The 576716-nt window shown below is 40.6% G+C and overlaps 6 protein-coding genes across 14 annotated transcripts; 2 read left to right on the forward strand and 4 right to left on the reverse strand.

Moving 5' to 3' along the window:
- Positions 1–24061: 24061 nt before the first annotated feature.
- On the forward strand, positions 24062–26496 carry GPR6 (G protein-coupled receptor 6). Of its 2 annotated transcripts, XM_003255560.2 has the most exons (3): positions 24062–24273; positions 24470–24578; positions 24871–26496. In XM_003255560.2, the coding sequence occupies exon 3, from the start codon at positions 24889–24891 to the stop codon at positions 25975–25977; it is 1089 nt and encodes a 362-aa protein (XP_003255608.1). In that variant the 5' UTR covers positions 24062–24273; positions 24470–24578; positions 24871–24888; the 3' UTR covers positions 25978–26496. The 2 variants fall into 2 exon arrangements, with proteins under 2 accessions (XP_003255608.1, XP_003255606.1); XM_003255558.2 differs by lacking the exon at positions 24470–24578 and having other exon boundaries at positions 24123–24273.
- A 117860-nt stretch (positions 26497–144356) lies between these two features.
- WASF1 (WASP family member 1) lies at positions 144357–223718 on the reverse strand. Of its 3 annotated transcripts, XM_012506052.2 has the most exons (10): positions 223145–223718; positions 222314–222458; positions 172208–172368; positions 158170–158304; positions 153407–153560; positions 151957–152074; positions 150281–150453; positions 147905–148084; positions 146126–146754; positions 144357–145217 (listed from the first exon to the last, which is right to left on the reverse strand). In XM_012506052.2, the coding sequence occupies exons 3-10, from the start codon at positions 172338–172340 to the stop codon at positions 145060–145062; spliced, it is 1680 nt and encodes a 559-aa protein (XP_012361506.2). In that variant the 5' UTR covers positions 172341–172368; positions 222314–222458; positions 223145–223718; the 3' UTR covers positions 144357–145059. The 3 variants fall into 3 exon arrangements, with proteins under 3 accessions (XP_012361506.2, XP_030665416.1, XP_004087674.3); XM_030809556.1 differs by lacking the exon at positions 222314–222458 and having other exon boundaries at positions 150281–150450; XM_004087626.3 differs by lacking the exon at positions 222314–222458.
- A 362-nt stretch (positions 223719–224080) lies between these two features.
- CDC40 (cell division cycle 40) lies at positions 224081–278016 on the forward strand. The gene is made up of 15 exons (XM_003255561.3): positions 224081–224336; positions 236572–236658; positions 244936–245065; positions 250838–250921; positions 252378–252517; positions 253996–254092; positions 255417–255556; positions 256398–256472; positions 258605–258650; positions 261018–261119; positions 265986–266101; positions 266358–266491; positions 271879–271955; positions 274633–274777; positions 275759–278016. The coding sequence occupies exons 1-15, from the start codon at positions 224148–224150 to the stop codon at positions 275934–275936; spliced, it is 1740 nt and encodes a 579-aa protein (XP_003255609.2). The 5' UTR covers positions 224081–224147; the 3' UTR covers positions 275937–278016.
- Positions 278017–291017: 13001 nt separating this feature from the next.
- METTL24 (methyltransferase like 24) lies at positions 291018–402661 on the reverse strand. 2 transcript variants are annotated; one of them, XM_003255563.4, is made up of 5 exons: positions 402336–402661; positions 365826–365924; positions 358406–358545; positions 343657–343885; positions 291018–292237 (listed from the first exon to the last, which is right to left on the reverse strand). In XM_003255563.4, the coding sequence occupies exons 1-5, from the start codon at positions 402651–402653 to the stop codon at positions 291923–291925; spliced, it is 1101 nt and encodes a 366-aa protein (XP_003255611.2). In that variant the 5' UTR covers positions 402654–402661; the 3' UTR covers positions 291018–291922. The 2 variants fall into 2 exon arrangements, with proteins under 2 accessions (XP_003255611.2, XP_030665417.1); XM_030809557.1 differs by lacking the exons at positions 358406–358545; positions 402336–402661 and having other exon boundaries at positions 365826–365905.
- Positions 402662–432404: 29743 nt separating this feature from the next.
- Positions 432405–460104, reverse strand: DDO (D-aspartate oxidase). 4 transcript variants are annotated; one of them, XM_030803160.1, is made up of 6 exons: positions 460002–460104; positions 457785–457960; positions 452722–452830; positions 449145–449321; positions 437290–437425; positions 432405–432911 (listed from the first exon to the last, which is right to left on the reverse strand). In XM_030803160.1, the coding sequence occupies exons 2-6, from the start codon at positions 457954–457956 to the stop codon at positions 432873–432875; spliced, it is 633 nt and encodes a 210-aa protein (XP_030659020.1). In that variant the 5' UTR covers positions 457957–457960; positions 460002–460104; the 3' UTR covers positions 432405–432872. The 4 variants fall into 4 exon arrangements, with proteins under 4 accessions (XP_030659020.1, XP_030659030.1, XP_003255610.2 ...); XM_030803170.1 differs by lacking the exon at positions 449145–449321; XM_003255562.4 differs by lacking the exon at positions 432405–432911 and having other exon boundaries at positions 435884–437425.
- Positions 460105–468135: 8031 nt separating this feature from the next.
- Positions 468136–519766, reverse strand: SLC22A16 (solute carrier family 22 member 16). 2 transcript variants are annotated; one of them, XM_012505967.2, is made up of 10 exons: positions 519083–519345; positions 518070–518135; positions 499883–500000; positions 499521–499786; positions 490325–490442; positions 485630–486161; positions 482118–482245; positions 479261–479370; positions 474579–474678; positions 468178–468512 (listed from the first exon to the last, which is right to left on the reverse strand). In XM_012505967.2, the coding sequence occupies exons 2-10, from the start codon at positions 518114–518116 to the stop codon at positions 468300–468302; spliced, it is 1632 nt and encodes a 543-aa protein (XP_012361421.1). In that variant the 5' UTR covers positions 518117–518135; positions 519083–519345; the 3' UTR covers positions 468178–468299. The 2 variants fall into 2 exon arrangements, with proteins under 2 accessions (XP_003255612.1, XP_012361421.1); XM_003255564.3 differs by lacking the exons at positions 518070–518135; positions 519083–519345 and adding an exon at positions 519653–519766 and having other exon boundaries at positions 468136–468512; positions 499521–500000.
- Between the last annotated feature and the right edge of the window lie 56950 nt (positions 519767–576716).

Genomic DNA, 576716 nt, shown 5'->3' on the forward strand with positions numbered 1-576716 from the left:
AAGAAAATTTATGAATAATCTTGTGCCCCTAAACTTGAAAACTTCAGTTAAATGGACAAATACCTTGTATAAGATAATTTTCCAAAACTGACAAAAAATTTAGAAAATCTGAATATCTCCTATATTAAAGAAATTAAACATGCAATTACAAACGTTTTCAAAAAGAAAATTCCAGGCTCAGATTATTTCTATGATGACATCTATAAATATTGCCAACATTACACAAAATCCATCATAAAAGAGAGAGAAGGAAGATAAGGACATTACAACAAAAAGAGGAGGCCATTGTTCTAAGCAAATTAATGCAGGAACAGAAAACCAAATACCACATGGTGTCACTTATGAGAGAGGGCTAAGCACTGTGTACACACGGACATAAAGATGGGAATAACAGACACTGAAGACTACCAGAAGGAGAGGGGAGAGAAAGGGGCATGAGCTAAAAAGCTACCTGTTGGGGACTGTGCTTACTGCCTGGGTGATGGTGTCATCCACACCTCAAACCTTAGCATCACACAATTCACCCATGTAACAAACTTGCACATGTACCCCCTGAATCTAAACTAAAAGTTGAAATTATTTTTAAAAAAGAGGCGAATAGACACACAAATTATAATACATCTATTCAGTTACTCAGCAATAAAAGGAACAAATGATGGAACCATATGACACGACGCTGAGTGAAAGAAGCCAGACAGAACAAAGCATGCACTGTCTGATTCTATTTAATATGAAGCTTATGAAGAGGCAAAAGTAATCTATGTTGGTAGAAATCAGGAAGTGGTTGTATTTGAGGGCAGGGATTGACTATAAAGGGGCACTTTCTTGGGAGTCATGGGAATCTTCAATGTCTTGATTGGAATATTGATTACATGGATATATTAATTTGCCAAAAGTCACTGAATCATATATTTAATATTTGTGCTGTATTAGTCTGTTTTCACACTGCTGATTAAGACATATCCAAGACTGGGCAATTTACAAATAAAAAGAGGTTTAATGGACTCACAGTTTCATGTGGCTGGGGAGGGCTCACAATCATGGTGGAAGGTGAAAGGCACGTCTTACATGGCAGCGGACAAAAGAGAATGAGAGCCAAGTAAAAGGGGTTTCCCCTTAAAAACCATCGGATCTCGTGAGACTTATTCACTACCACGAGAACAATATGGGGGAAACTGCCCCCATGATTTGATTATCTCCCACAAGGTCCCTCCCACAACACGTGGGAATGACGGGAGCTACAATTCAAGATGAAATTTGGTTGGGGACACAGCCTAACCATATCATGTGCATTTGTCTCTATGCAAATTTAACCTTAGTTTTTAAAAGAGTAAGAAAAATAAATTGCGAAAAATACCCCAAACCCAAAACAAAACAGAAAGCAACTCTCTTCCGCTTAAAAACGAGAACACTTTCTAAAACACCACATCAGTAGGTTTGATGTAGCAACTTAAAAAAAAATAGAAGAAATATCAAGAAGGTACAGCACAGTAATGTAAAAAACATAGACTCAGTTTTCTGTCTGCAGCATCAGATGCAGATGATATTCTAATGAGAAAGACAGCGCCAACCCTGACCTTAAGGAGCGAACAGTTTAGTGGAGAAAGAGAAAAATTAATCTGGCAAATAATGATGGGAAAAAAGTACTATAAAGGAAAAGTTCAGGACTTAGGAGTGGAGCACCTAACCTAGTTTGAGGACCAAGGAAGGATGCGCTGAGGAAGTGACACTTAAGCTGAGACCTAACAGATGTGTAGGTACTGGCAAGGTGAAGAAGCTAGAGAAGAAGCCTTCAGCCAGAGTGGAGTGCACATTAGCAGACCTGGGTGAGAAGGGATGTGGCCAGTGTGCCCTAAGCACAGGCAATGGAGAAGACAGTGACCCAAGGAAAGGCTGGACACACAGAACCCTGTTTTCACAGAGCTTTGTGTTCAAGATGAGGTGATTTATCTTAAAAGCAGTAGGAAGCATGACACAGTCATTTTGTCCTTTTAAAATATCACTTTGGGTGCAGGGTCATACATGGTCTGTCCTAGCACTATCCAATAGAAATATAACACAAGCCACAAATGCAAGTCAAGGATGTAATTTCAAATTTTCTAGGAGCCACATTAAAAACTGTAAAAAGAAAAAAGCTCATGTGTGAGTAATCTTAAAAATATATTTTACTTAGCTCTCGTTTCCCACTGTTTTCAACATAAATTAATAAAAAATATTGTTCATAAGACACGTCTACTTTTTAATTTTTTGTCTTTTCATGCTAAGTTTTCATAATCCAGTGTGTACTTACAGCACATCTTAATTCAGACTGGCCACATTTTCAGTTGCTCAACACCCGTGTGTGACCAGCAGCTCCTGTAATGAAAAGCACAGGTCTAGACTGAGGGCACCACTAGAAGTAGAACTAGTTAAGAGCTGCAGCAATTGCAGGGAAAGAAAAGACAGTGGCTTGAAACAAGGTGGTGAGCAGCATGGCTTGACTTGAAAAATAATGTGGAGAAAGAATCTACAGCATTCAGTGACTCAAATGAACTGTTTTCTTCTGAAGATCAATTCTCGGTCCTTGCATTACTTGACCCGTCATCAGCATTTGATACCATTGATTATTTTCCCCTGAAAATATTTCCCTTACTTGAATCCAAGCACATCATACTCTCCTGGTTTTCTTCCCACCTCACTGGCTCTTTCTTCTCAGTCTCCCTTGCTGTTTCTTCCTCATCCTTCTGTTCTTTAACACAGAAAGGCTCAGAGCACAGGAGCTGCACCCCTACTCTTCTCTGTCTCTATCTCTCACTGCCCCAGTAATTACATGTAGTCCTGTGGTCTTAAATATCACCTGTAAGCTGGTGGCTCCAGCTCAGATCTCTTCCCTGAAGTCCAGCCTGGTAAATCCAACTCCTTCTCAGCAACGCCACTTGGGTGTGTCCAATAGGCATGTGAAACTTACCATGTCCAACACTGAACTCATTTTCCCCTGCAAACCAGTTCCTCCCAGAGTCTTCTCCATCTCAGTTAGTGCAACTAAATCCTTCTAGTTGCTTTGGAGTCATCCTTACCCCAATCCAGTTCTGTTAGCACTTCCTTCAAAATATACATGTAAATATGAAAAAATGCTCAACATCACTAAGGATCAGAGAAATGCAAGTCAAAGCCACAATGAGATACCATCTCACACCAGTAAGAATGGCTATTACTAAAAAGTCAAAGAAACACGGATGCTGGTAAGGCTGTGGGGAATAGGGAATGCTTATACACTGTTGGTGGGAATGTAAATTAGTTCAGCCACTGTGGAAAGCTGTTGGAGATTTCTCAAAGAACTTAAAACAGAACCACCATTACTGGGTATATACCCAAAAGAAAACAAATTGTTCTACTAAAAAGACACATGCACTTGTATGTTCAGCATTATTCACAATAGCAAAGACATGGAATCATCCTAGGTGTCCATCAGTGGTGGATTGGATAAAGAAAATGTAGCACATACACACCATGGAGTACTATGCAGACATAAAAAAGAACAAAATCAGCCTGGCACAGTGGCTCACGCTTGTAATCCCAGCACTTTGGGAGGCCGAGGCAGGTGGATCACGAGGTCAGGAGATCGAGACCACGGTGAAACCCCGTCTCTACTAAAAATACAAAAAAATTAGCCAGGTGTGGTGGCGGGCGCCTGTAGTCCCAGCTACTAGGAGAGGCTGAGGCAGGAGAATGGCATGAACCCGGGAGGCGGAGCTTGCAGTGAGCCGAGATTGCGCCACTGCACTCCAGCCTGGGCGACAGAGCAAGACTCCGTCTCAAAAAAAAAAAAAAAAAAGAACAAAATCATGTCCTTTGCAGCAACATGAATGCAACTGAAGGCCATTATCCTAAGCAAATCAATGCAGAAACAGAAAACCAAATACCAAATGTTCTCATAAGTGAGAACTAAACATCAGGTACTCATGGACATAAAGATGGCAAAAATCAAAACTGAGAACTACTAAAACAGGGAGGCAGGAATGGGGGAAAGTTTGGAAAACTAACTATTAGGTACTATGCTCAGTACCTGGGTGACAGGCTCATTCACACCCCAAATCCAGCATCATGAAATGTACCCAAATAACACATCTGCTCATGTACCCCGAATCTAACATAAAAGTTGAAAAAGAAATGTTTGTTATATCCTAAAAAATTTACAAATAATAAGACCTTAGTGTGAAAAGTGTTACTAAAATGAAATTTAAAATTCAGAACATTAAAAATATATATATATATGTAGAGTCCCCACCTTAACTGCTATCAGCTTAGTCTAAGCCCTTGAGGCCTCATCTTTTTCCTAGATTATTGTAACAGTCTGCTAACTTGTCTTTCTTCCTCAATACAGAAGCCAGAGTGATCTTGTTAAAATATAAGTCCATCCTTTCTCTTTCAAAACTTTCTGAAGGCCCACTACCTCACCAACAGTGAAAGTCAATGTTCCCATCAAAGGAGGGATTTTTGCTATTTTTAGATATATCTGCAGCATTAGAGTAGTACCTGGCACACAGGAGGCACCCAACATTTGATGAATGAGTGAATGAGATGGGAAGAGACAAGATAAGAAAAATGGGATGAGACAAGAAGGCAGAGTCAAGGTTAACTCTCAGTTTTTTAGCCTCCCACACATGGCACAACTTCTGCAGCTTGAGAATGCCTTCAACTCTACCTTGGAGAGTCATACGGGGGTGGTAAGATGCTGCCACCTACAATAGCCACACTCATGTGAATTCCTCTGCTCACTTCCCACAGTTCAGAAAAGCTTTGGCCATCAAGTGCTTTCAGGCAGTGTGTCATTCTGGGTAGCTGAGTTTCTCGGTAGCTTCCATATTTGATGGAAAGTTTGAAAACACATGACACCCTTCCCAGCTTCCTGATAAATGACCAAATTCACCTTTTCCTGATGAGCTGGGGCCATGATTGTAAGCGAGAGTGACTGTACTGTGCTGAGGACAGGAAACCCTCCTGGTATCCTGGGAAGTAGAGGGATGTTTGTGCCTACTCCAAAGTCCCGGCCTAGGCTACTCTTGGAGCTTGTGTTCTGGTTATGAAAGTTGAATCATCCTTGCCATTAGGCTCCCAGCTGTCCTTCTGAGCATGGCCACAGTCCCTCTCCTTGCTTTCTAAAATGTTGCTTCAAAATAAGACCTCGGCTTGCCCTAGTTGTGATGAAATTGAAAGTGCATCCTAGTGAGGGGTTGTCCTATAGTTAAAGGGGCAAGAAATGTGCATAGAATGCAGGCATCAGTTGTCCGGTTTCCGATGGATGAGTTTCCTAGAGAGCTGGTGTGTTACTGTACAACTCACAACTGAAACTGCCTTTTGAGAAAGTCAGTGCCTTCTTCAGAAATGAAAGGTGGAAAAAGTTCTCCTCAGAATTCTAGTAGGTTTATTTGTCTAAAGTTCCAAGAGGAGAGGAATGGGGCTTCCAGGACTCCTCCCGGAACTTTCCATTTCCCAGTAGATTCCGCTCTTCCCTGAGAGCCCCCCTCAATCTCCATTAATGCCTTGCCCTGTCTCCCACTTCCATCCAGGGATGGTCATCCATCCCGCACTTCTTTCTTGCCTCTTCTGCATCCACCATCCTGCACTCCTTTATCCAGCATCTGCTCTGACCCAAAGTAGCAAATAAAATATTTTATATTTCTGTGCCATTTAGGCACCTGAAGGGTAAATTCTCTTCTTCAGTCCTTGTACAATTTTTCTCAGACCTAGCTCAGAAGGAAGCCACTAAAAATTGCTCACCTTCCCAGTCAACTCTCATCAGCCTCCCTTCCCCCATGTCTTTTCACCCCAGCAGTGGACAAAAGGGGGCAGAATTTGCTTCTTCCCCATCTAGACTTGCCTTTACCAGGTGGTGCACCTGCAAGACACTGATTCCAGATAACAAGTCCTGGAGCTGACTGGACCCCATGCCTCAGACCCCTTTGCTGTTCCTGATTCATATAGAACCCTCCCTGGCTACTCAGGCTTGGCTGGAGCCTCTCACCTCTACATTTAAGGAAGGCCCTTCACAGGCTAGGCATGGTGGCTCACACCTGTAATCCCGGCACTTTGGGAGGCCAAGGTGGGTGGATCACTTGAGGTCACGAGTTCGAGACCAGCCTGGCCAACATGGTGAAACCCTGTCTCTACTAAAAATACAAAAATAAGCCAGGCATGGCAGCACACACCTGTAATCCCAGCTACTCAGGGCTGAGGCAGGAGAATCATTTGAACCCAGGAGGCAGAGGCTGCAAGTGAGCCGAAATCACACCACTACACTCCAGCCTGGGTGACACAGCAAGACTCCAGCTCAAGAAAAAAAAAAAAAAGGAAGTCCCTTCCTGAACTCTAGCAACAGTAAAGAAAGAACAGAGGTAACATTGCCCTTAGTAGAAGATCCTCAAGGTGTCAGAATAGGAGGACAAAATCATTTAATGACATCTTTTAAAAACCTATCAAAGAGTAACAAAAACAGCTAGCATGTGTTCCAGTATTTGGAGATAATGAGAGTTCAAACTGGGGTGGATGGTCTTCCATACACACAGAGATGATTTTATGACCAAAAGACAATTTTCTCTTGATGGTTGTGATAGGCAGAATAATGGACCCCAAAGAGACCCCTGTCCCAGTCCCTGCAACTTGTAAATATGTTACCTTACATAGCAAAAGGGATGTTGAGGATATGATTAAATTCCCTGAGATAGGGAGAGCATCCTAGATTGTCCGGGGTGGGGTGGGGGGCATCTAATTACCCAGCTCCTTGAAAGCAGAGAACCTTTCCTGGCTGTCATCAGTGGGAGATGTGACCACAGAAGAATGGTTGGAAGGATGAGAAATTCCTGGTCTTGAAGATGGAGAGAGGGCCCAGGAGGCAAGAAATGCAGGCGGACTCGAGAAGCTGAAAAAGGCAAGGAAATCAATTCTCCACTAGAGCCTCTGAAAGGAATGCCGCCCTGCCCATACCTTGACCTTAGCCCAGTGAGACCCATGTGGGACTTTGGTGGAAGAGCTGCAAGATAACAAATTTGTGTTATTTTAAGCCAAACAAACAAACACACCCCTATCAACTGGAAATATTGTGGAAATGGATCTCTTGGCTACTCCTGCAACCTCAGAGCTGGGCCTGAGCCCGTGCATGCGGCAGACAGGAGAGAGAAGAGGTCAAGTTGGATGGACTGCCTAGCCATTTGGTCTGATACCTAGAGATGGTCTGGAGGGAGGGGTATATTAAAGTGGTAAAATCTATGGCTGCTAAAGAAATTGGCTCACTTTCCCTTCAGTCTCTGAGGCTGTTAGAAGGCCCCTGAACCAGAGAGCAATCTGCCCAAGGCTTCCTTTGAGCTCTGACAGAGGCGATATTCAGCAGTCCTGCTTTCTGGCTGTAGGCTGGTGTCTCCCTCCACAGACTGGCAGGTTTACATCAGTACGTTCCAGCTAAGTCACTTCGTAGATAGCACTTGATGTCTGAGCCCAAGCCTTGCCCCAAAGGCAGGAGGCAGAAACGGAGCTGCTACGGAAAAACAGGAAGCAAAGCTCATGGCAGTGGCCAGGATTCCCTCCTTTTATAGATAGGTAGATAATGGTAAGCACGACTGACCTTTACAGACACTTCAAGTGTGCCAAGCACCATGCTAAACACTTGACGTATATTCCCTCCTCTAAGGCAGTCTGCATGAGTAAGTCAAAATGGCATTTGCCAACAATTTCCTGTTCTTAGTACATTTATTTCAAAAAATGTCCAGATGCAGTGTGAGACCACAATAAAGCCACTCACTTTTGCACAGATGCAGCAATGGTTCATCCAAACCAGCAGAGCACACAGGGCTTCCCCTTGGAGCCCAGGAAGCTTTGTGGGCCCTTCCCTCCACCAGCCCTGGACCATAGCTCATTGGGACCTTGACAGGCTTCCTGAAATCTCCCCAGAGCCCCAAACCCACAGATGAGCAGGTTTGCAGGCTGCAGGGACTCTCCTCATTGACTCAGAAAATATTTTCTGGGCACATGACATGTGTCAGGCCGTGTTCTAGGCAGTTGGGATACATCAGTAAACAATACAGTGAACACTGCCCTCAAAGAGCTTAGGTTCTAGTGTTTGTGAGAGAGACACTGAACAAGAAACATAATAAATCACTAACATATAGCATGTTAAATCTGATAAGGAGCATGGGGAAGAGGCAGAGTGGGGAAGACGACTGCAGAGAGCCATGGGGCAGGGTGAGTTGCAATTGTCAATAGAGTGGTCACAGAGGGCCTCGTCAAGAAGGTGGCTTTGGGCAAAGACTCTGAGGAAGTGAGGGATTTCATTGTGATGTCTACCAGAACAGCATTCCAGGCTGAGGGAGTGGCCAGTTCAAAGGCCCCATGCTGTGTGTGCACATCTGCGTTGGAGGAAGAACAAGGAGACCCGTGTGCCAGGAGTGGAGGGAGAGAAAGGAAAGTGGCAGCTATGTTTGGAGAGGAGAGAGGGAGGCCAGACCATGGCGAGCCTGCCCGGCCACTGCAGGGCCTGGCGGGATGCGAGCCTAGAGGTCTTTGCAAGAGGAGGAACAGAATTGACTCCCACCTCAGCAATGCTCTGTCTGTATGCAGCATTGAGAATGGAAGGAAGGTGGGCAAGGGCTAGCCGTGGAGGAGGTGACAAGTGGCCAGTTTCTGGTTGATTTTTTGAAAGTGGAGCCCACAGGACATCCTGATGGATTCTGTCATTACCTGGGAGATCTGAGAGAAACCCCACATAGAGGGCCATGTTTCTCCCTTTCTACACCACCAGTCAACATTTGAAACACTTTTTAGAAAGAGAATTTTCTTCACCTTGCAAGATTACTCCTAATAAAAATAGCAATATTGCTCCAAGAGGCCGGGCTGTTGGCCTCACTTGCTCATGAGCTAAGCCTTTCAGAACAGGCATCAAGTCTTGGGTCAATAGAACCCCATCTCCACCTGGCTCCTGTGTGGTCCATGTTGCAAGTTTTCAGGAAGGAGCAGGAGTTAAGGGTAAAGTTCCAAAACCAAATTACCTGGGTTCAAATCCCAACACGGACCTTTACTACTTGTGTAAGCTTGGACAAGGGACTTTAAACCTCAGTTTAAAATATGGGTACAAAATTATAGCTAAATGGGAGGAATAAGCTCTAGTGTTCTATACCACTGTGGGATAACTATAGATAGCAATAATATGTTATATAGTTTCAAATTACTAGAAGGAGGATATTGAGTGTTCCTAACACAAATAAATGATAAATGTTTGAGATGATGGATATGCTAATTACCCTGACCTGATCATCATACATTATAAGTACAGAAACATCACTATGTACACCATAAATATGTATCATTGTTATGTGTCAAAAATAAAATAAAGTATTAAAATAAATAAGATATTGGCAATAATCTATTCATCATTGGACTATGTGCATAATAACCATGCTAATGATGCCATATTTACATTCTGGGCACATTCTCAGATGTAGCCAGAACCAGCCAGGCAGGACAGCAGGCTCTAGAAACTCTCCCAAGGCCTGCCTGAGGTAGGAGACCCACAGGACTGATTTTCCAGTCTCAGGCTGGTGAAGTGATGAAACTGGGAGCAACCAGCAGATGGTGCTTAAAGCAACCTCTAGTTGCCCTCATTCCTCATTGGCATGAGACACTCCCAGCAGTGCCATGACAATTTACAGCCTCTTTCCATAACAATAACCCAAAAGTTACCGCCCCTTTTCTAGAGAGTTCTGCATAACCTGCCTCTTATTTTGCATGTAATTAAAAGTGGGTATAAGTACACAAGTGCAGAGTCTGGGCACACTGCCTGTGAGTTAGCTCTACTCTGCAAAGAGCAGTGCTGGTTCTAACAAAGATTGCTGTCTAACACCACCAGCTCCTTTCCTGGTGAAGTCAAGAACCCTCCCAGGCTAGGCTCCAATTTGGGGCTCACCTGCCCACCTACATCATGCCCAGGCCCACTTCTCAAAGTGGCAAGCACACCCCCAAGTGAATGCTCACCAGCATCACCTGGAAGCTGCCTGGCCTTCTGCCACAGCATAAAAATAGGCATTCCCTCCACAGGAACCTCCAAGGCCATGACACCTTCATGTTCTGTGCTGGGGAGGCTTCAGGAGGGCAGTGCAGTCCTGAGGAGTCAGAAATCTCTATGTGCCTAGAGATGGAATCTGTAAATATTCTCATGGAAGTGGGGTTCCCCTCCTTTTAGATGGTTCTTGTTAACCTAGACCTGCTCAGGAGCAACAGTCAGTGTAATGAGTGAGTCAACAAGCAAAAGATGCTGGATTCCTTGTGGGGATATACTATGGACGCCTGGGGTTCTGAACAATATTTTTCATACCAAATGTGAGAATAGCTAAAATATCAACACTACGCTTCATTGACATTTGTTTTCTTTATCTGCTACCTCTGTATTATTTTATTAAGTATTCCTTATGTTTCAGGATAATTTTCCCTTCAAACTATAAGCAAATTCTTGGAAATAATTCATTAAAAAAATAAAGCTGGGTGCAGTGGCACACCCACGTAATCTCAGTGCTTTGGGAGGCTGAGGCAGGAGGATTGCTTGAGGCTAGGAGTTTAATACCGGCCTGGGCAACATAACAAGATCCCATCTCTACAAAAAAATTAACTGGGCATGGTGGCACACACCTATAGTCCTAGCTACTCAGGAGGCTGAGACAGGAGGATCACTTGAGCCCAAAAGTTCAAGCTGCTGTGAACCATGATCATGCCATTGCACTCCAGCCTGGGCAACTAGAGTGAGACCCTGTCTCAAAAAAAAAAAAACATAAAATAAAATTTAAAATGCTAAAAAAAATTAAATGACTTCTAATCATTTGAAACAGCAAAAGTACCAGCTGAATTGAAGCCAACTTAAAATTAAATTGCAGATAGTCTCCTACAGTCTAGATAACCAAGTGTAATGTAAACATTGTATTATTATTAGGAATGAATGGAGATGCCTGAGATTTAGAAACGTATGAGGAGGTGTGGAAGAGGTGGGGGTTTCCCTATATGACTAATTCTGGCATGGCTTCTAAATCAACTGCAACCTTCGTTAGGACTCATTACCACAGGTATCTCCTGTCACTATCGTATAACACGTCAGTGTCACATAACACACCTGCATGTGCGAGCATGCACTCACACACATACAGACACTGCAAACACTTACCTACATAATATGCATTCACACACCCACATATCTATGTGACACAATGCACAATACACATTTCCACATACACCCCTACCTAGCACACAGGTTTGGCAAACATACGCCCCCAAAACATATGAACACCCACACCTCAAGAATATATGTGTATTCCTCAAACAGCAATACCACAGAGCACATGAGCATAACACACCCACACAAATAATGTATAACACACAGCTGCACCACACACACACCTACTCTGGCTGCCCTCTTGACCCTCACAGGCTGTAGTCTCAATATGTTGATAGAAGCAGCTCATCTGGGCAGCAGAAGTGCTGCCTTGGCCATCGCGACTTTGGTTTTGCTTCAGCTTACAGCAGGGGTCCCCAACCCCTGGGCTGGTACTGATCCATGGCCTGTTAGGGACCAGGCCACACAGCAGGAGGTGAGTGGCAGGTCAGATCAGCAGCAGCAATAGATTCTCATAGGAGCGAACCCTATTGTGAACTGTGTATGTGAGGGATCTAGGTTGTGCACTCCTTGTAAGAATCTAATGCCTGATAATCTGAGGTGGAACAGTTTCATCCCGAGACTATCCTCCTGTCTCTGGTCTGTGGAAAAATTGTCTTCCACGACACTGGTCCCTTGTGCCAAAAAGTTTGGGGCCTGCTGACCTACAGTGTCTCCAGTAATCTAGAAGCCTAACACAAAGCCCCCAAAATCATCACAGTGGAGCCACAATCAATATCTTATTCCCAGGAAAGTTGTGAAGCCCTTTGAATTAAAATCAAGATAGTCCATGAACCAGAGATGGGACAATAAGTTCTTTCTGTAAAAAACTGAACATGGTGTTCACTGCTGATTTGATGCAATTCAAGGGCAGAGATGAGTGAAACTTGGGACAAGTGGTTTCAATGAAAATTGCTGTAACCAGAAAAATCATTCCATGTACACGACTTGGTCTTGAATTCTCAATATATCCCTCTGCATTTTGTGGCTTTTAAATATATAAAAGTGTATTACCTAGGATTTGGTGCAGCTGTCAAGTGGCGGGAAACTCAAAATAGTAGTGACTTAAATAAGAAAGAAGAGGGAAAGTAATTCTCTCTCACGAATATACAGAATGTCCAGGGCTGGCATGGTTGTTGCATCGTCACTGGGGACACAAGCTTCTTCTCTCTTGTTTCTCCAACACCTTCAGCATATGGCTTCCACTTCAGGGCCTAAGATGGCTGTTCCAGTTCCAGCCATCATGCTGACATTCCAGCCAGCAAGAAACAGGAAGGGGAAGGGCATGCCCCTTTCTTTCAAGAGCACTTTCTGGAAGGTGACATGCCACACGTGCATGTACATCTTACTGATCAGAACTTAGTTATGTGAGCACACCTAGCTGCAAGAGAGGTGTAGACATATGGTATTTATTCTAAGCAACCATGTGCCAGTTAAAATTTGGGTTCTATTACTATAGGATAAAGAGAGTGGATATAAGAAGATAGCTATTAGTTTTTACAACACATTTTTTAAAGGATTAAAAATAGCCTTGGGAGCCTGGGCAGCATGGTGAAACCCCATCTCTACAAAAACTACAAAAATTAGCTGGCCGTTGTGGCATGAACCTGTTGTCCCAGCTACTCAGGAGGATGAAGCAGGAGGATCACTGGAGCCTGGGAGGTTAAGGCTGCAGTGAGCTGTGATTGTGCCACTGCACTCCAGCCTGGGTAACAGTGAGAACCCCCTCTCAAAAAAAAAAAAAAAAAAAAGCTTCCACCCAGAGGTAATCACTGAATCACTGTTAACATTGTAATATGTAGCATGTGTGTGTGTGTGTACATGTAATTTCTTTTACAAAACTGAGTCAATAACATATGAACTTTTTTGTTTGCATTTTGCAAATGTCTTTTTATGACTATGTATAAATATCTATCCTTTTTTAAAAAGCTCAAAAGAAAAATCTATGATTCGACTTAATAAAATAAGCATGTTATCCAAGACACTTACTAATACTTGCTTGATGCATCATTCAGTTCAGGGGTCCAAGGAGACCATTTCATACCATGCAAAAAGCTGGGAGGAATTGAGAACCTATGAGAGGGCAGGGTCCTTGGCCCAAGGAACACATGAGGGAGTGGTGAAACCCCTGAGAATGCAGGTGAAAAGGGTAGACTCCTGGTGGGACTCACCTCTCTGTCGCTGGGAAGGAAAAGTGGAGGGGGAAAGAGAGTACAAATGAATGCTGTTATCCTCCCTTTCTCCAGCCAGACCTTCAAGTGCTGCTAGTGTTGGCTGGAGAATTGAGCTCATGATATTTTGGGAAAATTATTTTATGAATTCTGCTGTTTATGATACTTAGGGCTTTATTCCCTTAGCAACTTCTCCTAGGACTTAAAATCCTTCTCAAAAGCTCAGAGGATTACATTTCAGATAAGCACGCAGAGTGGTGACTTATCTTAGCAGCAACTAAGAAATCTCAGTTCCTGTGTGCTCTCATTTAGTAGGTCTGTTTTATTGACTTGGTCCCCACAAATGTGTCACAGGAAAACGTCTTTCTTTCTGCTTACAACTCCCTCGCTGTCTTCCTAAAGCATCAATTCAAATCAACTCAGCTGAGAATTCTCCTGTGGGTCCCTGCTTCCTCTTGCACCAAACCTTACCTTCTCTACCGAACTTGCAGCCCCCTCTGCGATCAGCTTACTGCTCCCCACTGCGGGCTCTTTCCCAGCTCCTGCATTGCACTGAAGCCAGCGACACCGTGGGTTCCCTTTCCAGAGCTGAGACCTTTTTTTCTCAAGGAAGTGCGAATTTGAGAACCAAATGGACTCTATCTCTAATGAACTGTGTAATATGAATGTTATTTAACCCCTTTGAGCCTCTGTTTTCTTGTGTGATCAGTAATACATAGGAGAGAATAACAAAAACGGAATAATAAATATGGTCCCATAGGGGCGTGGCTGGGTCAAACCATGCACACAGAGTGCCCTGCATTGTGCCTGGCCCTTGACAAGGGATTAAGTCACTGTGACATTCCTCTTCCCACGCTTTTCCTTTTCCCGTGTAGCCATTTTTCTGTTTAGGGCCTTTTCTCTGCTCAGTTTGCAGCAGATTGTACCCTGCCTGGATGCCACTTGTTCTGGGTTGGTCTTCTTCCCCTTGCTCCTGCTGGGCTGGGCTGTCCAGCTGTGCAGAGCGTGTTGGCTTTTCTTGCAGCTGAGGTTCTAGCCTCTGATCTTCCTGGGGAACTCTGTGCCAGAACTTGGGGGCTATGGTCTCCCAGCTGCCCAAAGGCTCCACTGTCCTGATGTGCTGACACCCTTCTTGGATAAATTGTACAGGCCTTGGCCGCAGAGTCAGCCTCTGGGCAGTCAGGTGGAGACTGCAGCCTGCCTCTGGACCTGCCCCCTTCCAGAACCTTTTATCTCCCCAGAAGTTCTTGGTCCTCTGTCTTCTCTAATAAATGACAGAAAAGCTCCACTGTAAAGTCATGGATGTGTCTTTCTGAGGCTAGAAGCCTCAGTGGACATTATCTTTTGAAACCACCTTTATAAAAATGCAATCTCCAGGACAATCAAAACTAAAGTTAGAAAAGGAAAAATGAAACAAAAAATCCCTCAAATGGGAAGTACAAAGCATTACTATCTACAGTGGACTTCATCAGCTCTGCAAGTACAGCATTAGGTCCTAACAGATGGGGTAAAGAATAGATCATTCAAATAAGAGGAAATTGAAATTGTCTTACAAAAAAGACAAATATTTAATGTTATTGGTAGTCAAATAAATGTAATTTAAGTTTTTAATGAGGTACCACTTTGCCCATTAGATTGAAAGATTATTTTAAAATAATAAAACCCAGTGCTGGAAAAGCTGCAGAGAAGCTGTTATGTTCAGAGTGCTATTGTCATTGTAAATTATTAGAATCATTTTGAAAAGCAATTTGGCAGTGCATTTTAAGAGCCATGAAAATGTTTCTGCTCTTTGGCTGACAATTTTCATGTCAATAATCATGCAACATAAAAATAATTATGTGCATGAAAGTAATCTTTGTAGGGTTATCTACAACAGCAAAAATACAAGCAATCTAAATGTCGAACAGTAGGGGAATGGTGAATTAAACATTGCCCCATGTCCTCAATGTAATATTGTGCAGCCATCAAAATAATCCTTCCATTTACCATCTCATATTTATCTGATATCTTCATCCCCACATTGCGCAATGAATTAGGAGGCAATCCCTTGGTTTTCTGGCCTCCTAATTATCAATCATTTGTGGCCCCATCTGTGCTTGTCATCCTTCTGCCCCTGCCCACTTTCTCAGGTTAATCTCTCCACCTGTCTTGCAAACATTCCCTATCTTTGTTCCCCACCATCTCACTCCCTCAACTCCCTCCTCTCCCAGAAATCAACCTCAGCCTCTTGGCTGTCTGTTTTCCCTTCTTGTCACTTTCACTTTCAAGGAAAATCTTTCCCTTGTACCTACATCTCTGTCTAGCTACTGCCCTATTGCTCCCTCCCACTTTAAGCCCACCTTCTTGTTAGAAGCATCTGCACTGACCTTTCTCACCCCTCACTGACACCCATTCACTTCAGCCTGGCTGCCCTGCGCTTTCAGCAAGGCCACCAACATCCTGGTTGCTGTGTTCAGTGAATAGCTTTTCCTTCTTGACCTTAGCTCATTTAGCCTCCCAGGGTGTACTTTGACTCTCCTTCTCCTGAAACTGCTCTTCCTTTGATTCCCGTAGCCCACTCTCTTGTCTCCCACAGTCTCATCTCCCTCACCGAGGCCGGGATTCCATCATATGTCCTGCCTTTCTCACTGCTCTTCTCAACATCCTTTGTGGTTACCTCTTCCTCTACCCATCCTGTAAAAACAGTATTCCAGAAGGGACTGTCACTGGTCCTCTTCACTTAGGTTCATCAACTCTCTTCAACTGGAATCAGACATGTGGGATTCAAATTCTGACTTTCTCACTTTCCGAACATGTGGCAAAGTTATTCTACCTCTTAAGCATCAGTTTTCTTTCCTGTAAAATGGAGATAATAGTAGAACCCACCCCACAGCATACCTAGTAAATGGTACACATTCAATGTGTGCTAGCTATTCTTCTTCTTCTTATTATTATTATTATATGATACCCTACTCTATTTTTTTCAGTCTAGACTCTGCTGAGCTGCAGAGCAACTCTTGTATTCAATGGCCTACTGGAGGCATTTGCCTGGCTGTCCTTCCTCAAACTCCATATGTCCACAATTGCATGAACCATTTAGCTCCTCCCCAACCCCATTCCTGACCATATCTGAAAACTGGGAGACATCCTTAATACCTTTTCTCCCTTTATCTGTATTTTTCTCCCCAGGCATGTCCCATAAAATACTCCAAGTGGATTTCCCCAAGCTCATGCCCCAATCACCAGAATGGTAAAATGCTAACATTGTAAATGCAGAAAACTCCAAGATCATAGAGGAGCCCAGGGCTGTAAGATAAAAGGAGCTGGGGCCCGGGACTGACCATGTGAAAGGCAGAAAGACCTGCTTTGAATTTCATGTAAGAAACAATCCCCTAGTACTTTATGCCACCAAGATTTTTGAAACTATCTTTCACAGGAACTAGGCATGCTTTAACTAATAGAAGTCCAAAATATCTGAAGGATTCATTAACTACTCCAATCCCCTCTGTTACAACCCTCCGTTAAGCTTTCATAATTCTTTTTTTAGTAGATCATTGTAACAGCCTCCTAACAGGTTTGCCTGACTTCACTCCTACCTTTCTCTAATCCATTCTCCATACAGTTGTTGGGGGAGCCTTCATAAATTGTGAGAGGGTCCCAAGTTTGATTTTATCAACAATTCCTGCTTAAGGAGATCTGGCACTGATTCCCCATTACCTTCAAGATAAAATCCAACTCACGCTATGCCATAAGAGGCCTTTCATGAATTGTCCCCATCTGCCTGGTGTATCTCTGCTCCTATCCTTTTGTCTTCCTGGCCAGCCAGAATTAACTACCCACAGTCTCAGTTCCCTGTGCCAGGCTTCCTTGACTGCAAGCCTTTGGGTACGCAGCTCCCTCGGCCTGGAACACTTCCGTGTCTTCCTAACCTAGGTAACAGTTAGTCATCTTTTAAGATTCAGCTCAGGTGTCACCTCCCCTGAGAGGCCTTCTCTGACTCCTCCAGACTGGGTGAAAGTCTCCTGAGTGTCCTTATTACCCTTATATTCACATCTTTTATAACATGCCTTACACTGTCCTCATAAAATCTGTTTACTTGTCTCTGAATACAGACAATATTTTGGTGTCATTTTCTAGCACAATGTATAGCATATAGTTAGCATTCAATGAATGCTTATTGAATGAATGACTAGGCAAAGTATAAAAACATAATTGCAATGCGACACAGAAAAGATTGGCAATAAAGAGCTGGTTGTGGTGGGGCATGCTTGTAATCCCAGCTACTCAGGAGGCTGAGGCAGGAAGAACACTTGAGCCAGGAGTTTGAGTGCAGCCTGGGCAATATATCGAGACCCTGTCTTTATAAAAAAGAAAAGAAAAGAAAGAAAAATATTAACAACGCGCCTTTTATTACTAAGTGAACATTTGAATTGTAAACTGTATGTATAGTACACTGAACACTATGCAATAAACCTACATGAAATATATGTGCATGTGGATAAATTTTGGAAAGAAACATTCAAGAGACATTTATTTAGCACCTACTCTGTGCCAGATAATACTAATGGAAAGATTAATTAGAATTGATCCATCCTCTCAAGAAGTTTACAGTCTTGGAGTGGTGGAGGGCGAAGCAATCTTGTTTAGCTGATGGGAATATTGGGAAATTATTTTCCTTCAAAATTCTCTTTAATTGTTCAAAGCAATACATTTGAAAAACAGCTTGCAAAACAGAAAACAGTCTATCAAATGCTGTTCATAGTAATACTGAAGTTATAAAATTCAACCTCCATTATCTTGGATCCATCTATCCGCAGTAAATCCTCCTTGAGTTTTTGAGTCTGCCTACATACTGTTGCACACTTTGATCTATGTTTGTTTTTGCTTCCCCACAAGATTGTCAGTCTCTTGTATACAATAGATTTGTCTGATTAAACAGGTGCTGAGCAGCCCTTGACTGGCTTAATTTTGCTATCTAGTATAAGGGTGGCCTTTCTTTTCATACAAAGCAGAAACACTGGGGTAATGTGGGGTAGGGAAAAGTCTACGCTAGAAATGGAGAGGAATCTTTTTTGAATTACTCAACCCCAAGCCCCTGCCCACCTGCCCTTCAGGGAAACTGAGGGGAGCTGAGAACTGTGGGAAGGGGAGGCACCTGTCCCACCACATGGGGAAACCCTTGACCACGTGCCCAGTGTCCTGGAGGCCAGAGTTGATGATAGTGCTGCTCCCTTTTGCATGGTTCATCAGGCCTCACTTGCCCTCTTGGCCAAGACAGGGACAGAAAGAGAGGCAAACCTGCTACTTGGGGCCTGATGGCCATGCCAGGGAAGGGTGAGGGAGAGGACCATCCTGTTCTTTCCATCAACAGCTCCAGGACCTGTCATGGTCCCTGGCAAACAGCAGCCCTTAGTAAGTACGATGCTGGTGAAATGAACCCGATCAAGGCTCAAGTCTCCTGCTAGTGCCCTGTGTACCTGTGGACAACTTCATCTCTCTGAACCTCAGTTATCCCACCTGCAAAGATCATAACCTCAAACTCCATGTAATTGTCTCAAAGAATAAAATGAAATAGTACGGAATGAGCTTCAAAGCACTTTGAACATGTAGGGTCTATTTGAGGATGCAGGGTGGGAGGAAGGAGAGGAGCAGAAAAGACGACTATTGAGTACTGGGCTTAACACCAGAGTGATAAAATAATTTGTACAACAAACCCCTGTGATAGGAGTTTACACATGTCACAAACCTTTGCATATACCCCCGAACCTTTCTTTTTTTGAAAAGAGAGAGAGAGAGAGAGAGAGAAAGACTCCAGCCTAGGTGACACAGTAAGACTGTCTCTCTTTCTCAAAAAAAAAAAAAAAAAGAAAAAAGCGGGGGGAGCCAGAGACCTTAACAGACACCTCACCAAAGAGATATCCTCATGGTACATATGCATCTGAAAAGATGCTCCACATTACATGTTATCAGGGAAATACAGATTAAAACACAAAAAGACAGAGAGAGAGAAAAGAAAATGGAGGGCATGGCAGGTTGGAAGATTGCCTCTGTGTTCATTTTTGAATACACTAATTACACTAATAGAAACAACTTTCTCATTAACATTCTCATAATCAGTAAAGTTGGTGCCCTGAGTTGTAATAGTATACATTCCTTCATAAACTCAATAAAGTTGTTTTCACTCTTTATGAAAAAAACACATATGCCTTTAAATGTCATGATTTATTTCTCATGCAAAATAATGTTCATTAAGTGAATTAAACCCCAAATCTCAACTTTCCTGCAGTGTTCTGCATCCTGTGGACATGCGATGATAATAATGGTGCTTTGCTCCTTATCTAAATTTGGTGGGAACATCAGTTGATGCTGACCTCCTAGGATAGAAGCCCTTTGGAGTGGGGACTACACACCTGGCATGAGGTAGGAACATCCCCGATGTGTCTGGACATGCTGAAGAAGTAGGTACCATAGATCACTGATGCCTGAGGATGAGGGGCACCCCTGGGGACAAGCAGAAACAGAAAGAAAGGAGATACTTTTAACACTTTTAACACTTCCTCGGCATGTGTCCCCAAAAGATTACACTCCATCCAACACCATGGATCTGGACAAACAATGTAGTTATTCAGTGGCCCTTTGTGATTTCCGTCTCTTGTAGCAACAATCTTTCTTAATAAACAGCTTCATAAATCTCACCAAGCACTTGCTGTCTTCCTGAGATGTCAGCACAAGCACCTGGGTACCACCAGATAGACTTACACTTCCCAGTTGAACACTGTACTGCTTATCCCCAAGAATCAAGAACAGGGAGCGTGGGTGTGTGTGTGTGTGTGTGTGTGTGTGTGTGTGTGTATGCGCACGCAGATGCCCAGAGAGAGAGAAAGAGAGACAGAGAGACCAGAATTTCTTGCCAGTGTGGGTCTTTCCAACATAATTTTATAAGGTTCTGGACAGCTTGGCTGGCTGCAGTCCTGATATTGTAAAACAGAATTGATTTGCAAGGACTTGAGCCAGGAGAGGGCACACTGGGAGGCAGCTGTGAGATCAGCACAGAACAAGGGTGCAAATGCCAAGGTATCTTGAAACCTATAGCAGAATAAAGGGTTCGGGGCAACCTGAACCAGGGCCAGAGTTTAGTGCTCCCTAATGGGGCTATTGAATTCATCAGGGCCGAGAGAGAACCATGTGCCAGGCTTTATCTTGAGAGAGGAAGGAGGTTCTGTGTGTATATGGAAAATTAAAGGTCTGCAGAAGAGATGTAGTGAATATGTTAAACCTGAAATTACACTGAATGATTTAGAGCTGGATTCTCACTGAAATTTTTTATTGCAACTATCCCAAAAAGATATCCACTATTTCAGGAGTTTCACTACACACTAAAGTGACAAAGGGATTGTTTAGATGAGTGTTCTCAACCCTGAGTTTTCTTTCGGGTCTTTAGAAAATATCCACTCCAGACAAAATGAGTCAGAATTTCTGGGTGAGGGATCCAAAGACGGATAGTTTTAAAAACCTTTCTATGTAATTCTAATATGCAGCCAGGATTGAGTACTGCTGGCTTAGGCTGAGATGGGAATGAGATACCAAAGGAAGCTGGAGAAAGAAAGATTGTGGTTGAAAGGCTATGATTCCTGGGCTTAGCCTCAGACAAGAAAAGTTTCCTCATATTTGTGCTTAAATAGTGCTAGAACAGAAAGAAGCAAGGCACCTCAGCCTGTGATGAGTTGGTCAAAGGGTTGGCAATAATGAATTTAATCTGTGACTACCAATCAGAAACCAAACTCTGAAGACCCCAAAACATAAACAAAGCCAGACAAGCTGGTGGATGAATAATACATTTGGTTGTATGTTTCAGTCAATTTTCAAGGATTCACAGAATAGAAACCATTCAAGGTAGCGCAAGATTAGGAAGGTTTGTGGTAGAGACCCAAAAGGTAATTTCAAGGCATCAGGGGATTTGGGCTCCCAGAGCCAGGAACCAGACACTCAGGGACTGAGGTCACTCCTTTCACCTCTTGGTCATTTGATCTTCTTCATCTCAGTTCCTCTTCACACATCTGCTTCATTCTTCCAGTGCGGTTGGCTTTCTCTGATTAAACACTTCACAAAAGGTCCAACACACAAGTGGTTCAGCTCTAATTTATCACTAATTTATCACTATCTTTCATGTTTAGAGCCCAACACTGACTCACCATTGTTAACGTGTTTCTTAGTTCAAATTTTCAACAGAAAAGGATCTGGTCACTAGCCCAGCAAAGGATGGCTGATCATATCTAGCTTCAGGGGAGGTGTCAATCTCCTCCCATATATCAGGGTATGTGTGGAAAATTTCATGTGATTTACAGGCTGAACACTTTAGGAGACCATTGGAAGGGCAAGTGCTTATATAGTAGCTATAGGCAAGGCAAGTAAAGAAGTCCATCTAATTTCCATCCACAACTGACGAAACAGACACGTTTTGCTTTCCCATCTTCTACTTTCCAAAATATGGGTGGATATGGGGGAGATAAGGAGGAGTTTGAAAGAAAATGCTCTGTCTGTACAGGACCTAGTCTAGCATCCAAGAGAGGTACCCACAGATTGGCATCACTCAAAGTCAGTCTACAAATCCTCAACCGGCATTTATGTACACGATTCTACATGTGTTGTCTTCCTCTGGAAATCACTGAGAAATCCATTCTTGGTAATGTTGGAGCCGAAGGATATTCAGAGATCCTGTGGTAGGTTCAATTTTAACCTCATACTTTCTGCTACATTGTGGCATGTGAAAATGGAACATACTTAGACATGCAGGAGGATTCTCCTCCCCTTGGGCTTTTATCTGATCATTTGGAAAATCCTCAGTTAACGTGCTATTACAGTGGTTTGACGGTTCACTTGACAGCTCTGAAATAACATTCTTGACTCTTAGATGACAATCTTGTACTGAAACACAAAATGGCTCTTTTCAGAAATTTAGAACTTCAGCCAAGTTTTGGGTTCAAGAAAATAGTGGTGTGTGGATTTTTTTAAGCTCCCCAAATGGATAAATTGTGTGTAAACTCACTTTATGTCCAACATCAGCTATTGCACCAAAGAAATAAACTGTCATATGTCTTTTGTTCTTGTAATTAAGTTGGCTGCATTGAGGCAGGAATAGTCTGGACTTGGGGGTCATGTTTAAAGGCAGCAACCTAGGGTAAACTTATCCTCCAACCCATGGACAGTCTGAGTATCTTTTTTCGCCTCTTTGGAGCTAGAGGCAAAGTGAAGGGAGGAAAGGGTCCACAGGGAGAAGTAGGGGGAGCACTAGCAACAAATGTTGCCAATTTTCACTTTTCCCAGACCGTGTGGTCCCTGAAAATTATGGCTGTGGCCTCTGTGCAATGCCATCATGCCAATGTGCAATCATCTATTTTAGAACCTCAGATGGCATCAACTATTTTAGCTCTTGCCCAAGTACAGCTATTGCACATTCTGGAAGAAGAAAGAGAATAAGAAGACTAATACTCGTATCTTACTGACAAAACAAAACACCTTTAAAACAAAAGGATGATTTATCTGGGCTGAAAATAAAACTCCTGTCTACTGAAGTCTGGTGCAGCTGAGTTATCACTATTTTTGTCCTGTAATTTGTTTTATAGGGTACCAATTAACAGGGCAAAGTCTGAAGCCAAGAAAGTAAATCACATTTTGCTGTTTTCCTTTTCTCTGGCAAGATGCAGACCTGGTCTTTAATTAAAGTGCAAGTTCCAAGGGCACTATCAGCTACCGAAATTGGGAAACATGGGCCAAAAAGATCACAGTGAAACCTGCTGTGTAGAGCTCAAAAAAGATAATGGGAAAGAGAGGAATTGCACAGGCAACCTCCAAAAGAAGAGATTGTTTTCCTCAGATGTCCCCATCTTATCCATCTTTTATCTGCTCCCCATAACTCAGAATTTCTTCCCTGACTCTACTCAACTGAGCATGTACCACAAACATCCTTTTTAAAAATTGGATTTCAGGCCTGGTGAGGTGGCTCACACCTGTAATAACAGCACTTTGGGAGGCCGAGGCGGGTGGATCACACGAGGTCAGGAGTTCGAGACCAGCCTGACCAACATGGCGAACCCCATCTCTACAAAAATTAGCTGGGTGTGATGGCGCACATCTGTAATTCCAGCTACTCGGGAGGCTGAGGCAGGAGAATCGCTAGAACCCAGGAGGCAGAGGTTGCAGTGGGCCGAGATTGGGCCACTACACTCCAGCCTGGGCGACAGAGTGAGACTCTGTCTCAATAAATACATAAATAAAATTTTTAAAAAAGTGAATTTCTTTTCCCAGATAATTCCTGTTTCGGGAGCAGCATTTTTTTTTTTTTTTTTTTAAAGGTAGCTACTTTCCTATCAAACACTCCTGTCCCAACCTCCCCCTTTTCCGGGGCTTCTTTTTTGACCTGATCCCTCAGTGATCTTTGACGCTGGGCTTTGCTGCCCGGCAGGTGCCACTCATCCTTCACCCCTCCCCTCCCAGCTCACCCACTTCGCCGCCTGGTCTCAGGGTCTTCTTCACTCCTTTCTCCCTCTCCTTGTCTCTCTCCCATCCCATTCCTGGAAGTTCTGGACTGGAGGTTGCTGCTCTGGCTTCTCCTCCCTCCTAGGACCCTCAGATAGTGTTGGGGGCAGGGGGAGTGCGGCGGGGAGGGCACAGGATGGGCTGGCGAGGAGAGTGAGTGCTGGGCTCGCACCGGGAGCCGGGAGCCTGACGTCACCACGCCCTGCCTGTCAATCTCCAGCGCGCGCCGCTCGCAGCCGCCTTTTCTGCCACCAACTGTGTCTCTCACTCGCGGCGCCGGCACAGCGACAGGCGCCCCGCGCTTGCCTCCTCCCCGGCCCGGCCGCCTCCTGCAGGCAGCTGCTCTGTCCGCGCGGGGAGCTCAGCCCGGCGCTCCGCCTCGGCGCCCATGACCAGCGACTTCCAGAAGTCCTGACGCCCCAGGTGAGTGGCCGAGTTCCCCAGGGAAGTTTGAGGATGTGGGGAGAGGAGGGGAGAAAGATAGCCAGGGGACAGGTCTTTCCAGAAGAGGAGAAATGGAGCCAACCTTGACTCCGACCGTCCGCTGCCCCCATACACACAGGGGTCTCTGGGCTCCAGGGCGCTCCAGGCTTCGCAATGGCAGAAACTTCGCTTTCAGCACCGCGGACAGCGTCTCTGCTGCCCAGCTCCATGGGGATGTTCTGGTCGCGTCGCCACAACCCGGGCGGGACTCTCCCAGGCTGACACTCCTAGCTTGGTGCACTCGGGTGCGTGTGCAAATACAGGCACCCTTGGAGAATTGATCCTTGTGCATGTGAGTGCATGTTGTCCTGGTGTATATCTGCAAAAACTCAGAAGTCCGCGTGGGCATTTCACTCACTCACTCAACAGGTGTTTATTTTGGGTTCGCACTTAACTCATGATTCCCCGATTTGCTCTGGGGTCCCAGGGTGGGGTGGGCAACTCAAGTGGGGCAATGCGAGAGGAGGCTCTTCGCGTGGGGAGGTTTCCCCGCAGCCTGAAGTGTACACCTGACGCCTGCACTCCCTCCCTATGCAGGGTGCAAATCCGGCCGCGATGAACGCGAGCGCCGCCTCGCTCAATGACTCCCAGGTGGTGGTAGTGGCGGCCGAAGGAGCGGCGGCGGCGGCCACAGCAGCAGGGGGGCCGGACACTGGCGAATGGGGACCCCCTGCTGCAGCGGCTCTGGGAGCCGGCGGCGGAGCTAATGGGTCTCTGGAGCTGTCCTCGCAGCTTTCGGCTGGGCCACCGGGACTCCTGCTGCCAGCGGTGAATCCGTGGGACGTGCTCCTGTGCGTGTCGGGGACAGTGATCGCTGGAGAAAATGCGCTGGTGGTGGCGCTCATCGCGTCCACCCCGGCGCTGCGCACGCCCATGTTCGTGCTGGTGGGCAGCCTGGCCACCGCCGACCTGTTGGCGGGCTGTGGCCTCATCTTGCACTTTGTGTTCCAGTACGTGGTGCCCTCGGAGACTGTGAGTCTGCTCACGGTGGGCTTCCTCGTGGCCTCCTTCGCCGCCTCTGTCAGCAGCCTGCTGGCCATTACGGTGGATCGCTACCTGTCCCTATATAACGCGCTCACCTATTACTCGCGCCGGACCCTGTTGGGCGTGCACCTCCTGCTTGCCGCCACCTGGACCGTGTCCCTAGGCCTGGGGCTGCTGCCCGTGCTGGGCTGGAACTGCCTGGCAGAGCGCGCCGCCTGCAGCGTGGTGCGCCCGCTGGCGCGCAGCCACGTGGCGCTACTCTCCGCCGCCTTCTTCATGGTCTTCGGCATCATGCTGCACCTGTACGTGCGCATCTGCCAGGTGGTCTGGCGCCACGCGCACCAGATCGCGCTGCAGCAGCACTGCCTGGCGCCACCCCACCTCGCCGCCACCAGAAAGGGTGTGGGTACACTGGCTGTGGTGCTGGGCACTTTCGGCGCCAGCTGGCTGCCCTTCGCCATCTATTGCGTGGTGGGCAGCCATGAGGACCCGGCGGTCTACACTTACGCCACCCTGCTGCCCGCCACCTACAACTCCATGATCAATCCCATCATCTATGCCTTCCGCAACCAGGAGATCCAGCGCGCCCTGTGGCTCCTGCTCTGTGGCTGTTTCCAGTCCAAAGTGCCCTTCCGTTCCAGGTCCCCCAGCGAGGTCTGAAGGGCTCGCTCCGTGTCCTCTCACCAACACCACACCCCAACAAGCCAGCCTTTGGTAAGCTCGGTGCCTGCTGACGAACTCTGAGATCCCAATGGTGTGAGTCTGACTTTGGAAAGAAAAAGGGACTAAAGAGAAATGCAACAAACTTACAAGGACAAAGAGGCTTGTTGGCACTTTATATATACAGTGTATACATGTGTACATATATATACAAATATTTGTATCTTCTGGAGGTGTTCAGGATGTGGAGCTTCCTATTCTGTGAAAAACCAAGAAAAAGATATGGTTGTATACTCAAATTGTACATCACATTTGTCAAACGAAGACATTCCAATACTGCTTAGTTATAGCACTTTATTTTTAGCTGCTGAACTGCCAAAACAGTGTTGCCATTTTCAAGGGCAGGGAAAAGGGAGTAAAAGGTGTATTTTTGTTGTATGTGATAGAATATTTTGCTGCACATGCATCAACAAATTACAACATATTTTGTACACGAATAAACCCATTACAAGAATGTAATTTGGGGTATGTGGCTGACTATAGAATTACCATTAGAGAGCTGAATTATAAGTGTATGAGTGTCTTTCTTTCCTTTCTTTCTTCCTTTCTTTTTTCTTGCTTGCTTGCTTTCTCTTGCTTTCTTTCTTTCTCTTTCGTTTGTTCGAGTTAGAGTCTCATTCTGTCGCCCAGGCCTGAATGCAGTGGCACAATCATAGCTCAGTGCAGCCTTGAACTCCTGGGCCCAAGAAATCCTGCTTTAGCATCCCTAGTAGCTGGGACTACAGGCATGCCACAGCACGCAGCTTACTTTATTTTTTTTTTAAGTTTTAAAAATTTCTATAGTTTTGAGGGTACAGGTGCCTTTTTTGGTTACATAGATGAGTTATTTAGTAGTGAATTCTGAGATTTTAGTGCACCTGTCACCTGAGCAGTGTACACTGTATCTCATATGTAATATTTTATCCCTCACCTCCCTCCAAACCTCTCCCCACTGCAAGTCCCCACAGTCCATTATATCACTCTGTATGGTTTTCTGTCCTCATAGCTTAGCTCCCACTTATAAGGGAGATCATATGGTATTTGATTTTTCATTCTTGAGCTACTTCACTTAGAATAATGGCCTCCAGCTTCATCCAGGTTGCTGCAAAAGACATTATTTCACTCCTTTTTATGGCTGAGTAGTATTCCATAGTGTATCTCTATCTATATATATCTATATAGATATATAGATATATATAATCTTCTCTTTATCCAATCTTTGGTTGAAGGGCATGTAGGTTGGTTCCGTATCCTTGCAATTACAAGTTTATTATGTAGCATCATTCTCCTGAGAAAACCTTAATGTAAAAAAATCATATGCATTTGCACATTGTTCATAAACTTTCACTGAAATACCAAATTTATATCATTGTGGTTGGGGAGGGAGGGTGCAGGAAGGGAGCAATATATTCATGTGGCAGTATTCACAGGACAACAAAAGGTTACTGGTGTTATCTGTGCAATTTAGTCTACTCCCTTGGTTACTGGGTTAGGAAAACAAGTATCCGAGGATATCCGAAAACATATCTTCCTCTCATTCCCTGTGCACTTGTGAATCCTGAGACCACAACTTTCAGTTGTAATTTTTCCAGTATGGCAAGAATTCTAAATGTTTAAAATTCATGTTGACTTAATACATTGTTGCTGGCCAGATCTTGTAGTAAAATGCACAGGCTTGTAAAATGAATAAATTCTTCCAAGACAGAATTCCAAGGTATATACCTCCAACCTCATGAGGTACACAAAAGTATATCCAGTATCCTCTCTTGAGGTACTCTCATCTTCAAAAGAGGGCACTAAAATCCTTAAGCACTATACATTCCCATTCCACTCATAGGTGTGAGTCATGATGATTCCCATCCTTCCCTTCTTACAGGATGATGTGAGGATAAATCGGAGAACACATGAGGGCATGCTCTGAACCCTCTGTGAATTAATATGCACACCAGCACAAGTCATTACTAGTCTTATGCCTTAGGAAAATACACACAAGCAAATTTATTGAGTTCCTACTATCCTACTACAATTGAGTTCCTAGACACAATTCCACGGATTGGAATATGGAAGTGAAAAAAAAAAAAAACAGGCAAGAAGTCTCGAACTCCGTAGTGCTACCTTCTAGTGGGGAAGATGGCCTACAAGCAAACAAACAAATATATAATATCTTGTTAGGATAAATGCTAACAAAGAAAATAAAGGAGGATGAGGAATGCAGTGCTCCAGTTAGGGCGGCCAGAGAAGATCTCTCTGAGGAGATAACAACTGAGCTCAGTGAAGGGAGAATGAGACACATGAGCATGCAAGGGAAGAGCTTTCCAGACAGAGGAAGCAGCAAGTGTGAAGGCTTCCAGGTGGGGGCATGGCCTTCAAGCTCAAGGAACAGCAAGGAGATCAACATGGCTAGACAGGCTGAACAAGGAGAAGAGAGGCATGCAGTTAACTTGGAGGACCTGGGATGTGATCATCTCAAACCTCACAGGCCACTATATGGATCTGGGCTTTGACCCTGAGTGATATGAAAGTGACATGATATGATTTATATTTTTTTAAAAAATCACTCTAGCTATCCTGTTGAAAATAGTCTCTAGGAGGGTCAGAGTGAGAGCAGGAGATAGGGGTCTATAAACATAATCCCGATAAGAAACGACAGTGGCTTGGAGCACAATGGCAGTGGTGGAGATGGTGAGAAGTAGTAGGTTCTAGAAATGTGTTGAAGGATAGATGGGAGGTGGGGCATGAAAGGAAAAAGTTCAGAATTCATCAAATGAGTGAATGCAGGGGTCTTTGGTGAGCAAAAACTGAGGGTTCGGGGGGGTGTACATTGGGAAGTGTGATGATTAATTTTATGTGTCAACTTGGCCAGACAATAGGGAGCCCAGATATTTGGCCAAACACATTTTGATCATTTGAAGGCCTGAATAGAACAAAAATATCGGCCTCCCCCAAGCAAGAAAGAAGTCTTCAGTGGGGGTTTCCCCTGGACTCCACTTGGAACATTGGCTCTTCCTGCTTCTATGGAAGATGGTCTTGAGATGGGAACTACAGCATCAACTTCCCTGGGTTGTCAGCCTCCTGGCCCACCTTGCAGATTTTGGACCTGCCAGCCTCCATAATCATTGAACAATTCCTTAGAATAAATGTCTTCATGTGCACATATGTGCACACACACACACACAGAGACACATCCGATGGGTAGGATGTATCTATGTACGTATTGGTCCTGTTTCTCTGAAGAATGCTGACTAATACAGGAAGGGTGGCAAATTAAAAAAGTTAGTTTTAAATACCCAGAGAGTGCACGTGTGAGTTTATTCATTTATTTATTTCACAAACACTCCTATAGCACCTACTATATGCCAGACACTGCTCTAAACCCTTTACAAATATTAGCTTATTTAATCACCACCTTTATTTAATTCCAAACTGGTTAGGTCTCAGCAGGAGACAAATGGCACACTCAAACCAGGTGACTGAGGAGAGTTTAATGAGGAGACTATTTATAAAAGTGTGAGCATAGTTAAGGGAAATCAACAAGGAATGGTGAAACACCCCCAGAGCTGGCACCAGCAGGGCTGTGAGAAGGGGGAAGAAGAGAGAGCAATTACTGGAACCAGGAGAGAGGGCTTTAGGTCTTGGCTGTCCAGCAGGAGCTATGGCCTTCAACAGTGGAAGGCAGCAACTGCCAACCTATGGCTTGACAGGGAGAGATCTGGGAGAATAAATTACTCTCTTCCCTCCGTCCCACCTCTTGGTGGAGGCTTCCATTAACTAAACTCAGTCAGAAGCCAGACAGCAAGACAACTCTTTGGAGCAGGCCACACAGATCAGCTTCCTGGGGCACTGAGCAGATAGAGAAGGCTGAGAAGTGGACCTGCAGGTGCAAAGAGAGAATATCCAGCACAAACGCTGTGAGCTCAGTACTTTGTTGCTCCACTTTTTAGCTAAGGAAATGGAGGCACAGAGAGGTTAGCTATGCATATCTGGAATTCAGGACCAAGGTCTAAGCAGGACAAATGAATTCAGGACTTGTCAACATATAGGTAGTATGTAAAGCCATGGGTCTAGAAGGGGTCACCTCATGAGTACTCATAGACAGAAAAGAGAAGAGGGCCAAGGACTGAGCCCCAGGAAATGGCAGCATTTAGAAATCAAGAAGAAATAGGGGATCAAGCAAAGGAGAAAGAAAAGTGTTCAGTGAGGTAGGAGGAAACCAAGAGCACAGTGACCCAAAAAATTAAGAAGAAAAAAGTGTGTGGGGAAAAAGTAGTCAACTGGCTCAAATGCAGCTGACAGAAGTAAAATGAGAACTTTAAAAAATGGCTAAAGATGATGTCATGTGAATGTCATTGGTGAACTTGACAAGGAGAGAGAGAGAGAAAAAAAAAAAAGCCTGACTGTAGAAGGTACAAGAGAAAATGTATGAGCAATCTAGTCTCCCACAACTCACAACAGAACTGTGACCTTTCCAACACTATAAAACACACTACGTTTTATAGATGTAGAGTTTTACACTGTCTATAAATTCAAATCAGGGAAGATCAGCATTATTGCTCACTCGTCCAATTAAAATTTTCTAAAGTATTAACCATCATGGACTCTTCAGCATCACCAGACACTGGTTCAGGTCCTATTATCATCTGGAATGCATTCAAGTGAACTAAAATGTAAAAGCTTGTGCTGTCAACTTTCTCATGTGTGATGGGGAAAAGAGTATAATTTCAGAAGCAGAACAAAGAAGTCAATATTATTTTATCTTTTATACTCACAGAGAAAAAATTTCTTGCAATCATCACATTAAGAAAGTTCAACACTAGAATAATAAGACACAAACCATGGATCTGTCTTCAATGCACTTATTAATATTCAATATCAGCACTTGTCCTAATAAAAATGTTTGGGAGAGCCAAGTTTAAGAAGATACTAAACAATCAAGTTGTTGCTAATGCTGACTTACACAGTTGGCCAAGCTGTGTAATGTCAGCAGGCTTAATATTAACCAACCTGGGAATATGAAAATATAAAACCGTGGAAAGATCTTGAAACATTTCCACAGAAGAAAGTCACATATTCATTTGACCTATCAAATATTAATTAAGAATTACCTACTGCAAGATCCTATGCTAGTTGCTAGAAACATAGTCTTTTAAAAAATTATTTAAATTTTTTTATTTTTAATTTTTTGTGGGTACACAGTAAGTATATATATTAAAACATGCAGTCTTGGAGAAAGGCAAGACTCACCAAAACAGCTAACTGCCTACCCACTTTGTTGTCTAATGGGCATCCTAAATTTAACACATTTAAAATTGGACCACTGATCTTCACCCTTGAACCTGATCTTTATCCCTTATGTATAAGTTAACAATGTCATCTTTCTAGGTGTTCAGGCCAGAAACCTTAGACTCACTTGCCCTTCTATTTCTCTCATAGCTCACAATCGATGTGTCAGCAAAGCCTGTTGTCTTTACCTTCAAAGTATACCCAGAATCCAGCCACTTCTCACCATCCACACCACTCTCATCGTCTCTTGCCTGAATCACTATAGCAGCCTCCTGTCTTGTCTCCCACTTTCAGTTATTGTGCCTATCCGCCCACTGTCTACACAGTGGCTCACCCACATAAACAGTTGCTCCTTGACTACTCTTCAGATCTAGGCACAAACCCACCAGGAGTTCTTTATTTTATTTTATTTTAATTAATTTTTTTTTAGACAGAGACACACTCTGTCGCCCAGCCTGGAGTGAAATGCCATGTAAGGCAATAGATACAGCTCTGAGAACAGTACTAATGAAAAGTATGACAACAAAAGTGTGCACAGAATAGAAAAGGATCCAACAGGAACATCAGGAAAATGTTGTGCAGGTCTCCACTCAGGAGGCAACACCAAGCTGAGTCTAGAAGAACAAAAGAAATTTTGAAGGCATTGTAAGGGGTGGGGTGTGTTCTAGGCCAAGAGGGCAGCATGAAGCACAAAAGCATAGGCCACTCAGAGAAATGCAGGCCATTCAGCACGGCTGGCGTGAATAAGATGTAGAGACCAGAGAGGAGGTGGCAGGAGATGAGTCTGGAGAGATAGAAGGAGCCAGAGCACAAACAGCTGCATTGGCAATGAATGTAGATGGAAAAGACTGGAACCCAAAGACCATTTGGGAGGCTGGTTGCAGCAATGCAAGTGAGAGGTGATAACAGCGTGAGCTAAGCAGGGCAGAGGGCTGGGGAGGAGATGAACTCAAGAGATCTCAAAGAAGTAGAGTGTCTCAGACTCAGTGAGTGATTGAAGGGGCTGAATAACAGTTTAGAAGTCAAGAGTGTTAAACTGGGTGAATTCACTGAAATGGAAACATAGAGGAAGAGGAAGATTTGAGTAAGAGAATAATGAGTCAAGCTTTCTCTGTATTGAATTTCAGGATCTGTGAGATATCAAGTGGCCCTGTGGCTTTGGAGCTCAATATTATTTTATCTTTTATACTTTGAAGCTCACAAGGATGCTTGGAATGGAGACATAATTTCTGTAGTCATTGACCTTACAGTGGAAGTGAAGCTATGGGAGGAAATGGGAAGAGGACAAGGTCACAGTCCAGGACCAGTAACATGTGGAAGTAGAATGAAGAAAAGAAAAAGGGAAAAGGAGACCTAGGAGTGGCATCCAGGGAGAGCTTGAGAAGCCGAGAGTATGTGATTAAGTGTGTAAAGGCTGACAAGACATCAAGTAAGACAGGGATTGGCAAGTGTTCAATTTAGGAACGTGGTGGTCATCGATGGCTTCAGTGAGAGCAGCTTCCATGGAGAGTAGGATGAAAACTAGATTGAGTGGATTGAGGAGAAAATGTGAATTTTCATGTTTTTCAATAAATCTAGCTTTAAATGGAAGGAGAGAGATAGCTAGTATCTAGATGGAAATACAAAGTCACAAGATAATCTTTCTCACTTTTAGACTGAGGAGAAATCACCACATAACTGGAAACACTGAAAATAGGAGAGGGGAAAGAAGGCTGACAGAGTCAGGCTTGACAGGGGGAGGATGGGGTCCAGGACACAGTGTCGGAGGAAAGAGAAGTATAGACAGGAGGAGGTGAGGACACAGTTCCCCTGCTCTGACAGGAGGCAAGGTGGGAATAATTGGTACTGATAGATCTAAGTTTATGGGAGGTGGGAGGAAGTTCACGGAGTTCCTACCTGACAACCTAGATTCATCTGAAGGAGGAGTGCCAGTTAAGAGACTGTTACAAGAAGTATCGAGAACCTGAGTTGATGACATTGGGAACAAAGCTGCACACTTGAGACACGGTAATCATTTAACAAAAGGTAAAGTTCAGACCATACAAGCACTGCAAGGATGTAGAGCAATTAGAATTCTCATAGACTGATGGTGGAAAAGTAAAATGGTACAAACACTTTGGAAAAGCTTTAGGTGGTTTCTCAAAAAGTTAAACAAAGTCATAACATGTGACTCAGCCACTCCACTAGTAAGTATTTACCCAAGAGAAACGAAAGAATATGTCTACATAAAGGCTTGCACATGAATGTTTATAGCAGCTTTATTTTTAATAGCCAAAAACTAGAAACAATTCAAATATCCATCAACAGTGAATGAGTATACAAATGGTGGTACATCCATATGATAGAATGCTACCCTGAAATTAAAAGCAATGAACTATTGGTACATGCAGCACCATGGGTATGTCTCCAAATAATTATGCTGAGTGAAAGAAGCCAAACCAAAAAAAAAAAAAAAAAAAAAAAAAAAAAAAAAAAAAAAAAAAAAGAGCAAATAGAGCAGTATTCCGTTTATACAAAATCCTTTAAAATGTATAGTGACAGAGAAGATCAACGGTTGGGATTGGGGGTATAGGAATGAGAGAGAGGAAGGGATTGAAAAGGAAGACAATGAAAGTTTTGGAGTGATATGTTCCATCAATACCTAGTTTATTGAGAGTTTTTAACATGAAGAGATGTTGAATTTTACCAAAGGCCTTTTCTGCATCTATTGAGATAATCATGTGGCTTTTGTCTTTGGTTCCGTTTGTGTGATGGATTATGTTTATTGATTTGTGTATGTTGAACCAGCCTTGCTCCCAAGGATGAAGCCAACTTGATCATGGTGGATAAGTTTTTTGATGTGCTGCTGAATTTGGTTTGCCAGTATTTTACTGAGGATTTTCGCATCCGTGTTCATCAGGGATATTGGCCTGAAGTTTTCTTTTTGTTGTTGTTGTGTCTCTTCTAGGCTTGGGTATCAGGATGATACTGGCTTCATAAAATGAGTTAGGGAGGAGTCCCTCCTTTTCACTTGTTTGGAATAGTTTCAGAAGGAATAATACCAGCTCCTCTTTGTTTTTCTAGTAGAATTCAGCTGTGAATTCATCTGGTCCTGGGCTTTTTTTGGTTGGTAGGCTATTAATTAATGCCTCAATTTCAGAGCTTGTTATTGGTCTATTCAGGGATTCCTCTTCTTCCTGGTTTAGTCTTGGTATGTTTTATGCATCCAGGAATTTATCCACTTCTTCTAGATTTTTTAGTTTATGTGCACAGCTATTTATTACAAACCGACAGCTAATATCATATTTAATGGGCAAAAGCTGGAAGCATTCCCTTTGAAAACCTGTACAAGACAAGGATGCCCTGTCTCACCACTCCTATTCAACATAGTATTGGAAGTTCTGGCCAGGGTAATCAGGCAAGAGAAAGAAATAAAGGATATTCAAATAGGAAGGGAGAAAGTCAGATTGTCTCTGTTTGCAGATGACATGATTTTATATTTAGAAAACCCCATCATCTCAGCCCCTAAACTTCTGCAACTGATAAGCAACTTCAGCAAAGTCTCATGATACAAAATCAATGTGCAAAAATCACAAGCATTCCTTTACACCAATAATAGGCAAGCAGAGAGCCAAATCATTAGTGAACTCCCATTTACAATCTCTACAAAGAGAATAAAATACCTAGGAATACAGCCAACAAGGGACATGAAAGGCCTCTTTAAGGAGAACTACAAACCACTGCTGAAGGAAATAAGAGAGAGGACACAAACAAGTGGAAAAATATTCCATTCTCAAGGATAGGAAGAATCAATATCATGAAAATAACCATACTGCCCAAAGTAATTTACAGATTCAGTACTATTCCCATCAAACTACCATTGACATTCTTCACAGAATTAGAAAAAACTATTTAAAATATCATATGGAATCAAAGAAGACTGTGAATAGCCAAGACAATCCTAAGCGAGAAGAACAAAGCTGGAGGCATCACGCTACCTGACTTCAAACTATACTACAAGGCTACAGTAAACAAAACAGCATGGTACTGGTACCAAAACTGACATATAGACCAATGGAGCAGAACAGAGACCTCAGAAATAACACCACACATCTACAACCATCTGATCTTCGACAAACCTGACAAAAACAAGCAATGAGGAAATGATCACCTATTCAGTAAATGGTGCTGGAAAAACTGGCTGGCCATATGGAGAAAACTGAAGCTGGACCCCTTCCTTACACCTTACACAAAAATTAACTCAAGATAGATTAAACACTTAAATGTAAAACCCAAAACCATAAAAACTCTAGAGGAAAACCTAGGCAATACCATTCAGGACATAGGCATGGGCAAAGACTTCATGACTAAAATGCCAAAAGCAATTACGACAAAAGCCAAAATTGACAAATGGGATCTAACTAAACTAAAGAGCTTCTGCACAGCAAAAGAAACTATTATCACAGTGAACAGGCAACCTACAGAATGGGAGAAAATTTTTGCAATCTACCCATCTGACAAAGGTCTAACTTCCAGAATTTACAAGGAACTTAAATATATGTACAAGAAAAAAACAAACAACCCCATCAAAATGTAGGCAAAGGATATGAACAGATACTTCTCAAAAGAAGACACTTACACAGCCAACAAACATATGAAATAAAACTCAACATCACTGATCATCAGAGAAATGCAAATCAAAACCACAATGAGATACTATCTCATGCCAGTCAGAATGGTGATTACCAAAAAGTCAAGAAACAATAGACGCTGGTGAGGATGTGGAGAAATACGAATGCTTTTACACTGTTGGTAGGAATGTAAATTAGTTCAACCATTGTGGAAGACAGTATGGCAATTCCTCAAGGATCTAGAACCAGAAATACCATTTGGCCCAGGAATCCCATTACTGGGTATATACCCAAAGGAATATAAATCAATCTACTAAAAAGATACACACACATGTATGTTTATTACAGCACTATTTACAATAGCAAAGACTTGGAAGCAACCCAAATGCCCATCAATGATAGGCTGGATAAAGAAAATGTGGCACATATACACCATAGAATACTATGCATCCATAAAAATGAATGAGATCATGTCCTTTGCAGGGACATGGATGAAGCTGGAAGCCATCATCCTTAGCAAACTAACACAGGAACAGAAAACCAAACACCGCGTGTTCTCACTTATAAATGGGAGTTGAACATTGAGAACACATGGACACAGAAAGGAGAACAGAAAACACCAAGGCCTGTTGGGGGTTGAGAGGAGGAAACTTAGAGGATGGGTCAATAGGTGCAGCAAACCACCATGGCACAAGTATACTCATGTAACAAACCTGCATGTTCTACACATGTATCCCATTTTATTTTAGAAGAAATAAAGAAAGAAAAAGGAACATTTGGGGTGATGAATATGCTTCTTATCTTAACTGTGATGATGGTTTCACCAGCACATAGATATGTCAAAAGTCATCAAATTACACACTTTAAAGATGTACTGTTCATTGTATCAATTATACCTCAATAAGCTTGTAATAAATAAAGGTCAGAAAAAGAGCTATAGTACAATAGCAGATAACTTAAAATAATGCCACATGAAAATAAAATGCCAAGTCCCAATATAGTGTGATTTATTAGTCAGAATAGGCTAAGTTGTGCGCTGCAGTAACAAATAACCCCCAAGGCACAGTGGCTTGATACAACAAAGATTTCTCATCTGTGCAATGTTACCTGCAGTGTCTGGGAGACTTCACAATGTAATGCTTCTCTATGCAGCAGTATAGCCATTCATCTTCTGGCTCTATCCCCTCAACTCGAGGCCTTCTCTGTAATTACTGGGTCAGGGAAGAGAGCACTGGAAGATCTCATGCAAGCAATTAAATGTTTTAGCCCATGAGCGACAGTTCCATTTACAGTTCATAAGTGACTCTTCCACTCTCAGACCTAGTCATATGACCTCACCTAACTACAAGGGTAATATTCCTGAGTGCTCAGAAAGAAAGGGGAATCAGAAATGAATGCATTTGAGAAGATTTTACCATTCATGGCTTCAAGAACAAATACATCATCTTTGCCATCCCAAAATGAACATCAGGTTTCAGAGAGAGAAGAGATTTGCAAGATTCAAACCCAAGTTTTCAAATATTATTTAAGACTAGACAGAAGTTTATGGTTCGTTAATAAAACTTATGTAATAAGGATGTTGGGTTAACTTAGCTGAATACAGTATAAATAAGGAAAAACTTGAGGTAAACATAAAGAAAAGGCTGTTCCAGAGATGAGTCTGATTTTCTAGCCTCAGCCAGACTTTGCCCCGGTCTCACAGGAAGGGAGAATTGTGAAGGTTTAGCATAAACCCTTCTTCACTGTGACAGTAAGCTGTGGCTTTGGCACATAACCCAAATACAGAGCATTCTTGGAAGCTGGGCTAGGCCATATAAACTGTCCTTTTCTCTTAACCCAAGAAGGGCTAATGAACCTCAGTCCAAAGCATGACTTGCTTTGCCCAGTTTAAGCCCTCAGTACTCAAACTCAGGTCTCAGATCTTGCCATTAATCATTACAAAACAAACCAAAGCAAACTTAAACCTCCATACCTGGGGAGGGGAGAGAGAGAGACAGAGAGAGAGAGAGACACACACACACAGAGAGACAGAGAGACAGAGAGACCCAGGCTAGTTAGACTGGACCTAGCCAACTCAGAGGAGGATAGCCAGGGGAACTAGCTAGGCTCCAGACAAGAAGCAGTGCTTGTCCCTTCCACTCCAGCCAGGAAGAAGGGAGTAAGCAGTTAGCCACTTGCCAGATAGACAAACTGGATTAGTACTCTTGTCATTTAGGGGTACAGAGAACAGGAAGATGGGGAGAGAGAAAGAACAGCAACTTACAGCATACCAGGGTTGTTGTAAGGTTTAAATGAGTTAATAAATTAAGTTAGAATTGTACCTGGTACAGGTGCCTTAGCTACTATCATTATTACTCTTGTTTTTATTACTATTAAGCAGACTTTATGAATGCTGAATTTCATAGTCTAGATTTTATAGCCTTAAGTGCGTTTTGCTTTTCAAGTCTCCCTCTATTGCACTCATAAAATATTTCTCATATGTTACCTGTTTTCAGTAACCTTCAAATCTTGAAAATTGCCATTTTGATATCTTTAGCTGCTGCTTTGAAAATAACTATTACTGACACGTAGTTAAGATTTATCTCCAAAACAGCAATTCAAATTAATATTATGCCCATTTTTTCCAATAGACTAAGATGGAGATCTATGTGTTTGTTATAAAATATTGGTCTTCAATTTTCTAATAGAATGTTGATATTCAAGAATACCTGAGCAGAATAACATTAACACTGATTACATCATCTTGGCTTCCCCCAAACCATTTTCTTTGTACAGAAAAACTAAATAAAAAAGAAAATCAACCAGCAAATACACACATTCTCTCTGTCTCTGTCTGTCTCTTTCTCTCCCTCTAACTCACACAGACACAGGCAGACTCACATGCACACACACACACAGAAACACACACACATTATTATGTACCTGGGAGTCCCTGTGACCTACCAGGTCTCACTCACTGGGAGGATATAATACACACCCAGTAGTAGTTTGCATTTAAGAATGGTCTGCAAAACTGAATTATTCCCTAAAAAAAGTGTAAGAAAGGAATTTGTTAGGATAAACTCCAGAGGTATTGTCTTAGTCTGTTTTGTGTTGCTGTAACAAAATACCTGAGACTGGGTAATTTATAAAGGAAAGAGATTTATTTAGCTAACAGTTCTTCAGACTGGGAAGTTCAAGTTTGAGCGGCTACATCTGGTAGCCTCTGGTGAGGGCCCTGTGCTATGTTGAAACATGGTGGAGAAATGGAAGGACAAAACATGAAAGGCAACCTCACTTTATAAGAACCTGCTCTCTCAGAAACTAATCCATTCCCACAAAAACTAATCCAGTCCTGGGAGAAAGACATTAATCCATATTAATGACCTAATCACCTTTTAAAGGCACCACCTCCCAACGCTAGCACACTGGGGACCAAGATTCAACACGAGTTTTGGTGGAGATTAACCAAATTCAAACCATAGCACATATTCATAAACTACAAGACCAACATTTCCAGCCAGAGTAGTGGCTGGATGAACATATTTGAACACAGACATGAATACAACAGAAAGAAGGGCCTACAGTCACTAAGAGAATTCTGAGTACAGTCACTTATCAGGCGCTGCACATTGGGTGGGAGGAAAAGGCTCTATGTATTACAGGCTGTCTGAATATGCAGGAGAGAACTGTGTGCCACAGACCTCCTTTTGTCTCAGCTTAAATTTTCGCGTAACCAAACACAACAACGATTACAGTACCTTGCAGTAGGGTGTTACTGTACTATTGAAATAAGCTTCGTATCGAAAGAATTGCCCCTAGATTTTAAAAATTACTATTATTAGGGAAAACACACAGTAAATGAGCATGAGACAGCACTGTTACTTTTACTAGAAGGGTGTTAAATTTGTGTTTTTCAAATATTATAAACAGGTTAAATATGAAAACTATGGCAGAAGGTAAAGACAGTTAAATAATAATTTGAGAACATTTTGATAAATCATATTTCCACTATTGTGGATGACGATCCACTTTATTACTGAAATGTCTGACAGCTGATAACATCAATTTTTGTTGCCGAGGCATTTAATTACTATGTGACAGGTGTCACTGAATGGGTTGGTACTAAACCAGCAGAACTTTCCATGCCATGCAAAGTGCTTATGAAATCCAGTCTGCCTGGGGCTTGCAGACTGCACTTAACCCCAGGATCCTGTGACTATTTGTGACCTTCTTCCTCCCGCCATAGGGCCACCTTCTCTATCCAGGGAGCCAACTGTGTTTGCTGGGGGTTTTGGTTGTAGCATCAGAGGGAATCAGGCTGGCAGGGACCTTAGAAGCCATCTTTTACAACTCCGTTGGGTTTCCATGATATCAGGTCTCAGAGAAAGAGGGACACTTATTCGAGATTGCACAGCTAGTAAATAGGGAAGACAGATTTGGAACTCAGTTTACCAGGGCTTCTTACCACATAAGGTGTTCAGCATTCTGTCAGCTACACAGGCCCAGGTGTGTTCTTGGCTGTCTTTATAGCCCCTCTCTGCCCCTTCCTCTGCTCTCAGACATGTCCCTTCCTTACGTCCTAGGAACACAGCTGAGCCAGCACTCCATCACCAACCCTGGTGCCCAGGCTGAGCTCCGAGCATTATTAGGGGTGGTGACACAAGCCTGACCTTTGGCAAACAGGGTGCTGATGGAGCTGTTTTCAGAGCCTGACACTCTCTTCTGGACACAGGCTCAGAGGGGATAGTCCCACAGCTCCGGATTTCTTGCCCTTTGATGTGATGAGGGGAAGGGAGTGTGAACCCCATGGTCTGCTTATCATTCTCTCAAGGCTCAAAGTGTGGCTGCCTTTCCTCTTTCTTTCAGAGCTTCACAAGTCAAAATGATACTACCAAGGAGGCAGAGTCTGGTGGCAGCTTCCAGGTCTATTGTAGACAACTCTGTTTGGCTAAGCATTCAGGGAGTTGCTAGACAAGTTGAGCCATCATCCCTAACACCAGAGCCAAACTCTCCTGGCTCTGTAATTTAGTCCAGGACGTCTTTCATGTCTTGTTCAGTGCATTCAGCATCATCTTCAACAACAAAATCATGCTGTTGGCCATCCTAAGGTCTTTAGGTAAAGATTTCAGTCCAGTGAGTCAAAAGAGTTTTCTACCTCCTCCATTTACATTTAATATACATTAATGAGTTAAAAGTTTTAAAATTATTTTATTAAAAAATTAGAAGAAAATACAAGTGAGTATCTACCTCTTAAATCTCTGGGGTAAAGAAGACTTTCTAAAAGCAAAGGACAAAATTACGAAGGTACATAAGAAATTAAAGCATGTGTGCCAAAACAAGCCCTGCCAGAAACAAAACTAAAAGACAAAGAACATAGCAGAGAAAATATTTAAAATACATACGATGTACCACTCAGCTGTAAAAAGGAATGAATTAATGGCATTCGTAGCAACCTGGATGGGATTGGAGACTATTATTCTAAGCGAAGTAACTCAGGAATGGGAAACCAAACATCATATGTTCTCACTCGTAAGTGGGAGCTAAACAATGAGGATGCAAAGGCATAAGAAAGACACTTTGGGGACACAGGGGGAAAGGGTGGGAAGGGGGTGAGGGATATAAGACCACAAATAGGGTTCAGTATATACTGCTCTGGAGATAGGTGCACCAAAATCTCATGAATCACCACTAAAGAACTTACTCATGTAACCAAACAGCACCTGTTCCCCAAAATCCTATGGAAATAAAAGGTTAAAAAAAATTAAAATAGGCAGGGTGCAGTGGTTCACACCTGTATCCCAGCACTTTGGGAGGCCAAGGTGGGTGGATCTCCTGAGGTCAGGAGTTCAAGACTGGCCTGGCCAACACGGCAAAACCCTGTCTTTACTAAAAATACAAAAATTAGCCGGGCATGGTGGTGTGCACCTGTAATCCCAGCTACTCAGGAGGCTGAGGCAGGGAGAATCACTTGAACCCAGGAGGCAGAGGTTGCAGTGAGCTGAGATCCTGCCATTGCACTCCAGCCTGGGCTGACAAAGCAAGACTCCATCTAAAAAAATTAAAATAAATATATAAATTAAATATGTATAACAAAGGGTTTACTCTCTTACATATGAAGAATGTTTACAAATCAAGAAAATGTTAATGAACTCAACAGGAAAATTGACAAAAATATAAAAAGTATTTCCTGAAGGAAAATGAATGACTCCTGGATTGTATTGCCAAAGAAATGTGACTTAAAATGGGATGCCATTTCTTATCTAGCAAGTCAGGTAATTTTTAAAATGCAAGTATAAAATATTGAAAAGCAATAATCATAAAGTCTGTTGAGTTTTAAATATATGTAGAACTAAAATAAAACAATAGTATTTTGTTGTCTAAGAGTAGAAATGTGTGAATCAGGAAAAACTGTATAGTGGAAAAGTTAACAAAGCCTTTGCAGTGTCTGGGAAATCGTGACAGTACTGTATTAGTTTCCTAGGGTTGCATCACAAATTACCAAAAACTGCGTGGCTTAAAACAACAGAAACTGATTCTCTCACAGTCCAGGAGGACAGCAATCTGAAAACAAGTTTTCAGTAGGGCTGTGATCTCTCTGAAGGCTCTATGGCTGAATTCGTCCTTTCCCCTTCTAGCTTTGGGTGGCTCCAGACATTCCTTGGCCCATGGCTTCATAACTCCAATCCCTGTTTCCTTCTTTACATGGCCTTCTCTCTGTCTTCTCTTCTGTTTCTTATAAGGATTTCTATCATTAGATTTAGGGCCCACCAAGATAATCCAGGATGATCTTGTCTCAAGATTCTTAATTACATATCCAAAGAGCCTTTTCCTAAATAAGATCACATTCACACATATGTTTTATTCAGTTTTTGTTGTTGTTCTGTGTGGGAGAACTGGTTTATTACAGGCCAGCCCATCATAGTCAGAAATCCCTAATATGTTTTTAATGGGTATCATTCTATTTGAATGTGTTTCTGCAGAATGTATGTTTTCTATGCATATATTTTATATTTACATTAATGGCTGTGTGCTGTGTGAGATCACATTGAATTCCTTACCTTTTTCTCTCAGCACCCTGCCTTTAAGCTATGTTTGTAGCAACGTGAGTATCTAAATTTTGCTCCTCACTGTTGAATCTAACCGTGTGCTTTTACCACATTCTGGTCTCCCGGTAAAGAAGCCAGATGGCTTTCAACTTCCTAACACCACAAACAATATCAGAATGAACATTCCCAGGTATTTTTGAACTATATATACCTAGGAGCAGAATTACTAGGTCATTTGACCCAGAACTTCTCAGTCAAAGAATGATGACATTTGCCTAAGTAGTATTAAATAGCTTTCCCAAATGGCTTTATCTCTACCTCAATTTTCCAGTATTGTGGAAGAGTATTTGGAATTTTCTGTACAGCAGAATAGATACAGTAGTGATGCTAATCATTGTGGTCTCATCCCCCACACCTGCTTCCTGCTCTGGAATCCTTAGTTTTACCACATTAACTGGTCCCCACAAGCCATGGCTGATTGACAAATCCAGGCTCTAGGTCATGCTGAGCCGCTTAGATTTTTCTACCAAGAATTTGGGATAAGAACACTAAAAAGCCCAGTTAGAAAATAGTGGACACAAGGGGGCATCAGTCAAGAGAGAGAAAATTTGGGGAATGGAGGCTGGCACATACACATGGCTTCATTAGAGATGGAGGAAGCAGTTTATCTCTGTAATTCTGTGGACCTGGTCATCATGGATGTGGCTGAATTTTGGTTTCCATTTTGGATGTCTACCAGGATAATTGTTTGTTGAATCCTTAAAAAAAAAAAATCTTGACTTCACCTATACTAGCTCAAATGGGCTAAGTTTCTAGCAACCAAATAGCTCCTAAGAAAATATGTAAAGTTGGGCTCAGTGGCATGTGCCTCTAGTCCCAGTTACTCAGGAGGCTGAGGCAGGAGAATCACATGAACCCAGGAGTCTGGAAATGCAGTGCACTGTGATTGTGCCTGTGAGTAGCCACTGCACTCCAGCCTAGGCAACACTGTGGGACTCCATCTCAGAGGGAGAGAGGGAGGGAAAGAGAGAGGGAAGGAGAGAGGGAGAAAGGGAGGGAGGGAAGGAGGAAGGAAGGAAGGAAGGAAGGAAGGAAGGAAGGAAGGAAGATGCATAACATTTTCCTGCCTTAGTAGACAGAGCACATTGTTTTTGTAAATAAAGTTTTATTGGTACACAGCCAGCTTATTCATTTATACATTTCCTATGGTGCTTTCAAGCTCCCCCAGACAGCTGGAATGCTCTAGCAACTGGTTTTATCTCTTCCCTCCTTATGGTCGCCCACTCTTTGTTGTTCCTTTTCTGCCCTTTGGTAGGGTTGCAGCACCATGGTCAGTTCCTCCTGTATCTGGCACCTCTTCTGCTGTCCCCTGGGCCCTCTCCCTTGCTGTGGCTTTCTTCCCTCTTTTCCCTGCAGCTTCTTACTTTGCGCTTTTGCCTTGGAACATTGGACTTTTAGGGCCAGCATCAGTCATCCTATGCTTTGCTGGGGAGCTGTCCAGACACTCTGCATCTGTGTCAGTCGTCTCATTTGACATTCTCATTGATTATTTTCATCATAAATTAGTTTTCTCTTCAGATCCTCTACATCGTGGAAAGTTCTGGGAACCAAGCAGTGGAAAAATACAGAGGATTTCAACAGTTCTCCAGGATACATGAGATACCAGGCACTGGAACGGGGGAACCCCTGAATCTTCACTCAGACTCTGCTCAGGCACCTCCCCAAGCCTCTTCCTGTACTGCCCCAACTCCACCCAAGGAAGGGACAGGCCAGGGTCCAGATAGGCAAGCTGCAGATTGTCTTGGCACACAGAGACCTCACCCTCAAGTACATCCTGCCACTTAGAATTATCAGTCTAGCCATCTTTGGGGTAAGAGATATGAGACAAGGAAGAGGCCCTGGATATCCAGGTCCATCTAAAGTCTTCCAAGACATAGGTTTATACAAAACAGCCCTAGGCAGATCATGAAGGATGTGATTTCTGCTAATTGGTGGCTGGTGTCCTGGGAGTTGGACTGGGGCCTCAGCCCTAGCTCTTCTCCTGAATGGCCATGTGACCTCAGATAAGGTCTTTTACCTCTCTGGCCCTCAGCTTGTTCATCAGCAATGAGGGGTTTTTGACTGAGATGAGTTCTGACCCTGCCACTCTGTTCAGAGCAGTTGACTAGCCAAGATCCTATCTGTGAGGGAGCATAAAGAGATGCTATGTTGGCTGGGAACTAGCCCATTCCTCAGGATCTCAGGGAGGTCCCTTGCTTAAATATCTTGGGAGGGGGTTTATTATATCCAAAGCCTGCTCTGTGCTTTCTAGCTTTGACTGCAGCAGAAATGCTTTGAAACTTGATGGGATTTCATATTCTAGCAGTTCCTTCCCCCAAAAGGTTCCAATTTCATTGGAGAAAGGTCTATGAACAGCAGAGAAGTGTTCTTTTCACATCAGTTATTCTGCTTAAATCCCCAGTAGCTCCCCATTGTCACTAAAATAAAGTCAAATTCATTAACATGACTAATAAGGGTTTATGAAGAAAAACCATTAATAATGTGATCCCTGCCGACTTCTTCCCACTGATCTCTCCCTGGATATGCTTAATGTCTTTCAGTTTTTAAATATGCTGGCTTCTATCTATCTCCAAGGTTTTGTGTGTACCATTACCTCTTGCCTGAACTATTTTCATCTCGTTGCTCCCACGTCTTCCCAACTGGTGACTCATACTCAGGTCTTAGCTTCCATGTTCCTCCATCTTACTCAGATCTTAGAGTTCATGTTCCTCCATCTTACTCAGATCTTAGAGTTCATGTTCCTCCATCTTACTCAGATCTTAGAGTTCATGTTCCTCCTTCATACTCAGATCTTAGAGTTCATGTTCCTCCTTCATACTCAGATCTTAGAGTTCATGTTCCTCCTTCATACTCAGATCTTAGAGTTCATGTTCCTCCTTCTACTCAGATCTTAGAGTTCATGTTCCTCCTTCATACTCAGATCTTAGAGTTCATGTTCCTCCTTCATACTCAGATCTTAGAGTTCATGTTCCTCCTTCATACTCAGATCTTAGAGTTCATGTTCCTCCTTCGTACTCAGATCTTAGAGTTCATGTTCCTCCTTCATACTCAGATCTTAGAGTTCATGTTCCTCCTTCATACTCAGATCTTAGAGTTCATGTTCCTCCTTCATACTCAGATCTTAGAGTTCATGTTCCTCCTTCGTACTCAGATCTTAGAGTTCATGTTCCTCCATTCTTACTCAGATCTTAGTGTTCATGTTCCTCCTTCATACTCAGATCTTAGAGTTCATGTTCCTCCTTCGTACTCAGATCTTAGTGTTCATGTTCCTCCTTCATACTCAGATCTTAGTGTTCATGTTCCTCCTTCGTACTCAGATCTTAGAGTTCATGTTCCTCCTTCGTACTCAGATCTTAGTGTTCATGTTCCTCCTTCGTACTCAGATCTTAGTGTTCATGTTCCTCCTTCGTACTCAGATCTTAGAGTTCATGTTCCTCCTTCATACTCAGATCTTAGAGTTCATGTTCCTCCTTCATACTCAGATCTTAGAGTTCATGTTCCTCCTTCGTACTCAGATCTTAGAGTTCATGTTCCTCCTTCATACTCAGTTCTTAGAGTTCATGTTCCTCCTTCGTACTCAGGTCTTAGCTTGTATATTCCTCCAGCTTAGATCAGATTAGGTCTCTGTGAGGGGTTCCCCAAGTGCCCTGAACTCCATCACCCCACCTGGTATTCTTCCCCTTTCATGATAATTATTTGTTAAATTGTCTGTCTCATTTCCAGACTGTTAGCTGCAAGAAACCTTGCCCTTTATCACCACTGTGTCCTAAGACTTTTGACAAACCTGGTCTATAGAAGGTACTAAAAAATGTACATGTTAAATGAGGGCTATAGGAGGAATTTTTTCCTCTTCATGAGAGAGATACCTTCGTTTTTTGGCACTTCCATGGCAACTGGTCCAAGAGCCTCAAAGATGTTCTAATTAAGTGACTTAATTAGCTAAAATGCTGAATGGTGGAGAGATGTCTACTGGGGTTGGAAGGACTCCAACTGGGATTCCAGACAATTCCAATGGCTGGGAATGATGGGGCTATTAGATGTTGTCAGCACATCACAGCTCTGGGAGGCAGCTCAGCTGATCAATTAACTAGTTAAAAAGCAAAAAGTGAAGAGAGTCTTTCAACTTTTAAACAAAGAGGGCATTAAATCCTTCCCACTTTGATCTCTTGACTCATTAGCTAATTTCCAACAGCCTAATGCCCCAGGATAGCAGGATACTCCTTTCCCCCAACATCTTACAGTGCCCTTAGGCATCTGGAAGCCACCCAGCATGGCTAAACCACACATCCCTGGGAAAACTCTGGAGTCCCAGAGCCAAGGAACATCCAAAAAGCCAGCTGGGAAGTCTGAGTAATCTACTTGTTACTGCAGGGTCTACTAATTCAAGCAGATATGCACCAGAGAAAGCATGGTTGCAGCATGTCTTATATGTAAATGGTGTTTAATGAGCAAATAGTGTTTAATGAGCAAAATGCTTATTAAGAACTACTTACATATAAGACACACTGCAACCATGCTTCTTATATTTTCAGAGGCAGCTACTGCAGCTGAAGAAAAAACGTATTTTTTCTGTCACATTGGTTAGAAGGCTTCATATTTATAAAAAATTAGATAGACATATAATGTGGGGCTCAGTCTGCTTTTGCTAAAACAAAATAAGGCAAAATACTTCGTTTAGGTTTATCAAAATAGTTATTTAAAATGTTCCTTTGACTGAAGAGCAGTCCTCCCTCCCTGGGAAGGTCATCCTATTCCAACCAGCCTCTGAGATCAATTGAGCTGACTTTGGTAAACAGTGGCTGTTATGGGTTCCTCCTGGCCATCCTGTGACCTGGTCATTTTTTGTGCAGCCACCTAGCTTCCATTCCCTCTTCTCATGGCCCTTTTACTTGCACAGTGTCCTGCCCTACCTTGCCAGAAATTGGGCAGAGAACCCAAGCTAGGTCAACAAAACTCTTTCCTGCAAGATCTGATTCTTGACTGCAGTGCCTTAAGGACAGAAAGGACTGCATCCATTCTAAGGACAGTGGCCAGGAAAAAAGGCTGGATGCTTTCTGCTGTCTCACTGCCCAGAGCTGCCCTGGTTCCTGTTCTTGTCCCTTTCCTGGTTCTCCATCCTTCTGTCTATTATATGAGCTTCTCAATACCTCTTCAATACATTACCTTTGTGCTTAAGGTGACCAAACTTAGTTTCTGTTGTTTACAACTAAAGAATCATGATATAAACTCAGATCCTTAAGTGAAGATATTTTAAAGTTCAGAGTTACCATTATTTTAGGTTTATGACACAGCGTTCGGTTTAAAAAGAAAGACGCAAAACCATAGGTACATTGACAGCTATTTGAATTAAAACAAAACAATTGTGTTAACAGAGAGTAAAAGAGCGCAAGAAAATATACTAATGCTGAGAGTGGTTATGTTAAGAAAGGGGCATGGATCATTTCTCTTATTTTTCCTGCATTCTAAATTATTTGTGATATGGCACATTAATCGTGGAAATATTAATTTATAATAAAGAAAATATAAAATGAGAATATGTTGTCTAGTATTAGAGACAACATAGTATTGTGACCTTCTTAAAACATTGCAAATGTATTTCTTGGCCTCTTGTTCCAAATTTCTAGTTCAATTTCCTGACAGGATTCTCAACACACAGTAGCAGAGTCAACTCTTAATCAACTCTTAATCATCTAGGGAAGAGCTGGGATGGCGTGGGCTCACAGCAATCGTCTCTCAGTAAGAACAACCACCCTGCAACACATTTTAGAACTAAGGATGAGTCACTCAAAAGTACGCTTGCTGGTAGGGTTTTACAAAAAGTCTTTCTTACCAGTAAATAGTGGAAGCCATGATACATGGGAGCCCACCAAAGTGAAAAGCCAGCTTTAATCCACAGAGAGTTTAAAGGGCTTAGGAAGAACATTTCCTTCTTTTAGGTTAATTAATTCTAAATTAAGAATTTATTTAAAAATTGAAAAAGACAAGAAAGCTCATGCTTACTGTTCTGTTGAAGAATAAGCAGGAGAAGGAAGGTAAAATCTGAGTTGACTACATGATTTCCGTGTTTGTTAATGTCTGCTTATATTTAAGCACGAGATCTTATTTCCCATGTATTACTTTACAATGGCGGCTGTAACAAATCACCAAGAACTTCGTGGTTTAAAACAACACAAATTTATTGTCTTTGCTGTGCTTCATCCACTCCAAACCTGATGTTGAAATATGATCCCCAATGTTGGAGGTAGAGCCTAATGGGAGGTACTGGGGTCATGAGGGCAGATCCCTCACAAATAGATTAATGCCCTCCCTCACGGGTGAGTGAGTTCTCACACTAGTAGTTCCCATGAGAGCTGGTTGCTAAGAAGAGCCTGGGGCCGGGCACGGTGGCTCATGCCTGTAATCCTAGCACTTTGGGACACCGAGGGGGGTGGATCACGAGGTCAGGAGATCGAGACCATCATGCCCAACATGGTGAAACCCCGTCTCTATTAAAAATACAAAAATTAGCTGGGGGTGATGGTGCACGCCTCTATTCCCAGCTACTCGGGAGGCTGAGGCAGGAGAATCGCTTGAATCTGGGAGGTGGAGGTTGCAGTGAGCTGAGATCATGCTACTACACTTTTAAGACAGAGTGAGACTCCGTCTTAAAAAAAAAAAAAAAAAAAGAGCCTGGAAGCACCTTCCCCACTCTCTTGCCTCCTTTCTCACCAGGTAATCTCTGCACACATGGGTTCTCCTTCACTTTCTGCCATGAGCAGCTTGAGGCCCTCACCTGATGCAGATGCCCAATCTTGAAACTTTCAGCTGAGAATCAAGAGCCAAATAAACCCTTTCCCTTTATAAATTACACAGCCTCAGGTATTCCTTTAGAGCAACACAAAACAGACTAAGACACTTAAGGTTCTGGAGGACAGAAATCCACAACCAATCTCACAGTGCTAAAGTTGCAAGGCTGGTTTCTTCTGGAGGCTCTAGAAGAAAATCTACCCACTGTGGTTTGAATATCCCCTTCAAAACTCACGTTGAAATTTATTTGCTATTGTGACAATATTAAGAGGTAGGACTTTTAAGAGGTGATTAGATCATGAATTAGATCTGCCCTCATGAGTGGATTAATGATGTTATCTCAAGAGTGGGCTACTGATAAAAGGAGAAGTTGGTCTCCTTTCTCTCTCTACCTTGTTTGCTCTTCTGCCATGGGAGGATACAACAACAAGGCTCTCACCAGATGTGGCCCTTTGATTTTGGACTTCCTAGCCTTGCAAACTGTAATCTGAATAAACACTTATTACTTACAAATTACCCAGACTATGGTATTCTGTTGTAGCAGCAGAAAACAAGTTAAGACACCATCCCTGGCTTTTTCCATCTTCCAAAGGCTGTCCTCATTCCATGGCTCCAGGACTCCACATCGTGTCACCCTTTCTCCTCCTGCTTCCATCGTTACATGGCCTTTTCTTGTCTGACTGTAACCTTCTTGCCTCTTACAAATATCTTATAAGGATCCTTGTGATTACACTGAGCCCATGCAGACAATCCAGGATAATCTCCCTATGTCAAGATCTGTAACTTAATCACATCACAAAGTCCCTTTTGCAATGTAAGGTAACATTCACAGTTCCTAGGGATTAGGACATGGACTTTAGGGGAAGCGTAGCCATTATTCAACCCACCACACTATTGTATAGCAAAAATACTCTATTTGATTAAAATCAACAAATACTTCTGAAAATATAGAGAACAAATATTTTTTAATTAGTAAAAATATGTTAATATCTGTCATGTGTGATAATTATACTGTAATGTGGCCAAAAAAAGTGCCCAAATTAAAGGTGGCTCATCTTTTAATAGCTTCATCCATTTTTCTGGAAGAGATGAATATTTAAGATAAAACCAGTTTTTGTCTCATAGATATGCGGCCAGTAATTTTTTAATGATACAAATATATGTTTTAAAATTAACATATTGCTTGAGTCTTCTTGGCTTGATTAGTAATGAATCTATTTTATTGTAGGGATTCAGAATTTCTAATTGTTACTTCTATTCTACATGCATGTCCTCTAACTTGTGTGATAAATGACAGATTCTAATCAGCATCCTTTCTACGAGTCTGAAGAGGAACTACAAGGTGTTAAATACAAGAATGTCACTCCAGCTTGCAGCACTGGTGCCTCAGCCCTTGTCAACCTGGGACTCAGTTAAGAACTAGAAAGTGAGCAGGAACAACATCTGAGCCTCCAGAGCAAGAGGTGCTGATGCTCCCCACCCTAGCAGCCTGCATTCCATTTCCGGGAGCCCAGTGGGCTTCACACAGAGCCATATGTCTTTGACTTTAGGCAGCATTCTAATAAACATGATTATCTGATTCCCAAAGAGACAGAAGTTCATGGAGGTATCAAGTTGGAGGTTGGGTCTTGTTGAGTGGAGTACTTTACTATAGGTGGACACAATGACCACAGCAACAGTGAGGTGATTAGGAAATACGTAGGAACATAAATGTGCACACACACACACACACAGACACACTTTCTGAGACTTGATTTCAGTAGATAAAAAAAAAACCAACTCATGCCTCTGAACAAGTAAAGTAATTGTTGTTCAAAAACTTACTTTTCATTTCCTAAAATGACTGGCTTTTTGGTTAATTTTCCTTAAGAAAACAGGGAAGTGTTTAGGTTATTTAAAAAAGAGTTTCATAAAAATTAAGATTTTTTTCCCCTAATTTACTTAAAAGGATAAAGTCTCAACCATCCAGAAAACTTGGCTTTTCTAAATGATTTACTTTCTGGTATCCAAGCGGGTATAATTTTTTTTTTTTGAGATGGGGTATTGCTCTGTCATCCAGGCAGTGATACAATCATAGTTCACTGCAGCCTTGAACTCCTGGCACAAGAGATCCTTCTGCCTCAGCCTCCCGAGTTGCTGTGATTACAGGCACACGCCACCATGCCAAGCTAATTTTGTAAATTTCTGTAGGACAAGGTCTCACTATATTTCCCAGTTTGGTCTCAAACTCCTGGCATCAAGCAATCCTCCTGCCTTGGCCTCCCAAAGTGCTGGAATTACAGGGGTAAGCCACCATGCCCAGCCTGATCTTTTTGCAAATTAAATTTTCATTAATTTGAATCCTATTCATTCAGAATTTTTGATAATTCTATCTCAGCTGGAATAGCTAAATTTTGCCTTTGAATAATCCACAAAGAAAGAGTTTGCCTAGCAAACTAATAACACAAATAAGACTTCGGAAAGATATATGTGGTCTGCTTATCTAAAAAACGTAAATAAAATCCTTTGAAATGTTTTTATGCAAACAAGCTTTTCAGATATGTATTTTATGTTCATTACTCTTAATATGGAAACATCTCAATACAAGTTTCAGCGTATGTCAATTTTTTTAAGTATTTAAAAAATATATTTAATATTTAGACTGACCACGTCAGTTTGTCCAAATTAGTGACTGTCTCCCTGTGCATTATACTTTACTTAAATCAGTGGTGACTAATTTAACAAATAGTTGGAAAACTAAGCAAAGTGAAATGATTTTCTAAAGGCATAATAACCATTAATGACCACAGTTCAAGATACAAATTATACCTAAAAGGCTTCCTTTGTTAAGTTAAAAACATCAAACACCATTTTAATTGAGAAATTAAGTCTAATGTATTTAACACTCAGCAAAACTTACAAAAGCTTTATAAACATTTTCCAGTTATCCCAATTTTTCTTTCATAGACTTACCTAAAAACAATGGGATAACAATTTTCACATCTGTAAATCACAAACATCATAAGCAACAAATCAAAAACTGAACTTGCAGGCATAGGAGAGTTTGAATGCAGTCTTGTGAGGTAACCAAAGACCTATGGTCACACATAGATGCAGATAGAAACACATCTCTTAGGAGATGAACCCAGAAGGTTAAGGCCAGTATTTAACATTTTTGAATTTAAAGCTAGCTTAGCATCTTGCTACTTTATGTTCAGAAGAGTTTATAAACAGTGATTGTATCTGATTACATAAACTATGTAATTTAGCCTAACAATTATTTTGCTTCCTCTAGCAACTGAATTTGGTCAATCCAACTGTATATGACTAGATAGAAATTGGTTAATACCTTTAATTTCTGAACAATTGGTTATTTCAACTTTGGTTTAAAAGACAAAAAGCTTTGACAAAATAATATTCTATCTTGGATTTGCATGGAATTTATCCAGGAGTGGAGATGGATTATTATGGATGAAACCAGATGGGCCATGAGCTGATAACTGCTGAAGCTGTGTGATGCATACACAGAGATTCCTTACAGCCTTCTCTCTACTTTTGGTATTTTGATATTTTCTGGCATAAAAAGGAAAAAACTATTTGTATTGAAGACAGTTGAAAGAAAACAAGACAATACTAGTTTAGCTAGCTGGGCAAAGTCAGCCCACTTGCTGTTTTGATATGATTAGGTCCAAAGAATTCCTGGGTCAACAACCGTGAGATTTCTTTTTCTTTCTTTCTCTCTTTCTTTCTCTTTCTTTCTTTCTTTCTTTCTTCTTTCTTTCTTTTCTTTCTCTCTCTCTCTCTCTCTTCCTTCCTTCCTTCCTTTCTTTCTTTTTCTTTCTTTCTTTTTTTTTTGAGACATGCTCTCATTCTATCACCCTGGCTGGAGTGCGGTGGTGCGATTATAGCTTACTGTAGCCTGAACCTCCCAGGCTCAAGTGATCCTCCCACCTCAGCCTCCTGAGTAACTGGAAAAATAGCCATGCACCACCATGTCTGGATAATTTTTAAATTTTTTGTAGAGATAGGGTTTCAGCATGTTGCCCAGGCTGGTCTCAAATTCATGGGCTTCAGCAATTCTTCCACCTTGGCCTCCCAAAGTGCTGGGATTACAGGTGTGAGCCACCATGCCAGGCCTGGGATTTCCATATAATAATAATTCTGGGATTTTTCAAGCCATCCTCATCCTCCTTGGATGGGAATTGACCATGATTCAGTATCTGATTTCCAGTGAAAATGGGCACATATGAACAAGTACACCTACACCTGTACATTTAAAAACGTGTAATTATACCCCTACGTTGTTCTCAGAAGGATTTAAGATATTTGTGCACATGAGAAATAAAACTTAAATTAGTTTTGCCATTTAGAATTTCTCTCCCTAAAATAAAGTTCATGAATATGTATTTTATATTTGCATAAAAAAGGCAAACACCTTGTCATGAGACCCTTTTGTTCAGTTGGCTCCCATCACTCAAGCTCACGATGAGAGACTTTCCTATTTACACACAGAATGTTCAACTGCTTTTGATTGAAATGTGATTAAGATCACAAAAGTTGCCCCAGTAGGAATTTTACTTTTCTTCAGTGACATCCACTTGAAATTCTCATACCATGACTCCTCAGATTGTTTTTGGTCATGGAAGTGGGGACCCACACCTTGTGCCTATATGCATTTGAGTGCAGGTGTTGTAACCTCTCTGATAGGAAGGTATTTTCTGCTAGGGACTTGTCTGCATTCTCCTTTGTCATCTCATCACTTATCACCAATAAAAGTCTTGGAATCAAAAAGTAGAAAGAAATTTCCTGGCTGGGCACGGTGCTCATGCCTGTAATCCCAGCACTTTGGGAGGCCGAGGTGGGTGGATCACTTGAGGTCAGTAGTTTGAGACCAGCCTGACCAACATGGTGAAACCCACGTCTCTACTAAAAATACAAAATGTAGCCCGGTGTGATGGCAGGTAACTGTAATTCCAGCTACTCAGGAGGCTGAAGCAGGAGAATCGCTTGAACCTGGGAGGCGGAAATTGCAGTGAGTGGAAATCGCGCCATTGCACTCCAGCCTAGGTGACAAGAGTGAAACTCCATCTCAAAAAAAAAAAAAAAAAAAAAAAAAGAAAAAGAAAAAAGAAATTTCCTGGCTAAACTAGAGCAAAAGGAGCCAAATCACCAAAGATGACTTTGACAATTCAAAGGCTAAAAAGTTGGAGGAAAAAATGTTCTGTTCAAGCAACACAAGCAGGGATATTATCCCATTCCACCCACTTAGAATCAATCTGCGGACTGAATACCACTTGGCCGAAATTCTCCTGTTTGTCTGCAGGCAATTGGAGCTTGAATGCCTGGGTGACACAGCGGGGCAGGGAACACTTCAGGAATGAACACTCCAGCCTGAGACTCAGGGACTAGAGGAACAGCGGGAATTCATTTCAAACCAAGGTCGCCTGGAATAAGGAGTTACAATCACATTTTTTTTTATTCAACATGATTAGACAGCTTTCAGTGCTAAGCAGGTTGAGAATTTAAGGATACCTAAACCCTGGTGTGCATCTTCACTGTGCCTTTGAGAGCCATAACGTGTCCTATCACTAAGGTCAATTCTTATTACATATGCTTGGGAACATTTAATAGATCAGTCAATGGGAGCAATGAAAAGTTTGCAAATGTGATGAACAGTTTCCCCAAGAGCCATTTGGAACATTCTAGGAAATTAGTTTTAAGCATGCAGATTAGAGATAATTCTCCAAATTACTTGTGACATGTTAACGTCAGTCCTGTCCCCAAACTCTCCCCATTGGCTTTCTTGATTGTCTACCCCACTAATAGGTCAGGCACCAGGCAGGTGCTTTAGATCCCTGCTTGGCCCCCAGCCTTCCTCTGTATGTTTAGATCAGCCACCAGGCAGGTGCTTTAGCCTCCCTAGGCTGCATTTAATAACCACCTAGACACTGCTTAAAGCTCTCGATGCTCAGGTGGAACCCCGGGTTAATTAAATTTACCTAGGGGTAGAACCCAGGCATCAGTAGTTTTTTAAACTCCCCAGATGATTCCAATAGACATCCAAGTTTAAAAGCCAATACTTCAGATATATAATCTCATTTAATCTTTAAAACAACCCTGTGAGGTGAATATTTTTCCATCTCTCTTTTATACAAGAAGAAATAGGCTCAGAGAGGTTTTGAATTTTATAGGTAGTATCTAACCTATATTAGTTATTAAAATGCTGATACTGATGTATCAAAACTCAATGACACAGCAAGAGAAGCAAAAAGCAGGAGCTCTGTTAATAAAACCCAGGAAACAACTTTTCAAAAGGGGAGGAGGTTGAGATGTTCTGGACATTGGGTTATGATGACACTATGATGCCTTACTCCCATGCCTTGAAGCCTGTCTCTTGGCTGAATGTCAGATTGATGGCATTGGACCAAAATGATTATTATCTGGTTAGGACTTGAAGGATGGAAGCTATTTGTCTTGAAGAGGAAGAAATTGTCCTTATTAACAAACAGCATGTCAGTGGGAAAAGAAACTTTTTTAAATCTCAATTTGGGAGTTTTGGGAGTCCAAAGTTCTTTAAGGATGGTCTGGGTGTAAACTGGCACATGCCTCAGTGAGGCAGGCTGGGGGCCAAGCAGTGAGGCACTTTGTAAATCCAGCTATGTAGCCTAATCCTTGGGGAGAGGTTTTAAAATATTTCAGTTTCCAGGCCTCACTCCAGTTCTACAAACCATTTTCAAAGAGTGGAATAGAAATATGTCTTTTTATAAAGCTCTCCTACAAGAAAATCACTCAGCTAGGGGACCAGAGGCTGAAGATGAACGAGCTGTGTTTTATGAGGCTAAATAACAATAGTGTCCTCTCTGTGTTTAGTTCCCTTTTGTCCCTTAGCCCACAGCACAGCCTTGCTTAGACATTCAGCCTGGTCTAGTGTGTCCTATTAGCTGCATGTCCATTCACATGTGAGAATATGAAAAGTGGCCGAAGTGGTATCTGTGAGGCTTCCCTTCAGAAATTAAGTCAAAGAAAAACCTGGTTCTGATCCTGGCAGTTACTATGGGCTTAGACAACAATCTCCATCCCTCAGAGCACTGGCTTCCTGATCAGTTAAATAATAAGTGAATAAAGAATGCATGTAATACATTTAAGACAATGCTTACTGGTGCCTAATACACAATATTTTTTAAAAATCTAGCTAACTTACCTATGTGGTGAGAAGTAAAGATTCTCTCTTCACTGCCAGCTTTTTGCTATGAAATGCAGCAATTTCCTCCCATCCCTGGCCAAGGCGAGCCAGGCTCAGGTGGAGGATATTAACAATAATTGGGCCATGTGGGCGGCCCAAGGGAACTAGGCCCAGGCCATGCATTAGACATTTATAAAAACACAAACTTGCATTTGAATGATGGAGGATTTATTTTTCATATTTCATAATAGGTCTATGTTGTAGAAAATTATTCAAAGTTGGATTTCTTCAATCAGCCCCTCTACTGTAGGATAAAACTTGTCTACATAAAGCTTTCTCCGGAAATCATCTCCAGAATTAGAGAAGACCCAGCATTTACCTTTATGAAAGATATTTCCAAATATAAAACCAAGTGCAAAGATGAATTGTATGCTGGGAACTCTACCAGCTCTCATTTTCCAGGTCTTCTCACTAATTTGCCCTTTAATGTACACCCAAACCACCAGAGGTTATCATATTCAGCAACTCTTTATTGTATCTGCTATATGGCATTGGGATAGATGATGGGGCTGGTTTTGAGGTGTGATATGGTTTGGCTCTGTGTCCCCACCCAAATCTCACTTTCAATTGTAATAATCCCCATGTGTTGTGGGAGGCACTTGATGGGAGGTAATTGAATCACGGGGGCAGGTCTTTGCCATGCCATTCTCATGATAGTGAATAAGTCTCACAAGATCTGATGGTTTTAAAAAGGGGAGTTCCTCTACACATGCCCTCTTGCCTGCCACCATGTAAGATGTGCCTTTGCTTTTCTCCTTTGCCTTCTGCCATGATTGTGAGGCCTCCCCAGCCATGTGGAACTGTGAGTCCATTAAACCTCTTTCCTTTGTAGATTTACCCAGTCTTGGGTATGTCTTTATTAGCAGCGACGTGAGAACAGACTAATACGGGTGAGAGTGGAAAAATCAGGATACATGAAGAGAAATACAGCACTCTCCCTGCCAGAAGAGCCAACCAGTCTAGTTACAATAAGCCTATCTCCCTTCCATGGCTCCGAGGCCCCACACCATCTTCCCTGCTCTCACTGGCCTCACCTCCTACCATTCTCCCCTTGCTCCCTCTCTCCCACCTCACTGGCCCCTTGGCTCTTCCTTGGTCCCAGCTTGTTCCTGCTTCAAGACCTTTGCCGCGTGGCCCACTCTGCCTAGATGCCCCCCCACCGTGCCCACTGTGCACAGACACTACTTCTTGGATTGGTCTGAGCACTAATGTCACCTCTTCTGGAAGGCCCTTTCCTGACCATTCGGTTCAAATGGGCATCCCCTTTCCTCTTCTCTCAGTCCCTTGTTGAATTCCTTCATGGTGTAAAACTTCTTACCATTTATTATTGTTTTATTTATTTGTCTGTTAGCTGAGATTTTATTTATCTCCCTCACAAGAATGCAAAGCCCATTGCAATATTCTAAGTGTTTGTAATGTGTGGTTGGTGCCCAACAAAGACTTTTACATAAACGAACGGGTAGCAAGTTACATAGCAAAGGAAGAAGAAAGATTCAAAATTAAAGAAATTAGAGATTAGAGTTCAGAGGTGGAAGAGACAGCCCCCCTGGTGCTGAGATAAGATGGCTGGGTTACCTTTTCTAAATGGCAAAAGGCTAACACTTTCCCTAGACTTGTAGGAATGGGTGTTGGCCATATCCCTCGTGGTCATATCCCTAGTGGTCTCTTGGCAGAAAGCCACAGGGATAATCATCTAAGAAGCCACTTGATGTTTGGGGGTATCTCAATAAGATTCCAGAAAACAGTGTAGTGTTTTCAGGTCCCTTGAGTCCCACTTTATCAACATGAAGTTGCCTCTGAGGAGTCCAGCATGAGGGGCCCTGAGAGGCCATCCCTTAGGGCCTACAGTATCTTTGCTCCCACATAAACAATAACAGCTCGCATTTATTGAGCACCTATTTATGTGCTAGGCGTTAGTATTATCAGTTAATGCCCACAGCAACCCTTACTCAGGAAACTGAGTCAGTTAAGTGACTTCCTAAGGTCACCTGAGCTAGGAATTGATAACACTGGGTTCAATTCAGGCATCCAACTGCAGAGCCTGTTCTCCGAGACCCTGAAAGATGCTGCCTCCCAAAGCTGTTCATACACACCGCCGGATGGTTTTACTCCCAACCACTCTAGCCCAAATGGAGTTTGCTAAATATTTAAAAGCCATTCTTTAGTTTGACAACTATTTTGGGAAACTCTATTAACCTTTTCTTTTGAGAAAGTGGGAGTGCAGTTAATTTATCTATGACAGTGGTGTGGTCTTCACACACACTATGATGTTTTTAACAATCTGATTGTTCAACACTTTTCCCAGGACAGGATCTTACCCAGCTTTGGCGGCCACATGGTCAATCTGCTGATTTGCTGAAAGTCTTCAGAGATGTCCTTCCACCACCTGACAAATCCTCCTCCTCCTCCTCCTCCTCTTTCTCAACACGCTGCCTTTGGATTTCTTCCCCACCTTGGCTAGTGTACAATCTCAAATTAAAATGCCAGCTGGAAGACTGGCACACACAGTCACACGCCAAAAGCTCACGTGGAAGTGGCAAGTGCTGCTATTACTGAGAGATTGCTGGTAGCATGCAAGGGTGGCAAGGCACAAATCTTCAGTCTTTCTCTTCCTAAGTGATGCAGAGGCACAAAAGCACAACTTGACTGAAAACTCAGAAGTGGTGTTGTGGCTCTTGTTTGATGTTGACATCCAGTTGTTGGGACTGTCCATACAGTGTGTGGGTGAGCGTGTGTCTAGGGAGGGGATAGATCCTTTTGGCTAACTGTACAGAACATGGCAATATCAACATCTGGGTCTGTTAGGAAAGAGTTTGGAGAGATAAGAGCCCCCTGTTGTTTCTTCTCCACATGGGTGACAGCTCCCACAGGAACCAGGTATGCCCAGAGCTGCTTTTCATCTCAAAAGTCTTTGTTCTGATAAAATCTACATAAAAGTTTTAAACGATCCCAGTGTGGTATTCCACACAGTGTTACAGAATACTATATTTCCCCTCAAAATGTGTGCTTCCTTAGGTCTGCTGCAATTCAAAACCAGAGTGTTTTTCCTTCATCAGCCAACAGAAAAATATAAAATCATTGATGGCCAATTTCTAGAAAACCACTAAAAGATATTTTTAATTTTAGGTGAAGTATCAAATAGTACCCTTTTTGCCTCCTGTTTGCTTTTTGTGACAAAGTCATTCCAACAAGTTATTTTGAAGACATTTCTAAAAGCCTGTGACCAGAAACAGGCAGAGCTGAATCTTCTTACTGAACAAGAACGTTCATATGCACCTTGAGGTATGTTATCAGGGGTCCCCTTGAGGTGGAAATCAGATGCTGGCATGACCAGTAATAAAAGATGTCAGATCACGAATACAGTTACTTCATTGGGTGATTGTTACATTTTCTTTGGAAAACAGTTTTGCATAATCTACGAACTTTGGACATACCCATGTCTATGCCTCAACCATTTTCATTCCCATGGAATTAGAATTTCCCAAGGTACATTCTAGGCATTATAGTTCTATCAAATGCTTCAGATATGTAGACAGGTGCAAAAATGTTCACAGCAGCACTATTTGTAATGGTGAAAACATAGAAACTGCCATCATGTCTCTCAACAGTAGAATAAATTGAGATCCAGTCACACAATATAATTCTACACAGCAACGACAGTGAAAAACTACTGCTACACACCCCATCGTGGATGAATGTCACACACACAGTGTTGAAGAAGGAAGCCATACACAAAGGCATACGTATTGTTTGGGTCCCTTTATATAACAAAGGTCAAAGTCATGACCAGTGACAGATACACTAGTGTTCACTTTGCCATCAATAATTGGGCTATATATTTGTGTTTGGCCTATTTTTTCACATGTAAGTTATACTTCACAATAAAAAACGACTTTTTAAAGAGAAAATGAATAGGGAGGAACTAAAGTCCATGCATATGTCCATATTCTCAATTTGGGAAAAAATGTGGCTTTGTCTTCATCCTCTTTTCCTGAGTCTATAAGGCCAGAAGCCAAAGGCGAGAGCAGGACATTCCAGGAGCCTTTATGATTGCTCTAAATCACATCTGCTCTTGAGCTCCCATTCCACTGTGAAAAATACCTAGTCTTGAACTTTGGAGTTCCAAATTCCACATGATCGACTTCCTCAAGGCTTTTCACTTGACGAACAAATTGCATGCCAAGAAAGCGTCAAAATTCTATCAAGCTAAATTATGCAATTTCTGTCTATAAATGACATACCTCCCGTACCCTATGACACCCACCTATGCACTAATAGGATGTGACAGCTGCATCGCCAACAAAGCCTCCCCCGCCTGCCATTCTCTTCGGAGGTGAGCACCTCCTGCTTGGGAGGAACTCAGAGCCCCTTTCAGAAATGTGAAGGCAGTGAAGTCCCAAACCAGAAACAGTGTGACCACCCAGGCTCACCCAAGGACCGTCCTGTGCTTCTGGGCAACCAATGGATGTAGGGGGTTAGGAGGCAGTGGGGATTCGTCACATTTTCACCTTTCACACCAAAACGCATTCCTGTTGTAAGTTGTAGCATTCTTTCCATGAAGTCATGTGTCCTTTTTTTTTTTTTTTTTTTTTTTCAGACAGAGTTTCACTCTTGTTGCCCAGGCTAGAGTCCAGTGGCGCAGTCTCAGCTCACTGCAGCCTCTGCCTTCCGGGTTTAAGAGATTCTCCTGCCCCAGCCTCCTGAGTAGCTGGGATTACAGGCATGTGCCACCACACCGTGCTAATTTTGTATTTTTAGTAGAGATGGGGTTTCTCTATGTTGATCAGACTGGTCTTGAACTCCCGACCTCAGGTGATCCACCTGCCTTGGCCTCCCAAAGTGGTCTTTATCAATAAGGTGAAAAAAAAATTTTTTGCCAAGGTCATGTGCCATGCATTTCTATCCACTGGCCAGGAAATCAAAAGGCACTCCCTCCATGACCTTCCTGCAATGAGGACTCATGTGTAACCTCATAATGTTACCACCTCTAAGGCAAAGGGGAAAATGTCTGTTGTGCAGGTTCTCCTTGTCTTTTAACCCTCTTTGAATCAGTAAACAAACAATTGAAAGCTAAGTTTCTGAATCTTAACAGAAATAAAAGTTCTTCCAATACTGGCTATAAACACGTTCTTTTCCAATATATTGGGGCTGGTGAAAGAAAATACCCAGTGGACTAGAAATAAAAAAAAAATCCCCTTCCCAACTCCCCTGAACCACACACCCGATCCCTTGCTCCCCTCTCACCTGCTTTGAGCTCAGAGGGAAGATGCCAGGAAAAAGGAACTTAGAGATTAACCAGCATATGCAGCCTCAGATAAAGTAATAGGACTGGGATGTTTTTTATTTATTTTTTATTACTATTATCCAAACTCTTCTGTATACAAAGGTACAAATTCTAGTAAAGGCTGCAACATTATTCCATTGGTGCTGATTCTACTAACAGCACTTGGATGATAGTTATTCTGGCATTATTTTTGCATGCAACAAGGCAATGCAATTGAATATAAGTATCGGGGGAAGTGTTTGCAGATGATTTTCTAGAGCTGGTTCAAAGGAAGGGGTGTGTTATTTGTTTTCCCTAATATATTGTTAATGAGAAAGAAAAGGGAACGTGTTAGCAATAAAGGGAAATTCAAAGGCTGAAAATTTATCTAAACCAGTGGCTGCCAAAGGGTGGCTCTTGATTGGTATCCTTAGCATCACTTGGGACCTTACAGAAATGCAAATTCTCCACCCCACTCCAGACCTCAGAATTTCTAAATGTTCCCAGGGCTTGGACTAATGTCCAATTCCATTTTCACTTTCTTTTACTCATGTAAAAATAGCTACTAGCACCTTTGGATTTTTTTTTGTAGTCATCATTTTGGGGTACTTGTGTGAATGGGTCTTGTCCTCTTCATTCTAAATTATACGGTTTCACATTAATACAAAATCACCCAGTCCTGCCTTAGGCTGCTCAGTGTGAACTAGGTCAGTTCAGCAACTTGCTGATCTGGTTTTCCCATAGCTGGTAGGAGAAAAAGGAAAATTACTAATGCAATTTCCCCTCAAGAAGCAGCTTGTTTCTCATCTTTAATTAATAGTTCCTTTCTTCCAGAAACTCTATTATGAGTTAAACCGTGAGTCCCTGAGCCTCTGTGAGACAAAGAAGCTATTTTTTCTGTCCCTGGACTTCTGTGATCTCCTGGGGGAAGGAGAGGGTAGGTTTGGCGGAGGGAAGTATGAGAGGGGCTGGGTAGACAAGAGGATGGTGGGTAGCAGTGAAGTCCAGAGCAGATCGGGGGAGGGTGACCATGGGGATCAGCCTTGGGGGAAACAGAGCTGGGTGCCCCGGTAAGAGGAGGCCTGTCTGACTCTATTGAAGACATATTTTGTCATCATGAAATCATTTTGGGCAGAAACCAATGAAGAGAAACATGCAAGTGACGTCACCAAGGACAGAAATCTCCCTGAGCTTTACCAGAGCCATAGTCACCCACACAGGGGCCTCTGGTGACTGTTATGAGGGGACCCCAAGGGACAGCCAGGGTCTCGTCAGAACACGCTGTACCTCAGCAGCTCCCCCAACCCCATCTACCCTCCACATATTTCCCAAGGGATCATGACTCCCTAAGCGTCCCTGACCGTTAAATGGTGCTTTTCCATTTACAAAGTCCTCTCACGATGTCCTTGCTTCATTTATGGCACATAACAAACTTGTTGTAAGGTGGGTGTGATGGGGGAAATGTTTGCCCCCCTCCTGAGAGAAGAGAATGGAGGCTCAGAGAAACTTAAAAGTCTCAGTCAAGATCACCTGGCTGGGAGAGTGGGGTGTTGTACCAAACCCCTATTGACATTAGTAGGATGGCACCAGATTCAAGAGGCTGAAGAGACCCAGAGCCAGCAGAAGAGACATAGGGTTTTATTAGTGAAAACTTACACACAGGGCGGTCCCGGGGCTGCAGGCTAGATAGGAGGACTGCCACTGCTTGTGAAAAGCATGCAGTTTGTATAGCATTTTCACTTAGCACCCTCCCTAACAACCCCCACCTGGCAACCTTCATTTAACTCAAAACAAAAGGCCTCCATCCTCTGTATGGCCTGAGTTCCACAGGATAGGTAGGGGCTCAGATGTCCCTCACAGATAAAAATAAAATAAACACATGGGCCACGCCCAGATTCCTTAGCTCAGAACTGGGAACACACGGTCAGGTGCTTTTGCCATGCAGGGTCATTCTCAGGGTGTGCTTAAGTGAATTTACTGGTGTCAGGTGCATCTGCCATGGACACGTGGCAGGGGGAGAGGGGTGTCCCAGGACCATGCCCCAGTCTCCTCTCTTAGGTGAGAGTGCTCTTCTGTGCACCGCCTGCCTCCCTGGGAAGCAGCACTTAAAAGGACCCAGAGTGACTCAGAGACTGCAGAGGCTTAATGCCTGCAAAACAGGAGCAGGTCTGCTAGATTTCTTCACTCTTTCTGAGGTACCCTCGACCCCTTCCAGCATCTATTAACACCATGGGCTACAAGGTACCCACGCTTGCCAGCCACCCTGGCTGGGTGCATGTGGCTATGTGTGTGTGCATGAGCCAGGAGCGCCACCATGCACACACCCTTATTTCTGGCCTGCTGGCCTCAGGAAAATCCTTTCTCCCAGCCTTGGGTTATGTTGACCAGCCTGCATGGCGACTTCATCTTCTTTACCTTCCCAGGCTGTCCACAGTTCTGGATTCTGGTAAACACTCACCAGTTATTTGGTAATCTCAGAGGTATGTGGTGTTTCACTCAGTAACTAGTTATTGGAGAAACTGTTTCACACGATTCTAGCATTCCACAATTCCACAGCCTCTTTATATGCAGAGAGACAGAGATTGTCATATGACTTAGGTACCTGTGGAAAATTCTGTGTACTGTTCCCCCTTCGCAAAGAACGTTAGCTTGTTAAAGGCTCTGAGAATTCCTACAGTCAAAAAACCTATTGAACTTTATTTGCCCAGCTTCCCCCAAATGCATTTGATTACAAACTACTTTTAATGGGAGACCTATATACTCACAGGACATTTTGGGGATGGGATCCTACATCCTGCCCTTCTCTCCCTCTGTTGAGTTTGAAGCATGTTCACATCTGCAGCCTTCAGAGGACTGCTGCTCTGATTCTTGGTTCTCCCTGGCCCAGCATCAGGTGTAGGAGCCACCCTGTCCCTGAAGCCTGGTTACTTCTCATGAGTTCCTCTCAATTGCAAAAAAAAGTACAGCATAGCTCCCACTTTCTGTTCTGAAGCCCAAAGCCCACTCAGACTGCCCACCAGGCCCCCACTTTCCTGTCTGATGGGTGGTTTTGTTTTCTTAATTATAGGACAGAGAAGACTGTGGTGTTCTGCACTTGGGGAATGGTAGTGGGGCGGGACTTCAGCCCCACCTGTTACCCCCGGCTTCCCCGGTGAAGGACAAGTCAGGCTTCCCCTGCAAGTAGTTGCCCACTTGTTAGACGTTCACAATAACAGAAACCCAGCCAGGTTCCAGGGACATTAACGTGGAGACTTATAGGAAATGACTGAAATGCAGACCTGGGCTTGGGAGGGAAGTCAGGGTCAGAGCTGGAGAGCTGAGCTAAGGAGGGAGGATGGGAGGGAAGGCAGAGTTTCTTGAAGGTTGAAGGGAGAAGTAGAACATGAGAGCCTTGAATTATGAGGACCAAACTCTGAAGAGAATCTGAGAGTTCATTTGGCATCCTCCACCTGAAAAAAAACCCTCATGCTATTCTCATTAGACTTATTAAATTGAGTACAAATTGGAAAGAGCTGGCATGGGCACTACAAATACCGAGAGATTTCACAGGAAAAAAAAAACAAGGAGGCAAATACCAAAGTTACCATTTTTAAATTTTATAAAAGGTGCAAAGAAAAAAATGAATGAAACAGATGAAACTCCTCAAAGAGTAACATTTTATACAATGTGTTTCTGTATAATACCTTTGGGAAGCAGAGAAAAGGAGAACAGATGTGAGATCACTTCTATACAATAAGTGCAATAAAAAATTTGGATATCTTTTATAAATGACAACTCATCATTAAGCTGAGGATGACTTTCAGTTCACCATCCACAGCTACCACCTAAAGTCTGCAAACTATCTCCAACCACACAATACTCACTTCCAAGCACTGTGGGTTTTGGAGCTCTCCATCTCCAAGGAAATAATTCTGATTCCACTAGAGATGTCCTATAGGAGAAGGCCAAGCATATGAGAGAGAGCAAATGCAATTAGTTATCAAAAATAATTAGACTATAGCAAGAAAGCTAGAGATCAAAACCATTTTCACTATCAGGTCAAAATGTTTTGAAAGATGGAGCAGAGGAAATGAGAGGAGAAATCACAATCTTAGTGATGTTAAACAATGATCTGTGTAAAAAAGATGTTCTTTCTCTGCACTGAACAAGCTGCCCCTAAACTCTCCCTTTGAGGCTTGACAAAAGATGATTTGTGAGGCAGTAGCACCAAGCCTAATGTGCTCATTGTCACGAAAGCCTGAGATTGCATTCTATTTCTCCTAAATTAGTCACCTCATGAGATTGGTTCCAGGTAAAAATCAAGTGTCCTCTTGCTATCTTTGGCTCTTGTTATGGAGAGTCTGTCTCCAGCAGTTTCTAAAATTTAGCACTTGCATTGTAACATCAACAAAGATAACAGAAGGTCAGGCTGGGTATGTGCGCAGTATGCCCCACTGGGAGCCGGCATGTGTGTCTGTGGCTCACAGAGATAATCGCTCCTGGAGCCAGGCCTTAGTCTGATGGTCTTTCTTGGTGAGGTTTTCTCTTATCCATAGGACATGTGAAGACAAAAATCCAAACAAAGTGTTAGCAATGAAAGGCTCAGCACCTTCCCTGTTTTTCTGTGGGCATCTTGTTTTAAAATGTACCCAGGATTTGTTTAAATCAGATGTGGTAAAACACAGAGACATGGAAATGACTGTTATGGAGGCAGAAGTTTCTACTCACAGAGCCCTAGAAACAGGAGGCCTGTCCACCATGCAGAGAGCCACACAGGAAAGCAGCAGCATTGGGCAGGAAGCAGAAGCAGCAAGAGGAAAGCTCAGGCAAAAGGCTCTATTGTGGCTATCTCAAGAGGTAATGAGGCAAGGTAAGTATCCCGTGAGTGGCTAGTGTGAATAATTTCAGCAGGCTCCAAGCAGTGCTGTCCGCTCATCTCACCTGTGCAGGAAGCCTTCCCGCAGCACCACCTTATCACATTGCTTAAGCACCATGGTTAGGAACCGGAGTTAAAAAGACACCTGCATGTCAGAATCACCCCGGCTTACCCATTAAAAATATAGTTCCTTGGTTTCATCCAGACCCACAGAATCAGGATTTTCCAAGGTGGAGCTGAGACCTTATGTGACGGTTAATTTTGTGTGTCCACTGGGCCACAAGGTGCCCAGATATTTGGTTAAACGTGATTCTGGGTGTGTCTGTGAGGGTGTTTCTGGATGCAATTAACACTGGAATTGGTAAACTGGGTAAAGCAGATTGACCTCCCCATTGTGGGTGGGCCTCATCCAATCTGTCAATACACTCTGTAATCTTATCAAGTGCTTGGAATCTGCAGACGTAAATCCAGGTGTGCATTCTCCATTTCTCTGTCCGTTCCCACCCATGAAGACTTCTCTGCTTCAGCCCACACATAGTTTTCTCTTAAATGCTTGGTGTACTAGTGATCAGAACTACACATTTTGCAATCTCCTGATCACTACAGCTTTATATGAAGTCATAAAATCAGGTATTGTAAATCCTATGACTGTGTTATTTTTAATCAAAATTTTAATCAAAATTGTTCTGGGTATTCTGGGTACAGATCTATTCTAGATGCCTTGCATTTCCCTACAAATTTTAGAATTAGCTTGTCAATTTCTGCAGAACTCCCTCAGGGATTTTGATTGGAAATGTATTGAGTGTATAGATCAATTTGTGGAGAAGTGGCATTGTGATAACATTGAGTCTTTCCATCTCTAAGCATAGTATAGGTCTCTATTTAGGTCTTCATTAATCTCTGTAAGCTATGTTTTACATTTTTTCATTGTGCAAGTCTTGCACATATTTTGCTAAATTTACCCCTAGGTATTTAATATTTTCATGACATTTTAAATGATATTGTTAAATTTCTAATTATTCATTGATTGTAAAGAAAAATGACGATTTTTGTATGCTGGCCTTATACCCTTATACCCTTATATCCTTGCCAAACTCATGTATTAGCTCTAATAGTTTTTCGTAAATTTCTTAGGATTTCTTTAGACAACCATGTCATCCACAAATAAACAGTTTTATTTCTTCCTTTCTGATCTGTATGTCTTTTGTATCTTTTCTAATCTTATTAGATTGGCTAGGAATGGTAGTATAATATTAAATAGAAATGGTGAGAGTAGACATCCTTACTTTGTTCCTAATCTTGAGGGCATTACGGTCAGCCTTTCCCCATTTAGTTTAGTGTTAACTATAGGTATCTTTGTCAGTGTCCTTTACCTAGGTGAGAATATTTCTTTCTATTCCTTGTTTTTTGTTTGGTTTTTATGAATCAGTGTTGAATATTATCTAATGCTTTTTATGCATCTGTTGAGATGATTATAGTTTTTTTATTGTTAGTCTGTTTAATGTGATGGCTTACACTGACTGATTTTTGTATGTTATACAAATCTTGCATTTCTGGGATAAACCCCACTGGGTCATTGTGGTCCATTTTGTACATTGCTGGATTCAATTTGGTAATATTTTTAAAGGATTTTTGCATCTTTTTTCAAAATATTGTTCTTGAATACTTATCTAATATTTGCATTATCATATTTTGATTCTCACAAAAATCTTTTGAAGATAATATGTCAGTGCATCCTAGGCCTCTGATATCAGTGTCAGTCAGGCACTTATGCTGACTGACTGACTTATTTATTTTTGGCTATTACTTGTTTTGTTGATTGATTGAGACTGAGTCTTGCTCTGTCGCCCAACCTGGAGTGCAGTGTTGTGATCTTAGTTCACTGCAATCTCCACCTCCTGGGTTCAGGCAATTCTCATGCCTCAGCCTCCCAAGTAGCTGGAACTAGAGATGGGCACCACCATGCCCAGCAACTTTTTGTATTTTTAGTAGAGACGGTTTTACCAGGTTGGCCAGGCTGGTCTCGAACTCCGAGCTCAAGTGATCCACCTACCTTGGCCTTCCAAAGTGCTGGGATTACAGGTGTGAGCCGCCGTGAATGGCCACTTGTTGTCTTAATAAATCTCTTACCACTTTGGAGCTGAAGAAATGAACTCTCACCCAAATTAAGCAACTTGCCCACAGTTTCAGCCTCAGTTAATGATAGAGCTCAGAGTCTCACAGTCCCTACACTGCCAGTGGTGAAGGTTGCCAAGAGGCATGGCAAAGGCATGACAGGCTCTTCTGCAGTGGTGAGGGTGGGCTGCAAGTGGTGTGGTCCTGGCCAAGGTGAAATGTGTGCTATTAACGTCCTGCCCATCCTCTGCTCCCTATTGCTTTCTGATAGATGATGATAGAAGGATTTCTGCTGTAAAAGATACTCATAATTTTACCTTGAATAGTCTTCCTGGGAAGTGTTCAAAGAGCTGTTGATGCTTCAAGACTCGTTCTCTCCCTAGAAAGAGAAAACAAAGAGGCCCAATACCTCCTGTTCTTTTAGGGGAGAAGTAGTACTTTCATTTACCTTGTGGCCCCAAGAGATACCAAAATGGGTGCTCAATAAATGTTGCTGACCAAATGACTTTTTCCAGAAAAATATAAGTGCTTGTACCCAGAATGCAAGATTAGCTGCTTTCAAGAAATGAGCCTGGTAACTACAAAATGAAGTGTGCTTGTTGTGGGTTCTGAATTTACTGTAATGTGCCTTTCCTCTTCATCCCCTCTGCTTCCTACCCTTTCTGTCTTCACACTGGCCTGGAAACCTGCTCTTCCCATAAAATGAGATAGTGGGGAAGGAACATATTTTGTGTTAATATCCGTGCCAGCATGAAAGGAAAGGGTGTCCTGGTTGAGTGAGGCCTGAGTCACGCAGGGTGGGCTCTGTCCCCGCCGTGGGCCTGCAAGTGTGGAAGTTAAAGATGTTACCATGTTAGGGTGCCATTTCTAAAGGAACCCGGTGATGTAGCGTCAGCAGGAATGGCTCCACTCATGATGGCAACAAAACACAGAACATACTTAGCAATAAGCCTCATGTTACATGCATGAGATCTTAAATCTAAAAAACATTAGCAAGAGACATAAATGAAGAAGGGCACTATATAAGACTGAGAGAACTGTTGATAAAATGCCAATTGTTCTTCTCATTACTTTATAGATTGGGAACAATCCCATTCAAAGTAGAGAAGGACTTGGCATCTGCCAAAAATCTTATTTTTGACTCCCTACAAAAATAGACTGATCAGGCTTTGGCTTCAGCTGTCTGACCCTTAACAAATTACTTGACCTCTCTAAGCATCACTTCTTCATCTGTACAGTGAGGACAGCAATAATCCCTACCTTATAGAATAGTGGCAGAGATTAAATGGCAGAGTGCAAATGAAGAGCCTGGCACGGTGCCTAACACAAGGTCAGCACTCATTACCTGTTAGCTGTTATGATTATTAACTAATTTTAAACAAAAAATATTCCTTTAAAGAACATCAGAGAAAACTAGTTCTACCAGATATTTAAGTATGATTTAAAACAATGAGTAAAAGCAACAGGCTACTGACAAAAGAAAATGGACATGTGAATAAATAAAGAGAACAGAAAGTATAGGAGACTTACTCTTATTGTGAAAACTTAATTATGTGATAAAGGAACCATCACAAAATAGTGAGGAAAAGAAGGATTATTTAAATGTTGTCAGGAATAATTAGGCTATTTTGAAAGAAATAATCTAACCCTTCATATCATACACTGAAAATAAATTTCATATGTGTATTAAAGAGTTAAACATATTTTATAAAACAGAAAAATCAGCAGAAAACAAAACTAAGTTATTATCAAATCTCTGGTGGGTTAACTTAAAGCTACTAAGTGATCAAAGAAAGTACAAAAGTAAAGATCAACAGAACCAACTACATAAAAGTGTAATAGTTTGACAGGATAACTAAGAAAATAGAAAAAATATTTTTATTAAAAATGTAATGAATATTTATATAATATGAAGAAATTATGATTTATGAAGAAAATATTGAGATTCTTACTTACAAATGAGAAATGATACAATCCCCACAGAAAAGATATTGTAGCAGGACGAGCCACAGACAAAACTCCTCAGACACCAAATTAAAGAAGGAAGGGGTTTATTCAGCTGGGAGCTCAAGAGCCGAGCTCCCCAAGTGAGCAATTCTTGTCCCTTTTAAGGGCTCACAACTCTAAGGGGGTCCATGTGAGAGGTCGTGATCAATTGAGCAAGCAGAGGGTATGTGACTGGACTGCATGCACCGGTAATCAGAACCAAACAGAACAAGACAGGGATTTTTATGATGCTTTTCCATACAATGTCTGGAATCTATAGATAACATAACCAGTTAGGTCAGGGGTCGATTTTTAACTACCAGGCCCAGGGCACGGTGCGGGGCTGTCTGCCTGTGGATTTCATTTCTGCCTTTTAGTTTTTACTTCTTCTTTCTTTGGAGGCAGAAATTGTGCATAAGACAATATGAGGGGTGGTCTCCTCCCTTAACATAATTAGCAAAATACATATGAAAAAATGTTCTGCATCCCCCTCCACACAATTAAAAATTCATACAAGAGGGAGGAACCAAATTGTATGTATTACCATGAGCTATTACACAGCCATAAAAAGAACAAAATAATGTCCTTTGCAACACCATGGTTGCAGCTGGAGGCCATTATCCTAAGTGAACTAATGCAGAAACAGAAAACCAAATACCGCATGTTCTCACTTATAAGTGGGAGGTAAACATGGGGTACTCGTGGACATAAAGATGGCAACAATAAACACTGGCGACTATTAGAGGGGGCAGGGGGAAGGGGCAAGGTTTGAAAAACTAACTATTGGGTACTATGCTTAGTACCTGGGTGATGGGATCATTCATATCCCAAACCTCAGCATCATACAATATACCCAAATAACAAACCTTCACATATATCCCCTGAATCTAAAATAAAAGTTGCAAGAAAAATAAAAATAAAAGGAAGAAAGGTTAAAAAGAAAACCCAGATGCATTATGTTAAAAAATTAAATAATAGATTAGCCAAATGTAGAAAATCTTTTGAAACCCAATGTTGATGAGACTGGTAAAACTTGTGTATTCATATACTGCTAGGTGTTATTGCAATTTGATGAAGAATTTTGACAATTTGTCAATACACATTAAAAGCCATTAAAATCTTCAAGCCTTTCAACTCTGAAATGCCATCTGAGTAATATATTCCAAAAGAAATGAATGCTTTACCAAAGCATGATCTATACTTGTGAAGCAACTGGATAAATGTAAGTGTACAAGGAAATAATTAACTAACTTATATATGTAATTAATATTGTCATTTACAAAGACAATTATGAATATGCTTGCATAACATTAAATTTTTGTGTGATATATCATTTGGTACAAAAGCAGAATTACAAAATAAGAATGATATATTGTATGGGAATAATTGTGGGTAAATTTTTTTCTATTTTATATTATGGCTATTAATGTTATCTTGCCAAAACAGTTGAAAAATTAAAAGTTTCATAGCTAATAAATGTATCTTTTAACATTAGGCATTATAGGTATCTCAAAAATATGAAAATATCAGTGCTCATTTATTTTTTATCTTTGAGTTAAATTACAAAGTGGAAGAGATTTCCCCCTAGAATTAATATCTATTTTACCATGATTTTAAAATAGTAAATCTTGTCAAGAATGAAGACTGAAGTGAATGCCAGTTTTCCCTTCAGGCCAGCTGGAATACCCCCTCTTCCTCAGATCTGGGGAAGCTTTACTCAAATGAGTACTGACCTTTTCACTTCCCCGAGATATCTATGATGCCTAATGCCAGAAGAGCCTTGTATTTAGTAGCTATAAAACTTGTAATTTTTCCTTTGTATGGACAAGATAACATTATTATTCTGGCCCTTAATGCCCTGGAAGAATCCACTGTTCAGCTCTGGGTTCCCACAATCCTTGCAACATCCCAGAGGTTGTCTCTGATCAGTTACATTGGAGCCAGAGAAGTCCGTTCCTCTCTGGAATCCACTTCAACAAAGGGATATTCCTGAGGCTCAAGAATATTGAGAATGTGGACTGGATTCAAAATCTACTGGCAAGTTTGTGGTTTTCAACTTGGTCAGGAGCTGAAACAACCAATGTTCAGAAGTCATGATATTTCTAATTTATGCATGAGCAAGGACAGAATTTTTGCAAAGTCAAAAACAATAATGGTAGTAAGAAGCATTCAGATTTCCTGACAAATCTCATGTAAGTCCATATCAACAAGTCTTCTTTCTGACCAACAAATCTTCTCAGAAAAATGATGTGCTAAATATACCATGTGTAGCAACAGGCTTGTTTTTATCTATGGCCGCTGTGATTGAACTGTGATTATGTTTCCTTTTTTGCTTCAGTTGCTAGGAGGCTCAGTCAATTTTGCAGCCCACTTCTACTCTTGTATAGGATTTAATGTTAGGTAGCTCTCAGTCTCATTTTGTGATGCTATAACAGAATACCACAGACTGGGTAATTTATAAATAACAGAAATGTATTTCTCACAGTTATGAAGGCTGGGGAGTCCAAGATCAAGGTGTTGGCATCTGGTATGGGCCTTCTTGCTGCATCCTTACATGGCAGAAGGGCAAGAAAGGAATGAACATTGTATCCCCACAGAGGAACAGAAGAGAAAGAACCCATTCCCACAAGCCATTTTTATAACAGCATTAATCCATACATGAAGGCAGAGCTCTCATGACCACCCACCTTCCAAAAGGCCCCACCTCCAACACTGCTGTGCTGGAAGTCAAGTTGCCAACACACAAATTTTGGGGGACACATTCAGACCATAGCAGTAGCTATCTTAGTGTTTTTGCCTCACTCCTCGCTTTGTCTCTTTTCATTATTTTCCCTTTGTTTCCATTTCCTCAACTGTTTACCTTCTATCCTCTTACAGATAATTTTATAAGCTGATTCCAACCCATTTTTGAAAGAAAGCACACAGATTAATCAGATGTTGGATTATGCTTGTTGCCAGAGTGCCTCTGATTCCATTTCTTTTGACATTAGACAACCCAAAGAGGTGCACCTGGAGACAGGTGCCTGGGCCACTCTGGCTGTGTTTGGCATGCTCCCTGATATGCCCTGCTCTAAGAAACCTAACTGTGGGATCAAAGCCATCGCTGATTTGAGCCCTAATAATTTCACCCCCACAAAATTAATTAATTTGATCTCTTTAAAAAAGTAGGATATTGGCCGGGCATGGTGGCTCAGGCCTGTAATCCCAGCACTTTGAGAGGCCAAGGTGGGTGGATCACAAGGTCAGGAGATCGAGACCATCCTGGCTAACACAGTGAAACCCCATCTCTACTAAAAATACAAAAAATTAGCCAGGTATGGTGGTGGGCACCTGTAGTCCCAGCTATTCGAGAGGCTGAGGCAGGAGAATGGCGTGAACCCGGGAGGCAGAGGTTGCAGCGAGCCAAGATTGCACCATTGCACTCAAGCCTGGGTGACAAACAAATAATTTCAGCTATTCAAAAAAAAAAAGTAGGATATTAACATTTTTTAAATGCCAACTTTATGCACTGGTTTTGGATTTAGACCTATAAGTTTTAACAAATGTATACACCTGTGGATCAATCACCCCCATTTAGGATATAGCAATTTTCAGCATCACTTCAAAAGTTCGCCTAAGTTCTTTTCCAGTCAATCCTTTGCCCCCATACCTTATGCCGTCACCACTTATCTGATCTCTGTCACCATAAATTAGCTTTGTAGAGTTTCATACAAATAAAAGCATATGCATTGTCTACATTAGAAGTTGGATTATTGGTACTGTTGAGTAGTAGTCCACTGTATGGATGCTCTACATTTTGTTTAAATATTCATCTGTTGATGGACATTTGTGCTGTTTCCAATCTGGGGCATGTATGAATAAAGCTACTATAAACATTTGCATGAAAATCTTTCTTGCAGGCCTATATTTTCATTTCTTTTGGCCAAATATACAGTACTGAAATTGCTGGGTCATATGGTAAGTGTATGTTTAATTTCATTAAGAAACTGCCAGACTTTTCCATAATGATAATACCATTTTACACACCCTTCAGCAATGTGAGTTCCAGTAATTTCAAATCCTTGCTAATGCTTTATATTGTCAGCTTATTTTTCAATGTTAGCTATTTTAGAGAGAGTGTCATAGTATTTCATTGTGTATTTAATTTGTATTTCCCTGATGACTAATAACTTTGAGCATCTTTTCATGTGCTTACTGGCCTTTTGTATATCTTCCTTTGTGAAATGCTTGTTCAAAGCTTTGCCCATTTTTTCAGTGGGTTTTTCATCATCTTGAATCTTCTGAATATAAGCCTTTTATTATTTTAGATACATTTAGATTCACAAAATATTCACAAATATATTTGATAAATACATATATTTAAATATCTGTGAATGCAAATAATTTTATTTGTATAATATGAAATATAAATGTATAAATGTATTTAATATTTATACATTTATATTTATAAATATATATTTTATATATAATATGTAAAATATATTTATATGTTTATAATTTTATATTAATATGTAAAATAAATATACATTTATATATAATTTATATTATAAATAAAGAATATTTTCTCCCAGTTTGTGGCTTGCCTTTTCATTTTTTAAAATAATTTATTTTGAAGAGTAGAGGCCTTTAGTTTTGAATAAGCCCAATACTTCAATTTTTTGTTAATGGTGCGTGCTTTTTGTGATCTAAGAATTCTTCGTCTACCCCAAGGTCACAAATATTTTCTTCTTCTGTGTTTTCCTCAGAAGTTTCACACTGTTAGTTTTTATGTTTAGGTCTGTGATCCATTTTGAATTTTTGCATATGGTACGACATAAGATTCTAGGTTCATTTCTTTCCAAATGGATATCAACATCATCTGCTGAAAAGACTGTCCTTTCCCCATCTAATTAGTTTTTATTGAAAATCAAATGAATGCACATGTGTGGATCTATTTCTGGCTATTTATTCTGTTTTCCTGATGGTTATGGCTATCATTATGCCAATACTAACCTGTCTTGATTAATGTCTTGTTAGGCAGGTAGTATAAAATCTCCCAATTTGTTCTTTTTCAAAATAATTTCAGCTATTCAAGGTAATTTTGCATTTTCATATGAATTTTAGAATCAACTTGTGAATTTCTATTTTTTTAAATACCTGTTAGAATTTTGATTTGAATTGTATTGACTCTGCTGTTCAGTTTTGAGAGAACTGATGTTTTAACAATACTGATATTTCTAATCCATTTGTGTAAATGTCCTTTAATTTCTCTCAACATCATTTTGTTCTTTTCTATATAGAAGGTTTATAGGCTTTGTTAAATGTATACCTAATTATTTCATGTCTTTGGAATACTGTTATAAATAAATGGTGTTATTTTAAAAATGTCATACTACTGGTTGGTGCAAAAGTTATTGTGGTTTTTTGCCATTGCTTTTGCACCAGCCTAATTGTTTGCTGCTGCTAGAATATAAAAATACACTTAATTTTTGCATATTGACCCTGTATTGAGCAACCCTGCTAAACTCAATTTTTATTTCTAGTAGCTTTTTTTGTAGATTCTTTAGGATATCCTACATACACAATCATGACATCTACAAATAAGGACAGTTTTACTTCCCTTATCTTCAATTTGTATGGCTTTTTTACCTTATTGCACCAGGTAGAATCCAGTATAATTTTGCACTAGAGTTGTGAGTTGCCTTTTTCTTGACATTAGATTAAAGTGTTATCTTTCACCACTAAATATGTAGTGAGATTGTTATCTTTCACCACTAAATATGTAGGATTTTTGTAGATGTTCTTTGTGTAAGTTTAACTTGACTTATATGTAGCTCTGTGCTTATTTCTGAAGACATATGGAGCCATGAAACTGACCCTTGGCCACAATAGGAATGAGATATTTTGGCTGGTGATTTATAATGTGCTATTTAAAGTTCAAAACTCCCCTAGAAACACCCTCCATCAGCTTGTCTGCATTTTTATTGAAAATGTATAGCCTGATGGCTGGAACCTAGTTTACTGAGTACACAATCTGGTTTGGCTATATGACCGTAGAAAAATGAGACTGGCTTGGGATTTTTATGGTAGGGATGGGGTGGGTCAGGGTGAGGGTTCCTGTGCAAGGTGGGGAAAGGGTCTTGCATGGTTTGAACCTTCCGCCAATGACAAAGGAAATAGCACTTGGGCTATCAACTTGTCCAGATGTGGGGCACAAAAGGAAGAGCAAGGGTTGAGGCCTAAAAGCTTTCAGCAGTCAAACATCTAAAAATGGTGCCAGACTTTTTATAATGAGGGGTGGTCATATTTTCTAAATTGTCAAACTTAGTGACATAAAAGTATTCATAATATCCCTTTATTGTCCTTTTGATGTCTGTGGAATGTTTGTGATGTTTCCTCTTTCATTCCTCATGTTGTCAATTTGTGTTTTAATTTTTGCTTGATTTGCTGAGCTACAGGTTTATCTGTTTTATTGAGCCTTTCAAAGAACTAGGCTTTGGTTTTATTAATTTTATCTATTGCTATCCATTTTATATTTCATCAGTTTTCACTCTTTGTCTCTCCCATTCTTCACTTTTCCTTATATTTATTTGTATGTTTTGCTTCTTAAGGAGGATGTACAGATCGTTCACTTTAGACCTTTCTTCTTTCTGAATGTAGGCATTTAAAGCTAACACTTTCCCCCTAAAGCATTGCTTTAGCTGCACCCCACAAATTTTGTTATGTTGTATTTTCATTATAATTCACTGGAAAATATTTTCTAATTTCTCTTATGACTTGTTTGACCCATGGCTTGTTTAGGAAAGTATTATTTAATTCCCAAATCTTGGAGATTTCCCAGATTTTTCTTGGTTAATGATTTTTAATTTTGTTGCGGTCAAAGAATATACTCTGCATAATTTCAATCCTTTTAACTTATTGAGACATGATTTATGACCAGCATATGGCCTACCATAGTGAATGATCCATTCACATTTGAAAAAAATGAGTATCCCGCTGTAGCTGGGTGGAGGGCTCTATAATTGGGGGCAGCTTTAGATGGGGTGGTCAGGAAGGGCTTTTCTGGGAAAATGACAGTCAAAATTTATCAGTGGCAAAAAGAAGCCAACCTGGCAGAGATTGTGGAAGGAGCAGGCTGGACAAAGGGAACGGCTCGGGCAGAGACTCTGAGATAGGGGAGGGGGTGGCTGGGTGAGAAACTTCCAGCAGGCCCTGTAATTGCTGTCATTAGAGGACAATAACCTCCTCACAATTTAGGCTTAGGTTTTAGGAGCTGCTGTTCTACCTGGCCTAATTCCTCATATCTACAATCCTCCTTTCTCCCCAGCCCTACCAGAGGCAGGGGAGACTGAAGGACTGGGCGACCGCTCACCCAGGTGGTGGGCCTGGCTCTGGTCTTTGCCCCAGTTATGATTTCCAGGAAGCTGCCTTATTCCCAAGACCCACCAGAATAAATAATATTTCTAAAACAATAATAGCAGTTGTCATCAGTCATAGAGTGCCAAACACACACATAGCACATTTCATTTCATCCTTGTAACTAACTACCTTGTGGATAAGTATCATTATCCTTTTCGCCTGTGAGGAAAGTGAGGCTAGGGGAGGCTAGGAAATTCACACAAGTTCACACAGCTTTGAAGTGGCCAAGTGGGGGGTTTAAACCCAGATTTTTCTCACACTGAAGCCTATGCTCATAACCATTAGGCAACAGTGCCTCGACGATACCAGCATTGATCCCTGAATTGCCATCTTAGTTCCCATCTCGATGCTGCCAAGTTTCTCAGCGTATTGAACACTGGGACCTGCCTTGCTCCTGCCAACTCTCCTGCCTCAGGCACCACCCCATGGCCAGAACCCTGCTCTATGCTGACACCCTAAACCCCACTGGCCACCTGTGTGAGCCTGGCCTGTGCCAGGATACCCTATGGTCACACCAGGGGCTGCGTCCGCCTTGCTGTACGGGGGCGATTCCAGTTTCTGCCTGCTGGCCTCGGCGTCCCCGCAGGCCTCCCTGACCAGGGAGTGGGTCCAGTTCCAGGTCTCAGCCTCTCATTGGCAGCTTCACTCCTCTGTGATTCAATAGACCAGCCCCAGGATCTGGCAGAATTTATGCTGCCCACCAGCTTCCACATTCTTCTGGTGTTTCGTGTAGTTTTCACTCCTGAGGTTTACGGTGACTCCCCCTGCCCTTCGCACCCTGAACAACATCTCCAGCCATAGGCACCAAAGGCCTTTTATCAGAAACCCCATCACTGAAACATTTTTACACCATTACATCCAATATATGTATGTTTAGTTATACACCAATCACAGACATGCACTGCTATACCAGTATAGTAGATACACGATAAAGCACAGCATTACACAGCGAGATAAATGCAACTCTCTAATGCGTACAGACATATTTGTGTGTGTATAGAATATACACAAAGCAATATTTTTTTACAGGAATTTGCATGTGGTGCAGATGAGAGGTACATCCCTCCTCTACAGACCCCTTAACCACAGGATCCAGACAAGCCCCTCAGGGCAGCTCCCTGGCTGTCCATCCTGGACCCCCTCTCTCCTAAAGCCGAGCCTCCTTCTCCACCCCAGCCCAGGTCTCTCCCTCTTCCAGGCAGCTCAGCCTCCACTCCCCTCCATCCCAACACAGGTTGGGGAGTCGGAACAGCCTGGGATTAACTTTGGACAGCTGCCTCCCAGCTGTGTGACTATGAACAGTGTATGGAGCCTCTCCAGGCTTCAGTTCTCTTCTGTAATTGGGGATCTTAGCACCAACTTTTCAGGTTGGTTGTGCGGACAGAAAGAGGAAACACCTAGAAGGGAGCCTGGCCCGAAAAGGGTGGTCAACGAATGGTGGCCATCACTGTTATCTTGCCAGATGAGTTCAGTTCTGCCTCCAGCCCTGCTGCATACTGATCCCTCCTTCCCTGCCGCGGGCCCCTTACCTTTCGTCCCCACCATTCCCAATCCTCCAGGCTGGTGCTTCAGGACCCGGTTAAAGTGCTAACTTTTCTAACCACTCCAGCCCACCGAACTACTCCCCAGATTCTCCCTCTGCCGGGACCCCCTCACCGGCTGCCCTTAGGCCCAGGAAGCCACAGATTGCTGATTAACCCTTTCTGTCTACTGTCACTGCCCCAACTGCTTATAGGCTCCTAAAGGGCAGAGGCCACAGAGCTCCAGTGTCTTTGGTACCCACCACAGACAGTGCTCAGGCAAAGCTGTTGAAGTGGATCAGTGCCATCAATCATAGGGATCTGAGGTCTTCCAAAACCCTCCACCCCGTTGCATTTTACCACCCCTTGTCCATTTGCTGAAATCACAAGGCTGGGTCTGTGGGCCTGTGAAATCCCTCAGGCCCCTGTAGAAGAGGCCACTCCAACCAGACACTCCAGCAGGTTCTGCTGAGCACAGATCAGCATCTAATCACGTTTCCATCACAACACGGTGAGAAACGTGTGACTGGCCCTTAGCAACGGTCTCTCAAGAAAGCTACCCCTATAGAGAGCTCATTAAGTTCGCTGCACACACGTGAGGCAAAATCTAAAAACAGACCTGTGCTGTCTGAAGCCTCCTGCAGCACGTGGCAGAAGCTGGAAAGGGCAAGGACAGAGCTTTGCTCTAAATAAGGGCAGGGAAAGAGAAAGTCAGCCCCTGAGCGGGTCCAGATCCTAGAGAAAGATGGCACTGGACTCCCCCACTGGGGTGAGCATCTGCAGAGTGGAGAGCCCTAAGGTGAGGCCAGGTCGGCCACCCCCACCCCTCACCCCTGCCCCATCCCACCCCACACAGGCCACAAGCTGCTCCCAGACCCAGGAAGCTCTCCAGTAAGCCCCTTGTCATTTGGAACCCAGGAAGGAGCATCACCTGGAATTGGCCGTGATGGGAGTTTGAAATAGTAAGATAAGAACTTAACATTTAAAACTTAAAATTCATTTCAATCCAGCAAACCTCAGGCACCTACCATGTTGCAAACCACTTTCCTGGGTGACGCAGTCCTCACTGTTAAGAGGTTTACAAGAACATGTAAGACTGACAACTCATACCAACAACTCAGGATGACACACAGTGAATGCCGTAATGGAGAAGCAGGCAATGCATTCTGGAGGCAGAGAGAAAGGAAAACCACCACCAAACAGGGAATCAGGGAAGGCTGCATGGAAGAAACGGTGCCTGCCTGGGGCCTTGGCTCCTAACTCCTGGCACCTGAAAGTTGTCTTCCTCAGTGTTCAATTGCATGCGGCTAGTGCTGGTTAAGTAGTTAAATAAGAAGGTGTCTTGAGAACTTGGTTACTGCCTGTTCCCTGGTTTGCTGAGGGAAAGTTGCAGCTTCTGCTAAGTTTTAAACATAGCGGAAACCACTTACAAATTAATGGTGGAATTAGGCTGGGGTGCAGGCTCACACCTGTTATTCCAACACTTCCGGAGGTCGAGGTGGAAGGATCACTTGAGCCTAGAAGTTGGAGGCCAGCTTGGGCAACACAGCAAGACCCTGTGTCTAAAAAAGAAAAAAAAATAGCCAGGTGTGGTGGAGGCTGAGGCATGAGGTCCATGTGAGCTCAGGAGTTCAAGGTTACAATGATTGCACCACTGCACTCCAGCCTGGGGAACAGAGTGAGGCCCTGTCTCAAAAAAATAAAATAAAAATTAACCATTAATGGTGGAATTACAGTAGAATGTATTGGTTCTCAAAATATGGTCCCCAAACCTGTAGCATCAGTATCACCTGAGAATGCTGTAGAAATGCACATTCTTAGGCCTTACACCAGACTTACTGAATCAGAAACTCGGGGAGTGGAGCTCAGCAATCTCAGTTTTATCAAGCCCTCTAGTGATTCTGATGCATGCTCAAGTTTGAACAGCTCTCGTGTAATTACTTGAAGTTAAGATGAGAAAGGATTGATTTCTGTGCCAAAAAAAACTTGTAGAAACTGCCCAGCTTGACTGCCTCCCTCAAAAGACTATTTGTTGGCTGGGCACAGTGGCCCACACCTATAATCCCAGCACTTTGGGAGGCCGAGGTGGGTGGATTGCTTGAGCCCAGGAGTTTGAGACCAGCCTGGGCAACATGGTGACACACTGTCTTTGGGGAGCCAACAGGAAGGTGGCTAGAGGGACTGGGAGCGCAGACACCAAGGACCCTGCAGCCTTACGCCCTGCGCTGGTCTTCTCCCTTCCTTATGGAGACCATGGCGGTACCATGGGCTCTCCTTGGCTCACTGTGGTGGAAAAGTAGGAAAGCCAACTGGGTCAGCACAGGCTGCGGAGTTAGCTTCTGCTTTTAAAATGGTTTTGAAATGCAAGGCAGTCGCAGCCACCTTCACTGAATTATATCCTTGATGCAAAATCAGCACAAGGGGTAAACACTGATCCTTTTCTGTGGAGTACACACACAAAAGACAGTCTTTCTGCAATAAAGGGGTAGCAAACCTGGAAGGTGAAGCAAAAGGGATGTGCATTCCACCCTGATTTGTGTTTGAAAAGAACGAAGGAGAGCGGCGAGGGAGTCAGCATCTTCGCCTAAAGGTCTTGGCAGGCCACTGGACAACAGTAAATGAGTCTGAAAAATAACATCACACACAGCTGGAGAGGGAATGTCCAGGAGTGCCCAGAGATTGAAATACAGGCCATCAGACGTGCAGGAACTGGAGCATGGGTCAGAAGTTTCTGGGTCCACACAGGCTGCAGCTGGCAAAGGGGTGGCATGAAGAGGGGGAGCCTCTGTGTGGTATTAGCTGGAAGAGTACTGCACCATCCTCAGAGTCGCCAGGAGGCTCCATCCCTAGGAGGCAGACACTGAAATGTCTTTCTCTTAGCAGGGAGGCAGCTGTCACACCTGCTTCTGAGAGAGCCACACTCAAAGCTGGAACACTATGGACTGCGCTTCTCTTTCAGACTCATGGGTCCAGTAAAAGTTGGCAACAAAGGAGTTGGTGAGACCTCAATATGGGGATGATGAAAACATGCTTTATGAACTGCAATGCACTATACAAATGTTAGGGGTTTTTTAAAGGAAATGAGCACCAACATGAACTACAGTGTGAGCAGGCATCTATGGTTCCCAGGCTCTTAGTAGCTGGAACTGGTTGCCTTACTCTCACTCTCCTCACTGAAAATTAACTAGTTCATTCATTTCTTCCTTTACTCGGTGCATTGGAGTCACACTTACTGAGCACCTACTGTGTGAAGAAATGGATGATACCCTCAAGAAATTCACAGCTTGGTAAAAATGTTCCAAAGGTACCTGTCATGCCAAATGCATGGAAAAGGGTCTGAAAGGAAACAAACCAGAAGTGGCTTTCTCTGGGGAGGAGGAAAGAAGAGGGTAATATTGAATTCTTTACCAATAAAAGACAACTGTAGCACCCGTGTGTACCCCTGGGTTCTAATAGATGACTCCGATATGAGTGGGCATTTTACATGCAACCAAATGAAAATGGCTTTGATTTTTGATTTTGGAATAAACTGCTTTTTCGATTAGTCAGAAGTTCTATGAAATGTTCCCAGCTGGCTCCTGGGTAAATGTCCCAACCCTGCAGACTACATGAGTCCCAGACAACATTTAATTATTTCCTATTTCACAATGCCCATGCAGAGGCTGAATTTTGCTTCACGTGCCCGGAGCTACTCAGGCTCATTTTCCTGCTGTTTTCAACTTCCCATTGACCCAAATCCCTCTCTGGCCCTAGGGATTGAGACTTTGTGTTCCAGTTACATAAATTCTAGGCCGCAGAATAGCCACGCATGCTGGCAGCTCTTTACCCTGTCGCCTGGGCCCTCACATCCTTCTGTGGTATCCTTTCAGATGACCACAGCTCTCTTCTGCCCTCCTGGGTGGGCAGGGCCAGAAGGGCCAGGAAATAGCCCCAAATGGGAGGACCAAACCCCCTAGCCGAGCACCCTGACCACAGTGCCCACTCCTCATTAGAGGACATAGGGGAAGAAGGCTTCCTAAGTGTTCCCCAAGAAGTTTTAAACATAGCAAAAACCAATTACAAATTAATGGTGGAATTAGGCTGGGGTGCAGGCTCACACCTGTTATTCCAACACTTCAGGAGGTCGAGGTGGAAGGATCACTTGAGCCTAGAAGTTGGAGGTCAGCTTGGGCAATACAGCAAGACCCTGTGTGGAAAAAAGAAAAAAAATTAGCCAGGTCTAGTGGTGGCCTGGGTCTACAGTCCCAGCTACTCAGGAGGCTGAGGCATGAGGTCCGTTTGAGCCCAGGAGTTCAAGGTTACAATGGTTGCACCACTGCACTCCAGCCTGGGGAACAGAGTGAGGCCCTGTTTCAAAAAAATAAAATAAAAAATAATCATTAATGGTGGATTTAAAATAGAATATATTGGTTCTCAAAATATGGTCCCCAAACCTGCAGCATCAGTATCACCTGAGAACGCTGTAGAAATGCACATTCTTAGGCCTTACACCAGACTTACTGAATCAGAAACTCGGGGAGTGGAGCTCAGCAATCTCAGTTTTATCAAGCTCTCTGGTGATTCTGATGCATGCTTAAGTTTGAACAGCTCTCGTGTAATTACTTGAAGTTAAAATGAGAAATGATTGATTTCTGTTGGAAAAAAAAAAAAAACAAAACTTGTAGAAACTGCCCAGATTGACTGCCTCCTTCAGAGGAGTATCTGTTGGCTGTGCACAATGGCTCACACCTGTAATCCCAGCACTTTGGGAGGCCGAGGTGGGTGGATCGCTTAAGCCCAGGAGTTTGAGACCAGCCTGAGAAACATGGTGAAACCCTGTCTCTACAAAACATTTTAAAAATTAGCCAGGCATGGTGGCACATGCCTGTAGTCCCAGCTATTTGGGAGGCTAAGGTGGGAGGATCACTTGAGCTCAGGAGATTGAGGCTGCAGTGAGCTGTGATTGTGCCACTGCACTCCAGCTGGGCGACAGAGATCCTGTCTCAAAAAAAAAAAAAAAAAAAAAACCCAAAGTATTTGTAAGTGGCAATTCCTCAGACTTTCAATTCTACAGATGAATTAAGTTTTTTGAGGACATGAGAACAAAATTGCATTCCTTTGCTAGGGACACACACACACACACACACACACACACACACACACACACAAGACTGGGTGGCTTAAACAAAAATGTGTTTTCTCACTCTTCCGGAGGCCAGTTAAGTCCAAGATCAATTTCCTCTTCGGGTTGGTGTCTTCTGAGGTTTCTCCTTGGCTTGCAGCGGGCGCCCTCTTGTGGCCTCTGCATGCGGTCATCTCTCTGTGCACGAGGCCCTGATAGCTCCTTGCAGGTTCAATTTCCTCTTCTTACAGGAACAGCAGGCAGATTGGATTAGGGCTAACCCTAATGGTCTCTTTAAACTTAATCGCCTCTTTAGAAATCCACTCTCTAAATACAGTCACATTCTGAGGTGTTATGGGTTAGGGCTTCAACATATGAGTTTTGAGGAAGCACACTGCCACCCATACAAGGAGTCTTCTCAAAACGGACGGTGTGTCAGCATCCATCAGTCCCGTCTGAAACCCTTTGCCTCGGTGTGTGGGACCAAGGTGAGGCACACTGGACCCTCTCTTTCCCTCCCCTCAGCTCCCTCATCACCTCACACCGCTCTCCAAGAGGCAGCTGATTCTATGGACCCAACTGCCTCTCCGAAGAGCAGCTGCGCCCTTGGTAAAGGAGAAAACGGAAAAGGAAAAGGAGAAACTCAGGTGAGAGCATTCGTGAGACCAGCAGGGAGAAGGGGCAGCGGAGAGGAGGCCGCCTGCCTCTGTCTCTGCGCGCGAGGTGTCAGAGCCCCGGCACTGGCACCAGGAAGTGGTCGACTGGGGGGCTGGTAAAAAGAATTTACCGACAACAGTACAGCTTTGAAAAAGGAACGTTTATTAGAAAGGAAGAACGCTGCAAAAGGGTGCAGTGGGGCAGCTCAGCGAGAGGACTGAGCGCACCCTGGTGGATTTTCCTTACAAGCATTTATGAACCTTTTAAGGTGGGAGTTTAGGGTTGTAAAATGAGTTTCAGCACGGCATTCCGGAGATGTATAGAAATTTTAGCTGCTTATAAAAGTTGAAAGAGGATTGGAACCTCTGAAAGTTTAAAGATGCCAACTTTATTTATTTTATTTTATTTTATTTTATTCATTTATATTTTTTCGCTCTGTCGCCCAGGCTGGAGTGCAGTGGCGAGATCTCGGCCTCCTGGGTTCAAGCGATTCTCCTGCCGCAGCCTCCCGAGTAGCTGGGATCACAGGCGCGTGCCACCACGCCCAGCTAATTTTTGTATTTTAGCAAATATGGGGGTTTCACCATGCTGGCCAGGCTGGTCTCGAACCCCTGACCTCAAGTGATCCGCCCGCCTCGGCCTCCCAAAATGCTGGGATTACAGGTGTGAGCCACTGCACCCCAGCTTAAAGGTGACAACTTTAGATACTAGAGAAGCTTGATTACTTCTAAATTCCCCAGATAAGGAGTTTTGCCTCCAGATGGCCTGTTTGGTGGTCACCAGGTGGTCTTTGCTCCTTTCTGAATTGCTCAGATAAGTTTTTATCTCCGGGGCCTGTTCAATGGTCACCAGGTGATTTTCGCTCTCCTCAGTCTCCAGAATTAAGACAGGCAGGGGACCATCTTAGGGGCCTGCTGGGCTCCCGCCAACCACTGTCCCCTGCCCAGCATGGAAAACTTTTGAGTCCCTTCAAGGGAAATTCCAGGCACCCAGCTAGCCCTATGGCCAGCAATTAGAGAACTGAATAAATGACCCCCTAAGTGAGAAGATCATAATAACTTTTGCAATAGCCACCCAAATAAGTCAGAGTCACAAGATGTTTGTTTCCCTACAGAAACTAAAGATAACATCTTGACATATGTCCTTGAGTTGTTTTTAAGAAACCAGGACTCCCACCTGATGGAAAATGCCAGCTGTCTTCACAGTGATCTCAGACAGACTGAAGCCAAGAAGCAGATTTTAAAAGTTCCAGAAATTCTCTCACTTTGGAGATGCCCCCCAACACACCGCACCCTGCCACCTTTAAAACCCCCTGCTTGGAAGCCATCAGAGAGTTCGGGTCTTAAGCGTTAGCTGCTCATTCTCCTTGGCTCTGCTCACTGCAATAAATGTCTCACTTTCTCTCACTGCAAATCCTGGTGTCAGTATTTGGCTTTTTCTGTGCATTAGGCAAGCAGACCCAAGTTCAGTTTGGTAACAGAACCAGAGGTGAAGTAACCTCTCAACGCCACCCAATTTAAAAGGCTAAGCAGGGTGCAAGTTTGGAGCCAAATCAAGGCTAAACCACTTGGGAGCTGTGTGGTTATGGATCAGCCACTTACCTTCTTCGTGCTTCTGTTCATTCATTTGTTCTACAAAATAAGCACAGGCTTTCAGACACCGCCCTAGCTCTTAATTCCATGTTGGTAAAATGGGAATAATAAACCCAATTTTCTGAGTTGTTAGGAACATTCGACATAAACACCTAGGATAATGTCTAACCTATTAGCGATTCGTTGGGGACTTGGTCTGTGTTTGTCTGCTTCTGTGTCACTTCAGTACAAGGCAGAGTAACTGGGACTCAGTCGATATTTGAGAAAGGAAAGAGAGACAGAGGTGAGGGGAGACTGGGAGGGAGAGAAGATAAAGAGGTGAGCGTGGGGGACTGAATGGTCGGTGTCATTACTGCTACCACTTGGGATCGCCCGGACCCTGGGCAGTCCGAGAACATGGTCACTTTGGTACCAACCTTGACCCACATCACTTCCTTTCTTCCCCAGCAGGGCTTCTAGGAACAGAAGACTTTGTTCTCCGAGAGATTCCAGGTTAGATTCCAAATTTTTTTTTAACTTTATGTATTCACATTTAATTAGAATAGGCATAAACCAAAAAGAAGAAAAAAATCAGGATAAAGTGTCACTATCATTTTGTTTGCAAGGAAGAGTCAGGAAATGGAAGAAATTACCAGAAAAATATTCTAAGGCCATCCTGAAGTAGCTAGGTTACATAATCTTAAGAGTCAAATGCCAAAATTAAGTATTATACCACTTAATCCAAATGAACAAAAGGGGAGTCAAAAGTTTATCCTGTTTAGGGTAATAATTTTTATATTCAATATATAGTGTTTCGTTTCTCACAAAGTGGTACTGGTCCATGAAGCAACTGAAATGTCCCTCTGACACTCTGTCACCTCCATCTTCCCCCCTTTATTTCCCCCTCACTTCTGACACCAGGACCTTTTTGCTACTCACAGATTGTTTAGGGCCCCTCACTCTGAAGGAAAAACAGGAGGGAGTGAGAGGACAGAGCCCTGGACCCTCCCACATTCACCCCCTAACGCTTTACATGGCTGGTCCCCTTCGTGATATTCCCAGACACCAAGTCTGTGGAATTAGCTAGTGAACAAATTCTCACTGTGGTGTGGTCATCACAGTGTACTGTGTTACCCCTTCCAAGGGCAGCTGCCCTATTGTGGAGCCTTGAGGCAGGGGAATAGGAATTGAAGGTAACCAAGGGTTAAGGCATAAGCAAAAGAACAACAGGTACAGACAGTTCTAGGCAGGATTAGGTAGCATACAGGCCACATCGTGGCTCCTGTGATAACAAGATGGAAGTCTCCACTTCAGCCGCTGATTGGTCTCAGGCCAATCGTTCATAGGGAGTAACCAATTGGAGGCCTCTAAAGGGCACCTAGGGTTGTTACCAAATTCTTTTAGCCTAATAAAAACCCTAAATCAGGGGGCTCTTGAGCTGCTTGCTCGAGCCTGCTCCCACTCTGTGGAATGTACTTTCACTTCAATAAATCTGTGTTTTCATTGCTCAGTTTTTTTGTTGCTTTGTCTTTTGTTGTTTCATTATTTTATTGCTTTGTTTGTGTGTTGTGTTCAACACGCCAAGAACCTGGACAACTCACAGTCAAGACCTTCCATCTGGTAACAGCCTGTGCTTTAAGCCAAAGACAATAATTATAGAAAGTTATCCAGGAAGGGACTTTTACAGACCAGCTGGCCTGAACCTGCATCTCCAATGGCAAATCTGTGGCCCCACAAAAAATGCAAAAATGAAAACTAAGCCCCCAAACAGAATGTCTCCTTTTGACCCCTTGACCCCTAGTTTCCCTATAAACCAGATTGTTCATGCTGGCCTACATTTTTGGCTTGGCAGAGACAAGCAAAATAAAACAAAACAGAACAAAACAAAACAAAACAAAAACATTGCCTTCTCAGTGCCCTCAAACATTGCCAGGCATGTCCTATTATTACCTCTACATCTGATAAGTAATTTCCTGACATGTGGAGCTCTCCCAAGAAGCCATTCCCAAGACCAGAGACTTCAAACTGGGCTGCTGTAACCCTAGTCCGCACAGGACATTAGACCAGCACCCCCACCCCAGCTCCCCTTCTCCCCCACACATTTCCTTTGGGCCATAAGACAAACCAAGTGTGCCTTGCTTCTCCCTGGGGCAGAAATCACCAGACCGTGGAAACAGCCACTTCCGTTTTTTTGTTGTTGTTTTTGTTTTGTTTTGTTTTTTTGAGACAGAGCCTGGCTCTGTCACCCAGGGTGGAGTGCAGTGACACAATCTCGGCTCACTGCAACCTCCGCCTCTGGGGTTCAAGTGATTCTCCTGCCTCAGCCTCCCAAGTAGCTGGGATTACAGCTAATTTTTTTTTTTTTTTTTTTTTTTTTGAGACGGGGTTTCACCGTGTTGGCCAGGATGGTCTCGATCTCCTGACCTCTCGATCCCCCCAGCTCGGCCTCCCAAAGTGCTGGGATTACAGGTGTGAGCCAGCATGCCTGAGCTGTTTTGATGCCAGGAAATCGAGGGCCTGAGTTTCCTGTATCTCAGCAAAGTAGGTGGGGATTGAAAGGCCTTCCCCGCCTTGCTGCCCAAGCTGAGCTGACAGCTTTCCTGGTGCCCGGGCGGAGGGGGGTGGGCAGGCATGCACAGGCCTGTCCCTGCCCACGTGTGTCTCCAGCACAGATGCTAACCACAGAGTATGACAGGAAGACCCCACTTCACTTCCACAGACCCAGCAGCAAGCAGAGAAGGATTAACCCTGAAGCGAATGAAGCTTTAGTACCTCACTTCAAGGATCTGGGAAGGGCCCCAGCAATGCGTTCCTATGTCATATGTCTTTGTAAACTGTATAGATTTAAGCTATCTTAACCTCAGCCAGTGAAGACTCTTTCCCTCCTGGCGTCCCCTCCATCACACAGCGCCTTTCGTAGAGTGACAGAGGATGTTCTGAGCATCTGGTTAAGGGGAATTAAATACAGGAAACATTTAATTGGGGTTTCTTGGGATATTTTATATGGTCCACAGTTACTTCTATGTGTTAAGTGATTGCTAGCTGTTGTGAGGAATGGCTTCAGGAAGTCTCGCTGCCTTCTTGCCCCAGAGGTGCAAGGCCAGGGGCTGTGCAGCAATGGTGAGGGAGAGACAGAATTTGGAATGGATGGAGCCAGAAGCGAGTCTGTGGAATATTCATCCAGTTCTCACAGCTCACATGAGAAACCTGACACCAGGTTTCAAACATTTGACGACAAACCTGAAAATGTACATAACCCTGCCAATAAAGAGCAGGAAGAAACTTCGGTAAAATATAATAAAGAAATGTTTTCCACCATGTTTGAGGAAAAGTGAATTATCTTTCTCTTCTCTCTGTAAAAAAAAAAAAGAATCACAAAGTTGTCATGTGAAGAGGCGATTGAAGAGTATGGGGGAAAAAAAAAGACGGGGAATGAATGAAGGGAATAAATTGTTAATATAGTGTTATAAGGGTGTTTCAAAGAGTTAATTAATAAAAATAGTATGTTGTTTGAATTTGATATTTGTGGAATTTCTGGTTCATTGTGACTTCTTTTCTCATTATAAATAAATGTTTTTATACCTAGATTTTTAATGTGTATTTTTGTTTTAAGAAAGCCTCCAAAATTATATAAGCTTCAGGCCCCACAAAACTTGGATGCAGCGTGGCAGGAAGTCACTAAGATAACAATTTAGACCAATCAGAAAGAAGTCAACCATGTAACTAACAACAGCAATGGCATTCCACCTTCTGCAATCCCAGAGAGCGTTTATATATAAGAAAGTCAATTTAGCACTGACAAGCACTGGGTTCATAAGTAATAGAACCTTTCCTTTCCTTTAACACGGTTAAAGAAAACATTCTCACTTGCAGATGAATAATGCACACTAATTTGTGCAATTTGGTAGTTCAGACCTCATAAGGAAGGAGAGATCCAATGTCAAGCGAACTTTGTCATTGTTTCTGGTAAGGTGGGGCTGGGGGATCTCTGGTGGGCATGGGGAATCCTGTCCCACTGCAGGGATATATGGGAGGACAGAAACTTCCCCTGACCTCAGTTAGAGGAGGGGAAGACTCATATCTCTGGAACAAATCTCTCCACCGGCTCACCCAAGCCTCATGAAAGGTATGAATGGTTTTAATTTTGAGTCTACTTTGACAGCCATTTTTCCTTGACTTTCATTTTCTTCCTTTCTTTTCAAATTATTTTAGATTTGGGGAAATGGGGCATCAACCAAAAAAATCAAGTCAACAACATGCTTGTGTCTATTAGGAGGACAGCTGGGAGCACACACTGGTGGCAGCTGAGGCTGGGATTTTGACAGGGTTCTCCCGGTTCCCATTGTTGTGCCTCCTGAGCCATGACAAGGGCCCCAAGGAAGGCTCAATGTGACAAATGGCTCACCCTGCCCTCTGTTTATTTCTTTAAATGTTCACTACATTATTTAGTAACTACTCTTAAAAATTATTGGAAGATTCAGACTTCAAACTATACTTCAAGGCTACAGTAACCAAAACAGCACGGTACTGGTACCAAAACAGAGATATAGACCAATGGAACAGAACAGAGCCCTCAGAAATAATGCCGCATATCTACAACCATCTGATCTTTGACAAACCTGACAAAAACAAGAAATGGGGAAATGATTCCCTATTTAATAAATGGTGCTGGGAAAACTGGCTAGACATATGTAGAAAGCTGAAACTGGATCCCTTCCTTACACCTTATACAAAAATTAATTCAAGATCAATTAAAGACTTAAATGTTAGACCTAAAACCATAAAAACCCTAGAAGCAAACCTAGGCAATACCATTCAGGACATAGGCATGGGCAAGGACTTCATGTCTAAAACACCAAAAGCAATGGCAACAAAAGCCAAAATTGACAAATGAGATCTAATGAAACTGAAGAACTTCTGCACAGCAAAAGAAACTACCATCAAAGTGAACAGGCAACCTACAGAATGGGAGAAAATTTTTGCAACCTACTCAGCTGACAAAGGGCTAATATCCAGAATCTACAATGAAGTCCAACAAATTTACAAGATAAAAACAAACAACCCCATCAAAAAGTGGGTGAAGGATATGAACAGACATTTCTCAAAAGAAGACATTTATGCAGCCAACAGACACAGGAAAAAATGCTCATCATCACTGGCCATCAGAGGAATGCAAATCAAAACCACAATGAGATACCATCTCACACCAGTTAGAATAGCCATCATTAAAAAGTCAGGAAACAACAGGTGCTGGAGAGGATGTGGAGAAATAGGAACACTTTTACACTGTTGGTGGGATGGTAAACTAGTTCAACCATTGTGGAAGTCGGTGTGGCAATTCCTCAGGGATCTTGAACAAGAAATACCATTTGACCCAGCCATCCCATTACTGGGCATATACCCAAAGGAATATAAATCATGCTGCTATAAAGACTCATGCACACGTAGATTTATTGCAGCACTATTCGGATAGCAAAGACTTGGAACCAACCCAAATGTCCAACAATGATAGACTGGATTAAGAAAATGTGGTACATACACACCATGGAATACTATGCAACCATAAAAAATGATGAGTTCATGTCCTTTGTAGGGACATGGATGAAGCTGGAAACCATCATTCTCAGCAAACTATTGCAAGGACAAAAAACCAAATACCACATGTTCTCACTCATAGGTGGGAAATGAATAATGAGAACACATGGACACAGGAAGGGGAACATCACACACCACGGCCTGTTGTGGGGTGGGAGGAGTGGGAAGGGATAGCATTAGGAGATATACCTAATGCTAAATGACGAGTTAATGGGTGCAGCACACAAACATGGCACATGTATACATATGTAACAAACCTGCACATTGTGCACATGTACCCTAAAACTTAAAGTATAATAAAAAATATATTGGAAGAAAGAAATACATGTTTATGCCTTTAAAAATCCCCTGCCTCTTCTGGTAGCAAGGCCTTGGAGCCCAGGTCCAGATGATAGTGAAGGGTACAAGAGTAGCTGAGCTGGTACACCCAGGATTCTCCACATGAGGCCACCAGGGCACCTTTTCCAAAATCACCTGGGGCTTTTTAAGATGCAGATTTCCAGGGTCTCCCCTCTGAACTTTACCAAGGTGCCCAGATGCCATCCTTACCCTGAAATTCTGAGGTCTAACCCTGTGACCAGGGGAGCCAAGAGCAAGTCCCTTGGACTAGAAGTATCCTTTTGTGGAGTACAGGAATCCCAGGTCCATCACTCTCTACCTCAGGAGGCTCTTCGGCTTCTGTAGAGCAGCTACTGGAGTGTGATGGTTAATATTTAGTGTCAACTTGATTGGATTGAAGGATGCAAATTATTGATCCTGGGTGTGTCTGTGAAGGTGTTGCCAAAGGAGATTAACATTTGAGTCAGTGGGCTGGGACAGGCAGACCCAACCTTAATCTGGGTGGGCACCATCTAATCAGCAGCCAGTGCAGCCAAAATATAAAGCAGGCAGAAAAACATGAAAAGGCTAGACGGTCCTAGCCTCCCAGCCTACATCTTTCTCCCATGCTGGTTGCTTCCTGCCCTCGAACATGGGATTCCAAGTTCTTCAGCTTTGGGACTCAGACTGGCTTCTTTGCTCCTCAGCTTGCAGACAGCCTACTGTGGGGCCTTGTGATCATGTGAGTTAATACTACTTAATACACATAATACTCCCTTATCCATGTAACCTCTGTAGCCCATGCATCAACTGACTCTGCCAGATGTTTCCACAGTAGGGCATGGAGTCATTGACCAGCAGCCAGAGCTGATGACTCCATGCACACCTCCCAGACTTGGAAGAAGAGCCACACCACAACGCACGGGGGATAGATTCCTCAGCAGTTTCTAAAAGGGCCAGGTGATGCAACCCCAAAGTGTGGGATATGAAACTCCACAGGGGATGAACTTTGATCTGTTGGGGATAGGAGTCGGGAAGGATTCTGCAGATTAAGTCGCCTGCTATTCCTTCCTCCGCACTGTCCAAAAGGCATCTCCCGGGGCCAGCTGACAGGCCATGTCTTCGTGAAGCCTTGGCTAGGTCAGCAGCGGGGCCTGGCATTTGCTTCCCATCCTTCCCTGCCTCACACTGGCTGCCCTACTATTGCACTTCATTAAAAAGCATTACTACTTCAACTTTGCCTCAGGTTCTGTTTTCCAGGGAACCCAGATTAAGCCAAAAAAAAACAGGAAACATTTAGATGGATTATCTCATTTAATACTCATGACGTCCAAGTAAAGTGTTATTATCCCAATTTTACAGATAAAGTAACTTGTGGTTAAAATCACACACACACATGAACAGTGCAACCGGCATCCAAACTTCAGCCTAACTAGGTCCCACACCTCTAACTCTGCAGCAGGGACCAGTATACTCCTATCAGCCTCGTTCATCTGATCCTCTATATGCCTCACCTCTGGTAAATATTTCCTGTGGAAACAAATGCTAGATATACTCCACTATTCATTCTCTCTATCTTATAAAAGAGTACAGCTTCAGGCCACTAATAACGCATTCCCAGCCTTCCTTGCAGCAAGGTACAGTCAATTAGTTCTGACTACTGCCATGTAAGAAGAAATGAGGTAAATGGCTTCCAAATGGTGCCTTCAAAGAGAAAGAGACAGCTTCCCCTTCTCTTCCCCTTCTCCCTTGGCTGGAATGCAGACATGGTAAGTGGAGTCGTTGCTGCTTAGACAATCAGAAGGAAGCCACATGTTGGGGATGGCTGTGGAATAAGATCTCCCACACCATTGAACCAGCATACCAGCCCTGGACTTCCAGGCTTGAACAGTTATGGAAGAGAAACCAACTTCTTTCTTGCTTTGTCCACTGCTGTTTTCATCTTTGCTATAGCATCCGAACTTGCATCCTAATATACTTTTCAATAGGCAGTTAATTTTGTGTGTCAATTTGACTGAGCCTTGGGATGCCCAGATTCAATATTATTTCTGGGTGTGTCTGTGGGGATGTTCCTGGATGAGACTGGCATTTGAATCGGTGGGCTCAGTAATCCCACAGTGGGGACTCCCCTCCCCAGTGTGAGTGGGCATCATCCATTGAGGGCCAGAATAGAGCAAAAGGCCGAGAAAGGAGGAATTCACCTATTTTTTTCTTCCTGCCTCTCTGCTTAAGCTGGGACATCTCATCTCATCTTCTCCTACCCTTAGACTGGGGCTTACACCTTGGCTCCCCTGTTTCTGTGACCTTTGGACTCAGACTGAATTACCCTTTCCTGGGCCTCCAGCTTGCAGATGGCAGATCAGAACCTCTCAGCCTCCATAATCACATGAGCCGCTTCCTCTATATATATATATATAAACACACACACACATCCCAGTGCTTAGCCTCCATAATCATGTGAACCAGTTCTTTATTATATATAAATATCTGTATCCTATTGGTTCTGTTTCTCTAACACAGACAATATAGCACAAATGGTTAGGAACAGGGCTGCGGAGTCAGATATCTGGGTTCAATCTCTGGAGGATGGCTCACATTCTTTCCTAGTAATTGCTATTCACCTTTGACAGCCACTTTCTAGACCTTCCTCAGGGACAATTTTCTCATTCATGTACCACACATACACAGCGTAGCACAATGGCTGAGCCCAAGGACCCCGCACATTTAGGCTGAAATCCTAGTTCCGTATGTTCAAAGTATACGACCTTGGGCAGGTTACTTAACCTCCGTGTGCCTCAATTTCTTCATATGTAAATGAAAATAGTAGTAGCGCCTCCTTCATAGGGTTTGGTGAAAGCAAGGGAAACCAGAGCCACCCACTATGTGAATCCAGAGCAGACCAGCTTCCTAAGGCTTAAGGGTCCCTGTCATAGGACGTGGTATGTGATAGGCATTTAACAAATGTTAGCTGGTGTCCTTGCTGCAGATTATTATTCTTCCCATATGAGCCTTGTATACAACAGGTGTCAATACTTTCAGAAGGATTGAATGAATAGAGGCCTAAACCACATTCTGTGGAGTAGAAGAAGTCACAAACACAAACCAGATACAAAGGTGAGGTGTTTTACCCCAGATTGAGTACTGTGTGACATCACTGCCCAACAGAGGGAGCATGGCTCTCCAGGCTGGAAACCGTCACAAGCATCCCTCCAGTTTCAAATGGAAGGTTTCAGTGTTGTTCCTGCCAAATCCTGGCCTAGGCCGTGGCTCCTCACTGACCTCCCCAGCGTGCGTAGGCATTCCACGCAGCCCTGAGGACCCCACAAGACTCCATGCAGACTGTCCACAGTGCTTTCCCTCTGGGATGGGCCCCCTCTATTTGGGGAAACCACAAGAATTTGCAGTTATCATTCCAAAATGGTGAGTATAATTCTTAACCAATGATGGAGCTCCAAGTCAGTCAGTCCTCTCAATCCAGATGTGAAGTATGCACCCTCCCAGGACAGGGCGCCCTGTTGCACCGGAGGCCGACTCCACAGAGTTCCTTCTCAGCCAGCGAATATGGCTCTTTTTAAAGAAACAGGGCCTCCCAGAGCTACTGCAGCAAGCCTCAGCTTCACAAGCCTCTGCTCCCCTCTGCGCAGGACAGTTGGAGTCAACCAGTGGCAGGAGCATGGAGTCAGACTCCCTGGGTTTAGTGTTCAAATTCTGCCTCTGTTACTAATTATATGGTCAGGTTTTCCTCTCTGAAACTCAATTTCCCTTCATCTGTCAAATGGGTATAATAATAGTGTCTACCTGCCTGGTGGTGGTAAGAAATAAATGAAAAACTTTCAACAGTGCCTGGCATATAGTAAGCCCGAATAAAGGTTTGCTGCTATTATTGCTCTGTCTATTTTTTGGTCTGGGGCACACAAGCAACAGGCAATGGTCTGTGTGTTTTTGTGTAGTTTCCTCTCCTTTCTGCATCCTTACCCAACCTGGACCAGTCCCTTCAGCCCAAGGACCCAGCTGGCTGCATCCTCATCACCAGACAGCAGCTCACACTGGACAGGTTGTCCTGTCTCCCCAGATCTCACCTCCTACCATGAACATGCCCCTCTATGCTTTCAAATTAAAAGTAAATGGAAAAGAAATATTTCAAAACACGTTCTAAATTAAACCCACTTAAGCCCAGTATGGTCAGCATGGCTTTTCTGTCTTCCTCAACCCTTTCCCCTCCAAGAGATGAAGGCAGGTCATTGTGGAGGAGCGTGCTTTACCCAGTGACCCTTCTAGTACCACCTGCTGGCAAATAGGGGCATGAGGCTCAGGGAGGACGCTGCTAGGCACTGTCTCGTCGCTCCACCTGGCAGGGTTTCTAAAAAGTCCTTTGATTAGAGTCTAATCCCAGACTCACGAACAATATTCCTCCCTTGAACAGACTGGCAGGATTATATAAAGCAGGGCAACACTGCCACCTGTTGATCATCCAGAATGCCTGTTTCATCCCAAACACATTTCCATGAACACTTTTAAAAAGTAAAAAAAAGCCTTTTACTAGTGCTGAGTACTTAACAATCCAATATCCTATATTTTTGTACAGTGTGTCAATTTTTACACAAATAATGAATAAATCTACTTAAATCACCTTTTAATACCAGTTCCCTCTTCTCAATGTCACCTTTCAATAACCAGATCCCCATTGCATATATTAAAGTTATGTAGGGTCAAAGGATTAAAGGAGTCTTGAACTTCAAGCCTGGAGTTGTGGGCTCTGACCTTGCACAGCCACTGCCTAGCTGTGGGACTGGGCAAGGCTCTTTTCCTCAAGGGCTTTCTCACCAGTAGTTGAGGGCAGGGGACTTCCAGCTCCCAAAATGTATGGTTCTGGGGACATGGTGGCAAGACTTTATGAGTGAATTTTCTGAACCAAGAACAACATCAAAAATTCTATTGCAGAAGTTCTTTTCTTGGTGTCGGGGTTGGGGAGTGGTCAGGGTCTCACTCTGTTACCCAGGCTGGAGTAAAATGACACACTCACGGCTCACTGCAGCCTCAACATCCCAGGCTCAAGTGATCCTCCCACTTCAGCCTCCTGAGTGGCTAGGACTGCAGGCATGTGCCACCACATCCAGCTAATTTTTATATTTTTTGTAGAGATGGGGTTTCGCTGTGTTGCCCAGGCTGATCTCAAACTCCTGGTCTCAAGAGATCTTCCTGCTTTGGCCTACCAAAGTGCTGGTATTACAGGTGTGAGCCACTATGCCTGACCCAGAAATCCTATTTTAAGACAATTAAACAGAGCCCTCTCTGACATCTTCCCCAGTGTACCACACTGGGGCAGTTCGCTGCGCCCATGGAAAAGAAGTACATGAAGTGAGAGACCGACTGGGGAAAGGGCTGTGCATCCATTCTCCCTGCATGTATTGGAATGGTTCCCTCTCATTCTTTCAGAGGGGAGGGTGTGCTCAAACTATCCTTGGCTGCAGCTGCCTCTAGGCACCCAGATGCCCCAGACAGAGTGTTCAAGAGCAGGGACCTTCCCCAGCATGAGGAACCCCAGGGGCCATCCGCTGGAGAACCAGAGAAGTTTGTCACCTTTGACTGGCAGCAAGCAAGACCAGTCCCTCCTGACCACTGCAGACATCTGTGTGCGTGGCCCTGGAGGGTGAGGGTGTGCTGCCAGTTAGCACTGTTTCTCACACCTGGTAGGACAGGGGCTCGAAAGTTGGAGAGTCAGCTGGAAAAGGCGCTGGGGGTGGCGGTGCATCTCAGACTGGGGGCCACCAGCAAGGCGTCTTGCTGTGTTGAAAAGCCAGCGGATATGGAACTGCAGAATTCCCCTCACAGTCTGCAGTCAGGGGAGCAGCCTCAGCACTCAACAAGCCTTTGGGAAAATAACATAGAAAGCTGCAGCGGAGTCCCAGGGGACCCACAGGAAGGCGAAAATTGACATCATTTGGACCCGACTGAGTGGAAACCCAGAGCCGACCATGCCCTTTGCTCATCTTCCCCACTACACTGAAGCTTATCAGGAGAGAAGCGGCCTCAGTAAAGTGTGAGGGGTGAAAGTGTGTTTTCACTGTCCTGTTCAGTTTCCTTCCTCCATCCTAATCCTCTCTTCCTCTCTGCATTTGCCCAGGTGTTGGCTGCCTTCCAACTATCAAGAGTATTGACCAATCTGCTTCAACCAAGAGTTCCCTTCAAAGAGCAATTTGCATCTTATTAATGGATTCCTAGAGACAGAGAGGCCTTCAGGAAATCAGCAGTGAGAGCAGGCATTTGGGGATGGGAGGCTGGGCCATGGTCTCCAACACTGGCCCTAAGAAGGCAAGGCGGCAGTGATTCAGGGAAGTTAGACACGCTGGTGTTCAGAAAGGGTGACAATACCCAGAGGACAAAATAGGAGTAAATGAGTTCACAGTTCAGCATAAAATATATAATGGCTATAAGGAAAAAACTACAGTGACAACCATTGTTTTAAATGATTTACTGCACTGGAGTGGGCTATCCTGTCATTGTTTGACTTGGTGATTTCCCTTCCTTTTCCTTTGAGGTGCTGCATTTTCTAAAATTTAATTTTTTTAATTAAATGGATAACACACAGTTTTGGTTTTAGAATTATCTTTTAAACTCCCTTACCCAGTGAGATACCATGAGAACAATTTGGAAATGACAGTAGTTTTTAAAATTTGCACAACACAAATTTAAACAAAGTTTCAAAAGCACAAATCAACCTGACATGATGAAACAGAAACTTCTTCAACCATTAAAATGACTTCACCCAGCTGTTTATGAGTTCCACACATTTTTTGTTTGTTTGTTTGTTCATTTAAAAAAATGTATTCCTTCATCCACAGAACCCACCATCATTCTTTTCCTATCACTTCCACATAGGCAAATATTCCATCAGATTATGTATGTGTATTTTGCTTTTCAGTGTTCCTATAAAATGTATGTTGTTATTTTGTATACTTGTACTTTATTTATGTGAGTGGTATTATATTCTGTGGCTCACTTTCTTTCTTACATTTTTTCTTTTCTTTTTTTTTTTTTTTTTTTTTTTTGAGACAGGGTCTTGCTCTGCCACCCAGCCTGGAGTGCAGTGGCACAATCACTGCTCACTGCAGCCTCAAGCCATCCTCTCACCTCAGCCTCCTGAGTAGCTGGGACTATAGGAGTGTGCCAATACACTCTTTTTTTGTTATTTTGTAGCAACAGGGCTTCAACATGTTGCCCAGGCTGGTCTGGAACTCCTGGTCTCAAGCAATCCACCTGCCTCAGCTTCCCAAAGTGCTGAGATTACAGATGTGAGCCACTGTGCTCGGCCTCTTTGTTACATTTTTCATTGAGCATTCTGTCTTCAAGATCCATCCAAGCTGCCCTCTCATAGTAACTTGGCTAGGAATGACTGCTGCAAAATAACCCATGCTGAGTGCCCATCACGTGTCACCTCTGCTCTCCTGGTGAGGGGCATCAACCTCATTTCCAACTCCTTACCCCAACAAACAATACTGTAATGAGCAATCTCCTTGTAGATCTGGTGAGAGTTTCTTCGGGATAAATATGCAGGAGAGACTCGATGGGCATAGGGTTGCATATACTACACTTTTCTAAATGGGACAAGATTGCTCTCTCCAGAAAGACTGAACCAGCCACTCCTTCCCTCTATCAGTGCATATTGGTTCCCACATTCTTATAAACAACTGGCATCATCCAACTTCATATTTTTGCCAGGCTAACTGGTATAAATTAATTTCTCACATTTTAATTTGCATTGTCTAATTAGTTACTTTTTAGCATCTCCTCATATGTATTATATAGTGTTATATAATTAGCTTCTGGGGTGGCTGTACATTGCCTGTCCCTATACTTTACTCATTTTCCTATTGGAGATTCTTTTTATTTTTTAGTTGCAAGAAGTTCTTGTATAACCTAAATATTAATCTCAGGTCTAGTTTAGACATCATAAATATTTTCTCCTATTCTGTCATCTGTCCATCTTAACTTTGTCCCTGGTGTTTTTTAATTGAACAGGAATGTTTAATCTAGATTTAATTCAGCTCATTTGTTTGCTGTTTGTTACATTGTTTGTTGTTGTTTTGCAATGTGATTTGTGCTTTTGAAATTTTGTTTAAAAAGTCTTTCCCTGCTTCTCGGTCATAAAGATACCTCTTGTATTTACTTGGATTAACTTTATAATTTTATCTAGAAAACATTTTTGTTTCTAGTCTATTTCCAGTATGCCAGCAATGTGATACTGAGCAGGGACCCAGTTTTTTTTTTTTTCTATATAGTGAGCCAGATTTCCTAATAACATTTTTACTACACAATCTGTCCTTTCCCTATTGATTTGTGGCAACGCCTCTGTCCTTCATTCATTTCCACATATATCTGTGTTGTCCCTGAGCTCTCCATTCTTCTCCATTGACCAACTTGTCTGTTCTTCCTCCAAAACTACACTTAAAAGATTAATTATGGTTTCACAACATGTCACCATCTAGTAGGATTAGCCCCCTCCCCATCTTTGCACTCTTTTTTTAAGGTTGATTAGTCATGAATCTTTATGTCTTTACATAAATTAATTTAATGAAGCACCTCAAAAAATAGTCTAGCTGGAATGTTGATTAAAGTTGTATTTGATATGTAGCTTGATTTGGATGATAATTGACATCTTTTTAATACATGTCTCACCATTCGAAGTTTGGTAAAATTCGCCTGGGAGACTGACTGAGCCTGTGATTTTTGTTTGGAAGGTAGGCTTTTGACTTCAATTTGTTTAATTCTACTGACCTAGTTCAAGTTTTATTTCCTGTGCCAATTTTAGCATCTCATATTTTTCTATGAATTTCTTTCTTCCATCTAGCTAGGCTTTCAAATCTAATGGCAGATGGGTATCTGTGCTCTCTATGTTCTTCTCATCTTTGTGTTGTGATCTCCTTCTTCCCATTCTGTATTTTCATTTATGTCTTATTTTTTTCTTAATCCTTTTTTTATAGATCTCTTTTTAATACTTCAAAAAAAATTGGGCCAATCCTTTCAATTGATTTTGTTGTGCACTATTTTATTTACTTCTGCCCTATAATGGTTTCCTTCTTTTTTGTTTGCTTTGTTGCTCTTTTGTGATTTTTCCATTAATTGCTGACTTCATTTATCATTAACATATTGTGTTTCCTAATAAATGTACTTAATACTAAATTCTTAATTAGCCAGGCATGGTGTTGTGTGCCTTGTAGTCCCAGCTACTTGGGAGGCTAAGGCAGGAGGATCTCTTGAGCTCAGAAGTTCCAGGCTGCAGTGAGTTATGTTCGTGGCATGGCACTCCAGCCTAGGCAACAGAGTGAGACTCTGTCTCAAAAAGAAATACAAAAAATTTTTAAAAACCTAAATTTTCCTGAAGTTTTCAGCTGGATCCCACAATTTTGATATAGTTCTAATATTTTTAAAATTTATGATTTTCACTCAAAGACTATTTAGTATGTTGTTCTGTTTCCAAACATAAGAGATTGTTTAGCTCTATTTTTCTTACTGACTTCTGTATATATTTATTAGTTTATTGCCTGATAGATTATTTTTGTCAATGTTCCATGTGTACTTGAAATCTGCTTATTTAATTTCGTTGGTAGGTCTTTGATGGCTCTGTTCTTTTTTTCTGTCTGCTTGATCAATCTGTTCCCTTAACTACAATTGTAGGATAGTCTATTTCTCTCTGCAGTTCTTTCAGTGGTCGAAACATTTTGAGGCTTTCTAATTACACATATATATGATCACAATGGATGTATCTTTTCTTTTTGTTACTTCTTTTATGAATATATATTGTCTTTCATCTATCCTTTGTGATATTTTGTGCCTTAAATTCTTATTTTGTAAGATACTAATATTGCTACACTTTCTTTTTTTTTTTCTGAGATGGAGTCTCACTCTGTCGCCCAGGCTGGAGTGCAGTGGCGTGATCTCGGCTCCCTGCAAGTTCTGCCTCCCGGGTTCAAGCCATTCTCCTGCCTCAGCCTCCCGAATAGCTGGGACTACAGGCGCCTGCAATTTTTTGTATTTTTAGTAGAGACGGGGTTTCACTGTGGTCTCGATCTCCTGACCTGGTGATCCACCTGGTGATCCACCCGCCTCGGCCTCCCAAAGTGCTGGGATTACAGGAGTGAGCCACCGCGCCTGGCCAACACTTTCTTTTACTTCATGATTACCTGGTATATATTTTCTATATAATTTTATTCTCAATTTTCTGTTTTACTGTCCTCAGTGTGTGTTTCTAAGACAGCATATTGTTGTGTTATATTTTGTTTTTCAATCCAATCTGACAGTGTCTTTGGTGAGTTTAACCCTTTTGCTACTAAATTGGGATTTAGTTCCATTGTCTTATTTTCTACTTGCTTTATTCTGCCTTTTCTTTTCTCTGTTTCTAAATTCCATTGAATAGAACAAGCTTTCTTCTGTAAGATTAAAAATTATACATTGCTTTTGCCTTATGGTGGTTGACCTTCCATACTCATGTTTACTTCTATTGTTTTATTAAACTTAGCAATGTCTAGATCATCTTTCTTGCTTTACTATGAATCTCATGTTCCCCTGGGCTTCCTCTCATTTTGCTACGTCTTGCTGATAGAACTTTAGTTCTGGGCTGCTATATGAATATATTCCCTCCCTTCTAATTTTTAAGACAATAGTAAACTCTACCAAGATATATGATTACCCTTTCTTCCTATAACCTGCTTCACCGTGTGGATTTATTTCACTTATCATTTAAGGACTTCCCAAAGTGTTTTCAAGATAGATCTTCCTGTGGAAAAACTTCTGAAGCTGTATATGCCTGGGAATATTTTTATTGTGTCGTTACATTTGATTAAGATATTGGTGAGATATAATTGTTTAATTCCAGAAAATTTATCCCCATATGTCTTCAAATATTGCCTTTTGTCATTTTTCCTTTTTTTCTCTTTCTAGGTATCTGATGCAGATGTAGACATTTCTCTGTCTTCCATATCTCGGCTTATTTTTAAAAACTACATATTTTCTTTCTCCTCTTACCCTTTTCTGTTGTGTTCTGGGAGAGTTTTTCAATCTGATCTCCCAACTAATTGCTTTTTAGCTGTATCCATCCTACTAGTTACCCCATCTATGGAGTTATTTCATTGCTTGCCTTTTCCATACCTAATATTTCTACTTGGTTCTTTTGCCTGATTTTATTTTTGTTAATGTAATTTCTTATTTCTTGAGACATATTTATAATGCTTATTTTAAATTCTTGGTCCACCTGTTCAAATACTTCTGCCAGATGGTACATGTTGTGCAGTTTGCTTGTTCATTTGGTAGTTGTATTGCTCTAGTCATTTCGGCTTGTGAGCTTCTTTTTCTCTCCTCTCCTCTACTTATCCTACCTGGTAATGTTTCCTCTGTTCCGTTTTGTGATGTGTATTGGGAAAAGCCCAATGATGGCTTAGGCTCTTGGTGGAGAGCCCTATGCACCGTGGAATCACGACTGATTCCTGTGGGCTGTTGGCTTAGAGTAGCCAGACAACTTCTCTGGTCAAGGTTTCATCTTAAAACATTTAGGATAAGGCAAGATAGAAAAGAGATGGTCCCCATCACTTGGGCCGTGATGGATGAATGCAGGAGGTTAGTTGTTCAGTCCACAGCTGTTTTCATCACTTTTTCCCTTTGGCAGGGCTTTGGTGCTGCCATGAACTTGCCCTGCAGACACCTGCACCAATAGCCCAGGCTGCTGCCACAGAGCTCTGCACTGAGGAGGTGTCAAAGGACTGCCTTTCTCCAGGCAGTCTCTTCACTGTTGCCTCGGGGTTTTTCCACCCCAGGATATAGCCACCCCTCCACAAACTACAGTTTCATTACACACACGCACACACACACACACACACCACACACTTCTTTGTGCTAGGCTTTCTGCTTTCATGTCAAAAATTCCCAAAGGGGAGCGGGAAGCCCCAGGCCACTAAGGTGAGCTTCAAAAGCCTTTGCAACTTCAGCAGCAAAATGCCAGGCTCCAGGGGGATGGGACAGAGGGCTCTGGGTGATGGGGCTTCCCCTCAGTGCTGAGGTGGTGCTTTCCAAGCAGGGTCCCCGAGGGGAGAGGCGACAACGAAGCCCCAAGAATGGCTGCCCCGCCATGGCTCCTGTTTATTGGGGAGTTTTGTTTGTTGCTTTCATTGTTGTTTTTGTTTGTTTTCCCAAATGTACATTTCCCCATTGCTTCTGTTTTTCTGCAGCATTGATTAGCAAGCAGCTTGAGCTACTTTTACCATCTTGCTAGCAACCTATCATAGTAAATAGTTAATCGATGTTTGTAATTGATTGGCAACACTAACAATGAAGTATGTCCTTCTTTTCAGTTTGTTTTCTTAACAAGAAAAGGTTCAACTGGTTAAAAGGTATAGGTATATCCCCGACAAAAGGGGATAAAAAAGGAATGGATTATTTTATTGGGTGCCCACTAAATCTAGACATTTGTTAAATACTAAATATGTGAGTTGAGTATGAAATTTACTCCATAAATTTCTTTTCATCTACTTCTCTAAATTAGATAACCCACTCTGGGCCCCCACCCACCTGGCTAGGAGAAAAGTCAGTCTTGGTGATGAAGGAAGCTTTCCTTTCCTTGGATCTTACAGAAGTCCCAGAAGAATGAGTCTTCTGCAGCCTAGATCTTTGCTGAAAGGGCACCTGCTTGTCGGCTCCCACTGGCCTGTTGGGGGACTCTAGACTATAGTTGTGTACTGTTGCTATAGGGTATGGCCCAAGCCCTCCTCGGCTGGTGCAAGAGGGGATGGAGTGTTGGTGGCTGGGGGCTCACACTAAGTCTCCTTACCCTAGTCTCTGGAGAGAGGCTGCTCGGCTACTTCTGTGCCAGCCATCACCAACCCAGGGATTTTTGTCTGAGATTTTCAAAGTAACAACCCATCATGTACAGTCTCCCTACCCCTAAATGCATATACCACCTCCTAGAGGACTAACTAGAAATGAGATGGGTCCAACATTCCCAAATTCCAGAATCCATGTCCACAGATCCGCTCTCAGTTTTAAAGAATTTTTCTTCCTTTCCCATCACACACTCTATGTTTATTTATTTATTTGAAATGGAGTCTTGCTCTGTCACCCAGGCTGGAGTGCACTGGCACAATCTTGGCTTACTGCAACCTCCACCTCCTGGGTTCAAGGGATTCTCCTGCCTCAGCCTCCCTAGTAGCTGGGATTACAGGCGTCTGCCACCACGCCTGGCTAAATTTTTTAAATTATTTTTTATTTTTTATTTTTAGCAGAGACAGGGTTTCGCCATGTTCGCCAGGCTGGTCTCAAACTCCTGATCTCAGGTGCTCCACCCGCCTTGGCCTCCCAAAGTGCTGGGATTACAGGCATGAGCCACCACACCCAGCCCCATCACACACTTTAAAATCAAGGCTATTTTCGGCCGAGCGCGGTGGCTCATGTCTGTAATCCCAGCACTTTGGGAGGCCGAGGCGGGTGGATCACGAGGTCAGGAAATCGAGACTATCCTGGCTAACATGGTGAAACCTCGTCTCTACTAAAAAAATACAAAAAAATTAGCAGGGTGTGGTGGCGGGCGCCTGTAGTCCCAGCTACTTGGGAGGTTGAGGCAGGAGAATGGTGTGAACCCGGGAGGCGGAGCTTGCAGTGAGCCGAGATTGCGCCACTGCACTCCAGCCTGGGCCACAGAGTGAGACTCCGTCTCAAAAAAAAAAAAAAAAAAAAAAAACAAGGCTATTTTCATCTCTTTTACTCCAAACCTTGCCTCTGTCCAGTTGGGCTGGGACCATTCAGCCTCCTCCCACTAAATAAGTTTGAAACAAAAGCTTTTTCTCTCCTCTGAGGACCATTGAGTTGAAGGAGAGCTCAGAACTTTAAAAACACGAGTCCACTTTTTCCAAAGATAAGCCTGGGCGAGATGAATCAGTTGGTTTGCTGTTGTTGTCACCATACTGTATATGTGCTGTGTCATTTGATTCCCTCCTACAGCCCTGCAGGAGTTGCTATAGTGCACGGCCCAAGCCCTCCTCGGCTGGTGCAGGAGGGGATGCAGTGTTGGTGGCTGGGGGCTCACACTAAGTCTCCTTACCCCAGGAACCCTCTCCCCAGGGGTAGCCAGTGGCCAGTGGCTGGCTGATGGGGAATTGCAGATGAGGTACAAAGACCCTGGCCCCCTTGACTGAAGGCGCTGCAGCTCTGAAAGGCCACCCGTCAGAACATCCTGTGAAACTGGCCGAGGCCTTGTGACTGTCCCAACCACTCCCCTGCCCAGTCCTGAGTCCTTCCTGCCCCTACAGGCATTGGCCCCCACTCCCCATCTCTGTCTCAGAGTCTGTTCCCCAGGAACTGGACCTAATGCACCCCAGGAGATAGATGGCAATATTCCTACTTTATAGATATGGAAACCGAGGCTCTGAGAACAGAAGTAACTTGGTCAAATGGGAAACTTGGCATTTGGTTACAAAATCTGACTCCCAGGACTTTGGATACTTTTTGGTCTGAGGGATTCCTACCCTCACTTGGGCAGGAATGTGGAATATTAACATCCCCTGGGCTGTTCACTCCCAGTTCCCTCTGCCAGGTGCCTGTCACTCCATGCCCCAGGCCCGGTTTCATTACACACACGCACATGCACACACACCACACACACTTCTTTGTGCCAGGCTTTCTGCTTTCATGTCAAAAATTCCCAAAGGGGAGTGGGAAGCCCTAGGCCACTAAGGTGAGCTTCAAATGCCTTTGCAACTTCAGCAGCAAATGCCAGGCTCCAGGGGGATGGGGTGGAGGGCTCTGGCTGATGGGGCTTCCCCTCAGTGCTGAGATTGTGTTTTCCACACAGGGTCCCAGAGAGGAGAGGCTAACAACGAAGTCCCAGGAATGGCTGCCCTGCCATGGCTCCTCATTGGCCCAGCCTCCACCCCTTGCCCTCCACCCCCGATTCCTGAAAAGATCAGAGCTAGGGGAATGCTGTTTTTCAGTTTCCAAGGCAGAATCAAGAGTTGTTGCATTCTTTAAGAACAAATGCAATCTGCTGTCAGAGCACAGCCAATAACTCTCCTTCTGGGGCAGTCATTATAATGCATTCGCTCCCTCTCACTCCCTCTCCCTCCCCATCATCCCCACATTCGCCTGCCACATGCTGAAACATTGTCTAAGTGTAAACACTTTGGTCTTTTCCTAGGATCTCATAAAGAAGTGGTCCTATTCATGCTGCAGCAAAACCACCCAGAGCCTGCCTGATTCAGAAGGGAGCCCTGACTGTGAGCTAAACCTCATCTTGCACAAAGGGCCTGCTGCTCCCCACAGCAAAGCCCTGCCGGGCTGCAGGTCACAAGAAGCATCAAGAAGAAACTACAAAGAACCGCCTGCTGTTTTTCTAACCACTAGGTCATCATGTGCAAAAACCATATTGCTCATTTCATGCAGGGGATCCAAAATGACTGTAGGACTGCATGTGGCTTTGTGGTCCCCTGAGACCTGGCCCCAGGCTCACTCTCATGCTTTCCTGGTGCTTCTCTCACAAAAGTGCCCAAGTGTCAGGGCAGATGAGGAGAGGGCGGGGGCCATGGGGCTGTTCTGTTGCTCCTTGGAGAAATCCACAGTCAGAGATGCTCTGAAGCTGGGAAGGCCTCTGGACAGAGGCTGGCATCTGGCTTTCACACTTGCAGCCCTGGGCCTTGCTGCACAGTCAAGTACCCATGGTTTGGAGTTGCAGCTTTCTCTATTGGTTATTAAGGTGAGAGTTCCACTTGTCCTGCTTGATTTTTTTTCCCCCTAAATGTTTTATTAAAATATGGAAAGGAAAAGAAAGTCGAGTGGATCACTTTAAAAGCTTAGAAGAATTCTGCTATTTTGATAGCTGAGGACCCTTCCAATGTGGGAAGCACAGAAGTCTGTGGGTGCCCCAGCCCCAGCAGGGGCTCCTCCTCTTCTGATGGTGATGGGCCAGCTGTGACCCCTGCAACCTCAGTGTGTGCAGACCCCTCTTCCCCTCCCAGGGCCCCTCCCAGTGCTGAGGAGCCAAGCTGCTCCTCTCCTGTTCCCTGGATGCCCACCATTTCATTTGTGTGCTCAGCAGGATTTTCATCGAGTCCCAACCCTACATCAAGGCTGGGAACATGATGACAGTGAGGGGAAAGAGAAGTTTAACAGCTGTCACAGAGCTCACCAAATCTAGGAAGGAAGACCAACACTAATCACAGAATTAGACAAATCAAAGTAAAATTATAACTGTGCCACGTGCCAAGGCAATGAGGCACATGGTACCGTGAAAGCATGTAACAGAGGGCCTGCCCTAGTGAGGCTTCCCTAGAAAGTGTGACTGAGCTGACTCATGGAAGAGCAGGCAAAGCAGGGAGATGCCCATTCCAGGCAGAGGGGATGGATGTGCTAAGGTCCTGTGGCAAGAGGGAGTGTGGGCCTCTAGGGAACTGAAATAAGGCCAGTGATGGTAGAAATGGGAGACTGAAGGGAGTGTGCTATAATCTGAGACCAGAGGGGGACAGATCAAGTAGAACAATGGAAAGTCTTTGAAGTATCTGAAGCAGTCAAGCAAAATAATCAGATTTGCGTTTTTAAAAAGTCACTATTGGCTTCAGCAGAGAATAAAATAGAATGAAATGGTAGAGATGGGTTAAGAGGTTACTGCTTGGACCAGAGGTGGCAGCTGTGCAGATGGGGAAGGAAACAGGCATCAGAGCTCTTTCTGAAGAAGGGTCACCAAGGCAGCAAAGCTAGGCAGTGGATTCGATGTGGTGGGGAGGGAGAAGGTGGTGTTAAGAAATACATGTGGGTTTTGGCTTCATAACTGGTTACGTAGTAGGAGGGGGATCGAATTTGAGGAAAGACAACGAACACGCTCAGACATGTTGAGTTTGAGATGCATAGAAACATACAGGTTGTGGAGTCAGAGGCAGTTGGATGTCTGGGAATCATTTCATCTATAATCAAATCCTATTTTATTTTTTTCTCCTAGAGACACAAAATAGATAATTACTGAGAAAAAAATTGGGGAAACTTTCCACACACATAATTTGTGTCTAGAAACATAGAAACAAACATTTCTTGAGAATGTACAAAATGATTCCACATACAATCTGTTATGGTAGAAAGCCTTCTAAAATGGACCTAGTGCAAGAAATCCTAGTTGAAGTCCTAGTGACAGGAGCTCTGGACTAGAAACCTCATTTATGGCAGAGGTGGCTACCAAAGCCACCAAAGCATGGTGAGTTCACACAGGCAGCAATTACAGAATGGGAGGAGACAAGAACAGGATGGTGGATGGTAGAGGAACTCCAGTAGTTAATGAGCCTACCAAGGAGGCTAAGAGGAGCTTGTAGAGAATTAGAGACAAGGCAGGAGAACATCAGGTCTCGGAAGTTAATGGGAAAGAAGTGTTTAATGAAGAAGAGGACTTTGCTTATGGCCATGATAGACTAACAGACCAGATTTACCTGCCTTCTTTAAACAGCTACTAAAACAGACAAGGTGTATACAACGATGATTCTCAGACATTCAACCGTGGTTTTCAGGCAGCACAGGACAGTGATCCCTGAGAGAAGAGAAATAAATGAGGTGTGTCTCCTGCCATTGACACAGCCAGCTGCCTGAGAGTTTCCAGGTGCCAGCCAGGGAGGGAGGAGCAACAGAGCTTGATGGTCTTCCTGGGTCAAGGAGAAAGAAGTGAGAGTTTGGGGAGACCAATTTATTCTCTCCCCTCTCTCTTCTTCCAGAGAGCTTTGAAACCTGTGATCACACTGAGCTCTCCCTGGGGCCTGGAACTAGCTACAAACAGCCTCATGAGTGGGTAAAAACATGGCAGGCAGCCTAGGTGGGAGAAGTGATAGAGGGGCCCATTCTTCCTGGAGAGTGCAGGTCCATGGGGAAAAGGAGGGTCAGCCTTCCAGGTGTGGAAGGATTGGGTACAGGGGTGATGCAGGCTGAGTGGATTCTCAGGGTCTTCAGGACTGCCAGGGTCCTAGCCAGGGCAGGCACCTCCTTCTCCGCCGACCGGTGGCTGCTCTTACTCAAGTTTGTCTTTAGAGAAACTTGTCTGGAGTTCAACACACCTGTTTGTTAACTTCATGGTAAGAAACAGCTGAAAGAAGCCCACCCACCAGGCCTGGAAGCCCAGCTCTGTGGGAGAGACATGGCTACCATTTTGTCCAACATTTGTTATCCAAATCACTGTGTTGTGTTTTAGTCTATGCAGTCCCCAAGCTGACCCCATCCTTGCATACCTCAGAGGCAGTGACAGGCCAAAGGCCTCCTTTCTTTGGTGTCAGTCATTAGTTAGGACCAACATCCTTATACAGAGGCAGTGATCCCCAAATCAATCTGCCCAAGAGCCTGAGGTGTAGGTGCCAAAGGCCAAGTGCTGCCAGCAGCAGCCCACAGAGCCACGAAGTCACACAGACCACAGGGAAAAGCAAAGCCGAATCTCCGCCCAGAAAGTCAGCTCTAAGAGTGGGCCGGGGCTGTTCACTCCCAGCCATTCTGGAGCCTGGCCAGGTGAGGCAGCTCCAGGAGGCCAAGAGAGGATGGGGCTGAGGAAGTGATGGGAAGCAAGACCCAGGACCACGCCAAGCTCTGCCACCATGCCTACACTGTGATGCTGAACTAACTACAACTCTGGTTAGTGATGTGTGTGGATGTTTCCTCCAGAGCAGCTCAATGAAGTGGGGAGAAGGTCTCTATGATGTTCACATAATGTTCATCACTCACTATAGTAGTTTCTGAATTTCTACCAGAACACTTGTGCCTGTCAGATAAGACAGCAGTTCAATTAGCCTCCAAATGTCACAATTTCTAGTAATTACAGTCATGCACAAACAATAGAAAAAGCTCAACAATGGGTCTGATTTGAAACATTAACTTTCAAAAATGCTCACAAATGAATCATTTCATCTATAATCAACTTCTATTTTATTTTTTTCTCCTAGAGAGAGAAAATAGATAATTACCGAGAAAAGAATTGGGGAAACTTTCCACACACATAATTTGTGTCTGGAAACATAGAAACAAACATTTCTTTGGAATGTACAAAATGATTCCACATACAATCTGTTATCCTTGTAGAAAACCTTCTAAAATGGATTTGGTGCAAGAAATCTGAGTGGAAAAACAGCTGTGGTTTCAGGCATGTCAAACCTGAAATATGCATGTATGCATGGGTGGGTGTATGTGTATGCTCCCCATAATAGGACCCTGTTCTCCTCACTCTCTATGTAACCCACGCATAAGTGGGCATGAAATGATTGAATAACAAAACCCCAAGCTGCCGTACCCAAGGAGAATGTCTGACAGAGCAACATTAAAAAGTAGCATAGAGTCAGCGACTGCTATGCAGTGGGAAGACTTGGTAACTATAGCAACTTGCTTTAGAAGTTGTTCTTTCCCTGCCAAAAATCAGGTAAGCCTTGTCAGCACTCCCACTGACACACCACAGGGAGACAGAAGCTATTCAAGAGAGGCAGCAGGCCAGCCACACAAAGGGCACACGAAGGAAAGTAAACCTCCTTAAGTTTCTGCACTACATGGGTCTATAAAGGAGCAAATTACAAACAAGAATGAGTAGTACAACTGAAGAAGGCTGAACATAGAGGATTTTTGAACTCTTGAAACAGAATGAGAACTATGTGTAATGACTACATCAGCCCAGTTGTGACCATTCTAATATAAACTGGCGTGGAGCACAGGAAAAGATCAGCACACAATCAGGAACCAGGATGAGTTATTAATAGGACCCAGACAGGGTACGGGTATTTCCTTCAGGCTCCTAGAAAAGGCTTCACCAAGTCCACAGGAAGGAGGACTGGTGTTAACTCCGGTGTTAGATTTTGTAGTTCGCAGCAATTTTTTTTTTTTTAAGTTTAACTTAGTAAACTGCATAGTTGATCCCATAAAAGAATCTCAGTTCTTCTCATCGAATGCTTTATATTAAAAATCCTGGAGCAAATATGGTTAGACGAATGTTGCTATGCCAGGTGAACCCCAGTGACCTTCAGCAATCCAGTCTCTGAAGTCGGCACAAGGCAGGCATCTCTCACACTGAATTGGTGTACTGTACTGGACACGGCCTGAGGCTCAGCTCATGCATCTTGCTGCAGCACTCAGTGCAGCTGATTACTGCCTCCTCGTCAAACATTCCCTCCATGCGACTTCAGGAGAACTCACTCTCTTGTTTTCCTCCGACCCCACCAAGGCTTTTGCTCCCTTCTCCTTGTAGGATCTTCCTCCTATTCCCCAACTCTAGATGACCTAAGTCTTGGAGGTCTTCCTCTTCCATTACATGGACTCTAATGTCGTGGTTCTCTACCTCTCAGAGGTCGTGAGAACTACCTCTGCAGACTGATGACTCCTATTAATATCTGTAGCTCTGGATGGGTGCGGTGACTCATGCCTGTAATCCCAGCACTTTGAGAGGCTGAGGTGGGTGGATCACTCGAGGTCAGGAGTTCGAGACCAGCCTGACCAACATGGTGAAACCCTGTCTCTACTGAAAAAAATACAAAATTAGCCCGGTATGGTGGCGCACACTTGAAATCCCAGATATTTCAGAGGCTGAGGCAGGAGAATCAATTGAACCCAGGAAGCAGAGGTTGTAGTGAACCGAGATCGCACCACTGTACTCCATATTGGGCAAGAAGAGGGAAACTCTGTCTCAAAAAAAAAAAAAAAAAAAAAATCTGCGGCTCTTGGACTCAAGACTGCTGCTATAGCTGACCTCCCTCTCATTATGTCCGCATGGATGTCTAATAGGCATCACAAAAACAGCATGCCCCAAACTGTCTTCTCTTAGTAGACAGGTGGTTCCACCATGAAAGTACTTCCCAAATCGGAGACCTCCAACTCTGCTCCTCAGCCCCTATCTGCCCCCAGCCAACACTGGATTGCTCCTGTGGCCTCCTGAGTTCCCTGCCTTTGCCCTTGCCCTTTTCTATAGTCTATTCTCCATACCACAGCCAGGTTCTTTTAAAAATACAAATCAGATCCCATCACTACCTTGTTCAAAACCTTCCCATGTTTTTGTGTCACAGGAGGAATAAAAACCCGAGTTCTTGCCGCAGCCACTGAGCATGAGCAGGTGTGCTTCCTCTTCAATTCCCTACCCTCTCCTCTTGGCTCACTCTGCTCCTGACGTGCGGGCCTTCTCTGCTGCTTCATACATGACTGCAGAACCTCACACTTGCTGTTATCTCTGCCTGGAATACCTGGGATCACTCATTCCCTTTATCCCAGTTTCTGTTTTCTCCTTAGAGAGAACCACTCTGCCTATTTTATTTAACAACCCCCACTCCTACATTCCATTCTATTCCTTTATCCTGTTTTATTTTTCTTTGCCACACTAGTCACTGCCTATATTATCATAGGTAATTTGTCTCCCTCAGTAGAATGTGAGGTTTATAAAAACAGGGACTTTTTATTGTTGTTCGCTGCTTCCCCCCTAGGACACATGAATGGTGCCTGGCACATGGTGGGTGATCAGCAAATATCTGTTAATGAATGAATAAACACACACATAAAGAAAACAACTGTATTTTTGTGTAACACATTGGCTATGACATATACTGGTCCAGCAGTTTTTAAACTTCTTTTGATTTCGTTGCTAAACGGTCTGGTTTCTTTAACAAATCAGGTGATAAAATAAATCATACTGCCAGAGAATTAACAACATTTGGGGTTAAACATGGCTCTCTTCCATTCCTTTGCTATAAAAGAGATTTCAGAAATTTAGCTAATAGAGGAGTCTGAATAGAATTAGAAGTAGGATTTTAGACCTGGAAGTCTCTTCTCCCTATATCCTCCTCCCCAAGAGCAAATATAAACTGTGCCTTCCAACCTGCGTGAGTTAGGAGGAACCTATCCTAAGCTCATTCACCAAGGCGTCCGAATACAGGCGCCTTTCTCAGAGGACTTCTCCTTCTAGTTGCTAAAAATAAATAAATAAAATTCCCTCTATATCATTACAGAATTTTAAATATTAACTACCATGTACTGAGCACTAACGATATGCCACCTGTTTGACATTCACTTGTTTAGTCCTCACGGCAAGCTTGTGAGGTGGTACTGTTAGCAGTCCCATTTCACAGGTGAGAAAATGAAAGCACAGAGAGGCTAAATGACTCGTCCAAGGTTACAAAGCTAGTAAGATGTATAGCTGGGATTCAAGTCAAGGAGGTTTGATTTCAACATTCATGCTCTTCATCACCTGCGTCGTCTCTCTGTACTTAGCTACAAGAGGCATTATAGACCACTAAGTTCAAATGCCTCATTTTAACAATGAAAACCCTAAGGTAATGCAAAGTTGGGTGACTTGACTGAGGTCTCACAGTAGGTAATAGATGACTGGTGGGAGGTGGCAGTGGGAGGCCCAGGTCCATGTTCCCTGCTCTTCCCAGTTGGCTTGAAAGATCCCAATAAGAGATTATTGCCCCTGGAGAGTGGGTGGTAAAGAAGTTTTATGATGGAACCAGTCCTAACTACTAACTGCTAAACATAGGGCCAATGGAGCATTCTATAAAAGTGGCTAAGATTAAATAAAGCAAATATTTGGAACTCTATCTTAGCTCAGTTTAAGAGGCAAAGAATGTCTTTTGTATTCGTAATATTTTTTTTCCTTTCTACTTCTTTCATTATAAGGTAGTGTCTGGTGTCTACTTAAAAAGTACATTTAACTAAGTTTCATTCTGTTGTTTTCATGTATAATGAGTGATTATACATCTTTTAAACTTGGTGCAGACTATACTCTCTCTGTTTCTTAATTTTGTTACATTCACAGACTACTTTGTGTTGCCCAGATGGAGTCTCAGTTCTAAATAGCATTGCCGGACACACTCTGATGTTACCACACCCAAATATACAAGGTGAAATATGAGACCCTGAGCAAGTCACTTATTTCCTCTGGGCTACGGTTTCCTCATCTTTAACTCAAGGGGATGGAGCTAGATGGTGTCCATCTTACTCTGTGGTGCCTTCTAATTCCATACACAGAATAATAACTATAGTCATAAGTAACACTTATTTAACTATTACCAGGCACTGTGATAAGTGATTTATATGCATTTCCCTTTAAATCCTCACAGCATCACTAAAAAATGGGTACTACTATTGCCCCAATTTTACAGATAAAAAAGCTAAAGCTTAGAGAGGTTAAGAAACTTGCCCAAGGCCACATACACAGCAAGTGAGTAGCAGAGCTAGGATGCAAAGGCTGGCAGTTCACCCCAGATCCTATACTCCTAACCACTATGAGGTGGGAAGGTGCTCTTTCACAAAACCATGGAGAGCAGAGGCACCCACAGAGCACTTTCCATTATAGTACAGATGGAGAAATGAGAGCCAAGAGAATTTGAGTGGCTTGTCCAAAGACACATTGCCAGGCAGTGGTAGAGCTGACATGAATTCTCTTCTGGGCTATTTACTATGGCTGTTGCATCAGGTGGGCTCTGGAGAATGGTCATCTCCTCAATCAACAAGCTTCTCATTAGATTCTAGGCTTGGTTTACTCATCTTTTGTCCAGGAACAAAGTAAAAATAGATTTTGGCAATCAAGAACACAATCCCATTTACGGTGGCCACAAGAAAAATAAAATAAAATGCCCAGGAATACATCTAACCAAGAAAGTGAAAGATGTCTACAAGGAGAACTATAAAAGACTGCTAAAAAAGTCAGAGATGACACAAACAAATAGAAAAACATTCCATGCTCATGGATGGAAAGAATTAGTATCATTAAAACAGACTTACTACCCAAAGTAAACTAGAGATTCAATGCTATTCCTATCAAGCCACTAACATCAGTTTTCACAGAACTAGAAAAAACTATTCTAAAATTCCTATGGAAGCAAAAAAGATCTTAAATAGCCAAAGCAATCTGAAGCAAAGAGAACAAAACTGGAGGCATCACATTTCCTAACTTCAAACTATACTATAAGGCTGCGGTAACCAAAAAGCATGGCACTGGTACAAAAAGAGACACACAGGCCAATGGAACAGAATAGAGAACTGAGAAATAAGGCCACACACCTACAGGCAACTGATCTTTGACAAAGTTGACAAAAGTAAGCAACAGGGAAAGAACTCCTATTCAATAAATTGTGCTGGGATAGCTGTCTAGCCATACACAGGATGGCTGGGTTTTACAAGGACCCCTACCTTTCATCATATATAAAAAATAACTCAAGATGGAGTAAAAACCTAAACATAAGACCTGAAACTATATGAATCCTAGAAGAAAACCTAGGAGACAGCATTCTGGACATTAGCCTTGGGAAAGAATTTATGACTAAGTTCTCAAAAGCCACTGCAACAAAAACAAAAATTGATACATGGGACCTAATTAAACTAAAGAGCTTCTGTACAGCAAGACAAACTATCAACAGAGTAAACAGACAATCTACAGAATGGGAGAAAATATTCAAAAACTGCATCTGACAAAGGTCTAATATCCAGAATCCATAAGGAACTTAAATCAACAAGCAGAAAAAAAAAAAGCAACTCCATTAAAAATCAGCAAAAGACATGAACAGAAACCTCAAAAGATATACTAGCAGTCAACAAACATGAAAACATGCTCCACATCGCTAATCACCAGAGAAATGCAAGCCAAAACCATGATGTGGTACTATCTCACACGAGTTATCCATGGCTATTATTAAAAAGCCAAAAAACCACAGATGCTGGTGAGACTGCAGAGAAAAGGGACGCTTCTACACTGTAGGGGGGAATGGAAATCAGCCCAGCTACTGTGGAAAGCAGTTTGGAAATTTCTCAAATAACTTAAAACAGAACTACCATTTGACCCAGCAATCCCATTAGTGGGTATATAACCAAAAGAAAATAAATCATTCTACCAAAAAGACACATGCACTCATATGTTCATTGCAGAACTATTCTCAATAGCAAAGACATGGCATCAACCTAGGTGCCCATCAGTGGTGAACTGGATAAAGAAAATATGGTACATATATACCATGGAATACTACACAGCCATAAAAAGGAACAAAATCATGTTCTTTAAGGCAACATGGATGCAGCTGGAGGCCATTATCCTAAGTAAATTAATGCAGAAACAGAAAACCAAATACCACATGTTCTCACTTATGAGATCTAAACAATGGGTACTCATGGCATAAAGATGGGAACAACAGACACTGGGAACTACTAGAGCAGGGAGGGAGGTGGGCAAGGGTTGAAAAACTATTGGGCACTATGCTTAGGACCTGGGTGATGGGATCAATCATACTCCAAACCTCAGCATCACACAATATAACCAGGTAACATACCTGCACATGTACCCACTGAATCAAAAAGTTGAAATTATTTTAAAAACTAAATAAAATCCATGTTTCTACCAAGAAAATAAATTTTGGAAGTTTATGCATCTCCCACACATTTGATTTATATTTTCACGATTGACTTAAGCTTGAGCCTATGTGTCCTTTTTTCAAGAAAAATAAAATTTTATTTGCAATTTGGATTCAGAATTCATTCTGGGTTTCACAAGGATCTCTGGTTGTCAATGTCATGTTCAGTGCTTCTCCACAGAAAGTTACCCACAAGTCCACTGAAAGATAGTATACAGAAGGCTGAGGCTGAACTGAACTTAAAGTGCCTGCATCTTCTCCACAAGCTAAGCCTTAAAATAGTGTTTGTTCTCCATCACACTATCTACAGATTTTGAATTTAAGATCACTTTCAGATTAGGGCCATGATTCCCAACTCTGGCCAGACAATAGAATCATCTGAGGGACTTTTACAAAATAGTCATAATTTGGGACTCACCTACCACTGAAACCACTGGAAGGTCAAACTCCATTGATGACATTTGAGTGGGAACATGATATGGAAATATTATGTTTTAGGAATATTGGTCAGGTTGCTATATCCCTAATTGAGATCTTTTATATATATATATTTTTATTATACTTTAAGTTCTAGGGTACATGTGCACAACGTGCAGGTTTGTTACATATGCATATATGTGCCATGTTGGTGTGCTGCACCCATTAACTCGTCATTTCCATTAGGTATATCTCCTAATGCTACAGTATTTTTTTTTGACAGTCAGGTCTGCTGATGTCAAACCTGTCTGACTGATGCTTAAACCTAGGTTGACAGAGTCCTGAATCATGGGTTCTCCTCTGTACCTCATTCTTTCTTCCCATAGTTCCCTGGACTTTACCTGACTTTCCTTTTTTGAAGTTCTCATTCCACATAGAACAGTTTGTAGAAAAGTGTGTGTCCCAATACCATTCCCTATTTTACTAATCTTGGAGAGATATTTGATTCACGTGTCACAACACTCATAAGGCACGCAATATAGAGCCAAACACTACTAGCCTGCCGACTTCTCCGTCTTTCGGCCTCAGTTTTCCTCCCTGAAGTCACCACATTTCTAGTTCTTGAGGTATTCTTGCAGAGCTGGGTTATGCACACACAAGCAAATGTTGCATACATGGATTAACTAAAATGATATCCTTTTAAGCACTGTTCAGTAATTTGCTTTTTCCTTTTTCTCTTCTATCCCTACAACTAAGCATGTAGGCCTTTCTTCATTTAAGTATTTTTTAAGGAGAATGAAAAGGGCAATGACGAGGGTCCAGAAAGCGGACCCAGAACCATAAAAGTTCTCACAGTGATATTTCTGAGGTCCTTGTACCTAAGAGCTTCCTGCTTTTTCCCTTTTTCTCTACCTAAGGTTGTTATTCCAATCTTATTTTCCTAACCCCTTTCAACCTTCTGAGTCCCTGACCCTATTCAGTATTTTTCTTCTGTCCTTTCTTCATGATACTGACTCTCACTAGGAAGTGGGTCTGAATTTACAGTTAGGATGGAACAATGCTTATGAATAGCAAACCATTCAGGGACTTCCTAACCTCATTTGGAAATTACACATCTCAGAGGAATTTATGGTCGCCCTGAGCAACCTCTCAACACAGTAAGTTAGGCAAGTGAAGAGGGTCTGAGTTATGATGTTAAGAGTTGGAATTCAAAGAAAGGGGTAAATAGGAAAAACAATGCAAGAGAAATGTGATGCGACTTGATAAATGACTAGGTTCAGGGAATGGAGAGAAAGAAGTGAACTCTCTATGCCTTAGAATCAAGATTTTAAACTCAAGAGACCGAAAGAATGGTGGGATCACTATCAAACAAGACATTCTTTGTAAAGGGCTTTCAAAACTGCCTTTTTTTTCTAGGTTGAATACTGTACACATCAGATTTTGGAGGCAGACCAAGCATGGGAAAATCTGTGGAGTAACAGTTTGTCTCCAACCCTTCTCTGTACCTTTTCTGTCCCACCCTTCTCTCTGACTCCATGGGCCATTCTTCCACCAGGTTGCCTGTCATCTAACTCTTGCTAAAGTGATGAACAGTATCAGGTGTGGGCTGATAAGGCAAAAGTTGCACCCTCTCCCAGGGGTAGCTACAATTTAAAAGGAGACTCAGGAAGAAATAAAAAAGACTTAAGACCAAAAAAAAAAAATGCATCTACAAGAGTGGAATTAATGTGTCCTAGTTAATTTTTTAGACAAGCTGGTAGACCTCAGATCACATGGTGGTTTGTTAGTCACAAGGTTGATTCGGTTCTATTGGGACCACTTAATTCCAAAGCTTCTCTTGCCTAAACACAGACTATAGCCTACTGATGGGGTTTTAGGCCTATTATTCTGTGAAGCACAAAGTTACTCTGTAGCCATCCATTCAGTTAATTTAAAACATAACAATAGAGGCTGAATAATTTTCCTCTATATTTCCTGATAGTCTTTTTGGTGGAATTTTCTGCGGTCCAAATTGGCCTTCCCTTACCGGGACTATGTAACATTTAACATCTTGTTTAAAAAGAGAGAAAGCTTCATCATTACATCCAAAACTTTAATAAAGACACATGGCTCTTCTAAAAAGAAAACTGCCCACATTCCTAGTAAGTTGAACACAACTGAAACAGCTGATCTTTTATTATGGGCATGTACACTCAGATCAGAGCCAGGAACTCAATAGTGCACACATACAACAGTCACGAATTTAAATCCAGTTGAGTTTACCAGAGGTCCAGCTAACGCAGATATAAACTGCTTAACCTCCTCTAGGCATCTGACCTTGAAAATATTCACACTGATAAGAAGCAGTATCACACAGTGGTGAAGAGCACAGGCACTGGAGCCAGGCTATTTGGGCTCTACCAGTTACAGCATTCCCCCTTATCCGTGGGGGTACGTTCCAAGACCCCCCAGTGGATGCTGTAAACCAGATAGTACTGAACCGTATATATACCATGTTTTATCCTATACAGCCATATCTATGATAAAGTTTATGAATTAGGCACAGAGATTAACAACTACTAGTAAAATAGAATAAAAGTTATGTGAATGTAGTTTCTCTCCCAAAATAACTTCCTGTGCTAACTCATCTTCTTGTGGTGATGTGAGATGATAAAATGCCTACGTGATGAAATAAAGTGAGGTGAATGACGTAGGCATTGTGACATAGTGTTAGGCTATTACTGACCTTCTGCCAACACTTCAGAAGGCTCATCTGCTTCAGGGGATCCTGGATCACTGAGCCATGATGATGTCAGGATTTTGACATCATCATGTCATCACCTGCTTCAGGTGATCCTGGATCATTGAGCCATGATGATCCATGGCTGGATGTCAGGAGCAGCTCATGACATTAATGGCCAGGTAGTGTATCCAGCATGAATACGCTGGATAAAGGGATGATTGACATGCTGTGTGTGACAATGAGGGGTGGCACAAGATTGCATCACACTACTCAGAACTGTGCATAACTTAAAACTCATGAATTGTTTATTTCTGGAATTTTCCATTTACCTGTATTATTATTTCTGGACTGCAGGTAACTGAAACCTCAGAAAACAAAACTGTGGATAAGGGAGGACTACTGTACTACTTAGGTGACCTCCAGACATGTATTTAACCTGCTGTGCTTTGGATTCTGCAAAATGTGGACCACATTAATAACTACTCTGTAGAATGGCTGTGAATATAACATAATACATGGAAAGCACGTAGAATGGAGCATAGCACATCGTGCCATATAAGTGTTAGCTGTGTTCTTAATAATAGAAACATTTTATACTCAGATTTTGTGGGCAATTTTGCAATTAATTTTAGTTTGTTAAAATGTGACCAATGGAAAAAAAGTATTAGCTTTTTTTTTTTATTTCTCCCTCTTCTACTGTAAGGTTTCCCTCTGACATCCCAGGGTCTAGTAAGGGCATCCACATGTGGCAATAAACTATAGCAGTTAAGCCACAAGCTAAGTGGCTGAAGTATCAAGGGCACTTTGGGGTCATTCTTAAATATCCACTACCCATAAGGGCAACACAAATCGTTTTATTTTTTAACTTTTTTGAGACAGGGTGTGACTCTGTCACCTAGACTGGAGTGCAGCGGCATGATCTTGGTTTGGTGCAGCCTCATCCTCCCGTGCTCAAGTGGTCCTCTCACCTCAGAGGGGTGAATAGCTGAATAGCTCCTGAATAGCTGGGACTCCAGGCATGCACCACCACACCTGGCTAATTTTTATACTTTTGTAGAAATGGGGTCTCACTATGTTGCCCAGGGTGGTCTCGAACTCCTGGGCTCAAGTGATTCTCCCGCCTTGGCCTCCCAAAGTGCTGGGATTACAGGCACGAGTCACTGCACCTGGCCAAACCACCTTTTTATACCCCTGCTTTATCATGCTTTCTATGGGCAGGAGATCCAGTTTTGACTGAACTTAGCCAACAACTTCTCACTTCTGTTTCAAGCAAGCACACCGGAGAATAGAGACAAAACAGTTAAAAGACATTGCATAGAAAATACATTCCATATTCATGTCATCTTTTTCTAAAAAAATAGTGTGCATGTGAAAGTCCGATTTTAAAGAGGTGACACGTGAATATTAGTTCCTTCAGTTAAAGGAGATACAAAGTCCATGTGAATACATCATTTCAATTGAAGGCAGATCTGTGGTACCTCAGAGTTTGGATAAAACTAATACCACTGAGAACTTAGATAACGTCTGAATAGATACTGAATGAACAGGTCTTTTTCATCACAATGTTTTATTATTATTGCACTGTGGAGCTACACAAATATTTGTTGAATATTTATACCAGGTGTTTTCCCTTTATATGAAATGTCTGTCATGTAAATGTTAATATTTGTTGATCTGTTGAAGAGTAATGGTAATCTTAAGCATTTAAATTGTGAGGTTGAAAATATTTATTTAAAAGTATCATCATTTAGATACTAGATCCTCTGTGTTTTGACATTTAACTAGGATAGCTTTTTCTAAAATACCATAGCAGAAAAAAATTCGATTCCATCTTGTTTTAAACAATCTGTATTTTTGTGGAGTTCAGCAGCATTTCAATACAGAAACAGTGAGTTTACTGCTTTTAACTTAGCTTAGCTAATGAACACCAAATTAAAGTCACAGCCTTAAGACAGTTGGTACTGCTGTGGATAAAAAAAAAAAATTTACTTTGATAGCATTTTTAGGTATAAAAGTGGAGTATTTTAAAAGAGCTTCAGAAATTTGCACGTTTTCTGAGAAGACAAATTATTTCCTGCTAAAAATATAGGGCTGAATCAAGTATCAATGTTAGGGATCTAATCTTGTTGACAAATTACAGAAACACAAAAAATACGTCTAAAATGTAGCTCATGCTAGGATAATATATACATTTACATGCTATATATATTTTCCTTCAATCAATTTTCTAAGAAACAGAACGAAGTCTTTTAATTTTGTATCAGTCTAGGAATAGCTCTGTTTCATATTCTATTCTGTGTCATCTCCTATTTTACTCTTTTACCATATCTCCAGAAGAAGTGGATCTCATATTGGATAATGGGATACCTGGCACAATTTATCCATGGATCTCAAAAGACCACATCTAGAATAACGTGACTTTTACCAAAGAAAAACAAAGGGTTCTTTAGGGTCACATAACATGCAACAATGGGGCTGGAAGAGCTCAGCTGGCCACAACTGGATTAAGCACAATGCTCCTTTCTCTAAAGCTGTGTTTGCTGAGACATCATTTACAGGGTCTCTCTCAGTATTAAAATCACAAGATACCTTAAGACACCTTAAGTCATAAAATTAATCCACTACCTCATCTCTTGGGTGTGAAGTGAGAGGGGCGTCTAGGAAACCTGGGCCCGAAACACTTTCTCAAAATGCCAAGCATCACCTGTTAATTATCATTCTGTAGGCTGAAGTCTTTCTGGTCCTTAATATCTCCAGTTAAAGGTCCTATAGACAATAAATTATTAGTGATAAGCCTTTTTGGTGATTAGCTTGTTATCTTACTGACAGTATATAATAAACCCACTGGAGATACGAAGAGGACTGGTGAGTTTTGTTGATGAGACGTGAAGAATTAGTCTCTGCTCAGAAAGCCAGAAATGGGTAAGACATTATGACGTTAGGGGCCTGTAGAGTTGCCCAGCACAGAGAGGGATGGTGGGGTGGGATGAAATGGAGAGGGCATCCTTTTGAGTGAGGTGGGAAATTTACTCTGGAAGGAGAGAATGAAAGGTATCAAAAGTAAAGTCTTGGCTGGGCATGGTAGCTCATGCTGTAATCCCAGCACTTTGGGAGGCCAAGGTGGGTGGATCACTTGAGCTCAGGAGTTCAAGGCCAGCCTGGGCAACATGGCAAAATCCTGTCTCTATTGAAAATGCAAAAATTAGCTGGGCATGGTGGTGTTCCCCTGTGGTCCCAGCTACTCGGGAGGCTGAGGCACAAGGATCCCTTGAGCCCAGGAGGTGGAGGTTACAGTGAGCCGAGATTGCACCACTGCACTCCAGCCTGGGCAAAAGAGTGAAACCCTAACTCAAAAAAAAAGTAAAGTCTCTCTTTCTCTGCATATACATACAGATGCATATATACACACACGTGTATGTGTGTGTGTGTGTGTGTGTGTGTGTTTCCTTCCCTCCCACCCCTGGCTGGCCCTAGCTGGTGATTCTAACCTAGCATCAGTGTGGTCTTTCATAGATTTTTTTTAAGTCTAAGATAGGGTTTTTAAATATAACTTTTGAAAACAAAGGTTTCTATGTAGAAAAGCATACTGTCCTGTTAAGAGATAATCCTATGGTCTAAAGATATTTTGACATATTTAAGTGTTCTATGTGATTATATTTGCATAATTGTGATTATGCCTATAAGATTTTAAAAGAATCTGAATATATGTGTCCTCAACTCTAAAAAAAAGTATTAAATGTTACCTTCAGGGAATTATGATTATCTTCAATGCTGTTTTTTTCTTGTGAGAAAACCTAAGAGCTGCTTCCCATGGTATACCTTCTGCTTCCTCCAAACTTGCCCTTTTGTCATGGTTCAATCATTTGCTTTGATTTACTTTCAGCTGCTATTTAGAAGTTCTTCTTCCTCCACCCAAAGGGAGGCAGCTTCCTTTAAGTTCAAGATTTTACTTCACTCTTCTTCCTTAGTTGAACCTCCATCATTTCCCCTTCCTCTGTATCACCATGATAGCTATATTGTAATCTTCACTGCAGTACAACAGATATAAGGTAAAATGGTTGACACATGTTAAAACTGTCCTGTTCAGACCAATCTGTGAGCCCTTTACTTTTCAGTCTTGTGGAGGTGGGGGGTGGGAGAAGGGTTGGGGGACTGTTCATCCTGAAGGCTTTTAAGCCCCATGCTAGGTTGAGTTCTCCCTTTCAGACACTGTCTTTGGAAAAGAAGTATATTTTCCTGTCTGGGGCCAAGGCCACCAGCTTTGACATCAAAGCTGCTCCCTTAGCTTTCTAGACCAACCTGCCCGCTGTCTTCGAGGCTCTGCTCTGAATCACTGACATACCTTACTCTACTCGCCTTGGGCATCCATCTCCCAACCATCTCTCATTAGCAGATTCCAGACTTTAAGTTTATTCTTCCCTGTCCTTGTGATCAGATTCTTACAGTAGTGAGCTGAGTGTTCCCAGCCTCTCCCTCTATCGAATTATCTCCCTCTGGTTCCCAGGAGAATATTTCTAGACCCACATCTTTGAAAAGCCTCCTTGGTGCTGTATATCCCATCGCAGTCCTTGGAATATCTAAGTCATACCAGGGAGGGTCTTTCTTCATGACAGTCACGCTGTTTGTGTGCACATGAGAATATTAGAAAGTTAATCATTTCTTCCTGGGAAAACAGAAACTTCATAAGGTTCAACCCAGTGAATGTTACCAATGAGAGATTAATCACTTACAGTCTATTCCTCCACTGGCATACTGTTCTGGCACTGGGAGTGAATGAACTAGAGTCCTACATATTATCATGGATGAAACTCACATATATATTGTTGAAGAAAAAAGCAAGCTGCAGAAAAATATGTAGTATATCATGAATATAGTTTGAAAGCTATTAACAACAATGCTTTTTTTTTTTTTGAGATGGAGTCTCACTCTGTCGCCCAGGCTGGAGTGCAGTGGCATGAACTTGACTCACTGCAACCTCCGCTTCCTGGGTTCAAGCAATTGTCATGCCTCAGCCTCGTGAGTAGCTGGGATTGCAGGCATGCACCACCATGCCCAGCTAATTTTTGTATTTTTAGTAGATGGGCTTTCACCATGTTGGCCAGGGTGGTCTTGAACTCCTCGCCTCAAGTGATCTGCCTGCCTCGGCCTCCCAAAGTGCTGGGATTACAGGTGTGAGCCAATGCGCCCGTCCAATGTTATGTATTTCTTAGGGATACACACACACACACATTTTCCTGACACTATATATGTGAAATATGCATGTAATAAAAATATAAATAAAGGTATGGAAATAACACACTAAATTCATGGTGGTAGTTACAACTGCAAGGAGACAAGTAGCTTCAACTGTATTGGTTAGTGTGTATTTCCTCAGATGGGTGGAGGATATGTGGAAGAGAATATATTCATTACATAGTTTACAAATTTTATTTATTGCATAACAAATAAAAATAAAATGCATTCCAGCTTTTGCTGTAACAAGGTAATTCAGATATTTTATTAAGGTTAGTTAAAATTCTGATAGAATCATTTACTATTTGCCATCCTACAATGTGAAATTATGGTAAGTTGTTGGTGGTTCCATTTTCTTAGGAAGACAGCCTCTGTCATTTTAAGTTGACACTCTCTTTCTCTTGTTTAAGCACAAGTCACAGTAGAAAACTTTACGCCTAAATAAAACCAGCTCTTTTCTCTCCTAAAATTAACTGGAATCAATGTGGATCTGGCACTAGGTTTCTAAACTAGCATAAGCAAATTGGCTACAATTTCTGCTCGTATCTTCAGGTTTCAGTGTTATAAATCACCATTGGCCAATAATAAAATCATATTTTCATGAGGTATAAACCACTCCTAATATTCTTCCTGAATTTATCAATTTTCTATTAAAATATTCGAAGAATATTTTCTGCTTTTTCTGGCATCACAGTGGTGCCATGACTATGTGTACAGAACCCCACATAATTAAAAAATTAATGTTATCAAATGATTCATTTGTAACTTTTCTTTAAGCTACTTTTCTTTTTCTACACATAAGACTGGTACCATGTGTAGTTACTACAAGCCATAATTAATAGTCGTGTGGTATTAGCATTTGTGTTTTCAATATGAGATTATCAAAGTTCTTTTGTTGCAGTTTTCTAGTACAAACCATATGCTACCAACATGTGTAAAATCCTTAAGAAAATTATTATTATTGTTTTGAGACAGTCTCTCTCTGTGGCCCAGACTGGAGTACAGTGGCACGATCTCGGCTCACTGCAGCCTCCGCCTCCTGGATTCAAGCGATTCTCCTGCCTCAGCCACCTGAGTAGCTGGGACCACAGGCGTGTGCCACCATGCCAGGCTAATTTTTGTATTTTTAGTAGAGACAGGGTTTCAACATGTTGGCCAGGATGGTCTCGATCTCCTGACCTCGTGATCTGCCCACCTCGACCTCCCAAACTGCTGAGATTACAGGCGTGAGCCACTATGCCCGACTGAGAAAATTATTAATATTTTAAAATTTTAAAATCATACATAATAGGCTTTAATTTTTTTCTTTGTACTGTTCTTATTCTTACAACTCTTCTGGAAATTTTAAATTATTTCCAAATGTTTGCAATGGTTTCCCAAGTTCCAATTCCCACATGAGTGTTATGAATGGACCTAGATAGATGAATCAGCACATGCAGTGGGTTGCATTACAGGACAGCTTTGGGTAAATGCTGTTTTAGAGCTGGCAAGTTTATAACAAGCAAGTTTACTCTTTGCCCCGGGGGAGACATTATCTCCTCCCTCAAGGTTGCCCACTACAAAAACAACCGTGAGAAATGACCCAGATAAACAGAGGTCAGGGCCTCACTGGAGTGCAAGAGTCATGGAGGACTGTCTCCCAACAAAGTCCCTCTCAGCAACAGTTAGATGACTAGTGGGAAGCATAGTGCAGGCTACCAGTCATAAACCAAAACATTTTCAGCATGGAGCTAATGTGGGTAGACTGTCTAGGAAAACAGTAGATAGGAACAGATGGATGGGAGGGGAAGTATAGCTCATCCAAGGTCTCATCTTTGTTTATGTAGAAGAAGTAGAGAAAGAAACCAGGTCCCTACCAAATAAGGAGAATGGAACCTCTAAAGGAAGATGGGAAAGAGCTCTCTTGCTTGTATTGTTTGTTTCTGTCCCTCAGTAGCTGCTTCCTCCTCCCTGAGCCTTTCCTTTCATCCCTTGTCCTCTATCAGATGGCACTTTGGTCTCTGCCCCTGATTTGGACTGCTTTCCTCTCTGGTTTGGATGTTTCCCTGTCCTGGGTATTAGCTGCAGTTGTTTGTATCCTGACGACCCTCCTTTGCACCTTAGACCTCACTGAAGGTTTATACTTTATAATGAAATTAATAGACTTTAATTTTTTTCAAACATTCAAAAACCTTTCATTCCCAAGCTTTCAAAGGTATAGAGTCACTAACATGCTCAATTTTTTTTAAATCAAGAATTTAAACTTTTAAATCATATATGGCTTTCATCTATTCCAGAAAACATTTATTGGCCACTCTCTTTGTATTGGTACTGTGTTAATGCTAGGGATACCAAGTTTAACAAGACATTGTGTGTAAAATCCCAAAGATTTTACAATGTCTACCTAGAAAATACAAGATAATCCATAAACTAGTAGAATTATTAGGCAAGTTCAGCTAAGCACCAATACTTAGAAAAATATTATGTGTCACCACTTAGAAAACATAATTAAAAAGATAACTTTAATTATAACTAAAAAGATGAAAGGTATCTAATAATAATCTAAGTATAAACGGATAGTGAGCTGGACCATTTTCTATTCAGTTACCCTAGAACTGTTAAAGACCAAAAGCAAGGACAAAGTCATGAAGTACACCATCTACAGGAACACTACCATAAACAAATCACCTATGGGGTCAGAATCCTCTCTAGGAAATGCAGAATTACTATCATCCACCACCATTCCTTTCCTGTGTATTAAGTAGAGGATTGACAAGGACAGATGGAGTGGTCAGTAGTGGCCTTATGAGGAGTGTGGTAATCCATGGTTATAGCTGAGTAGGGACGGATAGGGCAGAGGGTTCAAGTAACTAACAGAGACTGTAAATCCCTAACACTGGATTCTCTAGCCGGCTGCTGACTGAGCTGCAAAATGTGGAGGCTGAGCCTGATGTTGCCATCTAAGTGTGGAAAGGAAGTCCTTGGGATTGGCTTGACATGTGTCTCCTGAAAACTGCTGTCATATTGTATCTGTGCAATACATGCATTAATAGCAATCTATGAAATTCCAATCAAAATCTCGAAAAAGGTATTTATAGTATTGGGTAAATTGGTCCTTAAATTCATTTGGAAGAATAAAGGACCAAAAATAGCCAAGATTATTTTTAAAAAGAATCAAAAGGAGCTTGGCCTATCAGAAACTAAGACTTAGAAATGGATAGTAATTAGGGAAATGTATTGTTGCTGTAGGGGAGGACTATTATATCCCCAACTCACTTACACATGGGAATGCGACATACGAGAGACGTGACATTGCAATTCAGTGGGGATAGAAGGGACTGTACAATAGTTCATAAAGAAAAATGATATTAGATTCCCTATATCATACCCCAAACAAAAATAAATTCTAGAAGGTTAAAGACTTAATGTGAAAAGCTAATTTTTAAAGCTTTCAGAAGAAATTATATGAAAATATCTTTATGACCTCAGGGTACAAAAACATGTTTTAAACCTAACATGAAAAGTATAAACCATAAAAGAAAATGATATCAAATTAAATACTAAAAATTAAAACTTCTGCATAGTAAAACCCAAAAGGCAAGCTACAGATTGGGAGAAGATATTTATATAGTGCATATTATTGTATAATATAAATTAATAAGGAAAAGGCAAATATCCTATTAAAACGGGCAAAGGATATTAATAGATAATAGGATGGGGAAACTTAAATGACCAACATACATATGGAAAAATGTTAACTAAAGAGATATTGCTTCACACTTATCAGAAATGCAAAAATTATCAGACTATCTATTCTTGTTGGAACTATCAGATAGGGAATTTTATATCAATGACTACTAGATGGGTTAATAGATACAGCAAACCACCATGGCACATGTACATCTATGTAACAAACCTGCACGTGTTCTGCACGTGTATCCCAGAACTTAAAGTACAATAAAAAGAAAACAATGACTACTATGTTACATAAGGCTACATAAGTAGTCTTATGTGCCTGGTATATAATAATTATTAGTAAATATTAGTTAAACGAATGAAATAAATGAGCAAAAAAGAAAAATGACACCTGGAACTCTTCTCAAAGAAAGCAAGTTTCAAGAGTAAGGATGGAAACACTACCCATTTAACTTTGTGAGACACAGTAATCCTTTTTGTTTTGTTTTGTTTTTGTAGAAACAAGGTATTGCCATCCTCCCCAGGCTGGTCTCAAAGTGCAAGTGACCCTCCAGCCTCAGCCTTCTAACATGCTGGGATTATAGGCATGTGCCACCATGCTTGGCCACAATAATCTTTATCTATTTCTGCTTCTGTATTTTTAGCACCTCACAGTAACTAATTCTGATAATCACAATGCTGATTCATTCATTCTTTCATTATTTTAACAAACGTGTAGACCTCCTATGAACTACAGCCTATACTGAAGGTTGGGAACCCAAAAATGAACAAGATACAGCTCAAGATTTTCACAGTCTAATTGGAAACTGTAATACAAACAATGGTTTTTTTTTTTTTTTTTTTTTTTGAGATGGTATCTTGTTCTGTCACCTAGGCTGGAGTGCAGTGGCGTGATCTTGGCTCACTTCAACCTCCACCTCCCGGGTTCAAGGGATTCTCCTGCCTCAGCCTCCCGAGTAGCTGGGACTACAGGTGCGGGCCACCATGCCGGGCTAATTTTTGTATTTTCAGTAAAGACAGGGTTATAATACATTTTAATAAATGCTACATTAGTATCACTTTTTAAATGGAAATTATGTACAGAATATTCTTTTTTAAAAGTCAGAGAAATTCATAGTCGCTTTCGGTAACAACACTGACTTCAGACATGTGCTGTGGAGTCAGACAGACCTGGATTCAAATTCAGGCCTTATCCAGCCCTTACTCCATAGAAGCTGTGAGACATGGGCCAAGTTACAACTTCTCCAAACTTTAGTTCTCCTCTGCAAAATGGAGATAATCACCTTTTCCTACCCTATCCTAATGTTAAAAAGATTAAATGAGGGACAGAATGTAAACTGCTTAGGACGGACAGTGCCTGGCACAAAAATAATAGATAGTGGTGGTGGGTGGGGGTGATAATAGTAACACTTCTTTTATAGTATGCAAAATTTTAACCCTTCATTATTTGAAAAAGAGACTTATCTAGAATGATTTATTTCTTAAAAGACTCTAGAGGGCTAATATTTTGTTTTAATGAACATGTATTGTATAAGGAACTGGGAGCAGAAAGATGAGAAAGAGTCTCTACCCTCTAGCAGAAGTATGATTAGTGATACCTGCTAGGATATAATTTGTAATCAACAAAGATTCTACAGTCACTAAAAAGTTAAAATAGAACTGAAGTTCAAATAAATGTTTCAAACATACTTTCCCTTCCTTAAGCAAGAATGCTTCAAAGTAAAGTGCCACTGGGGAATTTTGATTTTTGATGAAGTTTTTGCAAGTCGTTCAGCTTCAAATAGCATCCTGTAAGTCCCCGAGCAGTAAATCATGAGCTGAATGGGAACCATTTGACAGGTCTGTCACTTGCTTTTTCTTATTCCTCAAAATACTACAGGGATGCACTGTCTCCATTTATGTAAGCCTCTGTATCTATGCTTTTGAACACTTTCTTTTGTTAGTTAAAAATAAGCTGAATTGTTCACAGTTCTCTTTTTTTGTTTTGATATGTCTTAAAATGCAGCTGCATGCAACAAACGGTTTAACTGTGGTCTTAACGAACTCAGTCAAAATTTGGAAACTGTGTTTTTTTGGTTGTTGTTTTGAGATGGAGTTTCACTCTTTTTGCCCAGGCTGGAGTGCAATGGTACGATCTCAGCTCACTGCAACCTCTGCCTCCTGGGTTCAAGCGATTCTCCTGCCTCAGCCTCCCGAGTAGCTGGGATTACAGGCATGTGCCACCACACCTGGCTAATATTTTGTATTTTTAGTAGAGATGGGGTTTCTCTATGTTGGTCAGGCTAGTCTCGAACTCCTGACCTCAGGTGATCTGCCCGCCTTGGCCTCCCAAAGTGCTGGGATTACAGGCGTGAGCCACCGCGTCCAGCCTGCATTTAGAGAAAACATTTGGCTATTAATACCACTTTTTATAAGCATCAAAACTGGGCTTCACATTAATTTCCTTTTTCCTGATAAACGGGCTGGCTAATCTCTTCTGATAAGGATGGACTAGGTAATTTGGATCTACTATCTTTTGAGGACAATTAGAAAAGCTGCACAAACTATTAAAGATATATGCTTGAAACTACCTGAGATATCCAAATAGTAAAGAATTATCAGGCCAAGATCTGGGAGCATTTGATAGCTCAATTTTGGGGATCACTTTTCTCCTGGATAAGTTTAGGATTCCTGAGAGGGCTACTGAAAAAATAAGCAGTACTTCTGACACATACTGCTAGGAGGATAGGAGCTAAAGTACAGAACTGGCCAAAGTGGGAGGTGAGGTGAACCTCCTCACTTTAGGTTGAGTCCCTAAAGGGCTGCACCCTGCAACTAAGGTTGAATCAGAAACAGATAGGCCTTCCAAGGGCTGCAATTCAGTCTTACTGAATAGGGGCCCCAGATATTGGAATTATCTGACAGAGACTATAAAATAGCTATCCTTATAATGTTCAAAGACATAAAATATAAGATTAAAAATTGACAGAAAACTAGTAGCTTTTTAAAAATAGGAAATTCCAGGAATGCTAACAACATTAACAGAAATTAGGAACTTGGCCAATAGGTACAATAACAGGTAAGACACAGATTAAGTAAATTACAAAAGAGGCCAAAAGAAAACATCCAAATGAAACACAGACAAAAAGATGGGAAACATAGAAGAAAGATTAAGAGACAAAGGAGAAAGTAGTAAAGCCTAATATGTGGGTAACTGGAATTTCAGGAGGAAAAGAAGGGCAGATAACTTTTTAAAGAGATAATGACTGAGAATGTTACAAAACTAATGAAAGATATCAAGCTGCAGATTCAAGAAGTCCTTTGGATTCCAAGAACAACAAATAAAAAGAAACTCCTGCCACCACAGATTCTATAGACATTAAAAGGACAATAAGAACATATTATGAATAACTTTATGCCAATAAATTAAACAATTTGGGTGAAATGGACACAACTGAAAATCTAAATAATCTGATGCCTTTTAAATAAGTTAAATCTTTTATAAAAATCCATCACATAAACAAAACTCTAAGCCTGGATAGCTTCGCTGGTGAATTTTGTCAAACATTTAAAAAAGAAAATACTCATCTTACACAACCTCTCAGGAAATAGCGGAGGGAAGGCTTTTATGAGGCCAGCGTAATACCACTAGGAATATCTGAAAAAGACATTCCAAAAAGTAAACTAATATTTCTCCTAAACAGCAGAACAAAAATCTTTACAAAACATTGGCAAATCAAATCCAGTAATATATTTAAAAGATCATGATCAAGCAAGGGCTTAATCTAGAAATGCAAGGTTGATTTAATGTTTAAAAATCAATGTAATCCATCATATTAATAAAAAAGAAGAAAAAGCATATCATCGGTTTAATAGATATACAGAAACATCTGACAAAACTCAACTCCAAATCAAGATAAAAACTTTCAACACATTTGGACAGGAAGAGAACTTCTTCAAACGGATAAAGGGCATCTACAAAAACTCTACAGCTAATATCATGCTTAATGGTGAAATACAGAATGTGTTCTCATTAAAGATGGGATCAAAGCAAGGATGCCTACTCTTATCAGTCCTATTCAACATTGCACTATAAGTCCCAGCCGTGGTAATAAAACAAGAAAAATAAATAAAAGACATACACAGATCAGAAACAAAGTATATTGCCTCTATTCACACAGTGTGATTGTTTACATTAAAATTTGTATAGGAATCTACAAAACAACTATTAGAACTAATTAGTGAGTTTAGCAAGTTTGTAGGGCACAAAATCAATAAACATAAATCAACTATACTTCTGTCTACTGACAGCAAACAATTGGAAAGTGAAATTTTAAAATTTAAATACTGTACTGTCAAAAACATAAAATACTTCAGGAAAAAATACAACAGAAGACATGCCAAATCTCTACACTGAAAACTACAAAACACTGCTGAGAATTCAAGAGGGCTTAAACAGAGATAAACCATGCTTATCAACTGGAAGACTCAATATTGTTAAGCTGACAACACTCCTTCAAGTTGAGCTATAGATTCAACGCAATTCCAGTGAAAACCCCAGGAATTTTTTTCTAAACAAATTAAGCTAATTCTAAAATTCATTTGAGAATGCAAAGGACCTAGAATCTCTAAAGCAATCTTGAACAAATTGGAGGGTTTACAGTACCTGACCAGGACTTACAAAGTGTACCAGTCATCAGAACTGAGGTGCTGGCAGAGGACTGACAAATCAATGGAACAGTAGCGAGCCCAGAAATAGACTCATACTCATACAGTCATTTGATTCTTAACAAAGACACTGAGGCAATCTGTGGTGGCCATGAAAATGTACCATTCATATCTCCTGCTGAGGGAAACATAGTTGACTGATGGTCCCAGCTGCCAGCATTCTGAATCTACTACCACATTTATGCTAAGACCAAGCTTACCTTATGCTACTCACAGCCAATGGGCACAGCAGGGTCAGTAATACTGGCCCATTCCTTTAACAGGCAACTTTGGCTTGAGGATTCCCCATAAGCCTGGCCCAAACTTTCTTATAATAGCGCTGCAGTCTACAACACTTTCCAACCAATCCTCCTTTTTCCCTCCTTTCCTTTACAATTGGAAGGTTTTTACATGCTTTCTCTGGTCCCATCCCTTTTTTTCATCACAGGCATTCCCTCCAATAATTCTCTTACACATCTAATCCTTGTCTTGGCATATGCATCTCCAAGGGCCTACACTAATAATACAGGTGGTGGCAGAAGTAGTCTAAAAACATGTGTTAGAATACTGGACTGGCTTCTCTACTATCTGGTGGGCAAAGAGAATGTCATCCTGAGTGGTATGTGGGGCATGGATAGTCCCTGGCACAAGGCAATGGCCAAACTGCTGAAGATTTCATCAGTGGCAACCTGGGAAAACATACTGGTGAGAACGCCCTTGCATGTGTAATGATTCAGGCATTTGAATGAAATGGGGAAAACAATGCCTACAAGGACAGTAGGGTTTGCTGGTTATTGCTAAGTTGCTATGATGCTCTGCAGAGGGATAATGAGAAAGTGAGAGCTGTTAACAGGCAGTTAAAGTCTAAGTATAAAGCTTAGTTTGGTAGCTTACAACGAGACCCTTATTTCTGGCTATGGAAGAGCAGATACAGCTGAGCAGCTGACTGAAGATCTGTTCATCAGAGAGTTCTAGAGACATTTAAATGCTCAGTTGAAGCAGGTGTGCTCTGTTAAGGCCAAGAAAACTTGCATGAGGACACATGAACAGAGTGGTCACAGTGACAGAAATAAAGGCTATGTAATGAGCTCCCATGCTTACCAAGGCCAATATGGCTACTGCTGTCTCTGAATGTCCTGTTAGCTGCCCATCGGATTCTAAAATGTAGTTAGATATACAAGGAGCCAAGAATAATAACCTTGAAGAAAAACAATAAGGTGGACAGGCTTGCTTTCTGGATATTGACACCAGGGTCTCATTGTAAGCTACCAAACTAAGCTTTTATACTAAGGCTGTGACAATTAAAAAACTGTGATACTGTTATAAAAATAAAGTCTATAAATAGACATGTATTTGTATCTATACATCAACATTATACAGTTGTATATCAACATAAATAATACATGCATATTTACTTGTTGCCTGTATTTATGTATTCTTGATAAACTGGCCTGGCAGAGCAGTGAGGAAAGAACAATCTTTTCAATAAATGGGCCTGTCTTGATTGGAAAAAAGAAAACCTGAAACTTAACTCCTACCTCACACCACACACAAAGTTAATTCCAGATGGACTATAGAAGTAAATGTGAAAGGTAAAACAACAAAGTCTCCAGAAGACAATATCGGAGAAACATTTAACTTTGGTATAAAAATATAATTCTTAAACAGGACATAAAGATTGGATAATATGTATTAAATTAGTAATTTCAAAGAAAATTAAAATAAGAAGCCACAGAGAGGGAGATGATATGACAATAAACACATAAAAAGATGTTCAACCTTACTAGTAATCAGAAAAATGAAAATTTAAGTCACCCTAAGATATTGCACACTAGAATGCCTAAAATGAAACAGAATAATACCAGAGGGTGACAAGGATGTGGAACAACAGGAATTCTCAGACTGCTGATGGGAGTATAAATTTGTACAACATTTTTGGAAAACATTTTTGGAAAACATTTTTGGTATTATCCACTAAAGCTGAAAATACACTTATTCTATGATCTAGTAATTCCACCTCTAGGTATACACTTAACAGAAATCCCTGCAAAAGAACAAGAAACATATGCAAAAATATTCACAGCAGTATTATTTGTAAGAAGCCCCAAATTGTATACTAAAATATTCATCAACAGTAGAATGGGTAAATTGTGGTATGTTTATACCATGGACTACTATAAAACAATGAAAACGAACAAAATAGTTACATGTAACAACACGGTTAAATTTCACAAAATTTTAAGAGAAGTCAGACAATAAAAAGCACGTACCTAAAGATTCACTTTTAAAGTCCAAAATAGAGGCAAATTGAACTACAGTATTCAGAAACACATGCTGAGATGGCAAATGTCTAAATAGAAGTGATTACCATCAATCAGGATAGTGGCTATCCTTAGGGTTGGAGTTAGGAAAGGGGTGGTGATTAGGAGGGTGCACAAGAGGCGCTTCTGGAGTGATGGCAATATTCTATTTCTTGACCTGGATGGTGGTTACACTGTAATAATAGATTACTGAGTTGAAAATTTTATGTACTTTTCTGTATGCATGTTCCATAATACAAAGATTAAACCACCAAGCAAAAGGAATGAATCAATTTTTGAAATCAAGATGAAAAGCCTGGTATTTGGTTAGTAGGCCCTTCTCTTTGAGTTATTTTCTCAATACGTAGTTCACATTGAATTATCCACATTCTTTTGCTGATAACCTATGCCAGACATTTCTGAGATGGCTGGCTAAAGTAAAAAGTTTACTGCCAAAGAGCTGTAGAAAATTAACCAAACCAAAAATCAAACCTAAAAATATGGCCTACTTTTAATATGCTCTAAAAACCACAATAGAATCAAGCATAATTATTTGTTTTTTGAGTGGAAGGAAATTTCTTTAAAGGAAAAAGGATTCCTGCCCACAGAGTAAATTAGGCAGATGAGATAACTCAGACACGAAAGGGATAGACAAAAAGTCAAATCCCTTTGCTGCTTCCTTGTTTCAAATTACATAACTTTCAAGGCAGAATTATCTTTGACAGAATCCTTAGAAGTAAAGATTTTTAGATTTAAAAGATAGCAGTATAAAGGATAGCTGAGCATGTTAAAATGGGAATAAGACAGAAATTGTGTAGGTGTTAACAGGCTAAAAAGGGGGAACTGCATAATATGCCTAAGTAGAAAGAAAACCAAGATGACGTTGAGTCTAGGGGAGTGGAATAAAAAGTCTTAAAAAGATAGGAAGAGTCATCTGCATGATTTGACAATCCAGGAGAGCCTGTGAATGGACTTCATAAGACAAGATCAGACTTGCATTACAGCAAATTAGATGTGAAGAACTTCTACATGGGAGTTTAATTGTGGGATTCAGATATTAAGGAGATTGGTCAATCTTCCTAAGAGATTCCACCCCACTCAAACCCCAAACTCTGTACAAATTCAACTGTTTCTGGCAATTGTCTTCAGATTGCTGAAAAAAATCATACATAGTAAATTGGATCCACTATAAATTCATTGTCAGCAACCTTAACAATGGCTTCAATATTGTGATAATTTCCTATTTCCTTGGAAAGTTCTCCCATTTTTCACAATGACTATTGTTAAGCCATCTCTACTTTTCTTAATATTGTTTACACTCCTCTTATTCCCCAGTCACCCTAAGCAGTATGTTATCATCTACTTCAAAGAAAAAATAAATCTCAATTTTTTGGCATCAGACCTTCAATTTAACTACTTATACCATCCTTTTCTCCTTCCTGCATATGAAGTTTCCTTCCACAAATATAAAATTAATTCCTCCCTCTATCCATGTCAGTGATCCTCTCCCTGCCTAATGTCCCAAACTTTATCATCCATTCTCCCAAACCTGTTCCTCCTCTAATGTTCCACCCAACCGTAAGTCAGCCCTGGAAGTCATCCCTGACTCCTTCCTCTCCAATTACCAAACCTCATATATTCCACACCCTAAATCTCTTAAATCTATCTCATTATTTCTCTCCTCTGCCACCACCATAACTATCATCTGTTCACCCATTCTAACAGCCTGAGTGGTCTCTTGACCTCCAAGCTGACTTCTCTCTAATCCATTTACCACTTTGTAGCCATCAGCTATCTTTCCAAAATGCTGTACTGATAATTCACTTCTTCAGTTTTATTGCCCATGGAATAAAATGCAAACTCCTTACTATGTTTCCTAAGATCCTCTCATGATTTGCTCCTGCTTATCTTTCTAATGTATTGCCAGCTATTGCATTGCTTGTATGCTCTGCACCAAGCATTTGCATACATTCACACGCATCTGTTTCCTTTGCCTGGGAGACTCCACACTCACTTCAACATTTATCTGTCTAGGTTCATCTCAAACCTTCAGTGTCATTTCCTTTTAGAGGCCTTTCCTGACTTCCTAGACTAGGACTGTTCTCTTTACTATGAGCTTCCTTGACAACATTCATTGTTCTTTGTTAATTTATCTGTATACTCAGAAAGTAGGGCTCTGTCTATTCACTGTCGTGGCCCCAATACCCAGTAGTCTCAAAACTCTGCAGGCATCAAAAAATGCTGCTGAATAAATGAAAAGAAATATAACAAATATATAATAAAAACATTAAACCATTAATAATAGGAGATGTGCTCCTTTATCTAGAATGGTATAAACAGTTCCTATAGATTTTCATTCAAGTTAGAAGTGTAACATTTCATGGTTTGCATAGGTAAGAATGAAATGGACGCTTTAAGTAATATTGGAAGCTGTTACAATGGAAAACATACTGTGACTTAAAGGCTTTTGTGTCTTTTATATTATTTCCAGGCCAGAAAGGAAGATATGGAATTTTAATACTCCTGGAGACACTGTTGTCAGAAGAGTAGTATTGAAAAAGCTAGCTTAAAGGCAGGATAAATAAGAAATTTATCAAAAAGTCTTTGAGTATAACACATACATATACACAAGGATTACATTTATATAGATACTATAAAATATTCAAAATCATTACCACTAAACAAATATACAAAAAAGAAACTATAAATATCTTGAGAAAGATGACTTCAATACATGCTCAGTTATGTTTTTTTTTTTCTAAAGGAAAAACACAGCAGCTGGCCTTACAATAATGAGAAAAAGGTATTGATGACTAGCCTTCTAAAAAAAAGTGCCTGAAATGTTCATTCAAGGCTGGTATTCATTCTTTATTCAGAGCCTGGTTGTCAGGCTTGAAAAGCAACAGAGATTACTGATGCATTCTAGGGCCAAATCATGGAGGACATAAATTTGCTCTTAGTACAGCAGTGAACAAAGGGAGGAAAAAACTTGTTTGTATTCCAAGGGTCCTATGCATTGTTTGGCTTCAGTAAGATTATTTTAATTAATTATAAGCTATATGGCACAACTTGGAAATACCATAATTTGATATTCCATTTCATTAGTTCAACACAGCAAAGCCATCCTTTAAATCCTGATACTGCATGATTAATATCTTGCATTAGTTTATTTGTACTTTTTTACTAAGTAGATATTACAGAAATAATGAATTCTAAAAGGAATTTTTGAACTATTTAGGAACTTTAAATTTATTTTAGATTTGCTTCAGTTTGGAAAAGTGGTTTTAAAAAAAAGCTGGGGTCAAGATATATGTAGTGGAGTGAAAATGAAAAAATAAACAGCAGTGTTATGTTTGCTAAGGACAAACTTACAGCTGTGTTTTGAAAGTAATTCATGAGAACGCTCATGAAATTAAAACATATGATCAATTTTGCTGCCTTAAGAAATGACTTCAGAAACACTAATAAGTTTCACATTTTGGTTAGAAGAATCATTCCTATACTTTTCATTTATTAATATACACACATACAAAGTTTTGATGAAATCAGGATTAGTTTTAAATCAACTGTGTTACTGAGATTAGTGGAGAAGGAAATCTTAAACAGGAGCAGTGCCTAGGAAGAAATAATTTTAAGAGGCCTAGTGGACCAAACAGAAAAGAATGTATTTCTGAACCCGTTTATGTGAAGAGATATTGTGAGCTGCGTATTTAAGACAACACCCTTGCTATTGGGCAAGAAATCTATTTGGCAAGCTCAAATAGGAAATAACTGTGATGCAAAATGGTATGAGTATCACTTGAAAAAAGCTTACAATAAAAGAATTACAGGAATTCAAAAGGAACTTGAACCCAGGAGGCGGAGCCTGCAGTGAGCCAAGATCATGCCACTGCACTCCAGCCTGGGCGAGACTCTGACCCACTGTCACTCCAGCTCAAGAGTGAGACTCTGTCTAAAAAAAACAAAAAAGAAATTCAAAAGGAATATGAGCTCCAGTTGTAATTAGAGAAGACTTCATGAAAATACAGATGTGAGATGGTTGTTAAAGGGCAGAGCTTTCTAAAAGTGGAAATAGAGGAAGATGTTTCATGATTTATAGAACACAACCTAAATGAACATTATTATTACCTTTCAGTAAATATTTACAACATGAAAATGCTTTGGAAGTCATCTCATCTGCCCAGATTGATTATAAGTCATGAAAAATAGTGGTGATGGTTTAAAATGCCTTATAAATCTGAAGCTTATGACTATCCCTTCATTAGGAAAAGATACAGAAAAACTCCCATTTCCTCCATAATGACTGCATTTCATCCGAAACACCACTGCTGCTAGGTATTTCCCTCTCCTCCTGTCTCCTTCTCCTGGGAAGGAGAAGGAGAAGAATCAGCATAACAAAGGCAACAGACTGAAAGCTTCGAGGAGGCAGAATAAACACAGAATGTGTGAATTAAGGATTAAAAAGCATTCACTGGATTTGATAATATAGAGGTAAATGGGCGATGTCAACCAAAACAAGTGAAGCCAATTGTTTCCCCCATGGTATACATTTTTTTTTCTGATTCTATGCTTGTGCATGACCCTGATGAGTAGTAAATCAATTCAACAAGAAGGTTGAATTGTTACCCAGTAACTGTCATTCTTCTTAGGGTATGAAAATTGTCCACTGAATGTTCTGTTCCAAAATTCCCTAAGCAAGTTAAGCTAAATATCTGGATTAAAAGATTATTTTGATTTTAAAATGGACACTACATATCTGGCTTATTTAGTCTGCAGGCACTTTTTCATTTTCCAAAAATATTCTGAAAAACAAAAAAAGTCTATCATAGACTACTGAGCATATACACTGCAGGGCTTTACTGATTAACATGTCTACTTCTATTATTAAGAAATCTTCACCAATTTCCTTTTGTAGCACCCTTAGCTGCTTCAAAACCAGTATTATTATGTTTTGGTTATCTGGCCCCAAATATGTATATATATTTGAGTTTTATAAAATATATATATATTAGTTGCCTCCTTTTGACCATAAGAACACTTAGATAGACTTTAAACTGTGACATTTTCTTGAGTTAAATTTGACAATATACATTTTCATGAGGTTGGAAAGGAACCTCAAATGGCTCTCTAATCTCTTGTTCTTTCTAAGCTACCCAAAAGAGCAAATCAAATCTTTTGTTTATTAAAGCTATCAGAAAAAAATTTTTTTATGTCCAAACTGAATTGCCACAATAGAACTTGGTTCATTATTCCTATTCTATAAAGATTACAGGTCATTAGTTATCTGCCTAAGTAGCCTACTCCAAATTATCAAGTTACTAAGTGACCTCACATATCAACTATCTATTGCCACAATAATGCTGGCAGCTCAAAACTTAGGTGTAAGACAATAAGCATTTACTTTTGCTCATGAATTTTGAATCAGTGGACTGGGCTGGGCTGGACTAGTCTAGGTGAACCTTGTCCAGGCTTGCTTATCTGTCTACCATCAGCAAGCGAGTTTGGGCTTGGCTGGTCTATGATGGTCTCACCTGAGATACCTCTCCCCCATCAGGTTTCTGATCTTCAGCCAGGCTAGTTTGGGATTATCCTCATGGCAGAGACAGGTTTGAGAGAGGGAGGTAGGGAGATGGAGGGAGAGAAGGCTAAAGCTTGCAAGGTTTCTTGAGACCCAGGCTTAGAACTGGCACAATGTCACTTTTGCTACATGCTATTATTAGCCAAAGCAAGTTTCAAGGACACCCAGATTCAAGGGCATGGAATAGAACTCACCTTTTGATGGGAAGAACTGGAAATTGTACTGCAAAAGGAGTAGATATAGGCAAGGCTGAAGACCACAGTCACTTTTACAATCAACTTACCCAAACTTCATTGAGTCGTTTCTTCAAATGAAGTAATCTGGCATTAATGGTGCTTCCCCTCCAGCCCTAAATCTAAGCTGTGCAAACATTAACTCATTTTATCATTGCAAAATAGAATTTTTTTTCTTTTTTTTTTTTTTTTTTTTCCAGACAGGGTCTCACTCTGCCCAGGCTGGAATGCAGTGGCATGATCTCAGCTCACTACAGCCTCAACCTCCCCAGGCTCAAGTGATCCTCCCACCCCAGCCTCCCAAGTAGCTGGGACTACAGGCACACTCCACCACGCCCGGCTAATTTTTGTATTTTTTTGTAGAGACGGGGTTCTTGCCATGTTGCCCGGGCTGATCTCGAACTCCCAGGCTCAAGTGATCCACCAGCCTCAGCCTCTCAAAGTGTTAAGATTACAGGCATGAGCCACCGTGCCTGGCTGCAAAATATAATTTCAAGAACACTGTTAAACTTAAATTAACGTATGCTGAAATTAGATGACAAGTTGAGGTTTTAATTGAAAACCACATGCAGTTGAGAAATATAGAGTTTATGAACTTAGGGGGAAAATGACATAAAAGCTACCTTACACAGTAGACAATATGAAGCTGTGCAATTAAGAGGAAATTATGTAGCTTAAGTGTTTTTTAAATTTTCATTCACTATTTAAAGCCTACCATACAGTATTTGATACATTATGATAAATCATTTTATTCAAAGAGCAACACTGATGAACTTTTAAAATGAACCATTTATTAAATCAGACTGTTATTCTTAACAGTTATGTAAGTTACATGTATGTTTAAGTCAGAGTATTTCACATGGAAAAGTTTTTAACTCCTATAGGCAAGCAAAATCATATCACACAATATATAAGTGGGAAGGGGATACTGCTAAACATTCAAATAAGGCAAGTATATAAAAACAATAAAACAATAATGAAAAAATTCAAGCATTCCTTTAAGAGAATTCAACACTACAAGCTAAATGTATTTTCTGAGTGTATTCATATAATCAAGGCAGTGTTTCTTCTTTTAAAACATCAGGAAATGGAATAAGGCTCATTAATAGATACAGCTGCCCTCAAGATTTCAATCTCAGTTGCTTTCTTTAAATTAAAATTCACAAAGTACACAATTAAGATATATCAAAAAACTGAATCTGCTACTCTAACAACAGCTGTCCATGCTTAATACTTAGTGGTTTATTTGACCAAATTAGTCTTTTCAGGGGGAAAAAAAAGATAAGCCACTGTAAAACATTTAGTTTGAAATGTATGCTAATATTTTCCTTAGAAATCAAAAGTTATGGAGAAAAAGGGTCATTTATTATAAGGAAAAGAAAGCAAAACACTAGAATGACCAAACATTTTCAAGGAACAAGCACCACAAAGGACATTTGCATTCAGTTTTGTAATATTTATCAACGCATTTTTCTTACTCCAACCAATCTACTTCATCAAATTCTGAATCATCTTCCGAATCACTATATTCAACAGCAATACGGCGAGACAGGATGGTGGCAACATCATTTTCAATGCGTTCATGCTTAGCTTCCTGTTCACGCTGCTCTTCTACTTTGCGTAGCTGAATACCTGATATAGTGAATCCAAACCATTCATTTAAATCAAAATACTAGATACTAGATATTATTAATATTTCTGGAATAAAATCAAATACATATGAGAAATACTTATAGGAAAATAAAAAGATCAGAAAAGAATGTGAAGAAATCATACTGAGAGAGGCATTAAATCTTTATGTTATCTGTGTTATTAGTTGGTAAAACTTACCAGGTATCCCAGTAGGTATCTACAGTTTATTTATCCATCATGGTCTACTATACCTCCCTGCTCACCACCCCCTAAAAAATTAATGAGGTGGTACATTTCTTCTATCACCTCAATGGTCAAATAAATTAAACATTGTTGAATATATTTTCTGTGGCTTCATTATCCATTGTATTTGAGGGAAAGGCACTATTATTCATTCTATACGCTCAGTGCCTGGCCTATAGTCCTTGCTTAGGAAATAATGACAATAAATGAACGAATATGAGAAGTCTTTCCTTTGTTACTAAGGGAGGAAACTCACTCCTTTAAAGGCATCTGGTAGAGCAAGTGTCATGGATACCCGAAATGAACAGCCTTAACATTGAAGAAAATACCATTTTTAAAGGAGTTAATATACACATTAAGCATAATATAAACGGTTTTAATTAAATATTCTATAACATTTAAGTCTGATATATTAAATTTCTCATTCACTCAATAAACATTTTAAGGATACCTACAAAGCATGAAAATAAAATGATCAAATGTGATCTATTTTCTGGAAAATAATTTTAAATATAAGTTGGATATAGCTTTACTTTCTAAAGGCCATTTGTACACAAACATGATCACCTAAAATTTTATAGATAAGGAACACATTTTTGTCTTAAATATTTAGAAAGTTTCCAATGCTACTATAGCAATGCTTTTCATGGAGCTGAGAAAATTACCTTTTCGTATTGCTTCCAGTAGCACACTCCTGGCATCACTGATTACAGGTAGGGTTGATGGATGGCGCTTTGGCTCAGAGGCAGGTATAACTTGTGATGGAGGAGATGGAGGCATTAATGGAACATGGGGACCTGGGGCAGTAGATGGAGTTGGATGTAGCCCAGAGGGAGGATGAGCAAGAGCTGTAACTGTGACAGGTGATGATGGTCGAATGCCAGGTGGAGGCAGAGGAGGCGGTGGTGGGGGTGGAGGCAGCCCCTGAACTTCACCTTGTGGGAGTGGATGAACTGGTACAGTCTCACATACTGGGGCAGCTCTAGCTACTGGTGGAGAGGGCTGTACTAGAGGAGGTGCAATTGGAGGAGGAGCTGGGTGAAGAACTCCAGGGGCAATCTGAAGAGGAGCTGGAGGTGGTGGTACTGCTGGAGCTTGCAAAGCAGTGGCTGGAGGTGGAGGTGGGGGAGGTACTGGAGGGGGAGGAGTTGAAGTCATTGAAGCTCTTAATGAGGAAGTTGACAAGGCAGATGGAAGAGGTGGTGGAGGAGGTGGGGGAGTGGGGCTCACAAACACAGGTGTTCTGCCTGTAGCTGGTGACTGAGGGCGATTTTCTATCAAACCTGTAGCAGAACTGAAATGACAAAGAGATTCTAGCAAGTTATTAAAAGAGAAAAGCCTAAAGAGAAAATCTAACCACACAAACTATAAACGACTATCCGTAATTACATCAAAATAGATCCATTAACACGCTCCTATAGAAATTTAACATCTTCAACAGTATTTAGAAAAAAAGAGAACTAAAAGCACATCAACAAAAAAATTAATGAGTGGTGCTTTGGTTTGTAATAGTCTAAATAGTCTCATTCTCTCATGCAACTTTTGCATCCACTCAGATATTTTATGCTTACTTTAATAAATAAAATGCTCAATTCTATACTGACAGGAGTCTCTGTAATGACTCAACATTGATCATCATGCAATTTTGTAGCAATACTTCTGGCCAGTACAATGCTATAGTGAAACTATTAAGTCTCATCATATGCTGTTTCAGTTAAATCAATGACGGCTAATTACAAACCACAAAAAGAAATTTACAGTTCTCTCTTTTCCTGAGGATGGAACACCAAATGAATCAGTGGTAGAAAATTGGATTTTTAACTGAAAATTGTACAGCTGATCTCTATATCTCTATTAGAAAATTTCCCTGATTATTTCTCTATTAGAAATTTATCATTTGGATAATAACTGACAAGGTTAAACTTCAAAATAGCTTTACTGAAAGATTATTATAAGCAACTGCCAATCCTCTCTGAAATTCAAGTTTTTCCTTAATACCAAATTAGTATTAATAATCACATCTTTGGTTCCCATTTCTTAGACTGTTACCCACATTCCAAAAAATCCTTAATTTTTCTTAATACACTGCACATGATATGCTTGATAACAACACTATAATAAAATGAAACAGGCTTTAATCTTTAAATTCTTATTAGCTAAAATTTCCTAGGAGAGTGTGTCAGCTCTAACCAAAAGATTAAAAATAATGTCCCATAGACCAGATCTGACCTGCTCGCTGTTTTTGTTAATAGAGTTTATTAAAACACAGACACATTCATTTGTTTATGTATAGTCTATGGCGGCTTTCATGCAACAATGGCAGAATTGAGTACTTGTGACAAAAACTGTAAGCCCCGAAAGCCAAAAATACTTACTATATCGTCCTTGAAAGAAAAAGCTTACTGACTCTTAAGATAAAAGATCATATGCTTGTTCCAACATACCTGATACAGGTGGGTATCGGTTTTGCATCTCCTGCTCCATGCATTGGTGGAGGCGGAGGTGGTTCATGTGGTCTGACTAATACCCTTTCCTCAGCTCTAGTCAGAAGCTCACTCATCTGACTAAATGGCAAGGCAGAAAGTGAGTAAGATCCATCCATATGATCCACATATGTCTGAGGTCTAAAAGAAATACATATTATTAGTGAATTTTTCTTGAATTATTGGGAGGAAAGGGTTCTACATGAGATATTAAATATTTAAAGTTTATCCTTTCAATGCCAATATTTTAACTATTTTTAAGAAACTTTCAGAAATGTATTACATTAATCCTGCTTTTAAAACAAAGAACGCTGCTCACGATGTAACCCTTACTTGTTGATTTAGAGATCTACTATGATGACCATCAGTTACTTTATTATTTTGTAACAGAATACTAATTCAGCTCACAGGATGAAAAGCATTACATATGTAATCTAATAAACAAGAAAATAATTAACTTTTAGCAAATTGTGTAGAAAGCTATCTGCCTCTATTTCAGTTCTTTTTTTTTTTTTTTTTTGAGACGGAGTCTCGCTCTGTCGCCCAGGCTGGAGTGCAGTGGCGCGATCTCGGCTCACTGCAAGCTCCGCCTCCCGGGTTCACGCCATTCTCCTGCCTCAGCCTCTCCAAATAGCTGGGACTACAGGCGCCCGCCACCACGCCCGGCTAATTTTTTTTTGTATTTTTAGTAGAGACAGGGTTTCACCGTGGTCTCGATCTCCTGACCTCGTGATCCGCCCGCCTCGGCCTCCCAAAGTGCTGGGATTACAAGCGTGAGCCACCGCGCCCGGCCTATTTCAGTTCTTTACAAGAAGATGCCAATGACAGAAAGGTAGAATAGGAAAATGAGTTTTCTACTACTAGTATATCTTGGTGTGCTCTTAAACTTAAATGACTTCTAAAAGTCTTGCACCAGAGAGAAAGGCCTCCCAGATACTAGCAGCACAGAGGTGGCTAGCTATATTGTTTCTGTCCTTCCGCTGTTTTCAAAGGCGCAAGGGTACTCCCTTCCGCTGTTTTCAAAGGTGCAAGGGTACTCAGAAAATAGCTGAGTAACATAGCAACATGTGACTTAGATGTAAGCAAAATTTTAGATACCTCAAACATGTTAAGATTTATAAATATTTGCTAGTACATTCTGGGGACAAAGTTGGATTTAACAGATGTGCACACAGCAAGTCAGAAATTATTGTGTTTAGTTTGTCGGATTAAGTACCTTAATTACTCAACTGTAGTAGAAATAAATGTCTGTAGTTTACTGATTTTTTAATGTCAATCCTTTCAGTAATACAGATAAATAGTATCTCTCAGATGTATATCTCTCCTAAAATAGGTCAAGATGTTGCACACTTATGGCCCAATCATTTATATGTATATTACTTAAAAGAAAACCTTAAGCTCTTTTCCATTAAAAAATCATATGACTAGGCTGGGCACAGTGGCTCACGCATGCAATCCCAGCACTTTGGGAGGCTGAGGCAGGCAGATCACTTAAGGTCATGAGTTCAAGACTAGCCTGGCCAACACGGTGAGACCTCATCTCTACTAAAAATACAAAAATTAGCTGGGCGTGGTGGCGTGTGCCTGTAATCCCAGCTACTTGGGAGGCTGAGGTGGAAGAATCGCTTGAACCCAGGAGGCAGAGTTTGCAGTGAGCTGAGATCACAACACTGCACTCCAGCCTGGGCGACAGAGCAAGATTCTGTCTCCAAACAAACAAACAAACAAACGTACGACTATACCCAAATAAATGTCTTCATAGAGAGACTCCAGTTTAATGTGTTTGCTGGTAGTATGTTATTTAGTTAGGGCCCCTGGCCACTGAGAAAGAAAAATATCTTTTCTACAGAAGGGATGAATACTTTTGTTTGAAAGTCCTAATATATCTGAGGTGGGCGATGTGGCAAAGAAAGGAAGTCAGGGGAAAGTAAAAGGAACAAAACAGAACCCCTTCTTCACTCCTATTTCATATGCAATAAATCAACAGCATTTCAAAAAAATCCCAGACCCTACACTTTTATTACAAAATTCTAGCAGACTGTGTCTGAAATATCGAGAGGCTATTGAGACGTCAGACTAAAGCTAAAATAACCCTAAAGATCAGCCACTCCAACCACCTTTCTAAGATGACAAAACTAAGGTCCAGTTATGAAAATGACCTGCTCAAGGCCTGACTTTAGTAGGCTCACAGTGGTTGGGATTTTGAAATAATCTCTATATTTATAACAGGGTCTGCCTGTTCAACAGTTTAGGACTCAAGACTTAGAAGTACAGATATTACAAATAAAGCCAATGTTTTATCATTTAAAAAAAAAAAAAAAACAAAAGTAAAGAAACCTTGTTTCAAAATGAGAGGCCGGGCCATTAGCAACTTCAATATGCTTATGTAAGAGATTAACATCATCTTCAGCCAGCTCTGGACCTTGGGCCAGTTTCTGCCATTCTCGCCGCCTGTCATGAGGTGCTCTTGGCACTTTTTCTGGTTCATGAGGACGATCTAGATTTTTCTGCTATAACAGACGTATTGAAACAAAGTCAAATGCTTAAGTGCTAATTTTTTAAAAAGAGGTTATCACAATCAAAATAAAACTCTAACATCAACACTGAAAAAGACAATGTCATCATAATATAGTAAAAGTAACATAGAAATGGTTCACTTATACGTTCAGAGTTAAATCTTAGCCAGTTTGCTGTAATCCCAGTTTCCTGCCATGTTTTGTTTAACCCCTAATTTGAACTGATGCACCAGACACAAAATAGTATGCCTAACGAATACAATTTGAGGTCAGAAAGTCTTTCAGATGAAAAAAGACTAATGAACTCTCGCTCCACAGGCATTAGTTTGAAACTTCTACGATGAATGGCACTGTCTACCTCTAATCAAAACGTAAAAATTTACTAAGGTTATATTATCTGGGAAGTAACTGATTAGCTAGCCAACACATTTGAAAAAAATCCAATTATCTAATTCACCCATAATAACTATATCACTCAACAGAAAACATTGTCTTTAAACAATAAAACAAAAAGTGATTCAAAACTGAGGGAGAAAGTACAGAAAGGGCTATAGTAAGTGTAACAAATTCAAATGCCCAAAGTGGCCAAGTGGATAACATACATGAATGAAGCCAGTCGGGTGTAAGATAGGGCATGCGGTGAGCTAGACAGATATGTCCATCTCAGGCACTCTAGTTCCAAAATTAAAAAACCTCTGTCTTTGGCAAACAAAACACTCCCTACAGGCATAATCTGGCTTGCCAGTCACTAGTTTGCAAATGTTAGCTAGAACACTGGGTTACCATCTAGCAAAGAAGACAATACAATGGCATTATACAGGGATCAGGGAAAGCAGAGATAGCTACAGGAGAACCAGAGAGATGATAAAGACAGAATTTGCCTCCTTCATAATTCAGCCTAAATCTAACTTTGCTTCACCCTTCTGTGTTTTCAGTTATCATTAACATGAAATATAAAGCAGATACAAGTGAATTTTATTAGAAAGTGGAAAATGACAATAGAAATAACAGAAATTTCATATGAATAACCTCTCCAAAACATTTAGGAGAGAAATGTTTAGGATGTGCTCTCTAGCAAGAAAATATTAGCTTAATCTACGTTACCAATATCTGTACAAGATTCCATTGCTCCTTCTTACCAAAATGTTCCTCTTTTCCTTGGTACACCTAACTCCTATCTGTTCTTCAAGATTCATTATAAGCTTTGTTGGAAGTGTTTACCCTGCCTGCTAGCTAAGGCAGATGCTATTTTGTGTTATCTAAACCCTTTATGCATACCTCTGCTATGGCACTTATTATGCCATACTCTAATAATCTAATTGCTCATCTGCTCCCCATCAGACTGTGTTCTTTCTGTGGAGTTATAAAGACTTCATATTTAACTATATGGACCCAATAAAATAAAACTGTCAAAATACAAGATTAATGAAGTTCAATATATGCAACAAAACACAAATATACAAAAATTAACCTCAATTTTTTAATCTCTTGTAATACCTTCTGCTTCCTCTTTTCCTTCCTCTTATCCTCTGTATCTTGCAACATTTTTTCTTTCCATAGATCAAAGAAATATGAAGGATTGGTATAAAACTTCAGACCTTCTTTACCATCATCTCTGAAATATAAAATATCAGTTAAAACACACATTAGTAAGACTTAGGCAATCAGAATAGAAATAATTTCACTAAAATGTTTATCCTCTTACATTAATAAAATACAGCATGTGTTAAAATAGTGCCAAAATAAAACTGAATATTGCACCAATAGAAAATTTCTCACAAATATGAGGAAACAAAGAAAAGTGGTAAACCAGATGCTTTTCCAAGTTAGTACTAATAATTTAAAGTATAGCTGGGCATTTTTCATCCCTAACTTCTGCTGAATCCCAAATTTTCTAAAAAGTCCTTTGGGCAATTCCAATAATTACAAATAGCTCTGCCAAAGATAAAAGCCTGAAAAGATAGTAACATCATCTAGAAGAGAGAAATTTTGCAGTTTCTGCCAATACTATGATTTATTTATTATCTTACTAAATCCAAAAGATATCACGTAATAGTCATTCTAATAGTCACATTTGTATCTAATTATCTGCACACTGACTTACAATTTCAAATAACTTTCTGAATACTATTTTATTCAGGATGTGTTATACATCTTAAATTACCCATTTAACAAACCATGTGAAAGAACTTCAAAGAGAGGCTAAATAATTCCAGATTTTATTCTAAGTGGTAAAAAGCATTTTAAAAAGGTACTACCTATTCATTATGTAAGAAGTTAATGTATACAAATCAAATCAAGAGTAGACGAAACAGGCCGGGTGCAGTGGCTCAAGCCTGTAATCCCAGCACTTTGGGAGGCCAAGGCGGGTGGATCACAAGGTCAGATCGAGACCATCCTGGCTAACACAGTGAAACTCCATCTCTACTAAAAACATAAAAATTTAGCCGGGCTTGGTGGCAGGCACCTGTAGTCCCAGCTACTCGGTAGGCTGAGGCAGGAAAATGACATGAACCCGGGAGGCGGAGCTTGCAGTACGCCTGGGTGACAGAGCGAGACTTCAGCTCAAAAAAAAAAAAAAGAGTAGACAAAACAAGCAAAAATTATAATGTTTATTTTGTTAGTAGGACAGAATTTTGAGCTTTTTCCATTTGATTAAAAATTAAATTAAAAGGACAATAACTCCTTATCTCTTTATATTAACAAGTTTACTGGTGGCCTTTCTTAACTTGTCAAAACAACTCTTTTAAATAGGTCTTGTCTTTTGTAGGCCAGAATGTTAGGAATTCATCCAGTGAATAAAAGCAAAGGTTTTCCAAAGGTGGTGGACAGAGAGGGCTCTCTGTGTTGGCTAGAAGCCCAATGAAATAAAGAATGTTTGGGGATTTAGCATTTCAATCTGAGGTCTGAGATAAATAATAGGGCTACTATTTATTAACCTACCTACCTATAAGGAGTGAGTATATTGAGAGGTGGAGGCTGTTCACAAACATCGTACGTCTCCTGTAATGGAATAGGCAAAGTCTTGCGATCGAAAAGCTGCTGGTCTTGAATTGTAGAACTTCGGAAAGCTTTCCTCATTGTTATATCTTGCAAAGACACTAAAACAAAAATCAAGAATTCATTTTATTTTACTATGATGATTTAACATAAGGGGAAATTCACATACTTTGTCTAAAAGTCAGCATGGCTCAAGAGATTGTGACCTTAGTGGCTTATGAATCAGAAACCATATTTTAAATGTTCTATCATTATATTTACCCGTATCATTCTGTGCCTAATTTTCCCAGTCAGATAGGTTTTAATTAACCTTTGATTTTGAAGGCTCAGAGGGCCCTAATGACACCTGAAACATATCTATATTTCAATCAAATATAACTTTTTCTTTCTTCTACCTGCCATCATGGGCCCCCACCAACTTAGGTTCTCTTCTCCTATAATCTTCTTTTCCATCTCCCTTTATTCCTTTTTTTAGCTTACACCAGTAACTCTGAAAGGAATTTCTTACTTATTAGTGGCACTGTGGGCTAAACACGCTGTTAACCTCTATGCTATGTATACTATAAATATTGAATGTGTACTATCAAGTTAAAACAAACTTTACTGTAAAGGAAATACTTTTAAGTATTAGGTGATCTACATTATTCTCTTTTTCACTTATCTTTTATCTGTACTATAAGGATTTCTACCTAACTATAAGCTCTTGAAGACTCAAGACTATCTTGTACATTAGTATTCCCGGTAACTAGCACAGCCCCATCACATATATGATTTAAAAATAACTTCATTTATTTTGAACTGTGCAGCATGTTAAAATAAAAAATATACAAAAATGCTGCATTCTTAACTCTTACAGTGATATCCTGGTACTAAGAAATAAGGTAATTTCTTAGATTATTTAATATGGCCTTAAGTATACAGACAAAATGCCCTATAACATAGCAAGGTCAGTATAACAATCCTAACAATTCTTTTTTTTTTTTTTTTTTTTGAGACAGAGTCTTGCTGTGTCACCCAGGTTGGAGTGCAGTGGCGTGATCTCGGCTCACTGCAACCTCTTCCTCCCGGGTTCAAGCAATTCTCCTGCTTCAGCTTCCCAAGTAGCTGGGACTACAGGCACCTGCCACCACGGCCGACTAATTTTTTTTTTTAATTTTTAGTAGAGATGAGGTTTCACTATGTTGGCCAGGCTGGTCTTGAGCTCCTGACCTCATGATCTGACCACCTCGGCCTCCCAAAGTGCTGGGATTACAGGTGTGAGCCACCGCGTCCAGCCAACAATTCTTAAGTTATCCTTCTCCTTAAAATAATATTCCTATCATCCCCTCAAGTAAATTCACTCAACGTGAACATGGGATCAATGGCACAGGTGGTACAATAGGCTGGCTCTGCAACGGCAGCACTATAATTGCATTTCTAGCAATTCCACTGCTGCATGACCTGTAACACACCTATAAATACAAAAATAAAATTCAGAGAAGCAAAAAGTTTTTCCCCACTATCACTAAAAAGTGGCACTGGAGATACAGTATTTAATGAGTACATACTATATGTGCTAGATGGTTTCACTAAATTTCATTTCATTTAATCTTTACAATTCAGTAAGACAGGAATTATTACTCCATTTTGAAATATAAGAAAGCTAAGGCTAGGAAATAGTATATAACTGACCTGAGGTTAAACAGTTAATAAACAGCAGAGCCAGAACAGAAAAGTCAGATCTGTCTACCTTTGAGGCTAATCTTTTTGCCACAATACCACACACTGTTCTCAGGCTCCTGCCAGAAGTGGCTTGTGTTTTCTGCAGTCAAAGTGGATCAATTCTTGCCACTCTCTTGCCCCACTTATTAATCAGTAAGTATGTAATTAAGATGAAACCTAGTGTTTAATCTCCCCAAACTTCCTTTGGTAAAGCATATCAGAAACATGTAAACTAATAAGCATGATGTACTTTTCTACCTTCAACTCCTCTCATTTATCGTTTGTCTTATTATTAACAGACCATGTGGTGAAGCCCCTTCCACTTGCCAACAATAACATCTGATATTAATAGAATTATAAAGCAATAAATTAGTATAATGTTTATAAACATATTAAATATAATTGTAGAAGTCTTTGTTTAAAATTCATTTAAAAAATATTTTCAAATTGATAGTTTTTAGTTACTACAAAATGGTTAAAAAAAACTGATACCACACTGCGCTATTTAGTACTGTACACATGATGTTTTTTTTTTAATTCCCACTGAATTAAAAAACCTAGGTTAAACAACTGAAAACTCCTTCAATACAACCTCTCCAAAACAATTTCAAATTAAGTAGTTCAGCTTTTAGATTCTGAATTCTTCCCCAACTGCTCCAAAAAATTTTAAAGGAAACTATGTATAATTCTGACAGTATAGCTGTTGACATATTAAAATTTGATTTTTAACACAAACATCTTTATTTACTGTTATCTTTATTTTCACTTTCAAGTTTAATGGTGGCTCTAAGACATTTCTTAAAATGTAACAATATTTTGAAACTAAATGTTGATTTTTATTTCTGTTACATATGAGAACTGCCTGTGTATTTCTCTATTATTTGATGGCATAAATTTATATTTAAGTTATAAACAGTTGAGTTATCTAAAAAACAAATTTTGGCTATAAATTATGTATTTGAAAGCATGACCATAAAATATTTTTTCACCACTAACAATGATTTTATTTCAAGAATTCCATGAGGTGTAATTAATGTATTGATACATGCACGTTTCAAAGGATACCACCAAGAAAGACAACCTAAAGAATGGGAGAAAATATTTGCAAATCATATATTTGATAAAGGATTTAGATCCAGAATATACACAGAATTCCAACAAGTCAAAAATAAAAACATGAATAATACAAATTACAAATGTGCAAAGGAACTAAATAAGACATTTCTCCAAAGAAGATATACAAATGGCCTGTAAGCACATGAAAAGATACTCAACATCATTAGCCATCAGGGAAATATAAATACATGTTATATGAATGAACCTTGAAAACATTATGCTAAAAGAAAGAAGCCAGTCACAAAAGACCACATACTGTACTATTCATTCATATGAAATATCCATACAGACAGATCCATACAGACAAATCCATACAGGCAAATCCATACAGACAGAAAGATCAGTGATTGCTAGGGGTTGAGCTGAAGGGGAAACAGAATGACTGATAATGAGTACAGGGCTTCTTTCTGGAGTGATACAAATACTCTAAAATTGATTGTGGTGACAGTTGCATAACTTGAATATACTAAAAAACACTGAATTGTACACTTCAACTTTAAATGGGTGAACTGCAACGTATATGTAGGTTGTGAAATATATCTTAATAAAGCTATTTTTTAAGTATTATTTCCTTTTCTTCTTGTATCCAGAGCTCTTTTACATTTGACAAGTGGTACAAATCTAGTGTGCCAAGTATTTGCCTCTCCTTATTTACACATTGGATTCTTTCAAAAGTAGCTGGTTCCATCACTAAGACATACGTCCTTACATTATATTTTTGTTCTTTCCAGTGACATCCTTTAGTATTTTTATTGTTAAAGTTTAGATCTATTATATAATTTGCATTTATACTAAAAATTAGATTATATAATTTGTGTTCATATTATTTAATGCAACAAAAATATTTTGAAGAGAGTGTAAGAAATTCCATTAAACAATTATCTGTGGTAGGTAAGTGCAAATTATGTTCTTAGTATTGCATTCCTTTTTGTGAAACAAACAAAAAGAGGCATTTGAGAAACATCAGCATTCAATGTATTCTATCAAGGCATAAAACATGATTTTACCACTGAAGTTTCTACAATTATTTTAGTCTATCTGATTATTCCTGATTTAATATCTTGGTATAGAATGTTTACACCCTACATACTGGCAATTTGTTTTTGAAATGTTCATTTAAAGTAGGAAGTTGCATTCAGTTAAATAATTAATAAGACTTTAGCAATATGCACATACAAAAGCATATTAAAAGCAGTTACATGGCCAGGTGTGGTGGCTCACGCCTATAATCCCAACACTTTGGGAGGCTGAGGTGGGCAGATCATGAGGTCAGGAGTTCGAGACCAGCCTGACCAACATGGTGAAACCCCATCTCTACTAAAAATAAAAAAATTAGCCAGGCATGGTGGCAGGCACCTGTAATCCCAGCTACTCAGGAGGCTGAGGCAAGAGAATTGCTTGAACCTGGGAGGTGGAGGTTGCAGTGAGCCGAGATCGTGCTACTGCACTCTAGCCTAGGTGACAAGAGTGTCTGTCTCAAAAAAAAAAAAAAAGCAGTTACATTCTTCTAGAATCAAACCTAAAGATTTCAGGTAATTTTCTAATAATTTTTATTTCTAAGACAAAAGTATACAAATAAATTATAAGGGAGAAACGAAAAGAGAAAGATAATGAAGAGAATGGAGGAAAATGTCTGGTGAAAATGACTTCTTTATGCAAAAAAATTAGGAGCTGTTTAGTGTACAAAAAGAAGAGATTTAAAACAGAGTAGAAAAGCCAGGAGAATCATGCTGATGGCATTTTTAGATAATTCACTGATTTATTACAATATGTACACCAAAGGACATGGGTATTATCTGTAATAAATTCATGATTAATACTGTTCTTAAGTATATCATTCATCTCATCTAACTTAAAATATAAACGTAGAAGAAAATACATTAATAAGCTTACATTCTTCTTCCTTTGGATCAAGCTGTGTAACACTAACAGATAAACGGTCCACACGTTCTTGCAATGAGTTGACTCTGAAGGAAAAACTATGTGCTTCATTGAATAATTCTCCAAATATATCTTCAGCATATTTACCTAAGCAAAAATGAAACATATATCATAAAATTTAATATCCAGAGCACTGAGTTTTTGTCTTTGCAAGCAGTAGAAATCTAGCATGATATTTGCCTCAGATACTTTGTGATCAGAGATAAATATTGAACAATGTAATATTAAAACTGGTCCCTGTTGAATTTGGATTTGGAATTACAGTTGACCCTTGAACAAAATCGTTTAACTGTGCTAGTCCACTTACATGTGGATTTTTTTCAATAAATATATTGAAAATTTTGGAGATTTGAGACAATTTGAAAAAACTTGCAGATGAACCACATAGCCTAAAAATACTAAAAATTTTAAAATATATTTTAAAGATATGAATGCATAAAATCTATGTAAATACTAGACTATTTTATCATTTACTACCACAAAATATACAGAAATTTATTATAAAAAGTTAAAATTTATCAAAATTTACACACAAAACAAAAACATACATAGTGCCATTCACAGTCAAGAGAAATATAAAGAAATGGAAAGATGTATTAGGTTGGTGCAAATGTAATTGTGGTTTTTGCCAGCCTAATAGTACTAAATCATAACAACAAATTTAAGTGTAGTAATACGGTATTACTGTAACAATTTTATAGCCACCCTCTGTTGATATTGCAGTTAGCTCTAGTGTTGTTAGCATCCACTTAAAATGCTGTTTGAGCAGTTCTCTCTCCACTAAATTGCATATAAGAGTAGGAAGTAATCTCTCATGGTTCTTGTGTATTTTTCATCATGTTTTATTCAATACCGTAAACCCTGAATACATTGTGAGACTCATTCAAAGTGCCACCAGAGATGCTGGAAGTACTCTCAAGTACAAGAAAGTCATAACATTACAAGAAAAAGTTGAATTGCTTGATATGAACCACAGACTGAGGTCTACAGCTGTGGTTGCTTAGCATTTCAAGATAAATGAATCAAACTTAAGGGCAATTATAAAAAAGGGAAAGGAAAATCATGAAGCCATTGCTGCAGATACGCCAGCAGACACAAAAACCTCGTACTTTTTGCGAATACCTTTTAATCTTGTATCGAAATGCAATTTTTGTGGGTGCATGGCTGTTACAAGAAAGCACACATACAGACTCTAACACGATTTGAGAAAAAGTGAAGTCCATATATGACAACTTAAAGCAAAAGGAAGGCAAAAGATCTAAACCTGGAAAATTTAATGGCAGTAAAGGATGGTTTGATACTTTCAGAAAGAGGTTTGGCCTTAAAAATGTCACAACAAGAGAAGCTGCAGCTTTTGTCAGCCAAGAGGCAGCAGATGCCATTAAGAAAATAATTAGTTTCCATGTATGCTGCTTGAAAAAAAAAAAATAATTGGGCCAGGCATGACAGTCTGTAATCCCAGCACTTTGAAAGGCCGAGGTGGGCAGACTGCTTGAGCTCAGGAGTTTGAGACCAGCCTGAACAACATGGTGAAACCCAGTCTCAACCAAAAATACAGAAATTAGCTGGGCACGATGGTATGTGCCTGTAGTCCCAGCTACTTGGGGAAGTGAGGCAGGAGGATCACCTGAGCCTGGGAGGTTGAGGCTATTGTGAGTCATGATCATGCCACTGTACTCCAGCCCAGCCTGGGTGACAAAGTGAGACCTTCTCTCTCTCGCTCAAAGAAAAAAAAAAAAAAACCAGAAAAGAAAAAGAAAAAAATTGAGTAGAAACAATATCTGCCTGAACAGTTTTAATGCAGATGAGAGTGTCCTATTCCAGAAAAAAAAAAAAAAATTGCCACAGAGAACATTTATTAGTAAGAAAAAGTGAACACCAGGATTTAAGGCAGGAAGGGACACACTAACTCTACTGTTTTGTGCAAATGCAGTTGGGTTTATCATCAGAACTGCCCTTATCTATAAAGCTGCTAATCTCAAGCACTGAAGGAAAAAGAAGGCCAAAAGAAGGCAAGACAACAAAAAGGCATGGACAATGAGAATCCTTTTTCTGGATTGGTCCCACTGACGCTTTGTCCCTGAAGTCAGGAAGTACCTTGCCAGTAAGGGATTGTCTTTTAAAATTCTTGTGATAACTGTACAACATCTCTGGCCACTCAGAACCCCATGAGTTTCACACTGAAGGTGTCAAAGTGGTCCACTTGCCCGCAAACATGACAGCTCTAATTCAGGCTCTAGATTAGGGGGTCATAAGGACATTTAAGACTCATTACACATGGTATTCTATGGAAGACTGTCAACACTATGGAAGAGAATCCCAATAGAGAACATCATGGAAGTTTGGAGGGATTATACCATCAAAGATGCCATAGTTGTTACTGAAAAAGCCAAGAAAACCATCAAGCCCAAGACAATAAATTCATGAAATCTGAGAAAACTGTGTCCAGATGTTTTGCATGACCTCACAGGGTTTGTAACAGTGCCAGTCAAGGAAATAATGAAATAGACAGTGGATACAGAAAAAAGGGTGGGGATGAAGCATGGCAAGGTATGGATCTTGGAGAAATTCAAGACCCAATTAGACAGCACACCAGAGGAATTCACAGAAGATGACTTGATGGAGAAGAGTGCCTCCAAACCAGTACCAGACAATGAGAAAGAAGACACAGAAGAGGGGGTCACTTCCAAGATGGCTAAATAGGAACAGCTCCGGTCTGCAGCTCCCAGCGAAACTGATGCAGAAGATGGGTGATTTCTGCATTTCCAACTGAGGTATCTGGTTCATCTCATTGGGACTGGTTGGACAGTGGGTGCAGCCCACAGAGGGCAAGCTGAAGCAGGGCAAGGTGTCACCTCACCCAGGAAGTACAAGGGGTCGGGGGATTTCCCTTTGCTAGCCAAGGGAAGCTGTGACAGACTGTACCTGGAGAAACAGTACACTCCTGATCAAATACTATATGCTTTTCCCACAGTCTTAGCAACTGGCAGACCAGGAGATACCCTCCCATGCCTGGCTCGGTGGGTCCCACGCCCACGGAGCCTTGCTCACTGCTAGTGTGGCAGCCTGAGATCAACCTGTGATGCTGCAGCTTGACAGGGGAGGGGCGTCCACCATTGCTGAGGCTTGAGTAGCTCAAAGTGTAAACAAAGAGGCTGGTAACCTTGAACTGCTCAGTAAGGTCTACTCCCTCTATAAATTCCACCTCTGGGGGAAGGACACAGTAGAACAAAAGGCAGCAGACAGCTTCTGCAGACTTAAACATCTTTGTCTGACAGCTCTGAAGAAAGCAGTGGTTCTCTCAGCACAGCGTCTGAACTCCGAGAACTGACAGACTGCCTCCTCAAGTGGGTCCCTGACCCCTGTGTAGCCTGACTGGGAAACACCTCCCAGTAGGGGCCAACAGACACCTCAAACAGGTGGGTGCCCCACTGGGATGAAGCTTCCAGAGGAAGGATCAGGCAGCAATATTTGCTGTTCTGCAGCCTCTGGTGGTTAATACCCAGGCAAACAGAGTCTGGAGTGGACCTCAAGCAAACTCCAACAGACCTGTAGCTGAGGGGTCTGACTGTTAGAAGGAAAACTAACAAACAGAAGGGACATCCACACCAAAATCTCCTCTGTAGGTCACCAACATCCAAGACGAAAGGTAGATAAAACCACAAAGATGGGGAGAAACCAGAGCAGAAAAGCTGAAAATTCAAAAAAAAAAAAACAAAGCACCTTTTCTCCTCCAAAGGATTGCAGCTCCTTGCCAGCAAGGGAACAAAACAGGATGGAAAATGAGTTTGATGAGTTGATAGAAGTAGGCTTCACAAGGTCGGTAATAACAAACTTCTCTGAGCTAAAAGAGCATGTTCTAACCCAAGGAAGCTAAAAACCTTGAAAAAAGTTTAGATGAATGGCTAACTAGAATAAAGTGTAGAGAAGACCTTAAATGACCTGATGGAGCTGAAAACCATGGCACAAGAACTTTGTGACGCATGCACAAGCTTCAATAGCTGATTTGATCAAGTAGAAGAAAGAATATCAGTGATCGAAGATCAAATTAATGAAATAAAACGAGAAGAAAAGATCAGATAAAAAAAGAGTGAAAAGAAACAAACAAAGCCTCCAAGAAATATGGGACTATGTGAAAAGACCAAATATATGTTTGACTGGTGTACCAGAAAATGATGGGGAAAATGGAACCAAGTTAGAAAACATTCGTCAGGATGTTGTCTAGCAGAACTTCCCTAACCTAGCAAGGAAGGCCAGCATTCAAATTCAGGAAATACAGATAACACCACAAAGATACTCCTCAAGAACAGCAACCCCAAGACACATTAATTTTCAGATTCACCAAGGTTGAAATAAAGGAAAAAATGTTAAGGGCAGCCAGAGAGAAAGGTCGGGTTACCCACAAAGGGAAGCCCATCAGACTAACAGCAGATCTCTCGGCAGAAACCCTACAAGCCAGAAGAGAATGGGGACCAATATTCAACATTCTTAAAGAAAAGAATTTTCAACCCAGAATCTCATATTCAGCCAAACTAAGCTTCATAAACGAAGGAGAAATAAAATCCTTTACAGACAAGCAAATGCTGAGAGATTTTGTCACCACCAGGCCTGCCTTACAAGAGCTCCTGAAGGAAGCACTAAACATGGAAAGCAACAACCGGTACCAGCCACTGCAAAAACATGCCAAATGGTAAAGAACATCGATGCTAGGAAGAAACTGCATCAATTAACAGGCGAAATAACCAGCTAACATCATAATGACAGGATCAAATTCAAACATAACAATATTAACCTTAAATATAAATGGGCTAAATGCTCCAATTAAAAGACACAGACTGGCAAATTGGATAAAGAGTCAAGACCCATCAGTGTGCTGTATCCAGGAAACCCATCTCACATGCTCACAGGCAAAGATGCACACAGGCTCTAAATAAAGAGAAGGAGGAAGATCTACCAAGCAAATGGAAAGCAAAAAAAAAAAAAAAAAAAAAAAAAAAGCAGGGTTTGCAATCCTAGTCTGTGATAAAACAGACTTTAAACCAACAAAGATCAAAAGAGACAAAGAAGGCCACTACATAATGGTAAAGGGATCAATTCACCAAGAAGAGCTAACTATCCTAAATATATATGTACCCAATACAGGAACACCCAGATTCATAAAGCAAGTCCTTAGAGACCTACAAAGAAACTTAGACTCCCACACAATAATAATGGGAGACTTCAACACCCCACTGTCAATATTAGACAGATCAACGAGACAGAAGGTTAACAAGGATATCCAGGACTTGAACTCAGCTCTGGACTAAGCAGACCTAATAGACATCTACAGAACTCTACACCCCAAATCAACAGAATATACATTCTTCTCAGCACCACATCACACTTATTTTAAAATTGACCACATAATTGGTAGTAAAACACTCCTCAGCAAATGTAAAAGAAAGAAATCACAACAAACTGTCCCTCAGATCACAGTGCAACTGAATTAGAACTCAGGATTAAGAAACTCACTCAAAACCGCACAACTACATGGAAACTAAACAACCTGCTCCTGAATGTCTAATGGGTAAATAACAAAATGAAGGCAGAAATAAAGATGTTCTTTGAAACCAATGAGAACAAAGACACAACATACCAGAATCTCTGGGACACACTTAAAGCGGTGTGTAGAGGGAAATTTATAGCACTAAATACTCACAAGAGAAAGCAGGAAAGATCCAAAATTGACATCCTAACATCACAATTAAAAGAACTAGAGAAGCAAGAGCAAACATATTCAAAAGCTAGCAGAAGGCAAGAAATAACTAAGATCAGAGCAGAACTGAAGGAGATAGAGACACAAAAAACCCTTCAAAAATATCAATGAAACCAGGAGCTGTTTTTTTGAAAAGATCAACAAAATAGATAGACCGCTAGCAAGACTAATAAACAAGAAAAGAGAGAAGAATCAAATAGACGCAATAAAAAATGATAAAGGGGATATCACTACCAATCCCCCAGAAATACAAACTACCATCAGAGAATACTATAAACACCCCTACACAAATAAACTAGAAATTCTAGTAGAAATGGATAAATTCCTGGACACATACGCCCTCCCAAGACTAAACCAGGAAGAAGGTGAATCTCTGAATAGACCAATAACAGGTCCTGAAATTGAGGCAATATTTAATAGCCTACCAACCAAAAAAAGCCCAGGACCAGACAGATACACAGCCGAAGTCTACCAGAGGTACAAAAGAAGAGCTGGTACCATTCCTTCTGAAACTATTTCAATCAACAGAAAAAGAGGGAATCCTCCCTAACTCATTTTATGAGGCTAGCATCATCCTGATACCAAAGCCTGGCAGAGACACAACAAAAAAAGAGAATTTTAGGCCAATATGTCTGATGAACACCAATGTGAAAATCCTCAATAAAATACGGCAAATCAAATCCAGCAGCACATCAAAAAGCTTATCCACCACGATCAAGTCGGCTTCATCCCTGGGATGCAAGGCTGGTTCAACATATGCAAATCAATAAACGTAATCCATCACATAAACAGAACAAACAACAAAAACCACATGATTTTCTCAATAGATGCAGAAAAGGCCTTCAACAAAATTCAACAGCCATTCATGCTAAAAAATCTCAATAAACTAGGTATTGATGGAATGTATCTCAAAATCATAAGAGCTATTTATAACAAACCCACAGCCAAAACCATACTGAATAGGCAAAAACTGGAAGCATTCCCTTTGAAAACTGGCACAACACAATGATGCCATCTCTCACCACTCCTATTCAACATAGTGTTGGAAGTTCTGGCTAGGGCAATCAGGCAAGAAGGGAAAGAAATAAAGCCTATTCAATTAGGAAAAGGGGAAGTCAAATTGTCTCTGTTTGCAGATGACATGATCGTATATTTAGAAAACCCCATCGTCTCAGCTCAAAATCTCCTTAAGCTGATAAGCAACTTTAGCAAAGTCTCAGGATATAAAATCAGTGTGCAAAAATCACAAGCATTCCTATACACCAATAACAGACAAACAGAGAGCCAAATCATGAGTGAACTCCCATTCACAATTACTACAAAGAGGATAAAATACCTAGGAATCCAACTTACAAGGGATGTGAAGGACCTCTTCAAGGAGAACTACAAACCACTGCTCAATGAAATAAAAGAGGACACAAATAAATGAAAGAATAGTCCATATTCATGGATAGGAAGAATCAATACCATGAAAATGGCCATACTACCCAAGGTAATTTATAGATTCAATGCCATCCCCATCAAGCTACCAATGACTTTCTTCACAGAATTGGAAAAAACTACTTTAAAGTTCATATGGAACCAAAAAAGAGCCTGCATAGCCAAGACAATGCTAAGCAAAAAGAACAAAGCTAGAGGCATCACGCTACCTGACTTCAAACTATACGACAAGGCTACAGTAACCAAAACAACATGGTACTGGTACCAAAACAGATATATAGACCAATGGAACAGAACAGAGGCCTCAGAAATAACACCACACATCTACAACTATCTGATCTTTGACAAACATGACAAAAACAAGCAATAGGGAAAGGATTCCCTATTTAATAAATGGTGCTGGGAAAACTGGCTAGCCACATGTAGAAAGCTGAAACTGGATCCCTTCTTTACACCGTATACAAAAATTAACTCAAGATGGATTAAAGATTTAAATGTAAGACCTAAAACCATAAAAACCCTAGAAGAAAACCTAGGCAATACCATTCAGGACATAGGCATGGGCAAGGACTTCATGACTAAAACACCAAAAGCAATGGCAAGAAAGCCAAAATAGACAAATGGGATCTAAATAAACTAAAGAGCTTCTGCACAGCAAAAGAAACTACCATCAGAGTGAACAGGCAACCTACAGAATGGGAGAAAATCTTTGCAGTCTACTCATCTGACAAAGGGCTAATATCCAGAATCTACAAAGAACTTAAACAAATTTATAAGAAAAAAAAACCAACAAAAAGTGGGCAAAGGATACGAACAGGCACTTCCCAAAAGAAGACATTTACACAGCCAACAGACATATGAAAAAATGCTCATCATCCCTGGTCATCAGAGAAATGCAAATCAAAACCACAAGGAGATACCATCTCATGCCAGTTAGAATGGTGATCATTACAAAGTCAGGAAACAACAGGTGCTGGAGAGGATGTGGAGAAATAGGAACACCATTACACTGTTGGTGGGAGTGTAAGTTAGTTCAACCATTGTGGAAGACAGTGTGGTGATTCCTCAAGGATCTAGAACTAGAAATACCATTTGACCCAGAGATCCTATTACTGGGTATATACCCAAAGGATTATAAATCATGCTACTATAAAGACAAATGCACACGTATGTTTATTGCGGCACTATTTACAATAGTAAAGACTTGGAACCAACCCAAATGTCTATCAATGATAGACTGGATTAAGAAAATGTGGTACATATACACCATGGAATACTATGCAGCCATAAAAAGGGAGGAGTTCATGTCCTTTGCAGGGACATGTATGAAGCTGGAAACCATCATTCTAAGCACAACTATCACAAGGTCGGAAAACCAAACACCAGATGTTCTCACTCCTAGGTGGGAATTGAACAACGTGAACACATGGACACATGGTGGGGAACATCACACACCCGGGTCTGTCACAGGGTGGGAGGCTGGGGGAGGGATAGCATTAGGAAAAATACCTAATGTAAATGACGAGTTGATGGGTGCAGCAAACCACCATGGCACATGTATACCTATGTAACCTGCACACTGTGCACATGTACCGTAGAACTTAAAGTATAATAATAAATAAAAAAGAAAGTAAAGAAGCAAATCTCCGATTTTAAAAAATGGAATCCAGAAAAAAAAAAAAAGAAGACATAGAAAAAGTGGTGTCAGAAAACAAATTGACATTAGAGAATCTGGCAAAAGGGTTCCAATTATTCAAGACTACTTTTGATTTATTTTACAACGTGAACCCTTCTATGATACAGGTACCGAAACTAAAGCAAATAAAAGGAGGATTGGTACCATATAAAAACATTTTTAGAGAAATGAAGAAGCAAAAAAGTCAGAAATCAAGATATGTTTTTGTAAAGTTACACCAGTGTGCCCACCTCTACTACTTCTACCTCCTCCACTTCTCTGCCTCTGCTACTCCTGAGACAGCAAGACAAACTCTTTTTCCTTCTCCTCTTTGGCCTACTCAATGTGAAGATAACGAGGATGAAGACTTTTATGATGATCCACTTCCATTTAATGAACAGTAAGTATATTTTTTCTTGTGGTTTTCTTAATAACATATTCTTTTCTTTAGCTTACCTTATTGTAGGAATACAGTATACTACTATACATACAACATAAAATATACATGTTAAGCAACAGTTTATGTTCTCGGTAAGGCTTCTGGTCAATAGTAGGCTATAGGCAGTTAAGTTTTGGGGGAGTCAAAAGTTATATGCAAATTTCTGGCTTCAGTGAGGATCTGTGCCCCAAACCCCTACATTGTTCAAGGGCCAACTGTATTTTAAACTTTAAACCCCATCTAAAGTCACCCAGCCATGACAAAGTGGGGAAAGAAAAAAGAGATACCCTGGGAAGCCTGCTTTTAAACCTTGTTCTACTACTTTCTGTTAAATGATTTGTGTCTAAAATGGAAATTACTTGCTTTATCTATATCTGTCCACCTGATGAGGGTTAGAGAAGATTATGATGTAAATGTATATGCAAATAATATGCCTATCAATCTGAAGGCATTTATATGTAGACTGTAGCATTTATATATAATCAGCATTTATATATAATCAGCATTTATATTAGCTAGAAATAAATTTTAACCCAAGATTCATCAAAGACCTAGAAGATGACCTGTCTCGGGTATGCCCAAGATACAGATTCAGAAATTCAGGAGATCTTTTACACTCTCTTGTTACAACTTCTGAAAAAAAAATCATAAATCTAAAATCACTGTATTCCTCCAGTTGTGTAAGTTCTTATTACTGAAAAGAGTAAGCCAAAATAACTGGAAGAAGATCCCTGCCATTACTGAATTTTGAACAGAGGGAGAACCAGACATTTAAACAAATATTTAAAGCAATTTAATAAATAAGTCCAAATATTTGTTCTATTCACTGTGAGACTTTGGTCTCAATTTCCTTATCTGTAAAATAGGAATAAAAATATCTGTCTCTAAAAGAAGCAAGCAAAGAGCCTTGAAGTGCACCTGATACAGAGGAGCTCAATAACAGGCAGCTTTTAATATAAGGTAAGAGTAACACAGCAGAGATAGAAGCACCTCACTTTCAGGTGTCAAAAGTTATTCGGTGATCAAGATACTTCCAGAGACAGTTTCTCTGGCAGATAAGGGAAGCATCCCAAATGGAAGAAAAAGCAGGTATAAAGTTATTCATTTATTCAACAATTGGTAGGGATACAAATGCTAGGTGTAGATACAGAGATGGAAAAGACTAATCTTGGCAATAAGAACTGACTATATTCAATAAGAGAAAAGCCAGCGGAAGAGATCCCTTAGGTATTCAGAATCCCAATGATTGTTAATGAAAGGAGTTAGCTAGCTTGCTTTAGGCAGACAGTAAGGGAAGGGTCCCTAGAGAACCTCTGACCCACCCCACAAGGGCTTACACCAGATGCTTTGCGCAGATAAGGGAACTTGCACAGGGGGCTTACTTAAACATGCCCATAGCAGACTAAGGGCCTGCATGTGCACTGGGGGAATGTGGTGAAGCCACCAGTAATCTGTGCCTTATACAAATAGGGAACCCAGCCCCATCAGCTTCTCTCTCTATATATGCCCTTGTATTCAACTGTGAGGGGGCAACCTGGAACCTGCTTTCAGGACCCCTCTCTTTGCTGAGAGAGCTTTCCTTTCACTTAATAAATTCTACTCCATTCACTCTTCAAGTATCTGTGTGCCTAATTCTTCCTCGTCTTGAGACAAAAACCTGGACCTAGCTCAGCTAAGGAGTAAAAAACCTTGCATCATTAAGAAAGCAATAAAATGAGAAAGAGGAAATTGATATAAAGTGAATTATAGGTTTGTGGTAATTACCTAATATAAAACAGAATTATGTTCTACTAGGAAAAATCTCACAAAAAACAGATGTACTGGCTGGGTATGGTGGCTCACACCTGTAATCCCAGCACTTTGGGAGGCCGAGGGGGTGGATCACTTGAGGCCAGAAGTTCAAGGCCAGGCTGGCCAACATGGCAAAACACCATTTCTACTAAAAATAATACAAAAATTAGTCAGGCATGATGGCACTCGCCTGTAAACCCAGCTGCTTGGGTGGCTGAGGTACAAGAGTTGCTTGAACCTGGGAGGTGGAGGCTGTAGTGAGCCAAGATCGCACCACTGCACTCCAGCCTGGGTGACAGAGCAAAACTCTGTTTCAAAAAAATAAAAAAAGGAAGTACATTTTTGTGAGGGAAAGGTCAGGAAGATATCCAGCCCTAAGCCATGTGGATCCCTGCAGTTTACTTTCATTGCTATATTCTCAAGCACTTTCGGTACTAATAATAGCACCAAAGTGAAAATCTCCATTATCTAGAAACATTTTGGATAGCCAAGTTTTCTGAGTAATTCAGAGATTATTATCTAATACATCAATTGTTATTTTAACTATTTTGGATGGAAACTTGTCAAACGTATTCTAAGCTTCCCTCTTCTTAAATGGAATATAAAATTAAACATAATTTAATTTTTTCTTAGGGACTCATGGGCATGAATTATGAAAATCAAATATTATCCTAGGCCAGAAAATGGCCTTGAAATGTATAAGGATATTTGCTTTACATTAAATGGCTTCTTTCCAGTTTTTATGTTGCATCTTCCCCTACATCACTTTGTCCTTTCCTGTAAACTACCTCCTTTTGGTTGGGTTCAGTGATGCCTCCTTCTAGTATCTCCTCCCATGCTTCCTCCTTTTATCCTCTGAAGCATAACTGTTTGGAAACCACATCATCAAATCTGTTTGAACTATCGAGGTAAAAGTAAACAGGTTTTGAGAGAGGGATCAATTGGTTATTTTATGTGCATGGTCTTTAGTGCATGAGTTTATTTATTCTGGCTATCTAGAGGCCTTTTAAATTTAATTCCAGGTTCTCAACTATGTCAAGTGGGAAAGCTGCCAGAGAAGTTAATTTCAGGGCGGTAAACTATTGTCACACCTTGCTACAATATTTTATGGGTTTTCTCTTTGTTTTTGAATCTCTATAAACTGCTTAAACAATGCCTTCCAGGTCTCTGATTCTAAATGTGAAGCACCCAACACCTAATTTAGTTATATTGTTACAAGGTATTTATAATTTTCAGAGTTTGGCTACAGCATAACCATGTGCCTGCTGATAGATGTTGCTTATATGGACTATATAGACTTAAAAATTCCTTAAATTTTCATCTTTAAGTTTTGTAACAAATGGGTTAGTACTGCAAATTATCACCCTTAATCATAATATTAGTTCTAAATTCTATATTGTGTATATACCTAAAATAAGATGCCTGTACTGGATCCACAATTCATCTTAATTTTAAGAAATATTTTATACAAAATTACTAATGCCATTTCTATGTTCTTAACATGTATTTTAATATTAGCATGCTTATATACTTATGTATGTACATAACGTATATAAAACAAATCTTATATGACATCATGTTATATTCGATTCAATTCGTGCTAAGTCATAAAAAATCTGCAAAATATCTTTAAACAATATAGTTAATCATATTTAATCTGGGAACTCTAACTTTTTTTTATTAGTCTCAAGTAAACAATACAATACTTTAGTGATTCACTAACCTGAAAAAAATAACCACTGAATGGAACAAGGAATATACTTAAAATTCAAATAAAATAGCCTTTTATTTATTCTTACTATTTCACAGGCAATGCAAAAATTTAGTACTCTCACAGAGAATATTCAAATTTAACTTTTTATGTTGCTCTCGCTACAGATGTATGCCTAAACTTTCTTACTGGAAACAAATTAGATTAACAACCTCTTGTGCTAAGTACTCAATTATAAAAAAAAGGACAAAAGTTAAAAGGAAAAGAAAAGAAAAGCCAAGCCTGCTTATCAGGAGAATTTATATGGCTGATGAGATAAATCTAGGACCACTTGGTGGATATTATCTCCGCCAAGAACACCTTGTTTTACCTTTAAAATGAAATATCAATGTCTTATGAAAAAGCTAATCCTTCAATGCAAAAGACAGACCAGATTTATTTTTTAAATTTTCTGATTAAACTTAGAATAGAAAATAATTTGTTTAATTCCTTAACCAAGTTGCTCTATTCTGTAAATTTGAAATGAGAACATATTGCCTGTCTCCTTATCCCTAATCTGCCTCTTTCACTGGCCTTTATTCTCTGGACAACCTGCTTGACTTCTGTCTGCCAGCAGCCAAGTTCGCTTGCTGTTTTCACACAATGCTGCATATCAGATTCCTGACTTATATCCTAATGTCTCTTAGACAACCCACTTGACCAGCCTACTCCTCTGACTAGTAATGACCCCATACCTCTCACCTTAGATCTTTGCTAATATAAAAATATTTCCCTAAACTAATTAAACATATATATAAAGAGAGGGATACTAGTGTTTGAAAACACAAATAGTTGAGGCCTCTAAACAGAGTAAATAGTGATAATAACCAAACAAAAGTACAACTCTGGTCCTTTTGCAGATTATATATTTTTAAAACAATCTCAATAATTTTCATTCACATGTGATTCTGTTCCTAGAGATTCTGTCCGTATTTTCCTTTCCCAGAAGAAACATCATGCAGAAGAAGAGGAAATTCTTCTAAAACTCAATAATTATACTCATGTGACTATATTTTTCAGGCTAATTTTGTACTCTTCTCACCAAATCATACTGCCAAATTAATCAGAAGCACAACTTCTTAATACTCTAAAGCATAACATCCTGGTTTGTGAGTATATTTTTAATTGATACATACTTACTTAGGCTACTTAGTTGTCTAATTATATTTGCCAAGGAAATATTGGTTACACATTCCAGTTCATTCTTAATGCCTCTAGGCAGTGCTGTGTGGCACAAGTGCCTAGGATCGATGTTTCTTTTCACTAGTGGCATCTTGAGATTAACCTTTGTGCCAGTTCACCTGTAGGAAATCAAAAATAAATTAACAATATTAAATTTCAGCCAACACAGAATGAGACTCTATTTTTCATTGAAGAATAAAGCACCGTTGACCCTTGAACAACAGGGATTTGAACTGCATGGGTCCACTTACTGGTGGATTTTCTTCCCTCTCTGCCTCCCTGAGACAGCAGGACAAACCCCTCCTCTTCCTCCTCAGCCTACTCAATGTGAAAATGACAAAGATGAAGACCTTTATGATGATTCACTTCCACTTAATGTATTTTACCTTATGATTTTTTAATAACATTTTATTTTCTCTGGTTTATTTTATTGTAAGAATGCAGCATATAATACATATAACATACAAAATATGTTAAACAACACTTTATGTTCTCGGTAAGGCTTCTGGTCAACAGTAGTCTATAATTAGTTAAGTTTTTGGAAAGTCAGAAGTTACACACAGATTTTCAGCAATGCAGAGGATTGGTGCCCCTAACCTCTGGGTTGTTCAAGGGCCAACTGTATTTGCTTGCATGGAGACAATAAAAATAAAATTACCCAACTAAAATAATCAAAATTGATTTAACTTACAATTACTAGAATATCAACATTATATAAGACGTTTTTTAAAAACTTGCTTTCAATGTCAGCTGCTACATGGTGAATTCACAATTATCATCACTATTATTCTCCTAAAAACACTGTTTTTATTTACTATAATAGGGATTTTGTTCTAGAGAGTTAGTGTGAGATGTCCTCTCTAAGGAAGTGCATAAAAGGATTAAGGAAGCTGTAAGAGTAAATCCAATTTACATTATCACATAATATGTATCAGGTGTTCAACAGCTCAGATCAAATACTCCAAGTAGCCCTGCACCTGAAATCTCATTGGAATCTACCAAATCTTTATTTAACTGATCAAAAAGTTCAACCGTCTTTGAATTATAGGCTGCTCTCACTTTGCATGCTTCGCATATGCACAAATTTGAGTGACTCGAGTTTAGTTAAGTAACAACACTGCCCAACACCATGATTCAAATTTCACTTACTACAGTATATTAACTGTCAGTAATTGCACAAAAACAAACTTCATTTCTACTACTCTAGTCCAGGACTTCCCAACCCCCCCTCTGCAGACCAGTAACGGTCAGTGGCCTGTCAGGAACTGGGCTGTACAGCAGGAGGTGAGCGGTAGGTGAGCAAGCATTACTGCCTGAGTTCCACCTCCTGTCAGATCAGTGGCGGCATTAGATTCTCATAGGAGCACGAGGCCTATTGTGAACTGCACACGTGAGAGGTCTAGGTTGCATGCTCCTTATAAGAATCTAATTAATGCCTGATGATCTGAGGTGGTACAGTTTCATCCTGAAACCATGCCCCACTCCACACACCCCCACTCCCCGCCCGCGGAAAGACTGTCTTCCACGAAACTAGCCCCTTGTGCCAAAAACAAGGAGATTGCTGCTCTAGTCCACAAATCACTGTTAAAATGAGTTGCACATCATGATCAGTGACCAATCACCACTTCTTTCAAAGTCAGTTGATGATTGGTTACACCTCATCTGTTAGTCAATTCACCTACAGACAGCAAAGCATGCATCTGTTGCCTTCTTGCCTCCCAGTGCTAAATCTACGTGAAATTTTACTAAATAGGTAGATGAAAGTGGGAATTGGCCAACAAAGATAGAAGTGCAGCAAAAAACAAAAAACAAACAAAAAAATGATAACACTGGAAATGAAATTCAAATCCAACATAAGTGGTGGAACAGATGAAGTAGCTGACTGTGGAAATGTTGCCACTGCCACTGTTTGAGAGCTTCTAGATACGCAGCCTGAGGAACTTAGTGAAGGCAAACCTACAGACATAAATGAGGAATGTGGTTGTGACAAAAAGAAGGTATATGTTCCAAAGGAAGTGACACTAGCAAAAAAACCTTCACATTTAAGAAACTCTTGGAGCTACTTCGTGACAGTGAAAGCACAAAAGATAAAATGTTGGAAGCTAATCCTAATTTAAAAGAAAGGAGTGTGACAATTTGCCAAGGCACAGAAAAGATGCTCACTTTGCTACCTCTGCTGTTGTAAGTTACACAACGAGAACTGCTCAAACTGCCTTTGATAAGTTTTTTTTACAAAGAAATAAAACACTAATTCTAATGGGCTCCAATATCTTAAATGACATTGTGCTAAATAAATACTTTTAAATTTCCCTATACCTTTTAACCAACAATAGAAGAGGTTTTCCTGTCTTGACAAAAATTTTTAAAAAGCGTACGTTAAAACATTGTAATTTTCCCCATTTTTTATTAAGATCGTTTTTCATGGTTTCAACTTATACTGTCATTTTTTACAGTCCTGCACTACTGTGCAAAGTGGGAAACGACTGACTGTACTATCTATCAGTGAACAATGGTTACTAAAGGAAACCATTTATTAATTACCGAGCTTTAATGACTAACAAATGAGAAGTTTGGGATAAACTTAGTTGCAGTTAAGTGTTACTTATCAACATGCTTTTAAAAACTTTTGCATAAATTTGTTTCCTCTGACCTATTTGTTTAGCATTCTCTCCACATTTTTAATCCATTCTAAAACTGTGCAACATGAAATGTAGAGAAAACAAGCATACAAAATTGTACACCTCAAAAATTTAACCAAACTCTCATGTAACCCCATTAAGAAATAAAATATTGCCTGTACCAATTGCCAGAACCCTTCCACTTTGGTCCTCTTCCCAATCATTCTTGCTTACCTCCCCAAGACAGGTAACCTTTATTCTTTTTATAATAAGCATTTCCTTGTTTTTCTTTTTATTTTCACAACTTACACAGGCAACTTTAAACACTATAGTTTTGTTTTGATAGCTTTTTGAAGTTTATATAGACTAATATGATACATATTATCTTATGCCTTGCCTTTTTTATTCCACATTATAACATTCATCCATATTTTTCTGTGCAGGTTGTTCATTTTCACTGCTATATAATAGTCCACCATATGACAACACTACAATTTATTTACCCATTCTAATGTTAATGAATTGTTTCCAGTTTGAAGCTATTATGAAGAGGACTATACTGATCATTCATGTACATGTGTCTTAGTGTACACATTTCTATTGTGAATATACTTCAGGACAAGAATAGCCAAGTTAAGGATACACACAATTTCATCTTTAGGAAAGATGCCAAACTGTTCCAGAGACTGTACCAACATGTTACTTTCAGCAGTTAAGAGGCTGCTGCTGCTGCTCCACATCCTCATAACACTTGACACTGTCAGTTTTTAAATTCTAGTTGTTCTTGACGGTATGTTGTGGCTACTTGTTATAGTTTTAATTTGTGTTTCCCAATTATTGAATTTAAGCACCTTTTCATGTTTCTTGATCTTTTGGATTTTTCTCTTGGGAAGTGCCTGTTCAATCCTCTTGTCCATTTTTGGCCATTTTTTGTGTTAGGGCTGATTTGTAGAAACACTAGATATGAGCCATTTGAAGGTTATATGTGATGCGAATCTCTTCTTTCACTTGCTATTCCACTTTCTTAGTGATGTCTTTTAATGAACAGAAGTTTTTACGCTCCATGTGGTAAGGATATTCTCAATCTTTTCAAGTTTAGAACAAAAGCATAGTTTCTAAAATCTTTTTCTACACCAAGATCATAAATATGACCTTTCACTTTATCTCTTAGCTTTGTTTTGTCTTATAATCTATAACTGATGTGGAATTAATTTTGTGAATGGTGTGATGTGGCAGTTAGGTTTCTTATATATTATTTCAGCACCACTCATTGAAAAGCCTAGTATTTCTCTATTGCTGTATGGTGGCACTTTTGTCATAAATCAAGTTTCTATGTATTTTTAAATCAGATTTTGAGCTACGGACTATTCCATTGCTCTTTTTGACTAACCTAGAGCTAATGACAAACTGACTTCATTAATCAGGCTTTATAGTAAGTTCGCTCTGTTGCTCAGGCTGGAGTGCAGTAGTGGAATCTTGGTTCACTGCAACCTTCGCCTCTTGGGTTCAAGCGATTCTCCTGCCTCAGCCTCCGGAGTGGCTGGGACTACAGACATGTGCCACAACACCCGGCTATTTTTTGTATTTTTAAGAGATGGGGTCCTGCCATGTTGTCCAGGCTGGTCTCAAACTCCTCAGCTCAGACAATTGACCCACCTCAGCCTCCCAAAGTGCTAGAATTACAGGCTTGAGCCACTGTGCCTGGCTTATAGTTAAGTCTTGATGCACAATAGGGCAAGCCCTCCAATCTTGTTTTCCAAAAATGTTCTGTTTATTCTTGACCCTGTGTATTTCCACGTAAATTTTTAGAATAAGATTATCAAGTCACACATAACACATACACCCACCTCTACCTATTGGGAATTTGACTGGAACTGTTATGAAACCTATCATATTGGGAAGTACTGATATTTATACATTTCTTTCTATCCACGAACATAATACATTGCTCCAACTACTTCAGGATTTTTAAAAGTCTCTTAATGTTTTATAGTTTTCTAAAGAGAAGTCTTCATTATTTATTTGTATGTAGATGTTTTTATAATACTGGAACCACAATATATATTGTTGTATATATAGAAAATAAATTGATTTTTTAATATTGACCCTATATCCCAAGACCTTCCTAATCTCTAACCTATCTGCAATTATTTTGGATTTTTAAATGTACACAATCATATGTGAATAGTGACGATTTCCTCTATTCTAATCCATCTTATATATTGTATTTCTTTTTCTTGCCTTACCACACTAACTATAATCTTTAATGCAATGTGAAATACGTATTTCCTATACATAAGGATGATGGCAAACATCCTTGTCTTTTTCTTTAACTCAAGCGGAAAAGCCTTCAACATTTCATAAGGCATCTGTAATATGGTTTTTTTGTGGTTATTTTGTTTTATAGACACCTTTTAATAGATTAAGGAAGTTCCTTTATTATTTTATTTTAATAGGTTTCTGGGGGAACAGGTGGTATTTGGTTGCATGTGTAAGTTCTTTAGTGGTGATTTCTGAGATTTTGGTGCACCCATCACCCAAGCAGGAAACACTGTACCCAATGTGTAGTCTTCTGTCCCTCACCATCATCTCACCCTTTCCCCCAAGTCCCCAAAGTCCATTGTATCATTCTTATGCCTTTGCATCCTCATAGCTTAGCTCCCACTTATGAGTGAGAACATACGATGTTTGGTTTTTCATTCTGCAGTTACTTCACTTACAGTAATAGTCTCCAATTCCATCCAGCTTGCTATGAATGTCATTATTTTCATTCTTTTTTATGGCTGTGTAGTATTCCACTGTGTGTGTGTGTGTTTGTGTGTGTGTGTGTGTGTGTATACCATGGTTTTGCAATTACAAATTGTGCTGCTCTGTACATGCTATATACATCCATATTTTTGCAATTACAAATTGTGCTGCTATAAACATGCAAGTGCAAGTATCTTTTTTGTAAAATGACTTCTTTGTATAATGACTTTTTTATAGTATCTTTTTTATATAATGACTTCTTTTCTTCTGGGTAGATATCCAATAGCTGGATCAAATGGTAGATCTACTTTTAGTTCTTTAAGGAATCTCCACACTGTTCTCCATAGTGTTTGTATTAGTTTACATTCCCACCAGCACTGTGAAAGTGCTCCTTTTTCACCACATCCACAACAACAGCTATTGTTTTTTGATTTTTTTTATTATGGCCATTCTTGCAGGAGCAAGGTGGTATTGTGGTTTTGATTTGCATTTCCCTGATTATTAGTGATGGTGACCATTTTTTCATGTTTTTTGGCCACTTGTATATCTTCTTTGGAAAATTGTCTATTCATGTCCTTCGACTACTTTCTGATGGGATTTTTTTTTTCCAATTTTTGAGTTCATTGTAGATTCTGAATATTAATCCATTGTCAGATGTACAGAGAGTGTGAAGATTTTCTCCTACTCTGTGGGTTGTCTGTTTACTCTGCTGCTGTGTAGAAGCTTTTTAGTTTAATTAAGTCTTATCTATTTATCTTTGTTTCTGTTGCATTTCTTTTTGGGTTCTTGGTCAGGAACTGTCTGCCTAAGCCAATGTCTAGAAGGGTTTTTCCGATGTTATCTTCTAGAATTTTTTTGTTTGTTTGTTTTTGTTTTCTGTTTTTTGGAGACAGAATCTCGCTCTGTTGCCCAGGGTGGAGAGCAGTGGCATGATCTAAGCTCACTGCAACCTCCACCATGCCCAGCTAATTTTGTATTTTTAGCAGAGATGGGGTTTCACCATGTTGGTCAAGCTGGGTCTCGAACTCCTGACTTCAGGTGATCCACCCGCCTCGGCCTCCCAAAGTGCTGGGATTATAGGTGTATGCCACCACGCTTGGCCTTGGGTTGATCTTTTTATAAGGTGAGAGATGAGGATCCAGTTTCATTCTTCTACATGTGGCTTGACGATTACCCCAGCACCATTTGTTGAACAGGGTGTCCTTTTCCCACTTTATGTTTTCATTTGTTTCGTCGAACATCAATTGGCTGTATCTGGCTTTATTTCTGGGTTCTCTATTCTGTTCCATTGTTCTATGTGCCCTTTTTTTTTTTTTTTTGGAGGTGGAGTTTCACTCTTGTTGCCTAGGCTGGAGTGCAGTGGCATGATCTCAGCTCACTGCAACCTCTGCCTCCTGGGTTCAAGTGATTCTCCTGCCTCAGCCTCCCGAGTAGCTGGGATTACAGGTGCCCACCACCACACCTGGCTAATTTTTTTATTTTTAGTAGAGACAGGGTTTCACCATGTTGTTCAGGCTGGTCTCAAACTCCTGACCTCAGGTGATCTGCCTGCCTCGGCCTCCCAAAGTGCAAGGATTAGAGGTGTGAGCCACCGCACCCAGCCTATGTGCCTATTTTTATACCAGTACCATGCTGTTTTGGTGAGTATGGCCTTATAGTATAGTTTGAAGTCAGGTAATGTGATGTCTCCAGATTTGTTCTTTTTGCTTAGTCTTGCTTCAGCTATGCAGGCCCTTTTTTGGTTCCATATGAATTTTGGAAGTTTTTTTCTAGTTCTGTGAAGAATGACAGTGGTATTTTGATGGAAATTGCATTTTGTAGATTGCTTTTGGCAGTATGGTCATTTTCACAATACTGATTCTACCCACCCATGAGCATGTGACATGTTTCCATTTTGTTTGTGTTTTCTACAATTTCTTTCAGCAGTGTTTTGTAGTTTTCCTTGTAGAGGTCTTCCACCTTGGTTAGGTATATTTCTAAGTATTTTATTTTATTTGTTGCAGCTATTATAAAAGGGGTTGAGTTCTGGATTTGATTCTCAGCTTGGTCACTACTGGTGTAGAGCAGTGCTACTGACTTGTGTACATTAATTTTGTATCCTGAAACTTTACTGAATTCATTTATCAGTTCTAGCTTTTTGGACGAGTCTTTAGGGTTTTCTAGGTATATGATCATTTCATTGGTGAACAGCGACAGTATGACTTCCTCTTTACTGATCTGGATGCCCTTTCTTTTTTGTCGGATTGCTCTGGCTAGGACTAACGAAGTTCCTATTACTAGCTGCCTAAGAGTTTAAAAAATCATGCTATCAAATGTTTTTCCTACATTTATTATGATAATCATGTGACTCTTACTCTGTTAGTGTGGTGAATTATATTGACTGTGGGGTTTTTTTGTTGGTAAACAACTCTGCCTCCTTGGAATAAACCTAATTGGATGAGATGTATGTGGTAGGAAGAATAATGGTCTCCTAAAGCTACCCATGATCTTATTCCCCTGAATCTATGAATATGTTACATTATATGGCAAAGGGCTTAGAATTAAGGTAGTCGATGGAGTTAAGATTTCTAATCAAAGTATAACAATAAAAAAACACTTAATAGATTATTAAACACAAAGTAGCAGGAGAATAAAAAATGGAAAAACTAAAATGTACTTCAACAGTAGAATGTATAAACAGGCAATAATGTATGCATACAATAGAATATCATTTGGCAATAAAATGAAATACTGAAAAAAAAAGATTTCTAATCAGCTGACCTCAAAATAGCAAGATTATCTGTTTTTTTGTTTGTTTGTTTGTTTTTACCAATTACTGGATTTAGTTTTGGTTTGTCATCACTTTTTGGCCTTTTGGCAAAGATCAAGTGTAGTTTTGGTTTGTTAATATAATTAGTTTTTTGCATTTACATCCATGAGAGAAAACAGTCCATTATCTTTTTTTTTTTTTTTTTTTGAGATGGAGTCTCGCTCTGTCGCCCAGGCTGGAGTGCAGTGGTGCAATCTCAACTCACTGCAAGCTCCGCCTCCCTGGTTCATGCCATTCTCCTGCCTCAGCCTCCCGAGTAGCTGGGACTACAGGCACCTGCCACCATGCCCAGCTAATTTTTTTGTATTTTTAGTAGAGACAGGGTTTCACTGTGTTAGCCAGGATAGTCTCGATCTCCTGACCTCGTGATCCACCCGCCTCGACCTCCCAAAGTGCTGGGACTACAGGCGTGAGCCACTGCGCCCAGCCAAAATGGTCCGTTATCTTAATGTAATGTCCTTGAAAAGTTTTTTGTTTTTGTATTAATTTCTAGAATAAGGACACTGTGGTCAGAAAATATACTTTGTATCACTTCATCCTTTTAAAATGTATTTACTTACTTTATTGTCCAAAACAGTCAATTTTTGTAAACATTCCAGGGATACTGAAAAACAATATATACATTTTGTTATTGGTGGTTGCAGTGGTCTACGTATGTCCATTAGTTACATCTGCTAGTGTACCTACATCTTCTATAGCTTTACTGATTTTTGTCTATTGGTCTATCACAGAGACATGTTAAGACTGCCTACTATGACTATACAGTTGTTAAATTCTCCATATGATTTATATATTTCAAGACTATGTTATTAGGTATATTTACCATTAATAAGCTCCCTCTCTAATAATATGGTTTTTGCTTAGAAATCTGTTTTTTGTAGCCATACCAGCTCTTTTGGTTGTGTTTGCATGATAGAGCTTTTCCTTTCAACCTTCTTCTATCTTTGTTTTAAATATGTCTCTTCACAGAATACAGTTAGCTGCTGCCTTTTGCTTTATTTTTCTTTAACTTAGTTTGTTAACGTTTGAATACTTTTATTGGTATAATGCTAATGTTCTTTCTGCCCAAGATATTCTACTTGCCCTACTCCTACTTGTTCTTCAAATTTTAGCTCCAATGATAACATTCCCTGATCCCCCAGTCTCAATGAGATGTAGTCCTCCTGTTAAAATTTTCTCACAGCAACCTCTCATTTTTCCTTATGACACTTGTCTCAGTTTGTAATTATGTATCTTCATGATTGATTTGTCTCCTTTATTAGTCATAAAGCAGGTTTCATGTGTTTTACAGTATGCTTGGTGCCTGGTACATGCTTGGCACATAAGAAATGTTAAATATGTATTTGCTGAATAACTCAAAATTTCTTAATTCCAGTTCACATCTCTCTCCTAAAGCTGCAGATATGCATATGCAACTGACTCCTAGAAATTTTTACTTGGAAGTTCCATAAAACCTATTAAATTCAAAACATTCAAAACTGAATTCCTTATATTTTCCCCTACAAATCTAGGCATCATCTTCAATTCTGCCATACCACTGCAGTCTCTTCTCTATATCCAATAGAGGATCAAGCCTTATTAATTCTATCATTAACATCTCTCATATTCTGATAATCCTTTTTTATTCTAACTGCTACTACTTTAATTCAAACCACAGTCCTCTCTCACTTGGTTAGACTTATGAAAACAGGTAATTCAAAATCTAAGCTGTTGGACTCTATTTTGCGCCTTAAAGGAATGTGATTACGGGACCTCAGTCAAGTGACAGGCAGCTGTAACTTATGCAGCTGTAACCTTTGTTTCTCTGATTATATACTGGCTTCCTTCCTTACCTATACTGTTTTACAAAATGTTGCACATGATGAAAGGACCCCAGGGAAGACCTCTTCCCTCTTCACTGCTGATTTTCATTATGGATTAACTTCCCTCTGACCTTTCTCACACAAAGACTTTGTGGCTATCACACTGTCATAAGATGGAATGTTAAGCATACTCTTTAAAATCAGAAAGGAAATTAAAAAACAGCTGTAAAGGAAAGAAAAGCCAAGTGGAAAAGAAAATAAACTGTAACTAATTATTGTAACTCATAAACCAGACTTCTATTTTAAAAATGTTGCAATCCTATTAAATTTCTGTTTTCCTCCTATGTAAGTATCACAGGGTCCTTAGGGTGTTACTTTTCCAGCTGGAAACCTCTGTGGCCAGTGGCACCTGTGCCAGAGTTTTGCTCAGGGCCACTGGGGTTGTTCCACCCACTCAGCCTGGCAGGCTGTGCAGCTCATACTACCAGCCTGGATCCCATACCTGCCAAGGGTGAGCCAGGCACAGAGTGGCAAGGGGTGTGTGAGCAAGCACAGGGTCTGGACACTGCGCATAGCCAGGCATGCTGGCTGCAGTGGGGCAGGCAGCTCCAGGTGCTGGCACAGGTGTTGGCTCCCTGAGAGGCTGTGGCTGGACTAGGTATACCACAAGTGGCTTCCACTACAGGAACCAGGGAACATTGTAGTGCCCAGAAGCTTGGAGACATCAGGAACTGCAGAGCCCCAAAGAGGGTGTCACAGCAATGGCTTAGGAAGCTCCTAGGTCTGGGATCTCCAAAGGCCGCAGCTCTTTTCACCTTCTCTCTTCTCATTGCCTGCAACGTGGCAAGTGAGGATCATGTTTCAGCTCTGTGTTATAGCTCTTCCAGTCCTGCCATTCAGCAGGTCCCGAGTTCTTGTCTCACATCTGGGAAGAATGAAGCACATGGAGAGGAGCCTCACTGAGTGACAGAACAGCTCTCAGGACACCAGAAGTGGGTAGCTCCTTTCCACAGGCAGGTCATCCCGATGAGTGTCCAGCTCTCAGCAGAGAAGAGACCAGGAGTGGGTAGCTCTTCTCCATAGGGAGGTTGTCCCAATGAGTTGAGGAGACCCAAAGTGGGTAGCTCCGTCCTGCAGCTAGTAGTCCCAATGTCTGTGTGAATCTGGCTGAGTCTAAAGTTTTTATGGGCTCACAAGGGAGGAACAGCATGCTGATTGGTCCATAGGTGGCCATGGGTGGGCTTGGAAAAGATACCATAAGTTCTCACTCTGGTCCACAGAACTGAGAGCCCAGCCTCCAGGCTTCAGGCCTTCCCTGGCTTAAAGATGGGGTTTCACTTGGGACCCACCCTTTTCCACTCAGAAGCCTGTCTGCCTCCTGTCACCATCAACATGCTGTCCATGGCACCCAGGCTGTTCATGCTGAGAGATGCCTTCAGGCCTGAGCCGAGCTGCCCTCAGCCCCACTTCCATTTTCCTCCCATGCTCATAGGCACCCAAAGTCTGGAGGGGGTCAAGGTGGCAGGGGTTGGTGTGTCAGTACTGCCTTGAGCGCACACATACCTGGCCAGATTGTGACACCACCCGGGCTTAGCCACAACTCTGCTCTGCCCTGGAGCAGGTGCCAGGATGGGGGAGAGGCCAGGGAGCAGGAGCAGGCACTTCCAAGCCTGCGGGGGCAAGGAGACTTCCCAGGCCCCCAAGAACACGGGGATGGCCAGGAACAGAGCCCATGGCTGGGTGGCTGCAGTTGTGCTCAGTAGCACAGGGCTCCCACCCCACCAACTTGGTAGAGCGCAGGGCTCCCACCTGTTCCCAGCCCTGACCACTCCTCCCCCACTGCAGCTGGCATCTTTGCAGCAGCTGCTACATGTGGGCTGCTGCTGCCATCATAAGCAAAACCTTAACTTTTAACTTCAGAGCACTGACCCCATTTCTCCGGAGTCTGCATCTCCTGAATGGCTATTCCCAGCTTTTTGCTTGAATAAACTCTTTAAACTGGATTCTGATCCTTTCAATTATCTCAGGTTGACAAGACTAGACTTTCTTCCTCCAGTCTTATATTTTCTCCTTGCCATTCCATCTACACCACCACTCCCACCAATTCAATCCATCCCATACCACTGCTTTAAGAATAGAGCAGATCCCCTCCAATCCATGGAGGATACATTCCAAGGCCTCCAGTGGGTGCCTGAAACCGCAAATAGTACTGAGCCTATATATACTATGTTTTTTCCTATTCATACCTGTAACATTTAACTTATAAATTAGACACAGTAAGAGGATAACCCAATAACTAATAATAGAACAATTATAATAATATACTACAACAAAAGTTCCATGAATGTGGCCTCTTGCTCTCTCTCAATTTCATATTGTGAAACATTTATTTGGTTGGTTTTCCACCCAATTTTCTGGGATACAACTTCTAAATTCCTTAGAATCTCTAAAGCATTACTTTTTTGAAGGATTGGGGCTGGTCACCTGAAAGACAAATGCATGATTAGAGGGTTGGGACTTTCAGCCCCATCCCCCTAACATCCAGGGAGGGGAGATAGGCTGAATGTTAAGTTGACACCAATGGCCAAAGGTTTATTCAATCATGTCTATATAATGAAGCCTCCCTAAACACTCATAAGGATGGGTTTGAAGAACTTCCAGAGAGGTAAACACATGGAGGTTCCTGGAAAGTGGTATGTCCTGGAAAGGCATGGATGTTCTATGCCCCTTCCCCTATACCCTGCCCCATGCATTCCTATCTATGTTCCTTGTAATACCCTTTAATAATAAATTGGTAAGTATAAGTGCTTCCCTGAGTTCTGTGAGCCACTCCAGCAAATTAATCAAACCCAAAGGGGGAGTCATAGGAACCCAACTTGAAGTGGGTAGGAACAGAAGTTCCAGAGGCCTGAACTGGTATCTCAAGAGGTGGCAGTCTTGTGGGACTGAACCCTCAATCTATGGGATCTGACATTATCTCCAGGTAGATAGTGTCAGAATTGAATTGAAGAACACCCAGCCAGTGTCTGCTGAAGAATTAATTGCTTGCTTGGTGTGTGGGGAAAAACCCCACACAACTGATCACACAAATATTCTGTTGATTGTTGCTGTGGTGTGAAAGCAGAGGAAAAACACATTGAGTGTGTTTCTTCAACTCACAGTACTGAACTCACCCTTCTTGTGATGGTGTGAAATGATAAAATGCCTACAGGATCAGATGAAATGAGGTGAATGACATAGGCACTGTGACATAGTGTTAGGCTATGTCAGAAGGAGCCATGACAATGTCAATGGTTGAAAGTCAGGAGCTGAGGATGTCGATGACTAATGAGAAGGAAGCATATATGCTGGACAAAAGGATGAATCACATTCCAGGCAGGATGGCACAAGATTTCATCATGCTACTCAGAATGACATGCAATTTAAAACTTATGAATTCTTTTTCTGGAATTTTCCATTTAATATTTTTGCGCCATGGTTGACCACTGGTAACTAAAACCACAGAAAGCAGAACCATGAATGAAAGGGGGACTATTGTATTATAAAAATTTTGGATCTGGAAATGTCCTTCTGCAAAATCAAACCCTTCCTTGGTTCCTTGTTGTCAGGGTAAAGTCCAAACATAATATACAAGGTTATTCAGGATTTAGCCACCCCTCCTCACTTCTACCCTCATTTCTCACCACACTCCTACATTATACTCTAATTTTCTAAATACATCTTGCTGTTTTATAGTCCTGCCTTTTCTCATGCTGCTCTCTGCCTGGGATGTATTTCACTTTTTTTATCCTCAGAGAGAATATGTAATTATTCAAGACTAGACTCAGGCAGCAACTCTTTTCTGAAGACTAACTGAATCTCCCAGGCAGATGTAACCATCTACTCTTTGATGCCCTCAACTTGGATCCACAATTGCATCTACCTAATTACTACCAATTATACTTTACTATACTGTACTTATTTGTTTATACGTCCATGCCTGAATGTCAGCTTTTAGAAGGCAAAAATCTTGCCATATTCAACTTGTATCTCCAAGATCTAGAACACAGATGTTCAACAGCTAATCAATACATAAACGGAAGAAATAACAAAATCATGAGCTTTAAGGAAGCCAAAAAAGAAAAAATAGGTTGCTGCTGCGGGAATACAGACACACATACACTTATCTTTTTTTTTTTTTTTGAGTCGGAGTCTCGCTCTGTCGCCCAGGCTGGAGTACAATGGCACGATCTTGGCTCACTGCAACAACCTCCACATCCCAGGATCAAGCGATTGTCCTGCCTCAGTCTACTGAGTAGCTGGGATTACAGGCGCGCACCGCCACGCTCAGCTAAGTTTTGTATTTTTAGTAGAGACAGGGTTTCACCGTGTCAGGCTGGTCTCAAACTCCCGACCTCGTGATCCACCTGCCTCACACATACACTTTTCTAAAGCAACTATTTAATCATGATTCTAAGGAGCTGCTTTTTTGTACGTGCATGGAAAAGAAATACATTTGAGAAAAATAGTATCTTACAAATGTATTGTGGAATCATAGGCTTGCTTGTTTCACTCTCCCAAGAAAAAGCATGGATGGATCATATCTTATTCATTTCTTCATCTTTAGGGGCTAGCTCAGAGTTCTAGGGTATAAAATCACACACATTTTGATGAAAGGAATGTACAGCATACAAACTAGTTTTGAAATATTATCCAAATCGCAAAAGAAAAATGGCTTTCATTGTGATTAAAATAGTGCCTTTAGGTACAATGCAAAAGCTTTTTAGAGAGAAAACCTTTCCTCATCCTTTCTTTTTACTTCAGTTTCAACACCAGGTTCATTTTCTTATTTCTCTACCTTATTCCTTGGTGATTTCTAATGTCATTTATCTAACTCAACTATCAAAATCTTCGTGGCAGAAAGTAAAATTAAGCCTAATAATTTTATCTCCTAAATCCTGAGAAAACTGCCTGATTCCCATTTTAGAGCAATCCCAACACCATCTTTTTCATGGGATCCTTTGTCAGGCTAGAAAAGAATTTTAAAAAAATAAAAAAACAAAAGAAACCCTAAATGCTAAAAGGTATGATTTAATTATCAAGCAAATATAAAATCAAATTCATCTCAGTATTTTTAATACTGCAAATGATACACTGTTTAAGAATTTAAACACTGCATACAATGAACCAATTACATATAATTTAACATCTTTTAATCCATCAGTGCTGAACTTGCTTAATAAGGGGGAACTCTTTCATTAAAAAGGGCTAAATTATACTGTGCTATAACATAACCAATTTTTGAATTTCCCGGCTATTATATAACACATGTGGTTCCAAAAGTAATTGGTTTCCCAATGATGTAAAAAAAAAAAAAAAAAACTAAAGCAATTCCCAGGTTTCTTCGCTTATTTTCCTGTGTTCTTATCAATTAAACTGTCAATTGCTGAAGCAAACATCAATAGATTGTTGAGAGTACGTAAACTAAAGAATATATCCCCTAAAAAGATTTTAAAATAATTTTTAAGAACAAATAACTAAAATCTTAATGATCTGTTTTTAATTTAAAAAAAAACTTTTCATGGGTATACTTTTAAATCCTGATATAGATTTTAACATTAAAAATAAAATGAGCTACAATACTGTTTATAAGATATCACAATATCTTATATTGAAAGCCCTCTTTTAAGAAGGCAAGGAAAATGAAACTACTGAAATCTAACCATAGCAAAATGTTTGACAGAATTCTAAATTAAAAGTTTATTTTGATGACTACTATTAATATTAATAATATATTCTCTGTTAGTTTAAGAATGCCTTCTCGATTCAAAATGAGGCACATATATGTATGAGTATAAGCAATATATAAAGTATTAAAAATAACCCAATATCAGATGTCATAATGATTTTATGGATTTAGAAATCAGAAAAGTACACTATCTAAATTCTGATTTCAGAACTCAAAAAATGGCCTTTTTTGAGGCCAAAAAAGTTTATTTAAAACGTTTAAAGGACTCCTTGTAGTTAACAATTCAGAGGAAAATAAAATAGCTGTTTAAGATGTCACAAAAATAATTACATTAACAGTTAATAATTGCTTTATGGGTTATATAAAGAACATAAGAATTAAAAGTATTTTATTACCTAATTAATGACAAGTGATTAATTCTTTACATTCATGGTCAATGAAATAATTTATGATCATTTAAAGGTGTTTCAGTATTTTTAAAATGACATTAACTAAAAAATTATATGTCATAGAAATACAATTTTCATTGTTGGACATTTGGGTTGGTTCCAAGTCTTTGCTGTTGTGAATAGTGCCACAATAAACATATGTGTGCATGTGTCTTTATAGCAGCATGATTTATAATCCTTTGGGTATATACCCAGTAATGGAATGGCTGGGTCAAATGGTATTTCTAGTTCCAGATCCCTGAGGAATCACCACACTGACTTCCACAATGGTTGAACTAGTTGACAGTCCCACCAACAGTGTAAAAGTGTTCCTATTTCTCCACATCCTCTCCACCACCTGTTGTTTCCTGACTTTTTAATGATTGCCATTCTAACTGGTGTGAGATGGTATCTCATTGTGGTTTTGATTTGCATTCCTCTGATGGCCACTGATGATGAGCATTTTTTCATGTGTTTTTTGGCTGCATAAATGTCTTCTTTTGAGAAGTGTCTGCTCATATCCTTCGCCCACTTTTTGATGGGGTTTTTTCTTGTAAATTTGTTGGAGCTCTTTGTAGATTCTGGATATTAGCCTTTTGTCAGATGAGTAGGTTGCAAAAACTTTCTCCCATTCTGTAGGTTGCCTGTTCACTCTGATGGTAGTTTCTTTTCCTGTGCAGAAGCGCTTTAGTTTAATTCGATCCCATTTGTCAATTTTGGCTTTTGTTGCCATTGCTTTTGGTGTTTTAGACATGAAGTCCTTGCCCATGCCTATGTCCTGAATGGTATTGCCTAGGTTTTCTTCTAGGGTTTTTATGGTTTTAGGTCTAACATGTAAGTCTTTAATCCATCTTGAATTAATTTTTGTATAAGGTGTAAGGAAGGGATCCAGTTTCAGCTTTCTACATATGGCTAGCCAGTTTTCCCAGCACCATTTATTAAATAGGGAATCCTTTCCCCATTTCTTCTTTTTGTCAGGTTTGTCAAAGACCAGATAGTTGTAGATATGCAGCATTATTTCTGAGGGTTCTGTTCTGTTCCATTGGTCTATATCTCTGTTTTGGTACCAGTACCATGCTGTTTTGGTTATCGTAGCCTTGTAGTATAGTTTGAAGTCAGGTAGCGTGACGCGTCCAGCTTTGTTCTTTTTGCTTAGAATTGACTTGGCAATGCAGGCTCTTCTTTGGTTCCATATGAACTTTAAAGTAGTTTTTTCCAATTCTGTGAAGAAAGTCATTGGTAGCTTGATGGGGATGGCATTGAATCTATAAATTACCTTGGGCAATATGGCCATTTTCACGATATTATTTTTTCCTACCCATGAGCATGGAATGTTCTTCCATTTGTTTGTATCCTCTTTTATTTCATTGAGCAGTGGTTTGTAGTTCTCCTTGAAGAGGTCCTTCACATCCCTTGTAAGTTGGATTCCCAGGTATTTTATTCTCTTTGTAGTAATTGTGAATGGGAGTTCACTCATGATTTGGCTCTCTGTTTGTCTGTTATTGGTGTATGAGAATGCTTGTGATTTCTGCACATTGATTTTGTATCCTGAGACTTTGCTGAAGTTGCTTATCAGCTTAAGGAGATTCTGGGCTGAGACCATGGGGTTTTCTAGATATACAATCATGTCATCTTCAAACAGGGACAATTTGACTTCCTCTTTTCCTAACTGAATGCCCTTTATTCCCTTCTCCTGCCTGATTGCCCTGGCCAGAACTTCCAACGCTATGTTGAATAGGAGTGGTGAGAGAGGGCATCCCTGTCTTGTGCCAGTTTTCAAAGGGAATGCTTCCAGTTTTTGTCCATTCAGTATGATACTGGCTGTGGGTTTGTCATAGACAGCTCTTATTATTTTGAGATACGTCCCATCAATACCTAATTTATTGAGGGTTTTTAGCATGAAGGGCTGTTGAATTTTATCAAAGGCCTTTTCTGCATCTATTGAGATAATCATGTGGTTTTTGTCTTTGGTTCTGTTTATATGCTGGATTAGGAAAATGTGGCACATACACACCATGGAATACTATGCAGCCATAAAAAATGATGAGTTCATGTCCTCTGTAGGGACATGGATGAAGCTGGAAACCATCATTCTCAGCAAACTATCACAAGGACAAAAAACCAAACACCACATGTTCTCACTCATAGGTGGGAACTGAACAATGAGAACACATGGACACAGGAAGCGGAACATCGCACACCAGGGACTGTTGTGGGGTGGGGGGAGGGGGGAGGGATGGCATTAGGAGATATACCTAATGCTAAATGATGAGTTAATGGGTACAGCACACCAACAGGGCACATGTATACATATATAACAAATCTGCAAGATGTGCACATGTACCCTAAAACTTAAAGTATAATAATAAAAAAAGAAATATAATTTTCAGTTTTCACAATACAGTATTAAATACTTATTCAAACTAAAGTATTACATTATGTGACCTAAAGGAACAGGTTAAAATAAGTATTCAAATAAAAACAATTTCAACATTTCGAATATGTTAAGAATTTTGGGTAGGGCAAATACTTATTAAGAAATGTCCTCCCTTCTTAAGAATAGAAGCCACTTAATTTTGCAGAATTGGCCAGTTAAATAATTTGAGGATGAGAATATTTAAATAGAGCTTTGCTCTTCATAGAAATAATTTTCTTAATAAACTCCCATGCCAATGACAAAATACTTTATAATTGTGACAGATATTAATATAAAAATTTAAAATGAGAATGCATGAATAACTGCACATTAAAAATATATCTAATTTTAAAACCATATTTCAATTATACGAAACCATAGGTCTTTAAACAGTGATTTAATATAAAATATATTTGAAAGGTTATTGTTTAGAAGTGTATCAGAAACAGAATTTTATAACTTACCTTTCCCTAAATCTATAATGCACATTATCTCAAACTGTTTCATTATTGTAAACTAAAAAACTGAAGTTAAAAATAACTTCACTTACCAGTGAAATAGAAGCTTGTGTTTCTTGTGCAAAACAACCTCAGAAATATATAGAAATCATAAATTTCCCCTTTGTTGTGAGGAGCAAACTTTAAAACTACTCACTACTCATGAATCTCTAAAGGAGATTCATAGGAAAATGACAAAACCAATTTAGGTACTCACAGGACTAAAGAAGTATTCATCATGCTGAACATCTCCAGTTATTTGCTCTGAGGTACTCTGGCTCTTGTTTTAAAAAAAACTGCCCTAAGAACAGTGCTATCTTTACCAAAAATAAATATATAAATAATTATGTCACCTGAGGCCAGACGCGGTGGCTCATGCCTGTAATCCCAGCACTTTGGGAGGCCGAGGAGGGTGGATCACGAGGTCAGGAGATCGAGACCATCCTGGCTAACACAGTGAAACCCCATCTCTACTAAAAATACAAAAAATTAGCCGGGCGTGGTGGCGGGCGCCTGTAATCCCAGCTACTCGGGAGGCTGAGGCAGGAGAATGGCGTGAACCCGGGAGGCGGAGCTTGCAGTGAGCTGAGATCATGCCACTGCACTCCAGCCTGGGCAACAGTGCAAGACTCTGTCTCAAAAAAAAAAAAAAAAAAATTATGTCACCTGAAGTCACAATAGCAAAGCATTAAATTTTGATAGGCTACTAAAGTTGAAAATAACACATTGCTAAGCAAACTAAAGCAAAAAGGAAATGAAGAAATAAGCTACATACTCGGCAATTCATAACACCGACATTTCTGATAGAGTCAAGAAAACTGTATGCTAATGAAATAATCAATAGTATTAGACACCTATAGAGTGGAAAGAAGACTCTGTATAACCATCTTAGTAATAAAATCCACTAAATAGTAGTATTTTCTTATGTGATTCCACATTACTCTCAAAGAAAATATGTATTTCCTTTAAATTAATATAACCACTACTGAAACTTGCTTGACAAATCATTATACAAGCATAATACTGCACCAAGGTTATTACTGTATTATTTTTCTTTTGAGACAAGGTCTCATTCTGTCACCCAAACTGGAATGCAGTGGCGTGATCACAACTCACTGCAGCTTCAACCTCCCTGGCTCAAGCAATCCTCCCACCCTCAGTTTCCCAAGTAGCTGGGACTACAGGCTGTGCCAGCACACCTGGCTAATTTTTAAATTTTTTGAAGAGACGAGATTTTGCCATGTTGCCTGGGCTGGCCTCAAACTCCTGGGCTCAAGTAATCCTCCTGCCTTAGCCTTTCGAAGTGCTAGGATTATAGATGTGAACCACTGCACCTAACCACCAAGTTTATTTTTAGTGGTTTAAAAGATGTTAAAATTGAAGTTTGAGGCATCTAAACCACAAATGCAGAATTAAGCTACTTGAAAAACAAGATTGTGTTCTTCATATTGCAAGTATTTCTAAAAACATATACCTATCAAATACATTGTACTTTATACGAAAAATGGCAGTGCGGCACACTGTCATCCATTCATTCATTCATCTAACCAACCATTTACTGAACATCAGTGAAGCAAGTACGGTGTGCCAAGTGCTAAAGATAAAGGGGTGAGCAAAACCAAACAATCCCCCGTGTATTTCCGAGAATCTGGTATCTAATTACACTTATAAGTATAATGGAGTAAAAGTAGGGGACACTATAAAGGGGACCTGTTTCCTTAAGGAAGTAATATTTAAATTAAGAACAAAAGGATTATTAGCTAAGCTAGCTAAGCTGGGGAAACTGAAGCTTGTGCATGTGTTTTCATTCTTAGAATGAAAGGTGGACAGGGAATAATAATGACAGCAAGCCATCATGGATGAAGTGCAATGAGAGACTCTAGGGTTAGCAGGGGGTCAGATTAGGTAGGACCTTGAAGGCCATATTGATGATTTTCTATGTTGTCCTAATGGAAAACCCTTGAAGGGTTTTAAGCAAAGGAGTGCCAAGATCAGGAATGACTATTCATTCTAATTGTTCTATGGAGACTTGGGCAGTGGGGAATGGCAGAATAAATGCAGGTGGATCAGACAAAAGATGAATAAAGTAGTCCAGTGACAGAGATGGTAGTCACTTGGACTATGTGATAGTGATACAGAAGCATGTCAACTCAAGATATATCCTGGAGGTAGAAGGAAACAGGCTGATGATTGATTAGATCACCAGAAGGGGTGAAACCCAAGTTCTTGGCTTAAGAAACTTTGTATAGTCAGCCAAAAACTGAAAATTATTTCTAAAGCAGATCAATTATATCAATATATGACTCCCTATCCACAAAGTCTATGGGATTAGGAAAAGATTTATGACTAACTCTAGTAATATGTACAACCAAGTAACTGGGCTCATGGAGAGAGTAATTTAACGGTATTTGGGACAGTGGTAGTGGGAGAATGATGAGTTTTAAAGCCAAAATTAACTGAGAAAGCAATAGAACATTTAGTGGCTTTCCTTTTTTTTCCTTTCATTTTTTTCCTTATATTTCATTATTCTGTATGGCATATGCCCACTTTACCTATTTCAGCCCCAAGAATAAATCTTAGATTTACTTAATTGCTTTGTTCCCCTACATCGTTGCCATTCTCTATGCCCTGTAACTTCAGTCCACCTGACTTCCAGACTAGAAAGCCAGGGTAAACACAATATTCCTAGCATTTCACCTTCCAATGCCCCACAATTCATATGAAATGTCATCTTCTTTCTGTAGTAGACAGCATGGAAGAGGAAGACTCTGTCTAAAAAAAAAAAAAAAAAAAAGGAAAGAAAGAAAAAAAAACAAAAAGAAAAGAATCTTAACCTGGAAGAGATATTAAAACACCAACTAATTCATATCCAATTTTTGTAGATTAGCAGACTTACCTGAAAAAGGTAAGGAACTTCTCTAATTTCACAAAATTAGTGGCAGAGATGAGACTAGATTTTGTCTTCAGATTTTGCATCTATTGCTTGCTCTACTGTACTTTTGTCAGTATACATATTTTAATTTTTTATTTCAAGTTTCTGGGGTACATGGATAAGTGATTTAGTAGTGATTACTGGGATTATGTGCACCCATTACCTGAGCAGTGTACACTGTACCCAGTATGTAGTCTTTTATCCCTCAGCCCCCCCACCCTCTTAATCTGTTACTGTTTATTATTATTATTATTATTACTATTTTGTAGAGATGGGGTCTCCCTATCTTGCCTGGCCAGGCTGGTGTCGAACTCCTGAGCTCAAGCAATCTTCCTGCCTCAGCCTCCTATTACAGATGTGAGCCACTATACCCGGCCTTGTTACTACTGTTTTTAAGTCTATTTTGTATTCTTGACAAATTGGCCTCCCAAATTTCACAATACCCTAAAAGATTTTCAATGATATTCTGAAGCTCCAAATAATGTTCCTCAATTCCCAGATGACTACTTCCTTCAATAAATATTTACAGACTACATATTATGGTTAAAATATAGAAAGTGAAAGGAATAGAAAAGAAGTAAAATAGCTTCACCACCCAGCAGCTTACAAAATAATCAGGAAGCAAAAATACGTAACAGAAAATGTAGAACAATAAAAATGAACATATAGCTAAGGTCTAAAGTAGACTAAGGTAAATTATTATGCATGCAGAGAGAATGAAATCAAAACAAGCTAAAGAGGTTAAAGGAAGACAGTAATTTAGACCTGTTCTGTCCGATAAATTAACCAGCTAGCCACAAGTGGCTAAATTAAAACGAAGTAAATAATTTAAAAATCAGTTCGTCAGTCACACTAGCCACATTTCAAGTGCTCAATAGCCATACTGGACAGTGCAGTAACAGAACACCATCTTCACTACAGAAAGTTGTACTGGACAGCACTGACGTCCATCACAAGTAAAACGGCATGGAGAGAGGATATTTTAAGTTGAGAATAAGAGAGGAAAAATAAGGACACTTGCTTGAAAGGAAAACAGAAGCAGGAATAAAAGATTTTTTTAAAAAGCAATCAAATTGAAGATTTTGAACTTCGGTGGTCAACGAGGAACAAATAAGTCTTCTTAAAAAGGAGTAAAAGGGCTGGGCACAGTGGCTCACGCCTGTAATCACAGCACTTTGGGAGGCTGAGGCGGGCAGATCACCTTACGTCAGGAGTTCGAGACCAGCCTGGCTAACATGGTAAAACCCCGTTTCTACTAAAAATACAAAAAGTTAGCCAGGCTTGGTGGCAGGAGCCTGTAATCCCAGCTACTTGGGAGGCTGAGGCAGGAGAATCACTTGAACCCGGGAGGCAAAGGTTGCAATGAGTCGAGATCACGCCATTGCACTCCAGCATGGGCAACAAGAGTGAAACACTGTCTCAAAATAAAAGAGTAAAAGAGGACAAACATTTGATCTTAAAAAGATTTTAATGTGTATTATGGAGTAAATGTGGAATGACTAGAGAGAGTAAACCACTGGGTCATAGGGCATATATACACATACATACATACAGCTTTAGTAAATATTGTCAAATAGTTTTCAAAGTGCTTGAACTAATTTATACCCCCATCAGCAACTTACGAGAGTTCCAGCTGTTTGACATTCTTGGTAAAACTTGGTATTACACACTAGTAATTTGAGGATCCAAGCAAAACTAACCACATTTCATTCTAAAGTTTCATCTAGTCTACTAAAATTTTTAATTTCCAAAACCTTTGGCCACAAATAACTATAATAAAATATTAAATGTATTACTCTTGATTGAATCCTTTCTAGGAAATAAACAAGGTGGAGATAAAAGCATCCTACATGTTATAAAAACAATTATTTCCTACATTCTGTAATATAAGAATTCTATAAACTCAAGAATTCCAAGATTGGTCTAAACAATAGGATCAACAAAATGCACACTTACATTCATTCATCTCTTGCACAAGTTTAATAAAGTAATAGTAATTTTTAAATACTACTCTATATTTGTAGACATACATGAAATCACAATATTAATCACAATTTTGAGTGAACTTAAAAAACTTACAAAATCACCTCTATTATGTTTAATTTTTAGCTACATCCTCACCTTTCTACTGTTTCTTAACATCATAGATGAAAGAAAATAAAAAATATAGAAAAAGTGGTAAGTATATTATTATCTTAGTTCTATTTCCCCATTGGACATGGAAATGCTATGCCAATCAAATCAGTGAGAAAAATCAACTTACATCTTATTTGAGTGTCACAACCACCCAATTATATGCACATATTATTATATATTTTTGTCCTGTTTTTAGAAAAAAAATATAAACTTTATTGAGGTATAAGTGAAGCACAACATACAGCATGTGGCAGGCAGAATTCTAAGATGGACGCATGATATCCAGTCCCTAGCACTATTCCTATGATTATATTACATGTTAAGAGAGGTTTTAAAGATATAATTATGGTCAATTAGCAGCTGACCTTAAAATTGGGAGATTATATGGGTGGGCTTAACCTAATCACATGAGCCCTTTGAAAGTAGAACTTTCTGCAGCTGACAACAGAGAAAGGAGGCAAAGATTTGAAGCATGAGGGAGATGTGGCAGCTACTGCTGGCTTAAAGATGGAGGGAACCTGAAAGCAGTTCTAGGAGCTAGAAACCTTTTTCTGACACCCAGGGAGAAGACAGGAACCTCGAAACCAGGAACAATAATATTAAATCCAGCAAAAACTTCCTCTGGCTAACTACTCTCCTTAAGTTGGGAATCTGTTATTATTTCATATATGTCTGTATTATCAAAATTCTTCTAAACCTTCATTTTGTCTTCACAGTCCAACAGAAACAATTCACAATACATTGAAGAATTATATCCATCAGGAAAAATAGAATCTGCCTCTGTACTTATTAAAAGAGAAGCTTAAGACTGTACAACTACCAGGAACTTGAAGGAGCTTGTAAGCTGATTGTTCCCCAGAGCCAACAGAAAATAAATGTAGCCATCAGTGCCATGATTTTGGACTTCTGAGTCCCTATGCAGAGAATCCAGCCAAGCCTACTCATACTTCTGACCTATAGGACTATAAGATAATTACTAGAGATGTTTTAGCCTGCTAAATGTGTGGTAATTCGTTAATCAGTGACAGAAAACTAATGCATTGCACATACTGGTGTAAAATTTGATTAGGTTTAAAACAGTTTTAAAATGGCTTAATACTGTGAAATCATCACAATCATCCCCCAAATTTTCTCCTTTGTGATCCCTTCCTCCGCTCATGTTTCCAAGAACCACTGACCTTTCTGTCACCACAGATTAATTTGCTTGTCGAATTCTATATAAATGGATTCACAGAGTAGTAACTATTGCCTGCCTTCTTTTGTTTAGCCTAATGATTGAGATGATTGAGATTCATCCATGTTGTTGCACTTGTTTATGGAAATTTGGGTAATATTCCAGCTTTGATTATTATAAATAAAGTAACTTATGAACATTTTATACAAGTCTCTATGTGGATATGTTTTTGTTTTTCTTGGGTAAATACTCAGCAGTGGAATGGTTGGATTATATGTTTAGCTTTGTAAAAAACTACAAAATTGCTTTCCAAAGCAGTTTAACCATTTTACATTTCTACCAACAGAGTTCTAGGTGAAGATAGGGAGCCAGGAAATAATAATGGCAAAATAGTTTAACCAAATCTACTGTTCTGGTTTCTGTTCCAGTTTGACCTTATGGCAGATAAAAATAACTGGCTGTACAACGTAATGATAAACTGACATTTTGAGTCCAAAAAGACAGTTTAAGACTGATTTAATAAGAGCCCTAATATTTAAAAGAAGCCATAGATTAAATCAATCTATGTTGGTTTCTCACTATATCCTCACCCAAACTTGGTATAGTCAACCTTTTAAATTTTAGTCAATCTACTGCATGTACAGTGGTATCTCATAATTTTAATTTGCATTTTTCTATCCTGCTTAAAGCTAACACAAGACTGGACACAGTGGCTCACATCTGTAATCCCACTTTGGGAGGCTGAGGTGGGAGGATCGCTTGAGCTCAGAAGTTTGAGACCAGCTTGGATAACATAGTGAGACCTGGTTTCTACAATGTGCTGCTACATTCTAGCCTGGGTGACACAAGACCCTGCCTCAAAAAAAAGAAAAAAAAAAAAGCCAACAATAGGAAAACTTGGATTTGTGTGTGTCTGGTAATTTGAGGTTTATGCTATAAGCTTAGATTTAAAAATACTCAATTAGAATGAATAGAATATTATAAAACATTTGATAAGAGGGACTGTGCTTACATTTAAATGTGACAATAATACACATAAGTTTGTTTTAAGTAGGGAGAAGAAGAGTTGAGGATACATTTGGAGTGAAAAATTAGAGGGATTTCTTTGAGTTCCAAAAGTAAATTTCAGGAGAAGTTGTGAACTCTCCTTTTCTATATCTGAAAAAATGTTAGAGGTAGTGAGGTTCTACAAACTATTTGAATGATGGCAAGGAAGATGGACTGACAGGCAGAGACTTAAGTCTCTTTTTTCTAAGTTTACTTTTTTCCGACATAATTTTCAATGTTTTTATTTTGTGGTCTATATATCTAATATAATACAATATCATATGGAATACAATGATGTGAATGAACACTCCTAAAGAACATTCTAAAGTACTTAACAATATCATACAGAAACACAGGACTTGAAAATAGCTTTTAATATCAAAATGGAAAAGGATGTAGCAAGTAATTTATTGATTTCCTTTAGAAAAGAATTCTAAAGGTAATACCTAAAATATATTAATACAGGCATGGTTTGAGCCAGGACAGTAATTGCATATTATAAAAAAGTACCTTAAGAGAAAGATATAAATAGAAACTTCCACAAAATTTCACTTGATTGAATTTCCATACAGAAGCAATGAGGATAAAAATTGTTGTTCCCTAGACTTCAAAATTTATCCATTATTATAAACATTTTAATAAACATGATTATAAAGATTATAAACTTTTCTGTTGATTAATAAAATTAACTATCCTAACTACACACCTGAATATAATTACCTTTGATTGCTATTTTACTTTATATAGGAAGAAACAAACATACCACAAATTTGGAAATATTGCAATGGAGTCATTTGAAGATCTTGAATATTTTTCAACCATGGTTTATAACTTTATTGTACTAAAAAAAATCAGGGAATTTGGATAAAAATTGAAATGCAAAGACTAAAAGGATCCAAAGCCTGGATCTTATGTAAAGTTGTCCTTGGTGAAAGTCAGGCACACATAAAAACTCCTGCTAAGAATATCCTAACGCCAAATAAGATACAAAAGGACATAATATGCTGAAATTATACATAGGACAGCTAGTATTAATGAAATAGATACTTCTGAAAGAGACACCTTCACAGTGGATGACTTCCAGCTAGGGCATTCAAAAGTAATGAACCAGGTGCTCCTAATACCCTGAAATAATCAGACTCTTTACATATTTTCAGTTTTGTCTATAGAGTAAATCAATATAGATTTACTTAATCTATAGTTCTCCCTAAGTACCAGGGCTCTTATTAATTCAGTAACTCTTAAGCATTATTTTTGGCCTCGCTATATCAATATACCATCACAATGTACACCTAAGTATGCTTTTTATCTGCTATAAGCACAAACTGGAACAGAAACTAAAAAGGTAGATTTGGTTAAACTATTTTGCCATTATCATTTCCTGGCTTGGAATGAGATTAAGAGAGTTCTTTGAAAGCAAATCTAGGATCAATAGCTTAAATTGATGAGAAGACATTTAATTTGAACAGAAAAAACATCTTTTTATATCAGACATTTCCAGTAAGGAAATTACTTGCCTCTAGAAGAGATTACAGGTTGGACTACATTATTTCTAAAGTGCCCTCTTGTTTACAATCTTATATAATATAAAAGGAGAATCTTAGGGAATGAGGAACCCTCACATGAGCTTCTTTGACCCCAAGATAAAATAAGTGAATAATTCACTCAGGTGACTTGTCTGAGTCAACGTTAATTCCATAAGCATAGCAATTTTTTAAAAAAGATATGATTCATGTTGGAGTTAAGAGTGAAGATTAGAACCAGCTACTATTCTATTTAGAATGGATGTCTACTTTCTTCCCTATCTAGCTCAATCCAATTAATCCTTCAATGTCCTGAATGAATCCTTCCTTTGCCATGAAAACCTTCTTAATATACCCAGCTCATGGTGAGTTAGTCCTTCCTCTGAATTCAGAGTTCTATTCTCCATGCTAGTAATTATTATTATTAACCAAATTGCCATTTACTGCATTGTGATCTTTCTTGAATTGTTTCTTACACTATTTCAGTTTTCCATGCTTACATCTTGTCTATTCAGTCATACCATAAGCTCCCTGAAGACAGGGATCATATCTTATATTTCTCTGTATGTCCCATAGCAACTAACAGCATTTTGACTATTCAGAATTAGTTGAATAAGAACAGAAAATTACAGATTACTTTAAAAACTGGGGAAGGCAAATTTGGTAGATGCAAGCATAGGAAAAGAAAAAAGAGCAAGTAAGTAAACATAATACACAGGTTAGTAGCTAGAGTCAACCCTGCATTTGGAAAAAACACAAAAACAAAAACAAAAAACAGTCTGTTGAGTTAAAGACAGTAAGGTTCTAGACCAAGCTCCATGCATACTTAAGGTGAGAACCATTGATACAGGGGATAACCGTGTGACACTGCCAGAATCTGAGAAAAGGAACATTATCACTGAAGTGAAGTGAAGTGACATTACAATATTTTTTCCACACCTTTACTTTTATCTTTTGGCACCTGATAGGGGTCTTCAAACAGCAACTCCAACTGACACCAGATGGTACCTGTTGGAGCCTAATGCCGGGGTATGGCCAGCAAACCAAATAAATATCACTATTCATGAGACACAGTTAGAAGTTGAGTATTCCTTATCTGAAATGCTTGGGACCAGAAGTGTTTCCAGTTTCAAAAATATCTGAATACTGCATACGTGTAATGAGATCTCTTGGGGATAGGACCCAAGTTTAAACATGAAATTCATTTATGTTTCATATATACCTTATACACATGGCTTGAAGGTAATTTTATGTAACACTTTAATTCTGTGCATTAAAGTGGTTTTAAGTACCTACATGTGAAATTTTCCACTTGTGGTGTCATGTTGGTGCTCAAAATGTTTCGGATTTTGGAACATTTCAGATTTTGGATTAGGGATGCTCAACCTGTACCTTGGGAAGCATCTATTTCTTTAACATAGTTCTAAAAGAACAATGGCTTCAGCAATTTTTCAACTCCTCATTTAGTATTAAAATAACTTTTTACATTCAGAAATACCACCTTGAAAGTTTTATCTAGTTAGAATAAGTCTAATTTAAAAACAGAATATACATTTTCATCATACACAAATTATATTAAAAATGTTAGTTATACTTGTTACATCACAGTATTTATAAAACTATAGTAAGAAAAACAGCTGATTTAAAATCAAGTGTCTAATGAAAACTACAAGCAAGGAAGAATAATATGTTAGCTAACTGCTGGACGGACTAAAAATAATGGGAAAACGAGATATAGGACTCTTTTAAGAGCACTTATAATTTACCACTGAAGAACTGATGAGGATTCGGGTTTTAGACTGTTGGTAGTTGGAAACAGAAGAAGAAAAATCATTAGATACGGAATAAGAAAGGTTTTAAGCCTAGAAGAGTGTGCTACCTTTAACAGAAATGAAAAAATTGAGAAGCTGGTTCCAAACCTATTGTAAAACCACCACCGTTTTCTAATCCTGTCCCTACACACTTAATTTTTAAATGCAGAAGATGCTTTCAAGACCATTCCACTTTTATTAGTACGTAACTTTTGAAGCAGAAATGAGAAGTAGCTTTAAATTGACATCTGCTATCAGGAGTTGCTATTGAGATACATTACTTCTTAATTTTATCTTGAAGATTTTAACGATTTTGCAGCCATAGCTTCCACTGCAACTTTACTCCAACAGCTATCATCAACAGTTGTTTTAACATGCTGATTTCTCCAACACTGTTTAAAATTGAGAACAAAAATAATATCCAACATTTATTACTCTTTGTTTCTCATAGTCAAAGAACTTACCTTTTTCTTTGAATAATTAGAACAATGAAACATGAGGCCTAAGGAGTAATTTAAGCTTAGCCAATTACTTTTAATTGTTAATAGGAAATGAGAGGATCAATATAGTAAAATCCTCATTAATCATATTCTACAATTATGAATTTGAAATTATCTCGATGAAATAAATGCAATTCTTGCTTACCCAGAAGTCTGAAACATTTTTTCATTAAAAAAAACTTTACCTATCACTACTAAAGCTGTATCTGACTGGAAAATCTTTAGCTGTTAAAACTAAGGCTCAATAAATCAGAAAGTCCTTTCAAGGTGTCTTCCTCTAACTTCTAAGTTCAGAAGATAAAAAAGCAGTATTCTAAATTCATTAATTCAACAAATATTTTAAGTACCTTTTTATTTGTTATAGTCTTTTACTCATGAGGCACTGTTTAACTGTACTAAATAGTGTATTACATTTTCTAGCAACTAACCTAATTTTACTCATTATCACCATCTTATTTAGAAGAAAACATATGTTCTTAGGAGGGAGGAACTAACTAGTCTCAAGTTTCATTTAACTAGCAATGAAACTCATCCAAAAATCCTACCAACTGTTGGATAAATTTGGCTATCCCTCTTTCTTCCACATACTGATCCCCTGAATAAGCTCATTATACTCACATGAGCCTCTTAGATAGCAGTGGACCATTCTTCAGTCAAGAGTACCTTATTTTACCAGATTAAATTTTACTTGTCCAGATATTTTTACATGGTCAAGATATGTGAGACCTCATTTATTGCACTGTATTATGTTTTCACTGAAGAAAACTGATAGTATATGTTGCTTTCTATAGCTTTTTAAAAAAACTAAATAGGAATCACCCACTCCTTGCCATTCAGCAAAAAACTGGGGAGAACACAATGATGTTTACATTCCAGATTTCTCACTATGATGAACCATGTTACTATGTACTTTATGAACAAGCTACATGACAGGAAGAACCAAGGCCCAGCCTTAACCTGACCTCTATGAAAGGACCACAATTTCAGCAAGAACCTAATCCCTATAGAAAGTATTCAAATAATATGATTACCCACATATGCAAATAAAGAAAAGAGGTCTAACACAAAATGGAGGACTTTGTTATCACCAAATGAGTTTAATAAACCTAAAGTTTATTATTAAGCAATTTTGAAAGAGTACAAGTCATAAAATCCAGAATTCTATCTCTATCATTGATATATCTGAAGTATAAACTGGGCACTTCAGTGAATATATTTTAAGAAAATACATTCAATGTACTTTTCAAAGAGTAAAAATAACACAAACATATCAAATATTATTACTTAAGAATAAAAAACTTTCTGTTTTTTGGGACAGGTCCTAGAATATAGACAAATTCTGCTTCTCCTCTCCTACTGTTTGGTAGACTCTTCTGAGAGTCGACTCTGACCTAATCACAACTTAACTTTTTCATTATTCAGCATTCTCAAAACAAGCAAGATATAAATTAAGATTTGTCACGCAGACAACGTATTTCTTGCTTCAAAAGGCATAAAGGAAAAGATAGAAGCAGACTCATTCTATAAGGTTAACATTACCCTAATGCAAAACTAGAAAAAGACAAAAAAAAAAAAAAACCAAAAAAACTAAAAGCCAGTATCTCTCATGAACAAAAATGCAAAAATCCTCAACAAAATATTAACAAATCGATTCCAACAATGTGTAAAAATAATTACATACCAGGACCAAGTGAGATTCATCCTAGATATGCAAGGCTGGTTCTACATACAAAAATCAATTAACATAATTTATCGTATCAACAGGCTAAAGAAGAAAAGCTTGCATGATCTTATCAAAAGATACTGGAAAAGCATTTGACAAAACCCAATGCCCGTTCATTACTAAAACTCTCCTCAAACTAGGAATAAAAGGTAACTTCCTCAACTTGGAAAGAAGATTTACAAAAAACCTACAGCTAACATCATACTTAATGGCAAGAAACTACAACCTTTCCTGCTAACGTCATGAACAAGGAAAGGATGTTCCCTCTTACAATATCACACCAAAAGTCTTATTAATACAAGAGAAGAAAATAAAAGTATGCTGACTGGGAGGGAAGAAATAAAACTGTCTTTGTTCAAAGATGACATAATTGCCTACACAGAAAATCTGAAAGAATCAACCAAAAAACTCTTGGAACTAGTAAGCAATTACAGCAAGGATACAAGATTAATATATGAAAAGTCAACTGCTTCCCAACGTCTTAACAATGAATACGTGATATCTGAAATTAAAAACATAATACCATATGTTGCAAGCCCCACAAAAATGAAACAAGCATAAATCTCATAAAATTTGTACAAAATCTATATGAGAAAAACTACAAAACTCTGATGAAAGAAATCAAAGAACTAAATAAATACAGAGATACTCTATGTTTGTGGATAGTTTCTTATTTGGGCCTGCTATAATGAAGTACCACAGAATAGGCACCTTATAAATGACAGAAATTTATTTCTCACAGTTCTGGAGGCTGGAATTCTATGAGACTAAGGTGCTAGCATAGTCAGGTTCTAGTGAGAGTCCTCTTCCAGGCTGTAGACTTCTTGTTGTGTTCTCATATGGCAGAAAGCTCGATAGAGTGCTATGGGGACTTTTTTATAAAGGCACTCATTCATGAGGACTCCACTCTCATGACCTAATCATCTCCCCAAAGTCCTATCTCCCAATACTATCACAGTTAGGATGTCATCATATGAATTTGGGGGTGGGGGATGGGGACATATATTCAGTCCATAAGAGATAAGAAAACTCAATATTGTCAAGATGCCAGTTCTTCCCAACTTGATCTGTAGATTCAACACAATCCTAATCAAAATTCCAGCAAGTTATTTTGTGACTATCAATAAAGTGATTCTAAAGTTTATTACAGAGAGTCAAAAGACCCAGCAGAGCCAACACAATATTGAACGACTGACACTATGCAACTTCAAGACTTACTACAAAGTTAGGGCAATCAAGACAGTGTAGTTTTGGAGAAATAGAAAAATAGTTCAATGAAACTGAATAAAGAGCCCAGAAACAGACCCGTGCAAACAGTCACTGATCTTTGACAAAGAAGCAAAGACAATATAAATGAGAAAAGACAGTCTTTTCAACAAATGATGCTGGAATTGGACATCCACATGCAAAAAACTGAATCTAGACACAGACCTTACACACTTCACAAAAATGAACTCAGAATTGATTATAAATCTAAACATAAAATCCAAAACTATAAAACTCCTAGAAGGTACCATAGAAGAAAATCAAGATGACTTTGGGTTTGAAGATGACATTTTAAATACAACACCGAAGGCACAATCCATGAAAAATAATTGGTAAGTTGGACTTCATTAAAATTAAAAAATTCTGCTCTGTTAAGACAATGTTGAGAGAATGAGAAAACAAGCAACAGACTGGGAGAAAATATTTGCAAAAGACTAATAAAAGACTGTTATTCAGAATATACAAAAAACTCTTGAAATTCAACAAGAAAATGAACAACTTGATTAAAAATTGGGAAAAAGTTCTCACCTCAACAAATACTTCACCAAAAGAGATACACTGATTGCAAATAAGCATATGAAAAGATGCTCAACATCATGCATCATGTGTCAGTAGGGAATTGCAAATTAAAACGAGATATTGCTACATGCCTATTAGAATGGCCAAAATCTAAAACACTGGCAATATCAAATGTTGGAGAGAATGCAGAGCAAGAAGAACTCTCATTCGCTGCTATTGAGAATGCATAACTGGAAGACAGTTTGGCAGTTTCTTATAAAATGAAACAAATTCTTACCATACAATCCAGCAAAAACATTCTTTGGTATTTACCCAATGAGGTGAAAACTTACGCCCATACAAAAATCTCAACGTCGATGTTTTAGCAGTTTTATTCATAACTGCCGAAACTTGGAACCAACCAGTATGTCCTCGAGTAGGTAAGTAAAATAAAGTGTGGTACACCCAAATAATGGAATATTCAGCACTCAAAAGAAATGAAATATCAAGCCATGAAAATACATGGGAGGAACCTTAAATGCATATTACCAAGTCAAAGAAGCAAATTTGAAAAGGTTACATACTCTATGATTCCAACTACATGACATGATAGAAAAGGCAAAACTATAAAGAGTAAAAAGATTAGTGGTTTCCAGGGGTTAGAAAGGAGAGAGGATAAACTGGCAGAGTACAGATTTTTGGGCATTGAAACTATTCTGTATCATACTAAAATGGCAACACGTGAAATTACACATTTCTCGTATCAAAACCCATCAAATGTACAACACCAAGAGTGACCCTAGTATAAAATATTAACTTTGAGTGATTTATCAACGTTAAGTTCATCAGTTGTAACAAATGTACTATTCTGGTACAGAATGTTGATAGGCTATACATATGTGGGGTCAGAGAATATATGGGAACTCTCTGTACTTTCTGCTCAATTTTGCTATGAACCTAAAACTGATCTAAAAAAAGTATCTTAAAAAAGAAGTTGGAAGATGTGAATGTACTTAATGCCACTGAACTATACACTTTCAAATGATTAAAATTGTAAATTTTAACTCGTGTATCTTACCACAATTTTTTAAATGTCATAAAATAGTTCTAGCAACATTGGGAACTAAGAAGGTATTCTATTCAGATGTCTGTTGCCTTTCTGTCTTTTCTCACTCTACCTACCTGACCTTTTGCCTCTCCTTTGAATTCATCTATTTTATAAACATGATCATTTAAGAATGTATTCCCTTTAAAGCAATACTTTTTCTTTTTTTATAATATATTGTTATATAAAGCAATACTTTTTCTAACTACTTCTTTCTGACATGGATTTTCTATACCAGTGAAAGTGTGGTCCTTAAACTAGCAACAGCAGCATCAACATCACCTAGGAACTTGTAAGAACTGCATATTTTGGTACCACCCCTGAACTTCTGAATCAGAATCTGCTGTTTAACAAGATGCATGATAAAGTCTGAGTACAATGTTCTAGCAGCCTTAGTTCTCGTGCACCCTTCTAGCTCCCTTTATGTTCCTGGCAAGATGCATGAATTCCAGGAATAAAGGAAGCAAAGCACAAAGGTCAAATAAATAGGTACAGTTTTTGTAAAGGGAGGAGTAAAAATGCAGTAGTGCAAAGTTATATTTTAAAGATGTCAAGGATATAGATGGGAAAACAGAGTCATTCATGAAAAAATCGGTGACACACCAAGCCAAAATACGATAAGCCATTTATTCTATGTTATTTAGGGAATAAAGGAAATGGAAAAGCAGATGAATGCTTATGAAAAAGAAACAGTGTCTTGGCACATGCACACGTATGTTTATTGCGGCACTATTCACAATAGCAAAGAGTTGGAACCAACCCAAATGTCCAACAACAATAGACTGGATTAAGAAAATGTGGCACATATACACCATGGAATACTATGCAGCCATAAAAAATGATGAGTTCGTGTCCTTTGTAGGGACATGGATGAAACTGGAAAACATCATTCTCAGTAAACTATCGCAAGGACAAAAAACCAAACACCGCATGTTCTCACTCATAGGTGGGAATTGAACAATGAGAACTCATGGACACAGGAAGGGGAACATCACACTCCAGGGACTGTTGTGGGGTGGGGGGAGGGGGGAGGGACAGCATTAGGAGATATACCTAATGCTAAATGACGAGTTAATGGGTGCAGGAAATCAACATGGCACGTGGATACATATGTAACAAACCTGCACATTGTGCACATGTACCCTAAAACCTAAAGTATAATAAAAAAAAAAAAAGAAAAAGAAAAAGAAACAGTGTCTTGGATCAGGAAACCAGGGAGAAAAAAGACTACGAAGAGAGTTTACCAATCAAAAAAACAAAATGCCCTAAAATAATTCTCCTAATCTGAGTCCTCATTTTGACCAAAATATTTCTGAACAATTTTACCCTGAAAAGATCTTAAACGTTTAAAAAATATCAGTGGTATTCCCCAAATTACATTTACACACCAAAGTATAGTCTCTACAAAGACTATCCTGAAGACAATGAGAACAGTTAGCTTACTCATTTTACAGAAAGCAAGGTTCAAAAAATGACCAGAGACACCAAAAAGTCAACATGAAATGAAAGGTCTTTCAGTTTTAGTGTTACATTCATTAAAATAATAAACTTATATTGGCATTTTACACTCTAGCAATGGATGAAAATTTTTTATTTACTGTGTCCTCAAGCAAAAATATCGCTAGTTGTATTTAACCTGTAAAATTTAAAAGCAGGGTAGATAAAATGGCAGTTAAAGGTAGACAAAATAGCAGTTAGGAGTACAGAGTCTGACCACAGATCAGATGGGTTTGAATCTTGGCTCTGCCATTTACAAACTGTGCAAAGAATCTTAACTTCTCTGTCCCTCTGTGGCTAGTCCTGCCTTCTTTGGCTGGCTGTTTATGAGGATCAAATAAGATACAATGATTAGCATAAAGCCTGGCACATAGCACACAAAACTCAGAAATGTTTATTTTTTTGTGTGAAAAAAATTTTAAAGTATTTCTTAAAGCAGAATCTTCCAAGGATAAAGGGCTACCCTATCTTAATATAACTGGAGTTGCAGTCATGAGTTTCAGTCAGTGATGGACCACATATATGATGGTAGTCACGTAAGGTTGTAAGGGAACTAAAAAAAATTCCTATCACCTAGTAACACTGTAGCCATCATACAGTGTTAGCCATCATACACAATGTAGCCGTCATACATAATGCAAAGCATTACTCACATATTTGTGGTGATACTGGAAAAAAAAAACCATACTGTGCCGCCAGTTACATAAAAGTATAGTTACATAATACTTGATAATAATAAACTACTATATTACTGGTTTATGTATCTACTATCCTATACTTTTTATCATTATTTTACACTGTACTCCTTCTACTTATTTTTTTTTTTTTTTTTGCGAAGTTAGAAAGAGCCTCTGGCAGCTCTTTCAGGAGGTATTCCAGAAGGCATTGTTATCATAGGAGATGACAGCTCCGTGCTTGTTACTGCCTCTGAAGACCTTCCAGTGGGACAAGATGTGGAGGTAGAAGACAGTGATATCAATTATTCTGACCCTATGTAGGTCTAGGATAAGGTGTGTGTTTCAGTATTAGTTCTTAACCAAAAAAAGCTTCTAAAATTTTAAAAATAAAAAAGGCTTATAGAATATAAAGGAAGAAAATACTTTTGTACAGCTGTACAGTGTGTGTTTTAAGCTGACATTACAAGAGTCAAAAAGTTAAAAAATTAAACATTTATAAAGCAAAAATGTTACAGCAAGCTAAGGTTAATTTATTACTGAAGAAATTTTTATAATAAATTTAGTGTAACCTAAGTATACAGTGTTTATAACAACTACAGTCACATACAGTAATGTCCTAGGCCTTCCCATTCATTCACCACTCACTCACTGAGTCACCCAGAGCAACTTCCAGTCCTGTAAGCTTCATTCATAGTAAGTGCCCTATATAGGGGTAGCATTTTTAATCTGTTATATTAATACCATATATTTACTGTACCTTTTCTATATTTAGATGTTTAATATCTTCATAAATACTTACTATTGTGTTACAACTGCCTACATTGTTCAGTACAGTAACACGTTGTACAGGTTTGTAGCTTAAAAGCAATAGGCTCTACCATATAGCCTAGGTGTGCAGTAGGCTATACTATCTAGAATTGTGTAAGTACAGTCTATGATGGTCACACAACGACGAAATTGCCTAACAATTTCTCAGAACGCATCCTTGTCATCAAGCAACACATGACTGACTGTGTTGCATACTATATGCAGACTACATGATTCCACACATACAAAGTTTTAGAAAATGCAAACTAACCTACAGTGACAGAAAGTAGGTTAATCATTGCTTATGGAAGGGGTGAGGGTTTGTAGATGCAGAAGGGAGAGGTAGGATACAGGGATTACAAAAAGAACTAAGAAACTTTTGGGGGTTCGTTATTTTGATGTCATGATAGAGTGTATCCATAAATCAAAACTCACCCAATTGTACAGTTTATTACATGTCAATTGTATTTCAATAAAGCTTTCAAAAATCCATTTAATCAAATAGCATTAACTATTCCAACTAAAGACAATAATCACATACTATAAAATGCTTATTTTCTACTGCCTATTCACAAAAAAACAACTGATTTAAACTTAGTAATATTAAACATAAACTTTAAAATACATAAAAGAGAACAGTGCCTAGCAATAATCTACAAGTATAAAACAATAGATGAATTGGGTTATTGGGCATTTGTAATTTGTCTATGTCAAAGTCAAAAATTTCTCCACAGAAACCATTTCACCCAGTGGCAAAGTTCCAGGCCAGTTTCCAAATCCTATTTAAGCAGTAGGAATTAATTATCCTTCCTTTCTTCTGTATCATCATTTTTCCCTCTTCTATATCACTTCCATTGGCATAGAGACACGCTATAATTTCACCCATCTTAAAAAAAAAAAAGCAACCACCACCACCAACAACAAAAACTTCTCTTGGTCCCACTTCTCCCTTCAGCCACTCCTCTCCCAATTTCTGTTCTCCTTTATGGAAAAATTTCTTGAATGAGTTGTGTGATTTCTCTCTTCCAATTCTCACTAAACTCTGTCCTGTTCAGGCTTTCATTCTCAGCACTGTGCCAAACCATCTCACCAAGGTCAGTTATCTGTCAGAGCCAATGGTTAATTCTCAGGCCTCTTCTCACTCAAACTATTAACAGCATCTGATACAACTCAACTGCGATTCACTCCTTTCAACGCCTGCTTAAGTTGACTTCCAGGGCACCTCAAGTTCTTGGCTTTTCTCCCACCTCCTTCTCAGTCTCCTTTGCTAGTGCATCCTTTTCTTTATCTTCTGTACCTCCAATTCTTTGAGGACTCCAGGACTTAGTCCTTGTACCTTTTCTCTTATTTTTATCTAAGCTCACTTCATTAGTAATCTCATTCATATTATGTTTTCTTAAGATGAGATACATCTATAACTTACATGTTTCACTATAACCCTCAAATAAGGTCAACTATAGATAATTCTACTAATATTCGGTGAGGCAGCTACAAATAAAAAACAAATTCAAATATAAACACCATAATTAAAAATAAGTGACTTAATTTTCAATAAATCATCACCATCTTTCTGTAGTTTAAGTTCAATATTATTGGTATAGTCACTTAAAATTCAAAATAATAAAGCTAAATTGATGATAACCAAAACAAATATTTATTGCTTATTCTAGTCATTGATTACATTGGAAACATTTACATACCACACTGAGTATTTAATGAAAAATGTAAATCATGATCTTGTCTACGGTCCTAGTTCCCTAGCCTTAAAATTTAACAGTAGCATCTTATGTTAATATAGACTTGTTCCAAAAGCCCTTTTATAACAATTATCTCTTATACCTCAAAGAAGATTTAATTAGAATAGTAAAATAAATATTATTTTCACCGCACTTTCTGGTCCTAACATGACCTCTCACATAACAGTTAATAATGAGTGAATTTAATTAAAATTGTTGAGGAACTCATAAATCCATCCCTACTATATGAAATACATATTGAAATTCATGTTTAACTGATAAGAAGTCATTAATGTCATCTTTCTGTACTTAGCATAGCATTACCAAAACATTTACATTTTCTTTTTAATGCTAATGAATGAAATTAAGTTCTGTATGTACAAATCCACTGAAAGACATGCTCTATTTCATTTCCTTCTGTGATAGTGAAAATGGTGATTTTTATGATGTTAACACTATCTATTGTATATGAGGCATGCAGTTGTGCACTGCCTCTATCACAATGAAAAAGACTTGCTTTTGCAAGCAAGAAGAATACATTTTAAAATACAGGAATCAGTAGCAATACATAACCACCTTCATCCCTCCAAGATTCCCACTTCAAATGATGTGGCTTTACTACTTGCCAAGCCTAGAGCAACTGTTAGAAGTATATAGACAAGAGCAAGGCTTTTAAAACTGAACCCCATCTCTCTTGAGGACCCCACTGCCAGTACTTCCAGTCCTGTGGAGTAGCACCTTTCCTTCTACTACTAAGCACATCAAGTGTCTGTGCACAGACTTTTTTTAATAGTTCTACCTATGAGATCTCCATCTCCAAAGTGTCTCTTTCTGACATGAATATTCTAACCTATCCATTCATTGCCTCATTATTATAAAACAACTTTGTCCTTACCAAGTTCCTGCAATCCTGTCATTCTCCTCTACTTTCAAAACCATCAACACACTTTTGCTTTGCTTCCCCTCCTACTCACTAGCATCTCACTTTCCTCTTCAGAGATCTGGCCAGACCACAAGGTCTTATCCCCTGTCCCAAGAGAACAGTCATATTAAGAATGCAACACATTATATCCTTTGATCATACCTTCAGCATCCTCTTCTGTCTCTTTTTCTTTCCACTAAATGTTAGGCATCAACAGTTTTGTTATACCTAGTTCTTTCTACACTTTCTCTTTTTCATAAATCCATCATTGCCAGATCTTTAACCATCAATTCTAAATGACTTACACAAACTTATATAATCAACCCTAACAGTCCTGACAATATATACTCCTGTGCTATCAGTCTGCCAGACAGCTCCACAGGGACATCTCACTAATTCAAATTCATAATATCCAAAATCAATTTATTATCCATCATTCCCCACTCTCCCCAAAAAGGAAACTTACTCATTCTTTGGGCTTCTCTATTTCTAGTAACAGCACCAAATCACTTAGGATTTGAGATCATCTTTAAATTAAAGCAAAGTACTGGATTCTCCATTAATCAGTTCAGTCAACTTTTAAATGTATGCAAATTGCTGGTAAAATAGTTGCATCTCATCAAAAGGACACAATATAGCCATTTTCATTCAACTCCTTTGATGGTACACAAATTTGATACACTGCACGTGACTTGAACTCTGAAATCAATCCCCAACACTCACCTCCAGTATTGTGACCTAACAAGTAAATCAAAATAATCCCATTTTTTCATTACATCTAGAGGAAGCTTAAGTCAGGCGTAAGCCCAAGGCAGTTAAATTTTAGTGACTATTGTAAAAAATTCTGTAATGGTCTATACTGAAAACTTAGTTCCCACCACAAATAATGAGAATCATACTTCTTCACAGGGTTGTTGTGAGGATTAAATCACATATGTAAGATATTTAGTACAATGCCTAGCATATACAGGTGCTCAAAATTTTTCCAAAATTAAGAAACCAAACAGCAAATCCATGAAGCTCAGAGATCATCAAGCACGATAAACACCAGAAAATCTACACCTAGGCATGTGATGTTCAAACTGCAGAAAACCAAAGACAAAGAAAAATTTTGAAAGACAGAGAGAAACCACTTTACCTATAGAGGGACAAGGATAAAAATTAGATTGGACTTCTCCTCGGTAATCATACAAAAAGAGAGGCAAACTAGAACAACCACTTACAAAACATTTTAAAAAGAAAGAAGTATAATTGATATGCTAAGAGAGGAGAGAAAAAAGGAAACCATACAAAGTGCTCAATTAAAGTCAGAGCAGAAAAAGAGAGGACATTTTTTGGGGGTGGAGGGGGTGAAACAGAGGTTCCTTCCATCACTCAGACCAGAGTATAGTGGCGCAATCTTGGCTCACTGCAAAATCCGCCTCCCAGGCTCAAGTGATCCTACTACCTCAGCCTCCCAAGTAGCTGGGACTACAGGTGCATGTGACCATACCTGGCTAATTTCTGTATTTTTTTGTAGAGACAGGGGTTTCACCATGTTGCCCAGGCTGATGTCAAACTTCTGGGCTCAAGTGATTGGCCTGACTCAGCCTCTTAAAGTGTTGGGATTACAGGCGTGAGCCACCAGCCCAGCCAACTTTTTCTTTTTAATGAAACAAAGAACAAGTGCAATGAATAAAAAACAGTTGCAAATACAGTAGATTTTAATACAATTATATCAATAATCACTTTAAATGTGAATGGTCTAAATATACCAATTAAAAGAGACAGAGTAGATTTAAAAAAAAAAGACCTAACTATATATTGTATACAAGAAACCCACTTTAAATATAAAAATAGATTAAAAGTAAAGAAATGGAGAAAGATATACCATGCTAACATGAGTCAAAACAAATCTGAAGTAGCTGTATCAATTTGAGACAAAGTAGGTTTCTGAGCACGGGAAATGAACAGGGATAAAGAATGGCACTGCATTACGATAAAGGGGCAAATTCTCCAAGACCTAACAATTCTTAATGTATATGCACCTAACAGAGCATCAAAATGTGAAGCAAAAACTGATAAAACTACAAGGGGAAACATGAACTCATGATCACAGCTGGAGATATCAACATCCTTTGTCGGTAATTAACTGACAGGCAAAAAATCGGTAACAATACAGTTGAACTAAATACCATCAATCAACTGGATCTAACTGATATGTATATAGTACTTCAACCAACAACAGCAGAATACACGTTATTCTCAAGCTCACATAAGTCATTCACTGAGACAGACTATATTCTGGGCCATAAAACACACCTGAAAAAATTTAAAAGAACAGAACTAATAGAGTATATTCTCTCAGACCACAATGCAATTAAACCAGAAGGCAATCTCAGAAAGATAGATTGGAAAATCTCAAAACATTTGGAGATTAAACATCACACTTCTAAATAACACATGGTTCAAAGTCTCAAGAGAAATTTCTTAATACTTTGCATTAAGTGAAAATGAAAATACAATTTATCAAAATGTGTGGGATACATCAACAGCAGTGCTTGGAGGGAAATTTATGGCACCAAGCATATATACAGATGGTCCACAGTTTATGATGGGGTTATATCCCAATAAACCTATTTTAAGTTAAAAATATCATGAAGTCTGTATTAGAAAAGTAGAAGAATCTATAAAACCATAAAAACTCTAGAAGAAAACCTAGGCAATACCATTCAGGACATGGGCATGGGCAAGGACTTCATGACTAAAACACCAAAAGCAATGGCAACAAAAGCCAAAATAGACAAATGGGATCTAATTAAGCTAAAGAGCTTCTGCACAGCAAAAGAAACTACCATCAGAGTGAACAGGCAACCTACAGAATGGGAGAAAATTTTTGCAATCTGTACATCTGACAAAGGGCTAATATTCAGAGTCTACAAAGAACTCAAACAAATTTACAAGAAAAAAACAACTCCATCAAAAAGTGGCCAAAGGATATGAACAGACACTTCTCAAAAGAAGACATTTATGCAGCCAACAGACACATGAAAAAATGCTCATCATCACTGGTCATTAAAGAAATGCAAATCAAAACCATAACGAGATACCATCTCACACCAGTTACAATTGCAATCATTAAAAAGTCAGGAAACAACAGATGCTGGATAGAATGTGGAGAAATAGGAACGCTTTTACACTGTTGGTGGGAGTGTAAATTAGCTCAACCATTGTGGAAAACAGTGTGGCGATTCCTCAAGGATCTAGAACTAGAATTACCATTTGACTCAGCCATCCCATTACTGGGTATATACCCAAAGGATTACAAATCATGCTACTAAAAAGACAAATGCACACGTATGTTTATTGCGACACTATTCACAATAGCAAAGACTTGGAACCAACCCAAATGTCCATCAATGACAGACTGGATTAAGAAACTGTGGCACATATACACCATGGAATAATTAAGGCAGAAATCTATGAAATTGAAAACAGGAAATCAAGAGAAAAAAACAATGAAACTAAGTGAAGATTCTTTGAAAATAACAAAATTGATAAATTTGCAGTCATGTATTATGATGTACCACACAAGGCTTTTATTTTGGTTTTTAAAAAAAATGGGTGCTACTATTCAAAATAGCAAAGATATGGAATCAACCTAAGTGTCCATCAATGGATGATTAAAGAAAATTTAAATGGAAACAACGAAATACTACTCAGCCATTAAAAAGAATGAAATCATCTCTTTTGCAGCAACATGGATGGAACCAGAGGCCATTATCTTAAGGGAACTAACTCAGAAACAGAAAGTCAAATACCATATTTTCTCATTTATAAGTGGGAGCTAAATAATTTCTATACATGGACATAAAGAGTGGAATAATAGATAATGGAGACTCAGAAGAGTGGAAGGATAGATGGTGGGTGAGGGATGAGAAATTACTTAATGGGTACAATGTACACTATACTAAAAAGCCAGGCTTTGCCACTATGCAATATATCCATGTAATTAAACTGTACGTGTACCCTCTAAATCTATAAAAATAATTTTAAGAAATGAGTGCTAGTCTTCATCCTCGACTAAAATATAAAATGCTTCATTGTTCCTCCCTTCTTATTTAACCTTTCCACAATTCTCTGGCATAACCTCTAGCACATGGATCTTATAAAAATTTAGCAAATTTAGCAAGATGTCCCTATTCAACTAGAAAACAAACTTACTTTTGTAGCATAAGGTGAAAACATAACACACTTGATATTTTTTGGTAAAGGAATCAAACAAGTTATTCCATGCCCTGACACATAAGCTTTTCTTCTTTTCAAATAAGTTAGTCAATGTAACTTTATTGGAGTAGACCTGGCTAGGTTAGGAATAAAGAATGGCTAGATGCTGGACTAACTACTATCAAGCACACCAAATTAAAAAACAAAAAAAAAACTTTGCTGTCATCATCATCCAATAGATGTCACCACACCCAAAATCCACCTCCTTAGAATTCCTTTAGGACCTTTAGTTTAAGAAATGGTACCTTTGCAGCACAAGGGAGTAGGAAAAAAATGGGACTTTGAAATCACACATATCTGTGTTCAAATTCCACCTCCATTTCTATTAGCCATGTGACCTTGAGCAAATTACTTGATCTATGAGAGGACTCAGTTTGCTGCTTGACAAGTACCACAAATACAATTCTAACAGCTTACGCAAAAAGGAGGACTCATGACAAAGGTAACTAGGATGTCTCTGGAACCCAATCTCAGGACCATGGACAAAGGAACTCAAATACAGTCAGGACTCTGTGCGTCTGCTTCTTTGCACTCTTTGTTCTAGAAGCCCTGGCTTATCTAGCCCACAGGGCAAGAAACAAGGCCATTAACAGCTCCAGAGTTTTGTATCTCACAGCTTCAGCAACTGAAGAGAAAACAAATTATTCAACCTCTGGGCATGGAGGACCCAGGAAAAGTTCTGAGTGACTTGGCTTAGTGCAAGTGTCTAAAACCAGGCCAATAAACCACAGAAATGAACAGAATTGTGACTGGTATCTCTGGCCCCTTCCAAGCCAAAGTGATCTTTATAAAAGACAGATCTGATCCAGTAATTAACCTGATTAAAACTCTTCATGGCCTTCCCCAATAGACTTAAAATCCTTAACCCTGTTAAACCAAGCCTCATGTAGGCCCTCTGCATAGTCTGGCTTCTGTTTACCTCTGCAACCTCATTATCAAGTCACAATCCCTCTTACACTAAGCTTTAACTGTTTCACCTGTTCTTTGCATTCTCTTCCTTTTCTACCTAGCTAACTTCCACTAATCTTGCCTCTAAGAAGCCTCCCCTGACTCCCAATGTAAATCCAGTTCCCTCTTCTTTTCCTTTATAGCATTCACCAAAATTTCTAAGTACAAATGTATTTGTTCAACACCTGTTTTTTACTATACTGTTAACTCCAAGAGAATAGAGACCTATCCTTTTTAGCACCTACTTGGTCCTCAATAATTATGTGCTGATTATGAACTATGAATCATTGGTTTAACAAGGAGGACTCACTAAATGAACCAATTACAAATGAGGGGACAGTAGCAGGCAGGCAGAATTGCTATCATCAAGTTATTAAAATAACTGTTCCAACAGAAACTTATCGGTAAAAGGGGAGATAAAGCAGTTCTGAGACAATCTGGGCTTCTGCTAGGCAGAACAAACAACTTGTTCAATTCAGTTAACCTTTTTCTTCAATTAAATCCTTATAGGGCTATGATAGCAATTAAACAAGATAATAAATGTGACAGCATCTATATAGTATCTTGTATATCTAGCAAGCAAGCAATGTTACTTTTCCTTTTGGACGTTACACATTATTTTTGAATATCACTGATCTCCAAATAATTATCAAATACTCCAATGCATATGACAAAAATAGCTGTGTTTCATGACCTCTTCCCTCACAGCACCCTGATCTTTCCACATAAGAACAGAATGACTTCTCTTTTATTCTGTAGTAATTGCATACACTCAAAATCCATTTAGCTTAAACCAAAAACAGGCACTGGGAACACAAAAATGAAGCAAAGCAAAACAAAACAACCAAACGCTAACAACAAAACTGTCCTCAAGGAGTTCACAGATTCACTTTCTCAATCTGCCTTCAGCCCCATCACATCCATACCAAAGCTCCATAGCACCCCGAGTAAGGCTGCTACAAATACAAGATGCCCCGTACTTTATGGGGCAATAATCCATCTTTATATCTTCATACTCCCACTTCATGACCTCATTCCAATATTTTTTCCTTAAAAAAATTCTATGGAGATTCACTGGATATGATCTTTCTTCAAAGTATGAATGAAATCTACCCTGACTTTACTAATAGCTCAAAATAAGGAAACAAAGGAAACAATCCAAAAGAAAAATCCTGTTTCTTGACAGTGCTGGGAGTTTATTTTTAAAAATTAAAACAAACAAAAACCCCATCACAAAAATAACGCCTTTAAGAGACTAAAAAATCTTGCTTCTGAGAACAGACATGTGTGAAAGGATCAAGACTACTTTCTTTTTCAGAGGTAGGTCCAGAAAGAAGAAATGTCCTCATAAGAGGGACGTAAGTGGTAACTTTAGGGAAAATGAACTCTCAGGGAAAAGGGGGGTTACACTAAGCTTCGAAGTGCCTCAGAATTTTATTTGTAGCTAAAACAGATCTCAGAAGTCATCTACTTATACCTTTTCATTTTATAATCAAACATCTTGAGAAGTCACACAGAAGACTGCATTTCCTTCTAATTTTTGTCATGCCCTAACTTCTCGTCCCAGATAATGTAAGCCTATGCCACTCGCTGAACTGAGAAACAGCCTCCTCTTCAAGTCCACTGGGTGAAAGAGAACAAGTTCCTAATAATGTTGTCATGTCTAACACAAGAGTTACAGATCCTAGCATTTCAAGGTAGATCTGAAACTTATTTTTCCCATAGAAAGACTGTTATACAAATTATTATAGGTATTTTAATATACTTATGCTAATTATTAACATAATTTTATAATTTCTTTAGTATTATTAACATAATCCCATAATTCAGGTATTTTATTATTTAAATAGGCTTTAGTGGGCTGTCTGTGACTCTAATCACTAAGTATACCGTCTCTGAGAAAATAAGACTCAAGTTCCAAACCATTTTACAAGTTGTAAAATGTAATCAATTGTGTAGTAAGTTAGAACTACCAATTCACAAAGACTCAAAATTATAAGCTGAATGTGATAAACTAAAAACACAAGATTCTTAATTTTATAAAAAGTTCCACCTCAGGGGTCATTTATTTTTAACAACTAGGTACTCAAGCATTTAGCATAGGATTTAATTTACATATATCTTTTTATTACTATTTCACTAGAAAACGTAAGTCACAAAGAATCAAACACACTTCTATCTAGTGCAGGAAAAACAAAAAATATGTTAACATACATCTTCATGAAGTGAGCTATAAGAAGAAAATTGTTAATATTTCATAAATCAAAGACTGCTAACATATACATTATTAAGTATCTAGCGCCAGTTCAAAAGTGTACAGGTAATGGAATTATATCTGAACAGGTAAATGGAGTTCAAAGAACCTCCAAATTCATTTTTCTCTTTTCTCCTGAGATAAAGTTATACATTTCATTAATTATAATGTTTGATAAATCTTTTAAAAATGTTTCACTAAATACATTAATTCAATGGATATTCTTTACCCATTCATTTTATTTGTTCAACAAAGAAAACTGAGCCCCTACTATTTGTTAAACACTATTCTGACAACTTTGGATTTATGACAATAAGCTGCAGGTCAGTTTCTCTCCTCAAAGAACTAGGAAAAAACATGACTTTACTGCATTTACCCAAGTGACAGTGACAGCTAAATTTTAATTCATTTAAGAAAACATTATAAAACAATCCAATTCTCAAAAATGAAACCATACAATAGTAACTTTAAGCACACTTTAATAGTCTTATCTATACGAAATTTTCTCACAAACTAAACAAAAGCACTGTTTTGGTAAAAGTGCTAATAATATAATCTTTTGATAGTAGTCCAATAAGGAAATCACAAGGTACTATGTACTGTGATAATGAAAATCAAACACTTGGAAAAGATATCTTAAGTTATTCCTAAAATAAAGCAAAATGTATAATTAAATATAGTCTTATACAATATTAAAACTGTCTCTGAATATAAGAATATTTACAAACATGAGTAATAAAGTAACTCTATAGCATACCTTATAAATGATCACAACTATGTATTTTGGATTGTATCACCTGCAAATTTTTAACAAAAAAGGCCTTAATATTTTTTGAATATATTATTCTTCACTAACTTAATTCAATATTCTACTTTTTATCAAGTCATAATTTTTGTTTACTATTATTTTAACTATATGTTTAACTATATGTAGGTATTAACAGTAATAACCTTTATGTCTGCAATTATTTAAAACCCTTGATAGATGAGAAACATTCTTCAGTTCAGAGGCATACCTCTCCAAAGCAAAAATCAATGTTAATCAGCCATTCTAACATGCCATGGAAAATCCTGACATTTTTTCATTGTATTTTTCACAGAAATTTTTTTTATCATTCATCAGCTAAAAGATTTAAATTTTCTTTAAAAGGACTACAAAAACACACCTTTCCTGAATTTATGCACACTACCTACTAAATATTATCTCCATTTACATATAAGGAAACCAAGGCACAAAGGTGTCCATTTTGTAAATTGCAAGGTCATTTCCTAACCAAGCAACTAATCCTACACCATCAACTTATGTTATATGTGCGCCACTTCCAAGTGCCATAAAACAATTACTATACCTTAAAACTGCCTCTGCAATGCTTATATGTGATTCTCTTTTATCAAAAGGGTTAATGCAACAAGCTTGAACAAGGAAAGATGGAAAAGGAAAATTATAAAAATTCAACACTTACTTTTGATAGTGAATCATTTATTTTTAAATAATGAGATGTAAACAGTTTTTAACATAAAAATCAAGTAACCAACAGTTGTTTCTTGTATTTGCAAAAAAAAAAAAATTCAGCCTTCAGGTAGATCATGAAAAATTGACGCCTACTTATACTTATAGATTTAAGTTAGAAAAAAAAAACTGGATTTTAAAACAAGTAATTAAATACATGATATTGCAAAGAAAAAAGTGAATAAAAAATAAAATCAGACAAATTAGGGAATGATTGATATGATGGTTAAAATCCTCATCTTAAAGTCTTCCATTCAATGGAAGGCAACGATTAGTAATGACATATTCTGCTACTGAAAAACAAATACAAAACTTTTCTTATTCAAAACTTCCGAAATTTTATATCAAATACTTCATTCAAATATTCAATATAAACAAAAATGTTTCCTAACAGAAACTTAGAGCATAAAGGATAAACTGTTCCTGAGAGTTCAAATTGAGACTGCATTTCTAATTATGATATAATGCTATGAACAATCAGAAAAATGAATGTTACCTACCATGCAAATTTAAATTTAAGAACATTAGACAGATTGAATAACCAATAAGGCAATTACATCAATTAGTGAACAGAAAAAAGACCTTAGCTAATCGTGAATCTAACACCAAAGAAAAAATAAGTCGAATCCACCGCACATCTTATTATATAGAAAAGGAAGTGATTAGAGTAAGTCGTATTTAAGTACCTAGTCTAGCTGGGGATCAATTAATTAATCGGTTATAGGGCAGGTCGTGAATGTTGAGATCGGATGTGCTTTCTTTCATCGTTATTCCAGTTCATCATCCGCAAGTGCAAGAGAAGGTGTCAGAGTACCGAAGCTAGGGGGCATGCTGTAGCAAGGGGAAAAGAAAAATGGGAAAGGTGCAATGGATGCTGCATAGTTGAATAATTATCTGGGTGGCACAATGGGCGAGTCCTGCCGACATGAGCGCTGAGTGAGCGGCTCCCTAACTCTGCCCGAGGCAGCCCCCATGAACCAGCACCAGAAGCGACAGCACCGCTTCGCCTCCCCTTCCAACGAAGAAAAGGATGCCCGCACTCCCTTTACCGTTATGTCTTTAGACACCGACTCGCGGAGCAAACACGCAAACGCACGAGCTCGCTTTACTCAGCCCCGGGCACGTAGGGCGAGCAGGGGCTTCTCTGTCGCCCGGGGCTACCGCCTCCCCCGGAAAGAAGCACCGGGCGGACCGTGGGCAGGGAAGCCCGGGCGGTGGCACCTCAGGTGAGACCCGCAGTCTCTCCAGCGAGAGCAGCCCCGGGGCGGTCCCTGCAGCCGAGCCCCAGGCGCGCCCGCCGCCGTCTCCCTCGGCACCCAGCCCCGCTGGCGGGTGGGCGGTGGGCGCTCGGAAAACCCGCGGATGGGGGTGGGGGCCGGGGCGGGGGAGGCGCGCCCATCCACCCCCGTCACCTTTGCGGGCCACACACCACTCGGTCTGCTCCGGCCAGTAAGGAAGAGTTCCTCTCCCAACACCCCCTCCCCGAAAAAAGCAATTCCTCAGGGACTCGCGCTCACCGTGAAATCTTGGGGGCTCTCGCCTTACCCCCTCTTCATGCTTCGGCAGCGGTCACCGGTCCCCCTCGGCTCGCGGGACTCCACCTAGGGACCCCAGGAGGGTCGGGCTCTGGGGCGGAACCCGCTCAGGGCAGCGGCCGAGGCGCCAGGCCACAGGGAACGCCGCCTGGGGCGCCAACCGGCCGCCGGACCCACCGTGTGCTCGACGCGCGAGTGAACAACACCGCGAGCTGCCGTTCCCCCCGCCCCCTCCCCGCGCGAGACGCTCCACAACCGGGCGCAGGGACCCGCGCCAGAAGCAGGGGGGACCGCGGGACTCGCTCCGCCTATGGTCCCATCCTTGACCCCCGCCCCAGGAGCTATTCCCGGCCAGTCAGAGGTCTCAAAACTTCAGATTCTCACTTTCCTCTTCAGCCTCCAGTGCCCAGGTGCAGCCAAGGTGGGAAACCCAGCCTCCGCCCACTCCCCCATCCGTGGGGCCGAAGCTCGCTCTTCCCCCCTTTCCTGAGGTTCTGTGGTATTGCCCAATCCTCACTTTGGGGGAGGGGGACGGAGAGAACACTGCTTGGCTAGGGAATGAGGGAAGATGATAGCCAATTGAATGGAACATCCATTCGGGGGCGGGGTCAGAGAGGGACACGCTCCTGTCCCGCCCCCTTGTTCCAAACTACACTTCCCATTGTGCCCTCTCGCGCTTCCTGCCGCGCTGCACGCTGGGAGTGCAGGACCGCGAGGCCTCAAGGTATGATGGAACTCGTATTCTTTAGTCAACTAGGTCCTGAAAGTTATAAGCTATTATAATTCTCTCTTTTTCCCTAGATAAACTTTTTTAAGCTCTCAGTTCGACGGTAGTTATTCTAATAATAATTAGCTTACTGTTTTAAGATGTAAGACATTATTTCTTAGCAAAGAAAGTTAATGATGTGTTCCATCGCAATCTGTCAGGACCTGGGAGCCTCTTCTTCCGCCCTGGCTGGGTCTCCGCAGAAGATTTGTTGCCGTCATGTCGGCTGCTATTGCAGCTCTGGCAGCTTCCTATGGTTCGGGTTCAGGGTCCGAATCGGACTCGGACAGTGAGAGCAGTCGGTGTCCGCTGCCAGCCGCCGACTCCCTCATGCACTTGACTAAATCGCCTTCAGCCAAGCCGTCTCTAGCAGTGGCAGTGGACTCGGCTCCGGAGGTGGCAGTTAAGGTAAGCACTTTTGCTACTAATGCGGTGTGGGAATTGTTGGCTTCAGCTCCAAAACTGCCAGCCGCTTGTTAGGTACCGGGTTACCTCTTTCTCAGTGCTCAGAGATAAGTTGCTAACGTTTGAATTTCTTCTCCTTCCCACATATATCCTCGGGAGAAGCAGAATTGGAAGTTCGGAATAGCCCTCCGATGCTCTCTGCCCTTGCCTCCCGCCATCAGAAAGCAAGTGGAAGGAGGGGGTGAAATTTGAATTTGTGGATTAGGGACACAGCCTGGAAAGTGCAGGTGTAATGTCGGAACATAAGTGAAATTAGATCAGGACTTCCCAAACTAGAGTACTGTGCCTTCACTTGAAGTGAGTAGTGGCCTCGATTTGTCTTATTTTTGAAGAACTAGGTTCTAATCCTGGCACCACCACTTATGTGAACTTGGACAAGTTATGCAGCCTCCTCTCTTTCCTCACCTGTACAGTGGAGATCATTTTCAAAACATCTGTCTACATGAGAAGATGAGTGTGAAAACTGAGTGAAATTACACAAATAAAGCATATAGCACAGAGCCAACTAGTGAGAGTGCAGTAAATGTTTTATGATTGTGTATGTTAATACAGTGAGAAAAAGGCCTTGGATTTGAGAAACAGCTGCATGATCTCAATGGAGGAAGCTGATTAAGGCAAGAGTTTCCAGGCAGAGGTGACAGGCAGGCCTGAGAACGCAAAGAGCCTAGTGGGTTTGAAGAACTGAGGAAAAGCTGATGTGTCTAGAGCCTGATGAGAGCATCTACCAATTGGTAGTGTAGGCCCAGTAGAGCCCGAGGTAGGTGATCAGCTCAAGATGTGAAGAGGGGAGGCGGTGTCCAAAAATTCCTTTGTATCATGTCCTCAAGTCTAGTTTAATGACTTAAGAAGTGTTTTACAGGTTTTTAACAAGCTGTATGTGAATTTTACTTTTTAAAAATGGACATCTGTCATGAAAGAATGCTTAGAATCCTCCTAACTTCCTATCAAAACAAAACTTTTCAAACTTAAGCCCCTCCAGTAACCTCCTGAGTCTTCTCCTTTGACAGCTCAGCTTTTTGGAGCTCTCTTTTTGTCTTTGTCTCATTTTCTCCTTAACCCAATGCAGTCTGGCCCTATCCTCTTGGGAAACTACTCTCTGTGAGTGATGTCCCAGGCCTTCCAGCTGTCAAGTTCAGCCATCTGACTTAAATATCTGCATCAAATGACACTGTTCATTAGTTTCTCTTTCTTGAAACTTTCTCTCCGTTTCGCTTCCATGGGGCTCTACTCAGCATTCTGTTCCAATTATTTTACTCTCCCTTTTCAATACTGGTGTTTCCCAGGACTCTGCTCTTAGTCCTCTTTGCATTCCACATATTCTCCCATACCTTCAACCTCAGTCTGTGCTGCTTCTAGCTCAAGGTGAACACCGTGAAATGGTTAGCACAGGCTCTGGAATTAAGACTGTAATTCAAATCTTGCCTCCAGCACTTACCCACCTGAGGACCTTGGATAAGTTACTTAAATGCTCTGTACCTAATTTTTGCTGATCTGTAAAGTAGGAATAACAGTAGTACCTATCTAACAGAATTATAATAATTGTCATAAAAGATGTAAAGCCCTTTTAACAGTGCCACACACAATGAACACTAATTAAATGCTTGCTATCCTTTTATTTCCAGTTCTATCCTCCTTGCTAGCTTACGACTTGAGAGAGATATAAAAATCTCCCATTGTAATTGTACATTTGTCTCTTGCAAGTTGGCGCTCAGCCACCTCCAATTCAGTGTGTTGAAAAATTATTTTCTTTCCCTCAAAATCCACTTCTGTTTTTCCCATTTTGATCTGTCATCCCACAATCCACCCACTAGTTCAAGCCAAGAACAAAGGAGGTATCCTTTTCTCTTCCTTCTTCCTCAGCCCCTGAAGCTAGTCATTCAATTGATTCTAACATTGCTGTTTCATTTATTTCTCTCACATCAACTCCTTCCTTGCTATTTTCACTGGTGCAGGCTTCGTATCTTCCTTATTTCTCCCAGGAGTTATTCTTTTCTTTCTCTTTCAGCCTCTTCTTTTGGATAGTGGGTCCTGTCCACTTTAACTCAATGATATTCATCAAATCTCTCTCTTCTGCTGCCACTGTTTAGTTCAGATTCTCATCATTTCTCTTCAGACAGTTGTAGCCTTCTGATCTTTCTACTTCTTCCTTTCTTGTCTCCCAGTTTTATACCCCATTCTTTTCTCCACAGTGCACTTAGAATGATCTTTGTAAATTCCACTTGCATCGTATCACTTCCCTGCCCAAAGACACCATGTGGTCCAATGGGTGATTTCTAAGTTTTTTTGGTAGCATGTGAGGCCTGCTATTCTCCCATGCTGAACTCTTTACAAAGCCCTGAAAGCCGAATTTTCTTTCTTCCTCTGAAGATTTTGCCCACGCTAGTCTTTCTGCCTGGAAATCCCTTGCCTAGTGCCTCCTTCCCCCACTCCAAACACTATGGTCCTTCAGTCTCAGTGCACATGTTTCCTCCTATTTTACCTTAGCCCCTTTATCATATCTTAACTATAGCACTTAGCACATTGCTGTGACTTGTTCATCTTTTTCTTTCATCATTCTCTTTCCCCTGGACTGTGAGACCCTGGGGTCCAGAGACTGTTGTATTCATTCGTTTGTGTCTCCAGTGCCTAGTACACAAGATTAAGGAAGTATATTTGGTAAGAGAATGGAATGAAAAAGAAAGTCTTGTAAAAGTATGCACATTAAGAATCAGAATTTTAGAGCTAGACAGGCAGTGGCAGGGATGGGAGTGTTTGTCTAGAGCTCACTTAGTGCAATCACGAATAAAGAAGGAAACCCAGGAGGAAAGGTTGCATAAGGTACCAGAGGTCCATTAGAGGTGGAGCTGGGGCTAGTCCACCCAGTAGTCTGGGTTCTATGAGAGAGTAGAGGGCATTGCTCATTGTTGGTTTATGAACCAACACTTGTTTATATGAAGGGAAAACAAACTTATACATAGTAAATATAATGATTGCAAGTGATTGGAAAATTGGAAAATGACCAAGGGAGATGTGAAGCATGCAAATATATTCATCTGTAGTTGACTAATTTTATTATGATTAATAGCAAGTATTTTGGCAGAGAATACATTTTTGCAGCGTTTTTAATCCATGTTTTTTCTGAGCTGTTTCCTGCAGTTGAGTATCTTTTCATATGTTATTGGTGATTCAATTTTTTTTCTTTTGGAAGCAACTATTGGGTTGTCATTTCCTTTTGATTTTTAGAAGATCTTTACATATTCTGGATACTATCCTTTGTCAATTGTGTGTGTTGCAAAATTTTTTTCTTTTTGTGATTTGTCTTCTCACTTTTGCCTGTTGTTTACAAACAATTATTTATGTAGTCTGTGCTTGTCAAATTATTCCTTTATGTATTGTGGTTCCTGTTGCTTGTTTGAGAAATCCTTAACTCATTGTCATGAAAATATTCTCTTGTATTATCTCTTGAAAGCTTTTCACATTCATTAATCCATAGTGTGAACATTCTTAATAATATGGCTTGATAGGTGATAGGGCAGTTCCCTTGACCTTTTTTGTTGTTCAAGAATGTTTTGGCTGGCTCTTCTTGGCCCTGTAATTCTATATACAGTTTATAATTAACTTGGAAAGTTCTACTAATACCCAGTTGGGATTTTGTTTGGGAGTATATTGAGTCATAGGTCAACTTGGAGATAATGTTATATCCGTTCATTTGTTTAGGCCTTTTTTTAGTTTCGTTTTTTTTTTCTTCCAAAGTTTGTAATTGTCTCCATATCAAAATCTTGTACAGTTTTATTGCAGGTATTTCTAGGTGGATCTTATTTTTATGCTATTAATAAATAGTATTGTATTTTTCATTTATTTAACTTTCTAACTGATTTTACTACTTACATAGCCATATCAGCTGCAAATACGACAGTATTTTTTCTTTCTTTTAATCATTATTTCTTTTATTTATTTTTCTTGCCTTGCTATGCTTATTACCACCTCCAGGAAGATCTAAAATAAAAATAAAAAGGATGTACCAGGCAAATTTTAACTAAGAGAAAGCTAGCACTGTTTGTGTTAACATCAATAAAAATAGACTTTAAAGCAGAAAGCATTACTGGAGACAAAAGAGTCACTTCATCATGATAGAAGGTTCAGTTCACAAAGAGATATAAAACAATGTAAGCCCAAAATATTTAAGCAAAAATTGACAGGACTACAAAGAGAAATGGACAAATATACAATTATAGTGGGAGATTTTTATATACCCCTCAATAATTGATAGAAGAAGTAAAAACTATCAATAATGATACAGAATATGTGAACAACAAAATTAGTAAACTGCATCTAAAGGTCTTAGGGAACATGGCACTTAGCAACACAGAATGTTGTTTTCAGGCACTGGAAACATTTTGAAACATTGAAACGTAATGAAACATTTTTTAAATGACCGTGTGATAGACCAGGGATTGGCAAACTTCAGTAAAGGGCCAGACAGTAAATATTTCAGGTTGTGCTGCTGTCACTTCTTTCTTTCTCTCTTTCGCCCTTTCTTTTTCTTCATCTTTTTTTCTTAACCCTTTAAAAATACAAATACCATCCTTAGCTTGTTGGTACAAAAAAGCAGACCGTGGCCTGGATTTGGCCCACACACTGTAGTTAGCCACCCCTGAACTGGAACATAAAATTAGTCTCAACAGATTTAAAATCTTGTTACCGTATTCTCTGACCACAGTGCACCTAAGCTAGAAACTAACCACAAAAAGATAGCTATAAAATTTCCATCTTTGAAAATTGTGAAATTGCACTTCTAAGCAACTATACATCAGAACATGTGAGGTGCAGCCATGGCAATTTTTTTAAAAGTATAGTCATAAACACATATCACAGAAAAAAAGAAAGACAGAAAGTTAGTATGCTAGGCATCCATTCTTTTGGATTTTTAAAATCATTACATTATCTCCCTGTGCTTGTTTTAAGTCATGCAGTCAGTTTCTATTCTTTAAGTGGTTACCCCTAGAAAGCATAGCACATTCGATCAGTACTTTCACCTTCTACTGAACAATGCGAGAACCTTAGAACACTTGAATTTTATTCACATCCCCTGTACTCCTACTTTAGCTGTTGTCTGATATAATACATGCACTTACATATACACACACATCCTCCACAAGATGATGGTGAATGATGATGATTCTTACATCTCATATGCAAGATACCACTTTCTGCCTGTAGCACATTCTTTAGAATGTCCTTTAGTGAGGATTGACTGGTGGCAAATGCTTTCAGTTTTAGTTTGTCTTTTAAAAAGCTTTGGCTGGGCAAAGTGGGCAGATCGCCTGAGCCCAGGAGTTCCAGACCAGCCTGGGCAACATGCAGAGACCCTGTCTCTAGAAAAAATACAAAAATTAGCTGGGTGTGGTAGCGTGCGCTTCCCAGCTACTTGGGAGACTAAGATAGGGGGATTGCTAGAGCCAAAGAGGCAGAGGTTGCAGTGAGCCAGAATCACGCCACTGCACTCCAGCCTGGGAGACAGGGTGAGACCCTGTCTCATAAATAAATAAATACATAAATAAAATGCTTTCATTTAACTGTATTTCTCGAAGCATATTTTCACTGGGTCATTTCCTTAGCTGGCAGTTTTCTCTCAGCACTTTTAAGATATTCTACTGTCTTCTGATTTTCATTGTTACTGATAAATCAGCTGTTGGTGTAGCTGTTTCTCTTTGAAAGTGATTTTCTTTTTTCTTTTGACACCTTTTAAGACCCCCACCCCATTTTTTTGAGATATGGTTTCATTCTTTAGTTTTATTATAGGATACACATGTGTGGATTTCTTTTTATTTTTTCTGTTCAGAATTTGTTGGATTTCTTTAATTGTGGATCAGTTGGTTTGGAATGTGGACCTTTGGACATTTCTTAGCAGTTGTCAGTTCTTATCACTTCACATATTATTTTAGTCCCATTCTCTCTTCTCTTCCGGAACGCCAATTACACATATTTGTGTTCTCCAGTATGTGTATGACAATGAGTATTTTCTGGATAAATTTTTTGTTTGTTTTTTTTTTTTTTTGAGACAGAGTCTCACTGTTGCCCAGGCTGGAGTGCAGTGGCACAATCTTGGCTCACTGCAAGCTCCGCCTCCTGGGTTTACACCATTCTCCTGCCTCAGCCTCCCTAGTAGCTGGGACTACAGGCACCCGCCACCACACCCGGCTAATTTTTTGTATTTTTAGTAGAGATGGGGTTTCACCATGTTAGCCGATAAAAATTTTTGAATGCAACATTGTAAGGTTTTGCACTTTAGAAATCATGCAATGGACGCTTTTGGATTGCAAGAGTTGCTTATTAAGTGACTTTAAGGTTAGAAAAACAAAAGCAGATCTGGCTTTCTCTCATTTCAACCACTGACTATGTTACTTCCCCCCAATGTATTCTTTGCCTTAGCATAGCCAACTAAAGTAAAATAAAAATTCTGCCTCTAATTTTGAGGCATATTTTTCAGTTTTTTCATGGGTGGTATTTCTTATATTCGTGAGCTTCAAATGGACCACCTTTTCCCTCTGCAATCTGTTAAGGGCCAAACTCAGAGGATATCTTTATCTGAAGTTCTGTTCTTTTATATCATTCACCTAAATTCTTCTATTAGGAAGTTTAGTCATTTCTATTTTCTGGGGGGAAAAAAAAACTATGCCATAAATTGATAAGTAACTTATAATAATAATATTTGTGATTCGCTTTACAGTTTACATGGTGTTATGATGTCTCTTTTCTTATTTGGACACAGGAAGATATGTGGAAAAGACTAAAAAGTGAATATTACCCAGTTTTATTCTCAAATTACTTTGAATCAACCAAAGATAAACTATTTAAACTTATTTGACCCACAGGGTGCCCTTCACTTACTGCATTTTAATTTTTGTGGATAATTGAAACTGAATAGAAAGTATTTGTTATTCTTTGGTAATTCCAATTGCATGCCTAATTGGTATTGAACACCTCATGGGTATTAAAACAAGGTTGTGGTATTGTCCAAGTTTTCTAATTAAATTTCTGTAAAATAACAGTCCTTCATTTTCTTGAGGGTTGTTCAATTTGTTCTCTAATTTTAGCAGGAGTCAGAGACTGGGACTTATATTTTTTATTGGTTGCCAGTGTTGCTTATATAAACAGTAATTTCTTAAATTGTACTTTGCATTTAAAAATTGATGTATCATGATACTCTTCAAAATAATTTCAATTTGGAATATTTTAAATACGCTTAATTGGAAAGATCTCATATCCCATATTATAAAGTGGTTCTAGCAACTATACGCTATAAAATCCTTTGGGAAGATATGAATGTGGCTAAGCCTCATGTTATTTTAAGCAGTTTGTCAGTAGGGGTTGAATATTAAGCGGGAAAAGCACTGAATTTAGCTTTTATGCAGTTTAAGCAATTTGTATGTAACCTGTTAACTTTGTAGTACTGAGTTTGCTATTGGGCCATATGCAAGATAGTATCTTTCATCAGTGAAGATTCTAGTGTTCATTCTAGGGTGATATAGATAATATTTGTCATCTTTTCAGTGGCCTAGCATTTGAAACCCCTTTCTTAGGGTCTTAATGTGAAGAACATCCCTGTTCATCATCCATCTTCAGAAGCCGAAAACCCAGATTATTCTCATTCAGCTCCCTTTCAGCTAAGGCTCAGGACTGTTGGGTGGGTGTATCTGTTGGGCTCAGCCAAACAGATGTACCAACCTAAGCTTTCTAATCTGAAATTTATCCACAAAGAAGCCAGAAAAGAGGACTTAAACTGGCAATGGTAGCCAATGTTTTCTAGTTTCTCAGGCCAGCAGTTTCAATAGCAGCATCCAGTGGTAGCCATAGCAGTTTAGTAGTGGTGTTCAGTCATGGTAAACCATTATCCTCACTGGATGGGTTCTGTGATGATTAATTTTAAATTTTGATTTCATCTATTAAATGTATACTGACCCTTTATTTCTGCCTACTTGTCAAAGCTGATTCTCCACACTTCCTAGTAATTCTAAGAGAAACTCATAAGGATTTTATAATGCTGAATCAGCCTGCTGCTTGCAACGAAGAACCCTGACTGATATACTTAGTTACTCTGCCAGTGATTTTTTAATTTGTCACTAGTTAGGTCTCTTTAACATTGTTCATTGTGGTTACTTTGGGCTCTTCCCCTTCCCATTTATTCTATTAGTAGCTTGGGTTAAGTGACTTAATCCTGCTGACACTTAACCTCACAGATTGTATGAAATAGTGTGTCTGCGCTGGTGCTAGCACATTAGTGTTGTTAAATTCTTTTTCTTCACATTATTTAGCCTCTTCTAGAGAGCTGTATAACTTATTTATGTATTATATAGTCTATTGTCTGTCTCCTCCACTAGAATATAAACTCCACAAGGGCAGGTATCTTCGTCTATTTCTGTGGGCCCAGGACAGTGCCTGGCACATAGGCACACAATCAATATCTGTTGAATGAATAAATGAATCTGGAGCTCTGTGCTTGCTTTATAAATTTGCCTGTACCCTGACTACACCAAGAAAATAAAAAGATCAATTATGATTCCCAACATCTCTAAACATCTGTCATCTATCACCCATTCTTACCTTTGTCATCTCTATTTCATCCCAAAGAGAGCGCTCCTCTTTTCAGAGGCTAATCTTCCAACTAAGTCCTGAATTTTATTCCCTCCTACCTCTTCTAGGACAACTGTACCTTTATCTGGTCCTTTTTGTCATGTGTCTCTCCCTGCCTTCTAGCCTACGATTGACCATATCTTTGACTTAGTCTCTTCTTAAGGAAGAAGAAAAACTTGACCCTGAAAATCCTTCAACCTGACACCCCATCTGTTCTGTTTTTTACCACCAAATATTTTCAGCACAGATTTATATGGTGTTGTTTTTCTAGAGCCTCATTTACACCTCTGCCTCTCGCAGCTGGCTTTCCATAGTCCTTACTAAAAAAGTCACTCTCGCAAAGGTTTTTTGTGACATAATTGCCAAATCCAATGATTGTTGGTCAGCCTTATCCTGCTTAATTTCTCTACAGATTTGGCTTTTCTGTCTTCAATTTAATTTAACAAATATTTATTGAATATGTGCCGAATGCCCTGCGTTCTACTGGGCAGTGAGGATATATGATATACATAAAAGCCATGTGCAACAAATAATATATCACAAGTACTATCAAATAGAGTACAGCATTTTTTTAGGACCACAAACAAAAACCCAACAGTTTTCCTGAGGCAAGAGGAGGGGAGGCATCAGGAAAAATGAGAAGGCTACATAAAATAATAAAGGCATTGCCTAAGGTACAAGGCGGTAACATTGCCTACAGCACAGAAAGGATCAAAGTGCTTGCTGTTTTTAAAAATCAGCAATTAGTCTAATATGACAAAAGTGAGGGTGTATTAAAGCAGATAAGGAAGTATTACAATAGGCCAGGCAAGATATAACGAAGCCCTAACTAGGCCATTGTAGCTGGGATGCAAAGAGGAGAGAGTAGAAGTGAGATTCAGAGGTAGAATCAGCAAGACTATGCCTGATTTATTAGTGAAGATGGAGTCATGGGGGAATGGTAAGTTCTATTTTGGATGCAGCATAGTGTTTAATGCTGTGGGACACTCATATAATGAAATTTATTAGGCAGTTGGATATGTGGATCCAAGGTTAGGTGTGATTAAGGCCGCAGATAAAAATTGGGGGTGGTAATTGAAGTCATGAAAAGGATAAGATAGGGTAAAGATATGGGCAGTTTAGAGAGGAGAGAAGCTCAAGGGACCTGATAGGCTCTGAATCTTTAAGAAGTAGAGAAACTAAGTTGCCTGTTTTGGTACAGGGGCTGTGGTAAAGTATTTCTAGAGTGGTCAAATTTTGGAACAGTGAATGTGGGCTTATGGTATTATTTTTCTTGTCGGTTTTTTAGTCTTTGGTCATCAGCTGGTCTAACTCTACCAGATCTTCACTTGTCTGTGGCATTGCTGCTTCTCCAACATCAATATCAGCTTCATGAAATCCCACCTATTTTGCAGAATGTCTGATGTTACTTTGCATTATCTTTGCATTGTGTTGATGTATCCTACCATCAACAAGAGGCCAGCAGAATAAAGATAGTGATATGATAGGGATAGTTCAAGGGTTTGATTGTACATTTGTGTGTGCAAAATCTGCCTTGTGTAGTTTACATTTTAGTGGAGAGAGAGAGAGATAATATGTATATCCACTGAGGATAAATGTAATGGAGGAAAATGAAGCAAGGTAAGGGGAAAGCAGAAAAACTGAGCAGAGACTTAAAAGGAGAGGTAACAATCATGTGGATATCCACAGGAAAACCATTTCATTCCAAAAGGAAATAACAGTACGTATAGAGACCCCGAGGCAGGATTGTTCCTTGGCCTATTCTAGGAATAGCAAATGAGTCAGTGAGGCTAAGTGAGCACAGGCATAGTGCTAGATGAAGACAGAAGTTGGTAGGCGCAGGGGGCTGATCATGGAGGGGAAATTCTCAACCAGTTAGACTCAACTCTGTCATTTTATGACAGCAATGTTATAATACCAACTTTATTGAAATATAATCTGTAGATGATATATAATTTCTTTACAATTTTTAAAATAGAACATGAGTGCACTATTTAAAGGAAAGGTACTTATAATCAAATATGTTTTTAATATATGAATGTTCAGACAGGACAATACAGGAAAACAAAAATGCCCTGTAAAACTACTCTAGGGAACCTGCCTACTTCCTGAGAACCAGTGGTAATGGGCCTTGTCAGGCCTTTGTTAGGCTTTTACTCTGACTGGGGAGGTTACTGGGGGGTTTAGAGCATAGAAGTAGCATAACCTGACTAATATTTTGAAAGAATCATACTGTCTCCTGTGGGAAGTGAGGCTGTAGGTGGTCAGGGATAGAAAACAGGGAGACCGGGTAAGAAGCTACTCCAAAAACCCAGATACAAGATGTTAAGTTGAACCACTGCAATAGAGGATGTCAGAAGTGGTTGAATTCTGGATTTATGTAGAAGGTACAAGATTTGATGATGGATTGGATACAAAGTATAAAATAAAGTGGAATCAAGGAAAACTCCAGATTTTTGCCTGAGCAACTGTAAGGGTGGAATTGTGATTAACTAAGAGAAGGCCAGAAGGATTCATTGCGGGAGAGGAGGCCACAAGTTCCCTTTTGGATATATTAAATTTGAGATGTCTGTTAGATATCCTGGGAGAAGAGATGTCAAGTTGAAGGTTGGATATACAAGTCTCTAGAAATCAGGGAAGGTCCAGGCTAAAGATACCAATTTGAGAATTATCGTATTTGTAAGTGGTGGAGTTATACAAAAGTTATACTACCAGTGATTCTTCAGTGGAGATGAGATGTTTATTTTCAGTAATCTGGGGAATGAATTTAAGATGTTTGAAATATTAACTGAGATCATAAGACTTTAGATTTAGAAGATTCAGGCCCTGTCGCTTCCTTTTGTTTCCTCTCCAGTACCCAACCAAGTGCAATTTGGTTGTATATCTAATACAGTTTGCTGAGTAAAAAAAGAAATACCTCTTTTGAATTTGGCAGTAGAGGTTCGGGTCTTTTGCGTTAATAACAAAGAAGAGTTGGAATCTCTTAAACTAATTTAAGGCTTTGAGTAATGTTAACTTATTTAGTTTTAAATTTAAAAATTTTAAATTTTTAATAAAGTCAGTATTTCAAAAAGAAAATTTTTTTATGTATTTTAACCTCTAACTGTATACATTAATTTTATTAGAATTATTAATCATATGATACGTTATAACCATAAAATAGATGTTAAAGATGGCTAGTGACTGGGCGCGGTGGCTCACGCCTGTAATCCCAGCACTTTGGGAGGCCGAGGCGGGCAGATCACGAGGTCAGGAGATCGAGACCATCCTGGCTAACACGGTGAAACCCCGTCTCCACTAAAAATACAAAAAATTAGCCGGGCGTGGTGGCGGGCGCCTGTAGTCCCAGCTACGCAGGAGGCTGACGCAGGAGAATGGCGTGAACCCCAGGGGGCGGAGCCTGCAGTGAGCCGAGATCGCGCCACTGCACTCCAGCCTGGGTGAAAGAGCGAGACTCTGTCTCAAAAGAAAAAAAAAAAAAGATGGCTAGTGAGACTTCAATGTGGCTTCTAAAATAAAATAGTCATTTATCAGATCTTTAATATTTATTTGGTATTCTTTTTAGGAAGATTTGGAGACTGGAGTTCACCTTGACCCTGCCGTCAAAGAAGTTCAGTATAATCCTACCTATGAGACCATGTTTGCTCCTGAGGTAAGAAAACAGATTTAAGGTTCTGACTTTTGCTAAAGAATTTAAATCATAATAGATAATTAGGTATAGCAGTGAATTTTTAAAAGTTTTATCACATAAGCATACTATTTAAGCCTTTAGAAAATACATCCTTCTTTTTTTTTTTTTGAAACGGAGTCTCGCTCTGTCACCCAGGCTGGAGTGCAGTGGCACAATCTCAGCCCACTGCAAGCTCCGCCTCCCGAGTTCACACCATTCTCCTGCCTCAGCCTCCCAAGTAGCTGGGACTACAGGCGCCCGCCACCACGCTCGGCTAATTTTTTTGTATTTTTAGTAGAGACGGGGTTTCACCATGTTAGCCAGGATGGTCTCGGTCTCCTGACCTCGTGATCCACCTGCCTCAGCCTCCCAAAGTGCTGGGATTACAGGCGTGAGCCACCGCGCCCAGCCAAAAATACGTCCTTCTATTCTCCAAAAGTTTAGGTAGTGTGCTTTTGTGAAAATACTTTTAAAAATCCACTAGCTGCTTATCTGTCTACATACAGATGTCTGATAACATGGAACTATGTCTTTTGAAAAAGGAAATCTGATTCTTAAATACGAACTTAGTTGACATCTTCCTCTCAGTCTTCATGAGGGAGTATTATAATCAACCATAAAGGAAAATATTGGGGCTTACCAGCATCAATATGTAGTATATTATGAAACATCTGGTTACAGATGCCCCTGAGGTGTCATACTGATACACTGCCAGAAAGTAGTCACAGTGTTTGATGCCCGCTCTGAATAAAACAAAGTACTGGATTTTTTTTTTCCCTCTCCTGATGAAAAAAAACAGAAACAGTGAATATTGTTCATTTAAGAAAGTCTTTGAATATGATCCATTTAGGGAAGTTTACAGAAAAGATTAAATTTCTAGATATTTTGCCTTTTAAAATGGAAAAGAATGCTTGATTGATGAAATAGAGATGCCAGAAAATGGTAATTATAAAACCAAGAAATACAGCTTCTGTTGATATCAGAATCTTTAAGAAGCACTTTCAAGTTGGAGGTGAGGAGCTATATCTTATGGTATCTTGGTGGAAAATGATGTAACATTTTTTATTTTGTAGCATAAGTTAGCCCTTTGTGACATGTGAGAGTCAGAGCCGTTTCATGTAGTACTTTCCCTGCCTAGGTTTCTGTCTTCACTTAAAAGATGACCATTGAAATGTGTGGCACAGCCAGAGATGTCAGTGCTTGCGTTCAGACAGAGCTCCAGCAATTCACTGGGTCTGCACTTAGCAGAAATCTTCCCGTGCTCTGACACGACAGCACATTTTAATTTTTATTCCATTGTGTCTTTAAATCCTTCTAGCCTGCCAGACTACTGGCTGTCTCATATCCATTGGCACCATTTTAGCCACCCCACTGAAGAGAGGTGGTGTATTATATGTAAATATATGTTTCATGATTTTTTTAAATGAAAAGTACTTTAATAAAATGGAGCCATTGAATTAGGAAAATAAGAAAATTTGGAAGCATTCTGATGTATAATATTCTCATGTCATTTTATTTTCTCTGAAGCCTGCTTTTTTCATGAGTTCTTAAATTTCATGCATAACTAATACATTGCTGTGTGATTAGTTTCCAAACTTTCAAGAAAAATTTAAAAGACCAGTTAAAATTTTTTTTATCATTCTCTTTGTGGGATTATCGGTCCTTTAATGTTCTTTTTCCTCGGGTTGGAGAACCTCACATTAAATGTATAAATTAGTTTACTTGAGGAGCACTACAGTACTTCTTTACAATGTAAGAAAGGACTGATAGGAATTAAAAGGGAAGCAAAATTATAATTGTTCCTGGTTGCCAAATGAATCCTCTGTAACTTATCAAATTTTGAACTTTTGTCTTCTATGACTAGGATGTGTATCACTTGGCAAAGTCTGGAAAAGTATCACTAGGAACTTCAGTTTAAATTTTAAGTTCCTGTATGTTGAGTATCCATTGTTAGAAACAAGATATAATCCCTCTCCTCAAGCTAGCGTTTACCAGAGAGGATGTGCTGTTTGTTGGTTTGGTCAAATGTATTTTTTTAAAAAGATAGAGACCAAACTATTTCTTCTTATGCCTCTAAAGTACTACTCAAGCTTAAAGAAAAATTGCATCTGGTTGTAAATACTTTTAAAAGTTCCCTGAAAGAAGTAATATTTGAATTGGGCAATTCAATCCAGGTCAAGAACATGAGATTTGGAGTTAAGCAGAATACTTATTAGCTCTGTGTAACCTTGGAAGTTCTTAGTTTTTTCGTAGGTAAAATGAAGACAATTTTTATCTTATTGAGTTATAAAGATAAATCAGATAATGTATGATATAGTTAAAAAAATCCTTCTGGCACAGAGTAGGCATTTAACAAATGGTAGTCATCATTGTTATTTTTATTAATTATTGGCATTGGTGGCTAGGTAGGCTTTTATGAGGAGAGACTCCAAGAAGAGAACAGCATGAGCCGAATCATAAAAGATCTAAAGAACAGGAATGCCCGAGTCCTTACCAGAAGAATGGAGAGATAAGACTAGAATGGTACTTTGTATAACATTTCACAAGGCTTTGGGGGCCAAGGTGAAGAGTTTTGTCTTGATTTAATCAATGATAGATAGATTTGTGAGGGTCTTAAATAGGAGAGTGGCATAATCAAAGCTGAATTTTTAAGAAGGTTTATTTGGTTATGAGTTTGCATTATGGAAAAGAACAGGGATATAGATTAGTGAAATAAAGCCACCATTTATAACTGGATGCCAGGTACCATACTGAAGGATTTACATACCTCATCTCCTTTAGTCCTCACTAAAACCCTATGAAGTAAGTACCTGTGTCCTTATTTCATAGCAAGGAAACCAAGTCTTAAGTTATACTGCCAGCAAGTGACAAATTTAGAGATTTGAGGCCAGATCACTCTTAATTATCTCTCTATAATTGGAAGACCAGTTTGAAGGCCATTGTGGAGTTTGCAGGGTAACCCCTATGCCTTTGACTTTGCTAGTTCTGAACATTTACTCAATTGCTTATTTTATTTTATAAGATATTGTTTCTCTTTTCTGACCAAGGACTTTTCCCAAATAGTCTAGCTGGTTATACAGATAATTTTTCTCACATAAGGGATAGAACTTGAAGGCATAGTAGCCATTGTTTTAGTCTATAATTTCTTCATTTCACTCAAGTCTTTTTAAATCTGTTTAGACAAAAATGTATTAATTAGCTTCTATAAACTCATAAAATCTGTAAGTCTCAGGAAGAATTCCAGACTCTTTAAAATAGTAGTACTTCAGAATAGAAAAAAATATAAAAGTTAAGAGAAAAAAAACACCAGTTACTGTTAAAAATCTGGCTATAAAGGCTGCTATAAATATTAATGTTATGATGAACTTTAGAAATCATATAGCTCAAATCTTCTATTTGTAGATGAGGAAACTGAGGCCAAAGGTCATAGAACCAGCACTAATGAAATTTTCTCACACTAATATTTTTATGCCTTACAAGATTGACATAATATCCACCAATAAAATTGAATTGTAGGGATCTTCTCTTAATTTGCAGGAAATAATTAAGTTAACAGACTCTTCTCACCTTAAAATTTGTTTATAAATCTTTAGACAATAATGACTGCAGTAAATATGAATGAAAAATGTACCAACAACCTAGTATACTATTATATATTCAGTAATTTGGGTTATTTTTCTATATGTGAACTTACAACTATGATTTTATATAGCCCATTTTTAGTAGTATAAATTGTCTTAATTCCTGCAATGTTATAATATGCTGCTAAAATGCTGACTCACCAATACTCTACCTACTGAAGATTTTTGAGATCCACATCCTTATAGTATCAGATCTCTGAGAGTTGTCAACCAGCATCTTCACAAATTAAGAGTGCTTTCCTCCCAACCCTATAAGTAAACCACTACTTCGTTCAGTTGACAGGTGTTTAAGAATACTTACCGTCCTCGGGAACATCATACATACTTTGGGTGTAGTGATCTGAATTAGTACTTACATACTTTTTAATAAATTAATTCTTTTAATTAACAAAAATTGTATGTATTTACAATGTACAATGTGTTTTTTAATATGTATACATTGTGGAATGGCTAAATCAAGCTAATTAACATGTGCATTACTTCATGTACTGATCATTTTTTGTGGTGAGAACACTTAAAATCTACTCTTAGTAGTTTTGAGGAATACATTGTTATTAACTGTAGTCACCATGTTGTACAATAGTCCTTTTGAACTTACTCCTCCTATCTAACTGAAATTGTACATCCTTTGACCAACATCACCCAAAACCCCTCCATCCCATTCCATCCCCACCCACCCACCCAGCTCCTGCTAACAATTCACTCTCTGCTTCTATGAGGTCAACTTTTTTGAATCCCACATGTGGGATCATGTGATACTTGTCCCAGCACCTGGCTTATTTCACTTAACATAATGCCCTCCAGGTTAATCTATGCTGTCAAAAATGACAAGATTTCCTTCTTTTTTAAGGCACAATAGTAGGCTGTTGTGAAGACATACCACATTTTCTTTATGCATTCAAACATTGACAGCCATTTAGGTTGATGCATGGGAATACAGATATCTCTTTGACATGCTGATGTCATTTCCTTTAGACACATACCCACTTGTAAAATTGCTGGAGTCATAAGGTAGTTCTATTTTTAATTTTTTGAGGAACCTCCATACCATTTTCCATAGTGGCTGCACTAATTTCCATTCCCACCAACAGTGTACAAGTATTCTCTTTTCTCCAGAACATCCTTGCCAACACTTGTTACCCTTTATCGTTTTTATAATAGCTATTCTGACAGGTTTGAGATGATATTGTGATTTTAATTTGCATTTCTCTGGTGATTAGTAATGTTGGGTACTTTCTCAGATACCTGTTGGCTTTTTTTTTTTTTTTTTTTTTTGAGAGGAGTCTCGCTCTGTCACCCGGGGCTGAAGTGCAGTAGTGTGATCTCGGCTCACTACAACCTCCATCTCCTGGGTTCAAGCGATTGTCCCACCTCAGACGCCTGAGTAGGTGGGACTACAGGCATGCATCACCATGCCTAGCTAATTTTTTGTATTTTTCGTAGAGATAGGGTTTCACCATGTTGGCTAGGCTGGTCTTGAGCTCCTGACCTCAAGTGATCCGCCTGCCTTGGCCTCCCACAGTGCTGGGATTACAGGCGTGAGCCACTGCACCTGGCCCCTGTTGGCTATTTATATGTCTTTTGAGAAATGCTGAGAAATTCAGGTCCTTTTGGCAATTTTTAATTGAGTTATTTATTTTCTTGCTATTGAGTTGAGTTCCTTGTGTATTTTGGATATTAACCCCTTACCAGATGTATGGTTTGCAAACATTTTCTCACTTAAATGTGTATGTTTTATATAAGGAGATTGCAATTATAATTTACTATATTGTTCTTCATTATTGTTTGAGCTAAAAATTGTTAAATACGCATATGAACTTGAATATATTATACATTCATATTTATGTTACGTATTTACTTACATCTTGTTATAAATCACTTGAACACAAATTTACTCTTAAACTCAGTTAACTACCAAAACTTGAAAAGAAGTGTTTGGAAATCAAATTTATGTGTTTTCTGTATGCTCTGTTGTATTTTTTTAATGGTTGTTCCAGAACTAAGAGAGTTGCATATTCACAGGGACCAAGAACAGCTGAGAGACCTATCTTGAGTAATTGGGAAGAGCTGAGTCCTGCTAAATAGTGTTCACTGCCTTCCTCTGTTAATATTCAGTGTCTTTAAGGTCAGCTCCAATAGCTTCCAGGAGATGAATCCTCCTCACACTGATTCCTTGTATCACTAGAAGAGTTTTTTGTTGCCTCAGCTTAAATCTGTATGAGACATAGGCATATGTAAATTTTTAGATTGCTTTAGGTGTAGTAGGCATATGTAAAGTTTTAGATTGCTTTAGGTATAGTACCTTATATAATACCTAGCTTTAATATATGGATCTGCCTTTGTATAGAAATCACAGTTATTTTACACTGATAATTTTTCTTTAAAAAGTGGAGCTAGTGGCTGGTCGCGGTGGCTCATGCCTGTACTCTCAGCACTTTGGGAGGCAGAGGCGGGTGGATCACGAGGTCAGGAGATTGAGACCATCCTGGCTAACACAGTGAAACCCCGTCTTACTACAAATACAAAAAATTAGCCGGATGTGGTGGCGGGCGCCTGTAGTCCCAGCTACTGGGGAGGCTGAGGCAGGAGACTGCCGTGAACCCGGGAGGCAGAGCTTGCAGTGAGCCGAGATTGCGCCACTGCACTCCAGCCTGGGCGACAGAGCAAGACTCCGTCTCAAAAAAAAAAAAAAAATGGAGCCAGTTTGGTATGTATGGCCTGTAGAAAAATTGTTCTTTCTTTTTTAGTAAAATCTGAATTAAATAACAGTATGGAAATTGTAGTCTCCTTTTTTTAAATGGAAAGTTACTTAAAGGACAATGATTGGTCATCTGTTATATGTGATGTGAGTAACAGTTAAGAACAATGGGGATTTTTATCACTTTGGATTCCCCACCATGCCCCCTCCACCCCACCTCTGACCAGAAATAGCAGATGCTGCTCTGTGGATGATAGCTGACTGTAGTGGGTAGAGAATCTAGGAAACTTTTAAATCATTTTGTTATCTGTAATTTTATGGCTGCTCCTGTTTTTGTAATAAATTTCATGACTGAATGAAGTTGACTGCTACTTCTAGCATTCAGCAATCTAGATTTTTTTCCCCGACATTTTTCACCCATCAGAAGGCACAAGAAGGACTAATATGGGCTGCAAAGTCTTGCACTATCCATTATAATTAAGAATATATACTAATAAAAGCTTTGTATATAAATCAGATATTTTAAAATTGAATCATTTTAAACATATAAATGGAAGCTGTCAATATATAGGAATCTTGTAGCAATTTATTTTCTTCTAAAGCAGAAAAAATGTAAGGCACAGCTAACATTTAAATTCAGATTTTCATACATAGTATAATGTTGATATCTAGAGAATGCAGTGTACTGGTTAAGAGAAGATGAGTAATTTTATTTGTGGCTCTGGAAATGTATCGTAGAAGAGATGGTTTCTAATGGTAATGACCTACAATGTTCTAATGTCAAAATAATTCATCATGACAGTGGGTCTTACAGAGTTCAGTTGAAAATATCCTATTATTTTCGCCCTTTCCAAAGTGGGAAGCTCATTTGATTCTTTATTTAAAAACAAACAAAAAAAGAGTTGGATTTTCCCAGTACCTTTTATAATAGCATTAAATTAATAGCACTTGACATAATATATTCTGGTAATTTTTTACTCAATTTTTAAAAGTTAGAGGCTCTGATTGTGCATTTAAGGAACTTTATGATGTAATAGAATGCTTGACTACGGTTTGTTCTAGCCCTGGTTCTGCCAATTAATAAAACTTTGGATCCTAGGGCAGGTAAAATACATTGCCTTTGGGGGTTTTTTCTTCATTTGCAACATGAGAAGGAGAATACTTCTCTAACTTGTCAGGATTAAATAGCATTTGGAAAAACATTCTGGAAACTCAAAAGTATTATAAACAAATAATAATTCGGCACTATTTGGTATAAGACAAGTAATGTGACTCTTCATAGTGTGACTTCTCAGAGTAGAGATATTTTATTGACATTTGCAATCTCTTTTCCTAGGGACTTTTTCAAGCACTTTATTTTTGTTGTCTGTTTTTCTATCCTCCACCCCCAGTGGAATTCTGATTAATCTTTCCTTCATTAGTACTTTCTATATGCCAGGCGCTGTGGTAAATATTGAGTATTCTGAGTCTCCCACTTTGAGGAACTAGTGGAAAAGAAACATGTATTTTTTAAAAAAATTATATCACAGTGCCGCTGTTGATATAAAAGTCACCCCAAATCCCCGAAATCATGGTTTGGGGAAACTATAGTAACTCTCAATTATCTAGAGCATCACTGTGAAGTAGAACTCCTGCAATAATGCGAATGTAGTAGCTGACAACCACATGTGGCTACTGAGCTCTTGGAATAAATAGCTACATATAGATTTGAGTGAGAGGGATTCCTCTCCTTCTGTCCCAGGGGCTGACAAAGGGTGCTAATCAGCCATTGCCCAGCTGCACTGAACCGTATCAGGCTAATGTGTTCCCAGATAGGTTAATAGGCCCTTTTTTTGTACAGTTATTCCAGTAATTCTAACTTCCATATACTCAGAACTTTTGTCTCTTTCTTATTTTTTTTTTTTTCTTGTAACATTGCAGTTTGGACCAGAAAATCCCTTTAGGACACAACAAATGGCTGCCCCTAGAAATATGCTTTCTGGATATGCCGAACCAGCTCATATCAACGATTTCATGTTTGAGCAGCAAAGGAGAACTTTTGCAACATATGGTAAGGTGATAACACCTAAGCAGTTTCAATTTTGGCTTTATTAGAAGTGTGATCTGTGTGTGTTAATCTGTTTTATCTTCTGGCTTTTAAAATTCACTGGATTCCTTCAGAAAGGGTAGTATGTCTTCCTATACATATCCTTAAATATTTATATAAATGGGAAGGTGAACTTATATTTTTAGCTGTCATTGTAAATCCACTGTGATTTCTGAGTACTGGAAATATTCTGTGATCTTAACCAGAATGCTGTTTGTTGTCATACTAAGTAATGGACATTTGTTATTTTATATCCATTACATGTAGATTGCTGTTAAAGTTGGCAAATGAAAAGATAGTGTTAAGAGGTTACTTTTTTATCTTATTATAGGCTATTTAACTTTACTCAGTTTCTCAAATCTTATCTTGGAAATGCTTTCTCTTGATCACTGAAGGGTATCAGGAAAGAGAATAGTCACGAATTCATTATGTAAAATAATTACATCCTATCAGTGGTGGGATTTTAAAAATTTAATGTACATGGAAACTGCTTGTATAGAGAATTATCATGTATTAGATCATATTTCACCATGGTAAGATTGTAATAGACTTAGAATGTACCAAATATCACAGCCAAGACTATATACCACTTAAATCACCCAAAACAGTTCTATAACACTTCCAGTCCAATAAAATGATTACAAATATGTTATACCCATTGCTTGTATAAGGGGTCCCATGTAAATCTAAAGTAATGTGCAGCACATAAAAATAAACTGTTAGATCATGATTTTGTTATATTCTAACCTATAATATGAGACTTTTAAAGACCTATTGTCTTCGACTTTAGAAGGACCTTAAGAATAATTTAGTTCTCTTGTCTCCTTTAAAACAAAACAAAAAAAGTCCAAGTAAGTTTATACCGATACCTACTTTTCTTCTTAAATTACCTTATAACAAGAATAAGGATTTAAAACTATTCAGCTGGCTTTAGACCTGGTTTCAGAAATGGGTTGTGTTTTTTGTTTGTTTGTTTGAAGTATCTGGTGATTTTTGCCTCTCCCACTAGGAAGTGGCGAGCTAGGACACAGGTTGAACTATTGAGTTAAAGACAAAAAACGAATTTGGGGCTATAATATATAAGGCAGCCTATAGTATATTAGGCGGCCTAAAATAAAATAAAGTGGGAGATTTTTGCCTCTCCCACTAGGAAGTGGGGAGCTAGGACACAGGTTGAACTATTGAGTTAAAGACAAAAAATGAATTTGGGGCTATAGCATATTAGGCAGCCTAAAATAAAGGGAATGGCCAGTTACAAAACTAAGAAAATTTTGGTTTGTCTCCTTCATGATAGATCTTAGATAAGATCGATCTTATTTATTAAGTTCAAGTGAACTTAGTAAGATCTAGGTTTAAACTGAGGTTTAAAGAGACAGTTTATTAAGTTCAAGTAAACTTAATAAGTGAACTTAATAAATAAGATCAATCTTATCTAAGCTTTAACAACTGTCTCTTTAAACCTCAGTTTTAACACTGTCTCTTTTTTCTTTGCCCCCAGGTACTGAACAAGTATATGACTTCTATTAGTTTGTCCTATAATTTTCTTATAGAAAGTTCTTATCTGACTTCTGATAGTAATTCCTATACCAGCTTCCTGTCAACTTTTGTTGTTGTTGTTCTTGTTTTTTAACCTTTCCACATGAAATGTAAGGCAGTGAGACCTTTCTGTTACCTTCCCTCATTTGCAAAGTGCAAGGGAGCAAACCTTTCTTATACCTTGTAGTGGTGTTATCTAACAGACATACACGAGGTGACACATGAATTCAGTTTTACCTCGATCTCATAACCCTGGGCTATCACTGCTGGAATATAATATAAACATTTATTTTAATTTTCTTCCCATTTTTAAATGTTGTAAGATTGTTATAATCTCAGTGAATTATTTCTGGAAGATTTATATTCTACAATACAGTTAGTTTATCATAAAGCCCACCTGTAGAGTCCTTATCACTGAAAATAGTCTCATTTACTGTGTCATCCCATTTACTCACTCTACAGTTTTGCTTTTAGCTTGCATTTATGGTATTTCTCCTGACTCCTCAGCCCTTCAGTGGTTGTGTGAATTTTATCCTGTTTTCTGCCTGCTCCCCTGCCAGTCTTACTTGGGGCTTCTCAATGAAATTTCTTCCTTTTGTTTGACTTTCATCTAGAATTTTCTCTACACCCACTTATAGAAGTGGAAAATAGAATTTTAAATAAATACTTTGTCTCACAATAGTCATTATTAACATGAGTTTTAACTTCAATATTTAAAATCCTTTATTAACATTTTTTATTTTATTTATTTTTTTTGAGACAGTCTTGCTATCTTGCCCAGGCTGGAGTGCAGTGGCATGATCTCAGCTCACTGCAAGCTCCGCCTCCCGGGTTCCTGCCATTCTCCTGCCTCAGCCTCCTGAGTAGCTGGGACTACAGGCGCCTGCCACCACGCCCAGCTAATTTTTGTATTTTTAGTAGAGACGGGGTTTCACCGTGTTAGCCAGGATGGTCTCAATCTCCTGACCTTCTGATCCACCTGCCTCAGCCTCCCAAAGTGCTGGGATTACAGGCATGAGCCACCGTGCCCGCCCTTATTAACATTTTTAGATGATTTTTAAAAAATAGTCTACTGAACAAAGATGTAATTTTTAAAAGAATTACTTGCATCATTTAGATTTCAGTTTGGTTCCAGTTTTCACTATTAAAAATGTGATGTATGTTATGCTACAAAGTGCATTTTAAAATGTGGTAGTGAATATTTTTGTACATAAAACTTTACAGGTTCTTATATTATTTTATATTATTTTCTTAAATGAGTTCCCAAACAATAGGTAAAAGAATATGTGTTTTAAAAGCCTTTGGTATATATTATCAAATTGCTTTCCTAAAGAATTCTCTGAACCTACTCTACCACCACAGTGTATAAAAGTCCTATTTCTCTCTTTTTTTTTTTGAGACAAGATCTCGCTCTGTCACCCAGGCTGTGCAGTCGTGGGATCTCTGCTCACTGCAACCTCTGCCTCTGGGGTTCAGGCAATTCTCGTGCCTCAGCCTCCTGAGTAGCTGGAATTACAGGTGTGAACGACCATGCCTAGCTAATTTTTTTTTTGTATTTTTTGTAGAGATGGGGTTTTACCACATTGGCCAGACTTGTCTCAAACTCCTGGCCTCAAGTGATCTGCCTTCCTTGGCCTCCCAAAGTGCTGGGATTACAGGCCTGAGCCACCATGCCCGGCCCCATTTCTGTTCATCAAAGATCCATATAATTGTTTTTCCTGTGTTTACTTGATAATCAAAATATTATATTTCTTTATTGCAACTTGATTTTTCCAGACTACTAGTGAGGTCAAAGGTTTTTTCATATATTTGTGACCATTCTTTTGCAAATCGTTTATGGTCTCTTTTCATTTACCTAATGGAATTAGTTTTAAAATTTATTATTAATTTAATAATCTTAAGGATATAATAATAAAATCAATATTATGGCCATTTCAAATAAGACTGCCAAAGGGAAGAAAGTAGACATTAACTCCATTAAAAAGATAAAAGGGAAAATAAGCTTCAGAAAGATAGATAGGAATATTTAAGAAATGCAGAAATTTCACTTATTTGAGACACAAGATAGTGAGAAAACAAATTGGACTGAAATTTAGTAGTGTTAGATCATGGTCTATCACTGGCTGATTTGTAGTAAGACATAAGGCCAAATATTTCACTCTTATTTGATAAAGGAAAATAATACTGTTTCCTAATCACCTGGGGTGGAAGGCAGTAGTGGGGATGGTGGTATGGCAGTAAAGATTTTTACCACATAGGATGTGGAGCAAGAGGAAAGCATAACTTATTTTTCTGAGTAACAAGACTGTGGCCAGATGAGTTGGGGAATGGTGCTTGCACAAGACAAGGAACAGGGATACCTCTTCCCTCTCTGTCTACTCCTTCACCCCTCCGGATGCGTCATGAAATGCCATTTATGTAGACGTGAAGTCTCCTTTCAAAGTAGAAATTTACATTCTAGCTAGATACTTTTTTTATTATTGAAATGGAAACTTTTAACTTGGTATGAGCTTATAAAAGTCTCATTTTTTGGAAAAAGTTATGTACAGAACACTTCTGTACATCAAAGAGATTAAAGATAAAATAACTCATGGGATTTGAACCTGTGATTTCAGAGATTCTACTCCAAAGGCTGATTTTCTGCCACGAAGCTCTCTCCTCTGGCTAAGAACATATTTTAATGCTGAAAAAAAATCTATATGCAAATCAGCTAATAGCCAGGTGGTTGGTTCTGTTCTAGCATATCATGAGGGTGAGTTGAGCACTTACATCCTTAGCTTGTTTGAAGAGCATGCTTCATGATGAATCTTTTTCTGTTCCCCAAAAGAAGTTCCCTATATTCTTTTTTTTTTTTTTTTTTTGTGAGATGAAGTCTTGCTCTGCCGCCCAGGCTGGAGTGCAGTGGCGCGATCTCAGCTCACTGCAAGCTACACCTCCCAGGTTCACACCATTCTCCTGCCTCAGCCTCTCGAGTAGCTGGGACTACTTTGGATGGAAAATGAAAATAATAAGTCTATCCACTAGGATGTGCCCTTTAAAAAAAATGGGCTTAGTACTTTTTTATGTATTCTGTTATTGTACACACGAGTTGTAGGCCATAAACTGATCAGTGATTTAGCACTCTTGTGAATACCAGACTAATGTTACCAATTTACTGTGCTAGCACACCCATTTGAGAAAAAAACTGATTTGAGCTAACTTAGGTAGACTTTCTTTCCTTAAATTCCCATAGACCACTGAAGACCACATTTATATGTAGCTACATACTTTATAATTAGTTTAAAAAGTGCATTCGTATGCTGGTAGATATCCTTCCTTCTCTTAAGGAAATATAAAGAATGATTGATGAAATAGAAATATATTAAGATTGGGAAGGAAGACTGTCCTTACTGCAAATGGTATTTTCAAAATAATAGCTAGATTTTATGTAATCTTCTTACCCTTTTTTATTATTTAATAACTTACATAATTTGATAAACTTAGCCCTGCAATATCTATTACCAAGAAGAAAAGGAAAATGGTTTCTAGATTTCCAAGTGCATCATGTATATGTATTTTCAAGCTCTTAGAATATTTAAAACTAAAGTTTGGTATGTTGGCCAGAGAGGCTCTTAGTAATGTAATGTCAGTAGGTAAAATTCATCCTATAAGAAACATATTATGCTGGAGTCTAGCCTGAGCTTTGGGCTCTAAATAGAAAAATATAGCTTCGGGTTCTAAATAGAAATAAAGCTCAGGGGCAGGGAGAGGTGGCTCACACCTGTAATGCCAGCACTTTGGGAGGCCAAGGCGGTGGATCATTTAAGGTCAAGAGTTCAAGACCAGCTTGGCCAACATGGTGAAACCCCATCTCTCCAAAAAAATACAAAAGTTAGCTAGGGGTAATGACACATGCCTGTAATCCCAGCTACTCTGGAGGCTGAGGCAGGAGAATCGCTTGAGCCTGGAAGGCGGAGGATGCAGTGAGCCGAGATTATGCCACTGCACTCCAGCCTGAGCGACAGGGTGAGACCCTATCTCAAAAAAAAAAAAAAAAAAAAAAGGAAGCAATATAGCTCAGGGCAGAATGATTGGTCCTGAGTTAAAGATCATTTTTGACATCTGGGAAAGAAAATGTGAAATGTGTATATTTGTATTATAATAATAAAATGAATTTAAACAGCAAAATGGAGTTAATAATTTTCACTTTTTTCCTTTCAGGTTATGCATTAGACCCTTCATTAGATAATCATCAAGTGTCTGCTAAATATATTGGTTCTGTAGAAGAAGCTGAAAAAAATCAAGGTAATTTATTTGAAACATTTGATATCATATATATTTACACATCTATAATTAGTGTCTTGCAGAGTGACTTTAATTAGACAGTAAAAAATAGTATTTAGCGCTTTTTTTTTTTAAAGTTGAAACAATGGAGCAATACAGTTTAGAGCAATATAGTTCAGAAATGTTACAGTTTAGAGCTTGCTTTTGCCACTTACTAGTTGTGTAACCTTGTAGGGAAAATAATGGCACCATGCCAACCCTATAGACATCACTCTAAGTTATAACTAATATATAGATAATTTTGGCAATTGATTTCTCAACATTAATGTCAAGCTTCATTTTAACAGAGTAGAAATACTTTATTTGGTAAGTCTGTGAAGATTGTCTTTGAAGAGTTGCTTTGAAGGCTGAGTTTGAATATGTGTTTTATGTATGTTTGTATTCATATTCATTTTGTACTTACAATAAGACAAAACATCATATGCTAAATGCTAACTTGTCACAAGACTCATCAGTCCATTAGAATATTATCCATAAAATGCAATTAAAAAAGTAATTTGCTGGTTGCATGGGACATTTGTGCTTAGTAGCTATAGATCCTATGTGATCAGGCTGGTCTCTGCACATGAGCTAGATTATTGTTAAAATAGAATTTTAACAGGCTTTTACTATAAAACATAGCCTGAATTAATATAGATAGACATTTCTTCTTTAAGCTAGACCTCTGCAAGTCCCATCTAAAGGTAGCTAGATTCTTAGTTAACTTGTGACTATGATTCCACAAACCTTTCTTTTTCCAAGTTAATGACTATACACAGTATGCCACCTCCTACTAATCAAATCAAAATCTCAACCAGAAACACCCTCCTTCTCCTTTTCTTTTACTGTTAACGTTAACGGTATTAGAGGTCAAGATGAGACTGAAATCACTTGGAAGGAATACCACTTCTGGTGAAACCTTGTTTGATTTACATTTTTGCATTACAAGTGAAGTGAAGATAAGTTATTAAGTACTTACAGTAATTTAGTTTAATTTAGTTTTAAAATGATAAATTACAGTTTATTCTTGCTTCCAAAGGTCACTTTATCATTACTTAGCAATAATGAGTTTCTGAGTTTTTTCCAGAAAGTTGTACAAATCCACTGACACAGCTTTTTGATTCAATAAAAGGCTTATACGCCATTGTAGGAGTACATATTTGGGTCTCTTCTTTAAGTATACAGTATTAGAATTTGCAGAATACTGAATTAGTTTTAAGTGTCTTTGCCCGGAAGGTTGAATCCCTTTTTGTAGCATGAGTCAGCGTATGTGGTAGATTCATGTAGATTGTTTTTTAATAACTCTGGGGTCACTTGGACAGTCATCTTTCTTTAACCATATGAAATAAAATTAAACGTATGTTCATATTTCTTTAGAAAATGTACATCTTTGTAATCTCTCAGTTTTTTATTTTATTTTATTTTTTGGTTAACGTAGGTTTAACTGTATTTGAAACTGGTCAGAAGAAAACAGAAAAGAGGAAAAAGTTTAAAGAAAATGATGCATCCAATATTGATGGTTTCTTGGGACCATGGGCAAAATATGTGGATGAAAAAGATGTAGCCAAACCTTCAGAAGTAAGCTTTGATTTTTTTAATTGTCAATTCAGGTATATGCTGTATCTCTATGAAGGATATCTACATTAATAAACTTGAGATTTCTTTAGAGAACCAAATGACTCATCAAAATTTTTCTGCCTTTAGTTGATTGAAAATATACAATAAAATTTATTTGTTTTTCTTTGGGATATTTTTATTTACCTTTTCTGCTGATTTGTTTTCTCTCATGCTTTTTTATTAAAATACAATATTGAACAATTTTCATAAAGATTTCCTTGATATTGCTATTAAGCTGTCATGGTAGCTACTCTTCTGATACTAGACATTCACATAGTAACTACAAAATCAGCCTTCCGTGACACTAGAATTGATTATAAGTTTTATTGATTTATGAATTTATTTAAAATTTTAAACAAATTTTATCTCTATGTATATTTTAAAAACTACTATAAAGTTTGTAAAGTAAATGCTCTGCCGTTCCCTTCCTCACCTCCTAATCTCACTGTCTCCATGAGCCAGAGAGTGTTCTAGGTCCCAGGCATACAGTAGTGGACAAGATCAAGAAAATCCTGACCTCATGAAGCTTATATTCTAGCTGTTACTTATATCCAGTAAATCTATATTTATAATAATAGAAGTAAACAGGTGATATCTAAGATGAATAAACTTATTCTACTATTTTTTATTTATTTTAGATTGTATCTGTTGACTTGTTATTATAGATAGAGATTTACTACTACCCCATCTTCTGTCCCCAGCTCTTCCCAAAAAAGTTGTGTCACAAATGTATAGCTATCACTTACATCCTTAGGACTATGTAAAAACAATTAACTGAAAAACAACATTATGTGCTAAAATTCAGTTTCCATTCTGGAACTAGATTTTCTGATTGCCTTGTCTTTTTACTTGTATAACTAGTATAACATGTTAAAATTTATTTCTAGGTGTCACAGAAGGATGAGTTTTGAAAACTGATTTTATATAGTTGAAAAGTATTATCTAGTATCCATTATGTATTTAGTACCATTTCATAATTTCTGGAAGAGGTAATCAATCTCTGCTTATAGAAGACTTGAGCTTGGCCGGGCCTGTAAGCCCAGCACTTTGGGAGTCCGAGGCAGGTGCATTGCCAGAGCTCAGGAGTTTGAGACCAGCCTGGGCAACACAGTAAAACCCCGTCTCTACTAAAATAGAAAAAATTAGCCAGGCATGGTAGTGTGCACCGAGTAGTCCCAGCTACTCGGGAGGCTGAGGCAGGAGAATTGCTTGAACTAGGAAGAGGGAGGTTGCAGTGAGCAGAGATTCGCGCCACTGCACTCCAGCCTGGGCGACAGAGTGAGACTCCATCTCAGAAAAAAAAAAAGTGTTGAGCTTGTTATCCTGGGAACATACTCGGACCAGATATGTAGAACTCATTATAAAGAATTTATAACCAACTTTAGGTATAATGAGGTTCTAGAACATTCATTTTAAATTTCACTCCTTAATTTTCTTAGGAAGAGCAAAAAGAATTGGATGAAATCACAGCAAAGAGGCAGAAAAAAGGAAAACAGGAAGAAGAGAAACCTGGGGAGGAGAAGACAATCTTACATGGTAACATATTTTTTGTACATCTTCATTTTTATGAAAAACCTTCATATTTACTCTGTTCGCTGTTCATACAATATCAAGTACCCTCACTATCCGCTGTAATAAAATGATGAGGTTGAGTATAATTGTGTTGGACAATTTGTATCCCAAGGAAATTACAGCAGACTTCTGTATACTGATAAAGGAGAAAAAATAGCATGATTAATGATAGCCACAGATAATTTTTTTCCAAGTGTTAATGAATTTTATTAAATGGTAGATTAAAAAAGAAACTTGAATAGTCCACAATCTATTCTTTCGTAAGATAAAGTTGACTCTTTTGGTGTATTAATAGTGCCCCAGTCGTTTTAACTGTTTTTAATGAAGCCAAATACTCAGGTATCCTCACAGTTCATAACTGTTATTCAACTATATTCAGAATAAATTTGGATTTTCATGTGAAAAGATGGAGCTTAAGGCTCTCATACTTATTTTGACTTGTAGAAGGAAATGCACATTCACCAAAATAAATCATAAGTATGCTAGAATGTACCTGTTAATTAAAAATTAGTTATATTTAGGAAAATACATAGTGATTATCTAAAACTGTAAAGAATAGCTTAGCATTTACAGTGTTGCTTATTCTAATGTTACATCAGATATTTAGGTTTGATGAAGCCATATTTGGTTCTTCAAGCTTCAGTTTTATCTCCAAGGAGTCTATTTAGTACTATGGTGCTTAAAACTATAATAACAATAATAATAACATTTATTGAGTACTTACTCTGTGCCAGGCATGCTGCTAATTGCTTTATATACACTATGTCATTTAATTCTCATAGGTGACTTTATTGTGAAATTTGTGATGAAAGTGGGAAAAGTTAAATGAAAAGGAACTGGAAGAGCATAAAAGAGGAAAGCAGGGGAAAAGGATAGTTGATATATTTTGTTTTGTTTTAACTTCCTTCTTAACCTGTTTTACTTCTGCTTCTTTACCAGTGACTAACAAGGCCCAAGTATTATCTTCCCTTGCTGTAATTATGCCACAGTGAAGTCTTTATAGATTAGTAAGATGTGTAAGTGATGAAAAGAAGTATAGATCTTATCTAAAGGTCTATAATCTCTGGATATTTAGGAATTTCGAAATACTACCTCTAGTTGTAAATGATAGCAGTTATTTTAAGCACTTAAATCTTAGCTGATTCATGATCTTGACATCATTGGAGTGTTATTACCTAAACCTTAATATGGAATGATATACCTGGGAATAAAATGTTATTTTAAGAATGTAGGTTTCATGACTATGGGTTGTATTTGTTTATTGATTTTCTTTGCCTTTTTGTTTCAGTTAAAGAAATGTATGACTATCAAGGCAGGTCCTATCTTCACATACCTCAGGATGTTGGTGTTAATCTACGGTCAACTATGCCACCTGAGAAGTGTTATCTTCCCAAAAAACAAATTCATGTGTGGTCTGGACACACAAAGGTAAGCAAGTTGGTTGTTTCTGTTTGCTGTAATGTTATAATAATGAAGCCAACATAAAGTTTTAGCTGTTGATGTGGAGCATTTAGTATTTCTGGTAAAGGTACAGGGAAGTCAAATTGAATGTAACCCTGAGTTAGGCTTTGGAGGTGCCCACACATCCATCACAAGTGACTAATCAGTCTTCAAGGCCATCTGAATTGGCCATGACATAGCGTTCATGATTTAGTGTCCTGTATCCTTGTAGCCAGGCCTTTCCCCACAAGCTCCTGCTACGGTCTTCTTCCTTTTGGGCACCAAATCAGTGAGTAATGGGCTGGTACTAGCACCAAGTCTCCTGCTTAGCTTCAGTAATTTTGCTTTAGCTCTGTGGTTATCACACTTCAGAGATTAGATGCGCCCTGGTTTATAAACTGTAGTAATTTTTAAACTAATGCAGAGATAAGGTACATGAAAAATTTTGATGTTGATATTCTTTGTCATCTGCACTATTCCAACTTGTAATTTCCAACTCTTTGCAAAAAGCAAAGGGCTAAGTAAAAAAAGGAAGAGAAGTGGGGGCATTAGCAATTTGATTGACTCAGGATTCCGTTGGGTGAGGAACTCAATATTAAAGGTTAAAAAAAAAAATCTTCAAAAGCTTAGTGTCAGTAAGGCCTGCTCTTGGAATGCTAATGAAAGTTATTCTGGGGTGAGATTTTCGGAATGAAGAAAAATAGCAAATTAGGCTGCTTAAAATATATATATATACTGTCTTAATATATATATACTGTCTTTTCTTGATGCTTCATTTGAACTGATCTTTTGAATGCTTCTGGTTGATAATTGTAATACCTTTTTATAGGGCGTCAGTGCAGTCAGATTGTTTCCTCTCTCTGGCCATTTATTGCTGTCTTGTTCCATGGACTGTAAAATTAAGGTGAGTTTTCAGTAACAGAGTAGGAGTGCTGCAAAGCTAGTTCTTTGTTTAAATCTGTTTGGTTAATTATAAATAAATTTGGGTTTGTTAGGCAATTAGAAGCTAATTATTTTCTCTTAGATCCTGTAAATGCAGCAATTTATGAACTACTTCCAAACATAAAATCAACTATGGCTCTGTGGTCCAATTGGCTAGGCCCCTTTTGTTGTTGTTGTTTTTGTTTTTTGTTTTTTGTTTTTTTTGAGACGGAGTCTCGCTGTGTTGCCCAGGCTGGAGTGCAGTGGCACGACCTCAGCTCACTGCAAGCTCCGCCTCCTGGGTTCATGCCATTCTCCTGCCTCAGCCTCCCCAGTAGTTGGGACTACAGGTGCCCGTGGTGTCTAGGCCCCTTTTTAAGCTTAGACAACTGACGAGAATGTAATCCAATCACTTTGGCTTTGGACATATAAATATTTAATCACTAATCATTATAGAGATTTTGTATATGTAATAGTTTGTTTCTCCAAACCTTATGAAATAGAGAGGACATAGGTTAGAAATCCCATTTTTAGAAAGTAGAAAATGTAATTCATCCTTTTTCTTCTAAATACTAGTAGACACCAAGCAACAGGACTGCTCCCAGCCCCTTCTTTCACCTTTTCTAGTCTTGGGAAGCTCCATCTTTAGCTTCTGTCAGTCATAGAATGTGTGATAGAAAAACCTCGGTTGCCAATGCATCTCAACCTGAATATGCAGGATGTCTTGAAAAAATTTTAAATCTTACCGGTTTTGTGTCTTCTCTTTGTCCGGACCATTATGATGGTTCAATAAATACCAACCCTATATAGTGCTCTTGGGGCTTGAAAAGTTGAGTCATTAAAATTTTATCATTTGTAAATAATTCATGGATATTAACAATAAAAAAGGCCACTTTTTATAAGAGCAACCATTTAGGCATTTGTCTCTAATAGCTTAAAATGACAGGCCAACATTTTGGAGTAAAAACCCCCATTTTACTTAACTTTTACTTTTACTTTGTACAAACCATGTTAATTGAGATGTTGGTCTTTTCTTTGACCAACCAAAAAAGCATAGAATTCAATTTAGTTCACTTCTATAAACATTCTATTATGTGCAGGGAACTGAAAGTAAAAGCTTATAAAGGCACTGTCCCTCCCCTTAGGATGATCATTTTATTATGATATAAATGATTATTACAGAGGCAAGCACAAGATATGCTGGTTTCAAAGAGGAAGCATACCTTAGTAAGATGGTTAACTAAGTAAAGGATGAGGAAACAGGAGTAGAGTATGTTTGAAAAGAGTGAAGAGAATGGATCAGCATGGTGTGTGCTGAAAATAACAGTTTTGTGCTCGCTGGAGCATAACATCTGAGAGACAAGGAATGATTGCAGTCATGGGCAAGAAACCAGGTCTCAGAGGTCCTTTCCTAGTATGCTACAGTAACTGAGACTGTGTCCTATTGGCACCAGTGGCAAAGAAATGCTTTCTATTTTAGAGTACTAGCAACATTGTTGAGAATTGGATTCAAGGCAGTCAAGAATAAAGCTAGCCTTGAAGCTATTGTATTAATCCACCTTAGATATGCTGAGAATTATGAGCCTTTTATTTTAGTCTAGATCATCATTTTCTTATAGATTCTGTAATACTTGTTATTCAGAAAAGTAAACAGAAAAGGCTTTCAGTATCAAAATGTTATATACATGGCGGTTTTAATAACACTTAATTCCTTTAAACGTCATTTGTAGTGCTACAAAAGTAGAAACTTTTCATCTTAGAAAATGTATGAAATAGAAAAGAACAGGATGAAAATGAAAACTCACCTGAATTAACTCCATCTATAGTTGTCTCTTTTTTGATGTAAATATCTTTAAAACTCTTTAGTTTTGAGTGTGTGTGACTGTGTGTGTGTGTGTGTGTGTGTGTGTGTGTGTGTGTGTTCCAAATAATATAACACAAACTGGCAGCACCAAGCTGTATTTAATGATATTCAGTGTTTAATATTTAATGATTGAAGCTGTGTGTTTACACACACAGATATGCACACACATAACCAGCATAGGGCTGTTGTTATTGATTGAAAGACCTTTATTAAAAGTAATATTTCCATGTGTTGTTTTTTTTCTCCCCCAGCTATGGGAGGTTTATGGAGACCGGCGCTGTCTGAGAACATTTATTGGTAATGCTTCTTTTCTCTCCAACATAAATCTGGGAAGAATTTTTAAAATAAGATAACATCATTGACAATAATTTTACTACACTGATAGGAAGTAAAGTCTTCATAGACTTGAGCTGAATCTGGAAGGAGGAGTCAGTGTCCCCAGTTAGACAAAGAAAGAGAACTAGGAAGCAAGAGCAGCAGATGCAAAACAAAAATGGTGTGAGACAGCGTGCTGCTGAGGGGATCCACGTACATTTCAGGATTGTCAGAGTATGGGGGATGGTGAGAGACAAAAGCGGAGAAAAGTAGCAAGAGAGGGACCAGGGTATGGAAGACCTCCTGTGCCATTAATAAAGAGTTTAGCCTCTGTTGTGAGGGCATTGGGGAACCATTAAAGAGTTCTTGCTGGAAAGCAACATGATTTGAAGTTTACAAAGATCAAATGGCAATACGCAGGATGATTTGGTAGGGCAAGCCTGGAGGAAGGGAAATGAATTACACAGTTATTTCATAGGTCTGGTTTAGCGATGATGAGAGTCTGAACCAAAGCAGCAGAGGGAGAGAAGAAAGGAACTATGTATTAGAGTTAAAGTCAGTGAGATTTAGTAACGGTATGTGAATGATCACAGTGAGACAGGAATCTAGGGTGACTCCCATGAGGCTGGATGAATGATGGTGCTGTTCACCAAGAAGGAACATAAGATGATGGTAAGGTTTTAGATACACCAAATTTGAGCTGCCTTTGGGATATTGAGGTGAAAATGTCCAGTAAGCAATTAGATAGCCAGATGTCGAGCTTTGAAGAGAGACTGGGAATTGGCACCTAAAGCATAAAAAAAGGATGAGATTGAGAGAACTCCTTGAAGAAAGAAAGAAGGCCAAAGGGAGGACAGCTTTGTGACAAACCAGACTTTTTGGTAGAGAAAGGTTTATTGTCTTTGTCAAATTTCATGTGAAGGCTAGTTACTCATTCCAAATTTAACTGTACCACATTGAAATGGTGTGACTCGTAGTGGCTCTGTTTTTAGATTAAAGTGGGAGTCTGTTTGGCAGTGCTTTATGATTTTAGGGCCGCCCTGCACAAATTAATACTGCCTAAGATGTCACCAGAGCCTAAAGGAAGACTTGTGGAAGGCTCTTAGCTGTGTACAGGGGAACGAAATGTCTCCGTCAGATAGAGTGGATTTGGTCTGCATCTGTCTCCCCTCTACTGGCAGACCATTTTTCTGTGGAAAACTGAAATTTTCCTCCTGAGGGAGATGATAGCAGCTCTGACTGGGACTCCAGCTGTAGGCAAGGATGCCTAATTACCATGACACATACCTCCTGATGGGAGTTCACTGGAGGTGATGGTTTAGAGCTGCTGCATGTGGTTAACAATTTGTGCCATGCTCATTTTGCACAATTGTACGTGTCTTGGTCATGGTGGGGTGGCAAAAATAGGAACATTTTTGCTTTTGTTTAGCCACATTTTATTTTTCCCTGTAACTTTTAAAAGAGTTGAGTGATCTGGAAATATTCATTTTTAAGTGAAGTATAATAATCAGCACCTTAAAATTAGTATATTGTCAAAATACCATCTTAAAAGAAGCTAGTCTGGGCAACATGGCAAAACCCTGTCTCTACAGAAAATACAGAAATTAGCCAGGCATGGTGGTGTTCACCTGTAATCCCAGCTACTCAAAAAGCTGAGGTGGGTGGATCGCTTGAGCCAGGGAGGTTGAGTTTACAGTGAGCTGAGATCCAGCCACTGCACTCCAGGCTGGGCAACAGAGCAAGACCCTATCTCAAAATAAAAATTAAAAAACAGTGCAACCTAATATAGTTTTCAGAAAGTCTCCCACATTCTGAATCAGTTTCTATGAAATTTGGTAATGTGATCACAGAAATAAAACAATTATTGAACAAGGGCTACAGTTTCCTGAACTTTAGGTTTAGGGCACTTTGTTTTCACTTGCAGCCTGGTGAACAATCTGAGAGTGAACCTCCAAAATTCCAGCAGCCATTTCTTTGACTGGCAATAATTGGTCTTTTACATTTCCATAAATTCTTGGCTAGCTAGTCATCACTTGTATGTACTGCATATTAAGTAATTGCTATGGCAGATTTAAAAGAAAAGTTAAACCGTTTCCTCTTGGTTCTTAACCGAGATGTTATGCATCAGAATCACCTGAGGAGCTTCTTCAAGGGAAAAAAATGCCCACATTCTGAAGCCCACACATAACATATTCTAAGTCAGTAAATCAGGCAGTGGCATTCCAGTGATCTTGACTCACAGCTGAGAACCCCTGCTTAGTGCTGTTTCTCTTTATGATGTTTATGTTTTAAGAGAAGAAGATATATGATACTTCACCTCATTGCTGTTTCTGTTGACTCCACCTTTAGGTCACAGTAAGGCTGTTAGGGATATCTGCTTCAATACTGCAGGAACACAGTTCCTCAGCGCAGCCTATGACAGGTATCTTAAGCTCTGGGACACTGAGACAGGTAAGAGTTCACTTATGCTAATAAATATTCATCTTACAAGTTATTTATATATGAAATGGGGTGAGTAGTCTTCTGTGGCAAAATGGCACCTTCTCTAACTGCTGATTCTCATACCATTCACTGTCAGCAAATACATAAAATACATTTCTAGAGTCGAAACTGAGCATAAGTAGCTCTTTCACTGTGAAACTTGTTTCCACCAGATAGATTTTATAAAGCAAACATACTGACAGATAAGCAAAGTTGAAATCTTGTATAGGCCATCTAATTGAGTTTTTTTTAATTATAGTACTTTAAATTTTAGGGTACATGTGCACAACGTGCAGGTTTGTTACATATGTATCCATGTGCCATGTTGGTGTGCTGCACCCATTAACTCATCATTTAGCATTAGGTGTATCTCCTAATGCTATCCCTCTCCCCTCCCCCCACCCCACAACAGTCCCTGTAGTGTGATGTTCCCCTTCCTGTGTCCATGTGTTCGCATTGTTCAATTCCCACCTATGAGTGAGAACATGTGGTGTTTGGTTTTTTGTCCTTGCGATAGTTTACTGAGAATGATGATTTCCAGTTTCATCCATGTCCCTACAAAGGACATGAACTCATCATTTTTTATGGCTGCATAGTATTCCATGGTGTATATGTGCCACATTTTCTTAATCCAGTCTATCGTTGTTGGACATTTGGGTTGGTTCCAAGTCTTTGCTATTGTGAATAGTGCCACAATAAACATACGTGTGCGTGTCTTTATTTATAGTCCTTTGGGTATATACCCAGTAATGGGATGGCTGGGTCAAATGGTATTTCTAGTTCTAGATCCCTGAGGAATCAGCACACTGACTTCCACAATGGTTGAACTAGTTGACAGTCCCACCAACAGTGTAAAAGTGTTCCTATTTCTCCACATCCTCTCCAGCACCTGTTGTTTCCTGACTTTTTAATGATGGCCATTCTAACTGGTATGAGATGGTATCTCACTGTGGTTTTGATTTGCATTTCTCTGATGGCCACTGATGATGAGCATTTTTTCATGTGTTTTTTGGCTGCATAAATGTCTTCTTTTGAGAAGTGTCTGTTCATGTCCTTTGCCCACTTTTTGATGGGGTTGTTTGTTGTTTTCTTGTAAATTTGTTTGAGTTCATTGTAGATTCTGGATATTAGCCCTTTGTCAGATGAGTAGATTGCAAAAATTTTCTCCCATTTTGTAGGTTGCGTGTTCAGTCTCATGGTGGTTTCTTTTGCTGTGCAGAAGCTCTTTAGTTTAATTAGATCCCATTTGTCAATTCTGGCTTTTGTTGCCATTGCTTTTGGTATTTTAGACATGAAGTCCTTGCCCACGCCTATGTCCTGAATGGTGTTGCCTAGGTTTTCTTCTAGGGTTTTTATGGTCTTAGGTTTAACATGTAAGTCTTTAATCCATCTTGAATTAATTTTTGTATAAGGTGTAAGGAAGGGATCCAGTTTCAGCTTTCTACATATGGCTAGCCAGCTTTCCCAGCACCATTTATTAAATAGGGGATCCTTTCCCCATTGCTTGCTTTTGTCAGGTTTGTCAAAGATCAGATAGTTGTAGATATGCGGCATTATTTCTGAGGGCTCTGTTCTGTTCCATTGATCTATATCTCTGTTTTGGTACCAGTACCATGCTGTTTTGGTTACTGTAGCCTTGTAGTATAGTTTGAAGTCAGGTAGCGTGATGCCTCCAGCTTTGTTCTTTTGGCTTAGGATTGACTTGGCAATGCAGGCTCTTTTTTGGTTCCATATGAACTTTAAAGTAGTTTTTTCCAATTCTGTGAAGAAAGTCATTGGTAGCTTGATGGGGATGGCATTGAATCTATAAATTACCTTGGGCAGTATGGCCATTTTCACGATATTGATTCTTCCAACCCATGAGCATGGAATGTTCTTCCATTTGTTTGTATCCTCTTTTATTTCATTGAGCAGTGGTTTGTAGTTCTCCTTGAAGAGGTCCTTCACATCCCTTGTAAGTTGGATTCCTAGGTATTTTATTCTCTTTGAAGCAATTGTAAATGGTAGTTCACTCATGATTTGGCTCTCTGTTTGTCTGTTATTGGTGTATAAGAATGCTTGTGATTTTTGTACATTGATTATTTATCCTGAGACTTTGCTGAAGTTGCTTATCAGCTTAAGGAGATTCTGGGCTGAGACAATGGGGTTTTCTAGATATACAATCATGTCATCTGCAAACAGAGACAACTTGACTTCCTCTTTTCCTAATTGAATACCCTTTATTTCCTTCTCCTGCCTAGTTGCCCTGGCCAGAACTTCCAACACTATGTTGAATAGGAGTGGTGAGAGAGGGCATCCCTGTCTTGTGCCAGTTGTTTCAAAGGGAATGCTTCCAGTTTTTGTCCATTCAGTATGATATTGGCTGTGGGTTTATCATAGATAGCTCTTATTATTTTGAGATACATCCCACCGATACCTAATTTATTGAGAGTTTTTAGCATGAAGGGTTGTTGAATTTTGTCAAAGGCTTTTTCTGCATCTGTTGAGATAATCATGCGGTTTTTGTCTTTGGTTCTGTTTATATGCTGGATTACATTTATTGATTTGCGTATGTTGAACCAGCCTTGCATCCCAGGGATGAAGCCCACTTCATCATGGTGGATAAGCTTTTTGATGTGCTGCTGGATTCGGTTTGCCAGTGTTTTATTGAGGATTTTTGCATCAATGTTCATCAAGGATATTGGTCTAAAATTCTCTTTTTTGGTTGTGTCTCTGCCCAGCTTTGGTATCAGGATGATGCTGGCCTCATAAAATGAGTTAGGGAGGATTTTCTCTTTTTCTATTGATTGGAATAGTTTCAGAAGGAATGGTACCAGCTCCTCCTTGTACCTCTGGTAGAATTCGGCTGTGAATCCATCAGGTCCTGGACTCTTTTTGGTTGGTAAGCTATTGATTATTGCCACAATTTCAGAGCCTGTTATTGGTCTATTCAGAGATTCAAGTTCTTCCTGGTTTAGTCTTGGGAAGGTGTATGTGTCGAGGAATTTATCCATTTCTTCTAGATTTTCTAGTTTATTTGCATAGAGGTGTTTGTAGTATTCTCTGATGGTAGTTTGTATTTCTGTGGGATCGGTGGTGATATCCCCTTCATCATTTTTTATTGCATCTATTTGATTCTTCTCTCTTATCTTGTTTATTAGTCTTGCTAGCGGTCTATCAATTTTGTTGATCTTTTCAAAAAACCAGCTCCTGGATTCATTAATTTTTTGAAGGGTTTTTAGTATCTCTATTTCCTTCAGTTCTGCTCTGATTTTAGTTATTTCTTGCCTTCTGCTAGCTTTTGAATGTGTTTGCTCTTGCTTTTCTAGTTCTTTTAATTGTGATGTTAGGGTGTCAATTTTGGATCTTTCCTGCTTTCTCTTGTGGGCATTTAGTGCTATAAATTTCCCTCTACACACTGCTTTGAATGTGTCCCAGAGATTCTGGTATGTTGTGTCTTTGTTCTCATTGGTTTGAAAGAACATCTTTATTTCTGCCTTCATTTCATTATGTACCCAGTAGTCATTCAGGAGCAGGTTGTTCAGTTTCCATGTAGTTGAGTGGTTAATTGATTTTTTTGTTCCCTTACATCACCTGGCACTGTGCATTGCACATAACAGAAGTGCAATAAATGTCTAATGAACAAAATTAAATGTATTTGCACAAATTGATTAAAATGTAGGTCTAAACTTTCACAGGCCAGTTGGTTTTATATATTCACAGCCATACTAATTGCTGTTTATTAATTGATTCACATTAATATGTTGCGGCTAGTATAATTTTATGTAATTAGAAAAATCATCTTATTATCTTATTGTCTTATTATCATTACCCTTACTGCATTTGAAGGGTAATGATAATAGTTAGTATTTATTAAACATCATTTAGCAGGCATAATTGCTAAGCATTGATATTCAATATCTCCTTCAATCTTAATTTATCCCTGTGAGGTAAGTACTATTATTATATTATAGATAAGGAAACTGAGGCTTAAAAAGAGCTAACTTTTTCAGGGTCACACAGCTAGTAAGTGGCAGATTTGGGTTCAAACGAAGCTCTCTCTGATGCCAAAGCCCATATTCTTCAGCACTTTAGCAGTGGTTCTCAATTCTGGCCACACATTGTAATCATCTGAAGAGCTTTAATATTACTGATGCCTGAGTCCCACCTTCAAAGGTATTTATGTAATTGGTATGGCTATAGACGAGATGATTGTACTGTGTAGCCAAGGCTGAGAGACTACAATTTTGCAGGTTCTTTTAAAAATCAAGATAAAATATACATACAGTAAAATGTATGAAGTGCCTAAATATTCAGTGATTTTTTTTTTTTTTTTTTGGTAAACATATCTATGCAGTTGTCTACCACAAAGATCAAGATATAGAACATTTCCAGCACTCAGTAAAGATTTCTTATGCCCTTTTCCAGTCTGTGTCCACTCCCAGTAACCATAGTAACCACTTCTGTCATCACAGATTCATTTTTCCTCTTCTTAAACTTCTTATAAATGAAATCATACCATTTTTTCTCTTTTGTTTCTAGCTCCAGCATAATGTCTGAGATTCCCTCATGGCTTGTACCAGTAGTTTGTTCTTTTTTATTGCTTGTACTATTCCATTACATGAATGAAGTTATAATTTATTTATTCTACAATTGGTAGTACAGATTTACTTTTGAAAAAATTATTTTTAATCATTAAAAATCTGTGAAAAAGAACAAACGTAGTTTACAGTAAAGAGCAAGCAGGCAGCCCTTCCTCAAAATGTATTAAGCAGGTGACCTCTAGATCTTAATCTCACAGTCATCTTTAAGTGGTCAAATTTATTTTACCTATTTAATTTGAGTCTTTGGTTTTAGGACAGTGTATATCAAGATTTACAAACCGAAAAGTACCTTATTGTGTCAAATTCAATCCTGATGAAGATAAGCAAAATCTCTTTGTGGCTGGGATGTCTGATAAGAAGATTGTGCAAGTAAGTCTTTCACAGTATTTTGTTAAGACTCCTAAACTTTATGTTGTATAAGGGGATGGAATAAGTTAATAAGCTAATATTACTCATTTAATGTTTGCTACTTTTAGGGATGGCTAATGCACCATTCTTAGTAGAAAAATTTACATTTATAAAAACGTCATGTTGAAGATCTTCTCCTTCTCCACTTTCCAGAATTATGGTCTTTCATAAATCCACTCTACTTCTGTCTTTACCTTTTTTCTTGCCTGATATACAGTGGGACATTCGAAGTGGAGAAATTGTGCAGGAATATGATCGGCATTTGGGAGCTGTCAACACCATTGTTTTTGTGGATGAGAATAGGAGATTTGTGAGCACGTCTGATGATAAAAGCCTAAGAGTTTGGGAATGGTGAGTTTCCATCAGTAGAAAATCTGATTTACATAAAGCAAGCAGTTAAAAATTATATAGACAAAGATGAAGCCTGATAATATGCAACCATTTGAATATTTTTTGCAACTGTGATCCTGGCTTGCCAATCAAACTGTTTTAACTATTTAAGTACTGACAATATGCAGATTAAAATCCAAACATGCTACCATTTATAATCTTTGGATAGCCTTTCCAAAGGATGTGTATCTTGAGTTGTTTTTCTTATAGTGATGACAGATTTGTATTTTGCTGTCTTACCTTCTTTATTAGGTACCTTATTCATCTCTGTAAAATAACTGGCAAGCAGTAGGGGGATTGAGCATAAGATCATGGCCCTAGAACCACCCAAAGAAAATAGTGGTGTATATCTTAATTTTTTAAATGTCTACTTTTTATGATTTTTCAATACTGAAAATGCCCCATGTATTAGTCTGTTTTCACACTACTGATAAAGACATACCCACGACTGGGCAATTTACAAAAGAAAGGTTTAATGAACTTAAGTTCCACATGGCTAGGGAGGCCCCACAATCATTGATGAAGGAGAAAGGCACTTCTGTTTTGTTTTTTTTTTTTGAGACAGATTCTTGCTCTGCCACCCAGGCTGCAGTGGTGCAATCTCAGCTCACTGCAAGCTCCACCTCCCGGGTTCACGCCATTGTCCTGCCTCAGCCTCCCAAGTAGCTGGGACTACAGGCTCCTGCCACCACGCCTGGCTAATTTTTTTGTATTTTTAGTAGAGACGGGGTTTCACTGTGTTAGCCAGGATGGTCTCGATCTCCTGACCTTATGATCCGCCCATCTTGGCCTCCCAAACAGGTGTGAGCCACTGGCCCAGCCAGAAAGGCACTTCTTACATGGCGGCAGCAAGAGAGAGAATGAGAGCCAAGCGAAAGGGGTTTCGCTTTATAAAACCATCAGATCTCATGTGACTTACTCACTACCACGCAAGAACAGCATGGGAGAAACCGTCCCCATGATTCAGTTATCTCCCACAGGGTCCCTCCCACAATACATGGGAATTATGGGAGTGCAATTCAAGATAAGATTTGGGATGGGACACAGACCAAACCATATCACCCCATATCATCACTCTGGTACAAATGTTTTACTTATAGAATATAGTCATATTATATTGGTTAATTGTACTTTGCTAGGGAAAAAATATTTTTCTAAAGTTAAGCAATATACTAGTTTCATTACGTATCATAATGCGTTCTATAATTTAGTTGCAAAAAAATGCTTACTAACCTTTTTGTTAAAATGAATGATTGGATGGAAGCCACCATGTTTTTACAGTCAGTTATGAAGCACAGCTCAACCATGAGTCCTCCTAGCAAGGACTGAAAAGTGTGTCTTTCCATCCCCCAGAAGCTTTTCTGCTTTCACAAGTGGAAAGCCTTGAACCATAGCCAGTGGTTTCATCTTTACACTTAAGTCCCTTTGGGGACCTGAGCAGGTCCTTAACCATTGTCAGGACAATCTGGGTGACTGAGCATTTAACGTAATTTAATTGTAGTTTCTCCCACACTCACCATCACCACCACTATACCCCTTCAGATTATCCCCAATTAGTAGAGAGTAGTCTTAATATATAGCCCATGTTAGAGAGTACCTTACAGCTAAGATCTTAATTCAGAAATTTTTTTTTACAGAGAATCTAATATGGACCCCAAGTTTTATATGAGCCACCTTAGATCACTTGCACAAACTTTGGATGCATATACGTGTTCTGTTTTGTTTTACATACTTTAACAGTTTGATCATACTCAAACTTGCTGATGTTTCTACTGTCAGATATTTTCAATTTTAAATATAGAGTGGTATAAAAGAAGTTGGTAAATATTTAAATAATTGAGCAATTACAGGGCTTAAGGACATGTGTATGTGGGTATTCTAAAGTAAAACATTGGTCAGAAAAGAATTTTTATTAAACTAACAGGTAATGTTAGTATGTTTCCCTTTTTTTTTTTTTCATTTCCTCTCAGATCTTAGGAAATACTCCTAAAAAGTCATGATACTGTTTTGTTACAAATGATGACATTCTTTAGATTTTACTGTAACTTGGCTGGGTGCAGTGGCTCATGCCTGTAATTCCAGCACTTTCAGAGGCTGAGTTGGGTGGATCACTTGAACCCAGGAGTTCGAGACCAGCCTGGGCAACATTGTAAAACCCCATCTCTACAAGAAATACAAAAATTAGCTAGTGTGGTGGCACAGGCCTGTAGTCCCAGCTACTTGGGAGGCTGAGGCAAGAGGATTGCTTGTGTCTGGGAGGTCAAGGCTGCCATGATCTATGCTTGTGCCACTGCACTCTAGCTTGGGTGACAGAGCAAGACCCCATCTTAATAAAAAAATTGGCTGGGCGCGGTGGCTCACACCTGTAATCCCAGCACTTTGGGAGGCCGAGGTGGGCGGATCACGAGGTCAGGAGTTCGAGACCATCCTGGCCAACATAGTGAAACCCTGTCTCGACTAAAAATACAAAAAAATTAGCAGGGCATGGTGGCGGGCACCTGTAGTCCCAGCTACTTGGGAGGCTGAGGCAGGAGAATGGCGTGAACCCGGGAGGTGGAGCTTGCTGTGAGCCGAGATGGTGCCACTGCACTCCAGCCTGGGGGACACAGCCAGATTCTGTCTCCAAAAAAAAAAAAAAAAATTAAAAAATTAAAAGCCGGGTGCAGTGGCTCACACCTGTAATCCCAGCACTTTGGGAGGCTGAGGTGGGTGGATCACAAAGTCAGGAGTTCAAGGCCAGCCTGGCCAATATGGTAAAACCCCGTCTGTACTAAAAATACAAAAATTAACTGGGCGTGGTGGTGGGCGCCTGTCATCCCAGCTACTTGGGAGGCTGAGGCAGGAGAATCGCTTGAACCTGGGAGGTGGAGGTTGCAGTGAGCCGAGATCATGCCATTGCACTCCAGCCTGGGCGACAGAGCGAGACTCCGTCTCAAAAAAAAAAAAAAAAAAAAAAGTTATATTAGATATTCAGCAACTTGTGGGTTTTTTTTGTTTTGTTTTGTTTTGTTTTGAGACAGAGTCTCGCTCCATCACCTAGGCTGGAGTGCAGTGGCACAATCTTGGCTCACTGCAACCTCCACTTCCTGGGTTCAAGTGATTCTCCTGCCCTAGCCTCCCGAGTAGCTGGGACTACAGGCATGTGCCACCACACTCAGCTAATTTTTGTATTTTTAGTACAGACGGGGTTTTACCATGTTGGCCAGGATGGTCTCAATCTCTTGACCTTGTGATCCACCCGCCTCAGCCTCCCAAAGTGCTGAGATTACAGCTGGGATTACATTGCACCTGGCCAACTTGTGGTATTTTAATCGACCAAATGCATGAAATGTCATAGGCATATTTTTTCCAGAAGGCATTTATTTTGGTAAAATATTTTTTAAATAAAATTTTATAGAAGTTGACACTGCTGTTTATCATTTAGCTTTAAAAGTTCATAGACTTTTATTAGGTTTTTTTCGTGAATTCATTTTTAAACTGGAGATTATTTGCAAGATATGAGTTACTAGCTTATTATACTGAATTACAGTATTCAATTAGAAAATAGTGCTGTTTGTTTATTTATTTATTTATTTTTGTGATGGAGTCTCACTCTGTCATCCAGGCTAGAGTGTCAAGTACAATGGCATGATCTCGGCTCATTGCAGCCTCCACCTCCTGGCTTCAAGCAATTCTCCTGCCTCAGCCTCCCAAGTAGCTGGGATTACAGGCATGCGCCACCACACTCAGCTAATTTTTGTATTTTTAGTACAGACGGGGTTTTACCATGTTGGCCAGGATGGTCTCAATCTCTTGACCTTGTGATCCACCCACCTTGGCCTCCCAAAGTGCTGAGATTACAGATGTGACCCACTACACCCAGCCATGTGGTGTTTATTAAATATAACTATGCCTAGTAGGCATTTTTGCTAGAAATAATGAAGTCCACAGGGTAGTTCAAATTCTTCTTCCACAGCTCCTAGTATGAAGATTCCTTGAAATAAGGTATCCATTTGAATATTTTTGTTTACTTTTGTTAACACATTGATCAATATGAACCTGGACTATGGTTAATTTAGAAAATTCTCATGTTTTAATTCATGTTGTAAAATTATTAACCACTAACAATACGAGGAGGGAAGAAACAAGCCTTTTTTCATTTGCAGCTCTTTTTAATACTTTTGGGTCATTCTAAATGTCAGTTCTCATTGGTACTATAGAGGTATAAAGGGTTGGAGATCTGACAAATGATGTTATTCCCCAGGTTATACCTGAAAATGTTTTCCTCTGACCATGACCCTGATAGAAGTTTTTTCTAGTCATTTCCTCCTTCTGCTGGATGGATGGATAAATAGAGAAAATCCTTATATTAAGGCAAATTATTATTATTTTCCAGTTAATCAAAGTATTGGAACTTGAAACAGGGTTTGAAATTGAAATTGCTGCTGTATAATCTGTGTTATTCATCAGATTACATTTCCCACACATTACTCTGTAAAAAATATTTCTGGTCTCATGAAAAGCAACAAGACCAAAAATCTTTCAGAAAAGAATTTTTAGCATGGAGAATATTGAAAATGAAAAGGCACTTAGAACTTTTGATGGTTCTAAATTTGGGTGGCTACTTTTTAATTTTTTTTTCATTCTTTTATCACTCACATGAGTTTTGTGCTTTTTTTTTTATGGCTTTTCTCCTTCACCAAACACATTTGAAATGCTTTACATGCAAACTGAAAATAGTCCAGGTACCAAGCATTTATTTGTCCTCATTTATCATCATTTCTGGATGGGCTAGACCAGCTCACAGATCCCCACAGGTTTGCCTGCCATCCACCTGCATTGCTGCAGGCTCTTTAACACTGTCACCCACTCAAGGTAGGCTAGCCAGTAAAGTAACACTTCCCCATAGGCTTGCCTCAGACATCTTGCTTCGCCCTACCATGGTACATTTTTTATTTAATTTTTGTTTTTATTTCAACAGCTTTTGGAGTAAAAGTGGGTTTTGGTTACATGGATGAATTATATAGTGGTGAATTCTGAGACTGTAGTGTACCCATCACCATGGTACATTATTAAAGAACTTCTAGTAACAAATTTTTTAACATAAAGGCCAAAGTTTAAATAGAAAACAAAATTATTGCCACTATTATAATGATCATGGAAAGTGATTTATGAAGTACAAGATTTACCATAAGCAGTACAGTGTCATCTTGTGATTTTTCTTCTTCCAGAAAGTTTCATGAAAGATTTATTAAATATATAATATCAAGAGTTTGCTTTTATTTGCATATTATTCCTTTGTTCCAGAGATAATTCTGAAGGTACTTTTTAAAAGTTGCTTATTCTGATATGCTATTTAAAATTTTTAGGGATATCCCTGTGGATTTCAAGTACATCGCAGAACCCAGTATGCACTCAATGCCTGCAGTGACTTTGTCTCCAAATGGTGAGTTAGTATATAGATTGTATTTTTCAATGAGCTTCTAAGATATGGTGTGATTTCTTTATTCAAAAGAACTTTGGCCCCTTCCTTCTTGAGGAAGTTTGTCACCGTGCCATTACTTGTATAAGGTAATCTTTAAAATATTAGAAAGAATTACTGGTTTTCATATGTAAGTCACCTCACCTACTTTTCTGTGTCTCTTTTTAAATAAAAATAAAAGAAACAATGATTTACAGCTAACATTGATTGAACGTCAGATTTCTATTTAACAATCAGTTTTCTTTTCTTTTTTCTTTCCCCTCCTCTCGTCTCCCCTCCCCTCTTTTTTCTTTTCTCTTTTCTTTTCTTTTCTCTTTTTACTCTTTTTCTTTTCTCTTTTCTTCTCTTTTCTCTTTTCTCCTCCCCTCCCCTCCCCTCCCCTCCCCTCCCCTCCCTTCCCCTCTCCTCTCCTCTCCTCTCCTTTTTTTTTCGAGACAGGGTCTCCCTTTGTTGCCCAGGCTAGTCTCAAACTCCTAGGCTCGAGTGATCTTCCCTCCTCAGCCTCCCAAGGTGCTGGGATTACAGACCTAATCCACTATGCCCGGCCAGAGTTTTCTTTTCTAATTCTCCTTCCAAAAAGAATCACGTTCAGTAAATCATTGAATAATGATTTGGCCAAGGCAGAAGAATCACTTGAACCCAAGAGTTCAAGACTAGCCTGGGCAACATAGAGAGACCTCATCTCTACAAAATAAAATTTTAAAAATCAGCTGGCGTGGTGGTGCACGTTTGTAGCCCTAGCTACTTGGGAGGCTGAGATGGGCAGTTTGGTTGAGCCAGGAGATTGACTATGATCGTGCGACTGTACTCCAGCCTGGGCAACAGAGAAAGACCTTTCTCTCTAAAAAAAAATAGTAATAGTGATTTATTGTAAACTCTTTCAGGGGATAGGAAGTTTTGGTCTGATTCTCCATAATGAGAACACTTTAGCAATTCACTATAAAAGATTTTCTCAGGCAAAAATTAAGAAGATAAATCTATTTAATATTGTTTAATCCATTGTCTTTTAAGTACAAGATAATTTGTGCTACAGATATACTGACAATATACTGATGTAATTATAGCTCTACATGAAAGTCTTAAAGTGGGAGTTCTGATGTTTGGGGGACCTTGTCATTGAAACCACTGTCAATTCACATAATTAACTCCAACTGTAGGGCAAGGAAGAATTTGCTGTTCCATCAGGGACTCTGACACAAGCAAATGGTAATAGCTGTTAAATGCTCTATCATTTTTATAAGAAGAGCAACCTAACTGAACCCTTTTTTGATCGTTGCTAGATTATATACTTCGTCACTGTGCATCTATATTTCATGTAGCATATTTTTAAACCACCTATTACAGATTTTGTGCCCATCTTGAACAAGGCCATTTACCCACTCAGGCATTATTTAAGTCTGTTTCCTTAGTAAGTAACGTTTACATGTACAGTTGGCCCTTCGTATCCATGAGCACCACATCCTGGGATTCAACCAGCACAAATCCAGAATATTCAACAAAATAAGCAATAAAAAATAACAATACAACAATTAAAAACAACACAGCATAACAACTAGGTACAAAGCATTTACGTTGTATTAGGCATTATAAGTAATCGAGAGGTGATTTAATGTATACAGGAGATATGTAGGTTATGTGCAGATACTATGCCATTTTATATAAGGGACTTGAGCATCTGTGGATTTTGGTATTGGGTAGGGGTGCAGATCCTGGAACCAATTCCCAACAGATACCAAGGGATGACTATATATAGGATGCAAGTATAGCCTAACAACAAGGGTACTTCTGAGAAATGCAGTGTTAGGTGATTTTGTCATTTTGTGAACATCATACAGAGTACTTACACAAACCTAGATGGTTTAGTCTACTTACCCTCGGCTGTATGGTATAGCCTGTTGCTCCTGGGCTCTACCCCTGTATGGTATGTTGCTGTCCTGAATAATGTAGTCAGTGGTAAGCATTTGTGTATCTAAATGTATCTAAACATAGAAAAGGTACAGTAAAAATTTGGCACTATAATCTTATGGGACCACTGTCATATGTGCAGTCCATCATTGACCAAAACATTGTTAAGTGGTGCATGACCATAGACGCTGCAATTTAGGCTCTAGGGGCTTCGATGAATCCTAAGTAGAGAAAAGCATTGTAGCCTTTTAAAAAGTTACTATAATTTTTAAAATTATATCTTTTTTTGTATAGTTTTATTTAATAACCCTAGGCTTTCTCACCACTTAATCTTTCTTTATTCCGTAATTACCACAGATAAGCCTCTTTCTCCTATTTCCCATAGTTCTGTTGTCTATATTTACTATAAATTGATTTCATTTCATAACTTTTAGCTTATTTCTTTAACATTAAGCTTGCAATTTCTATATTTCCTTATTTTTTTAAAAAAAGCTTTCATATGAGAGTGCTCAATGATATAGGATTATATACGCAAAAGCCATTAGTTTATATATTAATACCTCTTGCCAGTGACATATTTGTAACATTTTACAGGTGGTATAGTAAATTTATTTTTTAGTATTATAAAGTATTTGGGAGCAAAAGTTACATTAATCACAGTGAACATATTTAAAATAAAAAGTTTTAAAAAATGTTTTAGTCTTCCTCTAAAATACCTCATTTATTGAATTTACAGGAAAATGGCTAGCATGCCAATCAATGGACAACCAAATCTTAATTTTTGGAGCACAGAACAGATTTAGATTAAATAAGAAAAAAATTTTTAAGGGCCATATGGTAGCAGGTTATGCTTGTCAGGTGGACTTTTCACCAGACATGAGGTAAGTTTAAATCTTCTAATCCATTCTCGTGTTCAAATATGATGATATAAACTGTTGTTGTACAAATAACACTTTACACATCACTCTCACATAATATGTTTTTATGAGAACTCGATAATCTGTCAAAATTGTCAAAATGCTGGGTATAAAGGCAAGAACAAATTAGGAAAATTACATTTTGCTTTTTTTAGGTTCTTGCTTCAGTATATTCCCTTCTATTACTTAGGCTTATGCCCTTTAGCCACCTAATAAATCCCTGTCTATATAACCAATGCCTTATTTTCTCTCTGCTTTTCTAAGCAAGACTAGAAGTGCTATAGTCACTGTATTGCTATGATTGAATGAACACCAGAAGAATTAATTGTGTATTATTACAGTGTTGCAGTTACAGCTTCACTACAGCTTGTCTGTGCTGAAACCTCAAATCCAGCTTTTGAATATTTCTAGGTCACACTGGATTTGTGAAGCCTACGGCACGGTCCTTAGTTAAAATGTATAGGCAGAAGTAATTTAGAAATCCCAGTAACTTTGTTTGTTTAGCCTAGTAATTGGGCCTACCTCTGATTCAGTCTTAGATGTATTCAAAAGATATTAAAGCCAAAAAGTAATTATGAAAGTGGTAGAGCCTACTGTGATAGAATAGATCTAAAGGTGTTCCCTAGCTATATGTGGAATTGGTTCTCCAGTCTCTGTTTCTGACTGTCTAGAGACTGATTGTGTAATCTCATTCACTGTGGCTCCTGGGACTCCCAGTCTTCCCAGTTAAAAATAATTTTCTACTCTTAGATTGGTTGGGAGGTTTTTTTAATAGAATTTCAAATTACAGACTGCTTCATGTTCTACCATCTTATTCTAAGTATTGTATATTTGCATTAGATTTTTTTTTAATGTTAACGTGAAAAGATAAAGTCCCTATTCCTCATTCACCTTACCAATTTAAGGTATTTTAATAATTTGAATTTATCTTTCTTCCCATTATAGTTATGTGATTTCAGGAGATGGAAATGGAAAATTAAACATTTGGGACTGGAAGACCACAAAACTCTACAGTCGATTTAAAGCTCATGATAAAGTGTGTATAGGTGCAGTGTGGCATCCTCATGAAACTTCTAAGGTCATAACATGTGGTTGGGATGGTCTCATTAAATTGTGGGATTAATGAGGTTAATCCTTAAAGTAGCTGGGATCATTTTTGATCCATTGTCACATTTATATTTAATTATTAAATGTATCATGATAACTTGATTTACAGATAATGTTGATGACATTGACCCTTTGTTTAAAAAAAGAAACTGTAAATTTGACATAATTTCATTTGCAACTTCATTTTGTTTTTTATAAATGTTGTTTATACAGAAAGTGGCTATTGACTTTCTATTTGACAAGTAGTTATACTTGGTAAGCAGTTTGAGTTTATACTCATGACATACTGAAAGCATCTCTTTGGGGTCAAGAAAGAATCCCTAGTGAATTTGGGATTCTAGAGGAGGTGTTATAATTAATTATTCAGAAAAATGCATGTATTTACCTCTTTAACCAAAAGGGCAGTAAAGAATAGGGATAATATATTTTAATGTAAATTTGGAAGAAGGATAAAATCACCCACAGTTACTCTCCCTGTTATTTTCACTGGGTCAAGTTTTAATCTTTTGGCTTCATGAGTTCCACTCCCTTTGATGACATATGTTGTATATTTTTAGTTGTAAAGCAGTAATCTTTAACTGCAGCATTCCTCTAATTATAAACAATGAAAAATAAAAATCAGTCCAGAGTTCTTTTGTTGACTTAATTCCTGATCAGTATAGACAGGACTATATATATTTAATCAGAGAATTACATTATATCTGAAGATGGAACTCAGGAGGATGCACCAGGACTTTGAATTGTATTTACATTCACTGTTAGTAAAGACCTGGCTACACTTTGAGAAATCAGGATCTCCTAGGTCATTGCTTCACAGCTGTAATTACTGAAATCCTCCTCATAGGAGATAAAGTACGAGAGGTAGAGTCCAAGATGTCAACTTGTAATTTCTTTGAAGTCATATGTTTTATCTTTAAAATTATTCTATTTTACCTGTGAACATATACAACAGGACTTTTTAAGATTAAAAAATTTTTAAACCTCTATGTCTGAAAAAAAAAAATGACACTCCTGGAAGATGACTAGGGTTCCCCAGTTTGAGAAGCAGTGGCCATGGTAAAACATCAGATTATAAAATCAAGATAGGCCGGACGCAGTGGCACATGCCTGTAATCCCAGCACTTTGGGGGACTGAGGCAGGTGAATCACCTGAGGTCAGGAGTTCAAGACCAGCCTGGCCAACATAGTGAAACCCCATCTCTACTAAAAATACGAAAATTAGCTGGGAGTGGTGGCTGGCGCCTGTAATTCCAGCTACTCAGAAGGCTGAGGCAGAGAGAATTGCTTGAACCCAGGAGTGGAGGTTGCAGTGAGCTGAGATCATGCCACTGCACTCCAGCCTGGGCAACAGAGCGAGACTCCACCTCAAAAAATAAAATAAAATCAAGATAACCTCTTGAATGTAGTAGCTCATAGCACTTTAGTTTGGCAAGCCATTTTTCCTGTTTTATTATAAATCTATATTAGATGTTTGAATATGGTTTGAAGTATTTCACTAACGTGCTGGAAAAGATTGGTTGATAGCTGCTTGGAGTGCTAACTGGAAGATCAAAATCACGTCTCTTGCTGATAACCTAAGAGCATTAAGCTCTGAGTCCAGTGAGGTCATAGCAGTGTATGCTCCTTGCCCTTACGGAGTGTCCGTTTTTTAGAAATTTAGATTTTAAAAGGCGTGGGACATACGACCAGGCCCTATAGCCACATAAAAATAAATTTCATAGAAAAAGAATAAAAGCGGAGATACATTTTTTGACACAGAGGCACCCAAAGAAATACAAACACTGCCTAGCTACTGCCATTTCTGTAACTGCCCAGAAGGGTGACAGATTTCTAAAAGGGATTCAGATACGACCTTTTCTTTAGTCCCAACCACTAGTTTTAACAAATGTGAATTATTGAAATGTGAAGGGACAAAAAGAATCATACATTTAAACTGTCTTGTTCAGCATACCAATGTTGTATGTTACAAATCATCATTTCTAAATCTGGATTGATTCTGTTGTGTTTTTGACTGTTTCTAAAGTAAGTGTATATAAAAGTTGTCTCCTTTTTAAAAAGATCGTATTTTTAAATAAAGCATTTTTTGTAGAAAGTGCTATCAAAATGTTCATCTTGTTCATCTTTAGTCTCCTTTTAAGTCTTAAGTGTGTTGAGACACTAGATTAAGCCATTTGCAGTTTTAAATGGGTCATACGGAGAGAAATAATGCTTTAGAGGTGGATGTGGTTTATTCAGGTATATCAGTGGGTTTATAATTATATAATGAAATACACGGCAGTACCCTCAGAGCACATTAACACATTCCATATTTATTCATTTAGTGGTGGCACTAAGTCGTGATTACACAACATTTTAGAGTACATAAATGAGTGGGGTTATATTTCAGCATAAAAAGTTTCAAGATCACATTGTTACTGGACTTAGGTGGTTACCATCTGGCTCCTTTTCCTTATTGCAGCCTTTTTGTCATATCCAGGACAGATTTCCTTTCTAAAAGTTACGATAAAAGTGATGCTTTAGTGAAAGATTTACTAGAATGAATATTTAAATATCGAGTCACAAGCTGGAAATATTTTGTCCTAAACAAGGAACAAATTTTGAGATTAAAAAACAGGGAGTGGTGTTACACAGCCACATTTCTAAGTAGTTCTTGAGGCTACATTGTGGGGCTGCCTGGTATCCTTGGTATATTTATAAAATACCTGTAAGAAAACATTGACTTTGAAATAGCAAACCCTTAGATGGTAACCATAAATATCACAACACTGGGAACAATTATAGAGACTTTCCTTGGAGAACATTGTTTCTCAGGGTATGGACTGAGAACTGTCTGCATCTGAATTACCTAGGGGTTGCGTTGCTTACTGAGATGTAGAATTCAGAAGAAAGTAGGAATTATTGGCCGGGCGCGGTGGCTCACGCTTGTAATCCCAGCACTTTGGGAGGCCGAGGCGGGTGGATCACGAGGTCAGGAGATCGAGACCACGGTGAAACCCCGTCTCTACTAAAAATACAAAAAAAATTAGCCGGGCATGGTGGCGGGCGCCTGTAGTCCCAGCTACTCGGAGAGGCTGCAGCAGGAGAATGGCGTGAACCCGGGAGGCGGAGCTTGCAGTGAGCCGAGATTGCGCCACTGCACTCCAGCCTGGGCGACAGAGCGAGACTCTGTCTCAAAAAAAAAAAAGAAAGTAGGAATTATTTGGGGGAGCCATCATGAATTCAGGTATGGGAAGGGGTATAAAGTGGCATCCAGGTCCCAGTATCCATCAGCAGTATTAAATGTGGGTCTCACAGTGAGACCTGGGGAAACTGATTCCGTGTATCATCACAGATGCATATTTTTCACATTTTGACATTTTTGAATAGGGCTATAGTTAAAATAAATGAATGTCATAGTTTAATGGGCAGCATTCAATTCTTTCTTAGTGTATCATAAGATAATTGATGAAATACAGTAAAAACAAGGCAAGTACAAAGGGCCTGAAAAGAAGAGAAGATCCAGTGGGAGGAAAGTGTCTATTGCAGCACTGGGCTCAAAATTCATGTTATGAAATGTTTCTTTGATCACTGAGTAAAATGAATGAACTAACTGAAGATTCAAATTAAAAATATATATATATGTAGACACACAAATATATATCTAATCACTAGAAAGCTTTTTTTTTCTTTTTTTTTGAGACAGAGTTTCACTCTTGTTGCCCAGGCTGGAGTGCAATGGTGCGATCTCGGATCACCACGACCTCTGCCTCCCGGGTTCAAGCGATTCACCTGCCTCAGCCTCCCGAGTAGCTGGGATTACAGGCATGCGCCACCACAGCCCAGCTCATTTTGTATTTTTAGTAGAGATGGGGTTTCTCCATGTTGGTCAGGCTGGTCTCGAACTCCTGACCTCAGGTGATTGGCCTGCCTCAGCCTCCCAAAGTGCTGGGATTACAGGCGTGAGCCACCACACCTGGCCAGCTTTATTTTAATGTAGAATTTTTGTTCCCAACTCAGACCTTCAAATCAAAGTCAGCACTTTTAACAAGATCCCCAAATGAGAACCACTGAGGTAGAGTCCCAAATTTATCTTGGGCATTTGGGACACTAGACTATGTGGGACATGTAAAGTCAAAGAGAAATTTAGCTGGTCAAAAATACACGCTGTACACATGTGTATGTGCATGTATATGTGTGTATAATGTATGCACATAGTTTATTTATGTGTACATGTTCCATATTCATAGTCACTTTAATAATTGTGGAAACAACTTTCTCAACCTAATTGCAATTTTATCTGAAACTTAAGTCACAGACTTGCAGCCAGCGCTGTTAGAATGACTTTATTTTTAGTGATAGTAAGTGAAAGTGAAACTCTTGATTCTACAGCTTCTTATATCTGCAATAGCTGTCTTCAAATGAGTTTCTTTCATTCCCCACTCTCCAGCCTCCAGCGTTTTAGATCTAGGGGAGCAACTCAGATCGCCATTTTTTATTTGTTCTAATACCCTTCTGTCCAATAGATATATGTCAGTCATATATGTGATTTTAAATTTTCTAATAGCCAGGTTTAAAAGGGACTTAATAATATATTTTAACATATCCAAAATTTTATCTCAAGATGTACTCAATTATTTTAAAAATTAATATTTTACTTTTTTCGTATGGAGTCTGAAATCTGGTATATATTTTACACTTACAGCACATCTCAATTCAGACACTACATTTTCATCAAAGTATTTTATCTTTCATACAAAGTAGATTTACATGCCCAAATTGTTTCAAACATACTTAAAAGTTTTCCAATAACTAAATCAAGTGCAGTCACGTGTTGCTTAACAATGGGGACAGGTTTTAAGAAATGTGTCATTAGGCGATGTCATTGTTGTCCGAACATCATAGAGTTAATGTATGTACCAAACCTAGGTGGTATAGCCTACTCCATTATATAGTTCCATTATAATCTCAGGGGACCACCATCATATGGTGGTCTGTCACTGAGCAAAAGGTTATTATGTGGTATGTGACTGTATAATATTCTTAATTTAAATTAAAAGTAAATGTAATTTAAAATTTAGTTCTCAGTTAACCACAGTTTTCTCTGCTACATTTTGGGTAATTTCCTCAGGCCTGTCTTCCAGTTCATTTTTTTTTTTTTTTTTTTTTTTTTTTTTTTTTTGCGACAGAGACTCGCTCTGTCACCCCCAGGCTGGAGTGCAGTGGCTTGATATCGGCTCACTGCAAGCTCCGCCTCCCAGCTTCATGTCATTCTCCTGCCTCAGCCTCCCGAGTAGCTGGGACTACAGGCGCCCGCCACCTTGCCTGGCTAATTTTTTGTATTTTTAGTAGAGATGGGGTTTCACTGTATTAGCCAGGATGGTCTCGATCTGCTGACCTCGTGATCCGCCCACCTCGGCCTCCCAAAGTGCTGGGATTACAGGCGTGAGCCACCGCACCCGGCCTCCAGTTCATTTGAAGTCTCTTTAGCTGTGTCCAGTGTGCTGTTGTTCCATTAAACTTCTTATTTCCATGGCTGTTTTTCTTTTCTGGAAGGTGTATTTGTACTTTTTTATATTTACCTGTTCTTTTTCACAGTGTCGTATTTTCTTATGGCTCCTATATAGTCCTTTATGCCTTTAATCATGATAAATCATGTATATTATATTTCCTTTAAGATTGTTATTCTGTTATGTCAAGTTCTTGGGCTGAAAACCACGTGGTTTATCGTGTCTGCTAACTCTACCTCGTGGGGGACTATTTATTTCCTTGTCAGTTCTAATATTTTATTATGGGTTTTGTTTTTCTAAGGAAATCCTTTGTAGCCTGGCTTGGTGAAAAGTCCTTTTAGAGTGGTTTTGCATCTGCTTCTGCCATATAGCCCTGAGGTATCACCCCTAGAACCTGTTTGTTTTAATTTTCAACTTTTATTTTAAGTTCAAGGGTACATGTGCTGGATGTTCAGGTTTGTTACATGGGTAAATGTGTGCCATGGTGGTTTGCTGCAAAGATCATCCTGTTACCCAGGTGTTAAGCCCAGCATCCATTATTCTTCCTGATCCTCTCCCTCCTCCCATCCCCCACCCTCCAACAGGCCCCAGTGTGTGTTGTTCCCCTATGTGTCCATATATTCTCATCATTTAGCTCCCACTTAGAAGTGAGAACATACGGTGTTTGGTTTTCTGTTCCTGTGTTAGTTTGCCAAGGATAATGGCCTCCAACTCCATCCATGTCCCTGCAAAGGACATGATCTCATTCCTTTTTATGGCTGCATAGTATTTCATGGTGTATATGTACCACATTTTCTTTATCCAGTTTATCATTGATATGGGCATTTAGCTTGATTCCATGTCTTTGCTGTTGTGAATAGTGCTGCAGTGAACACACATGTGCATGTGTCTTTATAATAGAATGATTTATATTTCTTTGGGTATATACCCAGTAATGGGATTGCTAAATTGAATGGTATTTCTGCCTCTAGGTCTTTTAGGAATTGCCACACTGTCTTCCACAGTGGTTGAACTAATTTACACTCTCACCAACAGTGTAAAAGTGTTGCTTTTTCTCCGTGCCAGCATCTGTTGTTTTTTGACTTATTAATAATAGCCATTCTGACTGGTGTGAGATGGTATCTCATTGTGGTTTTGATTTGCATTTCTCTAATCATCAGTGATGTTGAGCTTTTTTTCATGTTTGTTGGCCACATGTATGTCTTCTTTTGAGAAGTGTCTGCTCATGTACTTTGCCCACTTTTTAATGTTCTTTTCTTGTAAATTTGTTTAAGTTTCTTATAGATGCTGGATATTATACCTTTGTCAGATGCATAGATTGCAAAAATTTCTCCCTTTCTGTAGGTTGTCTGTTCACTCTGATGATAGTTTCTTTTGCTGCGCAGAGCTCTTTAGTTTAATTGGATCCCATTTGTCAATTTTTGCTTTTATTGCAATTGCTTTTGGCGTCTTCATCATGAAATCTTTGCCTGTGCCTATGTCCTGAATGATATTTCCTAGGTTTTCTTATAGGATTTTTATAGTTTTAGGTAGAACCAGTTTTTATCTTAATTTCTCAGCTTATGGTTTTCCTCATCATGTGATTAGGATAAATTCAACTATTCACCTCCTTGCACAGGCCTGAGGTTTCAATTTCTCATGAAAACTTTTCTTTGTACTCAGAGCTATAAGCAGAGATAAGCGTCCTTGTGCTGGTGGATGTAGAATTTTGAGGTCCATTTTTCATTGAGGTTGCAGCCCTCTCCCTCTTTGCTGTAGGTGTCCTTAGTCCCAATCCTTTCTCCCCAGTACCAGGTCTTATCTTGTGCTTTAGGCCTCTATCCATTACTATCTCTATCCATTACTCTATCCTTGGAGTTAGTGTAACTAACCTCCAAGGGCTACTACAGTGTAGGTTCCTGCCTACCTGTCTGGCTCTAGGCTCCCTCCCTCTGGGCTTTTGTATCTGGAAAATGCTTTCTTCTTCGACATTCAGTCATACACACACACACACACATACACACACATATACCATATACACACATATATATGTACTCGCATATATACAAACACAAATATACACACACATGTATATATATGGAAGGATCTCTAGGGATCTATGTATGATTGTTTTTTGTATCTTTAGATGTCACCATGTTATTGGAAAAATCTAAAAACAGGAATGTAATCTAGTGCAGTCTAAAAAACGTACATTCTGATTTTTAGAACCATGTGAGTTTCAGTGTGTGATACTAAAAGGTACTTTCCTAAGGGTACTTCATCTTGATGACCAGGGAACCATTATAATGGATTCACCTTTCACCTGGGCTTTTTCTGCATAAGCACATCATTTGGATTCTTTTGAATTTATCAGAAGACTTCCCTTTATAGCACTTGTCTTAATCCATTCAGGCTGCTGTAACAAGATACCTTAGACTAGGTAATTAATAAACAACAGAATGTATTGCTCACAGTTCTGGTGGCTGAGAAGTCCAAGATCAAGGTGCCAGCAGATTCAATGTCTGATGAGGGCTAGCTAGCTCTCTTCTTCAAAGATGGTGCCTTTTCACTGTGTCCTCACATTGTAAAAGGGGGAAAAAACTTTCCTCAGGCCTTTCATAAATGCACTAATCCCATTCACAAGGGCTCTGCCCTCATGACCTAGTTACTTTCTAAAGGCCCCACCTCATAATACCAACACGTCGGGAGTATTTCAACATACGAATTTTGGAGGGTCACAAAGTATTCAGACCATGGCAGCATACAAATTAAGAAATTATCTTACCATTGTCTAAGCCTCATCTAATCACAATAGTCAAAATAATGAAATTTTCAAGCTAGAAGAAACTTTAGAAATTAAATATTCTAACCTAAGGAAATACTTCAAGAAAGGTGAAGACTTGCTTGATATAACACAGCTAGTTAGCAGCAATAGCAAGAGTCTCTGATTTCATCCTACTGTCCTGCCTCTATATAATGTCACTTAATTGTATATTTTTAAAACTGTTGGATTCATGTTATAACCTTTGTGGCTTCTAGGCTTGCTGTCTCTGAGCTAGGTAATTTAAAAGAAACAGCTATTTACATAGTGTTTATTTCATCCTTTAGTAAAACAAAACCTGTAACTGAAGACATTCTCATGGCTCCTTCCATCAGAGTTGTGCCCCCATCACTTTCTCTTTGCCCAAAGGGAAATCTCTGGCTCATATTTCAGTCTCTACAATACCTTTTCTCACCTTGATTTTACTCTTTCAACTATTGTTTTTATTATGCACTTTCTACTCTATGTCCTATAAAAACTATGGTTTGAATCATTTTTGTAAAAATACTAACCCCTATCTTTGGTAGAAATAGTCTTGCATCATCCTTCCTTCCTTCTCTCATTGACTGAAAAATATTTCCATGATACTATGAATTGTGGTTCCATATACTGCCTCTAAAAAAGACTGCTGGGAGTTGCTACAAAGAAAGGACAATGAGAAAGACTGAGGTTTAATATCCTAGGACTCAGATATAATAATAATTGAACCTTCAATTATTATTGTATTCATTCAATTCAACTATTAGATGGTTCTCAGTTCTCCAAGACCAAGAAGATTTCCAGGTTGGCATCATTTAATCAGGAATAGGAACTACCACATGCAATGCAATGAACAGCCATGTTGAGAAACGAACAAATTGTGTCCAAATTTAAATAACAAAATGAGAGACACTGGTCCGTCTAAATTCCAAAGGTATTTTTAATGCCAGAAAAAACTTCAATAACAAATGATGAAATAATTTTTTAGAAAAATTATATGGAAATAGCTTTTTAAATTTATATTCAATAAAAATTTATTGAGCCCTTTTTACCTAGCCACTGGGGCTGTAGACATGGCCCTTACCCTCACGGATCGTACAGTCTGCTGGGAAAACCAGACATACAAGCAGAGAAAGTACAGACAGTGTTAAGACAGGAAGAATAGAGGACATTGTGGGGACACATAGCTGGGAGCCTTAAATAAGAGGGGTCCCTGAGAAAATGATGTTTGATCTGACATCAAACCTTGAGAAATAATATTTTCTTGTACTGATAATTTTTATTGACACATAGTTGCAGTTTCTCATGTTATGGAACACACTTGGACCTTTGTTTATTATATAGATCCACCCAGGAGTGATATTCAAAATATCCAATGACAAGTAAGGCAGAAGATAGGCCAGTTAGAATAGAAGCAAGCCACAGTGCTGTGTCAGGATCCTGGAAGCTGCCTTTTGTGCTGTGCATTAGCCTTTAATTGCCCAGTCATGGGGAAAGGCCTGGGCATCCTGTGAGAGGGTCTCCAGTGGAGAGGGACCACCGGGGAACCACTGTATCTCTACTGGTACTTTTCAAAAAAGTATGAATATGTCCAGTGTATTCCAAGGGACATACTTTTTAGTTGACAAATAAATTGTATATATTTATGGCACACAACATGATATTTTGTTATATGTATACATTGTGGAATACTAAATCAACTAACACATCCGTTACCTCAAATACTTATTTTTTGTGGTGAGAATATTTAAAATCTACTCTCTGAGCAATTTTCCAATATACAATACATTGCTATTAACTATAATCACCATGTTGCACATAGCTCTTCTCTACTGGTACATACTGATTAGGTATCAGTCCTGTGTGTACTTGGTTTCTCTACTGAAATTCCCTAGTCTAGTCTTGAATAGTTTAGTCAAATTCGATCTCCCAAATTTAAATCCCTTATTATTTCAGATAGCCATATTGTACAAAACTAATCACTAAGAAAAAGTTAAAACAGTCTGAGAAAAATAAGTTGCTGGTTTTAAGAAAGCATTAAATTTTAATGTGTGGGGAACCATTTTTCCACATAGTTCTTTTTTTTTTTGAGATGGAGTCCTATGGTGCCCAGGCTGATCTCAAACTCCTGGACTCCAGTGATCCTCCCATGTAGCTGGAAGTACAGGCACATGGCACTGCACCCAGCCTCCATACAGTTATAAAGTGTGACAGCATTAAGAATGCTTGATTTATATTTCTTAAGAAATAAAATCAAGTCATTTAAAGAATTTCAATAATCTCTAAATGTAAGCAGTTCTAAGAATATATTGAATCTTTGAGTTATGATTTTATCTGATAAGTTCAGGCACCTCTTTCAATGTAAGAAAAAGTAAGACATTTTAGCATAAGGTTAAATGTATTATTGAATCCACAAAGTATCAGCAATTGGCTAGTACAAAATGAATTATGTTACTGCTTAAGAATCAAACATAAATTTATCTCCACCAGAAAAGAACAATTACACTAATTGAGCTTGGAGGCACTGTTGTATTGTTAAGTAGAATGATCTATTTAAATGAGTTCTTTTGTTTTGTTTTGTTTTTTTTTTTTGAGACGGAGTCTCGCTCTGTCGCCCAGGCTAGAGTGCAGTGGCGCGATCTTGGCTCACTGCAAGCTCTGCCTCCCAGGTTCACGCCATTTTCCTGCCTTAGCCTCCCAAGTAGCTGGGACTACAGGCGCCTGCCACCACGCCTGGCTAATTTTTTTGTATTTTTAGTAGGACAGGGTTTCACCGTATTACCCAGGATGTTCTCAATCTCCTGACCTTGTGATCCACCCACCTCAGCCTCCCAAAGTGCTGGGATTACAGGCGTGAGCCACCGCGCCCGGCCAATGAAGTCATCATTTTTGCACTAGCAAAATATGATAAGCCTGACCTCCTGGGACTAATCCAAGCTTTGCAAAATCTAAACATTTAATGCTTAAAAATTGCAATTCTTATACTTACTAAAAGATCTTATAACTAAAGCAGAAATGCTTACATGAATAACTGATTTGGACTAAACACTGTAAACCTGTGAGTTTGTTTATGCCCTATCCTGAGGTAAATTTGGACCTTCAGTCAATTCTAGTAGAAATTTGTTCACTTCTCCCTAGTTCTTCATTTGGACATGTCAAATAGTTACAAATATTTATATGATAAGCTTTTCTATTATAACTGCATCAAATACAAGCACTGTAAGAAAAGAAGGGGAAAATTGTTTTTCTTTAACAAATTATGACAGAGTTTATGCTAAAAGGCAACTCGTGAATCTCTTTCATCCTCATATGCCTTACACCTACAAAAGAGCATTGTTACTCATTTGATAAAAGCATTATCAAATGTGTATTTTCAGAATCATTTATGAACACTGCTCTAGTAAAAATGTAAGAGATGCATGTCACAGATATTCACATCTTAGCTCATTTATCTGCAAGTCAAAGACTAGTTTTAAGCAAAGGAGAATTACTTTGCTTAAGCAACTCCAAGTGACTGCCATTTCTAAAACCCAGGAGGAAAGTGACAAGTACTGGGACAAGCCAGAAGAAGAGTCATTTCCAGGCCTGCAAGAGCTTTTCTGGCAACCTAAATGTATTGACAGAGAAGTTGTTGGGTCTCCGTATTTCTTCAGTAAGCTTCCATTTGGCAGGCATACTTTAATCAAGTAGATGATTTAAGTTCAGCAAACCTGCATGCTGCAACATAATTCTGACTCAAACTTGCAGCCCTTTTCTATTTGTAGTTTCCCCCCACTCCCCTTTTACTAACAGGGAGGCAAAAATGAGTCCTTTGGACAAAGCATCTTATGTTTGGTACAGGCTTTGGAAGCTGCATTGTGGATGGGACCAAACACTGGCTTTTTGGGATCTGACAGACCGAAATGTAAATGACTGTTCCTCTATCTACAACTTGGGTAATCTGAATAAGCCATTTAACCTCTCAGTTTCCTTTTCTTTTTTTCTTTTTTCTTTTTTTTTTTGAGATGGAGTCTCTCTTTCGCCCAGACTGGAGTGCAGTGGCGCGATCTTGGCTCACTGCAACCTCCACCTCCTAGGTTCAAGCAATTCTCCTGCCTCAGCCTCCCAAGTAGCTGGGACTACAGGCACATGCCACTACGCCCACTAATTTTTTGTATTTTTAGTAGAGACATGGTTTCAACGTGTTAACCAGGATGGTCTCGATCTCCTGACCTCGTGATCTGCCCACCTCGGCCTCCCAAAGTGCTGGGATTACAGGCATGAGCCACTGCGCCTGGTCTCTCTCAGAATTTCTTTACTCATAATATTGGAAAAAAATAAACTTCCTTGCTGGGAGAATTAGGAATAAGCTATGCACATGGTCCGGCAGACAGTAAGCTCTCAGTAAAGAGTAACTCTTGATTTTGTTTGTTTGTTATGTGTTGTTTGTGTTGCTCTTGTGGTGGTTGTGGTGGTGATGATTATGGTTTTGCCTGTTCCTCATAAGAGGATCTTGTGTTTGCCTGTTCATAAGCAAACAGTGCTACAGTAGCCTGGTCCCCTTCTCATGGCCTGCACCAGTAGTTCTCCACAGCGGGTGATCTTGCCCCCTCGGGGACATATCCTACAATGCACAGAACAGCCCTCCCCCAGTAAAGAATTATCCAGCCCAAATGGCAATAGTGCTGAGGTTAAGAAATCCTGGCCTACGTGATAAACATAATAAACTCTAGAGGCAGGAAAACCTTAACAACCATCAGTATACTCATCACAAATTTCAAACTATCCATGAAGAGAATGAAGGACCTTTTTAGAAATAAGCATAAAATAAGCATGGATAACTATTAAACAGGCCGCCTTGTCAGTGAGTGTGGCTGGATGTGTTCGTGATTTATTCTTTTTTAACAGTACATTCATTCTTGCTTCAGGTACGTATAGCATGATGAAGTCAATGCTCGACAGCACCAACCTGAAATAAACAGTCAACTTGCCTTAGACAAAGGCACTTTCAGTAATGCCCTAAATCTCCAATTCCACGAATTAAAAATCTTAATATGGGTGTGTTACATATCTAAAAGCTGATCAGACTGGACATTTAAGATGAATACACTTTCCACGTTTTAATGTATAAAAATGTTTATATATTTCAGTATATAAAAATTTTATGAAAATAAATGTTATATAATCCAAACAGAACTGGGCTAAAGTTAGCTTTGCTTTGGAGATGTCACCATATAAACTACAGTATAACCCAATTTAGAGAGTGTGTGGACCCTTCTGCTCATTTGAAATACCTCTGTACATTGAAATGACTAAACTGCCTTTTCAGATCACACTTACTCAAGCCAGTCCTCTCAGCTCAACAACTTTTAGTAGTGGACTATGAGTTTTAAAATAAAAAGCTCATGTGTATATCTTTTTTAATTATCACAACTAACTCAGAAAGTCCTGTTCTCTTTTCAACTCAAGCTAGTGAGGTCATCCAAGTCTAATACAATTTGATCTCTCACTTGAGGAATGGCATTTTCAAACCACTTCAAGAAACAAGGAGCCAACCTGGGAAATGTCTGAGGGTAGAAGGAAGTACAAAATTGGGAAAAGGGGTAAAGTCTAGTAATAATCAGTATTCTATTCTCTCCCCCCAATTTTTTAGCAATGTACATACAGTTTTATACTCAGGATATAAAAATGCCAAAAATATATTTAATTGACAATAAGGTAATAATTTGGTTTTTATGCTATTTATTTGAAATAGAATTTTAGAAAATTATGCGTGTGTTTAATCCTGTAAATAGTAATGAGAGAGAGCATTTGAGCCACTGAGAAACTTTCAACTTAATTTTTAATGTAGAAAGGATTGGTACTATTGAAAAACTGTCTAACTATCCTAGGAAAGTCAGACGATGGTCCTCAGTCCACAATCGTGTAAGTGATGCCAACTGGGAGTAAAGAAAAATGCACTTAACATTATTAGAGATAATGTATTTTTTTAAAAGGATTTGACAGCATAGGCAAGTCTGTGGGTGGAAAATAATGTTTGAAGGCAGAAGAGGCAACAGCAAAGATACCCAGCTTCTGCTCTGTGCTTAGTTTAATAGGAAATGAAGGGGAATTAAGGTTGAGTATAAAAAGCATCTTGAGTTGAAGCTCTTTTTTTTTTCTGTGCACAAATAAATTTTATTCAGGTATAAAAAGCAAGTGCTTTTTCAAATATGTAAAATCTAAAAAGTGTAATACCCAATGTATTAGTCCATTCTCACACTGTTATGAAGATATACCTGAGACTGAGTAATTTATAGAGGAAAGAGATTTAATTGACTCAAGTTTAGCATGGCTGGGGAGGCCTCAGGAAACTTACAGTCATGGTGGAAGGGGAAGCAAACACATCCTTCTTCACATGGCAGCAGCAAGGAGAAAAATGAGAGCCAATTGAAGGGGGACGCCCCTTATAAAACCATCAGATCTCATGAGAACTTACTCAGTATCACGAGAATAGCATAGAGGAAACCACCCCCATGATTCAATTACCTCTCACCAGGTCTCTCCCACAACACGTGGGGATTATGGGAACTACAATTCAAGATGAGATTTGGTTGGGGACATAGCCAAACCATATTACTCAGGGACTCATAATGAAGTGATCATTAAAGGCCTTACTTCAGTGAGGAGAGCACAGACTGAAGGAGCCAGATGGAAACCAGAATACGTGAGTCAAGAAAATGGTGAAACATGCCAGTAGGAAAATCTATCTATCTATCATCTATCTATCTATCTATCTACCTATCAATCTATCTATCATCTATGTATAATTTATCTATCTATCTATCTATATCTATCTATCTATCTATCATCTATCTATCGATCTACCTACCTACCTACCTACAATGGTTAATTTTATGTGTCAACTTAACTGGACTATCTGTGAGGATATTTCTCGATGAGATTAATATTTAAATCAGTAGACTGAATAAAGCAGATTCTTCACCTCAGTGTGAGTGGACCTCATTCAACCAGTTGAAGGCCTGAATAGAACCTAAGGCAGAGTAAGGAAGAATTAATTCTCTGTCTGGCTGTCTTCAAGCTGGGACATGGCTCTTGGTGAGGTCAAGACCTTCAGACTTGGTCTCGAACTGGAACTTACACCTTCGAGTTGAAGCTCTTGATAGTCTAGTCTCTTTAACTCAGTGACAGAATTTGGTGCATCTGAGTTCCCAGAAATCAGAAGTATTGCTGCTTAGAAAGCCACAGCATGGCCTCAGCAAAGGCTGAGAAGGAATGACTGAAATCTACAAGGTTGTAAAGAATATCATTGACAAGGTAAATAAGAAAAACCTTGAAAAAGGAGAGTCAAATTCAAATTTAAAACCCTATTTTAAACAGTAGGGGAAGAACTTAAAAATCTCACCAACCTAGTAAAAATAGAAAATTTATATAATTTCATTTCAATGTTGGTGAATTCATAGATTATAAATACATAGAGAATTTTAGGGAAAACTGAGATGAGTTGTGTATAATCTTCCAAGTTAAGGTGAAGGAAGAGTCTGGGCAAATAGGGGTGACTGTGTTCATCCCTTTAACAAGTATTAACTGTGCCCCATCACATGCCAAGCACCAGGCTGCATGCACTGCAATAACATACTCCCTGCCTCAAGCAGGGCACAGGCTAGCAGGAGACTGGGTGAGTAAATTCATGATTAGAATCATGGACATGCTGCATTCTGCAAATACTTTCTTGTGCTCTTGATGACATCCTGCATCCTATTTCCATCTTGTATTCACCCAACTCAGAGTATAACAGCTACTTGCATTGAAAATGTCTTTCTTCAAGAATAGCTGAGGTTTAGATAAATCTTTGTAACTGTGAAAAAGCCTGAAATCCTTTTGTTCTAACTCTTTGAGAAGGCTGTACCAGAACCGCACAACGCTGCTGTCACTGCCACTGACCTCAAACCCAGGCCAGTGGAGATGGATCTCAAAGATGAGCTGTCCAATCTGCTCAAGAACATCTTCCAGAATAAGATTTTCCAAAACTTTCCATTCTGCACTTTCCAGATCTGCCTTGAGAACGTCAATCTGTAACAAAGCAATGAAATGAGATTAGCAGATTTAGTAAAACCATCTTGATATCAGGAGTTTCACATTATAACTACCTCTGAAGGAAGCAGAATTTTTAAAATTTTAGAGCTGAGGGTGGTTTTCAAGTGGCCATTTATGACATGAATTTCTAACCCCATTCCATACTAAATGTTTTGGTTTTTTATTCTTGTTTTTAAGAGATAGGGGTTTTGATATGTTGCCTAGGCTAGTATAAAACTCCTGGTTCAAGCAATCCTCCTGCCTTCGCCTCCTGAGTAGCCGGGACTACACGCGTGAGCCTGTTATGTTAATATATGTTAATATAGAAATGATGAAATACCAGGCAAAAATCACAACAGACCCTCTTGCTTTCTGCCCAATGGGAATGGATATCTGAGAAGGAGAAGGTAGAGTGAGTGTATCACAGACCTCTGTGCACCCCACAAACTATGCCACCCCAGGAAACTCAGCCAAGTCCTGACAGAAGGTGTCTACAGAAAGGAAGTGACAAAGGGCCACTGCCTGCAGGGACTATCTTGCAGCCCTCATTCCCCCAACCCCAACTTCATCGAGGCTGGACATCAAGGAAAAAGTTATTGAGTATCTGAATATTGGACTATAAAAAATATTATTATTCTATGATTTCTTTACAATGTACATACCAGTATAGCATTCTTAAAAAAAAAAAAGCAGCAACACCATCCTCTGCTTATTTAATGAACACAAGTTCACATTCAAAGGAGACAGAATAAAGGAAGAAGAGGATTGGAATATCAACATTTTGCAATTAATCAAGTTATGAGAATCAGGTCCTTTTTGCTGCCTGTGCAAAAAATCCGTTAGAACACCAGAACCCTAAATACAATGAAAGTTCATTTTTACCAAGTAGTTATATGTGCCTGACACCATGCTAAGGGCTTCCCCTTGCAATATCCATTTAATTCTCTCAATAATGCTGTAAGGGTGATTCTGTGAGTATCCCTAATTAAAGTTTAGGAAACGAGACTCAGTGAGGAACCCATCCCCAGTCACATGGCTAGAGAGGCAGTGGTGAACTCTGAACAGAGTCTGTCTACAGAGCCTGTGTTCTTAACCCCTACATAACATTGCCTCTTCCAATACACCCAAGAGGAAAAATGGGTAACTCAGAGTCTCAAAGAGGTTTGGAGTTTGGAAAATAAGGTGCTATCTGGAGAGTGAATATGGGTCAGTGAGTAAAGTATTATTATTAATATTGCCACTTTACATTTGCAGAGCACTTTTCAATAGGGATAATTTTACCACATGGAGGAAAGCTGACAGCATTCAGACATAAACTGGAATAACAAGGCTGGAGGAAGTCATTGCAAAAGAGCAAAGGCTATAGCCCCAAGAGGGGACAGCAGAACCTTAAGCAGCCCTTCAGGAAGCTGCTGACTGAAGTCATGAATATCCTGCCCCATGAAAGTGAAAATACCTTTGCTTGTTTAGAAAAACAGATAAACAACAAGACGCATGCTACCCATTCTTTCCCTTCTTGCCGCATGTCTGTTCGATAAGTTTCTCATATGAGGCTCAAATGTGAGGCTCCTTGTGCCACATCCAAACTATTCTGACATAGTTTGGATGTTTGTCCCCTCCAAATATCATTTTGAAATATGATTCCCAATGTTGGAAGTGGGGTCTGGTGAGAGGTGTTTGGGTCATAGGGGTGGATCCCTCATGAATGGTTTGGTGCTGTCCTCGAGATAGTAGTGAGTGAGCTCTAGCTCTGAGTTCACGTAAGATCTGGCTATTTAGAAAGAGTGTGGCACCTCTGCCCCCCTCTCTCTTGTTCCCTGTCTTGCCATCTGATAGGCTGGTACCTCTTCACCCTCCACCATGTTTGTAAGCTCCCTGAGGCCTCACCAGGAGCAGATACTGGCACTGTGCTTCCTGGTACAGCCTGCAGAACCAAAAGCCAAGTAAGCCTCTTTGCTTTATAAATTACTCAGCCTTAGCTATTTCTTTATAGCAACACAAGAACAGCCTAACACACATTCCTTGGGTGATTTCAGAGTTGAATGGAAGAGAAGGTACACAGAATTTACATATAACAGCTACAAGAAAATTGGCTCTGTCCTGATGCCTGAGACTCCGTAGGACATGGTTTCACATTCTTGCCTTGGATTGTACCTCCTGGTCCACCAAGGAAAAAGTGATGGTAATACCCGAAGAATACTGAGTGCCTTAGGAAAGCCTGGGTGTCTGTAAACCAGTTTGTCCATTCAATAGTTCCAAACTCAAAGAGAAAAAGTTAAAACAAAACAAAACCTTTCTTCATGAGAGGAACTGAGCAAAGACAGGTTGCATGTGAATACACACCAGGCTAAAATAATTCCTGTGAATCAGACACAGTGAAATTTAGCCGGGTGTGGTGGCTCATGCCTGTAATCACAGCAGGCGGATCACTTGAGCCCAGGAGTTCAAGACAACCTTGGACAACATAGTGAGACCTCATCTCTACAAAATAAATAAATAAATAAATAAATATAAAACATTGTTAATAAAGAAATTAATTCACTCATTTTTCCATCTCTCCTGCCCTGGCATGTCCATGGCTTTGTTTAATCTTGGCAAATTTTAAACAGAATACTCCTGGATTAAGGGAAATTAAGCTGCCAAAGGAAATATTTAATCAAAACTTTATGAAATTTTCTAATTGGTACAGAAAGTATCCAAAACCCAAAACCAGCATTTGTTCTATCAATTCACATAGCCAAGAATGTCTTAGGTTCCTTACAGATTCATGTTCACCGTGGTTTTCTGTGAGTTTGCTCATGTTGAATGTGAGGAATACATCGAAGTATTAAAGAGACAGAGTAAAGTTCATCAGCTTTAAATTAACCTAAAAACTCTATTAGTGATGTATAAGGAATATGTTTTGTATATTTATTCCAAATGTCTTAAAAATAAACTATCAATCAGAAGTTATGAGCAAATCAAAGGGAACCAAATTATTAGGCTAAATCGTAGTAAACATAGGCTTTCTTTGAAAATCCAATTTTCATTTATAAAATGCTAATCTATTCTAAAGAGCAAGAAGTATTTTCAAACACAACAACACTCCCACCCTCTTTGGATTCCAGTGACTGAAAATCCCCCACTTCAATCAGAATTGTATAGGTTGATCTAAATCATGCAGCCCAGGATGGTGCCCCCTGGGGAGCACAGAAGCTCTTCGCTGCCTTCTGACCTGAGAGGGCAGGCAGCCAAAAGGCTGTGAATAAAACATGCTCTGCTCTTCCAGTGTGCTTTTTCTATTTCTCACATTTTAAAATGTCCCATTACTGCAACGATTTTGCAAATGTGATTTCCATTATTACTCCATAATGCATCCAATATTATTGTTATTATAAAGCACTAAACATTGCTGAATAGGATATGCTACTTTTAAGATTCTAATATCAGCTTTCAACAATTATGCCACTAAAAATCATACAAATGATTAGATGGGAATAATCAAGTGCCAATCCTAAATATAGTTAGGATAAATCAGGTTTGTGGAGAAAACAACTTAAGGTTAACTCCCAGAAAATTCTGGAATAAGTGAAGACATTCTTGGGTAGAAAGGTCTCAAAGAAAGAAGATGAAACAACTTAATTGGTATTATTTCCAGTGTATTATAGGGGTCCTCCTATCAAAAATTATCTCCTTTTCCTTGTACCTGAAATATCCAATCAAATGACTTTCACAAACCTTTTGAAGAAATGAGAATTTTCATTTTTAACTGGATTAAGACCTGATGCCATCTGGCAGCTTCCTCATCATAGGCACAAGTTTATCCCTGTGATCATCCACCTGGAACTGCAGAGATTCGAGGAAAGGGCTCCATTTCCAAGGGCTGCCCTAACAAAAGACCATGGATTGGGAGGTTTAAATAACAGAAGTGTATTGTCTCACAGTTGTGAAGACTAGAATTCCAAGATCAAGTGTCCCTCTGAGAGCCATGAGAGAGAATGTGTCCTGTGCTGCTTTGCCTGGCTTCCCGTGGCTTGCTAGCAATCTTCAGCATTCCTTGGCTCCTGCATCACCTGATCTCTGCCTTCATCTTCACATGGTGTTCTCTCTGCATGTCCAAATTTCCTCTTTTTATAAGAGCATCAGTCAGATTGGAATAGGGACCACCTTCCTCCAGTATGACCTCATTTTAACTAATTACATCTAGAACCACATTATTTCCAAATAAGGTCACATTCTGAGGTATGAAGGTTTAGAATTTTAACATATTAATTTGGGGGAGACACAATTCAACCCATAACAGTGTTTGGGGTAGCTTTTGCGATAGGGCTTTTGCAATGTGTTTAGGAGCCAACTCCCAGGGCCAATAGTTAGGAAAAGTGCCCTGCTCCAGAGATCCAAGGGCCAGCAACCATCTAACACAATTACGGTTATCACTTTGACTAATGGATAAGTCCTTACATCAACCAACACTGACAGCTCTGACCTTGCCAAGTGCCAAACCCAAGGCAGGTCAACAAGTTTCCAAAGCCAGTTGAAACCACCATTGTGAAACCCCTGTACTTCAGGCCTTGGTTCCTTCTCAGCCACACGATCAGGCCCAGTAGGGGCAGTTTGTCTTTGGCCTTCTCCCATTCCGTATATGGGAACTCATTCAGACTACTCAATATCCTCACATCTACAGTTTCTAATCTGAGCCTTTTCCCTTTTAAGAGGGCTCTCAAGCAAAACACGCAGATTCTATGACATGCCTGCTGGCCTGCAGAGGGCAAAAATGGAAGCTGCAATACCTTTTAAGTAAAGCCTAGCTCTGGGAGTCACAAACGTCACTTCCACTGCATTCCATTGGTCAAGGCAAATTGCAAGTCTAGCCCACATTCAAGGGGAGGTGAAATAGACTCCAGCCCTTGAGGGGAAGAGTGGCATACACAGAAAGGGGAAGAGAAGTTATTTGTGGCTAAATTTGCAAACAATTGACCCTAGTAATTAAAAGCAATATTACTTTATATAAATCCATAAATCAACTACAGTAGTAGAGTGGACCAGAACCTTTATTGGACACAAATAATACTCCAGAAAAAAATGAATAATAAAGCCTTTATTCATCAGAATGTTTTTAAAGATGGAATATTAATAAAACATGGCATCTGTTATTAGATTTGGTTTTACTTGACAGTTGACATAGAACCTGGGATATTCAATGGATTAAGATGACTAATAAAGAAAATAATAAATAGGACAACTAAATATTTGTAAGTCTTAGATATTGTATTAGTCTGCTAGGTCTATGTCTTAGTGTGTTTGCACCACTATAACAAAATATGTTAGACTAAGTAATTTATAAAGAACAAAAATGTATATCATACAGTTCTGAAAGCTGGGAAGTCCAAGTTCAAGGTTGGCAGGTTTGGTGTCTGGTGATTCAGAGATGGCACCTGTTATTCAGAGATGGCATCACCTAAGTATCCTCACATGGCAGAAAAGATGGAAGGGGAGTAAACGGGCAAACTCCCTCCATCAAGCCCTTTTATAAGGGCACCTAATCCCATTCATGCGGGTAGAGCCCTCCTGACTCAAACACATCCTAAAGGCCACACCTCTTAATACTGCTTCATTGGGCCAGGTGCAGTGGCTCACTTCTGTAATCCCAGCACTTTGGGAGGCCGAGGCAGGTGGATCACTTGAGGCCAGGAGTTCGAGACCAGCCTGGCCAACATGGCAAAATCCCGTCTCTACTGAAAATACAAAAATTAGCCGGGTGAGGTGGTGCACTCCTGTAATCCCAGCTACTCAGGAGGCTGAGCCAGAAGAATTGCTTGGACCCGGGAGGCAGAGGTTGTAGTGAGCTGAGATGGCACCATGATACTCCAGCCTCGGAGATAGAGCAAAACTCTTCCTTAAAAAACAAAACAAAAAAAAACTGCTGCATTGGGATTCAGTTTCAACATGAATTTTGGAGGAGACAAAAACATTTAAACCAAAGCAGATCGGGTGGTTTAAACAATAGAAATTTATTTTCTCCAGCTTTGGAGGCTGGAAACCCAAGATCAAGGTGTCAGCAGATTTGGTTTCTCCTAAGTCCTCCCAACTTGGCTTGCAGATGGCTGGTTTGTCCCTGTGACCTCTTGTGGCCTTTCTGCATGCACTCCTGGTGTCTCCACTTTTTCTTACAAGGACACTAGTCCTATTGGACTAGGGTCCCGCCCTTATGACCTCATTTAACCTTAATCACCTCCTTAAAGGCCCTATCTCTAAATACAGTTACACTGGGAGTTAGGGCTTTAATCTATGAATTTCTTCAACCTATAACAAATCTAAAACAGGTATTTTTGCTATGCTCTATTTAGAGGCAACCACCATCTCCATAAGCGTTTTTAGAATACATCCTTTTTACTATTACGGCAGCCTGTAGTGTCTCCTCTATAGTTAATGGCTAACTCTGGTTTTAGGTAGTAAAAGTGTGAGCCACAAAATTAATTGGAGGTGAGTCACAGAGACTGTAGTAGGTATTATTTTCCAAAGATGTAACACCATTATCTCCCATCTAACATGCTTTTCTGCATGTGGCCTTGACACCCCCACCACTGAGACATGGAATCAACCTATATGGTCACACAGGGCCCCAAGCCTAAAAAGGCTTCGTGCTTGATTTAACGCTGTGCTGTCACTGTCTTGAAATTCTTCACTAGTTTTGAACAAAAGACCCCTCATTTTTATTTTGCACTGGGCCCCACAAATTATGTAGCCCATCCTCCAGAATTGTGATGAACTATGAATGACTGATTGACTAACACAGTCTGGTAGAAGTGATTCTAAGTGGCATTCAAGCCTAGGCCATAAAGGGTGATGCAGCTTCTACCTTGCTCAAGGGTATATTCATTCTTGAAAACTCTGGCCGTCAGGAAAGGCAAGCCTTCAACTGGCTTCAACCGCATGAAAGACCCTGAGCCAGAAGCACCCAGCAAAGCCCTTCCCAAAACTCTGCCCCACATAAACTACGAGGGAACATCAAAGGATCAATTGCTGTGTTAAAAAGCTAAGCTTGGGGGCTAATTCATTATGTAGCAATAGATAACTAGAACAGAGACTAAGTGCTATTCATTAAAATCTTTTTTTAAAAAGGTAAAAGTTACTTGTATTGTGTCAAGTACTATATATTCTAAAGATGTGAGTTCCAGAAATTAATATGCATTTAACCAAAAAGATTCTCTTATAAAAGCAATACAAGGTCATTATTTAAAAATTAAAATCATAGATAAGCAAAAAAAAAGAAGTAAAATACCTATAACCTAGAATTTTAAAACAGTTCACTTCTGAACTCCCAAACATTTTTCTTTGCTGTAAACACACACACACACACACACACACACACACACACATGCACACACACAAGACAAATTCTAACACACAAGCATAACTGAAACACACATTTTCTACAAAATTGAAATTATCCTATGTTTTCAAATCTGCTTTTTAACATAACAGACTATGAATATATTTCCATGTCAATAAATTTTCCTCTAAAATTTTCTCTCAAACAGAGTCCCTCAGAGCTTTCAGAATCTGAAGGAGGTGATTGCTGGTCCCCAGGAGGGGTGAGGAAGATGGCAAGTGGGTGAAGGTCCAGACCTCAACTCAAGAGCAGCTCCCCTTTGATCTCCTTGACATATTTGGAATCCCTCACAAATTTTCATTTGGGAAAAGAGCTCTCCTGCTTAAAAAAAATATGAAAGCCTCTATCAATAACATTCTTAACAGCTTTTGTAGTGATTTAATTTATTTAATCAGTCCTCCTTCTGGTGGCCATTTAGATATTTTCCCAAATGGATGATGTTACAAACTGATGTGATCAACAAACTGGGCAACCAAGTTTGTGTGTGTGTTCTGTCATTTTGTAAAACAGAATTCTGAAAAGAAGTGTTGTAAATGAGTTCATATTTTAAGAATTGTTATTTATTTGGCCACATCATCTAGTTATTTATGAATATTTTTAAAAATTGAATTATCAACCAGGCATGGTGGCTCACGCCTATAATCCCAGCACTTTGGGAGGCTGAAGTGGGTGGATAATTTGAGGCCAGGAGTTCGAGACCAGCCTGGGCAACATGGCAAAATGCTGTCTCTACTAAAAATACAAAAATTATCCAGGCATGGTGGCACGCACCTGCAATCCCAGCTACTTGGGAGGCTGAGGCAGGAAACTCACTTGAACCCAGAAGGCGGAGCCTGCAGTGAGCCGAGATTATGCCACTGCACTCCAGCCTGGGTAGCAGAGCAAGACTATCTCAAAAAGAAATAAAATAAATACATAGAAATAAATAAATAAATAATTGAATTATCATCAATTCCCTACCACCCCAACAAATCAACATTCATTCTCCATATTCTTTACAGTTTGAGTCAATATTCAATCACAATTTTAAAATAATTACATCAATATAACTTCTCGCTTTTTAGTTTAATGGTGAAAAGTTGTTATTTAATGAGAAAAGATATCTAGGCTTTTATATATTAAGTTTACTTAAAGGAAGACATATCTGTACCTGCAAAACTAGAAGCTAAATGCATTAGAAAGAGGGTCTTGTTGTAGAAAAATAGAATAAATTAATCTATTGTGAATGTGAACAAGAGGATTAAAAGTCTTTTTGAGAGCCTTAGACTTTAAACACACTAAATCAGTTTCAATTATCACTGTCAACCGGCAGAAGTGTAACGGTACAAGATTTCTGCTATCACTAGGGAAAAAAGAGATGAGGTTTGCCCTACAGATTATGAGAAATATGAAGGGTCATTCTAAGCTAATATAGGACCAATTCTGAAGTAATAATAAAATAAAATAATTTTATGTAGTAATTAGCTCACAAAAATGACCTCTGCAGGGAACAACACTCTACAAATGAATTAAAAAGGAAATGAGGAAAACATTTACAAGCAAAGGCTCTTTTTTTCTGGCCAGATGTGGAGCTTGATGAAATAATCCAACCTGAGGCTGCTGAGCAAGGATCTCCTGAGCTGGGTGAGGTGATAGAATACACAGCCTAGAAACCCAGGTCAGGGACAGATGATGGGTGAGCTGGTGACCAGCCAAGATGTCAGAAGTCAGCAGGGTGATTCCTATGCAACAGCAAAGAACCAAGCAGGAACCAAGCAGCACAATTGTAGGCAGGACTGAGGCGGTAGCAAGGGACCTGAATGAGGGCAGAGTCAGGCAGAAGGGCAATGGCAGAACCATGGACAGCTCCCGGCAGCTGCTTTTCTGTCTTCATTTCTACCCTACTTTCCTGGGCAGCTGAAAACAAATCTCTGACCTTAAGATCAGAACCCAATGCCTTAAAGTTACATCACCTGGTTAATTTATTTGCAAGTGTTCCAAAGTATTTTTGGAAGGAGATGGGACATAAAACTCAGACATCTATAAATGATTCCTAAATGAATAGATGTATAAACAAATAACCCAAGTAAACATCCAAATAAAATCTTCAGAAAGACATGTTCTTGGGGTTCAGTAGGGGAATCTTTGCCCTTAGATGGTGGGCCTGGGTCAACCTCAGAGCGTGCTGGAGCCAGTAATGTGACTTAGGCAAAAGAAAGAAAGAAAGAAAGAAAGAAAAAAACAGCCCCAATGCAAAAAGCAAGCACTAATTTAGAGGGACACAAAAGAAACACATTTGGTATTTAGTTTTTGCTTGTGTTTTAAGCATATACTAAAATATAAGTGAGAAGAAACTAGGGATAAAAATAATGAAAGAATCAGCAGTGAGTGGGGTCAAGTGTTAGAAGCCAGAAATGAGAGGAGGTGAGACAACATTAAGAAGTCTCGGGATGTGGGTGCACACACACGTGCATACACACACACACACACGATTGAGGAATGCAGCTTTGAAAAAATATATACAGGAAATTATTTTTACCACTGAGCCTAGCCTTACCTCAGACTTTACTATCACCTCTAATTAATCAATCTCCAAGTCTCAACTTTCCCTCCCTGGTCATACAAGACATGAGTCCCAGTGCTGCAGTTAACCCCAGCACAACTCATGCTAGACCTGTGAGAGTCACCTTGATGTCTTCCATTTCTGAACCCCATGCAGAGTTCTAGCAAAGTAGGTAGCATGGTCACTCTTGTGTTGATCTTTTGATTTCCTTACCTGGGCTGTAAGTTCCTTCAGGGCAGGAATCTAACTCCTCACTGGGTATCAAGTTCCTATCAGAGGTCCTGGCTCACAGCCGGTACGATATCCTATCAGATAACAGGTCCCACCTACTCTGCCTCCGTAACACCCTCCCCCTGGCCTTCCATCCTCCACCTCTGTGATCACTTTGCTTCAGACCTCGCTGATGGAAAGAGGGGAGACAAGAGAGGTCAAGGGTTGGGAGTTAGGAACAACAGCAGTTATCAATTCCATTGTCCCACGGAGCACAAATGTTGTGTTCGGGTCTCGATTTTCAACTCTTTACGCACACGACACTTAGCCAAATGTAATTCTTTGCTATTCCTCAAAATGCCACTAAAACCTTTCTGCCCATTTCTCTATTCATGTCACTTCCTTTTTGTGTGCCCGTTTCTCTATTCATGTCACTTCCTTTTTGTGGAACACCAGGAATTTCTGCTGGTCATCTCCCCCTCTGACAGCATACAGGGCACCACAACTGCCCTTCAAGTACAGCCTGCACTGCATCAAGAAATTTGCATTGTTGGATTTTTCTAAAACTCTTATCATCATGATCTAAAGCAGGGGCAATAATCTGAGAAAGGATGACTTAACATAAATTCTGACAGGACTTGGAAATAGATACAAATTGGTTTTATCTTATGGAATATTTCATTAGCATTAAACTACAAGGCTCCCATCTCAAATATATTTTCTAGTTAAATGAGATCAACACTGAAATCAGGAAATGGATAATATCAATATGTAATTCTCCAAATGGCATTCTGTTTTTTATTTTGTTGTGGGTGTGTACAAGGAAGTGAACTGTTCCTAAACTGGAAAGTTTAGGAAAGCCACTGAGCTGCTGTCCTGTACAGTAGAAGCGCGCCACATGTGGCCATTTTAATTTTAATTAATTCATTAAAATTAAATCAAATTAAAATTACAGTTTCTCTGCCACATTTCAAGTGCTCAATAGCCACATATGGCTAGTGGCTACCATACTGGACGGTGCAGCCACAGGACATCTACATTACCACACAAAGTTCTACTGGACTGTGCCACTCAGAGGATCACACACAGCAGCATCACCGAGAGGGCTCATAAAAGCACAGTTTCTCACTCAGTAGATCTGAAGTGGAGCCTAAGTACTTGTGTTTCTACTAAGAGCCCAGCTGCTGGTGATGCTGCTGGTACAACGACCACACTTTGTGAATCACTGGCCTTGGCTGATAACACCAGGTGAGCTTTTTATGGTGTGTGTGCACAGCACTCAGCCTCAGCCCATGATCAGATGCAGAAAATATCCACATACTGGTAGTCTTTGGCCTTGGAAGGTATAGGATAGTTTTCTAACCAGCTACTTTCTTAATTATGATATAACGAGGTTGGAATTTCCTAAACACATGCCAAGGTTTCAGCGAGGCTTACAGACTCTGGAACTGTGTGCAAAAATGTATGTCTATGCACATAAGCACTTTTCTAAGAACAATGTGGTGGTTGGGGCCTTGACTCTCAGGCAGGTTGTTTAGCCCCTCGGTGATTCACAGTAAAACAATAGGACCCATATCATCCATATCACTGGGCTGTGTTGAGGCTAAACAAGAAATGCATGCAAAACACCAGTCACAGAACCTAACACAGAGTAAGAGTGCCATCAGTGTTAGCTGTTGTTATTTTCACTCATTCTCCATAATCCAAAAAATATTAAGATGATCTGATTTAAGTTACTATCAAAATGTGCCTTCTGTGAATAACAGCAGCTTTATTTTGGGAGGTGGCTCAGAGGCAAAATTAAAATTTGGTACAGGAAACACACAGAAGTATCTCAAACATGATAGCCAAAAGCCATCTATATAAGTACATTAGCAGATGAAATTGAAAACAGTTTCTTGAACTGCATTTACATCTGACAAGAGGCAAAAGAGGTATATATTCCTTATGCCTTATACTGGACTATATGCTGATAATTATTTATTTTTGAATACCTAGCCTCTAGCACACTATAGGCACTTGGCAGGTGCTCAAAAATATTTGATAGATGGATGGGTGGGTGGGTGGATGAATGGATGTATGGACAAACAGACCAGATGGAGAGGTAGATAGGTGGATGGGTGGATAGGTGGATGGTTAAATGGACCTCACAGGTTCTGGGTTATGGAAGATTAGAGCCAGTAGGGACTTTGTGAAAATCTGATCCAATTCCTTATTTAACACATAAAACCAAATGATATACTCAAGATCACAAAGTAATTAATTAGTGACAGGGATTCCACATCCCAAACATCATTCCTCTGCTCTGAGTTTTAGATGCATTTACACACACACACACACAAAACAAAACAAAACAAAACAAAACAAAGCACAGCTTTGAGGCAAGTCTACAACTCTAAGTCTTCATTCTCTTTGGAAGTTAAGGGCTAGCTAGGTAAACTTAAAGACAGCCACAATATTTTAGAATCACAGTCCCTCTTTTCCCCCAATATCTTTTGAAAGTTAATATCCCTTGATAGGAACAGCTCCAGTCTACAGCTCCCAGCGTAGGCAATGCAGAAGATGAATGATTTCTGCATTTCCAACTGAGCTACCAGGTTCATCTCACTGGGGACTGTCGGACAGTGGGTTCAGGACAGTGGGTGCAGTGCACCAAGTGTGAGCCAAAACAGGGCAAGGCATCGACTCACCCAGGAAGTGCAAGGGGTCAGGGAATTCCCTTTCCTAGCCAAGGAAAAGGATGACAGACGGCACCTGGAAAATCGGGTCACTCCCACCCTAATCCTGTGCTTTTCCGATGGTCTTAGCAAACGGCACACCAGGAGATTATATCCTGGGCCTGGCTCGGAGGGTCCTACGCCCACAGAGCCTCACTCATTGCTTGCACAGCAGTCTGAGATCAAACTTCAAGGCAGCAGCAAGGCTGGGGGAGAGGCGCCCACCATTGCCGAGGCTCAAGTAGGTAAACTAAGCGGCCAGGAAGCTCGAACTGGGTGGAGCCCACCACAGCTCAAGGAGGCCTGCCTGGCTCTGTAGACTCCACCTCTGGGGCCAGGGAATAGCCAAACACAAGGCAGCAGAAACCTCTGCAGACTTAAATGTCCCTGTCTGACAGCTTTGAAGACAGTAGTGGTTCTCCCAGCATGCAGCTAGAGATCTGAGAATGGATAGACTGCCTCCTCAAGTGAGTCCCTGAGCCCCAAGTAGCCTAACTGGGAGGCACCCCCAAGTAGGGGCAGACTGACACCTCACACAGCCGGGTACTCCTCTGAGACAAAACTTCCAGAGGAAGATCAGGCAGCAACATTGGCTGTTCACCAATATTTACTGTTCTGCAGCCTCCGCTGCTGATACCCAGGCAAACAGGGTCTGGAGTGGACCTCTGGCAAACTCCAACAGACCTGCAGCTGAGGGCCCTGACTGTTAGAAGGAAAACTAACAAACAGAAAGGACATCCACACCAAAACCCCATCTGTACGTCACCATCATCAAAGACCAAAGGTAGATAAAACCACAAAGATGGAGAGAAAACAGCAGAAAAACTGAAAATTCTAAAAATCAGAGTGCCTCTCCTCCTCGAAAGGAATGCAGCTCCTCACCGGCAATGGAACAAAGCTGGACAGGGAATGACTTTGACGAGCTGAGAGAAGAAGGCTTCAGACGATCAAACTTCTCCGAACTAAAGGAGGAAGTTCGAACCCATGGCAAAGAAGATAAAAACTTTGAAAACAGATTAGACAAATGGCTAACTAGAATAACCAATGCAGAGAAGTCCTTAAAGGATCTGATGGAGCTGAAAACCATGGCATGAGAACTATGTGATGAATGCACAAGCTTCACTAGCCAATTCGATCAACTGGAAGAAAGGTTATCAGTGATGGAAGATGAAATGAATGAAATGAAGCAAGAAGAGAAGTTTAGAGTAAAAAGAATTAAAAAGAAATGAACAAAGCCTCCAAGAAATATGGGACTATGCGAAAAGATCAAATCTATGTCTGATTGGTGTACCTGAAAGTGATGGGGAGAATGGAACCAAGTTGGAAAACACTCTGCAGGATATTATCCAGGAGAACTTCCCCAACCTAGCAAGGCAGGCCAACCTTCAAATTCAGGAAATACAGAGAACACCACAAAGATACTCCTCGAGAAGAGCAATCCCAAGACACATAATTGTCAGATTCCCCAAAGTTGAAATGAAGGAAAAAATATTAATGGTAGCCAGAGAGAAAGATTGGATTACCCACAAAAGGGAAGCCCATCAGACTAACGGCTGATCTCTCGGCAGAAACTCTACAAGCCAGAAGAGAGTGGGGGCCAATATTCAACATTCTTAAAGAAAAGAATTTTCAACCCAGAATTTCATATCCAGCCAAACTAAGCTTCATAAGTGAAGGAGAAATAAAATACTTTACAGACAAGCAAATGCTGAGAGATTTTGTCACCACCAGGCCTGCCCTACAAGAGCTCCTGAAGGAAGCACTAAACATGGAAAGGAACAACCAGTACCAGCCACTGCAAAAACATGCCAAATTGTAAAGACCATCAAGGCTAGGAAGAAACTACATCAACTAATGAGCAAAATAACCAGCTAACATCATAATGACAGGATCAAATTCACACATAACAATATTAACCTTAAATGTAAATGGACTAAATGCTCCAATTAAAAGACACAGACTGGGAAATTGGATAAAGAGTCAAGACCCATCAGTGTGCTGTATTCAGGAAACCAATCTCATCTGCAGAGACACACATAGGCTCAAAATAAAGGGTAGGAGGAAGATCTACCAAGAAAATGGAAAACAAAAAAAGGCAGGGGTTGCAATCCTAGTCTCTGATAAAACAGACTTGAAACCAACAAAGATCAAAAGAGAAAAGGCCATTACATAATAGTAAAGGTATCAATTCAACAAGAAGAGCTAACTTTCCTAAATATATATGCACCCAATACAGGAGCACCCAGATTCATAAAGCAAGACCTTAGAAACCTAGAAAGACACTTAGATTCCCACACAATAATAATGGGAGAGTTTAACACCCCACTGTCAACATTAGACAGATCAACGAGACAGAAAGTTAACAAGGATATCCAGGAATTGAACTCAGCTCTGCACCAAGCAGACCTAATAGACATCTACAGAACTCTCCACCCCAAATCAACAGTATATACATTCTTCTCAGCACCACACTACACTTATTCCAAAACTGACCACATAGCTGGAAGTAAAGAACTCCTCAGCAAATGTAAAAGAACAGAAATTATAACAAACTGTCTCTCAGACCAGAGTGCAATCAAACTGGAACTCAGGATTAAGAAACTCACCCAAAACCGCTCAACTACATGGAAACAGAACAACCTGCTCCTGAATGACTACTGGGTACATTACAAAATGAAGGCAGAAATAAAGATGTTCTCTGAAACCAACAAGAACAAAGACACAACATACCAGAATCTCTGGGACACATTTAAAGCAGTGTGTAGAGGGAAATGTATAGCACTAAATGCCCACAAGAGAAAGCAGGAAAGATCTAAAATTGACATCCTAACATCACAATTAAAAGAACTAGAGAAGCAAGAACAACCACATTCAAAAGCTAGCAGAAGGCAAGAAATAACTAAGGTCAGAGCAGAACTGAAGGAGATAGAGACACAAAAAACCCTTCAAAAAATCAATGAATCCAGGAGCTGGTTTTTTGAAAAGATCAACAAAATTGATAGACTGCTAGCAAGATTAATAAAAAAGAAAAGAGAGAAGAATCAAATAGACGCAATAAAAAATGATAAAGGGGATATCACCACCGATCCCACAGAAATACAAACTACCATCAGAGAATACTACAAACACCTCTACACAAATAAACCTCAAAATCTAGAAGAAATGGATAAATTCCTCAACACATACACCCTCCCAAGACTAAACCAGGAAGAACTTGAATCTCTGACTAGACCAATAACAGGCTCTGAAATTGAGGCAACAATTAATAGCTTACCAACCCAAAAAAAAGCCCAGGACCAGATGGATTCACAGCCAGATTCTACCAGAGGTACAAGGAGGAGCTGTTACCATTCCTTCTGAAACTATTCCAATCGATAGAAAAAGAGGGAATCCTCCCTAACTCATTTTATGAGGCCAGCATCATCCTGATACCAAAGCCTGGCAGAGACACAACAAAAAAAGAGAATTTTAGACCAATATCCTTGATGAACATCGATGCAAAAATCCTCAATAAAATACTGACAAACCGAATCCAGCAGCACATCAAAAAGCTTATCCACCATGATCAAGTGGGCTTCATCCCTGGGATGCAAGGCTGGTTCAACATGCGCAAATCAATAAACGTAATCCAACATATAAACAGAACCAACAACAAAAACCACATGATTATCTCAACAGATGCAGAAAAGGCCTTTGACAAAATTCAACAGCCTTTCATGCTAAAAACTCTCAATAAATTAGGTATTGATGGGACATATCTCAAAATAATAAGAGCTATCTATGACAAACCCACAGCCAATATCATACTGAATGGGCAAAAACCAGTTGCATTTACTTTGAAAACTGGCACAAGACAGGGATGCCCTCTCTCACCACTCCTATTCAACATAGTGTTGGAAGTTCTGACCAGGGCAATCAGGCAGGAGAAGGGAATAAAGGGCATTTAATTAGGAAAAGAGGAAGTCAAATCGTCCCTGTTTGCAGATGACATGAATTGTATATCTAGAAAACCCCATCGTCTCAGCCCAAAATCTCCTTAAGCTGATAAGCAACTTCAGCAAAGTCTCAGGATACAAAATTAATGTACAAAAATCACAAGCATTCTTATACAACAATAACAGACAAACAGAGAGCCAAATCATGAGTGAACTCCCATTCACAATTGCTTCAAAGAGAATAAAATACCTAGGAATCCAACTTACAAGGGATGTGAAGGACTTCTTCAAGGAGAACTATAAACCACTGCTCAGCGAAATAAAAGAGGATATAAACAAATGGAAGAACATTCCAGGCTCATGGGTAGGAATAATCAGTATCATGAAAATGGCCATACTGCCCAAGGTAATTTATAGATTCAATGCCATCCCCATCAAGCTACCAATGACTTTCTTCACAGAATTGGAAAAAACTACTTTAAAGTTCATATGGAGCCAAAAAGAGCCCGCATAGCCAAGTCACTCCTAAGCCAAAAGAACAAAGCTGGAGGCATCACGCTACCTGACTTCAAACTATACTACAAGGCTACAGTAACAAAAACAGCATGGTACTGGTACCAAAACAGAGATATAGACCAATGGAACAGAAGAGAGCCCTCAGAAATAATGCCACGTATCTACAACTATCTGATCTTTGACAAACCTGATAAAAACAAGAAATGGGGAAAGGATTCCCTATTTAATAAATGGTGCTGGGAAAACTGGCTAGACATATGTAGAAAGCTGAAACTGGATCCCTTCCTTACACCTTATACAAAAATTAATTCAAGATGTATTAAAGACTTACATGTTAAACCTAAAACCATAAAAATCCTAGAAGAAAACCTAAGCAGTACCATTCAGGACATAGGCATGGGCAAGGACTTCATGTCTAAAACACCAAAAGCAATGGCAACAAAAGCCAAAATTGACAAATGGGATCTAATTAAACTAAAGAGCTTCTGCACAGCAAAAGAAACTACCATCAGAGTGAACAGGCAACCTACAGAATGGGAGAAAATTTTTGCAATCTACTCATCTGACAAAGGGCTAATATCCAGAATCTACAATGAACTCAAACAAATTTACAAGAAAAAAACAAACAACCCCATCAAAAAGTGGGCAAAGGATATGAACAGACACTTCTCAAAAGAAGACATTTATGCAGCCAAAAGAGACATGAAAAAATGCTCGTCATCACTGGCCATCAGAGAAATGCAAATCAAAACCACAATGAGATACCATCTCACACCAGTTAGAATGGCCATCATTAAAAAGTCAGGAAACAACAGGGGCTGGAGAGGATGTGGAGAAATAGGAACACTTTTACACTGTTGGTGGGACTGTAAACTAGTTCAATCATTGTGGAAGTCAGTGTGGCGATTCCTCAGGGATCTAGAACTGGAAATACCATTTGACCCAGCCATCCCATTACTGGGTATACACCCAAAGGATTATAAATCATGCTGCTATAAAGACACATGCACACGTATGTTTATTGCAGCACTATTCACAATAGCAAACACTTGGAACCAACCCAAATGTCCCACAATGATAGACTGGATTAAGAAAATGTGGCACATATACACCACAGGATACTATGCAGCCATAAAAAATGAGTTCATGTCCTTTGTAGGGACATGGATGAAACTGGAAATCATCATTCTCAGCAAACTATCACAAGGACAAAAAATCAAACACCGCATGTTCTCACTCATAGGTGGGAATTGAACAATGAGAACACATGGACACAGGAAGGGGAACATCACACACCGGGGCCTGTTGTGGGGTGGGGCGAGTGGGGAGGGATAGCATTAGGAGATATACCTAATGTAAATGAAGAGTTAATGGGTGCAGCATACTAACATGGCACATGTATACACATGTAACAAACCTGCACATTGTGCACATGTACCCTAAAACTTAAAGTATAATAAAATAAAATAAAATAAAATAAAGAAAAAGAAACGAAAGAAAGAAAGAAAGAAAGAAAGAAAGAAAGAAAAAAAGAAAGAAAGAAAGAAGAAAGAAAGAAAGAAAGAAAGAAAGAAAGAAAGAAAGAAAGAAAGAAAGAAAGAGAAAGTTAATATCCCTCTATGCCAAGAATTTCTCTGCACCAGGAGTGCCCAGAAAAGCATAATCTGGTGTTTTCTAAATTTACTTCTGATCAATACCAGTTTGCACATTAATACAAATTCAGATCCTATGAAATGTACTGAGGAAAGCTTTTTATAAAATAAAGAAAATAGCAATACACACTGTAGTTTAAAGGCAAATATAGCATGACAGGACTGTTGCTTGCCCATGTATCCATTCTTCCTTCTTCTTCAACAACAAAACCCTGACTTCTAGCTGACCTCAATGCTGCCCAGACAAAAGACTTATTTTCTAGTCTCTTTATGACTGTGTGGTCATATAACTAAAATCTGAGCAATAAGATATAAGTAAAAGTGTCATGTGGGATTTCCAGAAAGTTTCCTTAAATGGAAAGGCTATACTTAGTGCTTCCTCCATCATTTCAACTGGAGTGAGGATGTAATGGCTGGAGCTCCAGGAGTAATATTGAACCATAAGAAGAAGGATTATATGCCAGGGGAGGAGGTAGGGAGAGCTGGATGGAGCTTGGGTTCTTGATGACTCTGGAGCCTCCATACAAGATTTGTACTACCTCCCTCCAGACTTTTTATGTAAGAGAAGGAAGAAAATTTTTCTTTTTTATTCCTCCTCCTCCTCCTCCTCCTTCTTCTTCTTCTTCACAGGTTCTTGCTCTGCCACCCAGGCTGGAGTGTGGTGGTACAGCCACGGCTCACTGCAATCTCAAGCTCCTGAGCTCAAGCAATCCTCCTACCTCAGCCTCCTGAGTAGCTGGGACTATAGGTGCATACCACCACACCAGGCTCTTTTAGAAAAAATTTTTTTTGTAGAGATGGGTCTTATTATATTACCCAAGCTGGTCTTGAACTCCTGGCACCAAGCGATCCTCCCACCTCAACCTCCCAAAATGCTGCAATTACAGGTATGAGCCACTATGTCTGGCAGGGAAAAAAAATGCTTCTATTTTTAAACTACTGTTACTGTTTTTCACATGCAACTCAACCTAATCTGAAATACATTCAACATATTCTAGTATTCTCGGCTACTTATTGAGTGATATCCATATTGGAAACATTATTGGGAGTTCAAAGCTTTTGTAAAGAAGTGGTTAGTGGATGTGCAATAGACCAATAATCTGTGTCTTTTGAAGGTTAAAGTTCCCACCTAAACATCTCCTGTTCTTATTTAGCACTGCCAAATTGGTAAGCAACTTTCTAATTCTGGGATCTCTGTTCTTTGGCTAGATTCCCTACATCCTTCCCTCTTGCCTCCTCCTCCTTTCCTCCAAGATCATGGCAGTTCTCCTGCGACAGTTCTCATGACCACCACACTGTCCTATCCCTCCTCTCTTACTCTAGAAATCTACAATGCTTAGCAAAACTGGGCTGCAAAATCATACTTGGTCACTTCCTTTAGGCTGAAAAATCTCAGTTTGAGGCAGTATGTTCACAAAGTCAGGTGTCCTCTTCATCTATTCATTTGAAATTCTGGAATATACTTAAGAAGCCAGATACTGACATTATTTTGACCAGCCAAAGGACTTTAATGAAGGCATAGATTATTTTCCTTGAAGAAGCAGACCAAAATGTAATCAGGACCTCAAGTAGAACAAGAAAATAAAAATATCTTTAGTCTCATAATGCTCCCATAGTAACATTCACTTTAGACAATTTTAAGTTGAATGTATCAAGTCTTTAACCTGAAAAAAAAGCTGTAAGTTATAATTGAGGCAGATCCAGATTTTGTGGGGCCTCAAGCTTCACTTGAGATACCCTGCTTTTTTTTTTAAATACAAAATTATAACATCTAATACAGAATTAAGTGAAGATCTTGGAAGCGACCTATGGCCCATGCAAGTGACAGGCCCTAAAGCTTGAGTTTCACTAAATTTATGGTAAAGTCCCCTCTGCTTATAATCAACACATATATACAAGGCCCAGCCCAAGATAAAAGGAAGGATTAAGTGAAAGCAAACTATAAACAGATGTATGGCTAAAGGCCAGGAAATAAGAAAAGAAAAACTTGCAAGAAAAAATTCAAGCAGTACAAGTTTTCAACTTCCTGTTAAATTTATGTAGCAATTAGAATGAGAGAGGAAAAACTTTCTACACAGAAAGATCAGTACCTATCACTTATATATATCACCCATATGATCACCAAACAAATATACCAGATATCAGATATAGATTAGATCGAAAAACTTCATCTTAGTAAACATGCTTAGACAATTTACTTGCAGAAATAATCGTTCATCAGCTGTCACTGGATATTGTTGAAAAGTTCCTAACATTTGTTTTGGATGCACCATTCCACAGAATGTGATGTTTATCTGTTTATCTTGTATCTACTGATAATGACAAAACTAATAGCTAACTTTAATTAAGCACTTGCTCTGTGTCCAGGTGTATTAGGCCATTTTTGCATTGCTATAAAGAAATACCTGAGGCTAGGTAATTTATAAAGAAAAGAGGTTTATTTTGGCTCACAGTTCTGCAGGCTGTACAGGCATGCCACTGGCATCTGCTTCTGTGAGGGCCTCAGGAAACTTAAAATTATGGTGGAAGGTGAAAGGTGAACAAGCATGTCAAATGGCAAGAGAGACAGCAAGAGAGGGCAACGGGGTAGATCTCAGACTATTTTAAACAACCAGATCTTGTGTGAACTCAGTGAGAACTCACTCACTATTTCGAGGACAGCACCAAGCCATTCATGAGGCATCCACCCCCATGATCAAAACGCCTCACGCCAGGTCCTACCTGCAACACCGAGGATGACATTTCAACATTAGATTTGGAAGGGACAAACATCCAAATCATGTAACCAGCCAGTTAGCAGGCTAAACACTACATGGAATGCCTCATTCAATCTTCAAACAACCAAATGAAATAGGCACTTTTGTTATCCTCATGTTACAGATGGGAAAACTGAGGCCTAGAAAGGTCATACAGCTTGTGAGAGTTGAAGCCAAGACCAATAGCAAACAGTGTCCATACAAACCTGAGATTCACAGAGATTAAACAACCCACCAAGATCACACATATCTATTAAGTGGTGGAATCAGGATTCTAACTGGGTCTGACTTCAAAACAGGGGTTCTTGCAGCATATTCTTAACACCCCCACAATATTGAAGGATCCAAACACAAAATACAACATTGGTGAGGGTTCATAACTTAATACTTCCTTTAATAAAAATGATAGAAGAAAAGCAAATGTGGAGTATTTATTAATCTGAGTCTTTGTTGAACTTCTAGCATGTGCATGGCCCGCTTGCTGCCATTCCTGGGGGTGAGCAGCAGAAATCCAGCCTGGCTGCAAACAAGACACACACATTTCAGCAGTTGTAGCTCACTACATCATCAGAACTAGTACCTCCTCTCCCACCTCCTTGTTCCGTGGACTTTTTTTAGAGTAATGACATTGCCATTCCTATTAACTTCATAGGTTCTGTATGACCAAATGGCATGATTTGGGGCTGGGACATTTTCTTTGCCATTTCATGTTTTATAAAATTCCATATAAATTAATATAATCACATAATAAGAGAGCCATCATTTGCATCTGTGGAACCTGGAATAACTGCCACAAAGCCCTCTCTGTTCTGCTACACAGGGGTTCCTCCCTCTAACTCATCCCCTTCCACACCAAAAATGGATTATGCTATTCTCTTTCATTCTTAGATTCAGGATTAGGTCTAATTGTAAGAGGCCAGGTCTACAGCCCACATCATATCACATGTTAAATTGTCAAAAAGAAAAAATTATTTGAGACCCAATATACCAAGAAACAAACATATGACATCCCAACCCCACCCCAAGCCTCTCCATTCCTTAGGAAGGGACAGTAATTTGGGAAGCTGTTGCTGTTTAAGATATGGTAATTGTTAAAAATCAGAAAAGTAATAAAGATATAAAGAAGAAAAACATTGTCCAAAATCCCAGTCCCAAGAGGAAATGTCTATCAACTTTTGGTTATATTTCTTGCAGTATTTTATCTACTTTAGAAAATATTAATAGTTGGGATCAAATAGCACATATAATTCTAAAATCTGTTTCTGGTGAGTTCTTTGTTGTTTTCCCTTTAAAAGGGCATCATTTTTTAATACTCATGAACAGCTCCCTTATATTTCAGGAAAAGATCATTTCAACATTTTGACTTCAGCATTCCACTGATGACTGCAAACAGCCTAAGCTTCTCTTAGGCATAATTCAGTAGGCTGTCCCGAGACTTTTTGATCCTATAGTAGTAAAAATGCGCCCACACAATTTAACCTACATAGAGCTATGATAAAAAATGAGAGCTGACCTTCCTGAAAAGATATTGTGGTCATTGTATTTTTATGCTAATGTGAATTTAGGAAGAAGTTTTTTTTTGTTTTGTTTTGTTTTTCACATTTCACAACATCCACTGATTCACACTTGGCAATTTTTGAATTGCGGAAGCAGGAAAGATTGCAAATTCAAAAGGAAGGAAGGGATGGAGGACTGGAGGAATGAGTAATCTAAATATTCATATGATGTTAAAAGCCTCATTTGTTTGACAAGAAGGAGGTAGAAGAAGAGCATATAAAGGAAAAGAACAAGGAAGAGGAGTGCTCTAGAGGACTCCTGATTGAGATTTCTCCTCTCTGACCGCCCTAAATTCTTTTCTTTTTCCTCAGTCCCACAACACAGAAAAGAGTAGGATGGCTGTCTAATAGTTAAAGTAAAAAGACACATTTATTTCTTTGTTGATATGAATAGACATGCTGGGGATTTTGGCAAACGATGATCCTTTGAAAATCATCCAAAAATATATACTTCTAACTGAATCAAAGAGATCAATACATATAATGGATTTTTTTGAGTGCATATGTTGGCTCAGAACACAGAGAGTAGAGACAATCATTAAAGTTTTATGGGTTGTCAACCAGGGAGTGTGTCATCTTACTTATCTTCAGTGGTGGCTCGTTTTAAAATTTTTAGATTGAGGTTTCCAGGACCCTCTATCCTCTTACTCATCCTCCTTCCTTAAAGGAATTGCTGATGCCTGGGAGGTTTCAGCCATGAGGCAATGCAGTTTTACTGGAGCTGGTTGTGGGGGGAGGGGTGGGGGTTCCAATGGCATTTTTTTCAATGGAAACCAAGGGTAGAATGCAGCTTCCCCAGTGTGCGTACACCATTTATGGGGCTAAGCAGCCAGTCAGTTGCTAACCTGTCGCCATGAACACCTTCCCAAAATAAAATGTATGCACTACATTTTGAGGAGTGGGTGATTTCAGGCAGACATTTTTCAAGCCCCAAAGAAAGCTCTGAATTTAGTTACATAGAATGAGAATTGTTACCTCACAGCCTGAATAACGGCTTCCTTCAAGAATATAATAATATTTGAACTTCCTGTAAAGCCAAATCTCTTACAAGACGTTATATTAGCAAGTTTAAGTTACTCTAGGTTTTTTAAATCACTAAGGATCCTCATACCACTGTTTTTCATAAATGTCTTAAAGGAGACAAATGAGTTCTAATTGTCTTGTCTTACATTACATGAGGAGAGGAAGAACAGCACCATCTTGATTCTTTTTTTTTCTTTTTTTTGAGATGGAGTCTTGCTCTGTTGTCCAGGCTGGAGTGCAGTGGCATGATCTTGACTCACTACAACCTCTACCTCCTGGGTTCAAGTGATTCTCCTGCCTCAGCCTCCCGAGTAGCTGGGACTATAGGCTAGGCGTGCACCACTACGCCTGGCTAATTATTTCTTATTTTTCTTTTTTTTTTTTTGTATTTTTAGTAGAGATGGGGTTTTGCCACATTGGCCAGGCTAGTCTCGAACTCCTGACCTCAGATGATCCGCCCAGCTTGGCCTCCCAAAGTGCTGGGATTACAGGTGTGAGCCACCTCGTCCAGCCATCTTGGTTCTTTTGAAGTGCAGTTGCCAAATTTGGTTACTTTACTTTGAAGGACTGTAAGTGGATGTTTATCTAATAAGCTCATGCAGAAGACAGCTTTCTACTATCTTCAATTAAGAGCATACATGTTCTTTGTCTTTTTATTTTCTTTTTTGAGATAGGGTCTCGCTCTGTCGCCCAGGCTGGAGTACAGTGGCATAATCTTGGCTCACTGCAACCCCCACCTCCCAGGCTCAAGCAACCCTCCCATCTCAGCCTTCTGAGTAGCTGGGACTATAGGCACAGGCACATGCCACCACACCTGGCTAATTAAGAGCATACGTTTTCAATTTTTTGTTTCCAAAAAATTCAGTGTGATGTACAAGGCTGTATTAATGGTGAGTTTCTTGATCTGTGCACTGAAAATTTTCACCCACGCATACATTTGAACTTAAAACACTTCACAGGGAAGGATCAACAAAAGCGAGTCCATAGTCCATGTAAAAAATCTATATAATCTACATTTTTTTCTAAAAAAGTCAATTTTCAGTTATCTATGGGGTGATTTCCAAACCCACATTTGAATGCAATTATAAATGCACAGTTCATAGCTAAATATAAAGTATTTATTCAGTGTTATCTGCAATTTAGATTAATAGGATTCCTGGGGAAATAATAAATCGCTGATAGTGCAAAAACAGATTTCATTGTTTGTGGAGAATGAGACATATGTCCATTTTCTTCCTAGACAAAAAACCCAGTTCAAATTTTGTTTATACCAAGCCCTAGGGGAATTTTTAAATACTTTAGGAATGAGTATTTCCTTTAAAAATAAATTATTCAATAGAGCTTTATTATTATTATTTTATTTCAATAGTTTTTGGGGGTCCAGGTGGTTTTTGGTTACACGGGCAAGTTCTTTAGTGGTGATTTCTGAGGTTTTGGTGTACCCAACATGTAGTCTTTTCTCCCTCACCCTCCTCCCACCCATTCCCCCATCCACAAGTCCCCAAAGTCCATTATATCATTTTTATGCTTTTGCATCCTCATAGCTTAGCCCACTTACAAGTGAGAACATGAGATGGTTGGTTTTCCATTCCTGAGTTACTTCACTTAGAATAATGGCCTCCAGCTCCATCCAAGTTGTTGCAAAGGCCATCATTTCATTCTGTTTTATGGCTGAGTAGTATTCCATGGTGTATATATACCATCTTTTCTTTATCCACTAGTTTGTCGATGGGCATTTAGGATGGTTTCATATTTTTGCAATTGTGAATTGCATTGTTATAAATGTGTGTGCATGTGTCTTTTTCATATAATAACTTCTTTTCCTCTGGGTAGATACCCAGTAGTGGGATTGCTGGATTGAATGGTAGTTCTACTTCTAGTTCTTTAAGGAATCTCCATTCTGTTTTCCATAGTGGTTGAACTAATGTGTATTTCCACTAGCAGTGTAAAAGTGTTCCCATTTTACCACATTCACGCCAACATCTATTATTTTTCCATTTTTAAATTATGGCCATTCTTGCAGGAGTAAGGTGGTATCTCATTGTGGTTTTGGTTTGCATTTCCCTGATAATTAGTGTTGCTGAGTATTTTTTCATATATTTGTTGGCCGTTTGTATATCTTCTTTTGAGAATTGTCTATGCATGTCCTTTACCACCCACTGTTTGATGGGATTTTTTTTTTTCCTTGCTGATTTGAGTTCCTTGTAGATTCTGGATGTTAGTCCTTTGTTGGATGCATAGTTTGCGAATATTTTCTCCTACTCTGTGGGTTGTCTGTTTACTCTGCTGATTATTTCTTTTGCTGTGCAGAAGGGTTTTAGTTTAATTAGGTCCCAACTATTTATTTTTGTTTCTGTTGCATTTGCTTGGGGGTTCTTAGTCATGAATTCTTTGCCTAAGCCACTGTCTAGAAGAGTTTTTCCCATGTTATCCTCTAGAATTTTTATGGTTTCAGGTCTGAGATTTAAGTCTTTGATCCGTCTTGAGTTGATTTTTGTATAAGGTGAGAGATGAGGATCCAGTTTCATTCCTCCACATGTGGCTTGCCAGTTTACCCAGCACCATTTATTGAATAGAGTGTCCTTTCCCTACTTCATGCTTTTGTTTGCCTTATTGAAGATCAGTTGGCTGTAAGTATTTGGCTTTATTTCTAGGTTCGCAAATGGAGATTTTAAGTGTTTTCTGCTAAAGCACAAAATTTTATTGCAGTGAGATTTGACCTTTCTCCTTTAAAAAGTGGGCAAAGAACATGAGCACAGCAAAAGAAATAATCAGCAGAGTAAACAGACAGCCCACAGAGTGGGAGAAAATATTTGCAAACTACGCATCTGACAAAGGACTAATATCCAGAATCTACAAGGAACTCAAACAAGTCATCAAGAAAAAAAACCAAATAATCCTATCAAAAAGTGGCCTAAGGACACAAATAGACAATTCTCAAAAGAAGATATACAAATGGCCAACAAACATATGCAAAAGTGCTCAACAGCACTAATTATCAGAGAAATGCAAATCAAAACCACAATGAGATACCACCTTACTCCTGCAAGAATGGCAATAATTTAAAAATTAAAAAATAATAGATGATGGGCCAGGCACGGTGGCTTAAGCCTGTAATCCCAGCACTTTGGGAGGCCGAGGTGGGCGGATCACGAGGTCAGGAGATTGAGACCACGGTGAAACCCCGTCTCTACTAAAAATACAAAAAATTAGCCAGGCGTGGTGGCAGGCGCCTGTAGTCCCAGCTATTCGGGAGGCTGAGGCAGGAGAATGGCGTGAACCCGGGAGGCGGAGCTTGCAGTGAGCCGAGATTGCGCCACTGCGCTCCAGCCTGGGCGACAGAGTGAGACTCCATCTCAAAAAAATAAATAAATATATAAATAAAAAAATAATAATAATAGATGATGGCATGGATGTGGTGAAAAGGGAACACTTTTACAGTACTGGTGAAAACGTAAACTAGTACAACCACCATGGCAAACAGTATGGAGATTCCTTAAAGAACTAGAAATAGAACTACCATTCGATTCAGCAATCCCACTACTGGGTATCTACCCAAAGGAATAGAAGTTATTATATGAAAAAGACAGATGCACACACACATTTATAGCAGCACAATTTGCAATTGTAAAATTATGAAACCATCCTAAATGCCCATCGACCAACAAGTGGATAAAGAAAATGTGGTATATATACACGATGGAATACCATTCAACCACAAAAAGGAACAAAATAATGGCATTCACAGCAACCTGGATGGAGTTGGAGCCTTTTGTTTTGTTTTTGAGATGGAGTCTTGCTCTGTTGCCCAGGCTGGAGTGCAATGGCATGATCTCGGCTCACTACAACCTCTGCCTTCCCGGTTCAAGCGACTCTCCTCCCTCAGCCTCCCAAATAGCTGGGATTACAGGCGCCTGCCACCATGCCCAGCTAATTTTTGTATTTTTAGTAGAGACAGGGTTTCACCATGTTGGCCAGGCTGGTCTCGAACTCCTGAGCTCAGGTGATCTGCTTGCCTTGGCCTCCCAAAGTGCTGGGATTACAGGCATGAGCCACCATTATTCTAAATGAAGTAACTCAGGAATGGAAAACCAAACATCAGATGTTCTTACTTATAAGTGGGACTAAGCTATGAGGATGCAAAGGCATAAGAATAATACAATGAAATTTGGGGACTCAGGAGAAAGGGTAGGAGGAGTACAAGGGATAAAAGACTATATTGGGTACAGTGCACACTGCTCAGGAGATGGGTGCAGCAAAATCTCAGAAGTCACCACGAAAGAACTAATCCATGTGACCAAAAATCACCCACTCCCCAAAAACTATTGACATAAAAAAAATTTTTTTAAGTTAAAAATAATTGGTTGTAAAAATACAACTAAGGCAGAAATGTATAAAGCAAAAAGTAAAGGTCCCTCATGTCCACCCACATTTTACATTTTGGTAGCTTTTTTTTTTTTTCCTTTTCTTTCTTTCTTGTTTTTTTTTTTTTTTTTGAGACGGAGTCTTGCTCTGTTGCCCAGGCTGGAGTGCAGTGGCGCAATCTTGGCTCACTGCAACCTCCACCTCTCAGGCTCAAGCATTCCTCCCACCTTAGCCTCCCGAGGATCTAAGACTACAGGTGCACATCACCACACCCAACTAATTTTTGTATTTTTTGTAGAGACGGGGCTTTATCACGTTGCCCAGGCTGGTCTCAAACTCCTGGGCTCAAGTGATCCTCCCACCTCAGCCTCCCAAAGCGCTAGGATTACAGGTGTGAGCCACCATGCCTGGCTGCTTGCCTGATATTTTTAATGACCTATGTCTACTCTCTCAAGAGATCTTAGCTTGGAATTGTCCAGCTTCCACAATGTTTCCAGAATTATCTATCTAATTTTGAACCTAGTTATTTCAGTCCCCTGCTTTAGGCCCCTGCTGCCTCCCTGCAACTGCATATGAATCTGAATGCCTTTAAAGCCACTCCAGCTCTTCAAAACCTGAGCCCAACCCCCCTTTCTTGCCTCATGTCCTTGCTCCCTCCACAAATTACCCTCTGTGCCAGCCATGCTGAGTTTTTTACCTTTCTCAGAATTTCTCATTCTTTCTCTTGCCTCTATGCCCTTGCATTTACCATTTCCCCTTCCTTCTTCTACCTTTGGTAAATTCCTATTCAACTTCCAAGAACCATCTGAAATATCACTTCCTCTATGCCCCCTCCTTAACTCCCCAAGCCAGATAAGCTACCTCTCTTCTGTTTCCCTTGTGGTGGCACCAAGTACTTTATTATATAATCTTCAAACAAATGTTTGTCTCCTCCTAGAGACCATGATGTCTTTTTGGGCAAGGACCTTCAGCATGGATTCCCTGTCCTTGGTTGAGTTCCTGACTGACAGGAGGCCTTCAAAAAGTGTTTACAGAATACCTAAATAATTCTCAGTATTATCCAGTAAAAGCAAACAACAACAAAAAAATTCAGTCTCTCTTCTTTACCTGTGGCATAGAGTATGAACTAGATAGTAGTTAATATATAAGAAGCATTAATTAACAGTGTATGGTTCACCTGCATGAGGAAATCATACCATGAAACTCTGCAGACAGACATGTCTATAGCCTCAGCAAAATGGCAAAGAAGGCAAATGATTCCCAGGTGTCTCTCCTTTCCTCTGCATTTCTCTCCCACCTCCTGTGCCTTCCCATCCACAGCATTCATTGTCAGATGCCCTCTGGCCACAGCTCTTATTGTAGAATGCACACACCAAGCCATACACCAACATTTCTCCCTTTCCACCTCTGCCAGCTTCCATTCTTTTAGCCAAGCATCACGAATAACTATGTGAGAAACCAATAAGATTACATGACTTGCTGGGTGTGGTGGTTCATGCCTATAATCCCAGCACTTTAAGAGGCCAAGGCCCAAGGAATGCATAAGGCCAGGAGTTTGAGACTAGCCTAGGCAATACAGTGAGACCCTCATCTCTACCAAAAAAATTAAAAATAAATAAATAAATAATTAGCCAGGTGTGATGGTATGTGCCTATAGTCCCAGCTACTCAGGAGGCTGAGGAGGAAGATCCCTAGAGCCTAGGAGTTTGAGGTTGCAGTGAGCTGTGATCATGCCACTGCACTCCAGCCTAAGTGAAAGAGTGAGGTTGTGGCTTGAAAACAAACAAACAAACAAAAAACATTACATGACTTGTACTCTGTCAAGAATAAACTCAGTCTCCCAGAGAGGAATATCTTTTTCAAAGATTAGCTCAATAGCTCAAATGAATCTAACTGGTAGAATACGCTGAAGAGATATTTTCATTGGAAGGCCTTTCAAAAGTCCCTTGGACTTTCTATGCCACAAGATACCACCAGCTCCAACATGTTGAAGAGGTGGGGGTCAACAGCAGGACCTCCCCCCATTTCTGAAAAGTTGCCAACACCTGGCCCTTCTGCAGGGATTTCCCAGTGCGCCTTCCTTAGAGAATGAGTGTTCCTAAAACTGCAATCACTCAGTATTCACTGCCAGCCTAGTGGGGGGAAACAAACGAACAAACAAAAACAAAAAACAAACAAAAAACCACCATTATAATACAAATAGAATTAGGGCAAAAAAAAACAAGGGAAAAAGGGCCAAGAGAAAGATAGGAAAGAATGACAATCCTGGGGGAACCACATAGAAACTGCCACACCCAAATAGATGGCACTTGGCACTCACACAAGAAGCCTACTGAAAGAATCAGAAATGCACCCATTCCAACATTTTTTCTATTTAAAATGTTTTCCACCTAAAGCTGAGTGTCCTATAGTACATTAGCTTTTAAAAAATCACAAAAGATTGCGTGGGTCAGAAAAGCCCAGAGCACTTTTCTTCGTGAAATTACAAAAGCCTGACAAATGGTTGCAAATGTCCCTGCCCTTCCCTTGCTTCTCGTGAGATTCATTGCTATCCCCAATTTGATCTTATTTCCAGGGCAGCCTTTCCTCTTATAGCCATACATGCTGAGATCAAAGGATGGAGATGCTGTTACATACAAGACTAACATTACAGGGAAAAGAACTGGAAAGAGCTCAGACTTCATTATATACAAGAATAATTTCAAGGAATAAAAACCATTTCCAGAGGAAGCCGAAACCAAAAATAGTAGCAACTCTAAACTTCATTTTAGGAGCCTGAAGGAAGTTATACCCCTCCATGAGGTTGCCTAGGGAACAGGACTCATTTATCCTTTGCTGTCCAATAATTTCTTGGAAATTGCTACCCCATATTAAATCTATGATTGTTAAATTCACTCTAAATGGAAAAGGCCTTCAAGAAAGTGCTGTTTAAGTTGTAGTAAAGAAATCTTTTCAGGAAATTGTTATAGAAATCTAAAGTTCCTTTAATATGTCTGGCTGTCCCAACAAACCTTCTTCTACTTGGATAGAAGATTTTTTAAATCCATAATCTCTTATTCTTCATTCTGATTTCTCAATATAGAGTTTTCTTATAAATAAATGAATTTGTTTAGATTACAAACACTTATCTTAGCATGTCAAAAACTATAAATAGGAATATTCTATTCTGAACTAAACCATGCAAAACTATTCCAACTTACCCCCAAACATTCAAGAAAAAATATCCTTGATAACAGAATGTGTAAGAAGCAAAAAGAAGGGTGTTTGGCATTCTTTATATGATAAATTTTCTTCAAATTTTGCCTGTTATAAGCCCAAACATGAGAGAGAAAAGTTTGTGTTATTGTCAGGGGGAGGCATATTGAAAGTGCCACCGATGATGATATTAGTGTGTTTGCTTTTTAGCATTGTTTGTAACAACACTATTGGCCAAATTCCTATCCTTCCTATGCTCTGTAATTCTTTCAGGCCAAGGTAATTATTTCACAGGTATGCTGAGTCTTTCATTTCTGGTTCCCGTGTATGAATTGCGAAAAGGGCATTCTGAACGCTACCTCTCCTGTAGGTGAAATATTCCTTCTGTTTATGTTCCTTGCTAATGCCTCAGGCTTCTCCACACATGATCACTTTTTACATGAAAGCTAGAAGAGGCTAAACTTTATCTCTGCACTTTCCTCTTTGAAACAGCTTGCATTAAAATCTAGATTGGGGATGAGACTGAAAGCGATGGCTATAGTGGTGATAATAGGTAATTTGGTGAGTTTAATTTTTCTGTGAAATTTTAGAGCCTGGCTGTACTAGGCCTGAGACCAGAGACTTTTGTCCTCAAATACGTATTCTTTAGTAGAACATCTCTGAAATAATAGCCATTAGCTGAAGAGAAAACTCACAATTAACCAGAATTTCACCCATAATAGAAAAACTCTTACTTATCACAAAGCACTGTCTTGGACACTGCTTAAAAATATGCTAAAATAATTTTTTCTCCAGATCAATTATAAGGGAGTTGCATTATAAGAGAACAGATTCATATAGGAAATCTTACTTTAAAAATAAAAACAGGCTGTTCACGGTGGCTTATGCCTGAAATACTAACACTTTGGGAGGCCGAAGTGGGAAGACCACTTGAGCCCAGGAGTTCATGACCAGCCTGGGGAACACAGTGAGACCCTATCTCTACAAAAAATAGAAAAATGAGCCAGTCATGGTGGCATGCACCTGTCGTATCAGCTACTTGGGAGGCTGAGGTGGGAGGATCGCTTCAGCACAGGAGGTGAAGGCTGGAGTGAACTGTAATTGTGCCTTTGCACTCAGCCTGGGAAACAGTGATGTTCCACAAAGAGTATGGTGGTCTCTAACAAGGGTTATGACCATAGCATACTCAGCCAGCTGAACAAATTTCACTACTACCATTTTAGAAAGATGCTCACTAACAGCGTGAAAACTAGTTCATCTCAATGCATCCAGTATTTATTTACTGTGCATTTCACATGGGCTAGGCACTATGCTGTGAGCTGCTGTGGAAAAAGGCAAATATGACAAAATTGATATCTCAAAAATTTCAAAGTGTATGGTATATATAGATACATGGTGTATTATACAGACAGATAAATAGTGTATCAAAGAGATACCCTAAGTATCCAGGTAATTATGATGCAAGGAACTAGCTAACTTCAATAAAAGACACAAAAACAAAGCTTTATGGGAATTCAAATGAGTAAGAAATTACATCCATTGGAAGAATCCCAGTAGAGTAAAATGGTGCAAACTCTCTTGAGGGTAATTTAGCAAAGCATATAAAAAGCCTTAAGACTGTACAGTTTATGGCAGTAAAAAACTGGAGATAATCTATATATCCAACAATTGGGAAGTGGTTAAATAATGTACAATACATTTACTCATCAGAATACAAGTAGGCATTACAAATTACATTGTAGATAAGTATTTCATAAGATTTTATGGAAAAACTATAAAATATTAGTGCATATGGTAAGAAAAATGTTCAAACTCTTCAAAAGGACAATGAAGTGTCTTTCTCCCACCCCAGAATCCCTAGTAACTTTACCCAAATTGCCTTGACCCAAAGACACCCCTTAATCCCAAAACCCAAAGTACTTGTGTTAGTCCATTCCCATATTGCTCTAAAGAAATACTCAAAACTGCGCTGTTTATAAAGAAAAGAGGTCTTAATTGGCTCCCAGTTTCACAGGCTATCCAGGAAGCATGATACTGGCATCTGCTTGGCTTCTGGTAAGGCCTCAGGAAACTTACAATCGTGGCAGAAGGCAAAGGAGAAGCAGGCACGTCACACGGCCAGAGTAGGAGCAAGAGACATGGAGTAGGTGCTGCACAGTTTTAAGTGACCAGATCTCATGAGAACTCACTATTGTGAGGACAGTACCAAGAGTGATGGTGCTAAACATTACATGAGAAACCCGCCCACATGAGCCAATTACCTTCTACCAGGCCCTACCTCCAACATTTGGGATTATAATTTGACATGCAATTTGGGTGGACACACATATCCAAACTATATCAGCACTTTTACCCAATACCGTTTCTCAAAGACCTGTGCCTCAGAGTACATAAACAGGCATGTACTGCATGAACCCACTGTTTGGTCCTTTGCTTTGGGTCCTTAACAAATTATCTTAGATGTTTTTCCATATCAGCAAAATATAGATATATACCAGGTATTTCAATAGTCACCAAGTATTCAATTGCATGGGTTTTATTATACTTCCATGTATTCAGTTCCCTGTTAAAGAGCAAATATGTTGTTTCCAGAATTTTGCTATTACAAACAGTGCTGCAATATATGTAGATGAAATGTTTAACACTATGTAAAAATGTTCAAGATATTTTAAGTTAAAAAAACTCAGACTATAAAATAGTATATATGACCATCCCACCTTAATTTTGTTAAAATGTATATACCACTGGGGGAAAAGTGTGGAAGCAGAGATTTCATTTTTTTTTTTTCTTTTTTTTTTTTGAGGCAGGGTCTTGCTCTGTCACCCAGGCTAGAATGCATGCAGTGATGCTATTGTGGCTTACTACAGCATCGGCCTCTTGGGTTCAAGTGATCCTCTTGCCTCCCAAGTAGCTAGGACTGCAGGCCTGTGCCACCACACCCAACTAATGTTTCAATTTTTTTGTTGAAACAAAGTTTCACTATGTTGCCCAGGCTGGTCTCAAACTCCTGAGCTCAAGTGATCTGCCCACCTCAGCCTTTCTAAGTGCTGGGATTACAGGAATGAGCCACCATGCCTGGCCTGAGATTATCTATATTAATAGTAGTTATCTTAGCAGCAGAATTACAGGTGACTTTAATTTTCATCCTTTTTCCTTTGGAGTTCTCTATTATATAAATTTTCTACAGTGAATATATGCCACTTATGTGATTAAAATATTAAATGGTTTAGAGAAAGGTTTTGTGGAAGAGACAGCATTTGGGATAGGACTTGAAAGATGGGTGACTTTTTCACTTGTTCAGATACAGAGGAAATACTAAAGATAACAGGATTTATGATTAAAGCTACATAAGATGAGAAAGTTTAGGCAAGTTGGAAGTAAAACCATCTAGTTAGGTTAGAGCATAAGATAGCCATAGGAAAGTAGTGGAAAATAAAGAGGTTGGGAAATTAAATTCAGACCTTGCATATCAAATAGGGTGATTACATTTAACACACTGAGTGGCTCACACCTGTAATCTCAGCACTTTGGGAGGCCGAGGCGGGTGGATCATGAGATCAGGAGTTCGAGACCAGCCCAGCCAATATGGTGAAACTCCGTCTCTAATAAAAATACAAAAATTAGCCGGGTGTGGTGGCTCACACCTGTAATCCCAGCCACTAAGGAGGCTGGGGTTGAACGCAGGAGGCAGAGGTTGAACCCAGGAGGCAGAGGTTGCAGTGAGCCTAGATCACACCACTGCACTCCAGCCTGAGCGATGGAGTGAGACTCTGTCTCACAAAAAAATGCGGGGCGTGGGGGTAGTAACAACAACAAAGACAGAGGTGTGCAGCAACACCACTTTCATGTAGTCAGAGAATTTAGTTATCCAGTATATTCCTGAGCACTTAGTTCAGCCAACACTTGGCACTATACTTGATATGTCCCCGAAAGCAGTCAAAATGACATAACGGAAGGTATCAGAAAGAGGGAGTTCAACCTTAAGGGAAATACAATGACATAAGGCAAATGTAGTGAAAAGTATCAAACTGTCACTAAACAAAATATTTTCAAAGATGTGAATACTCACCACCTACATTGTTTCACAACAATATCCTCAATAAGCCTGTGTGACTTTAAATACTTACACCCAGGAGATGCACAGGGGAAAGATCACTAAATTACAAGATGCCTACCAATGCCACGAAGCATTGTTTGAAACACACACCAGTTACATCCATGGCTGTCAATGGAGAAAGATGAGTCCCAAGGGCACTAAAGGGATGTCTGGATATCAGAGTCACACTGCTGCTGTTTTAAATACTTTCAGAATCCAATCCAGAAAATTGGCGCTCTTTAACATTTTCTGCAGTAAATGGTTAACCTAATAGAAGATCCCCCATCACTAAGAAAGTGAAAGGCAATAAAATATACCAAATCATCCATACCATAATACTCCATTCCCAGTAATTGAATATTGGCCTTAATTCAAAAAAATCCAACCCAATAACTGCTTAATAAATAGTGCCCATCTGGGGAGTAACTGGCCAGCTACTGTACTAGTTTTTTTATAGTCCTTTTTGTCTTTAATCCCCTCAACGGTCTTGCATGAAAGGTATCATCACCCCCATTTCATGGAAAAAATGGAATGTGGCTCAAAGAACTTAATTCACCTTGCTATTCACACAACAAACAGGTTGTAAAGTTGGTATTCAGGTCTTGGGTTGAGAGCCAGCAACTCCCACTGGGCACCACATCCCAATGCCTGCTACCTGACCCAAAGCCAGCATCTTGAAAATGTCATTAACATTGCTCTCCTGTGCCAATACCAAGACCAGAGCAATTATAAGAAACCCTCAGGACTCATTTCAGACCAAGAACTGATCCCTCTAGCTATCAGAATAATAACACCACGGCAAACCTCAAAACCCATACAAATTTCTAAAGAAAGAGCTGTGATATTTTTTTGTGGCCAGCCTCTTTCTTTGCCTGAATTGCTAGCAAAATGAAAAATTGGACAGAATAATAATTATGTCTTTCATTAGTTTGGGGATCTGACAAACAGATTCTTTTTATAACATCAGGAACAAGAAGTTTAAGTCTTCAAATATAACGTCTATATATTTTAAATATCTAGAATTCTCTTGAAAAATCTCAAGAATGAAATTTCCATTTAAACTAGCTATATAACATAAAATGCTACTGATTTAAGCCAAATCCGAAACTGAGCAAGAGACCTTTTCGCTGTCTTTAAAGAACAAAATTCTTTAGAAAATAGAAGCAATGTTCTAAGAATAGAAAGAACATTTTTCTCCCTGAATACCCCACCACTTCCTAAAAAGACTACACTTTTATATCCAGTACACTTTCATCTTATATCCACTACACTTTCATCTTACATCCACAGGCAGGTTCCCTTTTTCTCCCCAAAGAAAAGGCAGGGACATATCTGGTAAAACTATCTCAACATCTCTGAATGTTACATCATATACAGAATGTGAAAAAAAATTGCTAGAAAAATTTTTTCCATAATCTTGCCAGAGAACAACAGAGGCAACCAAGAAGAAGCTAACAAATCCTCTCACTGCTCCCCAGAGCCATTCTACAGAAAGGAGGGCAGCTGAATAGCAGGAAGGGAACAAGGGAGAGAGGTCTAATGACCAAGGGTCTGGATGGCTCATTCACCCATCCACTCAACACTTATCAAGGCTCCACTGTGGACTAGGCATCAGAAATATGGGAACCAATGACGGCTGAGACCAGCTTTCTCTATTAAACATTCCCATAGCACACTGTACTTTTTCTTTATAGCACTCATCATACTTCTGTCTTTTCAGCTACATCTTAAAAGACTTGTTTATGAGAGTGTAAAATTATGTACCTGCTATGGAAAACAGTTATGGTGGTTTCTCAAAAAATTGAAAATAGAATCACCATGTGATCCACAATTCCACATCTGGGAATATACCCAAAATAACTGAAAGCATGGCCTTGAAGAGACATTTGTACACCCTCAGTCACAGTAGCACTACTCATAATAGTCAAGAGGCCAAGCAACTCCCGTGTTTATTGACAGATGAATGGATAAGCAAAATGCAGTCTATATATATGGCAAAAAGCACAATTACTTTTGTACTAACCTAATACAATGGAACATTATTTAGCCTTAAAAAGGAAGGGAGTTCTGGCACATGCTACAACCCCGATGAACCTTGAAAACATTATGATAAGTGAAATAAACTACACACAAAACGACAAAATAATGTGTGATTCCACTTACACGAGGTACCTAGATTAGGCAAATTCATAGAGATAGGAAGTAGATTAGAGGTTACCAGGTAGGAGTGGGGCAAGGGGAGTTATTGTTTAATGGGTACAGGATTTCTGTTTTGCAAAATGAAAAAGTTCTGGAGATTGAATGCACAACAGTGTGAATGTACTTAACACTACTGAACTGTACACTTAAAAATGGTTACTTTGATAAATTTTATGGTAAGTATATTTTTACCTCAATTAAAATTTTTAAAAATTAAAAAGAGACTTCCTTATCCTTCCACATCTATTATTTAAGCACAGGACCTTGCACATAGAAGATGCTTAATAAATATTTATTGGATGGATGAATAGATGAACAGACAGACAGATGGAGAGAAAGATGGATGGGGATGTGAACAGAAATGCAATATACATATAAGCTGATAATTACTAGATCATGGGAACATAGGGAAATGATCCCTGTAAATATGAAGAAGTTAAGGTTTCTTATTATGGTTGAATTTGACGTAATATTTATCATGTAGAATTACTTTGTTTTACTGTTTTACCCACCAACACCACAAAAAAATTTTAGTATAAATCTGGTACTGTCTAGTCAATAATTTTTTTAATCTTATTTCTCTTCTGCTACTTATACTACAGTATAATCTGTCTTCTGAGCTAGATGACATTAAAACAAAAAAAAAAATCCATTTTCTGTCACTTTTGCTCTTTCCAGCACCTCTCTTCATCCAAAAGGGTAATGTGAAGGAAAGCTTACACTTAACACTGCAGAAGACAGATAGAAGCAAGGATGAGTTGCTGGCCCACAGGTTATTAATCAGCTGGCCTCTGGGGCATAGTGTTACGAAGCTGTGTCATGTAATCAACAGCAGGCAAAAAGAATAATCTCCATTTTCTGACTCTGAAGTGCAGGCATGTGCTATAAAACTAAATTGACATCTGTTAGCAGGCTTGTCACATGGGTGGTTTTTTCCTGCAGAATCTGGAATAAATTAAATCTTAAAATAAAACTGGGAACAGAGAGGCTGCTTTACATAATTCCTTCTAATAGTGTGCTGTGAACCCATCATGCTGATTTTAAAGGGAAGTTCTCGTAAGAAATGTTTCATTATCATTTTAATTGCAAAACTGTTGAATGCCACTCCATGCTAGGAAATCTGTGTTTTTTTAAAGGTCCTTATGTTTTTAACTAAAAAGGGGGAAATGAAACCTTCCTTTCCTGATATTTTCACTGGCTGGAAAATAAATCAGGTTTTACCTCTGAATGAAACTATGACCGCCTTTTCCCAAGCACCTGGAGCCTGTTTCATGGGTGTGTCTGTTATGCTTGGGCACATATGAAAACTGGCACTGCTGAGCTCCCAAGGCAGAAATGGCCAGCATGGGTGTGACCTAGAAGGATTTGCTCAGGAATACACATTCCCTCAGATAATTCACTAATAGGATAGCAGGTTCTCATGCTCTTCCTGTCAAAAGGCATTAGCTTTTTTTTTTTAACACTCATAAAGGAATTGCAGAGTGGCATGACCTTGCAAATCTGAGCTGTGCTCACTGAACATAACATTCCTCTACAGACCCATCGTCTCTTTTAGGAAAGGAAGTCACACAAAGGGCAACGCAGGTAACTACATGGGTTTACCGCCCTCTGCTCCCTCAAGAGGCACTTGGTTCTCATTCCCCAAACTTCTTGAAAATGGCAAGATTCTCAGACAAGTACGTCCACTCCTTGTACACAGCAACAAAGAAAAATGCCAGCTCCCTGGGGGCTGATTCCTTCCATATGTGAAATCTTCCTCTTTTGTAATAATACTGGGCCCTTTGAAAAATCTCGAAGAAGCCATAGTCAGTCATCATTCTCCATAAAATCACAAATCTGGTCTCATGAAAATTCCTTGCTCCTTTCTCTCACTAACACGTGCTCATTTGCTTCCACAACATTCTCCAGTGGCAAGGGTTCATATCATGCACCTTACAAAAGGGGAAACTGAGGAATGGGGAACTCAGCGACTTGGTGGGGAGACAGAGGGGATGCTGCAGAAGCTGACAGCCAGGCTCCTGACCCCCTTCTTGTTTCAAGGGCTTTATGCACAAAAGAGCGTGCGGGATTTGCAAAGGGAAGGCTGAGCCATTTAAGTCCTTTCTTTTTTTTTTTATTTTTTTTGAGACGGAGTCTCGCTCTGTCGCCCAGGCTGGAGTGCAGTGGCGCAATCTCGGCTCACTGCAAGCTCCGCCTCCCGGGTTCACGCCATTCTCCTGCCTCAGCCTCCGAGTAGCTGAGACTACAGGCGCCCGCCACCACGCCCGGCTAATTTTTTGTATTTTTAGTAGAGACGGGGTTTCACCGTGGTCTTGATCTCCTGACCTCGTGATCCACCCACCTCGGCCTCCCAAAGTGCTGGGATTACAAGCGTGAGCCACCGCGCCCGGCCCATTTAAGTCCTTTCTACACACAGAAGTTTCTCAAAGGGATGATCTTCACATCACCTGGGTTAGAGATGGGTAGAGTTGGTTAAAAATGCAGGCTCTTGGGCTCCATCCCAGAACAACTAAATCACAATCTCTGGGGTTGGTCCTGCCTGGGTGACATTTTAATCAAGCTCCCTTTGTGGTTGAATTCTTTGCTTGTGGTGTGTTGTTGATACTGTTTTGGTTTGTTGTTCAGTGTCCCCCATTCTAACATGAGAGTCTAAGCCCCACACAGTCTTACAGCTGGGAGTGGTCTCCAGATTCCAGAACACCGTGTACATACAACCTTGCCAGTCATGGCTTCTGCCCAGGGAAAATGGAAGGTAGAACACCTCAAAGAAAACACCAACCACAGCCGTGATGGTTAATACTGAATGTCAACTCAATATTGAATTGATCCTGGGTGTGTCTGTGAGGGTGCTACCAAAGGAGATTAACATTTGAGTCAGTGGGTTGGGAAAGGCAGACCCACCCTTAATCCGAGTGGGCACAATCAGCTGCCAGCACAGCTAGAATGTAAGCAGGAAGAAAAACGTGAAAAGGAGAGACTGGCCTAGCCGGATGCTTCCTGCCCTTGAACATCAGACTCCAAGTTCTTCAGTTTTGAAACTCGGACTGGCTCTCCTTGCTCCTCAGCCTACAGACGGCCTATAGTGGGACCTTGTGATCTTGTGAGTTAATACTTAATAAGCTTCCCTTTATATATATGTATTTATTCCATTGGTTCTGTCCCTCTGGAGAACTCTAACACAACAGCTAAAGCCAGATGTAGTTAATTCTCTCATCAGACGGGCTTTCTACTCTATTGCAGCTCCATGTTAGTTAAACACTGAATGGTTTGAAAAATATTCAGAAGAGCCAAGACATTTTGCTACACCTCAAATCTCACCTTTATGGATGAATTTTGGCAAAAACAAAAACAAAAACAAAAAACATTTCCTAAATGTTGAGTTTGGAAGTTCTTGACTCATTTTCCCAAGATGGCTTGTCCTTAGGGTCCACTGCAGATTGACGGAGACCAAAAGATGTCTCTGCATTTCAAATTGCAATTCAGCACCGTGGATGACTCATTACTGCTAAATTGCCACTGGCTTATTTCACAGAAACACAGCACCTTCCTGATTAAATCACAATTCTGCACGATGAAATTGCCTTCAAATATACAGAAAGATAGACACCTCTCTTTGAAAAAGGAATTTAAACAAATTTAGATAGAAACTGCCCTGGGACCTGAAAGAATCACCTGGACTTCCACCTTTACCACAGCGTATCTGGTTTTCCGTAAGGTTTCCTGCCCAAGCATTTTGAAACATCAGGAGCTAAGGTCTCTGGACGCTCAAGGCTGCTGCTGGTTAACTCTAGGGTAGACTGTGCCCAAAGATAAGGTATTCAAATTTTCATGCCTTGTACGTTTTGTTTAGGAAGGTGCTGGAGAAAAAGGCCAACATGTATCCTGTATAGTTCCAGAGTGCCTGCTAGGTACTTGGAATGGGAATCTGTACAATAAAGGGTCTCTGCCTGTGAGGCACACAGCTCACTTAGGAACACAGAACTGAGAAGCAAGGCTCCAGCTCGAGGATAAATCATTATCTAAGACTCAGGGGTGCCTGGACCTTGACCTGGTGTGGCACACAAGCAGGGAACACTTTTATAAAGGAGCTTCCCTCCTGAGAAAAAATGCGTTCCAGTACAACAGCTAGTACAGAAATCAGATACGATAGGCTGCATGGGAATAAAAACAATGAAACTATGACAGTGTCTGTCCTTCACACCAGGGTCTCAGGCTGAGGGCAGAAGACATCAACAGAGCACAGAGTAGCCCAGTGCTTGTGCTCTGCAGGGACTGCGTTCAAGTCTCAGCACTGCCCATGACTATGAAGCCATAATCATGGGCAATGTGTTTCTCCTCTGGTCCTGTTTCTCCAAGTGTGGTACATGCCTTGTTACTCAAAGTACAGCTCCCCAGCCAGCACTATCAGCATCATCTTGGAGCTTACTAGAACTACAGAACCTCAGGTCTTACCCAAGACCTCTGGAATCATTACTTGCATGTTAATTACATTCCCAAGGTGGTCCACGTATACATTACATTTGAGAAATAATGGTGTAGAATATGATTTGGAGGCAACGTTTCAAAATCTTTCATTTGTTAGGTACTTTAAAAATGTATTAACAAACAAACCTAGGACAACTGGCTCACAAGTCTATAGACATTATTTGTTCAGATAATTCTAAGTAAGAAAGGTGACTCCATTTAAAGTTGATTTAAAGAAAAATATGAAGGTGAGATGCACCCCTTTCCCCCATGCCAAGCGCAAAGCAAAAATAGGGAGAACTATTTGAGAGGGAGAGAGAGAGAAAAAGAAACAAAAAGGACACAGCAGGGCTCAAAACCAAGATGAACATCTCCATGAATGAACACAGGGTGGTGAGCAGGATGGCAGGCAGGAAATGGTGGGCTCCCTATATGGATGTGTGGTAGGTATATGGTATATTTAAGAGATATATTCATACCATAACTTCTCTACCCATTCACATATTACAGACATTTGAGTTGTTTCCAGTTGAGGTTATCATGAATATAGCTTCTACACACTTTCAGTTACAAGCCTTTGTGCAGAGATATGTTTTCAGTTATCTTGGGTAAATATCTAGGAACAGGTTTACTGGATCAATTGGTAAATATATGTTTAACTTAAGAAATTGCCAACCTCTTTTCCTGAGAGGTTGCATTCCCACTACAAATGTTTGAGCTTTCCAGTTACTCCATATCCTCACCATCACTTAGTAACATCAATCTTTTAAATTTTAGCCATTTTGGTAGTTATGAAGTGATATCTCATTGTGGCTTTAACTTTCATTACCCTAATAACTAATCATATTCAGCATCTTTTCACATGTGTTTTTGCCATCTGTATATCTTGTTTGGTGGGGTGCCAGTTTAACTCTTTTGTTTGTTAATTGAATTGTTTGTCTCCTTATCTGTGGTTGTGAGAGTTCTTTATGTATTCTGGATACAAGTCCTTTTCTGATATATTTGTGATGAATATTTTCTTCTAGTTTTTATGTTCTTCACAATGTCTTTTGATGAGCAGAGAGTTTTGATCTTGATAAGGTCCAATTTATCTTTTTAAAATTTTTTTATGGCTTATGCTAAGAAATACACTGTCTTAAAAATGTTTGCCTATGTCAAGGTTGTAAAGATTTTCTCCTACGTTTTCTTCTAGAGGTTTTACAATTTTAGCTTTTATGTTTAGGTCTATGTTCCACTTCAAAATAATTTTCATGATGATGTGAGATTCAGGTCAGGTTTTACTTTTTTCCCATACAGATAACCAGTTGTTCCAGCACCATTTGTTGAAACGACTATAATTTTTCCCATTGAATTATGGTGATGCCTTTATAAAAATCAATTAGTTATACATGTGTTTCTCTTTTTTTTCTTCATTGCAGATTTTTTTTAAAACTTCTATTTTCCTTTGAGGAGTACATGTGCAGGTTTGTTATATAGATAAACCTGTACCATGAGGGTTTGTTGTACAGATTACTTCATCACCTGGTATTAAGCCTAGAACCCATTAGTTATTTTTCTGATCCTCTCCCTCCTCCCACCCTCCACCCTCTGATAGGCCCCACTGTCTGTTGTTCCCCTCTATGGGTCCATGTGTTCTCAGCATTTAGCTCCCACTTAAAAGTGACAACATGTAGTATTTGGTTTTCTGTTCCTGTGTTAGTTTGCTAAGGATAATGTATATATGTGTTTCCATCTCCAAATTCTCTTGTTCCATTGATCTATATGTCTATCTTTATGTCAGTACCAGACTATCTTGATTGCTATCCCTTACATTGTCTTGAAATCAAGTAGCGTAAGCTCTCTAACTTTGTTCTTTGTTTTCAAAACTGTTTAGCAATTGCTTTGCATTGTAAATTCGCTTTATTAAAAATGTATCTCAGAAATTGTTCCATGTCAGTACATAAAAATTTGCCTTGTCCTTTTTTTAAGTGGCTTTGTAAGTTGTCCATGAAAAGATACACAATTCTCCATTTAACTACTTCCACAATGGTGGCTATGCAGATTGTTTTCTACCGTTTGCTATTACAAACAATGCTGCAAAAAACAGTAACTTTATTCATATATCAATTCTCACATATGGGATATGACTGTGGGGCAAACTCACAGAAGTAGAATTGCTGGATTTGCATTTGCAATGTGATAGATATTGCCAAACTGCCCTGCAGAAAGGCTGTGGCAATTTATATTCCTGTGACTTTTTATCTTTGATAATCTGATGAAAACATTGTATCTAACTATAGTTTTATTTGCCTTTCTCTTAATATGTCCAAGTTTTAATATTTTTTCATATAAGCCATCGGAATCTCCTTTTCTGTGAACTGTTTTTCATCAACTACTTCATCCAATTTTCTATCAAGTTGTGGATCTTTTTCTTAATGATTTGTTGAAGCCCTTCTATACTGGTGAAATTAACTCTCTGCTTATAAAATGAATTGTCAGTATTTTCGCAGTTTGTTATTTGTCTTTTAATTTTGTTTTTGGTAGTTTTACCACGTGGAAATTTTGTACATAATCAAATTAATTATTCTTTTCTTTTGTGACTTCCTAACTCCAGGATTTTTTTTTAAATCCCCATAGTTTTCTTTCTAATATTTTTATGGTCTTTAAAAAAACTTTATTGGTTTAAATTTTTTGGCAAAAGACATCAAATAAACTTCAAAAAACATTTTTAAAATAAATATCCATAATTTTACTGACACATCCATCTTTTCTCTATGATTTAAGATAGTGCCTTTATCATATATCAACTCTGGAGGTATGTGGATTTATTTCTGGAGTTTTAAAATCTGTCCATTAATCTGTTTACCTGTTCATGCAATAGTACCATTTTTATTATTATAGTTGTATAAGAAGCTTTATTATCCCATAGGGTTAGTTAACCACCTTTATTACTCCTTTATCAGAATTTGATTGGTTATTTCTGCTTGTTAATTCAATATGAACTCTAGAATCAGCTTCTTCAGTTCTGAAAAAAAAATCCTATTGGCAATTTTATTGGGAACATGTTAAATCAGTAGATTAACATAAGAAAGAGTTAATCATTACGATGGTGAGCATTTACATCGAAGCATGTACTATGCCTTTGAATTCGTTCAAGTTTTCCTTTAAGTCTTGGAGTGGCTAAGTTTTCTTCTTGTAGACCTTGCACATGTCTCATTAAGTTTATCTTTAGCTTTATTTTTGTTGCTTTTGTAAATAAACTTTGCTTCCTTTTTATATTCTAACTGGTTTTTATTCACAAAAGTGTAGTTAAAATTTTTTTGTATAGCGTACTCAGACAACTCATTAAATTTTCTTATTGTTTGATAAGTTTTTCATTAGATTATCTTGAGTTTTCCTGTATACCATCATATTGTCTTCAAATAATATGTCCTTCAATAATAATAATATCTGTAAATAATAAAATTTTTACCTCTTTCTTAATTTATACTCTTAAATTTTTTTCTTATTGTATTAGCTGTTATCTTAAGAACTATATTAAATAACAATGGTGATTACACACTGTATGATTCCATTTATAAACATTCTTAAAAATGACAAAATTATAGAAATAGAAAACAGATTAGTGGTTACCAGGGGTTAGGGAAGGAAGTAAGGGGAAGAAGGTAGGTGTTTTTATAAAAGGGAAACATGATCCTTGTAGTGCTAGAAATGTTCTGTATCTGGAATCTCTGTATCGTTTCTTACAAGTGCATGTGAATCTATCTGAAAATGTGAAGTTTTTTTTTTAAGAGCTCTAATCTTTTTTTTTAATGGTGATGATAAAAATCCTTGTTTTTCCCCAACTTTAATAAGGATATTTCCACTGTTTCCACATTAATTATGATGTCAGCTCTTGGACTGAGATACACTAAAGTAAGAAGCAATTAATTCAAATATATCAGCAAAAACAATAAATACAAATGGATTAAACTCACATATACAGATAGATTTATTATGAAAATACTCATCCATTGCTTTCTATTGCATTTTTTATTTTTTTATGTTGCAGAGATAAGTGTATGGTGAGAGAGAGTGAGAGAGAGAAAGCAAATGTGGCAAAATATTAACAAAAGGTGAATCCCAGTGAAAAAATATGTCAGGGTTCATTATATTCCAGCAACACTGGCATTTGAAATTTTTTGAAAATAAAAATATGTAAAACTCCAGATAACAATAATGTAGGCACCCAGGTTCAATGGGTAATTAACTTCTTATGATCCTTATCATGTTTAGAAGGAATATAGAAATACTGAAAAATTTTATATGTATTAAAATTTTATAGTTAATTATATACTTTTTAAATCTAAAGGTAACCATGAAGAATAGAAATATAAGCTTTAGCAAGAAGAGGGGGGAAAAGTGCAGAAAACCAAAGGCCAAATTTAAAAGAGTAGAAGTTAGTCCCAATATGCCAGTAATCCCAATAAATATAAATATAAAAGCATTAAACACACCTTTTTAAAGACATTATCACGTTGGGTTTAAAAATACAATCCAGGCATATATTGAATACGCTGCTCTTATAAGCCATACATAAACTAAAACTATATCAAAATAATGGAAATAAAAGAATCTAGAATGTTATTTCACATAAATACTTACCAAAGGAGAGCTAGTATGGCACAACTAACATCAGATAAAACAGAATTTAAGGCAAAAAATATTTCTAGAAATAAAAACTGACACACCATATACACATGGTCAAATTTTCTTCCTGAAAGAGTATATTATTTTCCATTTCCAGCAGCAAAGTGTATTATTCCCAACAAGCATTACAACACAGGGCAGTATCAATATCTTGTTTACATTTACCAATTTGATAAGTAAAGAGAAAAACAAAAAGCGAGTCTTTAATTGCTTTTCTTTTTTTTTTTCTTCCTTTTTTTTTTTGAGAGAGGGGTCTGGCTCTGTCACCCACGCCGGAGTACAGTGGAGCAATCATGGCTCACTGCAGCCTCCACCTCCTGGACTCAATCAGTCCTCCCATGTCAGCCTCCCCAGTAGCTGGGACTACAGGCACATGCCACCATGCCCAGCTAATTTTTTAAATCTTATGCCCAGCTAATTTTTTAAATCTTTTGTAGAGATGGGATCTTGCTATGTTGCCCCAGCTGTGTAATTTAATTTCAAAGCCCATATTCTCTCAAATGTAATCATAGTGACCACACAACAAAACTGATGTTCTGGAATCAATGGTGAGCTCCCAGCCAAGAGAGGCAGAAACTAGTAGTCCTGTGAGGGTTCAAGTGGACACTGAGCCTTGGCCTGGGTGGTGACAAGTGTAGGTGAAGGAAGACACAGCTCCCTGAGCTGACAGGCAGGGAGGCCAGCTCCCCCACGGCGTCTGACCAGAGGGCCCCAGCCCCAAGGTCTACATCTGTTCTGTGTGGCATGAATCTCGATTAATTCTCAGCAGTTTATTTAATTTCTATACAGCACAGTATTTACTTTCTATACAATCATCCACAAGGCTGTTCAGCACCCGGAGGCAGCAAACAATAGTTCTCTACAACCAAGTCTGAAGGACCAATTGCCTTTCAGTTTCACACAAAGCTCTCATTAAAAACTCTTGAGTGGAACTAGGTGGTTAGCAACTTCCAGAGAAATGTCTGATATATTTTCCCCAGGAAAGAAAAGAAAGGAAAGAAAGAAGGAAGGAAGGAAGGAAGGAAGGAAGGAAGGAAGGAAGGAAGGAAGGAAGGAAGGATTGGTTTTCTATAAAATGTACTAAAATTGTTAATAAAAACCCTTTGAGTTTACTGAAAACAGTTTAGTGACTAATTCACACCAGGCATTCTGCTGGAGACTTTCACACTATGTTCTCAGATCTACTTCTCAAAAAAACCCCCACAATTTAGAAAGTATCATTGTCCTCATTTAACTGACAATCAAATTGAGTGCCAGAGAGGTTAAATGACTCGCCCAACGCCAAAAGCCAATAAGAGGACCATGCTTCAAATCTAGATTAATGAGCTTACATAGGGAAACCCTCAGGCAGCTCTGTTATTCAGAGTTATCCGCAGCATGGTTAAGACCAAAAATAATAGTTATAATTCCTCATTAACTAGCTCGGATCATTGAGGATACTCTGAATGTAACAAAGTCTAAAGTAAGAAAGACTTTAGAAAAAAACTATACATTATGATTAATATGAGCAGAAACTTCAGATTCAACATTTATAGTTGCATTCTGAAAAAACTGTATGCTTAGTTAACAATAACCACTTCTGCAAAGAGTAGACAGTTAATCATTTCACATAATGCTGGATCCAAGTGATATTACTCCCTGACAGACTGGGCTTCTGGTCCACATGGTTTTGCTGATGCAGCTGCTCCAGCCTGATGCTTTAGAACAGGCTTTTGATTTATAGTTTGAAGTTAAAATTACTAAAGAGTTTTAAAAGCAGTACAAAAGCCATATGCATTTTTCTGTCACTATCTCAGAATACTGCTTTCATTTTTGCCCGTATTTTTACTTGAGTGGCTGGAATCTAGGTATGGATATACAGAACAGGAAAACTAACAGTGGAATAGGGAAATTACTACAAAACTATATGAGATATTTTAAAGTTCTGAAATAAAACAGCTAAAAACGCTTTGGTTTCTACACTCACTTTCAGAATAAATGAGTGAAGGTGTGAAGGCAGAAACGCTGACATTTGTTAGCGTGTTTTTTACTACTTGCTTCCCCTGCCACAGCCACATCCTATTTACCACTGTCTGTACATGCAGAAAAATGAAAACAGACTGTGCTTGCTACATGACACAAACAAGGTTTCCATTTATCTAGCCCCGCAAAGCTCCTAGAAGCATTTTCCTAAGGAAAGCAATCACTCGCTGATGGGTTTAGTTTTGTTTTTGTTTTAAAGCATTCACCAAAAAAAAATCTCTATGGAAGAATATCAGTATCTTTTAAATTCTTCAACAAGGAATTAAAAAAAAAAAAAGGAGCAAATGCATTCCTGATAATTCTGTGCCAGATCACTTTCATTGTAAATATTTTTTTTAAAAAATAAGTAACCTTAGAAACTTAAGCATTTCTTCTTTCTAGGCATCATTGTAAATATTTCTGCTATCTCAGGAGCAGCATTGCAAAAGGCCTCATGCTTTATCCTTAGCATAAAGGTTGGCCCACTGCAGCTCCCGTGGGGCTAAACAAACACAGTTCAGGTACATACCTTGTTATCTAAAATTAGATAAATTATATCCGCAGATCACTTTTTCAAAGTCTTATTTTATCCTCACCTTTACCAAATCTTTTGCTAAAGTATTATTGGGGGAAAAAATAAGCAAAATGGCATTGAGTTTCTCTTTTTCTCCTACTCAGTCTTGTCTTTGAAGAGTGGTGCTGGAGAGGGCTAGGATGTAAAGAGCATAAAGGAGGAACAGCAAGACTCCTAACTGAACACAAAGAGTAAGTAGTTAGCTCTTTGAATAATCTAAAGTTGATATATTAGAGAATAAGGCCTGTAATTTTCAGCTGTAAAAAACAGATCTACAAAGGTAACGTGGCAAAAAAGAAAAAAACAAAACCCTAAATAAAGTTCTGAAAAATGCTTCTGCTTCTTCCCACACATATGAAAAACATTAACAGCATGTAAAAAGGAGTTCTCTTCTGAGATTTTACCCGAAAATCCTATATGTGTCTCACTAAGCCTCCTGACTATTAAATGCCACCAGTTACCCTTGGTGGCAAAGCAAAATACAAATTAATAGGTAATTGCGTGTTAAAAGAACACGCAAATTCTTCGAAGTTGTTCTTGAAGAAGCATGGGCTATCTAAAGGTTGCTTAAAGGATGAAAGAGGAGGAGGAGGAGGAAGAAGAAGAGGGGGAGGAGGGACAAGGAAGAGGAAGATGAAGAAAGGAGGCAGAGAAAAGGGAGGAAGAGGGGAAGAGGAGGAGGAGGAACAGCAATGCAGGGCAAAGCTACTTACTGAAAATCAAGAAGCCAACTCATGTTTAAAATTGAGTCTCATGCACACTGTTTCTCAAATAGAAACACCCATTCTGACCTGTTCTAAATCACATGGCATCTCTGGCTGGGAACACAGGCCAAAATAGCCAAACCCAAGAAAGGCTGAAGATCAAACACAAGCCAACTGCACTCAGGAGAAATTCTCTAGTATCTGCCTATAGAATACAGTTAGCTCGGGTATACTACACTAAAAATTGCTTTCAAAGAACACAGTTCAAAGATTGTTTCTTTTTTGCTGTCCATTCATAATAAAATGTTTGCAGAGATTTGACATCCTTTGATAGAATTATATAATTTGTAATGTACATAATGTACATTCAATTTTATAAAGTAAATCTTAATCAAAGCTATATATATTTTCTGCGTAGAGCCTAGAGGTTCAAAATAGTGAGAAACATGTCACAACAGTGAGAAACATGATACACAAGCAATATCGTAGTAAACATAACCCCGATTTTTTTTGTATTTGAGGTCAGCATAAGTAGTTTGCTGTTTCCGGAAAGTGTAAGTCAGTTGCCAAATGCAAATGGTATTCTTCAGCCTGTGCCAGAAGTAACTTTCTTAGTCTTCTTGCCTAGTCTTGGACAAGACCATTAACATTACTCAACAGCAACTAAAATCTTCACATCAACTTAAATATCTCTATCCCTGCCAACACTTTATGTCTAGAGTTGACTCTATAAATAATGTTGGGTGATTAGTGAGATTAAAATTGGACCTTCAGCTATCCAATGTCAATGTTGCTATTCTTGGTTTACATTTTAAAAAGCTGATGGGTTTGTTCACTTTATTCAAGTATAAAATCAAATGAAAAACCTCACCTTGTGATGTCCAAATTCATTCAAAATGCTTCCCAGTTTTCTGGTGTTGCTATGTGGTTTTTGGGCAGCAACAGCTGGGTGGGGATCCCGCCAGTCAATGGACAAGCGGTGATACCAAAGGTGCTGACTCTCCAGAATGTGAGCTGACTTGACACTAGGATCAAAACGATGCACTTCACATCCGTTGTTGGCCATGCTAACCTCAAAATGGGTATCATCACTTCCTAGCCTATAAAGAAAGAGGGCGCAAATCAACAACAAAAAATGCAATGAAGCAAAGTGTTGGACTGACAAGGTAACAGTTCCAAGGCCGAGGTTCTTAGTTATATCAAGCCTTCTCCTGTTTTAACCCATGGCTAATGTAACATTCAATAACCTTTCTTTCACAAAAAAGCATTATTGTTCAAAGCTTCTGGATAAAAGATAAATTATCTGCTAGACAAAGACCAGAGAATCACATACTCAAACATGTAGGCACATCATTAAATTGTTTTTTTTTAAGTGATGTAAATCACAGTAGCAATGAAACAAAAAAGACTATCCAGTAGTCTTAGATTTTCTCAGAATATGTCCACAAATATAAGCCCCAGGATTAGTCCTCTTTAAGAGTGGGTGTTCTACTAATGAGGTAATTTGTCTCCATTCTAATGGCCACAGTGCTGTGTATGCAATTTGACTTAAAGACAACAGCTGTTTTCTTAGAAATGTAATATATTTTTAAATAGTGCAGATAAGAAAAAAGGCAAATGTATGTGATTGTACTGCATCCAAAACTCAAGAAGCAGAAGGTTTCCTCACCTAAATTCACATCAAAAGGGGAAGAAATTATGAATTAATTGTACTTAAGTACTCAATAGGTAGCACATCATATGGAAAATTATAAACTTACAAATATTGAATTGACTTAGAAATATTCCCTATTTAATGGTGCAAGGATCGTCACTTTGATTAAAGTGCCAGTTTTAATGAAAAGCATGAAATTAACTGAGAATGATTTTTTTAATGGTGATTATGGCTTCTCTGCCCCAATACTGTACTTATATGTGATTTAGGATACCAAAATCCCACAGAGTAGCTACACTACTTGGCCAAACCTAAACCCAGTGCAGAAACACTTCATTCTCATAGATTCTACAAGTATTTCATAAGTGGATTTTTTTCAATAAATAAAGTCAGCCCTCCACAGCTGTGGGTTCCACGTCCACAAATTCAACCAACATGGATCAGAAATACAGCATTGATGGGATGCAGGAGCCTACTGATATGAAGGGCCAATGTTTTCTATCTGTGAGTTCCACAGCCAGACTTGATAGTTCGTGGATTTTGGTATCCGTCGGTGGGGAGAGGGTGGCCTAGAACCAACCACCAACCCATACGGAGGGATGACTGACTATTGCATAATCTGGAAATACACAAGTTCAGTGGATAATAATTATTTACCTTATTTTAATTAACTAAAATAAGTCTTCAGTTCAGAGATCATCCATCTAGACATGCTTTTTTTTTTTTTTAGATGGAATCTGGCTCTGTCACCCACGCTGGAGTACAGTGGCGTGATCTCGGCTCACTGCAACCTCCACCGCCGGGGTTCAAGCAATTCTCCTGCCTCAGCCTGCTGAGTAGCTGGGATTACAGGTGTGCCCCACCATGCCTGGCTAACTTTTGTATTTTTAGTAGAGATGGGGGTTTCACTATGTTGCCCAGGCTGGTCTCGAACTCCTGACCTCAGGTGATCCACCCTCCTCGGCCTCCCAAAGTGCTGGGATTGCAGGCATGAGCCATGGCACCCTACCTAGACATTCTTAATACAGGCAGCCCTCTGTATCCATAGATCTGATCCACAAATTCAACCAACCGCAGATTGAAAATATTCGAAAAAACAAAAATAAAAAAAATACAACATTAAAAATAGTAAAAATAAAAATCAATACAGTATAACCACTATTACATGGCATTTACATTGCATTAGGTATTATAAATAATCTAGAAATTATTTAAATTATTCAGGAGGATGTGCATAGGTTATACACAAATACTACACCATTTTATATCCAGGACTTGAGCATCCTAAATTTTGGTCTTTGCAGTGGTCCTGCAACCAACCTCCACGGGTACTGAGGGGTGATTATAGTCTTATTTGCCTCTTCCTCACCCTTCACCCAACTACACTGCTCTTTTTCCCACTGCATCCCATGGTAAATCAGCCCTCTGATGTCCCTCAGCCATAGCTTTTTCAACCTTTTTGCCTGGAGAAAATTCAGCACTCCTCTCACAAGCACTTCCATTTCTTCCACCTAACAGATCCTGTTCCCTATTTTCTACCTCCTATTGAATCCGCACAGCTCAGACCACTGAAGTCTCTACCCCAGTTTTGCAATTTCTGCATTTCCAACTGAGGTACCCAGCTCATCTCACTGAGACTGGTTAGACAGTGGGTGCATCCCATGGAGGGCAAGCAGAAGCAGGGTGGGGCGTCGCCTCATCCAGGAAGCACAAGGGGTCGGGGAACTTCCTCCCCTAGTCAAGGGAAGCCATGAGGGACCATGCCATGAGGGATGGTGCATTCCAGCCCAGATACTATGCTTTTCCCATGGTCTTCGTAACCCACAGACCAGGAGATTCCCTCGGGTGCCTACGCCACCAGGGCCCTGGGTTTCAAGCACAAAACTGGGCAGCCGTTTGGGCAGACACTGAGCTAGCTGCAGGAGTTTTCTTTTTCATACCCCAGTGGTGCCTGGAACACTAGCGAGAGAGAACCATTCACTCCCCTGGAAAAGGGGCTGAAGCCCGGGAGCCAAGTGGTCTAGCTCAGTGGATCCCAACCCCAAAGAGCCCAGCAAGCTAAGATCCACTGGCTTGAAATTCTCGCTGCTAGCACAGCAGTCTGAAGTTGACCTGGGATACTTGAGCTTGGTAAGGGGAGGGGCATCTGCCATTACTGAGGCTTAAGTAGGCAGTTTTCCCCTCACAGTGTAAACAAAGCCTCTGGGAAGTTTGGACTGGGCAGAGCCCACCACAGCGCCTCAAAGCTGCTGTAGCCAGACTGCCTCTCTAGATTCCTCCTCTCTGGGCAGGGCATCTCTGAAAGAAATGCAGCAACCCCAGTCAGGGGCTTATAGATAAAGCTTCAATCTCCCTGGGTCAGAGCACGTGGGGGAAGGGGTGGCTTCGGGTGCAGATTCAGCAGACTTAAACGTTCCTGCCTGCTGGCTCTGAAGAGAGCAATGGATCTCCCAGCACAACACTCGAGCTCTGCTAAGGTACAGACTGCCTCTGCAAGTGGGTACCTGACCCCCATGCCTCCTGACGGGGTGACACCTCCCAGCAGGGGTCGATAGACACCTCATACAGGAGAGCTCCAGCTGGTATCTGGCAGGTGTCCCTCTGGGACAAAGCTTCCAGAGGAAGGAGCAGGCAGCAATCTTTGCTGTTCTGCAACCTTCGCTGGTGATACCCAGGCAGACAGGGTCTGGAGTGGACCCTCAGCAAACTCCAGCAGACCTGCAGAAGAGGGGCCTGACTGTTAGAAAAAAAAACTAACAAATAGAAAGCAATAGAATCAACATCAAAAAAAGGAAGACTGGGTAAAAACTCCATCTGAAGGCCACCAACAGCAAAGACCAAAGGTAGATAAATCCATGAAGATGAGGAAAAACCAGCTCAAAAAGGCTGAAAATTTCAATAACCAGAACACCTCTTCTCCTCCAAAGGATCACAACTCCTCGCCAGCAAGGGAACAAAACTGGATAGAGAATGAATTTGACAAATTGACAGAAGTAGGCTTCAGAAGGTGGGTAATAACAAACTCCTCTGAGCTAAAGGAGCATGTTCTAACTCAATGCAAGGAAGCTAAAAACCTTGATAAAAGGTTAGAAGAATTGCTAACTAAAATAACTAGTTTAGAGAATAACATGACTGACCTAATGGAGCTGAAAAACACAGCATGAGAACTTCATGAACCATACACAAATATCAATAGCCAAATCAATCAAGTGGAAGAAAGGATATCAGAGATTGAAGATCGACTTAATGAAATAAAATGTGAAGATAAGATTAGAGAAAAAAGAATGAAAAGGAACGAACAAAGCCTCCAAGAAATATGGGACTATGTGAAAAGACCAGACCTACATTTGATTGGTGTACCTGAAAGTGATGGGGAGAATGGAACACACTTCAGGATATTATCCAGGAGAACTTCCCCAACATAGCAAGACAGGCTAACATTCAAATTCAGAAAATACAGAGAACACCACAAACATACTCTTTGAGAAGAGCAACACCAAGACACATAATCATCAGATTCACCAAGGTTGAAACAAAAGAAAAAAATGTTAAGGGCAGCCAGAGAGAAAGGTCAGGTTACCCACAAAGGGAAGCCCATCAGATTAACAGCAGATCTCTCTCTGCAGAAACCCTACAAGCTAGAAGAGAGTGGGGGCCAATATTCAACATTTTTAAAGAAAATAATTTTAACCCAGAATTTCATGTTCAGCCAAACTAAGCTTCATAAGTGAAGGAGAATAAAATCCTTTACAGGCAAGGAAATGCTGAGGTATTTTGTCTCCACCAGGCCTGCCTTACAAGAGCTCCTAAAGGAAGCATTAATTAAAATTAACTCAAGATGGATTAAAGATTTAAATGTAAGACCTAAAACCATAAAAACCCTAGAAGAAAACCTAGGTAATACCATTCAGGACATAGGCATGGGCAAAGACTTCATGACTAAAACACCAAAAGCAATGGCAACAAAAGCCAAAATTGACAAATAGGATCGAATTAAATTAAAGAGCTTCTGCACAGCAAAAGAAAGTATCATCAGAGTGAACAGGCAACCTACAGAATGGGAAAAAAATTTTGCAGTCTATCCATCTGACAAAGGGCTAATATCTAGAATCTACAAGGAACTTAAACAAATTTACAAGAAAAAAACAATTCCATCAAATATTGGGCAAAGAATATGAACAGATGCTTTTCAAAAGAAGACATTTATGTGGCCAACAAACATGAAAAAAATCTCATCATCACTGGTCATCAGAGAAATGCAAATCAAAACCACAATGAGAGGCCATCTCATGCCAGTTAGAATGGTGATCATTTAAAAGTCAGGAAACAACAGATGCTGGAGAGGATGTGGAGAAATAGGAACGCTTTTACACTATTGGTGGGAGTGTAAATTAGTTCGACCATTGTGGAAGACAGTGTGGCAATTCCTCAAGGATCTAGAACTAGAAATACCATTTGACCCAGCAATCCCATTTCTGGGTAGATACCCAAAGGATTATAAATCATTCTACTATAAAGACACATGCACACATATGTTTATTGCAGCACTATTCACAATAGCAAAGACTTGGAACCAACCCAAATGCCCACAATGTTAGACTGGATAAAGAAAATGTGGCACATATCCAATACGGAATACTATGCAGCCATAAAAAAGGATGAGTTCATTTCCTTTGCGGGGACATGGATGAAGCTGGAAACCATCATTCTCAGCAAACTAACACAGGAACAGAAAACCAAACACCACATGTTCTCACTCATAAGTGGGAGCTGAACAACGAGAACATATGGGCACAGAGAGGGAAACATCACACAACAGGGCCTGTTAGGGGGTGGGGGACAAGGGGAGGGATAGCTTTAGGAGAAATACCTAATGTAGATGACAGGGTTGATGGGTGCAGCAAACCACCATCACACATGTATACCTGTGTAACAAACCTGCATGTTCTGCACATGTGTCCCAGAACTTAAAGTATAATAAAATAAATAAATATTATTTAAATAAAATAAAACTAAAAAAAAGAAAAGAGTTTTTTACCACTAGAAATTTTAGCCATTAATTTCCAGAGATGATCATGTTTAGCAGTTTTTTATTACTCTTTCCAGAAATTTTCTACATATATACAAGTGTTTCTGTATTATAAATATCATAAGCACACACATACACACATAAGTTAGTCATTAAATAGTGGGAAACTTTTATATAATACATTAGATAACATAAAACTATTTGTAATTTGTAATTTTTTGGATTAATTTATGTTATACTTTTACCATAATCAATATATAAACATGTACCACGTTGGAATGTAATAAACTATATTCATTTAATTGATATATAAAATTCTTACTTTCATTTATTTGAAATCACACTTCTTCAAGTGTAGCTGAAATTGGTCAAGTTTGTGGTCATGTAAAAAGCAAGAGGAGGAGTAAATGTAATATGCACAGGTGTTACAAACCCAAAGCGGTAAACCAGGAGTCAAATCCAATCCAGGTATGTCCAGAGCACGTGCTCTCTATACACCACCTCATTGCTGATGAGCACAAGACACAGGATCATGGAAGGAATATCTGTGATCTCAGGTCTAGGGAACTATCAGTTACCAGACAGTAACGCTCCATGAGGAAAAGGGCTATGTCAATCTTGCTCATTTCTAAATCCCCAGTGCTGAATTGATGAATGATTACAGACCTAAAAAATGCTGCCCTAAGTGAAATAAAACTATGAGGCAGGGTCTGGAATTCTCAGAACACACAGTACAATATTCAGTATCCAAATGTTGCCTGTGGTGAGCTATATTTCACTGACTTATTCATGTTCATAAACAAATATTTATAGAGCATTTTACATGTGCAAGGCACTACACTGGACACCAGGGACAAATGGATAAATTAAGCATGGTCCTTGATCTGAAGAGGTTCACAAAGTAGTAATGAAGAAAGATTTTTGAACAAATAATTATAATAAAAAGACAACCATTATTTATGGCAAAAATGTATTTAGTCTATAAGGAAATCATGTTCTGCTGTTATTTAACTAGAAGGAGAATACATTATAGAAAATTTTGCTTGACAGAAATATTTTATTTAATGTTTATTTAATGAAGCAAGAAGTATAGATCATATGGCTTCCATCTCAAGGTCTAAGACCACTAGTCCGTTTTTTTGCCAACCTGTCTGTATCTTGGCCATGAGGAAAGGTAAAAGGGGGAAAGGTAAAAGGGGAAGTGATAGTCTCATCCTGTCTTCTTGGGGAAGTGGCCTAGAAGTTGCACACATCACTTTCATTTGCAGCTCACTGCTTAAAGCTATTCATATGACCATTTACAGCTACATGGAAGGCTAGGAAATACAGCCATCAGAAAGGTGGCCATGCGCCCTGCTAATCTCAGGAGTTCTGTTACCAAAAAAGAAGGGGCTAATAAATATTGAGGGACAATGAGTAATTCCTGCTACAACCCATTTCTGAAATAATTAAGCAGTTAACATGTATATTCAAAGCTATATACCTTTGAATTAAGACTGCAACCTCTCCCTCTCTATCAGGAAGAAACAAAATTATGTAATTCATCCTGACAATATTGTTCTGCACATATTAATGCTGGGGTTAGAAGTAACTGCAAACTTTTCAACATAGAAGGACCATTAAATCTGAGAGCTGTTGAAGAAATAGGAAGGGGGAGATTTATAGGGCTAAATTTTCAAAGGCGATAGAATAATAGTGGAGCCATCTTGATCCTCTTTCTCTGATGTCTTAGAGAAAAACAACTAGGATCCCTGCAGGCAGTTGTGTGGACTGTGCACTGAACAACTCTGGGAGATGTCATTCCCATCATAATCACCATAAGAAATGATTTTCTAGTAGTAAAAGTTCTTGAGGGAGGGGTGCCCTTTCCCAAATTGTATAAAGGTACTCTTTGGACAAGCTGCAAGTGGTACTGCAGTCCCATGCCCTTTAACACTGCTGAAGGGCAGAAGGGGTGGGTTGTGGCACTGTTTCAGGCCCTTGATTATTCTTTTAAAAATATTCCTGAAAGTATTAAAGTGAGTGGGCTTTGATGTTCTCCGTGAACAAAAAACTCAGAACATAAGCACATGAAAAGATGCTCAAGATCATTAGTCAGTAGGGAAATGCAAATAAAAACCACAGTGAGATACCACTTCACATCCGCTAAGATGGCTATAATGAGAATGATCAACAATAATAAGTGTAGGCAAGGATATGGAGAAATTGGAAACCTCATAGATTACTGGTGGGAATGCAAAATGGTATATAGCCAAGAGAAATGAAAACATATGTCCACATAAAAACTTGTACAGGAATGTTCATAGCAACATTATTCATAAACACCAAAAAGTGGAAACAACCCAAATGTCTATCAACCAATGAATGAATAAATAAAATGTGATATAACCATACCAAAATTCATACAATGGAATATTATTCAGCCATAAAAGGGGATGAAGTACTGATACATGCTGCAATGTGGCTGAACCTTGAAAATATTATGCTAAGTGAAAGAAGCCAGTCACAAAACACCACATATTATATGCTTTTATTTATGTGAAATGTCCAGAATGGGTGAATCTACACAAACAGAAAGTAGAATAGTGATTGCCTAAGGATGGGGGACTGAGGATGGAGGGAAGAGGGTTGGAGGGAAATTGAGAGTGACTGCCACTGGGTACAGAGGCTTCTTTTTTGGGGTAATGAAAATGTTCTAAAATTGACTATAGTGACTAAAAGAGCCATAGAACTGTATATTTTAAGTGGATGAATTGTATGGCATGTGAAATATATCTTAACAAGCATTTTTTAAAAGGTAAAAGAAACAAATAAAATGAACTCAGAGCAAAGACAGGGAAAGTTTTTAACCCTCCCATTGAAGGCAGAGGGTTAGAAGAGGTAAGACAATTAGTGTTTTCCCTAGGAATTTCAGTCCTCCATTCTTCATCCTAGCAGGAACCACAGAATCTGGCCAAATAACTATCTAGATCTTCAAGCTGCCAACTATTAGAGGGGGAGAAATAGGCTTCCTAAAGCATAAATGACACACTAGTGGGTAAAAACACTTTATAATTGTTATTTTTTACTAAATAACCTTACACACAATGCCACATTTCATCTAAAACATATCCTCAACAGGGACGATGCATTAGTTTGTTTTCATGCTGCTGATAAAGACATACCCAAGACTGGGCAATTTATAAAAGAAAGAGGTTTAATTGTATCACAGTTGCACGTGTCTGGGGAGGCCTCAGAATCATGGCAGAAGGCAAGGAGGAGCAAGTCATGTCTTACATGGATGGCGGCAGGCAAAAAAAGGTTGTGCAGGGAAACTCCTGTATTTAAAACCATCAGATCTCTTATTCACTGCCACGAGAACAGCATGGGAAAGACCTGTGCCCATGATTCAATTATCTCAAACCAGGTCCCTGCCACAATATGTGGGAATTATAGGAGCTACAAGATGAGATTTGTGTGGGGACACAGCCAAACCTTATCAAATGATACCACTCCCAAAGGGGTAAAATGTATTCTTAGGGGCAAAATAAAAACAAAAACCTTTTCCTCTTTTTATGTATGAAGCCCAGATATGCACATATTACATAAATAGATGTACAGTACATCTATGGTTTTAAATTTTCATGGAAAGGGTAATTTGGTGAAAAATGCCCAAAAAGGAAGCTTGAGGTCCGTGGTTTTCACATACACTAGACAAACACTCTTCCTGCTGTGTTAAACTATTATAAGATGAAAATATTTGGCTCTTTCATTCTTTTGGAAATGCTCATGGTAACCAAAGGTCCCAGATTTTCTGTATAAAATATGGGCTCTTGCTATCTAACCATGTGTCACTTATGAAATCATCTACTATCTTAGACTGAGAATTTATGTCTTGAAACTAAAAGGCACAACCTACTACAGAACTAAAAAAGAGACAAAAAATATGTACCTATGTATTAGTCCTTTTCAAATCTTTCCTCTCATGCCCATGCCTACCCCTAAAATACAATCTTCGGCATAAAAAGGAGAAAAGTGATTTTCCCCTTTCACTTTATCTACCACTCTCATCCCCACCCTCCCCTCCACTGCCCCACCATCACCCTTCCCCACTCCAGACATGAGAAGACTTGCAGGCCAGGCCCTGTCTGAAGTTATTATGCAGATGATATTGTCATCTGAACCCCCAGCCTCTCCTTTTTTCTCTTCTCTATCCCTTTCTCCATAATATGTATCTTTCTTTTCAGTGCCTTCCCCTATCTTAATTGGGCTAGTCTACCTCATTTCAGAACTGAAAAGGATCTAATTTTCATTTTCAACTGAACATGACACAGAGTGCACACTCACAGACAAATGCCTTTTCCATTAACTGTGGAATAAAAAGCTTTGACTCCTAAGCAAATAAACTTCAGCCATCAAAGAGAAGATGGAGGTGATATCTGCTTCAGTTCTTAGGGGTGGAGGAAAAGAGATGAGACAGATTAGAAGGTGGGGCCTGTCTTCTGACTCCCTGTGTCCTTGGAGCCCTCCTTTCCCTCCTGCCAGGAAGTTACTCCCAGCTGCAGCTGCATCCATTGTCTTCGGTTTGCCTGGGAATTACTGGGTATAGCAGTGGCATGGTCTTGTTGCTGCTGTGGCCCTGGGACAAGGAGCACGTACTGCCTGTATGGAGGGCCACACAATTCACTTATTACCTGCCCTCCCCACCTAGCTCAAAACTGTTCTGACACTCCCTGGTGCTGGGAACCCGGGGCCATCTTCCCTGATCTCACTCCTAATTTCAGGACCACCAATTCTGGTTTGGGTCTCACTCTTCCCTCAGTATCAGTTGAGATGTTGTCAGCCAGCTATCCACTTGTGCCCCAGGCAAGCAATTCACCTGAACAGGGGCATACTTGTCTGGGTCCTGGAGCCTTAGTAAGTGCAATCAACATAATTACCCACAACCCAAAGCATCTTTTTTTAGGCATCAGAAATATTTTCTTTAGTTTCAGTTTTCAATTAAGTGCTTTCATGTTTTTAGTCAAATATTGGCCCTTGTAATCTATTCATTGCTTTTCCCAGTGGAATTCAGATGCTCTTTACAAAGCTGATTTTCTTTTCTTTTCTTTTTTTTCTTTTCTTTTTTTTTTTTTTTTTTTTTTTTTTTTTTTGAGACAGAGTCTTGCTCTGTCACCCAGGCTGGAGTGCAGTGGCACAATCTCGGCTCACTGCACCCTCTGCCTCCTGGGTTCAAGTGATTCTCCAGCCTCAGCCTCCTGAGTAGCTGGAACAAGAGGCGTGCACCACCATGCCCGGCTAATTTTGTATTTTTAGTAGAAACAGAGTTTCACCATGTTGGCCAGGCTGGTCTCGAACTCTTGACTTCAAGTGATCTGCCCGTCTCGGCCTCAAAAAGTGCTGGGATTACAGGCATGAGCCACTGCACCCGGCTCCAAAGTTAATTTTCAATGGTAAACATTTAAATGAAAATAAGAAACTTCTTCTGAGAGATGTCTATTCCTGTCCTTTGCCCACTTTTTCATGGAATTATTTTTTTGTTTTGCAATTGAGTTGAGTTCCTTGTATATTCTGGATATTAGTCACTTGATGGATAAATAGTTTGCAAATATTTTCTCCCATTCAACAGGTTGTCTCTTCACTCTGTTGATTGTTTCTTTTGCTGTGCAGAAGCTTTTTGGTTTAATACAGTCCCATTTATCTATTTTTCTTTTGAATAAATATATGAAAAACGGCTCAGCCTCACTAATCATCAGGAAAATGTACATCAAAACTAAAATGAGATCTTATCTTATCCCAGTTAGAATGGCTATTATTAAAAAGACAAAAAATAACAGACACTGGCAAGGATTTGGAGAAAAGAGAACTTTTACACACTGGTTATGGGGATGTAAATTAGTATAGCCATTATGGAAAACAGTATGGAGATTTCTCAAAAGACTAAAAATAGGACTACCATAAAATTCAGCAATCCTACCTCGGGGTATATATCCAAAGGAAGGGAAAGCAGTATATCAAAGGGATGCCTGCACCCCCATGTTTATTGCAGCACTATTCACAATAACAAAGATACGGAGTCAAGCTAAGTGTCCATTAGTGATAAATAGATAAAGAAAATGTGGCGTATATGCACAATGGAATACTATTTGGCCATAAAAAAGAATAAAATCCTGTCATTTGCAGCAACATGTTTGGAACTGGAGGTCAGTATGTTAAATGAAACAAATCAAACACAGGAAGACAAATATTGCATCTTCTCACTCATATGCTGGAGCTAAAAAGTTGATCTCATGGAGGTGGAGAGAGTAGAATGATGGTTATCAGAGGCTGGGAAGGGTGTTTGAGGGGAAGTGAAGAGAGGTTGTATAACGGGTACAAACATACAGTTAGATAAAAGTGTTACCGGTGCAGGGGTGTCCAGGTTCTTGGCATCTTTAACAAAGAATTGGACAAAATGCACAAAGCAAGGAAAGAATGAAGCAACAAAAGCAGAGATTTTTTGAAAATGAAAGTACACTCCACAGTGTGGGAACAGGCCAGAGCACAGGGGTTCAGGTGCCCTGTTACAGAATTTTTTGAGGGTTTAAATTCCCTCTAGAGGTTTACATTGGTTACTTGGTGTACACCCTATGTAAATGAAGAGGATGAAGTAAAGTTACAAAGTCATTTACTGGGCATATGCCCTATGGAGAGGATTTTCCCTGTCATAGCTGAAGTGTGAATTGGCCTTATGTTCCCTGCCTCCAGAGCCTATTTTCCTCCCTCAGAAGGAATAAGTTCTAATATTCGAAAGCAGAGTAGGGTGACTACAGTTAACAACCATAATTTTATATTTCAAAATAGCTAGAAGAGAGGACTGGAAATGCTCCCAACGCAGACATGATCAATGCTCGAGGTGATGGATACTCTAAATGCCCTGACTTGATTACTACGCATGTAACAAAATATCACATGTACCCCATTAATTTGTACAAATATTATGTGTCAATAAAAATATTTTAAAATGGGAAACTACCTTTTTACATGTAATAATCTGAACTCTTACTGCAGAGCTATCTTAACCAACAGCTCTGAGGTATAAGGAAAGCAAAAAGGAATTTAGAAACTTTCCCCCGAAACACCTTTTTAAGTTTTATTTTACTCAGTTATATCCTTTAAATGAAATTATCCCAGGGTGTAAAATATTAAGTAAAATATAGAGGCAATTTGGAGCAAGAAAATAGGACCAACTTGCACGTGGTACTATGCAATTTTTTATGACCCACTTTCAGACATTTTTAATGTGACATAAAATAAATTCTGCTCTCACAACTTCCCATCCTCCCTCCAATCTTGAAGCATAGCTGGTGGGCTTCCAGAAAGAGAGCTCTGTTCTAATCAACTGGCTGAGCATCTCATCTTCTAATCCACAGCTTCCGCACTTTCATCACAGCGTAACCAGCTTCCCTCCTTAGTCTCTCCTCTCAAGCGATCTTCTACATGGCAAGTATGTATTGTGTGCCTAGTATGTGCCAAGCTCCACCAATATATACCATTGCTCTTCATTTAACCCACATGAGAATGTTTCCTGTCTTTAAACTCTTATTTTGTTTTTTTAAAGAATAAAATCCACAATGACTGGTAATTCTTGTTTGTTATAGTTTGACAGTGATGATGATCTTCTCTACATTGAAATCTTTGGGTAGGTCTCCACATCACCCAGATGTCTGCCCCTAACCCTGACCACCTAGGATTCTGGCTGGTGGTTGTCGTACCTGGGCCTGAATGTAGACTCTAGAGGTGATGAAACCTAAAGGTGAGGAGGAAGCATGTGACGTGGAAACGATCAATGTCACATTAGGGTCCCCAGAGCTGTTTGTAAAAAGAGTTCAGTGGTCTAGCCTGAGAATCTACATTGCCCTTACAAAGAGTCTATCGAACAGGATGTTCCAAACAAAAATAATTTCCTCCTGTCTTCTTTTTTTTAAGCCATGTATCATTTGTAAGTTCAGAACTGTTTTTATGTAAGTACTGGTATATTTGGTGAAATAGTCCCATTACTTTGTAGCCATCCTTTTACAAAAAAGCTCACTTAATCCATTTGTACATCTAGGTCATTTTCAACCTGAATAACTGGATATCAATTTTTCTCAAACAGTTTTGACAAAATGACATAGCTTTTTATAAGAGTTCCCTTTTTTCCTTTTTAAAAATGTAACTAGATATAGATTTATCACTGGTATAAAACATACAAATCTAACAATAGCCATTATTTGTTTTGGGTTATACATCATAACTGTACATAAAATTTCTGACATATGGCTGGGTGCAGTGGCTCACACCTGTAATCCCAGCACTTTGGAAGGCCGAGGCAGGTGGATTGCTTGAGCTCAGGAGTTCAAGACCAACCTGGGCAACATGGCAAAACCCTGTCTCTACCAAAAATACAAAAAATTAGCCGGGTGTTGTGGGTGCATGCCTGTGGTCCCAGCTACTTGGGAGGCTGCGGCGGGAGGATCATTGGAGCCTGAGAGGCAGGAGTTGCAGTGAGCCGTGATCATGCCACTGCACTCCAGCCTGGGCAACAGAGTGAGATCCCCTTTCAAGAAAAAAAAATCTAAGTTTTTTTTTTTTTTTTTTGCTGCGTGCAGTAATATTCTTCTCTCTTTATACTAAGGATGCTCTTAGTCTAGCTGGAAATCACTGGTTTCACCAAGAGGATTATCCGCATGATGAGAACGGGGGCTTCCAACTTGCTATCAGCAGAATGGGAGGGAAAGCGCCTCTGACCAAGGAGACCTCGGTGATCTGTACATGCCTCCAGTTACACAACAGACAGATCAGTCTGAAATGATGACAGGAGGCAAAGCATGGCACCTGTTATACACTGCAACCATTTCTAACTTTGTATTCCTGAAAAGGTCTGAGCTGCCTGAAGCAGTGTTTGTGTTTTCTTCTGCTGTAAAAAAATGTACTCACCCTAAGGAGTAGAGGCGGCACTGCTTGTTGCGGATTTGATGAGCTAAATTGAACCTGTCGTCAAGACACACTGACCAGGGCTTGTGTGTCGGACTAGAGTCAGTAGCCAGGCTGTCTGTATTCATGTGATTGCATGCAATCTGTAAAGATTGGAAATCAATGTGAATAATTTGAAATGTTGGATGATAAATAGCAGGTAGGGACTTATTGCTTCCCCATCCCTGAAAACCATAATAGGAAAGTTATAATCTCCTCTACTGCTAACTACTCCCCTCCCCAGGGAACCACAAGACTGCTATAAAGTGTTTGGAGGAATTTCAATTGCCAGATAATAAGTAATCTCATGGAGACTATATGCAGGTTTGGAGAGAAGTTAAGAGCTGCTGTAGCCATGTGCACAGGGTGTGCAGGAGAGAACAAATCAGGAGCAAAAGGTGGGAGGAGCGGTGTTGTCAGGAAGGCTTTGTAGAGGGGTGCTAGTCCTGGAGGATGAACCGAGAGGCTTGGACCAACAAGGGCACTCCAGACACAGAGAACAATGCTCACCATGCATAGACGTCTTCGTTACCCCTAGAGTCCCTACTATAAGATGTGAGGCACAATCATAGACATAGATCTCAGAAGCATACTCCCAAGATTAGCTATCCCTTATTTCAGGCAGATAAAGTGGGGCCACCAAGGTCCAGAATGATGGCAGGTGTTATCCAAGGTAAATAGCTGATCATGGGTCAAGTGAAATTAATAGGCAGTCCCTGCTGATAAGGCAGTGTTCTTTGTGATACACTGCTCTAATGCGCTTCCTCCTGGGGGAGAAGGGCAACAGCTCCAGGCAGGAGGCTCTTCCTGAGCTAACAGAAGCACTTTTCTTAACTCATCCATCAAAATTAGATAAGAAAACCAAAGGGAATGTGTGTGTAAGTCAAGCAGAAGCAAGTCTCTAATTTCAATGGCATACAAAGCAAATATACTTCATAAGGGATTCTGACTTGTGTTTGAGGCTAGTACATTTCGCACAGCTGAGGCTGTTGAAACCAAAGAAAATAAGGAAAATAAGTTCTGTGGCCAAGATATTTACCTTACTGAGCAACAGTATTTTCCCCCAATCCCTTAAAACTCTCATAGTCATCATGATGCTCCACGAATGCAGCAGCTTTTGCTGTCACAGCATAGACAACAGACTGCTCCAGATGCAAAGAATGTTTTGAGATTCATTGCTTTCATCCATTGGAAAACATTAACAGCAAGGAATTTTCTTCCTAAGAAGATATTCTAGGGCCGGGCATGGTGGCTCATGTCTATAATCCCAACACTTTGGGAGGCCGAGGCAGGAGGATCACTTGAGCCCAGGAGCTCGAGACCAGTCTGGGCAACATGGCAAAACTTCATCTCTACAAAAAATACAAACATTAGCTGAGCATGGTGGCATGTGCCTGTAGTCCCAGCTATTCAGGGGGGTTGATTAATTGAGCCTGGAAGGTTGAGGCTGCAGTGAGCTATGATTGTGCCTCTGCACTCCAGCCTGGGCAACAGAGCAAGACCAGCCCCTGTCTCAAAAAAATAAAAAAATAAAAAATAAAAGAAAGAAAAGAAACAAAAAAGATATTCCAGGCTTGCCTAATCCTTTAACTGATTTTCCAAAATTGTAATCTAAGAAGAGCATATTAGGTGGAGCCTATTCGACTAACATGGCATCTGCATTACTCTTGCTATCCCCTCCGGCTGGCCTGGCAAAATCATCCTGCACTATTTATCAGTGAATGTTAGAATTCTGCTAGGATTTGGACATCTCAGAGGAAAGCTGAAAAAGTGAAACCCCTATATATCTTTTCCTTGAATCCAGTATTTTTCTACTTCTCTATCTCCAACAACTGTTTAAAGGACAAAATAATCAGAGAAAATGGAATTGAATCTTTTCTCAAGCAACAGCTACAGAATACATTTATTAACTGGGTGCGTCAACATGTTAATTTGATAATTCATCTCCTACTATTCTCCCACAGACAAACGAAAATTATGTCTCTGCCTGCCCACCTCCTATTCTCCACCCACTCACCTAAGGGAAGAGAAGTTGCTAATCTAGTTAGTCAGAACTCATTGTGTTCATTGGACCCTGTTCTGCTAGTGGACAAATTACTGTGCCTTAAACACGGGCACCTTCCTGAGCTCCACCTCCAGTGGGAAACTATTTAGTCCAGGGCAGCTGTGTGTGCCCCCAAAGCATGCCTGGTCCTTATAAGCCTGAGCCATCTGCTTCGGGGAAGTCTCCTGGGATATTTTTATTAAAGTGGTATGATGATCCCCATTTGCTTTTGTTCTTTGTGTACATGTCTCCCTAAACACCTCCATAATGACAGATGAAGATGTGATGTTTGCAGGTCCTTGCTCGTCATTCCCTCCTAATGCCATCCAAACCTAGCTCTAACCTTTCCCACAAACATGCGGTCAGCCTACATCAGAATCACCTGGGAGGTACTTAAAATGCAGATTCCTGGGCCTCCCTCCAGATCTACAAACTCAGAATCTTTGAGGCTGATACCTGAGAACATGCATTTTAATAAGCTCCCCCGGGTGATTTTTATGCAGATGGCCTTTTGAGTTTACTGGAGGCCTTTTGTAAAGCCCCAGTGAAAGGTTCCAGCCTAGTCACATCTCTGCCTCAGAAAATTAAAACAGGCTACACTTGGGCCAGAGCTTTAAACTGAAAACATCAGCCCCTCTGACCCCCCACCCCTAACAATGGGCTGAAGGGGTTAGCATTGACAGTTAGCCAGAGGCCTCCAAAAGTCAGGTAGGCATTGAAGATCCGGAGTGAGGGCTTTCAGGTCCAGCTGCTCCTCCTTGGCTAAAGTCAGGAACTAGGGTTTTATTTTATTAAAGATGACACTTTGTCTACTTTAAGCATTTCTTCTTATTCTACAGATTTCATCTTGGACAGATATATCTCTATTGAAGAGACATTCTTTTTCATTCACTCCCCCTGATAACGTCCTCTCTTCCTTTCTTAGCTCAGAAATAAAACACAAGGGCCGGGCGTGGTGGCTCACGCTTGTAATCCCAGCACTTTGGGAGGCCAAGGCAGGTGGATCACACAAGGTCAGGAGTTTGAGACCAGCCTGGCCAGCATGGTGAAACCCTGTCTTTACTAAAAAAAATACAAAAGTTAGCCGGACATACTGGCGTGCACCTGTAATCTCAGCTACTAGGGAGGCTGAGGCAGGAGAATTGCTTGAAACCGGGAGGCGGAGGCTGCAGTGAGCCAAGATTGTGCCACTGCACTTCAGCCTGGGCAACAGAGCAAGACTCCACCTCAAAAAAAAAAAAAGAAAGAAAGAAAGAAAAGAAAAGAAATAAAACACAAGAATTATTCAATTTTAACCATTTATTAAACATCTCATTGATAGACATTAGCTTTTGTAAACAACTGAAAGTCCTCCATAAACTTCTGCTTCTAAAAATTAATTATTGATTTTTCAAACTTTCTAGTTAAGATTTATGGCCAGGGCTTCAATAAACTCTCTTGTAAGCAAAATAAATGAGGGCAGTAACTTCTAGCTAAGTTCCAACTCAACTAATTGTGTTCTCTGTCTCTCTTTAATTCCCCTTGTAATTTTAGCCAAATAAAGCAAATTAGGCCTAGACAAAGGACAAAATATTTTGTGAAGTGTTTTTTAATTATTTAACTTAAAGGGATCTAATTTATTTTCATTTGTTTTTGTATCCCAAAAGCTTGAATGGTATTTCTGCCAACCCATAAGTAGAATCTGGCAAAGGGAACCCTTAAAATTTTGGAACTTAAGAATCACTTCGATGATCTGCGTGTTTACAGAACGATCAACTCTATGCTGTATGTTTATACAGTACCACTATTTTTGAAAGACTTGAAGGCAGAGTTGTATGCTTATTGTTTTTATCCCTGTGTGTGTGTGTGTGTGTGTGTGTGTGTAGCAGTAAATACAACAGATACTATTGTTGTAAAGTTATACTCTGAATATCCAGAGCATGGGTTCTTATTCTTAGGTTATTCTTACAAATTGATAGATAGGTAGATAACTAGGTAGAGAGGTAGAGATAGATGGATAGATAGATAGATAGATAGATAGACAGACAGACAGATAGATGATAGACAGAAAAACAGGCTTTAAAACATATTTTATTTTTTCTTTTTAAAAACAGCCACGGTTGCCTAGATTAATTTTATACTGCAAGGCATGTTTCCTGGAGGCATATGGTTTGGGGGTTGCCATGAAAAGCTGAATCTGGAGACTTCCCTTAGAACAGAGCACTGTATTTTTGATTTAACTATTTCTTGTTAGCAGCAGACAGTGTACCATGGACTGCAGAACTCTGTCGTGTATCATGGTCTTTCACATTGAAAAAAAAAAAACAATAGTACCTAATTAAACTGAACTTGATGTTCCGCGCACTCTACCCAAACACCATATCCCCTGGGATTTCATTTAAAAATGCATGGCCCCAACCATGCCTCCAGGACCACAACGCACAAGCCTAGGGGTGCCACGCCCATCGCTGTCTCATGCCATGCTGTCCTATGCCCTATGCCTCTGCTCCCGGGCTCCCCCGGCCTAGGAAGCTTTCCCCACCCATCTGTCTGCCCCCTGTTAGAGAACACCCAACTCTCTTGCACCCTAGCTATTTACCAGTGTGGAGGGGTGTTTTATTGAGGCTTAATATCCCAAGGCCCGGCACAGTGCCAGCCATAAAGCAGGTGTTCAACAAATAGCCTCTGGATTGAGGAATGAATACATCAATGATGCACATACCAAATGCTGGCCTTGCTGTACAAGCTTAAGCACAGATTTGAGGGAAGTATATTTCTTAATGTTAAAAAGCAGCATAAGAGGATGGGGGTGGAATTTGCATTAGTACCACCAGAGCTTTTATTTTTTTCCTTGCCCATTATGACTCACTTCTGCTAACTAAAATTTTTGGGTAACAGTGACTCTAATATTCTGCCAATTTTGTAGGCTTTCATTGTCAAGATGAGTTCTAAATGAGGCATAAGCCACAAAAGCAACCATAAAGCTTTGCATTACATACAGAGGGGGAGGGAGCATTGGTTAGTAAAAGATTCTGATTAAGAACCATTTAGTGTCATCTCTGGTGACTCCCATCTGCTGGCCTTCTAGTAACCCAAAAGTACATGAAAGCACAGAACCTTATCTGGCTAAAATGGCCCCGCATTAAAAACTATTGTGAGGTCCGGAATTTTACATCATCCTTTCCGGAGGACAAAAATCCTTCTAGTGAGCTTCAACAACAAATTCTCTATTATTGCTCATCAAGCTGCATAATAATTATACATCCAGTTATCCACCTTCACAACCAGTTGGTTAGATCCTTAAGGGCAGAGACTATATCCTCAGGGCCCAGAACAGTTCCTGGCACCTTGTAGGCGCTCAAAAATACTTGGTTAATAACCATTCTATACTACTCTGTGCACTGTACAAGCTCACAGAACTGGGAGAGACCTTAGAAATAATTTTGATACAATCTCTTCCATTTCAGGATCAGAACAAGGAGAGCCAGAGAAGCAAAGTGAAGTACCCAGGTTTACAAGATCAGACTACAGAGGATGCTTTAAAAAAAAAATTTGGTCAGGCACAGTGGCTCACACCTGTAATCCCAGCACTTTGGGAGGCTGAGGTGGGTGGATCTCCTGAGATCAGGAGTTCAAGACCAGCCTGGCCAACATGATGAAACCCTGTCTCTACTAAAAATACAAAAAATTAGTCGGGCATGGTGACAGGTTCCTGTAATCCCAGCTACTTGGGAGGCTGAGGCAGGAGAACCACCTGAACCCGGGAGGCAGAGGTTGTGGTGAGCTGAGATTGTGCCACTGCACTCCAGCCTGGGTAATAGAGGGAGACTCTGTCTCTAAAAAAAAAAAAAGAAAAGAAAAAAAAATTTTCTCCTCTCAGCCCATAGTTTCTGGGAAAGATCCAAGAGAGATCTAAAAATGACCATTTCATGCCTCAATAGCTTCTTCTAAGCAAACATGCCTTTTATAAGTTATGGAACATTAACATGAAATACATATAGAATGGAATTTGGTAGCTTGCGTTACATAAATTTATTTTGGCAAGTGAAGCCCATAGTTCTCAAATCCAATTCATAAAATTAAAACCTCTTATTTTCTTCTGGAGCCTTTAAGGGCTTTTGAAAATCACAGTTAAGAGGTCCAGATTCTTATCGTTCATGTAAAATCAAACTACAAAACTAAAATTTCAGTATTTTAATTAAATCTGCCTAAGTCCATCAAATTAATTTGCAGCAGCAAAATAAGATAAAATCACGAGAAGCACAAGGACTAATTCAACAGCCCATCACTCATGATTAATTCAACAAGCTTTTACGTCCATGTTTGGGTGACAAATACTAAAATTCCTACGATTGTCTCACTGCATTATATGATAAATGAGACTTTCTTTTACCCCTAAACTAACTAACCTCCTAAAGATCTAGAAATATATTCTCTCCTACAGAGGAAAAATGCTTTGCTGCCAAAGAGGCTGGGGAGGAGAACAGGGATGTCAAGAGCGGGCTTGAGGGAGATTCTAAAAATCCAGGATCACCCCTGCAGCACCAGCTCCACTGTGCAGCTTCCTGAGTGAGCTCACAGGCAGTCTGAGCTCCTAATTTGCTAGCACCTCTCAGTTCAGGGCTAAATTTCCCTTGGGCCTTGATTTCCTTTTCTGTCTCTTTCCCCCTGGGATCAGGCAACTTGAGAATGGAACCTCCTGATTAACATGTCAAGAGCCATAGACTCTTTTTAATGGACAGTCTCTTTGCCTGCTCGGGGCACTGGCTCAGCCTGGAGCTGGGCAGGAGCTGCCACAATGTGTTAAGTCACTAATAAAAGCCTGTGCTCAGTAATGATTTAAAGTGCTGTGAGATAGAGAGCCTTTGGATTCATTAACTCCTCAGCACACTGCCTGCAAAGCCTCCTCTACTCTCTTGCCTAGCGCATCCCTGGCTGCCAAGCATCTGTGATAGAAGAGTGGAAAGGCAAGTTCCTCCAAATACAAAATGGTGCTTGAACCTCTAGATGATGGTTTTGTTTTGTGACATACTCAACTGCCTACTCACGGGGACCAATCTGTCATTTCAAATGGTTTTCCAAAGCAATTTTCTAAAGTGGATCTTTAAAATACTTTGGGATGAATCATTTAAACATTTCAGGTTGGTGACATTCTTGGAGGAGGGAACGTGCCCTAGCAAATGGAAGGCATCTTATCTGCCTCCGAGTGAGTGGATGAGTTTAAGCAACAATGCCTCTGAACACACTTCCCCATCAAGTCCTCATCAGGAGTCGCTGAGAACCTCCCCACCTCCCTCTTTCAAAAGAGGCAATCAGGATCTTTCACATTCTTCTCTAACTCGTTTGAGCCTGAAACACAACCTGGGTGGTGCTGATATATCTCAGGAACCTCCAGGCTTCTTCATCCAGGGACTGAGCAGAGCCTGCCCAAGGCTGGAGATCTATATGCCACCGGGGACCCTGCAAGAGACAGAAACCATAGGTTGTGTGTAAGGAAGGAGGAACTGGGTGGGAGGAGAAGGACACAGTATCAGAGAGGAAGCAAGGCTGCTTTGGCTGTCAGCAAAACACACACATGTGCACACAGGCAGCAGGGGGCTCTTTGCGAGTTGCTGTCATTAAAGCCACATCAGTCACAGGGAGACAAATGAGGCCTGAGACAGCCCAGCTCCCAGGTTAAGCCGGAGAATGCAAAGGCCCCGGGACTGTCTGACTCTGCATGTATGATCAAAGGCAAACTCCACTTGACCCCACTGGGCTCTCCCTTAACTGCAGCTTATTTTATATGAGGCTGTGCTCCACTGGGAAAAGAAACTCCCTTATCAACGACAGCCTCCCAAAGCTTAGAGCTTCAAGAATATGTGCCTCTCTAAACAAAGCACCATAATGCTGGGGGCTCGTCTTTGTTCTGGGAATTTATTTATCTTCCTCAGTGCAGGGAGATGGGGCCACGGCCCTTGGCTGCTGGGACCCTGCACAGGCAGAGCGAGGACGCCAGAACTGTCATCACCAGGGCTGGGGAGGGTGGCTTTCTAACACTGTGAGGCAGCCACCACCTGTTAGCAGAGGTTACGAGGTGCTCCCATGAACAGAGTGGTTAAGGATGACCCGCTCAGCCCCCTTTTGCAGCAAGGATGGGTGGATGAAGGGTGGGGGGAATGCAGTGGTCTGGAAGAAGCAAAAATGGGAGCCCCTCCAGTAAAAAGGGGGCACTAGTCAGGAAATCCTTATTAGAGCTCAAAACTCCCTACCTGTAGTTGTCAGCACCGGTAGACCTCCAGGAGGTTCGCTGCAATTCCCAGGGGTGGGAGAGCTCAAGCAGGGTGGGGAAGGGCTGGGGGAAGGGAGAGCTCCAGCAGCTGGCAGGGTCAATGTCTAGTGCCAGGAAAGGCTTTGGGTGTCATAGCATAGGTTTCCTGCAGTGTAGTGAGAATGGACCCCTAAACCCCTTTTTATGGTGAGGAAGTAGGCAGGGGAGGGTTCTGGGGGCAAGATAAAGGGATCATTCACATATACACAAGTGTTCTCCAGTCAGGTACTGTGGTGGGAACTGTCTGCACCCAGAAAAGAAACATCTAGACAGGCCAGCCGTAAGATGCTTTAGTACAAATGTGGTTTGTTGCCCTTAGATGGGGTGGCCTAGGTGACTCGGGGTTACATAGAAAACAGGGAAGTAGTGGGGAACAAGGTTAGTCTATGTGAAGCCAGACCATCTGGGTTTGGGGAAGAGGAATATATTCTCACGTGGGGGTCTGAGATCAATGCGAGCGCTTTGGAAGTGATCAAGGGTTATTCAGTTTCGGCATTATTAGACACACACCATTGCAGAATCCCTGTAGAGCCCACAGTCTCACATCCCCACAGCCTGTACTGCCCTTGTGGGGGCTAAGCCCCACGCAGTCCCTCTAGATTGAGGGAGGCCTCCTTGGTTTCCCGCAGGCTGCCTCTTTTTTCAGGAACCCACAGGGCAGGGCCAGCTGTATGGGCATTCAACCTGTGCAGTCTTAGGAGGCCATGCTCAGTTTAATGCTCTGCTGATGCTGTCTCGAAATTCTTAGTAATTTTATTATTTTTTATTACTGCTCCTTGCAGAGCAGGGCTAACTCACAGGCAGTGTGCCTAGAGTCAGTCAAAATTCTTAATAATTTTTGAACAAGAGGCCCTGTGTTTCATTTTATACTGGGCCCACGAATCATGTAGCCAGTCTTCCCTGAGGGACACCTTCTGGAAGAAGAGCCTTTTCTTATAGCTCTTCTTGTTCTGTGCAGGCTGAGCAGGCAGAGACTCTAGTAAGAGAGCTGGAGAACATTAAGTCATACATCTTCCCAGTGAATGCCTCCCACACCCTCATTTCTTTTTTCCTTCTCTGAATTCGATGTTGATTACCATTTGGTCAAACAATATTTATTGAGCCTTAGCCACTCTGTGCTAGGCACTGGTAAATACAGATATGACTAAAACCCAGGCTCTCCCAAGAGGCACTCATGGTCAGGTGGGGGAGATAGATATGTACAAAATAACTTCGATAGTAAAATGCTAAAATATTCAGGAGAGTCTTCTCTTTAGGAAATTATTCGATTCTGAAATTATAGATTATCAACACATTTAAACACAAATGCCTCCAGTCCTGCTTGGTCACATTGACAGAGTGAGTGCTTCCCAGGTTGCTGCAGCAGCCAGCACAGCAACGTCATGTCCCAGGAGCACTCAGCTAGGCCCGGGGTTCAAAACCTCCCACTTCACTGTCATGGACCACTCACAAGGGCCCCGAGCATCTGGCCCAGGAGTCCCTGGATGAAAATGATGAAGTTCACATGTCATGGTTTTCCTCAAAATCAGGAGTTGGCAAATCTTTTCTATAATGGGTCAAATAGCCAATGTTTTAGACTTTGCAGGCCACATAGTTTCTGTTGCAACTCCTTGCCTCCTGTTGTAGCTCAAAAGCAGCCATAGACAGTAAGTAAACAAATGGTTATGGCTGTCTTCCAATAAAGCTCCATTTACACAAACAGGCAGCAGGCTGGATTGGGCCTGCAAGCTGTAGTTTGCTGACTCCTGCTCCAGCTGATTCTAATTCAGAGGTAGGCTGGCCTAGAAGAGGGGGTTTACTGAAATAATGCAAGGGAGACAGACTATGATGTTGTTGGGGCTCAGAATATGATTCCCCAAAGTCTTGTGCTTTGGCATGGTATGAACTTTAAAGTGTTGTAGGACTTTCTCCTTAGTTCAGGTAAAATGGGGTCTTTGTCAGATGACCACGAGAGACTGGGCTCACAGACAACTTGAAGGGTGAGAAAAATGGAATTTACTGGGCAAAAAGGAAAAAAAGGGAAACAGGGACTCTCAGCAAAGCAAAAGTTCTGCTAGCTGGCTTCCTGCCTCACAGATTGAATCCCAGTTTCCACTCCAGAAGAGGAGAGGCCAGGCTCCTCCCCAATGCAAACGGTGCAAACTTCCCGGGGGCTCTGGCCCATTGTGCATTCCTCCCAGTGTGCAGGCTGGTCAGTTTCTCTGGGGTCCCCTTTATACTTGGCTGTCTCAAAATGACATTGGATGGGCCTCAAAGGCAAGTTCTCTCTGATCTTCTGTGGCCCTCCTGTCTCTTACTCCTCTTTCTTCCCCAAAGTGAGTTCTAGAAACCAGAATTCCTCTTCTGCAAGGCAGTTGAGAGAAACTGGAGACCGTCTTCCCCAAAGCAAGCCATAAAATCTACAAAGGTCACTCTCTCCCTTCTCGCCCGAATACCTTTGTTCCAGAGGGATCTTGCCCCATACCCAGGAGGAAGAAACGCTACAAAGAGAGACCAAGAGGAAGCTGAACAGACAGGCCTTGCTGGGGCTCCCCGCTCAGTCTATTACCATTAGATCAGACCCTTTTGTCCAATCACACTTCCATGTAGCTGTCCATCTTCATGGAACCTAAGCATTAAAATAGATCATTTTCCCTGCATCTCTAGGTCTTCATTTCTGAAGGCTTCCATGTCATGTAAAACTTTGATTAAATAAATTTGTTATGCTTTTCTCTTGTTCACCTGTCTTTTGTTAAAAGAGTGTTGGCCGTATGCTTATGATGAGTGAGGAAAGGTATTACACCTAGATGATAACCAATGTTGTCATCTGGGTGACTTGGGCAATCAGTCAGGGTCCCAGCAGGATCCAGTGGGCTCATTCAAACTGTCTAATTTGAGAGAATTTAACAAAAATACTATTTACAAAGGTGTGGGCAGGGCTTAAGGAAACCAATAAGGAATAAATAATGCAATACCTGTGTCTGGTAACACCGGAGAGCCCTTACAAGCCTAAAGGGAACTACATGGAGAAGTCTGTAGTACAGGAATACAGCCAATCCTATTACATACTCCACCCTGTCTGCCCCACCCACCAATCTCCTGCCTTCTGTTGGCCAAACTCAAAGGGAAAACAGGGAAGACTGAGGCTGTGCTTGGTCCCTGCAGGTCAGCCTCCCAGGGTGGAGCAGGGTGGAGGTTGGGCCAGCAGGGGCAAATGGAAGGCTTCTTGTTCCAGCATTCTTTGGAAAGAGGCAGTGAGACTTGACCAAGGAGTCACTCATTCATTCAGTGGGCATTTGTGCCACATGCCAGGCTCTGTGTTACAATTTAATATAGGCCACAGCTGTGTAAACCAATAAATGCCATAAAGGCTATAGGGGCTCTGACAGAGATCTCTACAGGGTACACTGGGGGCACAAAAAGGTGCAGCGCCTGAGTATTACTCCAAAATAAATGCCTGAAAATACAAAGGCAGAGCGTGGGAAGCAGTCTCCACGACTAGAAGCCCAAAAGCACATCAAAGTTCTTTTCAGCTTATTAAAGAGACACCTTAAACACAGTAGTAGCATTTAACCTGAGCTAACACACAAAAGTAACTTCACAGATCAATAATTTAGAATCCATATGGTAAATCAATATGGTGAAACTATAGAATTATCTTAAGGGTCCGCAAATAGTATTCTTCTTGCGACCTAATATTTTTCACTTCCTACTGAGTGTTGACCACAAAGAAGCTAAGCACAGCAGCTGGAACAGTGAATAATGTTAAGTTGAGGAGTCTCAGATGGGGATATAATAGAAACACCGCAAATAGATGCCCTCAGAAGTGCTCTGGCTTAATGCTTTGGTTGAGCTGTTTAAAAAACATTTCACATAAAGCAATGCTCTTATTGGAATCAGTCTGACAGCAGTTTGTGATTATTTCCCCATGGAAACCACTAGCTTTTATCATCTCTTTCAATTATCATTTGTCTTAATTCTCTAGTGTATACATCAACATTTGTCCTTCCCAAATTTCCACAAAGAGAATTCTCTGAGCACCTTAGAACATCAATGGCAGGTTAAATAGAAAAGGACAAAAACCATCTTTCCCCTTTTAAAAGCTTTTTTTAATCATTGTAATTTTACTCCAAACAATTCCCTAAATGCCAGGGTACATTACATGCCTATCATCCACATGCTTCAAATATCAAGTGGCCATAAAAACTCCACCCCTATTGCTCCCAGGAGGTGCGAACGTGGATTCCCAATCCTGCCTGCCACCTGTACTTCCTCTTCAGACAGGTAAAGCAGCAGCTTAAGCAAAGGTGGCTGGAAATAACATCATTTTGGATTGGTCTGTTTGTCTGTCCCCAGTAGGCCTGAGCTGAAATGTCAAATGAGGTATTACAATGAGTTTCCACAGAGAAGCAGCTTTGTTCCTGAGCTCCTGCAGGAGTGGGGACCCCCTCTATTTCTAAACCACCAGGGCATTCATACAAAGGGGTCTGCCCCACCTCAGAAAAGCATTTCTCAGGGCAGGCATGGTCCTAATTTCCAAGGTAAGGAAGCAGCCTCCTTTCAGTTTTGCAAAGGCCTTATCTGGCTACTTGTCCAGAAAATGTGCATTGAAAAGTGAGCAGGCTTCTTCTAATGAGAGGCAAATGTTTTCATTACTAGAGAAAAATTCCAAAAATTCAGATTAAGGACAGCAGAAGATTCCATACGCAACTAGTTCATGTTATTTAGTGGCTATTTTGCAGATATCTGAGATTCTACTTCCCGAAGGGTAAAAAGTGATCACTGAGTCATTTAGTGCATGGAGATAATGGATTTGACTCAAAAAGACTGCAACAAGCACAGCCATGAGGCTTTGGGATATTTTTATCATTTGTGATCTCAGCATAAAGTTTTGTTTCTTGAAAAAAAGAAAGTGATTCTCTCAAGACATGAAGCTGAATTCCAAGATTTTACTCCTAAAAGATAATGCCAAAAAAAAGCAATCTTTTAAAATACTCCTTTGCCTACCAGCTTACACTCATGTACATAACAGAAATATATTAATTCAAGACCATGTAGCATTTAAAAAATTTACAGGAAAAAAAGCAGGCCCACTCATGACCTAGAAAAGAGAGCTATCGATTCTGCGTTATGCAAAAGCTTTCTTTGTTGTAAAATTTGGAATAACAGCTTCCTCCTTCACAGACCATATCCTCACACCCATGAATGACCTCAGGCAGCCCATGAAGAAATTACCAAAAAATAGTGCCACTTTACAAGCATTTTTCTACATTTTTTGTATAAAATAAACCAAAAGGATGCTTCTAATGTCCCATTCCTCTGTGTTTCAAGGCTACAGTCCTTTGGAGGATGAAATTATATGATGACTAATGTCAATGATCAGTTTCTTTATCATGATAGATAACTGATAGAGTATTTGGGATATTTTTTATAAAGTTTCAATACTCCCAAATGCATGTTCCCACCCCCGTGAGCTCCTGAAGCGCTTTAAAACCAGCAGTTTTCTGCTGGGAAAGATGGCTAACCATCAATTCTGTGCATCACAGTTGTGTGTGTGGAAATGAACAAGGAACTAGGTTGTGAGTCCTCGACTCCAACTCAACAATAAAGTGAGTGTGTGTTGATGTGTTGATGATGGAGAAGCCTAAGCTTTCTGGGAGAAACAAATCCAAAACAAGTAAAATAGATTTATTTAGCAATTTTGCTGCAATTTTGTGCTAATTAAGAGCATCTGTTAGTGGGCAGGAAACAATGACTGACGGAAATTGTTTATTCCTTTTTAGAGGGGGTAGGGGTGGGAGTAGTTGGGGGAGGGAGAGGCACAAAATGGTATCTGGACAGAACATGACTCCAGCCCTGGCTGAGGCTGTGAGCACTGCCGTTACGTTTCTGTAACGCCCTCAGTGTGTGCCCAGCGCTTCTGAAGGCTGCGGGGGGGAGTGCTGGGTGCAGTTCATGTGCCTTCCCCTCAGCATTCTCCTGTAATTGGCCTGTTTCTCAGACCCGGCCCTGCTTCAGAAAGAGCAAGAATCAGTTATACATTGTGCAGTGATGTTTAAAATTCAGGTAACCCATGCAAAAATTTCATTTAAAAACAAAGGATCTCAGTTTCCGCTCTGGGTAAGCACACTCCCACTCTGCGCCTCCCACGGAATGCAGCAGTAAAACCTGGACAGAAAGCACAGAGTGGTTATTTGAGGAATCTGAAAAGTAAACAGTAGCAGGCAGATTGGAGAAGAAGACCAGAATTCAAAGTACCTCGAAACTAGGAGCCAGGTCACCACTGCTTTTCCTTCTGGTATCCTGCCCGCCCCTACTCTAGGCTGCCTGGCACCGGTGGTGGGCACTGGCGCAGCCAGGAAGCACCAGGAGCAGCCCTGCAGTTCAGGCTCCAGGAGGCGGGGCGTCTCCCGATGCTCAGGGAGAGTAGAGGAAATCCTCACTTTTCCTCCTTTTTTTTCCTTTCTCCGTTCTTTCAAGTAATCCCACTAAGATGGTAGAAGCCACAGTGGGGGCCTGAAGGTACCTAGAACTCTGCGAAAATGGAAGTTTCCTCTCCTGTCTGAGGCAGTGGACCCCAGACAATGGGGTGAATCCTCATTGACTATTTCTGTCTCTCTCTCCCTGCAGCTTGGCCTTGGACTCAGGCACAGTCACAGCAAGTGTGAAGCAGAGCGTAGGCAAAGCAGGGGTAAAAGCTCAAACTTTCTGGTCATAGATTCAAAAACCGCAGGGAACTGGATAATACTGGGGAAACTGGGGAGAAGGAGTAGCTTGGGAAGGCAGCCCCATTAATGGGTTTGTAAAGCACCTGGGCTCACTCTAGAACTGTGCATGTGTGGATCTGATCCTGCCTGGCACAGTAAAGACTGAGAACTGAGCTAATAGATGGACCTCTGGAGCTAACAGACAGACCTCTGCCCAAGCCCCAGACTGGCCACTAGGTGGGATACACATGGGACAGATGTGAAACCCCTACAGAGCCTTTGAAAACAGCGCTGACATGGAAATTACAACCCACAGGAGGCTGGTGGGAACTTGAGGCCTGGACCCAACCAGGATAGCTGCCTGTTAAAACAAATATATTGACATTATCCACAGTATTTAAACAAAACTCGGCCTTATAATATTCAAATTTTCAGGATACAGTCCCAAACTACTAAGCATATGAAGAATCAGGAAAATCCCAACTTTTGTGGGAAAAAGACAATCAACAGATGCCAATGTAGGCCTGATACAGATGTTGAAATTTTTGGCAAAGACTTAAGGGCAACAATTACAAAATAATCCATGAAGTAAAGGTGGACATGCTTGAAACCAAGGGCAAGATAGAAAGTCTCAGCAAAGAAATAGGAAGCATAGGGAGCCAAATGGAAATTCCAGAACAGAAAAATACAATAACTGAAATTAAATCTCAGGGGATGAATTCAATAGCAGAAAGAATTTGACACAAGAAAGAGCCAGTGAACCTGAAGACAGATCAATAGAAAGTAACCAATGTGAAAAACAGAGAGAAAAATTATTGTGGGCAGGGCGGGAAGAGCCTTGGGGACCTGTGCAGCAATACCAAGAGGTCTAGCATTCATGTCACTGATATTCCAGAGGAGGGGAAGGAAGAATGCAGTGCAGGAAAAAAAAAAAAAAGAAATAATGGGGCCAAGCACGATGGCACACACCTGCAGTCCCAGCCCTTTGGGAGGCTGAAGCGGGCAGATCACTTGAGCTCAGGAGTTCAAGGCCAGCCTGGGCAACATGGCGAGACCCTGTCTCTACAAAAATACAAAAACTAGCTAGGCACGGTAGTAAATCCCAGCTGTAATCCCAGCTACTCTGGTGGCTGAGGTGAGAGGGTTGCTTGAGACTGGGAGGTCAAGGCTGTGCCACTGCACTCCAGCCTGTGTAACAAAGTGAGACTCTGCCTCAAAAAAAAAAAAAAGGAAGAAAGAATGACTGAAAGACCCCCAAATATGATGGAAAATATAGCCTAAAGATTCAAGAAGCTTTGCAGACCCCTCAGAGGAAAACTTGAAGAATTACACACCCATATGCATCATAAGCAAAGTGCTGGATATTAAAGACAACAACAACAAAAAACTGAGCCTCTGCTAATCTTGTGACAGACCCAGTAGTGGGCCAGGGTCAAAACAGCAAGGTGAGAATGGGCAGAGCCAGCCCGTCCCATAGGAGCCTCTTCCCCTGAGGCCCCCTCCCTGTCAAGACCCAGCTCTCTCTCTGCAAGCCCATCTGCTAAATGTCTCTGGCAGCAGACAGCAGGCATGCTGAAATTCAAATCCAGAGCGCCAATCTGCCGCCTCTGCAGCATGACACAGAGGGTAGGCTGGGAGGCAGGGGAGCCAGAAATCAAATCAGCTCTGACAAGAAAAAATGCACTATAATTCAAGCAGGCCCTGATAACTTTTAGGAAGGAATAAAAAATATAAGACAAGAAGGAATAAACACTCAGCTCTGGATTTATCCTCTAAGTTATCTTGATAAGTTGGAAAGAGTGGCTAAACAAATTTGAGTTGGAATTTGTTCTTAAACTGACATCTTTAAATTCACCACATTTTCTGTATAGGTCAAAATGGTTCAAATGTGAGCGAGACTGAAACACACCAGGGGATGGCTAAGAGAATAAAACGTAATATATTTTAAATTTTTATCATAGGCAGTAAAAAGAGAAGCCATATACCTAGAGTGGATCCAGTGAAAGACAAGGTTTTCACTTGTTTTCATGAGGTAGAAACTATACAGTGCCTGCATACATAGTAAAGTATCAGATGTCAAATTACGGGTTTCATTGAGGTAGCACATCAACCTGGAAAGGAGGGACGAGTTTCAGTTTTCTTATGAAAGTAAGTTTACATAAGAATGTTTGGGCCGGGCACGGTGGCTCAGGCCTGTAATCCTAGAGTTCTGGGAGGCTGAGGTGGGAGGATCACCTAAGGCTAGGAGTTCAAGACCAGCCTGGGCAACAAAGCAAGACCCTCATCTCTATTAAAAGTTACAAAATTAGCCAAGCGTGGTGGTACACGCCTGTAGTCCCAGCTGCTTGGGAGGCTGAGGTAGGAGGATCGCTTGAGCCCAGGAATTCAAGGTTACAGTGAGCTACAGTCGCACCACTGCACTCCAGCCTGGGCAACAGAAGGACAACATTTATCAAAAAGAAAAAAAAAAAGAAAAAAGAAAAAGAAAGTGTGCCTAGGAAAGCAAAGGGAATTTAGAAAAACACTAACCATATTTGTAAGGATTATCTCTCTCTCTGCCTCTTCTTGTCTCTGTCTGTCTCTCTCACACACCCTGCCTCCACATGTATACACACCCTATTCAAAATACGTAAGGTTACCTGGACTTTCTGAAACTCAGAATCCTAAAAGTTTAACTTCATCTGAATCAACACCAATCTGCTATGTTCATCGACTTACTTCAGTCGGTTACCCTTCCTCCAAACATTTACCAGCCCTGAGACATCGGTGTATCCAGGAGGAAGGTCTGCTGCACCCCTATAACCCATTTCAAAGATGCTTGGGATCCTGAGTTGCTGTTAAAACCAAAGGGAAACGGGGGTTGGCAGAGGGTGGGGAGGACATAAAAGCCACCAGTTTGCTCCAGTTAATGCCTCTTGCCTTATAATTTTGCCTGTGGATATTTTTGTAAACCATGTTTTTATTTGAGATTTGTATTTTATTGGCATATTTTTCACTTGATTTTTATTTTATTATATTATTTATTTATGTATTTTTTGAGGGGAGTCTTGCTCAGGCTGGAGTATAGTGACATGATTTCGGCTTACTACAACCTCTGCCTCTAAGATTCAAGTGATTCTCCTGCCTCAGCTTCCTAAGTAGCTGGGATTACAGCTGGGTGCTAATTTTTGTACTTTTAGTAGAGATGGAGTTTCACCATGTTGGCCAGACTGGTCTCAAACTCCTGATCTCAAATGATCTGCCCACCTCGGCCTCCCAGAGTTCTGGGATTACAGGCGTGAGCCACCATGCCCGGCCTTGATTTTTAACCTATGTTACTTTGAATACCTCTTTTGTATACAGCATTTAGTTGATTTAATTTTATAAACTTTTCCCTTCAATAGTTGTATTTCTTGATAACTGACACACTTAAGTGCATTTACATTACTTTATTTATACTTTTATTTTGAGGCTTTTCTTTTTATTTTTCCCACCCACCCTCTACATGTTGTCATTCTCAGATTTTCTGTATTTCATCATTTTTAATAAGAGTAATTTAGAAGTTATATATTCTATTTTCATTTTAGAGTAGTGTTCTCTATAAGTAAATAAGCCAGACAGAAAAAAAGTGGGGAGAGGAATGGAGACAAGAATAGGAAAAGGGGGGCCTGAGAGAAAACAGAGGAAAGGGGGGTCTTCCCGCAACACCTGCACAGCAATCTCCATCTTCCCCACAAGAGAACCTGCAACCCAGGGGGTCCACGGGGCTCCCCGAGGTCTCTTTGGTGGCTCTCAGCCCACATCAGTCTCAACTTCATTCAAACCAGGGAAAGTGTTTCCTTTCCAGGCTGTAAACCAGAAGTGATTTTTATCATGGAAAAGAATTAAAATGCCTCACCTAGTCAGCAAGTGCAGGAGAACGGGGATCGTGGCAGAAAGAATGCATCTCAGAGGACACAGAGAGCACCCAAAACACAGAGCAGCAGCATCCCACAGCCACCCCAAAGGCTGACAAGGGGACAGAGGCCGCACGTGGCACAGGACATTGATGGGAAGCAAAGCCTTTCTTGGAAACCAGCTGTAGACACTGGATGATGCTTGAATCCTCTCCTCTGAGACAGGACGAAAGCAAGCAGGACATAAAGTGCTCTGCCATGAGTAGACAGGCCCAGGGGTTGGGGTATGGGGGAGAGCAAAGCCACACACCATTTACCACATGGTTAAACAGTAGCAGCAGTTTCCTCATGAGGCTATCACATCCCATTGAATATGTCATTGATTGCACATAACCATGCATGTATACATGTATGTATTTCTCAGTTCTCAGCATTCATTCATCCATTAACTCTTCTGTCATTTTCATATTGTTCATGTTTCATACTGACCTATCCTACTCTCTTGCCCTTTGACATTGATACAGTATTTGGTAGTCTCAGTAAATCCTACCTGACAGAGATAACGCTCTGGTTCCAGGACATTCCTTGCATGATTCTATATTTATAGAACATTTTTCTGTCTGAATGCACTATAAGTTATAGTAGCTGACAAGTTAGGAGAAGCCACATAAAAGCTTCTTTTGAATCTCTGGGAAGCTGCCACCAGGGCAGAACAAGGCAGGCAGAGTCGAATGGACTCCTCTGGAACCAGAAGTATTTCAACCTCAACCCTAAATGGAAGGAAAAATCCACAGTCTTTATTACAAAGTGGCCTTTTTCAGGGACATGAAGAATTGCTGAAGGAAGCAGACCTTTTTGGAAGTCAATCCATTCTGATCGGGTTTGCTGCTGTGGAACTCTCTGGACTCAGGATTCTTTGGTGAATGGGAGCAAGAATCTCCAAGGTTAGAAGCGAAGCTGCCAAAGTGGCAACTGACCTCAGCCCAGGCCCCCCTCCCCATTTCAGATTGGAAATAACGAGAGTACAGGTGACAAACTGTACAACATGGCAGATCTAAGCCGATGAAATCTTGAATATATTTCTTAATTGTATGAGAAATGACTAATATTCCTTTCATTAAAGAAAAACAACCTTCCATCCATAAGTAAAAACTTACAATGAAAAAAGCAGTTACAGAATCCAAAAGACACAAACAATTTCAAGCTTTAAATTTTACTTGTTTTGTACTCGTAGGGAATCATTGTATTTTTTTTTTATGAAAAAAATGTTTAAGACTAGGGTTTCACTATATTGCCCAGGCTAGACTTGAACTCCTGGACTCAAGTGATCCTCCTGCCTCAGCTTCCCAAGTAGCTGGGCCTACACTGCACCTATTGTACTGGTAGGGGGTCTTCGCATTAAAAGAGACCTTAATAATAATCAAGACTAGCTGCTTCATATTATAATTGAAGAAAATGAAGTTCAGAGAGGTGAAATGACATGGCAAAGTCACCCAGGTAGGAGGTGACAGTGATGGATTCTGGCCCAGGCCTCTAGGCTGCTGGTCCCATACTTGCTCCACTATCCCATGCCGCCTCCATCCCAGGTCTGAGTTTTATCTTCCCCAAAGCTAGTTGATAATATAGACATGGCATGCCCAGTAGTACTTCAGAAAGGATTCCCAGGTAAAAACCAAAATGGCTGTCTTGCACTGATAAACTCAGTGCAACAGGTAAGAAATCCATGAAATTCTTTCTCCAGAAGATACAGAACACACTAAAAAGTTCACTAGTGGTTCTGAAAATGTCATGGAGGATGAATCCTTAGTGAGTTGAAAAGGAGGATTAGAATGTGTCAGGGGAAAGGATTTGGGCCTTTCTGATGAGTGGCAGTGGTATATGTAAGTAGAGGCAGGGGCCAGCCCGAGCCCCTGAATGACAGCAACAAGCTGAGACCTTGCCTCTCATCCCTACCAACCCACACTGGCCATGTAGCATAGCAAGAAATAAAAGCTCTTCATTTTAATCCACTGAAATTTGAAATCAAACATTCACGTGAATGTTTGTTACTGCATCATAACATAGCCTATCCTGATTCATGCAAGCACCTACTAAAAGGCGCTCTATAAAAGATGGTTACCGGCTGGGCACGGTGGCTCAGGCCTGTAATCCCAGCACTTTGGGAGGCCGAGGTGGGCAGATCACGAAGTCAGGAGATCGAGACCATCCTGGCTAACATGGTGAAACCCCATCTCTACTAAAAATACAAAAAATTAGCCAGGCATGATGGCGGGCACCTGTAGTCTCAGCTACTTGGGAGGCTGAGGCAGGAGAATGGGTGAACCCAGGAGGCGGGGCTTGCAGTGAGCTGAGATCACTCCACTGCACTCCAGCCTGGGTGACAGAGCAAGACTCTGCCTCGAAAAAAAAAAAAGATGGTTATCATTTGCTGGCGAGGTTGCAGAGAAAAGGGAATACTTACACACTGTCGGTGGGAGTGAAAATTAGTTCAACTGTTAGGGAAGGCAGTGTGGTGATGCCTCAAAGAGCTTAAAGTAGAACTAATATTCAACCCAGCAATCACATTATTGGGTATGTACCCAGAGGAATATAAATCATTCTACGTAAAGACACATGCACGTGATCACCACATCACTATTCACAATAGCAAAGACATGGAATCAACCTAAATACCCATTAGTGACAGACTGGATAAAGAAAATGTGGTACATATACACCATGAAATATTATGCAGCCATAAAACAGAACAAGGTCATATCTTTTGCAGGAACATAGATGGAGCTGGAGGCCATTATCCTTAGCAAACTAATGCAGGAACAGAAAACCAAATACTGCATGTTCTCACTTAGAAGTGGGAGCTAAATGATGAGAACTCATAGGCACAAAGGAGGGAAGAGCAGACACTGGAGTCCACTTGAGGGTAGAGGGTTGGAGAAGGGAGAAGAATGGAAAAATAACTATTGGGTACTAGGCTCAATACTTGGGTGATGAAATAATCTGTACAACAAACCCTCATGATATGAGTTTTTCACATGTACCCTAGAACCTAAAATAAAAGTTAGAAAAAAAAGAGTGCACAGAATAATAAAAAAGAGGTGGTTATCATTATGAATGTACCCCTACAGCACTTTCCCAATGTCACACCATCAGAGATTGAATGGTAGGCTAGAACAGACCATTGGTCTTATGCAGATTCTTGGATAGGGAAAGAAAAGTATAACCAAAGACAAGTCAATGTCAAGATCAGATTCAGGGAAGTTAGGAAGTGCCCAGATAGACCACATGGAAATTCCAGTTACAAAACAAATCCTGGTGCATCATGACCCTAACACACTTTTCCTCCTGCCCAGAATTCTCCCGCTTATTCACTAGTCAGTTCAGATTCCACTTATTCTTCAGACTCTAGTTTTAGTTCCACATATTCCCTCAAATTTCCTAATCCTTCAAGCCTCTACTATGTGCAAAATAGACCATGCAAAGCAGGTGCTTCAGCAATTATTACTTTTACTTCCCATTTTATACTTAATCAAACATTTGGTATAATCTGTTTCAAGTGCGTCAATCTTGTTTCTCTAACCAGACTACAAGCCCTGTGAAGATGCCATGTGTTTTACTGCTTTTACAGTCCCCCACAGAAATGATTCCAAGGGACATTTTTACATTGATTTAAATGCCAGGGAGGAGAGAACATGATATAATCCTCAGGGCTGAGGACAATTTGTTTTAATGACTTTGGAAGAAAGTAGGGAAATTCACTAACTGGACTTCATAGTAATACCTTAATCTAGCTAAATATACATACTCTTTCTTTGGGTGGAAATAAATTATTATAAACCCTACATGTCGGCTGGGCGTGGTGGCTCACACCTGTAACCCCAGCACTTTGGGAGGCTGAAGTAGGCGGATCACCTGAGGTCAGGAGTTTGAGACCAACCTGGCCAACATGGGCAAAACTCTATCTCTACTAAAAATGCAAAAATTAGCTGGGCGTGATGGTGCATGCTTGTAATACCAACTACTCAGGAAGCTGAGGCAAGAGAATCGCTTGAGTCTGGGAGGTGGAGGTTGCAGTGAGCCGAGATCACACCACTGCTCTCCAGCCTGGGCAATAGAACAAGATTCTGTCTCAAAAAACAAAGCCAAAGCAAAACAACAATAACAAAAACTCCTACATGTCTTTGATTCAGCTTTGTTCAAATTAAAATTAAAACCAGAGATGACAAGTAGTTACCAGGAACCCTGAGAAAAACTACAAGGAAGCATTTTTGAGAATTTAAAACACTTCACTAAAAATTAGCATTTGTTTTAATAGATTAAAAAGTTAAGTATTCACAAACCAGTTACCATAAACTTTAAGCTAAATCTGTATAAGTTCTCTACTTGAAATCATTAAGGTTAGGTTTTGTCCAAATCGTTTAACAGCACTGAGCTAATTAGTTTATAATATTGAAGGTTAGCTTTCATAATTCCAAAGACTGTTGGTATGTAACCTTGCAACTAGCAATATTTGTTACTGCAAATTTTATTGGTTAAATGCAGAAAAAGTAGTTGGCAAAGGTGAAGATGAAAACAGTGTTTGTCATGGGAGACTGATCCCACAGAGATGACCTCCCAGAGATAACCTCCTGGTCATAACTGTTCTGGTCTACTTCTAAGCATTCATCCTGGATAGTGATGTTGTGCAGATTCTCTTAAACTGAAATAAGTGCATTCCTCCTTATAGGAATTTATTTTACAAGTAAAATAAAGTAGCTTCAGTGTACCTTAAAACATGGTGCCACAACTTTTATTTTCTTCAACACATATTTCAGTAGAAGCACTCTTAATCTGTCTCTACAAAACCAACTCAGAATTTTCCCTATCTGTGTACTCCTGCTGCTAACAGCTTGGTTCATTCTCCCCCTAGGAGTCATTTGGCTTGCTCCCAAACCAGTTTCTATCAGTTGTACAAGTTATTGAAATGACATAATTTAATTGAACATTAGGTAAACCAATGAAATGTGTGCATAGAAAGAAAATGAGTTCTCTTTCCTATGAAAAAACAAGTCAATAAAGGCTAGGTGCCATTTCTAAATACTGTGCATTAGGTATGGGTGAGGTAACTGCAAAAAAGAATAACAAAATCACTAAAATCTGGAGGTGTTCTGCACTTAGACTATTTTACAAATGTCAAATTCTTGCTCCACTTTGAAGAAACCAAAACTGGGAAGGGTGGGTGATATAGTATAGATGGCTTTGTGCAAGAAAGATCAGAACTCCAGCCAGGGGCAATACACACAACAAAAGATTGGCAAACAAATGTACATGTATATGTTTTCAGTTAAAATAGATGGTCTATGTATATGTTTTTGTGGTTCACTGCTTCAATCATATTTTATTGTATATAACTGACCAATTACTACACATTGGTGACTTTGGATATGGGGCTTCTATTCAACTTGTCAATTAAACGATTGTAGACATGACACAAGTGTATAGATAGAGACAGCGCCATGTTATTAATTAACTTACAAGTTGCCAGAGTAATGTTGGTGCCTAGCTGGAAGAATATGAACATAAACCAGGATGTGGACAAGGTTGAAGAGATGACCCATAACTTCCTTTATATTTATTTTCTCAAGAAGCTATGAATTTTCCCACCTTTAAAGACTGTTTTAGCATTCAACATTTTAACAGCATAGACCAAGCACTTATTTACAAATGAAACAACACAAAAATCAATAGGAGGGAGGAACCACTGGCCACTATCCTGAAAAGAAAACACAGCTCTTCTTCAAGGTCTAACTTAAGGAGTCCAAGGTGCTCACACATCTGGCACAACGAGGATGGAGCTAGGCCAGGCCTGAGGTGCTGAGGGGCAGGGGCATGGGGGTGGAAAGGAGGGATCCTGACTCTAGGGGCTGTTGTCCAGGACAGTAGGTCCACCTCCTGAGGGTTCAGCCCAGCCAGCAGTGAAGTGATTCCGGGAGAGAGAAGCCCATCACACTGGGGCAGCTCTCAGTTAAAGATGAACACCAGTTACTGAACTCTCTACCCCAAGTTTAGAAATCAACCATCACAACCATCCCTGGCCACGTCTTAACCTGGCACTCATGCCTCCCTGCCAGAGTGGTCCATCACAGGAGCCCTGGGCTAGGGGAGACCTAGGTATCTGTAATCTGAAAACTCCTATGGCCAATTCTGACCCACTCTTCATGAGCGACCTTCATGAAAATCATGAATCTGCTGAAATCAACTGCAAATTAATGTGCATGTGTGCAAATGTTCAGTATTCTGGAACACTTGTCCACAGCTTCCATCAAATTGTAACTCAAAAGCATGGAGAACCACTGTTCTGAACTCAGTTCAAGTCTTCACTATCCTGGTTATCTCCACAGTACGGGGGAAATCTGAGATGAGGCTGAACACAGCATTCCCTCGTACACAGCCTTCCTGCTGTACGTTCTCTCTCTATTTTTTTTTCCAGACTCCAATCTGTTCCTCTTTCTTCACTTCTATTTTTACATTGAAAAGTTTGGGTTTCAAAATAACTATAACCTAAGAATTCCTCAGATAAAAGACACTGAAAAGTAAATTTCCAATTTCCCTTACCCTACTTCTCACACTCCTACATGGTTTTATTATTAAAACTTTTTTTTTTTTTTCAAAAAAATGAAGGGCACTTTATGTCTGTTTTTCCTATTAAGTTAATGGCTTGAACAAATATACACGTATTTATTTTAATTGTCAGCATCATGGCTTACCTATGTTTTTAAAATAACAAATTATACATATAGATAGCACTCTTTTCTCCTGTGTCTTGTCTCAACACATGACCATAACAAGAAAGGATGCAATGTTGTATGTGTTCAACAGGCTCCAATCTGCGCTGGTAGTTTGATTTTATAAATAAGAACATTCCCTGTCCAGGAATAAGGCCCAGGCATTTGGATTTTCCAAAACAACTCTCTGTAACCAGGGTATCCAAATAAATTCAAGCATTTCAATTTCAAAGCTGATGTAGCTATCTGCTCCTGATTGAGGTTCCTCTAAGTGCACATTAGTTAAATAAGCCATTTTCTGCTATTTCTGAGCAAAATGAATATTCACTATTCAAAAGGACATGCCCTATCATAATTATATAACCAGTTCAAATTTGTTTTTAAGAAATGTAAGACATACTTGAAATTCTAACCTGACAAAATTGCTGAAATTAAGCTTTAAGATATATTCGTTCATTTGGAAAATGTCTAAGAAGCCTTAATATCAAACCTAAAATGTATAGTAATCAACATATTTTTCTGAGATCCAGATTTCAGCATAGAGGCAGTCTCAGTATAGAGCAGAAAGAACATGAAATCTGACCTCATGTGACCTGGATCATAATCGCAATTTATCTCAATCCAGTAATTTAACCAGATTCCTTCTTGGTAGAATGGAAATAACGTCCATCTCACTCATAAGGCTATGATGAGAATCACTTGGGATAACAACAGAGCAAGCCTTTGTAAGCTGGGAAGAGCTGTCTAGAAGCAAGGTACTGTAACTGCTGTTCCCTTTTTAACGCAAAAGCCCTCCAAAATGCATAGGATGCTTCTTGCACATAAGTCACTAGAATGAGGTGACAACAGTCATCTGGGTGAGAATGAAGGTGAGAAAGAAGGGCCAAGGTAGCTGAAATCCTTAGCAGAACAAGCGCTCCCTTGTATAAGAGGTGCAGTGGGCTGACAGCTTCCTGGCCACATCTGTTGACAACCCCCTAGTGGTCAGTGTCAGTGCTTTGTGCAAAAAGCTAATGCACTAGGAGGTCAGCAAGCTCACAGTGATGGCAGCTTGAAGCTCTCTCTGCTCTGGCAAACAGCAAGCTCCTACGTTTCTAATGCAGGGCTGTGTGTATCTGATTCTGCAATGCGTCTGCCATGCCTGGGGAGCTGTTGGGAGAGGGAGCACCATGAAGTTCACCAGCAGCCAGAAGAAGATTCCTGAGAGGCCAAGCCAGGTGCTACCTAGAGAGGCCAGCATGTGGGCTCCACATTTCTGCTGAACATGCCTGTGCCCACAAGTGAATACCATCAGGCTGAGGTCCCAGGGTATGCTCACAGTTCATTTCTCTTTATCTGAACAGAGAAAATCATGTACTTTCACACCTGTCATGCATTCCATGAGCTTCTGAGCATTTTTGAAAAATGGAGATATGATTCACATGCCACAAAATTTACTATTTTAAATTTACCATTTCACTGTGGCTTTTAGTATATATGCAGCTTGTGCAACTGACACCATTATCTAATTCCAGAATACTTTCATCACCCCAAAAAGAAACTCCGTTCCTAGTAGCAGTTGCTTCCCATTTCCCTCTACCCCCAGCCTCTGGCAACCACTAATCTACTTTCTGTCTCTCTAGATTTGCCTATTCTGGACATTTCATTAAAAAATGAGTAATGCAATATGTGGCCTTTTGTGATTGCTTTTACTTTGCACTAGGTTTCAAGGTTCATCCATGTTGTAGCATGTATCAGTGCTTCATTCTTTTTATAGCTGAGTAAGTTTCCCCTGTATGGGGAAACTTGTGTACCCATTCGTCAGCTGATAGACATTTGGATGGTTTCCAACTTTTGGCTACTATGGATAATGACCCTATGAATAATCATGGACAAGTTTTGTGTAAACATGTTTTCAGTTATCTTAGGTATATACCTGGAATGAAATTGCTGGGTCATTTCTGGGCACTTTTGAACCCTAAAGTTTATGTCATCACCCTCCGTGTACTCATTTCCATGGCAGATGGAAATAAATATAGTTCACCAGGAACCCCAAAAGCCAAAGGAGAAAATGAAGACAGGTAGAAAGGGAAAAAGGGGTTCTGCATGAAGCAATATATTGCTGCTCTCAAAGTACCACTAATAATATACTTCCCTTGTACCACAACACAGCAGTAGCCATGGCTAGGATGAGGGGACCAGCACTGGGCCTAAGTTGGCACAATCCTCTTAATAATAAGAACAATGAACATATAATGAGTGCTTCTTATGCACAAGGTACTGTGCTGAGCACACTTTATGGATTGTCTAATAGTAGAGAGGAAAGGAGAAACAGGATTATTGAAAACAAACACTCACTGCAGCCAATTCTGCCTTCTGCCAGAGTGGCATAATTCATGTCTAGGACAGGCCTGGAAGGAAAGGGGAAAACAGAGGAAGCTAAATTGCCTGAGGAAGAAAATGACATTTATTTTCTAGAGTCAGGTAGGGAGTAGGGGTGTTGAAGGCTTGAAAATGGAAAAGGGATTGATGTGTAGATAAGAGAAGGCAGGAACAATGGAGCAGGGGCCTAAGAAGAAAATACAGGCTGTAAGAAATCCCAATGGCCAAGAAAATTTTAATCGGTTTTAGTTGATTTCTGTTCTGAACCACGTTGATATCTTCCTTCTTTTCCCTGAGACCTTCAGTAAGGCCTGTGTTGGTGTCACTCTGGAAGATTAGAGAAGCGGGCAGTGCAGAGCAAAGAGGAGACAGCAGTGGCCAGAGGTGAAACACTGAGCTAGCAGCAGAAATTCAAAGAAAGATGACCAGGAAAGGTAAGCCCCATTATTATCAGAATACTGGAGGGAAGAAAAGGTACTGAACTTATAGGACATGGTTCAAGCCATTTTAAGTATTAGGGGAAAGGGTGACCCCAGAAGCTGGAAGAGATGAGATCACCTGACTTTCATACTGTAATCTGCCCAACAATGCAACGGTTATGTTATAAAGGTGGGTAATAGGGAGTAGGTGGCAAATCCAAGATTTACCACTTTAATGTTCACTGCATGACAATGGACTCATGACCTTCGAGACTTTGCGGTGCCATTCCCATAAATGGTCAGAAAGTCCTAAAACATTCTCAGTGCCCTGTGGAAGTCAAAGACTGTTCTCATGCTGCAGATGAAAAAAACTCTAGCACGAGAGTCTCCTGGACATGACTGGGTCCACCGAAGTTTTTTCTCACCCACCCTCCTGCAACAGTCACAGCTAAGGGGCCCTGAGGCCACTTCTGTAGCAGGGGTTGACAAAAATTTTCTGAAGAAAGCCACACAGTAAATACTGTAAACTTTGTGAGCCAAGAAGCAAAATCAAGGATATTATTAATAAATAGGTACTTATATAAAAAGATAAATTTCTACAATTTTTATTGATGAAATTTAAAAAATAGTAATTGTGCACAATTTTTAGTAATACAGATCTGTTAATGAGAGGAATGAAATTTATTGATAGCATTTTTTTCGATTGGGGTATATACCTGGAATGTATATACCCCAAGTTAGTGTTTCCCAAGCAATGGGGAAAGGACTCTCTATTCAATAAATGTTGTGGCATAACTGGCTAGCCATATACAGAAGACTGAAACTAGGCCCCTTCCTCCCTTCCTTGTACCATACACAAAAATCAACCAAAGATGGATTAAAGCCTTAAATGTAAATCCTATAACTATAAAAACTCTGGAAGACAGCCTAAGCAATACTATCCTGGACACAGGAACGAGCAAACACTTCATGACAAAGACGCCAAAAGCAAACGCAACAAAAGCAAAAATTGACAAATGGGATCTAGTAAACTTAAGAGCTTCTGCATAGCAAAAGAAACTATCAACAGAGTTGGCAAACAACCTGTAGAGGATGGGAGAAAATGCCTGCAAACTGTGCATCTGACATAGGTCTAATATCCAGCATCTATAAGGAATTTACATTTATAAGAAAAAAACAGCCCCATTAAAAAGTGGGCAAAGGTCATGAACAGACACTTCTCTAAAGAAGATTTACATGCAGCCAGCAAGCATATAAAAAAAAAAAGCTCAGTATTATGGATCAGTGGAGAAATGTAAATCAAAACCACAATGAGATATCATCTCACACCAGTAAGAAGGCTATTATTAAAAAGTCAAAAAGTAACAGATGCTGGCAAGGTTATGGAGAAAAGGGAACATTTATACACGGTTGGTGGGAGTGTAAATTAGTTCAACCATTGTGAAAAGCAGTGTGGCGATTCCTCAAAGAGCTAAAAGCAGAACTACCATTCAACCCAGCAAAACCATTATTGAGTATGTACCCAGAGGAACATAAATCATTCTACCATAAAGACACATGCACGTGAGTGTTCATGGCAGCCCTATTCACAATAGCAAAGACATGGAATCAACCTAAATGCCCATCAGTGATAGACTGGATAAAGTAAATGTGGTACATATACACCATGGACTATTGGGCAGCCATAAAAAAGAATGAGATCATGTCTTTTGCAGGAACATGGATGGAGCTGGAGGCCATTACCCTTAGCAAACTAATACAGGAACAGAAAACCAAATACCGTATATTCTCACTTGTAAATGGGAGCTGATGATGAAAACTCATAGACACAAAGAAGAGAACAATAGACACCGACTGGGACCTACTTGAGGGTGGAGGGTGGGAGGAGGCAGAGGAGCAGAAAAAATAACTATTCGGTACCAGGCTTAGTACCTGGGTGTCGAAATAGTCTGTACAACAAGCCCCCATGACACAAGTTTACCTATATAACAAACCTGCACATGTACCCCTGAACCTGAAACAAAAGTTATAAACAAAACAAAAAACAAAGTTCGTTTTTCCTAACATCAAACTGATTACAAATGTTCATCTGTAGAAACCATTCTTAGCTTATGGGCCATACATAAGCTACATGTGGTTCTCAACTTCTGTTCTGCAGCCACTGTTACCTGAAGCAAAGTGAATGCTGGGTTATCTGTGTAAAAAGTCTGTAATGCAATGCCCTGGTTCAGAAATTAGACACCTCAAATGGACTTTGAAGTAGTGCTTGAAAGATCCAGCTGTTCCTCAAACCCATCGTTCTAGTACCCCAGTGATAGAAACAACCATTCTTTCAGCCAGTATTTCCTGAGAACCTACTATGTGCCAGAACTATCATAGTCACTGGGGATATCATGGTGAGTAAGACAGATGAGCTCCCTGCCTTCATGGGGGATGAGACTGCAAACAAAAGTTAAAGCAAGAAAAAATTGTCAGAGAGCGGTAATGCTATGAAGAAAATAAGAGACTATATTGGAGGAGTAGGGATAGGGAACTACTTTGGGTGATGCAGTGTAATAAGCAGTTCCTTCGTCCCTATATTATTCTCTTTTTTTTTTTTTTTTTTTTTTTTTGAGATGGAGTCTCACTCTGTCACCCAGCAGGCTGGAATGCAATGGCATGATTTTGGCTCACTGCAACCTCCGCCTCCTGGGTTCAAGTGATTCTCCTGCCTCAGCCTCCCAAGTAGCTGGGATTACAGGCATGTGCCATCATGCCCAGCTAATTTTTGTATATTTAGTAAAGACAGAGTTTCACTATGTTGGTCAGGCTGGTCTCGAACTCCTGACCTCAAGTGATCCACCCACCTCAGCCTCCCAAAGTGCTGGGATTACAGGCGTGAGTCAGCACACATGGCCATCAATCCTCTTTTTCAATCAGACATTTGTATTTTTTCCAGTATGATGGAGGTGAAATAGAAATCTCACTGTGCTTTGATTTTCTTCGCCTTATTAATCATCGTTATATGTAAATATATATATTTTTTGACCTTTCAGGTTTCCTCTTCTACTAATCCCTGACTGATTTCTTGTTTATTTTTCTGTTCAGTTTTTTCACTTTGATGGCATTCTTTTAAAATTTTGGATATTGATCCTTTATTGGTGCTATACAATGCAGATATCCTTGCCCAGACTATTACTTGTCTTTTAACTTTGTAGTGCCTCTTGTTTACAAGATTTTAATTTTTATCTGGTAAAGAATCTACTGTATATGAGAATTGGTTGTTAGCTCCCTTCTCAGCAGGCAAATATAGAAAAAAGCATGGATTTTCAGTTTAAACCTTCACTTTATCCCTTATAGCTGTGTCTTGCCCAAATTTATTAAAGTGTTGAGCCCTGACTTCCCTGTCTGCAAAATGAGAACAATTCCTACCTCATGGTTTTGTTTTGAGAATTAAATGAAAAAATATACACAACTCTCCTAGTACAGTAGGCCCCTCCTACCCCACTCTTAAATTATAATCTGCTTGAAGGAATTATATTCTGCATAAAACCATGTGCAACACTGATACTTAGACTTTATTGTGTTGACTGAGTTTATCTTTAAAATGCATATAAAGTACCAAGTATAATAATATGCACTTAATTGACTAAAATGTGGAAGACAAGACCGGAAAAACAATTTAGCAATTAGCTTTTTAACCCACAATTGCTCCAACTGGCCTCCCTTGAACTAAAGAGGTAACAGAGTGGTAGTAAGTGGCCCACTTAATAGGAAATTTGTAAACATTCTTTTGAGGGAAAATGGTATTTCAAAAGCCTGGAATCCCATTTATACTGTCAATCCTACTATGGACAAAAATCATTGAACAGCATGTTGTAAAAGATATTTGTAATTAGTTTTGAAAGGAAAAAAAATCACAAACTAATGTGAACAATAAGCCTTAACAATTTCATAATAAATGAGTTACATGGGGAATACATTTATAATACAAACACTAACAAAAATGTACTAGTTATGGCTAGCTTTTATTTCAGATTAAAAAGAAAAATTCCAACTCCTCTGATCCCTGAGCATATTATATATGCATTACATTTCAAGAATAATAAAATAAATATTTAAAATTGCAATGAATATTGGGCTTTACCCACCACAAGCACACACATCTATACATTTTTGGTACTCACAGGCCAGTGCCCCAGCTGGAAGCACAAGGCTGAACACAGACCATATTCATTGACTGAACTCTTTCCATGTGAACACCTGCAAGGTGCTTTCACCTACCTGCTCTCGTTTCATCTTCACGACAACCCTGTGAGTTAAGTATTAGTAACTTTTTTTCAAAAGAAGAAACTCAAGTTCAGAGAGGATATGCTACTTGTCCATATCCACTAAGCAAGGGGGCAGAATTTAAACTGCTGACTGCAAGTATGAAAATATGAGCCCATCTTATAGATGAAGCTGCACCATACTGAAGTATTTTCATGAAATTTGTAAAACCATGTAGACAGGACTCCTAGGTCCCATGTATTACTTTCACTGACTTCTCCCATACGCTACTCCCGAAACTGCTGAATGAAGAGGCCTACTTCTATGGCCTAATTACTCTGAGCTCAATGAGCATGTATTTTGCTAATCAGGATTTTTAAGTGATTGTGCTCTAGTCAAAGTACATGAAAAATAAACTAAAATGACTTGCTGTCGCACTGTGCACCACAGCAAATGCTATAAAACATGAATATTTCCTCTGATTTGGGGCCGGATTCTGAAAACATGTTTGGAAGTCATTCAACCAGCTCCAACTAAAAATAAGTAAGTGATGGCCATGAAGATGGATTGACTTGGAGTTTGATTCATCTCATCATAGGCCTTTGGCTCATTTACACTCATGGCTTTATTTATTCAAATAATTTGCTTTATTCCACCCCCCTAGAGAAAAAGACCAGCAGACCATCATCCCACCCCTGCTCTGTGCAAAGAACCTAACATAAACAATGTCAACAAGAATCATTGCATTTAACAAACTCCAGGATGCACCACGGCACTGTTTGTAAGATGTAAATGGAGTCTTGTTTTATTTCACTGTTCTGCTAAATTCAGGTCTCTGCTTCATTTTAGATCTTGGTCCCCCGAAAAGAGGCTCCCGTGCTGTATTCAATACTGTCAAATGTGCAGATTCAGTGAGGCATCCAAAACAGCGAATGTGAAACATGACCTAGACGATGTCCATTTAGACACGGATGATTGAAGGGTAACTATACTGTGGTGACCGTTGGCATTGCTTGCCACCCATCTCCAACTCTCTGACTATGGCACACAGCAGGATGGTCCCTCTAGAATTGGGTGGGACTGAGCAACTGGCTCTGACCATTGGATTGTGAGCAGAGGTAATGTGTGTTAACTTCCAGGCTAGAGCTTTTAATAATGCCATGCAAAGATCCTCCAGAACATTCACCCTTCTGCCAAGGTGACCAGCAGTGTTCCAGATGGCAGCTGCACTGCTAGCCTGGGGTCTAGAGAGATGCAGTGACTGCATAGAGCAGCGCCCCACACCCGCAACAGATATCTGGCACAAGCAAGAAATAAACCTCTGCTAGCATGAGTTTGGAGCGTTGTTTGTGACCACAGCATAAACGGGCCCCTCCCACCCAATGCCTCAGGCACATGGTACCATGAAAAAGGGCTTGGTGTTGATTAAATTGAGTTGATTTAGTAATAAGTTAGCAGATTGGTATAATTTAGTATTTGAAGTAAAATAGTTCACTTGGCCCCAATCACCATGTTCCAAAATCTGTATTAAATAGACCTAAGCAAAATTGAAAAGGAAAAGTTACAGTTGTAACCTTCCAAACTGCCAGCTCTAATTTATTGGTCTGCCAAGGTTCTTAGTTGTAAACAATAGAAACTACTCTGGCTAGTTAGGCAGAAAAGGATTGATTAAAGATTTATTAGCTTACAGAATCTCAAGGGCAGGAACACCACCTCCAGACATGCCAGTGTAGATGACATAGCTTCACTGCTGGGCATGGACACCACCCTGAGCTCTGGATGCCTCTGACAGAACCTCGGCCACTGAGCTACTCTGTGGCCCTCTTCCCCCCTGCTTTGCATCTGTAGGGTACAATCCAAACTCTCATGCAGCTGTGTCTAAATGGTGAAGCCTAGGTCACATGAATGCACTTTGGGTGCAAAGACAAGTGGCAATTATTTTTTGTTTTGTTTCTTAGAAAGACAGAGAATTCCTCACACACAGGAAAGATATTCAAAGGTGTGACCAAAAAGAATAGTAAATACTCACTATATCTGTGGTAGTGCTGAGAGGTGACAGCATGCTGGCAGTCCTCACAGCCCTCACTCGCTCTCGGCACCTCCTCTGCCTGGGCTCACACTTTGGCGGCACTTGAGGAGCCCTTCAGCCCTTTCTGGGCTGGCCAAGGCGGGAGCCGGCTCCCTCAGCTTGCAGGGAGGCGTGGAGGGAGAGGCGCGAGCGGGAACCGGGGCTGCGCGCGGTGCTTGCGGGCCAGCTGGAGTTCTGGGTGTGCGTGGGCTTGGCGGGCCCCTCACTCAGAGCAGCAGGCAGGCCCTGCCGGCCCCGCGTAATGAGGGGCTTAGCACCCAGGCCAGCGGCTGCGGAGGGTGTACTGGGTCCCCCAGCAGTGCCAGCCCACCGGCGCGGCGCTCGATTTCTCACCGGGCCTTAGCTGCCTTCCCACGGGGCAGGGCTTGGGACCTGCAGCCCGCTATGCCTGAGCCTCCCACCCCCTCCATGGGCTCCTGTGCAGCGGGAGCCTCCCCGACAAGCGCCACCCCCTGCTCCACGGCGCCCAGTCCCATTGACCACCCAAGGGCTGAGGAGTGCGAGCGCACGGCGCCGGACTGGCAGGCAGCTCCACCCCTCCACCCGCAGCCCCGGTGCGGGATCCACTGGGTGAAGCCAGCTGGGCTCCTGAGTCTGGTGGAGATGTGGAGAACCTTTATGTCTAGCTCAGGGATTGTAAATACACCAATCAGCACCCTGTGTCTAGCTCAGGGTCTGTGAATGCACCAATTGACACTGTATCTAGCTGCTGTGGTGGGGCCTTGGAGAACCTTTATGTCTAGCTCAAGGATTGTAAATACACCAGTCGGCACTCTGTGTCTAGCTCAAGGTTTGTGAACACACCAATCAGCACCCTGTGTCTAGCTTGAGGTTTGTGGATGCACCAAGCGACACTCTGTATCTAGCTGCTCTGGTGGGGCCTTGGAGAACCTTTGTGTCGATACTCTGTATCTAACTGATCTGATGGGGACTTGGAGAACTTTTATGTCTAGCTCAGGGATGGTAAACACACCAATCAGTGCCCTGTCAAAACAGACCACTCGGCTCTACCAATCAGCAGGACGTGGGTGGGGCCAGATAAGAGAATAAAAGCAGGCTGCCCTAGCCAGCAAGGGCAACCCACTCGGGTCCCCTTCCACACTGTGGAAGCTTTGTTCTTTTGCTCTTTGCAATAAATCTTGCTACTGCTCACTCTTTGGGTCCACACTGCTTTTATGAGCTGTAACACTCACCGCGAAGGTCTGCAGCTTCACTCCTGAAGCCAGCGAGACCACGAGCCCACCGGGAGGAAAGAACAACTCCAGATGTGCCGCCTCAAGAGCTGTAACACTCACTGCGAAGGTCTGCAGCTTCACTCCTGAGCCAGCGAGACCACGAACCCACCAGAAGGAAGAAACTCCCAACACATCCGAACATCAGAAGGAATAAACTCCGGACACGCCGCCTTTAGAACTGTAACACTCACCTCGAGGGTCCGCAGCTTCATTCTTGAAGTCAGTGAGACCAAGTACCCACCAATTCCGGACACAGTGCCTAATATGGATAACTAAGGTCTTCAGTGCTCATTTTAGTCATAATCAACTTCCAGAGCCTTCCTGGTCCCTGCAGCTCTTCTTTTTCTCTCCAGGAGGGTTTCAATCAATCCCTGTTTGTACTAGTTTCAGTTGGGTCTGCCACTTGCAACCCAGAGAGTCCTAACTGATACAGAAATAATCATGCATTAAAGAATCCCAGGCTAGCCAGTTGCAAGGGGGGCTGTGAATATTCAGATGCCCTGAAGAAATTTTCAGATTTTTTTTCCTGCGAGGTAACTATGCATGACAGAAAAAAAAAATCAAAGAATATGAGACTTAGTCTAAGTTTGGTTTGAGAACCCTAATTGGGATGATGGGCTAAATACTGATACTTACGTTCCCTACTAAAAGTCCTCGAAATGGGGGCTGGGTGCGGTGGCTCACATCTGTAATCCCAAAACTTTGGGAGGCCAAGGTGGGAGGATGACTTGAGCCCAGGAGTTCAAGGCCAGCCTAGGCAACATAGTGAGACCCTGTCTCAATAAAATAAAATAAAATAAAAATTTAAGCCAGGCGCAGTGGCTCACGCCTGTAATCCCAGCACTTTGAGACGCTGAGGCAGGCAGATCACGAGGTCAGGAGTTTGAGACCAGCCTGGCCAACAGAGTGAAACCCCATCTCTACTAAAAATACAAAAAATTAGCTGGGCATGGTGGCAGGCGCCTGTAATCCCAGCTGCTTGGGAGGCTGAGGCGGGAGAATCACTTGAACCCAGGAGGCAGAGGTTGCAGTGAGCTGAGATTGCACCACTGCACTCCAGCCTGGGTGACAGTGCTGTAGTACCAGTTACTTGGGAGGCCTGAGTTGGGAGGTTGAGGCTGCAGTGAGCCATGATCGCACCACTCACTCCAGCCTGGGCAACAGAGTAAGACCCTGTCTCTAAAAAAATAAACAAATAAGTAAAAAATTAATAAATGTCTTCACAAATAACTTTTTACTTTAAAAAATATTACATATACATAGATCTTGTAGGCATATATTCGCTACATTAAAAATGTCAGCAGTATATCCAAGGTGCCAACTTATTGCCAATGCTACTTGGAGATAAGGCTACCTCTAAGACTACATGTAGATAGAGAAATAGTTAATGTTTAAAGAAAGATAGAGCTAGCTAGATAGGTATAGACATATGTATATTCACACACACACATTGATGTTAGGGTCTAGGATTAGTAAAACCAAAACTATCCTATACTCTGTTTCTAGGTGCTCAAGTCCAAGGGTTGGTTGAAATAACAGAATAAAATATGAGAAAAACAAAAACCTAAGGGCAAAACTGCATAAAAATTATACTGAATACTTAAGGCATGCCAAGGACTTGACTTCTTAGGGTAACTTAAAGTTTCTCTTTTCTCTAAGAATGGCTTCCAGGATAGGACAGGCGCCCTTGGCCTTTGTTTAGGTCAAGTGGCCTGACCCGGCTGATCCAGGGTGAATATCAAAGAGACCAAGTCCTGGAGTCCAGTGAGGTGACCTGTATTATAATAACACTTGAGGGAGAAGATCAAAGAATTCAGAAAGCTGGGATTTCCATTGCAGCCCTATTCCTTCTCTCTTCCACATGGCAGTCATTAACTGTTCCTCCAATTCAGTGAGAAATCCCATGTTTTCCCAATAAATTTAATTCTAAAAAAAATTTGTTAATTATTATAGGCACATATAGTTGTTTATTCTTTAATTCTTTTTTTCGTCCTTTTTTGTTTAAGTTAGGCTACAGCCCAGTTCCTGTTTATAACCAAAAGAATGTTAGATTAACTAAGTCTATTCCCCTATGATCTTACCCTCCCCAATATCCAGCTCCAGCCTTAGGTAACTCATCTTCCTTAACGGGAGCAATTTAAAAGGACCTTTGGCTTTTCTGAACCTAGTAATCATGTGGCATGCTGTCACTGAGCTTAGCAACCTTAGCCTTGATTGTCACTTTTTAGGAAAATAATTGCTAATTTTAACAACCTCTGGCTTATAGTTGTAACTTCAAATGCCTTCAGAGATCAGACAGGTGAGGTAAATGGAGAGAATGGTGAGCTGGACCTCACTAGACTCACTATATGCCCCATATAAAGATACTTATATTCAAATACTTAAAACACTGTGTGGTTCAAATAAAATTTGTGGGCCAAATTTACCTCTTGAACTGTCAACTGGCAACCCAGCTTGCTATTGGTTTATATTACATATGGGTCTAGATTATAAGGCTCTTAAAATTCAATTTTCATTCATTTATTTGAACAGGATAAAAATGTTTCCTGCACAGCAAATTTTCCCATCTTTTTTTTTTTTTTTTAATCAGAACAGAAGACATTAATGGAGCTAATGTGAGGTATCTGGAGGACCCAAGTGGTGTTTTTAAAAGAAGCTTATCAATGCCGGTAGATTCCTGCCTCAGTGTGTGTCCCATGGTAAGTGAAACAGGCTCATGTTACTTTCTATGAACCACAGAACAAAGCATGCCAAACTCCTTAGAAACACAAGGACTCCAAAAGTATTACAGCACAGATGGAAAAACTCAAATGCCTACCCTTGACAGTCTTTGGTTTAACTACTTGACCTGATTCTCTTCACAGACTAAAAAGGAAATCCAATTCTATTTGAGAAAACTGACAAGCCATTCTTTTCCTTGGAGAAAACGGACTGGGACAAATTACACACAAAAAGCTAAAATCTCCACCGCCAGTGGTTGAAAAACAATCGAGCCTCCATTAGCAGTTCCTTTGCCCACAGAATGCTCTCTGAGGAACTATGGGGTTTGGAAAAAGTGCAGGCCTCTATTCTTCATCCACGACACATCAAAGTTGTAATAAAAACCTGCTTTTCTTTGTGCAACTAAGCAACTGCTATTTCACACCCACATATTGCTGGAGCTTATTCAATTACCCTCAATGACTTTGTTTAAAATGAAAATGCTTTGCCTCCTAAGGACAGTGTGAGAGGACTGATTAATGTTGCTCCCTGAAGAACAGAAGTGTAGGTACACAGGCAAAAACCTGAGGAGCTAGAAACGACTGCTGGGCCATGTTTCAAGAGCAATTCAAACCTACCTTCAAGTATTTTGTAAAGAATAAGGACTCTTAAGGCAGTTGGATATATCAGGGGGCATCCCATACCATTTTTCCTCCTTCTTCTTGATGACAATCACAGAATTAGAAAACTAAGAGGATGACAAGAAGTGAGAAAGAAAAACCAAATTTTGCCATATGGTTTTTCAGGAGAAGAGGAAACAGTTCTTTTTTTTTTTTCCCCCTGACACATGGTTCCAAAGGATCTGTAACTAACAAACCAAGCCAGCACATTGCTGGGTTCTGGAGCTCTGTGACTCAGAAGTCACTTTTCTATCCAACATATTAAATGTCAAGTAAAATATATCCGATAAGAGAGATGAAATTTTTTTGGGAAGCTTGGCCACTGAGTGTCTCTCCTTTGCAAATGGGCCCTGTATGTTGCATCTGTCTTTTAGGTGGATTGCCAACCTGTAAGAGATAAAACATCCACCCAAGAGCTGCATTAAAAAGCATAAATCATGGAGACCATATCTAGTCCTCTATAAATCCCTTCGAAAAGAACTTTACCTGTAATCATAGTAAAGGTCTGTTTCATTTAAGAAAGAAAAAAAACCCAAACAGAAACACATGCAGATAGAAAACAGAGAGAAGATAAAAGAATCACAGTGGTATTTTTATGCATGCATAGTATGCAAAATTTGGAGATGAAGAGTCCTGACAGAATGCTTAAAGAATCTGTAATACACAAGAATATATAGGTTCCAGGGTGGGCATAATGAAAAAGGGCAGTATTTATCCATCATCTGTCATTGGCTCTATTTCTCAAAGCTTGAAGATTAGAACCCCTGATGTCAAAAGATCTGAAAATATTTAGAGCTAGTTCTTGCATGGCTCCGTGAAGAAGGGGACGAGGAAAGAGAGAATTATATGAGGACTACACTTCACTACTCTTTTTTATAGCAGATCGTTTTCTTTAAGAGGAGCATAAGCTGTGATTAAAGTGGCAGAATTTTGGTGCCTCTAACACCTGGAATGGAAGCAGAGTAACAAGAAATATTTGGCAACCCAATTATTTCATGCAGGTTTTCATCTACCCAGAAAGCTCTCCTCAAAACAGAATGGAACTTTCTCTCCTTTATCAATCTGGGAGGTGCCTGGGGCAAAGTAACCAAGAACCTAAGAATATTGTTGATCAGTATTCTCAACAAACAAAATCTAAATACACTGTGATCCAAGGAGTTTAACAAATAGCTTCCTAATTTTATTTCAATTACTTAATGGTACATTCAGCTTATGTTACACTGCTGTCTTGATGTGAGGCTGAAAAGAAACAAGACTTGTCCCTAGAGAGATATGGGGTTATTGAGCTTTGTTCCCAGAAGTGGGAGGATGGATTAGATAACTGATGTTTCTATAGTTTTAAGGAATATTTCAATTCAACTGTGAAATAATGGGAGAATAAAACAAATTCAAGATTATCATTATCTAGGGATTTGGGGAGGTTAGATGTATATCCCTAAAATAATAGCTATTGAGAAGGAAATCTAAGAAAATTTTTACCTTAGGAGGCTAAAAACTTAATATTTTAGAAATAGCAAAAGGCCCATTTATTTCTTAAAAATTTTTAACCAAAGACATTTACAGTTACTGAATAGGCTGAAATAGTAAGAGTCTTATACTTTCACATACTGGGGTCTCAGGAGTAAACATTTACTAGGGGTCACTATGGGAAATGCAATCCTTCCCATCAAGAACAACTGTGGAGACAAAACATTCCATCCGAAATGGATTATCAGGCCTCAACTTGTACAAAGCAATGCACAAATCAGACTCTTTCTGTTGTCATTCCAAGTGCGGGAGGGGTCAGCATGAAGCAGGGTTGCTATGGGAAGGTTTCTGGGCTATGAACCTTGACCTGAGAAATGTCCAAGGATGAAAAGGGCAGGAGTCATAAGAAAGGGGGATGGGGCCTTGCAGGTAGAGGAGTCAACATAAGCCACCTTTGTAGGTTACAGTGAATGACGTTTGGAGACTGGCTGAGGCTAAAAAGCTGGGGCAGACTGTAGAAAGCAAAGCTACCATTATTGAGAGCTAAACATGCCATGTACAAAGCTAAACATTTCCTTTACTTTTTTCCCTAATTTAATTGTAATAAAACTGAGCCCCAGGCCACAGGCTCGGATTGCTTCTCTTTGTTAGCCACACTCACTTCCTAGATGACCACATACAATCTCTCAGTTTTAGTGCCACTTGTACTTGGATGACTCTCAAAATCACCACCCTCAGCCTGGACATTTCCTCCAAGCTCTGGACTCACACGTCCGGCTGCCTATTTGACATTTTCACATGCATGCCTGAAGGATATCTTAAACTGAATTCCTGCTTTCCTTCTATCCCCCAAACAAAACAAACGAGAGAAATAACTGCTCCTCCTCATCCACCTTCCAAACACATCGAGAAACCAACCACTTCTCACCACCTCCACACCTACCACAGCAAGCCACCCCCATCTCCAGCCTGAATCACTGTAGCAGCCTCCTAGCTCCTAGCAGGGATGGGTGTGAACCTCCCCTCCAGCGCCCCACTGAGTCTATGCATTCCAAACCTGTCCTTTGTAGGACAGGCTCCAGCCACCAGTACTGTTGTTTGAGATACAGACAAAGAGTTAAGAGTAATTATTTGACAGGTGACAGCAGAAACAACAGATGCTGAGTGAATCTAAAAGGAAAACTGCAGGGAGGGGTTGAGGGTGTCAAGGATGGGACATTTGAGGACATCCAGAGGTGAATAAAACAAGCCCCGCTCTTAAGAAATATCACATTGTTGGCCAGGCGCAGTGGCTCACGCCTGTAATTCCAGCACTTTGGGGGATCGAGGCGGGTGGGTCACTTGAGGTCAGGAGTTCGATACCAGCCTGGCCAACATGGTGAAACCCCATCTCGATTAAAAATACAAAAATTAGCCCAGCGTGGTGGTGCACGCCTGTAATCCCAGCTACTCGGTAGGCTGAGCCAGAAGAATTGCTTGAACCCGGGAGGCGGAGGTTGCAGTGAGCCAAGATCAGGCCACTACTCCATCCAGCCTGGGTGACACAGAAAGACTCCGGCTCAAAAAAAAAAAAAAGAAAAAGAAAAGAAAGAAACATCATATTGTAGGTCAAATATGTCCCCTGCCTTGAGCAGCCTTTCTTGACTCCCCAGGCAGAGCCGAAGGCCTCAATCACAGGATTGGAAATCACCGGATGCCTGTGCTAAAAGCCTCCCCCCACAAGAATCTGAACTCGTTTTGTGCCTCCAGCACCAGATGCCTACCTGGTAAGCCCTTGGCAAAACTGTGCTGAATGTTTAACATGGTATCACCGACAGTGAGTTAGGAACTTGGAGAGGAAGTGGCTGCTTTCTTCTGGAAGAGCTAATTAAGACTTTACACAGGAGGTGAGGTCTGCGAGATAGAAATAGGTATTTCAGTTTATCCAGGAAGTTAGCACGATGGCCCGGCAAGGAACAGCAGCGGTGTGGAAAGACAGAGGGCGAGGCCCTAAGGAAGCGAGGAAGGGAAGCCTGGCAGCAGTGCTGGGTTGTGGTGCTGAAAAGTAGGCCACCACTGGGCAGCCGAAGACAGCAGCGAGGAAAAGGAAGAGTTGTTCCCTCCCCTCCAGGACTGGTGGTGGGAAGCGGGGTGGAGGTTGGGGTGGATGTCTAAAAGAAACGAGGAATAGCCGGGCAACGGAAAGTAGTTGCTTTGGAGAACGTGGCTGAGGCTGGAAGCAGGAGTTGATGGGTAAAAGGATGAGAGCTCATACCTGTAGTTCTTTTCATTTCCATGTACGACGCAAATTACCGAGCTCCAAAAAGGAGATGAGCCCAAAACCTTAACAATCAGAGGCTAAAACTGGACTAATCAACGAGGTGTGAGCCAAGAAGTTAATGAGGTAGTTATAAGACAAACCCAGGTTATTACTTGGGTCCTCGAAGATCCAATTAATTTCTCATTAAGTGGGGCTGGGTGCTCGGCTTCTCACCAGGCGCCAGCCTCCCAGCCCCCAGCCAACGCCTGGAATGGGTCTCCAGGGAAATTCGGCCAGCTGGTGGATCTTCAGCGAGATGAAGGCAGTGGCGTGGACAGGCCATTCACGGCGATACCCACCCAGCTCTGTCCAGGCCTTGAGAGGAAGGCTGGGAGCAGCACAGCACATCAATGGCAGCCGCAACGCCTTCCTTTCCCTTTCCCTTTCCCTTCCCCTGCCTATCACGCAAACCCTCCCCTACTAAAGTGTACCCTTCGTGAGAACAGGGCTCCGTCCTTCTTCGCGGGATGCGCGGAGCCTAGAAGGGCGCCCGGCCACGGCGACGCCCAACAAGTACTGGCTGAATAGTGAATGAACTCCGCTTGGACGCACTTCAGTCTATCTGGGCACTGAAGGATGCCACCAGTGGAGCCGCCTAAGAGAGCACAGGGGGAAAAGAAGAAGCGGAAGCCTCCGGAGGTCCCAGCGGGGCGGCCTGCGGGACCCGAGCGCCGGGCTCCGTAGCGCGGTCGGGAGGGGGATTCTGGTCCCAGGCCCAAGACCGACCGCTTTGCAACTGACCTTCCGGCGGAGGCGCCCGCGCGGGGCACAGCAGCCAGGCTCCGGCGTCCCGCTCCCGCCGCCCCCCGGCGGCGCCCGGCGACCGCTGCGCACGTAGGTCACCTGCCTCCTGCTGGCGCCGCGCGACGGGCCCGGCGCGGGCGGCAGGTGCGGCCCAGGTGGCCGCCAGGCCGGGCCCGGCGGGGCGCTGCGGGCGGGGGACCCAGGCCCGGCGCGCCGCAGCTCTGCGCAAAGCCGCAGGCCGAGCAACAGCGCGGCCCCGAGTAGACACCGGCGCAGGGCGCCGCAGCCCCTCCCGGGCGGCCTCTCCCGGGCCATGGCGCTACGCTCGGGGTCCCGCGGGCCGCGCCTGGCCGGCAGCAGGGATGTAACCCCGCAGGCCGGAGCAGCCAACTGTGGGAACTCCCCAGCGGGCCAGGGCGCGGGCTCGGACCCGCCTCCCTCCCTCCGGACCGAGGAAGCCCCGGCGTAACCTTATCCTGCCCTGCCGAGCGCGCCCCGCCGCTGGAAGGGTGGTGGGCCGAGCGCGGTCACAGGGGGCCCTCTTCGCCCCTCCGGAGGGGCCAGGGCCCGGCTATGCAGGGTCCCTCAAGAGGTGCCCTCCGCCCCGGCCTCCAAAGCCTGATGGAGCTGAAAGATATAGGGCCAGAAAAAGCGCATTCCTAACGGGATCCTGGGCCATAACTTCATTTTCTGATATTAGTGTTGTTGGAGAAACACAGGAGGAGGGTAGGTGAGCATACAAAGAACAGTCAAGCAGTTTGCACCATTAAGCACAATATAAAAATAAATAGCACTTATGCCCGGGTTTACAACTTCTCTCTCTCTCTCTCAAGAAAGAAAGGGATTGGGGAGGAAGAGAATAGCACTCAATGCAGAATAATCATATTAGAGTTATTCTATGTCTAAATTCTGCCTGAAGCCAATTCGTGCTTTCTTTCAGTGTTATGAAATGTGTGGGGGTGAAGAAGGAGAGGGAAAAAGCCAGCTAAGACATCTGACAGCGGGTTGGTGGGGAGGGGGGAGAGAGAACAGAAGTTACCATGGCATGATGTAAATCAAATTAATTTAGCTCCAAACACACACCTCCCTGCTGTCTCGCAGAAATACAGAGGGACAAATTTATCTTTCGGCAAAATGCTCCCCAGCTGGTATTTCCATCACCACCTTGACCTTAATTAATCAGACTGAACTCTCACAGCCTGAAGTCCAGTGGTGGATGTTCCATTTTCAATTGTTAGTAGAATCCTTTCCCACAACCCATTTGGGGTGGGTTTGGGTTTTAGGTTTGAGTTTGGGTTTAGATTTTTTAAAGCTGTGGTCACTTTTCTTTTTTTCCTTGCTTTACTCTTGCATTTTCCATGCTTCCATGGGAGACTGCGCCTGCGGACCTATCCTCTTCCCCCGTAACAGCCTACAGCATGGACAAGAGAGAACAAATATGGGGCCCTACCCCCCTGCCTTTTCGAATGTTGGGTATTTTCCGTAGGAAGCCCTCGTCTCTAAAATCCTCTTCTCTTCTTGGCTTAAGAAAGACCCAATTTATTCCCTGCTAGTGAACAAAGCACTTGGGCTGTTTCTCTACATTTAACAAAATATCTCCACCCAGTCTAGTCCACCCCCTGGCCACATCAGATCCTCAGGCTCCTGAACGTTCCATTAGGATTGACTTTTGCTTTTTTCTTAGATGAGTCCAGGGGATATTGCAGATGTTTAAATTTTAACAAATTTAAACAAGTATGAGTTTTTCCTTACACAAACTGAGAGCCAGCCTCACATCCTGTGACTATTTACTTGAACTGTGTTTGAACCAGGACCCTGCAGTTCAAGCACTGTGAGACTTTCAACAAAGTACTGGACCTCTCTGAGTTTCCGTTTTCCCATGAATAAACAGATCTATATATATGGCAGGATTATAAATGTTGCATAAAATATTATATGTTTCATGCCCAAATAATACCTGGCTCACAGAAGTGTCTCAATACTAATTATTTTGTTATTTACCATTAAAGAAAATCCTGGATGTTGTCATGAAAAACAAAAGGTAAGCATTGATTCCAAAGTGGGCAAAGATAAAGTATAAGGAAATTTACAAATAATTTATACAGTATTCTCCGGAATTCAGAGTACCCAATAATTTCAAGAAAATAACAATTAAGCATCAAGAAACGAACTCTGTTAAGTTGTATAAGGTTCTTTAAGACAGAGTTTGTAGGGTGCTTGATAAACCTGGATTGGTAACGTCTGATGTAGACTTTGCTGGAAGTTTCATTTTCTATGCAGTCAACACAGTGCCGCTAACTAGAGAAGTCATTTTTTGAAGATCATGGTGCCACTAGTGCGTACCCTCTGCTCCTCTGTTGAGTTTCTCTCTGGGGGTGGGGGGAAGCATAAGCACTATCCTGTATTATTAAAATGGGGATATTTAATAAGACTCTGCGCTGGGGGTAGAGGATGCAATGGGGCTGTGTACAAAACAGTGTAGTTCTTGAAGAGAATCAGCAGGATGACCTCATATTTTCCTTTATCTCATTTCTACGGTTCTCTAATAAAATGTTTTCATTATGGAAAATAATTCAAATTACATGGAATATTTAAATAGCCTTTTATCTTTTGCAGTTGTGTTTATGTCTGTGTGTTTATTACTAATAAAAAGGAGCTGTTTATATGTATGTAGAATCAATTTTCTGGAAGAAATCTATTTTTAATTTCCACACAGTATTTTCCTGTGTGGTGGATGATAATGAATAGTAAAATGGGTCAGTCTGTGGGCTGAAGAGGCAAATCTAATGGATCACTGTTGTAGCTGACAAGCAATCTTTCATTCACGACCTTTGCTTTTCTTATAGAGTTGAACTTGTCTCAGTCCTTTCTGGATGTGTCTCAAAAATGCAGATAATCATTAACCACTGTGTCATAGGTTGGTTAATTAAACAAGCAGGTCAGTAAACCACAATAGCAGCTTTCATCAGATCACAAATTACATCCTCCGAGAGGTTTTAGCCAGAAAAATGCGTGAAACAAAACATTTCTAATCTCCTAAACAACATGCATCTCAACTTGGACACCTGCTGTAGTGCAGTGATTCTCAACCAGGGTTGGTTTTGCCTCCCAGGGGACATTTGGCAATGTCTGAAGATGTTTTTGGTTGTTACCACTGGAGGATGCTACTGGCGTCTAATGGCTACCTACTAGACTAGGGATGTGGCTAAGCCTCCTCCTATGCAAAAGATAGCCTTCTGCAACAAAGACTTGTCCAGCCCAGAATGTCAGGAGAGTGTAAGTTGAGAAAACCTGCTGTAACTATAGATGCTAATGTGGCCATTTTAAATTATAGACTGTCCAGATAGAAAACAGAGCCGACAGTATCCTCACCTTCATCAAGTGGTTATTTATATCTCACAATGTGACATACCCAGTATGTTAGTCCTTTTTTGTGTCACTATGAAGAAATACCTGAGGCTAAGTAATTTATAACAAAAAGAGGTTTAATTGGCTCTTGGTTCTGCATGCTGTACATGAAGCATATTGCCAGCATCTGCTTTTGGTGAGGCCTCAGGAAGTTTACAGTCATGGCAGAAGGCAAAGGGTGAGCCAGTGCATCACATGGTGAGAATGGGAGCAACAGAGAAAGGAAGGAGCTGCCAGCCTCTTTTAAACAATCAGATTGCCCATGAACTAGTAGAGCAAGAACTCGCCTATCACAAAGGGGGGATAGTGCTAAGCCATTCGTGAGGGATCCACCTCCATGATCCAATATCTCCCACTAGGCCCCACCTCCAACACTGGAAGTCATATTTCAACATGAGATTTGGAGGAGACAAACATCCAAACTATATCACCCAGTCTGAATTAAAGTAATCAAATTTACAAAAGAATGAAGTTAGAATGTCTGGCATCAACATCCCCCATCCCCTCATCACCTTTTCTCTATGTACATGCTCACTGTGGAAAATATACACAAGCAAAAGAAGATACCCACATTCATAACACGATTCAGATATAGCTATCCTACACATGTAGATGGTTTTCAAAAATGAAATCGTATTATATATATTTCTTTATAATGTGCTTTTGTAACATAATATGTTATATAGTTTATGTATTAAATAATATGTTGTTTGGAATTTGCTTAGCAACAATCTAGTGGGGAGATGGGAGAGAAGTGGGAGTATAAATGAAGCAAGAATGGCTGTGAGTTGATCATTGTTGTAGCTAGATGATGGGTTCACAGCTCTTTATTTTTGAGCATGTATGAAATTTTCCACAAGGAAAATGTCCTTAAACAGTAACCTGTTAACTACAACCTGTACCATATTAACCATTCTTCCATTGTTGAACAATTGGATAATTACCAGTTTTTCATTTTTATAAGCAATGCTGTGATGGACATCTTTGTAGCTAAATCTGATGGAGCAGATATGCAGTGTGAGAGAAAGAAAGAAGTCAAGAATGATTCCGAGGTTTTTTCCTGAGTAACTGGAAGAATTAAGTTGCCATTAACTGAGAAGGGAAAGACTCAACTAAGAGCAATTAGAGTAGAAAATCCAGTAAGATTTTGGTAGTCCCGTTAAGTTTGGGAAACCTATTGGACATACAAATGGAGATGTGGCATAGGCGGTTGGATCTAAAAGACTGAAATTCAGGGGAGTGGTGAGGGCTGGAAATAGAAAATTGGATCGTCAGCATACAGGTGTGAAATATCTGAAGGCTTAGTTCTGGGGTTCACCAGTTTAAAGTCAGGAAGATGAGCATCCAACAAAGGGTACTGAGATAGATAAGCAGCAAGGTAAGAGAATGTGGTGTTCCAGAAACCAAATGAAGAGAGTATTTCTAGAAGGAACAGACTGAGAGGTCTATTAAGATGTGGACTGGAAACTGACTGTGAGATTTGGTAACATAATGCCTTGTTTATTATGTCTTCCCCAACTAGAATGTAAGCTCCACGAGGTCAAGGACTTTGTTTCCATTGATTATTGCTATAATCCTGGTGCCTAGAACAGTATCTGGCATGTAGTATATGCTCAATAAATAGTTGTTGAATTGAAGAGAGGAATGAATCAAGTCTGCCTGCATTCATAGTTATTTTGTCACATTAAATTCTTAAGAGTAGAATGCTACATGAAGGCAAAATCATAAGTCTTTCAGTGTGAAGTGCTATCATTAATTTTTAAGTCCACCAGAAAAGGGTGTTTTAATCCCATTTAAAGCCATCAAATATTCCTTTGTTATTGTTGGGAAATCTCAAAGGACAGCCTTAAGCCAGCCCCTAACAGAAGGATGAACTAAGCAAAGTTTATTTTTAGTTTCCTCCTATTCTGTTGCTACACTTGAACCCATTCTTCAACTCCCCTCAAATGCCAATCCCAAGCCACATCCCAGAGAGGATTTATGTTCACTGGACTGTCAATTAGTTTTCTCCTCTCCACCCTAAAGGTGTAGCTAAATATTAAGATACTAGCTCAGGCCGAGCAAGGTGGCTCAGGTCTGTAATCCCAGTACTTTGGGAGGCTGAGGTGAGTGGACTGCCTGAGCTCAGGAGTTCGAGACCACCCTGGGCAACATGGTGAAACCCCATCTCTGCCAAAAATACCAAAAAATTAGCCAGGCATGGTGGTGTGTTCCCATGGTCCCAGCTACTCGAAAGGCTGACTAAGGTAGGAGGATTGCTTGAGCCTGGGAGGTTGAGGCTGCAGTGAGTCGAGATCATGCCACTGCACTCCAGCCTGGGTAATGATGGAGTCAGACCCTGTCTCAAATAAATAAATAAATAAATAAATAAGAAAGATACTAGCTCACCATGACTTAGGACCCTAACAGAAACATCTGTGTTCAAGGAAGAACCCACCAAGATGAAAGCTTTCAAGATCTAGAAGAACAAAGTTATAGTAGAATGACAGACATTGGAACTGCTATTTGAGGCTGGGAGCCCTGCCTAAAATCACACCACTGCCTATTCCACAACCAAATAAGGCTGGTCTTATGGAAAATGCCTGGGGAATGTCTTAATGCCCAGGCCTGGCAGGGAAAGAGAGCACAAGGCTTCCCTGACTCTTTTTAGTTCCCCCTCACACCCATGTTCTCCCATTCTTACTCTAACATTTGTGAACTTGTTTTATCCTTCCTCTACCTGGGATGTTTCTCAGGCACTGGGATGGGGGTCTTAATCACTTCTGCACCACCAGCAATGCCTTGCATGGGGTAGGCCTTAATCATGTCTTCGGAATTGTTAACAGACAACAGACATCGCACCCCAATTCTGCTGGAGTCAGACTCAAGATACCACAGTTCTTGTTGCTAATCCATCCTAACCTAAAAAGAATCATAGTCAAACCCATATTGGCTGGCTCACAAATAATAATACCTTCAACCTGGTACCTTTTTGTTTCCCTGAAGGAACTTGGAAAGAATCAGGGAATGCATCACATAAGCCACTGGGGGACAAAGAACTAAGGTCAAAGATGTGGATGTGGGGAGAACAGTGCATGGACAGGGTGAACACTGCAATGGTGGCTCTGAGGGAACCCTAGGCTTTCGAGCCCTTGGGCAGGAAGTTCTGATGAAAGACACAACATACACACACAGACACACCCACTTTCTTGGATGTGTTCGGAAAACACATCTGAGGCATTGCTAGAGAGGTTTGTTTACAAACATTAGCTCCCACAATGAGGCATTCCTGGATTCTATGACAATGAAAGGGCTTAGGTTAAGAATGATCAAAACATCTTTTTCATAGGACCACCTATACAGTGTGGACCCTCCTGCACCTTCCACTCATCTCAGCATTAGGACACATGCCAGAAATAATCTCCCAGCTACAGATCACTTTGAAGTCAAAAACATTCCTGGTTAAAACTTTCCCAAAGTCAAGGGCTTTTAAAAAAACCTTTTAAGGTCAGAAACGATTACCGGGCAAGTGACAGGATAAAGTGAGGCACAGCATGCTTAAAGGCAAAAATCTCAGGGCTGTGTCATTTCAACTTAGGTTGTGAATATATTAAAAATCCTGAGGTCAAAAGCCATTTTTCTTTCTCATCACATTACTGCTTTTGCCCTGGGGAAAGGCTAAGAACTACATTATTTTCAGATATAATACAGAGGCTCTCACACTTAAGTGTATATGAGAATCCCCCAGGGAGTTATTCAAAGGCAGGTTCAAAAGCCCCACCTCCAGAGAGTTTTAAGTCAGTGGTGACTCCCCCAAAGCTAAGCTACAGGTGGTCCATGATCAAACTTTTAGAAACCCTGGCATGCTGGCTCCCACCATGGTGACGGTTGAGGGTCAGGGGGCAATATGTACAGAGCAGTTTATTACAAGGTGTCCTTGTACCCATGGGTGTAAATGTTCTCCCTCAAACCTCTAAGCACAGTTACTAGCAAAGTTTTAGGCATTAACAAGGGGCCTTCATATTCAAAAGAACAGGAGCCCCCTTGGCAGCCATTCCGTTCTCCTCTTAGAACCTCACGGGGAAGTGAAGGGAGTGCAAAAGGAACTTTCCTTCCTTCCTTCTTTTCCTCCCTCCCTCTCCCCCTCCTTCCTTTCTTCCTTTCTTCCCCGATTTGCTCTGGGAATTTCCCAAAGCTGTAGAGTGAAAGGAAGGAGTTGTGATTACCCATAGGTACCTTGTACAGTGAGAGCCTGTCCCTTGATTATTCTGATGAGGCAGTAGCACCCAGAAATCTTCAGTGCCCTAGCTGGGATGCAATGCCCATCAGCTCACGAGTTACCCTTACCCTCTGTGCTTTGTTCCCTCATCTTTAAAATGAGAATAATAATAACAGTAATAATAGTAACTTCCTCATTGGGTACTGAGGTATTGTCATGAGATGGTTATTATATGATGCCATCATATATAATTTGTTATTGTTGCCATTCACTATAAATCATAAAGGACATTTATTTTAGTCTTGCACCCATTTATGTTCCTTTTTCTCTTGCCTTCAGGTTGAATAGTTTGGGGCTTGGGCTTAATGGATCTCAACTCAACTGAAATAAGAGGAGAAATGAAGCTGGGCACCGTGGTGTGTGCCTGTGGTCCTAGCTATTCAGGAGGCTGAGGTGGGAGGTGGGAGGATTGCTTGAGTCCAGAAGTTGGAGGCCAACCTGGACAACATTGCGAGACCCCTCTCTCAATTACAAAAAAAAAGAGAGCAAGCGAGAAGAGAAATGGAAACCAGAGCTATGCTGCTGTTGCTACTAGCAAATCCCTAGTCTTTTTCCTTGGAGTCATCACATGCCAGGGAGTATCTCATTAAGGTTTCTGTTATTTCTGGGAAAGCACATTTATCCAATTTAACTAGTGGATCTTTCCCTTCCCTTTCGACCTGTGCTATTCTAAGACAGCTCCTTTCTTCCTTTCATCTCTGCTTTCTGTGGGGTTTGTGTGCCATGTAACCACACCATTTTTCTCTCCTTCACCTTCCTCTTCCTGTTTTCTGTGCTCACTTCACACTTTATTTCTGTTCAAAGCATGCTCTTGGTACTGTTCCAGCTCTATCACCTGATTCCTTATCACCGGCCCCTTGGAATAGCCTCAGCCTTGATCATTTGTGAGTTAGCACCATCAGTATTCAATACAAATCCAATTACAGAGCACACTTCACCCCATCCCTCCCTCAAAAATGTTTCTAGTGTTAAAGACAAGAGTAGCTTCCTCCCCAGAGAACAGAAAGCCAGGGGCTACTCCGCCTCTCCCACCCCAGTGGCTCAGGTGGTTGCTCAGAGAGGGAGGCAAATGCTGTCTGCAAGAATGTTGCTGTCGCTAAGAGAGAAGGAAGAAGAAATAGTTCCCTATCAGAAAGGGCGGCCAGGAGAAAAGCCCCTGTAGGATGGATGACAAAGAAGAGTGGGGAAGAGTCTGTGTCTTGCTATTTTCCTGCCGGCGTGTGCACATTAGCTGCTTCAACCACCGACTATGAGATCACTGGCAAGGTTTTTAATAGCAGCGGTCCTTATTTTAATGTCTTTGTGGTTTTTAAATCCTGCCTTAATGTGGGGAAAGAGTATGTAAAATTCAGGAAACAAATTCCCATTATTGCTATAACTTTGGCCCCACCAGGTATGAAAGCACGTAGCTGCCTCTGCAGTGACTGTTTACCAGCCTCAGTCCCACAGCAGATGCAGGGTGGGATGTGGATGGTGAATTATTCATTTTTGCCTCCCTGCTAGTAACCAGTCTCTGGCACTAGAGGAGCTCAGTGAACAGAGGATGCAACAGAGGATGTCAGGAAACCCACAGTGCTGAACTTGGTGTATGTGGACCTGACCTTCAGGTGCCCCCATTCACTGTACCCCAGCACCCGCTGTGCTTTCCTGCCTCTGAAACTTGTCACTCCCCCTGCCTGAAAAGAACACTATGAGCCCTGCCATGGAAATGGGACGGTTCTAGATAGGCCTGGAAAAGAGCAGGCTGAGAAGTTTGAATTGCATTAAATGGGCCGTGAGGAGTCACTGATGGTTTTTGAGCAGAAGACATTGGCATGATTTGAAGTAGGACCTCATTAAGATCTGTATGGACTCCAAGAATGAAGGTTGTGGTACTCCCCAAGCCCCCACCTTATATTCTTCAAAATAAAACAGTACCACACTGTAAAACACAAAACATCAGATACACTGACATTGAAAAAGCTTGATTCTAGACCTTCTGAAGCCGAAAAGAACCTTTTTCCAGGCCTTTTTCTGTTTCTTACCACCAAAGACTGAAATGAGTCTCTTTCTTTACCATAGAACATTCTCCCAGAAACTTACAGAATTTTATAAGTTTTGAACACAGAGATTTAACAAAATAAAGTGGCCATTGCCCAACTGTGCATTTTCTTTACACAAAATTAGATAATTATGTAACATAATTATTTCAGAATAAATCATCTCACTTTTTGCTGCAGCCTCATGGAATGCACCAAGAATAGCTTCATAGCAATGTTATAATGTACATCTAGTGTCTTTCTTGAAGCACTTAAAAGCTACACTGATGAAATTTCTAGGGAATCTTGATTTTGTACATCTGATACATTAGATTAGAGCCTTCCTAAGTTTGGTGGATGATAATGAAAATTGTTTGCAAGCCACATCATCATATTCCAGCACTCAATTTCAGCGTAAGGAGGGATGTGGTGAGCATTAAGCACTACAATATGACCGGTTAAATCCTTCATATTGCCTAATTCTGGATTAACAGCAAAATGGTGTTGACTTCACAGGGGTCCTCCAGCCCTGAGCTTTTTTAACAAATTAAATGTGAAAAGGAGGTACCTAAACTTTCATTGATAAGAAATGAAAATGAAAGCTAAATCCATAACCCGTCACAATCAAATCTCTTTAAAACATAGAAACCCTCTTTAACACAAAGGTCTTTATCTTTTGACCGTAATGCTTTAATGAAGTACAACTATTTCTATGTAGTCTACCTCAAATCCCACATTAAACAAAGGAGAGAAGTTTCATTATGTTTCAGGCTTCAACAACCCAGGATAAATTGGCTGTGTTTGTCTATTATTCATCACCATTGTTAGAACTTAAGTCTTTGTTACCGACAGGGATAAAACTTAGCTGGGCAGATCAATAGAATTAGTTCTCCCTTCAGACAATAGGAAGTATGAAGATAATGACTAGCAATGACTTAAAAAAATTTCTGCCTTTCATTAGCAGTTCATGTTCCAGGAAAGGCTTTTTGAGCTGCTGAACAAAAGATTGCTCCTAAGGTTCAACAGCTTCATGTATCACAGAAATTTTCTGCAACTCTGAAACCTATAAATGCCTGGCCAAAAAAAAGTACATATATATATGAACACACTATGCACATTCCACTCTCAAAACCATAAGGAAGCCTTTATAACTAAGGTGATCAATGCTAAACTCTGCATTACTATATTGAAAGCCATCAACAGCCATAAGGTCACAATAGAAAGTAGAAGTATACACTAAACAAAATGCTTCAGCAAGAAAAACAGCTTTGCTCTTAGAAGACAGACTTCTCTGACTGGCTTTGCACTTTGGCCCCACATGGTTTCTTTGGAAAATACTTGTCATGAAATTTTATGATCTGCTAAAAAAAAAAAGTGTAAAAATATTCCTTCTTACCTACCTCACAAGGATGTTGGGAAGATTAAAATTAGATAGTTGTGAAAGTTTCTAATTCTCCTAGGAAAGCCTGCAGAAATGCTTTGTGGATAAACCCCTTTGTTGCAAGCTTAAAATAGTCATAATGAACCCATCTCAGCCTTCTCCCATTAAAAGCCCAGGATTAGGCTGATCAAGCAGTCATTTCCCTTGTTTCTGAATAGCTCTTTTAAATCATTCCACTCATAGCCCAAAAGTATTTAATACATGACTGACAAAAAGGGAAAAAAAACCACATGGTTTCTACAAACCCTTCTTGGGTTATCCGACAGAGAAATCTCAGCAGCCCTGCCTTGTCTAGGATTGAAAGTATTCCCCTGTGACCCCTTCACATCCTTTCTTCTAAATACATTTTCCTTTGTCTTCTTCCAAATATAAGAACTAGCAAATGCATTGCCTACTGTTCATATGCCCGCTTTACATCTGTACATGTCAGTATTTTCTACTCTTTCACATAAGCCTTAATGGGTACAGGCATGGCCCACCCGCAACAAAACATATCTTCCTATACCTCTGTGCTCAGCACACCACCACCCCTTGGAAACAAACTCATCTGACCTGAGCAGAGACCCAATATATGTGGATTTCCCAAACATTTCCACCTTTTACTGCAACAACCCTCCTCATCTCCAACTGTACATTATCAAAGCCAACTCTCAGCTGAGACCTGCAACACATTCACATTAAGTTGTAAACCCACTAGCATCTGCTTGAAGAGCTGTGCCTTCTCAGGCATTGTTTCTTTTATGCATCTCCTTCAGACACTGACACACCATCCCTCTCCACACTTCATGTACGACGGGTCTTCAAAAAGTTCATAGAAAGTGCCTATTATGAAACAATTATGCCTGAATTTCAAAAGTTTCTTGTACCAAAATCAACTCCTACTAACTTGTTATAACATGACTGAATAGGATCTAGTTATGGGGCACTAAGAAGGATAAGACATCAGTCTAAAAGAGGCCTGATCAGAGCAACATGAATTCTGCTAAAGCTGGAGCAAGAACAAAAATAAAATTTACAGTGAAGCTTCGGTAAAAGAATAGTGAAATCACTGATGCTTTTTGAAAAGTTGATGGGCACAATGCCCCAGAGAAATCAGCAGTTTATAAATAGATAACTCTTTTGAAGAAGGGATGAGATGATGTTGAAGATGAAGCCCAGAGCGGCAGACCATCCATGTCAATTTATGAGGAAAAAATTAATCTTGTTCATGCCCTAATTGAGGAAGACAGATGATTAATAGCACAAACAATAGCCAACACCACAGACATCTCAACTGATCTGGCCTACAGAATTCTGAGTGAAAAATTAAAGTTGAGCAAACTTTCCACTTGACAGGGGTCAAAACAGTTGTGCACAGATCAGCTGCAGAGAAGGGCAGAACTTTCAATGGAAATTTTAAACAAGTGGGATCAAGATCCTGAAGCATTTCTTAGGAGAATTGTAACAGGAGATGAAACACGGTTTTACCAGTGTGATCCTGAAGACAAAGCACAACCAAAGCAATGGCTACCAAGGGGGGCCATGGTCCAGTCAAAGCAAAAGTGGACCAGTCAAGAGCAAAGGTCATGGCAATGGTTTTTTGGGATGCTCAAGGCATTTTTCTAGTGGGCCAAAGAATGACAATACCTGTTTATGATGACAGTGTTTTGAAAAAGTTAGCCAAAGATTTAGGAGAAAAATGCCTGGGAAAACGTCACTAGAGTGTCCTGCTCCTCCATGACCGTGCTCCTGCTCATTCCTCTCATCAAACAAGGGCTATTTTGTGGAGTTTTGATGGGAATAGGCATCCCCCTTAGACTTAGGAGTACAATGCAGCTCCTTCCGACTTCTTTCTGTTTCCTAATCTTCAAAAAAATGTGTAAAAGTCACCAATTTTTTCTCAGTTAATAATGTAAAATAGACTGCCTTGACATGGGTAAATTCCCAGGGCCCCCAGTTCTCTAGGGGTGAACTAAATGGCTGGTAACGTGACTTACAAAGGTGTCTTGAACTTGATGAAACTTCTGATGACAAATAAAGTTTATATTTTCTATATTTTAATTTTGTTTTTCCATGAACTTTTTGAAGTCTCCTTGTATATTCTCTCCCACAACCTACCCCCAGTGAGAATGGAGAGGAAATTCTCTTCCTATTAAAAGTTACTACATATAACAAATAAAATTTCAGGTGAAATTTTAGGGCAGTAAAGTCAAGAAAGAGAGGATATTCTGAGTACCCTGAAGTCACTGGGCTTGGGTGCTTTTTAGTCTGCCTGCAGGCTAACCTGGCCCTGATTACAGGGCTGCATGATTCCAAGGCACTGAGAACTGAATGGTGGTGATGGCTCCTCTGGCACCTGATTATTTGTACCTCCCACCCCCTTCACTAAACCTTCTCCTCCCTCAATGTTTTCCACCTCAGAACCCAGCAGCTTCATTCATCCAGATGCTCAGACCAAAACCCTGGGAGTCAGCTTTACCTCCTTTTTTATTTTCACATCCAGCATCTATCCATTAGCAAATCCTGTAATTCCAACCTTCAAAATACATACTGAATGCAGCCACTTCTTGTCCCCTCTGCCACTCTAGGCCAACCCACTCTCCTCTTTCTGCTGGACTGTTGCAATGGCCTCCTCACTGCTTTCTCTCTTTTCATTTTCTTGCCCCATCTTCAGTTAATTATCTACATAGCTGCCAGAATAATGAGATCATGTCATTTCTTTATCCTCAACTCTCCAACAGCCTCGCATTGTGCTTAGTACACAATCCAAAAGCCTTACCATGGCCCCAGATCCTGCAGGATCTGACCTGGGTCTACATCTCTGACCCAATCTTCTCCCACTTCCTTCTTGATCATTGCACCCAGACATATTGGCCTCCTTGCTGTTGCTTGTACATGCCAAATACACTCATTCTCTTAGAGCATTTGCACCTGCTGTTCCTTCTGCCTGGAATGTCCTTCCCCAGATATTCACATGGATCATAATTCCTTCACTTCACTCAGGCTTCTGTTCAAGTGCCACCTGCTCAGAGAGGCCCAACCAAAGCACTCTACATAAAATAGCAGACACTGATTCTTCCTATTAAAAATACATTTTTTTTCTTCACAGCACTTACCACTACCTCAAATTAGGGTAAGTACTTACGTATGCTGTCTCCCCTAGTTGAATATAAGCTCCATGAAGACTAGACTTTTGTCTCATTCACCACTCTTTCCCCCTGTTTGAAAACATTGGTGACCACACCATTGGCACTTAATAAATATTCCTTTGTTTAATTAATTAATTAGTTTTGCAAATTTGGGACACCACCAGTCTAGGATCTCCAACCTCCAAGCATTACTTGGTGATCAATTTCATGTGCCCCTGGTCAGATATCTTTCATATGGCTCTTCTAAAACTTCACTCCTCTCTTCAAACTCCTTCTCCATCCTGCAGTATCCCACCCATTATCGGCAAATGATTTTGCTTTCCACTTTATAGGGAATAACCAAGGTCATTAGATGAGAACTCCAGCAGAGTGTTTATACATGCCTACAAACGTGCCTACATCCACTTCCCCTTGCTAGCCTTCCTCCACCTCAGTAGAGGAGTTCTCTCTACCATCTTCTCCCCTGCCTTCCTCCAGGGACTCTGTACATCAAGGTCCCTTGACCTTTGCCCACATTAACCCTCTGTGGCCTGTATCTTCCTTTTCTCCCATCCTAGGGCCTGTTTCCCTCAGCATCTGAGCATTTTCACGTCTCTCCCATCTGAAATGGCTCTCCCTGTACCTTGCTTCCTATAGAAAACAACAGATGGGCTGGGTGCAGTGGCTCACGCCTGTAATCCCAGCACTTTGGGAGGCTGAGGCAGGCAGATCACGAGGTCAAGAGATCGAGACCATCCTGTCTAACACAGTGAAACCCCGTCTCTACTAAAAATATTTTTTAAAAATTAGCCAGGTGTGGTGGTGGGCGCCTGTAGTCCCAGCTACTTGGGAGGCTGAGGGAGGAGAATGGCATGAACCCGGGAGGCGGAGGTTGCAGTGAGCCGAGATCACACCACTGAACTCCAGCCTGGGCGACAGAGCGAGACTCCGTCTCAAAAAAAAAAAAAAGAAACCAACAGATGAGCTTCTTGAAAGAGCTATGTTTGCTGTTTTCATTTCCTCACAACATATTCACTCCTCAATCCCCTGCATTTTGGTTCTCACTTGCAACCTCCCAGAGAAACTATTGGGCAAAGTCCCCAGTATCCTCCTAAATACCAAAAACAGTAGGTCTTTTTCTTTTTTTATATTATTCTTTTTTAAAATTATACAATTAACATCCCTTTATAACACAAAATGTAATCACGGTAAATCTATGTGTAGATGAAAACAAACATCTCCCACAATTCTTCTCCAAAACAATCAAGGTTAACATTTTGAGGATATAGCTCCAATTTTTCTTTGGTATACAATGAAATGTAAATATTTATACTTCGTTATTAATATTTTTTCAAAAAAGATATTAGAGTACATCATTATTTGCAACTTGCTGTATTTAGCATATCCTGGTCACATTTTCATATTTGTACATATAGATTTACAATGTTTCGAATGATTGCGTAGTACTCCATCATGTAGATGTACCAAAATTTATTTAGGATAAATTACTAGGAGAGAAATATAGGGTCAAAGGGAACAAATATTTTTTAATTTTTAAAACAACTGAGACTATTTCCTTCTAAAAAGTAATTTATATATTCACCTATAGTTTATTAATGTCTATTTCTCCACATCCTTGGAAATCAACTTTCCCTATAATCTTTGTTGGTTTGGTAAGTGGAAAACTAAATCTCATTGTTGAGCTATAATTATTTAACTAAAAGTAACATTGGACATATTTTCACAGATGTATCAGTCAACTGACTAGTCTTCTGTGACCTTCTTGTTCATATCATTTGTGTATTTTTCTATTGGGTTGCCCTTTTTTAAATCTTACTGACTCATAAGGACTCTCTCAGTCTTATAGATATTAACCTGTTGGTCATTATTCACCACACAATAATGGTTGAGAACCTACTGTGTATCAAGCACTGACTGGATGTTGGAGTTGCACCAGCGAGCATCACAAAGAAGCCCTTTTCCCTGCTGGAAGGAATGGAATAGATTCTAGAGACTGAAGAAGGCTTCCTAGCGTGATGGAAGTGTCTTGTTTCACAGATTAAAGGTATATATTTGTAGAACTATGTCCCTGAAGAATTAGAGAAATCATTTTCTTTCTAATTCTGGGTGTAGACTGTCCTACTCTCAAAATGATTGTTTATACTAGACAAACATATGCAGAGAACAACCCTATGGCTACATGGCTGGGGGTTTGGCTTCCAATATCCAGGAAAGGTTCAAGGGAAGAGGGTTTGAAGCTGTACAAAGAAAGGATTAGAAATGACATCCCTGCATGAGGCATGGGAAACCCATGAAGTGTGAGGAGAATTATAAAAACTCTATCTATCTGCTGAGGAAAATTTCAAAGAAGTTTACCTCAATACAGGATTCTGGGCATCTCCTGTGATGCAGAAATTCCCAAAGAGAAATTAATATAAAAACTGGTTTTAGATTGGTGATTGTGTTGACAGAAGTCAATTCAAAACTTTTCTGGAAGGATAGTTCCCCAACCCAGGCTACAGGATTTCCACAGTGGGAAAATATCAACTGAACATAGTCCCACAACTCCCAAATTACAAAATACATGAAGACGTAATCCACAATATGTATTAATTTCCACATAAATCAAATAGGAAGATTAGCACCCTCCCCCAAAGGCTTCAGATAATAGAATAAATTTTAAACCAGAATTTTTTTTAATACTGGATTATACAATATGTATATTCAAAGTGATTAAGGAGATAAAAGAAATAATTGATACCACAGGAAAAGAATAAGATCTAATGAAATAAGAAAGAATTTAAATACAATTAAATATAATTTCTAAAATTAAAATACAATTACTGAAATGTAAAACTAATTGGGTAGGTTAAAAAGCAGATTGGACCTAGGCGAGAACAGACTAAAAACTGGAAAATTAATCTAAAGCAATTACTCAGATGGAACACAAAGAGGTAGAGATTTTTAAAACATGAAATTAATAGGCATGCAGCCTGGAGAAGGTCTAATAGGAGATCCAGAAGGAGAGAATAGAGAGAAAGGAAGAGATGACATTTTTGAACAAATAGCAGATGAAAAGTTTCTAGAATAATAAAGGCCTAAATCCCCAGGTTGAAGAAGCAGTCTAGAAAAATAGAATCCACACCTAGACATATTATTTAAAAATAAACTGCAGAACAAACATCAAAGACAAAGATAAAATATTTTTCAAAACAATCAGAGAGGAAAAACCAATTACCTACAAAACGACAACGGTTAGACTGACAGCACACCTCTCCATAGCAACAATGGGAGCCACAGAAACAGAATAATACCTTCAAGAAGCAGAGGGAAATAACTTCAAACCCAGAATTCATACACAACTCACCTGTCATTAGAAATGGAGTTAAAATTAAGACTTTTTAATTACCAAGAGAGTTTAACAGTCACGGACCCTTGAGGAAAGAAGAGTACACTTCACGAAGGACGTTGAACTCAGGCAGAAGTTAACTACAAGAAGTGATGAATATACAAGCAAATCTGTAGTTACTTCTGAATAGTTACAGATTTTTTAAATTCTTTTTTTTTTTTTTTTTGAGAGGCAGTTTCACTCTTGTTGCCCAGGCTGGAGTGCAGTGGCACGATCTCAGCTCACTGCAACCTCCGCCTCCTGGGTTCAAGCGATTCTCCTGCCTCAGCCTCCCAAGTAGCTGGGATTACAGGTGGGGTTTCACCATGTTAGTCAGGCTGGTCTCAAACTCCTGACCTCAGGTAATCCACCGGCCTCGGCCTCCCAAAGTGCTGGGATTACAGGTGTGAGCCACCACGCCCAGCCTTTAAAATTCTTAACAGCAAATGTGGAGGACTTAAAAACAAGTGGAAACAAAATATAAGACAACAATAACATAGAAGATGGGAGAGGTGCTTGGGATTACAGTATTCTAAGATTCTTATATTGATTGAGATAAAAATGATGAGTTTAACTTTACACCTTTTAAGTCAAGTGTGCATATAAAATATTTAGGTTAACTACTAAGGAAAATAAGAAGGAAGGGAAGGAGGAAAGGAGAAAGGAGAAGGAAGGGAGGAGGGGAGAGAAAGAGAGAGAGGGAAGGAATGAAGTGTAACATCTTAACTAGTGGCAGTGGAGAGGGGAAGGACTAAAAGAAAACTTGATCAACCTAGGAAGACAGGAATGGGGGAAGGAGGTAAAAAAAAAAAAAAAAAAACCCTATGGCATCATGTCTAGGGGACCGTGGGCAAACCACAGATTAAGGGAGAGGGGAGCATGAGTAATTCAGCTGGACTGGCTATTTAGACAAGCAGTCTAATTGGTGGCTCTAAGGAAAAGGAGCTCCTAGTATTTTGACGGGGAGGTGGAATGTGGGAGGGAAGACTAGATCCTAGGTTGAGGCAAAATTTCCAATGCTTTTTTTTTTTTTGCATCATGATCACCTGAGGAGCTTCTTCAAAATTCTAAATCTGAGCCAAATTCCAGACTTAATAAATCAGAATTTCAGATAGTAGGACCTAGGAGGTATATTTCTAAAATGTCTTCTGGTGCTTCTCGGGCACAAGAAGCAAGTCTGCTCCTGGGGAGGAAGAGGAAAGGAGTTGGCAAGATCTAAGCAGAGGCTCAAATTCTCAAAGAAACAAGATGGGGTTCAACACAGGATCCTACTTCTGGCACAGAAACCAGCGATATACCAGAACCCCCCAGGCAGCAGATAAGCCAGATCTGCTGGCTGGCAAGTACTCAGGCCTCCCAGATGCCAGCCTTGGTGTCTGATATGGTTAGGCATTGTGTCCCCACCCAAATCTTACCTTGAATTGTAGCTCCCATAATCCCCATGTGTTGTGGGAGGGACCCGGTGGGAGATAACTGAATCATGGGTGCAGGGCTTTCCCATGCTATTCTTGTGATAGTGAATGTGTCTCATGAGATTTGATGGTTTTATAAAGGGGAGTTTCGCTGCACAAGTTATCTTCTCTTGTCTGCCACCATGTGAGAATGTGCCTTTCACCTTCCACCATGATTGTGAGGTCTCCCCAGCCACGTGGAGCTGTGAGTTCATTAAGCCTCTTTCTTTTGTAAATTGCCCAGTCTCGAGTTATGTCTTTATGAGCAGCATGAAAACAGACTAATACAGTGCCATGACTGATTCAATGTCCTGGGCAATGTTGATGATGGGCATCCCCTGCACTTCCAGGCTTGGACAGCACTGGCCAAGGGACTGAGGTGGGCATCCGGGTCAGAGGTCTTTGGGACCTGGGCTGGAGGGCTGTAAGGCCATCCATCTTTTGGCCTAGTCCAGGTTTTCTCTCCTTCCCACAGGCTCAGGTGGCTGAGGTTCTAGCATGCCCATGCCCAGGCCCACTTTATAACAGTATGCTCTTGGCATGGCCTAAGGCCTGGTTCTCAGCCCTAGCTGTTCATCAGGAAGCTCCCAGAGAAGCTGTCAAACATCGACATTCCTGGTTCCCACCCTGTGAGATTTTGATCTGAGAGGTCTGGAATAGAGCTTAAGCACCTGTATATGTTTAACCCCCCAGGTGATTCTAATGTATAACCAGGACTGGAAATCTAAATCTGTGGTTCTCAATCCTGGATGCACATTAAAATCACCAAGGTGGGGGTGGGAGCAGATTTTTTAAAAATACTAATACTCGCCAACTGCATCATAAAGATTCTAATTCTCTTGGTCTGGCAGTGGGCCCAGGTATGTTTTTTAGTTTGTTCAGTTGGTTGGTTTTGGGTTGGTTTTAGCTGCCCAGGTGATTCTAATGCACAGTCAGGGTTGAAGACCCCTGGTCCAGAGGATTTTGTTCAGGGAAGTCAACTCATAGTTGAGTGAGTGCCAGGACAAGGGAAGCCCTGGGGAAGATCCGACATACTGAAGGGCTATTGGTGGGCCAGGTAGACAGCAGTGCACTGGGGCAGTGTGGGAAGGGCCAGGCAGAGACAAGCCAACAGCCTCAACAGAAGGCTTTCCGGCCAAAGCAGTTTGTTGACACAGGTCTGACTTTTTAAAATCTATTATCTTGGGGGCCAAGATGGCCAACTAGAAGCAGCAGCGCTCAGAGGCTCCCATCCAAAATAAGCCATAATAAGTGTATGAATTCTTCACCAGCAACCAAGGTATCCAGGTTCTGTCATCAAAATTGACTAGAAGGCTGGCGTGACCCACAGAGAGAAAGAAGAGCAGTGTGGTGGGGCAGCCCACCTAAGAGCCACACAGGGAAGGGGAACCCTTGGGCCCCTTCACTCACCGCCTCCCTCCTCCAGCCAAGGGAAGCAGTGAGTGAGCACTCTACCCAGCAGGGGAAACTGTGCTTTTTCCACAGAACTGTGCAACTCACGGATCGGAAGTTCTCACTCATGAACCCACGCTACCGGGCCTAACAGCCTAACCCTGGAACACGCAGATTCTTACAGCCTCTCAGCTGGAATCTGCTTAAGCCTACCAAACTCCCTGAGGGAGGAGTGACCAGCAGGGGCTGCGGCTGCCTGCTCTCTAAGCCCTTTGAGCTCTTTGGGGGCGGGGAAGCAGCCAGCAGTGGGACTCACAACTGCCTAACACGCTAAGCTCCTGGGCAGGGGAATGGCGGCACCCATCTCTATACCTCCAGGCTGCACTTTTCGCCTGCTGGAGCCAGGGATGCTGAATGGTTTGGTCCCAAGACTTATCCCCACAGCCCAACACACCGCCTGTGGCAGTCTGCGGCCAGAGTGCCTCTTCAGGTCTAACCCATCCTTCCCAATTGGGCGGGGCTACCCTGCAGGATCTCCAGTAATGCCAGCCAGAGGCTCAGGGACAGAATTTGGATGTCCCTGGGTCTGAGCCCCTAGAGGGAGAAGTGGCCCCAGTCTCTGCAGACCAGCAGACTTAGCCTCTCGGGAGTCCTGGTAGTTCTGAGGAATCCGGGAAGCCCAGATGAGTGGGTTTCCCTGAAGTGAAGCCCACCTTCTCCACCAAGGGACAAAGTGCCTCATTAAATGGGTCCTGCTCCCTGTGCTACCCAACTGGGTGAGACCCTCCAACAGGGGTTGTCAGATACCCTATACAGAAGTGATACTACTGGCATCAGGTTGGTGCCCCTAGAGGTCAGACATCCCAGAAGAAGGAGCAGGCACCCATCTTTGCTATTCTCCAGCCTCCTTGAGTGACATCTCCAGGCACGGGAGTGAATCAGATGAATAGGGCCTGAAGTGAACCCCCAGCAAACTGCAGCAGCCCTACAGAAGAGGGGCCTGGCTATTGAAAGAAAAACAAGCAAGCAGAAAGCCACAACAACAACAACAAAAGGCCCCCACAAAAACCCCATCCAAGGGTCAGTAGCCTCAAAGACTGAAACTAGACAAACTCAGAACGATGAGAAAGAATCAGTGAGAAAATGCTGAAAACCCAAAAGGCCAGAGTGCTCCTTCTCCTTCAAATGATTGCAATGTCTCTCCATCAAGGGTGCAGAACTAGACGGAGGATCAGATGGACGAATTGACAGAAGCAGGCTTCAGAAGATGAGTAATAAAAAACTACGCTGAGCTAAAGGAGCATGTTCTAACCCAACACAAAGAAGCTAAGAACCTTGATAAAAGATTAGAGGAATTGTTAACTAGAATAACCAGTTTAGAGAGGAACATAAATGACCTGATGGAGCTGCAAAACACAGCACGAGAACCTCGTTAAGCATACGCAAGTATCAACAGCTGAATTGACCAAGTGGCAGAAAGGATATCAAAGTTTGAAGACCACCTTAGTGAAATAAGACATGTAGACAAGAATAGAGAAAAAAAAATGAAAAGGAATGAACAAAGCCTCCAAGAAATATGGGACTTCGTAAAAAGACTGAACCTACACTTGACTGGAGTACCAGAAGGAGATGGGGAGAATGGAAACAAGCTGGAAAACACACTTCAGGATATTATCCAGGAGAACTTCCCCAACCTAACAAGAGAGGCCAACATGCAAATTCAGGAAATACAGAGAACACCATTAAGATGCTCTATGAGAAGATCAATCCTGAGACACATAATCATGAGATTCTTCAGGGTCAAAATGAAGGAAAAACTGTTAAGGGCAGCCAGAGAGAAAGGCCAGGTCACATACAAAGGGAAGCGCATCAGACCAACAGCTGACCTCTCAGCAGAAACTCTACGAGCCAGAAGAGATTGGGGGCCAGTATTCAACATTCTTAAAGAAAATAATTTTCCACTCAGAATTTCATATCCAGCCAAACTAAGCTTCATAAGCGAAGGAGAAATAAAATTCTTTACAGACAAGCAAATGCTGAGGGATTTTGTTACCACCAGGCCTGCCCTGCAAGAGCTCCTGAAAGAAGCACTAAATATGGAAAGGAAAAGCCATTACCAGCCACTGCAAAAACCACACCAAAATATAAAGACCAATGACACTACAAAGAAACTACATCAACTAGTGTGCAAAATAACCAAATAGCATCATGATGACAGGATCAAATTCACACATAACAATACTAACCTTAAATATAAATGGGCTAAGTGCCCCAATTAAAAGACACAGACTGGCAAATTGAATAAGGAGTCAAGACTCATCAGTGTGCTGTATTCAGGACACCTATCTTACATGCAAAGACACACACAGTCTCAAAATAAGGGGATGAAGGAAAATTTACCAAGCAGATGGAAAGCAAAAAAAAAAAGCAGGGGTTGCAATCCTAGCTTCTGACAAAACAGACTTTAAACCAACAAAGATCAAAAGAGACAAAGAAGGGCACTACAAAATGGTAAAGAGAACAATTCAACAAGAAGAGCCAACTATTCCGAATATATATGCACCCATTACAGGAGCACCCAGTTTCATAAAACAAGTTCTTAGAAACCTGCAAAGAGACTTAGACTCCCACACAATAATAGTGGGAGACTTTGACACCCCACTGTCAATATTAGGCAGGTCAACTGGACAGAAAATTAACAAGGATATTTAGGACTTGAACTCAGCTCTGGGTCAAGTAGACCTAGTAGATGTCTACAGAACTCTCTACCACAAATCAACAGAATATACATTCTTCTCAGTGCCACATGGCACTTATTCTAAAATTGACCACATAATTGGAAGTAAAACACTCCTCAGCAAATGCATAAGAACAGAAATCATAACAGTCTCTCAGACCATGGTGCAATCAAATTAGAACTCAGGATTCAGAAACTCACTCAAAACCACACAATTTCATGGAAATTAAACAACCTGCTCCTGAATGACTCGTGGGTGAATGATGAAATTAAGGAAGAAATCAAGAAGTTCTCTGAAACCAATGAGAACAAAGAGACAACATACCAGAATCTCTGGGACACCGCTAAAGTAGTGTTAAGAGGGAAATTTATAGCACTAAATGTCCACATCAGAAAGCTAGAAAGATCTGAAATCAATACACTAACATCACAATTAAGAGAGCTAGAGAGGCAAGAGCAAACTAAATGAAAATCTAGCAGAAGGCAAGAAATAACTAAGATCAGAGAATAATTGAAGGAGATAGAGACATTAAAAAAACCCTAAAAAAAAAAGTCAACAAATCCGGGAGCTGGTTTTTTGAAAAAATTAACAAAATAGATAGGCCACTAGCTAGACTAATAAAGAAGAAGAGAGAGAGAAGAATCAAATAGACACAATAAAAAATGATAAAGGGGATATCACCACTAACCCCACAGAAATACAATCAGAGAATACTATGAACTCCTCTATGCAAATAAACTAGAAAATCTAGACAAAATAGATAAATTTCTGCACGCATACACCCTACCAAGACTAAACCAGGAAAATGTCAAATCCCTGAATAGACCAATAACAAGCTCTGAAATTGAGGCAGTAATTAATAGCCTACCAACCCAAAAAAGCCCAGGATCAGATGGATTCACAGCTGAATTTCACTAGAAATACAAACAGGAGCTGATACCATTCGTCCTGAAACTATTCCAAACAATTGAAAAGAAGGGACTCCTCCCTAACTCATTTTATGAAGCAAGCATCATCCTGATACCAAACCAGGAAAAGACACAACAAAAAAAGAAAACTTCAGGCCAATATCCCTGATAAACATCGATGCGAAAATCCTCAATAAGATATTGGCAAACCAAATCCAGTAGCACATCAAAAAACTTATCCACCCCAATCAAGTTGGCTTCACCCCTGGGACGCAAGGTTGGTTCAACATGTGCAAATCAATAAATGTAATCCATCACATAAACAGAACTAAAGACGAAACCCCTGCATCAATAGATGCAGAAAAGACCTTTGATAAGATTCAACATCGCTTCATGTTAAAAACTCCCAATAAACTAGGTATTGATGGAACATATCTCAAAATAATAAGGGCTATTTATGACAAACCCACAGCCAATATCATATTGACTGGGCAAAAGCTAGAAGCATTCCCTTTGAAAACCGGTACAAGACAAGGATGTCCTCTCTCACCACTCCTATTCAATATAATATTGGAAGTTCTAGCCAGTAAAATCAGGCAAGAGAAAGAAATAAAGCGTATTCAAATAGGAAGAGAGGAAGTCAAGTTGTCTCTGTTTGCAGACGGCATGATTTTATATATTAGAAAACCCCATCATCTCAGCCCAAAAGCTTCTTGAACTGATAAGCCACTTCAGCAAAGTCTCAGGATACAAAACTAATGTGCAAAAGTCACAAGCATTCCTTTACACCAACAATAGGCAAGCAAAGAGCCAAATCATGAATGAACTCCCATTCACAATCACTACAAAGATAATAAAGTATCTAGGAATACGGCTAACAAGGGATGTGAGGACCTCTTCAAGGAGAACTACAAACCTCTGCTCAAGGAAATAAGAGAGGACACAAACAAATGGAAAAACATTCCATGCTCATGGATAGGAAGGATTAATATTGTGAAAATGGCCATACTGCCCAAAGTAATTTATAGATTCAATGCTATTCTCACCAAACTACTATTGACATTCTTCACAGAATTTGAAAAAACTACTTTAAATTTTATATGGAATCAAAGAAGACCCCGTATAGCCAAGACAATCCTAAACAGAAAGAACAAAGCTGGAGGCATCATGCTACCTGACTTCAAACTATGCTACAAGGCTACAGTAACCAAAACAGACATATAGACCAAGGGAGCAGAACAGAGACCTCAGAAATAACACCACACATCACCATCTGATCTTTGACAAACCTGACAAAAACAAGCAATGGGAAAGGATCACCTATTCAGTAAATGGTGCTGGGAAAACTGGCTAGCCATATGGAGAAAACTGAAGCTGGACCCCTTCCTTACACCCTATACAAACATTAACTCAAGATGGATTAAAGACTTAAATATAAAACCCAAAACCATAAAAACCCTAGAAGAAAACCTAGCCAATACCATTCAGGACATAGGCATGGGCAAAGACTTCATGACTAAAACTCCGAAAGCAATTGCAACAAAAGCCATAATTGACAAATGGGATCTAATTAAACTCAAGCGCTTCTGCACAGCAAAAGAAACTATCATCAGAGTGAACAGGCAACCTACAGAATGGGAGAATATTTTTGCAATCTACCCATCTGACAAAGGTCTAATATCCAGAATTTATGAGGAACTTAAACATATTTACAAGAAAAAGCCAAACAACCCCATCAAAAAGTGGACAAAGGATATTAACAGACACTTCTCCAAAGAAGACATTTATGTGGCCAACAAACATGGAAAAAACTCGTCATCACTGGTCACTAGAGAAATGCACATCAAAACCACAATGAGATACCATCTCACGCCAGTTAGAATGGCAATTATTAAAAAGTCAGGGAACAATAGATGCTGGTGAGGCTGTGGAGAAATAGGAACACTTTTACACTATTGGCGGGAATGTAAATTAGTTCAGCCATTATGGAAGACAGTATGGTGATTCCTTAAGGATCTAGAACCAGAAATACCATTTGACCCAGCAACCCCATTATTGAGTATATACCCAAAGGAATATAAATCATTCTACTATAAAGACACATGCACATGTATGTTTATTGCAGCACTATTTACAATAGCAAAGACATGGAACCAACTCAAATGCCCATCAATGATAGGCTGGATAAATAAAATGTGGTACATATACATCATGGAATACTATGCAGTCGTAAAAAGGAATGAGATCATGTTCTTTGCAGGGATATGGATAAAGCTAGAAGCCTTCATCCTCAGCAAACTAACACAGGAACAGAAAACCAAACACTGTGTATTCTCACTCATAAGTGGGAGTTGAACATTGAGAACACATGGACACAGAGAGGGGCCTGTTGTGGGGTGGGGGTTGAAGGGAGAGAACTTAGAGGACAGGTCGATAGGTGCAGCAAACCACCATGGCACACGAATACCTCTGTAATGAACCTGCAAGCTCTGCACATGTATCCCGATTTTTTTTTTAGAAGAAATAAAGAAAAAAAATCTATTACCTTGTTTCTCTTGTGGCAGGAGCCAAATCCTAGGTACAACAGGCCTGGAGGCTGCAGAAGGCATAAAAACAGGGAAGAGACATGGCTTTCAGCTGCTCCTTTACCAGAGGCACCCTTACCTTGCTTCATGGCCCCTGCTTCATGGCTTAGTAGAGTAATGCCAGGAAGATATGCAGACCTGGGTGAAGGCATACACATGCTGGCTTTGCTCCCAAGAAAGTTTTCTACAGCCTGTTCCTTCTGGCTGGTTAGATAATTCAGCTGCCTGAGAATCTAGGCCATGAATGTGTTCTCAATGGTATATTCAAGCTGTGAAATTTTAGTAGTAGATAGATTTTTACATTTTAAGGAAAATCAATCAGCAGGCCAAAACAAGAGCTTGTTGAATGGGGCTTGCTTTTTTAAAAAAATCAAATTTAAATTGGGATAATCTATCCATTGATGTTGCATTAATAGTTCACTTACCTAGTCACTCAACAAATGTTTATCAAGTACCAGGCTTGGTGCCTGAGCTGGCTATAAAGTGCTAAATCAGACATCTCCCTGACCACACAGAGCTTATTGTCTAATATAAGGTGAACTATAGTCCTCAGGCCAAATATGGTATGCTGCCAGTTTTTTAAATAAAGTTTTATTGAAACACACCATGATCATTTGTTTATGCATTATCTATGACCACTCTCAGACTACAATGGTAAAGTTGACGAATTGAGTGGTTGCAACAGAGACCATGTAGCCTGCAAAGCCTTAAATATTTACCACTGGGCTTTTTACAGAAGCAGTTTTCTGACCTTTGGTCTAGTGGATAGTTGAACTCTGCTTTCCCATCACAGGGATCCACTTGTTTTTTATAAATTGACTTATACAGGGTTTTTGGTTGAAAGGAAAGAATCCACTTAATGGGCTCAAGGAAAAAGGAGGATTATGATAAAATATTCCCCCAATACAATCCATGAACAAGAAACTAAATACAGGCATTACTCCTAAAATATGAGTTTTGCCACACAAATTGGCCATAACTCAGTTCTATTAATTAAAGAAAATAATCTGCATTACTGAGGTCGCCATTGGTTATAACAAGATCTTGACTAGGAACTAATAGTACATTTAGAAACTAGCACCAACTGAAAAAAAAAAAAAAAAAAGCAAAACAAAAACAAAAAACTGTTGCCTGAGCAATGCAAAGGCTTTGTTTGGGTAGCTTTGACCTTATTTATCTTAACAATGGATTATAACCATAAAGGAAAAAAGGACCTGTAAAATATCACGTTAGTGATAGGAAAAGAAGGGACAAGATTTTTAAGCAAAACTTGCTAAATGCTGGATTTGATCTGTGATGTTAAGATTTTACTCTACAGCTATAAAAAGCATTCTTATTGTTGAAATTATTACAGAAAAAGCAACTACTTTGTTGGGAACCTGAAATTCTTCAGCTCCCACTTTTTTTTTACTTTCTTAAAACAATAATTGTTTTAAAAGCATTTTTTTAAAATGTGGGGTTTCTGAGGAATATAGAATTGACTGTCCAGTGAGACAGAAGATAAGAAATAGAGCTGGATCAGAACCGAGGTCATTCTCGTTGCTTCCCCAGCAGTACGTGGGCCCTGGTGCTTCCATCTCTGCCTTTTCTCTTCTTCCTCTCTCTTGCCTGGCTTCCACTGTGTAAACCTAAACAACCTGGATTGCCAAGCCCCAGTCTACACGTCTCCAGAGCTTACCGTCACCAGGAAATCCTTAGTACAAAGTCTTAATCTGACTAGTGTAGGGGCCAAGGGAAATTTTCCTCTTTACCCTCTAAAGGTTCACTGAAAATCAACTGATCAAAGGCAGATTAATAGGAGAAAAGGCATACAAATTTCTTAACATGCACAAGGGTGAATTAGAGTGAGTCTCCATGATCCAGTGGGGTACAGATTGTTCTATACCCTTTTTCTTAGAAGAAAGGAAGATGGGGAAGTGTGGATGATTTTAGGGGAGTTGTAAATGATCTTTAGGGGAATTCAATGGGTTTAAAGAACATATAATGGCCTGGGACAAAGTTAGTTGGGTCTGCGGAGCAGACAATGGTTTGTGACAGAAGTCTGTCCAGGTGTGTTGACAGACTTCAGTCTTTCTTCCTGTCATATGAGTTCAGTTCATGAAAACTCAGGGAAGGTACCAGAGGTAACTGATTTTTTTCTTTGGTGGTTTGGACTTCAGGCAGATAATGGAACTTCAGAGAACAGCTGCATACTGTACTTTGGGAGAGACAGAGGATTGGGGTAGAGAAGGGCAGAGAGACCTTGAGACTTCTTCAGTTCAGCATGTCAATGTGCCATATTCTGGGGTTTCAGTTTCTGAGCCCAAATACTGGCCTAACTCAATTTATAGTTTGGTACTTTTGCAGAGCCTACTAAAACCTTGACTTTTACATTGCCACCAAGACAAAAGACTACATTCCCAGCTTCCCTTGAATCTCAGTATAAACCTGAGGCTAAATCCTATGAAGTGAAATACAGGCAAAGGTGTTATGTGAACCTTCTGGGAAGTGTCCTTGGAGGGTGGATATAATGATGTGATGGCTGGAGCTCTGACTGCCATCTTGGATGTGAGCACAAGGGCCACACCCTTGAAATAGCATAGTATGAGCTGGAAGGGGCCTGGATCACTGATGACCATTGGAGACCTCACAACAGCCCTAAACGGCCTGTATCTAGGCTTCTTTCATGTGAGTGAAATACATGCCCACCTTGTTTAAGCAAATATTTAGGGGGTTTCTGTTACCTGCAATGGGGCCTAAACCTGACAGTTTCCTCTGCTCCAATAAGCTGTGACCAGAGAGGTAGGGCCTGAGGGATACTGCCCACACAGTGAATCTTCCAGGTCTGAGCAGATTTCCCAGGAAAGGAGTCCTGGGCAGAGCAAGAAGACCATGTGGAGTTTCAACCACAATGGTTGAGTTCCATTGACAGACGACTTGGATCTGCAAGGAAGAGAAATACTGGGATACATGAAAAATTGGGTCCTGGGCTCATACCATAGAACGTGCACCAGTATTAAAAAAAATTATAATTCAAGGGGAACAGGCTCTGGGAGGTGGAATTGTGGGAATCATGGCTGCAGGCCAGGTTGACAGGTGCCTTGAGTAGATGGAAGTCAATTGTTCCGCTAATAATTGAAGAAACATTGGTTATATTTACAAGATCTGGCTAACGCATTCCCTTTGGCTACTTAAGGCTGTGATTTATAGGCAGCAAAGTCACTTAGGATAATAAAACCCCCAGGCCTGGTGGCAAACTACTGAGATTTTTCAAGAAGAAAGGGACCACTTAAATATCTCAATTGGCTTTTCTCAAGTGAATGATATCCTGAGGAAGCAGGTTTCAAATGTGTCTCCATCATTCACACCCTTAAGAAGAAAAACGAGAGAAACAAAAAAATGCTACATTTATTTCAAATATTTGACAAGTTATGAAAGTCCTGGAACAGGTTTCTAAGAACTACAACTCCCAGTGGACACATGTTCCACCATCCTTTTCTTCCTTTTCTCTAAAAGATTTTAATTGATTGAGAAAAACTGGTTCAAATATCAGTTGATTTGAATGCATTATTCAACAAAAGGAAGAATATATGTCATTTTAAAAAACAGCCTTTCTTCTATACAACTGTGTCCAACGGGGCTATGGCCTTTCTGTTTAAATTTTTTTTTTCTTCCTAAGCAAATAAAATCCCAAAAGTTAAAAAAAAAATCCTAAAATTTCGTGTATAACCTTTGCCTGCTGAAGCACACGTTGGCAGTGACAGGGCTCAAAGCAGCCTCGTTCCTCTGGGTCACAGGCACAGCAGGCAAACACTCAGCCACAAAGGCCAGACACTTGAAAGCAGAGATTTAAGAAGGAAATCAGTTGTTCTTCATGTTCAGAAAAAAATGAAAGGTGTTCTGAAACAGAAAACAAGGAAGAAAAAATAAAGCAGTCTATTCTCAGGCAGTAGCACCGATTACCCAGGAAGACCTCGACTTATATAAACATTGAAATCTTTGAAGTAAATGAAGATCAGCTGTGATGGTTAATTTTATGTGTCAAATGGACTGAACTAAGGGTGCCCAGCTAGCTGGCAACACATTATTTCTGGGTGTATATATAAGGATATCTTTAGAAGAGATAAGCATTTGAATCAGTAAGCTAGGTAAAGAAGATTATCTTCACCAATGTGAGTGGACATCATCCAATCTGTTGAGGGCCTGAATAGAAGAAAAAGGTGAGGAAGGACAAATTTGCTCTCTGCTTGAGCTAGGACATCTGTCTTCTCCTGTCCCTGGATTTCAGCACTGTGGCCTTCAGACTTACTCCACTGGCTCCTCTGGGTTTTGGGCACTCAGGCTTGGACTAGAACTACATCAGCTCTCCTGGGCCTCCAGCTTGCAGACAGCAGATCATGGGATTTCTCAGCCTCCATAATTGTGTGAGCCAACCCTCATAAGAAATTTCTTTCTATATGTCTACATATGTCCTACTGGTTCTGTTTCTCTGGAGAACTCTGACTAATATACCAGTCAAATGAGAAATGCAAAGGCTATTTCTTTAGATTTTACTATAGCAAGGGAGTCAGCCCATCACACTTACATTTGGCAGAGATTCAAAGGTAGGCAGAGGGGTGAGAAAGCTTCACAACAGAAAAAAGAGAAGACTTCGCATATGTCCTGATAGGCACGGGGACACTGTAGGCAAGTTAACTAGAAGAAGAGCATCCTATATGGTTGGTCCTAAGTTAGAAGTGGGGGCCAGCATATTTTTTTTCTCTGATTTGTTCTAAGTTAGAGGTGGGGGCAAAAATTAGGGATGCTGTCAGTTATTAATCAAGTCCTGGCCATTTTGTGCAAATTGTTACAGAAGTTATTGTTTATCTTTCTGGATTATTTCTAGAGATAGCAGTATGGCTTCCTGCAAGTCTGATATACTCGTATAGCAGGCTGGCTTCCTGTGTTGTTTATTGTAGATAAGGGAATTGGTTTCCTGGGCAGGTTGCTGCAGCTTGTGGGCCAGAGTTCTATTTTTATATGTGGTCTAGCTATTGTCCATTTGTACGTTCAGTCTGTTGTCTTTCAGATAAAGACAGATAGCTGTCTTGGAGCAGCTGACCGATAGCCAGCAAGGTGATTCCAGTATTTCTAGAGAGCTATTTTGGGACAGCTAATTCTTCTAGGCCACCTTGCCCAGAAGTGCCTAAGGACACACTTGCCTAAGTGAGCACATCCCTCTGAGCTCGATGCCCCAAGATTGCGAAGAAGGAAGGGAAGGATAATGGTGACGCTAGCAGCAGGGACTTAGAAGGAGGGGAGGGAAAGAGTGCTCAGTTGTTCTCAGCCCTGGCTCTCAGAACTTTGTGGGCAGCTTTAAGTAAACACTGATGCAGCAGCTCCGCCCCACTCACCAAAGATTCTAATTTCGTAAAGCAGGGCTGGGCATCAACATTGTTTAAAAACTTCCCAGGTGATTCTAAGGTGCAGCCCAGGTTGGCAGCTACTGACCAAAATGAATAATGTTTCAGAGACACTGGGAACAAATATTTAGCAATTAGTGAAAATGAAATCAGGGCATGCAGCCACGACCACTTTCTCAAGAAGCCTCCAATCTTGCACTCTTGTAGCGTTGCACTTTAGAAATATAAAATGCAGAGTGAAGCTGAACTAGAGTAACAAATAGGCAAAGGTCATAGAAGGTGAGCCCACCACACACAATAAAAATGCCACAGGATCTAAACCACAGGCATAGTGAACAAAGGAGTACACTTAAAGCTGCTTCGAAATGACTGAAATTCTACCTGTTCTGAACAGTGGCCTTCATTTTTATTTTTAACTATTAAAAAATTATTTCCTCCTTTAAAAAATGCCGTTTTATCATAACCTTTTATTTCTCACAGATTACGTATGATGCATATGTGTGTTTCCAGTCTGTCTAAACTTATACATTTCTCAAATACTTAAAACAGAATTCAGAAGAGTTGCACGTGGGGTATATAAACTCCAAAACCTCAAAAGAAGCACACACACACTCTATATACCTGGTATCCATCTTTTATTTCTAGTCATTTCTAAATTTTTGAATGTGCCAATGTATCTGAATCTGATACAACACCACCCCCTGGTGGAAATCTATAGGAAAGAGCCCACACTTGATTTTACTTAAGAATGTTAATATTGCAAGGAATGATTATGACTGCAAAAAACACTGGTGGGCTTCTCTCACTGTCTACCAGCAGAATGTTCTCTGCAAACAAAATCATATGCAAGTTCTGGATGAACACAACAGTAAAGCTGTAGCTGTGCTGAGAGCTTTCTCTTTCCCACACTTTCATTGGCAACCCTGTATCTCATTCAGGATGTCAAAAATATAACTTACTGTATCATTTAACAGAAGTAGTCTTCTCCAAAAATTAAAATTAAATCCATTTCTCCTCAAGCCTTTTTTTTTTTTTGAGACGGAGTCTTGCTCTGTCACCCAGGCTGGAGTGTAATGGTGCGATCTCAGCTCACTGCAACCTCCATCTCCCGGATTCAAGGGATTCTCCTACTTCAGCCTCCCAAGTAGCTGGGATTACAGGCACCCACCAACATGCCCAGCTAATTTTTGTATTTTTATAGAGATGAGCTTTCACCATGTTGGCCAGGCTGGTCTTGAACTCCCAAACTCAAGTGATCCCCCCACCTCAGCCTCCCAAAGTACTGGGATTGAACCAAAGTACTGGGATTGCAGGCGTGAGCCACCGTGCCCAGGCTCCTCAAGCCTCTTTACCTCAATATCAGCATGTCATTTTCCATCCACCCAAGCTCTCTAGAGGATTCACAATACACATGCACACATTAAAGGCTCTGAGTAGGCCTGAGTCAAAAAACAGGTTAAATTCATTTAACTCAACAATTCCAACTCATTTTCTTGTGAGACATTCCCCTCCTCCCCAATACTTCTTAACAAACTGCGGAATACTCTGATTATATTTCATTCAGAATGATTGTTCCACCTTAATTAGCAAATTAGTTCTTTGGCTGCACATGCTGTTCATCTTCAAAAATGCTTAGGCAAAGCCAACCATACTGCAAACCAGCTCTCAATCATTTACAGTAGTGGAATGTACAACCCCTAGCTGTTTGACCCCAGGCAGCTATTGAATTGATATGACATCCATAGGCAACTTCATCTCTGTCTCCTACCATCATTACCAGCTGAGGGGAGGAAAAGGTTGCTGCTAATACTAGGAGCAAGCATGCTTTGTCTTCAATTAAACGTCATAATCCAGCATTGTGTGAGCACAATGTAATTTTATTTAGAGGAATTATGTTGCTGACTTGGCTATAACCTAAGAAGATTACGGGCAGCTCTGCAACTGACAGTGATTTAAATGTTTTCCATACATTATCTCCTCCTGTGGATTTATAACCCAAATGATATCAAAATCTCTACAGCTTCCAACATTCATATAAATCTGCATAGGTCCTTGGACATCAGTTCTAAAGAAATTTTACTCTATAAGAAGTATTTTTAACAAAAAATGGAGCTTTATGCCCTATGCCATTAATGCTAGACTTCCTAAGTAAGCTTACATGTTGCATCGTTTCTTTTGTTGTTGGTGGTTTTTTAGAGGTGGGATCTGGCTATGTTACCCAGATTGCACTCAAACTCCTGGGCTCAAGCGATCCTCCTGCCTCAGCCTCTCAAGTAGCTGGGACTACAGGCATGCCACTGTGCTCAGCTTACATGTTACACCACTTCTAATGTTGAAAACAAAGAAATGTCTAATTAAACTTTCATGCAGTGGAAAAGTTATTTGAACCTGTTCTGTGCTTCGATCAACAGTCTCTCAGTCTATTTGCTGTCATTTTATGTCATCTACAGCTTAGACTTGGGAATGGGGGTCCTGAGGGCATGGACACACTCACTCACCAGCCTGGCGGCCCCCAGAGCAGTGCCCCAGTGCACCGAGATGCCCCCACTCCCATGGCCATAGTGGTGGACTACAGGCAGCCTCTGTCCATCTCGCACAAGGAGCTCTGTCTGCAGTCGCACGGCTGGCCTATAGGGCCTCAAGCCCACCTTCTCCCTGATGTTGCAGGCTCCGTGGAGGGAGGGTTCCAGAGCACAGCATCGGGAAAGAATCTCTCTGCTATTTTCTGCATCCGGGGACAGATTCCAGTCCCCTTTTTGCCTAGTTCCACCTAGGGTTACATGGGATGTACCAGGATAAATATATGTCAGCCCACTGCCATCTCGGATAAAATGCTCCACCCAGGGAGCCTGAACTTGGAGCACTTGGCCCCTTACAGGGAAAATCTTTGAGTCTCCTGCAAGCTGTCTGCTTCCAAGGCCTGAACAGTTGACCACGATGTCAAAGGACGGATGAAGTTCCCACAGGTCTTCTATTCGCCGAGTGAGTGTCCAGCCTCCACTTCCTTTTATCCTATGGAACAGAGGCCATGAAGTGAGCCTTTGTTAGCGTCCTGATCAACTACTTCCAGGAAGTAAAGAAAAGGAACCCAGGAACAAAAATTAGGCGATGATCTGATGAACAAACACCTCAAGAGCTTCCAGGGCCCAATCAGGCCAAATTCTAGCCATCAACTGCTTCACATCCTAGGAAGTGGGGATTTCCAAAGGTGAATCTAAATGGAAACCACTTGAAAATTCAAAACGAAGGAAATTATACGCTTTGCCCTTTTAAAATTTTGTAAAATTCCTATATTATTCTAGATGCTGAATAAATGCCAAGTTGATTTGGTATTTTAAATGTCCAAGCATTTGTTATTTATACCACTTATTTAACACCTAAACTTGCTACCTTAAACATTTTATCTCATATTGTTAACTCTTGCATGCTCCTTTGTATTAGCCTGGTCTCCCTAACTAAAAGGTACAGGGGTCATATCCCCACCAGCTTTATGTCTACAACTATGTTAGCACGAGAAGAACACAAAATATTTGTAGCTGATGAGCTAAATGGCAGCTGTGGTTGGTAATTATTATATTTTTTGGACCAACTATACCAATAATGAAAAGAAATGGTTTGTCCAGTACCTGTAGTCTTTATTTAAATCGAGGTAAAATACACATAACATAAAATTTACCATTTTGGCGATTTTTAAGTGTAAAGTTCAGTAGTATTAAGTACATTTACCTTGTTGTGCAACCGTCATCACCATCCATATGCACTATCCATCTCCAGAATATTTTTATTTTTTCTGAGATGGGGGTCTCACTCTGTCACCCAGGCTGGAGTGCAGTGGTGTGATCTTGGCTCACTGCAGCCTTGAATTCCTGGGCTTAAGCGATCCTCCCACCTCAGCCTCCTGAGTAGCTGAGACCACAGGTGTGTGCCACCATGCCCGGCTAATTTTTTTGTATTTTTGATAGAGACAGGGTTTTGCCATGTTGCCCAGGCTGGTCTGCAACTCACGAGCTCAGTCGATCCACCTGCCTCCGCCTCCCAAAGTGCTGGGATTATAGGCATGAGCCACCGGGTCCGGACTTCAGAACTTTTTTAATATCGCAAAATGGAAAGTCTACCCAATAAACAATAACCCCCAGGACCTGTAATCTTATTCACAGGTCACTTGTAGAATAGAGAAAGAGACTATCAGCAGCTCTGTTCAATAGACGCAGGCCGAATGCTTGCATGCAGGGCGCTGCTAAGAGGGACCAGAAGGGTGTGAGTGACAGTGCCCTTCCTCAAGGGCTGACAGAAGAACTGGCAGACAGAAGTGTAAATGCTTGGCAGAATGGACTAAGTTCTACAGGAGAAGTGGTGTGAAATCCGAAAGCCTGGCTTTATGTCCCAGCTCTGCCTCACATTAGCTTTGAGCTCTTGGCCAACTCACCTCACTTCTCCAAATCTCAGTTTCCTCATCTGCATCATGGGGAGGATACCTCCCTTGCCTGTCTCACAGGATGGTTGTGAGGTTCCAATAAAATAATGGCCACTACTTTGAACAGTCATCAATCACAATACATTTTAGAGGACCGATATCAATAAATCACAAATTCCTCAAGGGGAGAGATTGTATCTTATGCTTCTTACCATCCCTATGACCCAGCTAAGTGCCCCACACCAAGTGGACTGGAAGTAAGTGTTAGCCAATACTAAAGACAATATGAAATCCTGATTTGGACCTGTGATGGTTAATTTATGTGTCAACTTGATTGGGCTATGGGGTGCTCAGATACTTGGCCAAACATACTCTGTGTGTTTCTGCAGAAAGTGTTTTTGGATGAGAAAAACATTTAAATCAGTGGGCAGAGTAAAGCTAATTGCCTTCTTTAATGTGGGTAGGCCTCATCCTATCAGTTGAAAGCCTGAATAAAACAAAAAGTTGACTCTTTTCCAAGGAAGAAAGAATTCCTTCTACTGGACTGCCTTCCAACTGGGACATTGGCTTTTTCCGGAGTCTCAAGCCTGCTGGCCTTTGGACTGGAGCTACACCATCAGCTCTCCTGGGTCTCCTGCCTGTCTGCCAACTCACCCTGCTGATCTTACACATCCTATTCATTCTTTTTCTCTGGAGAGAAATACAGGGTGGCAGAACTTTGGCATCTTCTCTCTCTGGCTGCTGCAATCCAAGCCATTTCAGGGAGAAACTGGGAAGGGCTGACCTTGAAAATGGAGGCAGAATGCTTGTATCCTGCCTGCCCCTAAGAGAGCAGAAATGATCATCACAGCAGTTCTGAGCGCTATGTACTTTCAAGGCCAGATAAACAGGTTTAATGTAAAGGAAAATAATAAGAAAAGACAGAAACTTCTGCAATGGTGGTCAATGACGGCATGGGTTTGACAACTAATTTTAACTTAGCAAGGACGGACTCTTTAAAGTGATTCTAACTTTCCACCCCACTTCCTGTTTGGAGAGTTTAACTGAAACTTGTATTAAGATCAGCAGAAAACTGGCCTTCTGATGCTGGATTGCGTTTCTAGAAAATGCCTCATGTTCGTGGTGGTGCACGCCTATAATTCCAGCTACTCAGGAGGCTGAGATGGGAAGATCCCTTGAACCCAGGAGGTGGAGGTTCAAGCCGAGATCGCGCCACTGCACTCAAGCCTGGGAGACAGAGCAAGACACCATCTCAGAAAAGAAAGAAAAAGAAAGAAAGAGAGAAAGAGAGAGAGAGAGAATGCCTCATGTTGATGAGCGTGGAAGAGACCAACATTGCTACTCAATGGCATCTTAGACCCTGACCCCAGTAGCTCAGCTTCCTGTTCCATCAAATACAAGTCACAGGCTGTCATCTCAGCATCTTTGCAGTTCTCTGCATCTGACTGAAGGTCAAGCTGCTGGGCAGAGCTCCATCTGCTCAGTCTCTTCACACTCCCTCCCTCTGCAGAGACCTCTGAAGTATGTCTACTGAGCAGTTTCAAGAACAGTTTGAAACCTCTGGATTAGACTCATTGATTATTCAACAAGTATTTGTTGAGGGCTTGTACTGTGCCCAGCACCCTTAGGAGGCAAGAAGAACTCAGAGGCTGTGCTTGCTCTGAGATCACATGAACCTGCACTGCACTTCCTATTAAATGCAAGCTGCATTGCCAGCACCAATGCTTCAAACAACAGAATCTAAATTCGGTTGCTTTTTATTCTAAAAATCCAAGGAAGGGAGTATATTGTTTACCTGAGGCAAGGAAACCACAGAAAAGAATCTGGCAAGAATCTACACTTTGGGGCCACAGAGAACCAATAAAGCCAATGGATTACTTTTTGGTGTAATTAAAAGTAGTTAAAAGAGAGAGAATGAAGCTGGAGCTACTGTTTTGTTTGTTTGTTTGTTTTATAAGTAAAACTGTTCATAGATAAAAAGTATTAAATATAGCAAATATTATGGGGACAGGTTTTTTTGGCTCTCTCAGTAAGAATAACCAATTTAGAAGCTTAAATTATGTTCTTAAACATGTAATAATAGATAAATGTTTTTAAAGGTAAAATAACTCTGTAAAGGTTGTTTTTCCCCTTGACATTGGCACAGAAAGAAGAGTAAATTGGAGTTTTGTAGTAATACTGAGCAGCAGGCTTCAGTGTGCTGATAATCTTTCAAAAAGTGAACACGAAGAAAAGACCTTTAAAAAGAGCTTAGGAGGCCTCTAACCTTTACCATTCATATGACCTCGGCCAAGTTATTCCACTTCTCTAGGCTTTAATCCCGTATCCATAATATGGGGGTAATAATACTGACTCCCTAGGCTTGTTGTGAAAATGAAATGAGACAACATCTGGAAAAAGCATAACACTGTGTCTAACACGCTATAGCTGCTCAATAAAGACCTTTTATTTTAAAAGAAGTGCTTAGGGGTTTTCCATGCTGCTGTAAAATACAAGACCCAGTGCATTATCTATGAGTATTCTTACCCTCCATACCTGTATATCACTTATGTTTCATTAAGGATGATATTTCAATTTTGAAAAGTTTTAACTGATCATTATTTGAACATTATTTTGATTTTGTGGGGTTTTTTTTATTCTTACATTGTAGATTCCATGTGTTAATATTTGAACATTATGTTCTGTGCTCCAGATATCCTAATTAATTAAAACTCAGAATTATTTTCATAATTTGGGGGAATAAGAGAATCTGCCAGCCTTGGGATTTCAGCAAATTTTTAAAACTCACTGAAATTGTTTTCTAGGGATAAGAATGCCTAGCTTATAGGGTTTTTATGATGATTATGCAAGAATTAAATAAGTGCAAATGTCTTGTCTTTTCCATTTCAAGGGTTCCCTGCTGGTCAAGCTACTGATAAAAGTCCAACCTGTGCCTGGTGACTTCTTAAGCTATCCTAGTGGCTGGGCCTTGTCAGGCTTCCTGTGCTGGATTGCTCCTAGGCCTTGGATCCCAGAGGAAAACTCACTAAATGTACCTGGAGACTTATCACCTTTATGCTGTTGTAATGCAACCACATAGTGATGCCCATCATTATTATGTATCCCATGGGCAATGCATAAGATGGCACCAATGCATAGGAGGAAACTGTACCCAGAAGTCAGATGTTAAATTAGGTGACCAAGTGCCTACCAGGCTGCTTCTATGACCATATGAGGTCGTTATTCTGGAAGTTTGGAGTGACATGGTTGGAGGTACAAGAAGCATGATGACTTTCCTCTTGGGGCTTCTTGCAACTGAGCAAGACCTCATCCTGGACAGAAAGAATACCATTGTCCCAACCTCCCATGAGGAAATAGGGTTAGGGGCACTCAAGAAGCAGGGCTCATGAAATAGCCCCAGCATCCTCTGGTCATCACCCTAAAACATAAGAGTGTCCATTTCCCCAAGCTTAAGTTAGCCCTCTGCTGGACTGCATCAGCCTGACCTACAAACATGGAGGATGGTCATCCTCAGTGCTTTTCCTTCGCCCACTGGGAGTTTCAGCAAGGAGGTAAATTGAGTTGGCTGTGCCCCTGAGGAAAATAAGGGTCCACTAAGCAAATCTTACATGCGTACACACATACACACACACACACTCGGCCTCCCAGGAGCAAAGAGTCCCCTCATCCCCTCTCTGCTCTTGGAATCAGAGGCAATTCCTATACTCCACTGAAGCTGAAGCCATGGCAAGAAAGGAATCTCAGGTAGCACTAAACAGGTAGGTGGGGGCTGTGATGCAGAGAACCCGTGGCTGGCAGCGGGGACAGGGGAAAAGACAGGCTCCTGGTGAGCTCCAGGGCAGACATGGCTGGCTAATGGGGCTAATGATGGTGCCGAGGAAGCCAGTTTCTTTCGTAGGCATTCCTGTGAGTCAGGCCGAGCAGGAGAACACAAGATACAGGAGAAGAAAAAGATGGGCACTAGAGGACTCTCCCAGAGAAAGTTACAGAGAGGCCTAATCAGCTAATCAGAGAAGGGGCAATGAAAGTACCGGGCAAGTAGCTCAGTGTGGCCAGTGCTGTGGTCAGCATTGGGCCTCCTTGGGGACACAGGATAAGGCATGGCCTCTTGGAAAGAGATCAATGTGTCCATGTTACAGGGCTCAGCACAGAAATGGGCCTCTCAGTTTTCTGAATGTTGTCAAAGGCAGGACAATCCTGGTCCCTCTGGGAGGATTGATTTAGGTGGGCTGCCTGGAGGAAGACTTAATGCCTCACTGACTCATTTCCTGGAATGAGCCAGTAATAAAGCAGCAGAATTTAACTCCACTGGCAGAATATGATATGAAATATGACCTGCATGGGTGATTCAAACTCTGTGGGGTTTTTGTTTGTGTTTCTTCTGTATATTATTGGGCATTATTGTTTTACTTTTTGTTTGAGAAGGAGATGATCTCTTCCATCTTTTGAAAAATAATAAAGATCTAATTTGTAGTACAAATTTTTTTTTTGTAGAAGTTTGTATTATTTCAAAAGAATCGTGCTTAGGCTGAAGCCATTGTTGTGTGGCTTGCTGAGCAAATGCTTATTTTTGAGTGAGAACACTGAAGGCTGAATACCCACATTGTGTGGAAGAGGCCTAGGTGGCAACAAAATAGACCTTGAGTGTGAGGAGCAAACAGAGATTGTGTGGCGTCCCATCTGGGTCGCCTGGAGGGAGGTCAGTGGGTGGCAGCCCAGAGGGAGCCCCAGGTGTCGCCCCCTCACCGGGACGCGGCCCTGCCGCCCGCCACGCCTGAAATGCTCGCCCTGAAAGGCCCGACTTGGGCTGAGAGAAGTCCCGTACTGCAATGCCTCCTGCGGGAGGAAAGGGGACACGTGGCCTTGTTCCTCCACCAGCCTGGTCGGACGCAGGCTCCGGGCTGCAGGGAGCTAATGTGCATGGCCAGGGGCCACTGGGCGCTGTCTGTGGAGGCCACACACTGGGGTCAGGAGGGAGCCAGGTCTCAGGGGCACAAGGGGGTGAGGAGCAGAGGCGCTGAAGTCTTCCCCGGCAGCACACCCTGTGCCTTCTGTCTGAGGCACTCACGTCTCAACCACCTTCCTGGCGGGCACGTGTATCAAACAAACGAACTGAAGAAGGTCTCCCCAGGACTCGGGTAGAAGGGCAGCCCTCGGTCCTCTCCTCCCCGCTGCCCATAACCGACCCACAGCCGGGAGGCGGCGTATTCCCAGACACCGCCCTCTCCTCCGGTCTTGGGCCAATGGCTTTGCGGTCCTCGCAGCCCCAAGCCCCCTGGCGGGGGTCATTTTAAGTAGCGGGAAATGCTGACCGCAGGCCCGCAGCCCAGGACGGGGTGGCAGGGTTGACCCAGGCCTTCCTCCCGCAGTCAGGGGTCAGGCCTGAAAACACAGAGATGATGGAACTACGGGGCCTGTCTTCTAGAAGGCGATGCTTTGGAAGCAGGAAGAAGACATCGTTCAGATAATATTTGATTCGGTGTGGAAATGACGGGGGCTGCCCGGAGCTAAAACACTCTCTCTCGGAGTAGTGGGAGGTGGGAGGGTGCGCAGGAGTGGGCTGGGGTGGGGACTGGCGCCCACTCATGGTCCCGCGTGGGGACCCCCAGCCCCCGCAGAGGAGGACGTTGCCCACGACGCAGGGCAGCACCAGGCCAACTGGGAGACTTATGAGGACTCCTCAGAGGAGGTGACTGTGTGCTGGGGGGGGAGGCTGGCGTCCCTGCCTCTGCCCCTTCCCACGGTGACACCTCTTCAGGTGCCCTGGGCCTTCACGCCCCCTCCCTACCCCATCAAAACTCTCCTCATCTCCCCAGGGCCTTATCAACAATTCGCCCCTTAAAGCAAGATGAAAGCAATGAGCCCTCTCTCCCAGGAGGAGTTAAGCCTTTGCATTTCACTTCTAGACTTTAGAGCCAATGCTTCAGTGAAAGTTTGGGCCGAAGAAAGTTTGTGAAGAAACGCTTCACACCCCCTTCCCTGGTTACCCATAAGCTCAAGGCTGTCACTAGGACTCAAAACTTACTCTGGCTCATCTGAGCGGCACCTTCTTTCAGCTGAGCACCCAGAGGACCCCGCTCTGGCCCTTCTCCAGCCATGCTTTCTTCTTGAGGAAGTGAGTGTGTGGGGTTCGGGCATGCGCCCAGCCAGAGCCCTCTCCCTTCACTTCCAGCCTTTCTTCTGGTGACCCAGGATCCCCATATTCCCTGTCCTCTTCCAGGACCTTCACTGTCTTCCTCCCAGGGGCAGACTGTGCCACTGTGTGCACCCCGGAGCCCAAGGAGTGGCCAAAGACACCTGTCTTCAGGGAAGATATGGATAGAGCGCGGTGCTTCCCGGCATGCTCCTGGGCCCCTTTGTTGCCATGTGAAGATGCAGGACTCTTAGGAATCTAGAAATTCTAAATGTCAACTTGGACTTCCAGGTGGTTGTTGTAGAGGTGTGTTCTTTAACTACACCTCAAATCAGGATTTACATTGCAACAGAGTGAAAATTTCAGGGGACAGAGGAAAAGAGAACAGAAAAAGAGAAAACACAATTTCTTTCTGCACTGAATTCAAAAATTTAAATTGTGGCATTGCATCAGGTTTGTGTTAAGGGAAAGATGGTGGAAAATATTCATGAAAAGAAAATGTTTTTCTTCTCCAAATTTGGGGTGTGTGGAATTTTCTTGTGCTCCAAAGTAAAAAAGTGCTTTAAAAAAAAAAAAGCAAATCAAGTGAACATATCAAAAAGACACAAGAGCAGTTTGAAGGGGCTCCTACTCAGCTAATCTTGGACAATTTGAACATCAAAATGATGGAGGGGGTAAATTATAATTCATTGAATAAAACAGGTATCAATTAGTTCATCCTGATATAAATACATATAGGAAAAGGAAAGCTTCTTTACAGTAGAAAGCAAACTATATAGATGGAGTTACAAAATGATCACTTGGAAAACATCACAGTAATAAATAGTTCAGGCAAGAATCATCAATGGCAGGGTGCGGTGGCTCACGCTTCTAATCCCAGCACTTTGGGAGGCCGAGACGGGCGGATCACGAGGTCAGGAGATCAAGACCATCCTGGCTAACACGGTGAAACCCCGTCTCTGCTAAAAATACAAAAAAATTAGCCGGGCATCGTGGCGGGCGCCTGTAGTCCGAGCTACTCAGGAGACTGAGGCAGGAGAATGGCGTGAACCCCGGAGGCGGAGCTTGCAGTGAGCCGAGATCGCGCCGCTGCAGTCCAGCCTGGGCGGCAGAGCGAGACTACGTCTCAAAAAAAAAAAAAAAAAAAAAAAAAGAATCATCAATGGATGCTAAAAACTCGCAAGTGAAAGTACTAGTTTCATAGGAACTCGTTTCATGGGAATAGGATATTTACATAGTTTCAGGTACGTTACAACAAAATATTTAATAATTACAAAGAGAAAAAGTAGTAACCTCACAGTAGAGATACCTGGCATTCTAGGTGATGAAAGTTGACAGCCCCAATAAGGGGAAAAACTGATATCATCTTCCTCCTGCTATGATGCAATAAGGATTCAACATTACTTCTATGCATTCCCACCCCAACATGCAGGACCTCAATCCGATCCCAAGGAAACATCACACAAACCCCAATTGAGGGACATTCTATTATACAAAACAACTGGTCTGTACTATTCAAACTTGTAAATGTAATAAAAGACAAAGACAGACTAGAGACTAAAGAGACATGACAACTGAACACAATGTGTGACTGTAATTGGGTTATGGACTGGAAAAAAATTATGTGTTGTGTGTATTTATATTTATATGTGGACATTATTTGGACAATTGGCAGAATATGAATAAGGTCCATAGATTATAGTGTTGTATCAATATAATGATACTGATTTTATTATACTACTGTGTTTATGTAAGAGGATACCCTTGTTCTGAGAGCAAGTATTTAAATATTTAAACATGGGGCCAGGCACGGTGGCTCATGCCTGTAATCCCAGCACTTTGGGAGGCCGAGACGGGTGGATCACCTGAGGTCAGGAGTTCGAGACCAGCCTGGCCAACATGGTGAAACCCCGTCTCTACTAAAAATACAAAAATTAGCTGGGCGTGTTGGCAGGCACCTGTAATCCCAGCTGCTTGAGAGGCTGAAACAGAAGAATCGCTTGAACCCAGGAGGTTGCAGTGAGCTGAGACCATGCCACTGCACTCCAGCCTGAGCCACAAGAGAAAAACTGCAACTTACTTTCAAATGGTTCTGAAAGAAAATATGTATAAGGAGTAAAAAGAAAGCGAAAATAATGAAGCAAAGTGTTAGGAATCTGTAGGAAGAGTTTATTAGTTTCTCTACCTCCCTTAGCTCTGTGTCCATTACCATCCCTGACGCATACCCCTGGCCATCCCCACCCAGGAAAGCCCTTAATCAGCCCTTGACCATGTCTCTGAGGGAGAACAATACTCTTAGGTTCTCACTCATCTGCCTCTTTCTGATCTGCTGGAGACCACAGGGCTCCAGCTAAGTTTTCTAGAAACCTTACTGATCATTAAGACAAAAATCCAAGATGAGAAAGCCACACAATGGACTTGGGGGTAATAATGAAACTTCAGCCCAAACCACTAATAATACCAAAAAAAGTTAAACTCCTTAATGACACCTCACCTTTTATACACAATATTTTGTACATGTTCTTCCATTTTGAGCTATTTTTGAGTCATAATCTAAAAAAGTTATACATTGTATTGAAAGTAAACTCTACCATTTTTTGCCATGCCTAATAATTTCCACTTACCTAAATTTTATTTTATTGCCTTTTTCCACATGTTCTAACTTTTTTGTTTTATTTTATTTTATTTTATTCTGGATTTTATTAAGATAAGTTATATGATGCCTCAATTCCTTATCACTAGCATCAATGCTTCCAATTTTGTATTTCTAGTCATTTTTAGAAGGGGGAAAATTCAACACTACACACTATTGCCGCTCAGGAAAGATGGTGATACTGCTAAAATTTGCTCGTTGGCTGGTGGGCAATTCCATCATGTGATAGCTCAAAATATACGTTTATCAGCTGATGTAGACAAGTCCAGACTTGGCATATAAACAGTGGTTTATGAGCCAGTGAACAAGGCACAAAAGGGCATGGGTTTTATGAAACTAGAACTTACAGAAGCAAAATGTCCCATATAAATTGCTAAGAGGTAAAAGTGAGAAGAGCACTTGAAAAGCTACAAAACTAGATCGTGATGCCACTGACATGTGCCTAGCAGATCTAGGCTTCCTCCTTTCTGCTCCCATTCTAACCTGCATAAGTCTGTACTTTATTTTACCATGTGTGTTACTGTCATTGTTAATTAATATACAAACACATACACACAGTCATCCGTAATAGACCATGAAATTAGTTTAAAAAGAAATCATATTTTATCCTTCTTTTTGACTAGCTTCTAGCATAATGCCAGATATATATGTGTTCAACAAAAAGTTGTGTAATTAATGAATTATATGAATCAATTATCCTATAACCTACATCTGGTAGCAGATCACTGTTGCCCCGGCCTACTTCAAGTCACTTTCCCAACATTTACACAATAATTCACATTGTTCCTATTTACCAAAATATACACATATGGGAGTTGAAAGGATCAGTATTTCACAACTCTCAACATGCCTGGAAGTCCAGACTAAACTAAAGACAGATTTACTGATGTATCTCAAATGAAGATACTCTTGCTGTGTTTCCTAACTGGAAACTAAGTACTAGTTTCCTGAAAGTCCTGAAAAGTAAGCCAAAATGCAAGTTCAAGCTATCACGGGCTGAACTTAATGAGGAAGCAGTGACATAATTCGGATAGGTCCTTAGTTTCAGAGTTCTTATTGAAGACAAAAGGAAATAATGAAACTTTTTTGCTTTACCACAAATGAGAAAAAAGTCAAAAATAATTTATAATAAGCAAAGATTCTCTCATCCAAAGAATTAGAGTAAATCATATCATTTTATAGCTGGAAATATATTCTCCAAACTGTTCCATTTTACAGATGAGGAAAACTAAGATACTGTTTCAATAAGAGGGTTTTTACCTGGGGCAAGAAGGGTAGGGAATAAGTCAGGCATCAAAGTACACACCAAAAATACAAGACAAATTACTAGAAGCGTGGTGTGACTTAGTCCTTGTGACACAAACACTGTCTTCAGATTGTTTTGCAAAGCCCTGGCCATTTGTGAGTGGCGAGGCAATGCAAAAGAGCTCTGAGGGACGCCAGAGACTTTTCAGTATGTATTTTATGAACAGCTACGAAGTGATTTATGGCTATGACAGATAAGGAAATAGCAGGGAGCATTTCAACTGACCTTTTCTCCAACCACAGGAGGTAAGCAGGGCATTCGCATTTCAGGGTTGTAAAAGCCTGACCAAACACATACTGGGGGAATTTCTTCAGCTCAGCCTCAGTCATCTTTCGAAATCCCAGAACCACGTCAGCCCAGAATGGCACTTCTTCGGTCGGAGTGCTCTGAAATATCTGCCAACTCAAACATATTAAGTGAAAATTTTTTCTTGAAATTTGTGAAATAACATATTTGTAGTAAACGTCACATGACATTCTCTAGAGCATTTATTTTATTTTATTTTATTTTTGAGACAGAGTCTCATTCCATCACCCAGGCGGGAGTGCAGTGGCACAATCATGGCTCACTGCAGCCTCAACTTCCGGGGCTCAGGCAATCCTCCTACCTCAGCTTCCCGCATAGCTGGGACCACAGGTGCTTGCTACCAACCCCGACTAATTTTTAAAATTATTTGTAGAGCCAGGGTCTTACTATGTTGCCCAGGCTGGTCTCAAACTCCTGGGCTCAAGTGATCCGCCTGCCTTGGCCTCTCAAAGTGCTGGGATTACAGGCATGAGCCACTACACCTGGCCTAGAGCATTTTAAAAATTTAGTTTCTATAAACACAAAGAGAAAATGATCTATTTTACAATTCCTTTAGGTTCAGATAACTCAGTAGCTAAATAGCAGATGTTGGTGACTGGGCAAATAAAACATCTTAAAAGTAACATGCTTTTTAAAGATGGAATTTAATACTCCTTTTCTAAAAAGCTCCTGCCTAGATTTGGTTGTTAACAAGAAGGCTATAATAGTACTACTAATAGCTGCTATGCAAATGTTTAGATTTGTAAATATTGGGTTGTTTTCATCAGTAAATGAATAAATGTTATAATGCCAGGCTTGGTGGCTCACACCTGTGATCCCAGCACTTTAGGAGGCAAAGGGGAAGTTCAAGACCAGCCTGGGCAACATGGTGAAACCCTATCTCAACAAAAAATACAAAAATTAGCTGGGTGTGGAGGTGCAAGCCTGTAGTCCCAGCTACTGGGGAGGCTGAAGTGGGAGGATCAACTGAGCCCAGGGAGGTCGAGGCTGCAGTGAACTGAATTGGACCATTGCGCTCCAGCCTAGATGAGTGAGACCCTGCCTCAAAAAAAAAAAAAAAAAAAAGTTATAAATCATCATTGCTCAAAAATAGCAAGGAAAATAATTTGAGTGCTATGCATAGTTGCTAATAATTCCCACATTGGAATATGTATCTCCAGGTAATTGATTCAGAGCAGTCCCCATGAAGGTACAAATGTCCTTTACTGCAGGGCTCTGTGCTGGCCCACTCTTGCCCTGGGCTAGCTTGCCCTCTTCCATATCTTCACCAAGACCTACAGGCCAGACACTTAGAAGGCTACATTTCCAGTCCTGAGCACTTAGAAGGTTATATCTCCAGTCCATTCTCTCTCTTGAACTCCAAAAACAGATCTAGACCCATGTTACCTACTCCCCACTGGATAAGTCCACTTAGAAGTCTCATGCATTTACACACACATGCATGCATGCACGCACACACACACATCCACTCTTTTCCCAATCCTACCTAACTCAGAAAATGGTACCCATCCATGCAGGTGCTAATGCCAGAAACCAAGAATCATCCTTGATTCTCTCTCCCTACCCACCTCTCACACACCATCAACTGAGAAGTCCTATCAAATCTCCTCTTAGGCATTTCTCAAGTCCATCTACTCTCTGTTTCTACTATCCACACCCAATCTATCTCATCATCATCTCTTCCCACAAATCTATTCTCCACACTACAGAAAACATATTTTTGAAATGCAATTATGACCAGTCACTTCACTGTGTAAACTCCCTCAACGGCTTCCCATTTCTCTGGACTTCGTTCAGTCCCTCCCACACACCACAGTCGCCCTAGACTCGGGTCTAGGTGTATGCTGTTTCCTCCACCTGGAATGCTGTCTCCTTCTTCTCCCACCCTGCCTCGCCCCTACTTCACCTCTACAACTTCACCAGACTAACTTACACTCTTCCTGATGGTCTCAGATGAAGCACCTTGATCTGGATGGCTTCTCATCACTTCCCAGAGCAAGTTTCTTCTCCAGACATATGCTTCCATAGCACCCTAGCCTCTTCCTTTTGGTAACTCATGTCCCAGTGAGTTTGGTAACTCATTTGATTTACTGCATTCCCTACAGACCATAAGCGACATAAGGGCAGGACTGTGTCTTCCTTAAAAATTAACTCAACACATATTTGTTAAGCATGTACTATATGCTTAGTGGTATTACTAAATTGCTCACTGCTATATCCCTAATACCTAAGAAAGAACTTGTTACTGAAGAATGCTGAATATGTTGTTTTGAAGGAATAAATAGAAGAATAAGGCTAAATACTTATGCCAAAGATGCACAGGGGATTTGAATTCTGGACATGGCTGTTTCCAAAAATTGCTTAGAGCCAAAATTTGTGAATTAGTCTGACTCATGTTGGTTTTGGACAAAGACAGTGTGACCATAAATCAAAGAGAATTTTTTTCTACTTGGCTCATCAACTGGCTCTAGATTTAGTTATACAGAAGAATCAATCCATAGATTGATAGAAAAGCAAAGCTGCTACTTTGGGGAGGGGCTTTTGGGAAATTACTGATGTCAGCATCGTCTTGGTGTTTGTGATGGTGAGGAAAAACAAGAAGAGAAAAAGGGTAGCAATTCACCCAATGCAAATGCATACACTAGACTAGCAGAAGACATCAGTGGGCAGCCTGACATCAAAAGAGGAGGTAAGACACATTTTTTCAGAAGGCCGCAGAAAGACTATGTTATCACACAGGATAACACATGTATGTTACATGTGTAATATGCACCAATGACATGTATGTTACATCATGTGATGACACTGAGATGTAAATTGAAAGTGACAGAATATTAAGTGATCTCAGTTTAAGAAGATATTAAAAGATATCATGTTTTAAGTGCTAGTCTTACTAACGGAAATGTTAAATAGCATTTATTCTCAAATTTTCATTTAATTATGCATGCCTACTGAAATTATACACTAAAAATGAAATAGAAGCGTGCTAACAGTTTCAGAAATATTTTTTTCCAAATGGCACTTCAAAAGGCAAGTTTAGTGACCTACAAAATTTCCTTCTTTGGAATATCTCATTCTCCAAGGACACCGAATAAATAAGAAGTCCCTCTCCCTTAGGTCTCTGCAGCCACCCCAATGTCATACCTGTTTGCTTTCCATCAGCTGCACCATCCCCACATCACCCAAACCCAGCATTTACCTCCTGCATGTTTTTTTAACCAAATTTGCAAATCACTGCATGGTCTCTGAGGAAACCCAAAATCAATTGTATTTGTGATAAGAAACTGTGATTGTTGTTTATTGTTAAAAAGTCTAATACCATAACTTGTCTTTCTTCAGTTCTTTGGGGTAAAGCCTATAATGCTCTTTCTGAATCCTCCTACATCTAAGTCAGCACTCTGCTCACAGCAGCTACTCAGTAAATATTTTATGTTGAACTCTAATACCTGTTAAGATCATACTACACTCTAAAATAACTTCAAATTTCTTTACTTACCCTGATACCAAATGAACACCAGCATCTCCAGCTTCTGCAGAATTGGCAATTGCAAAGAGGTGATTAAAGGTCTCTCTGAACCACTGCTTCTGCGTGTGAATGGGTGTATCTGTAATCATGGAGAAAAGCGAAGTGGAACAGAAAGGAAAATGATGATAATGACAGTGCTTCAAATAAGCTCCTTCCTAGAAACTTGGAAAAAAAAATAAGGAGGCAAAAATAAAATAAGGAGGCAGGGAGGAACATTAATATAAAGAGCCACATTGTGGCAGAGGATCTGTCAGCAACAAGAGATTTGCATGTTGACACATGCTGTCCAAATCTGCTCATATGATTAATCTATGGAGGGAAAACAGGACAATAAGGGCAAAACCTGGCATGCGAGCCAGCTGGAAGGTGATTTTTGGTACTAGGTATATTCCAGAGGTCCTTGGCCGGTCTATAACCAACCTGAGCAGAGCTTAGTTCATGGCTGCGGGATCCAGCTGGCCACACAGTTGAGACAATAGGACCAAGGACGGAGGGCCTCATTCTTGGGGGCTGAAAGCATAGTGGATGACATGGGCAGGTCTGTGGGGCCCAGGCCAACTGGGACAGAGAACAGACTGCACCTCGATGGGGGTCCCAGGGGCTTGCCTCCTGGTACAAGGAAACAAGGCTTGCATGCTGGAGGTGAGCCCCCTGCAGGCCAGACTTCCCGGCAGGGGCTGCCATTACCCTCCACACCATGGAATCAGGTGCCAGCCAGAGTAGCAGTCCTGAGGCCAGCAGGGGCGTGCAGGGACTGTACCATCCCCCAGGCACCTCTGCCAGAGCACATGGGGTTGGACCCAGACACAACTTTTGGAAGAGTGCCAGACCTGTTGGGGAGGAAACAAGAGGCAGCATTTAAGCCTCAAAATAATAGTGTCCAGTGTAGGCACAGAGAGAGCAGGAATGACCCAAAATCACAGACAAATCCAGCTGTGGCTGAAGTATGTGGCCGTCTGATTCCTGTGGAAGGATCATGAGAGAGTGGCTAGGGTTAGGCCAGGGACCAGGGAACAATAAGCCTCAGGGGCTGATATATGAGGGAAGCCACAGAGGAGACGAGGGAACTGAGGCAGAGAGGATGCTAAGTTGGTTCCACTTAGAGAGGTGTCCCTGAAATTCAAGGAACAGATAGAAAGACCTTTGGAGACATCCTGCTTCCCAGGCAAAGCCCCCAGGTCACTGAAGGCATGTCAGTAGCGGGATTTTCAGACAATTCGCTTGTTATAGGGCCAATAAATATTTCTTTAGTAGCGAATCTGTACTGCCATCTTTAAACATGTGCCCATGTGAAATTAACACTATATTCCAAAATTTCACACTGGGGATGCTGCTTTAGAAATAAGGAATAAATAAATAATAAGCTGCAGAGAGAACTAAATTAGGCCTCAAATAGATTTTACCCAACAATCTATGCCACTGTGTGAGGTTGTATTAAAATGCAACTCCCTGTTCTCACCCCAAACCTTAAAAACAAAATCGTGGCTGAGATTCACATGCTGCAGAAGTCATCCCAAAGAACAGACAATTCCCATCCAACAGTGGGTCTAGGAAGCCTGGTGACCTAATTCATGTTCAAGTCCTGGTAAAACAGAACTATAGCTGGAATGGTGGAAACAATAGCAAATGCTGATATAGCACTTACTATGTGCCAGGTACTGTTCTAAATGCTCTACATATATCAACTCATTTAATCCCCACAACAACCCTATGGGACAGGCATGGTCTCCATATGGTATTGACATTTATGAGCACAGGAGATAGTTATGACTGTGGCTCATCTGAATAGTGTCTAGGAAAGAAACCCAAAGAGAAGACGAAAGTCTTTTTCTAGCAGCACCACAGAGAGAAAAACCCTGGTCCAGGAGACCCAGCCACCTGATCAAAGAGAGATTTCGGGCCTCGATGGCCCTATGAGCCCTCAGATGAGAGACCGCCTTTGAGGGATGATTCCATGACTAGCTGGCAGCCTTCTGAACACTCACTCAGGCCTGGTACAGGCAAGGGAGAGCCTGGAAAATGGTCCCAAGAACTCTCGTCACAAGAAAAGCACTTAGTGTAAGCTGGTTTATTAGTCTGTTCTCACACTGCTAACAAAGACATACCCGAGACAGGGTAATTTATAAAGGAAAGAATTTTAATTGACTCACGGTTCAGCATGGCTGGGGAGACCTCAGGAAACTTACGATCATGGTGGAAAGGGAAGCAAACAAGTCCTTCTTCACATGGTGTCAGGAAGAGAAGAATGAGAGCTGAGCTGAGCAAAGTGGGGAAAGCCCCTTACAAAACCATCAGATCTCCTGAGAAATCACTCACTATCACGAGAACAGCAGCATGGGGTAACTGTCTCCATGATTCACCTACCTCCCACCGGGTTCCTCCCACGACATGTAGGGATTATGGGAACTACAATTCAAGATGTGATTTGGGTGGGGACACAGCCAAACTATATCAGCTGGCATCTGGTGGATACACCAGGTGCCTGTGTTTGTTTCCTGGGAGGGAGTTCCCAGGAGCTGACCAGCCAAGCTCCTGGACCTGCAATGCCAAGGCCACTGCTATTACCACCCTAATAAAAGATATGTCTATTCTTTCTTCGGGGTCTTTGGACTGGAAAACACAAAGCACCAGCAAAGGCAGGGATGCTGTGCTGAAAACAGGAGTGTTAAGGAAACACATACAAACTGGATGCTAGGACCCCAGCCTCTTCCCCTGTCACCTTCTTAAATGCCAGCTGGCATCTGGGCCTTCACCTTCCCCAGGCAGGACATGGTACCCTCTTCCCTGGGAAACATGACCTGCCCAAGAAGAAAAACTTAAACTGAATGACATCACAGATGTCCCCAAATAAATGGCCCTGCCCTCTTACTCCAGCGAGCTCACTGGCAACAAGCCCTATGCAAACACTCAGAAATTCCCATCTGCTGTTCAGGGTCCACTCATAAACATCAGCAGACAGGGAAAGAATACCACACGGCCAAGAAAAACCTCTATCATGAAAAATGAGAAAATTGAAAAACAAAAACAAAAACCTCCCACAATTTGGAGATGATGGATACTCAGATACTATTCAGGGAGAAAGTTTTTAAAAACTGTTATTAGGATCTTCATAAAGATAAGAGAGGACATTGCAATCCTCTAACACAAATAAGGTGTTATAACAAAGGAAAATTCAGAGAACCAAAAAGAGCTTTGGAATATTAGAAATGTTATAGTAGAAATAAAAAATTCAATAGCAAGGTAAAAGATAAAATTGAGTAAGTCTCCCAGAAAGTAAAATAGAAAGAGATAAATAGGAGGGGGACAAAGCTAAAAGAATTGGAGGACCAGTCTGGGAGGTCCAGCATATTAACTTTTCCAGAAAGAGGGAAAAGGACTTCAGAAGGGAGGAAGTTAACAACTGAATAACTCAAAGACTGCTTCTTACATTGAAGAACATGAGTTTCCAGATTAAAAGGACAGGGCAATTTTTACATTCCAGATTGTTGGGGTTTGTAATCAACGTTGTAACCTATTTGATGGTTTAAACTATGGGCATATATAACTTTGACAAAAAAACAAAAATAAAATTAAAGAGGAAAAATAGAGTGGAAATGAGGAAATGGGGACAGTGTGTGTAAACTTCATTATTGCAGCATGATTTTGGTTTCTATTTAATGCTGTTTTCTTCCTCCCCCATTACAAGTGGAAAATACAGAAAGGAAAGGATGCATGGAAACGTTCAAAAATCAATGCATTGGTGGGGCATGGTGGCTCACGCCTGTAACAGAGAGGACTGGGAGGCCAGGAGTTCGAGACCAGCCTGGTCAACATGGCAAAACCTTGTCTCTACTAAAAATACAAAAATTAGCTGGGCACGGTGGCTCATGCCTGTAGTCCCAGCTACTCTGGAGGCTGAGGCATGAGAATCTCTTGAACCCCAGAGGTGGAGGTTGCAGTGAGTCAGTGAGCCAGGATCGTGCCACTGCACTCCAGCCTGGGTGACAGGGCAAGACTCTTGTCTTAAAAAAAAAAAATCCATGCATCTTCAGGTCTTAATACATATTAACTAATTATGATTGACTGATTACAAGCATATTGATAATTGTTCTTATACAGGCTTAGAAGTTAGGATAATTTTAGCTCCCTTACAAGTAATTTCTGACTTGATAGTCATTACTGTTATCAGTGGGAAGACAGAGCCGCCAATCATGTAGTTGTCAGTGCTGTTCATTGCATGCTTCTGCTATCCATCTTCTGGGAACTGTAGAATCACACTTGCTGGCCTCCTGCTGAGGGTGGAGACATGTGGCCTGCTCTGCCAATGAGCCATCATCAGAAGCGTTGAAAGTTGCTTCCTGTCCAGAGTGTTTAATCACAGAGGCGAGAACCTCAGAGGTCCTCTCCCCTCCGCCCCTGGGCACATGCGCTGATGACAAGCAGGATGACAGCTGCTCCATCGGCTTAGGTCCTTGATGACCAGCTGGCCCCTTGCCGATGCTCAATCCACATGTAGTGTGAGCAAGAACAAACTTTTGCCTTTTAAGCTGCTAAGATTTGGATGTTGTTTCTGTCCTGTGGCATAACTGAGGCTGTCCTAAGAGATGAACCAAGAGGCCGTTAAAACCGCACATTATGGCCAAGCGTGGCGGCTGTAATCCTAGCACTTTGGGAGGCCAAGGGGGATGAATCGCTTGAGGTCAGGAGTTGGAGACCAGCCCGGGCAACATGGCAAGACCTTGTCTCTACAAAAATACAAAAACTAGCCAGGCATGTTGGTGTGCACCTGTAGTCCCAGGTACACGAGAGGCTGAGATGGGAGGATCACTTGAGCCTGGGAGTTCGAGGCTGCAGTGAGCCAAGATTGCACCACTCCACTTTAGCCTGGGTGACAGAGTGAGACCCTGTCTCAAAAAAAAAAAGAAGAAAGGAAAAAGAAAAAAAACTGCATATTATGCTTACACCTATAGCCAGCCGTCTTTGTCAATAGAATTCCACTAACATCATTCTATCTGACATCTATTGTATCTGATAGAGGAACTGAAATCTCTCACCTGGATAAGTGTGAGGAATAAGCATTCCGGCTGCCACATCGCTGGTGGTATCTGGAGTAAACTTGTCTGAAATGACGGTAACGGAGCATCGGGGCACCAGTTTGGAGATGCACACAGCCGTGGAGAGCCCCACCACACCTGCCCCGACAACCGCTATCCGTGCTGTGTCCATGGGCCTGTGAGGAGGGAAATGGGGGCTATACACCTTGTTTTAAGGATTTTCCCATCCAGACAAAGTTTGGTCTTGAGAGTTTTTTCCTTAGGTCTTCAGCCACTCAGAATAAGACTTAGCCTATTGGTGTTTCTTGTGGGATAAAGAGGATATCCCCATAAGCTCACTTTCCATTAAATATTGGGGTATAAGCAACAAGGTCTCCATGGGCTTTTAGAGAGTAGCACAAAACTGGCTTGGATTTGCCTTTAGGACACCCAGCCGGTAAGTAGGTCTGCATCTGGAGGAGTTTTCTACTCATTCTTCACCCTTTCCTTCTTTTTTCCCCCTGAAATGGGGTCTTGCTCTGTTGCCCAGCCTGGAGTACAGCGACGAGATCTCGGCTCACTGCAACCTCCACCTCCCAGGTTCAAGCAATTCTCCTGCCTCAGCCTCCCGAGTAGCTGTGATTACAGGTGCCCACCACCACGCCAGGTTAATTTTTGTATTTTTAGTAGAGACAGGGTTTCAGCATGTTGGCTAGGGTGGTCTCGAACTCCTGAACTTGTGATCCGCCAGCCCCAGCCTCCCAAAGTGCTGGGATTACAGGCATGAGCCACCGTGCCCGGCCTCATCCCCCTTTCCTAAACCATTTTCCCTATGGGCACAACCTAGGGAAGGTTGACGGAAAACCTCAGAGCTGTAGTCTCTGCTCCCAGAACTACCTGAGGAGCAGTGGTGAGGGGCATGACCCCTGAGCAACTCAAAACTCAACTCTGTCTACAAACTTGTTTCTAATAATAAGGACATTACAGAAAGTTTCAGCAGCTGAACTCAGTCTCCTCTGTCATCTGCCACTGTCACCGGCCCCCTCTCTGTCTTGGACTGGTTCTGTAACCTGAGGAGCAGCCTGTGGTCTCCTAGCCTCCACTCCCTCATCTGTAACACAGAACAGATGGATTACTTGCTCCTTTGGGTGGTAAATAGGAGAGACCCAGTGAGGTGGTCTCATAAAGGGGGCTGCCTGGGAGAGTCCGAATGGAAATACAGGGGACAGACATCCCGGAGCCCGGGCCGAATGGAAATACAGGGGACAGACATCCCGGAGCCCGGGCCGGGTGTCCTGGGGCTGGCAGCCGGTCTCCCACCCCTCACCCACAGATACTTGCTCCACTGTCAGCATTCCCGCCTGCCTTTGTTTCCCTGTTTTTGGCTTTCCCCATCTATTCTTGCTCTGACTCTCTCTGTATGGCTCAGGTTTAAAGTCCAGAGAGAGAAAGTGCAGTTGTACCAGTTGGTCATTGCATCCCCTGTTGGACAAAATTCTAGCACCAGGCCAGCTTACTGGGCTGAACCAGCCTCTGAATCGGCCCTTGGCATAGTTGCCCTTCTCTGTCCAAAGCACAGTAATCAGGGCACTGGGCCACATGGTACAAACCATGGCCACCCACACACAGAGGTTCACCTTTCCTCTGGAAGGGTGGGCAGCTTCCTCAGCAAGGGCTGTTGGCAGGAAAAACGTGGGCTTGGTGGTTAGTGGCCTCTGCTTTCTCTTCCAGTTCTGAAGATTCCCACACTACGAGACTTTAAAGCCCTCCAATGAAGTTTAGTGTGTTATTCCTATTCCTCGAGCAGTCTATGCATTTCTGTGTTAATTTGGTACATTAATTTGATTGCTGTACAGCGGCCTGGTCAGCTGAGAGAGAGCGGGCCTGCCAGGGCTGAGAGAAGAGAAGGCAAGGGGCCCAGGCCTGAGCAGCCTGGTGGTGGCTGGCTTGAGGAGTGCTGCCCTGCAGCCACCAATTACCTTATTGACTTCACTGTTTCACATCAGCCTCCCGTGTCCAGCAACACTCTCAAAACAGCTCTAATAAACTAAGTTGAAAGGGCAAGCAATCTGTGGCTAAGAATAACCAGCTGCCAGGGAGGAGGAGTGAGCGAGCAATGTGGTGTGTCCTGGCACAGTGGCCTGTCCATCACTGTCCCCCGACCCTATTCAGATACACCCCCAAACTCCCAGAGCACGGACGGAACGACCCCTCAGCTGAAAGCAAGAATTCAAGTACCTGTCTCTGAAAAAGCAGTCTTGGAAGCCACCAAAGTCTCTGGCACCAAAACTTGTTTCCCAGTGCCTGGCTGGTCTTGTGCCCTGAGAGACAGAGGGAAAGTGAAACTGCTTCCCATTGGTGACTTGATTCAGGACATTCCCCCTGGTCTTCCTTTCCATTGGCCTGCATGGCTGTCTCTGTCACTCATTGCCCTGGAGAAAGGAGCAAGTGACCTCAAGCTGTCATCTCCGTGGTGCTGTCTCTGCCAAGCCCTTCCCTTTCTGGCCCGTGAGCCCTCCATCTGGCTGCCAGCCTGGGCTTTCTCCAGCTGATTTGTAGGTATGGTGAATAATGGGTGAGCCTGTCCAATTTCCAAGCTCGTTTGGCTGCCCACAGTTAGTCGGGTGCCTGGCTCTGCTGGGGCAGCTGGTGGGGGAAGCAGGAAGGAGGGGGTGAGGGCTGAGTAATGTTGTTGATTGACTGGAGCTGGAAACACTATTCAGGAGATAATCTAGGATAGAACCACATGATTCTTTAGCCCAGCAGTCCCCAGCCTTTTAGGCACCAGGGGCTGGTTTCGTGGAAGACAATTTTCCCACAGACTGTGGATGGGGAGATGGTTTCAGGATGATTCAAGTGCATTACATTTATTGTGCACGTTATTTTTGTTATTATTATGTTGTAATATATAATGAAAAATTATACAACTCAACATAATGTAGAATTAGTGGGAGCCCTGAGCTTGTTTTCCTGCAACTAGATGGTTTTCTCCCAAAGTAATGGGAGGCAGCGACAGATAATCAGGCATTAGATTCTCATAAAGAGCACGCAAACTAGATCCCTCGTGTGCGCAGTTTACAGTAGGGTTTTCGCTCCTATAAGAATCTAGTGCCTCAGCTGATCTGACAAGAGGCAGAGCTCAGGCATTAATGCAAATGATAGGGAGTGGCTGTAAATGAAGACAAAGCTTCACTTGCTTACTCATGGCTCACTTCCTGCTGTGAGGCCAGTTCCTAACAGGCCACGGACTAGTAGTGGTTTGTGGCCTGGGGATTTGGGATCCCTGGTTTAGCCCACATATTCAAAGAAGGGATTCAATATTTGATGAGTGTCTACTGAGCTCTAGGCATGAGGCACAGTTAACAAGTTTGTTTCCAGGGAGGCAGTGTGATGTGTCAAATTAGTGACAATAATATTTTCAATAATGTATATTTAGCATTAACCATGTTCTAGACACATGTATGAGATCACGTATCACAACCACCCTATGAAGTAGGTACTATTATCACTATCACCATTCTGTATATGAGTAAATTGAGGCTCTAAGACAGTAAGGAAGGGCCCAGGGTCTCTTAAATGGTAAAATCCAGTCTGGATATCTGACATCAAGGCTCAAGCTCTTTTTTTTTTTTTTTTTTTTTTTTTGAGACGGAGTTTGGCTCTGTCGCCCAGGCTGGAGCGCATTGGCTCAATCTCAGCTAACTGCAAGCTCTGCTTCCTGGTTTCACGCCATTCTCCTGCCTCAGCTTCTCGAGTAGCTGGGACTACAGGCGCCCGCCACCAGGCCCGGCTAATTTTTTTGTATTTTTAGTAGAGACGGGGTTTCACCATGTTAGCCAGGATGGTCTCAATCTCCTGACCTCGTGATCCACCTGCCTCGGCCTCCCAAAGTGCTGGGATTACAGGCTTGAGCCACTGCGCCTGGCCAAAGCTCAAGCTCTTAACCAAAGCACAAACTTTTGGTGTCAAGAGACCTGCATTTTTACCTTGAGCAAATCACCTGACTTCTGAGTTGGATTGCCCATCTGAAAACCGAGAATGAACTAAGAATCCCTTGCAAGTTGTCATAGGTCTCTGATAAGTTGAGATATGTACAATTCTTTGTAAGGTGGTCTGAGGGCCGGTGCGGGGGTGGTGGGGAAAAGCAGCTTTTTCTCTGGCTATGCTCAATACTGTCACAGTCACTGAATACAGAACACTTTCTGTGACCAGGTGTGTGGGGGTTGTCTCCCTACACACCAAGCATCCCATTCTGCAGACTTCCTAGCAGACACTTTAGCTGCATGTCGTCTAATGCAATTCAATTCTGACACCAGCTACCTAGAGACAGTGTCAGATCCCACAGGTTGAGGGCTCAGCCCCACAAGACTTACCCTACTTTGGATGCCAATCACAAGCCCCAGGTTGTGGGTTTCTGACTGATGGGCTATAAATCAGGGTCCATACAAGCCCCTTTTCAGGTTCAATTAATAATGGTTCAATTTGCTAGAGTGGCTCCAGAACTCAAAAGAACACTTTGCTTACCTTTACCCATTTATTAATATGGATATTACAAAGGATACAGATGAAGAGCCATGTGGAAGAGAGGGCCAGGGCTAGGCATGTGGGAAGGGGCAAGGAGCTCCCGTGCCCTCTCTGGGGGCACAACCTCCAGGAACCTCCACATATTCAGCCATCTGGAAGCTCCCTAAACACTGTCTTGTGTTTTTCTTTTTTTTTTTTTAATGAAAGCTTTATTATGTAGACATGATGGTTAAAACATTGGCCACTAGTGGCCAACTTAACCTTCAACCCCTTCTCCCTAGAGGTTGGGGATAGGGCTGAAAGTCCCCACTCTCTAATCATGTCTTGTCATTTCCAGATGACCAGCTCCTATCCTGAAGCTTACTACAGGGCTCCAGCCACCAGATATCTCATTAGCATACAAAAGACACTGTTATCACTCTGGAGATTCCAAGGGTTTTAGGAGCTATATGTGAGGAAATGTGAATGAAGACCAAATACATAGCTCCCAGTATCACAGGTGGTATACATATTTTATTGCGCTCCTACTATGAAAATCAATCAACAAACATTTATGGAGCAGTCACTTTGTCCAAGACATACTGCAAGAGCTATAAAAGATTTAAGAACTTCTGAGATGTTTGCTCCCTCAAGAAAGGAAACAAGGCAGAGTAAGACTGTCCTCTAACTAACAGCACATACTGCAGGTGTTGTGAAGGATCAGGAGAGAGAGTACAGTGGACCCAAGTGGCCAGTCCAGGAGCATAAATGGGAAGTGAGGAAAGCCCCGAACAATCAGTGGGATTTTGATGGACAAAGAAGAGAAGGGAGAAAAATTTCTGGAGAGACAAAGCCGCAGAGGCAGGAAGTTCAAAGTGAGCTGAGGAAAGAGTGGGGGGTTCATGGGGAGGTTTGTGCAAGACCAGGGTGTGAAAGTGCTGGAAATCTGGCTAGGATGCAAGACTGTGTTCAAAAAGTAATGGGAGCCACGGAAGAGATCTGAGAAGGCTTTCTCTCCCCCTGCCCAGGTTAGGACTCTATGTTTTCCTGAAAAGCAAGAAGAGGAGGACATACTCAGAAATGAAACCCAGAAAGAAACCTTCTCTGTAGTAGTGCAGAGTCTATACAGATAGGACTAATAAATCATTTTTTTTTTTTAAACGCAGAGCTGTAGCACTATGACTTAAGTGAAGGGTCCTTCAGAAAATGGATGGGAAAACTGATTTAGGTATCATTGAGGGTGATTTCTAAAAGGGACCTCAGGAACCACCTGGGGAGAATCTAGTGTTGTTTTCCAGGTGAGTGGTTGGGGTCTGAAAAGTTGACCTGATCTCCCTGAGACTGCAGGGGAGCTGGGCTTCATCATCTTCCCAACGCTTCTCGGAGACTTTTAAGCTTGGGCTGCAGAGGTCCCCAGGGACTCATCTCTGCAGCACATTTGGGGTCTCTCTAGCCACCCTCCCCTCCTGCTCTGCTCTCCGTGGGTGTTCCTGGCTTGCAGGGTGTTAGCCTTGCTGGTGTGTCCGTGGCCAGTAAATGCAGAACCTAAGCCTGCATTCTTCAGAAGACTATTGAAGATACCAGGCTCAGGGGCCAGGGATTCCCATGTGTACAGCAGTTTGGGGCAGGGAAGTAGGACAGTGCAATCGTCCTCATGGGGTTAATGAGATTATAAGCCAGGCTTTAGGGAGACTTCTAGTTAGACATTGACCAGGGTGGGTTGGTGTACTTTTGACCTGCTCCCCTGAAACTGCTAACTAATCAAGAATCAGGTAGCATGCTGACCACCTGCTCCCCCAACTTGTTCCTACAGATAAAATCTCTGACAGCGGCTCTTTTACCCAAGAATTGCTTAAGATGTTCTTCAGATCCTCAATTCCAGCAGAACGGCTGACACCAACTGGCATGGGTGAGCCCAGAGAGAGGCCAGGAATTAAAAAAAAGTTTACTTAGAGAACAAGCAGTTGCCAGTGAAATGTTGGTGCACTGTAGACTTCAGACATAAAAACAGCAGCCATCACTGACTTCTGGCAAATTCAGGTAAAACAACAAACATCGAAACTTCCAGACATTCTGTTGGGGGAAGTTGCCAAAGACATTGGCTGCCGTAGTCAGCTTTACCATCTTCGATAAGAAAATACTCCTCTTCGGCCGGGCGCGGTGGCTCACGCTTGTAATCCCAGCACTTTGGGAGGCCGAGGCAGGCGGATCACGAGGTCAGGAAATCGAGACCACGGTGAAACCCCGTCTCTACTAAAAAAAAAAAAAAAAAATACAAAAAATTAGCCGGGCGTGGTGGCAGGCGCCTGTAGTCCCAGCTACTCCGAGAGGCTGAGGCAGGAGAATGGCGTGAACCCGGGAGGCGGAGCTTGCAGTGAGCCGAGATTGCGCCACTGCACTCCAGCCTGGGCGACAGAGCGAGACTCCGTCTCAAAAAAAAAAAAAAGAAAAAAGAAAAAGAAAATACTCCTCTTCACCATATACAAGAATTTATTAAGTACCCCCTTGGCCTACACCATTTTGCACTTAGTATGTTTTCATTACATATTTGATAGGAGTGAGAGAAAGGGCACAGGTGGGTCCCTCAGAACAGAGCATTTAATTGAATACATTCAGAGCATATTTTGAATATAAACCTCCCTAACAACATACCTTTTAACAGTGATTCAGGGGACAGATTCAGCTTTTGTGGGGTCTGAAGTTTGTACAGTTTCAAGAGCCCTCTTTAGAGGAAAAAAATTACAAGATCACAAAAGAAAAGAATGCCTGTGACCACTTTGATAACATCTGACAGAGGAGGAATGTGATAGAAGGGAAAACCAAGTGGAAGAAGATGGTGGTCTCAGCTGATTGTAGTGACTAGATCTTACTTTTGCAAAATGTACAAAATTCTGTGAAAGCTTATGTCCAAGTGGACCCATTACTAAGCTCCATCGCAGGAGCCTGTCCAACTGAAGGAGTCTGAAGTTTATGCGTCATTAGCTTCAGTGAGTCTTCCCTGCAGCTATCATGGACCGAAACTAACCACTGGAGCACAAGGGAAACTGCAGAAGTATCTCCAGGTAGCTAAACTGCAGAGTCCACAAGGGAGGACAACGGTGTGTGGTAGGGCACAGTCAGGACAGCGACACATGTGGAGCACTGATAGACGGGGCCCCCATGCCCACTGGCCAAGACCAAGACTGGGCAGGACACCTAATGAGGGTGGAGTCGCATACAGTGAATGGACAAATAGCCTTGTAAAATGTCGGGGCTGTGCAGAGTGGCGTTAAATGGTGTTGATATATTATTTCATTCAATATTCCCATTCCCAGAGGGACATTGTGTGATAATCCTGAATTTCCAAATGAGAAGATGGAGGTAAAGAGAGATTGGTTTGCTTAAGCAGGAATGCTTATAGTCAGGGCTTTTTTATTTCCAGGCTTCCATTGCCTCTCACACTTCGCAGCCTGTCAAAGTCAAGTTAGTGCATTAACCTCAGTGACACAGAACTGAGAAACAAGGTCACCTATCTGAAGTTTACCTACTTGTGTGTGGTTTGTTCTCTGTTCATTGTAATGCTACGGTAAAGTACTCCTTGAAATATTTGCAATCAGAGACAGATCGGACGTGTTATGACTAGGTTCCAACTATTATAGACCATCACCATTTTCCAAGTATAAAATCAGAAGGTTGCACATACTGACAAAGACAGTGGGCAATAAAAATGTAAAGAAATGCCTCAAGATTCATATGTTGAAATCTCAACCCTCAGAATGCAACCATATATGGAGATGAGATCTTCAAATGGTGATTAAGTTAAAATGAGGTCATTGGAGTGGAGCCCTAGTCCAATATGACTGATGGCCTTAAAAGAAGAGGGAAAGATACCAGCCAGCGGTGTGTATACACAAATAGATGACCATGTTAAAAGACAGCAGGAGGGCAACCAGCTGTTAGCCTGAGAAGTGTCAGAGGAAACCAACCGTGCCGGCAGCATGATCTGGAGCTTCCAGCCTTCAGAACTGTGAAGAAATAATTTCTCTTGTTTAAGCCACTCAGTCTGTGGTATTTTGCTATGATCACCTTAGCAAACTAACAGAATATAAAAGTAAAGTCAAGAAAGTGTTGCCAGGCGTGTTGTCTCCCACCTGTGTAATCCCAGCAGTTTAAGAGGCCAAGACTGGTGGATTGCATGAGCTCAGGACTTTGAGACTAGCCTGAGCAACATGGTGAAATCCTGTCAAAAAATACAAATCCTACAAAAAATACAAAAATTAGCTGGACATGATGGCAGGTGCCTGCAGTCCTAGCTATTCGGGAGGTTGAGGTGGGAGGATTGCTTGAGCCCAGGAGGCGGAAGTTGCAGTGAGCCCACTGCATTCCAGCCTGGAGGATAGAGCCAGACATTGTCTCAAAAAAGGAAAGAAAGAAAGTATCAAATGTTAACTAAGAGGAAAAATTTTAACGGCAGGAGAAAAATAGGCTGAGGGAAAAGAAAAAAGAGACAAAATAAGAAATAAGGGAAAGATTCAAGAAATGTCTTCCTCCTTTTTCTCCATAAACTCCTATATATGTTATTTTCTTTTATAAAGGAAGAAAAGTTTTTGGCTTTATTTTTTCTTTGTTAATGGAAAGACCAAGTGAAGAACTAAGCAATTACCCAGGAAACTAAACTCGTATGAATAATCAATAATTGAGGTTAAATCCCTCCTTTTTTTTCCCCTTGGCAATGCTTTTTAAAATCACAACATCTATATAACTGCCTTCTTTTACTTTCTTCTGCAGATAATGCTAATGTTTCACCAATTCAAATGCAGGATATAAGACATACCTAACAGCAAAATTTCCAGAGCAACAAAAAAGATAATGAACTTATGATGAAACCACAGTAAGGAAAAACCCAAAACCTATGGGAAACTGACTATAAATCTGAAATGCATTCTTCCACAGATAAGATGATGACATAATTTGCAGTTGAAGTGTCCAGGATATTAATGTTTTTGAAAGACTATGGTTTTAAGTAGAGTTGGGAAAAAATGTATAGTAAAAAAAAGAGTAAAATCTTCATGTAAATTATTTTTTTAAAGGCAAGAATACTTACAAACATTTTTCCAATGGCAACAAATCCAGATGGTACTTAAAGTCAGTTTCCTGGATGATCTGCCAACTGAAAAAGTTCGCAGTGGGTTAAAAAGTCACAGCCTCTCTGGGCTGTAAAGAAGACTTACAGGGAGAATTTGGTAAATTTGGGAAAAATAAGAATACCAGACTAGAAAGCTCACTCTTGGACCCTGGCAGGTGTGTGTCCCTTATCTGAACCAAATACAAGCACAACTGCACATTCAAGCCTTCTTGGCTCAAGGTTCTGGGAAGCAAGACATCATTTTTGTAGCTCTGATTTTTTATGGTTTAATTGTGAAGGCAAGCATTTTTTGAGAGGGCATTTCTGAATAAGACTTGTTTTCAGAGCTACGATTCTCATAAGAGGGGAAAATAATATCAGAAATAGAATCTGCAAGGAGCTTTGTCAAAAGAAATGCATTCTCACATGCCCCTTCTTTTGGGAAGCCGTGGAGGGGTGGCACTGGCGCGGATAGAAATAGGTGAACTCCGGGAGCCTCAAGCAGGAGAATGGTATGAACCCGGGAGGCAGAGCTTGCAGTGAGCCGAGATCGCGCCACTGCACACCAGCCTGGGCGACAGAGAGAGACTCCATCTCAAAAAAAGAAAAGAAAAGGAAAGAAAAGAAAAGAAATAGGTGAACTCCCTCTGGCATGCATGGTAGGGGGGTGGTGGGGAAAGGTTGAAAATCAACTACATAGAAAAACAAATGTTGAAAAATATTTTGCAGCAATAAGAAAGCAGTTTTTAAAACTGAGAATTTTCTTCTTAGTTTTTATTTCTTTTATAACACATTTGCTTTAAAATCTTCTTACAAAATTTATTAAAAAGACATACAAACAACATATGGGAGATGAGAATAAGATTCCTCTAATACAAAGGCATCAGGGTAAATAATATTTCAGGTGCTAGACAGCACGCATGGCACATTTATTCACCAAGACCAGAATCCCTGGGGGTAATCGCTTCTGTTTTTTCCAGCCCACTATTATTAGTTGTGGGAAGTAATTTGCTTGAATTGCTTTCATTCTCTGCCTCCAGTTTTGCAGCCTCCTCCCAAGTAGTTGCTAGCCGTTTCCCAAGGGTTTCTGGAAGCTTTAGTGTTAACACTCCACTCAGGAGGGCCATAGTCCCAACAAACAACTAGAAGGAATTAAAAATAATGATAAGTGACACATCAAGAAAGGAACGCACCCTTCGGAGAATAGAATTTCCTGACTGTTTTCAGAGGGTAATGGAATTGAATTTGACGTAACAGTTGTCACTGTGATTACTCGGTGAGACCTTTGGTTACTTGTGCTGGACTTCGAGTTCTTTTCCTCATCAACGAGGCTTAATCTCATCATTCACTCATTCATTCCTTCATGACCCACTGTGGAGTGCCTCCTCAATTGCCAGCTACTGCCTGCATTACTACTCCTGAAGGTGCTGTCCTAGGAACTGTGGTCAGAAAGAAAAAAGACCCTTGCTTGCCCCATCTTTCCAGACCCCGGAGTCTGGTGGAGGTGACAAGCAACTGAGCCCTGGGTCAGGACATGCCAAGCAGCGACTGTCTTAGTCAACCCTGTCCCTGCCCCAATAATCAGTACACTATCAGAGTTCAGTAAATGATAGCGAATGAATGAATGAAAACAGGTTTCAATCAACCAGAATCTACGGAATTTGGGGCAAGCTAAACAAAGGCAGTGAAAACAAATTGCTACTTTATGGGGCAGGGATCCATATAATTTCCTATACAGTTCGGTGTGATTTCTTTATTTTCCGGATTTTGACACACAAAAGGCAGCCTTTTAGACTAGCACCAAGGCGTTTGCTTTTAAAAATGCAGGTCACATTAAAAATTAAAGTCTGCATATCTATTATCTGTTTATCGTCATGAAGATGCTGGGTGGTTTTTATTAACAGAGCTAAATCTCTATACAATCCGTAAAAACACAATCTGTCCTTACTTAATTTAAACTCCTTTAGCAAAATATATTTGCTGGAAAGACCCTATAAAAATAAATTAAGGTATGGGTTTTCTGACAAATCTACGCACTTGGTATGTTTATAGCCTCTGAGAATGAGAATCATAAAATACATAGAGCAAGTGTGAAGTGATGCCAGATCACATCCATAACAGACGAGACCTGGGAAGGCAGTTTTTTATTTTGTTTTGCAGAGCACTGATAACCTAATTCTTAGAAATATATGAGTAAGCTTAACCCAGACGCAGTAGCAGAATTTCAAGTGACATTCCAAAGGAATTTTAAAGACGTTTTCTGGTCTCTCAAGACACGGCAAGTATATCCAATGATCTAGAAACCCAAAAGAGCCCTAAGTCAGGGTCTGAAAAACACTGAGTAAGTCTAAAAGCAAAATAGAATCAAATGGAAGATCCAGAACAGAATGGAATTTTTCTTCTTAGCTTGGTAGTAAGACTAGTCAGGCAGGAAACAAATCATACCTCTCCACCTCCTCCTCACTCCTGCTCCCCTGACCAGCTCCCCACAACCCCCCAAGCCCCAAACCAAACTTCGGAATAAGTCCCCCCTTTCCCACCCCTCCCTCATCCTGGCCAGGCGGATCTTTTCACGCTCTCCAGACCCCATCGCCTCTCACCTACTCCTCAGAGATCTCCCTCCATCCATCGTCCAACCTCCTTCTCACATATTTTTGATCTTTTCCTTGTTGCTGGCTATTTTCCCTTGGCAAAAAGAAAAGCTCTCAAAGGGCCAGTCATGGTGGGTCACGACTATAACCCCAGTATTTCGGGAAGCTTGAGGTGGGTGGATCACCTGAGGTCAGGAGTTCGAGACCAGCCTGGCCAACAGGGTGAAACTCTGTCTCTACTAAAATTACAAAATTAGCCAGGCGAGGTGGCACATGCCTGTAATCCTAGCTACTTGGGAGGCTGAGGCACGAGAATTGCTTGAACCCAGGAGGCGGAGGTTGCAGTGAGCCAAGATTGTGCCACCGAACTCCAGCCTGGGCGACAAGAGTGAAACTCCGTCTCAAAAAAAAAAAGTTCTCAAAGGCTGGGTGCAGTGGCTTACATTTGTAATCCCAGCACTTTGGGAGGCTGGCGGATCACGTGAGGTCAGGAGTTCGAGACCAGCCTGGGCAATATGGTGAAACTCTCTATGAAAAATATAAAAATTAGCAGGGTGTGGTGGCACATGCCTGTGGTCCCAGCTACTTGGGAGGCTGAAGTGGGAGAATCGCTTGAGCCCAGGAGGCAGAGGTTGCATTGAGCCAAGATTCCACCACTGCACTCCAACCTCAGTGACAGAGTGAGACCCAGTCTCAAAAAAAAAAAAAAAAAAAAAGAAAAGAAAAAAAAAGAAAGAAAGAAAAAGAAATGTTCTTGACCCTTTTATAATCTCCATACCCACATTGCCTGGGTACTTGCCACCTGCTACCTGTGTGGCTTTGGGCAAGTTTCTTAACCTCTGCTCCTCAGAGTCCTTTTCTGTAAAATGGATGAAAGGATAGTATCTGTTGCAAACAACTGCTGAGAGGATGAAATTAAATATTACGCAAAAGGCACTTAGAACAGTGCCTGGCTGCAGTAAGTAGCCAATACCTGTAAGCTCTCATTACTGCATATATATATATATATATATATTCTTAGCTTGGTAGTAAGAGCAGTCAGGCAGTCGGGTTCAAGCAATTCTCCTGCCTCAGCCTCCCGAGTAGCTGGGACTACAGGCACGCACCACCATGCCCGGCTGATATTTGTATTTTTAGTAGAGATGGGGTGTCGCCATATTGGCCAGGCTGGTCCTGAACCCCTGGCCTCCTAAAGTGTGGGATTACAAGTGTGAGCCACCACGTCTGCCCTACTGCTATTATATATTGAAAAACAAGATGTTTCTTAATGTTCCATCATTACTGCTGTTGTATCTCTTAAATCACTCTACCTGGCATTTCCCCACTCCAGCCCTTCTCTTCAGGGCTGGTGATGGTTTGCTCTCCTGCCCTTCCCACTAGACTGGACGTCTGTCAAGACAGGCTATTTCTTTCATCTGCTCCTTAGCACCTAGCAGGGTGGCTAGTTGAAAACCAACACTCAGTCAACGATTGCCAAATGAGTTAATGAGCACACAAAAAGCTAATTACGTGTCCTTTTATAGATTACTAGAAAATAATGGCTAATAATAAAAGCATCAGAACGAGTGATTTTTCATGTGCCTGTTTTCAAAAGAGAAAATATAAACATCTTCCAGATCAGAGTTTTCATTTCTCAAAATGAAAACACTGGCTCCCCAGGCAGTTTGACATCCATAAACAAGTTTAATGGGAAATTTGATTATTTTTTTTGACTCATTACAAACAATAGGTAATACTCCTTAGATCCAAAGGAAGCACATTCACAGACTACTTCCACAAATATACACCACACCCTGTGGCCAGAGCCTGTCTTAGAGAAGGGACGGGCCACTCATGGCCAGGCTGGACAAGGAGCTGACTGCTCTGTGCTCGCTTTTGTACAGATTGTTTGTTGGACCTTGTGTAAAAGGCAAGAGAGCATGGTATTTGGGTTCAAATCCCAGCTGTCACCTTTAAGGTGTGTGACCCTGGGCTAATAATTACTTTCTGTCCATCAGTCTCCTCATCTGTAAAATGGAGAGAACAACAGTATCTGCATTATATGAAGACTAATTTTTGTAAAGCATTTTCAGAAAGAGCTTGTTTAGGCAGGGCATGGTAGTTTATGCCTGTAATCCCAGCACTTTGGGAGGCCGAGATGGGCAGATCACCTGAGGTCAGGAGTTCCAGACCAGCTTGGCCAACATAGTGAAACCCTGTCTCTACTAAAAAATATTTAGAAAATTAGCCAGCCTGGGTGGCACAAGCCTGTAGTCCCAGCTTCTTGGGAGGCTGAAGCAGGAGAATCGCTTGAACCTGGGAGGTGGAGGTTGCAGTGAGCCGGGATCAGACCACTGCACTCCCGCCTGGTCAACAGAGTAAGACTCTGTCTCAGAAGAATAATAAAAATAAAAGGAGCTTGTTTAAATATCTGTTAAATAAAATTAGAGATCCCTTCTGAGTCCGTAGTCCTTAGTTGAGCCTTACAGATATCCATTAAAAATATATTTATTTGGTTTTATTTCTGGTAATTACCTTTTATAAATTTATCTATTTTATATTTGCATGTTTCAACTTCTTATTTTAATAAACACTTTTTCATTTTATCTTTTTTGAAAAAAAAATAAGGAAAACAAGTGCTAGCAGAAAGGAGATTCTTCTAGAAAAGTTCCTGACCTAAAAAGGGTGGTAGACTCCCCCAAAACACCTCCCACACAGCCCATATGGTTTCTTAACCTCAGAGTCAGCCTGAGAAAGTGGCTGGGATCTAACACCCCAATGGCACATCCAAGCGCTTTACTGAGCGCCTGCCCCGGGGACGCGGGAGACACTCATGCCAAGCCAGCGATTCCCGAAGAGCTGTATGTGTACCTGCTGTGTGTACAAGGCAACTCCGGGGGATACCAAGCATTGTTTTATTATTTGTGAGATTATGTTAGTGTCTTTTAGAAAAACACATAATTAGTATAACACCCATGACCTCACTGATATTGTTTAGGACAGAGCTAATTTCCAAAAGTCAATCTATTTGATTTAAAATAGTAGGTGAATGACAGCATGGATGGCACATAAGCTGAGGGAAACTCTTGGCTAGGCCCAGCTGTGGGGATGCAAAATGTCCTGCTCTGCAAAGCACAACAGCCTGACTGGGGCGACGAAGGCACACACGCAAATCATAAAGCCACACTGCGACAGCAACTGAAAGAGGCACCCGCTAAATGCTGTACAGACATGCTTGAGAAAAAGGAGAGGCGGGGTCACTAGATCTGGCTGGCCTCCTGGAAAGCGGCTACCTGGAAGGCTACTTAACAGATACATGAGAGGAGCGCTGTCTTTGGAGGAGCCATTTGGGCAGTGGCATGGAAGGGGAGGAGGTGGGGTGAGGACAGGGAGGAGAGGGGAAGGCTTGCAGTGGGGCTGAGTGTGGAGAAGAGGGGAAGCTGCATGAGGAACAGAACAGGGGAGGTGGGCAGGGGGTCAATCGGGAAAGGCCCTGGATATCAGCTGAGTTTGGACTTTTATTCTGAAGCTGACAGGGGCACTGCGTCATGGCCATGGTGCCTTCTGTGCTACCCAGACAAGGTGTGGGATGAAGCGCAAGGAGAAGACTGGGAGGCACTGGAGCCAGGCATGCAGGGGTGGTTTTGAAGGAGAATGTGAGGATTTGGTGATGAAAGAACAGTATGAATAAGAAGCCGATGCCACAGTGTCATGCTTGAGGCCACTGACCTATCCTTAACCAAAAGTGGGAGACAGGTGTCACCGGCCAGTTCTACTTGGGAGACATTGAGTTTGTGGTGAGACATCCAGGGAGAATGTCCATGAGGCTGGAGGAAACCCGCGCCTGCAGCCGGGTGGAGAGGTGATGCATGCAGGGGGCGGGGAGGAGGCCGGGAGGGAATCCTGCAGCCTGAGTCTAAGGGGCAATCAGAAAAGAGAAAGGAGGCACTGGAGGGGAGGGAGAGGGAGGGGCTGTTGGCCAGCAAGTCACACCTGCCCTCCCCACATCCCACATCTTCTTCCTGAGCAGAAGAGTCCACTAAAGCCAGGTGCAGCGGTGCTCACGTACCTTCCCGGCCTCTCAGCCCCTAGCTGAGGATCTGCAAACTAAGCGTCCCTGCTCTCACTCTTTGAAGCCAGGCAAATGGCTCACACTGCTGGAGCCCCTCAGGTTCGGGTCAACTGAGAACGATGGGTTCCTAACGCTCTCCATTAGGCACCACAGAATCTTTTCGGAGCAGGCAGCCCCCAGAATTCGCCTTGTCCAGCAGGCACTCAGTGGGAACACAGAGGCAAAGCCGGGCCAGGGGGTGGGGGCAGATGCCCTGAGGAGGACGGAGACCGGAGCTCTCCCTTCCCCAGGCCTGGCTTCCAGGGAAGGGTGAGGACACGCCCTTTTGTGGCAGGCAGAGTTGTAATGAACAGCTCAGCGGTGGTGTAAGGCCACCAATGGCCAATCGCACAGCAGCCACCACCCTACTCACCGATTGGCGAGCTGTTGGTAATGGGGTTGTTTCTACAAACCCCATTAGGAAATGATGTACTGGCTTTCAATAAATAACAATAGAGAAGTCGCTAATAGACAATTAGAAACTGCCTCCGTGCCCCCTTGGGAAGGGTCTGCAAACTGAAGCACACCTGTGGTATGAAGATCCAAACGCTGCTGAGGTCCACGGAGAACGGCGCCAGGATGCTGGCCAGGCGACACACCATGCTGCCGCTTCCCACAGCCAGTGACCTGGAAACAGAGGAGAGAGGCCGAGACAAGTAAGGCACAAGTGACCCAGGGATTGAGGGACCTGCTTCCTGCAGCTCCTTTCCCACCCTCCTCAACGAAGATAAGGGCTGTCATGCAGCGCATTACAACGTTTCCGTCAACCGCGGCGGCCCCGCGAGATTGTAATAGTACATTTTTACTTCCCTTGTTCTATCTTTCAATATGTTTAGATACACAAATACTTACCATTGTGTTACGACTGCCTGCAGTATTCAGTGCAGTAACATGCTGTGGAAGGTCACAGCCGAGGAGGAATAAGCTGTGCCACACAGCCTGGATGTGTAGTAGGCTGGGCTATCTAGGTTTGTGTAAGTTCACTCTATGATGTTCTGACAACCACAAAATCACCAAAGGATGCATTTCCCAGAACGTGTGCCCATCATTAAGCAACACATGACCGTAAAAAAAAATGTAAGCTTGAAAATAATTTTACTTAAATTTTTCAAGAATCACAATACCTACATTGTGTGAAACAGTGGGGTATAGAAGCACGCATATAATTCAAGACAAAAAAAGGTAGGATTGTGGAGGTAAGCCATTCTTCATCTGCTGTGCAGGTGAGGCCCTTATGTGTATTGATCCAGCCTACCATTAAGAATAATAAGGTCTTCTAGAGCAGGAATTTGTTTCAGGTAGGGAGTGGGAATTTGAGAGAACAAAGTATCTGTATACCTGTGGACTATTCTATTTCAACTTTTTAGAGTCAAGGAATATCTTAATGTGCTTTTCTTTAAAGGTTACTTAGAGAAAATGTACAGAATGTTAGTAAGGAAAGACTGTCCTTTTATGTGTGTAAGTACCTCTATAAATTAATGGTGCCTCATCTTTTCTGGGTCACACACATTTATAGTGAACTGATAAAAAGTATGGCATTCTTCTGAGAAAGAAATCGTACATAAGTAAAGTTTTGCATGCAGTGTTAGGGTGTTTAGGGAGCTCAAAGAGTAGGTTAAAGATTTCCTGTATTAAATATTTACATATTGGATTTTTTTGAGGTCATGTACCTGTGGTTGTAAACCAACAACCAAGCCAACAAAGAAAAGATCTTAAAAAATACTATAATATTCATAATTGCAATGCACATTGACATTATTTGATTGGATTGTCACTTTCTTAGCGTATAACATACATTCACTCAGCACATGTGTGTCAAGAGTCTAACATGTGCCAGGCACTGCATGGATCTGGTCCAATCTGAATTCTGAACTGGGAAAATCTGAAGCTTTTCCTGGCTGAGCAGAAATCCATCTGAGAGGCCAGAAGGGTCCCACAGGACATGCCAAAGATATTCTCCCTGATGTAGAGTGGCTTCTTCCCTGGGCCAGCCACAAGGGAGCCAAAGCCGCAACATAAGTTGGCAATTACGCAACTTCACTCTCTATTGCATTCAACTAGTCTCCATCATTGTCAGCCTGTAAGTGCTAGAATGTAATCTGTTATTCTGCCTGTCTGCTACTGTACATCTGCACAGGGCTGCCACTTTCACAATATGATCTGAGAAGAGTCCACGAAGCCCTTACCCCAAAATACCTTCTTCCCCTCTGCTACTAAAGCTCTACTGCTAGCAACTCATCCCTCGCTAATGTTGAGCCCTGTCTCCCATAAAAATTCTCATGTATTTCACTGGGTGACAGAAAGGGCCAAAAGATGTGGGTCTGAGTTCTCATGGGTCACTGACTAGCCAGGTGCCTTTGGCCATGATCCTAATTTTGTGTGAATTCCAGTTCCACAACCTGTAAAATGGACAGAAGATGTATTTATTATTAGACTGCAAGAGTGGTCTAATAATAGCACTCTGGGTGACCTAGAGGGGAAGTATGGAGGAAGAAGAAAAACTCCACTCTCAGACAACTGTGCTAATAGACAATTACGCAGGGAGTTATTCCGCTGCTATTCTATACCCCTGGTCACATATTAGTCTGATAAACTTTTTTCTTAGATATATGTGTGTACATACTCTATCTATCCATTCTTCCATCCATCCATCCATCCATCCATCCATCCATCCGTCCGTCCATCCATCTGTCCATCCATCTAGATATCCATTAATCTATCTACAGCCAACACAAGTGTACTTACCCATCCTGGTCCACAGGGCTGCCTGCCCTAGCATTTCAGCAGGCAGGTGTGTGGGCATGGAAAATTCCTAGGGAAGGATTTATGCTATCTCTTGACTAATGGATTGTCTAGGTCCTACATCCTTCCTGTTTGTGGAGACAAGGAGGAGGCATCTCTGGGCTGGTGTTATATGGACTTATCTCTACAGAAAGTCACTTGCCTTTCACACTTGAAACCCATGACAAATAATATACTCCTAAAAGGGATGAATCCACTAGCTAAGCAGTTAGATTTTTTAAAAAGTTTCCTGTGACAAACCTTAATATCTTGTTTATTTGTTGCCATTAAGATTGGGTCTTTAATAGGCTAAGAAATTATCCAAGCTCACTAACAAATTTTTTCCCTTAGAAAATGAAAACTTCTATTGATAAAGCAGGTGTTAGGAAAATGCCACTTGGAGGATTTAAGGGAGGACTGCAGATAGGAAACTATTACGGAATTTCACAGGGGGAGATCTGTGGGACAAGCGTCTCTTGGCAGCAGTGTGACCCTAATCACTATTTACACTTTAGAATACAGGATCATTTTGCAAAAAAAAAAGAGTCAAAAACTCTGATGCGCCAGGTGCAGTGGCTCACACCTGTAATCCTAGAGCTTTGGGAGGCCAAGGAGGGTGGATCACTTGAGGTCAGGAGTTCAAGACCAGCCTGGCCAACATGGTGAAACCCTGTCTCTACTAAAAATAGAAAAATTAGCAGGGCATGGTGGTGCACACCTGTAATCCCAGCTACTCAGGAGGCTGAGGCAGGAGAATCGCTTGAACCTGGGAGGTAGAGGTTGCAGTAAGCCAAGATCACACCATTGCACTCCAGCCTGGGAAACAGAGTGAGACTCTGTCTCAAAAAAAAAAAAAAATCCAATGGAGAGTCAGAGAAAGGATCCCTTCCCTTTATAGCTGAGGTCCCAGCTGTGTGTCTTGCACCAGGTACTTGATCTCCCTGGTCTCAGCTGTCTTATCTGGACATGAGGGCTGCAACAAGAACTGTGGTTTACAAAGGATGCACTGTTAAGGCCTGGAAGTTCTGCTGCAGCCCCCTGGAGCAAGAATGCAGGAGCACTGGGGGGATTCCAGGTACTCAACAGAGCTTCCACAAAGGACCTCTGTCCTCTTCACCACATAAAGAGTTTCCAAGTAAAATGTGTTTGGAAAAGCTTTTTAAAAGCTTGAAAGTCCCTGAGGTTCCCAGATCAGTGGGAATCACATCAGACATTCCCAAAGAGGTGGGGGTGGCAACGAAGAGTCACCTACAGCTTGTTAAAAATCCTGAGTCTCGGCTGGGCGCGGTGGCTCATGCCTGTAATCCCAACACTTTGGGAGGCCAAGGCTGGCAGATCACGAGGTCAGGAGTTCAAGACCAGCCTGACCAACATGGTGAAACCCCATCTCTACTAAAAATACAAAAATTAGCCAGGTGTAGTGGCGTGCACGTGTAATCCCAGCTACTCCAGAGGCTGAGGCAAGAGAATTGCTTGAATCCGGGAGGCGGAGCTTGCAGTGAGCTGAGATCACACCACTGCACTCCAGCCTAGGCGACAGAATGAGACTCCATCTCGAAAAAAGAAAAAAAAATCCCCAGTGTCATTCTTGGATTGATCCAGCAGGTCTGATGTAAGGACCCAAGACTGGTATTTTTTATGAAATGCCTCAATGACTCTGATGAGCTGCCAGCTTTGAGAACCTCCAGATGAGGTAATCTCAGGGAGCCAATGATTACTGATGTTATGGGCTGAGTTGTGCCTCCCAAAGTTCAAATGTTGAAGATTCAACCCCTGGTACTTTATGATGCAATGGTATTTGTAGATAAGTTCTTTAAAGAGGTGATTAAGTTAAAATGAGGCTGTTAGGGTGGGGCCCTATCCAATATGGCCGGTGTCTTATACGAAGAGGGAGGGACATCAGCGGTGCACACAGAGTTAAGACCCCTTGAGGACGTAGCAAGAGGCGCCACCTGAAGACCATGGAGAGAGGCCCCAGGAGAATCTAAACCTGCCGACACCTTGTTCTTGGACTTCCAGCCTCCAGTACTGTGAGAAAATAAAGTTTTACTGTTTAAGCCACCCAGCCTGTGGTATATTGTTACAGCAGCCCATGCAGACTAACACAATTGACATCAGAACACTGAGAGACACATCCTGAGAAATTAGCTTTGAGTCAATACAGAGACTCAGTGGAAGTCTATGGTACTTGAAACTTAAAATGTTTTTGGAATAATAGAGTGCTATTTCAAAATAATTTGTTTAATATCCTCACTAATATGGTACAAAGCCTCAGACTCAAAATGAGTATCAGTATGTCATTTTCCCATCTCAGAGATCCAGGTAACTTCTATGAAAAAGAAGCATTTACGGGTAAAGGCCAAATACAATGAAAGGACACACAAGTGAAAGATAACAGGGAAACAACCGGAAACTTATTCATCCTTACCTTACAATGGTTGGATACAGTTCAGCTGTATAAAGATAAATGAGGCCAAACGCTGCCCCGATGGCAAATTTTCCAACCATAGCTGTCACCACACCCAAAATATAATGTTTCTGAAAAAAATTTAGCAGAATAGATCATCACAAGTAGTATTTTTAAAGGAAAATATAAAATCTTTAAAATAATTACTTAAACATTCTAATTCCTTCAGTATTTTTTCAGAACAATGAAGAGCCTTATTTTTCTGTTTAAATGTATTGAACTCTACTCACAGTCTGAGAAAGCTTTCCATCTTTACGAAATGTAGAGGAAAGTTTCAGTGTGTCTCTCCTCCCCATCCACTTTGGAGGGTTTGAACTGTGATAAAAGCCAGTTGGGAAGACTGTTTTGGAAGGAGACATGCCCAGATAGTGCTGGTGGCACCAAGAATTTCCCCACTCCTTCTGGGACTGATCTAGCAGAATGAATCAAGGAGCCACACAAACAAATTGTGTGCCGGGCCCAATGGCTCACACCTGTAATCCCAGCACTTTAGGAGGCTGAGGCAGGAGAATCACTTGAGGCCAAGAGTTTTAGACCAGCCAGGGCAACATAGCAAGACCCCATTTCTACAGAAAAACAAAAAAAATTAGCTGTGTGTGATGGTACATGCCTGTGGTCCCAGCTACTGGAGAAGCTAAGGCAGGAGGATCATTTGAGCCCAGGAGTTCAAGGTTACGGAGAGCTATAATCACACCACTGCACTTCAGCTTGGGTGACAGAGTGAGATCTTGTCTCTATTTAATCTATTTACTTTTCTTAAAAAAAAAAAAAAAAAAAAAACAAATTGTGCCCTTTGTGGTAGTAATCCCTGGCTTATAAATTATCTTCAGAAAATAATTTGAAAGTGGTAACTGAACTATTAGTACAGACTTTTTGTTCATTTGTTTATTTGTTTGCAGCTGATACATTCCTCAGTGGCAAAACCTTTATCTCCACCTCAGTTTTTATTCTCCCTAATGTGTTCCACTTCCAAAGGTAACTAACAAAGACACCCTATATTCCGAAATCTCCCTCCTCCCCCATCCCTCAGCTGGATGCTGAGACCCAGGGTGGCCTTGGGGCTGATGTGTTAAGGACGGCAGTGCCTCTGTCGGCTTGCATCCCTGAATGACTCCATGGACCCAAACACCCACTCACCACTCCCACTTTGGCCAACTAGGTACAAATATATGGAACTTTCTACGAGCAGGTAACAAACATCCTTTATGTTAAGTCACTGAGATTCTGGGATGCCTCTATTAAAGAGCTAATGTCACCTTAATTACAATTGTAAATTAAATTAATTAACAATTGTTAATTAAATTAGTATTTGTATTGTGTTGACATTATCACTTGGGGAAAAATTTATTGCAGGGGAGAGATTTGTGGTTGTGGATTAATGCTCTATTTCTAGAAATCTCCATCAGCCTCTTTCTCATCTTCCCTATTAGTGTAGAACTCCAAGGTTCTGGTGTTCCCCAACTCTTCACCAACTTAAAGGCAGCTGCCATCTACTCAACTACCATCACTGCAAACTACTTTTTTAAAGGTGTGGATGAAGGTCTCTCAAACTGTCAGAGACCTCCTTGTCCTGAGTAGTTTTATTGCATTCAATTAGTTGTGTATCAATCACCTGGAAATTTCGTTACATAAAATATTTGGCTCACCGATCCTAATCATTAAGTAAAGTGCTACTACAAAAGGAAGACACTCATTAGCTTAAATTAAATTTCAAACGATATGCAAAACTTAAAATGCTTTGCTCTAAATGTTGATATACTATTGCTCAATGATTATATAATCACAGGAGAGCATTAATATATTTTAAGTACTGTTATAGTGACATTTTGCAAATCAAGAATTAAAATACAGGTCTGAAAACATCTTTTTTGGGAAGAGGGGAAGCACTTCTGGATTTTACAGGGATGCAGTGGCCAAAATATGGGAATGTGAAAGTCATTTCAGGAATTTCTGGGTAGTGTTTCTCACTAAGAAACTGTTTTTAAAAACAAGCTCCTCGGGGTGTTGATGCATACCAGACATTGGAAACTACTAATCTCCTGCAATGAGAAACAGTGTACTGAAACTCTAACAGTCTTGAATATCTAACTCATATCCTTCAGATATCTCCACGGCTGCCTCCCTCATTCAGGTTTCTGATTACATGTCACCTCCTCTGAGAGGCACACCATCCTCGACCACCCTAGACAAAAGAGTACACACGGGTGCCATATGCCCTCTCGTTAACACTTACAGAAACTTGATGCACTGTGTGTTCCCAGCACCTGGCACATAAAAGATGGTGGATAAATGTTTGTTGAATGAATAAATGAGTGAATGTTCAGTATGATGATGCTGGAAGGTGTGATCGACTTTCCTCACACAAGATTATTGCGTTCACAAAATACAATACTGTTTATCTCTGGGAATTAGGGTTATGAACTTTTTGTTTTTTATTTTTTGAGATGAGGTCTCAGTCTGTCATCCAGGCTGGAGTACAGTGGCAGTGATCAGAGCTCACTGCAGCCTTGAATTCCTGAACTCAAGCCATCCTCCTACCCTCAACCTCTTGAGTTGCTGGGATTTTAAGTGTGAGTCATTGCACCCAGGTTAGGCATTTTTTTTACGTTTTTCTCCTTAAATTTTCTGAAATGAACATATATTACTTATATAACAGAAAAAGAATGTTTTGAAGAAAACATATTTTTAAATATTATATACTCTGTCCAAATCATGCTCTGAATTGACCATCATAACTAACTGTAATAAGCTAAATTCTTCCCATCAAACTGTCACAGTATAACTAACAATTCCCTAAATAAAACATAAGATAACTCACCTGGGGGATCACCATAATGACACCACAGGCCAGTGCACTGCAGAAAAGAGAGTAGGCCAGGACTGTTCTCCTCCCGACCTTGTCCATGGCGATGCACACGAAGGTGTAGGCGGGAATTTCCACTACACCTGTCATTGAGCAAGCAGCGCTCTATAAGGCTAGGCACCCGACTGCAAAAGGGGACCCCGCCGTCTAACCCACTACCCAAAAGGCATGAGCAGCCCTCTCCTCACTTCCGGGGCCTTTAGAAACTCTCTAAGAATTGCTGCGAGGCAGCCAGCCCCGCCACTTTTAAACTCACTACAGTGAAGATGAGCGTTTCCTGTGAAATGCTCTAATGCTCATAATCCGCCTGGCACCTGCAAATGGCACAAAGCCAGAGCCCAAATTCCCACCAGCCCCAAACCGTCTCAGGAGATAAAAACTTGTTCAAAAATTTCACAGCAGAGAACTATTGAGCAGAAGCACCCGTCTGCAAGAGTACTAGTGAAAAATCCAAAACGGTAGATAATATAAAACCATGTGTGTTTGTCTTTGGAAACATTTTTGTATTTATGAGATTGCCCAGTTTTTTGACAATTTATGTCTTTAGCAAAAGTAAAAAACTATGTCATGAAGATCTAAACTTCTAGCCTTCCTAAGCTTCTGCATCCACACTCCACCCCACCTACACTGGCCACTCTGTTCTAGGGATACTGCACCATCTCAAATTGTCATAGAGAATGAGTTTGAAGTCAAGACAGGCTCTTTCTATAAACTTGTTAGTTTGCTTCAAAAAAAAAGAGTAAATCTTTTTTTCTTAAAATGACTTCTCTCATAATTCCTGCTGAGCTATAATAAACAAAAACAGATGTCTCTGCTGAGAAAATCAGAAAAAATAACCAGATGTGCCATCAGAGCACTTTAATGAGATAGCACGATGTCTACGTATAAAAATTTAGAAGCAAGATGTTTTGAGGATAATATAAAATACAGGCAGCCTACATAGAAATAAGCAGGAGTTAAGACTAGATGGATAAAAAGAGGTTTCTAATATTTCTCTCACGTTTTAGTTTAAATTTGGCTTACACTAGGAGTCACATCTCAAGCTATCTAAAGTGATTTAACCTGCCATTAAAATGAAAGAAGTATGACAACATAAATTATAGTTGCATGTATTTAAAAAAGTTATTTTACCAACTAAAATTTATAAATTAAGGACACCTGAAGGTTGAGAGATGCCAGATAGCCAAGGCATATTAAATTTTAAAAGGGAAGCAACTTACAAAGAACAATATGTAGCGAGTGATCTCATTTATGTTAAAATACAAAACATTTATATGCACAAATATATGGAAATGCATAGAAACAGATCTGATCAGCACAGGAATTTTGACCTGCTCCATTTTCGACCAGGGCTGGTTAGCCCTTCCTTAGGCAACCTGGTGGTTCCCTGCTCTCAGGGGGTCACCATACTGATACCGAACTTAGTGTGGACACCTGATCAGCATAGAGTACTACAGCCCAGAACTCCTGGGCTCAAGCAATCCTCCCTCCTCAGCCTCCCGAGTAGCTGGGACTAGATGCACATGCCACCATGCCCGGCACAAATGCATAGGAATAGATCTGAAAGGGCACAACCCAAACATTATAGAAGTTACCCCTGGGAAGAGCTCTGGGCTGGGGATGGGTGTGAAGAAGGTGAGCAAGGAGAGAAGGCAGAAAGGGAGAGACTAAATTCTTCTGATGCCTTTTTTTCAAATGGAGAATACAAGCAGTTTTCAAAAAGGTCATGGACGGCGGGGTGCTGTGGCTCATGCCTGTAATCCCAGCATTTTGGGAGGCCAAGGCGGGTGGATCACCTGAGGTCAGAAGTTTGAGACCAGCCTGGCCAACATGGTGAAACCCCATCTCTACTAAAATACAAAAATTAGCTGGGCATGGTGGCAGGTGCCTGTAATACCATTTATTCAGGAGGCTGAAACAGGAGAATCGCTTGAACCCAGGAGGTGGATATTGCAGTGAGCTGAGATCACACCACTGCACTCCAGCCTGGGCAACAGAGCAAGACTCCGTTTCAAAAAAAAAAAAGTTAATGGAAAGTGCATATTATGAAAAAACTATGCATGTGTTTTCAGATTTTTTCTGCACTAAAAGAAATTTGTACTAACTTCTTAGAACGTGTCTGAAGAGGAGCTAGTTTGAGGCACTAAGAAGAATAAGATACCAGTTTGAAAAGAGCTCCCACTACAGCAACATGAATTCTGCTAAAACTGAAGCAAGAACAAACATCAAATTTATGGTGAAGTTTGGGTGGAAGAATGGTGAAATCATTGATGCTTTATGAAAAGTTTATGGGCACAATGCCCCAAATAAATCAGCAGTTTACAAATGGATAACTCATTTTAAGAAAGGACGAGATGATATTGAAGATGAAGACCACAGTGGCAGAGCATCCACATCGAGGAAAAAAATACAACTTGTTCATGCCCTAATTGACAAAGACTGAGATTAACAGCAGAAGCAATAGCCAATACCATAGATATCTCAATTAGTCTGGCATACAGAATTCTGACTGAAAAATTAAAGTTGAGCAAACTTTCCACTCACTGGGTAACAAAACAGCTGTGCCCAGATCAGCTGCAGACAAGGGCAGAACTTCCCATGGAAATTTTAAACAAGTGGGATCAAGGTCCTGAAGGATTTCTTTGGAGAATTGTAACAGGAGATGAAACATGGTTTTACCAGTGTGATCCTGAAGGCAAAGCCCAACCAAAGCAATGGTTACCAAGGGGGGCCATGGTCCTGTCAAAGCAAAAGTGGACCAGTCGAGAACAAAGGTCATGGCAACGTTTGTTGGGGATCTCAAGGCATTTTGCTTGTTAGCTTTCTAGAGGGCCAAAGAATGAAAATATCTGCTTATGATGAGAGTGTTTGAGAGAGTTAACCGAAGCTTTTGTAGAAAAATGCCAGAGAGTCCTTCTCCTCCGTGACAATGGGCATGCTCATTCCTCTCAGCAAACAAGGGCAATTTTGCAAGAGTTTTGATGGGAAATCACTAGGCAGCCACTTTAACGGTTCTCATGGTTGCTCATTCTGACTTCTTTCTGTTTCCTAATCTTAAAAAATCTGTATGTGGCACCCATTTTTCTTCAGTTAATAGTGTAAATAAGACTGCATTGACATCGGTACATTCTCAGGACCCTCAGTTCTTTAGGGATGGAATAAATGGCTGATGTCTTACAAAAGTGTCTTGACCTTGATGGCAATCATGTTGAGAAAGTTTATGTTTTAAATTTTTGTCTTTTAATTCCATTTTTCCATGAACCGGTTGAAGTCCCCTCATATGTACATGTGTTACAACATAACGCTAAGAGATATCATAATAACATGGTTGGCAGTATTGTTCCTGGTTTTATAGAGCCTATTAAAAACATACTCTTTTTCTCAAATTCACACAGAAACACACACACATACACAAATGTTAGAAATCTCACTTCACTGCCAAATTTAAATATACTGTAACTACTTACCCAGGAGGAAGAGGTTTAAGTATTCATTGCCTCCTAAATTAACAGAATTCAAGGAAAAGGAGTAGAATCCCAAACTTCCCGTGAACCAGATTAGCCAAACGGTAAGCGTCCTTGTCGCAATGCTCCAGTTATAAAACAGATATGATAGGTTGTGCTTCTGAACTTCAGTGGGGCTATTACCAGCAGGACCTTGTAGGTCCAGTGATAAAAGTTCTGACAGTTTACAGGAGCTTGCCCTGTTCCACTTGGCCATGATGTCAACTATTTTTTGTGCTTCTTCATATCGTCCCTCTGAGAGAAGCCAGAAAGGTGTCTCTGGGAGCACCCAACAGCACAGGATAAAGGGAACAGTCACCGTGGAGAGGATCATCTGGTAAAGCCACCAGGTCCTGACCAAGTATCCTGTCAAAGCCACCAGCAGGGTTCCAATTGCAAAAAAGGAATGCAAATGGACAGATGCCCAGGTCCGAGACTTCATGCCAATGAATTCCATCACATAGACAAACCCCACCACGAGATAGCCACTTGCAACCTGAAAAACAAATAATAGGGATCTATATTCAAGGTCACATTTATAACTATTGAGGAGTCTGACCCCATTGCAAATCACATATAGGCAAAAAAGAAAATGACAAAGACTTGCTTTCTGAAACCCCTATCAGATGTATAAAATGACATTCAATCCAATCTGTCTTTTTTTCTTATAGGTCCTTTCATCTTCCCTCACCCTCCCCACCCCAAATGGCAAAACCTGAGAGATTATTTATGATATAAATGTTAGATATTGCCTTTTGTTTCATCTAAACATTCCATTATATTGTGGATGTATTTCTCCATTCCTTGTAAATGCATTCATCAAGTTATCTGTATCTAGGAGGTTCTTATTGTTAAATCCTAATTGCTAAATGGAGACAAAAAATTTACGCTAACTCGTGGTAAGAAAAACTGATTTAATTAAAATTTTATTTTGACAGACAAAGAAAAGTAGACAAATTAGACTTCATGAAAATTAAAACTGTGCGTCAAAGAACACTACCAATGGAGGGAAAAGGCAACCTGCAGAACTGGATAAAATATTTGCAAATCAAATATCTGATAAGGGATTTTTTGGAGAGCTCCTAAAACCCAACAACAGCAAAAACACAAACAATCCAATTCAAAAATGGGCAAAGGCTTTGAATAGACATTTCAAACAGAAGAAATACAAATGTTTACCAATCATTGAGAAATGCAAATCAAAGCTACAAAGAGATACCCCCTCATACACATTAGGGTGGCTAATTAAAAACAAAAACAAAAACAAAAAAATAACAAGTTTTAGCGGGAATGTAGAGAAACTGGAACCCACGTGTAATGTGTGAGAGAAATGTATGATGGTACAGCCTCTAGGAAAAACAATATGACGATTCCTTAAAAAACAATTACAGCATGATCCAGCAATTCCACCTTTGAGTACATACCCAAAGCAATTGAAAGAGGGGCCTGGAAGAGATGTTTGTACATGCCTGCTCATAGCATTATTCACAACAGCTAAAGCATGGAAGCAACCCCCCAAGTGTCTGTCCACAGACGAATAGATAGGAAAAATGTAGTCTATGCATACAATGAATCTTATGCTAAGGGAAATAAGCCAGTCACAAAAAGACAAATATCGTATGATTCCACTTTCATGAGGTACCTAGAGTGGCCAAACTCATAGCGACAGGATGTGGAATGGTGGTTGTCAGGGGCTAGGGAGACAGGGAACGGAGAGTTATTATTCAATGGATGGAGTTTCAGTTTTGCAAGATGAAAACGAGTTCTGAAGATGCACAGTGGTGATAATTGCACCACAGTATGAATGCACTTAATATCACTGAACTGTACTCTTAAAAATGGTTACGATGGTAAATTTTGTGTTATGTGTACTTTACCACAAGAAGGAAAACTGGGGAAAAACTTTATATGGGAAATATGCCTACCTTGAATAAAAATTAGATTACAATATGTGATTAGAATATAATATGTGACCATTCTTGGAATAAACAAAGAATGAGTCCAATGATGGGTTTTTTGGGAGGAGGAGGAGAAGAATTTTTTCTACAAAATTATTTCATATTTTACTTCTACAACACAAATCATAAAATTAATTTTTGTAAAATTATTCGAAAGCACCACTCCCCAAAGGCCTCTCTTAATCATTAGATATTTGAATCATACTCTTTCAAAGGCTCATTATGTGATTATCCTTGCAGATGTCAATTTCTTCAAAAGTTAACAGGTCTCTCTGCCAGATACCAACTGGCCAAAGGTTGTGGGCAGGATTCAGGCAGTGTTCCCGTGTTCCCTCATTGCTTTTAAAGACTTTTTGTAAACACGTGTCCCTTGTAACAACTGCAATTTCTCCTTGCATCGGACAGTCACAAAGAGGCCGGCCTACAAGGATATTCCTGCTGTCAGAAAGGGTTGACCCTAGCAGGAGGCAGGGAGGTGCTCGATGAGGACTACTGTATTCATAATCAGTTAATATTTTTGTGACAACAGCTTTTATTTCTCTGTGCAACTTTGTAATGGCAAGACTCAGATCATCGGGACCCTGTATCCAAGAATCTAGAAGTCGCTTTTGGTAAGCGCTGCTGTTACACTAAACAAAGATTGTGATAACTTTTAAATACTATAAATTTCCCAGTTAAATTAAGCTGTAATATTTGTCCCCATCAGGTTTTTCAACGCTAATTATTTCTCATGAGTCAGCTACAACTTTCTCTGTCATTGGATTCAGAAAATCCATATACAACTAACTCCAAAACACTCTGTAAATCCACTCACACCCATCCCTTCCACTGATAATACTCTTCATATCTTCTCGGAATCCACCCCCTCATAGCAGCCAGAATTCCCGGAATCCCTTTTGTGGATTGCCATTGCCTTTAGGAGATAGAGCAAAATCCTGACAATCCTACAAAGCCCCACCTAACTGCCTTGATCCCTTCAGCCTCATCAATGCATCTCTCCTCCTCTCTATTCTCCAGACATTCCGGCTTTTCTTTCTCATCTCAGGGCCCTTTCATCTGCTTCTATCTTTGCTGGAATGTTCTTCTCTCACTCGTCCCTCACAACGAGAAAGCCCTTGACCCTCCAGACCCTGGTGAACCCTCCAGACCCACTGCTGTTATGCCCTCACTGTCAACATTTTATTTATTTTTGAAGATGGCTGATCAACGTCTTGCCTTTCCTACTTGACTTATTGAGACAGCTGGGTCTGGTTTACTTAGCATCACACTCTGTAGACAGATCAATAAATGTGTTGAGTAAATGAATCTGCCTGCATCTCCCATCCACAGAATTCCACCACAAATCCATTCCCCACGAACATCAAAGGAAATAGTCACAGAAAATTAAGGCCACATTTCACAGATGTACTCTATGGGTGTGGCCTTCTTTCCTTGGGTCTAGAAGCCAACACATGGTATTTTGCAAGACTGAAACAGATATTTTCAGAAATATCCTCTTAAGTCTTCCAAAAGATGATGTTTATACTTTCTCAGTACCTGTGCCTTTGTGGAACCTTCAGTCCCACCAGAAGCTTTCTCTCGTGAAATCTCACTCTACAGTCACAGAGTTATGTCCTCAGTGGAAACAGAACTTCTGGTTGCTATCTTATATTTAAAACTCTTTACATTCCTAAATATATGTATTTACTTTTTAATGAGGTACAACACCTTCTAGTCTCCTAGATTTATTTTTATGCATCTTCTTTATCCTTGGGCATCTGTATGGTTTGCTAGAAACCCTTTCTATCCATCAAAAAAGACTCCAAAACTGACACCCCATCATGTTCTCTGAGGGGGTGCAGAGAGATTGAAGTCCTTTGCTTCTCTCCGGACCCTCAGACCATCCAACCTACTGCTCTGTGTTTAGCAAGATCACAAGCCCCTCCTCCAGATGGAAACTTCCCTCTATTATCCTTGATCAGTGATTTCCAACCGGAAATCACTGCTGCTGTTGTTTGATAGTTGGAAATCTATCTGGAAGCTTCACTGAGCATGGAAACAGCTTCCTTGCTCGCTAGTCCATTTCTAGTAACAGTTACCATTGTAACGAGGTGCTGTACTGCGGTTGTTTATACTTAATCTCACTGAATCCTAATAATAATAATAATAAACATGGATTCTTTTCTACAGTTTACAGACTACAACCTAAGGTTCAAAGAGGATAATGAGTGTGCTCAAGATCATACAACTAACAAGCCAATACATGACAAAGCTGGTATTCAAACTCGTGCCCTTTCCACTAAACTCCTGTTCCTGGTAACATAAGGACCTATAACGCCTTCTTGTTTTCATTCTTCCTGTACATTATACAGGTGACTTTAACCACACACCTTAACCGTCTGTTTGCTCATGTGAACAGGCCCTGATTAGACCAATATAATTACTCAGAAATAAAATAATGCCTCAGTAATTGTGACATGTGGCCCACATGCCTGACACAGAGGCAAACACACTTCTGCCCAGCCAGCAACAATTTTTCACTGTAATGAATTCCATTCTAAACACGAGGCATTGGTATTCTGTAGACAGACTTCTGCAGTGGAGTGGACAAAGATTAGTCCTTGATCTCGCTCACTAGATCTTAAATAAGCAAAATGAAGAGAGTTAAGATTTCCTATGAAAATACTGCAGCAGAATTAAAGAGGTAGAAAACACAACTCACCATGGCAAGAAAAAAGCGTGCAGCCATGAAGGTGTAATAATCAACTGCAAATGCCGCTGCTATTCCAAACAAAAACATGCTACTGCTTGTGGCCCATAAGACCACCCGGCGTCCTAGCCTGAAAAATAAGAGTCACACAGTGGAAGAGCAAGGTAGGGTTGTAACAGTTTAAACATCCACTCCAATTCATAAAAGATAGGTGTTACCTATATACCTTGAATAGCTTATGTATTGATTGTTTTTCTTTTATTTATTTTGAGCAAACCGTAAGTTCCATGGCTTCTTTAAAAGACCAGCTGTTCAGTGGAGAGGCCTCTACCTGAGCTGCTAATATACATACCTGATCACTCTGAGTCATCCCCGCAGGACCCCTTAACCTGGGATTGGGGGAAGAGAGGGGAGAATTTGTCCTCTCCCTTCCGGGACTTTCGCTCTCTGGGATCATCTTCCCTGCCAGGCTGGCTCTGTCCACCAAGGCTATGACAGCTCTTGCCGAGCCCCTCTAAAAACAGAGGCCATGCTACCTTCTGCTTCTAGAATAATGTGCTTACTTGCCCTATCTTTTCATAATTGAAAGAGGCATCTCTTTGTTTAAAAAACAAATAATATTTCTGACAGATTTTAAAATTGTGATATAATTCAAATGCCATAAAATTCAACCTTTTAAAGTGGACGATTTGGTGGTTTCTAGTGTATTTGCAAGGTTGTGCAACCATCATCATTCTTTAATTCCAGAACACATTCATCACTCCCAAAAGAAACTCTGTGCCCAGGAGCTGCCACTCCCTATTCCCGGCTCCCTCCAGTCCCTGACAACCACTCATCTGCCTTGTGTCTCCATAGATTTGCCTGTTCTCGACATTTCCCATAAATAGAGTCAAACAATATGTGGCCTTTTGTGTCTGACTTCTTTTCCCTAGCATTAGGTTTTCCAGCTTCATCTGTGTTGTAGCATGTATCAGTACTTCATTCCTTTTTTCTCTCTGAGTAGCATCATTATACAGATAAACCACATTTTATCTATTCATCAGTTGGTGGCTCATTTTCCTCTTCTTGGCTATTGTGAATAATGCTGCTGTGAACATTCATGAACAAGATTTTGTGTGAACTTATGTTTTCAAGTCTCTTGGGTATATAGCTAGTAGTGAAATCCCTGGGTCATATGGTAACTCTATGTGTAACATTTTGAGGAACTGCCAAACTGGCTTCCAAAATGGCCGCCTCATTTTTCCATTCTCACCAGCAGTGTATGAGGGTTTTGATTCTCCACATTCTCCCCACCACTTGTTACTGTCTGCCTTTTTTATTATAGCCAGCCCAATGGATGTGAAGTAGTATCTGATTGTGGTTTTTATTTACAATTCCCTAATGATTAATGATGTTGAGCTTCTTTTCAAATGCGTATTGGTTATTTGCATACATTCTTTAGAGAAATGTTTATCCAAATTCTTTGCCCATTTTTGAATTAGTCTATTGCTTTTTTAATATTGAGTTGTAAGAGCTCTTTATATATTCTGGATACTAAACTCTTATCAGATATATAATATGCAAATGCAAATATTTTCTCCCTATGGGTTGTCTCTGACAAATAATTTAAGGCAAAAGAATATTGTCTGGAGAGTCCAACCAACAGGTTTGCTTGGTGCAGCAGAGGATATGCAAATAAATAAGAAACCATCATCTTCACACTTCAGCCGTCTTTGCTCCTTTGCACATTAGTGGAGATTGTTGGCCCTATATAGGAATGTTCCCCAATCTAATTTTAGCCCTGAATGCCACCTAAAACTATTCTTACCTATCACTGCTTGACCCTCTCTCCCACCTCAAACATCTTCTGTCTCAGTAGATGAACAGCCATCTCCTGCAGAGAAAAGAGACCATCAAAGAGGAAGGCTCACAACTGCCTGCTCTGTCCACTTACCAACACGACCTGCATCTGCATTCAGCCATTCAGCCTTCTCTTCCTGCCTCTCTGAAGACACATGCCCCTTTCTCTCCAAATATCATTTTGCAATCTTTGTATCGGATTGTGCCTCTTCCCACTTCCTCTGAAACCCATCACTTCTTTTTCCTTTGTCTTTCCCTCTCCTTTGACTTCTTCCTTTCAGTTTAGTCTCCTCCAACCAAAGACAAGAACCTTCTCTTGACCCCATTGCTCCTTTAGCCACCTTGCATTTCCTCCCTTGACAGATATATCAAAAGGGAGTATTTCCTTCCTCAACTCCTACTTGTTTCCTCAGCCAGTGATGACCAGGTGCAACCAACTTTTCTGAGCTCACTTTGCAGTCACCAGGGACCTGCACATTGCCTCTCCTGGTCCTTTCTGCCTGTCCTCTCTAGTGCCACTGACCATGCCTACTTGTCAGACCCCTGCTGTCCCTTGGCTTGTAAAACATCCCTCTCACCTGGTTCTGCTTGCACCTCCCTGATGACCCGCCTGCCTCAATGCTGGCACTCCCTAAAGTCCTCAGCTGCACACTCTGCCCTTGCGATTTCATCCACTTTCCTGGCTCTGATTCCTAAGTATGGGCTATTAACTCCCCACCCACCATCTGGCCCCAGTTGCTCTTCTCTGCTTTAATGTCCTGCAGAGCTGCAATCTCTTATTGCTGTTGTAATTGGTATTAACTTCGAATACATCTTCACTTTGTTTTTCTTAATATAGGGATAGGACAAGCTCATTGGAATATATCCAAACGTGTTCCCTTCTCTTCTAAAACTGCTCTCTCCCTAGTATTTCCTGAACTGGTTAGCAAAATCCCCTTCCATTAGGCTTCTAAACCTTAATACATTCCTCTGCTCCCTCCTGCATATTGGTCATCAAATTATGTGAGTTTAGAAATGCCTTCCAAATATGTCTTCATCTTTTCTTCCCTGCTTTTCCTGCTTTCACTCAAGTCTTCACCATTTCTTACATCATTCATCCCACTAGCTTCCCAGCTGGTCTTCCTAACCTCACATCAGTACACCTCCCACACTTCCCAGAAATAAAATAATCCCCATTGTGGTTTTGTCTTGTCATTTCCTTTAACAATCTGCCCTTCTCTACTTCTGCCACACTGACTTTCCCACAATTCTCTGAACATGCCAGGTTGTTTCATGACACAAAGCTATTCCTTTCCCTTGGGGGCCTTCTCCATCTGACACCTTCCATCGATCATTCCTTGGGGTCTCATAGCAAAAATTCAGAAACAGTGTGATGCAGTAGTTGGGGATGCTGGCCTGGGCTCAAATCCCAGCTCCATCCCTTATTTTCCATGTGAACTTTCTATGCTTCCTTTTCCCTACTGGTTAAAAAAAAAAGGAGGGGGGGCACAATAGTGTCTATCTCACAGACCTCTTCAAATAATTAAATGAGATGATATATAAGAAATTTAGAAAAGTACCTAGTGTATAATAAATTGTCCATAAATGTGAGTTTTTATTATTTTAAAAGCATTTACCAGCTGGGCATGGTGGCTCATGCCTGTAATCCCAGCACTTTGGAAGGCCAAGGCAGGCAGATCACTGGAGGTCAGGAGTTCAAGACCAGCCTGGCCAACATGGTGAAACCCCTAGGCTGCTAAAAATACAAAAATTAGCCAGGCATGGTGGCACATGCCTGTAGTCCCAGCTACTCGGGAGGCTGAGGCAGGAGAATCACTTGAACCTGGAAGGCAGAGGTTGCAGTGATCCAAGATTGCACCACTGCACTCCAGCCTGGGCAACAGAGCTAGACTCCTTCTCAAAAAAAAAAAAAAAAGCATTTACTACATTTCATTGAAATTGTCTGTTTAAAAGTCTATATTCTTCACTGTTAGCTCCTTAAGGGTGGGATCAGATCTTATTTCTTTGCTTTTTTCATTATAATATTTTATACATATATAACCATGCATAAAATATGTACAGTTTCAAGAATAATAAAAAATCAAATGCCTGGAAATCACAACCCAAGGCAAGAAAGAGATGATTGCCAGCCTCCTGATAGCTTCTTGCACCTCTCTTTGTGACTACAAATCCCTTGCCCTTTCTAGGAGGAAACATTTTTCTAATTTTGGTGATAATCTCTTATTTTTTGTTGCATTTTACTACTTTTATAAGCAATGCTAAACAATACAGGTTACTGCTTATAAACAGTATCGGTTAGTTTTGCTATTATGATTTTACATTTTTTAAAACAGGATAATACCACATGTATTATTTTATGACTTGCTTCCTTTATCAAACATTATGTATAGGAGATTCATCTATGTTGTTTCATGTAGCTGTGGCTCATTCATTTTCATGCCCACATATCCTACTGTAAGAATATATTATAATACATGTGTCCATGAGATGATTGAAGGACATCTGGGTTGTTTAGAGTGCAGGGCTGTTAGGAACAATGCTGTGAGAGCACTTTTATGCATGCACCTCTGTGGACGTGTGCAAGAGCATGCTCAGGGCATATGCCCCAGAACATGTGGCTGTGCACATCACCAGTTCTATATGATACCAAATCATACTTTTGACAACTGGTCAAAAGTAAATGGTGTGACAACTGGTCATGACTTTTGACAACTGGTCAAAAGTAAATGGTGTGATTATATATCACTGTCAGTTCATCTTTTCATTAGCCTTTTGGATTTTCTTTGCTATGAAGTGACTTCAAATCTTTTTCCCATTTTTCTATTCGGTTGTCTTTTTCCCATTGATGTAAGTAAAAATCCTTTGATTATTCTGGACACTAATAATTTAGTCATATGTAAAGCAAACATTTTCTCTCTCTTGTGTGCGCACATTCATGTCTTTCCTCTTTTAATGGTGTCTTTTGGTGGACATAAATTCTTTTAATGAAGTCAAATTTATCCATTTTTTCTTTCATGGTCAATGCTTTACGTGTTTTAGAAAAATCACCCTTTCTTCCATTAGGTTCTGAAAATATTCTCCTAAATTATCTTCCTAAAATTGTATAGTTTTGCTTTTCACATATGCACGTTTAGTCCTGGAACTGCTGTTGTACTGTAAAATGTTAGAAAATTAATCCAGTTGTATTTCCTTCTATATGGCTAGACATCTGTCCCAGCACCACTTACTGATTGATCCTTTTCCTGCTAATATAAAATGCCTTATGTGTCTATACTTATGTTTATGAATGCACAAGTCTATTCCAGGAACCTCTAAAGGAGCCTCAATCTGTTTGTCTAGTGACATATCTATTTACTTTAATGATTTGATTCTTAAAGTTTATAATTTTCTCCACAGAGGGCCTTCTTCACTTTTTGTTATATTTAACCATTTATATTTCATATATTTAGGCTTCTGCCATGACATTTTTAAAATTTTTATATTTGTTACTCATATATAGAAATATAATTAATTTTAAATGCTCATTAATTCTAATAACTCATATGTAGGACTTTTTTCATACAAAATTGTAATAACTACAAATAATGACTTTTTATTTCTCCTTTCCAATCATTATTCCTTCCTTGCTTCCTTTCCTTCTCCCTCTTTCTCTTTTTCCTTACAGCACTGGCTAGACTATCCAGTACAATGCTAAGTAGAAGACATGTTTCATACATGCTCGTCTGTTCCTAATCTCAAAGGAAAAGCTTTTAACATTTCACAATTAAGAGCTGGGTGCAGTGGTGCATGCCTGTAATCCCACCTACTTGGGAGGGCTGAGGCAGGAGAATTGCTTGAGCCCAGGAGTTTGAGAACAGCCTGGGCAACATAGCAAAACCCTGTCTCTAAACAAAAAAAAGAAAGAAAGAAAAAAAATTAATATTTTAAATTCACAATTAGGATATTCATGGTAAATCTTATTGTAGAAACCTTTTATCAGGTTAAAGGCATTCTTCTATTTTTAGTTTTTATCAAGAATGGATTTTGAAATTCATCAAATGTTTTTCCTGTATGTATTGAGTTGATCGTATGAATTTTGTCCTCTAATACGTTAATGTGGTAAATACCATTGATTAGTTTCTAATATTAAATAGACTTCAGACCTTTTCCCTTTTCAGCCTCCATGAATTTTAATCTCTCATCTTTCCCACCTCTTTGTCTCTCTGAGCTTTAATATTGATAATTTTTCTGAGTTATCATCCATTTCATGAATTTTTTGTAGCTATGTACGACAGGTTGTTGAAACTATCCAGGTGATTTTATTCATTTATTTCACTTTGTATTTCTAGATGTCCTGGGTATTCTTCAATTTTATGTCAGTTTTAATACAATGTCCAGTTTTTATCAATATTTTTAAGCTTGTCTTCTATTTCTTTAAAAATAGTAAGTGTGGTTATTTAATTATTTGTGCCTGATAATTCTAGTATTTGAAGTCTTTGTGCAGAAGTCTGCTTCTGCTGCCAATTGTTTCTGTTGATTCTCACTCATGGTCCCTTTTAATTATGTCTTTTGGTTTTCACTGAGCTACTTATTCACCTTGAAAAATAATTTATGAGAATCCTCTCAGGCCCAAGATGAGAGTATACAAACAGTATTAAATTTTATTTTACTCTAAGTTAATATGTTTATCTGTACTGTTTAAGGGATGCTGGCAAAAACACAAGATGTTTGGGTCAGAGACAAAGAACTTCATTACTTACTTCATTAGCAAGCAGTAGGGCAGCAGCATCTTTGTCTCAGGTCCTCTAATCCCCAAGTCCCACAATGAGCCCAGATGACACTTCACAGATAGTGGATTGAATTAGAGAGGAGGAGCACTGGATTTGGGGAATCCACTGGTTTTGTAGCAAGCAGTTAGGAAGCCTACTCTTTGTGGCAGAAAGGGGACATTATCTCATCATATTAGTTAATTTTATGTTGCTATAAAAGAGCACCTAAGATTGGATAATCTATAAAGAAAAGAGGTTTATTTAGCTCATAGTTCTGCAGGCTGGGAAGATCAAGGGTACTGGCTTCTTGCAAGGGCTTTCATGCTACATTACAACATGGCAGAAAAGGTCAAAGGTGTATATATATATTACATATATATTACATATATATATATATTACACGTATATGTATGTAAGGAGAGAGAAACATGTAAAGAGAGAGAAACCTGAGGGGCATCCTCACTTTAAAACAATCCATTCTTGCAGGAACTAATCAATTCCTGTGAGAATTAATCCAGTCTTGTGACAGCCAGAACTCATTCACCCACTGCCATGAGAACAGCACCAATTCATTCATGAGGGATTTGCCCCCATAACCCAAACACCTCCCACTAGGCCTCACCTCCCAACACCGCCACAGTGGGGAGCAAATTTCAACATGAGCCTTGGTGAGAACAGACAAATCATATCTAAGCCATAGCACTCATCTTTTAAGGTACTGGCTGCATAGGCAACTCTGAGAAATGGCCCACATAAAAAAGTGGTCAGGGACTTGCTATCTTGGCACATCCAGCAAGAAGTGTAGAAGACTACAAGAGGTGCAAGGAGGCTGTCTCTTTCAACAAGTTCCGCTGAGAGAATACAGACACTGGGAGTCATGGACCATGTCAAACCAATTTTTTAGCTTAAGGTTTTTCTGGAGCTCCCAGGTAATTTTAATTCAAGCTACACATCCAAATGAATACCAGTTAATGGTTTGCAACTTCTCAAGGACTTTAAAAAATATACATTATGGCTACTCTGCCTATGGAGTGGCCTTTCTTTATTCCTTTACTTTCTTAATAAACTTGCTTTCACTAACATATATATATATATATATAATTTCACTAATATATTTTTTATTTATGTATATTTTATATATATATATATACACACATCTCTGCATCTGTCAAAGTGACTGTAAGTAAGTGTTCAATATATGTCTATATAACTATACCAAGTTCAGGCAAAGGAACTAAATTTATTTTCAGTTAACATATTTATAACTCTGACCTTGTTATAAGCATTATTTATATCCCATTTTTGTCATACAGCAAATATATTTTAGTACATTTCATACATGTAGTTGCAAATATTTTGAGTTTCAAGAGTCAAGCAGTGAACACCTTTCAACAGAAAAGCCTCAAGTGATAATTTGTGTAACAGCTTGCTAAATGAAAACACTAATACCTAGCACCTTTGACATACTATGAGAGGTATGGCCCTGCCCATAACAAAGCCCTATAATTTTTCTTTTGACATGTTTATCAGCCCCATTAGACAGGTATACCTCAAGGGCAGGGATTTCCGATCTAGGCTATTGTCTTTAGGTCCTCAGTGCCCACCACATGCCTGTAAAATCTACAACTATGGAGACCAAATAAGTTCATCTCTGTGCTTTGGTATGGTCCATGTTCATACAGAGATAAACTTTGCTTTATTTTAAGAATTACATATTCATTTTAATGCAAATTTTTAGAAATATATGGCCAGGTTATGCTTTGAATGATAGTATTCCCTCAAAAATTCATGTTGAAACTTAATCTCCAGTGCAACAGTATTAAGAGGGGTGGCCTTGGGAGGTGATAAAGTCATGACAGCAGAGCCCTTAGCGGCCTTAGAAAAGGGCTCAAGGTTGAAGGGAGCACTCTTCTGCCCTTCCATCCCTTCTTCCATGTGAGGACACTGCATTTATCCCCTCCAAAGGATGCAGCAATAAGGCACCATCTTGAAAGCAAACAACAGCCTTCCCAGACAGCAATCCTGCTGGCACCTTATCTTGGGCTTCCCAGCCGCCAGAACTATGAGAAATAAATTTCTATTGTTTGTGAATTACCCAGTCTGTGGTATTTTGTTACAGCAGCACATAAAGACTAAAAGGGGCTGTTATATCAAGCCCATAATTTTACAGATATACTGCTTAGGATCAGGCTACTCCTATTAAAAAGCAAGTCTATTTAAAGAGAAGAAAATATTTAAAGTAATAAACAATATCTATTGAGTGATTATGTGTCCAGGGTACTTTTTTTCTGTATTAATTTTGCAATAATCCTTTGAAGTAAGCGATGTTATTTTTTATCACCAGCTTATAGACAAAGATTCTGAAACACAGATAAGGTAGGCAATTTGCCTGGGGTCCACAGTTAATAAGTGGTAGAACCAGGATTTGGATCCAGCTTTACTGTCTTCAGAGCCTATCCTTATCATTATACATCCCTAAATAATGGATCAGCAAAGAGGTAGGTATTTAGATAGGAAGTATAAAAATGACAAGTTTTAAACATAATTCCTTGTGTCCCAAGAAAACCAGATAGGAAAATAAACCCTACACTGATACAACAATCCTAAATATTTGATTTTACCTGTCAGAAAAGTAGCCAAAAGTCACCGATCCCAGTAGGACTCCAAACATAAATAGGGGCTGGATCAGCATTGCAAGCCATTTTCGGTCACAGACCAGGTTCCACTGGGTCACCGCAGTGCTTTTCCATGTGTTCTGGTTATATATGTAGCCATCCACACAAGGAAACTCTTTCTTACTGCCAGTGTATTCATAGTTCAAACTCGATGTGTTCTCCCTCTTGTTCCTGCTACACCTTGAGAGCTCCCAGATCTCACCATTCTGCAACTGCACCATAACATAATCTTTCTGGCCTGAAGACAACAGAGCCCCGGTGTCCTCCAAACTCCAGTTAGAGTGATTGTGGAAAACAACCTGACTCACATTGCCTGGGGGCCTGCAGACATGACGAGGGGTGACTCCCATGAACACAGAAGCCAAGTAGTGAATACCACAAGAGATGTTCTGGAAGGCACATATGAAATAAAGGACTCTCTGGAATCTGCAAGAGAAGAAAAGCTAATTATTATATCTAGTCTATAGGCTGAAAAAGAACATAAGCAAATTTGAAGGGTCTCCATCATGTTTATCTTAACATATACACAAATGGATAAATATAGAAATCATTATAGACATATTTATATCTATGGGTTAGTATATATACATATATTACCTAGCTCCATCTACTGAGAAGGCCTAGAAGCAATGACATCCCAATAGCAACAAGCACACTCATTGCCCAGATCTTAGTTTCTAAATACCGTTCTCCAATGAGAGGAGCCAGAAAAAGTGGCTGATTCTAAAGCCAGGACAAGAAGAATATAAAATAAGCCTGGAATATCTTATAATGCCAGAAAGTAAGGAAATATTCAAAAAACAAAAGGATAAGGTCATATGAAAGGGGCCTAGGTAGCAACCTGAAAAAGTTCCCAATGACCAGTTGCGGGCAGCAAGCCACCCAGGTGCCGAGGCAAGAGACCGAGAGCACAAGCTGTTCCAGTATAATAAAATACATAAAATAACAAGAGTTATACTAGATATAGATCATAGATATGATTATATATAAGTATCACTAATCATTAGTTTGTAGTAATTACTCTTTATTCCAATATTATAATAATCCTCGCTCTACAACCATAACCTAAGAAAAACCAGGCCATACAGACATAGGAGCTGAAGGGACATGGTGAGAAGTGACCAGAAGACAAGAGTGCAAGCCTTCTGTTATGCCCAGACAGGGCCACCAGAGGGCTCCTTGGTCTAGCGGTAATGCCGGTGTCTGGGAAGATGCCCGTTACCAAGCGGACTGTGGTCCAGCAGTAGCATCAGTGCCAAGGAAAAGCACCCACCCTAGCAGACCAGGAAAGAGAGTCTCCCTTTCCCCGGGGGAGTTTAGAGAAGACTACCCCACCACCTCTTGTGGAGGGCCTGACATGAGTCAGGCCAGCCCACAGTTATCTGGAGGCCTAACCGTCTCCCTGTGATGCTGTGCTTCAGTGGTCACACTCCTGGTCCACTTTCATGTTCCATCCTATACACCTGGCTCTGCCTTCTAGATAGCAGTAGCAGAATTGGTGAAAATATTAAAAGTCTCTGATATGCAGAAATAATGGTATAAGCTGTCTCCTCTCTCTCTCTCTCCACCTCGGCTGCCAAACAGGGAAGGGCCCCCTGTCCAGTGGACACGTGACCCACGTGACCTTACCTATCATTGGAGATGGCTCACACTCCTTACCCTGCCCCCTTGTCCTGTATCCAATAAATAACAGCGCAGCCTGACATTCAGGACCACTACCAGTCTCTGTGTCTTGGTGGTAGTGGTCCCCCAGGCCCAGCTGTCTTTTCTTTTATCTCTTTGTCTTGTGTCTTTATTTCTATGATCTCTCGTCTCCGCACATGGGGAGAAAGACACACAGACCCTGTAGGGCTGGCCCCTACAGCCAGTTGGAAGCTCAAACAATTTCAGCAACAAAATAAATGGCATAGTATATCCCAAAGCATAAAATAAATATACACGAATCCAGACTGTGTGGTTAATTTTATGTGTTAACTTGACTGGGTTAAGGGAAGCCCAGATAGCTGGCAAAACATTATTTCTGGGTGTGTCTGTGAGAGTGTCTCTGGAAGAGATTAGCATATGAATCAGTAGACTAAGTGGAGATCACCCTCACCAATTGAGGTGGGCATCATCCAATCACTTGAGGGCTTGAATAAAACAAAAAGGTGAAGGAAGAGCAAATTTGTTCTCTGCATGAGCTGGGACATCCATATTCTCCGGCTCTCAAATATCAGAGCTCCTGGTTCTTGGGCTTTTGGAATTAGATGAAGACTTACACCAGGCCTTCAGTCTGGGACTAGCTTTCCTAGTTCTCCAGCTTGCAGATAGTAGGTCATGAGACTTCTCAGCTTTTATAACCATGTAAGCCAATTCCTATAATAAATCTCATATGTGTGTGTGTGTGTGTGTGTGTATCCTATTTGTTCTCTTTCTCTGGAGAAGCCTGACAAATACAATACACTATACTCACATAAATAAATGAATGAAAAATTAAAAGGGTGAGAAGAGACCAATCTTTCTTACATTAGAATTCAATTACTATCTGTAGACATTCCCTCTCTCCAGGAAGTAGAGTTTAATTCCCACAGTTTACTCCTAAAGGGTGGGCTAGGCTTAGTGACTTGCTTCTAAAGAACAAAGCAGGAAAAGAGGAAAAACAGTAACTTTACAGTGGGGAAACCTAGAAACTTGGCAAACACTAATGTCACCAAGTGATGAAGGTTAACATCCCCAGTGAGGTCATGTGGATATGCTGTGATCTGATGAGATCTATGATCTGATGAGAAGGGCACTTCATCTCTGTTGTTTTCTTTCCAAAAACCATAACCCTAGTTTAATAATTTAAAAAAGACCCCAGATTGGGGGTCATCTACGGGTTACCTGGCCAATATACCTAAAGACTGCCAAGGTCATAAAAAATAAAGAAAGATTGAGAAACTGCTATAGACAATTAAATGCAGTGTGGTACTCTGGGACTGGATCCTGGAACAGGAAGAGGACACTTAGAAAAACTGGTGAAATTCAAATGAAGCATATAGCTAGTTAATAGTAACGTATTAATATCCGTTTCTTAGTTTTGACAAACATGTTATGGTAATGTAAGATGTTAACAATAGGGGAAACAGGGTGAGGGTCATATGGGGACTCTGTATTATCTATGTAACTTTTCCATAAATCTAAAATTATCAAAAAATTAAAAGTTTATTTAAAATTTTAAAAAATACAGTCTCCAGATTTATAGACTCAAACCAACAGTGACATATTTTCTGAAATAAAAAATTGCCTCATAAGGACAATTATGCCCATAGGACAGCAGGATAGAACAGATGAAATTTGGATTACCCCACAAAATTCCAACCCCTGAAATTAAGAGTCATAGCAGAGCTTTGAACAGGTACTTAATTATTTAGATTGAAAACAGAATCAGTTCAGGCAATCACCAACATTCCTATAAAACCATTAAAATAGGAGGTAGGATATAGGGCCTGTCAGATCAAACTGAGGTCAAATTGCACCATTGACACATGCAATCTCCATTGCCCTCCTTCCTTTACAGACGGGCCCACCCCACTGCATCCTGATGCTCCCTCTCACTGGAAGATGCTTCTGACCATCCCTCAGCTCAGCAGTTCTCACACTTTTTGGTCTCAGGAGCCTCTATATTTTTACAAATTTTGAGGATTCCAAAAGGCCTTTCTTTATGTGGATCATATTTATCACCATTTATGTATTAGAAAATAAAATGGAGAAGGAGAGGAGGAAAGAGAGCCAGGGTCTGCCAGGGAGCCCACAGGAAGAAGCTGGGGCAGACAAAAGGAAAACAGCAAGAATCTGGCAGAGACTGACCCCTGAGGAGCCAGGAGTCTTACAGAAAGTGTAGATAGGGGTGTATCACTTCTCACCTCACCCCTGTAACAAACTGCTGACTACCAAATTGTGGGAGAGTCCCTCTGCCTTCGTGACCCTGGGCAATGTTGTCAGTGGTGATTTGGGAACTTCCTGAGAATAAAGTACCAGGTGACCAACTCATGCAGGTGTGGTGGCACTCCCCTCAGGCCTGAACTGAGATGGTGGGCACCATACTGGTTGTGCACCTGTTCTGAGCCACTGCCCTGCCCAAGCAACCTCAGCCTTCGTGATGTTGTATCACCAGATCCCCCAGAAGCATACCCCACAATCACTCCGACTTTGGCAACCGTGGGGGACCGGCAGGACCCTGGGGAGCTACAGGAATCCCAGAAATCTAGCCCTCAGTGCAGGTTGCTTCTAGGGGAGGGGGGAGCACAGCCCACCAAAGTGCTCCTTGGGACAAAGGAAATGCAGGCACAGCACCAATCTCTGAAAGGGGCGGTACTAGTAGCTGAGAGGGGGCATGGAGAGGAGACTATTTCCTACTCCGCCCATTCACTGTTGCAGATGCAGCAGAGGCTTTCTCTGCTAAGAGATAGCACTCGTGCAATTGAAGAAAGGTTTTCTAGCACTTTTCACAGTGGCTGCATCCCCACTGAAAGTGAGGTGGTACTGCCTGGGCTTTCAGAAAAAGCAGGGCCCATCTCCTACTCCCTACACAAAGTAGCAATGTCCCTGCAACAGAGGACAGACAAGCCACAGAGCTGACTGTTCTGGACTGGGGAAAGAGGCTCTGACCTGAGGCCATTTTGGTGGTAGCCACAATCGAAGCATTCTCACACACCTCAGGAGTGGCCAGGAGCCAAAGGACAGTGTTTATATGAACTGAGGGTTATGAGTGCTGCAAAAGGGGCATAATAGGTAGTGGATCATGTTCCTGCCTACCCAGAATGAGGAGCTGGTGCAGCCCCGTGCTGGCCCCTACCCCGAGACCTCAGCACCCCCATCAAGGAAGGGGCTTCCACTCACCATCGGATGACCTGAGGGTGAGCTAGCTCTTCTTACCCTTAAGTGTCACTTACTGGACTAGACAGAGACTGAACTGCATCATCAAACAAAAAACCTGCTGTCAGAAGAGCACGGTGCTAGTGTATGAGATAAGCTTCCTGAGACCTCCACACTCCTAGCCCTACAAAAGATAGTGTGTCAGCTCATACACTCTACACATCACTACAAAAAGCAGCATCTGGGAAAGCCATCACACAAATGATATCCATAACCAAGGAACCCATAGAGACCCTTGGCCCCCTGAAAGCACCCAGAAACAAAGCCACACCCTCAACGGAAAAAAGAATACAAACCTTAAAAGTCTCATTCAAATGTTGGCAAATTCAAAAATAGGAAGCTACAGCTCTGTATTTGTCCATTTTCATGCTGCTGATAAAGACATACCAAGACTGGGCAATCTACAAAAGAAAGAGGTTTATTGGACTTACAGTTCCACAAGGCTGGGGATGCCTCACAATCATGGCAGAAGGCAAGGAGGAGCAAGTCACATCTTACGTGGATGGCAGCAGGCAAAGAGAGAGCTTGTGCAGGGAAACTCCCATTTTTAAAACCATCAGATCTTGTGAGACCCATTTACTATCATGAAAACAGCACGGGAAATACCTGCCCCCATGTTTCAATCATCTCCCACCACGTCCCTCCCACAACATGTGGGAATTATGGGAGTTAACAGATGAGATTTGGGTGGGACACAGAACCAAACTATATCAAGCTCCTTCAGATGAGAAGGAATCAGCATAAAAACTCTGGCTATACAAAAAGACAAAGTGTTTTGACACCTTCAAAGGATCACACTAGCTCTCTAGCAATGGATCCTAATTAAAATGAAAATTCTGAAATGACAGATAAAGAATTCAAAATATGGATTGTAAGAAAGCTCACTGAGATGCAAAAGAAAGTTGAAAATCAACCCCCAAAAACTTAGGACATGAAAGACAAAGTAGATGTATTAAATTTTAACTATAGTAAAAGTCTAGACCAAGCAGAAAAGATAATTTCAGAGCTTGAAGGCCAATCTTCCTATTTAAACAAGTAAAAAAATAAATAAAGAAAAAAGAATTTTTTAATAAATAAAGTATTTGATAAATATGCAATTATGTAAAAGGACCAAATGTATGACTTACGTGTAATCCTGAAAAAGAAGAAAAAGTAAGCAGTTATATTTAAGAGAATAATTCAGGAAAATTTCCCTGATCTTGCTATAGAGGTAGACATTCAGATGCCTATAGCCTAAAGTAAAGGGGTGTAAAAAGATATATCATGAAAATGGAAAACAAAAAAGAGCAAGAGTTGCTCTTCTTATATCAGATAAAAGAGTCTCTAAAGTAACATCGGTTAAAAAAAAAAAAGACAAAGAATAGCATTATCTAATGATACAGGGTCTAATTCAACGAAATGATTTAACTATCCTAAATATATATGCACCCAGCATCAGAGCACCTAGATTTATAAAACAAATACTACTAGACTTACAAAAAGAGATAGTCGTGTAAAAGAATGAGGGACCTTCAATACCATACTGACAGCAATAAGCTGTCAATGATGACGGATCATTGAGCTTGATCTGTTGATTTGATTATACAAACTTGACCAAATGGACTAAGAGACACCTACAGAACATTCCATCCAACAACCACAGAATATACATTTTTCTCATCTGTGCATAAAACATTCTCTAAAATGCACCATATGCTTGCCCATAAAGCAAGTCTCAATAAATGAAAAAAAAAAAGTCAAAATCATATTAGGATCTTCCTGGACCACAGTGGAATAAAATTAGAAATAAATACCAAGAGGAACTCTCAGAACCAGAGAAGTACATGGAAACTAAACAACTTGCTCTTGAATGACTTTTGGGTAAACCATAAAATCAAGGCAGAAATCAAAAAAATATTTTGAAATGAATGAAAACAGACACAACATACCAAAACCTCTGGGATACAGCAAAAGCAGTGCTAAGAGGAAAGCTTATAGCATTAATTGCTTAAATCAAAAAGACAGATCTCAAATTAACAACCTCTCTAACACCTCTCTAACACCTCAAGGAACTAGAAAATCAAGAACAAACCAAACACAAAGCTAGCAGAAGAAAAGAATAATAACAAAGATCAGAGCAGATTTGATCTCAATTAAATTGAAACCAAAAAATTCATACAAAGGATCAACAAAACACAAAGTTGGTTCTCTGAAAAGGTAAACAAAATTGTTAGATGGCTAGCTAGATTAACAAAGAAAAAGAGAAGATTCAGACAAGCACAATCAGAAATGATAAAAGTAACATTACAACTGATATCACAGAAACACAAAGGATCATCAGAGACTACTATGAACATCTCTAAGTGCACACACTAGAAAACCCAGAGTACATGAATAAATTCCTGGAAGCATACAACCCCTCAAGAGAAATAGAAATTCTGAGCAGACCAGTAACGAGTAATGAAATTGAATCAGTAACAAAAAAATATAACAACTACAACAAAAGAGGAGCCTGGGACCAGATGGACTCACAGTTGAATTTTATCAGATGTGCAAAGAAGAGCTGGAACCAATCTTACTGAAACCACTCCAGAAAATTAAGGAAGAGGAATTCCTCCATAAATAATTCTATGAAACCAGTATCATAATGATACCAAAATCTCACAAGAACACATCAAAAAGAAAACTACAGGCCAATATCTCTGATGAACATAAATACAAAAATCCTCAACAACATACTAGCAAACTGAATCCAACAGCACTTGGAAAAGATAATCCATCACAATCAGGTTGGTTTTATTTTAGGGATGCCAAGAAGGTTCAACATATGCAAGTCAATTAATGTGATTCACTACATAAACAAAATTAAAAACAAAAGACATAAGGTCATCTCAATAGACGCAGAAAAAGCATTTGATAAAATCCAACATCCCTTCACGATAAAAAAAAAACTCAACAAACTAGGCATCAAAGGAACATACCTCAAAATAATAAGAGCCATATATAACAAACCCATAGCCAACATCACACTGAATGGGGAAAAGTAAAATGCATTCCTCTTAAGAACTAGAACAAGACAAGGATTTCACTCTCACAGCTCCTAAATAGCATAGTACTAGGAGTCCTAAACATAGCAATTAGGTAAGAGAAAGAAACAAAAGGTATCCAAACAGAAAAAAAGAGTGAAATTACCTCTGTTCCCTGATAACATGATCTTATACCTAGAAAAATCCTAAAGATTCCTCCAAAAGACTCCTAGACTTGATAAACAACTTCAGTAAAGTTTCAAGAAACAAAATTAATGTACAAAAATCAGTTGCATTTCTATACAGCACTCAAGCTGCAAACTAAATCAAAAAGTCAATCCCATTTATTACAGCCACACAAACACACAAAATACCTAGGAATACACTTAACCAAAGAGGTGAAAGACCTCTATAAGGAGAACTACAAAACACTAATGAAAGAAATCAGAAGTGACACAAAAAATGGAAAAACATCCCATGCTTATGGATTAGAAGAATCAGTATCATTTAAATGACCATACTGCCCAAGGCAATCTACAAATTCAATGCAATTCCTATAGAATCCGCATGATTTTTCACAGAATTAGAAAAAACTATTCTAAAATTCACATGGAACCACAAAAGAGCCAAAATAGCCAAAGCAATCCTAAGCAAAAAGAGCAAGGCCAGAGGCATCACATTACCTGACTTCAAACTATATTACAAGGCTATAGTAACCACACCAGCATGGAACTGGTACACAAATAGACACACAGTCCGATGGAACAAAATAGAGAATCCACAAATAGAGCCACACACCTACAACCAACTGACTGTCAACAAAATCAACAAAAATAAGCAATGGGAAAAGGACTCTCTATTCAATAAATGGTGCTGGGAAAAACTGGCTAGCTAAATGCAGAAGAATGAAACTGGATCCCTATCTCTCACCATACACAAAAATTAAGGATGAATTAAAGGCCTAAATGTAAGACCTGACACTCTAAAAGTCCTAGAAGAAAACCTAGGAAAAACTCTTCTGGACATTAGCCTAGGCAAAGAATTTATGACCAAGTCCCCAAAGGCAAATGCAACAAAACCAAAAATAGACAAACGGGAATTAATTCAACTAAAAAGCTTCTGCACAGCAAAAGAAACAATCGATAGAGTACATAACCTACAGAATGGGAAAAATATTTGCAAACCAAACTATGCATCCAACAAAGAGCTAATATCCAGAATCCATAAGGAACTCAAACAAATCAATACAAAAAAAAAAACCATTAAAAAGTAGGCAAAGGACATAAACAGACATTTTCCAAAAGAAGACATACAAGCAGCCAACAAACAGGAAAAAATGCTCAATATCACTAATCATCAGAGAAATGCAAATTAAAACCACAATGAGATACCATCTCACACCATTCATGATAGCTATTATTAAAAAGTCAAAAATAACAGATATTGGTGAGGCTGTGGAGAAAAGGGAACACTTATACACTGTTAGCAGGAATATAAATTAGTACAACCTCTATGGAAAACATTATCAAGATTTCTCAAAGAACTAAAAATAGAACTACCATTTGATCCAGCAATCCCACTACTGGGTATTTACCCAAAGGAAAAGAAATCATTATATCAAAAAGACACCTGCACTTGTCTATCACAGCACTGTTCACAATTGCAAAGCCAAAGAATCAACCTAAGTGTCCATCAATGGTTAACTGGATAAAGAAAATGTGGTATATATACACACCATGGAATACTATGCAGCCATAAAAAAGAATGAAATCTTATCCTTTGCAGTAACATGAGTGGAGCTGGATATGATTATCCTAAGTGAAATAACTCAGAAACAGAAAACTAAATACCACATTTTCTCACTTATAAGTGGGAGCTAAACCATAGGTACATATAGACATAAAGACGGAAATAATAGATCCTGGGGACTCCAAAAGAAGAAAGAGAGGGAACAGGGGTGAGGGTTGAAAAATTACCTATGGGGTGCAATGTTCACTATTTGGATGATGGGTTCACTAGAAGCCCAGACCACACCTTTACACAATATACCCATTTAACAAACCCACACATGTACCCTTGAATCTAAAATAAAATAAAATAATAAAAATAAAAATAAATGCAATTCCTAAGGCAAAAAAAAAGGCTGGAAATGGAGAAATTTTAAAATGCTTAGTAATCCAATTAAATATAATAAATTCATCACATATTAACATTAAATAACATATAACTATAGTGTTCCAAACAAAATGAAACAAAATTAGTAAGAAGAGTGGCACTGTTCCACAGTTAATACCTGCATTAATGGAAGACAGCTGGTTTCTCATGTCTGTGTCTGCATTCAATCTGATGCGTTATTGCACATCATCTAGCCTCTGGGAAACTCTACTGTACATTCATGAGAGAATGAGAGTTTTTAAAAGACAGCTAATATCTTAGTATTGCTAGGAAAAAGTTTTGCCCTTGCAGACTTCAAAGACCTACAAGAATTCTCACATTTTGAGACCTGCTGGTCTAGCCTGTTCCTCTCATACTCCTCTCTCTCCACGTTTTTTTTCCCTCCAACCTAAATGCCGATTTTCAGTCTCTTTATCCTTCACTGCCAGCTTCTCTCAGTCCTGTCATTTTACTTGCGTCCGCCTTTCCCATTCTCACTCATTTATGCATTTTCTAGTCCCCATTTTTCCTTCTCTTCCATCTCTTCTATGAACACAATATGCAGCTGAAGTACCATTCTGTTATTTATGTTGATTTTTTTTTAAAGAACACCAGGTGAATGTTTTCTATTTCTCTACCAAACCAACAACAGAAGTCCTACAAGAGGTTGAGTTAAAGTCTCATCAGAGCAGAAACTGTGGTTCAGTCACTTTAGTATCTCCTGTCGCACCCAGCACAGTGTGTAGTGCAGTGGCTATAGAATGCTGGAGAATACCTTGGGCTGAAAATGAACAGTGCTGAAATTGACTCATGCTCAGTACCCTGCTAAAGAGAGATGTTCAATAGGCCAGTGTATCCAAAAATTTAGCCTGGGTCCTCCATCAGTTCAATTTTAAAAAGTGTATGTGTGCACAGAAGTGCATGTAGACATATGAAGTGAACATATATACATACATATATTCATATAATGCTAAATTAACATATTATGTATATTGAAATATAAACTTCCATTTGCACATATTGACTTCTATGCACACATTCATATATAAAATGGGTACTTTTTGATGGCACTCCAAGGGATCATCTCTACCCACCACTGGGGAACACACCCCACTTTGGAGACTATCGCAACCTAGTGACCTCTCCAAGTCCTCACAGATAACTGCCAGGCTGGCATGTAGCCACCATTCCTCACTTCTCATAGAACCTCATGTAGATAAATAATAGGTTAAATGGAATGAATTTCAAGTCTTGTGGCTATCAGGACACCACAGGCTGGTCATGTTGGCCACAGTTTCAAAACTGAACCCTATCTATGGCACCAGCCCCTGTAGCTAGCTAGTCCATGAAAGAAAAATACAAAGCAAAATGCAGGCGGGAAGTAAGTAGCGTTCTTCTAGCTCCAGGATGAGAGAGAACACACTAATTCCTATTCTTAGGGTCTCTTTGGGATGAGCAGCCAAGAGAAGAGCTTGGAGCCCCAGTGCTTGATGGGCTAATGGGAGCTAGCTCTGTTTTTTCCAGAAAATATTAATATGTCCCTGCCGGTAGTAAAATGATCAGAAATCAGGCCGGGCACGGTGGCTCATGCCTGTAATCCCAACACTTTGGGAGGCCAAGGCAGGTGGATCACCTGAGGTTGGGAGTTTGGGACAAGCCTGGCCAACATGGTGAAACCCTGTCTCTACTAAAAATACCAAAAACTAGCCAGGCATAGTGGCACGTGCCTGTAGTCCCAGCTACTCAGGAGGCTGAGACAGGAGAATTGCTTGAATCTGGGAGGCGGAGGTTTCAGTGAGCCAAGATCGCACCACTGCACTCTAGCCTGGGTAAGTGAGCGAGGCTCTGTCTCAAAAAAAAAAAAAAAAAGAAAGAAAGAAGAAGAAAAAGAAAAAAAGAAATCAGCCTCAGTCCATCCTAGACAGAGGGGTTGGGCAGGAACAGTAGGCTGAGAAGACACGCCTGTGTTGCTCTTGCTCAAAAGACCACACAGGCTAACATCTTGGCGTGAAGATGAGTGGTGCTGACCCTCACACCTGCGGGTCAGAATCCCTCGTCCCCAGCCCCTGCACTGGCTGCCATGTCACCACAGAGCCTTGGGGTTGCTATATTGCCTGTGGCCTCATGGGGGTGAGCACCTGGCATGGCTGGTGGGTCACCCGCCCTTGGGAAGCAGGCTTGTCCATTCAGAAGGTGTTTCTTCCTTCCCTGGCATTTTCTTAAGAAGCATCTTCCAGTCAATAAGAATGGCTCTCTTAAGAGACTCCTTGACCCTACAGTGCCATCCAGTCTGCTTCTATTGCACAGATTGTAGATGGGCCTCATCTTACACAGCAGAAGTCAATTCTCCCCTCTCCACTCTACTCTGTTCACTCCTGCCTGTGCTGTACATAGCAGCTGATTCAGCATTGTCTTGGTCACTGTGCATACTCTATAATACTAACATCTTAGGCCGGGCGCAGTGGCTCGTGCCTATAATCCCAGCACTTTGGGATGCTGAGGCGGGTGGATCACTTGAGGTCAGGAGTTCAAGGCCAGCCTGGCCAACATGGTGAAACCCCATCTCTACTATAAATACAAAAATTAGCCAGGCATGGTGGCGGGCGACTGTAGTCCCAGCTACTCAGGAGGCTGAGGCAGGAGAATAGCTGGAACCTGGAAGCATACGTTGCAGTGAGCCAAGATCGCACCACTGCACTCTAGGCTGGGCAACAGAGAGAGATCCTGTCTCAAAAATAAATAAGTAAATACTAACACCTTACATTGGATCATACTTTAAAGCATGTTCACACTCATCTCATTTAATCATCTCAACATACATCAGAGTTTGTGAGCTAGCTGAACTGTGCAGACAAAAAAAATCTTTGCTTAGTGAATCGCTGATGTAAATAAAATGGAAAACGAATCTTGCTTAAGAAAACAGTTGATATGTACTAATTTTTTGTAAAATCAAGCACTTAGGTGTCTCTGCTTTGCTAAAAGACATTACACTAATGGGTGTTACTGTCTGCTCTTGTTAATAATAAAACTTGACTTCCCTAAACATAACCAGTAGTCAACATTACAAAGATATCAACTCTCCCAAAGTTAATTTATAAATTTTATTTTCAGCACTGTCTGTAACTGCAAAACATAGAAAACTGAAATGTCCATTGGCAGGAGACTGGTTAAAGAAATTATGGTGAAAGTATGATAAAAGTATAGACACTCCTAGGAGATCCCAGAGGGAAAGGGTAGCATGTAGTTTTTAACTAAAGGAGCATTCCTAGTCTGAGAATCACCCCATCCAGATCATTAGTGTGGCTTGTGGTGGACCAGCATCTACCTGCTAGACACCATGGCAATTAAGGGGCATGACAATCAGGTCCTCTTGAAACTAAATTTTGTTGAGAGCCTAAGGAGCATCCTACAATAACAATCCCATATGAATATGACTGGAAATAGAACATAAATCATGTACGTATGGTGCACATTATTTATAATTCTTTGACTCCCATCCCTGAAATTTCAACTCAGCAAATGACAACACAGCCCCTGCAACCAGCAGGCATGTTTAACTTGCCTAAAGTTTACCTGAGGCATTTGGGTTTGTTCCCTAACTAGTCTCTACCTGGAACAGCTCCACCACTGAAAAGCTCACGTTCTGAGCATGACCCCCCACCCTCTTACTTCCCCCGTCCTTCCCACTGACCCCATTTCCAGCACCATTCAGACGTCCAGTCTTCAGATCCTACCAGCTTCTTCAGTTTGTTTCTACCTTCCTGGCCTCAGTTTTTTTCTTCCTCAGCCAGTGACCCCCACAGTCATCACCAGAACTATTCTCTCTCTCTCTTCCTCTCTCCTGCTTTCTTTGTCTCTTTTTCTCTTGTACACACACACACACACACACACACACACACACACCAACACAGCACCCACCCTGGCAGGCCTCTGAAGCTAGGGTTTGTCTTTCTGCCCCCCTCTTAGTAATTGTGATTCAGGAGGTCTAAGGTGAGGTCAAGGCCTCTACAAGCTTAAGAAGCTTCCTAGGAGATGCCGATATGGATGAAAACATTGCCCCAGGATATCTAGTTTTCTGGTTAAACTATGTACTGATACAAGGTTTGACATTCAAACTATTGGACAATTGTTGTGGAGCAACCAAAAACCAATAAACAGCTTGTGAGGGTGACATTTGTTATAACCACTTTGCAAAACTCTCTGGCAGCTGACCACATGCACCGCCTGTGACAGCATCTCCTAGGTATCTACCCAGCGAAATGCATACACAGGTAGAGCCACATACCACAAAACGACGTTTCAGTCAATGATGAACCACATATACAACAGTGGTCCCATAAGATTATAATATTAATACCATATTTTTACTATACCCTTTCCATGTTTAGGTACACAGATACTTCCCATTGTGTTACAACTGCCTACAGTATTCAGTACAATAACATGCTGTGCAGGTTTGTAGTCTAGGAGCAGGGGGCTATACCACAGAGCCTAAGTGTGTAGCAGGCTGTACCATCTAGGTTTGTGTAAATATAGTCTGTGATGTTTGCAGAGCAACAAAATCATCTAACGATGAACTTTTCAGAAGTATCTCTATCGTTAAGCGACACATAACCCTACCCTGAAAGACAAATGCAAGAAAGGCAGCTCATAATAAGCCCAACCTGGAGACAGTCTAAACGTCTGTTAACAGTAAATGAATGAACCGTGAAATATTCGTGCCATTAAATACTATGTAGCTATGAAAATCGACTAACTACTGTGACACACAATATGGGTGGACCTCACAAACACAGTGTGGAACAAAAGAAGCCAAAGGGCACGTGCTTTTTACCCCACTTATGTAACATTTAGTATGGTTGATGTAAGGACAGTAGTGAGCTTGGGGGACAGGGACGGAGCAGGGCTTGGGGGAAGGCATAAGAGGAGATGATTTGGGTGGAGGTAACACAGGTGTGTTCACTGTATGACAATTCATCAGGTTGTAGATTATGGTGGACACTTTTCTGCATATATGTAATATATCAGTTTAAAAGTTTTCTATCTACAGGGCCCAGGGAGAGGGAAAAGTATTCAGCAACGCCCCTGCTGAGGCACAACTGGAACAGGTGCCAAGGCATGCCTAATCTGTCCACAAGGCACTGGCCAGCTGGACTGCAGCCCTGGGTGTCCACCTGATCCATATTGACAAGGGGGCATTTTCCCTGAGCAACAGATTATCTACCCAACTTCCCCCTGGATGTCTCCACCTGGAATTCCCACAAGGAACTCAAGGTAAACCAATCTCAAACTGAGCTCGATATCTAGGCCTGCCCCGCCTGGAGGGTAACTTTCTGAGTTTAGGCTACCATCACCAACACAAACTAGAAATCCAGGGCATGGGACATGGGGTGGGCTAGGAGGGGTATGTGGTCCCATTCACTTCTCCTTCATGCCTTAGGGCCAAGAGGTCCCATCAACTCCACCTGCTAAAACTGTCTGGTTCTCCCTGCCCACACTCCCACTGTCCAGACCCTCTTTCTCTCTCACCTGGGCTCTTATCTAGGTCTTCACTGGGCCCCGTGTCCTACTCACTGCCCCTCCAATCCACCCTCTGCACTGCAAAGTAATCTTCTGATACCCAAACTCTGCAGCATGACCTACAAAAACACTCATGGAGATGACTGTAAGCTTACCTCCTGCCTCTCTCACTCTCATATTTTATAACCCCAAAATAATAAACCACTAAGTAGCCCCCAATCAAGCCATGCTAGTTCACATAAACATGATTTCCATGTGCTAGAAAGGTCCTAAGCACTCCCTCAATTCAAATTTCCCTTTCCCTTTTGCAAGAATAACCTCTTGAAAAAAACCAAACCCCATTTCCTTAGGCATCTAGCATTCTAACACATCACTCTCTCTTTTACAAAGATTCTTGGCCCTCAGGGGTGTCACGCATGTACCCAACCTAGGGGTCCACCAGGACAACAGGCTTATAGATGTGACACACTAATGGAAAAATAATCACACAAACACAATCGGCAGAAAATCCAGAGGAGAGGAAAAGCAAGGGCGGCCAGAAGCCCCAGGCAATGGACCCATGCAATCTGGGTGACGGATGAAGAAAATTGCTTTCAGTCCTAGATTATATCATTCCGTATAAAAGCGTAACTGTTGGAGCCCATCGTAGCTAAGAGCATGGACTCTGGAGCCAGAGTGCCAAGGTTTGATCTTGGCCCTGTTACTTATGACCAGGGACCATGAGCAAGATCCTTAGCCTTTCTGTGCCTCAGTTTCCTCATCTAAACAATGGGCTTTGTGGGAATGAAATGAGTTAACACGCGGAAAGCACTGTATGGCACACTGTACCCTACCACATAGGGTTATGTAGTAGATGTTATGATGTTCATATGCTGAAGTCAAAAAAGAGCCAGAAAAACTCTATATATTGAAAAAAAAAAAAACAAAAAACAAAACCCTACCTCTATCCATTGATGAAGGTCTGCCACAGGCTCCACATTCCAACTCTAAACTTTTAAACTGTCTCTCCTCTTATCCCAGGACAACTAACTCAGGGACCCAGGTTCAGATCCTCCCAACACAGGTGCCTAAATCTCAGTCTCCTAAATTTCTTTTCATATGGAGCTTAAGCTTGAAGTTTATGGAACCACGATGTGTTTCAGGAGAAATCCTGGAATGGTATTTTAGTTCTTTTCAGGTATCCTGTTTCCCCCCGCCCCTCCCTTTTTTTTTGAGATGGAGTCTCGCTCTGTCGCCTGGGCTGGAGTGCAGTGGCACAATCTCTGCTCACTGCAAGCTCCGCCTCCCATGTTCATGCCATTCTTCTGCCTCAGCCTCCCGAGTAGTTGGACTACAAGTGCCCGCCACCACCCCCGGCTAATTTTTTTGTATTTTTAGTAGGGACGGGGTTTCACTGCGTTAGCCAGGATGGTCTCGATCTCCTGACTTCATGATCTGCCCACCTCAGCCTCCCAAAGTGCTGGGATTACAGGCGTGAGCCACCGTGCCCAGTTTTTTTTTTTTTTTTTTTTTTTTTTTTTGAGACAAAGTCTCGCTCTGCCACCCAGGCTGGAGTGCAGTGGCGCGATCTTGGCTCACTGCAACCTCCACCCCCTAGGTTCAAGCGATTCTCCTGCCTCCGCCTCCCAAGTAGCTGGGATTACAAGCGCCCGCCACTGTGCATGGCTAATTTTTGTATTTATAGTACAGACGGGGTTTCATCATCTTGGCCAGGCTGGTCTCGAGCTCCTGACCTCATGATCCGCCTGCCTTGGCCTCCCAAAGTGCTGGGATTACAGGCATGAACCACCGCACCTGGTCTGTTTTCCCCTTTTAAAGGGGAAATAAATACAGCACTAGAATAGTGCTTCCTTATTCTAGAAATGACCAATGAGAAATGAGAGGTGATCAGGGTTCTCTACTTTAGAGGTCCCCAAGCCCCGGGCCATTGACCAGTACTGGTCCATGGCCTGTTAGAAACTGGGCCACACAGTAGGAGGCGAGCAGCGGCCAGCGAGCATTACCTCCTGAGCTCCACCTCCTGTCAGATCAGCGGTGGCATTAGATTCTCATAGGAACGTGAACCCCTTGTGAACTGCACATGCGAGGGACTTAGGTTGAATGCTCCTTGTGAGAATCTAATGCCTGATGATCTGAGGTGAAACAGTTTCATCCTGAAACCATCCCCCCGACCCCACCACAGGTCTGTGGAAAAAATGTCTTCCACGAAACCAGTCCCTGGTGCTAAAAAGGTTGGGGACCAGGTCTGGGGAAAAAATGTTTTCCACAAAACCAGTCCCTGGTGCTAAAAAGGTTGGGGACCACTGCTCTACTTAACACTTTCACTAGGCTCCCTTAAACAGAGGACTAAATAATCATCACAATAACTTTCCTTTCTGTTTACAAAGAACAGAGACCAATTAGAACAAATATCTGAGAAAAATGGGGTACTGTGTTACAGTCACACTGTTTTCATCTTCTGCTACATAACCAGTGGTTTGTTACCATTTTCCCTCCTGTAAGCTGCTTTCACGAGTCAACCCGGACCACCAATATGGGAACTCAGGTAACGATAATAGCCATGACTTATTGAGAACTTACTGAATAATAAGACTTTTGCATACATTATGGTGGCCAGCTAAGAGCTGTCTCCTCAAACCCATTTGCCCCCTTTTCACCATAGTGAGCTGTCACCATGGGTGAGCAGCTGCTCCAGGCACAGACAGGGAGCCCCATGCAGTGGATGGCAGAGCTGCCCCACCTGCTAGGGTCCCTGAATGGCCTTGTAGCACAGATCCTGCTGTGGGCAGTTACTGGAGAGGAATAAACTTCCATTTGAGGAATCTGTTTGATAGGGCACCTTAGTCAAACACCAACTAATATAATTACCTCAGCTAATCCCTAAAAAACACAGGGGAACTAAGGTGTTAGTACCACCTACCTCATTGAGTTACTGTGAGGATCAGAAACTGCACGCAGAGTCCTCATATACACATTTTCACTACTCCTATTTGAAAACATTTGTACTGCTATTATTAGCCCCATTTTACAGATAAGAAAGTGGTAAATAAAATGCTCAAGACCATATAGTTAATGTGTGGTAGCGCCAGAATGGGAACTTAGACATCCAGCCCTAAAACTGATCTTTTAACCTCTGTGCTATTCTGCTTCCAGAAGGATGAAATGAGATCATACATAAAGAGCTTGGCCCAGCCGAGGAGCCGTCACCTAACCGTGCTCAGCAGTGCATCATGGTTGAGAGTGTGGGCTGTGGAGGTGATGGGCATCCAATGGCATCCAATTCTGCCCTGCTAGTATTAGATTTGTGCTTAGGCAGAAACCTTGGTTTTCTCATCTGTGAAAAGAGGGTGATACTACCAACCTTATAAGACTGTAGTGAAGATTAAAGGAAGTAACATGTACCAACGGCTTATGACCGAGCCAGGCACAAGGCAGAGTTCAATGATGCAAGCAGAAGGAAGCAGGGAACAGCTGGGGCTTCCTGCCCCTTTCCTCTGTCCTAACAGCTCTTTTTTGCAGACACTGGGAATCAAAACCAAAACGCATGCAACCTTCCGCCTTGAAGAACAGCACCACATCATCTCTTCGCTCAGCCTGATTCCCATTTTCTGGATAGGAAACTGAGACACAAAGTATCTCCAGAATCACATGAGAGGTAAGTAGCAGGCCAGGATTTAGACGCAGCTCCAAATCTCCGGCCATCACGCTGCATGGCCCCTCACCTGGCTACCTCTCCTCTCAAAACACTGAATCAGATAGAGGAGCTCTGTCCATGAATGAACGAACGAATGAATAATTTAAAAATTTTTTAATCAATTTAACAAATGAAAAGAGGGTGTACAGAGGTTAAACGTGGTTCCACCATGAGTTGGCTATGAGTCCTTGACCCCGCCAGCTTCAGTTTCCCAATCACTGAAATAAGGATTTGAACACTTCCTTTACAGGGTCCCGGTGAACATCAAATGAAGAACTATGTGTAAGCGCCAGGTACAGTGTACCTGGCACATATTAGGTTTTCATAAACGGCAACCAACTCTGACTAACGGTTGTCCCTGGGGAATACCCGCCAGGCACAGAGGGAGGCCCTACGGCGGCGCCAGGCAGAACGCGGCAGCAGCCGTCTAGGGAAGTGGCGGCGGATTAGAGAAACGGGCGCCCAGGCACAGGCACCCGCTACGCGTGCGATCTGGCCCCTCACGGCGGGGGGGTGCCTCCAGCATCTGCTGCCGCGGAGAGCACGCGCCAGGTCCCACCTGCCCGGCAACAGGCGCGCCCCGAGGGAGCCCAGCGCCTCTGCTCACCATGCCAGGTCCCGCTGCCAGAGTCCTAGGGCACAAGCCCAGCTCGGCGCCGGCGTCTGGACTCCTGTGTCCGGACTGCGCGGGGGAAGGAGGGAGTAGAGATGTTTTCGGATCGCGAGCGCCGCGCGAGAACCCCGCGGCAACTGAAAGAAACAGACTCCTCGGCGCTGCCTCCCGCGTGGCGCACCCCACCCCCCCATACCTGCCGAAGTGCCCCACGTGGTCATAAATCCGCTCGAAGTGGCGGGACCCCATGGTGCGGCAGTGCACTGGGCGCCGAGTTAGCCGAGCTCCTGGGGCTGCGGGTAGCGCGCCCTGCCCCGCCCCGCCCCGAACCTCCCCACCCAGCCTCCTGCGCTCCCCGCGCGTCCCAGTGCTCGGGACCAGCGCGAGGCTGTATTCTGTTCCTCCCTCCGTCGCTTGGCCCCTCCGTCCCCCCAAGTATCTTCGGCTTTTTCCCGCCGCCTCAGCCTCCTCCCCGGCGCGCTGTGGTCCCGGAGCCCGCGGTCGCATGGTGCCCGCGCCCCCAGCCCCACCGCTCTCCCGCCCGCCCCGCCGCCCAGCCTGGCTCTTGGCAACGTGTCCGCGGGGTCGCCACGCTCGAGGGCAGCCCCGACGCCTGGGAAAAGTTGTCACTGAGAGAGAGCCCAGGGAGGGAATGCAAGGGCCAGGCTCCGTCCGGGGGCCGCAAGAATATATGGCCTTCAGCATGACGCCCCTCACAAACATGGCTCTCAAACTTTCATGCCTCAGAATCTGCTGCAGAACTTGGTTTAAAAGGTACATTTAAGGCCGGGCGTACTGGCTCACGCCTGTAATCCCAGCACTTTGGGAGGCCGAGGCGGGCGGATCACCTGAGGTCGGGAGTTCACGACTAGCCTGACCAACATGGAGAAACCCCGTCTCTACTAAAAATACAAAATAAACCAGGCGTGGTGGCACATGCCTGTAATCCCAGCTACTCGGGAGGCTGAGGCAGAAGAATCGCTTGAACCCTGGAGGCGGAGGTTGCAGTGAGCCAAGGTCGTGCCATTGCATTCCAGCCTGAGCAACAAGAGTGAAACTCCGTCTCAAAAAAAAAAAGGTACAATTAGGCCGGTGCGGTGGCTCAGGCCTGTAATCCCAGTGCTTTGGGAGGCCAAGGTGGGAGGATTGCTGGAGCCAAGGAGTTTGAGACCAGCCTGGGCAACATATAGCGACACCTCGTCTATACAAAAATAAAAAATAAATAAATGTACATTTATTTCTAGACTCCATCCCTGGTGATTCAGGATGCCTTGGGAATAAGAATCTGATTTTTTTTTTTTTTTTTTTGATGCCCAGGCTGGAGTGCAGTGGTGCAATCTCGGCTCACTGCAAGCTTCACCTCCCGGGTTCACATCATTCTCCTGCCTCAGCCTCCCAAGTAGCTGGGAGGTGCCCGCCACCACGCCCAGCTAATATTTTGTATTTTTAGTAGAGACGGGTTTTCACCATATTAGCCAGGATGGTCTCGATCTCCTGACCTCGTGATCCGACCGCCTTGGCCTCCCGAAATCTGATTTTCAATAAGCAGACCACGTCATTCCAAGCCACACTTTGGAGTGGGCAGGGGTTTGGCCCATAGCCAACCCAGGCAGGGGGTGACCTTCCTTCTGGAAGGTATCAGGTGAATGAACTTTAGGGAAGAAAGGTCAATGGCTGGTCCACAGCGCTGAAGCAGAAAAGCTATAGTTTCCGACTATATCCACGGTGAGAGTTGCCTTCTCTAGTCAGCCTGGCAGTCCCTGGCCCCACTGTCAGTGTGCTATTCTACTCTATAAGGCCACTAAACCTTGAGCTCCTAGAGAACAGGGATGTGTTCTCTTCCTCACTTTGGTAGCCTCAGTTCCATAGCAAATGCCCTCTCTTTGAACTTCGCCACCTCATCCTTAAAATCTGAGCACACATATCGCTTTCTCAGAGAAATCCAACAGTTTGAGGGCCAGGACAGAGCTCCACCAGAGCAGAGCATCAAGAGTGGGTCTGATGGCTCTGAGAAGCGGCAGGATCTTGCAAGGCTGTGTCAAACATTTTACTTTGACCAAAGGACAAAGGGAACTCCCCGTAGACAGTCTTAAAGCAGAAGAGTAACAGGAGCAAACTTGTATTTGAATAGTATTTGAAAGAGAGGAGAGTCCATTTCCCAAAGTGCTTCCCTCCCCGACTTGTCACAGAGCCTACAATAACACCATTAAAAATTGACTTATTTTTGTTACGCACAATCCTATCTAGACATTCTCTTTCGAAACATAAATACTCTTAGAAGGACTAATCCCTTAAGTAATAAACAACTTGGAGAGGGTTTTAAAATTAGATAGTTTCCTGCTAACTAAAGAGACTTAAGAAAGCCTAAGTTCTTCAGGTGAAGAATGCTGGAGGGATACAAGGTGGGGGGAAGATGAGAGGGTAGTGAGGAGTGGCTATGCCAAGGGCTGAGCCTAGGAGGAAAGGTGGGGGCCATGGCAGCCAGTCAAGACGCCATATTGCTTCAAAGCACCAAAGGGAGAGTTACCTGGAAAAGATGTGGAGAAACTGAACTTTGATATGAACACTATTCTTATTTCACCAGATTGAAATGTCACAATATGGATAAAATGGACAAATTACTTGAAAAATACAATCTAACAACACTCAAGAAGAAATAGATAACCGAAATAGGCCTACATCTATTAAAGAAATTGAATATGCAATTAAAAACCTTCTGATATAGTTTGGATGTTTGTCCTCTCCAAATCTCGTGTTGAAATGTAGTCCCCAATGTTGGAGGTGGGGCCTGGTGGGAGGGGTTTGGATCATGGATCCTTCATGAATGTCTTGGTGCCATCCTCCCCAGTAATGAGTGAATTCTCAGTTATGAGTTCACACAAGATCTGGTTGTTTGAAAGAGTCTGGAACTTCCTCCTCCTTCTCTCTTGTTCCTTCTCTCACCATGTGACTCAGGCACCGCTTCATCTTCTGCCATAACCGGAATCTTCCTGAGGCCCTCGACAGAAGCAGATGCTGGCACTATATGCTTCATGTACAGCCAAATAAATCTCCTTTCTTTATAAATTATCCAGTCTCAGGTGTTCCTTTATAGCAATGCAAACAGACTAACACATGTTTCCACAAAGAAAACCCCAGGGTTGGCCACGTGCAGTGGCTCATACCTGTAGTCCTAACACTTTAGGAGGCTGAGGCAGGAGGATCGCCTGAGCCAAGGAGTTTGAGATCAGCCTGGGCAACATGGTGAAACCTCATCTCTATAAAAAATGCAAAACATTTGGCCAGGCATCGTGGTGCATGCCTGTTATCCTAGCTACTTGGGAGGCTGAGGTGGGAGGATTACTTGAGCCTGGAAGGTTGAGGCTGCAGTGAGCTGTGATTGGGCCACTGCACTCCAGCCTGGGTGACAGAGAGAGACCCTGCCTCAAAAAAAAGAAAAAAGAAAAAGAAAAGAAAGAAAGCCCCGGAGTCAGACATTTAAGGTAGAAATAATATTGATTCTGCACAAACTGTTCAAGGAAGTTGAAGAGGAGTGAATACCTCCCAAATCACTGAATGGTTCAGCATTACTCTGATATCAAAACCAGGTAAAGACCTTACAAGGCAAGAAAACTATACACCAATATGCCTATATGAACACAGATGCAATAATTCTCAACAAAACTTTAGCAAATTGGATGTCTCTTTATATTTAAAAGGACAGTACATCATGAACACATGAGATTTATCACAAGAATGCAAGAGTGATTTAACATCTGAATATCAAGCAATATAATTTACCATACTAACAGACCATATGAAAAACATGACTATCCCAGTCAATGCAAAAAACACATCTGGGAGAAGCCAACACCTTTTCATAATAAAAACACTGAACAAACTAAGAACAGAAGGGAATTATATCCATCTCATAAAGGGCATCTCCAAAAAACAACCCATAGCTAACAGTATACTTCATGTGAAAGACTGTATGTTTTCTCCTTAAGATTGGGAACTAGACAAAGATGTCTGTTCTCACTGCTTCTATTTAGCTTTTCATGGGCGGTTCTAACCAGAGCATTAGGTGGCAAAAAAGGCATTCAGATTGAAAAGGAAGAAATAAAACTGTACTTATTCACAGATGACATGGTCAAATATAGAGAAAATCTGATGGAATCTATTTTTAATAGCTTCTAGAATAAGTGACTTTAGCAAAGTTACAGGATATAAGATTAATATACACACAGTCTAATGTATTTCTATATACTAGTAAGGAACAATTAGAAATTGGAATTTTTTAAATACTGTTTTCTTCTTTTTTTTTGATATAGGGTCTTACTGTGTTGTCCAGGCTGGATTGCAGTGGAATGATCATAGCCCACTGCAGCCTCAACCTCCCAGGCTCAAGTGATCCTCCCACCTCAGCCTCCTGAGTATTTGTGACTTCAGGCATGCACCACTATGCCCAGCTAATTTTTTAAATTTTTATTTATTTTTCCTTTTTTCCCCCCTTTTGTAGAGAACATGGTCTCGCTATATTGCCCAAGCAGGTCCCAAACTCCTGGGCTTAAGCTATACCCCTACCTTTGCCTCCCTAAATGATAGGATTACAGGCATGATCCACTGTGCCTGGCTATTTTTATTTCTTTTGTAGAGTGGAGGTCTCACTATGTTGCCTAGGCTGATCTTGAACTCCTAGGCTCAAGCAATCCTCCTATCTCAGCCTCCCAAAGCCATGCTGGGATTACAGGCATGAGCCACTAGGCCCAGCCTAAAAGACCATTTTCAATAACACTAAAAATATACTTAGGGGCTGGGCGCAGTGGCTCAAGCCTGTAATCCCAGCACTTTGGGAGGCCGAGGCAGGCCGATCACGAGGTCAGGAGATCGAGACCATCCTGGCTAACACGGTGAAACCCTGTCCCTACTAAAAATACAAAAAATTAGCCAGGCATGGTGGCGGGCGCCTGTAGTCCCAGCTGCTCAGGAGGCTGAGGTAGGAGAATGGCGTGAACCCAGGAGGCGGAGCTTGCAGTGAGCTGAGATTGCGCCACTGCACTCCAGCCTGGGGGACAAAGCAAGACTCCGTCTCAAAAAAAAAAAAAAAAAAAAAATATATATATATATATATATATACACTTAGGGATAAATCTGACAAAAATGTGCAAACTAGGTATAAACATGTATTGTGCAACTTGCTCTTTCCCTTGAACATCTGTTTGTGAAATTCATCCATATTGATACATGCAGCTCTAATCCATTCTTTTCCATTGCTACATAGTATTCCATTGTCCTAATAAACCACAATTTACTTAACCATTTTCTTATTGATGGACAGGCAGGTTATAGCCAAAATTTTACTACAGCAACATTGCTATAAACTGTCCCTCTGTACATATTTGTGAGTTTTTCTAAGGTATATCTCCAGGAGTTGCTGTGTTATATGCATACCCTATAACACAACAACTCCTGGAAAACTCCTTAGAAAAACTTAAAATATTAAATATTGCCAACTTGCTTTCTAAAGTGAGTATACCAATTTACCTTCCAATCAAAAGAGTATAAAAGTTCTAATGTCCCCACATCTTTGCCAATACTTGGATCATCAGACTCTTAAAGATTAGTCCATTAAAGAGATGTAAAATAGTATTATATTGGGGTTTTAATTTGTATTTCCCTAATTAGTAGTGAGGTTTTCAATCTTTTCATATGTTCATTGATCATTTGAGTTTTCTCTTCTGATAATTGTTTATTCATATTTTTGCACATTTTTCTATTAAGTTATTTTTATTTATATTGATTTGTAAGTGTTCTTTGCAGAATCTGGATACCTATCTTTTGTCAGTTAAGTGTTATGAGTAATTGTATTTTCAATCTCTTTAATGTGTCTTTTGACAATCAAAAGTTTTTAAAATTTTAATGGTGTCAAATTCATAAATGTTTTCCTTTAAGGTTTGTGATTTTGTGTCTTATTTTAAAATTTTTTCATTACCATGAGGCCACAAAAATATTCCCTTCTATTTTCTTCTAAAAGTCTGTATTAGTCCCTTTTCACGTTGCTTTAAAGAAATACCTGAGATGGGGTAATTTACAAAGAAAAGAATTTTAGTTGGCTCACTGTTCTGTAGGCTGTACAGGAAGCATGATGCTGGCATCTGCTCAGTTTCTGGGGAGGCCTCAGGAAACTTATAATCATGGCAGAGGGCAAAGGGGGAGCAGGCATGTCACATGGCCAGAGTGAAGCAAGAGAGGTAAAGAGGTGCTACACACTTTTACACACCCAGATCTCACAGTAACTCACTCACTATCATGGAGAACAGCACCAAGAGGTTGGTGCTAAACTATTCATGAGAAATCCTCCTCCATGATCAGTCATCTCCCACCAGCCCTCACCTCCAACATTGGGGATTACAATTCGATGTGAGATTTGGGCGAGGACACAGATCCAAACCATATCATTTTAAATCCACTGGAACAGACTGATTTGTTTGAGGTAGAGATCCAGTTTTGTTTTTTTCTCATATAGATGACAAATTGTACCAGCCCCATTTACTGAGTACTCCATCCTTTTCCTGCATTACCACCTCTGCCGTCTATAAAGTTTCTATTTATGTGTGGGTTTATTCTGGGATCTCTAACTCTGTTCCATTGGTCTATTTATTTACCCCTGTGCCCATGTGTCTTTATTATTATAGCTTTATACAATTTGCTCCAATCAGTCTTTCACCCTTCCTACTCCAAAACAGTTCTTATCAAAGTCACCATGATCTGTATGTTGCCAATTTTAATTCTTAATTCTTAATATTTATTTTACTCAATCTCCACTGTCAAATAATAATTATTTCAAAAAGTGAAATCATGGCTCACATACAAATATAAAATGAACACATGTAAATGATTTTATTTTACTCACTAATGAGGGAACCAGTAAGATGTTACAACCAGTTTAAAGAAGTTAATGAATCTCACATACAAAAGCAATAAGGAATGCTATTCTAAATTTACAAATACAGTCACGCATTGCAAAACATCATTTTGGTCAACAATGGACCCCATATATGTTGGTATTCCCATAGGGTATAATGGAGCTGAAAAATTCCTATTGCCTTGTAACATCATAGCTGTCCTAAAATCATAGCGCAATGCATTACACAATCTATTTGTGGTGATGCTGGTGTAAACAAATCTACCGTACTGCCAGTTGTATAAACGCATAGCACATACAATTATGTACAGTGCATAGAACTTGATAATGATCATAAGCAACTGTATTACTAGTTTACGTATTTACTATACTGTACCTTCATCATTATTTTAGAGTGTACTCATTGTACTTATAAAAAAAGTTAGCTGTAGGCCGGGCTTGTTGGCTCACGCCTGTAATCCCAATACTTTGGGAGGCTGAGGCAGGCAGATCACCTGAGGTTGGGAGTTTGAGACCAACCTGTCCAACATGGAGAAACCCCGTCTCTACAAAAATACAAAATTAGCCAGGTGTGGTGGCACATGCCTGTAATCCCAGCTACTCGGGAGGCTGAGGCAGGAGAATCGCTTGAACCCGGGAGGCAGAGGTTGCGGTGAGCCAAGATCACGCATTGCACTCCAGGCTGGGCAACAAAAGTGAAACTGCGTCTCAAAAGAAAAAAAAAAGTTAGCTGTAAAACAGCCTAAGACAAGTCCTTCAGGAGGTGCTCCAGAAGATGGCATTGTTGTCATAGGAGATGACAGCCCCATGGATATTATTGCCCTTGAAGACCTTCCAGTGGGACAAGGAGTAGAGGTGGAAGGCAGTGATATTGATAATCCTTACCCTGTGTGGCCTAGGCTAATGTATGTGTTTCTGTCTTCATTTTAACAAAAAATTTAAAAAGTAAAAAACAAAAAAAAATTTAAATTAAAAAAGTTTATAGAATAAGGATATAAAGAAAAAATATTTTTGTACAGCTGTACAATATGTTTGTGTATTAAGCTAAATATTATTAGAAAAGAGTCAACAAGATTGTTAAAATTTAAAAGTTCATAGAATAAAAATGTTACAGTAATCTAAGGTTAATTTATTATTGAAGAAAGAAAAACATGTTAAATATATTTAGTGTAGCCTAGGTGTACAGTGTTTATAAAATCTACCATCAGGTACAATAATGTCCTAAGCCTTCACATTTACTATCTCTTACTCACTGGCTCCCCCAGGGCAACTTCCAGTCCTGTAAGTTCCATTCATAGTAAGTGCACTACATACATGTAGCATTTCAAATCTTTTTTACTGTATTTCTACTGCGCCTTTTTAATATTTAGATGTGTTTAGATGCAGAAATATCCACCGCTGTGTTCCAATTGCCTACAGTATTCAGTTCAGTAACATGCTGTTCAGGTTTGTAGCCTCGAAGCAATAGGCTCTACCCTACAGCCTGGTGTGTAGTGGGCTATACCATCTAGGTTTGTGTAAGCACACTGTATGATGTTTGCACAAAATTGCCTAACAATACTGCATTTCTTAGAACACATCCTTGTGGTTAAGCATCACATGATTATAGATGCAAAACTGGTTTATTCACAGGGCAATTGCATTCTACCAATTCCACCAGTGCAATTAACTGCATTGAACCAGACATAATTTGTTTTCATAGACAAGAATCATTTGCATTATTGTCAGTTTTCTACAACTTAAAAAATTGTAAAATAGCTCAAAAGCAATGAAAAATAAATATAACCCTGAAGGATATACTAGACAGAACACTCAATTTTTTTGTCCATTTCAATGTATTGCACAACGTTTATTGGCACCATAATATTGGTTTGTCCTTCTTGAAACATCTTCCATCTCCCATGCCACTCCAATCTCTTAATTTGCCTGTTCCCTTGCTGCTTGCTATATCTCATTCTCTTAGATCCCTCTCCTCTTCCCAATTTCTAAGTGTTGGGTGCCCCAAGGCTCTGAGTTCTTCCCTTTTGTTTTTACAGTCTACCTAGGTAATACCACCTTGTCTAAGATTTGGCAAACTATAGCCTATAGGCCAAATCTGACCCACTATCTGCTTTCTAAAATAAAGTTTTATTGGAACATGGTCATGATCATTCATTCACATATTGTCTGTGGCTGCTTTCATTTTATAATGGCAGAGTTGAGTGGCTGGGACAATGCCTAAAACACTCACCATCTGGTTCTTTACAGACCATCTTAATGGCTTTCAAAACATACATTGATAATCCCCAGATTTACATGTCCATCATGACCTCATCCCAGCACTCTAGACTTGTTAACACCTCCACCTTCTCCACATCTCCAACACACATCCCAAAGCCACATTTCACCGTGGCCATCCTCACTCCTGTTCCTCTCCAGCACTTCCCATCTCAGTAAATGACACCCCTGTCCCTGAGTTGCTCAGGCCAAAACCCCTGGTGTCTTTTACTACTCCTCTTTTGCGTTCACACTCCATATCCTTTTCCATTAGAAAATTCTGGTTGCTCTTCCTTTATAATAGACCCTGATTCTGTTATACTCTGTCTCTCCCAGCTGCTCTCCTTGCTTCCTCCCTCACCCCACATAGCAGGAAAGTGCTCATCAGAAATAGAATCCAGATCGAGTCCCTCCCTTGCTCAGCTGCTTCCTATCATGCTCAGAACAAAATGCAAAGTCCGGCCACGGCTCTGGCTGCTTCTCTGACCCACCTCCCTACCACTCTTTCTCAACTCCTGCTCCACTCCAGCCACACTGGCATCCTTGCTCATCCTCAAAGACAGCAAACACAGTAAACACTCACCTCCCTAGTCTCTGGATTTTACACGTGCTATTCCTCTGCCTGAAACTTCTGGTCCTGGAGAGCCACATGGCTCATTTCCTCACTTCAGTCAGGTCACTGTTCTCTGCTCCTCCTAAAACATCAGTCCTCATCACTTTCTAGCCCCTTAATATGCTACCTTGTTTTGTTTTTCTTCAACCTAATTTTATATATATATATGTGATACATTCATATATAATACATATATAATATATGCATTCTGATATCATTACTGTCAAATACAAGCTCCATGAGTGCAAGCATTTTGACATATAGTAGGTGCTCAATAAATACATGTTGAATAAATGAATGAATGGACATAGTCCAAGCATAGGGAATAATAAAACAAAATGTAAGCAATTTCCTAAAAGCAGTTTCTCCACACATGAATGGAAGAAGACTGGGGGCCTGGCTCTAACCCCACCCACCACTCAGGCAAGCCTTTCGGCTTCCTAAAAGGGAGCCTATCAACAACACGCTTGCCCTTTAGAAATACAATAAAGTCATCGTAACACAATACGGGGTGGATATATTTCTGCCAGTGAGTGGAAGGGAGGTGGGAAGAGAGGGAGGGGAGAAAGCAGGGGCCTGAGAGGAAACTATGTATGTGCATTCTTCTAAATCTAGAAGGAGTCGTTGTTCAGTTGGGTGACTTAGAGTCCCTGGCATGTGAGTAAATGTTCTGATGTCCTGTGGTCCAAGAGGCCCAACTCTCATCTCAGCCTGGCCTTTCTATTCAAAGTGTCCCTGGAACCACATCTAGGTCCATACAAGGTATCCAGAAAGTAGAAAGAGGACAGACAGCAAACACCATAATTGAGTTAATTGATGGGCAAAGAGTGACCCAGAGCTATACTTATAAAATGACAAGTAGGCGTCCGATTATAAGCTTAGCTATAAATGCACTGGAAGTGTCCAGAGCTAAGAAATCATCAACAAAGCAGGAAGGGAGTTTGTGTGGTGGGGGAGGGGGAGGACGGCAGCTCACTGAGTTCTTGCAGTAAGAGTCTTACAGCCATTCTCATAGGCTCTGCCCCACCCTGTCCTCCCTTCGGCCCAGGGAGCCTGCTCCAGCTACCAAGCCGAAGTCCTTCCTCAGGAGAGCCCAGTCAGAGCCTGCCTGGGGAAATTCCAGAGTCAAGTTTGTCTGAGCACCCTCTCACTTCACTTCCCACACTTCTCTCCAATTCCAGACACCCCAGCACCTCTGTCCCACAATGCACCAGGCTGGGGCTGGTTTCTAATTGCCACCGTCACCCGTACCTAGCACTCACTGTGTTCTACCCATCTGAAGGCTCCTGGTTCCAAATTACCTCCTCTCCATCTCTCAAAGTCCTGCTTTCCGGGGCCTGTGAATCTAGATGGAATTTAGGCTAACACTGGATTCTCTGTCGAAAAATTACCTTGGCTCCCCCACTGCCTTTGAATGTTGATGTCCCCTGCATTTCTTTTTTTCTTTTCTTTTTTTTTTTTTTTATTTTGAGATGGGGTCTCACCCTGTCACCCAGGATGCAGTACAATGGCGCAATCTTGGCTCACTGCAACCTCTGCCTCCTGGGTTCAAGCAATTCTCCTGCCTCAGCCTCCCAAGTAGCTGGGATTACAGGCACACGCCACCACACCCAGCTAATATTTTGTGTGTCTTTAGTAGAGACGGGTTTTAATTACGCTGGCCAGGCTGGTCTCGAACTCCTGACCTCGTGATCTGCCCACCTCAGCCTCCCAAAGTGCTGGGATTACAGGCGTGAGCCACCACACCCGGCAGTCCCCTGCATTTCTTATCCCTGGCTCTTCCTCCCCTATTTCCTCTCTCTCTCTTTTCATAAAATTAGAGACGGGGTCTCACTATGTTGCCCAGGCTGGACTCAAACTCATGGGCTCAAGTGATCCTCCTGCCTCAGTCTTCTAAGTAGCTGGGACTACAGGTGCTCATGCCACCATGGCTGGCTCCCTCTTCTGATTGAGCAGATTCTCCAGGTCCAGATCCCAGAAAATACCACCCAAACTGTAACGACCTAATGGGTTCGTCTTGCCCACTGTCCAGAAAAGCTAATGCACTAAGAACATGAGGTATTGCAGCAAATAAACAGTTTAATTAGCTGGACATGGTGGCTCACACCTGTAATCTCAGCACTTTGGGAGACCAAGGCAGGAGGATCACTTGAGCCCAGGAGTTTGAGACCAGCCTGGGCAGCATAGTGAGACCTCATCTCTACAAAAAAATAAACAAAATTTTCAGAGGTGTTTGAACCAGAGCAACTCCATTTTGAATAGGAGCTGGGCAAAATAAGGCTGAGACCTGCTGAGCTGCATTCCCAGCTGGTTAGGCATTCTAATTTACAGGATGAGATAGGAGGTTGGCACAAGATACAGGTCATAAAGACCTTGCTGATAAAACAGATTGAATAAAGAAGCCAGCTAAAACCCACCAAAACCAAGATGGCCATGAGCGTGACCTCTGGTTATCCTCACTGCTACACTCCCACCAGCGCCATGACAGTTTGCAAACGCTATGACGGTGTCAGGAAGTTACCCTATATGGTCTAAAAAGGGGGAGGCAGGAATAATCCACCCCTTGGTTAGCATATAATTAAGAAATAACCATTAAAAAGGGTAACCAGCAGTCCTTGGGGCTGCTCTGCCAATGGAGTAGCCATTCTTTTATTCCTTTACTTTCTTTATGTACTTATTTTCACTTCATAGACTCACCCTGAATTCTTTCTTGCACAAGATCCAATAACCCCCTCTTGGGGTCTGGATCAGGATCCCTTTCCAGTAACATCTTTCTGGAGAGCCATGAAGACACTATACTGAGGAGACCCTCGACCCAAAGGAAATAGACTAGCACTGTCTGGCTGACTTTGGGTATGTGGTGGAGTACCCAGGTAAAGGATGGGATTGGGTTAGGGGTCCAACTTAGGGGGAGTTAGAGTCTCTCCTAAGACAGAGAGGGTTAAAGACCCCTCTTAAGAAAAGGCAAGGATGCTTGACCAAACCTGGGTTCACGGCCCAACTTAGGAAGATTAGAGTCCTTCCTAAAATTTAGGGGGTTGGAGGCCTGTCTTGGTAAATTCCCTCCCAGCTAAGAAGAGGTTTGGCACTACAGGATGTTAACTGCTGTTTCTTTGGATAAGTCTGCCTTGTACTCTTTGCTGATGGCTGTGGGTGACAGAATTAGTTATGTACAGGATCATGGGACATGGGGGGCTTTTTCCTCCCTAAAGGGGGAAACTTGAAAGCTGGTGAAACTGCTGGAAAAGATCCCTTCATGACTGACAAGCAGCCACCTGAACTTTTGATTCAGCATTGATGGGATGGGTGAGTTTTTCTCTGGCCTCTCTGAGCTCTTCACCTTCCCTACCCTACTGCAGACAACGCTTTACTCCTTTTCTCTCCTTTCTCTTTCTTATCTTTTCTATTACCCAGGGCTACCATCTTGCCCAGAGACCACAAACTGAAACTCCTGGTTGGAGGTTGGATTAACAATTATGGGGCCAACCGGGGGCAAGTTTGAGCCTTGCCAGTTTGATGTTGGGTGCTAAGCAAAGTGACTGATGTCTGTGTTTTGTCACACGTATTTTGCTCCAGCCAGAATGGAAAAAGATAATTTTCCTTTGTGTTGAGGGTTGGCCCACAGGGCTATGGTGCAGCAAGCCAGGTCACTAGGGCCACTCAGGGAAAGGGAACCCAGAAGCCTGGCATGCTGGCAAGAGGGTAAGAATTTCTTACCAGTCAGACTTCTGGCCTCTCCCTCTTGCTGTGCAAACTGATTGAATGAATGGTAAAAATCTCTGTTTATCTTCTGTAAAGTTTCGATTAATGAGAAAAAGGATTTGTGAGGGTAATCTTATGCTGTAGCAAATCTGGTGTGCTTTGTGTGTCTTTCTGTATTGTTCTGTCATAAAGATGGGTACCCTAGGATAGAATGCAAGCCTGGGACCCCTGTAAACCCACTGTTCAAGATGGTCCAGCAAACTGGTCAGTTACAATTTTTGCTGCAGGTCTCTGAAACCAACAAAATTGGATAAAGTTTCCCTCTCATCTTGTTTCATGTCCTTGGGAGCTTGACCTCGTAACCACGTGGCAGTACCTTCTCTTGGTCTCTGCCATTTTACAATGATGGCCCGGGTTCAATTCCAGCTTAGGAGATGACTCCTTTCTGGTTTGATTTCTGCATGACCTTTAACATTTGTTGATTCTCTTCTCCTCCATGTGCAATTTCTGGTTTCCCTTCTTGAATCTTCCTTTCTTTTAGCTACCATTGGAGATTCTAGATCTTGTAAAAACTGCTTGCCACCTTTTTGAAAATACCTCATACGCTCGTGATTAAGCCATAACTTTAGTTAAGACTTGGTTTCACCTGTGAGGTTGCTTTTGATAAAGTTCAAAAGCCAGGAATCTTGGCCATTTGGCCTGGCTAAAGTCTGGTAATACGAGATTTAAAAGGACTTTTTAAAAGACCACTGTGGTTAAGTCAGCTTATTCAAGCTCTAACAGCCTGGAAATCCTTGGGAAAAACATAGGAGGAGCCACGGATCCCATTTTGGGAAAAACCTCTGTTTTCCTCATGGAACCCCAGGAATGAAAAAGTGGATAGATTCCTCTCAGAATCTAAGGCTTTGTACTGTTTTTCATTGCATTAACTGACATTTTTTACTTTTGAGGGTATTAAAAATTACTTCCCATTATGAGAGAGCTTTGGTGTATAATAACTAGGTAGGCAAATATTTTGTCAGAAAAGTAAAACGTGTGATGCATTTTAGTTCACGTGACTTGAGTAATCTTTGAGAAATAAAAATGGTTTTAAAGATTATTGGTAAAAATATCTTCAAAAATGTAGACATTTGGTCTAAATTAGGCAGGTCAGATATTAGGTTTGCTAAATGCTTTAAGGTAAAGAACTGCTTCTTTGACTTTTTGGAAGGTTTGTGAAAAATTGGTCTTGCGAAAGAAATTATGTGTGTGAACATATTGGCTAAAGTTAAAGGAATAATCTTCAGTTTTTCAATAAATTGAATATTGGAATAAAAGCACAACAGGTTTTTCTTAGAGCACTGATCTGCTCTTTAACAAAAATTATAAATTATGTCTTTTTCTGACCTAATTAATCTTTTAAGATATTAGGTTTCCTAAAGTCCAAAAATAACATAACTTGGCTTATTTGGCATAAAAATTATACAGGAAGCATTGTCAAATATGAAATAATGTTTGACTTTCTTTGGGCTGCATTTGTATAAATATCTTACTGGTATGTGTTCAAAAGTTATGTGAAACTCCTATAATTCTGGTAGGACTTAGTGTACATTATTAGTAATAACTGTTATGTTAAATTATTGTGTGCCACAGAGGTAACAAATTTCTTTGTCAATCGTGGTTTTTTGTTTTTGTTTTGTTTTGTTTTGTTTTTTTGAGACAGAGTCTTGCTCTGTTGCCCAGGTTGGAATGCAATGGTGTGATCTTGGCACTGCAACCTCTGCCTCCCAGGTTCAAGTGATTCTCCTACCTCAGCCTCCTGAGTAACTGGGATTACAGGCCCATGCCACCACACCCAACTAATTTTGTATTTTTAATAGAGATTAGGTTTCACCAGGTTGGCCAAGCTGCTCTCAAAATCCTGACCTCAAGTGACCCACCCACCTCGGCCTCCCAAACTGCTGGGATTACAGGTATGAGCCACCATGCCCGGCCTCAATTGTGTTTTTGACTGTGGCTGCCCTAAGGCTTTTTGTCATTCACAGACAACTGCTGTCTTGTTTTAATCCTCTTCAGAAGGTGGTTTATAATCAACTATAGAACTCTAAAAGATGTTCTTAAATGTAGGTTTTCTGGTAACTTTGGAGATTGTGATGTTAGAATAGAGGAAAAAACTTTCAGGACCCATCAGAAGCTGAAATGTTCATGAATATCAAGCAGAACAGGACTTAACTGGATAGACTGAACTAATAGAAGACTGGAATCTTTTCTGACTTTTTGCTTTAAAAATTGCTGATTCTTTGTTTTGTTTTTCAGAGTCAAGAAAACTTTTCCTTTGAGCTATTTACAGCTTTTAACAATTGAGTAAGGTATACTCCTGTGAACAAAATTTGGAGCTCTCTACCTGATTTCTGCAGAACTTGAAGATTATTTGTGAGTATTCTTAATTTATGGCAATATAGTTATTTGCAGAAGTGCAATAAGCATCTATTTTCATTTGTAACAGGACACAATTGGAGAAACTGGTTATTTTACTGAGGTTTTGACAGGAATGGCATGGCTTTTCTTTAAGGAATCAAACCTGACTTACAGAGCCAATAAAAGCCCCTTGGGAAAGCTGATCTCATACCTTGTCTACACAGCCCCTGTATAGGGTTCCTGACCTTTGGTAAATAAAGAATGTCACTTTCTGACAGGCCTTTGAGCCCCAAGTTATCTTGAGACCTCAAGAGGAGAGGAATTTACCCAACTCATAGGTATCTGAGGGTACAAACCCATGGCTGGGCTCAGCTTTAAAAAGAAATCTTATGTGAGATTCCTTATGGAACAAAGCCAACTTTAAAAGCCTATGGGAAAAATTATTCTTGCTATACTTTATACAAATAATCAGGCCAAATACAATAAAGCAAATCAGTCATACCATGATTCGTCTTTAGTAAAAATGAGAGAATGGAGACAGAAAAATTATCTTTCAAGAACTATGGTACACCTGTTATTAGATTCTAGCCTCATCAGTTGTTTTTGAGGTTTTTTTTCTGCAATCTAGATTAACTCTACTTATTCCTGTGAACCAACTAGTGATCTCTGTTTGCTGCTCAGAAGGAACAAGAGGGATGAGTAATGTAAAAATCTGGAACAATATTCTAATTCTGGGCACATACTGGAATCATCTAGCAACCCCATATCATATCAGCTTGGTTTCAACAGTTGCCCAGTTCATGGAAAGGCTTCTTATTTCATTTACTTGGGATAATTTTGCTTATTTAGCTTTACTCTTGTGGAATATACTGCTGTTGTACTCTGTGTGTAGGCATGCAGGATAAGTTTACACAATGCTCTCTTAAACTGAACACTTATTAGTCTTCTGGATATCACCTTTTGTCAGAACTTAAAGGTTATAAATGACCCTTGCCATACCAACACTTTCTGACTGAGCTCCTCTCTATCCCAAATACAAGAAACCCTAATAGTTAGGCAGAAATATCATCGCACCTATTTAGCATGAAGTTACAGAAGATGGATCTTTATCCCTCTGTAACCCTCAGGATTAAGGGTTCTCTTATAAAAGGAAGCTGGGAAATGTCAGAGATGTTTGAACCAGTGCAACTCCATCTTGAGTAGGGGCTGGGTAAAATAAGGCTGAGAACTGCTGGGTTGGATTCCCAGCCAGTTAGGCATTCTAAGTCACAGGATGAGATAGGAAGTCAGCACAAGATACAAGTCATAAAGACCTTGCTTATAAAAGAGTAAAGAAGCCAGCTAAAACCCACCAAAACCAAGATGGCAGTGAGAGTAATCTCTGGTCCTCCTCACTGCCACACTCCCACCAGGGCCATGCCAGTTTACAAATACTATGGCAATGTCAGGAAGTTACCGTATATGGTCTAAAAAGGGGAGGTATGAATAGTCCACCCTTTGTTTGGCATATAATCAAGAAATAATGATTAAAATGGGCTACCAGCAGCCCTCGGGGCTGCTCTGCTTATGGAGTAGCCATTCTCTATTCCTTTACCTTCTTAATAAACTTGCTTTCATTTTACTCTATGGATTCACCTCAAATTCTTTATTGTGTGAGATCCATGAACCCTCTCTTGGGATCTGGGTTGAGACCCCTTTCCGGTAACAAAATTAGTCAGGTATGGTGGTCAGGCACCTGTAGTCTCAGCTACTAGGGAGGCTGAGGAAGGAGGATCACTTGAGGACAGAAGATTTAGGCTGCAGTGAGCCAAGATTGCACCACTGCACTCCAGCCTGGGCAACAGAGTGAGACCTGTCTAAAAAAAAAAAAAAAAAAAAAAAAAGTTAATTATCACCAACCGAGCAGAAGGACAGGAAACATTTCTCAAATTTACCTCCCCCAAAGCTCTGAGGCTAGGGTTTTTAGGTATAATTTGGCAGGCAGGGGGCTAAGAAATGTGTGCTGCTGATTGATTGGGAATGAAATATATTAGTGTCCGAAGTGCCTTCGCATGCTGAGTTAGTTTCTGGATGGGAGTTTCTGTGTGGGTGTCATGTTCCTTGGTATGAGTCATGGGTCCAGGTGGAGTCAGTTGGTTGCCAGAATACAAAAGTCTGAAAAATATCTCAAAGATCAATTTTTGGTTTTGACAATAATGATGTTATCTGTAGGAGCAATTGGGATTGGGGAAATTACAAATCTTGTGCCCTCCAGCTACCAGCTACGTTACTCTTGAGCTGTAAGGACTTACAGAAAAGCAAGCTAGGGAACAATAGCTGGTAATCATTTAACTATGCCTACATTTTAGCGGAATTCAGGCCCCTCCCATAATCCTAACCTGGGGGACTTTCAGGAGTCTTACAAAGACTGTTTCAGTTCCTGGGCAAGGAGAATATTAGTTTTGGCTGTTATTAGAAGAGGCTGTTATTCTCTTTGTTTTAAAGTTAACAAAGAGGATTAGCTTGTGAGGCTAGAAGCCAGATGACGCCAGCTATATCAGATTTCTGTCACTGTCATAATTTTTGCAAAGGCGGTTTCACTACTACTTGATAAAGCCAAGCCTCACAGCAGTAAGGGAAAACAACCGTGCCAGAGTCTCAATAGTGTTCAGAAAGCAGAGGATGAAAGGAGATGAGGTTTTGGAGTCTGGTTCCAGGCAGGTATTTCAATGGAGGGGCTGGATTGGGGTTTGATAAGGATCTTGATATGAGTTTAGGATTGGAGGACACAGTGAGGTGGGGATTTTGAGGCAAGGGGTTCAAAAGATTCTGGGGAGCAAACTGTTGTTTCACACTTTCTACTGAAAAGTTTAACCATTTGATAAATGAGTTTGGGAAGTTCCTGAAATGAACCACAAGGTATTTATAACTTACATCTTTCTGGGAAAGAGTTTCCTGGAATAGTAAAGTCATGTTAATGAAGACAGTGCAATAGTAAAATGATGTCAATGTAGAAAGCCAGCTGTGTGGAGGGAAATCGTTTCAGTTCTCATCACACACCTACAGGCTCCTCAGCCCACCTCTCCCTCATCGGCTTAGATCCTAAGCCCCAGCTCTCCACTGGATGAAGTAACCTCTCTTAAGATGCCCATGCAAACAGGTCACCCTGTCTAACATCCTTCCATGGCTCCTTGGCTTTCAGAATTGTGTCATCTCCTCATCATAGCTTTGAAGGACTCCTAGGACTAGATTGCTGCTCACCTCTCAGGTATCACCCCCAGTCACGTTCCCATACAGCTCCTCTGCTCTAGAATTGCAGGGCTCCGTCAGTTCCCATGGCGCATGGTGCCCACTCACACCACCACACCTTTGTCCATGTCAGCCTGTCAGCCTGGAAATCCCTCCCCACCTCACTGGATAAATCCTATTCATTCTTCGGGACGCAGTTACAGTGCCAATTGGTATTTGGTCTCTGATGACAACCAAATAAAGTTCCAACTCCTTTCTCCAGCTTCAGAAAGTGAGCTGTGGAGTCAGAAACACTACCTAACAGCTATGTAATCCTGAGGGATTCATTTAGCCTCTCTTTCTCTTGAGGGTAACGATAGTGCCTACCTGGTTATGATTATTAAATAAGACCAGTGTTTCCCACACTTCAGCATCCCACCACTGATGACCACCTTCATATCTGTCATATCGCTATAATTTTCTAAATAAATTGACTCACATTGTAAAAATTCTTTTTTTAAAAGAGATGGAGTCTTGCTCTGTCACTCAGGCTGCTGGAGTGCAAGTAGCGCTGTTACAGGCAGTTAGACAAGCATGAGTGGGGCTGGAGAGGGCTCTTCCCCCACCCGCTAGGAATGTCAGGTGATGTTTTGGCAATGATCACATTGCCGCTCTAAAAGTGATACATTGGCAGCCTACACCAGGGAGAAGCCATTTCCTGATGGCCCACAACTGTTGTACTGAAGTGTTAATTGAGTGCAGGCACCAGGGAGACACAACTTCCTGGGCACGTGCATTAAGAGATAAAATGGAGGCCAGGCATGGTGACTCACGCCTGTAATCCCAGCACTTTGAGAGGCCAAGGCGGGCGGATCACCTGAGGTTGGGAGTTCAAGACCAGCCTGACCAACACAGAGAAACCCCATCTCTACTAAAAAAAAAAAAAAAATACAAAATTAGCCGGGCGTGGTGGCACATGCCTATAATCCCAGCTACTCGGGAGGCCGAGGCAGGAGAATCACTTGAACCCGGGAAGCAGAGGTTATGGTGAGCCGAGAGCGCACCACTCTACCCCAGCCTGGGCAACAAGAGTGAAACTCAGCCTCAGAAAAAAAAAAAAAAAAAGGGGGGAGACAAAATGGCAAAGGATGACCTTCTGAGGGCACTCCACCAGAAAAGGGAAGAAAGCCTCAGATGGGCATGTGTACAACTTCCTAAGCACTGTGAATGCAAATCTCCCAAGGATAAGGAGGGCACTGTGTATGCAGGCAGCCCACTCTGAGGGAAGAATCATGGGAAAGGGGCCAGCCTATAAAGTCCTAGGATCAAGGTTCAACATTGCACTTGACCTTCAGGTGCCTGCTTGGGTCCAAGTGAATTTTCCTTTCTTTCCTGTTCTAAGGCCTTTTTTAAAATAAATAAATAAATAAACTTTTTAAATAAACTGCTCTGAAACTTGCCTCAGTTTCTTTTTCTGCCTTATGCTCCTCGGTTGAATTCTTTCTTCTGAGAAAGGAAGAACTGAGGTTGCTGCAGACCCGTACAGATTCACCAGTAACTCTGACATCTTCCACCAGTAACAGTGCAATCATAGCTTGCTGCAGCCTCAAACTCCTGGCCTCAAGCAATCCTCCCACGTCAGCCTCCTGAGTAGCTGGGACTATAGGAGTGTGACCATGCCCAATTTAAAACTAATATTTAATATGCTTGTTTTTATATGCTATGTGTATTAATCAGAGCTAAGTAGTGGAAACAGAAACCCCTCTAAGTATTTCAAGCAGAGAGGGATATAAGAAAGATAATTATATGCTTTCAACATTGTTGGAAGGGCTGGAGGAGAAGTCAGGGGTCTGACTTGAAACCTGAGTACTGGTTTCAAGGTCACACCAGCAGAGTTTCAACCCAGAGGTCAGGAAGCTGCTGGGCAGCTGCTATTACCACCATGGCAGCACCCCCACTGCACCACTGCCTCACGCCCGCTTATGAGGAAGATTGAACTGGGAACGCTGCACAATTCCAAAAGGAACAATGCAGCCTATGTCATTGGTCATCTCACCCAGTGTCCTCTGAGAAAAGACAAAGTAAGGAATGAAGCGTGGGTCACCTAAGGAACAAAGCTAATCCTGGTTCTTGCCTCGCTGGAACACCTGCACTGCTCTTATGACGGCCTTTCTTAAAAGGATGTTTATTTTCTGACTCCCATTTCCCTCTGCCTCTCTTCCATCCTGCTGCTTCCAATTCTCTTTAGCTTCTTTAAGCAACTACAGGTGGCCAGTTGCTATCAAAGACTAGGAGAAGGTTTAAAGGAGGGATATTCATAAGATTTGGTCCTTCATTTAATAAGTACGTGAGTTACGTGCATCTGCTCTGCGTGCAGGGGCAAAAATGAGTTTAAGATCTAATCTCTTATGTAAAAACATATATACATGGCACCAGACACTGTGCTAAGCCCTTAGCATTTATTATGCCATTTACTTCTCTCAACTCTCTAAGATCAACACTGCTGTCATCCTCATATTCAGATAAGAAAAGTGAGACGCAGAGAGAATGGGTAATCTTTTTAATGTCACCCAAGCTCTAGAGTTGCAGAACCAGATTCAAACCCAGCCCTGTCTTACCCCAAAGCCACTGCCCGTTCCATGACAGTGGCATTTCTTGTTATCGAAGAGTGTGATGTTTTGCCAAGATGCCATCAAAATAACTAAAACCTAAATCTGGTAACTTCAAACTGTCAGTTCCCCACTCTCCCTAAGAAATGCCTACAAGTTCCTGTGCCATCAGTGCTCAAAGGCAACCGACTGGCCTGGGGGTTAAATCAAAAGCCTTAAGACTCCAGGGAGGAAGTACTTGCTTCTGAGTACGGTATTGAAGACTTCCAGAAAGATTCCACATTTGATCCAAGATTGGAAAGATAAGTAAATATTGCCAGACAGAGGTGGGGCAAAGAGCATGTTCCAGGTAAAGATGCAGATGTGGGAAAACCCAGGGCCTGTTTGAGGGGTGTGTGGAACACGCTGGAAACAGCAGCAGATGAGGAGAGGACAAGTGTATGGCGCTTAGCCTAGTGCCCAGCACATAGGAAATACCAGGTACATTTTCCTGGAAGGCCTTGGAACTCATCGTTAAGAGAGCAGCCTCAGAGTCAGAGGCCTGGCTGTAAATTCTGTCTCTACCACTTAAAAAGTGTGAGGCCTTGGGCACTGGCTTATCTCTCAGGTGTCACTTCCCCATCAAAATGGTGAACTAACAGTTTTGCCTCATGGTGATCATGAGGATCAAATGACATAGGCCCTTCTAAGTGCTCTCTCTGGCGTCCTCATTAGGGAAAGGGAGTCAGGCTGGTGGGAGCAGGGCAAAGCAAAAAGAAGAAGCAGATAAGCTACAAGTCTGCCTTTGTATGTGCTCCAGGACACACAGCCCTCCTGCACAAACAACTCACAATCTTCCTAGACCCAGCTATCACCAGACCTTCAGCTGATATGAAAAAATGCAAGTTAGCTCCCTGCAACCTTGGCGTTAATCAGCACTGAGTGCGGCACTCTGTAGTCCCAGAACCAACGTATAAAACCTCCAGCAAGCCTTTGTTTCCTTGCAGTCAGCGCCTCTTCTGCTGAGCCTGCCCATTGCTTCCTTGAAAGGTATTTTCATACTTTAATGAATCTGCCTTTTTCTACCTACAACTGTCTTGGTAAATTTTGTTTGTTTGTTTGTTTTTTTGTTTTGAGACGGAGTTTCACTCATGTTGCCCAGGCTGGAGTGCAATGTCGCTATCTCGGCTCACAGCAATCTCCGCCTCCCGGGTTCAAGCGTTTCTCCTGCCTCAGCCTCCCGAGTAGCTATGATTACAGGCATGCGCCACCATGCCTGGCTAATTTTGTATTTTTAGAAGAAACAGGTTTCTTCATGTTGGTCAGGCTGGTCGCCAACTCCTGACCTCAGGTGATCCGCCCGCCTCAGTCTCCCAAAGTGCTGGTATTACAGGCGTGAGCCACCACACCCGGCCTGTCTTGGTAAATTCTTTTACCTCCCCACCACCTGTCCAGATAGCCGTCACTCGCCCCCCGACATTTTCTTCATGGCTTCAGTTGCAAGTAACAGCAAATCTAACTCAAACAGGCAGAAGAAAACAAGGGACGTTTTTGACTCACTCTAGGAAAAGTCCAGAGGTGGAACGAGCCCCACGCGCCATGGGATCCAGAGAGACAATGTCATCAGGTCTCCCTTTCTCCCTCATTCTCCATCACTTCTCCTCTCTGCTTCTCTGTGTAGATTTCAAATCCAGAAGAGAGAAGCCCCCTCTCCACCACACCTACACATCACATTTCAGAAAGCTAAGGATGGGGCCGGGCGCGGTGGCTCACGCCTGTAATCCCAGCACTTTGAGAGACTGAGGCAGGCAGATCACCTGAGGTCAGGAGTTTGAGGCCAGCCTGACCAACATGGTGAAACCCCGTCTCCACTAAAAATACAAAAATTAACCGGGCGTGGTAGCACGTGCCTGTAATCTCAGCTACTCGGGAGGCTGGGACAGGAGACTAGCTTTAACCCGGGAAGTAGAGGTTTCAGTGAGCCAAGATAGTACCACTGCACTCCAGCCTAGGCGATTGAGCGAGACTCCATCTCAAAAAAAAAAAAGAAAGAAAGAAAGAAAGAAAGCCGAGAGTGGCGGTGGGGTGGCAGAGGGTAGAATGCTCATATTGGCTGGCCTGTGGCCAGGCTGTGAAAGTCTCTCATTGGCTGGCCCATGGCCAGGCTGTGAAGGGTTCTTATTGGTTGGCCTGTGGCCAGGCTGTGAAATGCTCTGACTGGCTGGCCTGCATCACATGCTCATCCGTCATCAATAGCAGCGCAACACTTCAGAGAGTGGGAGAGGAAGTAGGGGAGAAGCACATTCCTGGAAAGGGATTTTAGATGGACAAATTAACATTTAGACGCTTTTAACAGAGTACCTGGCTTGTGATAAGTGCTCAATAAAGTTGGGGCCACAACGAGGGGAGCCTTGAATTCTAGGCCAAGACTATGGAGCTTTAGTTAATGGGCAGTGGGGAGCTACTGAAGGTTTTGTCCAGAGTGGTGCTGTCAGAAGATTGGTCTGATAATGGGGGTGTGGCAGAGACTGGAGGAGGGTGGAGAAGCTGATGGCAGAAAGATCTTCTGGGAGCTTAGTATTCAGCATCCAGGTTAAAGAGATGATAGTAGACACAGAATAAAGGGCTGCACTCAGTGATGGAGAAGAATGACAGGCTACGGGAACCTACTCCCTGGGGTCGACAAATAAATGTGAGGAGGGGAGAGGAGGTTACAAGCCTGAGTGTCTGAGAGGATGGTGGTCTGACCTTTCCAGCTTCTGTCTTTCCTCCTCCCTCTTTTCCGCCTTTCCCTCCCTCCTCACTCTCTTTCAAAATGATGCATGTTTCCCTCTCATCCTGGATAGCACAGTCTTTCTCTGATGCATTTCACATGCACACCTGCTGAGTACCCTACCTGGAGCAGTTTTGAAAGGATTGGTTCCTAAACAAATGCAGTGAATTAAGAAAGGTTCCGGCGAATGAAATGTTTTCCCTCTTAGCATAAAAGAAAAAGAAACAAACAGGGGATCTGTGCAAAAGACCTGGAATAGCTACTATCAGTCTCTTTCAAAGAACATGAAATGGATAAAATTTTGGCCTAGGAACCTTGAATGTTATAACATGTTGATGTTAGAAATGCAAAGAATGTAGCAGAAGATGGGTTCTGCAAGCATCAGTAGAGAGGTGCAAGGTGTGTGTGCGTCTGTGTATGTGTGTGTGTGTTTACAGGTCTGTGAGTGAGCTGAAGACTAACAACTAACACCTTCGATATAGCTAGCTGCTTCTCACAGTGACATTGACCAAAGTTATCAAAAAATAAGGAGGAGGTCTGAGGAAGGCAACAGAGAAATTTTTCCAGCTCTGCTTCCAAAGTGTATTTCTTAAGGGGCTGGGGTGTGAAGCAGAGGGTTGCAGAATGTGATGCACTGAAGCTACCTGGAAGCAACCTGTCCCTGCTCCAGGGAGCCCTCAGCCCAGGCAGAAGCCACAATACATTTTTTTAAAGCAGTGATGAAAATTTGCTCTTGTGTCTCGCCTTTGAAACTTGGGTGTGTTACTGAGTCTTTTGACAATCTCCAGAGGAATGCTAATCCCCCTCTTCATAATCTGGGAAGTAAAACCAACTATAAACCACCCAAAGAAGTAGTTAGGCGTGGCCTATTATTTGTCTGCCAGCTTCTATCTTTCACAATGTAGCCTCTTGCATAAAGACCACATAGAGAATGGCAGAACAGCAAGTTAGAAGGCGCCTATGACCCTGAAAATCTGATACAGACGTTAATAGGGTACTGACAGTTGGGAGCAGGCCCCTCAAAATCTGGCCATAAACTGGCCCCAAAACTGGCCATAAACAAAATCTCTGCAGCACTGTAACATGTTCATAATGGCCCTAACGCCCACAATAGAAGGTTGTAGGTTTACGGGAATGAGGGCAAGGAACACCTGGCCCACCCAGGGCGGAAAACCGCTTAAAGGCATTCTTAAGCCACAAACAATAGCATGACCGATCTGTGCCTTAAGGACATGCTCCTGCTGCAGTTAACTAGCCCAACCTGTTCCTTTAATTCGGCCCATCCCTTTGTTTCCCATAAGGGATACTTTTAGTTAATTTAATATCTATAGAAACAATGCTAATGACTGGTTTGCTGTTAACAAATATGTGGGTAAATCTCTGCTCTGGGCTTTCAGCTCTGAAGGCTGTGAGACCCCTGATTTCCCACTTCACACCTCTATATTTCTGTGTGTGTGTCTTTAATTCCTCTAGCACCACTGGATTAGGGGCTCCTCGACCGAGCTGGTCTCAGCAAGTGGCATCCATCGTGGGGGCTCAAATCTAGGTCAAAGGGTCGCCAGAGCGACAGTTGGAATGGAAAACTAGCTGGAGGACACCCGAGTACTCAAGCAATCCCGACGGTGAGTAAGAAGGAGAGCTTGGGAGCGTCAGGGTAACAATGGGACAGATGTGGGGTCTGGTTCGTTTCACCTTGGAACTTTTTCACACTGATGATGAGGAGAAATGAGAGTATAGCAAAGTAACAGAAGAGGTTACAGAGCATGTTTATTTACCAGCTAAAGCTAAAGCGGCAAAGGAGGGAGAGCTTCATCCCTACCCTTCTGCACCCCCTCATTATTATTTTGAAGAAAATGACCCTCCAGATCTTTCTTTTCTGGAGGATGCTGGGTGAAAAGTAGTTGCCCCAGTGACTGTTCGAGCAGCACCTGGAGCAACCGCTCTTAGTTCTATTCAGGCAGGAATCCAGTAAGCTAGACGAGAGGGTGATTTAGAGGCTTGGCAGTTCCCTGTTAGAATACACCCCCCAGATCAACAGGGAAATATTACAGCTACATTTGAGCCTTTTCCTTTTAAATTACTCAAAGAATTTAGGCAAGCTATAAATCAATATGGACCACGTTCTCCTTTTGTAATGGGACTGTTAAAGAATGTTGCTGTTTCCAGTCAGATGATTCCTACTGACTGGGACGCTCTTACTTGAGCTTGTCTAACTCTTGCTCAGTTCTTACAATTTAAAACTTGGTGGGCAGATGAAGCTACCATTCAGGCTGCTCACAATGCCCAGGCCCAACCTCAAATTAATATAACTGCAGACCAACTTTTGGGGGTTGGTGGCTGGGCTGGTTTAGATGCACAACTGGTCATGCAGGATGATGCCATAGAGCAGCTTAGCAGATTGTGCATTTGAGCTTGGGAAAAAATCACTTCAGGTGGAGAACAATACCCTTCCTTTAGTGCTATAAAACAGGGACCAAGGGAACCATACTTTGATTTTATAGCTCGGTTTCAGGAGTTTCTTCAAAAGAAGATTGCAGATTCGGCTGCTCAGGATATAGTGCTGCAGTTATTAGCTTTCGACAACGCTAATCCAAGTGCCGGGCTGCTCTGCGACCTATCAGAGGGAAAGCACATTTAGTTGATTATATCAAGGCCTGTGATGGTATCAGAGGTAATCTGCATAAAGCTACTCTGCTAGCACAGGCAATGGCAGGACTGAGAGTGGATAAAGGAAATACTCCCTTTCCTGGAGCTTGTTTTAACTGTGGGAAGCATGGTCATACTGAAAAAGAATGTAGAAAACATCAGCAAGTCAGGCTGTCAGATAGGGGAAAAAAGAAAACTGCAGATCCTGAAATATGTCCAAAATGTAAAAAACGAAAACATTGGGCTAATCAGTGTCACTCTAAGTTTGATAAAGAAGGGAACCCGATTTCGGGAAATGCCATGGGGGCCCATCCTGGGCCCCATTCTAAACCGGGGCATTTCCAGCTCAGGCCATTCCCTCACCCCTGTACAATGTCTGTCCCCTCCACAGCTGGTAGTGCCGCAGTAGATTTATTCTGCACAAAAGCTGTGAGCCTTCTGTCTGGGGAACCCCCGCAAAAGGTCCCAACAGGAGTCTGTGGACCCTTGCCAGCAGGGACAATAGGATTACTTTTAAGAAGGTCTAGTTTAGGTTTAAAAGGGGTACAAATACATACAGGAGTCATTGATTCAAATTACAATGGGGAAATTCAAATTGTTATATCTACTTCTGTTTCCTGGAAAGCAGAGCCAGGAGAGCACATAGCACAGCTTTTGATCGTACGTATGTGGGGATGGGAAAAAGTGAAATTAAACAAACAGGAGGATTTGGAAGCACAAATAAACAAGGAAAAGCAGCTTATTGGGTAAATCAAATTACTGATAAACATCCTACCTGTGAAATAACCATTCAGGGAAAGAAATTTAAGGGTTTGGTAGATACAGGAGTGGACATTTCGATCATTTCTCTGTAGCACTGGCCGTCTGCGTGGTGAATTCAACCCACTCAATTTAACATAGTTGGAGTTGGTAAAGCCCCTGAAGTATATCAAAGTGGTTATATTTTGCATCGAAAAGGGCCCGATGGACAACCTGAGACTATTCAACCAATTATAACTTCTGTACCTATAAATTTATGGGGAAGAGATTTATTACAACAATGGGAAACACAAGTTATAATTCCAGAACAATTATGTAGCCCTCAAAGTCAACATACAATGGATGAAATGGGGTATGTCCCTGGTATGGGACTAGAAAAAAATTTGCAAGGTTTGAAACAACCGCTTCAAGCAGACAATCAAAGTTCCCGCCAAAGATTAGGAAATAAGTTTTGATGGTGGCCATTGTTAAGCCTCCAGAATCTATACCTTTAAAATGGTTAACAGATAAGCCAATTTGGATAGAACAATGGCCACTAAGTAAAGAGAAACTGGAGGCTTTAGAGAAATTAGTTACTGAACAATTAGAAAATAGGCACATAGCTGCAACTTTTTCCCCTTGGAATTCTCTAGTTTTTGTAATTAAGAAAAAATCAGGTAAATGGAGAATGTTAACTGACTTAAGAGCCAACAATTCAGTTATACAACCTATGGGAGCATTACAGCCGAGATTGCCTTCTCCTGCTATGATTCCAAAAAATTGGCCTTTAATAGTCATAGATTTAAAAGACTGTTTCTTTACTCTCCCCTTAGCTGAGCAAGACTGTAAACGGTTTGCATTTACAATTCCTGCAGTAAACAACCTGCAGCCTGCTAAGCATTTTCATTGGAAAGTGTTGCCACAGGGCATGTTAAACAGTCCCACAATTTGCCAGGCCTAAATGGGGCAAGCAATTGAACCTACTCATAAAAAATTTTCATAGTGTTAAATTATTCACTATATGGATGATATACTTTGTGCTGCCCCCACTCAGGAAATATTACTCAAATGTTATGATCACTTGCAATATTCGATTTCTCATGCTGGTTTAATTATAGCTCCTGACAAAATTCAGACTACTACTCCTTACTCCTACTTGGGGACCTTAGTAAATGACACTACCATTGTGCCACAGAAAGTAACCATACATAGGGATCAACCGAAAACATTAAATGACTTTCAAAAATTACTAGGGGATATTAATTGGATACGACCTGCTCTAGGCATTCCTACCTATGCCATGAGTAATCTGTTTTCTATCCTTAGAGGAAATCCTAGTCTCACTAGCCCTTGGCAATTAACAAAGGAGGCTGAGGCAGAGTTACAACTGATTGAGAAGCAAGTCCACAAAGCTCAAATAAATAGAATAGATCCAGAGAAGACTCTAGATTTGCTAATTTTTTCAACTCAGCATTCACCTACTGGTGTTTTTGTCCAAGAACAGGACTTAGTAAAGTGACTTCTTCTTCCACATACTAATTCATGGACTCTAACTCCTTATTTAGATCAAATTGCTACTATGATAGGGATTGGGAGAACTTGGATTGTTAAATTACATGGATATGATCCTGGAAAAATTATTGTCCCTCTCATGAAGGCACAAATACAGCAAGCTTTTATAAATAGTCTTACTTGGCAAACCCATTTAGCTGACTTTGTGGGTATTGTTGATAATAATTTTCCTAAAACGAAGCTGTTTCAGTTTTTGAAATTAACTAATTGGATTCTCCCTAAAATAACTAAATTTAAACCAATTGAAGGTGCTGAGAATGTTTTTACAGATGGGTCTAGTAATGGTAAAACTTCTTATTCTGGATCAAAAAGTAAAGTGGTCCAGACACCCTATACTTCAGCTCAAAAAGCAGAGCTTGTAGCAGTAATTGAGGTATTGACTGCTTTTGATATGCCTATTAATGTGATTTCTGATTCTTCATACATAGTTCATTCCACACAATTAATTGAAAATGCTCAGTTACAATTTCATACAGATGAACAACTGATGACTTTATTTACCCAATTGCAAACAGCAGTTAGGAGTAGAATGCACCCTTTTTATATCACTCACATCAGGGCTCATACACCTCTTCCAGGATCTTTGACTGAAGGGAATCAAATGGCTGATCGCCTAGTTTCTAATGCAATATCTAATGCTGGACACTTTCACAATTTAACCCATGTTAATGCCTCTAGCCTCAAACACAGATACAGCATTACCTGGAAAGAAGCTAAAAATACTATCCAGCGATAATAAAATGCCAAATGGTGCATTCCTCATCTTTCACAGGAGGAGTTAATCCTCGAGGATTGGAACCTAAAGCTCTTTGGCAAATGGATGTCACACATGTTCCCTCGTTTGGGAGACTAGCTTATGTAAATGTATGTGTGGACACGTTTTCTCACTTTGTCTTGGCTACATGCCAATCAGGAGAGTCTTCTGCCTGTGTTAAATGTCATCTTTTGCAGTGTTTTGTGGTGATGGGCATTCCAGCTTCTATTAAAACAGATAATGCCCCAGGCTATATTAGCCAGGCTCTAGCTACATTTTTCTCTATGTGGAATATTAAACACATTACTGGTATCCCATACAATTCTCAAGGACAAGCCATAGTGGAAAGAATGAATCTCTCCCTAAAACAGAAGTTGCAAAAGCAGAAAAGGGGAGACAGACAATATGGAACCCCACAGATGCAACTGAACCTAGCATTATTAACTTTAAATTTTTTGAGCCTGCCCAAAGGCCAGATGTTATCAGCAGCTGAACAGCATCTACAGAAACCAGCTGCAAAGACAGAAACAGAACAACTGATTTGGTGGAGAGATCTGATAATAAAAAGTTGGGAAATAGGTAAAATAATAGCTTGGGGCCTCAATGCTTGTGTTTCTCCAGGCCAAAATCAACAGCCAATTTGGATACCATCAAGACACCTGAAACCTTATCAGGAGCCAGATGCTGAGGAAGAGATTCTGGGAGGATCCCAAGGATCCCCCGGTTGCAGCCATGTCAAGGCTGACACTAAGGAGGACCCCAACTGTCATAAGCAACACCCGCTGAACACAGCCATCCACCTGGGGACAGATCAAGAAACTGTCACAGATGGTGGAAGAAAACCTGAGGAAAGCAGGACAACCAGTCACAATGAATAATTTAATGGTAGCTGTGATAGTGGTTATCACCACTGTCATGAGTATTCCTTCAATAAGGGCTGACACAGAGAACAATTATACTTATTGGGTATATTTATCAATGTTGGCTGGCAATAATGCCTAGATGCAATCACTTTATGACACAGTTACACATGCTTTCTGATCTCAGTATTTACCATAATCAGTCTGCTCCTATAATTGAGGCATACCACCCTCAAAAACCCATTTGTAAACAGGATTGGACCCAGTTAGAAAAAATGAACATACTTGTTTAGGAAGATTGCATTGCAGAACAGGCAGAGGTGCTGCACAACGATTCCTATGGAATCACTATTAGTTGGTCCCCTAAGGGGATGTTTAGCTTGAATTGCACCTCTCAGTCTGTGTGCCATGGCCACACTATGTTCAGCTGGTCTGAACAAAACAGTCAGATGGTAGATATAATAATAAGTATGGCAAGAGTTCCTATTATCTGGAACCATGGCAGTATAGTGGCACCTCAATCTCAAAAGATATGGCCCACTCCAGGAGCTTAACATAAGGATTTAAAATTAAAAGAACAAATATTGAAAGCATCCCAGGCACACCTGATCTTAATGCCAGGAATTGGAGTGCTTAAAGGAGCTGGAAATTGATAAAAACACTTGGAAGCTCTGTGATTTCAATGATGATTGTGCTTTTAATCTGTGTTGTTTGTCTTTGCATAGTCTGCAGATGTGGATCCTGACTCCTGCGAGAAGTAGCTCACTGTGACACAGCTGCCCTTGCATTTATCGATTTGCAAATCAGAGAAGGGGGACATGTTGGGAGCAGGCCCCTCAAAATCTGGCCATAAACTGGCCCCAAAACTGGCCATAAACGAAATCTCTGCAGCACTGTAACATGTTCATAATGTCCCTAACATCCACGCTGAAAGGTTGTGGGTTTACAGGAATGAGGGCAAGGAACACCTGGCCCGCCCAGGGCGGAAAACCGCTTAAAGGCATTCTTAAGCCTCAAACAATAGCATGAGCGATCTGTGCCTTAAGGACATGCTCCTGCTGCAGTTAACTAGTCCAACCTATTATTTTAATTCGGCCCATCCCTTTGTTTCCCATAAGGGATACTTTTAGTTAATTTAATATCTACAGAAACAATGCTAATGACTGGTTTGCTGTTAATAAACATGTGGGTAAATCTCTGTTCAGTGCTCTCAGCTCTGAAGGCTGTGAGACCCCTGATTTCCCACTTCACACCTCTATATTTCTGTGTGTGTGTCTTTAATTCTTCTAGCGCCACTGGGTTAGGGTCTCCCCGACTGAGCTGGTCTTGGCAGTGACAAACAATCTTATCCAAAAAGGGTCCAAAGACCCCTCTACCCAAAAGTTTCTGTCTCCCAGTCTACCACAGACAACTGACACGGCACCCTAAGTATCCCACTTAAGGATGAAGTATTGTCTCCTGAGAGCACAGGCCCTCCCTTTCTTTATACCAAACACCTATTCATCCTTCCTCATTCAGCTTCAGTGAGGGTCCTCTCCCAGGAACCTTGCTCTGTCCCCAATACTCCTTGTCCTCCTTCCTCCATCTCTCTTTCCAGCAGGGAGCTGACCATGAGGCTCTCTAAGCATTCATTTTCTCCAGCCACTGTCAGCCCCCAGAGGGCAGGAGGCTTATCTTTTTGGTTTTGCATCCCCAGCATGCAGCATAATACCTTGTACTCAAAAGATGAATGAATGAGTATAATACAGTGGAAAGGCCACTAAACTGGGAGTTAAGTGCCCATGCTAAACAGGCTCCTTGCCTGGTGCTATGGTTTGAGTGATTTCCTCCAAAATTCACGTGTTGAAATGTAATGGTTCATATGATAGTATTAAGAGGTGTGACATTTAAGAGGTGATTATTTTTTGTGACTGGGATTAAAGCCCCGAGGCTCCATGTAGCACTCAGTCCTTTTTTGTTCTTCTCCCTTTCACCATGTGAAGGGACAGCATTCATCCCCTCTGTAGGATAATGCCCCAAGGTGCCTTCTTGGAAGCAGAGGAACTGAGACCTCATCAGTTGCCACCTTGATCTTTGAATTCCTAGCCTCAAGAGCGGTGAGAAATAAATTCTGATTTTTTATAAGTTACCCAGTCTGTGGCATTTTGCCATAACAGCTCAAATGGATTAAGATAGCTGGTGATCATGGAACTTGAATCTTGGCTTCCTCATGTGACAAGTAAGAAAAATAATCTCCCCTGTCCTTCCTGCCCTTGTCAGGTTTTCCATGGGATGCAAGCAAGATAAGAGATTTGAAAAAATCATTTTGCCAGAACAGAGCTCTGAAGGAAGGAAATCTGAGGAAACACTGGTCCGGCTCACTCATTTTACAGATGACAAAACCAAGAGATTGCGTGTGGTGGCGCATGCCTGTAGTCTCATCTACTTGGAAGGCTGAAATGGGAGGATCCCTTGAGTCCAGAAGTTCAAATCCAACCTGGGTAACATAGTAAGACCCTGTCTTTGAAGAAAAAAACAACAAAGATCCTCAGATTTTGTGTGTGTGTGTGTGTGTGTCTGTGTGTCTGTGTAGTGACAAGGTCTCCCTATGTTGCACAGGCTGGTCTCAAACTGCTGACCTCAAGTGATCCTTCCACCTTGGCCTCCCAAAATGCTGAGATTATAGGCATCAGCCACTGAGCCCACCCCTCAGGTGTTTTGTTTTTTAAATCAAAATTTATTATCCCTTTGTAAACCAAAAAATAAAATTCCAAGACTCCCCAACCACCTGAATGGACTTCCTACCCAGTCAGGGCTCCTTTAAAATTTAACCTGAGAGACTGTTTCAGGCCATGATGGGAAGTAGTGGTTGGACATGCCTCATTACACCTCTCCAGCATTAACATCAACACAGACTTTAAGTCTCGTAAGAAACATTTTACAACCTATTCTCTCTGAAGCCTATTACCTGAAGGCTTCCTTCGCCAATAAGAAATTTGGCCTCCACAACCTGTTATCTTAATCCAAACATTCCTTTCTATTGATCCCAGGTCTTTAGGTAAACTCAACCAACTGCCAACCAGAAAATTTTAAAATCTACCTATAAGCTGGAAACCCCTGCTTCAAGTTGTCCTACCTTTCAGGACCAAACCAATGTATTTCTTTTTTTTTTTTGAGACAGAGTCTCACGTTGTCACCCAGGCTGGAGTGTGCAGTGGCACAATCTCAGCTCACTGAAACCTCCTGGGTTCAAGAGATTGTTGTGCTTCAGCCTTCTGAGGAGCCAGGATTACAGGCACACACCACCACACCCAGCTAATTTTTGTATTTTTAGTAGAGAGGGTTTCACCATTTGGCCAGGCTGTCCTCGAACTCCTGACCTCAGGTGATCCACCCACCTCAGTGTCCCAAAGTTCTGGGATTACAGGCATGAACCACAGCACCTGGCCTCCAATGTATTTCTTAAATGAATTTGACTGAAGTCTCATGTCTCCTTAAAATGTACAAAACCAAGCTGCAGCCTAATCATCTCGGGCACATGTTCTCAGGACCTCCTGAGGGCTCTTTCATAGGCTATGGTCACTCAAAGTTGGCTCAAAATAAATCTCTTAAAATATTTTACAGAATTTGACTCTTCATCAACCACTTGTCCCTTTTCTGTAGGAGCCTGCTCTTAGAATCTGACCTGCAAGTAGGAATCTGATAAACTCATTTTTTCAGGAGTTAATAATAGTTGTTGACAGTGTAAGAGTGATATGGACAGGAGATGGAGAAATACTGGGTAGAAGAGGGTGGTTCCCCAGCAAAGGCCCCATCCTCGAGCCTGGCTACTCACGGCCCTAAATGGGAACAGGTATTTCTGTTTTCATGCCCCAAAAGTTGTCTTTTGACCCCCCATCCTGTACCCATATAAACCACAGACCTCAGGCTCCAGAAGCAGATGAGCAGACAAGGAGATGAGAAGATGAACAGAAGAGCAGAAGAACAGCAGAATGGTGTGGCAGAGAAGAGAAAGAGCATCTGAACTCCAAGGGAAGATCATCTTCCTACTCCATCTCCTTTCTAGCTCCCCATCCATCCCACTGAAAGCCACCTCTACCACCCAATAAAACCCCCACATTCACTACCCTTCAAGTCCATGTGTGACCTGATTCTTCTGGGATGTTAGACAAGAGCTTGGGATACAGAAAGCTGTCACACTGGCCCTCTGCCGTTGCAAAAAGGCAGAGGATCCACTGAGCTGGTTAACACTTACACCATCTGTGGACATCAAAGCTAAAAGAGCACACTCTAACACATGCCATGCCCACTTGGGCTTTGGGAGTCACAGGCACCCACTCCAGATGCTGCTATGGGGCTGGAGCCTCAAAGCACTCGCCCCAGCTCCTGTGCCTGCTCCTCTGTGTGTCCCCACCTCCTGTTAGGGGTTTGAGTGTGTGGTGACCAAACGCATGAGGCATACCCCTGTTGCATGTCCTGTAAGGGTGGTCAGGGAACTCTCCCATTTCAAGAGTACCTCTCCTAGAAATATTTGCATTTTACTTAAGAGATACTACACAGTAGTGGGATTTCTTCTAAGTTTTCTTTCATATTTCTTTGAGCAGATTAATAGATGAGTACTTTTGGATGGGACAGTTTCCAAGTCTTTTTCAATTTGCATGATAGACATGGTTGCCTCTCTATATACCATATCTTACATTGAATATCGGAGAAAAATTGCATTAATGTGTGAGGAAACATCATTGACCTCCCACGAGTGGTCCCCATTCCCCTAAATCTAAAGGATTCACCTTTAAATATTAAAAACTAGAATACCCAGACATTCTGAAGTCATGAAAGCAGTAAACATCTTCAAAGAGATGAGAAAGTAATCACAGCATATTGGAAAAAACCTTCAAACAGAAGTAAGGAAACCTGAGGTCCATCTCTCACCGTGGCAAATTATGCGAACTTGGGTAACTCAGCCTTTCTGAGCATCCCCCCAACTTTCAGTATTACTTAGTATTAATATTTCTGTGTTTGTGTGTGTGTGTGTGTGTGTGTATACATAGGTCAAAATTCAAAAGGTACTGTTGTCAGAGGCATTCGAACCAGAGCAACTCCATCTCAAATAGAGGCTGGTTAAAATAAGGCTGAGACCTACTGGGCTGCATTCCCAGGTGGTTGGTCATTCTTGGTCACAGGATGAGATAGAAGTTCTGCACAAGGTACAGGTCACAAAGACCTTGCTGATAAAATAATGTGGTAAAGCCAACCACATCCCACCAAAACCAAGATGGTGATGAAAGTGACCTCTAGTCGTCCTCACTGCTCATTATACACTAATTATAATGCATTAACAAGTTAAAGACCCTCCCACTAGTGCCATAACAGTTTATAAATGCCATAGCAACACCAGGAAGTTACCCTATATGGTCCAAAATTGGGAAGAACCCTCAGTTCCAGGAATTGCCCACTCCTTTCCCCGGAAAACTCATGAATAATTCATCCCTTGTTTATCATATAATCAAGAAATAACCATAAAAATGGGCAACCAGCAGCCCCGAGGGTTGTTCTGCCTATGGAATAGCCATTCTTTTATTCCTTTACTTTCTTAATAAACTTACTTTTACTTCACTCTATGGATTCACCTTGAATTCTTTCTTTCATGAGATTCAAGAACCCTCTCTTTGGGTGTAGATCAGGACCCCTTTTCCTTAACACTGTGGTAAAATATAATAGAAAATATATACTGAGTCTTTGTCCCTGGTTCATGACACAGAGCTCCTAAAACCCTTGGAGTTTTCCTCTGTGATAGGGAAAATAGGAGCATCTTTTACTGTTCATAACAAGCCCCTTTCAACTGTACCTGAGTTTATGCTAATAAAGTGACTCCTGGAGGACCTCTAGATAGCTTGAGGATAGGGGCCCTTCTCCTGAGAGACCAAGTCTTGATTAGATGATTGGAACCTTCACTCTCCAACCTCTGGAAAGGGAAAAGGGGCTGGAAATCGAATCGGATCACCATTGGCCAGTGATTTAATCAATCATGCCTATGTAAGAAACTCCATAAAAACCCCTTAACAACAGAGTTTGGAGAGCTCCTGGGCTGGTGAACACCTCCAACCCACGCTGGGAGGGTGGCTGGCTCCAACTCCACAGGACAGAAGCCTCTGTTCTTGGGACCCTGCTGGGTCCTACCCTCTGTACCTCTTCCTCTGGCTGTTCACTTGTGTCCTTTATAATAAACTGGTAAACATAAGTAAAATGATAAATGATTTCTTGAGTTCTGGGGGACATTCTAGCAAAATACTCAAACTGAGGAGGGATTCATGGGAACCACCAATCTATAGCTAGTCAGAAGTATGGGGCCGGGCGCGGTGGCTTATGCCTGTAATCCCAGCACTTTGGGAGGCTGAGATGGGTGGATCACGAGATCAGGAGTTCAAGACCAGCCTGACTAATATGGTGAAACCCTGTCTCTACTAAAAATGCAAAAATTAGCTGGGCATGGTGGTGCGTGCCTGTAATCCCAGCTACTCGGGAGTCTGAGGCAGACAAATCGCTTGAACCTGGGAGGCGGAGGTTGCAGTGAGCCGAGATCGTGCCACTGCACTCCAGCCTGGGCGACAGAGAGAGACTCCATCTCAAAAAAAAAAAAAAAAAAAAAAAAGGAAGTATGAGTGGCCCGTGACTGAAGACCAGCAGCTGAAGTTGGGGCGGTTTTGTGGGGCTGAGCTCTTTAACTTATGGAATCTGACAGTAATCGTAAGTATATATGAGATAGAATAGGAATGGGACGTGGCTCCTCCTACATAATGTTTAACTATGCCTTTTACTTAAAGAATTCTAGGAATTGCTCTTAGGAAATCTACATATCAAACGAAGGTTGTGGAGTGTCCCACCTGGGAAGGAATGCTGAACAATTGATTTACAGCCTCGTTGCGGCTGGCCAGACCACCAGGTGGTCCATTACTCAAGATAACCATCCTGAGCAGATAATGCTGACCTGCATACCCTACCCTTTAACCTGCATAATCTACCCCCAATGTCTCTCTCTCTCTCTCATGCTGCCTTCCTGTCTGGGCATAAACTCCAGTGAAGTCTTATCTGGAAAAACTCTTTCAGCCTCATGTCACTTTCTATTGAGAGTCCAAGAACATGTGGTCAGTAACACAGTGGGTCAGAGTTAAATTGAATTGTTGGACACTTGGTTGATATCAGATAAATAGAGAATTACAGAGGTACAAAGAGCAAACAATGAAAAATCACCTTTCCAATTCTATTCTCCTATATCTTGCTTTCCTCCTTGGGCCCAGCAGCAACTGCTATGATCAAATACTTGGTACTGTGGACTGAATTGTGTCCTCCTCAAATTAATATGTTGAAGCCCAGTTCACAATGTGATGGTGTTTGGAGATGAAGGCTTTGGGTGGTAATTAGGTTTGCATGAGCTGATGAGGGTGAGACCCTCATGATGGGATTAGTACCCTTGGAAGAAGGGATACTGGGCCGAGTGCGGTGGCTCATGCCTGTAAACCTAGCACTTTAGGAGGCCGAGGCAGGTGGATCACCCGAGGTCAGGAGTTCCAGACTAGCCGGGCCAACATGGTGAAACTTGGTCTCTAATAAAAATACCAAAAGAATAGCCGGGTGTGGTGGCACATGCCTGTAATCCCAGCTATTCGGGAGGCTGAGGCATGAGAATTGCTTGAACCCGGGAGACGGAGGTTGCAGTGAGCCAAGATTGCGCCACTGCACTCCAGCCTGAGTGACAGAGCAAGACTCCATTTCAAAAAAGAAGAAGAAGAAGGAGAAGGAGAAGGAGAAGAAGAAGAAGAGGAAGAAGAAGAGGAAGAAGAGGAGGAGGAGGAGGAGAAAGAGGAGAAGGAGAAAGAAGGAGAAGGAGAAGGAGAAGGAGAAGGAGAGACACTGAAGAGCTTTCATACTCTCTCTCCCTCAACAGAACCCAACCATGCTGGCACCCTGATTTTGGACTTCCAGCCTCCAGAAGTGTGAGAAGATAAATTTTTGTTGTTTACACCACCTAGACTATGGTACTTTGTTATGGCAGCCCCAGCTAACTAACGTATTTGGGTGTCCTTTCAGAAATATTTTATTCATAAATAAGCAAAAAAATCAATATATTTGTTTCCTTCCTTGTTTTACACATATGGTTCTGCAACTCGCTCTACTCTCCTAGAGGACAGTTCAAGCCACTATATTTCTCTTTCTGAATAGTTGCACAGTATTTTTCCATTATTTGAAAAAAGAAACAGTAACCAAAAACATTGTAACCAAACTTCTATTGTTGAACATTTGGATTGTTTCCAGTCTTTCACAATTACAAATAAAGCTACCATGAATAATTTTGCCATAATAATATGTGCTATTTGCACATATGAGAGCTATTGTTGGCTAAATTCCCAGAAGTGAATTGCTGGGTGAAAGTATATTTATATCTATAATCTTGATGGATATTGCAAAATTACTCTTCATAGTCATTGTGCCAATTTACACTCCATTCAGTATGTTGTAATACAGTTTATTTTTCCCTCACTTTCACCTACACAGTATGTTAGCAAACTTTTGAGATTGGCCAAATTGGCATGTAAAATGTTACTACTTTATAGTTTGTATTTTCTCATACTTTCTTATGTATGTAATTGAGCATCTTTACATATGCTTAAGACCCTATTGTGTTTTTCTTCTACAGTTCACATCTCTTTTTTTTTAATTTTTCTGTTGGTTGTTGGTATTTTTCATTGTTTGTAGGAGTTTTTTATATAACAGGAATATAAAACCTTTATATATGATGGAAATTGTATACTTCCCCCCAGTCTGTTGTTTGAGTTTTCACTTTCCTTATGGTTATTTTTGTCATATTGAATTATTTTATTATATAGTCCAATTGATCAAATTTTTCTTTTCTTTTCTTCTGGGTTTCATATTATACTCGGAAATTTCTTCCCCATTTCATGATGAAAACATTCCATATTTTCTTCTACTTCTCTTTACTTCCTATATTTAACATTGGATCCATCTGAAATGTATTTTGGTATAAGATGTAAAATATGAACTCAACTTATTTCCAGAGAGTATCTGGTTTGTCTCACTTCCATTAACTAAGTAATCCACTTTTTCCTTCTGTATTTGAAATGCACTGTTATCATATTGCAAAACAACAGTATATATCATAAATGATGTCTGATAGGCATTTCAGGATTTTATACCCTGTTCCATCAAGCTGCCTATAATATGTCAGCACTGTGCTACATAAATTATTCTGGCTTTATATAATAATATGCTTTAATACTTGAGAGCCACCTTAAATGGTCTCAAAAAAAAACTCCTTACAGCGTTTTTACGAGATTGCATTAAAATAAAGACAGTTGACATGATTATGATGAGTCTTTCTACTCAAAAGCAGAACACGCCTTTCCAATTGTTCACATTCTCTCCTGTATTTCTCAGTAGGGTTTAAATTTTTTTGAACTGGAACTTCTATATTTCTTTTAAGATTAATCTACTTTTTCAGCTACAATGTAAGTAGGATCTTCTGTTACATCTTCTCATTGATCATTGTTTTTGTATTTAAAAGGCTATTTTTGGGCCACGTGTGGTGGTTCACGCCTGTAATCCCAGCACTTCATGAGGCCAAGGCGGGCAAATCACTTGAGGCCGGGAGTCTGAGACCAGCCTGGCCAACATGGTGAAACCTAATCTCTACTAAAAATACAAAAATTAGCCAGGTGTGGTGGCACATGTCTGTAATCCCAGCTACTTGGGAAGTTGAGGCATAAGAATCACTTGAACCTGGGAGGCAGAGGTTGCAGTGAGCCAAGATCATACCACTGCCCTCCAGCCTGGGTGAGAGTGAGACTGTCAAAAAAATAAAAGACTATTTCTCTGTATTTATTTATTTTTACCAAGCCAAATTACTTCCCATATTGTTTGACATAATTTTTCAGATGACTGTTTTTAAATTTTCCAGATATATCATGATATCATCTGCACATGATGGTTATGTGACTTTTTTTTTTTTTTAAGACGGTGTCTCTCTAGAGTGCAGTGGCAGGATCATGGCTCACTGTAGCCTCAATCTCCCCAGGCTCAGGTAATCTTCCCATCTCAGTTTTCTTATGTTTGGTAGAGATGGGTTTTGCCATGTTGCTCAAGCTGGTCTTGAACTCCTGGGCTTAAGTGATCCACCCACCTCAACTAGGGCTAAGATTACAGGCATGAACCACCATGCCTGGCCACCTCCTCTTTTTTTAATTGATGCCTCGTTTCTTTTATCTAATTGAATTAGCTAGTATCTGCAGAATAATGTTAAATAATTGCAGTGTGCCTGGACACCTTTGCCTTGTTTCTGACTTTAATGGAAACATATGGTGTTCCTCCATTCTCCATTATGCTCAATGGTAGGTTTTAGACCTAGATAGATATATTCGCTCATGCCGAAAGTATCCACCTATTGCTGGTTTACGAAATCTTCACCAGGAATGAATACTGGATTGTATCAAATGCCTTCTTAGTACCTACCGAAAAGATAATATTAATTTTCTCATGTCATAATAAAATGGTTTGGAATAAAGAATGGTCATTGGCTGGGCACAGTGGCTCACATCTGTAATCCCAGCACTTTGGGAGGTTGAGGCAGGCGGATCATGAGGTCAGGAGTTTGAGACCAGCCTGGCCAACATAGTGAAATCCCCATCTCTACTAAAAATACAAAAAATTAGCCAGGCGTGGTGGTGGGTGCCTGTAATCTCAGCTACTTGGGAGGCTGAGGCAGGAGAATCTCTTGAACCCAGGAGGCAGAGGGTGCAGCGAGCCGAGATTGTGCCATTGCACACCAGCCTGGGCAACAAGAGTGAGACTCTGTCTCAAAAAAAAAAGAATGGTCATTGCATTCCTGTAATAAACTCTAATTGTTAATTTTATTATCCTTTGATGTGCTGCTGAAGTCTGGTTGCTAATATTTTACATTGGATTGTTGTATTGATATTCATAAATGAGATTGGTCTAGAGTTTTCCTGTGCAATCATTGTTGCACACTGTTTTCAATGTTATGTTGGCTTCATATAAAATAACTTGGGTATTTTCTCTTTTTATGCTCTGAAACAATTCAAATAGCTTTGAAGTCATCTGGATCTTTCATAAAATTTCTTTTTTTATGATTCTTTGCTTTACCAACTTTTTCAGTTAATCGACTATCTACTGGTCCTAATTGCCTCGGATAAAAGTATTTTTATTATTTTTATATTTTCTATAATAAATACTGTATACAATATATTACTCCTATAATCACAAGGGTATTAAAATGAGGAAATAATCAGACAAATGTGCAATTGTCTATGTGCAACATTTTCAGTATAGTATTATTTATAAGAAAAGCAAAAAGCAAGCAACTTAAGGGCCAATGTTCACAGGGGACTGGTTAAGTAAATTATGGTGTTTTCTATATAAGAAAGTGCTATGCAGCTATTGAAAAGTATGTTTTGGCATAGGGGAACATACAGTCCTGAATCGTCTGAGGTTTTTATACTAGGATGTTATTACTTTTGTAATAAATAATATATATTTTTTTCTTTTTTTTTTTTTTTTTTGAGACAGAGTCTCTGTCGCCCAGACTGGAGTGCAGTGATGCAATCTTGGCTCAGTGCAGCCTCTGCCTCCCAGGTTCAAGTAATTCTCATGCCTCAGCCTCCTGAGTAGCTGGAACTATAGGCGTGCACCACCACAGCTGGCTAATTTTTATATTTTTAGTAGAGACAGAGTTTCACCATGTTGGCCAGGCTGGCCTTGAACTCTTGGCCTCAAGTGATCCACCGGCCTCGGCCTCCCAAAGTGCTGAGATGATGGGTGTGAGCCACTGCGCTTGGCCAATAATATATAATTTTAAAATGAAAGTAAAGATGATGGCCTAGTTGCATATTTATTAACGTAGAAAGATGTTCACAATATTTGACAATGCATACACCTGTGTTTATATACTCCAGGTATTCTGAAGCATACTAACCACTTACATAAATATCCTTAATCCAAAATGATTGTCTGAAAGGATGGACAGACTGCTAGTAGGGAAGAAAGGTCTCTTCCCTCTAAGAAATCTTGAAAAACACTACTTGTTCCCAGAAAATTTCTAGAAAAGTTTAAAATCAGTACTTTAACTTCTTTAACAGTACAGTACTTTAACCTCTAAGTTTTGAGGAACTATTTCCAGTGTTAACCAAGCTTTTTAACATTTGTCTGAAAGTATCTTTGTTCCTGAAAATAGAATCCTAGAATAAGAGAATGCTGCAGTTAACTGGACCTCGGAGTTCATTCTAAAACAACCCCCTGGTTTTCACCAGGGGACACTGTTAAAAAAAAAAAAAAGAGGACCCTCTGCTGAAAGAGGTGATTTGACAAACAGCAAAGCACGAACAAGACAAACAGAAGGTAGATGCCAGTTTATTTGGATTTGTTCCCAACAAACTCCAAGAGATCAAACTACAGTTACTTAATAATGTACCAACGTGTCACCCAGAACTGCCAAATGAGGACATTCTGGAAGAAGACAAAGATTCTATGGGAGTAAGATCCTTCCCTCTCCAGACCAATGACAACAGTCTCTGGACAAACCTGACAAAATCCATTCTCAACACGCTTTCTCACTGCAAATGAATTTCAATTTACAGCAAAACTCAACATGAAACCCAAAACTCCTTGGAAAGGCCAAGGGGAAGAGTCTAATTTAACTATTTACCTCCCAAGTAAATGCACATTAACTTTTTCCTAAAACTCATTTTCCAGATTAACCTTTAAAACAAATATATGCTCCTCAAGGATGTTAGAAAACACTGAGTTACATTTAGCAATTCTCAAATTAATCATAATCTTTCATCAGGCAAGATTTCTTACTGTAGCTGAAGTTCTGTTCAACAAATACTAGAGACACAGCCAATAGATAATTATTTGAAATAAGTGGGTCCACGTCCAAGACTTGAGTCATTGTTTTGTTCTGCAAACATGTTTTGCTATTGTTGTAATAATCTTTCTCTATACAGCCTTTTGAGTTTATGATGTAACTCCTTTATGGAATTTGGACTCCTCCATGAAAATTTTATGTGTTCAAGTGAAAAAAAAGTACAGTTGACCCTTGAACAACACAGGTCTGAACGGCACAGATCCACCTATACGTGGATTTTTTTCAACCAAACATGAATTGAAAATACAGTACTTGAGGGATATAAAACCCACCTGTACAGACAGCTGAGTTCTCCTATGTGCGGGTTCGGCATGGCTGACTGTGGGACTTGCCTTGAGCATGCATGGATTTGTTATATAGGTGAGGGGGTGGGTGAGGCAGAGAGGCCTGGAACCAATCCCACGCATATACCAAGGGACGACTGTATAATCACTTTGGAATCACTGTACTGGAAAGAAGTGTTAATATATCAATATATTCTTCCACACAAGTTAGTTTGCTGATTACTGGGTGCACAACCAGAGAGGTTTAACACATAATCCCTGCCTTAAAATAGCTTCATTGCCAATAAAAACATTTATCAGCCTCATAGAGGCAGAATTCAAAGCAAAGCAAGTTCAGAAAAGGTTTAAAACTTTACTGGTCATGCCCTGTTTTTGCCATTAGGTGTCCTTTCTCCTGCATGTGCACAAAATCTTTTCCTCTGGGAGCAACCTCACCCTTTGTTCAGCAGAGACACATCCAGGTTTTGTGAGACTTCAAGTTTATACAACTTGGGGGAACCATTTTAGAAAATTAAAAATTATAAATACAAAGTTATTTAGAATAAGAAAAGAAATCACAATATTTTACACATTTTAAAAAGCTGACAAATACATATGTGAAGTAATGCATATGTTAATTAGCTCAATTCAGCCGTTCTACAATATGCACATATTTCTTTTTTTCTTTTTCTTTTTTTTTTTAGACGGAGCCTCACTCTGTAGCCCAGGCTGGAGTGCAGTGGCGCGATCTCAGCTCACTGCAACCTCCGCCTCCGGGACTCAAGCGATTCTCTTGCCTTAGCCTCCTGAGTAGCTGAGACTACAGGCCTGTGCCACCACACCCAGCTAATTTTTTGTATTTTAGTAGAGACAGGGTTTCACCATGTTGTCCAGGATGGTCTCGAACTCCTTAGCTTAGGCAATCTGCCTGCCTCAGCCTCCCAAAGTGCTGGGATTACAGGCGTGAGCCACCACGCCCAGCCATATGTACATATTTCAAAACAACATGTACACAATAAATATATGCAGTTATCATTTGTCAACCTAAAAAATTAGTAGGGCCAGGAGCATCACTAATGCCTGTAATCTCAGCACTTTGGGAAGCCGAGGTGGGCAAATCGCTTGAGCCCAGGAGTTTGAGACCAGCCTGGCCAACATGGCAAAACCCCATGTCTACAATAAATACAAATATGACCTGCGCATGGTGGCATGCGCTTGTGGTCCCAGCTACTCGGGAGGCTGAGGTGGGAGGATTGCCTGAGCCCAGGGAGGTTAAGGCCCCAGTGAGCTTTGATGGCGCCACTGCACTCCAGCCTGGGTGACAGAGTGAGACCCTGTCTCAGAAAAAAATTAATTAATTTAAAAAAATACATAATGTTAAAATTTTAAAAAAGAACACAACGTGAAGGTAGAGGCACACAGAACCTGCAAACCAATTCAGATGAACACACGTGGACACATGCCCACCCGCAGTAAAAAAAAAAAAAAAAAAAAAAAAATGCTGACAAATATTATTTAAAAATCACAAAATCTCAAAAACTAGCCTAATATTTGTATTAATGAATGTCCTGGTCCTCTCTATAACATTTTTATCCTACATGACATTGTTTTCTGGATCAGACCTTATCTGAGTTCAACTACCTGTGAATTTTCTGTTATAGAAACCAATATGTTTCTTTGTTATTTGAACTACTTTGAGTTACTCATGCACAGATATATGAAGAATTCATACTAAGCTTTAAGGATAGATAGACCTACAGTTACGAAGAAAAGCACTTCGAGATTTATCCCAGCTTACAAAATACAGAATGATTTGTGCAATCACATACCAATTTCTTCCAACAGCAGAAAAAACAGAATCACTTAATTTTTAGCACTGTGTGATTAAATATCATTGAACTATACAAGAATACATGGGAAAATAAGAATATTTGTAAGGCCAGAACAAGAAAACAAAACATTATTATTGCCTTTACCAACTATTTAGTAATGAGACCTTAATAGAAAATGCTAATACAGCTTCTTTGATGTGGTTGCCTAGAATTAATTATTGCCAAGTACTGCTTTGTGTCCAGTGGAATAAAGAAATAATCAAAGATGAAAAAAAAAGGTAGAAAAAAGTTTGACAAAAAACTGTATTTTCTAAAAATTCATTAAGGAAAGGCATTTATAAGAAGCAGATGAAAATCATAACGTGCAGTAAGCATTAGGTAATGTAGCTTTGAGATATGAATGTGCCATGGGAAAACAATAGCGGCTCTTAGAAAATGCCGCACCGCTTTCTGCAGTGTGGGGAAACAGTCGTTTTGAAAGTGTGTGAGCTCAGTGGGATTCTGTTTGCAATAATGAAAGAAAGGAGTCAGAATAATAACTGCAGAATATGATTTGGAATGGAGTCCTGCTAGGGTTCATTGTTTTATTACGGCCGGCTAAAGAGCAGAGACGGCCAAGCACACTAAGTCTTAGCATGTCTTTTATAATTGGGGCTTATTTAATGATGACGTTCTTGGATTTACTTGGAACCATAAAAGAGAAAAGGGACAGAATGACTTAAGAGGTTTATAAAAACAGTTAATAATTGGGATGGATTTTCTTTATGTCTATTTTAAAAAACAACTTCTCCCATTATTGCTCAGGAAAAATAGGTCCCGTGGCAGAATCATTGGGCTGTGGGCTGGGGCCTCAGAAAGCACCTCTTCCAGGACGTGCTTTGCACATAAAGGGACTTGTCAAAGTCCACCCAGGCACCTGGTAGCACAGTGTGTGGCAGCTAGCTCTGCATAACTCAAGTAAAAAGGAGAGTTGAGCCTAACGAGGAAAGCGCATGTCTGTTCCAAGCTGTAAAAATTGTGCCTCCCATTTTCCTGCAAATTCATTCTTCAGTTCTCCCAACCTCCCCTCTCTCTTCTACCTGCTCTCACCAGATACCTGAGGATATCATCTTTTTCCCCCCAATTATTTCGATTGTAAAAATCAGATTTATTATTACAGAAAAATATATCTCCATAGATTATCCAGTCGAAGAAGGAGTGGCCTGTCTCACCCACAATCACACCTCACCATCTTAGCCTAGTGCCGGCTCTCAGCCGGTTTTTAAGGGAGTTGTTCAGTAAAGGGGCCCTCCCCGGCACCGCACCACCCAGCTGGCCTTATGCTTCCTTGGTTTTTGGTTTGCTAGGACAGCTTACCAGCTTGCCTTGCCAGGGGACATGACGGTCTTCACTTGCCAATTCAGGTTCTTTTATGGCACAACTGTGACCATCTGTCCTTCATCATAGGCAAAACTTCACATTCACCCCTCGCGTGACTGCATTTCATCACCTAGCCAGTCAGTCTCAGCTGATCCTAACTTCCTATTGCGCCATGAAGATAGAAACAGTTAGTACAGAACTTCTACACATTCCCAGCTCTACATCTAACCCCTCTCCTGTGTTTATGCTCATGTATTTTGTTTTCCCATTGCTATGAAGGACAAACTCTTGTGCTCCTACCTAAGGCCAGCCCTACAACCTGTGCACTGGGTCCCTAGCTCCTCTCACATACTCAAGGACATCAATCCTCAATTGCATCCTTAGTGCTTTTCTTCCCTGCGTTTTCCTCCTCTCGACTTGGGATCTCCCAACATCCAACAAGAATGTTGTGATCTTAGCATCCTCACTTGTTTCCACATCCCTTCAAGCTACTGTCCCTTTTTTCTATTCCCCCTTTTTTTTTTTTTGAGACAGAATCTCGCTCTGTCGCCCAGGCTGGAGTGCAGTGGCACTATCTCAGCTCACTGCAAGCTCCGCCTCCCAGGTTCAAGTGATTCTCCTGCCTCAGCCTCCCAAGTTGCTGGGACTACAGGCGCACACCACCACGCATGGCTAATTTTTGTATTTTTAGTAGAGAAAGGGTTTCACCATATTGGTCAGGCTGGTCTTGAACTCCTGACTTCGTGATCTGCCCACCTCGGCCTCCCAAAGTGCTGGGATTACAGGCGTGAGCCACAGCGCCCGGCCTCCTGTTCCCTTTTAAAGCAAAACTCTCCAAAGAGTTGCAATTCTAATCACTGTCTCTAATTCTTCTTCTCCCGTGTTCCCTTGAACCTACACAAGTCAGGCTTTTGTCCACATCGGTGAACTCCACTTTGCCAATTCCTGTAGTGCTTTGTACATCTTCTCTTATTTTACCTGTCAGCAGCATTTAAGAAATTAGATCACTTCATTTCCCTGGAAACCAGGATTCTATGCTTCCTTGGTTTCCTCCTGTCTCACTGGCTGCTTTTTCTCAATACCTGTTCCTGGATCTTTTCCTTCTTTCTTAGTTTCTTGACATCTCACTGGGAAGTCTGATGGCCACTCAACCTTAATATGTCCAAAACAGGTTTTGTGACATTGATCCTGTCCCCAAAGCTGCTCGTCTCCCAGTGTCCCATATCTTGGTAATTGGTAACTATTTTCTTGGTTGTTCAGGCCCCAAACTTTGGAATCTTCATTGGTGTCTCTTTTCTGCTCACACTCTACACCTAAGGGTCAAGAAATCGTGTTACCTTACCTCCAAAATGTGCCCCATTCCAACCACTTGTCACCACCATCCTTGCCACCACTCTCTAGTACAAGCCACTTAGTCACTTATCTGGACTATTTGCAATGGCCTGCCACTGTCACTGCTTTTGTTCTTGATCCCTGATGCCATGTCTATTCTCAACACAATAGCCAGGGTGATCCTTTGACTGTATGAGAACTGCTGTCTTAGAGAAATTTTCATAAGAGGACATGTACTAGAAACTATCGTTTGTAATAGAGAAAAGTTGGAAACAACCTGTCAATGGATTAATACATTGTGGTATATTCCTAGAGTGGAATACTATGCAATAGGGGAAAATAAGGTAGAGGTATCTCCCATAATGAGATCCACATGGGCTATATGGGAAGACCATGAAATATTGCCATATGAGAAAAACAATTTAGGAAAGTGCTTAAATAAATATGGTGCCTCTATATAGTGAAATACCAGGCAATCATTAACAATGAGTTGGTAGAACAATATGTACTAAGTGGAAAGATGTTCAAGATATTAATATTTTGCCAAAAAAGTGAATAGAATAATCTTTTCTATCCAATAGAATGTCTTTTAATAAAAGTATACACATATATGCTTAAATATATACAGAATATCTCTGGAAGGACGTGCAAGAAACTGATAACTTGTTTTCTCCCGGGGAATAGAACATGAAGGTTGGGTGAAGAAAGGGACATTTATTTTTTACTTTACACCCTTGGGTGCTACAAAATTTTTACATGAGTACATGAATATATGTAGGTGTGCACATGCACATATGTACACATACATATATATGGGTTTATTCTGTTGCTTTAAGGTTTGTGTTTCTTTGTGTTTTACATATAAAACCTCATCTGTGATATGGTTTGGTTCTGTGTCCCTGCCCAAAACTCATCTTGAACTGTAATCCCCACATGTCAGAGAAGGGGCCTGGTGGGAGGTGATTAAATCATGGGGCACACTCCCTCCTTACTGTTCTCGTGCTAGTGAGTGAGTTCTCATGAGATCTGGTTGTTCAAAAGTGTGTGGCATCTCCCCCTTTGCTCTCTGTCTCCTGCTCTGCCATTGTAAATATGTGCACACTTCCCTTAACCTTCTGCCATGATTGGAAGTTTCCTGAGGCCTTCTAGTCAGGCTTCCTGTTAAGCCTGTGGAACTATGAGTCAATTAAACCTATTTTCTTTATAAGTTACCCAATCTCAAGTAGTTCTTTATAGCAGTGTGAGAACTGACTAATACAATCTGGAATTTTTATTGGTAGAAAGAGTAAGATCGCAAGGAGCAGTGGCTTGCACCTGTAATTCCAGCACTTTGGGAGACTGAGGCAGGAGGATCACTTGAGCCCAGGAGGTCAAGGCTGCAGTGAACTATGATTGTGCCACTTCACTCCAGCCTGGGTAACAGAGTGAGATCCGACTGAAAAAAACAAACAAACAAACAAACAAAAAACAACGAAAAAAGAAAAGAAAAAGGTAAGGATACATAGATACATTCTTCCAAATAACTGCCAATTGTCCCAAGACTGTGGAGTGACACTAAACCATTTTTTCTGCATTGATTCAAATGCTGCCTTTATCATATACTACATTGCTATTGCAACTATTTTAATTATGACTCTCATCATCAGGTTTTTAAAACTCAAGTAAATTATCAGTTTAAAAAAATTTCCCTTGGGTTTAAACTACAAGGTTATAAAAAAAAATTGACCCCAAACAAAGGTACATATGTATATACACATCATCAATTATGTATTAATTTATTTTAATAAAAAATATGTCTCAAACTATAAAGACATTCAAGCATAAATATTGGCCTTTTCCTTTAAAAAAAAAAGTGAAGGAGATCCTGTATTTCTTTTATAGCCATATTATTAACCTTGAGAAACTGTGCTCATTGCCTGACTACGTGCTTTCAGTCCACTCTGTGGGGGTGTAATTGTGTGTTTTACAAGCACTCACCTGGATTTATATAGTCATTCTTCAGGAAAGCGCCTCAGAATCAGCATGTGGTTAAGATTGTTCATCTCCCATTTAAATGCTGCTATGTAACATTCTCCAGCTGGGAGGTTTAGTACTTGGTACTCACAAGAGCTACATCTAAATATTGGAAAGGACCTGGAAATGTTCAGATTTTACTGAGATCTGAGCACTTTTCTTCTTCCCAATATATTCAAAGGGCAAAGTATTACTCTATTTCTTCTGCCTCCCCAAATAGGATAGTTCTGCATTCTGTGATGAGATTGCACTACAGAGAAACAATTTGTACATTCCATATGATTGATCTATAACTATAATGGTAACAGGAAGAAAATAGCAGCAATAACGGGTAAGCAAATAATTGCAAACTTCTGTTTCCAGGACTATTGCAAGCTCAACTCCCTGAACATCCCTTCCACTATAAAACAACTAAAACTTCTAGATGAAATTATCTAAATGTGTAACATTTAAATTTAGATGAGTAACAAAACATTGAATTGGAAGTGTTGAGTGAAACACAAAGACATGATAAATATTGGACACAAAGGAAATTTTGAGACAGACCAAGATGAAGACATTCAATGCAAGTGGCCAAGAATATAGGCCACATAGAAGGCACAAAACAGTCTCGTGGCTCTCCCCTTGGAACTCCACTGGGAGTGGGCTTACAGGAAGAGTTCCTGGTGAGAGCTGCTGCTACCTTGTGAGGGGTGATGACACTTTCTCACCATAAGTCTGAAGAGGAGCTTCAAGGAAACCTCTCAGAGAGCTTGACACATGTCCCCTGAAATTGTGAGCCACGGGACAGGTTATCCAGGGTTGAGGAAACTAAAGCAAAGAGGCTATGGCTCTTGGCCTGGGACAACAGGGCAGAAAAGGGGGATGCTCTGGTGCGGCGATGAACTTGCATTCTAATATTTTATGAAAATGTAAAGCATCTAGAATAGCCAAATATATTTGGTGAAAAAAGAACAGATGAAGTTGGAAGACTTATTCTATCTGATTTCAGGAATTATTAAAAAGCTACAATAAGTAAAACAGTGTGCATTGGCATAAAGGCAGATACATAGATTAGCTGAGCAGAGAGCCTAGAAACAGGAGGCCAGACACAGTGGCTCATGCCCGTAATCCCAGCACTTTGGAAGCCCAAGGTGGGTGGACTGCTTGAGTCCAGGAGTTGGAGACCAGCCTGGCCAACATGGTGAAATCACATCTCTACTAAAAATACACCCTTTGGGAGGCCGAGGTGGGCGGATCACGAGGTCAGGAGATCGAGACCACGGTGAAACCCCGTCTCTACTAAAAATACAAAAAAAATTAGCCGGGCGTTGTGGCGGGAGCCTGTAGTCCCAGCTACTCCGAGAGGCTGAGGCAGGAGAATGGCGTGAACCCGGGAGGCGGAGCTCGCAGTGAGCCGAGATCCTGCCACCGCACTCCAGCCTGAGTGACAGGGCAAGACTCTGTTTCAAAAAAAAAAAAAAAAAAGCAAAAATCAACTTGAAATAGATCAAAGACCTAAATGCAAGATTTAAAATTATAAAACTTTAAAAGATAAATGTACTAGTTATCTATCGTTGAGTAACAATGTTACTGCTCAACCGGAGGCACTTACTGGCAGAATTGGGTTTCTCATGGTTTTGGGACTAAGGACTTCAATATACTGCCTTCAGCTCCTAGACACCACCCACACAGTTCTTTGCCATGTGTTCCCCAACGTAATCACTTGGTTCCTCAAAGCCAGAGAGAAAGAGACCCCAGCAAGATGGGTGCTAATATCTTATGTAACATAATCATGTAGTCACACATAATCACATACATCCCAAAAGCTTTGCCGTATTTTATGGCTTAGAAGCAAGCCACAAGTCCGGCTCACACTCAAATCCAAAAGCAATAGGAGAGTAACTGCAGAAAGTATAGAGCTCTACTGCTCTGAAGGGGAGAAATGTACATGACTATATCGATCTTTTGTGTATTTGTTTAAAAAATAGTTCTACATGGCCGGGCGCGGTGGCTCATGCCTGTAATCCCAGCACTTTGGGAGGCCGAGGCGAGTGGATCACGAGGTCAGGAGATCGAGACCATCCTGGCTAACACTGTGAAACTCCGTCTCTACTTAAAAATACAAAAAATTAGCCGGGCGTGGTGGCGGGCGCCTGTAGTCCCAGCTACTCGGGAGGCTGAGGCAGGAGAATGGCGTGAATCTGACAGGCGGAGCTTGCAGTGAGCCGAGATCACGCCGCTGCCCTCCAGCCTGGGCAACAGAGCGAGACTCCGTCTCAAAAAAAAAAAAAGAAAAAGAAAAAAAGTTCTACATGGATATTCCTTGTATGCTGCCTCGTATGGCAGTTTCTTTTCCGTGTATGTTTTTATTTCCCTATTTAGGCCATAAGTTCCTGAAGGATGGGAGTATATTACTTACACTTTGTCAATTCCAGGGGACCCAGCAACAGAGTCTCACCTGTATTCAGTACTCAGGAAATATTTGTCTAGAGAGTCGTCTTGGCAGAATGGAAAGTGCATAGGCTTATAGAAACATGGGAAGTTAAATCAAATCCCAGCTCTTCCATTTACTAGTTAGGTAAACTACAGCATTAGTTAGTATCTGTGATCTTCAGTTTCCTTATGTTACCTCATAGTTCTGAGATTGAGATACTGTGTATCAACTGTTTCACTAAATAATAGTACTTACTGTTATTTATAGATTAGGTTAACTAGTAATAAAATATCTTAAATGAGCAAGTGTAACATTAGACAGACAATTGAAGCAGCATTCTGTGATGGGTATTTCTTAGCATGTGTTGAAACATCAGGAATCCTTTTGACAGCTGCTCCTCTGGCTAAGAACGGCCCCTTCCAGGTGTGCACCCTCTAGAGTGCCCCAGAAACAACTCTTTGCCAACTACCTTCTGCAAACCACCTTTTCACTTGAACTAACTTCCCCCAAACAAACCTGATTAATTACTGAATAAAATACACCAGGGCGTGTCCTTGGATCACAACAATATTTCTGCCACAAGAGGGCACAATGTGACTGTGTATACTGTAGTTTCTTAACAATTACAATCCTAAAAGTTCATATTCATTACAGGATACACTGTGTTCCAGTAATTGTTTTTATTTGAATATTGTTTTTTATATACTTGAATTAATTTTATTTCTTAAGGGAAGAATAATGGAGAGCAGGAAATTTCCACAATTTCCTTGTGGAAAATTGTTCTCAGGCTATAACTGGTTAAGTACAAACATAACATCATTATTTTCTGTTTAAAATACTGTGCTTCATCTGCTTTCTGGGAGTCATTTCCTGTAGGGCCTTAAGAGGCTTTCTAGCTCCAAATTACTCTACATTCCTAGTTCTTGTTATGTTTCCTGCAGGCCATCAAGTTCATGGATTTTATTATAGCCTTGCAAATTAGTAGAAAAAATTTACTAGCCCATAAATATTTTATCAGCTTCATCTTGCTCCTGGGGGCAGATTGGTAATGAAATCGCTGAAAGCACTATTATTCATAACTTACTCAGCTATAAAACTAATGATTGTTACACAACCAGTTTCTAGCTTTTTTTTTCCCTCCTTGGGAAGAGTGTGCATGTCTAGTGGATGTGGGCATGAATGTGGCCAAATAAGCCTGTTGCCCAACATCACATGCAAACCATGGCATGGATGGCAAGAGTGATCCGTACATAGTCTGGTTTCATTGACAAATGGAAGTCAGTCTCTGCTATGACCTGAATATTTGTGTCCCCCTCAAATTCATATATTGAAATCCTAATCCTCAAAATGACGGTATTAGGAGGCAGAGCCTTTGGGAGGTTGTTAGGTCATAAAGAGCCCTAATGAATGGGATTAGTGTCCCCATAAAACAGGCCCCAAGAGACCCCTCACCCCTTCTGCCTTGTGAGGTTACAGTGAGAATTTGGCCGTCTATGAGGATCAGGGCCCTAACCACACACCGAACCAGCTGGCACCTTGATCTTGGGGGTACCAGCCTCCAGAACTGTGAGAAATAAATTTCTGTTGTTTATAAGCCCCCTAGTCTATGGTGTTTTGTTATGACAGCCTGAACTAAGATACCTTCCTTTGAGAAGTTCTGCTGGCAACAATACTCATCACTTGTTTGAGAGAATTACTGGCCAGAACAAGCCTGTTTCCTCCTCCTCCTCCTCTTTATCCTCCAGCCACTCATTTCCCCGGACACCTAGTGGGAGACTGGGCAGAACCTTGTTACACGGTTTTACAAACATTTCTATCTCTGGGCTGGAGATGGATGTTTCTGTGCTCAGGAAGCTGGTGTGCTTCTGGTATGGTACAGTTGTCCGAGTCATTGTCCATCTGTCTCTCTTTGCAAAGTCACATGCTTCCTTGTGGTTGCCATATCCATTTCAACTTAGACTTTATGTTGCATGCCAGCCTTCACCTGGCTAAGGGGAAGTGCCCTTCCCCTTGTACTTTGGGGGTGCCTGCCTTTTTCTGGAAGAATAGCTGTGGGTCAGCATCCTTCTTCATGCATTATGTCTATGCCCCCCTCCAACTGGTCCACAACTAGAATAGGATGGCAAATGAACTATACAGTTATTAATAGTGAAAGCAAATGTGCCACACAAGAGAAGCAGCCCCCTGTAGGCAAGAGGGCGGGTGAGGACAACCATGGAGAAGAGGCAGCTTTTCCCTCCACCATCAGCTCCCCTCCCCTCTTAGTTTAAGCTCTGAGGAAGTGTGTGGGACCCTGATCTTCTCCATTATTGAGCCCTGTCCCACAAACAAAGGGAGTCGGTAAGGATCAGTGGAGAGAGGGCAGCAGCAGGATGGGGCAGCTGAAACCAGGATTCCCAGTGGGTGAATGTGCCTGAGGATGCTGACAACTTGAACTTCAAGACAGATTTCAGGACATGTTTTCCTCAGGACTGTACTGAGAGAGGTTAATAGATGTCCTGTGAAAACAGAGTTCCACAAAATGTCTTTGTCATAGGACTTCTTGGAGCCTTTAATATGCCAAAACTCTTATCTCCCAAAGGGAGGTATTATTTTAACCACAAAACTTGTTTTTGAAGTAGTGTCATACAAACCTACTGTTTTGAGTTACGTCTATGGGAACTATTTTTCTAATTATCTAATTTGGACCAATTATTCTAAAAGCAACAATCACAATGTGTTGTCCCCTTATTAAATAAGAGCAAAAAGTGTTTAGTTATGTGTGATGCAGAATAAGACGGAGGAGTACTTTGGGGAGGGTTGTTGGGGGATTGGAGGTGGCATTGTCATTACAGATTTGCAAATGCCTAGACTCTCTGTGATGGGTACAAAGCTTGCCTGTTATCCAGGTACATATTTATTTCAACATGTAACCACCCATTGAATTCTTCTTGCCCACTGCCCAAATAAAGCTGACTTACCAAGGCAGGGGAATTGCAATAGAGGAAGACTTTAATACACATAGAGCCAGCTACATAGGAGACCAAAGTTTTATTATTACTGAAATCAGCCTCCCAGAAAATCTGGAGGCTACGGTTTCTCAAGAAGAGTTTGGCGGTCAGGGGGCTAGGGAACAGGTGCTGCTGATTGGTTGGGGATGCGCTCATTGGGGTGTGGAAAATGGTCCTCTTGCTCTGAGTCCACTTCTGGGTGGGGCCACAGGACTGGGTGAGTCATGAGTCTCGAGTCCAGGTGGAGTCATCCGGTCATCAGAAATGCAAAAGTCTGGAAAAACATCTCAAAAGGTCCACAATAGTGAGGTTATTTATAGGAGTAATTGGGGAAGTTACAAATCTTGTGACCTCTCGAACAATGGCTGATAATCCTTTGTGCCTACATCTTAGCAGAATTCAAGTCCCTCTCATAATCCTAAACTTGTGGCCTTTTATTAGTTTTATAAAGGCAATTTCATTCTGGGAAGAGTTATTATCATTTAAACTATAAACTAAAATTCTCCCAAAGTTAGCTTGGCCCATGCCCAGGAATGACCAGGGCAGTTTGGAAGTTAAAGGCAAGACGAAGTTGGTCAGGTCAGATCTCTTTCACTGTCATAATTTTCTCACCATTATAAGTTTTGCAAAGGCAGTTTCTAACAAGCTTGCAGTGCTTCCCTGGCGTCACCTTGTAAGAATTCCCAAGTTCGTCAGATGTGGTGGCTCAGGCCTGTAATCCCAGCACTTTTGGAGGCTGAGGTGGGAGGATCGCTTGAACCCAGGAGTTTGAGACAAGCTTGGGCAACATGGCGAAACCCCATCTCTACTAAAAATACAAAAATTACCTGGGTGTGGTGGTGCATTCCTGTCACCTGAGCTACTTGGGAAGCTGATGTGAGAGGGTCACCTGAGCCTGGGGAGCTAGAGGCTGCAGTGAGCTGTAAGCTGTGATTGTGCCACTGCACTCCAGCCTGGATGGCAGAGTGAGTCCTTGTCTAAAAAAAAAAAAAAATTCCCCAGTCCTAGAAACTGGTTTAGAGGTGGCCCAGCCCACGGTGTGATGGATGCGTAAATGAAGGGGCTCATGCCCGTTAGGCAGAATTTGAATGTCTAAGATCTCAGGGAGATA

The sequence above is a fragment of the Nomascus leucogenys genome, chromosome 3 (assembly GCF_006542625.1).
Source record: "Nomascus leucogenys isolate Asia chromosome 3, Asia_NLE_v1, whole genome shotgun sequence".
Lineage (NCBI taxonomy): Eukaryota > Metazoa > Chordata > Mammalia > Primates > Hylobatidae > Nomascus > Nomascus leucogenys.

What these genes read in the sequence shown, in the direction of transcription:
- SLC22A16 (XM_003255564.3), bottom strand. Translation starts at nt 519,705, where the DNA reads ATGGGGTCCCGCCACTTCGAGCGGATTTATGACCACGTGGGGCACTTC. An exon ending in CTGTATCCAACCATTGTAAG is followed by an intron (nt 474,679 to 479,260) that starts GTAAGGATGAAT and finishes CTCTGTTTCCAG; the next exon opens with GTCACTGGCTGTGGGAAGCG. An exon ending in TTTGGATCTTCATACCACAG is followed by an intron (nt 468,513 to 474,578) that starts GTGTGCTTCAGT and finishes AATTCCTTCTAG; the next exon opens with TTGTTTGTTGGGACTATGGC.
- CDC40 (XM_003255561.3), top strand. Translation starts at nt 224,148, where the DNA reads ATGTCGGCTGCTATTGCAGCTCTGGCAGCTTCCTATGGTTCGGGTTCA. An exon ending in AGACCATGTTTGCTCCTGAG is followed by an intron (nt 236,659 to 244,935) that starts GTAAGAAAACAG and finishes GTAACATTGCAG; the next exon opens with TTTGGACCAGAAAATCCCTT. An exon ending in AGCCTAAGAGTTTGGGAATG is followed by an intron (nt 266,492 to 271,878) that starts GTGAGTTTCCAT and finishes TAAAATTTTTAG; the next exon opens with GGATATCCCTGTGGATTTCA.
- METTL24 (XM_003255563.4), bottom strand. Translation starts at nt 402,653, where the DNA reads ATGGCCCGGGAGAGGCCGCCCGGGAGGGGCTGCGGCGCCCTGCGCCGG. An exon ending in GCGGGCGCCTCCGCCGGAAG is followed by an intron (nt 365,925 to 402,335) that starts GTCAGTTGCAAA and finishes TGTCTCTTGCAG; the next exon opens with GGTCCCCGGTGGCATATAGA. An exon ending in TGCCGCCTCTACTCCTTAGG is followed by an intron (nt 343,886 to 358,405) that starts GTGAGTACATTT and finishes CTTTCTTTATAG; the next exon opens with GCTAGGAAGTGATGATACCC.
- WASF1 (XM_004087626.3), bottom strand. Translation starts at nt 172,340, where the DNA reads ATGCCACTAGTGAAAAGAAACATCGATCCTAGGCACTTGTGCCACACA. An exon ending in TGATCCAAAGGAAGAAGAAT is followed by an intron (nt 153,561 to 158,169) that starts GTAAGCTTATTA and finishes TTTTTGTTTTAG; the next exon opens with TGTCTTTGCAAGATATAACA. An exon ending in CCGATACCCACCTGTATCAG is followed by an intron (nt 146,755 to 147,904) that starts GTATGTTGGAAC and finishes TTGTCATTTCAG; the next exon opens with TTCTGCTACAGGTTTGATAG.
- DDO (XM_003255562.4), bottom strand. Translation starts at nt 457,956, where the DNA reads ATGGACACAGCACGGATAGCGGTTGTCGGGGCAGGTGTGGTGGGGCTC. An exon ending in TATTCCTCACACTTATCCAG is followed by an intron (nt 452,831 to 457,784) that starts GTGAGAGATTTC and finishes CCATGATTACAG; the next exon opens with ATACACCCATTCACACGCAG. An exon ending in GGTGTTCATTTGGTATCAGG is followed by an intron (nt 449,322 to 452,721) that starts GTAAGTAAAGAA and finishes AATATGTTTGAG; the next exon opens with TTGGCAGATATTTCAGAGCA.
- GPR6 (XM_003255560.2), top strand. Translation starts at nt 24,889, where the DNA reads ATGAACGCGAGCGCCGCCTCGCTCAATGACTCCCAGGTGGTGGTAGTG.